Here is a 487,587-nt window from a genome sequence, read left to right on the forward strand (position 1 = left end):
GTCTGTCTAGTGGGTCTTGCCCACATGTTCAGGGTCTAACTGATCACCATATTTGGGATCAGGAAGGAATTTCCCCAGGGTCAGATTGGCAGAGAGCCGGGGGGTGGGGTGGGGGTGAGTCACCTTCCTCTGCAGCAAGGGGCACGGGTCACTTACAGGTTTAAACTAGTGGTAAATGGTGAATTCTCTGTAACTTGAAGTCTTTAAACCAGGATTTGAGGACTTCTGTAACTAGAGGAGTGGGTGGGTGAGGTTCTGTGGCCTGCAATGTGCCAGATGTCAGACTAGATGAACGCTATGGTCCCATCTGACCTCAAAGTCTATGAGTCCAAATTCTAATGCATGAGAGAGTCTGGTGTGCCTGTCATATCCACATCCATGCTTCATTCATTTTAAAATCCCCATTCATGGGAGCTCAGTGTTTTGAGTTTTGTTATAACAAGGGTGATTTCAAGCAGGACAATGTGCAGCATCCGCTGGAGGAACTCCAAACAGTATACAGACCTTAATGAATTATGCCTCACAAAACACCCAGTGAAGCAGTGAAGATTTATCTCCATTTTTTTTTAAGTTGGGAAAACGGATGAGTGACTTGCTTAAGGTTGAAAGATGTGGCCGATCTGGGAAGAGAAATAAGGCTGCATAGCTCAGAGCCTTATCATTTAGTCACAACACTATGAAGTACAGATCAGTGACAGAGACTAGCACCATCTTTTAAATGAAAGCTGTGAGTGGGTCTCCAATTCACAAAAGAGAGCAAGCCCTGGAGAAATGGTATTTCTTCTAGATTAATGCAGATGAGCTAGGATGTGGGATCTTTTACAACTGTTGTGTCTCTTTAGTAGCTAGGACAGTAAATTTTCAGAGTATCCTCAAAAGCTCAAGTTTTCCATCCAAATGAAGAAGGAATGCTAATACAAAGGTTTGTGCTCTTGATTCCTGGTGCAAAAGATGTATATAAAGCTTTTCTAGCCCAGAATTCAAGGCACAGGACTCTTCTTGTCACTCTGCTGAAGCCCCAAAGTTTGGACTTCGCGATGCATGATCAGAAGAAAGGGCAGGTTGGATGTAGAAATGGCTGCACAGAAAAGCCCCAACATCACTAGTTAGTTAAACAAACAGGCTGACTGGTATTTAACTATTTTTTTTTAAAATTATGGTATTATGAATCTTGTGGCAAAATGCACTGTGCTTTGGAATTAGGGCTGCCATTTGATCAGTGTGTGATGTGATGAGTTGTCACTGTGAAGATAAGACGAGGGGATATACACTTCACTAGTTCTACTGCTGACTGATGAATACCTCTGCTAATATTTGCTCTGCATGTGTCTGATCAGAGCCACACATGGCACAGTTACGTTAGCTGCTCTTGGGGGACTCTGTAGCTAGTTGACATTTGCCCAAACTTAAATTAGCCTCAAAATAAATGAAACTTTTTGGAAATTCGTAGAGAAAAATGTACTCAAACTTGTATTCTGCTTTGGAAATCTTGCAAGATAACCCAGATGACCACCTCTCTTTTTCCTTTCTTCAATTCCGTTCTGCTGAAATGAAACATTGGTGGGGGGAAATGAAATTAGCTGACAAAAGTCTTCATTAGACACAGGTAAACATGAAAGCTTTGGTTAAAACATTGATTTGTGAAATACATTATCATTATCATCATCATTATCAGGTTAATGATACCCACATCAGATGTCGTCAGAGAGGTTCAGGGATTTCCTTCTCCATTAAGAGAATGAAATGATAAAATGCCTTTACAATGTCTTTTGCTTTCAACAAATGGATTTCTGCAGAAGTATGCTGTGAAATGTCCCAGATGGTGCTTTTTAATTGCATTGGTGCACGTGCTTTATAGTTATGGCACAGCTTTCCTAACTGACTTGGTTCTGAATATTTTTGTTGTTTGTTAACTTTTAAAAGCCAGCATCTGTTTTGTACAGCAACACGCTTACCACTTTGGTGGAGCGGTAGGGGACACAATCCGAATGACTCTGTATGTATGGGATGACTGCAGAGATCCATCTGGAAATTGTAAATAAAAGGATGTCTTTTGAGAGACACCAAAAGCCTGGGAACACACAAACATGGTCCTGGTTTACAGATCACGTGCACTATGGCTTCCAATCTTACACCCCAAAAACATCCCCCACCTGTTATCCAAAAAATCTTTATTACTTTATCACTGGAACTGTACTATTAGAGTTATGGTGTAATGCTTCACAGGAGTCTGTTATATCTATGGATTCTGTTTAGAGAACATGAGCAACTACTGCACGTGGTTAAGTGCCTAAGGACGGTACGTAGAGTGCAAGCAAGGGTTGGAGATGTGACTCTGTTGATACATTGTAGTTCATGTGGATAAAAAAACCAAATATTTACCGGCAAGACAATAGCTAGTGCTCAGTAGCAAATAGAAACCTTGGGAAAGGGACAGAGAGCTAAGACTGAGTGACTGAAAAAGAGCCAAAAGAATGGAATAGAGGTGAGATGCTGCCCTCCTTGCATAGTGTGTACAGCTCCATCAAATCTTACCTTCACTCAAGAGTAAATCATGAATACGGCAAGATCATACAAGCAGGAGAAGTCAGGTTGTCTTAGGTGAACAGTAAGTTAATGAATAGCATATTAAAAATATGTGAGTGGTAACCTCTGAGACAAATAGGGATTTCAGTTTTGAATCAAAAGCAACCGATACATCAAAACCCCTATAATTTGCCTCCTTTTCACAGTCTATGCTGCCTTTCAATGCCTACTCATACATCGGGAAAATGTGGGAAGTGTTCTGCTGGCTATGTGCTAAGGCAATGTTTCCCAAACTTTTTTGGCCACGGAACACTTTTTAGCCTATTACGGAACACTTATAATATTATTTTGTAGTCGTTGGGTTTTCAAATAAAAAATTGCGTTATTTATGCTCAAATATATTTTATTTTATAAAACAAAGCAAAAATAGAAATTTAAAATAACTTGAACTGACAATTTCTAACTGGAAAGCACATATAAAGTAGTACAAAAATCAAGTGCAAGAGTCAAAATTAAATTCTAGATTCTTTCATGAAACACCTATTCACAATGTGTGGAACACCAGTGTTCTGCGGAACACAGTTTGGGAAACACTGTGCTAAGGCATACGCATTCTAAAACTACTTAGTAGCCAGAGGTTGAATGACTGCTCTGAGATTATTTCCATCACCATCAAGGGCTAATGAAACACCTAATTTCAATGTAAAACCAAACCAACCAAGCCCCTCCACTTTATCTATATTCAATGCAAGACAATTCTGGCTCTTTGACATTAAATGTCAGCTATGCATCTGTGCATATGAGAAATATGAAGACTGACATCAGAAGGAATCTGAAATTGAGGCATAAGTGTGAATGTCACACATGGAAAGGTAAAACAGGTAAAACCTTGTGAGCCAACAACAGCCCAAAGAGGCAAGAGATAAAATGAAAATGATAAAGGATGACATCAGAAGGAATCTGAAATTGAGGCATAAGTGTGAATGTCACACATGTAAAGGTAAAAAAGGTAAAACCCTGTGAGTCAACAACAGCCCTAAGAGGCAAGAGATAAAATGAAAATGATAAAGGATGCTGTACCTTGAGTTTAAACCCTTACTCCTAGGCCAGGTATGTGATAACTTTTTCCTATGAGTACTGAAAAATGAATATTCTGAGAGAGAAGAATATTTATACCAAGATATGAATCCTATAGAAAATGAGAAACCTTATAGAAAATGAGACTGATGGTTTAAGAAGAGGCAGATGCATCACCTAAAATGAGAACTAATGAAAGGCCATTGAAGTTGGCCACTGAAAGATCAGGAGACTGGGGTAAGATTGGGAAATGTTGGGAAAGAAGCGGAAATAGAGTGAGGATAGAGCTCGGGACTGTTGCGGTGGGGAAAAGGTGTTGGCTGAGGGAAAATGAGGAGGATGAAGGGGCACTGTGAGAGACAGAGGAAATCATAGGGGTAGAGAGAGCAGGAGACAAGCTGAAGGGGTGGAGGTGGGACTGTGGGAGAATATGAGAGTTTAGGAAACTGAGGGAAGATATGCAGGCCAGGCAAAAACAAAGAGTTGATAGGGGACAGAAGAACTGGGAAAGCAGTGAGGGAGACAGTGAAAGGAGTCAGAAGACATGGAATGATATGGAGAAGACAGCAGAGTGATAGGGGAGGGAGACGGAATGACAGTTTCCCTACCCCAAAGTGTTAGGAGAGGAAAGTGGAGACCCCACTTAGCAGCCAGCTGGGAGGTCTGTGCTTTTGGGTGTGCATCTGAGTTTGAATTTTCAACTTGAAATGGTCACATACCAATCAGGGATAAGAGCTTTCCCTAAAGGCTCAAAAATCAGAAGGCAGGACAAAAAACAGTGATTATTACCATCTTTTTAAAAATCTCTTACTTTTTAAGTCGATCAATGATTGGTTTGGGTCCAATGTGATTGTTGAACAATTAAGGTTAACATCACCATAAACTGTACTACACTGTAAAACAGAAATAACTGCTGCTGTGAAGCATTCTTAATGGCCTAACCCAACAAGAGGTCAGCTAGAAAATGTAGACTTTTAATCATCAATCTTTAGGGACACAAGGAATATGGTGTGTCCCCTTCTGGATTCCTACATTCTGGCCAAAGCCCTTCAGTTCAGTGGAGCCTGAATGAACAAGACAAGAAGATTAATTGCAAGGTATGACTTCCAGACACATTATTATTTCATCTTTGCACATTTCAGTTGGCTTTCATTATCAACCCCACAAGAATTTCTTCATCGTCATCTGTTTGCTATTTACAGATCTAACTTGGCTATCATCTCAATACCCAGAAATCCAGCTCTCCCTGTACTCCTGCTCTTTGTGCCAAGAATCTTTATGGAACATGGCAAAAGAACGGAAACCATTAGATGGGGGCAAAGGGTGCACTTTGAATATTTTGTTTTATTTCACTGCACGTTTAAATGTAATAGCAATGCCTGCTGAGTATTGCTTGGTGTATCATCCGTGGTGTTGTTGACTGTATTTATATTTTGTTCCAGTGATAGTATCCATTGCAGCAGTGATTTTAGAGTTAGTGCCATAAGACAGGCAGTATTGCACCTCCAGCTGGATGACTGCTGATGAACTGTACAGGTCTAAAGTGTCATAAAGTGAAGGATAAGTACATTCTGCCCTTTAAGCAAAGATAGACTTGACTAACAATCTTTCTCTGGGCAGATTTTAAAGGACAAACTGCACATTGTTTGCTGCCTCAAGCAATGCAGTGCTAACTAAACTAGGCACTAGTCTTCCTTCTCCTCCCGCTTTTACATCAAGCCCTTAAGAAATGATTATTTGTACTTACTATGGGCGGTGTTTTTTTGTCAATGTGTAGAAGCCACCCATTGCACAAGCAGAAGGAAAAACAGGAAAAGCATGAGAAGGAAATGCAGGGCAATAGATTTAATCAAAATAGGTCAAATTCCCAGAGGCAGTGAGGACAACGATTTCACGTCTTTGTGCATCATGTTCAAATGCCAATGTTCCTGAGTACACAATAGTGCAATATAGATCTACAAGGTTAATTTTGTCCATAACCTGTTATATAGCCCATATGTTTCCGGTCTGATTTTTTTTAATGAGCTCACCCTAGAAAGAACAAACAACGTTGATCTCTGTATAGTAGATTTTTGTCTTTAATCAGTGAAACTAGTTATTACAGAGATATGATACTGTTTGGTTATTCCTGCTAATATCTCACTGTGACAATTAGAATGTTTTCAAGTATACAGGGTCTCCTAGAATTACTTCATGTTACCTGATTTGTATAATTTCTAGATACCTAGTTCTTTTTTTAAAATGGTTAAAAATTGAGAAATTGCTGTTATACATTTTCTCTCAGTTCATCCCTTCTAATGAAAATTTTCATTGGAAAAGGAGAACAGTGGTCACACTCTCCATGAACTTAAATTTTAGTGAAAGTAAAGAAAAAAGTATAGTCCTTCTCTTAAAAACGTTGATTTTGGAAGACTAGCAGTGAGAGAAGATTTCTAATACTATTTCTGGTATTACTGCTACTGAGCAGCCTTCAGGGCTGTGCTCAGCATCCTAAACTCCTGTTGCTTCCAATAAGCACTCAGCACCTCATAGGTTGCGCTCAGCACCTGAGCATTGGGCTCAAAACAGAACTAGTTACAATTCATATTGAATGCAGAACATTTCATTGGGTGGGTGGGTGGATGGGGGGCATATATAGACAAGTGTTGGATACAATGGAGGATGGGGGAGCTACCGCCTTTTTGACCCCTTGGTTTCACCACATGTAACATCAATAAGAGATTTTTATAGATACACCACATTCAGAAAAGTAAAGGTCCTCCGTACCAGTATTCTGCTGATATCAAAATTTGCATAGCATGGCCAGGTATGTTTTCCCTAATTTCCTTTCCTTCCACGTATGGAACGAGCTATACTCTATACAAACTCACACCATTTTGAAATGCAGCCTGCCATAGTGGCCATATAAAATGCTCTCTGTGCTTCTCTTAGGACGAGGTGAACCTGTGGAGAAATGGTGATACATGGATTTGTGTTGAAGTTTGTATGTGAGTCACAAAGCTCAGTGAGCCTAAAACAGTGAGGAAAAAATAGCTTGATTGATGGCTTTCTCCAAGAATAATGCAAAAGGAGAATTGTGTGAGCTTGCTGTTGAAAAGAGTCTGTCAGGAATAGATTAAGCTGAATAGGTTAAGTACAGGTCAGTTCCAATTCAATCTGCACTGCTCTAAACTTTTCAGAAGGCACCTCTGCTATGCCAAAAAGACAATTGGACAAGAATATCCTGTGTATATAATTTAAAATCAGTCATAGTCTTCCTCTAGCCCATGGATAAACTCTATTGGCTAAAGAAAACCTCTTCTGAAAGGCTATTGTATGCAATTAGGCTGAAGCAGCCTCAGCAACTGACAACTCCTTGTCAATTGTGTCTGACTCACTAATTCTTGTCTCAGACCTCTACTAGCAGCAACACTGTTAAATGTGTCTTGGCATTTCTATTAAAAATACCAAGGCCAATTGCTTAGCTGGTATAAATCAGGATAACTCTATTGACTGCAAGAGAGCTATGCCAAATTTCACTCGCTGAGGATCAGTCCTACAAAGTACAGAGCTTGGTATCTCAGCTCATAAAGACCTTTTCTGTCTGAAAATGTGAAAAGTCTTTTTGGCTGGTTTGTTTAATTTTGAATGGCTTTTGCTAGAAGAAGCACGTAGCATTTAATCTTTCACTTTTGAGCAATTTTCTAAATATAAATGGCAGGTTTTTTAATTCATTTTTGAAATTCAGTAGTTCATTTCTGGGTGACGTTTTGGCAGACCCTGTAGCATACAGGAGGTTTGTGTTTATGCTCAAGGTCCTCAGGCTGCTTTTGTAGTAAGTTGTTACATTTTGTACAGTACTGTACAGGGCATGGGAACATATACCAGAGAGGAGAGATAGGAGTGAGCATGATCAAATTTCTTAGAAAAAATAATACATATTGATGCAGGGTACACAACTGAAACATTGGGGAACATTTTGACAATGCATAAGAGAAAGAATGAGAATGCACCATGCTGAAAGAATGAGAAAGCACATTGGCCAGTTCAGCACAGAGTAATAAGCAGTTACAACTCCACTGAAATAGACAGAATTACAAAGAGCTGAATTTAGCTCATTTAATTGTTTTAGAAACTGTCACAGTCTGTACTGACCAGTTCATCAGAGACATCAGAATCACTGTTAGCCCGATCCACTTTGAGAGACACTTGGGATTTCAGTTGTTCACTCTGGATTCATTTTCAAGCAGTCTTTAAATTATATTTGTACTGCACCCACCACAAAGGGGCTCTGATCCTGATTGGGAAATTTGGGCACTACTGTAATACAAATAATTAATAATAATAATAATAATAATTAATAATGACTCTCGCTTGTGATGAAGGGTTTTGTGATATGTTACATTTAGGCCCTACTTCAACACAGCATTTAAGCAAGTACTGAACTTTAAAGCATGTGATCAGTTAGACTGAATTGAATGAGACAACTCTCATATTTAAAGTTAAGCACACACTTAAAGTCTTTGTGGTATAGGGGCCTTAAATAGTCCCAGTCTGAAAGTTGCGTTATATATCTGAGCATACATCACGCAAACAAAGTAGACTTTTGGTGCATAGAGTTAGATATTTATAACCAACCTGTACTTCCTCGAGTACTTACAGAACTCTACTTTGTAAATGCAGTGTATTTTCAGGTATGTAAGGTTGTGAAGTACCAACAGATATTTGTATTTCTGCGGGAAGGGCCCACTGACACAAAGTTGGTGGAAATATGAGTGCAAAGAAACCTAAAAACCCACCTGTCCATGTTGTGTTGCCTCTCTGTTCCACTTGCTTTGGCTGCAGTCTAGACTAAAATCCCAACATTCCCTATTCGACTCAAACCCGCCGTGTGCGTGTATGTGACTTTGCAAACAGAAAAGGAGGACTTGTGGCACCTTAGAGACTATAAATTGGTTAGTCTCTAAGGTGCCACAAGTCCTCCTTTTCTTTTTGCGAATACAGACTAACACGGCTGTTACTCTGAAACCTGTCATTATGTGACTTTGTACGTGTTAGCATTCATTATATATATATTAGAGCTGATCAGGAAATGGGAATTTTTTCCACAGAAAAGTATGGAAGAAAAACCATTTGGGGTTGAAATTTTCCTCAGAAAATGTCAACTTCTCAGCAAAAATCTGAAACTGAACGTTTGCCAACAAGGGAAATAGCTTGAATTTGGAGTGCTTCATTGGGGTTGGACAGGTGCCTTGTGCTCCCGTTCTTCTCTGTAGGCCAGGCTCCCGAGTCTGACTATATTTCCCATGATGCTGCATGGGCTCTCCTCTGGGTGAGGGGAAAGGGTGCATCATGCGAGCTGTACTGAAGCTTAGGGAGTCTGGCCCAGAGAAAAGAATGGGGGCATGAGGGAACCGAACTACAGCTTCCATGCGGCAACACACCAGCATATCCAACTAAAAATATTTCCATTTTTAGGTATTTGCTTTTTTGATGAAAAATTTAAATTTTCCCAGAAAAGCAGACAACAGCTCAGCTGGGGAAAATACGTGTATACATGGGAGCCATTCTATGTGAATCCATATTAAGCTCCACAGCTGTTGTAAATCAGCACAGTTTCACAGTTCCATTGAGTTCAAGTGGAGCTAGATGGCTTATCCCAGCTATAGTTCCTGGGACCTATTATAAACACCCACCCACATGCATGCATACAGACAGACAGACAGACACACACAAACACATACATATTTACTGTACAACACAGATTCCGATTGCTAAGATGTCGTCCTTGTATGAGAACACTCTTGTTCTCAACCAATTTTGCATGGTAGTTTAGAAAAGGCAAACTTGGTTTCTTTTTTTTTATGCCAACAGAAACAAAACTGTAGTAATTATCTGCCTTACCAGAGTAAGGAATAAAAAACCCACCTAAGCCCGATTGGGTCTTGTTTCTTAATTTTAACCACAGACTTCTAAAATCTCGAAGTATTTCTTCTTCAAATGCTTTAAAGGGAAAAGAAAAAGAGAGAATAAAAGAGAGGGGGAAACCACTCATACAGAGAGTGCAGCCTGAGGCTGTAATCCTGCTTTCAAGAGGAGACATTAAAAAGAAACCTCAGAAAAGCCTTCAACTACCAGGTGAGAGAGGGTATAAAAGTTATTTGTGCTGGTTTTGATGTGGAGCCATGACATGGATCTTGGAATCAGTTTTATCAGTTTTAATTTACTGGAAATTATATAGGCAAATCATACACCCTACTCCTCTCATGCTGGGCCTTGTGAATACAACTGAGAACACAGTAAATGCTGTCTCTGAGTTATTTAAGTCAATCAGCTATTGACAGTGAGACAGCCTGATAAAAAACCTGTGGGTTTCACTGTTTGCTGCTCTCACTGAGCGCCCATAAACATATGTATCTTTGGAAAACTATCATGTGTTTTCAACTTCCTGAAGAATTCTTGTAAAATATAACTGAACCACATTACCCTTTGTCCTGTGCTTTTATTCCACTAATGGACAAATTGGGAGGAGGCTGAGAACAAATGTGCTATTAATTACCCAGATGGCTTTTTAATAGAACCTTGGATTATTGCACAGCCACTAAACATTGTCCAGAAATTTCTTAATAACGCCGGTGAGCGAGGCATTCCTTCTGAGAGAATAAAGATACCATTGACCAGGAGGCTAAGTTATGTCAGGTTAGTTTAAGAGATAGCAGACAAAGAGTGTGTATTGTATAGAAGGAATGACAAGCCATATCCTAGCTGTCCAGCTCCTCCAGCAATGTCAGATTTTCTAATTCACTGCAGATTCTCATAAAACTGGGTGGTCAGCTCTAGGGAAAACCAACAGTGGACCTATTGATACTGGGTGGGAGAGACATAATTTTGAATTAACCTGGATTGATTTAATACAGCAGAGAGTCTTGGTATCAGGATAAAATAAGGATTAATACATTAAATGTTAGGTCAGAATGTTAAGTCCCATTGTTGAAAGACCTACAGGCACTAAGTCAAAGCTTAATGCAAGCACGTATTTTAATAAATCAGGTTTCTGGTCCTTTTACAATTCCACAACAGAGATCCACTACAAAAATGATTCTGGTAGAAATTAAGGTAATAGTTTACAAAAAGAGAGGACACATTGTTTTAGTAACCTTTTATTGTGTTTATCGGCAAAGAGTAATTTTCAACTTACTATTTTTGTTCATTTCATATATTTCAGTTTTTATTTCAGCTGACACTGTAATGGCTGGGAGAATAACCAGCTAAATATTGTTCTAGTTTTCTTGGAATGGTGTTGCCAGAGACAAACCTGGCTCTTTGTGTTTTCCAAGTAAACAGCAATTAACTTTTGCCATGCATGTCAGCAGATTATTAGTGATAGATCACAAGCAAGGCACAAAACTCCCATTTTCAATATCTGTTGCATTATTTCAGGTAATAGGATTTCAGCTCTGGAAGACTTTTTATAGTGTCGTTTCTTGGCAGTAACAGATTTTTTAAAAATCCATTTCTTATCTGTAAACAGTCTGAAAATTACCTTGATAATTGCAATGAAAAACAGGAGACTGCTAGCAAGCCAGCTTTGACATTGCCAAGTAAACTACAGTAAACACATTAGTTGAAGTAAAAATAAATTTTAAAATGGAATAAGGTAATTTAAATTTAAAGGGGAATAACACTGAAGCAGTAGAAGATTTGACTTTGTGTGTTTTCTCACAGATTTGAAAGCTGATATCTTAAACACTGTAAAATTGAGTAGTGTGTCTGGTTTTTTTTTTTAAAAAATTAAAATGAGTAGTAGTTTGATTGGCTAGTATTTTTACTGAGAGATAATATGGGCTAGTGATCTGTAATGGGGTTCGCATACAAGAATTTCTTAAGGAATTAGTGGCTCAGTCATTAATTTACTGTGAGGCTTTGGGCAAGTTACTTACTCTCTTTGAGCCAAATATATCCCTACTGTAACCCTATTGATTTCAGTGGATTGACACGAGGCAAATTTGGACTTCACTATATGTCCCCAATGTACAGTGAGATTAATAATAGAGATGGGTTTATGTCTACACACCGTTTTGAAGTTGTAAAATAGTATATAAATGATACATTGTGAGTTTGTCTTTCCTTTGAATTTTTAATGCCTTTCTTCACATAGTAAAATTACAACATATTTTCCTATTCAAGATGGCAGAACATGTCTCATTTGGCCTGTCAGAAGGATAGTGGGGTGGATAGTTATAATGTTAATCTGTCCAGTACACTACCACCAGTAGAAAATTTTATCTTTGGATGGGACAGATTGCTTGTGTTCTGAGTGGTGGAATTTTCTCTCCATTAACCCTACAGTCCCCTACATATTTCCCTCACTGTGTTAGCAGTTGTCAAAGATGACTAAAGGTAAGTGGTCTCCCCATCATCAAGAAAGATGGCTCCTATCCGCATAACATAGATCTGAAAGTCAGGGCTGAAAAGAGAAGAAATTTCTAACCCAGCGAGCAGCAATGGCTAAGATTTGATATACGAATATCCTGAGCACAAGTCTTAACTAATTATTATTGGTATCAATAGAGATGAACACTAGCTGAGTTTAGTTGGCTCTGGTCATAGCTAGAGTTATAATGAAAAGGGCTGTGTTGTATTTTCACATGTTCCTTCTTTTCTCTGTGTGTGTGTGTGAGAGAGAGAGAGAGAGAACAGTGTATCATTAACATCCTAGGGAGGATCTAAGTTTTTCTTTTTGCCTTATTCAATTATTAGACTTTTGGCACCAATAGCTATTCTTTAGAATGAACCAGTTGTTTCTCCCTTTGTGCAGGTGATCATATTTAACAGTGTGCACTGGGGTATCGCTTACTTGTAAGAAATGGATTTATTCTTTATTTAACACTTACGTAACAACCCCATTCAGCATCTCATAAACAAGTCAGGATAAAAACTCCAGGAAGGAAGTTCAGCTTGCCTTGAATAACTATGCTCTTGTTATCAGGCAAGAGCAGATATCACTTCATTTGTGAATAAGAATTTGTGATACATCCCCAGATGCATGCTGCCTTGTGCAAGCAACATCCATGTGCACACAGAACACTTTAGGTTTACTATTTGCTTACATAATTGTGAAATACAGTATGATTCCACCCTCCCCTATGTATATAGAAGGTGTGAAACAGATGGATACATTTCCGTTCCTAGCAAAGGATCTATAGTGCAATTGGTTTAAAAAACATGTGTACATTAAAACCAAGATAATTTCACTGAAAATGTTTTATTCTTCTGGAACACATCAAATGCAAATGAGGACTTTGGGCATTCATTCTAGAAATTATGATAGATTAAAAAAAGAATAACTCAGTTTCAGTGGTAACATTTTTCACACACCTCGGGCCAAAAACATCCTTGGTGTGTTACATCAGGAAGGTATTTGACCCATTGTGTTCGTATTGAGAAGCTTCTCCAGAGTAACAGCACTTTCACATCTATTGTGTTCATTCTGAAACCTACTTTAATGTCAAAATATAGTGCGCTGTGTACTCATATTATATGATAATAGTATTTTATACTTTTACTGTCTTTTGGCTGAATATTTCAAAAGGATAAGCCTGCTAACAGCCCCGGGAAGTAGGTAAGTATTAGTATGCCCATCTAAAGTAATGAAATAGTACCACATGTTAGCATGTTGTTCAGAAGAGCTATTTTAGTATGTCCATGGCACATTTCATCCAAGAATCTCAAAGGTTGCAAACTTTAATGCAAATTGAGCATTAATTAAACAGAGTTTCCTCAGGAATGTGCTAACTTGGGCATAATCTGACTTTCTTTTGGTTCAGTAACTAAACTCTAGTGAGCAGGACCGGACCCATATTTTGAAACCTTCATACAGATTGGGCGCCCATCTACACTAGAACTATCACAATGTTGGGGACCCTGGACAGGACCCTGGACAGAGCAAGGCTATAGCATGGTTTGTAGACATGGTTAAAACATGGTTGGATCCCGTCTGGATTTTAAAATGATGGAATAGCACTTTAACCAGATTAGGGGACAATCATGTTGGACCCTGGTCCATCAACATGGATGTTATTAGGGCCGTTGCAGTGTGCCAATTCCAACAAAGTGAGATAATTAAGACTACACAAGTCATCTGCTTTGCCTGTTTATTGCAGGGGTGATCTCACATACCATCTGTGCTGCACTCCCTAGGAACAACTGGCCAAGTTAAGAATGCATTGAAAAGCCTCCACTCTAAATTTTCTGGCTTTTACGGGTTTAACTCAGACCTTCCATGATATTTGGACATAAATATTTGTGCTTAATTGAAAAACAGCTCTGTGTGTTTCCTCCAAATAGAAATGAGTTTCAGTCAGTTCTCAGTGCACTTCTGATGCCCTATTTAGAGAAACAGACTCTTTTCAGTTCCTGATCTCTCTCAAAGGCTATGACAGAAAGTGAGTTGAATGATGAATGTTCACTTTTAAAGTATTCAGTATATAGAGTTTCTTTCAGGCTCCTGCCTTGACTCTTTCCCTGTGAACCCAAAGCAAACTTTACGAAATCAACCAGAAAATTACTCTGTGTACAGAAATGATGAGAATTGGTAAATATGAAACAGTTACTGAAAATATATATTTTGTAATCAAGTCTTAGGGCTCAGCCTTAAAGTCAGACAATCAGCTCTCATAAACCAGTGCAAGCACATGCCCGCAAACACAAGCACAATCAAAGCATCGAGGGAAATACCTGTACAGTGTCAGTTATAGATATAGTGTTACAAAGACAACATTGCTACTAATGTACAAAACAAAATATGATACATGAGTTCAAGACAGAAGTTTCCTTAGCTCTAAATAAGCTGGCACTGGAACAAGCTAAGCTTGCTGTCTGCCAGGAAATACCTGGCCAGGACACTCTAACATCCTTTCTTGTTTTCTTTTGGACATATTTTTGTAATTGCTTGTCCTCAGGTACAAAGATGCTTGCAGGAAGTCATTAATCTTTCATGAGACTATTCTACCATTTCTTAATTCAGAACAATAAAAGCCTGGAGAGGCGTGCATACTCATGTCACTGTCTGCTTCAAGGGAAAGGAAGTTTTAATGGCAGACAAATTTGATCAAATGATAGCAAGAGATAATGAAATGGCTGTATTAAAGAGAGTAGTGTAACAGAGCAAAACAAAGAAAAAACCCTTAGACCTAATTCTTTTTCTTTGGTACAAGACCAGATGGGATCTGCAGACATTATGAATTATTACAGCTGAAAGAGGTGTGATTGGTCCAAGATTCCTCCTCCCCCCGCACCCCTGCCTTACCATCTACACACCCTTCCCCCTCCAATCCTTTCATGCAGATATTGAAGATGAAAAAGGGTCTTGTTTGCTGTCTGAAGCAGGTGTGGTTGAGCTAAACGGAGAGATGATGTCCAGCTGGAAGTACCCATCAGCCAGCTGTCCAGTGCAGGCTGCTTAGATAAATACCACCTGTTACTAAACAGGAGGGGAAAAAAACAATAGTCACATCGCAGAAACCTGCTGATTCTCTGGCTATTGTGCTTATGCTTTTGTAACTGGGTTAGTCCCCAAACCCAACATGAGCTTCAAATAAATGATCACATGCAATGCACTTAATTTGATTGTGGACAATGACAAGAGGCTTTCAGAGAACTGGGGGGAAATAATTCAACCTATGCTGGTAGCACACGTGCAGAATAACAAACATCACGCTGGAGATGAGGAGGATGACCAAAAGGGCACACAGAGGGCACAAACGGCTTTACAGGTGCTGTCTAAATCAAAGACCAAGCTAAAGAGAGGATGTCTAAACAAGATTATAATAATGAGAGCTCTGAGATTCTTTGTTTTCCTTTTGCACTAAACTGAAGCAGACTTTGCCAGTTTATGCATCAGTAATGTTAACACAAAGTTGCTGTTCCTATAAATAACAGGTTGGTCATCTATATCATTCTGTACAAAATGTCCTGTGCTTTTAGTCAGAGTATTTTACAGATGTGGTAATCTCTTGAACATTATTTGATCTGAGAGTAATCATTAAACAGTAAATTATGACACATCTGTACAGCTCATGGCCTTGTACAAGAAAAGGATTCGTTTGACTAAGCTAGCATGTTTCTTAACAGAGAGCCATTTATTCTCCACTCAGATAGCCCAAAGGCTAAAGATGTATTTTTTTTCTCAGATGCAGTGAAGCATGACATGTGAGTGATCACAAATCATGACATCATACAAACATAGCGTGAACATGACTAGGGAGAAATAACCATTCTTTGAGTTACTTTGGCCCCTTTGTTAATAATATTGTAGATAAAAAGATCCAATGATTCTATGAATAAGGATTCATGCATTGAACTGGGACTGAAGATCCAGATTCTGTTCCAAGGTTTGACACAGATTGCTGTTTGACCTTGGGCAAATCATTTAATCTTTTTTGCCTCAGTTTCCTGTCTTTAAAATAGACATAGTACCCCCCAGAGATGTTTTCAAGGTAAATTCATTATTGTAAATGTGGCTCTCATATTGTGCTGATCAGTATCAGAAAAAGACTTGTACCTAAGATAAACACAGAAATGCATGACAAGTTAGACTAGGAAAAACCAGACTTCTTTTAAGTGGATCATGGTTTAGCTTAACTGAGTTTCTAGAAACTCTTTGAAATATTTTTTTTTTTTAGAACTTATTGAAAATATTCTGTCAAATGGTTTTTTAAATAAAAAATGGCTTTTTTGACATTTCTGTGAAAAGTGTCCAATTTTGTTTTTAAAAAACCCATGTTTTTATCAATTTATTTTGGTTTTCAGGGTCTGGTTTTTAATGTCCTCCCCTCAAAAATATTTCAACAAAAGCAAAATAATTTTCTTTTTTGTAAATAATAATTATAATCATAATAATATGGGGCCATTATTTTGCAACCAACTCTAGTTTTTAATAACTGTAGAACCTCCCCTGTCACCCTTAGGAATAGCGCACATCCCCAGAGAGGTATCGCACAGTGAGTGCTTAGATAAGGAATGAGGCTCTCTGCACCAGTACACAGTGTTCCCTGCAAGCAGAGGAAACATTTGTTCTTGTAGCTTGTTGTGCCTGCCCTTTAAGCAGGGAGGGAGGCAGGCAGGAGACAAAGCAAACACAAGAATGACACAACAGAACAGTTTTGGTGGGAGCCCAGGGAGGCAGAGCTCAGAATGAGGCCTGGCTGGAAAACAAGAGTTCTGTTTCTTAAAAATTTCAGCGGTTTTGACGTGTTTCCATGCCAATACAGAATGAATCGAGTCCTTTTGAAAGGACACACACACACGGACACACACACACAGAAAAAATCTCCAATAGCCTGGGGATTTGGGCACTCACCTGAGAGTTGGGCAGCCCAGATTTAAGTCTGTGCATTGTCTCAGTCAGGTGAGTGCCCTCGCTAAGGACATCATTTTCTGTGAAAAGATTTGGTTTCAATAAATCATTTTCCAACAAAAAAAATATTTAGTTGAGATGGTCACGACAAGCTCCACTCAGAAGGAGCCTCTGACGCTTATGCTGCTTAACCTTCAGCCAGTGCTTTCTCCCCTGGTGTGAGAGAGGGACAAAGGCAAAGCCTGTGAAGGGTTCCACAGCACAAACTGTCTTCTGTGCCTGGAACCTGACCCACTGTTTCAGGACAGGGAGACTTTGCCTGGCCTGCTGTGAGTGAAGGATTCACTGTTCAGACAATGAGCATTGTTTTACCTCCAGTACAGAGTTGAAGCCCTGGCTCTAATCTTGCCAGTTTGGCCCTGTTCACTAGAGATGTAAATAGCCCTCACCTGTTCTGTGGATGCTTCATGAGTTTTTGCAGGGGCTATTCCAGAACCAGGGCCAACGAGAAGGTGGATCAAAAGGGGCAGTTAGCCCTAAGCCCCCTGTTTGAGTGGGTCCCCAAACCGAGTGGCATTGTGACCCAACACTCAACACTCAACATTGTGACCCAACACTCAACAAAATTTGGCCCCATGGCCCCTCTGTCATGACAGAGGGGCCATAGGGCCAAACCTGAGTGGTGCTGCAACCACGTGTAACAGATTGCAATGCAGGTAGACAGACCCAGCCTCACTGGACAGGAACCACCATTGCAGAGTGAATGAAGGGCAGGCTCACTTTCCAACTCCCTCCCCCGCAGGCCTCCCTCAGTGGTAATTATCCAGAAGGGTGAGGGGCCCAGAGCAAAATCTGAAGACCTGAAAAAGAGCTCTGTGCAAAAGCTTGTCTCTCTCACCAACAGAAATTAGTTCAATAAAAGATATTACCCTCACCTGCCTTGTCTCTTTGTGGGAGGGGGCATTCTTCCCTTGTATTCCCACCCCTTTTTAATTAAAGTTCACATTTTGCACAACTGATAAAGCTACAGGAAAAGCTCTAATGGCACTCTAGCCCACTCCATCATATTTTGAGCCCTGGACCTGATCCTGTGGCAAAACTACCATTCATTGATTTCATTGGGAGTTTTGTCTGAGAGATATGCAGGATTTGATTATAGTCTAATACTTGAATAAGTACAGTTATCAACTAAATGTGGCAATGATTTTTTGCTGTTTTGTCTGTTATGTGCATAAGTGGTATTCTTTGTGGGCAAATACTGGTTTTAATCTTCATGTTAATTTTGCTAAATTGTTTTTTACAAATTCCTAGAAGTATGAACTGTAATTTTCCAGTAGTCTAGAGTAGTGGTGGGCAACCTGTGGCCCACAGGCCGCATGTGGCCCATCAGGGTAATCCACTGGCAGGGAGCCAGACAGTTTGTTTACATTTGCACTGCCGCCCGCAGCTCCCATTGGCCAGGAACCGCGAACCGCGGCCACTGGGAGTTGCGGGTGGCTGTGCAAATGTAAATAAACTGTCTAATGGCCCGCCAGCAGATTACCGTGACAGGCTGTGTGCAGTTGCCCACAACTGGTCTAGAGCCTTCTTGCATGACAGTTTATCTGTACAATTTGATCATGTATTACAGTTAACATTTGTCCCATTCCTGTAACCCCACATAGTTAACGCATGTTTGTAAAATAATCAGCAGCAGCAGCACATAAATGTGTAAAACAGAAGATCCTGGAATCCTAGTCTTTTCCTGGGTGTGGAGAGATTGATGGAGTGACAGGGACATGATAAGGGAGTTGTTTGTTTTGCAGTTAGGATGTCTTTTAGTAATGATCTTTGTAATGTCCTTTAATTGCTATCTTTGTGTCTAATGTTCTGAGAGAGACTGATCAGCCAAAATATATACATTAAAAATGTTTGATTTGATTATGAAATACAGTAACAAAAAATACAGAGATCCTTAGCAATAATAATCAAATAAGACTTAAGGAATACAGAAAATATGACATAAGGAGAATTTTTTCTATACAGAATGTTTTTCAAAATTTTCCATGAGTCATCAGTAGTTTAAACACGTCTGCCTGGAACAAACAGCATAGAACTCCGAACACATGTTTGGCTCCCTTGGAAATCATTGGCACAATCCAGCTGCTATCTATGCCTCAGATAGGCCTGGCTGTGGCCAGGGTCAGATTGTTTACGGTGAACAGAAACAAAAACAAATAAAAGCAAACAAAGATTTAAAAGACATCTGGCTGTAAACTATTTAACAGAAAATAAAACAATTGAGTCCAAGTTATGTTTCTTGTTATATCTGCCTATGGATTGACACACATCTTGTAAAGTGAGTTAATCCCTTTGCATGTTCAAACACAGTGGCTGATTTTACAAGATACCATATGCAGCGTTATGCACTCACAGTCTGTATATGACATCAGAGTTAAGCCAGAACAGCTCAAGCCAGAGATGACTTAAAGCACAAGTGAAAAGCAGTTGAATGGGTTCATCCTTTCCCAGGGCTCCTCCTGCCAATTCATAGTAGTTGCTAATTACTGAAGGGGGGGCAGATTAATTGAATGAACTAAACTTGGGAAAATGTGTCTGACTGCCAATTTGACCTCTACAGTATCTTTTGAACTTAATTCACTATTGCACCACACACAAAGACTTATTTGAAATGTTCAGCTGGTCCACTGATTATACAGGTAGATTATCTTAAGGATACCAAGGTTTTGGTTCTCATTTCCTACCCAGTTGTGAGATAACTATATCTGAATTGTTATTTGTGATTCTGTGTGTACAGGCTGAGTGCTACATGATGCTGAGAGTGGTATTCAGTTAATTTTTCACTCTTTAAAACACTGATGCTCATTTTATGGAACAAAAGGATCCATCTTGAATTCACATTGAAAAAGACCAAAATAGTAGTAATGTCTGATTGTATCAAAAATTGTCTAAAAAATTTAGTCAGTTATGTGAGGCTTACTACAAATGTTTACCTAGAAATAATAATAATACCTAGCTCTTATATAGGACTTTTCATGAGTAGATTTCAAAGTGCTTTATAAAGATTAGTTTCATTATGTCCATTTTACATTTGGGGAAAATGGATTACAGAGCAGGGAAGTGACTTGCTCAAGGTCACCCAGAAGGCCAGGAGCAGAGTCAGGAATAAAACTCAGGTCTCCTGAGTCCCAGTCCAGTGCACTATCCACTAGGCCATACTGCTCTGAAGAGAAACCAGAGCCTGTAGCATTGTATAATAACATTGTCAAACTGTAAGAATCATCTTATACTTGGTGAAAAATATTACTATTTCATAGGTGATCAGTGGACAAAACTTCGTCTGCACAGGTCTGATCTGTTCTAAACTCTGATATTTAGTTCTCTACATTCACTGAACTCCTGTGTCACCATAAAGTCACACTACCATGAGTTAAGAATGTCCTGCCTTTTTCAGTTCAGTGGCATTTGCAGATGCTCTATACCTAGCAGGTTTGAACTTTCTTGAAGTGACATGTTCAGAAGAACTGAGACAAGCTAAGAGCCGTGGCACAAGTTTTGATTATTAGCTAGAAATGGTATGAAAATGTTTATTTGTCTGTTGTACTTTTTATTGATTCTGAGATGCCCCCCCAAAAAAGCTTCACGTCTCCTTTTGATAACAAGTCTACAGGCTGAAATATTCTTCACCAGCAACAAGGACTGTTCGTGATCTCCCTAGGCATTGCTGATATTTATTTTACACTTTTGTAAAGTGGTTAGCTGTTACTGTGATAAGATCTATAAAAATTAGTAAAACAAACACAGTGATCTGTTTCAGAAGCAATCTGGATTTGCTTTGTTTATTCAGAGGAAGATGCCAATGCTATCACATTAACATTGTTTCTTACAGAGATTTCACACAAATTCAAATGGAAAAATCACCAAAACAGAAACCAAAGAATTGGAATGGATAACACTGCAAATATTTTTATGCAAATATTTTAATTCAAATAAAATAACTATGGATAACACTGCAAACCAAAGCATTCTAATCCCACAAAATTGACCTGGGCTTTTTGAATTTTATTTCATTAAAGCAAAGTTGCACCTCCTGAATTTGAGCAATAGCTAATAATACACATGCACAAAGCCACACTATGTGGTAGCATCACCATCCAGAAAGATTTCTTATACATAATCTGGAAATTCCATAGTGTTATGGCTTTGATGTGCAGGAATGCATGATTCCTACATATAAGTAATTGCTAATTGTTTTTGGCTTTGTCTTAAGTCTCTGCTTTTTGCTCATCCTTACATGCTAGAGCTGTGTTATTAAGCAATATACCTCAGCTGCTCCCATATTTGGTACTTGACATACTTTGTGGGATGAAATGATACAAATGTTCCTTACAAATGTAGCCTCTTTTTTGGATAGAGAATCCTTCATGCACTGTGTTCTTGAGAATATTTTGATTTGAAATTATTTGCTGTATAGTTTGGTATAAAAATATTTGGCCTCAGGTTTGTGAACTGTTCATTTTGACGATGCACCATTCTCTATTGATGTTGTGTGTGCGGTTTCTGCATCCTGATTGGATGACTGACATATTTAAACCGGGGAATAGTGAATAGTTAATAATGCACTTTTGATAGGAAATAATAATTGATGCTAGAATTCATGAATATTCCCATGAATGGCAGTTGTCTGACTATTTTGTGTATTTTTATTTAATTTATCTGGATTTATTTTTAAAAGGTGTGTGGGGGGGGGATTATCCACAACTCTGTGCAACTATGACACAAGTTACAGCCAGAAACAAAATTAAATTGAAGCTTACTCTTCACGTCGCCCCGGCAGCAGAATTCTGCTCCTCCCGTTACATAGGTTATACCCCTTCCCCAGCAATAGACTGTACAAATAACTGCATCTTGAAATGTCAATGTCCCAGACCTGTATTTCTGACTGTGGGGGAGTGGTAGCTTGTTCAGAGCAGAGGGCCCGTCGTGGAGAATGCTTTTTTGCCAGCACCCTCTCTTTGTTACAGAGAGGGATCCAGCCTGGTGGTAGTATGGCCCCAGGAGCGTGGCGGCCTCTCACGCAAGAAGTTTCTAAACCATTCCAGTATAACTCCACAAATCATAGTGAACTCCACTTCTCTCCTCTGTGTGTGAAAATATAACTGAATCAGTTACTGAAATCTAGTTCACCTGTTCTAATGGCTTGGTAATACAAATAAATAATATAATATTCACATTAACATTTGAAATGTTTATTTAAAATAAGTTGACGAAATCTGGGGTAACATTATGGGACTGGGGCTCCCAAGTGACTTACATGCTTTTTAAAATGTATGTAGACCTGAGCCAGAGTGAAACCTCTAGATAAAAATCCTGGGCCTCTCCACTGAGATCTGTGAGGTTCTGGAGGAGAGATAATTCATTTGATAAGCTTTTCTATGGCTTCCAGCACTGTAGTATCTGAGCATCTCGCAAACATTACTGAAACATTCCTCACAACATTCCTGGGAGAGAAGGTAATTTTAGATGAGGAACTGAGAGGCAACAAGAGACTAAGGGCTGGACTCCCAACTGGTATAAATCTGCATAGATGCACTGAAGTCAATGGAGATGTACCAATTTACATTAACTGAGGCCTGGTCCATAGTGAGTGGACTGTGTCAAAACCAAGAAGAGAAGGCAAATCTCCAGAGTCCCGCTGTAGTCAGAGTGCTAGAAAGAGAAGCGCATCCTCAAGTCGGAATCCAAACCCAGCTTTGGATCTAGATTTTGTAAGTCAGACCCATGCCTGAGTCTCGGTGTTCTAATGGCTTTCACTCAAGAGCTGAATTGCACGGATGGGCATAAAAAGTTCTTGCTTTAGTGGTATTACCGTAGCAACTGGAAGCCTTCATCAAAGAGAAAACAAACAGCAAATTGTCTCCTTTTCTTTCATGGCCCCCATGCTAAAGAGGGTTGCATGATCTTTAGCAGAGATGTTGCTGGAGTACATCATGGTGTGGAAAGGTGAAATGTGTCTAGCACAAGCCAGGGTAATCCATTCCAGACATATGTGTAATGCAGGGGGAAACAGGTGCAAACAATTGAGCCAGCTGTCAGTAAGCTACAGTGATCGCTTTTGATATCTTAATCGTTAGTTGATCCATGTGCAACATTGGCAACATCACTGTCATAGCTGACTGCCTTCCGCACATCTGTAAACCTTTTCTGGGTGCTTCTTGATGTGAGTATGAGGGTCCATGAAGCCCTGACATCACGAGAAACTAAATTGGGCATGATTGCTGCCATTTCCGTTTTCCTGCTACACAACCCAGAGTTGACAAATGTCAATAACTGCTAATAGCTCACTACTGTTTGTCATATGCCACACAAGGCAGGTGTGAAGAGAGATCTGTGTGTTCCCATAAGCATTACTCAGTAACCAGTTAGTTTGAGAGACCACCTCTCATTGCCTTTGTAGATAAAGAAATTGCTGTCACATCATTCCATGTAATCCTGGTGGCTGCTCAGTAGTATACATTTTCCCACTGTATTTAACTGAATCCAATATACAATGAAACAGAATACCTTGGAAACCACGTTAGCACAAAATAACAGAGCAATAACTGTTTAGCTTGATATATGGTAATATTCGTGGACAATTTAGCTTCTTCCTCTTCTCCCCACAGAAAACATCAACATAACTATCTGTAGATACTACCGCCAGTAAAAAGTGGCATAACTAATTATTCTAAAATTGGTGACTTATGTTGCTATGGCACATATCTTTCTGTGTCAAGTTATAATGGGTTATGTTCTATTGTGTGCTATAGGATAATAAGATGTACTGTAATTGAAGTGTATATCACATGTGGCAGGAATTGTATGTTTTGCCTTATTTTTGCAACTGCAAAATGGATTTTGTATCAGAAGAGTAGGTTTGTGCTTACAATAGACTTGCAACTGCAAACTATACATGCTTCAAGGAAGGTTTGTCCTTCTGAAAAAATGTAGCCCTTGGTGAAGATATTTATTTTACTAATTTGTTTCAGAATGGGTCAAATGTTCAACTTGGTTTTCATCTCTGTTCATTTTATTGCCTGTTTAAGTTTCTGACTAAATATGGCCGTAAATTACATTTCCATCAATAAGTGCATCAGTGAGAATTATGTGATTACAGATGAATATTGTATATGGCACTGTATTAGCAGTTGTATTTGCATCCATTCACATCCAAGTCATCTGAGGATTTCCTCCAGTACACCTCAGATTTACTTTAATTTACATTGTTGTCATTTATCATCTTTCTTAAGAATCTGGACAAAACAAAGTTATCTTCTGTACTGTCAGTGCTAGCTTGTGACTTTAAGCTACAGCGGTGTTTGAGGTGGGGGATGGAAGCAGGACCTGAGAGTCCAGAGCAATTCTACTGACTCACCAAGCGTTCTGTGAGTCTGGGTTTGAAGGAGGGCACAGTGCAATGTTTTTGCAGTCTCAAGCAGCCTGGCTACCTTCTCTCATTTTTCAGCACTGCAAGAAGTACTAGATAAGATAAAGAAAAACAAGCCTGGCTGATAACTTCCCCATTTCTATTCCAGCCAGACCATGGTTCCACTATTCTCAGGCTCCTGGTTGCCTAGCTTTCCTGGGACTAAGTGATCTGCAAGGGGAACACAAAGACATCTCTGCAGGGACAGATTCTGCAATCATCGTATGTCAGCTGTCAGGGAATCCTTTCAAAAGGTTGTATTTCAGAAACAGACTACGGATTTCTACTTCCCAGATGGAGGAAAGCAACGAGGCCCTCATATAACAAAGTTTATAGGGACTTTGTTCTGTGGGTCAGCTCAGACCCAAAAGAAAAATATTCCTTTTGCAGGAACAGGCCACTAACCACAGACTACTCAAAGAAGAAGCAGGTGGCCAGATCGAATTATATGTCTCTGCCTTGGTTTTCCCATGCCAGCAAAACCAGTTAGGAGATATGGCAAGATAGTCAGAGCTGCCTCTTTATCAAAATTGGTAAAACCCTAAGAGGATTCATTTTGGGGTGCCATTGTTTTATTCAATTAGATAACCTCATGTAGCCTCAGAGACAAGCAGCAAAGATGGCAAGCTTCTTCGCTTGTATGAAGCTTCTTCGCTTGTATCAGCTGTATGCTGATTAGATAGGAAGTCTGATTTTGGTAATGCTTAAGATCAATGAGCATAGAGTGAGAGAAAAATTTTAATATCTATGAACTCCTCTTGTCAAAGGGCACTCAAACCAATATTCATTGTAATCCTATCTATGATGAATAAGATCAAGGTTTGTATATCCTTCTTGGTGTTAAGGAGTACTGAGGCAGGGAATAGAAAAGGCCTGAAATGCTCTCTGCCTCACAGAACTGACTTATTTCTTTGTCTTCTTTATGCTGTATTACTTATTTTCTTCTCTGGTAGGTAGGTAGGCTGGATCCAAGACTATGTTTATTTCTCTTTCTTCTTTTTCTTTTCTTTCCTTCTCTGCTTGTATTCTATTTTAGATTTACGTGCTCTGTGTTAGGGCTATGTTTGATTTAACATTCAAAATGGAGGATTATCCATTTTGTGACATAAGCCCTTCCCACAACATCAAGCTCAAGTGCTCTCTTTATTCTCCAGTTTATAAAATCTGATTATGGGTTATCCAGTTACCTTTGATTTCAAGACTAGATAATTCTCTTTATTTGTTTTTTTCCTTAACTGGAAATGTGCTGGGGATCTTTTTATATACACGGATGTGTGTGGAAATTTTTGTAATATTTTTATGAAAAACACGTGACTCAATTTCCCTACTCACTTTGTGTTGTTGCCCACTGGCTGTGAAGGAGTTAATTTCTCCTCTGCAACAGGTTTATAAGGGTGTCATATAGGCATGTCTGGGTTGGTATCAATGAACTATCAAGAACTGTCTACATATAAATGAAATTGCCTTAGAGATCAAATGGAGGACCAGAAACTGGTTATTAACTTAACATAGTTAAGGGAGGCAAGGGAAGCAGAACCTGAACATAATGGTACTGCAACTGGAAACAAAGGATAAGGTGTGAGGAGACTATGATACATGCTGCCCAAAGCAAAGAGACAGAGAGAGATGAAATCCAGGAGGCTTTGAAAAGAGGGGCAGGTGATACTGCTAATATGGAGGTTCAATTGAGTTTTGCTTTTCCATGTTAACATAAGGGCTCTTACATATTTGCCTCCCAGTTGATGAATAAATGTTAGCTTTTTTAAAACTGACTGCAGCTGCCTCACTGCAAATACCTCTTGGTTGCATTAACCGGGGTAAAGTCTCTGCCGGGGTAAAGTCCCTGCCAGGGGGCCTAAGCTCATTTGGAGCTGCTGGAGAGCCACAGTGAGAAATTGGGGTGCTGAAGTCAAAAGGCCCAATCTCAGAGTAGTGGAGCTGTGAGGCTTGTCGTTGCAAAAAGTGGAGGCCTTAAGGGCCTAGCATACTGAAGAGGGCACTCCCAGAAAGACTGTATAAAGCTTTGAGGCATAGCACACCCTGTAAAATCATTACAGCATGTAACTAGTTAAAAGTACCAGGATGTGCTCATAATTAAGCTCATTATAACCACAAGGTTATCAATGTAACCTTAGTCATCTATTCCACTCATTCCTTTTGCCTGTCCCACAGTCTGATGCTCTTACTTGCTTCATTGTATACTTAGATTGTAAACTCTTTAGGGAACATATCTATCATCTTTGTGTGGTAAGTGCCTTTCACACATTTGAATGGTCAGAAACAGTAAGTTTTAACCATTTGAAGCGAAACGATGCCCATTGTGCACAAACAGATTTATACACCAGCCAAATTCACTTCTCTTTTAAGTAGGTAGAACTCCATTGATGTCAATGGAGTTCTGCCTGTTAAAGCTAGCAATTAATTTGGCCCACCATGTCCAGGTGTGAACAGAGATGGATTAAATTTTACCACACTTATACAAATGTACCTAGGCAAGTTTTATTTTCTCTCTTCCTTTTTCAGGTACAGGAAGGCATCAAAGAGCCCCATCACAGGCAAGAAGCTGAAGAATGATAAAGACCTCTCTTACTTTTATTAATATTCTAATCTCTCTTTCTGCATTGAAATTCCTACCTACATTTTAACACTGAGTTGATGGACTTCATTTACTGATGTTACTTCCATGGCTTTAGGAAAATTTACACTGGATTTTATTCTACTTAACTGACTCTGTGATCCTGGAGAGTTTTGTTTACCTGTCTTGTTGGTCTCAATACTAGTAGGAAGACAGGTAACTTCTGGTTTTGTTTGACATGGGTTGTTGTCCATACAGCTTTATCTGTTCCCTCTCCTTATGCAAGGTATACATGTTTTTTTATACATTCCTTTTATTTTTCCCTGTTGGAAAAATTAAAATATTCTATTAGTCCTTCATGGCATCTGGTTCAAATTCAGTGAAGAGGGAAGGAAAGATAAGCCTGATTTATAGGGAATACCAATGGCTTTCTTTTGGCTGTGAAACTTAGCTCTGCCCATGTGATGCCATTTAAAGCGCAAAATGACTAACCATGTGTGAAAAGTAATGTATCTTTATTCCCTTCATACCTGTTCTTAAAATCCAAGGCAATCTATTTTATTTACAAATCTCTTTGTATTTAATTTGTGTTTGTTTTATATTTTTAATTTCAAAATATATTGTTTTATAGAGCAATGATTATTTTGTATAGTCATTTAAATGGTTCTACTTTCTAGTAATAAACACATAGCATGTATTCTGGCACCCCAAAATATCCCTCTGTGATATCATAATTAGATAGTAGAGACCTACAGTGAAAAGGGGATTTGGGAAAAGAGCTCCAAAAAGACTGGAAAGAATAAAGAGGGCTCTTAAAATATCTCCAGGTTACCACAGTTGGCTGGCCCCCATGCTGTACATATTGACATTATGAGGTCTGAAACCTCTGGTCCTGACAGCTGACATTATTCATGCTGGTCCTAATACCTTTATAGCCCAAGTCCTTTTGGCTTCAGCTGGCAACTTTGTGGTTCCCCATGGCCCTTTTCCCAAGTCCACTGTGGAGAGCCCTTCTCTAGCATCTTCTACCAGTCTTTTTCAGTCTCCCAATTAGTCCCTGGTCTTCACATACTAAGAACAATCTACCTCTTTTATAGACCCTGAAGCCCCCTAATTCCTTGATCATGTTATCTCTAGACTCTCAGTCCCTCCTGGAAAACTATGCTTCCCAGAATGCCTGCTCTTAAACGGCCCAAGAGCTACAACTGACATAAGGCCCCCAAGGGAGAGTGCCTTGTTCAGTATTGCCAACCCAAGCTGTCAAAATTCATGTAAGGTGCCAGAAAATCATGAGTGGCTTAAAAATCATGAGGTTTTTAAAAAAAAATATAATACCCTTGTGGGCTATTTTTATTTTCTTTCTGGTTTCGGAGCCTTTAGGGTGCGCTTGGGTCATGCTTTTAAGATTTTCTCCATAACTTATGAGGGCTCGAAACTTTTTATTTGAAAGAAAGTGGAAAGCCTCATGTAATCTTTTGGTTCCAGCAGCTGGACCTTTGAGGAAAAAAAGCACCAAATATTGCAAATCTTGCAAAAAACCTGTGAGAGTTGGCAACACCCCCCCCCCCCGACGGTGACATTTTATTCTCACATGAATCACAGTATTTGAAACCCACACATTTCTCTGCCATAACTGGCTCCCACCACTGATCCTAAAACAAAAACTACAACTTCAGTTGAAATTTGAGCCCAGCTACAGCCAAGGTGAGGGGAATGATTCCAAGGTCACTGGTACTGGTGGGATGGTTATGCAGGGAGGGTCAGATATCTGTGCTATGAGAATATGAAGATATCAAGACATAACATTTGCCTGAGACTGAACTATAGAGAGATCAGTCTAATTTAGATTATTGATCCTTGTATAACTATACAGAAGGATTGGTTTTCTGTGTTCCATGCTTTCACAGTACTGTGCAGCAATATGACGCATAAGCTCCGAATTGACTTTTAACTTTCAAAAAGCAGATGACTGAAGTGGTTAGTGAGTCCCACTATGCCTGAATAGGGGAGCAAATCACCTAAATAGCCTGAAGAGGGGAAGAGGAATTTTCAGGCTGTCCTTTGAAATCACTGAATGTTGGAGGGAGAGTGACTAGTTGGTTCCATCCTTTCCCCTGAAGATGGTATCCAACACTGGATCAGAACCTCACCTGTGCTGAATGTACCCTCTAAGCCACCTTTTTGCTCCCCTGATCCTGATCTGACTTAAAGCAGACTATTTGGGAGAATCTTCAACTATTCCTTTAAGGCTTCTTTCCAGCTGCTTTGCATTGTCACAGCAATCCAAGAATCTGGCTGCAGGTCACTTTCCCCCTAGGATCTATCACCAGAAGTAAGAGGTTGAGGAATAAGGGATGGTGGGAAGAATTAAGGACCCTATTGAGATCTTCTGTATCACTCTGTATTGTTTGTTGAAAAACCTCACATCATTGGGCACAGAAACACTATTCTATTGGAACACTGCTCATCACTTCCCTGGCTTGACTCTCATGGAAAAATCACTTCCTATCATGAGTATACTTAGGCCTTGCTCCTTGTTTCCAGCTAAGCTACACTCTCTGTGGGACCTTAGGTAGGAAGTCAGAAATGATACAAATTATGGCTCTCTGAAATGGTCCCCAAACAAGCAGCCATTGTGGCAGATGGGGATTACCAAAATGAAACACACTCTGGCAACATGTCTTTTTTGACATGCTCCCAGTACACCAGTAGCTGCTTATGCTGATTCAGTGCTACCCAGTGATTCCCTTATACCAGGTGAAACTCCAGCTGGTCACTTTGGCCAGCACTAAAACTGGACCAGTACTGCATCAAGATTCAGGTTCTGGACTAACTTTTCCCTTTGATCGCCTTCCGCTTCACTTTGAATTCCATGTTGAAGCAAAATAAATGAATTTGTAAGCATTTTTGAATTTTTTTCCAGCTCTAACTTTTCTACCATACAGTAACATTTATTTTTTATTGAGATCTTTGCTGTATTCTTTGAGTCAAGAAAACATGTCTTTGAAGGCAAACTGTGTCCTTGTGAAATCATAGCAACAAGAGAAAAATCACACAACTGCTCCCCAGAGCACGATCAACATGGAAACTAAAAAAGTTTTTCAAAGAAAGCTGGTGCCTCTTTGACAGTTATGGGCTGCAATGTTATGTCAGCTACTATCTTGTACATAAATCATAAGACATTTGACTCTTTGCACCATTGCTTTGCAGCTGCTTTTATACCCTGTCACTGGTCCTAGCACTTGAAATGCAGGATGGAGGTAAAAATTCCCACAGTTCATTGAATAGTATAATCGTCAACCGGCTTTTTTCACCTTCATAGTTTTATTATTTCATAACCATTCATATATTTTTGCAAGCTTAATCAATCTTATTTCCCAGGACTTGAGACTGGCAGGGTTGACACTGTTGTCCATGCCAAGGACATGGGAATCCTTTGTTGTGTGGGGTTTTACAGATTACCATGGTAAATCTCAAATTTTTTCATACTGTGACCCAAAGTTGTAACAGAAAAAATATTTTGGACCCCCACCCATCTAGCCATAAAGAAAGGGAGAGTGGTTGTACTCTTTCCCACCCCCAAAATAGAGTGGATTAGCATATACCTAGATGTGTCTTGTCTCTGGGCTCACAGATTAAGTGGATATACTTAAAGTATTTTGATTCAAGTGCACTTTTACTGTATTTGAGCCCAAGAGGCAATAGAAGGATTACTCCACCCCCAGATTTGTCCTGTCTGAAAATGGGTCTTTGGTAAATAGCTCATCTCTTCTCTCCAGATATTCTAACACTGGTTCTGAACTCTCAGTCAGCTTCTTTGTGTGATGTAGGTGACTTATCAGCAATAAGATCATGGATGGTGAAGAATTTATTGATCAGAGATCTTGTATTGATCAGTATGAGGCTGGAGTACTAGTGTTCATCTGATCTGGGTTTGTTTGAAGTAGCTAGCTGTCTGCCCTAGATTGGTTGTAGTTGTCTAGTGATCTTTTTTCCAGGCATTTCCTCTGTCTGTTTCTTTTTTTTATGATTTGTATAGGAGAGGAAGGCAGGTGGGTGGTCAGTCTAATTGGTAGTGGGGGAATCATGTGGTTTACCAGATAACTAGACAGTGACATGAGTGCCCATCTGTCCAGGGGAGTAAGTAAAAACAAGTTGTTGGTGAAGATCTGGGATGCATTGGATGCCCAAAATATGGAAAGTGTGCTTGAAACCCATGCATGTTGTGCTGTTGTTCTGCTGTGGCAAAGCTCCACTCCTTGATATGCCATTGCATCCCAGCAGAGTAGCATCTTTCCAGACTAAATGCAAAGCTTTTTCTTTTCATTTTTAGTTGTTCGTTTTTATTGAGCTCTTATAGTGTATTATTAGCGCTTTTCTCCTGTTTTAAGATGTATATTAGAATCATAGGTTTAGAAGGGACTGCCAGTGTCATCTAGTCTAACCACCTACCAAGATGCAGGATTTGTTGTGTCTAAACCATCCAAGACAGATGGTGATCCAGCCTCCTTTTGAACACCTCCAGTGAAGAAGCTTCCATGACCTCCAGAGGCAGTCAGTTCCATTGTCCTACTGTTCTTACAGTTAGGAAGTTTTTCCTGGGATTTAATCCTAATCTGCTGTGTTGTAGTTTGAACCCATTGCCTCTTGTCCTGCCCTTTGTGGCAAAAGAGAACAACTTTTCTCCATGTTTTTTATGGCAGCCTTTCAAGTATATGAAGACTGCTATCATATCCCCATCTCCTCTTTTCCAAACTAAACAAAGCCAGTTCCTTCAGCCTTTGCTCATATGGCTTGCATTCCATCCCTTTGATCATCTTTGTCACTTGCCTCTGGATCCTTTCCAGTGTCTCTACATCCTTTCAAAACATTGGTGACCAGAACTGAACACAATACTCCAGCTGAGGCCTAACCAGTGCAGAATAGAGCAATACTATCACTTCCCGTGACTTGCATGCTATCCCTCTGTTAATGCAACCTAAAATTGCATTTGCTTTTTTTGAAACAGCATTGCATTGCTGACTCATGTTGAGGTTGTGATCCAACACAGCTTCCAGATCCTTCTTAGCAGTGCTGATGCCAAGCCAGTTTTCCCCCATTCTGTATTTGTGCATTTGTTTTTTCTTCCCTAAGTGCAATATCTTACATTTGTCTTTGTTGAATTTCATTTTGTTTTCTATAACCGTGTTCCCCAATAGAACAAGAAGTAATGGTCTCAAGTTGCAGTGTGGGAGGTCTAGGTTGGATATCAGAAAACACTATTTCACTAGGAGGGTGGTGAAGCACTGGAATGGGTTACCTAGGGAGGTGGTGGAATCTCCATCCTTAGAGGTTTTTAAGGCCCAGCTTGACAAAGCCCTGGCTGGGATGATTTAGTGGGTGTTGGTCCTGCTTTGAGTAGGGGGTTGGACTAGATGACCTCCTGAGGTCCCTTCCAACCCTGATATTCTATGATTCTATGATCAAGATCCCTCAGAATTTTAGCTCTATCCTCCAAAGTTTTGGCAACTCCCCCTATCTTTTTGTCATTTGCCATCTTGATCAACATGCTCTCTATACCTACATCCAGGTCATTAATAAAGATATTAAACAGCGGACCCAGAACAGATCCCTGTGGAACCCCACTTGAGACCTCCCTCCAATCCAACATCATTCCATTCATAGTTACTCTTTGTTTGTGGTTGTTTAACCAATTATGTATCCAATTAATGGTAGTTCTGTCAAGCCCACATTTCTCCAGCTTACTTATCAGAATGTCATGTGAACTGTGTCAGAAGTCTTGCTGAAGTCCAAGTATATTATGTCCACTGCATTCCCCTATCCACCAAATCAGTTACCCTGTCAAAGAAGAAAATCAAGCTGGTTTGGCATGATTTGTTCTTGGTAAATCCATGCTGGCTGCTAGTGATTACCCCTTAATCATCCAGGTACTCCAAACTGAATGTTTTATACATTGCTCTAGTAGGGTCCCAAGCGTCGAAGTCAGGTTGATTGGTCTATAGATCCCCGGATCCTCCTTTTCCCCCCTTTTAAAGATAGTCACTATGTTAGCCCTCCTCCGGTCTGCTGGGATCTCTCCTGTCATCCATGAATCTGTAAAGATTATTGCCAGTAGCGCTGAGATTTCTTCAGCTAATTCCTTCAGTACCCTCAGGTAAATCGCATCCAGCCCCTTGGTCAGAAGATTTCTGCTGTGGTCTTTACTTATCCAGATCTCATCCCTTCTCCTTTTGTCTACGGTAACTTCACTAGTTGTCCGGTCACATGTTATTTTTTGTAAGACTGAAGCAAAGTAGGCATTGAGCAGCTCTGTCTTCCTATCATCTTCTATTACCAGCTCACCTTCTCCACTGAGCAGTGGACCACACCATTCTTGATCTTTCTTTTTTTGTCTGGCATATTTGAAGAACCCCTTCTTGTTGTCTCTAACATTTCTTGCCAGCTGTAGCTTATTCTTTTCCTTGGTCTTCCTGATTTGGTCCCTATACGCTCATGCAAGCGGACTTGTTGGACAAATTACATTTTTAGTTAATTTATCTCTAAGCATCTTGTGGCCTTTGGACATGTGCTATATATTCAAATTTTTATTACAGCCATTAATACTTTCACCAATAGGTTTAGAGCTGTTTTGTTCCCCAATCCTTGATACACATCCAAGCTTTGCAGATTTTCTCTGATGGTATCTCTACTGGCCTAACAAAGCACACCCTCCCATTCCTACCCTCACTACTCAATTTCAAAACCATCCCAAACATGAGAAGGGACAGGTCTTTGATACATAGCATCTACTTGCCACAGTTATCCATCTTGTGATAAAGTAAACACAAGATGATGTCCTGCTTTCTCTGGGTAGAATTATTCACAGTAGATATTATGTTTTCTGCCATGAAAGGAAAACTGTTTAAAGCAAAAGGAGAAGTCCAATTGGAAAGATTTTTATATAGTTGTGTTTAAAGTTTTTGATCTAGCATTGTGATGTCAGCTTGGGTTAAACCTTTGAGATCAAAAATGGATATAGTAGGGATAGTCCATCATGGGGAATGTGGTTTCCAGAGACCTGTAAGGTTAATCTAAATTATCTTGGAGATTAGCCCTGAGACAGTGAACGGTTCCACAAACATCACTGCTGCTGTCCTGAGCAGTGATATGATATGTCTAGCTTTAGCTAGCATTTTCAGGGAGACTAATCAGAAAACTCTAGTAAGGTGAAGACATCACTTTATAGGTGAAGCTGTCACTCTCCTGTGGTGAATTATGGGGCTGGACTGGCAATGGAATAGTAGCATGTAAATTGCAGGTCAAGCTCCTCTAAGACTATCATTTCAAGCAACATGTTCTGAAATTTGAAAGCGCTTTAAGATAGAATCTACCATTTTAACCTGAAGTATCTAAAGAAACTTGTTTTATTTTAGGAGACAAGGAGGCTTTTTTCCCCTTACATTTCTATCTATCTTTATTTCTGTCAATCTTTAACTGACTTGGTTTATTCATTATATTTGTTATTCAACTACTCTCGCTTTTTTCATGAAAGGATGCTCGTGAAGCATTACAGCATTCACTGTACAATACTAAATAAACAGATTCTAAAATACCTATCATTTTGACTTGAAAAAGTTCAGTGGGCTACAGGTCACGTCGGGCTACTATTTTGTCACAGAGGTCTGGGTGGTTTGACAAAGTCTGTGAAATCTTGGAAATGGCTGTAAAAACCCATTTGATTAGCCCCCAAATTGAGTGACATTGCGACATGGTGCACAGGGTGGCCATGCCCCTCAGGTTTGGCCCATCCACCCCTCTGTCTCCATCTATGGAGGGGCAGACGGGCCAAACCTGAGTGGAGTCGTGACTCTATGCACTAGGTCACAACACCTGGAACAGGACAGGAACCACCACTGTGGGGTGAGTGCAGGTTGGGCTTACTTGCCAAAATCTGCCCACCCCTGGACCTCATCTTTCAGAACCCGCACTATACTCTTGTGTATGTTGATGTAGCAAACACTACCTTATTTGGTGACCTTTCTGTGACCTATCATTTTTCTCCTGTACTTCGGCCATGACATTTACTAAAATTTCTGTGCCAAAATCATAGCCTTAATCATATGCAATACAAGGCCTAATTCTGGAATACTTTTTTAGAACTGTTCTCATAAGCTGTGTACACTAGTTGTGCATGCAAAATCCACATTTGTACAGGCAAGGAAACCTGAACATTGACTAATCATTGTGAACACAAATGCCATTTGCTCATACTGTTACTCACTTTGTGACCCCAAATGCAGTTTTGCACATACCACTGCTACATATACAGGTTTTGTTAGCACAATATAGGTCACCGGTTTTGAATATTTACCACTAAATGATGGTATGAATATTAAGTGAGGAAAACATGCAAATACCTAGGCCCTTGTTTTGCAAGTGTCTGCTTCAGCCTGGAGCCCCATTGATTCCAACAGTGCTCCAGAAACATAGAATCATAGAAATATAGGGCTGGAAGGGATCTCGAGAGGTCATCAAGTCCAGCCCCCTGCACTGAGGCAGGACCAAGTAAACTTAGACCATCCCTGACAGGTGTTTGTCCAGCCTGTTCTTGAAAACTTCCAATGATAGGGATTCTACAACCTCCCTTGGAATTCCAGAGCTTAACTATCCTTATAGTTGGAAAGTTTTTCCTAATAGCTAACCTAAATCTCCCTTGCTGCAGATTATGCCCATTACTTCTTGTCTTCCCTTGTCTCACATACAAAACTCCTGTTAATACATCCCAGCATTTTATTAGCCTTTTTTGCAACTGAATCATATTGTTGACTCATATTCAGTTTGTGATCCGCTTTAAGCCCCCGATCTTTTCAGCAGTACTACTGCCTAACCAGTTATCCCATCATGTAGTTGTGCATTTGTGTTTTCCTTCCTAAGCATAGTACTCAGACCAGTCCTCCAAATTGTTGAGGTAAATTTGAACTCTAATCTTGTCTTCCAAAGTGCTTGCTATTCCTCCCAGCTTGGTATTATCAGTAAATTTTATAAGCATACTCTCTATTCCATTATCCAAGTCATTAATGAAAATATTGAATAGTACCAGACCCAGGACTGACCCCTGTGGGATCCCACTAGATACATTCTCCCAGTTTGAGAGCAAACCATTGATACATACTCTTTGAGTATGATCTTTTAACCAGTTGTGCATCTGCTGTACAGTAATTTCATCTCACCGCATTTCCCTAGTTTGCTTATGACAAAGTCATATGGGACTGCGTCAAAAGCCTTACTGAAATCAAGATATATCACTTCTGTTGATTCCCCCTGACCCTCTCACCAGACCAATAACCTTGTCAAAGAAAGTTGGTTTGGCATAATTTGTTCTTGACAAATCCATACTTGCTGTTTCTTATAATCCTGTTACTTTCTAGGTGTTTACAAATTGGTTGTTTAATAATTTGTTTCCATATCTTTCCAGGCATTGAAGTTAAACTCATTGGTCTATAATTCCCTTGTTTCCCTTATTAAACATACATATTATGTTTCCTCTTCTCCTGTCCTCTGGGAACTCACATGACCTCCATGAGTTCACAAAGATAATTCCTAATGATTCTGTGATTGCTTCAGCTAGTTCCTTAAGTACCCTAGGATGAATTTCATCAAGTCCTGTGAACTTTAATACATCCAATGTATCTAAATATTCTTGAACCTGTTCTTTCCCTGTTTTGGCTTACACTCCTTCCCCCTTGTTAATATTAACTGGGCTGAGTGTCTGGTCACCAATAATCTTTTTAGTGAAGACTGATGCAAAATTGGTATTAAACATCCCAGATTTCTTAGTGTCAACAGTTATTAGCTCTCCTTCCCTGCTAAGTAGATGGCCTACACTTTCCTGCGTCTTTCTCTTGCTCCTAAAGTATTCAAAGAACCTCTTCCTATTGCTTTTTATGTCTCTTTCTAGGTGTAACATATTTTGTGCCTTAGCGTTTCTGATTTTGTCCCTTCATGCATATGCTGTTCTTTTGTACTCCTCCTTAGCAATTTGTCCATGTGTCCACTTTTTGTAGGATTCATGTTTGATTTCAGGTAATTAAGGAGCTCCAGAGGGAGCCATATTGGCCTCCTACTATTCTTTCTGTCTTTTCTTCACATTGGGATAGTTTGCATTTGTGCCTGTAATAGTGTCTCCTTAAGAAAATTCCAGCTCTTCTGAACTCTTTTTTCCCTTAGATTTTCTTCCAATGGGACCTTATCTACGTGTTCTCTGAGTTTGTTAAAGATTGCATTTTTGAAGTCCATTGTCCTTATTCTGCTGCTCTCTCTCCTTCCTTTCCTTAGAATAATGAAATCTATCATTTCATGATCACTTTCATCCAAATTGTGTTCCACCATCAAATTCACTACCAATTCCTCCCTGTTGTCAGAATCAAGTCTAAAAAGGCTGTCCCCCTGGTTACTTCCTCTTTTTTATGAAACAAAAAGTTGTCTCTGGTACATTCCAAGAACTTTTTGGAAATGTGTTTTGCTGCATTATTTTTCCAACAGATGTCTGGGTAATTAAAGTCCCCCATTACTACCACGTCTTGTGTTTTGGATGTGTCTTTTATTTGTTCTAGAAATGCCTCATCCATCTCCTCTTTCTGATTTGGAGTTGACTGCTATCATGACAACACCCCTAATATTTGACCCTTTTATCTTTACCCAGAGACTTTCAACGGATCTGCCTCTCATCTCATTCTGGCTCTCAGAACAAGTGTATATATTCTTGATGCATCATGCAACACCTCCTCCCTTTTTATCCTGAACTAGCTCAACCCTTCTATACCAATATTCCAGTACATGAAACGTGTAAGGGCTCCCTTGCACAGATCCCATTGCAGAATCAGAACCCTAGATAGGATAGTCGTCTCATGAGCAGTAAGAAGACAAGGTTCATAACAAATACAGACATATTAAAGTACTTTTTGGTCAAATTACAGAATCAGCACAAGAAAATGCAGTGAACTCACTATATCTACAGGTTTTCATAGAATCATAGAATATCAGGGTTGGAAGGGACGTCAGGAGGTCACCTAGTCCAACCCCCTGCTCAAAGCAGGACTAAGCCCCAAATCGCTCCCTCAAGGATTGAACTCATAACCCTGGGTTTAGCAAACCACTGCTCAAACCACTGAGCTATCCCTCCCCCCTGAGAGTAGCAGCCGTGTTAGTCTGTATTCGCAAAAAGAAAAGGAGTACTTGTGGCACCTCAGAGACTAACAAATTTATTTGAGCATAAGCTTTAGTGAGCTACAGCTCACTTCATCGGATGCATTCAGTGGAAAATACAGTGGGGAGATTTATATACACAGAGAACATGAAACAATGGGTGTTACCATACACACTGTAACGAGAGTGAGCTTAAGGTGAGCTATTACCAGCAGGAGAGCAGGGGTGGGGGGGTAACCTTTTGTAGTGATAATCAAGGTGGGCCATTTCCAGCAGCTGACAAGAACGTCTGAGGAACAGTGGGAGGTGAATAAACATGGGGAAATAATTTTACTTTGTGTAATGACCCATCCACTTCCAGTCTTTATTCAAGCCTAAGTTAATGGTATCCAGTTTGCAAATTAATTCCAATTCAGCAGTCTCTAGTTGGAGTCTGTTTTTGAAGTTTTTTGTTGATGAATTGCAACTTTTAGGTTTGTAATGGAGTGACCAAAGAGACTGAAGTGTTCTCCAACTGGTTTTTGAATGTTATGATTCCTGATGTCTGATTTGTGTCCATTTATTCTTTTACGTAGAGACTGTCCGGTTTGACCAATGTACATGGCAGAGGGGCATTGCTGGCACATGATGGCATATATCACATTGGTAGATATGCAGGAGAACGAGCCCCTGATGGCGTGGCTAATGTGATTAGGCCCTATGATGGTGTCCCCTGAATAGATATGTTGACACAGTTGGCAACGAGCTTTGTTGCAAGGATAGGTTCCTGGGTTAGTGGTTCTGTTGTGTGGTATGTGGTTGCTGGTGAGTATTTGTTTCAGGTTGGGGGGCTGTCTGTAAGCAAGGACTGGCCTGTCTCCCAAGATTGGTTCTGAACTTGATGATGATGGGTCGTCCTTCAGGATAGGTTGTGGATCCTTTATGATGCGTTGGAAAGGTTTTAGTTGGAGGCTAAAGGTGATGGCTAGTGGCGTTCTGTTATTTTCTTTGTTGGGCATGTCCTGCGGTAGGTGACTTCTGGGTACTCTTCTGGCTCTGTCGATCTCTACACCAACATTCCACACAAAGATGGACTACAAGTTGTCAGGAACAGTGGCTGAACTTTGTGAATTTGTCCTTACCCATAACTATTGCACATTTGGGGACAATGTATACCTTCAAATCAGCAGCACTGCTATGGGTACCCGCATGGCCCCACAGTATGCCAACATTTTTATGGCTGACTTAGAACAATGCTTCCTCAGCTCTCGTCCCCTAATGCCCCTACTCTCTTTGCGCTACATTGATGACATCTTCATCATCTGGACCCATGGAAAAGAAGCTCTTGAGGAATTCCACCATGATTTCAACAATTTCCATCCCACCATCAACCTCAGCCTGGACCAGTCCACACAAGAGATCCACTTCCTGGACACTACTGTGCTAATAAGCGATGGTCACATAAACACTACCCTATACCAGAAACCTACTGACCGCTATTCCTACCTATATGCCTCCAGCTTTCATCCAGACCACACCACACGATCCATTGTCTACAGCCAAGCTCCAAGATACAACCACATTTGCTCCAACCCCTCAGACAGAGACAAACACCTACAAGATCTCTAGCAAGCATTCTTACAACTACAGTACCCACATGCTGAAGTGAAGAAACAGATTGACAGAGACAGAAGTAAATATTGAATCTATTTCCCTAAGTTAAGTATCCTCACACCTTCTTGTCAACTGTCTAAATGGGCCATCTTGATTATCACTACAAAAGTTTTTTTCTCCTACTGATAATAGCTCGTCTTAACTAATTAGCCTCTCATAGTTTGTATGGCAACTTCCAACTTATCTATATGTATATATATATCTTCTTACTATATGTTCCATTCTATGCACCTATGAAGTGGACTGTAGCCCATGAAAGCTTATGCTCTAATAAATTTGTTAGTCTCTAAGGTGCCACAAGTACTCCTGTTCTTTTTACTAAAAAAACTGTTTGAGAGATTTCTAGTCCAGTACTCCAGACTCAAAAGATTTCGGTATTTTGGATACATTTCAGATAAACATCCAAACAGTTGAAAGTAGAGAAGCCCAAACTAAAAGCTTGAATCTGAAGGCTCCTACTGTTCAGAGATATTTGGATGCCTATCTGAATTTCACAGCTAGCCACCTCTTTGTATTGGAGTGAATTAAAAGAAATGTCCAAATAACCTTGACCTTTGAGGAGTCTGGATCTGGATCCAGATTTGACCTTTGTGTCTCAGGTCCTTCTCTAGTTAGATGGTTATCCAAACTGAACGTGAACCCCAAACCTTGTTAAAACCAAAGACCCAAACTGATACTTTTGGCCTAGCTATAATCTCATGTGAAAGCCTGATCATGACAGATTTCACAGCTAAAATCGTTCAGATAACAGTTTGGATACTTTATTTTTACTGGTGAATTCAGTGTCTGTGGCAGCTGTGTGCAGGTAGACCAGGATTTTCAAAAGTGACCAGCACTTTTGGGTGCCCAATTTGAGATCCCTTAAAGAGGCCTGGTTTTCTGAAAGTGTTGAGCATGAAAATCAGGTTTTTTTGGGGTGCCTCAATTTGAGCACTGGTCACTTTTGAAATTTTCTTCTGTAAAGGTATAAATATTACCAGATATCAGAAAAAACAGCTACATCGGATATTGTTATATAAGAAATATAGAAAATGATTCTCATTTATGGGGCGTATTCATTTCCACATAATGTGAATGTTCATAAACAATATCTATGTAGTCTTAAAATTTTAAAAAATCATTCCCTCACTTGGCTAGGAGTTGGTTGGCACTAGCTAATTTTAACAGCGTTTGAAAATAATAAATATGGTGTTAAAAATATAGCATGCCTGCAGACTAAAGGCTACCATACTCCCAGGTTTAGATTAATTGAATATGGGAATTGGCTGTGATGAACACTCATTCAAAATGAAAATACAGGTGGATGCAGCAAATAGCACCATCAAGGTCACTTGAGGAAGTATTATACAAAATCTTACTATTAAAAGCTGACATGGTTCACTCAAACTTCTCAAACATGAAGAAAGCTAGTAACACACACTTGTAGCAATGCTTGACCTTTAGGCTGGTGTACCGCATGTATATAAACTGCTGAGTTAGAAAACTGTCAGATAAAATATAGAGATGAGATAATAGCTGAGAGATAATGTTAAATGGGCTCCTAGTACGCTAAAACTATCAGGTTTCTCTGAAATGGCATGTGACCTCACTGAAGTATCAATTTCTTTTGTGTGCACAGTGTTTGTTTTACAGAGATAGGTGTAGGTGCACTGCCATCTGCTGGCAGGTTCTTTGTGGAGTCAACTTCTGTTTCTATCTGCCATGGTCCCAACGACAGACATTTCTTGTGATTTAGGAATTATGCCTTCTGAGAAAACTAGAACTGCCATGAATTATAACAGAAGTTTCAATACTTGGTCATTTCTTGGATGTAGAAACTTCCAGTCCTTTCTTCGTCACTAAGCTGATACAAATATTAAAGGTCTCACTTCTGGATAGAAATACTGCAATAAAATGCAGTTTCTAGAAGAACTCCAAAAAAGAAGGCAGGAAATAGACAGTCTCAATGTACAAAAACTTGTAGTTTGTGTCAATTTCTTGCCTCAATTTTGGGACCATTTCGGAGTATTGCAGCATTCACTACTACAGAATCAATATCAGCTCGCAGATTGAAAATCAAACTTACTAAAGCTCCTATCGTGTCAGCAGCTTGGAATGGCCAGAGCCCTGCACCCTTACCAAGGTCCTTCCAAAACTGGGGCCTTGGCATATTGGTAAACAGTGAATGTGAACAAATTACTTCCTTGCCGTTGCACAGCGGGCACCCCCCCCCCCCCGCCCGAGCGCAGCAAGTTTCAGTGCTGTAATGTGCCAGTATAAACAGTGCACCTCTCTCCCAGCGCTGTCCTGCAACTACACAAGCCACTTTAAAGCACCGCCGGGACAGTGCTTTAACATTGCCAGGGAAGACGTGCCCTGAGGGAGCTACATTTCCTGAGTGGGGTCTGACAACAAGGTGAAGAAGTGGTTTTACATGCTTCTGTCCTTGGTGATTTCTATGCACAGTGCTGATGATTCAGCCTTAACTCTAATGCTGGTAGAATTATTGTTTTTGTTTTATTTATGTTTTAATATTTTATTTCATACTGTTAAAACATGCTCGTGCAATGCCCTAGGCACATGCACAACGTTTATAAAAATACACTGTAATAAATAAAATTGATTAGCCCAAATAAAGAACAAAGGCTAAAAAGAACAAAGGCTGAAATGATCTCTCCCAAAACTAAATCCTCCTAACACCCTCCCCAGCCACAAAAGAAAAACAAATGAGAAAGGAGAACCCTCTCAGCATGAACTGATGATCAATCAGTTTGGGTTCTGGCAAACAAGAATGTAGGAGCTGATTGGGATGTGTATTCCCTAGTGCTATATAGCCAATGAAAAGGTAGCCCTGGAGCGGAATAGTCACCATACATCAATCACAGCCCAGTGCCTGATATTGCTCACATTAATATCAATGGTAAAACTCCCATTGTGTTAAATGTGGAAAGGATGTAGGCCTATGATGCTGGTGAAATGGTATGAGCCTTGAAGGTGGGAAGAGACTGCATTAGGGGACTGAATATTTTGCAGGTCTCATCACATGTAAACAGATAACAGTGAAACAGGGAGAAAATACCAAGTTATAGCCTGGCAATGTTTAACCAGAATTAAAGCTCTCTGAAAATAAAACTACATTTTGGATATGACTTTTAAAGTGGCCTTAACGGAGTCTCCTCGCTTTTTCTGCCAACAACTTTTCAGGTGTAACTAGTTGTGGGACAAGTTGAGGACAGACAGATGTCTGCCTATCTAATCTGTGTGTAAGCCCAGGTAGTTTGAGATCTGCACGCACTTATTGCAGCCACAGAGACTTGCACCTGCAATACTGTGACTGAATTTACTTGTGGGCACAAACTACAAGTGCAAAAAAACAGTCTGAATTTTAAAACTCAGCCTGTTTGGGACTGAAAACAAAAATTGTTGTCTTTGGTTTGTTTATAATTAGTTCAGCAGTCCAGCTGGCCTACAACCTAACAAAGTATCAAGACAAAATCCAATATAGGTTATGCTCTGCTAATGAGCACTGAGAGATTAGTTAAACGAGTTTCATCTAATCTATATTCTTAATGCAAAGGACTTAAACTACATTATTTGTATTTGGTAAAAAGAAAAGGAGGACTTGTGGCACCTTAGAGACTAACCAATTTATTTGAGCATAAGCTTTCGTGAGCTACAGCTCACTTCATCAGATGCATACTGTGGAAAGTGTAGAAGATCTTTTTATATACACACAAAGCATGAAAAAATACCTCCTCCCACCCCACTCTCCTGCTGGTAATAGCTTATCTAAAGTGATCACTCTCCTTACAATGTGTATGATAATCAAGTTGGGCCATTTCCAGCACAAATCCAGGTTTTTTCACACACACACACACACACACCCCACACACACAAACCCACTCTCCTGCTGGTAATAGCTTATCTAAAGTGATCACTCTCCTTACAATGTGTATGATAATCAAGTTGGGCCATTTCCAGCACAAATCCAGGTTTTTTCACACACACACACACACACACCCCACACACACAAACCCACTCTCCTGCTGGTAATAGCTTATCTAAAGTGATCACTCTCCTTACAATGTGTATGATAATCAAGGTGGGCCATTTCCAGCACAAATCCAGGGTTTAACAAGAACGTCTGAGGGGCGGGGAGAGGGGTAGGAAAAAACAAGGGGAAATAGGTTACCTTGCATAATGACTTAGCCACTCCCAGTCTCTATTCAAGCCTAAGTTAATTGTATCCAATTTGCAAATGAATTCCAATTCAACAGTTTCTCGCTGGAGTCTGGATTTGAAGTTTCTTTGTTGTAATATAGCAACTTTCATGTCTGTAATCGCGTGACCAGAGAGATTGAAGTGTTCTCCGACTGGTTTATGAATGTTATAATTCTTGACATCTGATTTGTGTCCATTTATTCTTTTACGTAGAGACTGTCCAGTTTGACCAATGTACATGGCAGAGGGGCATTGCTGGCACATGATGGCATATATCACATTGGTGGATGTGCAGGTGAACAAGCGTCTGATAGTGTGGCTGATATTAGGCCCTGTGATGGTGTCCCCTGAATAGATATGTGGGCACAGTTGGCAACGGGCTTTGTTGCAAGGATAAGTTCCTGGGTTAGTGGTTCTGTTGTGTGGTATGTGGTTAAACCCTGGATTTGTGCTGGAAATGGCCCACCTTGATTATCATACACATTGTAAGGAGAGTGGTCACTTTAGATAAGCTATTACCAGCAGGAGAGGGGGGTGGGAGCAGGTATTTTTTCATGCTTTGTGTGTATATAAAAAGATCTTCTACACTTTCCACAGTATGCATCCGATGAAGTGAGCTGTAGCTCACGAAAGCTTACGCTCAAATAAATTGGTTGGTCTCTAAGGTGCCACAAGTCCTCCTGTTCTTTTTGCGGAAAGATAATGTAGTCTTACCGGTTCTATGTAATCTCTTGAGGCTGGCAGAGGGAACAGCACAGCCAGCGTTGTCCCAGTCCCACCCACTCCATACTGAGTTCCCACCATCTTCTCCCACCCCAGCCGATCTTGACCCAGGAATGGTGCTGGAGGAGAAGGTAGTGCTGTGGAAATAGAGACAAGCCCTTACTTTCCCTCTTTTAGCGCAGAGCAGTGGAGAGCTATGCACAGATCTCATTGGCTTATTGGGCCACATTCATTAAAGCTCCACTCTAGTAGGAGTGCTGACTGGGACTACTCAGTGCATAAGGTGAGGCATGTGCATCAGAGCTTGCAGGATAGGAACCTAAAAAAGGAATTTGAAACAACGGATTATATTAAATAACATCAAGGCTCTGATTTAGTCCCCAAGACAGTCAGTCTCTCTTTAACTCACCCTGTTTGCCTAGGTATTTCAGGGCTCTCAAGCCTGACACTCAGGGAGCCTGATCCTGCACTCCTTGCTCAAGCAGTGCTCCCATTGACTCCCTCTGGAATGCTGCCTGAGCAAGAAGTACGGGACATGGCACCAGGTGTACTGCACTACCCAATCAGAAGCGCTAAGGAACGATTACTGAAATTCTGAATGGTCTCTTGCTAATGGTTTTTAAGTGATCATGAATTTCAGTCCCCATCTCTCACTACTGATGCTCCTTCCACCCCTATTCCCACCACACACATTCCCTGTTTAGTTGATTTACCATTTTCTTCTCTTTGGAGAGGGATTCTCTTTGATAAAATAGATCTCATGTTCTGGTCCTTTGAATTTTTCGAAAGGCACAAGCCCTGAGACACTGTATTATAATGATATGTCAGTTTGTCCTCATTTGGTATGGAATAGTGTTAAGAATTTGATAACCCATTCAGAAATGAGCCCACAATGGCATGAGGTGATGTGTTTATGTGAAAGAATATTTGTACTAGATACCTGATTTTTATGACCAGTCCCAATAGATTATTATCAAACTAAAGTAAACCTCTTAAATGCTCAATTTGTGTGTGTGTAGATGAAGTTGTGCAGAAAGACCTCAGGAGAGAATGAAGTTTACGAGATTGTAAGCGAGCTGTGTTTATATAACTGTTTGGAAATTAAACAAAGAATTGTTCACGGCTCATTCTGTACCCACTGTCATCCCTAACAAGCAGCTTAGAACGTTGTTTAGGATTCCATAGTTCATAAGGCTGTAACTACACAACTTGAGACCTATCAACTAATCTGAATACTAATTTCATTTAAAAACAGATGTCACAATTTGTACATGATAAACATTCTGATCATGAAATATACTAAAACAGTAATGGGCTAAAGCAGTGGTTCTCAAGCTTTCCAGACTATTGTACCCCTTTCAGGAGTCTGATTTGTCTTGTGTACCCCCAAGTTTCACCTCACTTGAAAACTACTTGCTTACAAAATCAGACATAAAAATATAAAGGTGTCATAGCACACTAATTACAGAAAAATTGCTTAGTTTCTCTTTTTTACCATATAATTACAAAATAAACCAAATTGGAATATAAATATTGTACTTACATTTCAGTGTATAGTATACAGAGCAGTAGAAATAAGTCATTATGTATATGAAATTTTAGTTTGTACTGTCTTCACTAATACTTTTATGTAGCCTGTTGTAAAACTAGGCAAATATCTAGATGAGTTGATGTAACCCCTGGAAGACCTCTGTGTCCCCTCAGAGATATGGGTAGCCCGGCTGAGAATCACCGGTCTAGAGCAGTCTTAATTTCTGTGAAACAAGTGTGGATTAGTCCCATCCTGCTCTGTCAAAATGAGGCAGATTCACAAGGGCAAATTTCATACTTTATAGACCCTTGTGTTTCGCATAGCTTAGGAGTTGAGGCAGATGTCTTCCTGTTTCCTCCCTCAGCATTTCTTTTAGATCTGACTTTGCAACTTGGACTATGCACTAAGTAACACTGAACACGAATCAGCATGTGCATTGTTTTGTTCAGATGCAGCCATATGATAATTCTGACAATTGATAAGCAGTCTAATTAACACAATTAGGTTTTGATTTTTTGAGAATCCCAAAATGTGTGTACTATATTCACCCTTTCTTTTCTTCTCTAGTATTGATTGGATGGATCACATGTGACTAGCATGAAAAAAATATTACATTTATAGCCTATGTGTCTGAAGAGCAATATTAAGACCCTTCCCTCTACTACTTATGCTTTATTCATCAACCTTTTAAATCCTGTTAAGTTTGACCCAAGGAGACCACTTCCTGTGATTGCTTCATGCCTATAAATGGACTGACTTGCTTTATGCAACACTAAATATTGTGGACCAAATTCTCAATTTGTGTCTGCAAATTCTGCAAAATTCACAGCCATCATTGAATTGTGGGCATTAAATGTGGGCATAATTCAATTACAGACTCACATCTGTTTATTTGTGCCCCTAATTACATGATTGCTGGTGCAAATTGTTTCTGGAAAAGGATGGCTTAGATTCAGCCTTTAGAAAATTTGGCCCGGTTTACACAAAATGCCCCCTGCCCTCCTGATTTTATTTTTTTTTCAAAATTCTGTTTCAAGATAGGTAGCGAAGGGAACTATTTGAAGAAAACTTTTAAAATTTTTTATATGTAGGATTTAAGGTTAAGGTGCTTGAGAAATTCTGCTAGTTTTGTGTCTGATCCTGAACGCCTTACTCAGACAAAACACTATAAGCTGTAGTTAGATGTCTAAATACTGTCAGGCTGTTCCTTAAATTGTGAGCTCTTATCAGGGCAGGGACCATATCAAGCTTTGTGCTTGTACAGCACCTAGCACAATGGGACTGCAGTCCTGACTGGTGCTGCATCTGAGCACTATTCTAAGACAAGTTATTAACAATATGTTCCACTTGTAATTAATGAAATGGAGACCAGGAAGAGGCTCCTTTTAAAAATTTGGTGGTGTGTTCATGTAGTTATATATTGTGCACATATTTGTTTACCTATATATTGTTATCCCAGTGGTAAAAAAGCATTATTAAATCACTCCAATTTCATTGCTCTGAAATGTGGTAAAACTTTTGGTTTCAGCACGACAAAAGTTTTTAACCATTCAGACTGGATCCTGTGCAAATCAACTGATCTAAGATTTCTTTAGAGAGGCTGAAGTTTGATGTCATTCTGTCCTCCTCAAAAAGGGCCCAGTCTTGCATTCCTAACTCAGACAAAACTCCCACCAACTCAGACAATGAGATTAGATATGGAATACTACTTGTCACTCATAGATACCAACATATAGATAAATAAATATATATATATATATATATATATATATATACACATATACCTATTCCAGGTTAATTGACTCTTGTAAAGTGTGTGTGTGTATGCATGCATGCGTGCACACTTACAATAGTTTACCAAACCTGGGTCTGGATCCAAAATTTCCAGCTGATCCTTCTTTCTATAATGGGCCAACCCAAAGCATCAGACACCATGTCTTTAAAGCCTGGATCCAGATCCAAATTTTGTGGCACAAGCCTATCCCCTACTTCTTTTCAGGGAACCTATTCATCAGTGATGCTGACATTTTCCTGGACCTTATTTCAGCTGCCACAGTTTTTTGGTTTTTTGGGGTTTTTTTTTTTTGTCTTTTATAAGTCTAATTGCAATTCATGTGAGTCCCAAGGAACGAAAAGTCTTCTCTGCTTTAAAATTAGCAGCTGTGACTGCCAAAGTGACATGCAGAAACATTCTGAGGGGCAGCAAAGAAGCTTAGTGTGGGTTTCCAAGGACACACAACAAAGGTTGCTGACTTTTAACAAATGTGGTTTTCCAAAATATGTCTTCCTCTTATTCCCATGGGGCTGCAACGAACAGAAGTAACGCAAGCAGTCCTTAGACTTAACCACTTGATTTCCATTTTGGTGAACTTTCCTCTCTCTTTCTTACTGCACTGCATGGGTTTTGCCTGCATGTTTTGAGTATCGGCTCCGCCACTAATAAAATTTTACAAGTGATTCTGAAAATAAACAATACTTATGCTTATTCCTTTTTGTAACTCATGAAATAAATATTCCATCAAAGAGTCTTTTAAGTTTCACAGTGGCAGTTCTCAAATGACTTGTGCGGTATCATGTTCAAAACCAGTGCACAGTCCAATTTTGCAGTAGATTCACTCAATCACAGTTACTAATCAGATTAGTACTGCTTTTATGTCTGACAAATTTTAAAAGTTGGGGATCATTAAAGAACTTGCATAAAGTAAGAGAGCCTGTGGTGCTGGATTGTGCTTTTCTAGATAGCCATTTCTGTCTTTGAAACAGGTTAATCAAATACTTTAAAAATGTACATACATTAAGTTATTCTTTTAGATCCCAAATCAGCAAAGCAATTACAGCCCTCTGTGTTCAGCAAAGCATGTGAGTATATACTTAAACATGTGCTTAAAGTAAAGCAAGGGCGTTGTTGAATCCAGGCCTTCAGCACAAATCCTGCTGATACCTACGTTGCAAAGGCATGCTGGCAGGATGCTGGAAAATTCATTGTGTACTGCAGGAACTCCATGGGGGATGCATGGTGAGTTGCCCTTTGTTACTATTATAAATACAAGTATTATATAGGTTACTATGAGCTGGAGACTTCAACATTCATGAGTATGCCCCCTTAAGTTCATGGTGCTTTGACTGGTACATTAGTTAACCCTCTCTCTTAGCATTTGGTTGAGTGTTGAAGTCTGCTGCATGGCCAAAGGGCAGAGCCTATACTTCACGCTCTTCCCCTCCCCCTTGTGCAAGATGTAGCCGTTGGCATCTGAATCCTAACGTTTCGTATTATTTCTTCTCAAATGAGTCAGCTGGTCCAAAATATTAATAAAAAAAATTTCAGGATTAGAATCAGCTTCCATGTTCTCACTTACATTGACCTCAGGAGGGATGAATGTGTATATCCCAGGGTGGCCCTAAAACTGTATGGGACAAATTTTGACCTGTTTCTCCTAAGTATCTTACTCCACAGAAGTCAATGGAGTTACTCCAAATTTACACTGCTGTAAATAAGAGCGTCAGTTTATATAGTAAGTTTTCCCCGACCTGGAAAACCGAAAAGTCTGCTGCTTGCCAAGAGCTAGGATTCATGATGTGACGGAGGGACTGCCGAGACTCATCAAGCCCTCAGATCGCTACCCCTTCCTGCTTCTCCACATGGGCACCAATGATACTGCCAAGAATGACCTTGAGCGGATCACTGCAAACTACATGGCTCTGGGAAGAAGGATAAAGGAGTTTGAGGCACAAGTGGTGTTCTCGTCCATCCTCCCCGTGGAAGGAAAAAGCCTGGGTAGAGACCGTCGAATCGTGGAAGTCAACGAATGGCTACGCAGGTGATGTCAGAGACAAGGCTTTAGATTCTTTGACCAGGGGATGGTGTTCCAAGAAGGAGGAGTGCTAGGCAGAGACAGGTTCCACCTAACAAAGAGAGGGAAGAGCATCTTCACAAGCAGGCTGGCTAACCTAGGGAGGAGGGCTTTAAACTAGGTTCACCGGGGAAGGAGACCAAAGCCCTGAGGTAAGTGGGGAAGTGGGATACCGGGAGGAAGCACGAGCCGGAGAGCACAAGAGGGGAGGGCCCCTGCCTCATACTGAGAAAGCGGAACGATGAGCGAGTTATCTTAAGTGCCTATACACAAATGCAAGAAGCCCGGGAAACAAGCAGGGAGAACTGGAAGTCCTGGCACAGGCAAGGAATTATGATGTGATTGGAATAACAGAGACTTGGTGGGATAACTCATATGAGTGGAGTACTGTCATGGGTGGATATAAACTGTTCAAGAAGGACAGGCAGGGCAGAAAAGGTGGAGGAGTTGCATTGTATGTAAGAGAGAAGTATGACTGCTCAGAGCTCCGGTATGAAACTGCAGAAAAACCTGAGAGTCTCTGGATTAAGTTTAGAAGTGTGAGCAACAAGGGTGATGTCGTGGTGGGAGTCTGCGATAGACCACCAGACCAGGGGGATGAGGTGGACGAGGCTTTCTTCCGGCAACTAACGGAAGTTACTAGATCGCAGGCCCTGATTCTCATGGGAGACTTCAATCATCCTGATATCTGCTGGGAGAGCAATACAGCGGTGCACAGACAATCCAAGACTTTTTTGGAAAGTGTAGGGGACAATTTCCTGGTGCAAGTGCTGGAGGAACCAACTAGGGGCAGAGCTCTTCTTGACCTGCTGCTCACAAACCGGGAAGAATTAGTAGGGGAAGCAAAAGTGGATGGGAACCTGGGAGGCAGTGACCATGAGATGGTCGAGTTCAGGATCCTGACCCAAGGAAGAAAGGAGAGCAGCAGAATACGGACCCTGGACTTCAGAAAAGCTGACTTTGACTCCCTCCGGGAACTGATGGGCAGGATCCCCTGGGAGAATAAGATGAGGGGGAAAGGAGTCCAGGAGAGCTGGCTGTATTTTAAAGAATCCTTATTGAGGTTACAGGGACAAACCATCCCAATGTGTAGAAAGAATAGTAAATATGGCAGGCGACCAGCTTGGCTTAACAGTGAAATCCTTGCTGATCTTAAACACAAAAAAGAAGCTTACAAGAAGTGGAAGATTGGACAAATGACCAGGGAGGAGTATAAAAAAATTGCTCAGGCATGCAGGAGTGAAATCAGGAAGGCCAAATCACACTTGGAGTTGCAGCTAGCAAGAGATGTTAAGAGTAACAAGAAGGGTTACTCTTACTCTTACTAGGCAGCAGTTTTACAGAAAAGAACCTAGAGGTTACAGTGGACCAGAAACTGGATATAAGTCAACAGTGTGCCCTTGTTGCCAAGAAAGCTAACGGCATTTTGGGCTGTATAAGTAGGGGCATTGCCAGCAGATAGAGGGATTGTTCCCCCTCTATTCGACATTAGTGAGGCTGCATCTGGAGTAGTGTGTCCAGTTTTAGGCCCCACACTACAAGAAGGATATGGAAAAATTGGAAAGTGTCCAGCGGAGGGCAACAAAAATTATTAGGGGACTGGAACACATGACTTATGAAAAGGAGTACTTGTGGCACCTTAGAGACTAACCAATTTATCTGAGCATTTATTTGAGAGGCTGAGGGAACTGGGATTGTTTACTATGCAAAAGAGAAGAATGAGGGGGGATCTGATTCCTGCTTTCAACTACCTGAAAGGGGGTTCCAAAGAGGATGGATTTAGACTGTTCTCAGTGGTAGCAGATGACAGAACAAGGCATTATGGTCTCAAACTGCAGTGGGGGAGGTTTAGGTTGGATATTAGGAAAAACTTTTTCACTAGGAGGGTGGTGAAGTACTGGAATGGGTTACCTAGGGAGGTTGTGGAATCTCCTTCTTTTGTGGTTTTTAAGGTCAGGCTTGACAAAGCCCTGGCTGGGATGATTTAGTTGGGGATTGGTCCTGCTTTGAGCAGGAGGTTGGACTAGATGACCCCCTGAGGTCCCTTCCAACTCTGATATTCTATGATTCTATGATTCTATATATTATACTACATAGAAGACTGGTTATGCTGTAAAGAGCTTATCAAATCTTCAGCCTTACACACACAACATTACATTTGATTAGCGGTCAAGCTGTGGCATAAACTGAAAAAAAGTCATTTCAGCTCTTTAAGTAAATCTGTGAAACTATATAAGATGCCTTATTTTGATGCAAGGAACATATCTCCATATAAGTCAGCTGTTCTCATAATTTAAACAAGAAAAAATTACACTGTACCAGTGTCCTACGTTATGTGGTCACTATAGGGAAAACCTTTCCCCCCAGAATTGTTAGTGACTAGAGGACCATGGACATAGCACAATCGATTGTGTGTGACAGAGGAGGGAGGCAGGTTCAAGATGAGAGGGTAAAAGATTTGGTTTGACATTGCAGAGCCACTAGTTAGTCTCTCCTGGAATTGTGGGAACAGGGGGAGGGGACAAGGTAGCAGCTGCAGGGGCCACTGCAGTGGGACTCCTGAAGCTACCTTAGGCTATATCTACACAGCAATAACACACCTGTGGCTGGCCCACGTCAGCTGATTTGGGCTCTCAAGGTCCTAGAGCCCAAGGTCCAGCCTGAGCCCAGCTGGCTACACTGCAGTTTTATAGCTCTGCAGCCTGAGCCATATCGCCCCAAGTCAGCTGATGTGGGTCGGCTGCAGATGTTGTATTGCAGTGTAGACATACCTTTTGTGGCTCTGGTTGGCTCAGTGTGTGTGTGGGAAAAGGTCTGTAGTCCTGGAGTGAGGGCACAGAGAAAATTCTAGCCCCAGAAACAAGTTATGCCTGATCTGTTCTTGAAATCAGTAATTTCAAATAGACTGTCAGTGAAAGATGCCGTTGCTAATTCACCATGGACTCTAATTTCCGCACCTGGTCCCACTGGCTTCTGACCCCAAAACATACGTATAAGTAAACCTTTATGCAGTGATTAAAATAACCTATACACGACATTTAAGCAGGTCTGAGGGAAGAGAAGTCCTTAACAGCTTTAAAAAGCCATTTTTTTAAAAAAAATGCAACAAATATGTCAAGTGATTTCAATAGCAACTAATGTACCAGAATGTGAAAAAAAACCTAAAACAAAACAAAGAAAACACACCCTGCATTATACATATTCTCTGCAAAAAACAGCCTTATGAGAAAGCTAATGTGGCACTGTTAGCAAGCCAAGAGTCAGGAAAAGATCAAGTTAAGTTTGCACCATAATTTGAATTCTGACCCCTTTTGTGTATTGTAATGTATTGCATAATCTTTGACTATATGAGCATGTGCCATGTCTTAAACATTAGAGTATAATAGCATACAAGTTTTCTAAAACTTTAACCCACATACGTAGCATCCCTGTAGAACTATGTCCTGGTCTGTGTATACCAGGCAAACAGACTGGGAAAGCCTAACTTTTTGGAAGAGAAAAGATGGAAATAAAGAAGAAACTTTTTTTTAAAAAGGCTTCATTTTCCGAGGCGGCACCTAAATGAATGGATATGTTTGGAAATGTAGGCCTCTGTCCTTTTTTTTAAAGACTGGATATATAAGGAGGTCTGTCCTACAATGTGTAAAGAACAATATCTGATTATTTTGATTTTATGAATAATAGTTGCTGATGTTTCTGTCGCTCACAATCTATGTATTATTTTTAGCAATTATGGGAAATTGATTTGACTATTTGCTACTGTTACAATTATGTTAAATAACCAAGATGTATAAATATACCCTAATCAAAAGATCATTCATAAAGTTAGTGAGCTTAAAAATGGGAATATGAAGGCTGCTACTGAAAGAAGATTGCTTCTGTGAAAACACTGTTGAAAAAATCATATATACAGTATGTATAAATCCGGAAACACCAGCCAATGAAATTAGTGCCTAGCAAGGTTTTGGCATTTATAAATAATGGTAATGATTCATTTAATATGTAGCCCAGATTAGTCAAATGTTTTCTTTTACAGCAGATTAAGTCCTCCTCAATGCTACTCATTAAAAGATTAAACCAGTTACAGGAATACCCGAAAACAAACATGAAGGATTAATAAACCGTTTTTAAAGGACAACTCATTAAGTATGAAATTCACCCCTACTTTGGATACTCAGATCAAGTTCCCCTGGACCATTAAGCCCCTTTGTAAGGCTATGCACATGGCTGTCTGCGTCAGATATATAGTGAGTGTAGCATAATACTAGCCCCAAAGAAGCCAGTATGTAAGCAGGTTTGTGATGGGGTGAATAGACCCCAGTGGATGAGGGAGGGGCCAGAGAGGCCTGGGTGGCAGGGCTAGTCCCACCCAGCAGCTCCGTCAATCACACATGATAGGAGGATGCCTTTAAAAAAGAGAAAGTTGTAGTCAGTGGTGAGGGGCAGATGATGGTGACTCCTGAAACCATGCAGAGAATTCTTAGGCAGGAAATCTTCACCCCAACCCTGAGTAGAGTCCGAGGGTAAGACAGACAGTTTGAGCCTGTCTCAGAGCCCCAGCCAGAGTGACTTCCCCAAACCCATTGCGCTGGGGCCAGACTGTGTGCAGCACTACAGACTCACCACCCACCCCCATTGCTGGGACTGCAAGGAGGGAGTATCCCTGAATAGATGGGGGGTTTGTGACTTTCATTTTGATCACCCAGCTAGAGAGAGACTTAAAGAGGCCCACAAAGGGCAGACCCCACCCCTGCAAATAGTAGGGAAGTGGGGACTGGGTTGTGATCACTCAGTGTAGCTAACTGAGCATGGTCAGGCTCCCCCACCCACTGAGAGAGGAACCTCCAAGGACTTTGTTACAGGGTGGTTGAGGGGTCAGGCTGGGGAATGGGGTAATGATTGTATGGATTCAGTAGCCTAGAAGGTTTATGTTGGGGCAAGGAGTGGCAGACTCTACAGTTTCCGTTTATGGAAGGGCAGCCCTGGAGATCTGCCCATGAGTTGGGTGTAAGACTTAGTTCCTCTAGCCCCCATGGAGATTTCTGCATTGAACCCGGTTTGCTTCAGGCTTTGCAGGAAAGATAAATTTAGCCTCTAAATAAATAACAGAGCTGGAAGTATGTGTTTCTTGCTCCATAAGTAAACAGGGGCTTTGAATGCAGAGGAGATAGTAAGCTTAAACCCTACAGGAGCAGAGGGCTGCCTCTCATCACTCAGCAATGACCCCTCAAACACATTAACCTTTTAAGTGCTAGTTTACTGCTACTGACTATGCCTCATATGTCTAAACTCTTGGAATGCTACCAGTGCCAATATGTGTGTGTTTGCCTCCTATTCTCCCCTCTCTTTTTGACTCCCCTCTTCTTTCTTTTGTCAAGGGAAAGAAGTAGTAGACACTCACCACCTGTAAGACCCATTGTGAAGAGGCCTTACCTCTATGTGCATTGGGCTTGTCATAGATTCATAGATATTTAGGTCAGAAGGGACCATTATGATCATCTAGTCTGACCTCCTGCACAATGCAGGCCACAGAATTTCACCCACCACTCCTAAAAAAGACCTCACACCTATATCTGTGCTATTGAAGTCCTCAAATTGTAGTTTGAAGACCTCAAGGAGCAGAGAATCCTCCAGCAAGTGACCCATGCCCCATGCTACAGAGGAAGGCGAAAAACCTCCAGGGCCTTCCAATCTGCCCTGGAGGAAAATTCCTTCCCGACCCCAAATATGGCGATCAGCTAAACCCTGAGCATATGGGCAAGATTCATCAGCCAGATACTACAGAAAATTCTTTCCTGGGTAACTCGGATCTCACCCCATCTAACAGCCCATCGGGCCTATTTATGAATATTTAATTACCAAAACCATGTTATCCCATCATACCATCTCCTCCATAAACTTTGTTTGTTTATTTCTAAACCTCGGGTGTAAAGTTAGTTAAAAACAGAGAGGTTAGAATGGCCAAATCCTCGGCTCGACTACAGCTGGAATTAGCCAAATTTCAGGCTGAGGAAAAACAAAGGGAACATGAAAGACAGATAGAACTCATGCGGCTGGAGAAGGAGGTACAGGAGGCTGCCCACAAGAGGGAAATGGAGGCAAGGAAGCATGTGGAGGAGATGGAGAGGATAAAGGCCCAGCAGAATATACCAACAAACCCTAGCAATCCTTCTCCAGGTACCACTTCCCATCCCAGAAAGTTCCCCACCTACAAGGCAGGTGATGATACTGAGGCCTTCTTAGAAAACTTCGAAAGGGCCTGCCTTGGGTACAACATCTCTACTGACCAATACATGGTAGAGCTGAGGCCGCAGCTCAGTGGACCCTTAGCTGAGGTGGCAGCTGAAATGCCTAAAGAACATATGAACAAGTATGAACTGTTTAAATCCAAGGCGAGAGTCAGAATGGGGATAACACCCGAGCAGTCTCGTCGGAGGTTCCGAGCCCTAAGGTGGAAACCAGACATGTCATTTACCCGACATGCCTACCACATTGTGAAACATTGGGATGCCTGGATATCAGGAGCAAGTGTTGAATCTCCAGAAAATTTGCCCTTCCTAATGCAAATGGAACAATTCTTAGAGGGTGTTCCTGAGGAAATAGAAAGATACATCCTAGATGGGAAACCCAAAACTGTAATCGAGGCAGGAGAGATTGGAGCCAGATGGGTGGAGGTGGCAGAGAAGAAGAAAACTGGTCGCAGTTGGAGCGGAGACCAGAAGGGACCACCCCAGACCACACCCTATTACCGGGGGCCGCCCAAAGCCCCACCTACCTCTCAAAGAACCCTCCAGACCCCTAATCGTCCCACCACCCCGTTCTCCAGCAACCCACCTCGCCCCGGTGACCCGTCAGCTGGACGATGTTTTAAATGTAACGAGCTGGGGCATGTAAAGGCCAACTGCCCCAAGAACCCCAACAGATTACAGTTCATTGCACCGGAATCACACCAGAGGTCCACAGGCCCAGATACCTCCCAGATACCCTTGGAGCGGAGGGAAACTGTGAGTGTGGGCGGGAAGAAGGTCACCGCGTGGAGGGACACCGGAGCACAAGTGTCAGCTATCCATGCTTCCTTAGTGGACCCCAATTTAATCAACCCAGAGATCCAAGTGACGATTCAACCCTTCAAGTCCAACTCTTTCAATTTGCCTACAGCCAAGTTGCCTGTCCAGTACAAGGGCTGGTCAGGAATGTGGACTTTTGCAGTCTATGATGATTATCCCATCCCCATGCTGTTGGGGGAAGACTTGGCCAATCACGTGAAGCAGGCCAAGAGGGTGGGAACGGTCACCCGCAGCCAGGCTAAACAAGCCGTGGGGCCTAGCTCTGTTCCGGAAACTTCTATCAGGGCCCGGTCAGAGGTGATGGACCCGGACCCCAGGCCAATGTCTGCAACAGCAGTAGTGGATCCAGTCCCAGAGACCCAGACGGAACCAGTCCCAGAACCGGAACCAGCCAAACAACCAACACCAGACCCCGTGCCAGCACTGAATCCAGTACTTGCAACCTCAACACCAGAGGGCCCCACCGAACCTGAACTGGAAGCAGCCGATAACCCTACACAAGAGGCTCAGCCGGAGCCTGAATCCCAACATAGTGCACCAGCGGAGAGCGGTTCACAGTCAACAGAAACAGCTCCATCCCCTATATCGCTTCCAGAGGGACCAACCCTATGTCCCCAATCCAATGAGGAACTGATGTCTCCAGCATCAAGGGAACAGTTCCAGACCGAACAGGAAGCAGATGAAAGCCTCCAGAGAGCGTGGACGGCGGCACGGAGCAACCCACCGCCTCTCAGCTCTTCTAATCGATCCAGGTTTGTTGTAGAAAGAGGACTTTTATACAAGGAAACTCTTTCTGGGGGACACCAGGAAGACTGGCATCCTCAGAGACAGTTGGTAGTTCCAACTAAATACCGGGCCAAGCTCTTGAGCTTAGCCCATGATCACCCTAGTGGCCATTCTGGGGTGAACAGGACCAAAGACCGTTTGGGGGGGTCATTCCACTGGGAGGGAATGGGCAAGGATGTTTCTACCTATGTCCAGTCTTGTGAGGTGTGCCAAAGAGTGGGAAAACCCCAAGACCAGGTCAAAGCTCCTCTCCAGCCACTCCCCATCATTGAAGTTCCATTTCAGCGAGTAGCTGTGGATATTCTGGGTCCTTTTCCGAAAAAGACACCCAGAGGAAAGCAGTACATACTGACTTTCATGGATTTTGCCACCCGATGGCCGGAAGCAGTAGCTCTAAGCAACACCAGGGCTAAAAGTGTGTGCCAGGCACTAGCAGACATTTTTGCCAGGGTAGGTTGGCCCTCCGACATCCTCACAGATGCAGGGACTAATTTCCTGGCAGGAACTATGAAAAACCTTTGGGAAGCTCATGGGGTAAATCACTTGGTTGCCACTCCTTACCATCATCAAACAAATGGCATGGTGGAGAAGTTTAATGGAACTTTAGGGGCCATGATACGTAAATTCGTAAATGAGCACTCCAATGATTGGGACCTAGTATTGCAGCAGTTGCTCTTTGCCTACAGAGCTGTACCACATCCCAGTTTAGGGTTTTCCCCATTTGAACTTGTATATGGCCGTGAGGTTAAGGGGCCATTGCAGTTGGTGAAGCAGCAATGGGAGGGATTTACACCTTCTCCAGGAACTAACATTCTGGACTTTGTAACCAACCTGCAAAACACCCTCCGAACCTCTTTAGCCCTTGCTAGAGAAAACTTACAGGATGCTCAAAAAGAGCAAAAAGCCTGGTATGATAAACATGCCAGAAAGCGTTCCTTCAAAGTAGGAGACCAGGTCATGGTCTTAAAGGCGCTCCAGGCCCATAAAATGGAAGCATCGTGGGAAGGGCCATTCGTGGTCCAGGAGCGCCTGGGAGCTGTTAATTATCTCATAGCATTCCCCACCTCCAACCGAAAGCCTAAGGTGTATCATATTAATTCTCTAAAGCCCTTTTATTCCAGAGAATTAAAGGTTTGTCAGTTTACAGCCCAGGGAGGAGACGACGCTGAGTGGCCTGAAGGTGTCTATTACGAAGGGAAATGTGCTGGTGGTGTGGAAGAGGTGAACCTCTCCATGACCCTTGGGCGTATGCAGCGACAGCAGATCCAGGAGCTGTGCACTAGCTACGCGCCAACGTTCTCAGCCACCCCAGGACTGACTGAACGGGCATACCACTCCATTGACACAGGTAATGCTCACCCAATTAGGGTCCACCCTTACCGGGTGTCTCCTCAAGCTAAAACTGCTATAGAACGGGAGATCCAGGATATGTTACAGATGGGTGTAATCCGCCCCTCTGAAAGTGCATGGGCATCTCCAGTGGTTCTAGTTCCCAAACCAGATGGGGAAATACGTTTTTGCGTGGACTACCGTAAGCTAAATGCTGTAACTCGCCCAGACAACTATCCAATGCCACGCACTGATGAACTATTAGAGAAACTGGGACGGGCCCAGTTCATCTCTACCTTGGACTTAACCAAGGGGTACTGGCAGGTACCGCTAGATGAATCTGCCAAGGAAAGGTCAGCCTTCATCACACATCTCGGGCTGTATGAATTTAATGTACTCCCTTTCGGGCTGCGAAATGCACCCGCCACTTTCCAAAGACTTGTAGATGGTCTCCTAGCGGGATTAGGAGAATATGCAGTCGCCTACCTTGACGATGTGGCCATATTTTCGGATTCCTGGGCAGACCACCTGGAACATCTACAAAAAGTCCTTGAGCGCATAAGGGAGGCAGGACTAACTGTTAAGGCTAAGAAGTGTCAAATAGGCCTAAACAGAGTGACTTACCTTGGACACCAGGTGGGTCAAGGAACTATCAGCCCCCTACAGGCCAAAGTGGATGCTATCCAAAAGTGGCCTGTCCCAAAGTCAAAGAAACAGGTTCAATCCTTCTTAGGCTTGGCCGGTTATTACAGACGATTTGTACCGCACTACAGCCAAATCGCTGCCCCACTGACAGACCTAACCAAAAAGAAACAGCCAAATGCTGTTCAGTGAACCGGAAAGTGTCAGAAGGCCTTTAACAAGCTTAAAGCGACACTCATGTCTGACCCTGTACTAAGGGCCCCAGACTTTGACAAACCGTTCCTAGTAACCACAGATGCATCCGAGCGTGGTGTGGGAGCAGTTTTAATGCAGAAAGGACCTGATCAAGAATTCCACCCTGTAGTGTTTCTCAGCAAAAAACTGTCTGAGAGGGAAAGCAACTGGTCAGTCACTGAAAAAGAATGTTATGCCATTGTCTACGCTCTGGAAAAGCTACGCCCATATGTTTGGGGACGGCGTTTCCACCTGCAAACCGACCATGCTGCACTAAAGTGGCTTCACACCGTCAAAGAAACTAACAAAAAACTTCTTCGGTGTTTAGCTCTCCAAGATTTTGATTTCGACATCCAACACATCTCAGGAGCTTCTAATAAAGTGGCTGATGCACTCTCCCCTGAAAGTTTCCCAGAATCAACTGGTTAAAATCGTCCTTGAGATGTGGAAAATATTGTTAGTCTTTATGTACTTGGTAGTATATTTAGAGATGCATGTGTCTTATTAACTCTGTTTTCCTAGAGCTCCAGGAAGAAATCCCAGCCAGTGTTTCACCCTAGCTGAGATTTGGGGGGCGTGTCATAAATATAAAGGGAAAGGTAAACCCCTTTGAAATCCCTCCTGGCCAGGGGAAAGCTCCTCTCACCTGTAAAGGGTTAAGAAGCTAAAGGTAACCTCGCTGGCACCTGACCAAAATGACCAATGAGGAGACAAGATACTTTCAAAAGCTGGGAGGAGGGAGAGAAACAAAGGGTCTGTGTCTGTCTGTAGTCGTCTTGGCCAGGGACAGAACAGAATGGAGTCTTAGAACTTTTAGTAAGTAATCTAGCTAGGTATGTGTTAGATTATGATTTCTTTAAATGGCTGAGAAAAGAATTGTGCTGAATAGAATAACTATTTCTGTCTGTGTATCTTTTTTGTAACTTAAGGTTTTGCCTAGAGGGGTTCTCTATGTTTTGAATCTAATTACCCTGTAAGATATCTACCATCCTGATTTTACAGGGGGGATTTCTTTATTTCTATTTACTTCTATTTTTTATTAAAAGTCTTCTTGTAAAACACTGAATGCTTTTTCATTGTTCTCAGATCCAAGGGTTTGGGTCTGTGGTCACCTATGCAAATTGGTGAGGCTTTTTATCCAACATTTCCCAGGAAAGGGGGGGTGCAAGTGTTGGGAGGATTGTTCATTGTTCTTAAGATCCAAGGGTCTGGGTCTGTAGTCACCTAGGCAAATTGGTGAGGCTTTTTACCAAACCTTGTCCAGGAAGTGGGGTGCAAGGTTTTGGGAAGTATTTTGGGGGGAAGGACGCGTCCAAACAGCTCTTCCCCAGTAACCAGTATTAGTTTGGTGGTGGTAGCGGCCAGTCCAAGGATAACGGATGTAATATTTTGTACCTTGGGGAAGTTTTGACCTAAGCTGGTAAAGATAAGCTTAGGAGGTTTTTCATGCAGGTCCCCACATCTGTACCCTAGAGTTCAGAGTGGGGGAGGAACCGTGACAGGGCTCCTCAACCTCCTGGTCATGCTTCCCACCTAATTCACCAATCAGTCCTGTCCCTGACATTCCCATTGTGGCCTTCCCTCCTGATGGCCCCCTCAACTCCCTTCCTTCAGGTACTTATCCTCCAACTGCCCTCTTCTGTTGCTAGTGCTTTCTCTACTGAGCCTCCAATCAGTGGTCTCCCTGCTTCTCCCATGCTGTTGCCCTAGAACTTTATTGACATGAGATATTACTCTGTATTCTCAAGGTACATGCAACATAATTTGAAAGACAAACAGTGTAGTATTTGAAGTATAGATTTTAATTTACATATTTGCCAGAGGCTTTTAAGAAATGACAAGCTGCAATATATCTTAAGCCATTTCTGTTGTTTCTCTCATTTTCCTTAACGTCATGGATATTTTTCTTCTTTACCTTTTAAAAACAAAAATAATTCTGTTAATGTCAGAAAATGTTTCTCCCTGATTTTGTGTGTTGTACAATGTGATGCCACTGAACTGATTTCTTCTCTCCTCAGACACACAACAAAACCTGTCCTCTTTTGGAGCTTGATCTGTGACCTTCACAATCAGTGACCAGAACTCTGCAAGTCTTACTCACATGAGATATCCTGTCTCATACAATTCTTCCTACTGAAGTCGAAGAGACTATTTAGGTGAGTAACGCTTTGCAGGATCAGGCCCTAGGCCTTTGGCATCTTCTATATCTAAGTGGCAGTTACTAATGCTTGGAGCAGAGCTGCCTGTGTTCAGAATTGTCCACTACTGTGAAGTGATTTGTTTAGGGAAAAGATGCCCGTTTTAGGATCTACAACAATTTGGTTTGCTGCTTTATCTGCTCTCTCCAGTAGTCAATATGTTGGCTCGCTAGGGTTCACTCAAGCTCTTTGAGCACTTCCCCTCATGGTTCAAATTGCATGTCAGTATTTGATAGTCCTGCATGGCCTGTTGGCAGGTTTTCAGTTTCAGTTATTTAGGGCCTGATCCTTCTTTCATTGTAGTCAGTCACAAAACTTCTATTAACTTCACTCGGAGAGGAATCTACAAGTTAAGTCACTTTCTTTGGCCTGCTTTAGATATTTAAAGGATGAGATTGTGGCAAGAAGACATTCAAATAATATTGAGTTATTTTTAAAATGATGACTTTATTGCCTCAGAGATTCTTTGTACAGACTGGCTTGATAATTCAGATTACCACGTGAAGGATACAGCTGCAGATTCAGAATTTAAGATCAATTTTTCACAGCTAGGCCACCAGGATCTGTGAGCCCTACAGTAGCAGCATACTTGTCCTCTTATGAGTGGAGGAGAGAAGTATCTCCCCTGTTGCTGTTACTGACCCCCTCTTGCCAATAAATGGTTGTTGGGCTCAGGAAGGAGTTCTATCAGGCTCTCAATCTGAAGGTTATTAGTTTTAACTGTACAGCTTCTAAAGAGAGAAAACAGAAGCTATAGGCTTCCTAATGAATACTTGTGCTAAACGAGTGATGACCAATTGCATTATTTGTTTCTTATCAGAGTTCACAGTGCATATGAACAAATAAGTCATTTCCAGTAAGCCTTTGGCTACAATAAAATGTTTTAAATACTGAGTCATTGTTGGCAGACTTCCTTATTTACAGCAGTAAAATTCTTTGTGGTGTGTAGGTCACTGCAAACCACTAAGTGACTCTCCCACCCAATGATAATTAAGAGTTGTTAAAGAGAAAGAAATGAACTTTAGAGGAAACATCCACTGGCAGGCAAATATTTATTTATTTTATAATTTAGGGATATTTAAACACAAATATGGTGGGGAAGGGGGATAGAATTGATGTCAGAAGCGACTGATAATTGTCTGTGGAGCCTTTTGCCTTTAGGTCAGCACTTGTAATCTAGCCTAGGTAATGGGCTGTGTCCAGAAGTGGTTACTAGCTGATGGTCTGTGAGTGGCCGATGTATAATAAACTGGCATTCTAACATGGTCAGTGTTAAATGGCACCTTTTGGACAGTATGAGCCTGAGCCCCCCCAGTGAAGCCATTCTGGTGGGCAACCCAGCTCAGTGTGCAACTTCTTTCTCCACACATATGCCACATACAGAGAATTGGAGGTGGGAGTTTGCGGAAATAAGTCACATGCACAGAACTATATTTAGCTGTAGAGGGATTATGGGAAAGATTGGATAGAGGGGGGAATCTGTGATGTGCTCCAATCAGGGTCACAATAAATGAGGAGATGACCTCTTTCTCCATGGGGCTGAAATATTACCACTGAGTTCCAAGGCATCATGAAGCAGCTCATACTACTGCACCACATGACACTGGAGCATGAGCAGTACATATCACACTAGCATTTCATCCCCTGACCTGGGAGTCCCCTGCCTACAGCATTGTCTGAACCAGTTCCAATGAGCATAGAGATTGAACGGCCCTCTCACCGCTAGAAGTGGTCCTTTCGGAAAAGGGCTGAGGAACATGTGTGGGATGGGGTGAGGAAATGTACTGCCACTATCTGTGCTGTAGCTTTTCTGTGGATAAAGAGAGGAATTCAGTTTCCATAACTGTCAGCCTAGCATCTTTCACAAGCATAAAATTCACTGAATGGGAGAGGAATGTGAAGCTGAATCCCAAATTGGGCTGGCGAACTTACATTTTCCATCTTTTTTTTACAGTCCTTCCTATAACAGCCACACAGATGGATAATAATCTCCAAAATAGAGAGAAAATTCCTCACAAACTGAGTTTGTGGAATTATTACCATGCAAAGGAAATATCATTTCATGTCCTAAAAGACTGGAAAAGCTTTTTAGTAATTCCTGTCAGAATGTGCTTCTAATGGAAACAGTTTTGCAACTGGAAACATTGCCTAGGTAATGACAATCAACTGCATAGTGAAAGTTAGAATTTACTGATTAATAGTTTATGTATGAAGTAGTTTAGTTGGCAGGCAATGGCCTGAAAGTGACATGGAAGGATTAACAGCGGTGCCCCCAGTTTTAGTTGTTCATGCAGCAAACAACACCCATCCCACCACACCCACCACAGCAACAATGGTCTGTTTTCGGAACATCCACAGTGCACATTTGTTTATTTTTTGACATTTTTATTAAAAGTCAAAGTCTGCAGGGTTTAGTGCACCAAGAATAGCACTGTTGGGGAAATGCTTTATCCTACACCTAAACTCCCAGCATACACATCTCAGACCATTTTAGGCAGAGTGGGACAAATGTATTCCTGGTTTAACTGAATCTGTTAGTTAAGAAAAAGTTAACATTACCTTGTAAGTGACACAATATAGCAACACAAAAGAATGACAACATTTAAAGCCTAGTCTTTACTCAGGTGAGTAGCACTTAAATTAGGTGAGTTTGCCCATTGGTGAGTAGTGTGAGGATAAGATATTCAGTACCAGAGCTACATTTGTTTAAGTTGAAACTTTTCACAGAACAGTGTAGCTGAGAAAAAAAACAACTTTTTGCAGACATTTCCTCAGAATTGTTATATCATTTTTAAATGTTCAAAACACTATACAAACATTAACTAATTAATCCTCACAACACCTATTTCAGGAAGGTGAGTCTGTGTTATTTTTCCCAGAAGAGGAAAAATTGAGACGGGGAAGTGGCTTACCAGAGGGACCAGTGCCAGGATCAGATCTCAGTAACCTGCCCTCTTCATTATTTACCACTTCCCCAATTTTTGCATCACATGCAAACTTTATCAGTGATGATTTTATGTTTTCCACCAGGTCATTGATAAAAATATGAAATAGCATAGGGACAAGAATGGATCCCTGCAGGACTCCAAAGGTAATAAATCCACTCAGTGATGAGTCCCTGCTTACAATTACATTTGGAGACCTATCAGTGAGACAGTTTTTAATCCATTTAATATGTGCCATGTTAATTTTTTATTATTTTAGTTTTTTTAATCAAAATGTTGGTAGCAACTCAAACACCTTACAGAACGCTAAGTATATTGTGTCAACGCTTTATCAACCAAACTTGTATTCTCATCAAAACATATCAGGTTGGTTTGACAGGATCTATTTTCCATAAATGCATATTGATTGGCAGTAATTATATTACCCTCCTTCAATTCTTTATTAATTGAGTCCAGCTGCTCCATTATCTTTCCAGGGATCAGTGTCAGGCTGATAGACCTAGAATTACCCAGGCCATCCCATTTACCCTTTTTTAAAATTGGCACAACATTAGCTTTCTTCCAGTCTTCCCCAGGACTCCAAGACTTATTGATAGTCAACATTAATGGTCCAGCGAGCTACTCAACCAGCCCTTTAAAAACTCTTGATTGCAAGTTATCTGGACCTCCTGGTTTAAAAATGTCTGTTAGTAGCTTCTGTTTATCATCACCATATGATAAAACTATATCATCTGTTTCTTCCCCAAATACAGAACAGAAATATTTACTGAACACTTCTGCCTTTTCACATTATTATTGTTAATTCTACCATTTCCATCTAGTAATGGACTAATACCATTGTTGGGATTCTTTTTATTCCTAATATATTTAAAAATCTCCTTCTTGTTGTCCTTAAATGCTGCTGGCCATAGCTTTCTCCTTGTGCCCCTTTGTTTCCCTTATCAATAATTTCCTAACCTCTGATTTATATTCATTACTATGAACTTCCCCTTTCTTCCATTATACATTTATTTTATTTTTATAGCTGCCTTCACTTCACCTCTAAATCAGGTGAGTTTTTTTAACCAGCCCATCCTTCTTCTTCAATTGTGGGATTGTAGCTTTCTGGGCATCTTGTAAGATTTTCTTAAATGATTCCCAACTCTCATTCACATTCATCTGATTAAATTCTTCCTCCCAGCTGATTTGGTTCATAATTGTTTTCATCATTATGAAATTGGCCCTATTAAAGCACCACGTATACATATATTGTTGCTCTAGACTTCATTCTTCTTTCCCCTTTTTAAATGTGATCACTTGTACCTAAGCTACCATTAATTTTTAGTTCTGTGACTAGTTCCTCTTTATCTATTAGAAAAAGATCTAATAAAGAATTCCGTGGGGTTGGTTGCAACACTTATTGAGTTAGGAAATTGTCATCTGTAACGTTTAGAAATTCCAAGGATGATTTAGTAGTGGCAGCATGAAAACTCTAGCATAAGTCACCCAAATTGAAGTCTCCCATAATTATGAAGGGTTTTTTACTACACATTACAGGTGAGTGTGTAAGGAGGTGGTCTTTCTATTCTCTAGTGTGATTTGATGGTCTGTACCACCACACCAGGTATCACCCTATCTCATGTTTTATACTGTGCTTTTTGTTGTTAAAAAATATCCAGACTACCACCAAATAAAAGTTCTCTAAGGAGAACCATTAATTTGAAACCCACAAATTTTTGTTTTTTCATTTTTACAAATAACCCCTAATATTACCATAACAGAAAGATATTTTTAAATATGTTTATTTTTAATTTGTTTGCTTTCTTCTTTTAATGGTATTTTGTGTGTGTTAGTTTCAATATATTGTCAATGGTCATTTGCATTTCATGTCTTGGGCATTAGCAGGAGGACATCACTGTATTGCTCTGCCTGCTGCAAAAATGCATGCTTTTTCTCTCAGACTCTGCAAAAGTGTGGTTACCAGTTGTCAAGGTTTCTTCCCCACTCTGAACTCTAGGGTATGAAAACCTCCTAAGCTTACTTTTACCAGCTTAGGTTAAAACTTCCCCAAGGTACAAAATTATTTTACCCTTGGATTTCCGCTGCCACCACCAAACTTTATCTGGGTTTACTGGGAAACGTAGTTTGGACATGTCTTTCCCCCCAAAATCCTCCCAACCCTTGCACCCCACTTCCTGAGGACGGTTTGGTAAAAATCCTCACCAATTTGCATAGGTGACCACAGACCCAAACCCTTGGATCTTAGAACAATGAAAAAGCATTCAGTTTTCTTACAAGAAGACTTTTAATAAATGTAAAGGAATCACCTCTGTAAAATCAGGATGGTAGATACCTTACAGGGTAATTAGATTCAAAACATAGAGAATCCCTCTAGGCAAAACCTTAAGTTACAAAAAAGACACACAGACAGGAACAGTCATTCTATTCAGCACAGCTCTTCTCTCAGCCATTTAAAGAAATCAAAATCTAACACATAGCTAGCTAGATTACTTACTGAGTTCTAAGACTCCATTCCTGTTCTGTCCCTGGCCAAAGCAGCATACAGACAGACACAGACCCTTTGTTTTTCTCCCTCCTCCCAGCTTTTGAAAGTATCTTGTCTCCTCATTGGTCATTTTGGTCAGGTGCCACTGAGGTTTCCTTTAGCTTCTTAACCCTTTACATGTAAGAGGATTTTTCCTCTGGCCAGGAGGGATTTTAAAGGGGTTTACCCTTCCCTTTATATTTATGACACCAGTAATAACAGCAGCAGAGCTGATTACTGAAAAGGCATCAGGTAGACCTTTTCACAAAAGAGAAAAAGGAGGGGAGAGAAAGGAACAGGTGGGGACTTGCCTAAGCATGTTTGGTGTTACTACTTTCAGTCCACCTGCTCTTCAATCCCTGGAAAAAGACCCTTATAAAAAGCAGGGGAGCAGAAATAATGTTTCATATTTTAAAGGATTTTTAACATTGTGTAAATTTAAAGGGTGCTAATTAAAGGGTCCTCCCACTCAAAAACTTGATTTTTTTAAAAAATCATGAATTTCAAAAAATTAAAGTTGACAGTGTTTCTGGAAGTGAAACATAGAAATGTAGGACTGGAAGGGACCTCGATAGGTCGTCTAGTCCTGTCCCCTGCACTAAGGCCGGACTAAGTATTATCTAGAACATCCCTGACAAGTGCTTCTCTAACTTCTTCTTAAAAACCTCCAGTGATGGAGATTCCACAGCCTCTCTAGGCAATTTGTTCCAATGCTTAACTGCCCTTACAGTTAGAAGGTTTTTCCTAACGTCGAACCTAAGTCTCCCTTCCTGCAATTTAAGCCTATCACTTCTTGTCCTGTTCTTAGTGGATAAGGAGAACACTTTATCACCCTTCACTTTTTAACAACATTTTATGTACTTAAAGACTATTATCATGTCCCCCCTTAATCTTCTTGTCTCCAAACTAAATAAACCCAATTTTTTCAATCTTGTAGGTCATGTTTTTTAGACCTTTAATGATTTGTGTTGTTCTTCTCTGGACTTTCTCCAACTTGTCCATATCATTCCCAAAGTGTGGTACCGAGAATTGGACACAATACTCCAGTTGAGGCCTTATCAGCACGGAGAAGAGTGGAAGAATTATTTCTCATTTCTTGCTTACAACACTCCTATTAATACAGCCCAGAATGATGTTCACTTGTTTTTGAAACAGGATGCCATTCTTGACTCATATTAATTTGTAATCCACTATAATCTCCGGATCCTTTTCTGTAGTATTCCTTCCTAGGCAGTCATTTCCCCTTTTATATTTGTGCAACTGATTATTCCTTCCTAACTGTAGTACTTTTCATTTTTCCTTACTGAATTTCATCCTATTTAATTCAGACCATTTCTCCAGTTTGTCAAAATCATTCTGAAATCTAATCCTTTCGTCCGAAGCGCTTGCAACCCCTCCCAGCTTGGTATCATCCTCAAACTTTATAAGTGCACTCTCTGTGCCATTATTGTCCAAAACATTTATGAAGATATTGAATAGAACGGGACTCAGGACAGATCCCTGTTGGATCCCTTTCAATATAGTGTTGCACTCCAGATGATTCTGTGAAAATATGCTAAAGAGCATGAATGTAAAGTAACTGGAATATGCTTCATGCAAAAGGTCTCTTGTAAGGTATCATTACAAAGTTTATAACCTACTGTGTGTGTTCATCCTATTTGTATGAATTATATCATTCTTGTATCTGAAACTAGGAATATAAAATATAACTCTGAGGTCCTATTGTAGTTATGCAAAGTGTGGGCCATTAATGGTGGTTTAGAATCTTGATGGCTCCCATCAACTAGGACAACTGACTGTAGATGGCTCTGTTTACTTGCAAGCCTTCCTGTAAGTCAGGCTGGGAAGAATGAAGGCTTGGGGTCTCACAGGACATGTGACCATGTCACCTGGTACTGGAATCCTTCTTTAACCTGGTGCTTTTCCATTTAGAAGGAGGGGTGGGGACCCAGAGAGACAAAAGATTCCCACCTTGTGCCAAAGCTATATAAGGGGGTGGAACAGAACAAAGAAGGCTGCAGTCATGAGAAATCCCCTAGCTACCACCTGAGCTGGAAAAAGGACTATACTGGGGAAAGGATTGGGCCCAGACTAGAAAGGACTCTAGTCTATGAAAGAAGCTTATTGAACATCTCTGAGGGTGAGGTTTCATCTATAATCAGTTTTTTACTGTATTAGGCTTAGACTTGTGTATTTTTGTTTTATTTTGCTTGGTAATTTACTTTGTTCTATCTGTTATTAGTAGGAACCGCTTACATCCTACTTTTTATATTTAATAAAATCACTTTTACTTATTAATTAACCCAGAGTAAGTAACTTAATTCCTGGGGGAGCAAACAGCTGCGCATCTCTCTCTGTCGGTGTTATATCGATCTGGGCGGACAATTTATGAGTTTACTCTGTATACACTTTATACAGAGTAAAATGGATTTATTTGGGGTTTGGATCCCATTGGGAGCTGGGTGTCTGAGTGCTAGAGACAGGAGCACTTCTTAAGTTGTTTTCAGTTAAGTCTGCAGCTTCTGGGGGACGTGGTTCAGACCTGGGTCTGCGTTGCAGCAGATTAGCGTGTCTGGCTTAACAAGGCAGGGCACTGAAGTCCCAAGCTGCCAGGGAAAATGGGCTCAGAGGTAGTCTCAGCACATCAGGTGGCAGTCCCAGGGGGACTCTGTGACCCAACCCATCACAATGCCTGTCAAGGTTCCTCCCCCACTCTGAACTCTAGGGTACAGATGTGGGGACCTGCATGAAAAACCTCCTAAGCTTATCTTTACCAGCTTAGGTCAAAACTTCTCCAAGGTACAAAATATTACACCTTGGACAGGCCGCTACCACCACCAAACTAATACTGGTTACTGGGGAAGAGCTGTTTGGACGCGTCCTTCCCCCCAAAATACTTCCCAAAACCTTGCACCCCACTTCCTGGACAAGGTTTGGTAAAAAGCCTCACCAATTTGTCTAGGTGACTACAGACCCAGACCCTTGGATCTTAAGAACAATGAACAATCCTCCCAACACTTGCACCCCCCCTTTCCTGGGAAATGTTGGACAAAAAGCCTCACCAATTTGCATAGGTGACCACAAACCCAAACCCTTGGATCTGAGAACAATGAAAAAGCATTCAGTGTTTTACAAGAAGACTTTTAATAAAAAAATAGAAGTAAATAGAAATAAAGAAATCCCCCCTGTAAAATCAGGATGGTATATATCTTACAGGGTAATTAGATTCAAAAACATAGAGAACCCCTCTAGGCAAAACCTTAAGTTACAAAAAAGATACACAGACAGAAATAGTTATTCTATTCAGCACAATTCTTTTCTCAGCCATTTAAAGAAATCATAATCTAACACATACCTAGCTAGATTACTTACTAAAAGTTCTAAGACTCCATTCCTGTTCTGTCCCTGGCCAAGACGACTACAGACAGACCACAGACCCTTTGTTTCCCTCCCTCCTCCCAGCTTTTGAAAGTATCTTGTCTCCTCATTGGTCATTTTGGTCAGGTGCCAGCGAGGTTACCTTTAGCTTCTTAACCCTTTACAGGTGAGAGGAGCTTTCCCCTGGCCAGGAGGGATTTCAAAGGGGTTTACCCTTCCCTTTATATTTATGACAATGCCCTTCTAGCTTTATTGTGAACCATTGATGATTATTCTATAAGTAAGGTTTTCCAATTAGTTGTGCACCCACTGTACAGTAGGTTCATCTAGGCTATATTTATCTAGTTTGTTTACAAGAAGGTCATGTGAGACAATATCAGAAGCCTTACTAAAGTCCACAAGACTGTCAAAGAAGGATAGTAGGTTAGCTTGACATGATTTGTTCATGAAAAAATCCATGTTGTCTGTTACTTATTGCTTTATTTTCTTCTAGGTGCTTACATTACTCTCATTAGACCCTGTCAGTTCAACAGAAAGAACAATAGAAAACCTGAAAACAACTTTGTTAGCTTAGATATTTTAAAATGATACGCACGTACTGTGATACCAGATCATAAATGGCACAGTTCAGTAGCCTATGCAAGTTCTGTTAAATGTGTCATTTAAGAAGTTGTTTTTAGGGTTTTTTCCCATGTGGGTTCAAACTACAGCATAGCAAATTTAAATTAAATCTCAGGAGAAACTTCCTAACTGAAAGAAGAGTAGGAGAATGGAACAGACTGCCTTAGGAGGTCATGGAAGCTCCTTTACTGGAGGTTTTCTTGGATGGTTTAGACACAACAAATCCTGCATCTTGGCAGGGGGTTAGACTAGATGACTCTTGTGGTCCCTTCTAATCCTATGGTTCTCTGATTCTATGACAACATCCCTGCCACTCCAGCAGAGGGCTCAGTGTGGGATGTGGATGCATACTGACACACCTTCCTCTGATGGAGTGATAGGACAACCCTTTGCTTGTGGTGGGTGGTCTGGAGCCTCCTTCTTCCTTAACTGGAGCCTCCTCTGGAGACTGAGTGGCAGGTGAGGATAGGTAGTGGCAGCAGCAGGTGGGACAAGGGATCCCTCTCCTTCTCTGGCAGATGAGGGTGGCAGAGCTGGATGGGCCAGGATTGAACTCATCAATATCTCCTGTCAAAACTTTTTTTTTTAGAAAATAACTTTTTGATCAATATTTTAATTTTCACCAAAAAAAAGTTTGCTTGAAATTTTTCAATTTTAAATGAAAAGTTTTGAAACATTGAACGATTTCATTTAGATGGGGGGGAGGAAGCACTTTCACTCACTCTTTTAAACCCTCCTCCACCACTTCTCTCCCCCAACCGCAGTGGAAAAAAAGCAAAATTGGTAAGAGAGAGCTGTTTGTTTCTCCCACTGAAACAAAACAACATTTTGAAATATTTAAAAATTTTCATAAAAAAAGAAATGTGTCAGAAAATTTCAAATAAAACATTCTGCTAAATTTTATTTTCACTTTTTTGCAAAATATATGTACCTATATTTTTTTTACCAGCTTTAGTCATAGGCTCCCTTCCTTGTTCTTTGATGGTGCAAAAAGCTTACTGGTACTAATGAACTGAAGGTTGTTAGAAGTATAACAGATTCAGAGTTGCCGTGTCATAATTTAGGAACATTAGATGTTGATCTAGTTATTGGGATGTTTAGTTTAATAGGTGGCTGTCAGGAAAAACAAGCAGGATGGAAAAGAATGGCTTGAGATAAACCAGCTCTTGGCAAACACTTGAAAGTTGGTAAGGGACAAACTGGCTTTGGGGACTGTGACTTGATTTCCTGACGAGTCTACAATACTGGTTTTGATCAGAAGGGTCAAAGCATGGGAACAAAATAACTATAGCAGGATTTAAAAGGGACCCTCTCTCAAGAGAGTGGTGGTAATTGTTTGGGGGAACCAGACTGAGATACAGGGACCCCACTGGGGTGTCTAAAGAAGCTAGGTCTGGCTAAATCACCATGAGGGGATAGTAAGATTTTAGTTAAGATGACCATGCTTTAGACTGTTTGCTGTTTTTAAATCTTTTTTTCTCTAAAAGCTTTATTTCTACTGCAAAAATAAACAATACTTCTATTCTAAGAGGGCTGTCTGATCCTCCTATATCACTAGTGACAGACTCTTGAAGGGAAGAACTACAGGAGTCTGAACCCAATTGCACTTGCAGGATAAGAATGATTGATACACACAGTACAGTAGCCCAGGGCCCAATATAAGAGTGGGTGAATTAGGGCATATGCCATGTTATAGTATGACATGTCACATTATATTATGTCATGATCCTATAATAATTGAAACCTTTTGACTATTATATTTTAGTATAGTATACTATATATTTAAACATAAAAGTCAAAAGGACAAAGTATGCTTACTTTTTTTTCTAAACGATGAGTAAGGCTACGTTTTAGTCATGGGTATTTTTAATAAAAGTCATGGACAGGTCACAGGCAGTAAACAAAAATTCACATCCGGTGACCTGTCCATGATTTGTACTATATATCCCTGACTAAATCTTGGGCACTATAGAAATGCAAAAAAGAAAAAGTGCCAAACACACTGACGAGGCTCAATAAATAATGATGAAACCTCTTTGCACCTCCTCTCTAGAAATCTCAGGGGACAAAGTTTCAAAAGTGGCCTCTGATTTTAGACCCCTAACTTTAGACCCCTGGGAGCTGATTTTCAGAAATGCTGAGTCCTCCAGTTAAGACAATCAGAGCCCCAGGAGCTCAGCACCTCTGAAAAATCAGGTACTGAGCTTCTAAAGCACCCAAAATTAAAGAGAATGAAAATTCTGCCACATGTTAGTGATGGTGACAAAGCAGAGTAGAGCTATATCAGCCAGTGTTCTATTGCCTACTTCTATGGACAAACGAAATTGGTATGGATTATTTTATGCAATGCTAAAATTTATAACCCTGTAACTCTGACTTTGGGAGTAACTTCAAGGCTCAGTACCCTGCCCAGAAGAGATCTATAGTACATAAGTCTTCTGCATCTCATCATGGCCATTATCTGATACTATTTTCCAAGTTGAAAAGTATCCTTTCTTGTTTCCCTTTTATCACTCCTCACTGCTTTTGCAACCCAAACAGCATGACTAACTCCTGTAAAAGGTTAGCAGTGTTTGCCTGAAATATTCCACCCTGATAGCAGATATTGATCCTGCTGGGAAAAGATGAAATGAGTTATGCTGATTGATTGAGGCATATGACTCGTGACTGCATCTGAATATCAGGTGAGAATGAGTGGCTGTCCAGAAAAGAGGCTCTAGAGTGGCCTGAGAGCAGTCCTGATGAAGAAACCGGAACAAGCCCAGAAGAAGGTTGGAGCTGAACATCATCTTATTGTAATTCCTTTGTTAATAAAGCTAAACCACGAGAAGTGGGTGAGTTTGGACTTTATATGTGCTTGTGGAACAAGATGGGAACACAGCCACGCATATTGTCCCATTCATATCCCTCTCTGCCTTTCATCTACATACCTTCTTCTACAGACATGCCCCTCTACACCTAGTAATCCTGCCCTGACCTAGCCCACTTTGTTTCCACCCTCTCCTCCATCAAGACCTTCATGAGTGCCCAGTTATTTGAAGGGGCAATGGGACTTGAAGTCACTCAGCACTTGGTTCTCAAAGGTTGCTCAACTCCCTGCAGAACAAAACGCTATAACATATTTTTCCAGGAAGCCTGTAAACCCTAACCCTCCTCTGAGTGTTAGCAAGACAGACAAATTATGATAATTTAAAACTTCTGAAGAAACAAGACACATGCTAAATTTCACCATAAAATCATTTAGGGTTTTGGGGTTTTTTTTGGTTGCATCCCAGTTTGATGCCTTATGTATTTGTTGTTTTCCTACTCACTTGTTAGGTGTCCAGCATGCTGTTGGTACTATGTAAATAAGTAAACGCGATAACAGCTAATAATACTAAAAGTAAAGGTCTTGTATTTAGATTTTCCAAAATTATAAAGTTAGAATTTCTAGGGTAGGAAATGTGGCTTTTACCCCTTCTCTCTCTCAGCTTATTCTGCTTTACTCATCTAAAGCTTTGTCTTCTGTAGGGGAAAAGGTATATTTTTACCACGTATTAGCTAAGATATGGTAACTAACAAATCCTAGTGAAGACAAGGCAGTTTATAATTTTAAGTTGAATTAGCAGATGAAGATGAAACCTGGGTTTCCCCTCCCCCTTGTGTTTACCTCAACCTTGTGAAAACTACAAACTGGCTTGTCTTCACTAGGATTTTACCATGTGTTAGTTACCATGTGAGCTAATACGTAGTAAGAGCAAACTTTCTTTCTAGTGAAGACCCATCATTAGTGTCCATCTGCAGTCCTATTCAAATGTTGACTGCACTGTCCACCTGCTTTATGCTGCTGTGACAGTCCTGTCAACTGAGTAGAAATCTGTAACATCTAACTAATTTGCCAGGAATAACAGAATCAAATTAATAGATAAAATGAATGAATAAATGGCTATATGCATTTGCCAGGGTTCAGTCAAACTGCATTACTCTGTGAAAAGGCCAGCTTTTCCAAATGGGTTATAAAAGACCACATGAAAGGTGAAGGGGTTGGGGGGAGTGTAGGAAAGGCTTGTGGTTACTACCAGCTTGTGCAAGCCCCCAAACTGTGTGACCAATACTAGAGATCTTGCTTTTGCTGCCATTTCTGGGATTGTAAGACTTTGTGCTGAAAAAGAGAGCTGCTGCTTTAAAGTCTAAATATAAAAAGGCTAGTGTCTGGATGTAGGGCTTGTAGAAAGAAATATATATGATACCAGTAGCAAGCAAGAAAGGGAATGAAGCACTCCAAAGGGTTAAAGTTAACTTTAGTCTTTCAGTGATCACCCTCTGGTACTATGCAGTCATAAATTTTCTCTGTTTATAGAGTGTTTTTGATGGCAGGCAATTCTTTGTTGAAAGTTAAGTGCTCTTTTATATGAATAAATAAAGAAGGCTTTGGTTTGAACGAATACATTATTTTGACAAATGTTTATTGGAAACCCAATTATGGCTTCGTAAATCAGTGCTATCTGTGGTACATCAGGTGAGCTCACCAGTGCCACCAGATGTCACACTGGATACCAGTAGGGTAATTAAAACAATTTCATGGCACTCTGTCCCTCTTCCCTGAGTCTGACGGTAGTCAAAACAGGAAGAAATTGTTTATCTTTGATTTAACTTATTAAAATACTTGTTGCAAGATGTCATGGCCATACTTAACGGAAAAAAAACATTTGTTTTCAATTTGCAGTTAGATTAAAATGACAAGGTCAGGCACAATGCACAAGTCGACTGACAAATGAATTTTAAGAGCAGCCCAGCAGAGAAGGGAGGGAGGAAGGGATAGAATAGATAGATAGAAAATACATTGTTTGAACTTTATCCCTAGGAGAAGTTTTTGGGATTTTTTGGAAGTGGCCATTTCTTCTTTAAAATGTGTGTATCATTCATATACATATTTCTTCATTTTTGGGTGCCATCAGCTATGTTCATTCTGATTTAGCATTAGCAATACTCTCAAAAGTCAAAAGTTCCTTTATGACAATGGAACTCTCAAATCAAGAGAGGCAGCGCATCTGAAAGGTTGGGAACACACTTACTGCATAGACTTTAATACCTTGTCTTCTTCTTTCCTGATTACAGTTTAAAAAAGGCAGAAATTTCTCTGATGAAGAGTATTCTGGCAATCCACACTTGTCACCAGTAGGGAACACAAGATTGAAGTAAGCTTTATAGTAAATATGTACATCTTCCCAACAGTTAATACTAATGCTAGGATATAGACTAAATTTGTGCCCACTAGAACTTTATGGGGTTAAAACAGTAAATGAGACCTGATCTAATTAGTAGTGTGTAAGGTGATTATAAGTGACCCCTTTCCCACCTACTTCACTGAAATGTAAGAGGTGGATATTCAGGAGCACAGGAAGAAAGAAGATGGAAAAGGTGATTGAGAGTGGCAAGGAGCAAGACAATGCACAAAAGCTGGAAGGAAGATGAGGAGTACAATGCCTTATTGGGAATTAGAATGATCAGCCTAACTGAAAAAGCAAAGAGCAAGGAAAGAACAGAGTTTACTGTCTGCTGTGTCTTTTCTCCTAGAACACTAACAGTAAACTCAGCCTGTGATCTAAAGGTCAAGCTGTAAGTTTTCTGCTTGATACAGATACGCCATCACTGGTAATAAAGATTCTGTGGACTAAATTCAGTCCTCAGTTACATCTGTGCCTCCATCACTCAATTCAGTGTCAGGTTTAGATGAAGGCAGAACTTGGCCTTGATGATGTGCACACTAGGATGGAATCTAGCACCCTCTCTCATAACTATGTTGCCTCTGCAAAGCAAACAAAGTAGTGCATAAAAGTAGGGGAAATTTATCTTTGCAGACATGGCTTTCAATACACTGAAGAAATAAGGGGGCCATTTGTACATAGTTATTTTTTATGACCGTAACTTCACTTTGAGTATCACTGATTGTCCTTCTAAGTGCCAGCTTCAACAAAAAAATCCCACTCTATAGTTGCCAGTAGGTGGAAATGTTTTCTGACTGCCAGGCCTGTCAACTTGCTGCACTCGACTTGCTGCACTCTCTCTTTCCTGCATATCACCAGTAATGAAGATTCTGCAATCCAAAGTATGCCCTCAGTGACATTTCTGGAAATCCATGGCCTTTGGGGATTTACAGTACACAGATGTGACTGACTGGCCTTGTAAGTGCAACTTAGAAAATCATGTGGTTGATGAGACAACACAAGGAAAAGAATCCAGCTCTGTCTCTCTTAGGTATGTTGGCTCTGTGGTGCTAACAAGAGTAATATAGAGTAAAAACATATTGTGATCACTGCAGTAAGCCAACGTGACACAATACACACAGGAAATAGCTCTGCTGCACTTTAAGGGATTTAGATCCACCAAAATGTCATATCATAGAATCATAGAATATCAGGGTTGGAAGGGACCTCAGGAGGTCATCGATTCCAACCCCCTGCTCAAAGCAGGACCAATCCCCAATTTTTGCCCCCGATCTCTAAATGGCCCCCTCAAGGATTGAACTCACAACCCTGGGTTTAGCAGGCCAATGCTCAAACCCTTGAGCTATCCCCCCCCAAAAAATGTCAGGCCTTCCCCCAAAGTTTAAGGGACACTTACTGGTCAAACAGACATTTTCCTGGTATAGCCTATTTACTGCCTGATTCTCTTTTTTCAACCTCAGTTTTCTCCCTGCTCCATTTTCCCTGCTCCCATGATGAGAATAATTGGATCTGTGAGTCCTCATGGAGGAAGGAAAGAAGGGAATGGGGGTGAGGAACTGAGTAGGGCTGAATGAGTGATTCTTTATAACTGAGTTAAAAGCCAGCACCTCTCAGCTGTTTCTCCCTGTTTCATTTAATAAAAAGCTTTGGCTATTCATTTACTTTCCTTGTGCAATATATATATTAAGCATTTCAAATAACTATATTGAAAGGTTGTCTGGTTTCACAGTAGTATCTGCAAGCACCTCTTTAGAAAAAATCATTATTTTGTGATTTCACATCACTTCTTGGAGAGATCCCTACAGCAACAGTACATTAGAAGAACTATTCTTCCTTTCTCCAGTGGCAAAGGCAAACCTGCATCATAAAAGGCCATGCAGCTGGATGATGATGATGATGATGGGCGATCACTCGTTACCGAGTATGATCATCTTCCGTGGGAGTTATGGGTCCTCAGGTGGCTAATAAGGTCAATCCTTGAACCACAAGTTCTATTACGATGAGGGCAGATTATTTCAGGCTCAGCAGGAGGCTGTTGACCATGACTGGAGACCAGTCTCTCCTTCCTCCTGCACCTCTTGTCCTCTTCGGCTTGTCGGCGAGCAAGTCCAAAATGCAGGGGACCATCATGTAGGACTTCACTCCATTTTAAGCGATCCTGTGCAAGTGTCTCTCAAATATCAATGTCAATATTACATTTTTTTAGGTTGTCCTTCAGCAAGTCCTTACAACGTTTCCGTTGTCCACCCATGTTACGGTACCCTTCTTTCAGCGGAGAGAACAGGACCTGTTTTGGGAGGCGATGGTCTGGCATCCAGCAAGACTAACCCCCTCCCCATGTTGGGTGAGCAGAGTGGATCCTTAAAGGGACTGTTCAGTCGTGGGTGCAGCTGCCAAGATGCTCGAACGGCCTCAATCCTCAGGCAAGACACCTATCACACACCCACCGCCTGCGTGTCGGTCTGTGACTAGGAACTTCCGGATTTCACTGTCCTGTTCCCATCGCCACTTGCCAATCACCACCAGACTTTTGACTTGTGCAAATGTTATTTTCCCAAAAACTGGAAGATGCCTGTGTGGGACTTCTTTTAAAGTGGGGAGACTGGTGCACAACAGTCACCACACTACCCTTGACAGATAGAGGACTTGAAACCAATGGCATGGACACCATGATGATTGGAAATCCTCAGTTTGCTGCAGTCTTCATCCACCTTCACAGCCGTTGTAACATTACATAACAGCTGTATACCAGGACTCTAGCCTTCCCTATGCTGAGACTAAGGTTATGTCTACACTACTGCGGGATCGATGCTGTTGCAATCAATGCACCGGGGGTCGATTTAGCGGATCTAGTGAACACCCACTAAATCGATGGCAGAGTGCTCTCTGGTCGACTCCAGTACTCCACCGGGAATGAGAGGAGTAAGGTAAGTCAATGGGAGAGTGTCTCCCGTCAACCCAGTGCGGAGCAGTCACCGCAGTAAATCAACCTAAGCTATGTCGACTCCAGCTACATTAGTGATGTAGCTGGAGTCACGTAACTTAGTGTAGACATAGCCTAACACTTAAAGCATTAGACCTAAAAACCATTGGGAGAGAAAAGTTTCAAGGGAGATATCTCTTCCTCTGTGTGAGATTCCTGCCTTTAGCTTTTAGTCATTTAGACTGCAGTGCTGGTATAATCCAGGTCTGCAAGCTACTGGCATCTGAAAATCCACACAGGGTGTGTGGGAGGATGAGAGCACAGCAATGAAACAGGAGGGTGTGTTACCAGAGCATCTGTAAAATATACTGATTGAGCACATCTCCGCAAAAGCATTTTCTGGCCAGGGTCCTATTGCACTGTGGCCCAATTAAAGTTACTGTTTCCTGGTAGAACTCCCAGGGGAGGGCTCTGGGTTTGTAGCTACCCTTCCTAGAGAATACATGTACCTCTCTCACCAGGAGGGTAAATCCAGTCCTCTGTGATCCCTGTGTTCAGGTACAGTTAACAGATCATGGTCCTTGGTTATTTCAGATGAAGCCCAGGCCTTTAACACTGCCAAGCAAGGAGATGTGAGCCTTGTTTTGAAAAGAAGTACATTTCAGAAACAAAGACAATATCAACAGTAACTTGATTTGGTTTTCTTTTCCTACATTCTGTGTGGACAAAATAAAACTGGGTTTGGGTGGGAAAGTAGGATTGGTTGTTTGTTTTGCCTTTACAAGGGCTATTTTTGTATTTTATTTATTTTGCAAGTGATAGAAAAACACCAATATTCTTTGCAGAAGTGTTTAGTTTATTTTATAAAGTCTTTGCTTTGTAGGGTAGTACAGCAGAACCAATAATTATTCAGAGCTGGTAACTACTACCATTCCCATTAGCAATTATTTTACTTGAAATGCTCACTGCAAGTAGGAAAAGTAAAGACAGAGTAAGTGACAGTCCAGGTAATATTTGCTTCGATTTGCACATATTTAAAAATTCACATAATTCTATCCTCTTCATTGCATTATGAAATTTCTTATTCTACTGGTTTCTTCTTTTTCTCTTTCTCTTGCTAGTCCATCAACTTTATCTGAAGCACTTTCTTGTTTGAAATAAATAGTGGGGTGGAAAAACATATAATAAACAATAAGACAAATAATACCTAACACCAGAGTGAGAAAAACTGTGATGCTCACAAATGTAAAATATAATTGCTCAGTAACTGAAGTCTTCCAGAACACACACATTATGCCTGAAGTTACAAGCACATGAGTGGCATAATAACTAGAAATATGTATTTTTGTTTGTTCCCCCTTGACATTAAAAAATGTAAAAATAAGAATGATCCCAACAACAGTCCTGTATAAAAATTCCATCCTCTTAGATTTGCAAAACATAGTGTGTTGCTTCAAAGTCCAGCTGAAGCCCAAGGTCCAAAGAAATATTAGCAGAAATATACTACTTATGATATTTAATAGGGTGGCCAGTGCAATACTCAGTATCCAAGAAGTCAGTGTGAACAGTTTATACAAGAGGTACAGTAACTTAGGAGGCACCCCAGCAAATTGATTTTTATCAGGCAGAGATTTTCGTAATGATATCTGATAGTCAAGTGTTGACCAGGAAATGCTGCAGAAAGATGTGATGATGGAAGCATCTAAATAAAACACAAGGATAGATGTTAGTTCCATGGAAAAACTTAATATATTTTTACTTAAACATTCTTTATATCTGAGAGGAAGAATGGTCCTGTTGTTGGGGCACTTGTGAGTCCCAGGTTCAATTCCTTGCTCCTCCACTAATTTCTGTGTGACCTTGGGCAAGTTACTTAGCCTTTTATGTTCCTCAGTTCCCCATCTGTAAAATGGGGATAATAGCACTGCCCTACATCATAGAGGTGTTGTTAGGAGGAATATATTAAAGACTGTGAGGAGCTCAGTAATGGGAGCCATAGAAGTACCTTAGATATCTACCTATTCAATAAGTGAAAACAAAATAGACTACTCTGAAATGATTCAGTTGGTTACATCCATTAGCTTTCACTTATCAAACACAATACAATGTTATTCTTAAGTATTATTATTACATATTACAGTGTAACTTTTCCCAGAGTTTAGTAAAATAGATAACCTAATAGAGGAAGTTTTAAACTAAATGTTAAATAAAATTGTACTGGGATATGACAGGGAATACTTTAAAGTTTTACCTGATACTAGTGATTGCCTTCTTAGTGGAGATTTAACTATATTCAACTTTCAAATGAGAGAGACTTACACTGACTGAAGGCAGCCTTGTCATGCTCCATCAGGATGTAAATCTGAAGAATGAGCTGGGGTGTCGTCTTCAGGAAAGTCTTAAATACCCTGAGCATACTAATATCAGCCAATGCATCAATGGCACGTTTATGAATGATACTGGCAGGGCCCCCAGTAAGTTCATCTCCAGAGCAGTTTTGTTTAAAAGCAGCCTGGTAGCCATGTTTCAGTGCAAACCAATATCTACAAAGAGAAATATATATATAAAAACTTGGTTAGACAGAGTTTTTTTTAAAGCACTGTTCTACAAAATAGTGAAAACTAGTTAAGATTTTAGCCATTTTGTTCTCAGTTCAAAGTATCATTATTTGTTTTTAATTCTCTTTGAATGGGAAACTTTACTTCTTACTAATGCAAAATGCACATTGAGGTTAATGTTAGTAATGGGTGCAATCAAAGTAAATTGAATGGAATGAGATTGGCCTGAGTAAAGACCATAGGATTGAGTTAATTAAGTTTAATTTCTTTAAACAGGATATATTTCTGAATCTCCCCTTTGCCGCCTCCTTGTCCCCTTCACTTTAGGATGACACTTTCATTTTTCATGCACCCAGATCCCTAGATGTACACATGCAAACTGGAGATTGTGCATACATGAAACTATGTGTGTATGCATGTATCCCCTAACATGCACATCAGCTGATTTGCACATCTACATCAAATTTGCGCATTCTTTTGTGGGTTCATTTTTTTAAATGTAGCCCTAATTCTTTAAGCTGTTTCTTTTCTAAGGAACCCAAGAGACTTTCAATACAGAAAATAACTGTCAGGACACACATATTTCATACAATGATATGATCTGGATGGTGTCATATGATAAATCAGATTCTTTGTCAGATATTGAGGGCGTATAAATGACCTCTCAAAACACTTCTATTTTGTCCTTAAGGCTATATAATCATTTCCTTTGAAAGAAAACTAAATGGAATGATACATTATACTGGAGCTAGTGAATCATGACAGATTTACTTCCTGCCTTGTGAAGTACCTTTTCTGTTCAAGATATCTGTATTGCCATGTGGGAGACCTATGTTTAATTCCCAGTACCAAGTCATTTGTTTTTCAGTCCTAGAGGAGTTGGCAGGGCTGTGGAAATAGAGTGCTTAGCTTTAGCCCCTTGAGGGGAGGGAATATTAAACTCTAGTCAAAAGAGACACCATTTGGACATTTAAGGAAGCAACTGTGATCATCTGCACACAGAAATCTATTCAGTCCTCCTTGGGGAAAAAAATGATAGCTGCAAGCAGATGTAGGACCAGATCCACAGCTGGTGTAAATCAGTGTAGATCCTTTGATGTCAGGAGTTACACCTGTGCTACCTAAGGATCTGGCCCATTGCCTCCAAAGTGGAAGTTTAAAGTAGGGTGAGGAAAGCCCTGCAGATAGTAGGTATGGTGAGCCAAGTCTAAAAGAACAGGCTCTAAGGGATAATTACATCATTTATTTCCTGTGGAATTGTTTAGCAATAAACAAAGAGTCTTTCAGAACCAGTTAGCAATGAACATACAAGAAAGAAAATCTCCTAATAAGTATCCATGAAGGCCTCACCCCGTCATCTTTCAAGGCAAAGTAACAATCTCTTTCTTCCACTGAGTGCTTGCCCAGTCTCTGCTTTTAAGTGATTCATAAACATCTGGTGTGCAAATTGTCTGCTGAAGAGAGACCATTCAGTTATCATTGATTCCACTTTCAAATCCCTGGAACTTCCACTAGCCTTGTCCAGAGAACCGATTCTAACTCCACCATTGGCAAAACAGTGGAAAAACAGCCATTCCACTAGGGAATTATCCTTTATTTTGCCTACTTTTTTTGGTGGTGTGTCCCGTGGCTAGGGTTTTCCTGAGAAGACTGGTTCCAGCTCTGAAATATATACTAACAGTGAACACATCTTAGAAGTTCAGATTAGGCTCAAAGTAGCATCCAAAAGTTTGGACACTTCTCTGACATGTTCAAACCTCTTTGCTTTTCAAATCAGACTGTAAAACACACCCAAAAAACCCCCCCTCTTGACTCGATTTGTGCCTGAAATACCACTAAAAAAAAAAATAGGCTGTTTTCAGAGATGCTGAAATGCCATGATCTTTCTAAAGCTCAAAAATATTCATATTTTGAGGTAAGTTTCTTAATTTAGCCAAACCATGTTTTATACTGCTGCCCGTCACCATAGTACTGAGAGCTTTCCATGTAAAATTGATAGTCATTCTGAAAGAATTCTAATGCAGGGACAGTTTAAGCACAGCTCAGACTCCTTGCAGAGCCATTCTAGGGGGCTTCCAGGCACAAGGCCCAAAATTCCAAGTGTGACCTCTCTCCCTACATTTGGCCAACTACCCTATGGTGCTAGCTGGGGGTTCCACACCGGGGACATGGGTGGGGAAAATAGTGATTGTTTACAGAAATGGTGAATGCATCTGAGGACTGAGTTAAAATGGGGAAGCTACAACCACACCTGGCTGCTTCAGCAGAGAGACCAGTAGTGAATAGGCATGGAAACTGAACTACCCTTTTCATCAGTGTAGGTGGGTGATCCCTCTAGGTCAGGGGTGAGGCACATTGGTGGGGACAGCCTGCAGTGCTGGAGCTCATGATATTTCTGTTCAGTAGACAGATTTCAGTCACCTGAATTTTAACTATGACACCTTTCACCAGCATTAAGAGCCAAATCCTGCTCTGTGGCCATGGAGGATACAGGTCCTATGACAATGCTTTGCTTTAACAGAGGAAAAGGAGAGAGGCGGGATTTGAACATCTATGCCACCTACCTGCTGCAGTGATCTGCTTTGTGTGGGATCCCTGTGTCCCAGCAATGCACTACCCATTGTCCCCAAAGAAGGCAGAGTGTACACCAGCCTCGGGCCTAAGCATTGCAGTCCTGAAGCAGCAGTCACAGCTACAGAGCAGCTACGTTACTACTTCATGGCCTAGAGCAGTGGTCTCCAAACTGGGGTGCACACACCCCAGGGGGTGTGCGAGATGATCCCAGGGGGTGCGCGGCAGCAGGATCGCTGCCAGACGGCACTCTGCCATTTTTGTTCTTCGGCAGAAGCTCTGCATGTCCAGGGCTGGTGTTCCCCTCTGGCGGCCCACCTGTGGCAGGTCTTCCGGTCTTCTTCTGTCAGCAGCACGCCTGCAGCAGGTCTTCCAGGGTGCATGAGCCAAAAAGTTTGGAGACCACTGGCCTAGAGATGCCCTTCTCCTTGCAGAGATTCTTACAATGCAACCTTGACATACAAGCTGTGCACTACTTCCATGATTTGGTTCTGACTCCATTACTTAAAAGAAAGAAACTTACAGGTGGAATTGTTTTCTTGTATTACATTTGTTGCATATCTATTTTACTGTGTTCTGAGTAATCTTCCATAAATAAAATCCTGCACTGCTTGGCAAAACATCTGTAACTTTTTCAAGTTATAAAACAATTAAGAATGCAAACATCTGGTTCTTGCCTCTGAAATGTAAACATCTGTATAGTTTGCAATGTTTTCAAGAAAAACTGTTAAAGTAAATCAACCTGTTACACACACTCAACCATCAGAGCCTGAGTTTGTCCAAACACCAAGTAAGTGCAAATCTGATGCACTGAATATGAGCTCCAGAGCTCAGACCTGAGGGAGCAGATGTGGTAAGAGGTGAACACCACATATGTTGTTAAAGGGATTCCTCTAGAATAAGATGTGTACTGCATATTATAGAATCATAGGACTAGAAGGCATCTTGAGAGGTCATCTAGTCCAGTCCCCTGCCTCATGGCAGGACTAAGTATTATCTAGACCATTCCTGACAGGTGTTTGTTTAATCTGCTCTTTAAAATTTCCAATGATGGAGATTCCACAACCTCCCTAGGGGTTATCATGTCCCCAACTGTTATCATGTCCCCTCTCGGTCTTCTCTTTTCCAGACTAAACAAAGCCAGTTTTTTTCAATCTTCCTTCATAGGTCACGTTTTCTGGAACTTTAATCATTTTTGTCGCTCTTCTCTGGATTCTCTCCAGTTTGTCCACATCCTTCTTTAAATGTGGCACCCAGAACTGGACACAATACTCCAGTTGAGGCTTAAACAGTGCAGAGTTGAGTGAAAGAATTATTTCTCATGTCTTGCTTACAACACTCCTGCTAATACAGCCCAGAATGATGTTCGCTTTTTTTGCAACAGCGTTACACTGTTGACTCATATTTAGCTTGTGGTCCACTATGACCCCCAGATCCCTTTCTGCAGTACTCCTTCCTAGACACTCATTTCCCATTTTGTATGTGTGCAACTGATTGTTCCTTCCTAAATGGAGTACTTTGCATTTGTTCTTCTTGAATTTCATCCTATTTACTTCAGACCATTTCTCCACTTTGTCCAGATCATTTTGAATTTTAATCCTATCTTCCAAAGCACTTGCATCCCCTCCCAGGTTGGTATCGTCCGCAAACTTTATAAGTGTACTCTCTATGCCAAGGATCTCAAACACGTGGCCCGCTGGGTTATTTTCTGCAGCCCGCCAGCTCCCCGCAGCCTCCTCCCCACCTCCCCAGCGTTTACGTAGAGCGGCTCCAGCCCTGCGTGCATCAGGGGCAGGGCAGGCTCCCTCCCTGCCTGCCCTGCCCCCGCACCACTCCGGGAAGTGGCTGGGACCTGGGGGAGAAGGAGGGGGGCCACAGGGGTCTGTGTGTTGCCCTGGCTGCTCTTCCAGGTACCTCCCCCGAAGCGCCCATTGGCTGGGAACGGGGAACCTTGGGAGCTTTGGGGGAGGTACCTAGAGGAGCAGCCATGAAAACACACAGACCCCTTTGCCCCCCACCCCAGGTTCCAGCTGCTTACCGGAACGGCGCAGGGGCAGGGCGGGCAGGGAGCCTGCCCTGTCCCCAGTGTGCGCCGGGCCGGACCCACCCCCTGAACCCCTCCTGCACCCCGACCCCCTGCCCTGAGCCCCCTGCTGCACTCCGCACCCTTGCCCCGAGCCCCTGCCGCACCCCGCACCCCTCCTGCACTCCCTGGGGGCAGGGAGGAGGCGGAGTTGGGGTGGGGGTTTCAGGGAAGGGGTTGGAATGGGGGCAGGGGTAGGAAAAGGTGGGGCAGGATGGGGCCTCATGGAAGAGGTGGAATGGGGGCGGGGCCGGGGCAGTGGGGGGGGGGTGTCAGTGGTGCGGCCCTCGGACCAATGTACTAGTCCTCATGTGGCCCTCGTGGTCATTTGAGTTTGAGATCCGTGCTTTATGCCATTATCTAAATCATTGATGAAGATATTGAACAGAACCAGATCCAGAACTGGTCCCTGCAGGACCCCATTTGTTAAGTCCTTCCAGCATGACTGTGAACCACTGATAACTACTCTCTGGGAATGGTTTTCCAACCAGTTTTGCACCCACCTTATAGTATCTCCATCTAGGTTGCATTTCCCTAGTTTGTTTATGAGAAGGTCATGCGAGACAGTATCAAAAGCTTTACTAAATTATCAATTATCTATTTTTTCAGGATAGATTTGTTAGACTGTTCATAAATTATAAATATTTTAGCATCCATTCTGGCCACTCAGACAGCTCATTTGAATATAAAACTTATATAATTTTTGAAACAACCCACCATTTCATTTAGCATCTGCAGATGAGCTGAGTGCCATAAATAAACCAACATGCAAAATCAGGTCTATGAAAAAATTTGCTCATTACAAAATAGCAACCACAGCTGTTAGGGATCCCGGCAGTTTATATATTTTAAAAGAACACATTTCATCAACTATGTTACAAATGATACCTCACTTTACTAAAAGTGAAAGTTGTTTTTTTTTTAAATTAACTCTTTATTATGTACTCCCTCATTTTGGACAATGAAAATAGATTGTCAGTTTCACATTTTTTAAAGTTAGTTCCAATGAATTTTGCTTTCAGTTTCTTATGTATTAGCTCACGGTTGCAATATTGGGAGGCAATACTGTAGGAGAGTGTTTAAAAGCAATATGATTTATTTTTTTAATATTTGAAAGTTGGCCTTTACCTTGTAAAAATTCCACCATGCAAGAAATGAAGTAGAAAAATCCAGTTCAGCTTCCGAGGATAAGGGCTTTCACAGTCTTCTTTAAACCATTCATAACTAAAAATCTGTACTATTACTGATGACAGACTCCTAAAAACCAGTGTCAAAATACCCAAAGAATATTGTCCCTCACAGAAATAGTTACTAGTGACCCAGATATCTGCTGCAATATCAGCTACATAAATTACAATTCCAAGAACTGACATAGTAAAATTCCACTTAGTTAATTTCATTATGAGTTAGTTTTCCATTATTGTCATTGCGTTATCACTTAATATAAGAAGGAGAAGAAGTCAGAGCATATCTAAATACACTCTTACACCTAGTGATACAACCTTCTCATAATGTTTTCTATAAAGGAAAGCTGTAGTGTATATTTTCAGTATGGAAAATTGAATCAAAATAAAGAGACTTCAATTTTTATGCTCTTTGCTAGAATACTAAACTAATTCCATTGCTACATGTCCATTCCAGAAAGCGTACGTGTAAACATCTTTTTAATTATGCTGGTAGATGTCATTCTTCCTAGTTTCTGGCTCCTGAAAAGAAGAATAAATGAAGGATCACCAATAACAAGAGCAATAATTCAGAAAAGCATAAAGCCCCCCAGCAATTCACATAATAATTTAAAAGGAAAAGCAAAGTGTATGCGGGATGCTCATGGACAATCACTGGGAAAGATAAATGTCTGACCAGTTGAAATTACTCTCCTGACAGCAGTGATTCTGAACCTTGCCCGGTATGAGTGGAACTTTCTTGTTATAAGTGGACATTTCTAAGTGTAGAGTTAAGAGATGCTAAGAAAGAAGCCCGATACCATGAGCTTTTTAAACCTCAGTTAATGTGGGTAAAGATTGTGACTCCTTCCCAACACTACTCATTAAGACAGAATATTCATGAAAGCCCGCCTTTCTGGACTCTCAAAAGATATAAGAGAGGCAAGTCGGGTAAGGTAATATCTTTTACTGGACCAACTTCTGTTGGTGACAGCACACACTTTTGATCTTACACAGAGCTCTTCTTCAGACCCTTCTTACCTCACCCACCTTGTCTCTCTAATCTCCTGGGACTTACATGGCTACAACACTTTTTTAAAAAATGTCTTCCACAGTCAATAGCTAATCCATGAGAATCTGGGCTTGTTCAAGATACTACCTTCTTCCTCTGCCTCTGAGTGCCCACAAAGAGTGGAGAACAATCATACCTTGAATACACATCATTATACAGCTACACACATTGTGTGATTGGAAGACTTTTCACTGTTTAATGGTTTTATCTTTCACGTTTGTCCATATTCAGTGACTACAAAAGAGTACCCCTTAGGCTACTGAACAGGATCAAGGCTGTTTGCATGAATGATCATTCCTATGAAGGAATCACTAGCCAGACCCTGCTTTACTGTAGAATATGTATCCTTATTATCGGGGGAAGCAGATTACAGTCCCTACATTAAGGTTGCCTAACAATTTCCATAATAATGATTTTTGTGACTTTTTCTTTGACAATCTCACACACCTCTATTGTTTTCAGCAGACCTTTGATATTCAGCAGAGGGAATGTCCTTGAGGGATCAGTCTTGGGACCAATCTTCTTTAACATTTTCATTCATGACCTTGGCAAAAACGTGGGAATGTGCTAACAAAATCTGCAGATGACACAAAGTTGGGAGGTATTGCCAATCCAGAGGAGGACCAGAATATCATACAAGATCTGGAGGACCTTGAAAACTGGAGAAATAGAAATGGGATGAAATTTAATAGTACTAAGTGCAAGGTCATGCACTTAGGGACTAACTAGAATTTTTGCTACAAGCTGGAGACTTCTTAGTTGAAAGCAACAGAAGAGGAGAAAACTTTGGATGTATTGGTTGATCACAGGATGACTATGAGCTACCAGTGAAATGTGGCTGTGCATCAGGCGAAGGATTTCCAGTAAAGATAGGGAAATGTTATTGCCATTATGCCAGGCACTGGTGAGACCTCATCTGGAATACTGTGTGCAAGTCTAGTCTCCCATGTTTAAGGAGATCAATTCAAACTGGAACAGGTGCAGAGAAAGGCTACTAGTATGATCAGAGGAATGGAAAACCTACCTTATGAGAGAAGACTCAAAGAGCTTGGCTTGTTTAGCCTAACCAAACAAAGGCTGAAAGGAGATATGATTGCTCTCTATAAATACATCAGAGGATAAATAGCAGGGAGGGTGAGGCATTATTTAAGCACCAATGTTTACACAAGAACAAAGTAATATAAACTAGTCATCAACAAGTTTAGGCTTCAAATTAGACAAAGGCTTCTAACCATCAGAGGAGTGAAATTCTGGAACAACCTTCCGAGGGGAGCAGTGGGGGCAAAAAATCTAACCGGTTTCAAGACTGAGCTTGATAAGTTTATGGAGGTGATGGGATGATGAAATTGCCTACAATGGTATGTGGCCCAACCCTCCAGGATTGTCCTGGAGTATCCAGGAATTAAAGATTAAGCTTTAATTAAAGATTATGTCAGATAATGAAACCTCCAGGAATATGCCCAACCAAAATTGGCAACCCTACCCATTTGCAATTGCTAGTAGCAAAAATCCCCAGTGGTCGGAGATGGGGCACTAGATAGACGGGGCTCTGAGTTACTATAGAGAATTCTTTCCCAGGTGTCTTGCTGGGGGGTCATGCTGACATGCTCAAGGTTCAACTGATTGCCATATTTCGGATCAGGAAGGAATTTTCCCCCAAGTCAGATTGGCAGAGACCCTGGGATTTTTTTGCCTTCCTCTGCAGCATGGAGCACAGATCACTTGCTGGTTTAAACTAGAGCAAATGGTGAATTCTCTGTAACTTGAAGTCTTTAAACCATGATTTGAGGACTTCAATAACTCAGTCAGAGGTTATGGGTCTATTACAAGAGGATGGGGTGGGGGTGGCGGGGCGGGTTTTGTGACTTGAGATGTGCAGGATATCAGACTAGATGATCACAATGGCCCCTTCTGGCCTTAAAGTCTATGAGTCTATGAGCTGTGGAACTGCATTTTCTTTGTCTCATAAAATTCCATTCAGTTTTTCTTGAATTATAAACTGTTAAAAGTCACCAGTTCCCTTCTATTCTCTTACGTGCATGAGTCAGGAAATTTTTGGCAGCATACCAAAACAACCAAACATATGAAAATTCCAAAATGTCAGGCTCACACCACAACCAAAGCAGTATCAGACAGACACTTTATGGGGAACACCTGGGGGCAGCCAGCAGAGCTGGGGCAGGAAAGATTGGGAGGAAGAGAGTTGGGCTGGGCTTGCTTTGGATTTTTGTGATTTTTGGACACCTGCCCACTAAGAAGTGAACTGAGACCATTAGCTAATATGACATAGACCACAAGAAAGATTGTGACAATTCTTAATTGATATTGACCAGACCAAATTTTGAATAGTGACCTAGCTATTACGAGTCTCCTGTTCTGTCTACTTCCTATCTCAAGTCTTGGCCTGTGGCCAGTAGAGTGAGGTACTCTCAGAACTCAGATACCTGGAGTCCCTTCAACTGACAAAAAAAAAAAACCCTGTCACTAACTTCAGGAACAGCCAGCATGGATTCACCAAGGGAAGGTCATGCCTGACTAATCTAATCGCCTTTTATGATGAGATTACTGGTTCTGTGGATGAAGGGAAAGCAGTGGATGTATTGTTTCTTGACTTTAGCAAAGCTTTTGACACGGTCTCCCACAGTATTCTTATCAGCAAGTTAAGGAAGTATGGGCTGGATGAATGCACTATAAGGTGGGTAGAAAGCTGGCTAGATTGTCGGGCTCAATGGGTAGTGATCAATGGCTCCATGTCTAGTTGGCAGCCGGTATCAAGTGGAGTACCCCAAGGGTCGGTTCTGGGGCCGGTTTTGTTCAATATCTTCATAAATGATCTGGAGGATGGTGTGGATTGCACTCTCAGCAAATTTGCGGATGATACTAAACTGGGAGGAGTGGTAGATACGCTGGAGGGGAGGGATAGGATACAGAAGGACCTAGACAAATTGGAGGATTGGGCCAAAAGAAATCTGATGAGGTTCAATAAGGATAAGTGCAGGGTCCTGCACTTAGGACGGAAGAACCCAATGCACAGCTACAGACTAGGGACCGAATGGCTAGGCAGCAGTTCTGCGGAAAAGGACCTAGGGGTGACAGTGGACGAGAAGCTGGATATGAGTCAGCAGTGTGCCCTTGTTGCCAAGAAGGCCAATGGCATTTTGGGATGTATAAGTAGGGGCATAGCGAGCAGATCGAGGGACGTGATCGTTCCCCTCTATTCGACATTGGTGAGGCCTCATCTGGAGTACTGTGTCCAGTTTTGGGCCCCACACTTCAAGAGGGATGTGGATAAATTGGAGAGAGTCCAGCGAAGGGCAACAAAAATGATTAGGGGACTGGAACACATGAGTTATGAGGAGAGGCTGAGGGAGCTGGGATTGTTTAGCCTGCAGAAGAGAAGAATGAGGGGGGATTTGATAGCTGCTTTCAACTATCTGAAAGGGGGTTCCGAAGAGGATGGCTCTAGACTGTTCTCAATGGTAGCAGATGACAGAACGAGGAGTAATGGTCTCAAGTTGCAGTGGGGGAGGTTTAGATTGGATATTAGGAAAAACTTTTTCACTAAGAGGGTGGTGAAACACTGGAATGCGTTACCTAGGGAGGTGGTAGAATCTCCTTCCTTAGAGGTTTTTAAGGTCAGGCTTGACAAAGCCCTGGCTGGGATGATTTAACTGAGAATTGGTCCTGCTTCGAGCAGGGGGTTGGACTAGATGACCTTCTGGGGTCCCTTCCAACCCTGATATTCTATGATTCTATGATTCTTCCAAATATCAAGTGCAATTGACATGATCTGGGGAGGTTAGGGGAGTAAACTTTGGTACACAGTAGTGCATGAGCTAAACTGAACTTTGCACTCACTAATATTTCATAACCTAATAATAATTCTTTCACGTATGTAATATTTAAATTGGCAACCTGATAGATATGTTTCTTCAGAAAAAAAATAAAGCTCTGAATATACTTGATATGTAAGGATCACTTCACTTACCCTTAATATTTAACTGCCATTGCAATGGGACACAGTACCTATTGCACAGTTTTTAGGATGGAGGATGAAGAATAATATCACTATTTGAAAATATAAGAACGTAGCTATTGGCCACTACAGGAGGCAGAATAAGATATGATGAATAAACAGTCTGATCCAATATGATAAGTCTTATGCTTCTATATGGACAGGGAGAATATAATTGTTGATGTTGATATCTTTCAGGATAGCAGGATTAACATGGATAATGTGCAATATGCTATGGGATACCTGGGGACAAGCTTTTAGATGACTTCAGTCATGATCTGTGATTTTTGTGCCTGAAATATGTGTGTGTAAATTGCACTTCAAACTACTCATATGGGCCCAATCTCTGTACCCTTATTTCAGTATCTGAGCAACTCACAAACATTAATGAATTCATCCTCTCCACACTCTTTAATAGGGAAGTATTATAATCACTATTTTGTCAAGGTAACACAGGAATTCTGTCACGGATCCACAAACTGAATCCATATCTCCCAAACTCCACTACTGCCTTAATCACAAGACTATGCACAAATGCCTTTTTGCAGATACATCTGAAATCTCAACTGGAAATCTGACCCTTAATGTACACAAGGGTTTATGTGTAATCTATGACAGTCCTTCCAATAGTTAAAGCATCTCCTAATACCATGTGAGGTACAAGTTCAATGCCGACTTGGAGAAGGGTGTTGTCTCCTATGCCCCACAGCACCTGGAATCTCCTAGTCCCTAATCCAAGAACTCTAGGCTCAAAACTTGCTTACCATACAAGATCTGTTAAGATATCATCCATCAGAAATACAATTTTAATATCCGGTGCTAAAATATGTGCCTGTTCTGAAACCCAACATACCTTTTCACAGTCATTCTGAGATACAGCAGAAGCTGTACATTTCCTGGACACTACTGTGCTAATAAGCGATGGTCACATAAACACCACCCTATACCGGAAACCTACTGACCGCAATACTTACCTACATACCTCCAGCTTCCATCCAGGACACACCACACGATCCATTGTCTACAGCCAAGCTCCAAGATACAACCGCATTTGCTCCAATCCCTCAGACAGAGACAAACACCTACAAGATCTCTATCAAGCATTCTTAAAACTACAATACCCACCTGCTGAAGTGAAAAAACAGATTGACAGAGCCAGAAGAGTACCCAGAAGTCGCCTACTACAGGACAGGCCTAACAAAGAAAATAACAGAACGCCACTAGCTTCCACCTTCAGCCCCCAGCTAAAACCTCTCCAACGCATCAACAAAGATTTACAACCTATCCTGAAAAATGATCCCTCACTCTCACAGATCTTGGGAGACAGACCAGTCCTTGCTTACAGACAGCCCCCCAACCTGATGCAAATACTGTCCAGCAACCACACACCACAAAACAAAAACACTAACCCAGGAACCTATCCTTGCAACAAAGCCCGATGCCAACTCTATCCTCATATTTATTAAAGTGACACCATCATAGCACCTAATCACATTAGCCACACCATCAGGGGCTCGTTCACCTGCACATCTACCAATGTGATATATGCCATCATGTGCCAGCAAAGCCCCTCTGCCATGTACATTGGCCAAACAGGACAGTCTCCATGCAAAAGAATAAATGGACACAAATCTGACATCAGGAATCATAACATTCAAAACCCAGTAGGAGAACACTTCAACCTCTCTGGCCTCTCAATAAAAGATTTAAGGGTGGCAATTTTGCAACAGAAAAGCTTCAAAAACAGACTCCAACTAGAAACTGCTAAGCTTGAATTAATATGCAAACTAGATACCATTAACTTGGGTTTGAATAGAGACTGGGAGTGGCTGGGTCATTACACATGTTGAATCTATTTCCTTAAGTTAAGTATCCTCATACCTTCTTGTCAACTGTCTAAATGGGCCATCTTGATTATCACTACAAAAGTTTTTTTTCTCCTGCTGATAATAGCTCATCTTAACTACTTAGCATCTCACAGTTTGTGTGGTAACTACCAACTTATCTGTATGTGTATATATATATTACTGTATGTGTATATATATATATTACTATATGTTCCATTCTATGCATCCGATGAAGTGAGCTATAGCTCACGAAAGCTTATGCTCAGATAAATTTGTTAGTCTCTAAGGTGCCACAAGTACTGTTCTTTTTGCGGATACAGACTAACACAGCTGCTACTCTGAAAACTAAAAGGTAGACATTTACTGCTTGCAGTATATTTAAAACACTATCATAAAATGCAAACTTACCTTAATACCTGCAACAGACAAGTCAACGTTTTCACTGTAAAATCCCTGGTCTGCACCAAGCAGCTTTGAAGGTCTGAACATTTCTCATACTGTCACTGTGTGTCTTGAAAGTTTGCCATCGGCAAAAGTGAAAGGCTATGTGGCATAATGCAAACTGAAACTTAAATCTCCGGTTGACCATGTGACATAGTTAATAAACTGTGAGATATCTGGAACTGCCAATCCTTATGAATGTATACATTATTCTAATAGAATTCTAAAAAAGCCTTTATCTATGGATTTTGAATATAGTCCTAAAATAAAGGTTATTTAACTAAATCTCATTTCACGTCCTTCACTCCATGAAAGTATATCAACTTGTTGAAATAACACTGGTTTCTTAAGACTTATTGATCAAAATCAATATACATATATATGCAGATTTAGCAAAGCTTGTGAATATATTTGACTTATTAATAAATAAAGAATTGTTCGGCAGTTGTCTTTCCAATAAGATACATATAAAATGTATACAAAAGGTAGGGGTTTTGCTTTTTCATGCAATGAGATGAACAGATGAATGTGTTTTGATGCTTGAAAAAGGTAAGTGTACAAAAAAATTCTCCCTGGCAAAAATGCAATAATGGGGAAGCATAAAGATTCAATAGACTAAAAAGGGAAAGTCTGCTGATGGCCAGAAAATGCATATATCTTTTTTTAAGTGTTTTAAAAATAGCTGCAATTGCAAAGGTATAAAAATAACAAACAAAAACTCAAACAAAAAAAATCCTATATCACTAATACTTCTAACTAGCAGCTTCTAAATTATATTGGAATGATTTATTTTGTGAAATTGTTTGCATTACCCTATTCAGCAAAGTTTGTATAATAAACACAGAATTATATTTTCATGCTTAGGCAATAGAGATGTTATTATTTAGCCTCAATGAAAGTGTTTACTCTCAGCAGTTACACATATCATGGGCAAAAGATAAAAACTGAGGGCCACATTTTTAAAGGTGTTTAAGGTGTCTATCTGAACCAAAAAAAAATTTTTTTAAACTTAGCCATAAGTTAATATCATATGGTTGTATAATATGAAGCAACCTCATTTCAAAACTCATTTTGTTTAGTTCTTTTGTTGTTTATAATGTTCACACTCCCTGTTCAGACTATTTTTTCCCAAATAAATAATCTTTGGTTAGTATGCTTTTACTAAAAATGCAAACCTTCTGTCTGAATTGGAGAAGCTGAAGCAAATCACTGTCCACTCTAGAAGATCTAGTAGAATTGCAAAAACATATTAACTTCAGTCAGTGCATACTAGTAAGAGGGGTATCAAAGTTTTGTGCCTAGTGGTCAGGTTCTGGAAATGAATACCAAAGGCTTTCTTGCGGCAGAAAGAACCTGTAAATTAATTCCTCAAAGGATATTACTGCTGCCATCTACAGACCAAATAGCTTCATAGCTCCTACATGTGATTAGAAAATACATTATTTATTTAGAAGAAATTTACACTGATACTAAAAAAGAAAGAGAAACACTTGATGGTTGATTTGATAAGCAGTCAGAATCTTACCATTCAAAGCAATTAAGGAGGAAAAAAATCACCGGTACAGTTTGTGGGAGATATTTAGCAAATCTGAAGATGTTTTCCCCTTATACGTTCAGGATTATGCAAAAAAAAAAATGGATTTACATTAGAGAGAATCAGCTACCAAAATATACAAGTTGCCTAGGTATCTTCAGGTCCCATCATTTTTATATACACATCACAGATATGCTTAACCCAAGAGCCAAATTTTACCTGGTGGATGAAAATAGGTTTAATGGAGCCCCAAACAGATGCACATGTACACTGCAAAACAGCATTTTAAGGCACCTGACTTCTGGCTGAGTCCAATTCCATTCACTGACCCATGCTCAACTATAGACAGTAGGAGTAATCTAGAAGAGGGAGGGAAGGTTGTGTGTAAAGGCCACTGCTGAGTCAGAGCATATGTATATAAAATGCAGCCTTAGCCCCTCTGACTCAAAGCAACATCCTGTAATTGCCCCTCTGAGGCTGAAGATCCTGGAAAGTGAGAAATTAATGTGACGAGTGTGATATAAATAATGGTTCAGATAGATTAAAGAGACTGGCTTGGCAAAATTTTGGAGGCACCAGAATAGAGACAGCCAATAATTGTCTGTTGTCCATCTGCTGTATGGAATTTCTGGTATACACCTATAAACAGCTCCAGCCAGAATTTGGTCCCAGAGAGAGATTTTTAATCACTGCAGAAAGGATCATCAACAGATGTAGTTCTTTCCAGACCAACATCATAACACTGTCAGACCCAGACTTTGGTACCCTCCCAAAAATTCTGCTTGTAAAGATAGCACATAATCCTAATTGTGTCCCTCCCACTGTTTAGAATAGTTACCTTCACTGGATCTGTGAAGGTAGGTGTGGTGATCTGTGGGTTTCCTTTATATAGTTGTCTGGCAGGTTCCATTGTTGAAGCTGATCATGGTATCCAGAGAGATTTCCACCACAACTTCAACAACCACTACCCATCCATTAAACTCTCTCTGGAACACTCCCACACTAGCATCAACTTCCTGGATACCACCATCAACTTCAACAATGGAACCTAAAGAATACCATATACAAGAAACCCACAGATCACCACATTTACCTTCAGAGATCCAGCAGCCATCCCAAATGCACCAAGAAATCTATAGCCAGGCACTCAAATACCATAGAATATGTTCCAAGGAGAAAGTCCAGTATAAACACACTAAAACCACCTTCTCCAAAAAAGGACACTTTACCAGAGAAGTAGATCATATCATGGAATGGACCACCCAAATAACCTGAGAGAACCTGCTTCAGTATGGAAATAAAAAACCTCTCTGACCCCACACCCCTAGTTAGGTTTCAAAGTAGCAGCCGTGTTAGTCTGTATTCGCAAAAAGAAAAGGAGGACTTGTGGCACCTTAGAGACTAACAAATTTATCTGAGCATAAGCTTTCGTGAGCTACAGCTCACTTCATCGGATGCATTCAGTGGAAAATACGGTGGGGAGATTTATATACATAGAGAACATGAAACAATGGGTGTTACCATACACACTGTAACAAGAGTGATCTCTTAAGGTGAGCTATTACCAGCAGGAGAGCGGGGGGGGAGGGGGGACCTTTTGTAGTGATAATCAAGGTGGGCCATTTCCAGCAGTTGACAAGAACGTCTGAGGAACAGTGGGGGGCGGAGGAGGGGAATAAACATGGGGAAATAGTTTACTTTGTGTAATGACCCATCCACTCCCAGTCTCTATTCAAGCCTAAGTTAATTGTATCCAGTTTGCAAATTAATTCCAATTCAGCAGTCTCTCGTTGGAGTCTGTTTTTGAAGTTTTTTGCTGAAGAATTGCGACTTTTAGGTCTGTAATCGAGTGACCAAAGAGATTGAAGTGTTCTCCAACTGGTTTTTGAATGTTATAATTCTTGACATCTGATTTGTGTCCATTTATTCTTTTACGTAGAGACTGTCCAGTTTGACCAATGTACATGGCAGAGGGGCATTGCTGGCACATGATGGCATGTATCACATTGGCAGATGTGCAGGTGAACGAGCCTCTGATAGTGTGGCTGATGTGATTAGGCCCTATGATGGTGTCCCCTGAATAGATATGTGGACACAGTTGGCAACGGGCTTTGTTGCAAGGATAGGTTCCTGGGTTAGTGGTTCTGTTGTGGGGTGTGTGGTTGCTGGTGAGTATTTACTAAACCCATATGGGGTATCATTAAACAATTACAACCCATACTTCAGGGGGACTACATCCTGAAATAAATCTTCCTGAAAGATCTTTCCCTCCTCTTCTGGCCTTCAAACAACCCCCCAGCGTCTCCAAACTCATTATCAGAAGCAAGCTTCCCACAGACCAGGACATACCAACTCAAAGCGGCACCAGACGCTGTCAGAATAGATGCAAAACCTGTAGACATATCTCCACTGCTAGGATGATCAACAACTCCAACAACACACCTTTCAAGATCCATGGATCCTACACATGCCTATCACGACATATGGTGTACCTCATCCAGTGCACTAAATGCTCCAGTCACAACTATGTGGCTGAAACCAGACAATCACTGTTCTCTCAAATGAACTTATACAGGAAAATGATAAAAGTCAAAAACACCATATCCCCTGTGGGTGAACACTTTTCACAAAACAATCCGTCTGTATCTGACCACTTAGTCCTCATTCTCAAGGGAAATCTGCACAACAACTTTAAAAGATGAGCCTGGGAGCTTAAATTAATAACTTTGCTGGACACTGAGGCCATGTCTACACTAGCACTTATGACGGCAAAACTTTTGTCACTCAGGGACGTGAAAAAAGCACCTCCCTGAGTGTCATAAGTTTTTCTGGCATAAGCACCGGTGTGCACAGTGCTGCTGGCAGGAGACACTCTCCAGACAATATAGCTACCACCATGCTTTGAGCTGGTTTTATTATGTTGATAGGCGAGCTCTCTCCCGTCTGCATAACGCAGCTACATGAGCACTCTTACACTCATGTAAGCTTAAGCTTGTAAGTGTAGACATGGCCTAAAAGCATGGACTGAATAGAGACAATGGACTTATGACTTATTACAACAATCTATAACCCACTAGCAACACCCAGCCCCAGATGCTTTTTTCCCCCTCCCTTCCTTTCTCCCTCTATGACTGGAAGGTTTCAGAGTAACAGCCGTGTTAGTCTGTATTCGCAAAAAGAAAAGGAGTACTTGTGGCACCTTAGAGACTAACCAATTTATTTGAGCATGAGCTTTCGTGAGCTACAGCTCACTTCATCGGATGCATACCGTGGAAACTGCAGCAGACTTTATATATACACAGAGAATATGAAACAATACCTCCTCCCACCCCACTGTCCTGCTGGTAATAGCTTATCTAAAGTGATCATCAGGTTGGGCCATTTCCAGCACAAATCCAGGTTTTCTCACCCTCCACCCCCCCACACAAATTCACTCTCCTGCTGGTGATAGCCCATCCAAAGTGACAACTCTTTACACAATGTGCATGATAATCAAGGTGGGCCATTTCCAGCACAAATCCAGGTTTTCTCACATCCCCCCCACCCCCATACACACACAAACTCACTCTCCTGCTGGTAATAGCTCATCCAAACTGACCACTCTCCAAGTTTAAATCCAAGTTAAACCAGAACATCGGGGGTGGGGGGGTAGGAAAAAACAAGAGGAAATAGGCTACCTTGCATAATGACTTAGCCACTCCCAGTCTCTATTTAAGCCTAAATTAATAGTATCCAATTTGCAAATGAATTCCAATTCAGCAGTTTCTCGCTGACCGCTATTCCTACCTGCATGCCTCCAGCTTTCATCCTGACCACACCACACGATCCATCGTCTACAGCCAAGCTCTGCGATACAACCGCACTTGCTCCAACCCCTCAGACAGAGACAAACACCTACAAGATCTCTGTCAAGCTTTCTTACAACTACAATACCCACCTGCAGAAGTAAAGAAACAGATTGATAGAGCCAGAAGAGTTCCCAGAAGTTACCTACTACAGGACAGGCCTAACAAAGAAAATAACAGAACGCCACTAGCCGTCACCTTCAGCCCCCAACTAAAACCCCTCCAACGCATTATTAAGGATCTACAACCTATCCTAAAGGATGACCCAACACTCTCACAAATCTTGGGAGACAGGCCAGTCCTTGCCTACAGACAGCCCTGCAACCTGAAGCAAATACTCACCAACAACCACATACCACACAACAGAACCACTAACCCAGGAACTTATCCTTGCAACAAAGCCCGTTGCCAATTGTGCCCACATATCTATTCAGGGGACACCATCACAGGGCCTAATAACATCAGCCACACTATCAGAGGCTCGTTCACCTGCACATCCACCAATGTGATATATGCCATCATGTGCCATCAATGCCCCTCTGCCATGTACATTGGTCAAACTGGACAGTCTCTACATAAAAGAATAAATGGACACAAATCAGATGTCAAGAATTATAACATTCATAAACCAGTAGGAGAACACTTCAATCTCTCTGGTCACGCAATCACAGACATGAAGGTCGCTATCTTAAAACAAAGAAACTTCAAATCCAGACTCCAGCGAGAAACTGCTGAATTGGAATTCATTTGCAAATTGGATACTATTAATTTAGGCTTAAATAGAGACTGGGAGTGGCTAAGTCATTATGCAAGGTAGCCTATTTTCTCTTGTTTTTTCCTACCCCCCCCCCCAATGTTCTGGTTTAACTTGGATTTAAACTTGGAGAGTGGTCAGTTTGGATGAGCTATTACCAGCAGGAGAGTGAGTTTGTGTGTGTATGGGGGTGGGGGGATGTGAGAAAACCTGGATTTGTGCTGGAAATGGCCCACCTTGATTATCATGCACATTGTAGGGAGAATGGTCACTTTGGATGAGCTATTACCAGCAGGATAGTGAGTTTGTGTGTGTGGTTTTTGGGAGGGGGGTGAGGGGGTGAGAGAACCTGGATTTGTGCAGGAAATGGACCAACTTGATTATCATGCACATTGTGTAAAGAGTTGTCACTTTGGATGGGCTATCACCAGCAGGAGAGTGAATTTGTGTGGGGGGGTGGAGGGTGAGAAAACCTGGATTTGTGCTGGAAATGGCCCAACCTGATGATCACTTTAGATAAGCTATTACCAGCAGGACAGTGGGGTGGGAGGAGGTATTGTTTCATATTCTCTGTGTATATATAAAGTCTGCTGCAGTTTCCACGGTATGCATCCGATGAAGTGAGCTGTAGCTCACGAAAGCTCATGCTCAAATAAATTGGTTAGTCTCTAAGGTGCCACAAGTACTCCTTTTCTTTTTATGACTGGAAGATTGTTAATACGCCACTTTACCTTGAATGGTTCTTTAAAATACATGTTAACTACTTATCCTAAACAATCTGTTCCAATTTGTATTTAGCTGTGACACTCTGAGGCTTGCAGCGTTTCTCAACCTGGGGTCCCCTGGGGGGTCGCAAGCAGGTTTCAGGGGATCTGCCAAGAAGGGCTGGCATTAGACTTGCTGGGGCCCAAGACAGAAAGCTGAAACCCCACTGCCTGGGGCTAAAGCCCAGGGCTGAAGCTGAAGCCTGAGCAACTTAGCTTCACAGGGCCCCCTGTGGTGTGGAGCCCCAGGCAATTGCCCTGCTTGCTATCCCTTAACACTGGCCCTGGCTTTTATATGCAGAAAAACGTTTGTTGTGGCACATGTGGCCATGGAGTTTTTATAGCATGTTGTGGGGGCCTCAGAAAGAAAAAGGTTGAGAACTTCTGCTCTACACTACAGTTAGGTCGATGTAAGCCTTACGCAGACCTAATTACATCAGTGTACACACTACAGCCTTGCTCCCCCCAGTGTAAGTGCCCTACTACATTGACATAACTCCACCTCCATGAAAGGCATAGGGCTTGTCAGCATAGTTAGGGCAATACAGTGTCCATGTAGACACTGCATTACTTATATTGGCTGCTGGCTGTCATTCTTGTCAATTTCTAGGGGGGCAGCAGGGGTGGCAGGGTAGCCAGGCTCTAGCTGTCACCGCGGGGCGGGGGGGCGGGGTTCCAGCTAGAGCCTGGCTGCCCCCTCAGGATTCCTGCTCCCAAGCAGGCTGTGGCTGACCCACTTCCTGCTAGGAGCCATTCTGCCCCCAGATCCCCCAACCCAGCTGCTGCCCAGGCTCACAGCTTCGAACCGAGCTGCACCCACCTGGCTCCCTGCTCCCAGCTGGGTCCTGCCCAGTGGCTCCCAGCTCCCTGCTGGGAGCCCTGGTGCTGCCTGGAGGCTCCCCACTCCCTGCAAGAAGCCCACACGTTGCACCAAGGCTCCCAGCTCACTGCCAAGAGCCTAGAACCACCTGGCTGCAGCAGGTTGCTGAGAGCCCAGGATGGTGCCGGGCTCCTGGTGGCAGGGAGCGGGAGCCGAGAGCCCGCAGGAATCAACTTCTTTTGAGCTTACAAAGAGCTCTTCTTCAGGTCTGGTAAACATACTCAGAGCATCACAAGGTAAAACAGATTGTTTATTGTAAGTAATTAACACAAGTACAACAACACGCAAGCCAGGGAGTGGAGCATTCCTCAGAGTATTGAGAGGAGCTGCAAAGGTGACATAAAGGAACCTTGGGCAGCCTCCGCGAAGATGCGTAAAGATCTCTTGGACTACAACACAGAATTGGGTCATAACCCACTCATATTGCACGTGTGATATTAATGTATACGTTAAACAGTGTAATAAGAAAAATACTGATTATTTGAAATGTTGGTAAGAATATGTTGCTTTGAAACTTTTTTCCTCCACTTGTCCACAAATCATCCCCTACCCAACCTGCATACCTTCTAACTGCACTGGTTCTGCTCTGTGGCTCTTTTGGTTATGGAGGAAAGGGCAAGTAAGGCCCTTATAATTTAGTAATTTGTAAGTATCTGTTTATTTCCCAATCTTCAAGTGATCATTTTTCCTCACACCTAAGCCTCAGAACTTGGCTAATTAACAATACTCTGAAGAAAATCACCACTGGACTGGGACCAGGCAATACAAATTTCTGCCCAAAGGCAGAATATGTGGGGAAGTTTGAGGATGGAAAACGGTGGGGTATGGGGAGAAGATAGTGGAAATCAGTTTACGAATGTCATCCATCATAGCTAACACCTGTTAAAGGATGGCACAAGTCTCATGGGGACTTTGACCACTCTTGGCCCCCTTGGACAGACTCAGGGGAAGCCAAAGGCAGCATTGTCTGTGTGTGGTGGTTCCTGTGAGGCTCAGCTGGAGCACAGAGAAGCATTCCATGGGAGTTTCAGTCCCGGTAGCTGCCATGCGCAGGTGGCCTTTGGGTGCCAGGGGCAAAGCCACCCTTCCTGTGCTGTGGTTTGCTCAGATTTCCACGCTGTGGCAACTGATGCATTGGCAGTCGATTTAGCTACCATCTATCGCTCTCCTGTTGACTCCTGTACTCCACCTCATCGAGGGTACATCTTCACTACCCAGGGGATCTGTGGGCTGCGATCCATCCAGCAGGGGTTGGTTTATCCCATCTAGTGAAGACACGATAAATCGATCCCCGAGCGCTCTCCCGTCGACTCCTGTACTCCAGCACGGAAAGAGGCGCAGGCAGAGTCAACAGGGGAGCAGCAGCAGTCGACTCACCGCAGTGAAGACACCATGGTAAGTCAATCTAAGTATGTCGGCTTCAGCTATGTTATTCATGTAGCTGAAGTTGCCTGACTTAGATCAATCCCTTCTCCCTCCCCCCCCCCAGAGTAGAACAGCGCTGAAAAAAGTAAGGGGGGGGTCAAGGGGAGAGCGTCTTCTGTCGACCTAGCGTAGTGTGGACCCCGCGGTAAGAAGATCGAAGCTACGTCGATTCGAGTTATGCTATTCACGTAACTCAAATTGCGTAGCGTAGATGGACTAGGCCTAAGAAGGGCGCCGAGGTGAGCTCTGGGTTCCCGGGGCAGCCGTGGGAAGGAGGCGATTGGGCCATGGCCAAGCAACCCCTGGCCAAGCAGCCCCGCCCAACTTCCTCCAAGCAAAGGCCACCGCCCAGCCCCTGCGGGAACTACAGCTACGGTCGCGCGCTCTGCGCTGGGCGGAGCAAGGGGCAGCTACGTTCCGCTTTCTTCTGTCGGGCGCGCGCCGGCGCCGCCGCCGTGAGGGGGACATGGCGTCGCTGCTGCCGCGCATTGAGCGGCTCTCCTCGCGGGTGGTGCGCGTGCTGGGCTGTAACCCGGGCCCCATGACCTTGCAGGGGACCAACACCTACCTGGTGGGGACCGGGCCCAGGTAACAGCCCCGCCCTTCAGCCGAGCGCGGGCTAGCGCCACGGCGCCGGCAGCTTCAGCCCGCTCTGACTCTGCCCCGCGGCCGCCGCGCCGCGCCGCTGGAACCCCGCAGACGCCGCCTGGCTGAGGCTGGAGCTCGGTCGCCGGAGTGTGGGAGTGGGGCCATGCTCTCTGCGCTGGTGTGCCTTTTAGGGGGACTTTCGGGGGTCACGGGAAGCCTAGGGCGTCGGGTTGGGAGACTAGGGGCAGCGAAGGGTTCCCCCGGCTCTGGCACGCAATTTTGTCCGTTTGTATGCTGGGATTCTGGGTCCGTCAGGATTTCACCTTCCCTGTCTTCCTTCCAGAGAGGTTCTACATCTTTCACGTAGTTCCCTTGGCATATTTGTCCCGAGTTCAGTGTTAAGGTCCATGGTCCAGCATAGTCAGTGATTTACCTCAGGGCCTGATGACAACAGGTCTTGGCTTTTTCCCTGGGGTTGCCACGTTTTTTCTGGGCACCCTGTGTAAACTTTGACTTACCGACACTGATGTTGAGTGGTTGTGTCAGGGTCCAAAGTTTCAACACTCTTTATTTTGATTCAAAGATTCCTTTGTGCTGTCTGTAGGGGCTCTGGCAATTAAATGTTGCAACAGAATAATCCATCAGCATTCAAAAAGCAAACATATGTAAACTCAGCTCGGCCAAAAAAACCTGCTTCTCCCATCTTTCTGGAAACCTATCCTCAATTCTCCCCAAAAATGCTACCAAATATATGTAGGGTGACCAGACAGCAAGTGTAAAAAAGCAGGACAGGGGTAGGGGTGTAATAAGTGCCTGTATAAGAAAAAGCCCCCAAAACCAGGGCTGTCCCTATAAAATCAGGACATCTGGTCACCCTAAATAAAATCGGGACATTTGGTCACCTTCTGCAGCATGCCCAAACCTCACTGAATTTAGGCTGTTCTGGACCAAAGCAGTGCCAGGGCCCTGATAAAGAACATACTGCCTGGAGTCCTCTATCTTACAATGCGGGGAATGCAATTTGAGTATTTCTGCTGATAACACTGCAGCCGTATATAGCATGAAGAGGTGTTCTTCCTGTAGTATTTAGGGTTTCATCACCCAGGGAGTCTCTTAATTCTCTAATGACTTTTGTAATTGAACATTTCTGCCATATTTTCTCTCTTTAAATGTAGAAGGATCCTTATTGACACGGGAGAGCCAGCTATACCTGAATATATTGGCTGTTTAAAACAGGCACTGGCTGAGTTCAACATCTCAATCCAGGAAATTTTAGTGACACACTGGCACCATGATCATACTGGAGGCATATCTGATATTTGTAGAAACATCCACAATGGTAGGCAGAAGATTATAGTTTAATTTGACAGTTACTGAAGGGGCACTACTGGTTAGCTATGGGGACAGGGACCCTCTAACTAGAGTGTTTTGGAGGATTGTTAGTTTGACTGTGCACTTGAGATCTTCATGTGAGCTGTAGAGTGTATTTAAACACTTGATGCTGATACAGCTCATAGTATGAATACAGTAAATAGTATGAATGTTTGGTTTAGATGCGCTCCAAAATGTTTTTTCATGTCAATATATACATATTTGGAAGGGGAAAAGCCTCATGCTGTTAATAGTCTTTTGTCTGTAAATGATGAGAGAGAAATTAATTTACCATTGATAATTCACCCAACAACAAGAGATTCCTCCCTGACTTAACACTGAGAATAATCAATTGACCATTATTTTCACTTGAACAACAAGTAAATAACTGCGTGAGATGGCTGGTAACCACTCAAATGGAAATTTTTGGTGAACGCCCAGACCCCAGATTGTGTAAGGTAGGGACACTTTGCATGTTTGTCCTTATCCAAAATAAACAAGATATCATATTGATAAACATTCAATGATGCTTTTTTGGTTAAATCTGTAAGCGGAGAAAGCTGTTTCTCTTCATACTTTATGAACAGTACAAAAAATGCAGCCCTTCTGTGTTTTGTGGGATATTGCCACAGGCTGAAACCTCACCAGATTTTTTAAACTAGCCAGAGTTACTTCCAAGGAGTCCCCAAGTGCTGCTGGAAATGGTGTTTGTGTCTTAATGAACAAGATGCAACTTCTCCAAATGAAACTAGTGAAATTTCATTTGGAGAAGTCATTTTTTGTTTATCCTCTTTAAAAAACATTACTGATGCAGAACACCAATTTTAGAGGTTTTCGTAGGTGTCTGAGTGGTCTTGTTGATGTGGATATGATTAAATGTTCCTTCATATACATGAGTTGTTATTGCAATAAACTTTTTTTATTCTTTAACTTTGCATTGAAATAGACTCATGCATAATGGTGCATCTACTGACATTTTGTAATTTTATGGGCCATCCATGCTAGCGACCTGAGATTAATCAGTGCTTAACTATGAATAGGGTACTACCAAATTCAGGGCCATGAAAAAAGCGTCATGGACCGTGAAATCTGGTCTTTTGTGTGCCTTTACCCTATACTGTACAGATTTCACAGGGAAGACCAGCTTTTCTCAAATTTTGGGTCCTGACCCAAAAAGGAGTTATTTGGGGGGGAGAGGGGGGCATGGTATTGACACCCTTACTTCTGCGCTGCCTTCAGAGCTGGGTGCCCAGAGAGTTGTGGCTGTTGGCCAGGTGCCCAGCTCTGAAAGCAGCAACCTGCCAGCAGCAGCGCAGAAGTAAGGGTGGCAATACCATACCATGCCACCCTTACTTCTGTGCTGCTGCCTTCAGACCTGGGTAGATGCAGAGTGGTGGCTGCTGACTGAGGGCCCAGCTCTGCAGGTAGCAGCACAGAAGTAAGGGTGACCGTACCATCCCATCTTTACTTCTGTGCTGCTGTTACTGGCAGCAGCTCTGCCTTCAGAACTGGGCTCCTGGCCAGCAGCTGCTGCTCTCCAGCAGCCCAGCTCTGAAGGCAACGCCGCCGCCAGCAGCAGCTCAGAAGTAAGGGTAGCAGTATGGCAACCCCCCTTCCCCCCCACACACAATAAGCTTGCATCCCCCCTCCCCCAGACTCCTTTTTGGGACAGGACCTCTACAGTTACAACACGGTGAAATTTAAATAGCTGAAATAATGAAATTTATTATTTTTTTAATTCTGACCGTGAAATTGACCAAAATGGGCCATGAATTTGGTAGAGTCCTAACTATGAATGATCTAAAATGTAGTCTGTTTTTTTTAAATAGGTTCCGAATATTGCATAAGTAAGCTTCCACGCACTCCACATCGTGAGGAAATAATAGAAGGAGAAAAGCTAAAGTATTCATACCTAAAAGATGGAGATGTGTTAAAAACGGAGGGAGCCACTCTCAGGTAAATGTTAGTTCTGTGCTAGTAGGCTAAGTCAGCTTTTAAAACTAAGTATGTTTTCCTCTCATACCTCATAATCCTGAAGTTACTATTTATAACTGCATCATAATTTAGCTCTTATTTTTAAGACAGCCAAAACAGTTGAGGAGATTCATGAATATGCCACGGTGGAAATTATTTTTTTGATATAATTGACTGGAGGGCTGCCTATATGTCAGATCCTGCACCACTTACTCATGCAGGTAGTCTTTCTGCAGCTGAATAGTATTGTTGAAGTCAAGAGGACCTACTTATATGAGAGGGGATTACCTAATATTCGCTGGATCCAGCCCCTGATTTCAGCACTATCTAGCCTCCCTAGAAAAATTATTAAGGGTTCCCTAGATAAAACTGTTCCTTTGGGCAACCATCTATATTCTATAGTGTTTTATACAGCTGCCCATCATCATAGTTTCTGAGTGGCTTCCATGTAAAATAGATAATAACAAATTCAATAATGTACTTCATGGATTCTTTGGTTCTTGTCTCATTTCAAGGTAAAAAATAAAAACTCTGCTTGCAGTAAAGTTTTCGTTTTTTAGATTTGTATTAATTTACTTTTTGTTTTTAGGTTGAGTTTTCAGGATAACTTATTTTTTAATTAGTGGGTGTGGTGTTCTTTTTGTTTTTGTTTTTTTTGTAGAAAGGTGATTCTCGAAGTTGTGGGTGTCATTCTTATGGTGAAAAGGTTTCTTCAAAGAGGATGCATGGGCTGTTAATCTTTTGAAACAATCTACACAGGGGGATTAAAACACTTGTAATTAAACCATATTTCTTGAAACGCCCTGTGTACAATTGTTCACTGTAGTTGGGAAGCAACAAAATTGCTGAACAACTAATTGAACAGTTTCAAACTGAAATGTATTTTGTGTTCTCAGTGGTTGTGATGAACCCTGTACAAAGGTATTCGCATCAGATTGCTTGTCCTGGTAATTCCTTCTAATATTAAAATTCCTTAGGCCCTTCTCTGTCCAGAATTCTCCCATCAAAATAACACTGCGCTACTGCTCCAGCCAGTTTTAAGGAGACAGCCTCCTTCCTTTCCTTACTCAGAGGGAGTGCCTTTCAAGTCAGTGGTGAATTAAACTACTTCAGTGTTGTAGAACACAGCAGTAGGCTGGCTGCAAGATCGACTGCAAGTAGTAAAAGATATATCTGTTTGAAAGCATTTCATATATTAAAAATAAGTTTTGGAGAGAAAAAAGATCAGCTACGCTAGGGGTAAAAAAAGGGCTTGCCGTTTAAATAATTACGTTTCTGAAGACATACCATTACTCCTAAGTTGGCCTACATAATGCTTGGACAAGATCAGCTCGTGGATGAAGAACAACAGGTTGAAGATGAACCAGAGCAAGATAGAGTTTATAGTGGTGGGCAGAGGAAAGCATTTTGAACTGTTGGCAGCTATGGTGCTGTCTCCTTTAGTTGAAGGCATCCACCCGCAATTGGTCAGTCCAGTCTATAGTTTAGTAATGCTATTGGATTCCTCACTGATGCTAAGCTCTTATATAGCAGCATCCCCAGGTAAGGCTTTAAACCATCCCTAGTTTGCTGGAAGACTCTGTCCCATCCTGATAAACGATGACCTGGCCTCACTTATTCATGCCTTCATCATCTCTCAGCTGAGCTACAGCAATGTAGTATACCTGGGCATAAAGCCTTCAACCCTTAAGAAAATCCAACTGGTTCAAGAATACTGCAGCATGTCTCCTTAGCAACATAAGCAATAGTGAACACATCAGACCTGGCCTCCACTCCCTGCGCAGGCTCCCCATAGAATATTGAATCGAGTTAATGGTCTTGGTCCTTATCTTCAAAGCGCTCAATGACCTAGACTTAGGAAATCTAAAAGATTGCCCAAAAGTCCAGGATGAAGACTATGATAGACAAATTTGCTCCTCTGGCCCAGTGGAACTTTCTACAATGGGGTAAAGCTCACCTATGCGGGAGACAGAGCTTTCTAAGGGGATGGCCTGACACTATGAATGAGCTCCCCGGGGAACTGAGGGAAATTCACAAACCTCACCCCACCTTCAGCTCCAAGTGGAAAGCACATTTCTTTGACCTTGCTTTCCCCAACATAAATGTGTATGTGTGGTTTTTTTTTTAAAAAAAAACTTAAACAAAACCACAGCACATATTTCTTCTCCTGTGGAAAGAATAAGAAAACGAACCCCACATGACAGATATTAGTAGAGTGACCAGACAGCAAGTGTGCAAAATCGGGATGGGGGTAGGGGGTAATAGGAGCCTATATAAGAAAAAGACCTGAAAATCAGGACTGTCCCTATAAAATCGGGGCATCTGGTCACCCTGAATATTAGCCATGTCGTGTAATGCACTAAAAGAAGGTGCTCAGATACTACAGTGATGAGTATGGTATAAGGACCTATGTTATAGAATAGAATATTAGAGCTAATTATGTTTGCCAGTTTGCATATATGTTTATGAAGCTTAAGAAAATGGACCAGGTTAGCCCAAATCACATCATCTCTAAGCTGACATTTCATATTAACCCTCTTTCCCTAATAAGGATTCTTTTACAGAGGTTTTTTCTGGAGTACCATATTAAGTCATGGCTTTATCAACATTTGCTTCTGTCACATGTAAATGGTGTATATGTGATTGTTGCATAAAAATTTATTCATTCTTTCATTTAATAGAGTCTTATATACACCTGGGCACACTGATGATCATATGGCTTTACATCTAGTGGAAGAAAATGCTATATTTTCTGGTGACTGTATTCTAGGAGAAGGGACAGCTGTATTTGAAGACTTGTATGACTACATGAAATCATTGGAAATTCTGTTGCAAATGCAAGCTGACTTAATATACCCTGGTTGGTAGTTTACGTTTTCTTAATTAGATCTACTAATTTATGTCAAATATTTTAAAATAGCTCCTCTAAGAATGTAAGAACTCTTACTACAGTCAAATAATACAGTATTTATATAATACTTAATTTATCTTATCCAGTGTTTAGCTATTATAATTAGCTAAAGGGTGTTCAGCTTATTCTATTTAAGACACTGTGTGTGTGCTTGCCATGATGCTATCCATTTCTCTCATGAGCATTTTTGTATTTGAGTGAAACTTGTGGTTGTGAGAAGTGCAGAATTGATAGCTCAGAAAACCAGAATTTTCTGTTACAGAATACATGCGGCAGAGGCAGCATCAGTGCAAGCTGCTTCACACCATCCTGCCACTGCATCTAAACCTGACTAAAAAGACCACCTATACAGCGGGGCGGGGGTAAAGGGTCAGTTCAGTATGTATAGCACTTGAGTCCTTGGGTTCTCTAGTCAGATTACGGCTAAGAAAGCCAATTGTGGTCATGATTTGAGGTAGACAGCTGCCCATTACAAACTGGATTGAGACCATAAATTCATTTCATAGAGGCCACCAAGTTATCAATCAGATTATTATTTTAGTTAACGAACTATGCTGAATTTGATCCAGTGACCAAGAGGTCAAACTCCATATTCCATTAATTATCCTCTAATTTATTCAATCTCCTTGACTTTTCTTTTTTAATCTTGGAAAACATTTAATTTTCATATAAAATTATGCCTCTTTTTGGCAAGACTGAATTTAAAACTTACTATGTGACAGTAAGATTTAAGTTCCTTATTCTCTTTCAAGATTGCATATCCTGGCTCCTGCCTACGTTTTCCATCTTCTCTTTTCATTCCCTTCCCCACACCCTGCATTTTTCATGATTAAATAACTTCAAACTCTTGTTTCTGCCTTCTTCATGAGAACGGCCATGCTGGGTCAGATCAATGGACATCTAGCCCAGTATCCTGTCTTCCGACGGTGGCCAATACCAGGTGCTTCAGAGGGAATGAATAGAAGAGGTAATCAAATGATTCATCCCCGGTTACCCATTCCCATCTTCTGGCAAACAGAAGCTAGGGACACCATTCCTGCCTATTCTGGCTAATAGCATTGAACTTACCTAGTTCTCTTTTGAACCCAGTTAGTATCTTGGCCTTCATAACGTGAACCTTCTATGAGTAGTTTCCTTGATTTAGTCTACCATACCTCCACTCTTTCTTCATTTGGGGGGAGGGATAGCTCAGTGGTTTGAGCATTGGTCTGCTAAACCCAGGGTTGTGAGTTCAATCCTTGAGGTGGTCATTTAGGGATCTGGGGCAAAAATTGGGGATTGGTCCTACTTTGAGCAGGGGGTTGGACTAGATGACTTCCTGAGGTCCCTTCCAACCCTGATATTCTATGTTCTTTGTTAAAATGTACTATTTCCAAAAGATATAATTTTTCATCTGTAGATCTTAAAGCACATTACCCTAGAGGTAAGATCATTATTCCCATTTTACAGATGGGGGAAGTAAACTGACCTGCCCAAGCTAACCAGTGGTAAAGCTGAAAATTAGATTCCAGGTGCTCTGAATCACAGTCCAATACCTTATCCACTAGGCCACACTGCCTTCCGTGTAAGGTCTACAAACCATGTTCCTCTTCTTTGTTTAGCTTTCCTCATGCCAAAAGTATGTGTTAAATTCCACCTTTTCGTCACAATTCTCTTTCTCTTATCCCCCTCTCTGTTTTATTATCCATCTAGATTACAAATTCTTTAAGGCAGGAAGCTTGTGTTTCTGCTTATCTAAAGCACCTAACACGCTGCTGGCAATAGACAAATACATACACTAATTAAGATTCTAATAAAGCAATAGGATATTGTGCATTTTCAGGGGCTGATGGCCATAGGTATCCTGGTACAGCATTTTGAATTGGAACTAATTTTATTTCCTTAACCATGTTTAATAAAATATTTGTGCACTTCCATAAACAATAGTTATTCCTGAATCAGAGAGCAGTTTTCTATTACCACTATTGACTGTATTAAAATTGGTAAATTTATTATAGTAACTTTTTTGATTTGTGTTCAGTTTTATTCATGCTGAGAATCCTTTCTGTTTGACAGCCTTATTCTCCACCTTTCCTTTTCCTCTGTCACGCAACTCTCTCCCCCATACACACTCTCTCTCTCTCCTGAGGCTTCTCTTATTCCATCTGAACTCTGAATTAAATCTAGGAGGAGGCCATGATTCATTGCAACAACATGACCATTTGCCTGGTGTGAATGTCTTTATATGGATGAGGTTTTTTTTTTTGTTTTTTCCATATAACTTTTTATATTTAACATTAGTTTTTTGAATTGAATATACAATAGAACCTATCCACTGTTAGTGTTTTATAAATCTCCCTGGGAACTGATACTTTGGCCACCAGAGGGCTCTCTCACTTCTCTATTCATACAGCTTTTCTGCTAGGAAGTGTGAGTACTTTAAAAATTGAATGTCCATTATCAACAGACAAATCTTTCTTAATTTTAAGGTGCTAAACAGTATTAAAGTTAATATGTTCCAAGGAATATTTGAACTTAGACTCCCTAAAATGAAGAATTTAAAACGATGAAAATTAACCATTACCAAAATGTTATATACTAATACACTCACAGTTCTTGCAGTCTCTTAAATAAATGTACAATTGTATAGTATCACATTTTGTATTTAAAAAACCAACTTTAATTCTGTCCATATAGTCCTGGACAGCCTCAACTAATATTCAGAAATTCGGATAGTCTCCCACTTAACAACATAGATTTTTCCAATATTGACTGCCATCAAGATCTCAATTTTAGCCCTCCAAATACAGAACAAAGACTCTATCATTCCAACTTCTCATTGTAGCCATGACCACAAATTTCACATTTAAGCACCTATACCATATGAGAACACCATCCACTCTTCTGCTGTAAGGTAGAAAGCCCACTTGGAGCTTCACAGTTTTATAAAGAAAATTAATAAAGTGTAATTTTTTTCTAAGGTTTCGGAGTATCACATGAGGAGAGCAGAATTTCTCCTGTTAAGTAATAAAAGTTGACAAATGTTTTAGTTCCTTAACAGTATTAAATGGGGGAGGAAGAATGGCCTTGTGGTTAATCCTCTGATTTAGGATTTGTGGTCAATTCCTACTTCTGTCACAAACTTGCTGTGTGACTTGAGAATGTCACTTCTCTCTCTGCCTAAATTTCTCCTCTGTAATATATGAGTAATAATACTACTTCCAAGGAGTGTTACGAAAATAGATTCCTTCATTGTTGTGATGCACCCTAGTGCTATGATGATGGGATACATATGGGTATCTAGGGTGATACAAACCAGTGTTTGCATAAGGTCTAAACTATTAAAACATTAAAATACTTCCATTAAAATACACATATGGAATAGATCTAGAAATGTATTTGTAATTTTTTTGCAAGTCACTTAATAGATTTATTGATGGGGGTGTTTGTGTTCAAATGGAAAAGAGCTCAAACCAACTATAAATCTGAGTGCTCGCAAAAGTTGGGACAGGTTTATATCCAGATTAGGGTCCAAATTTTTCAATTTTGACCCAGTGTCATAGACAGAAAAGTGTACATGTACGTGGTTGCTGGAGATGACCTGGTGTGCAGGATGTGTGAACCTTCCTGAACTTTGCAAAATTTTGGTTCCATTTTCATATCCAAACATTAGATCTCTAGCTCACTGGAGGTGGAGTGTGTTAAATCTTTTTTCAAATTGAAATGATAGGTTTGTTGATAACTATATCTTGTGATTCAGAACTAAGGTTTGTTTTGGAATGTTTAATGTGACTTTTCACCACTGTAGGCTTTGAGAATGAACAATTACTGTATTACAGTCTCTATTCACTGTACCTTAACTGATCATTTCCTTTTTTTTAAAGTACACTTTTTACTAACTTTTTTAACATTAACATCATTAGTATGTTATATTTGTTTGTTTTGTCAAGCAAAATGAACTTCAACATAAGGATACTTTTTGTCTTGGAATTTTACTTCTAAAAGTAATATACTGAAAGCACACACATATTTCAACTAAAAGTTTTATGTGCATAAAATAGGCTTCACTGCATAGTATTAAATGCATAGGTCTGTATGTGCTGAAATCAATATATAAAGTTTAATGTACATAAACTTTTTGTGCTGAAAAGACTTAATCAATTTCTGCCAAACTTACAAGTTCCACCTAGTTGCCTGTCGGGCTTAAACTCTCCCCATACTCCCTACAAGACTTATTATCTTAGCATGGACTCCTTTTATGGTAGTCTTTATCATGTATGCGTCAAGCACTGAAGAGGGCCAGTTCTTTTGTTCCAAACTGCCACTTCTGAGACAAAATGAGTCTGGGACCCATGGACCACACATGCACACCAAGTATAAATGCTACCATTGTGATATGACAGCATTTTGCACCCACTTTGCACAGTGTCAATTACTACAGAGTGCCAGACAGTGAAGAATTAGGCTCCTAGTCTTTGGATTGTCAGGCACTTTGCACTACATCAGCCCCAGTACCTCCTAGGACACTGATTTCAGAAGGACTTGGGGAAGAGAGTGAAAAGTAAGTCAATTTTAAATTATAAGGAACTGAAAAGTCATGGCGCTTAGTCATAATTTCCAAAAATGTTTCTTCGTTTTTGAAGTCCTAGAACTAAAACTTGGTTTGAGCAATTTACTTAACTGTCTCAAAAATACAACTATAGCTGGAGAATAATTCCAAAAATGTAGAGCCCAAAAGAACTTCAAAAGAAACTGTTTAATTCTGAGCACCCCAATAATTTTAATCTTATAAAAGAACCCGAGTTGCAGCCTTAACTATGTTAGCAACTATTATGTATGTGTGTATCTCAGTTCTGTACAATATACAGTACGTGATTTATCTGCCTCTTGCCACAAAAAACTCTAAGAATTTCCCTACATATTGGCAATTGATTTCTCCAGAAAGAAGGCATCGTTCAAATTATGTTTGCATATATTCATGTGTGTATTGTACAAACCAAAACAATTAAACTTTTAGTATTTTATATCATCAGGGCAATACCACAGATTCCTCAAAGTTCACTGCTTCATAGATAAAAATGATGATCCCTTTTTCTACTTTGGTTTCAAAGCACTTCTATAATTCCACTATTTGCAATTTGTCTTAATGTGTCCAAAATACATTTTATGCCAAATTTAATCAAATTTTAAATGGACAGTATATTACCTTTCTTGACAGTTCTTTATTCTTGCTCTATCAAATTCCAGTTTTTTTTATTGATGTCTTTTTATCATGCCTCTGAAAAATATTCATTGTGTTTTAAAAAAAAAAAAAAAAAAAAAAAAAACAGGCCAGAGCAGCATCCACTTTTTTCCTATTGTGTTGTCCTTTCCCCCTCAAATCTTTCCAGGTCTGTTGTTCTCTCTGCTCTTTCTTCTTTCCCATGTTCTAGCCTTTTAACCTGTGTACATACACTACAGCCTGTAAAGTGAAACTTGGCAATGATTCTATTGATAACCCTGTGGTCTACAGTGTGTCTAAAACACACTGTAATGGAGAATCAAAGATATACTGGCAGTCGGGTGGCCAGGTGCCTGGTTTTCGACCGGACTTTGGGGACCTGACAGTGTCCGTTCAGATCTACTGACCGGACATCCAAAGTCCGGTTATTGTGAGCGGGGGAGGCGCTGTGTCATCACTCACTCCAACCCCTACTCAGCAAGGGCTGCCTCCTACCTTCATTGGGCAGCTGCAGCTCCCAGCCCTGGTTCCACAGGCAAGTCCCTCCTGACTTGGGTGGAGATGGGAGGGGAAAAGCAGTGAGTGACGGGAGGGAGGGGGAAGAGGAGTGGATGGGGGCAGGACCTCAGAAGAAGAGGTGGGGTGTGGCTTTAGGGAGAATAGGCTGGGCAGGGGTGAGGAAGAGACCGGGTAGGGGAGGTTCCCGCATTCCAGCTGGAGTGTCTGTTTTTTTAAATATTTCCACATTGGCAACCCTAACTGGCAGGGTGGGAAGTACAGGGATGCTGCTGCTTCCATAGGATTTGTAGGCTTATCAGAGCTTTTTACCAAAGTGAGAGGATATTTGTGAGCAAATTATTAAATAAGTTGTTTAAAATATTCTGTTTCTTATATGAAAAAACTCTTGTAATTGTGTTTGAATTTAGGACATGGCCCAGTAGTGCAAGATGCACGTGCTAAAATTCAAGGATACATTTCTCACCGAAATGCACGTGAACAACAAATCCTAAATGTTTTGCAGGAGAATGCTGGAAAATCATTTACATCAATGGAACTTGTAAAGATTGTATACAAGGTAATTATAGTTAAAATGTTATTAAATTGAACTGAAGAACACAACCTTAATTTTCAATTAAATAAATTCAACATGTTATGTGTTTGTATGTGGCCTTTTAGGCAGCTTCATAGTTAAGCAGAGCCACATTTGGCACTTTTTCTGGTCTAGTCATGTGCAGTAAAGGACTAATGTAGCAAAGTGCACACATGACTATAAGCATGTAAGTAGTCTCGCAACTTAAGTGCTTTACTGAATCTGGGCTTAAATTATTTTTATTAACTTCTACCTTTCATAATTATTTTTAAGCCTAGTAATCACACGTTCCTCATGAGTATCAAGAAAGTTTGTAGTTATAAAATAGATCAGAATGAACAATGTCAGACAATAACTAAACATATTTATGTCCAGGATTGGCGTCTCCTGCAAGGTATTTGAGAACTTGTAGTTGCATGCTCCCACAGGCTTCAGGAAGGTGCAGGCTAAAAACTGCTAGAAACCCTGTGTTCTGACTGCTTGCCATGGGGCAACAAGAGCTGGATCCTGTGACTTAAAGATAAAACAGTCTGTACACTCAAAAGCCTATTTATTGATCATCAGACAGAGCCCTAAAGATGCTAGTCTCTCTGCTTACCCTTCCTCTCTTTATGGTAATTCTCAGAGTGTAGGGCATGCAGTATAGAGAATTCTTTCATGGTGTTGCTTACAGGAAAAAACTTACTCACTGAGCTGGGCTGAAGGGAAAGCGCAAGATGCAGGGAGGGCAAAAGATAGCGGCCAACCATCCTAATCGGACATGGGCTGTAAACATCCTGGACAGATTTACAAAGGGTTTTGGAAATGCATCTCAGGTGTTTCAAGTTCCAGTCTGTGTCCTGGAGACTGGGAACTACTGCAGCCTAGGAGGGATTTTTCTGTAATGCTGACCTCTCATACAGATCAGGCAGAGACTGCTACCTATTGTCTGTCTGAGCAGCTACTCTAGGCTGATGATTTTTGTGCAGAGTGGAAACTAGCTCAGAGCCAGGGAAGGGAGCCAGTAGCTCCCTCCCCCTACACATTGAGGTAAGTGGTAAGGGGGGATTAATCAGAGGAGCAGGGGAACTGGACGGTGGGGGATAATGATATCAAGGGGTAGAAAATTTGGGAGAGGTGGGTCCCCCATGTAATTTCAGAGAGGTATGGGGACAGGCCTGGGTAACGTACTCTGAATTTTAAATCCCCCCCCCCGCCCCCCTTTGAAGACAGGTATAGGCTGTTGTGAGAGGAACAGTTATATGAGGAGAGGTGGTTTCAAGAAGAGGCTCCATTACTTCAGGTAAGCATCCAGAAGCTGTGATGCTTATCAGAATCACAAACATTCTGAGGTTCTCCAATCACTAATTTATAATAATTTTTACAATGACACTTCTAAGTTTTTAATATGGAGATAACTGTTTTGCATCTCTGATATTTATTTTAAAAATAACTGACAATTTGCCAAGACAACAACAAGACAATTTGCCATTTAGATCCCACAAGATCTCTAACTTCCAGATCCATAGCATATTTGGGAAAATTCCCCTCAAATTTTAAGAAATGCTGGCAACTGTGGAAAAAACCTTGAGGCGTGGAAAGGGAATTTGATGTACAACTGTCTGCTGTCATATTGCCTCTATATAAATCCATGGTACACCCACATCTTGAATACTGCATGCAGATGTGGTCGCCCCATCTCAAAAAAGATATATTGGAATTGGAAAAGATTCAGGAAAGGGCAACAAAAATGAGTAGGGGTATGAAACAGCTTCCATATGAGGAGAGATTAATAGGAGTGGGACTTTGAGCTTGGAAAAGAGACGACTAAGGGAGGATATGATAGAGATCTATAAAATCATGACTGGTGTGGAGAAAGTAAATAAGGAAGTGTTATTTACTCCTCATACCACAAGAACTAGGCATCACCAAATGAAATTAATAGGCAGCAGGTTTAAAACAAACAGAAGGAAGTATTTTTTCATACAATGCACAGTCAACGTGTGGAACTACTTGCCAGAGGATGTTGTGAAGGCCAAGACTATAACAGGATTCAAAAAAGAGCTAGATAAGTTCATGGAGGATAGGTCCATCGATGGCTATTAGCCAGGATGGGCAGGGATGGTTTACCTAGCCTCTGTTTGCCAGAAGCTGGGAATGGGAGAGAGGGGATGGATCACTTGATGATGACCTGTTCTGTTCATTCTCTTTGGAGCACCTGGCATTGGCCACTGTCAGAAGACCGGGTACTGGGCTAGATAGACCTTTGATCCAATGTGGCCGTTCTTATGTTGAGCTTCGTATTTGGCCAAATACTAATGTTCGAAATGGTTTATTTGTAATACATTGTCAAATTTGGGCATAAAGTTGGCCGGGAAAGAACATGGGGAAATTGCATGACGGGCTTTATCATTCTGAAACTCTTTTGTCATGAAATTTGAGTTTATATAGCTTGCATTAGCAAAATTAACTTTTTTCAATGCTGTGACTTTTTCAATAGCTTTGCAAATATTGTCGCAAACTAGGAGTAATAACCTTCGAAAAGTAAGTTTTCTAGCGCAGAGAGAGGGAGGGAACCACATTTATGAAGCTGTCAGTAAAATCTAAAGAAAATTTTCTAGCCACACTAACATCCCAGTAGAGGCCCAATTCACAACAGCACTTAAGCACATGCTATCCTTAATTAGTACATAATGAAAAAAATGAGGGGGGAAAATATATTATTTAAACTGGAGATTTAAGTTGTATGACTTATTTCAATTCTTTGCCACTGCTGGTGGGAAGTTGAACATAAAAGGAAAAGGAAAATCAAAAAAGAAAAATTATTAGCAGATATGGCATGACTATATATTCATTGTATTTCTATTTAGGAAACTCCTGAAAATTTACTTAAAGCAGCAGAAAATAACCTCACCCTTCACTTAAGGAAATTAGAAAAAGAAGGAAAAGTGTGTAAGTTTTTTTCTTTTTATAAATTATTTCTTAAGAATATTTTGTTAAATTATTTCCTGGAAATCACACATGGATAGTTTTTCATACAATTTTTGTAGTATTAGTAGTCACTCAGACAATTTAAAGTAGAATTAAATTAAAAACTAAGATGATTTAACATTAAGGATATCTAAAGTTCTGGAAAAGATCATATAATATCTTTGAGAAGGTGCCTGTGACGACAAATACTATCATAATGCATACATTCAAGAGATCAGAATTAAAGAACATACACATTACAATAGTATTTGTCATCACATGCAGTTTCTCAGATACATTTTCTAATCTTTTTCTAATCTTTTTCTAAAAGTTTAGATCAGCTGTGATTACATAACTAATGACTTTTTTTAGGCATATGTTACTGGGGGCAGAGTTAAAAATTGTGTAACCTTATCTTTTACATTTCCTGACTTTATAGTAATTAACTGCAACCTTAATATTGTATTAATTTAGGGTTTTTTGCATATTACTTTCAAGTTGTTTTAAAATGGTCAAGAAAATGTCCCAGTTCTGTAATAAGACCCAGTAAGAAAAGGCCAAGTAGTCGTTATCAATGTCTTTAGAAAACTAGGCACTTGAACAGGCGTTAGCCAAAGGCTAACAAGCATATGTACCAGTATATAAAAATATAAATGTGTCCAAGTGAATAAGCTATCAGGGTTTGCTGAGTTTTAAGTAAAGGCATTTAGCCCAATTTTCTTCACATTTGGATTTTTTAAAGTGATAGATAAAATTTGAAGAAATAGTTTTGGTATCATTTTAAGTTAAAACATCTGAAGATAGAATTTTTAAAAAGGAAGCACTTAAGTCTAAATCATGTCTTCAAGCACAATCGTTGCTTTGGTGCCATAACTGTAGGGGCTGAGGAGGTAGTACTATGAACCATATTTTGTGCATAAGAGAGATGCAAGCAGAATGCAGTAGGGCAGGGGTTCTCAAACTGGGGATCGGGACCCGTCAGGGGGTTGCAAGCTGTCAGCCTCCACCCCAAACCCCACTTTGCCTCCAGCATTTATAATGGTGTTAAATATAAAAAAAAGTTTTTTTTTAATTTATAAGGGGTGGTCGCACTCAGAGGCATGCAGCGAGAAAGGGGTCACCAGTACAAAAGCTTGAGAACCACTGCAGTAGGGCAACATTATGATCCCTTGAGCTCACTACACCTTTTAAATGGTGTAGCATGTGTTCTCCTATCCACTGCTGGACACTAGCAAGCACACTGAAGATAGGTCCTGGACACTTTACAAACTTGGCTGAGTAAGACTCCTTGGGCCTTATGTGCTGTTGACCTACTAACAAGTCCCTCCCTTCCCCACCCCCAAAGCCTCAGCTGAGGTAGCACAATTAACAGGATATTTTCTGGGGCTTGTGCAAATACCCAAAGACTAGATGAGTAGAGGGTTCCTTTTCCTCTCCTAGGAGGAGCCGCAACTTGCCCATTAATAAGCTGTGCACATATGCACAATAAATCATTTTAAATGTACATCTGTCAATTTAATATGTTCTGTTGTGCATGCTCAGTGTATCTTTCAAACAATCAAAAGTTGTTAAAGACAATTTTTTTCCAAGTAAGAATTTTTTCACACTTCTTAGAACCATAAAAATTCACCTTTTGATAAGCGACCAGGGACACTGAGCTTCAGTCAAAAAAGTCTATGCTTCAGAAAGAAATGAGCATCTAAAATTGTTTGGCAGCCTTAACAATTATGGGTTGTACCAAATGCTGGCTAGAATAATTCTTGTGACTCTTTCTTCAGTATGTTACTTTTGATGCATATAGAATTAATTTACATTTTCCACCTTCTTTGGAAGAATGAAAAAGATGTTTTCAAATCCCTTATCCATATTGAGTATTCTTGTGGGAGGTTGAAGGGGGGAGTAAAGTTGAAAATGTAAGAACTGTGGTTTTTTGCTTGCTGATTTGTACACTTTGATGCAAGTATTAACTTTGTAAGTTCTAAATAGACCTTAGATTTGTGATACACATGACAGCACTATACCTTTGTCAATATTTCAGTTCAGTTTAAGGATTTATATTAAGAAAAATACATATTATTGGTCCTGAATGAGTGCTATACAAGTCCTTGCATACTCATACCACTGATCATTGACCTTTGACTTTGTTTTGGTACAAAGCCATTTTTTAATACAGTTTGGGGTACCGTATTTCAAATTTTGGTCGTTCTTAGGAAATAGTAGCTGCAGTCAAATGAAAGTTTCTTCTAACTTTCACAAAATATTTGTCCAAAGAAACCTCTTTTTAATGTGCAGCACTGAATATGTCTAGCATATTTTGTTCCATTGTTATGAAAACTAGAACAGTAATTTGGCACATGTTCTGTTGCCCAAAGATTCTTAATATTCAGAAATTCCAGTATGTTTTCCTTTAAGTTTTATAATTATATTCATTAAAATTTGTTCTTAATATGGTTTATATCCCTAGAAGTCTGGTTTTGTTATAGTTAGCCAATTTGTGAATGTTTAACAACCTCCAGTAAATCAAACACTTAACCTTAACCTTCAGTATTCAGGTGGACGGCATTGTGGCTTTAAAATAAAATCTCCTAGTATGCATGCACAAATGGATTTTAAGATATATGGTGTGACAACTTCATGTGTCTGAGGTTAGAATTAAGCTTCCTGAGTTACTTCATTTTGCTAATATTTTCCTTTTCCATAGCAAAAAACAGTGTATATTTAGACCCAACAATGATAGCTTTGAGTGACTAACTTGGTTAGTTTTACTTTACTTTTTTTTTTTCCTTAACAGTAAATGAAAAGTCTCCCAACTCCAGATGGAAAAGCAGTTTGTAAGTGTTGCAAGAAACAGAAACAAGATTGTGTATTCTCAAATAAATACCTAAACACAACCTTTTTATATAAATACATGGACTTGTGTATGCAGAACATTGCATGGAGTATTAGAGGAATCCAAAAGCACTCTGCTGTTATGTAAAATCAGAACAACATTTTTTTTTGGGGAAAAAATAAATTACATAATTCTGCTGTCTTAAATACATTTCATGTAATCTAGTGTTACAAAGTACTCAGATAACTAATGATTGTCATATTCCGTCTGATGGGGATTGAAAAAACTTGTATATTCAGTTAGTCAAATGAAGTTACTGTGAACAGCTGTATGTTATCTCTTTTTTTTGTAAAGTTGACTTTCTGTTGCCAGTGACACAAAACAGCTAGTAAAGGTACTACTGTAATATAAAGTAATTATTGATGACAACTGTAGTGCAAAAACTGATTGTGAAGGCAGAGTGCCTTTCATGATGACCTATTTTCACTTGTTCATACTAGTGCAAAAATGACTTAGTTTGGGATTTGAGAGTGCTCAACCCTTCTGAAAATCCAGCCACTTTTATTAAGGTACTGTATCTAAGTATTGATTTTTGGAGCCTGATTTTAGATACCCAAAGTTGAAATTTTTGGCCCCTATGTGGGCTGTTGCTATTTAATATAGAAAGATTCAGTGTAAGAGCTAAGTGAGCAAAAAAAGTACTTCCAGCTTTTTGTAGTCTCTGAGGAAAAACCTTTCCTAGCAGATTCAGTATAAGAGGCTACTATTAATTTTAAACTATTCATGCCAGTTAAGACAAACATTACTTTTGCTATGATTTTATTTTATTAAATGCAAACAGAAAACTTTGTGCAAATGAAAGAGTCAGATTATACAATCACATGACTTTTAAAAATACTATACAGATAATTATTAGAGATGTATTGAACACTAAGCACTTGAAGTCCCAGGTGTTTGCCAATTTTAAATATTGATTTATAAATTCTGCCCTGAGTTACCTACCAACGTCATATAAATTACAAAAGGTGAAACAAGGCAAAATTTGACTGTAAGACTCTATATACTGTCTGTGATTAAAAAATACAGTAGAAAGTTTTAATCGAAGATAATGTTGGACCTGAATTTCAGTTTTCTGTGTGGCTTAAACTTTTAAACTAACTGAACCTGTAAATATTTGCACTACTGTGTGTATTCAAAAAGTACATAATGACCGTGTGGTTTAAATGTACCTTTTAATCCTGGCACAAATCTTGTTTTGAAATCGCTTAATATGGAATACAGATACATTTATCTTTCATGCCTATGTTCTTGGGAAAGCCTTTACAGACTTTTTAAATGGTTCAACCCTATATTTTCATATGTGGCATGCACACATTTGGTCAGGTAGGTTTTTTTATTTAGGCTTTAGAAGTTGTATTGTTCCAATGTTAGTTGACAGCAAATACACATGGATTATAGACAGGGTGGATTTGATTTACATCACTAGTCAGGAAGACTCGATTTCACTACATAAAAATGCATTCTTGTTGGGTGTTATAACCTTAATACATATTCTTCACAACTCAGAGATGTACGTTCCATTTTTAGAAGGTTCACACTATACATTTTTAAGTGATTTACTTTGAAAACTTTTTAGATTAGTTTTACAACTAATCAGAAAATGAATGATTGTATGGTTATTTCATTTACCAAAGATAATTGAAGCAGATATTTATGAAGTCATTGGGAGGTGAACTATCTCCAGTTCAACAGGTTAATCATTAATATTTGGAGGATTTTTTTTGCCATGCTGTATTAGGAGGAGAACATTACCAGACAGACATTTTAAATTGTTTTATTTAACTAAAACAACAACATTATGTATTCTGGATTTTTTTCCTTCAACAGCAAACATATAATATTTTAACAAAACAAGCATATGAATTTTTGAATTTAGTTAAACATTCAAGTTTTCTAAAATCAGGTTTTGATTAAAATTGTTTTTGACTAAAATAGTTACATGAAATATTTTTAAAAAAAATTAAATAGACTGTCAGCCAGGTCAACATGAGAAACTTAAAATATGGACTTATGCAGCTAACTCAGTCGTCTTCACCTTTATTTTCCTGTTTGTTCATAATCTGGAAAAGAAAAACAAGCTTTCCTGCTTCTTCAGGTCCCAAACAATTTCTCAATTTGAAATGAATTAGTCCAAAGGAAGAAAATATTCTTTCTTACACTGGCAGAAGAGGCTACTGCTGTTAAAAGTGAGATTATCACTTCAATAGTCTCTGAATCCAAGTGCTTAAGTGACTTCCACCAGTTCACTGGTGTGACTTTCTTTAAAACATCATCAACAAACATATATTTCTTGGTTCTTATTCCCAAACTGGATCTCTTTTACGGTCTGCTGCCATTGTAGGTTTTCCCTTCTAGTGAGAGAATGGTATAGTAGATCTCAAATCAATGAAGGCTACACTCAGAAAGACCTCAAGACTTCTGGAATATGCTGCTCAAAGTTTCACTTTTGTTTCTACTGCCTGTCCCTCCCTTCTCACATTTATCTCCAGACGACTTCCTTTTCCAGATCTGTTCCACCCCCAATAATCTTCTATTCATTGAACTTTTTGAAACTGCACTTTTAGAGAGAGGTAAGGGATTGACTCTGTACACAAATTTGCCGGGGGTACAATAGGGTTGAGGTCTGTGACTTCTCACCTCTCTATATTTTATTTATTTAAAAACATTTTTGCTGTTAACAAGCATGTTATCTCTGGAGACACAAATCCACAGTTTGAGAACTGCAAAACTAAGCATCTCTGATGGTATCTTCTACTGAGCACTGAGTACCATTGGGTAGATAGAAAGATGAACCTAAATCTATACAGAAGCCCCTGGAACCTCATAAGATTGGGTCCCTAATCCATGAACTATTGGAACTCATTTACAAAACTTTTCTTAAACATTACATACATATATTCTCATACTATAGAATTAGAATTTATAATCCCTATTCCATGATGAGATATCTTTGAGCTATAATGTATCTTCCTTTAGATAGGGTTTTTTTCCTCAAAAAGCATTTTATCAAAAAATCCAATTTAAATAAAAAATCTGATTTTTTTTAATCATTGATTTTTATCCATCCTGATTATACAGAAAACAGCAGAAGGTCATTTTGTTGCTCCGCTCTTCTGAACATAATATACTAGGTAAAGTCTCACCAGAGCCAGTATGGAGAAAAAATGCTACTTCCTTGCTCTGCGGAATGATCCTTTTTGTGTGGGCAAACTGCATTGGATTTTTTTACAGCCAAATTGTACTTGCCTGTTCAAGTCTAACTTTCGATCCATTATCATTCTTAGGTCTTCAGCATTACTGCTTTCCAAGTTTCCAGTCCCTGTATGTTTGTGCATTGAATTGAGTTAGCTAGTATTTTTCCAATTGAATTATTTTTCTGTCCATGTTTCTAATTTGTCTCGGTTCTTTTGAATTCTTTCTTTTTCCTTTCTGGTGTTTGGAATTCCTCAATGTACTATGTGTGAATTTCTACTTACTGTTTGTGGTCCTGTTATTCTGTAGTTATTTCATGAATTTGTGCCCATTTGTTCCATTGCTAGGAATAGAAATTCAATATATGGATTTCGAGGATCACTTTTTTCCTTTTTATTTTTTTGAAAACTTCATTTGTTTTTTTCCTAATCTTTTGAAACTTCCCAGTTATCTGAATTTCATTTCAGAAAATAATGGTCAATCGTATATAGAGTAAGTTCATTAACTAATTCTGTTAATACTGTAGGGTCCATATTTTCCAGAGTAGCTAATTTGTATATGGTCAAATGTTCCAAGTATTCCTTATCTCTTTATCAATAACAGGGTTTTCTTTCCTATTTAATCAGTTTTATATATTTTCTTTATTGATCATTATTTTTAGAAGTAATATTAGCCATTTGCATCAATTTCATCTCCACTTATTAAATGATCAACTTTCTCACTATTATTTTCCCTAGACAGCTTAGATTTGTAAATTTTCACCCTTATCTGGCTAGCATTAACTCATCCTGCCTCCCTGCCCCCCTCCCCCTGCCTTATCTTGCTGGAAATATGAAGCTACAATCTACTGTGATTCTTTCATTAGGTATTAAAGGATTGATACTCATGGCCTGAAGCCATGAGTTTTGGTCATAGTGGTCTCTCTAATTGGTGTCTCTCCCACATCCCTAGTCTTACTACGAAATAGCTGGTTCAATTTCAGGAGTTCCATATAGGTATTGCAGAAGTTTAAAAAATGTTTTACCAGTAAAGCTGCATCTCCAAGATGTGGATCTGGAATTATCCCCTCTTCCTTTTCTCACTTACCACCACCTCTTTTTTCCCCAACATTACGAACAATATGTAATTGTTTGTTGCACACCAACTATTTAATCATTCTTAACTTAAACTCCATGTTCCCAATGTAATGAGAGTTATCAGTAACTGATTTGCTTAGTCTTTAAGGATTTCTAACATTCCTGTTTATTTGAATGTTGTGGTAGGTTCAAATGGGGAGTCAGAAAGAGGGGAAACCTTCTGACACCAAAACACCGTTTGGGACTTTTACTTATCATTCTTGTGGTTGCAGTGAATGATTACTTTGTAGAACCTTCTGTCACACTGTCTGGCGTGGCTCACAACTGTGAGTGCCTATCTCAGGACAGACTGCCAGAAAACAGGGCAGATTTCCCAAGATGGTGGTGTGTTCTATAATTAGATTTCACTATGCTGGTAACAAATGTAAACTCCTGGATCACTATACCAGTCATAGCCTGGAAAGTCTTAGGGGACAGTCTGTGACTTCATGGTATTTTGCCACCCAGACAAACTGAACTTTGTGGTAAAAGATTATTAAAACAAAAAATCACACCACATCCCAAGAGACTAGCCACTTACCCTAGATCAATTGGCACTCCAGATCTTACACCAAAGACAACTCTGGCAGCCAATTCCGTAGGAAACTAACTATAAGTTTATTAGCTAAGAATAGGAAATGAGTTATTGAGAGGTTAAAGCAGGTAAAATATATTAACAGAGGAGTCACGGTTTGCAATTTCATAAGATGTTAATGATGTAATAAACTGCCAGTTTCCCAGAAGTCTTTCAGAGTACCCAGATAGTCTCTGGGGAACTCTGGTTTGTATCTGAAACACTTCCCTGGAACAGTCCAGTCAGAGATTTCTTTGAATCCATATTTATAGTTTCTTCATATAGAAAGCAAGCTGACAGAGTCTCTACCCACATGGGCTTTTCCTTTGATGACGGTGAGTGAGGAATGCACCTAGTCTTTTGACCTCTGACCATGATATATAATGGCCACTTGCTTTGAAATTAGCATTCCATGTTTAAGACCTTACCTAGTGTTTCACAAGATTTCTTTGATGGGTTGTTTAGTTACAGGAGTATACATAAGGTAAATGTTTGCTATTACATTATTACAGGAACAGATAAGTGAAAACATGCAAATAACATCCCATTCATGAAGTTTAAATACACAATACACTCTTACACAACTGAACATTACTTTGATCTGCACTAATACACAAGTGAATTGATTCTACATCCTAGCATGACCTAGTCTGCCACCATCACATCTACATGTACCTACAATGAAGAAATAACATTAAATTCAAGATAAAATTGAATGCAGTGATTGTGAAAGTTGCCAGATTGATAGTCTCAGAAACTGAAACTTCTAGTATCCACAGAATCAAATCCAGTATGTAGAAGTGCAAGATACCCCGCCAATATTGTTCTGAAATATGAGGAAAATGTAGTCTCTCTTGACACTACTCTGCTGAGAGTATAAAAAGAGTTGGCAATTATGGTGGAGATTTCTTCAGAGAAACCTTCCCACTGGGAACTCTGAGATCACCAAAGATTACACGCAACACATTTGGACAGCTGCCAGACTGTGATGTCTTATTCGCTACTCTTCTGAGACAGAAAATTACTGGTGAGCAAAATTTGTCAACTGAACTTTTTTCTCCATGTATTTTAATGTCTCATTTTAAAAAATCTGACTGGTTTTTGCCTTCAGAAATTACAAAGTAGTATTACCATCCTCCCCTTGAGATCATCATTATCTAATATAGTAATAACACATGTAGAGCAGCAGCTCAGTGAAGAAAGGGTATGGAAAATGTTCTGGTCAGGCAGTAACATGTACTGGGGAATGGAGTAGCAAGTAGGATAAATGCTTTTTCTAAGACAGGTTTAAGCCAAGAAGCTGACAGTTGAAAGACTGTACCATGGTGCTGAGCCCTGTGTTCAGCACAATCGGAGAAAGCATTACTTCCTGCAGCTTAAGCTCCAGTGAGGCTTCCTATCCAAGTAAGGACCTGGCCTGTCCCTGCTCAGCTTGAGAGAGAAAATTAACACCCAAACTGTATGCCTAAATGCATTTCAGTTGTTACACCATTCCCATTCACCTCATCCATTTCTGCAATCCCATCCATAGAATATTTTCCTGCCTGCAAATTTGTAATTATCACCGATTGCTACATTCTTTATAAATTAGAGTTATAAGGGGGGGGGGGCAACTTGCCTAAAAATGTTTGACTTTTAATGTGTAAAGAAAATCTGGTATGATGAAATATAAGGGCCAAGTAGACTAGATATTAAAAATAACCCCTTGCAGAAATACTGCAGTTTGGGAAGAAAGGAGAGTGGGAGGGAAGAAGAAGGAATCCTTGCAGATTTCTGGTGCCACAAATCATTGCCAGATATCATATCACCTGATATCCCCATTTAATACATTTCTACTGTGACGTTTGAGCATGTCAAAGAACTTCCAAAACAATTAATTACTGTTCCCAACACATGTATGGGACAGGAAAGTATCCCTATTTTACTGATGGGGAAAACTAGGGCAGAAGTCTGTTGAAAACCAAACCCTGAACTCCTGACTACCAGTCCTGTGTTTTAAACACAGAATCATTCTTCCTGTCTTATTTATTGCATGATTTCTAAATTATTTTGAACTCTCTGTGGATATTCCCTTGTCTTATTGTCTTAAGAGCAAGTAATATCTTATCTGACATTGAAGGATGCAGCTACAACTGAGCATCTCCCAAAAGAGCATCACAGTAAGCTGGTGCTCCAATTTTTTACCCTGCTTCTGGGTAGTCTTAATTTCTTTCTCCCCTCCTGTTATGGCTGTTCTTGCTTTCCTCTTTCCTGCTTTATCTTCTTATTTTTTCTGTTGCAGTTGGGAGAGAGCTGTCAAAGAAGTGAATTTTACATTTCATTCAGAACAGAGAGATTTTTTACCCTGCTTCTGGGTAGTCTTAATTTCTTTCTCCCCTCCTGTTATGGCTGTTCTTGCTTTCCTCTTTCCTGCTTTATCTTCTTATTTTTTCTGTTGCAGTTGGGAGAGAGCTGTCAAAGAAGTGAATTTTACATTTCATTCAGAACAGAGAGATTTTTAGTTGTCTTCTGGTAATTAACTCCAAAGCACTAGCCCAGTTGCTAGAGCCCTGCTAATCCATGGATAACTAACTACATCTGCGGACCATGTTTGCGGATCACAGATCGGATGCAGACACACATTTTATATCTGTGCAGGGTTCTACCGGTTGCCAAGAAAGCTTTATTGCCTGCTGAGATGGACAATTTTTTAGTTCTTGGGGAACACAGCTGCCAAGAGAGGTTATCATTTTCAAAACTGAGGTGGTGGTGTGGGCCAATTTAATGAAAAACCTTGAAGATTAATACTAATATTTAAAATTTGTTCCACTATTCTATGAAGAGCTATGTAGTGAGCGGAGCACTAAGTTGATATGCTCTTGGTAACTTCTGTTGCTAAAGTGGGGAGCTCTGGCATTCTGGAGTAAAGCATTTTTTAAATGTTGAAACGTTTGTACCTAGTGAGTTGCAATAGCCCAGGCTAGAGTTAGTCTGATTTTTTGAGAATTATATTTTAAAAGCGTGTGTCTTGCAGTACAAGTTTCCTACAAATGCAAGGAATTGGCACATGACCAGATACATCTGTAGGTTACTACTTATAACTGAGAGATGAATAAATATTATTGACACTGGTTTCTTTTAGCTGGATTATGATTTCCTCTAAGAGGTTTTCTTTATATAGTAAAATGACACATTTTTGTGAGTATTACCAAATCATCTTGATAACTGTCATATCCAAAAAGACTCTTCCTATAACTAGAATATTTATCTTAAAGGAGCATTAAGCTATCTCTCCATGTGCTTGTCTTAAGGAATAAGTTTAAAAGTATAATTTCAGTTACAGTTTCAAGTGTAGCAGGAATTAATATAATTCTAGAAGCATTGTCTTACAGTATTATCTTAAGGGAGTCTTCTTTCATTACTTCAGTCCTGTCAGTCACTCATTTATTACTTTAACATTTAGGAATGTCAAGTCAGATAAATTTATGATTAAATTCCGTGTGAGTGGTAACTTCCAGTTTGTAGTATTGATTGCTAGCTTCCACGTTTACTAGTTAGAAGCTGTCTTGTGAAGTTAGCTCATGAAAATATAAAGCTACACTGCTTTACACAAAATCTCTTTATCATATGCCCTGCACACCTTCCTACGCTTGCTAAATTCTAGCAAACTAAGCCCTGCCCCAAGTTTACAGCTCAAGCCCCTTCCTTTTCTTCACCATCCACTGACAGCTAATTCCATCCTAGCCATGTCCCTCTACAATCACACATGGCTCCAACTGTTCCTAAATTGTACCTCCCTTTTCCCTTCCCTATGGTTTGGGGGGGGTGGGGGGGCGGAACTGTAGCAGAAGAGAACTATCCAGAGCCTCCAGCCACTAGGAGCAACTGAAAAGCAGACAAAGGTGGGGCTTTTGGACATTCAGTGAACTTTTTACTTTTGCCTGGACTTTCTCTGCCCTTTACTGATCAGCTGTTTTTTCCAACCTTCTGTCTCCTTCAGTCTTTTAATCTCAGCTTTTCTCCATGCCTGCCCTTCTTACTTTCTTCTCCTATACTCCTGTCCCCCTCAATATCCCTTCTATCTTTGCTTTTCTTTGCATTTAGCTGATCCCCTCTTAGTGCCCTCCTCCAGTGCTGTGATTCCCTGAATTGAACTCCTTTCCTTGTAGTCCATTTTAAGTATGGTTTTGCTCCTTTTAATTGTTTACTACTTAAACGTTATTCTTATTACTCTTATACTCTTCCACTTCATCATTTACCTTTGTTATCATTGTGCAGATGCATATCACTGTGCTATTTAATTTATATTTTAATACTTATTGAAAATATTTATAAGTAAATAGTTGCTAGTAATCTTAGCAATGACATCTGTGTTTCTCATATACCACTTGCTATGTTTTTACTGTGATTTTTAATTTGGAATTTTTAATTCTAACTTTTTATTTTTATGGCACAAGTTTATTGTGGTGGATCGGTTGGATTCTGAAGTCTATGTGACTTCCAGTTTGACTGATTTCCTGGCCTAGTGTCAAAACTTTGTTTTCATTTGATCCACCAGTGGTGATTGCCTTTTGCAACTGTTATTTTGCCTCTCAATCCAGCCCTTAGTGCTTTTTCTCATGTCACTTTTTGTGTGTAGAACTTGATTCTCAAGTATTCAATAAGAGCAGTACACTGTCTCATAGTAAATCCTTCTCAAAGGCAAAAATCTACTGTAATTTTTGCTGAACATAAGAACAGCTACAGTGGGTCAGAACAATGGTCCATCTAGCCCCGTGTCCTGTCTTCTGACAGTGGCCAATGCCAGGTGCATCAGAGGGAATGAACAGAACAGACAATCATTGAGTAATCTATCCCCTGTTGTCCACTCCCAGCATTTGGCAGTCAGAGGTTTAGGGACACCCAGAACATTGGGTTGCATCCCTGATCATCTTGGCTAATAACCATTGATGGACCTATTCTGAGGAACTTATCTAATTCTCTTTTTAACCCAATTATAGTTTTGGCCTTCACAACGTTATGAATACACGTCTACTACTCCAACATAGCTTGACAACCACAAGAATTCAAAAATCATGAGTTATACATCCTCAAGTCATGACATCTTTTCAAAAATAAATATTGGGTTCTTTTTATGTGCTTCTTTCTTCCTGAGCCTTTAGGGTATAGTAGGCTTAATTCCACAAAAGCAGGAGCCTAAACACCTGAAAGAATCTTGGCCTAGACTTATACTTTTCCTGTTACCTCTCCCCCACATTTCATATACCTGAGGCCATATCTACACTACTAACTTAGGTTAACTCAAGTTACATCAGCATAGAGTCACCACAGTTAGTATGTCACTTGTGTGCATGCCTACTTGATTCCTTTTCTGCTGTGAGTGTACTTACCAGAAGTGCTTGTATCCATTCACAGTGTGGTGCACCATGGATAGGTATCCCACTGTGCAACTCCTCACCGTCCACTGCACTGTATTTTGGGAAGTTTTGGCAACACATGCTGCAGCCCAAATGGGTCATACTGGAGTGACTGTGATCATGGGATCAACTTTCCATAATGCAATGTTCACCATCCCCTAATTTTATACATATTGCATATGTAAAATTATAATTTTGCCCCTTTTTTCCTAACTCCCACAAACCCCCGTGGCCCTCCTCATTTTCAGCCATCTCTGACAGAAGCATGGAGCCTGCACAGCTCTGCGTTATTGTCATGAACATGTGCACCCTGGGCTTGCAAATCTTGCAGTATTTGCAGAACTGCAAGAAAAGAAGGGAGTTGATTCCATGCAGAACAAATTGCTGTGGGACATAGCAACACCAATTCAAACTTGTTGGTGGCATCCTAGAGCAGCTACAGGTGGTGGAGTGCCAGTTCTGGCCCCGAGAAACAAGCTCCAACTGATGGGATCGCATCATAATGCAGGTTTGGGATTATGAGCAGTGGGTGCTGCAGAACTTTTGGATGTGTGCCCCGAACTTACCCAAATGAGGGCTGAACTGACCATAGAGATTGCACTGTGGAAACTTGCAACACCAGATTGCTACCAGTCAGTCAGAGGTGTCTCAACCAGGTTTGCCAACTTTCTACTCTCATAAAACTGAACACCCTTACCCTGCCCCTCATCTGAGCCCCCCCTCCATTCCCCCTCTCTCTGTTGCTTGCTCTCCACACCCTCAATTGCTCATTTTCACCAGGCTAGGGCAGAGGGTTGGGGTGCGGGCTCTGGCTGTGGGTGCAGGCTCTGGTGTGGTGCCCGGGATGAGAGATTTGGGGCACAGGAGGAGGCTCCAGGCTGGGGCTGAGGAGTTCAGAGAGTGGAAGGGGGCTCTGGCTGAGGGTGCGGTCTCTAGTCTGGGGATGAGGGATTTGGGGTGCAGGAGGATGCTCTGGGCTGGAATTGAAGGGTTCAGTGAGCAGAAGGGGGTTGGGGCTGGGTCAGAGGGTTGGGGCGCAGGGGGGGTGAGGGCTCTGGCTGGGGGGTGCAGGCTCTCATGTGGGTCTGGGGATGAGGGATTTGGGGTGCAGGAGGGTGCTCCAGGCTAGAATCAAAGGATTCAGTGAGTGGGAGGGGGATCAGGGCTGGGTCAGGGGGTTGGGACACGGGGGGGGGGTGAGGGCTCTGGCTGGGGGTGTAGGCTCTCATGTGGGGATGAGGGATTCAGGGTGCAGGAGGGGGGTCTAGGCTGGGGATGAGGGGTTCAGAGTGCAGGAGGGGGCTCAGTGCAGGAGGGTGGGGTGTGAGGGCTCTGGCTGGGGGTGCAGACTCTGGTGTGGAGCCGAGGATGAGGGATTTGGAATGTAGAAGGGTGGTCCGGGGTGGGACCGAGGGGTTCAGAGGGTAGGAGGGGGATCAGGGCTGGGGTTGGGGCATGGGAGAGGGTCAGGGGTGCAGCGCTTACCTCAAGCAGCTCCCAGAAGCAGCAGCATGTCCCCTCTCCAACTCCTACACGGAGGCATGACCAGGTGGCTCTACACGCTGCCCCATCTGTAGGCACCGCCCCCACAGCTCCCATTGGCAGCGGTTCCCGGCCAATGGGAGCTGTGGAAATGGCGTTTGGGGCAGGGGAAGTGTGCAGAGCTCCCTGGCTGCCCCTATATGTAGAAGTTGGAGAAAGGACATGCCACTGTTTCTGGGAGCCACGCGGAGCCACGGTCGGTAGGGAGCCTGCCTTAGCCCCACTGCGCCACCGACCAGACTTTTAATGGCCTGATCAGCAGTGCTGACCAGAGCTGCCAGAGTCCCTTTTCGACCAGGCGTTCCAGTTGAAAACCGGACATCTGGCAACCCTATTCTCAACTAAATACAAAGTGGGATAGATTTCTTTATTATAAGTATTTAACACACATTGTAAAAGACCATTCCCTGTTCTGTGGCCTGTTAGCACCTCTCCAGTCATAGGACAACAAAGCAACCGTAGTGGGTTACAGACTGTTGTCTCTTACAACTTTCTTAAGTTATCATAGCAATTTTTATGAGTTGATGATTGTGATAGCCCCAAACACGTGAGGACACATTCTTATAGGCTGCAAGAAAGATGTTTTCAACTCACATAGCTCTGTGATATTGTGTGTCTACACATGCGCAGAGCGCAGAGCTATCAGTACCGCAGAAACAACCAGAAATAGGATGTGGTAGTTATTAGACATGCTTTTTTTTTCTTTTTTTTTTTTGGTTTTGCATAGACAGTTTTTGTTGTGGGCAATCTATCTGGCAGGTCATTCCCTGTTTTTATTCACTTAATAGCTGAGTCAATCAGGTTTCATGGGGTTGGAAATGTTATAAATAGATCATCTTAACACAGCCATATCACGTTAGTGGCTCTTCTTCCCTGCAGGAGCAACCATGTGTCTTGAAAGAGGATGAAAGAGCTGCCAGAGTCATCCCAGAGAATATCATCCTGGATAACCATCCGGATCTGGGCCTGCTATGAGCAGGCAAAGGTCCTGCCTACAGCCATCATGAGAGCCCACTCTAGAAGAGCCCAGGCTTCATCAGCAGCATTCCTCATGCAGACACCAATCCAGGACATCTGCAGGACTGTGACATAGTTGTCAATTCATGCCTCACTATGCCATACCCAACAGGCCCATAACGATCCCAGTTTCAGTAGAGCAGTGTTGCAATCAGCACATCTGTGAAATTTGAGCCCACGTCTGGGGATACTGCTTCTGAGTCACCTAGCATGGAATCGACGTGAGCAAGCACTCTAAGATAAAACAGTTACTAACCTTTTGTAACTGTTGTTCTTCAAGATGTGTTGTTCATGTCCATTCCAGGACCCACCCTCCTACTCCTCTGTCGGAGTCACCAGCAAGAAAGAACTGAGAGGGTATGAGGCCGAGGGTGCCCCTTATACCAGCACATAGTGCAGGGCTCCAAGGGGTGCGCTGGCCGGCCCTATGGATACCTCTAAGGGAAAAAAAATCTCTGGCAACTGTGCTCGTGGTGCACGCATACATGGAATGGATGCGAGCAACAGATCTTGAAGAACAAGAGTTATGAAAGGTTAGTAGCCATTTTCTTTGCTGTGCAGTTCAGTGGGGCCACGACTTCAACACCAATATGTGCACTGGTTAGTCAGTTTTTAAAGTAAGTAGGAAAGAGCACATGGGGTCTTAAAAAGAAAAGGGTGGTAATCCATCTTACATAACTTATTTGTAACAGTAAGGATCCCTTCCATGTATGTATTTATGAACTACATTACATTCTTTGTGTGCCACAATGATTAATACATTAAAAACTTGCTTAAATGTCAACAGGTACAAGCCATCTCATCAGTAGTTTCCATTAGTGTTCTGTCAGGCAGAGCAAGGCTAATGAAACTGAAGAAATGTTATGTTTCAGTGCCCATGCTTTCATGCCCAACATGGGTAAAGCACATTTTCATAAAGGTAGATAAGCACAGACTTAAGAAACAGCAAATACAATGCTAAATTGGGGAATGAGTGATGGTAACAATGTAACTGAAATTGAGAAATACAGTATAATTTACAATGCATGGTTTGCTTCATTGGCAAGTATAACTGCATTCTTAATTCTTTTTTCAATGAACACGGAGTGGAATTATGCAAAGTGATATATTTTTGCTTCCTTTCAACGCACCAACTCATCGGGTTATTGTGGTAAGATGTTTTCCATGGTTATACTTTGGGATTCTATGCACTAAATGTAGTACTACATAACAGGTTTCAAATACAGCTGTATAGCAGTGTTATAATTTTTATTATGGGTTTTCGATACAGTTTAATACATACAAATGAAAATGGAACTTCAGTGTAAGTCTTGAAATTCTGAGGATTGAAGTTTAAAAAATAAAATGCTAGTGTGAAGTGTTATGTTGGTGATGTAAAATTAAAGAATATAGTCTGTAGTGTTTTAATCAAGGAATTCACAATATGATTTTATCTTGTGTGTTAGTGAAATAATAAATGAGAATATCTGCACGCAATGTTTTGAAAAATCATAATAAAATTGTTGAAATTATATTACCAATAACATATGCATATGTATTTACACTTAGAGATAACATTAATGGAAACAAAAGAATTGTTAATAATTAATCCCTTGTGAGATGAGGCAACATAAGAAAGAGCCTCCCTGAGGAACTGGAGGTGATTTTTTAGATACTTATTTTCATAGTTTACATGTAGTGTTAGTGTGAAACTATTTTCAGTAAATGTAACATAACTGAGGATAATATCTTCCTGATATTAAAAAAGAAAAATGGAAACAGCACATACCTGTACTCACTGTGCTTAATAATGGACATTGAGTGAACTTGTGTGATTTGAGCATGGTTAACTGCTTCACTGAATGTGGGCACAAAACACTAGCATCTAGCATGAGTGAGAAGATATTATTAGCAACCCAGGCCATAGCAAATCAATATATAACATAAGTCTCTGATATGATCATATGAAACTAAGTGTGTATATATATGAGCATTAAAACACTGCAACCGTTCAGTAAATAGGGGGTGCAGGCTCTGAGGTGGGGCCAGGGATGAGAGGTTTGGGGTGCAGCAGGGGGCTCTGGGTTTGGGGGGGACTCAGGGCTGGGTTGGTGCTTGGGGTTGGGGCACAAGCTTACCTTGAGTGGCTTCTGGTCAGCAGCAAGCAGGGCTAAGGCAGGCTCCCTGCCTGTCCTGGCTCCACGCTGCATCCCAGAAGCAGCCAGCAGGTCCGGCTCCTCGGCAGGGGGTCAGGAGGTTCCATGTGCTGCTCTCGCCCGCAGGCACCGCCCCCCTAGCTCCCACTGGCCATGGTTCCTGGCCAATGGGAGTGCGGAGCCAGTGCTCGGGGGTGGGGGCAGCGCACGGAACTCCGTGGCCACCCCCCTCTGCCTAGGAGCTGGCCGCTTCCAGGGCGCAGTGCAGAGCCAGGACAGGCAGGGAGTAGCCTGCCTTAGCCCCACAGCACCGCCGACTGGACTTTTAACGGCCCGGTCAGCAGTGCTGATCGGAGCCACCAGAGTCTCTTTTCGACTGGGCATTCCAGTCAAAAACCAGATGCCTGCCAAGCTCCGGGGCTGGGGGCGCTAGCCTGGGGCCGGGGCCGGTGGCTGTGGTGGAGGTTGGGAGGGGCCTCAGGTGGAAGGGGTGGGGCGGGGGGCTAGCTTCCCCCAGTCGGTGGTTCATGTGCTGCCCATTATTTTAATGTACATTTCAGTAAAGAATGAAGTGTTAACACTCTAAATATGTTCAGATGCTTGTTTTTGAAAAAAAACATTGAAAGGTAGAGTAAGCTCTTCTTGATTATTGCAACAAGGTATATAAACAAGTTTTTAAACTTTTAAAATACCTCTCTTTATTTGTGTCCACATTGACAATAAGAAAAGGAGGACTTGTGGCACTTTAGAGACTAACCAATTTATTTGAGCATAAGCTTTCGTGAGCTACGGCTCACTTCATCGGATGCATACTGTGGAAAGTACAGAAGATCTTTTTATACACACAAATGGGTGTTTACCACTATATGGTTTGTGTGTATAAAAAGATCTTCTACACTTGCCACAGCATGCATCCGATGAAGTGAGCTGTAGCTCACGAAAGCTTATGCTCAGATAAATTGGTTAGTCTCTAAGGTGCCACAAGTCCTCCTTTTCTTTTTGCGAATACGGACTAACACGGCTGCTACTCTGAAACAACACGTTGACAATGGAGATTTCAAAACAGTAGCAAATTGTAAAGAGCAAAAACTGTCCATCATGGTTTGCGACCTCTCACCTTTGTCATCTTCTGGGCCAGGGCCAGCTAGCTTGTGACAGACGCTTGGTGCCCTGTCAGAATTTGCTACCCGGGGACTCATGAGAAAGAGCGAGGTAGCAAACAGTGACACCGCACCTGATGCCTCAATAAATGCTGCAGGTAGCAAAACCTGCCCCCTACTTAGCCCTTTTTAACGCTAGCCTGGCCCTGACGCGGGGCATTGTGATTGGTCAGTTTGAACGTCAGCTCAGCGGCCCATGCAACAACAGGGAGCCAACGGCCGCCCTTACCCTTCCCGAGCGCCCCGCTCGCCAGACAAGGAGGAGTCAGGCCAGGCGTCGCCGCCGCCCGCCAGCAGGTGGCGCTGCGGCTTCCCAGCGGCCGGCCAAGGGGTCCCTCTCTGGCCGCAGGCGGAGCTAGGACGAGCCACTTCCCTCCCGTGCGGAGCGCTAGAGGAGCTGGGCGGGGCGCCCCCTCCTCCGCCCCTTCCTGGCCGCGGAGGCTCCCAGCTCCTTGCCCGCCACCATGGCGATCCGCAAGAAGAGCAGCAAGAACCCGCCCGTGCTGAGCCACGAGTTCATCGTGCAGAACCACGCGGACATCGTCTCCTGCGTGGCCATGGTCTTCCTGCTGGGGCTCATGTTCGAGGTGAGCCGCCCTGGGAGCCCGCGGCTGCCCGCACGCCCCGGGCAGGCTGAGCGGGCTGCGCACGGCCCGGGGCGGGGGAGGTGCCCGCCCCGAGTGCCCTGACCTGCGGAGAGGGGCCTTGCGTGCCCCGGAGCTGGGGGGTGCGTGGCCCGGAGCTGGGGGGTGCAGGGAGCGCTACTCTCAGGGTGGATGTGTGTGTAGCTGATACGCTGAGCTGGCCCAGCCGGGCGGGGTTTGGGCTGCTCGGGCTCCTCCTCCCTCTGTGCCCCGGGGGACGGAGGGGGTCGTGATACCGAGCTCACCTCACCACCACCACACCCCCCCCCATACCTGGGGGCTCCTGGCGCCGTGTGTATCCCCTGCTCGGCGCTCTGCCTGCCCCGCTCGCCGGCGGGGCTCACCCGAGCGGGCTGCTGCGGGAGCTGCCGCTGCCGGCCGACACGTTGCAGGAGGGGCGTGTTGGGGAGGGAGCTGTTGGAGCTGGGCCGTGCTCCGTTCCCTGGGACAGCGCCCGCAAGTCTCTTTCTCTCCCCCCCCCCGCCCCCCGCCCCTCTTGTGCGGGCCCCGGGTTAGGTTCTAGGGGCGGTGTAACGATTGCTGCTGCTGCTGCTTCCCCTTTGTGCAGCAGCAACCGCAGCGCCCTGCGGTTCCGGCAGCCCTCGGCGAGGTTACGTGGCAGTCGGAGCGGGGCGGGGGACGGAGCGCCTGGCTCGTAGTTTTGAGGGAGGCGGAGCGGCGGCTGGGGCCCAGCGAGGCTGCCGTGTGTAAGCAGCGGGGATGTGGGGGGCGTAAGGCCTTGCCGGGGAGCGCGTTTCCTGCCCTCTGTGCGGTGGCTGGAGCCGGGCACCAAGGGAAGCCCCAGGGGGTGGGGCGGCGGCGGCTGTGCCCCCAGCGAGCTCCCGGGAAAGGGGAGCGAGCAGTGACGTGTCCCGGCTGCCCCTTCCCCTGGGTGACCGCGGTTGCCGCCCTGTCCTGAGCAGCTGCTCACTCGCTGCGTGATTCACAGCCCCCGCCGCAAACACGTGTGGGAGGAAACAGCAGCACTAGGCGGGGAGCCGCACAAACAGGAGTCAGAGTAGCAGCCCTGTTAGTCTGTATTCGCAAAAAGAAAAGGAGGACTTGTGGCACCTTAGAGACACTCAGAGGTGCGCTTTGCATCTCCAGGCAGCAGCCGAAGGTGGAGACAGCTGCTGGTGGGCAGGTGCATTCCATTTTCCTGCCTTTGCAGTTCAGTGGCTTAGGTGTCTTGCTTGGGTAGTAATTATTGGGAAGATGGATGACCTTGCCATGCAAAATCAGTTTGGGTTAGTGAAGATTTAGCATCCCACTCCTGAGTATCCACTAAGCTTTAAAGGTGCATCTGTCTGCTTTCAGGCTCATAACTGAGTTCTTATGACAACTGGCCAGAAAAGTGGCAATATGCTGCTGCCTGGGACAACAAAAAACTAGATATTTTTTAGCTGCTTCTGAGACAATGGTTAAAAGTCAGAGTACACTTACTGACTAACCCATCTGATCAAATTGAAAATTAAAACTAGTCTAGTTTTCTATATTTTCTGTTAAGTCACTGAAGTGAAAAAGAAATGGCAAATTTGTCTATTGGATCTCCTATTTTACAAAATGTCTCTCTTCCTCTCTTCAGTTGCTTATTGAGATAATGCACAAAAACTGGTAATATACATACTCCCTTCAGAATAGCACTCACTTAGCACCAAGATAAGAGTCTCAATTTGATGAGCTAGTAGTCCGTCAGTGTTACCATGATTCTTAAGAGCATAATCAGTCCCTTATTCATTTGGTGAGCAGCCTGAAGATTTATAAGCATTTTTTTATATGACTAGTTTTTGATATCCGTTTTTTCCAACTTTAAGTAATAGTATCCGAAGGCAGCAGATTATCAACATAGGTTGGAGAGTAGGAGTTTAAAAGAAATACATAACTCTCCTATGCTATGCTAAGACTTGCCTCTGAAAGCCAGATATGTCTATCTTCCCAGATAGTTTTGGTTGTGAAGACCGTCTATACACTGTTTTTGTGGGGAGAGGAAGAAGGATGGATTTGAATTTTTTCCTTTTTATGTACACCTGTATGATTCACTGTTTTCAAAAACAAAGTGCTAATATCTTATTGTTTGTTGTAGTAACTGATCTTGCTGATGCTGAAAAGATTTTTGTGTACTGGAGTGTAAGTTTTTAATTTATGTTCAGTCTTTCCCACTACATGCTATTCTGTACCTACGAAGACCTTCTTTAGTAGTTGCTTTTACTATGAAACTTTTAAGGCTCTGCCGATCTTTATTCTTTGTGTTAGTTCGGTATCAACAGAAGTGGTGCACCGTGGATTGTACTTCATGTCAATATGTATTCCGCGACATGAAAGCTGTAAAAACATTGTAGAGCCCTAGAAGCAAAGGACAAAATAAAAAATGGCTAGGTGGCCACTGGAAATTATTTTTTGTACAGGAAATGGGATTTTATGGTCTTTAGATATTTTGACCTTTTGTAAATACTTTTCCAAACATTAGAAGTAGATGTTGCATAGATGATGTAAGCTGGATAGGGGTGATAATGGGTGATGGACAGTACGGCACTCGAGAAGTAGTTGGATTCCTTAAACTCTTCAGTTCCAGATATTCTGAACTTGATTTTTTTTGTTTTTGTTTTTTTAAAAACCTGTTTGGGGGTATTAAGTGGATTTCATGGAAGCTTTTTCAGTCTTTACTATTTTACACTAGGTTTCCTGTTTGAAATAGGAGTAGAAAAGAGAATGTGGTGCTGCTCTTTATTTAAAAAAAAAAAAAAAAAATTCCTAAAGAAAGGTAGCAATTTTATTCTGCATTTGTTCTGACTTTCTGTTATCTTTTTTTTCATATAGTCCAGAATAATCATTGGCATCACTACTCTAGCTGCATGCTGTTCACCTTATTTTAATTTTTTGTGTGCTCTAGTGTTCAAAGATTTCTAAGGGTATGACTTCACTAGCAACTTCAACTAGCCGTGGCAGCGCTTTAACGAAGCTGTGTAGTCGCAGCACCAGTGCTGCGGGAGAGCTCTCCCAGCACTTCAAAAAAAACCACCTCACCCACCGGAGGAGAGCACTGTCTACACTGCCACTTTACAGCGCTGAAACTTGCAGTGCTCGGGGGTGTTTTTTCACACCCCTGAGTGAGAAAGTTGCAGTGCTGTAAAATGGCAGTGTAGACATGGCCTAATTCTTTTGAGCCTGGTATGCAATTAATTTTTTTTCTTAAAGGCTCTGTCAGCATCTGCTCTATATTTTGTCTGCCAGCCCACCCCTACCCTCCTGTTTGTGATTTTTTTTAAATTTTATTTTATTTTTTTATTTTTAGCTGGAATGTTAAAATTGAGTTTGAAACAAGGCTATAACCAGAGATTGACTAAAATTATAAGGTCAAAGGTAGTGGTCTAAAAATAGGTGACTTGGCATTACAATACTTCGGTATATTAGAGGGAAGCATAGTGGAAAGGGAATTGCAGCTTGTGTTATTAGTTTAATGTGGTGGAAAGAGGGATTAACTGGAAAATAGGCAGTTTGGAGGAGACTTCTTGGAGAGGATTGTTAAAGTATTCTGGCAATGCTCAGTCCCTGCATTGTGGGAGTTTGCTTTCCTAGATAGGCAGTTCTGCCTGTTGAAAGTCAGATCAGATGACTTTGAGATGAGGTTCCTTTTCTTTATCGTTGCCAAGCACCCTGCCTCCACTGCTTTTCTAGTTCAAGCCATAGATTCATAGATATCTAGGCCAGAAGGGACCATTATGATCATCTAGTCTGACCTCCTGCACAACGCAGGCCACAGAATTTCACCCACCACTCCTAAAAAAGACCTCACACCGCCATGCTGGATATGTGTTTTTTGATTAGTAAACTTTCGTTTATTTTCATTTAGATCTTATAACACTCACTTTGTCTTGTTCTTTCAGATTACAGCAAAAGCCGCTGTCATTTTTGTTACACTTCAGTACAACGTTACCATTCCTGCTACAGGTAGGTGTCTTTTGAGAATTTAAGCGCTAGTACCATGGAGTAGACAGAATGTTCATAAATTGCTGGTATGTTGTACTCTCCCAAATTGAGTGTTCGTTGTAAGATTGACCCAGTACAAGTCTGGATGCAGAACAAAGTAATTCTTACTGATCCACTCTTAATCTTAAACTATGTCACTTGAGATTAGTCTTGTGATATCATTTTTACGACTGTTCTGTTGTGTTCATCATATTAAAAATATTGCCTGATGCAGAGATGCACATGAATCCTCTTAATATCTTTTTTATTAGGATTCTGGACCTGTATGTAGTGCTCTGTGCTAGTTGGAGGACAAATAATTTAAAGTAGTCAAGAAGGAACTGTAAGAATGGAGTTCTGGAGTTTACCTACATTAGCGACAGGTTTCAGAGTAACAGCCGTGTTAGTCTGTATTCGCAAAAAGAAAAGGAGGACTTGTGGCACCTTAGAGACTAACCAATTTATTTGAGCATGAGCTTTCGCGAGCTACAGCTCACTTCATCGGATGCATACCGTGGAAACTGCAGCAGACTTTATATACACACAGAGATCATGAAACAATACCTCCTCCCACCCCACTGTCCTGCTGCTAATAGCTTATCTAAAGTGATCACCAACTTGGGCCATTTCCAGCACAAATCCAGGTTTTCTCACCCTCCACCCCCCCACACACAAACTCACTCTCCTGCTGGTAATAGCTCATCCAAAGTGACCAGAGTGGTCAGGATAGTGAGTTTGTGAGTGTGTTTTTTGGAGGGGGGTGAGGGGGTGAGAGAACCTGGATTTGTGCAGGAAATGGCCCACCTTGATTATCATGCACATTGTGTAGAGAGTTGTCACTTTGGATGGGCTATTACCAGCAGGAGAGTGAGTTTGTGGGGGGGGGGGGGGGTGGAGGGTGAGAAAACCTGGATTTGTGCTGGAAATGGCCCAACTTGATGATCACTTTAGATAAGCTATTACCAGCAGGACAGTGGGGTGGGAGGAGGTATTGTTTCATGATCTCTGTGTGTATATAAAGTCTGCTGCAGTTTCCACGGTATGCATCCGATGAAGTGAGCTGTAGCTCACGAAAGCTCATGCTCAGATAAATTGGTTAGTCTCTAAGGTGCCACAAGTACTCCTTTTCTTTTTACATACATTAGATATGTTTTCCATTGTACATCTCTACAGACACATTAAGTTAATGGGAGGGAGTTGATTATTATAAACTAAGTCTCTAGTGAGTTGTGCAATCATGAATCATTAATTTGGTTTCAATTTGTATCCAGCACAAAATAGGAGTATCTTCTTAATTGATTTGTTGTCTTAACAATACTGCTTTGAGAAATAGACAAACATACTGTTAATTGGACTAAACAGGATCTTCATAATGAGTTTTAAAACTTTGTTTCTGTCCTTCAGAAGAACAATCTACAGAAACAATCTCCCTTTATCATTATGGTATCAAGGACTTGGCTACAGTTTTCTTCTACATGCTGGTAGCAATAATCATACATGCCATTATTCAGGAGTATGTGCTTGATGTAAGTACCAAGTATGCATTTCTTCCATTAAGATAAATCTGGTATAAATTATTATTGTAAAATTTAATTAGAATGCATGGCTAGATTGACTTCAATTTTAGATATTTTATGAAAACTACTACATAAGAAACATCTAACCATCCTTCTCTTAAAATGGCTCAATATGTTTATCAATAACATAAATAACTTCTGTTTTAGAAAATTAACAGGAGAATGCACTTTTCCAAAACAAAACACAGCAAGTTCAATGAATCTGGACAGCTTAGTGCATTCTACCTCTTCTCATGTGTCTGGGGCACGAATATTCTTGTCTCTGTGAGTATGTCTTTCATTTATATTGTCAGATATCATACCCTTGCTCATCTAACTTTTGTGCTATGAAAATTACTTAGTGTAGTTTTCAGCCATGTATTTTAATATTAGATCAGAGAAGTCTTTTGCCTACTGTATTTAGATCTCTGTCACAGTTCAATGCCAGTTAGTGCTTGTGATGGTAGATTTCCTTTCTCCACCCTAATTTTGGGGGTTCTGCCTTTCAAACAATAAATCAATTTTTGAGTATGGGAATGAGTCAGGACTCCTTATCTTTGTTCCAACCCTTCATTGCTGTATGACTGTAAACAAGTGACTATGTTTCTGGTTACTTACCTCTAAAATTTATTTTAAATACTGGTCAAACTCTAAGTGTTAAGGCATTATTACTTTTTGTGAAGAGTTTTGAGATTCTCTTAAAAAGCAAAAAAATCTACTAAATTCCAGTTTCCAGAAACAGAAGTCTCTTCTTGTCTCCAGTAATACTCAGGGCTTGCTGACATGACTAAATTGACTGGTATAATTATATCCTTATACTGGAACTAACTCTATGTATGAACACTCTTATTCTGGAATAAGAGTGCATTTTCTGGTTTTGCTTATACTGCTTCCATAGCACGTGTGCTGTAAATGAGAAATGTGACAGACTTTCATCACTGGCTTCTGTATTTATTGTCTTTGTCCTGTGATTAAAAGGTAGCCAACAGTTTTATGTATTTTCAGGAGAACTATGTATCGGATCCAACGTCTCTATGGAAGGACTATCCACACATTCTGATTCCGTAAGGTTTATTCCTTCTTCAATGTTAGAAGTGTGATAATCCTTATGGCCCAGAGTAGGTATTTTGTTTAGACTAACTAAAGGGTGCAATAATGGAGGTGGTTAAAATCTCTGCTTAGAACTTGATGCCCCACAACTCTAAAATAACTACCAGAAATAGTACTTCTTAAGGGCAATACTGCAGAGAATGAAGTTGCATTTAGCCAGTTCTTGTAATACCTTTTTTGGATCATTGTTATTTTCCAGGTTTCAGAGTAGCAGCTGTGTTAGTCTGTATCCACAAAAAGAACAGGAGTACTTGAGTCTATAAGGTGCCACAAGTACTCCTGTTCTTTTTGTTATTTTCCAAAAACCTTATTTCTGTGAATAATGTTGAGAAGATGCTGCATTCCTTTTATTGTAAAATCCATGGTTAACCAAGTATGCAGGAAACTGTGAAATGTTTGAGTTTGGACTGCAGTTACAGAAGTGATGTATTTTATTTTACCATGCAGGTTTCAAATGAAGTTTTTCTACATCTCACAGTTGGCATACTGGTTTCATGCTTTTCCAGAATTGTACTTCCAGAAAACCAAAAAAGTAAGAGGAAAACATTTTTTATCTTAATGGTGAAAATACTGCTGTGCTTTCACAACTGTGCCAGAAATTAGGGTTTCAGTATAATTTTATATGCTTCTGTATCCACCAATAGTTCACTTATTTTTGTAGACTACGAACATACTTTCGATTCTGTTTATCAAAGAGCTGATTAGATAGCTGCATATTTATTGAAGAATGTGTTAAAGCATTTTTCTTAGTAGTACTTTGAAATACCTATAATTGTTTCAGTATCTCCATTGTGAACGGAGCTGTTGCCTTTCTCAGAAGGAGCTATCATTGTAATACTACTTCCATGCAAGCCCTATTTCGTGCAAATAAGATTGACATTCTATTATACACTTTAAAGAACTGCAAATCAGAAATTCATTTATAAGGAAAATTCTCAATTTTAACCTGTGTTTTAAATAATACTTTTAAATTAGTTTGTTATAAAAATGTTGCATCATAACTTTCAACTCTCAAAGGGTGAAACGGTCAGTCGAATATGACAAAATCTAAGTGGTGGCTTCTGGTTTAATTGTTGTTAAAGACAACTGAATCTTGCCATTTATGGTCCAATCTTGCATCGTTGAAGTCAGGGGTTTTTGCCATTGCCTTTACAGGGGCAGAATCCAGCCCTGGTTCTTTGTAATTACAAGTGATTACACACATTTAAGAACATAAAGTTTAGTAGAATAGATTTACCAGTGGTCCAGCTGATCCAGTATCCTGTCTCTGAGAATGGTGAGTTACCAAATGCTTCAGAAGAAACTGTAAGTGGGGTCTGCATAATATCTGTCAGATTGGTTTATACATTGAAGAATGAGTTTATAATCCTTCAGTTTTTCCTTGCTGAAGTAAGTATGGATGTTCTCATTTTCCTTCTGTCTAATTTTATTTTTTAAATCCTTCTAATTTCTGGACCTCAATTATATTTGTGTAGTCAAGTATTTTCTCTAAATATTAATACGTTCTATGTAAACAAAATTGACTCTGGTCTTCTGATTTAGTAAAGATAAATGTCAGAGTTCTTTCCTTTTGCTTTTTCAAACTTCTTTTTTTTAATTCGTAGTCTGAGTAAGTTTTCACTAAAATGAAAAAAATTTCATATCTGATGCTTATTGCAGGGTTAGTAGTAATTATTGTCTTATTTACCAACTCCAGAGAATCTTAAATAAATATCTTTGGGGAGTTAGTGTAAAGATTACCCACCTGGCCAGCTCAAGGAAGTTTAAGAAACAGCACATATATTTATTTAGCAAAGGGAGACTGTCCTGAGTTAGACTGTAAAAATCAAGTATCCGTTATAGCTGATCTTGGGGTGGTAATAGGTGTGAGTTCTGTAACATCATTTGAGCACCCCAAAAGCGTGTGTTTTTCCAAAACATTAACTAGTTTCAGAAGTCACTTTCATGGAGAGAAGTATACAAGACATAGTGTTGTCAAAGTTTTTTAACCTGCCCAATCAAATGTACTCCCTTCTTTGAAATTTTAAATCTACCATTGATTTCAATAGGTGCATTATTGAGTCCTGTTAATATTATAATAGTCACCTCCTTTTGAAAATGGGCAGAGGCCAAGTGTTCTTATTTTATTAGTTATATCTAATAAAGTGAAATAACCAAAAGCCTTTGCTTGTCTGTGTTCAGGACTTGGTAGAGCTGGTTGGATTGTGTTATTGGGTGCCTCTGTTCTTTTTTTTTAATGAGGTTTGGAAGTTGATACCTGCCAGATCCCATCTAGCTCAGTGTGTGAAAGAGTGCCAGGATAGATCACAAGGGCTTTGGTCTGCAGTGCCTCCAATATGCTGATTATTCACGCTTCTCCATCTTTTCAACAGATGTGAACACTGCAACTTCCTTCCTTTCTCTGTCTCTGGCAAAGAACTAATTTTTTGTGCTCTTGAGAAAAGAGAAGTGAGAGGTTGATTATTGGTAAGGGGAGTTAGAGGTTATGACTGTTTCATCTACTCTGTGTGTCCATCTCTTACCAGAACAAAAGTTTTTAAAGCAGGAAACTTGCGTCCTCAACTCAAAGTACTAAAAAAAAATTTTCCTGGTCACAGCCGCTGCAGCTAACAAGTAATACCAGAGTATTCCAGGGTCCAAAAGTACACAAGAGATTATGAACTTTCTTGGTAAATTTAGGAGAGCAGTCCCTAAGGTGTATTTATATGCCAACTTGCTAATATGTCTAAACCCTTAAGTTTTCACTTGGCACATAAATAGACCTCAGTAAGTACTTTCCTAAATTTACATTAATACACTTTTCAAAATTATGCTACAGTAATTTGTAAATTTAGAGCACTGCATGTATACTTACCAGTACAATTAGGGCTTGTCTACATAAACATTTAGTTTGCAGCAAGCTGGGGTCTGGATCTGCCCCACACTATTCTGCTGCAGACTGTCTGCGTGCACCCTACTGATGTGTGTTAACAGTTTGTTAATGCACTTTGAGCTAGTTCTCTTTTAAATGGGACTAAATCAGAGTTGCGTCCACGTGGACAGAGAGTCCATGGCAGACGAGCGTGAGGTAGATTGACAACCCAGCTTGTTAGAAACTAAATGTTCAAGTAGACAATTTCTTAAATGAAGCTGGTTAAAGGCCTGACTCTGCTATCCTTAGTCATATTGGATATTTAAATTAGTAGTTCTACTGAACACAGATATGGGCTGCGATAGTCTTTTTCTAGATTTTGTGGTTCCTCCAGCAACAAGAAACCCTCAACTTAAAAAGCAAGGAATTTCAGTCACAATGGTGATTGAGTCTATCATGATGAGCTCACAAACTTGTATGCCTTGATTTCTTTCAGAGTACATTAGACTTTGTGCTTGAGTTTTTGCAGTGTGTTTGACGTAGATGATAGCCAAGTTATCGTGATCACTTTTTTCAGTTTCCTGGACTGACTAGCAACCCAGCAGATACTTCTGAGATCAAATGCTTGAAGTTGGAACTTAAATAACAAAATTTGATTTTTTTTTTTTAAAATTAAGCTTTTTAGGGATAGAGGTGATCTTTGAGAGCTAAATAACAAGCTCAAGGATGTGGTTAATGCAGTCCACAATATCATTGAGTGTCTTGGCCTGTATGCCACTTGAACATCGTATATTTACTGCTGTGGTATCTAAATTCAGATCATCTAGATTTGATTTGAGCTCTACTGTCTTGATCCCCACCATTTCTAAAGCTCTGTCCATTCCCTGCACAATTTCATTAGCTGTCCCAGACTCCGTTTCCTGTGTCAGTAAAGGATACAAATCTGATGCATACAGATAGTAGCTCAGCTACAGACTGTTAATGAATCCATCAGAAAACAAAGTAATCTAGCTTTCTACATGAACTTCTAAGATGATTCCTTAAGAGAATTTGCAGTTGCCTCAAGTCTTTCCTGTAGTGGGCATTAATAAATCTTGACTAAGATTAAGGCTGTTACTATCTTGTAAATTGCAGAATATTTCATTCTAGTGAATAACAACTATTTAATTTTAGTGACTAAGCAGTTTTAAGGTGGTAAACTTGCATTTCTTCAGATTACATTTTAATTTTGTGTAAAGGAGCTTCCTTGTTGTCAAAGTGACTTATCTTCTGGTTCCATGCATTTCACATGGGCAACAAAGTATGTGGGGGATCAGTTCTGATGTTCTTATAATCCATTTACAAGAGGATTGTCCTTATCAGCATCTCATTCTTTCGACAGGATAAACACTTAATCTTTCTGACAAACCCGTGGATGTCTAATTTTCCATAAACTTCGGAAAGTATTTACATCAAGGTTTCTTGGGGCATGGCTGCGCTTGCATATGTAGAGCGCTTTGAGTTAAACCCGCCTTCAGAGAGCGCAGTAGGGAAAACGCTGCAGTCTGTCCACACTAGCAGCTGCAGGCGCACTGGCATGGCCACATTTGTGGAACTTGCAGCGGCATTGGGAGCGGTGCATTATGGGCGGGTATCCCACAGAGCACCTCTTCCCATTCTGGCTCAGTGGCTTATGGGAAGGGGGCGGGAGGTGCAGGGTATTCTGGGACCTGTCCCAATGCCCTGTGATGCATTGGTTCGCATCCCAGCAATCCCTGTGCTTCCGTGCACATTTGGCACCGTCTTTCAAAACTTTTTGTACTGCGCATTCTGTCTTCCCTTTTGGTCTGTGGGAATGGAGCCCGAACTGCTGAGGAGTACACTGACGAGTCTCACCAGCACGTCACGTTTGGCAGTCGAGTTATTCCTTATGATCCAGAGTGACAGTGAGCACTCCAGTGATGATATCGATTTGAGTAATGCATATGACACGAGTTTGCTTGTGGCATTCACGGACATGCTTACCACAGTGGAACGCTGCTTTTGGGCTTAGGAAACAAGCACAGAGTGGTGGGATCATATCATCATGCAAGTCTGGGATGACGAGCAATGGCTGCAGAACTTTCGGATGAGAAAAGCCCCTTTCATGGGACTGTGTGAGGAGCTTCCCTCCACCCTGCAGCACAAGGACACAAGATTGAAAGCTGCTCTGACGGTGGAGAAGCGGGTGGCTGTTTGCAATCTGGAAGCTGGCAACTCCAGGCAGCTACCGATCAGTCGCTAATCAGTTTGAAGTGGGAAAGTCGACCATTGAAATTGTGTTGATACAAGTGTGCAGGGCCATTAATCGCATCCTGCTCAGAAGAACCGTGACTTTGGGTAACATGCATGACATTGTGGATGGCTTTGCACAAATGGATTTCCATAACTGCGGAGGGGTGATAGATGGCGTGCATATTCCAATTCTGGCACCAGCCCACCTAGCCTCAGAGTACGTTAATCAGAAGGGGTATTTCTCTGTGGTTCTCCAGATGCTTGTGGATCAGTGTGGGTGTTTCATTGACATTAACACAGGCTGGCCCAGAAAGGTGCGTGACACACACATCTTTTGGAACACTGGTCTGTTCAGGAAGCTGCAAGCAGAGACTTTTTTTTCCTCAGACCAGAAGATCACCATAGGGGAAGTCAAAATGCCCATTGTGATCTTTGGAGACCCCGCTTACCCGTTAATGCCGTAGCTCATGAAACTCTACACAGGGAACCTTGACAGCAGTAAGGAGCAGTTCGACAACAGGCTGAGTCAGTGCAGAATGACTGTGGAGTGTGCTTTTGGCCATTTAAAGGGCCACTTGTGCTCTCTGTATGGGAAGCTGGACCTGGCTAATGACAGCATCCACGCATTATATCCACGTGCTGTACCCTCCATAACATTTGTGAAGGGAAGGGTGAATGATTCACTCAGGCATGGAACTTGGAGGTTCAACACCTGGAGGCTGAATTTGAACAGCCAGAGAGCAGGGCTATTAGAGGGGCCCAGCGCAGGGCTGCAGATTAGGGTTGCCTTGAGGGAGCAATTTGAGGCTGAAAGCCACCAGTAATGTCTGGTGCCCCGCACAGGAGTGAAGTGCAGTTGTTCCAATGTTAGTAGGAATCTGTGTTTGCTACGCTGACTTGCAGTGCCTGTTTCTTTCCTGGGCTAAGGTATCTTTTACTTCATGCAATAATAATGTTTTCAAAGCCAAAAAATTCATTTATTGAAAAGAAACACAACTGCTTGGGAAACAGAAAGGGCAAGGGGGTGGGGTGGGGAACGGTACAATCACAATTTGCGTATGTCCTGTTATTATACTCAACCTTCCTGTCTGGAATGCTGTGCAATGAGTGCTGCACTTAAGGATGACTATACTGCATGATGATGGGGGTTGAGTGCACCTCGCCATTGCTCCATACTGGGGATTGTCTGGCGCATGGAGGCATGGTCACCTGGAAAGATTCGCTGAGAGCACTCCACACCTGGCTGAGCAAATAGGAAGCGGATTTTCAAAATTCCCGGAGAATTTAAAGGGCGGGTCTGAGGGTTGGTCACCTGAGGGCAGGGCAGTAGAGTTCAAAGTATTGACCAGAGTGGCTAGAACAGGCATTGTGGGACACTTCTGGAGGCATATCAGAGCTCACTAACAGACCAGGGCGTCCACACTGGCACCTCAATACTCCAGCGGGAGAACACAAAACGTTATTCCATTCACCAAGGTGGAGTACCAGGAGTGCTTTAGCCATGGAGTCAGAGCGCTCTATGTGCCTTCCCAGTGTGGACAGGGCTCCTTTAATGCGCTCTAACTCGCAAGTGTAGCCAAGCCCTTACGTTCTTCAGGAAACTCTTACGTGCCATGTCCTTTATGGTTACATGGCACAAGGTGTTCAGTGTTTGCTGATTCAGGCTGCTAACATTTGTTTTTTAAACCCAGAAATTCATCAAGTTAGTTTGTGCTTCCAACAAAGTTTGACTTGTAAAGAATAATTAACAAATCTCTGTGTACTGTTTAGCAGTTTTTTTGTTGCACAATATTTTAAATTTCTAAACCTAGGATTGTCTTGCAAATTAAAATGCCTGGCCCTGGCAATAGCAGCAGAGTTTGCTGTTGCAAAAGGCAGCCACTTTGAGCCAGAGGACCTGAGAGAGCAACTAGGACATTTGTTGTCTATTATGGATCCTTGCTGTGCTTAATTGGGGTGGAATAATAGGAAGGTGTGGTTCACCTGTTGACTGTTTAGGCTTTGCCTGCAATGACAGCCTCATCTTGGCAGCCTAGGAAATATGTATGTGCCAGAATTGTATTTCTCAGTAGAGTGTGAAGCCACAGGAGGTGTACTCTTGTGACCTGTGTCATGCATGATGTCTCAGCCTCTATCTGCTAGAATGAAAGAAACTACTATATCAGGAGCTCTTCCTTCCTTCACTTCAACCCCGTGCCACTCAGTTTTCGGGCCTGACTTGTGAAAGGTCCTTGCTCTCAAATCTGAATCCTTGTCATCCATTCTGCTTGCAAAAGTGTACTTTCTCTGCTTACTACAAGGTGTGGTTGAGCTCATGTGATCATTGCCAGGAAATCCCTTATCAATTTTATCCTAAGATTTTTTCAAGATAGGTTTGAAAAAGAGTTCTCTGCTCCACTCAGTAGCAGAATTTTCCATTGGGGTCCCATCACCTTGTAACTAGGTTTCGTAAGGTAGAGGCTGCCTTAAACTCCAGTGGTACTGGAACAGTTTTTATAGTGGGGGTGCTGAGAGCCTTTGAACCAAACTGTAAGTGGGATCCACTTCAATCCATGGGGTGCTGCAGCACCCCTAGTTCCAGCACCTATGTTAGACTCTCTAATAAATCTTGTTTCTGTTTTTTTTCCCCTTGGAGCCTAAATTCTGCTTCTAAATGTTGTTTGTTCAGACTCCTTTGAACTTGTGCTTGCCTTTCCAAGCTATCTTCTGTCCAAACTTTGCAACTAGGCTCAGTCTGCTGGCATTTCCTGGATTTCTCCTCTGCTTACCTTTCTTGAACATAACCCTTCAATAAGTCCAGGTCTCTCTTCTTGCTGTTCAGTGATCCTCATAGGCTGGGAGATAAATATCGGAGCCTGCATCTCCTCCCTTGCAGGCGTTTCTGGTCCAAAGAAACTTTGAGGAAAGATCCCTCAGTTGATGCCTGTAGTCCAGCTAGTGGCATCTCTAGAAGGTATGGCTTGAGCCCAAAGTGATTATCCAGCAGATCTTTGAGGAGACTGCAGAGATAAAGGAAGAAGGAGGCACGCCTCGGGGCCCTATTTCACCCCAGGGTGTTCGCTACTTCCCACCACCTACCACAGTTGTAATGAGGTTAAGTGGTGTCTGTATAAAATAAGTAAGAATTACTGATTATTGCTCAAGGAAGGCTTTTCATGATTTTCGACTATAACAGCATAAACAAAACAAGAAAAGGAAAACCAAAGACCAGCACAGAATAAGAATTAATACAAAAGGCAGATTATATTAAAGACAAGCGCTAGTACAAGTAATATTGTGGACCATTTGTGAGTTCCTGAACAGGACTCTACATATGCTGGTCCTGGCAGGTTATAATAAAAGCCCCGAAGACAAGCATAGGTAAAGCTATTATTCACCAGCTCTATATTCCTGGTGTAAAATGCAACATAAAGCTGACGAACAACAGCGCCACATGCATTTGCTAGGACTATGTAAAAGACAAGCAATAACACATGCAAAGCTATTATGCATCAGCCATCTACTATTGATTTTGTACTACAGTATCAATACGATTATGATCAGTTCAGCTTGAGCGACCAGACTTCTTTACTCCATAGACTTACCCTGCATTCGTCCGAAAAATACATTACCCTTCAGTCGGCCATTTTCCACACTGGCCAGGTACAGACAGTCGAGAAGCACACGTCCCTTCAGTTCAGGGGGTGTGGGTCAGGTACGACCAACACACACACACACTCTCTCTCCCCCCTCTTCCCCCCGTGCCTTCGTCTTTTTATCTGGTCTGACAGCCGTGTTTTAGAATAGCCCAACCAATCAGGGTGGGCCACATTGTTTATGTGGTTGCCCTAATTGTATAATTTATGCATATTTAATTTTTAGGCCTATTTATTTTTTGTAGCCAATTAGATTTTGAATGTGGGTAATTTTGGATCGATAAGTACATATGAGTCAGCATAAATCGCTATCTGGTCGCCTCGTTTCCTGACCACAAGTCACAAGCGTAAGCTTTATTTTTGCAAGGCTTGCATTTTGCAAATATGGAAGTTTGAGGCCTAACATTTGCAATACTTCTATTTCGTTCAATTTTGACAAGACAGCTGTTCAATTTATTTACAGAGACAGTTTTCACAAGTTACCAGAACAGTGACCATTCTACTGCATTTACTGGATAGAGCTGTACTGGGCCACCACCTGATACTGGGCCCATGCCTTCTTGAGTGGTCTTACGGGAGGGATCTCCATTCACCCTAGTGGGCTCAGGGCTGGTCTTTCCCCTCACCCATCACTTTAATCTAGCCCATTTTGGCTTATCCAAAGTTACTCTTACTGGAATTTCAAGTGAGGTTTTTTTGTGGCGACACCCACTCCGGGCATCCCAGTGGGCCATCAAGCTCAGACAAAATGACTTAAGTAGGGGAGTGTGTGCTAGCTGTATTTTTTTCCAGTTCTGGAAACTGTTGTCACCCAGGAGGAGGAGAAGGAACTGAGCTGTTACCTTGTGTCTGTATTGGCTATTCTCCATTAGATGGATATTCCACCATATTGGTGGTGATACATCAAAAAACAAATCACCTCTTATCTTGTTAATTTGCTTTTTTAAAAGAATATCTGCTGTATTGTGCCATTGGTGTTACTTCACCATGAGCCATCCTGTACCCTGTGTGATATGTTTCTTTCTGATGCAGCTTTTAATGAGTGAGTTGGCTGTTGTCTCCTTACATATGAAGAAAACAAAACTTAGCTTTAATTCTTATTTTCAGAAGTTATAGATCCTCACCCCTTGCAGAGCCTGAAGTGTATGTCTTCTCTATGCATGTAACTTTCCACCTTTCACTTCAGACAGCAGCTGTCATTTAAAGGAGGAGGAGTATGGTGACACCTAATAAGGAGGCATGGCATGTGGTATTTCCCTGCTGGACAGTGAACAGATCTAGAATTCTAGCTTGCAAAAATTTTGCTTGCCATGTATTAAGAGTATGAGTCTTAAAAATGCCTGTTACAATAATAAAGGTAATTTTCTTATTCTTTTCCATCAGACCATTTTGGGAAGGTCATGCTATAACCATACCTCAGTGGGTCACAACCGAGGATGCCAAATTTAGGACTAACTGCTGAGAAATAGGGCAGATACACCCCAAGACTGGTGGCTAATCCCCCATAGGATATACCAAACCAGCAACCACAGTAAACTTTTTTTTTACCACACTGGCTAACAAGAAGTCATAAAAGCAGTTTCCTTGGGCATTCTGGTTATGTCACCACCAAAAACACTGGATTCAGAGATGAGTGGTTCTTTATAATTAGTCTCATCAAATAATAGGTTCTGCTGATCCCAAAGGACCAGCCACACACCTGGGTCCATATATAATTTAGATATTACCCAAAAATCGCACTGTTGCCAATCCTTTAGTATCTAAAATCTAAAGGCTTATTCATAGAAAGAAAGAAAGGTGAGAGTTAAAATTGGTTAAAATAATCAAATACATACAATAATTGCAAAGTTCTTGGTTCAGGCTTGTAGTGGTGGAATAAACTGCTGACTTAAGACTCCAGAGTACATGCACAGCTGGATGGGTCATTCAGCCCTTTGTTCAGAGCTTCAGTTTGTGGCAAAGTTCCTCCAGAGGCAGGAAGCAAGATTGAAGACAAAATGGAGGTGTTTCCAGGGCCTTTTATAGTTTTTGCCAGGTGGAGGGCATCACATTGTTCTTACTATGGAAAATTACAGCAACAAGATGGAGTTTGGAGTCACATGGGCAAGTCACATGTTCATGTGCAATTCCCTACAGTCATTGTAGGAAGCCATTAGCTACGCTCCAGATAGCACGTTTACATGTCAGTCCACTTAGTATAGATGGGCATCTCCCAGGGTCCATTTTCAACCAAGTGTTTCTATATGAGCCACTTAATTTGAATAGTCTCTCCAAGATGTGCTGGCTAGCTACCTTGTGGGTGGTACCCCAGGAGCCAACATATGAAATCCAGGAATAGAGCCAATACTTAAAACTTCAAATACAGAAATGATACATGCATACAGATAGCATAATCATAACCAGCAAATCATCATCTTTTCATAGACACCTCACTTGACAAGCTGTGTACAAGATTTGCTGCAAATATATAACAGTGGTTGCAACAATGATCTATATGGTTATATTTTAATTTGATAACATCACAAATGCTCTAGCTAGATTTTTGTATCTCACTAGGTGTTATGGCATACACACAGATTTGCACATGCTAACTTGATTTGAAATGAGAATACAAGTCTGTTTAATGTAGCTCTTGCTGGATGGATTTTTCACAATTTCCACTGCTATATAATATGTACAAGTGAAAACTGAAATACTTGACTCAATCTGTAGAGGAAGCTCATCCACAAATGTAGAGTTTCTCTGAAATGTCGGTGTCCTGTACATTGTGTGTAGCTCTTTAAGGACATGACTTGTATTATACTCCAGTGATACATAATGGTGTGTCGTGTATGGTCATAGGGGTGATTCTTTAATATTTGCCAATGGTTTATAATGATTCTTAAATTGCTCTATCTGCTTTCACTCTCTCTGGCCCTAATCTTAATCTTGTCTCTTCCTCCTGCCTATTCAATCTCTTCCTCTCTACTATTTAACTTCCATGTGGCATCATCAAAATGGAACCAGTTAAAAGCCTAACTTGAAGTGCCAGCACATATACTGGTATCATTTCTAATAAAAAACTCACTCTGCTGCCAGCATACAGATCAGCCTAGGAGGATGGAATCCTGGAATGGAAGCATCTTGAGGATCTCGCATTCTAAAACAGATGCATTCTTAGCATTGCATTTGTATGAAATTTCTTGAATTCATTAATTGATAGTGGACATGTAAATGAAATATAATAGAGGCATAATTTTTCAAATTTGCCTTAAGAAAAATACTTGAGCTGCTTTGACAAGCATCTCTGATTTTTATCTGACAATTGATCCCCCCACCCCACCCCCCCACCCCCGTCTTTATTCTGGTGGATGCTTAAGATAACAAATAGATTAGTTAGTGGTAAACTCCTGAATGAGACCAGTATGGAATTGAGAGAATCAAACAAATCTAGTCATGGCAGACACTATAATATTATGAAAGGAAGGATTAAGGTGTCTGAGCAGCCTAAATGAAATTTATAAAATCAGTGAACATGAAAACATTGTGTCCCAATTAGTTTAGACTAATTCATTCTTCTGTCTAATAGGAAGATATCCCTCGCCAGCTTGTCTACATTGGACTTTATCTTTTTCATATTGCTGGAGCTTATTTTTTGAAGTAAGTCAGTTTTAAGCTAAATTTCACTGGATTTATCTGCTACCATAACTATTTCATAAAATGTTTGAATACTTGGTTTGCTCTTGTTTTGATAGCCTGACCCGTCTTGGACTTGTTCTTCTGGTGTTGCATTACTTTGTTGAATTTCTCTTCCACATCTCCCGCCTCTTTTACTTCAGTGATGAAAAGTATCAAAAAGGGTAAGTATTTATCATAACTTTAACAAAGGAAACTACTTTGTGGCTCACAAGCTTTTTGCAGCTGATCAATAAGAAGTTTGTATTTTGGCTGCACAATAGCCACAATAAAAAATGAGTTCAATTAGAATTTGCTTGCCCTTCAGAAGTGTGACTTCTGTATTTCTAATAGAGAGTACTACTCCTTAATTGTATGCTATAAAACAAATAATTTCGTATTACCCTATTGCCTACTCAAGCAATTGTTAATATAACACTATTCTGTTTCTTATTATATACTTTATATTGAAATGGGATATTTAATGTAGCAAACACAGTTAAACTTGACATAATTCCATATGAAATTCTTCAAATTCATAGTTGCTAAAAAGTATCACTTTCATTGTTTCCCTTAATATGAAGGGGCACAGTCATTGATTTTAAACATGCTTTGCACTCTGTAGAAAATGGAGGTTAAATGCCAAGAGTTGAGGTTTAGCTCACCATCAAAATTAGTAGCTCCCAATTAGCAACTTTATAGCTTTGTAATCCTTTTAGATAACATTTTGAAGTTGGATAATATCTAGTGTGTTCACTTACGCTGATCCTTAAAATTATGCATAAATGACAATGCTGTTTATAATCCAACTTAATGTGTATTAAATATGGTGATAGTCTTTAGCACCACTTCTTTTCTGTAATTAAAAAAAAAAAACCAAGAATTATTGCAGAAATGTACTTATTCAAAGAATTATTAGAATTTTTATTTTAGTAAATGTGAAAACAGTTGAGAATTGAAAGGAGATTAACAGTAACATCTCATGTTGAGTATCAATTCTAATTTTTAAAGAAATCTTGATAGTTTTCTCTTACTAAACAGAGTCCCACATAATGGAAATAGACAGTCAGACTAATGGCTTTCTGATGTAATCCAAGTAGTGAATATGCATATTTACTGACTTCTGGCACTTTCTTTGTAGGTTTTCATTGTGGGCTGGTCTTTTTGTTTTCGGAAGACTTCTGACTTTGATTCTCTCTGTTCTCACTGTTGGCTTTGGCCTGGCAAGAGCAGAGAATCAGGACCTGAATTTAACTACTGGAAATTTTAACATTCTGGGTATCAGGTATGGTAAATTGAAACCCTTTTTTAAAATATTACTCCTGAGGGAATTCTGCGCCAAAATATTTTTTAAATCTGCATTTTTTGTCAAAATAACACTATAATCACACACTTTTAAATTATTTTGGTAATTTATTTCAAAATACTTGTCAGCAAATAATTGAAAATGGTGTCATTTTGTTGTTGTTGTTGTTGTTTTGACAAAATATGCGGAACTTCGCAGAATTTTTAATTTTTTGGTGCAGAATTCCCTGAAGAGTACCAGGGTTGTGTGTGTGGCAGAATCTGGGTGCAGGCAGTTCTGTGGGAGATCTAGGTGCAGGGGGTGTCTGGATGCATGGGGGTTCTGGGTGCAGGAGGAATGGAACTCTGCAGGGAAGTCCAGGTGAAGGTGGTGAGGTCTCAGCGGCTGGGGGCTGACTGCTGGGGGAATGGGTTTGGCTATAGGGGTCAGGGTGCAGATTGTTGGGTCTCTTTGGGGTGGGGGTCCAGGCCTGGGGCTCAGGGAGGTTCTGGGTGCAAGGAGCTTCTGATGCAGGGGGAGCCTCAGTGGGGGGTTCCAGGTGGGGGGGTGGGGGTGAGGCTCAGTGCATGGGGAGCAGCACACAGTGACCCCTCCCCCCATGAGTGAGGTATGATGGGGCCAGGAAGTGGGGGAGGGGTCACTGTGTACCGGGAGCTGCTTGCTCTGACCGCCGGACACCCCCCACCAAGCCTCACCTCCTTCCCCCCCACACCTGGAACCCCCACCCCACCGAGCTTCAGCTACTTCACGTGTACACACTCATTCACACAAATGTAGAGCTTCCTGCAGCCAGGCGAGATTTCTGGGGGTGATTTGACCCAGACCCGGCTGCTCCATGCAGGGGACGGGGAACTCCATCTCTGTCGTCCTCTTCCCAACCCCCCCCCCAGCTGCGGTGACTTTTCCCCCAGCTTTCCCGGAACAGCAGGGAGGGGTGAATGAGCACTGGTGCAGTTTCTCTTTTCTTCCCCACAGAAACCATTTTTCTATGGAAAGCAAAGAGAATCTGCAGGGGGGATGTGTGTCTGCATGTGTGCAGTGGCGCAGAATTTCCCCAGGAGTAAAATAAACTTAATACACGTTATGTATATTCTGGAATGTTTTGTATTCATATTAGACTGAGGACATTTATTTATTTACTTAAAGCCCATATCCTTAAGTCCAGAGCTTTGGTAACACAGTGGTAAGGCATTTGCCCACCTCCACAACAAAATTATTAACTGAAGAATTCTTGTACTACTGTAGATTATAGTGTTGGTTGTCTTGCAAGAGAAGTGCAATTTTAGGCTTAAAGGGACCCTCTGATAGATACAGAAGTTTTAAGTCTCTCAGCTGTCTTAAAATCTGTAGATTGTCCTCTAGATGCATCCTACTGAGAAAAAATTTGTAAGCTCCAATAAACCAAGCTATAACACATGGAGTTACCTACAGATCACCCTCTCAGGCAGAAGAAAGCAGCAGTCACCATTTCCCTTCCCTCACCCGGGAACGTGAGCTGTGGGTTCTTCAGGGAAGTCTTGAAGTTCTGAAGGCACCAATAAAAGGGACAGGGCACTTGTTCAGGGGCCTAGAGAGTCTTCACTGCTTGTTGCGAGGTATTTTTCATCTGCAGTAACATGGCACAATTAGGAGCCATCCTGTTGTCATATCCTGTAGGCTACTATGCACCATCTACCTTTCAGGATTTTAATTTGTGGAGGAAGGAATGTATGAAAATACTGCTAGGATCAGGATCATCTTATGGAATTGCTTCACAGTTTCATAGGGAATAAAATGCCAATCCACACCTTTTCCCACAACCGTAGCACGCTGGTAATCTGAGGAGCTTTTCTGACAAACCTGGAAAAGGAGAGAGCATGCCACGAAGCTGCTACTGCTTCCATATTTACACATTTGGCCAGTCTCCACCCTCTGTAGGTCTCCCACTCTAATTTTGCTCTTTTGCTAAATCCTGTTTCCATATCTGTGCTAACGTCTGTCTCTTAATGGTAATAAAAAATAAGGAAGTAAAGTCGGAACCAGACTGACTTGTGCCTCATAAAAACACATGAGAAAAATCAGTATTTGCCTATTGAGAAGAGTTTCTGATTTGTTGCCTTTTGAGAAGAATCATTGCTTTCATGTGTCTGAGGAAATTATACATACTTTGGAGAGCAAACAGGCAGCTTCTCTTGACAAGTACAAACCTTGAGGGTTAACTGTTTGCAAAACTTGACAAACTTGTTGACATCCCTTCCTTTGATACTTGTTTACATGACTACCTCTGCTCTGTCTTAAATCTGTTTATAGAATCATTGTACTGTCCTCAATCTGTGGAACTCAAGCCTTTATGATGTGGAAGTTCATTAATTTCCAGCTTAGAAGGTGGAGAGAACATTCTTCTTCTCAGCCTCAGTCACTGAAGAAGAAATTTGTAACAACTAAAGGCAGACCATCCAAAAAAGAGCGAGGTTTGTATTGCAAGGTTTTTCTTTCTGAGGATAGAGTTAAACCAATATGAAAAATTTATTTGGCATAATTGGGTAAAGTGCTGTTGTATGTTTGCTGTGTGAAATGAGATGTTTCTGGTTTTGATACTTAAACTCATACTGATGGAAACTAATATTGGTGGTTGAGATCAAGGAGGAATAACTTTGAAAATGTTCTCACTGGCTATTTATAACCCAGATAATATAAAATAATATACCAGATAAAATTACCTGAGTATTTCAAAGGTGACTCTCAAATACCCACCCAACTTGTTAAAAATTAAGGTAATGTGTTCCAGTTTGCTACGTTAAAGGGATATCTAAAAGTCTGTGGCTATTTTAAGACTTTGAAGGTCACCTCTGAATTGCACTCTTTTACCTGTCTCACTCTTAGGCCTGAATTACATGAGAGTAATCCTTTTTGAATTTCTTTTAAAAGTGACTCTGGGTTTTGTGTACATGGCCCTTCAGTTTGTACCAGAGGGGTGTAAATGTTAATCCACACTAGCTTGTCGTGCGCTAACTGTCCTGCGTGGACCCTGTTGGTGTGCACTACAAGTTCACTGGTGCCTGTTAGTGTAGTCCTGAAGTAATACCATGTAACAGGCACTATGTAAAGGGGACTTCTGGTGCATCCTAGCAGGGTCCATGCAGGACAGTTAGCATATGACACACTAGGGTGGATTAACATTTACACCCCTCTGGTTCTCGAGCAATAGGTAGGCAATTTGCCTAAGGGAACAGTTGGCCCTAGTTGGAATCAGAATCATAGAATATCAGGGTTGGAAGGGACCTCAGGAGGTCATCTAGTCCAACCCCCTGCTCGAAGCAGGACCAATCCCCAATTAAATCATCCCAGCCAGGGCTTTATCAAGCCTGACTTTAAAAACTTCTAAGGAAGGAGATTCTACCACCTCCCTAGGTAACGCATTCCAGTGTTTCACCACCCTCCTAGTGAAAAAGTTTTTCCTAATATCCAACTTAGACCTCCCGCACTGCAATTTGAGACCGTTACTCCTTGTTCTGTCCTCTTCTACCACTGAGAATAGTCCTAGAACCATCCTCTCTGGAACCACCTCTCAGATAGTTGAAAGCAGCCTTCAGATCCCCCCTCATTCTTCTCTTCTGCAGACTAAACAATCCCAGTTCCCTCAGCCTCTCCTCATAAGTCATGTGTTCCAGACCCCTAATCATTTTTGTTGCCCTTCGCTGGACTCTCTCCAATTTATCCACATCCTTCTTGTAGTGTGGGGCCCAAAACTGGACACAGTACTCCAGATGAGGCCTCACCAATGTCGAATAGAGGGGGACGATCACGTCCCTCGATCTGCTCGCTATGCCCCTACTTATACATCCCAAAATGCCATTGGCCTTCTTGGCAACAAGGGCACACTGCTGACTCATATCCAGCTTCTCGTCCACTGTCACTCCTAGGTCCTTTTCCGCAGACCTGCTGCCTAGCCATTCGGTCCCTAGTCTGTAGCTGTGCATTGGGTTCTTCTGTCCTAAGTGCAGGACCCTGCACTTATCCTTATTGAACCTCATCAGATTTCTTTTGGCCCAATCCTCCAATTTGTCTAGGTCCCTCTGTATCCTATCCCTGCCCTCCAGCGTATCTACCACTCCTCCCAGTTTAGTATCATCCGCAAATTTGCTGAGAGTGCAAACCACGCCATCCTCCAGATCATTTATGAAGATATTGAACAAAACCGGCCCCAGAACCGACCCTTGGGGTACTCCACTTGATACCGGCTGCCAACTGGACATGGAGCCATTGATCACTACCCTTTGAGCCCGACAATCTAGCCAACTTTCTACCCACCTTATAGTGCATTCATCCAGCCCATACTTCTTTAACTTGCTGACAAGAATACTGTGGGAGACCGTGTCAAAAGCTTTGCTAAAGTCAAGAAACAATACATCCACTGCTTTCCCTTCATCCACAGAACCAGTAATCTCATCATAGAAGGCAATTAGATTAGTCAGGCATGACCTTCCCTTGGTGAATCCATGTTGACTGTTCCTGATCACTTTCCTCTCATGTAAGTGCTTGATTCTTTGAGGACCCGCTCCATGATTTTTCCGGGGACTGAGGTGAGGCTGACTGGCCTGTAGTTCCCAGGATCCTCCGTCTTCCCTTTTTTAAAGATTGGCACTACATTAGCCTTTTTCCAGTCATCTGGGACTTCCCCCGTTCGCCACGAGTTTTCAAAGATAATGGCCAATGGCTCTGCAATCACAACTGCCAATTCCTTTAGCACTCTCGGATGCAACTCGTCCGGCCCCATGGACTTGTGCACGTCCAGCTTTTCTAAATAGTCCCTAACCACCTCTTTCTCCACAGAGGGCTGGCCATCTATTCCCCGTGTTGTGATGCCCAGCGCAGCAGTCTGGGAGCTGACCTTGTTCGTGAAGACAGAGGCAAAAAAAGCATTGAGTACATTAGCTTTTTCCACATCCTCTGTCACTAGGTTGCGTCCCTCATTCAGTAAGGGGCCCACACTTTCCTTGGCTTTCTTCTTGTTGCCAGCATACCTGAAGAAACCCTTCTTGTTACTCTTGACATCTCTCGTTAGCTGCAGCTCCAGATGCGATTTGGCCCTCCTGATTTCATTCCTACATGCCCGAGCAATATTTTTATACTCTTCCCTGGTCATATGTCCAACCTTCCACTTCTTGTAAGCTTTTTTATGTTTAAGATCCGCTAGGATTTCACCGTTAAGCCAAGCTGGTCACCTGCCATATTTACTATTCTTTCGACACATCGGGATGGTTTGTCCCTGTAACCTCAACAGGGATTCCTTGAAATACAGCCAGCTCTCCTGGACTCCTTTCCCCTTCATGTTAGTCCCCCAGGGGATCCTACCCATCCGCTCCCTGAGGGAGTCGAAGTCTGCTTTCCTGAAGTCCAGGGTCCGTATCCTGCTGCTTACCTTTCTTCCCTGTGTCAGGATCCTGAACTCAACCAACTCGTGGTCACTGCCTCCCAGATTCCCATCCACTTTTGCTTCCCCCACCAATTCTTCCCGGTTTGTGAGCAGCAGGTCAAGAAGAGCTCTGCCCCTAGTTGGTTCCTCCAGCACTTGCACCAGGAAATTGTCCCCTATGCTTTCCAAAAACTTCCTGGATTGTCTATGCACCGCTGTATTGCTCTCCCAGCAGATATCAGGAAAATTAAAGTCACCCATGAGAACCAGGGCGTGCGATCTAGTAGCTTCTGCGAGCTGCCAGAAGAAAGCCTCATCCACCTCATCCCCCTGGTCTGGTGGTATGTAGCAGACTCCCACCACTACATCACTCTTGTTGCTCACACTTCTAAACTTAATCCAGTGACACTCAGGTTTTTCTGCAGTTTCGTACCGGAGCTCTGAGCAGTCATACTGCTCCCTTACATACAGTGCTACTCCCCCACCTTTTCTGCCCTGCCTGTCCTTCCTGAACAGTTTATAACCATCCATGACAGTACTCCAGTCATGTGAGTTATCCCACCAAGTCAAGTTCTAGTGTGATGTGAGACTTTATGCTCTCTAATTATATCTTTTTGTTTAAGTAAATAACAGGTTCTTCCAGCTGGGTTTGCAGGTTAAAGTAAATGGGATTTGTGCTTCCATGCTGCTTAGGACCCTAACTTTAGGCTCCTAATTTTGTAAATTTTAGTCTGTATGATTTTGTTTTTGTTTGCTTTTTTTTTAATCACAATTCTGCTGTATTGAAAGTTTAAATAATTCTCACTGGTAATATTAATGCAGTAATTTTTTTCCGTAGTTTTATAAAATTTGAGTAAGATACTCTTCCAGTACTGGTATTTTACAAAAATCAAACTAACAAAAAACCTCAGTTTATTTAAATTGTGATCTAATTAGTTTTGCAAAGATTCAACCTGTCTTAATGACTTTTTAAAATCAAGTGATTTAAATCATAATACAATTCAATAACTTAAATCACTGTAGTACCCTACTATGTGTAATGTAGGTGAGTTACAACACAAACTTCAAGGTGGCTATTAGTTGGTAAATACATATATCATGAGAACAACATAAAGAGACACTTAACTTGAATTGTGGGTATTTCACAAAATAAAGTGATTTTAGATGTTATAGTTACGCTGGAGGCCCACAGTCCATTTTGGAGGGTTTACAGCTACTTTTCCCATTTAATTTTTGTCTGTCTTATTGCTATGTGTAAAAACCATGGGAGAACAACAACAAATTAAAGGGAAAAGTGTATTAAAACCCTCCCAAATGTGACTTTCCTTCCTTTTGATATTTTCCACAACCTTATCTCCATTATGAAGATTTAAAGCTGCTCAGGCATAGCAGGGGTATGTATTAAGCACAGGTGCTTGAGTGCCCCAAACCCCACACCTGCCAACATCATCTGCGTGTGTCAGAAACAGCTGTAGAATGAAAATATACATGTAGTGAGATTGAGGCTTTGGTGTGGGGTTGGGACTAGATGGGTTTATTGGTGTATGTCACCCTTCCACTGGGAAAAGGGCAGAAAGTGGTGTGGCAGGTCCTGGTGCTACAGAGATTTGGTCCCAGCTCTTTTCACCCTGTGCGAGAGAGTATATGACTCCAGGTCCCTTTTTTTTCCCTCCTTCTTCTTCTTTTCGGTTTTACTTATTTCAGCTAAAGCCAGGAGCAAGCCAATAGGGGACCAGTAGGGCGGAGTGCTATAGCTAGTTACCTGTGATTCAGGCAAAATTGAGTGTTTAATCTGAAATTGGAGTGATATAGGGCTTGTTGAATGCAAGCTCTGTAGGAGCTTGAGCTGGTTGCGGATGACTGCTGTACCGGTCAACTTTATGGATGTGATTATTGGGACTGTACACTTGTCTGCTCCTGGGTGTTTTAGTGGTCATGTTGGTGGTTGCCTTGAGGCAAAGACCACATGAATATTCCCAGTTCTGTGATGTTGCTGCTGCTCCTTCTGTTGAGGATTCTAGGATGCAACAATGAAACATCACTTAGATGGCAAGTGTTGTCTTTTTAGGATTCACCGTGCCAGAGTTAGTGTAGGAAAGTACCAGACAGTAGTGGTGGTGTGGAAAGCAGTTTGAAAAGGAAAAGGAATTTGAAGTCTCTATGGCATTTTGCCTGCATCTGCAGACAGATGTTGTCTAATGTGGTTTACATTGCAGAATGTACCTAACTTAATTGCAAGGATACAGCGGGTTTAAGAAATCCATAGCCTAAGGAAACCCTATCATTGGACAGTCAAGGGTTAAAAAGGCTTAATTTCCAAAGCCTGTTGTTAGACACATATTAGAGAGATGGCTTGGGAGCTGGATGAATCTTGGGTTTGTTTTTAGGAGCTACATTTTCTACTTTTAAGGTTGCATAAGTGCTTTTGTTCTGAAAGGTCATTTTTGGATGACTAGAACTTCCTCAAACTCTGTAGCCTTCCAGGATGGAATTTTCTCAAACTAAATTTTTCAGAATGTCTGTCTGAGCAAATATTTCAGGCATTTTCAAGAACAAAGAGAATGGGGAACAACTACTCTTGCCATGATTTAACAAAGAAAATAAAATTCAACATTGCAATCTCTTGAACAGTTTAAGTATTCCAGTAGGGGAGATTATGACAGCTTGAATTTCGGCAGGGGCATAGTTTTCAGGTCACAGATCTGCCTTTGTGTACTGGTAAACACAATCTTTTGGCTAATTTATAAGGGGTTTAAAAATGTACTTAGATGTATGCATATGGCTTTTGCTTTACAATAAACTAACAATCCAGCAACTTTCCATTGGCACGTCACATGGAAGAAAAGTTTACAGAGAAAGATGCAGGAGAAAAGATCACTAATACAAACATATATTTACAAACTGCACATATTATACTGTATACATTATTAGGTGTATTTGATGGTGTGGTAGAAGTGTTTTGTTAACATAAATTTGGAATGGATACATTACTTAAGAAAGGTGAATCCATGAGTGACTTTTGTAAGTCATACCAGGTGAATGCCAGTAAAGCTTTTTGCTGTACTACACTATGTATTCTCCACACATTGCGGAAAAGCAAAAGGTTTGAGTTTCTAAAAGATTGTATTGGGATTATCTCTTTAGAACCCTTCATCTGTAAAGTTGGATATCTTGGTTACTAGGAGTTCAGAACTCAAAATCAGTCTATATTTTAAAATCTTTTCTGCAAACTATGTAAAACAGACTTTTTTTACACAACACTTTTAAGCTATTGCAATTATTGCATCATGAAAGTCTCTTAAGACAGCATTTAGCAGAGTAATACTTACGTTAGAATAAAATATGCAAAAGCTGTATGTTGACTTAGAAACGACTGAAAGATAATAAAATATAAAATGTTATTTGGCTTGGAAAATCAATTTTTTTTTCTTGTTCGTAGAAAATGGAGTAAATGGAACAGTAACCTCAAATGGAGCAGACTCGCCTCGTAGCAGGAAGGAAAAATCATCATAAAACTGAATTTTATTAAGTTAACTGACTAATGTCCCCAAAGAATCTGCTTTTTACTATGAAAAGCCCTTCAGCACTAGAGATCTTACTGATACAAAAATACAATTCATGCTTTTTGATTATTGCTATTGTTTTGTGAGACTTGTTTTTTTTAAAAAACATTTTGACTTTAAAGAAAGAGTGGGAAGGTTATTTGTTTTCAACTGTTTAGGGGGCCACAACACTTTTTAAATAACCTTGAACACTTTTTTAAACACTTAGTGTGATTAATATTAATCAGAATTCCACTTACTGAGGATCAGTGATACAGTGTATTATTCCTTCCAGTTTTTATAATCTTGGTAATATCTTGTTACAGCAACGTCATATTTTTCAAGTTCTTCAAGAAGTGTTGCAAAATTGAAGTAAAAAATTTAATATCTGTTTTTAGATATTCTCAAATGTTCAGTATGTTACTTTGAATCAGATTTGCAGCTCAGCACTGGTTTTGTAAGACCATGAAAATTAATGTGCGTTATTTTGTAGGTAATAGCTGCGTTCGTTTTAAGAAATGGCCGTGTCATTAAAACAAAATCTAACTGATTGGAAACATTGCAGTGTCTTATTGTCTAAGTTGGCTGGAAATCTCTTGTATAAAATACTTGTAAGGAACAAAATCTTTCTGATGTAGCTTTAGCTCTTTAAAAATGGAAAACAGAGAATGTGTGTACAGAGAAGAGTGATTTGCATAGTGCTACTTTAAGTTAATAAAATAACTCACAACTGAGCTTATACCTGTGCCTATCGCAGAGTACTAGGGTGACATAGCCCGGCTTTGAAAACTCATTTTGTATCTGATTTTTAGAGTGCATCTTTTTTTTTTTCATGGGTCAGATTTTTAATTTAGAATATCTTTTAATGCTTTGTGGGGAGGGAATTTGTTTAAACAAATGAATCAAGTTCTGGCAAACGTTCCTAGCTTTTCTTTCTTTTTTTTTTTCTTCTTCTTTTTTGTTGTTTCCATCTCTTATTGGGGAAAACAGTTCAGTGTATTGCATATATATTTTTTGATGGAAAAAATATTTTTAAAAGCTACAAAGTTTTTTTTTAAAATTGAACTATTGGTGACCTTTGCTCCCATTAGGACCATTGTAACTTAATTTCCATTTTTGCCTGTTTTTCATAGTTTTAAGTGCAAAGGTTTGTCCAAATTACATTTTCAGTTGAATGTGCAATTAATATTTGCGTTCTTATCTTTGTAGTCTGTAATATGTATAAACCCAACTCATTTCGTTCCAGAAAAACCTACTTAATAGTTTACCTTGAATGAAATTGCTAGTTAGATAGCCTTTGTTAGACCACTTATTGATAAATAGGAGCCCTTATGAGAAATATATTAAGCTCTGCGAAACAAAATACCTACAATTATAAATTGAATATATTAAACTGAGACTCAATGAAATAACAATAAAAACTGTATTCACTGTCTTTTTTTCCCCCTTTAGTTGCTTATAAATTTTTTGTTTTGTATACTGATACAAAATTTGGGCTGCACTTAATTATCCACTCTTAAATAATGTATAGCTATTTTGACATAAATTTTGTATAGCATGACTCTTAATTCTTGATGCAGTTGCTTCAACAGCTCCCCCTGCTTAGAATTGCAGGCAAGCATGGACCTGGTTACAGTAGTAGCCCTGTTATGGGGTTGTATACCCTGAAATTTGTCTTATTATGGAAATAGCTACATCATGTTTTGGTTTTTAACTTTTAGATTCCATTGCATCTGATCATAAAACTGTAAGATCAGAGTTCAAAAAGTGATAAATATACATGTAAAATCTCCATTCCAAGGACCAGCATGCTTTGTGTCTGATGTTTAACTCAAGGACATTCTTTGAGTTTGCTGCCTTGTTCAAAGATTGTACTTCAGCTCCAAAGGGCAAGAATGTTTAAAAGCACTAATCGTGTGTGATTCCAAATCTGTCATCTGAGAGTTTGCCCTCTTTTGGCCATCTTGGTGCTATCTGGGGAGTCTGGTGAAGAGAGCTCTCAACCTCCTGGTAGCCTTTTTTTCCCCCCATGGATCTTGAGACGAGAAGGGATGATCATGACCATCTACTGTGATGAACTGCATATCACAGGCCATAGAATTTCACCCAGAGGAATTTCGAGTGGAATCGTCTGTCAGCAGAAGTGAAACATAGGTACTGATTACTGATGCATGAACACCTTTTATTTAACTAGCTACCATTCTGAACATAATTATTTAGAGCTTTGTCTAAAGTGATTTATTGGAGCCTGGGGTTTATAATATCAACTGGTTTCCAGAGAAATTATTCCTTAAACTCTGAGGATCTTACAGAAAGATTGAGATTTACACCTTAAAGCGTAAACTTTGCCTTCACCTCCAAAATCCTCTGAAGAGTTATGTACTTTTGTCTGCTAGTAGAGGTTACTAACATTGCTCACACTTGACGGATGTTCTTGGAAGGCTTTTAATTTTTCAGAAGGGCCGCATTTCCAAATTCACCCCATATGCGTAGTCATTTTCTTATCTGGTATGGGCAGATCCCAATTGTTCCAAGTATCCTTGGATTATTATTTTATTTTTTTTAACCAATGTGCTGAAAGCTAGCAGTAGTTGTCTGACTTGTAACTAGGAAAGACCAAGTAGCATCTTGAAGAATGTATTTCTGATTTACTATAGAAGTAATTGCCTTTGTTTTCTCTCCATTGTCTTTTCAAAAGTATTCTGATCAAGATGACAAGACTATATGATCCTGATGAGTCTATTTCCAGTCCGCTGCCACCCATTCTTAATTCATGTATTAAGACCCTTTTTGCTTTGCTCAGGGAACTCTCAGTGGCTTAAATTTCTGACTTCCAAATCATGATCTCAGTATTTGTCCCTTCAGTTGTAATCTGGAATTTACAAAACCTGAGCAAAGTTAGTGCAGACTTAGCAACATGTCTTACAAATACGGTTGGCATTTGTAATTTGTTTTTCCTTGTTCTGCTCTATTTCCTAACCTAAATTGGGTGCAAGAAGTTACCTACTTTTAACCTGCTTAGTTTCTGTGGCTCTGAGCTGGAAGACCAGAGTTGCTGATCCCGGAGCAGAGAAAACTCTGAGGTCCTCTGTGATTTATGTGATTGGGCTACAGCTGTGAGTCTGAGCAAGTGGCTAACAGGCTGGAGTGTGTCTGTGAAGAATGAGAGTGGGGAAATATCTGGATGTCTGTCCGTGTCCTTTCATAGGTACGGAATCACAGACGTTAGAAATGGGCAAGACCTATGCCATCATCTAGTCTGTTCCTGTCCCTGTCCCTAATACAAGTTTATTCCTAGGCTGCAGGAGACCTTTACGCTTTGTCCATGTTAATTGTAAGTTCCCATATATCCCATAAGGAGAAAATTGTACCCATTTCCAGCCTAAATTCTTGTTCTATCTAATATGGATTTGGATACCACTTAAATACATTCTTGCAAATTTTATTCCCTTGTCAGTATGCTGCCTGAAAACCAGCTCTTCTCTGTAGCTGGACTTAAGATGTTCTCTTTATACAGAAAATGGGAATGTAAGACAGATACTGAACGGTCATGAACTGCCATAGGCACCTAAAGTCCACAGGGTAATTGTCCTAATGGAGTTCATCTTCAAATAATCCATCCAGGTTGTTACCTACACACTGTAGGGGCACCCACCTTTATCCTGTTCCTATGGCTCTGGAGCCACAGGTTGGCCACCCCTGCCTTTAACCAATCATTTTATTAAAATATTACAAAATAATTCTTTGACCAATCCTAACACATTGTGAAATAATTTTCTACCCAGTCATGCCCTACCACCTTAGTTGATTTAATCTTGCAAAACCATTTATGTGACAGACATAAATAAAGAACCAGACAGAAACCCTACAGGTAAACCATAGAGAAGCAGGGACATAAAGGCAAAACAATAAAGACGTAGAGATTTCACAACCACAATTAAGTGATTCCTTGCCAGATAGAATGCTATCAAACAAAGTTTTCTTTAAACATCACAAGATCTGTTTCTTTATCTGGTGGTGGGTACTATTAGTACAGGATCGGCTTCTTAACAGCCTGATATTTCATTGTTTTAATTACGTTTAAATGGAACGTGAGGCTGAGACTTTCTGCTTCTCGGCTCATGGCTGCTGCTCACCTAACCTGGCTGCAGAAAAAGGCCTCAGACTTCATAAAGTGTGTGGTGCAATGTTTTGTAACAAAGATATTTCACACTCCAGAAGAGCTAAAGGCTCATTCCACAAGTTTCCTAAACACCTTCTTTGCTTATTTGTGTGTGTGTATTTTAAAAGCAACTTTAGGTAGGATTCTCTATGATCATATAACAAATGTTCAGTAGTTTGATGGCACACCAGAAATCTGCTTAAGAACGCCGGACTGCTTTATTAAATTTTCAAAGGACTTGGTTCTTCCTGTAGACTTCCTACTATTTGTTTGTCCCAAAGAGTAACTGGTCCCCTCTGAATTGTACATGACTCAAAATTTTAAAACCACTACACCTGTTTGGGGATCCCATTACCAAATGTCGTATACATCAACCCTTCTCACTTTGTATGTTCTTCAAACAGTCCCAGATTAATGAAGCAGAGGAAAGTAATTGGAGAATTGCAGTTACTAGTAAGCAACTTAATTACTTCAAAGGAAAGCTATTTCTCTTATTAATGTGAAGTTTTTATTTCAGCTTATAAAACTGCACTATCCAGAACTCTAGACGCATGATGATCAATTAACACAAATAATTAGACTTCCCTCATAGGTCATGTTTTCTAGACCTTGAATAATTTTTATTGCTCTTCTTTGGACTTTCTCAAATTTATCCACGTCTTTCCTGAAATGTGGCACCCGGAACTGGACACAATACTCCAGTTGAGGCCTAATCAGCGCAGAAGAAATTACTTCTTACTCCTGTTAATATATCCCAGGATGAGGATTGCTTTTTTTGAAACAGTGCTACACTGTTGATTCATATTTGAATCCCTTTCTGATCCCTTTCTGCAGTACTCCTTTCTAGGCAGTCATTTCCCATTTTGTATGCGTACAACTGATTGCTCCTTCCTAAGTGGAGTACTTTGCATTTGTCCTTATTGAATTTCATCCTATAATGTACAAAGGCATTGCAGATACATGATCTGTAAACTAAAAGCCCAAATCACTGCTTCCTATAAAATTAAGTAGGAAAGCTGCTGCCAAGGGGACACCACATGCCGGGTTCCCATTCCCTCACCCCCTTCTCTTCCCCATCCCAGAATGCCAGAATTCTAGAAAGCAACTCTATAATTTTGCAGCCAGTATCATTTTTTGACCAGATTGTTTGTCTAAGTCAGGAATTGGCAACCTTCGGCACGCGGCCTATCGGAGTAATCTGCTGGCGGGCAATGAGACATTTTGCTGACATTGACCATCCGTAGGCATGGACCCCCCCACAGCTCCCAGTGGCCGCGGTTCGCTGTTCCTGGCCAATGGGAGCTATGGGAAGCCACGGGCCGCAGGGACATACTGGCCGCCGCTTCCTGCAGCTCTCGTTGGCCGGGACTGGCAAACCACGGCCATCAGGAGCTGTGGGGGGATGTGCCTGTGGATGGTCAATGTAAACAAAATGTCTCATGGCCCGCCAGCAGATTACCCTGATAGGCTGCGTGCCGAAGGTTGCCAACCCCAGTCTAAGTGCTGTAGGACTTGTGGTTTTTCATACCCCTAACTCATTATATCCTTTGTTATATTCAAGTGTCACTCAAAATTGATGATCCATATACCAATCATGATTATATTTATTATTTTATAAGAGACCCTAGCCAATATCAGGATCCCTTTGAAGGGTGCTATACAAATGCAGCAAGAGACCATTTTTGTCCTCAAGAGCAGACAGACAAAGAGTGTGGGAAGGAAAGTACAGTTATCTCCATTTTACAGATGGAGAACTGACACACAGAGAAATTAAATCACTTATCCAAGATTACAGAGAAAATATGTGGCCACAACAGGAACTGAACCCAAATCTCCTGAGTCCCAGTCCAGTGTCCTAACAACAAGACAATTCTCTAATCCCTTCATATGTAAATAGGAAGCATTTCTATATCTACATTGTAAATTGCATATGGAGTTAAAAGAAGCAATATTGATTCCAAATTATTAACAAATATGTTCTAAAATGGATGGACATGAAGGCCCTCTGAAATCACAAGATTTCTTCAGGTAATTGAGTCTTGGGAATGGAATGCTGAGTTTCAGATGAGGTTGCACGTGGTTACAAAAAATATACTTAATTTAGAAAGTAATATGTCCAGGAAGGAGCTGCTGAATTTAAATTTAGACTCTTAGATACAGTCTATTCATTTATATGGTCCAGACAGGCTTCCCAGAGGAATAAAAACTTTTTAGTTTTTCCCACTCTGGCACAGGATTGCTTTTCCGTGTTTGCAGTTTCTGGCAGTGTTTGTATCCCAGTCTATAATTTGGTGTGGCTTGAGATTTCCAAGGTCTCAGTAACTATAGGGTTTTTGGTAGCAAGCGAGTCACTAAAGAGCTGGATCTTTTGATCTTGGTTTAGACCGCAGAGGTTTATGGTGGTGCCTAGAAATAAAAATTTTAGCTAACACCTGAACGTGTTTCTCAGAATAGACTTTTGATTTCTTCCACCCAAAAGGAAAGTGCAATTGGGCCATTCTATAGCAGATGGACTATATTTCCAACTGCAGCTGGAGCACGGTAAATGGATTCTATAAACACATGATGGGATCCTTCATATTGTCTGATCTAAAATTAGATTGCCCCGGTGTGTATCACAAGAAAACTGATTAATGTTAAAACAAATTCTTATGCAAAAATCTTTAAGCTTGAGTTATATTTATCAATAAATCATGGGTGAAATCCCTTAAGTAAATATTGTAGTTTTCTTAAGAAAATCCTATTGCCCTGAAAAAAAATCAATATCAACTCTGCTCGTATCAGTTTTCTACTCAGTGTATGTTTTATATCTTGTAGAAAGAGGACATTCTGATCAAAGTTTAGGTAAGGTACGGTCATCTTAAAACTACTTTGGGTGGGTGGAATATGATCCTTTGCCATCCTGCCTCCCGGTGCATAAGTTACGTTAATTCTTGGGGCCCTTAAGATACCATTGCAGAAGATAAGAGTAGCTATGTGCCTTTGATAAATCTGAATACCGGAAGTCGGTAGTAATATCTGTGGAGTAAGATACTACTCTGTGTGAGTAACAGTGATAAAATCAGATCCTAAATAATGCTCTCATTCAAATAAGGTACCATCAATTTACAATAAGAACATAAGAGTTAGCTTTTTCATACCCTGCCATGTTTGCTGCATGATGGAAATGTATTGTACGTTGCCGATAGTGATTAAATTGCAATCTGCCTTAAAAATGGTATTGCTTCCTCTTATTCTTGGTTTGCCACTTCCTTTAGAATAGTGTATGAAGGATTATTAACCCAAATCTTCTTTTGTTATCACAGGTGGTCCACCACTTTAATTGCATACAGTAAGAGGTTGTCACTCATTTGCCATTCAAATTAAGTGGAAGACTTGTTCTTTTGCTTTCTTAGCATGGGCTTGCAGGCTGTATTAAAGGATTGAATAGCATTAATAATGCATTTGGAATATGCCTAGGCATAATAAGGTGCTACATAAATTGCAATCATGTTACATTTGCAAAGGTCATTCAAGCACGTTCTCTTCTTTTTATTTGTTCAGGACCTTGGGACAGATGAAGTAGGCAGATTCTGAAGGGACCACTGAAAGCTTTGCATAGGACTCTGTGCATGCTGAAAAAAGATATTATGGGGTGTTTAATGAGTTTTATGGAGCAGTCCAACCAGTCTGGAAGCATTCAATAACACTGAATTTTTATTTTTATTTTAGTACTGAATCTGGGTTAATTCAGTACTGGCAGGAAGTTGACACAACAGTATTCAGCCAGTTTTTGTATAGGAAAAATTTCCATAAACTCGCTTCTAGGATTGCTTGTATATCGTCTTTGGTAGACTTAATCTGTGCTTACCTTATATATAGTCTTAACAGCTATTGTAGTAGAATTTCTGGTCCAGCAAAGAAATCTAGCAAGCTTTTCAGATTGAGACATACTTGTGTGACCTTCTGTTGTATCTGTGCATGAAAGGCCAACTGGTGGTATCCAATATGGACATCACATTTAATACATTATTATACTCACCATTTTAATTGCCCTTATATTTGCTTACTCTATAAATGTGCAGAAACTGAATTGTTTAAGATTAGTTAAGTAGCTGATTTGATGCTGTAGCAATAACAGATGTTACAAATTTTCTGTTTTACAATTTACTGGGAAGAAACAAAGAAGCATGTATGGGTCAAGAGCCAAAGGCTGCAAACACTTGACATAGCCTTGTACGAGCAGAAGGATGGAGGATTTTCTTTATGCCTATGTAACAAGCATGTCTATGCCTCTGAAAATTAAAATACTTTGATACATTCAGATGCAACTTTAGGTGAGGAATTGTTTCTTTTTTTATTTTAAAGGCTTTATCTCAAAATATTTGAAATAGCAGTTTTTGGCAGTGGAGTTATATTTTTAACCACAAGAGGGAGTTAAAAGTTTATCTTCAGTGAGAGTGGAACTGTTCGACTAAAAGTTTGTAAGATTTTTATTTCCAAGGTCAGAAGTTCTTCTCACCACTTTGTCTTCCTTTACCTCCTGCTCATAGCTACTAATAGGAAAAAGACTCAGTAAAAGCACAAAACATGTTAACACAATTGATCAGGAGGCAGTCAATCAATTGTAATAAGCCACTGCAATAATCTTGACTAATTGTACAGCAACTGTCCCTTAGTTATCTGAGTGAGTTTATAACATTAATGAATTAATCCACAAAGCACGTGTGTGGTATATATTACCATTTCTGAAACAGGTTACTTCTTGTCAGGTGTTAGAGAATGTTTGCAGCAGAGCTGAAAATGGAACTGAAATTTCCTGAATCCTAAGTGCTATGCTTTAGCCATAAGACCATACCTTCCTTTTGGATGTGCATATAAAACAGGAATGTTGGGTTTTAATCACTTATGCAGCACCATGGGAGTGCAAATCTAAAGAAAGTCCCTGCTTTTCTTTGTTGCACCATTCTGGCTCTCAAATGCATGCTTAGTATGTGTTTTTTACCCTAGAATTTCCTGGTTGATTGTATTAAGGCATCTTAACGTGTTTCAGAATTGCTGCTGACATCAGCCCTCTCATTAGAAGGTCCCACATACACTTCTGTCAAGGTTCCTTCCCCACTCTGAACTCTAGGTATGGGGACCTGCATGAAAAACCCCCTAAGCTTATTTTTACCAGCTTAGGTTAAAACTTCCCCAAGGTACAAACTATTTTACCCTTTGTCCCTGGACCTTATTGCTGCCACCACCAAGCATCTAACAAATATAACCGGGAAAGAGCCCAATTGGAAACGTCTTTTCCCCCAAGCCCTACACCCCCTTTCCTGGGGAAGGCTTGATAAAAATCCTCACCAATTTGCATAGGTGAACACAGACCCAAACCCTTGAATCTTAAGAACAATGAAAAAGCAATCAGGTTCTTAAAAGAAGAATTTTAATTAAAGAAAAAGTAAAAGAATCACCTCTTTAAAATCAGGTTGGTAAATACCTTTCAGGGTAATCAGATTCAAAACATAGAGAATCCCTCTAGGCTAAACCTTAAGTTACAAAAAGACACAAAAACATAAATATACATTCCATTCAGGACAACTTATCAGCCATTTAAACAAAACAGAATCTAACGCATCTCTAACTAGATTGCTTATTAACTCTTTACAGGAGTTCTGACCTGCATTCCTGCTCTGGTCTTGGCAAAAGCATTACACAGACAGAGAGAGGACCCTTTGTTTCCTGCCCCCCCTCCAGCTTTGAAAGTATCTTGTCTCCTCATTGGTCATTTTCGTCAGGTGCCAGCAAGGTTATCTTAGTTTTCTTAACCCTTTACAGGTGAAAGGGTTTTTCTTCTGGCCAGGAGGGATTTAAAGGTGTTTACCCTTCCTTTTATATTTATGACAACTTCTATTGAGCAGTAATCTTTTTATTGGGTAAAGGTCCATGTTGGATGACTGATCACTTGCCTGACAGAGCTGCTTGTTAAGCCACCATTCAACAGTTGGGCAGCAGCTTGTTTGCTCACAAAGTTGCCAGCAGGCCATGTGACCACACTTTTAAGGATGTGGCTCTTTGAAAACCTTTTAGTGCCATTTGATGTTCCTTCTAGTTCCACCTGAGCAAACTAACAAACCCTTCAGTTAGGGCACAGTGTTCTGTCACAGCGTGCATTCCCACAGAGCTTTTGAGCTGTAGAAGCCAATTTGCAGAGAGAACATGCTAGAAGTCATTCCCGTAGACAAGATAAAATAAGCACAAAAAATTATCTTTGGTTTTTCAGTCTCTCCTCAGTCCTGGGCACCTATGGATTCAACCCTTTTCTGTAGCTGATATAGATCCCTGTTTTCCTGCTTGTTTGCCACCCTGTCTGTACACAGTACTTTATGTAACCCAACTTGTCATTGTTCAATGCTAGATGACTTACAAAGTCCCTGGTCAGTCAAACAGTGCTGGGTCGGCTGAGTCCCATCACATCTTTATAATAGCCTGAATGGCTTGGAATAGGAGGTCAGTTTTCTGAATTTTATGGATCACTGGGTTGACTTAAAAATGTGATCAATGTCTGGTCAGTTCCAGCTCCTTAATCTGGGATGAGTGCCCCAATATTCTTGGACTCTCACAAAATGACACTTAAGTTTATTTATATGGTGGTGTTGGTACATTACAAAATGGGTGAGTCTGTAACCTTTACCCAGATTTTGAGCTGGACTACTTGCATCCAAAGAGAGAAAGTACACAGTGTTGAGCCTCAGTTGGGTCACTTTTGCATCTCGTGCTCCTGTTGATTGTAAATTGTAGAAGTGCTCTGTACTGCTGGTTATTCAATTAAATGAGCAGTATATTCTGCAATTGATGAGGTATTCTGTTTTCAGACCTAAATAAGGAGTCACACGTTTGATTTTTAGAGAGTAAGATAACCATGGTCTCTCTCTAATGATATCTGCCAAACTGGCTTCTGGATTGTGCCTAATCCCTTATTGAAATGTCTCACAAATTTATGTAATTCTGCTCTCTGTTATATCTGTGAAACCTCAGCGATTTCAGTGAAATTGTACAGATATAAATAAACAAGGGCAGAATTTGGGCCATCGGCTCTTATTTCAGTCTCTAAAGCATTTTTTCCTATTCGGTTACGAGGACCACGATGCTACTAACTTATTCTGTTACTTTTAAACCCACTTTTAGAGCACTAGTCTCCTCTCTATTTAGTTTGCTGTTTGACAGCTTTTGAGGATAAGACAGTTGCTTTCCTCCAACAAGGTAAACAAGAGTTATTAATTTCAGTTAAGTTACACTTGCCAGTCTCTGCAACCTTGGTCTCACTGGACAACAAAACAAGCGGAAATAAACACAGCTTTGATGAGAATGTTCTCTGTGGCAGCCCAGGCTGGGGAGCTGGGCTCCAGAGTAGATAACTTGAATTCTCTAATGAACTGGCCTTTTTCAATACAAGTTTCGCATCTTAGTATTTTAGAGCTGGCTACTGCAAAAGTTTTTATTACAGGGTTTGACCTAAGCTACAATAAGAGTCTGAGTCTGGAAATATCACATTGCCTTTTCCCTTGAGCAAAGCTCTGTGTGCGTGTATGACAGCCAACTTGGCCAAAATGGTGCCTAGTGATGGGTGTATCCCAACTGTCAGTCTCCCTCTTTTTTTTTTTTAATGAAAGTAGAATTGTGGTGTGTTTTTTTTTTTAAACCAGAAAGGGGTTGTGTAGAATCATAGAATATCAGGGTTGGAAGGGACCCCAGAAGGTCATCTAGTCCAACCCCCTGCTCAAAGCAGGACCAATTCCCAGTTAAATCATCCCAGCCAGGGCTTTGTCAAGCCTGACCTTAAAAACCTCTAAGGAAGGAGATTCTACCACCTCCCTAGGTAACGCATTCCAGTGTTTCACCACCCTCTTAGTGAAAAAGTTTTTCCTAATATCCAATCTAAACCTCCCCCACTGCAACTTGAGACCATTACTCCTCGTTCTGTCATCTGCTACCATTGAGAACAGTCTAGAGCCATCCTCTTCGGAACCCCCTTTCAGGTAGTTGAAAGCAGCTATCAAATCCTCCCTCATTCTTCTCTTCTGCAGGCTAAACAATCCCAGCTCCCTCAGCCTCTCCTCATAACTCATGTGTTCCAGTCCCCTAATCATTTTTGTTGCCCTTCGCTGGACTCTCTCCAATTTATCCACATCCTTCTTGAAGTGTGGGGCCCAAAACTGGACACACTACTCCAGATGAGGCCTCACCAATGTCGAATAGAGGGGAATGATCACGTCCCTCGATCTGCTCGCTATGCCCCTACTTATACATCCCAAAATGCCATTGGCCTTCTTGGCAACAAGGGCACACTGCTGACTCATATCCAGCTTCTCGTCCACTGTCACCCCTAGGTCCTTTTCCGCAGAACTGCTGCCTAGCCATTCGGTCCCTAGTCTGTAGCTGTGCATTGGGTTCTTCCGTCCTAAGTGCAGGACCCTGCACTTATCCTTATTGAACCTCATCAGATTCCTTTTGGCCCAATCTTCCAATTGGTCTAGGTCCTTCTGTATCCTATCCCTCCCCTCCAGCGTATCTACCACTCCTCCCAGTTTAGTTCTGTTCTGTCTTGTTCTACCTAGAAGAGCTTGGCATTAATAAAACTTCTTTGTTATAAAGGCTAATTGTTGTAGTCTCAATATAATAACAGCTGTGATGTTGGCTAATTGTAATAACTGAATTCCTTAATTCTAATGGCAGTTTAGTTTTAGGAGATGCCGTTTTTTTTGTTGTTGTTTTTTTTTAAATCTGTATATAGGAATCCAAAGTTCAACCACAGCTTAGCTACTTCCTGGGACTTGCTAGGGACACACAAAACCTTTCCTGTAGTATCTCTGGATCAAAAATTCTGGACTTCTTTGTGTCTTTGAAACTGTTGTGAACACTGTGTGTTGCTGCATTCATTCTTGCAATGAGGGCAGTGCAGAGGAGTCAGAGAGGGAAGGGAGAATATTTCCAGCATTCATAATTATCTATTATGCACAGAATGACATTGATGTGCTTGGTGCACTGCTTTACAGACTTCTAAAAGGACAAAGTTCTTGCCCTGAGGCGTTTACATTCTATATTAGCTAGCTCAGTGGTTCCCAAACTTGTTCCGCTGCTTGTGCAGGGAAAGCCCCTGATGGGATGGGCCAGTTTGTTTACCTGCCGTGTCCGCAGGTTCGGCCAATCGCAGCTCCCAGTGGCCACGGTTCGCTGCTCCAGGCCAATGGGAGCTGTGGGAAGTGGTGGCCAGTATGTCCCTTGGCCCGCTGCACTTTCAGCAGCTCCCATTGGCCTGGAGCAGCGAACCGCGGCCACTGGGAGCCGCGATCGGCCGAACCTGCGGACGTGGCAAGTAAACAAACTGGCCTGGCCTGCCAAGGGCTTTCCCTGCACAAGCAACGGAACAAGTTTGGGAACCACTGAGCTAGACAATACAATGAATGATGGCCAGCCAGAATGATTGGAAAGGACTGGCATCAGCCATGAATGGAAAAGAATGTGGCTCTTGGGAGAGAGCTCGTATTCATGAAAAGCAAATCGTATTTATTGTGTTGCTTGTTTCATAGAGTTCTGACCATTTTTTAAATGTTTGTGTTTTGGGAACTGTTTTAAATACCAGACACTAGATCAGGAATAGATTGGTTAGTAGAGAGCTAGCAAAAGAAGAGGAAGGAATTTGAGAGCGAGTGAGGCTACTTCAGATGCAATGGAACAGCGAGGAAGGTAGAGCAGCAGACTATTCCAGGTCTTTGGGCGGAGTGACACAATTAACAGAATTGTTAGGGGAAGAAGGCAAAGAAAATATTAAGGAGAGAGTAACAGCAAAGTGGCACAGTGCCGCTAAGGCCTGTAGCCTTATCTATAGTTATGGGTTATTTTAACCAATTAGTCATCCCAAGAGGGGGTTTACACCTATTTTAATATGTGAAAGTTCAGCCCCCAAAATCATCCATTTTCTCTGTTTCCTCCATATGGGGGTCAAATACTGGAGGTTAAGAGTCCACATTTACTTGACAGGCCAGGTGCCAAACTGAGCCACCTGTCAGGATAGCAAGGCTGCCACAGAGGAGGAATAATGCTGCCAGCTGCATTTTGCCGTGAGCCAGTTCCAACTTCGGTCTCCTCTGAGGACCCTGGATGGTTGGATACCTGCAGAAATAAGTCTCTTCTCCCCCGCCTCCCCCCCTCCCCAGTACAGCTTTAGTTGATTTAGCATGGTAAAACTTTATTTACCTTTTGTTTGTTACCGGTGATTTAAATTTTATATACAAATAAATTAAGCTCGTTAATAACATGATATGGTTTTAACCACCTGTGGCAGCAATCATGCTTTAATTCATTATATGAAAAGAGCGTGACTTGATTACCAATTTACCAATGATTTTATTTTATTTTATTTTTTGCTTTATTAAAACCACTACATACCAATGCACTTTGTGTATATGGTTGTGCAAGGATTGCAGGCATGTAGCCATTTTAATTTTCTTAATTTGGGAGATACTGGATTTCTCAAATTCCATTTCCCTTTTGGTCATCACCTCAAAAGGTGATCAGCCAATTGAAGCAGTAAAAGTTATTCTAAAAGCCATTTAAAATTGTGGGAATTAAAATATCCCAAATTGCCATAAGCATTTACCAGCTTTTAATTTGGTCATTTGAATGATTCTTTACACTATCCCCAAAACCTGTGGGTGATAAAGAAAGCGGAGCTTTTGTTAAATTATATTATAAACAGTTTTGAAATACATAACCAGTGAAGTGGGATGTTTTTGATGAGAGCCTCCAGTGAAAAAAATCTGTTCTACCAGAGCCTTAGTAGCTGGCAGTTGTTAACCTTTTGGGGAAAAGCTTTTTACTCACTTTGTAAAACAGATCCACCACCAGCCACCTTTTGTGTAAGAGATAGTGGTCCTACAAAATCAATTTGGAGGGTTTAATCAGTTCCCTGATGTTTTTCAAAGTGAACATTAACATGGAGAGTTTTAACCTCCAATTTGGTTTTATACTACTTTTATTTTTCCTTGTGCAGGGCTTTCAAATCAGAGGCTAAGTCCTTCTGATTTCACTTAATCAAAGAAATTGAACGGGAGTGACAAGCTGGCTCAAACGTGTTATAGCCTGTTTACATCAAGCCCCTTAGATCCCATTTTGGAGGATAAATTAGCTTTATTGTTTGGACATACAAAGCGTCCATTTACCGTGTGAACATAAAGGTGTTTGCTAGGGCAAGAGGTTAAAACACTAATATAACATACTTGAGGGTGAGTTATTTGAGCAGGTTAATGTTCAAAAGTACCAGAGTAACAAAAGTTTTGTAAGGGCACGTCATACCCAAACAGAATCCCACCTCCCCCAGTCTGGCCAAAAAAAATACAGTTAATATATTAACACAAATGTCCATTCCAGTGTGTTGTGCAGAATATACTGTGCAGAACGTGGACTTTCTGCAACTGCTGAATCAACTTATAATCAACAAACCCAAGCTCCCTAGCATATCAACCACAGGTTGATCCAAGGTAAATCTTTCAAAATCAGGTGAGGGTGATTCCTTAATTCCTGTCACCCCCTTGTAATCCTGGTACCATAAAATTGTTTTAATAATATTATTTTTTCACACTTTGTGTGCAAAAGTTTTGTTGCAACAATAAACCGCTCAAATTAAAAAAAAATGCAATAACATGGCCACATGATATAAAACACATAACCAAGGGACAAATGATTTCAACATTGTTAGATATAAACACATGATACAAAATACTTTAGAAAACAAAGGTCAGATACATAAACAATCCACCAAACAACAAATTAGACATTGCTGTTTAGGGCAGGTCGAGGAAATCTAAGGGTTACAACTATTAACTGTTCAAGTATTTAGCTGACACCAGCATTGATCAGTAAAGCAGATAAGTACTGGAAATTTATCCATTAAAAAAAGAACTACTTAGGTTAAAAAAGCTTCTTTTTACTAGATTACACTTTAACTTGCCTATTAAAAAATAGTTTAGTTAGGAGCCAAAGGTATCTTCCTGAATATTCATATCCTATTTAAAAAAAACTAAACAGTTTAACAAAAATATTAATGCATGTTTTATTTACCTAGATAAAATAAAAGGTAATTATAAAAATGCATTAGGAATAACTTTAGACACTTTTACTAAAATGGTAAATTTTCAAGCCATAATAATAACCGTGACTGTTATGCTGTGGGTGGCAGAGGCTGCTACATTTTTTATTTTTATTCCTTTTTTTTTTTATAAAGGCTTTAATACTTCCTGAAAAAAAAATCCTGTATAAAGCATACGTTGCTGGTTTCTTTGATCACAGCCATGGATCTGTCCAGAATGGTAACTGACTTGGGATAATGATACACAATCATCAATTAGTTAAACTAAAAATACATTTATTAGCAATCAAGAATTTAAACCACGTTCTGTGGCTGGCATTCCAGCCAATGCAAACGTGCAACAACAGAACTAGATATATTTATATTAATACTACATATACTTAATATTTTAACTTTACCTAAGGGTTCTACCTTTGCTTCTTTTCTTACTTTCTTCCCCTTGATGTACCTTGAAGATTAGAGGACTAGTGAGTAGGGTTTCCTTTACCTTACTTCCTCTCACTAAGTTACCTTTTACATTTACATCAGGCAAAGCCCTGGGAGCCAATGCTGAATATTATAAATTACGAATATACTTAAAGGTAGATGCCCCTACACAAAAAACACGTTGGCTTTGTTCTAACGACATTTAACATAAAGGTCTTAATACTGGTTCATGTGCAGCTAATCTTAATCCTACATTAAATTTAGGTTAGAAAAAAAATTGCTTTGTCTGTTCTTTTTTCCCCACAGACACAGTCTAGAGAAGCAAGTTGCTTCCCCTTTTTCATACAGCACCACATTGGCTGCTGGCCAAAGAGCCTTAACTTGACTGGTTTCTGTCAGCTCTGACGTAAAAAAAGAAAAGGAAGTTACTCAGGTAGAGACACTACAGTTTAAAGACACAGAGAATAATTAATGCCTTAATACCCTTGACTTTAAATTATTTCCCATTTAATCATTAAAGTAAACAGATTTTTAGTGGAATCACTTTACAAGATAATTTATTTCACACACACATTTACATAAATCCTCCTATCTCCAGGAGAGGTAGGTAAGATGATCCATAAGTGATAGTTTTCTGGCAGATTCCAGAAAATCTCCCATGGGTTACAAAATATTTGGTTACAAGGCCTCGAGACATGTGAGTAACTAAGGTTCCGTTATCTTCTGATGAATAGAGGTTAATTCATCTGGTCCTTTGATAGTTATTCATTTGATCATAACTTTGTATCACTATTTAATTTAGTCCCCATAACTCTTAACACACTGTTTCAGTGGAAGGTATCCCTTCCGCAATTTTCCTGCTAATTGGTTTCAACACCAAAAATTTCCTACAGGGAATGTCTGTTGGTCTCTCCCTCTTTGACCTTTTAACAGGTCAGTACCAAAGGGAGCACCTTAAGGTGCCTTTCCCCCCTTTGATCACTGACAGTTGGTTATCCCTGACAAGGAGGGCCAGTGACCAATGGACTCCATACAATACCGTTGATCCTCCATTGGTGTCGCAGTCCAGGTAGAGGCGGCTGGGAGCCCCAAGCCCTTTAAATCACCACCGCAGCTACTAGCTGCAAAGGCAGCTGGGAGCCCTGGAGCTCAGGGGTGATTTAAAGGACCCAGGGCTCTGGCCGCTGCTACAGCAGAGGAGCCCCGGACCCTTTAAATTGCCGCCAGAGCCCCCAGGTGCTGCCACTACCCTAGGGCTCCAGAAGTGGGGCTTGGGCAGCAATTTAAAGGGCCTGGGGGTCCGAGCTGCAGTGGAGTCCCAGGCCCTTTAAATCGCTGCCAGAGCCCTGGGGCTCCTGGCCGCCTCCTCTACCCAGGGGCTCCGGCAGCGGCGCTCTGGCGGCAATTTAAAGGGCCCGGGGCTCCGGGCCCTTTAAATCGCCGGCCTGGGGAACCCAGTCCAGTATGGCGCACTGGCTCTTTCCGGTATACTGTACCAGCCCATACCAGCTTACTTTCACCTCTGAATATTGCCCATTAACATTTGTGCATTTAAAACAAAAATAATTTTCTTCTAAATTATAAGCTCCAGAAGTTTGCGATAAAAAGAGGAAGTTGATCAGAAGAGCAAGGAATACAAAAGAGGAACAAACTAAAAAGAGAAGTACTGTGCTCTTAAAGAACCAGACTGCTATAAGCACTGTGATTATTTAGATCAGAATCTCAAAATGATTTTAACTCTGAATTTCCCATCCAAGTTTATTTTCACATCAATCTCTTACAAATGGGGTGTTTTCTCTGTATGTTCCCTTTGGGGTCCCTGTTCAGGCAACAAATCTGTAGCCAGGATTTATTTTAACCAATTACCCACCCCCAGGTGAGGGTTTATTCCTACTTTAATCTGTGAGAGTTCAGCCCCCTTGTTCAACTACAGTAGAGAGGTTATCAATACAACCTGTGGTGTACAACAAAGACTACATCGTACTCTTTCTATAATAATTACTTTCATTAGCCCACCAAACAATATACACACTACCGTCTAGTAAAGGACAGAGACCAATACAGAATGCAGCATATTTGCATTACTCCCACCATGCCATGTGGAAAAACCCAAGCATTAGTCCTCATTCTCTCCATCCTTATCTTCAGCAATGGCTGTCATCCTGGCCTCTCCCTGCAACACAGCACGCAGGCCGGAATACAGCTTTTATAATGTGTTAGGCTGAGGCCTACTCGTGCTCATACATATTTATGACGGTTTTCACTTCTTTTCCTTATTTTAACTTTCACACCCCACTTCTTTTGGGGTGCCCTGTTTTTCATAGGCTTTCTCATTAACATTTACATCACCATATCACCATGGTGTAGGGTTGCCAACTTTCTAATTTCTAAAAACCAGATCCCTGCCCTGCCTCTTCCTCCCAAGGCCCACCCCTGCTCCACCTCTTCCCTTGAGGCCTCTTTCCACCCCCACGCCTCGGTCCTCTCCCTTTCACATGTGGAGGGACTGCAACACAGAAGATGTGACTGGCCTAATATAGATATGAGAAGGGAACCCAGATCTATGCTTTCACCAGGAGTAACATCTCTAGGGGGCTCCACTCTTGGTGTGCATGCACTCCAGAGGCCCTTGATCAGAGAAATTCATTAGCAGCATCCGTTCAGCCTGCACACACACTGTTGGTATCCTCATACCCTGCACTGGGGCCACAGGCACCGACTCTCCAAAGTGCTGGGGGGTGCTCGACCCCTAGCTCTGCCCCAGGCCCTGCCCCCACTCCACCCCTTCCCCCAAGGCCCCACCCCATCTCTTCCTGCCCCTGCTCCACCCCCACCCCTTCCCACCCAGTTCCACCCCTCCTGAAAGTGCGCCACATCCTCACTCCTCCCCCATCCCTCCCAGACTCCTGCTTGCTGCAAAACAGCTGATCATGGTGGGCGGGAGGCACGGAGCGGGAGGGAGAAGCCCTGAACTGCAGGGCCTGCCAGTGGGTGGGAGGCACTGGGGAGGGATGCGGGAAGCTAGTAGACTGCCGGTGGGTGCTCAGCACCCACCATTTTCTCCCCATGGGTACTACAGCCCCAGAGCACCCATGGAGTCGGCGCCTACGACTGACGCTGTATCAGGCTGTGAGGACGAACCGCCCCCTCAGTTCCTTCTCGACTGCCTCAGCCTGAGATGGAGCTTGCATGTCTGCTTCTTGCCTACCTCAGCAATTACCGCACTTCCCTTTAATCAGTTAGCTAGCTAGTTAGCTTGTTAGTCTAGTATTTGGTTGATTTGTTTCTTTTTAAACTTTTTTGTTTACAGAGATTTGTTCTATTCTCTCCAGGGAAATCCTCCCTGTGAAGGGAATGCCCAGTTCACCAGGATTGAAACACTGCCTCTCATGTAAAGAGGCTGTCTCAGTCAGTGACAGACACTCCACATGTGTTCACTGCCTGGGCAAGTCACAAGTGCCACAGAAGTGCAATTTCTGTCTAGCCCTGAAATCTAGGCTTGGAAGAAGCAAGAAGTCTAACTTCAACTCCTTATGATGGAGTGTTCCCTTTGTCCCACTTTGGAAACAGGTCAGAACCCCTTTGGACATCAGTCTCCAGGAGTTTCTAGAGCCCCTTCCAACTTGGCCCAACATTCTCCTAGGAATGAGAAATCCTCAGAGTTTTCCTCCAAATCTTCTCAGAAGAGGAGATCTAGTTCCCTTCCCAGTGATTCTCCCAGAGAAAGACCTTGATCTCCAGCCACATCTACAACCTCAGAGAGGTCTTCCTTGAGGCATGGGTAATGTAGAGGTGAAAGGCTCCTCTGAGGTAAGAAAACACCATGGTTCTAAGGGTAACCAGGGCTCTGGGAAAACCCTGGTACTGTTGGCTGGGGATGGCACCAAGCATGGAAAATCAGAACTGTTGAGCATGACTCCACTCTCAGTGGCCTTACCAAGTGTTGCATTAGCATGTAAGCCTTCAACGTCATCTGTACCTAAGTGCCGTAAGCCTCCAGTACTGTTGGACAAGGGCAAACACCTGGTACCGTTACATCTGTCAATGCCACAGCACCATTTGGTACCACAGTATTTTAGAAACCAGAGAGAGTTGGCCATGACTGCTGAGCCAGTCTCCATTGCTGGAAGGTACTGAGAACTCTTGGTCTTCAGATCCTTTTATGTCCCCAGTACTGACACCTTCCTTTTCTGTGGGAGCTCCTCCATTAGAAGAAGAGGAGGACAATAACCTTCTCTCTGCTTCTTCCATTTCAGCGCAGGGTTCTCCAATACACCCTTACACTAACTCCCTCTCCTGAAGGGCAGGGAAGGTGCTCCAGGACTGCATCACTCCTGGTGGGAGCAACCTTGGATGCCACCCCCGTTGCCCCTAATGGCCATACTGAGATCTCTGGGCAGCCTGTCATAGGCAGTTCTCTAGGTCCCTAACCCTATCCCATCAGGACGATAGGGACACATAAGCTTCTCCAGAAACAAGAGGAAGCATTTCATATAATCATAGGGTTAGAAGAGACTGCAAGGGTCATCTAGTCTAACCCCCTGCCAAGATGCATTTTGTTGCTGGATCGCCAAGATAGATGGCGATCCAGCCTCCTTTTGAAAACCTCCAGTGAAGGAGCTTCCATGACCTACCTAGGCAGTCTGTTCTTACAGTTAGGAAGTTTTTCCTGAAATTTAATCTGAACAGGAGACCAGGGTGGACGAAGAAGCTGTGGCTCAAACCAGAATATGATCCCTTTCACCAGTTGAGGCCCTGATGCCTTCTCCTCCATCAATGGCCGATGATTTTTGGCAGCCTCATTAAATGGGTGGCAGACTCTCCCTTGAGGAGTCAGAGAACCCCAACACAAGCTTTTGGACATTCTGCACTCTGCCACACCATCTAGAGTTGCCCTCCCTATTAACGAGGCTCTACTGGAACTCGCTAGGAGCATCTTTCAAACCCCAGCCCTACTGACACCTACTTGTAAGAGGGCCAACAAAAATATTATGTACCCACCAAGGATTCTGAATTCCTCTTCTCTGACTCACCTCCAAATTCTCTGGTCATTGATGCAGCGAATGAGTGGGACAAACACCATTATAAATCCACCCCATATGACAGAGACCAAAAGTGCCTGGGCCTCCTGGGAAGGAAGGCCTATTCATTGGCTATGCTACAATTCTGCATTGTGAATTACCAAGCACTGACAGCCAAGTACAACTTCAACAACTGCATAAAATTTGGATTGTTTATTGAACACCTTCCTCCATACCAAAGGCAACAATTCCGGGCCACTATTGCTGAGGGACAGTTGCTGGCAATTGGTTTTCAGTCCTCGACCTACAGGGTACATACTTCCATACAGTGATACACCCGTCTCACAAGAGATCCCTCCAATTTGTGGTGGTCCAGGATCATTCAGTATTGGGTGCTTTCCTTTGCCTCTCTTCAGCTCCAGAACTGTTTCTCAAAACAGAACTGTTTCTCCTATCAGTAGCAGCTGCTTATCTGCATCATCAGGCTATCATGGTATTTCCATACCACAATGATTGGCTACTTGGAGGTCAATCCTATCAAGAGGTATTGTCCACCACAAGGACAGCACTTTCTTTGTTTTTGGGCCTGGGCCTTCAGCTGAATAAAGAAAAATCCACACTAACGCCTGTCCAGAACATACAATTCATAGGATCATCCCTGGATACTCTGACATCCAGAGCATCTCTTCCCATGGCCGGGTTCTGAATATTACTGAGTCTTGTCAAAACGATTCAGGACAGCCCCCAGACCTCAGCCAGAAAATGCCTTCAGCTTTGGGGTCCCAAGGCTGCTTGTACATTTTGACAGAGCAGGTGAGGATACACCTCTGCTGTTCCCAGGGGTGGCTTAGAATGGCTTACTTGCCAAACAGACACAGTCTAGACAAGCGAGTGTCAATTCCCCAGTGAGTGAAGCCTTCTCTAGACAGATGGAAGATTCACTGCAATGTAGGGGCGAGGGTCCCCTTTCTCCAACCAACATTGACAGTAACTGTAACCACAGATGCATCTGTTAGGTTAGGGGATGCATCTTGGCTCTCTGACAGCACAGGGCAGATGGTCGCCCAAAGAGACCAGCCTCCATATCAACCTTCTGGAGCTCAGAGCAGTCAGAAATGCCTGTCTTCATTTCCTTCCTCTCATCAGATACAGATCCATCAAAGTCATGACAGACAATGTGGCTTGCATGTTTTATTTCAGTTGGTAAGGAGGGATGAGATCCCCTTCCCTATGTGCTGAGACAATAAAGTTGGTGCATAAAGCATCACATAAGGATCTCAGCAGTGCATCTGTCCAGAATACAGAATGTCACAGCCAACATGCTCAGCAAGTGCTTCTCTGAAGAACATGAGTGGGAGTTGGGTCCCCAGGTTCTAGTCAGAATCTTTCAGACTTGGGGGTTTCCAAAAGTAGACCTTTTTGCCACAACTACAAACAAAAAATACTGTCTATTTTGCTCAAGGAGGAAAGGTTAGATTGTAGTTCCCTGGGGGACAGCTTCCTCCTGTCTTGGATGGACAAACTGTTCTATGCCTTCCCTCTGACGCCTCTCATCCTCAAGGCAATAAAGAAGATCAAGCAGAAGAAGGCAAGAGTCATTCTGACAACCCCGATATGGTCAAGGCAAATGTGGTTTCTTTACCTGATTCATCATGCTCTCTATCCTCCGATAGATCGCCCAACAGTTCCTCAGCTCCTCTCCCAGGATGCTAGGTGTCTGATGCATCCCAATGTGGGCATTCTTCAGCCCAAGGTGTGGTTCCAAGATGGTTTGTGGGGCTAGAGTCATCCTGCTCTGTGGAGGTACAACACATACTATTAAACAGTAGTTCTATCCTCCAGAAGTACATACTTTCAAAAGTGGACAAGATTTGGCTGCTGGTGTGAACTCCACAATGCTGCTCCTGAATCTGCCCCACCTCCACTTGTCCTGGAGTACTTGCTACAGTTTAAGAAATTGGGACTGTCCCTTAATTCCATCAAAGTTCATCTGGCAGTCATAACAGCTTTTCACACTACTATCAAGGAGTTCTCTGTTTGCTCACTCCACAACTGTGAGATTCACAAAAGGCTAAGGGGAATCTCTTCCCACAGATAAAGGTTCCTACTGCTATCTGGGACTTGATCTTGGTTCTCAAGAGCCTCACAAAACTGTATTTTGAACCAATTGCCCCTGCTCATTAAAACAGCCTTTCTAGTAGTTATTACCTCAGCCTATAGAGTTGGAGAGATTGGGGCCTTAGTGGCAGGACCCCTCCTCCCCTGCCCCTTTCACAATGTTCCACAAGGATAAGGTGTCCTTAAAACCACATCCCAGGTTTCTTCCTAAAGTAACTTCCAAATTTCACCTATATCAGAGAATATATCTACCAGTTTTCTTTCCAAACCTGCATGCTTCCAACCTGGAGACTGTTCTCCATACTCTAGATGTCAGGAGGGCGTTATCCCATTATATGGATAGAACTAAGCCATTTCATAAATCTAGTAGACTGTTTGTTTTGATTGCAGACAGGTCAAAGGGTTCTGCCATTTTTACCTAGAGATTCTCTAAATGGATTTCCGAGTATATTATAGCTTGCTACCAGGCTATCAACATGCCACCCCTTATCAGCATTTTGGTGCTCTCGACTAGATCAGTCTACATCTATGGCTCTCCTTAAAAATGTTCCCATTTCAGAAATCTGCAGAGCTGCTGCATGGTCTTTGGCACATACCTTCTCTAGACACTATGCCTTGGTTGATGCCTGCAGCTGTGATGCTGCAGTTGGCAACGCAGTTCTCTCTTCTGTGACGGACTGTTTAAAAATAGATATATAATATGGATCAGAGAATACATTGTTCAAAAGGACACTATAAACATCTCAGAGCTGTGGTCTCATTTTAAGACATTTTTCTTTTAAATTTCTTGGACTGAAAATATGTTTTATATTAAATGTGAGTTATTGCACAGGTTATAGTATACATACAGTGGTTTGTTTATTCTTTGTAGTGGGCATGCTTCTATATTTAAGTAAGTATATATGCAAATAAAATATAATCCAAGAAGTTCTCACTGCTCACCTCCCCCACAAACAGACAAAAAACCCTCTGGATTCTTCAGGAAGCCAAATTCTCCACAGGTTATAATAGGGCATACGTCTATTGACTTCATCTGACTGTGCCAAATGCACTGCTGATATAAACAGGTAGGACTATTGCAATCAGTGGAGTTACACTGACCTATACAAGAGGTTAATGTGACCCCAAAATGTTTAAATAGGCCTGCTGTCACTATGTGGCAAACTGTAGATCTGCCACTGCTGGCAGTGGCCTTTAAACAGGTTCTCACCTGACCCAAATTATTAAATGGTACTTTTTAAAAAATCCATCATGCAGGCACAATGTTACTTTACAGCTCATCTTTCTTTACCAGTCTTCACTGAAATAAGCAATACTGCATTTTAAAATACAAACATATCCCACCTTTTTCTCTTCCTTCCATGGATCAAACACACCGTGTGAGGAATTAGACAACCTCACTCTATTACTTGATGTTCCACTTCCGAAACTAGAAAAAAATACAACTGTACCTCATAGTCTATATACTGTTCTATTGTTAATAGTATCTACATTGCTTACTTTGCTCAGTTGTTTGGACATATTAGGCTCCATTGCTTTTTATGCTAATATTGTCATTCAATGTACTTCGGGCTCTCTGTCAGACATAGTGTACTGCAGGAGCTCTATGAATCCTAGACAAAAACTTCGTTAACATGGAGTTAAGGATGAGAGCACTTACCAGTAATTTAGGGTAAAATACATTAGAGGGGTATGGTAAGTATCCCAAAACCAAACATCATAAATCTAAGAAATTCAGAGTTGTTAAATCTAAATGTTACAGCAGGAAATGCAGCGTTAAGGCACTCAAACTCTGTAGTTACAGCATCCAGCATACGAAGCAGATGAAGGCATTTAGTGTTTATGGTCCCAGATTGGAGTAGATTACGCTAATTTTTAATAACATTATTTTCCTCATGTCACTGCACAGCCAACTCATTTAGAATTGCCCTCAACATTACTGGGTCCACAGTTCAAATCTTTAAAAGGCCACATTTAGATGCCCTTTTTCACAAAGGCTACTGCCTCCCATTATTCCTAGTGGGAGAGAAACCAAGGTGTCCTCCAATGCTGGCAGGAGGTGAAAAGAAACACAGTGACCATCTTTGCAAAGGACAGACTGTGGCCTCAGTCCGATTGAGAACAAAGGGAGATGGCAGCCATTTTGAAAGAGGGCAGTTCTTCATGGCCTGCTCTATAGAAGAATATTATTTGTCAACCTCAGCTGAAGAAGAAAATTTCATTTTTGACGAATAATGAGAGGGAAATGTTTGTAAGGTGGTGGCTCCTCAGATGTAGCCTATGCACAAAATGTCTGTGGATTTTAACTTTGGGAAGTTTGACAAGTCTTCATTGTTCTGTTCAGATCACTGGGGCAAAAAAAGACCTGATGCTGGATACTATTCCTTAAAGGGGTCATTTTAAAAAATAATTTTAACTTGGACACTGATAAACCGATTAACTTTTAAATGTTCAGAAAATAAATGTGGTGCTCAAAGAGTAAGTCCTTTAACTTGGGAGAAAATACATTGGGTTTTTCATACACAAAAAAGTAGTTGAATCCCTGCTTTAAGGGCAAAACTCAGCTCAACCTTAATTATGCTACTGGTGCCTCTGTAAACGCCATTTACAATAGATTGCAAAGTCTTTCAGTTTACATAAAGTGAAATGTTTCACACTTATTTCTCTCCTCTTTCTGCCATTCTGTCTTGTATTATGAGTGAGTTACAGTAATTGTTAATGGAAAAAATCATCCTGTTTAAAAAAACCCCACAGAATAAAACCTCAAAGTCTGTCTTATTTTTAAATCAGTAAAGCTTCTGTAATTTCTTGGCTGCCTAGCAGCTTCAGGGAGAAGTCAAAGTACTAGCAGAGTAAATGCAGTGTGGGAGGAGTTCAGCTGAAGAATAAATTAACTGTATTTCATTTCCCCTTAATAAAGAATTTCAGTTTTTCCACAGCTAACTATATAATCAGTTTGCTCCCCTGCTGGCTTGCTAACTTGCTGTTGGCTTTGCTTCAATAATATAAGCCTGTAATGAGGGCAATGGGAGGGTCTAATCACACTGAGGAGAAATAAGCAACTGTGATATAACAGGTAGTTTTAGCTGTGCAGAATTTTGCTGTATCTCTTATTATTAAAGAGCCCAAATATGTTTCCCCTATGTCTGCTCCACTTTGCAGAATAAAAAGCAGTGTACTCCCTGAGCTTCATTAAGCATTTTTCACTGATTGGGTGACACTAAATATTTAAGTCCTTCTCTGTTTTCTGCAGCCTTGAGTTACCAGCATTTCCCCCCCACCCCCAGCCCTGAAGTTTTATCATTAAACAATATAAGAAACTCCAGTAACAAGAATGCATTTCAAGTTTGGTTGCCTGCATGAGGAATATAACATAATTTTGTTTCTTTCTGCTATAAAATAGTTAGTCAGAGTATACTTTAATTGTGAAATTATCATACCAGAAGTCTTGGAACGATTACAGAGACAATATATGCTATAATAACAGCTGAGTTTGTTTTTCCTGCCTTTACCGTGCCAAGAAATTATACCCTATATTATGGGTTTGTTCACTAACTCGCTTGTAATTCCACATTTTTTTCAACACTTTGGCTATACCAGACACAAGTTAAACGTACAAGATAAACAAAGATTATCTTTTGTCACACTATCACCAGACAAAAGGCTCTTCTGAGCAAGCAGTCCCTACCCCTTCACTTCTCTTTCTGCTCCTCATTCTAAATGCTCTACTTTTAGTTGCAGATAATATGCTAGGCAGCAGTGTGCAAAAAGAAAACGGTTCTTGTCAAATGAAATGTAGCAAACTTGTGGTGTTTTCAAAATTGAATGGGGGGAAAATCCACTTTTACCTAATGCTTTGGAAATCTTTGCTGCCGGGGGGGAGGAGGGGGATGGACAATAATTTTGTGGGGGGCTGGGAGGAGGTTAAAGTTCAAATTTAGTTTTCTGCGTCAATAGGTTTCATTCTGAATTGCAGCCAGATGATCAGCAGCATTCAATGTAACACCAGGCAGATGAGGGAGGCTGGGCCAGTGTCAAGGTAGATTTGGAAGAAAAGTAAATAGCATTAACCAACACAGTGACTTATCTAATTGCTCTAAAGCTTTTCTGCTAGTTATTAAATATATATATATTTATATTCTAAATAAATATATGTAGTTACGTTTTTTAAAAAAGGCTGTAAAACTCGTACCTTCCTGTAGCTCCCCTTGTGCTTTCTGAATCATATGCTTAGCTTGGTGACAAAAAACATCATCATTTTGACTTCAAATCAGAAGTGCAAAGTCAACATAGCTGACTGAGTTCTGCATCATCAAGGAGCTTTCAGTGGCATTCTGATTTCGGAATATTCTGGTGGTGATGCATAAAGCAGAAATGGCACAACCTGATTTAAAGCTATAGAGGTGCACTTGCAGCATCAGCAGTTAGGAAACCATCTTGTTTTGATTTGTAAACTGGGTGAAATTCGCTATGGCTGCCAAATAGATCTGCAAAGGTATTGTTTTCCTGGGTTAATTTTCTGACCACAAATAAGCCCAACACCGTGTTTATTAACAAACGTGGACTTATCATGGCTGAATCTTTATCAATATTTGGAGCTCTTTAAATATGACAGTGCAACACGAGGCACAGGTCCCTTGCAGATTTAAACTAGTGTAAATGGTGGATTCTCTTTCATTTTAAATCTTTAAATTGTGATTTGAGAACATTAGTAACTCAACCAGAGGTTATGGATCTATTACAGGAGTGAGTGGATGAGGTTCTGTGGCCTGCTATGTGCAGGAGGTTAACCTAGATGATCATGATGGTCCCTTCTGACCTTAAAGTCTGAGTTTTTAAAACCACAAATGTTTCAAATGCCTTTTTTTTTCTTTTGTAGCCTTGACAACAGCTGTGGAATGATGGAGGATAGCCGGTAAGGGCATGGAAAGCAAGGTGTGAATGGTCCAGTGCTGCAATCTAGCACTGTTCCAGAAGCAGAGCACTACTCTGGATCTTCCTGCATGTCTGTCTGCTACTGCTCACAATGTTGGAGCTCTGCTCATTCTTTGCCACATTTCTGGTTCATAGCTGTGATAGTTCCAGCCTAGGAAATGCACTACTGATTGGAAGCAGCCCTGCTGGCTAGAACCTGGTACAGTAGCTTGGAAATATTGGGTGGCTGGGTGAGACGTTTTGGTATAGGGAGAGGCTGGGATCCATGACTGAGCAGAATCCTAAGGCACACTGTAAGCCTTTGTGAGGCTGAATGGGGAATATAGAATCAAGGGGGTTGAGGGGTGAGAGGATGCCTTAGCAGCCAGATGGAGAGGTTGGTAGGGGGCTAACAGCTGGTCCTGTATACTCTAGGGAGCCTTTGATCCCATAACTCCTCCAGTATATGTTTAAAATTGTTTTTTTGTGTATATATAGTTTAACTTTTAAGGCAAAAACATGTTTGAAATAGTATTTAATCACTTGACAGCCCTATTAAAAAAATTAATCAGAATTAAAAAAATTAATTGCGATTAATCATGCTGTTAATAAAAGAATACAATTTATTTAAATATTTTTGGATGTTTTCTACATTTTCAGATATATTGAATTACAACAAAGAATACAAAGTGTACAGTGCTCACTTTGTACAGTACTTTATACTGTATTGTACTTTACAAAGTGTATTGTACTTTATACACTTTATTATACAGAATACAGTGCTCACTTTATATTTTTTATTACAAATATTTGCACTGTAAAAAAACAAAAGAAATAGTATTTTAATTCACCTAATACAAGTACTGTAGTGTAATCTCTGTATCACTAAAATTCAACTTACAATTGTAGAATTATGTACAAAAAAACCTGCACTCAAAAACAAAACAATGTAAAACTTTAGAGCCTACAAGTCCAATCAGTCCTACTTCTTGTTCAACCAATCGCTCAGACAAACAAGTTTGTTTACATTTGGAGAAAATAATTCTGCCTGCTTCTTGTTTACAATGTCACCTGAAAGTGAGAACAGGCATGGCACTGTTGTAGCCGGTGTTGCAAGATATTTGTGTCAGATGCACTAAAGATTCATATGTCCCTTGATACTTCACCCACCATTCCAGAGGGCATGCATCCAGGCTGATCATGGGTTCAGCTTGATAATGATCCAAAGCAGTGCAGACTGACGCATGTTCATTTAATCATCTGAGTCAGATACCACCAGCAGAAGGTTGATTTTTTTTTTTTGGGTGGTTTCGGTTATGTAGTTTCCGCATCAGCATGTTGCTCTTTTAAGACTTCTGAAAGCATGCTCCACACCTTTTTCCTCTCAGATTTTGGAAGGCATTTCAGATTCTTAAATCTTGGGTCAAGTGCTGTAGCTATCTTTAGAAATCTCACATTGCTACCTTTGAATTTTGTCAAATTTTCAGTGAAAGTGTTCTTAAAATGAACAACATGCTGGATCATCATCCGAGACTGCTATAACATGAAATATATGGCAGAATGCGGGTAAAACAGAGCAGCAGACATACAAGTCTCCCCCAAGGAGTTCAGTCACAAATTTAATTAACACATTATTTTTTTAACAAGAGTCATCAGCATGGAAGCGTGTCCGCTGGAATGGTGGTTGAAGCACAAAAGGACATATGAATCTTTAGCGTATCTGGCACGTAAATATCTTGCGACACCAACTACAACAGTGCTATGTGAATGCCTGCTTTCACTTTCAGGTGACATTGTAATTAAGAAGTGGGCAGCATTATCTCCCGTAAATGTAAACAAACTTGTTTGTCTTAGCAATTGGCTGAACAAGAAGTAGGACTGAGTGGACTTGTAGGCTCTAAAGTTTTACGTTGTTTTGTTTTTGAGTGCAGTAATGTAACAAAAAAGCCTACATTTATAAGTTGCACTTTCATGATAAATAGATTTCACTACAGTACTTGTATGAGGTGAATTGAAAATACTATTTCTTTTATCATTTTTACAGTACAAATAGTTGTAATAAAAATAATATTAAGTGAGCACTGTACACTTCGTATTTTGTGTTGTAACTGAAATAAATATATTTTGAAAATGTAGAAAAAATCCAGGAACATTTAATACATTTCAACTGGTATTCTATTGTTTTACAGTGTGATTAATCACTATTCATTTTTTAAATCGCGATTAATTTTTTTGAGTTAATCACGCAAGTTAACTGCGATTAATCAACAGCCCTAGTGTTTAACCAATTGTTAAGGTATATTCTACATAGTCAGCTATGTCAAAATGCTTTCTGAGACTTCTATCTGCACTTCACTGGTTGAAAGTAACAATAGTAAAAGTATTAACACTTTGAAAATATTAAGTGCTGTACAAAAATTAATCACAATGGGTTTGTACTAATAATATTAATAGCCCCTTATTTCAGGTGGTAAAGCAGAGAGAGATCACATTCCCAACACCACATGCCAAAGGTGCAGTTGGGATTAGAATTCAGGAATTCCTGGCTCCCAATCCCATACGTACTGAAGACCCTCGCTGTAAAAAATCCTCCTCCTTCAAGGATTCTCAAGTTGGACACACTAAAAATCACTAGTTAGTTTTTACATTTTAAACACAGTCCTTGCAGTAAAACATTCAACCAGATGTGTAACTTCTACAGATCATCTACTGTTCTTTTGTAGCCTTAAAATAATATTTAATACAAAATTAGCTAATTTTCTTGTTGCTGCCTGTTTGCTATTTAAGTGAAGCATTTAAGAAACTTTAACTGGTGAATAATTCATGTATTTTCTTGTCATAGAGCAATTCAAATCTCAGCTAAGTTTTAAAAAAAGTAAACATTAATTTAAAAACCCTCTCTACACCATATTTTGATCTTGCCTATCTACTTCAACTCACAATAGCTATTTCTCTTTCTTTCTTTCTTTAAAATTTTATAAATTGCTATCTATTGTTTTATTGTTGAAAAACTGAAGTTATGATGTTTACATTTGTTTCTATGTATACATTGATTCATATTAACTTAGCTTTTTCTTAGTAAATGGGAGTATATTAACTGTCTCTCAAAAATCAATTTTATTTTTTGTTGATTTTGCTCTCTTAAACTACATGTTTGCAGAGTATAAGTATTTCCTTTCAAAAATATTTCAATATGTGTATTCTTTGAGACATGGATTCTTGTTCAAATCTCTAGAGAAGTCAAAATATATGTCACCAAATCCCACCCACAATGAAAAACAAAGATCTGGGTTTTGTCTCATGTTATAGTGCAGTATTTCACTGCTGTTCTTGGAGAACTGTCTTCATTTCTTGTAATGGAATTGTAAGCAAACCCATGCTACATGGTGTTTTTCACAATCAATTATTTTGTTCATTTTGAAATATATCTGTTTTCCATGTAAAGTCCCTATGTACCTTCTCCAACTAACCCCAGGAAAATAAGTTGTTTATTTTAAAATATTTTGAAGTCTGAGTGGTCTAAGATATGAAGAGACAGATTATTTTGCAAGGCAATACTATACTACAGGCCTGCATATCCTTCTCTTTGTCAGAAATGGGATTATGGCAGAAGTATAGAGGATTTCTTATCCATATAATTTGATGGCAGGAAATATTAAAATAAACTATAACCTCAATTTGCAGTTTGTCTTAGGGAGGAAATTGGGATATGACTGGGTAAAATACATATTGAAGGCTAATATCTAAAAAAAACTTGGATTTGCAGAAATAGAACTATTACATAAGCCTCTCTGCCATTTTCTTTCAGTAACACTGAATATAGTTACTTTACCATTTATTTTATTAAATGTAAATGTTAAATTTCCAAGCAAAGCTATATAAGTATGAGTTTTCTTTACCCTTTACAAAAACTGATGAGTTTTAGTCTCTTATTGTTGAATAAATTTGTGTGTCTTAATCCACACAATCAAATTAACTGAGGAATTAAGATCCAGAGGAAATAGTCATTACATTATGGAAGATTCACTTCTACAAAAGGAATTAGTAGTTTATAAACCTAAAAACATTAGGGACCTAATTTTTAGAGGTGCTGCACCTCTGCAAATCACTTTGTAAGTGAATTAATTTTTTTTGAAAAGTACGAGATTAACGTCCACTGAGAAATTACTACGGGGTTGTAACACTGCAAGCATCCTCTTATGGCCCCATCACTGTCAAGATGAGATGTTTCTTTTCTTGTATTGGGAATACTGGTCCATTGGTGGACTAGGCCAATCAACTTGCCTCACGTAAGGCACTGAACAGCCATCAGAAGATGGAGGTTTTTGGTTACCACCAAATCGGGCTTGTTTCAAATAACAATTCAGAGAATAAACATGACCATTTGAACAAAAATAATTAAACGTTCAGGGAATTCTTCTATTCTTCTTGTCCTATTCAACTAATTGCCTTAAACTTGAATGAATACACTTCATGTCTAAATGAGGAACTAATAGTATTCAGCCAAACATGTTCGAAGCAATACACCTGCATCCCTATTGCAGTGGTTCCCAAACTATCAGTTGTGTCCTCCAAGTCGGGTTGCATCATTAGTGTATGGGGCCACAATCCCACTTGAATATACAAACCCAAGTCCGAACATGCCCAGACCTGCTCTACAAAATGGTGTCCTCCACTTAGTGTGACCTCACACGCGCTGTATGTGACAGGTCACACTTCCTGCAGGATGCTATTTTGTAAAGCAAGTATTTCTGCTGGGGACTTGCAGAGGTGCTGCACCTGGTGCAACCTCCAGCAGCGAGTCTAGTGATGTAGATATAGGGTCACATGAATCAATAACTCTCAAACTAGGGTCAAGCAGGCAAAAAGGTTGGGAACTGCTATGCTACTGCTTGAGCAACAAACCTCAAAGCTCAAATTATGATGCTCCTACTATTCTAGTCATAGTCACTTAAGGACTGCTCACTTAAGCAGACACTGCCAATAATGTGGCAGTTTTTGTGTACAAGACTCAGACCTGGTCTTGGGGCACTGCAAACTGTGTTGTTGCAAGTGGCACCCTCTAATGCTGGTCATGCACGAGAAACAGAAGAAGGGTAGCCTCAGGCATTGACCTCTGTATCTGACTTATGAGAGTTGTTGCTGTCACAGGCAGTGCCACCTCCTGCCGTCTAAGAAGCTAACTCCTCTCTTTCCTAACAGGCCTTGTCTACACTTGCATTGGCATGGAGGGTACCTGTAGCTACACAGAATCATAGAATATCAGGGTTGGAAGGGACCTCAGGAGGTCAACTAGTCCAACGCCCTGCTCAAAGCAGGACCAATCACCAATTTTTGCCCCAGATCCCTAAACAGCCCCTTTCAAGGATTGAACTCACAACCCTAGGTTTAGCAGGCCAATGCTCAAACCACTGAGCTATCCCTCCCCCTGCATAATGCAGTGAAAAGCAGGCTATGTCCACACTGTGGTGTTAGCTACCCCTGACAGTGAAAGGCTCTGGAAGGGAGGAGGCAGCACGGAAAGATTCTGGCAGAGGCTTTCCCCACTGTCTCCTCTTCCTGCAGTGGGCAAAGGCTAGGGTTGCCAGGCCTCCAGTTTTCGACCGAAACCCCCGGTCGAAAAGGGGACCCTAGCGGTGCTGGTTAGCACTGCTGACTGGGCCACTAAAAGTCCAGTTGGCAGTGCAGTGGGGATAAGGTAGGCTCCCTGCCTGCCCTGGATTTGTGTAGCTCCCAAAAGCGGCTGTCATGTCCGGCCCCTAGGTGCAGGAGCGATCAGGAAAGCTCCGCATACTGTACCCGCCCTCTGTGCTGGCTCTGCAGCTCCCATTGGCTGGGGACTGCGACCAATGGGAGCTGTGGGGGTGGCGCTTGTGGGCACAGCAGCATGCAGAGTTGCATGGCTGTGCTTCGACCTCGCTGCTCCGGGAGCAGCACAGAGCCAGGGCAGGCAGGGAACCTACCTTAGCTCCACTGCACCACCGACCAGGAGCCACCTGAGGTAAACACTGCCAGGCTGGAACCTGTACCCTGAACCCCCTGTCCCAGGTTGGAACCTCTTCCCGCACCGTAACTCCCTCCCTGAGCCCCCTCGTGCACCCCAAGCCCCTCATCCCCGGCCCCACCCCAGAGCCCACACCGACCAGCCAGAGCCTGCACACCTTCCCGCACCACAACCCCCTGCCCCAGGCCTGAGCTCGCTCCTGTACTCCAAATCCCTTGGCCCCAGCCCAGACCCACCTCCTGTACCCCAAACCCCTCATCCCCAGCCACACGCCCCTAGCTGGAGCCCTCACCCCCTCCCACACCCAACCCTCTGCCCCAGTCCAGTGAAAATGAGTAAGGGTGGGGGACAGCGAGCGACCGGGGAGTATGGGGCTGGAGTGAGTGGGGATGGGGCCTCAGGGAAGGGGTGGGGCAGGAGCGTTTGGTTTTGTGGCATTAGAAAGTTGGCAACCCTAGCAAAGGCTCTGGCAGTCGGGAGGCAGCAGCACACTACAATGCTAAAAAATAGCCTGTCAATATAGGAGCGATGGCTTGGGTGAGTAGAAATGAGGGATATATACCCCAAGGTTCTGGCTTGTCTTTACTTGCCAAAGCAGTGACTCACTGTCTACATGGCTATTTATACCTGTGTTAGGAGGTGTGCAGTATCTGTACTCTGCATGTCACTGTAAGGGTAGACGTAGCCTCAGTTCTACAGGATTGTAGAGAGAAATCTGCTGTTCTGCAGGAGACTAGAAGCAGTAGCTTCTTGACCAGTCCTAGGAATTTTAGTATCATCATTATCATTCTTAGTTTTGAAGGAGAGGAATTGATGTGGTACAGAGAATTAGCAGTGGGTACAGACAGAAGAGTAAGTGATAAGTAAAGGAGGAGAGAGAGAACAAGATATAATAAAAGAAAGGTAGGGGAAAGAGAAGTATTCAACATTATAGAAATACATTGGGAAGAGAAACACCAGAACACAATGAAAGGAAAGGAGAGAACAAAAGCAAGAGACAAAATTAATTCCTGCCATAAATACAGTGAAGTACAAACCTGCTTCTGTTTATTAAACACATCCTTTCCCCAGGCTTTGAGAGGATTTAACTTGTAAAATCTTGGGCATTCAGATCACTAGTCTGAGCTATCTAGTACCTTTCAAAGTTGTAGCTTGTGCATAAGCATGATGTTCTCCTTTTATGTGGCGTTGCTAACCTACCTAAAAGAGCACTTAAGTACAGAGATTTATAAAAGTGTGCAATTAAGTGTTACAAAAAATATACTTCACTAATTCCCCTTATGTGAACAATCGCGTGTGTGTGTGTGTACATACATATCTAGCACCCATATGGAAAGTACTGTGTGTGTGTGTGTATTGTATATAGTACTCTATATTCCCAGATAAAAACTATTAAGTCTGACCTGTAGTTAAACCATGCAGTGTGGTCCCAGATTACACTAAACTGATTTTTAAAGACACATTAAATTCTCCCATCTCCCATGCTTCAATGGTGTTGCTAAAGGGCAGACTTTTGGGTTCTTGAACTGTGCATTTCCATACCTTAACATGTCTTTTAAGTTTACCTCAACTCTGAATTTCCTGGTTTTATAACGAGTGGTTAAGGAGCAACTACAACATCCCTGTAATGTTTTCACCCAACTGATATGTACTGATACATACTCTGTCTTCTTTCCATCCCTACTTTTTGTCTGGGAATTTCCTTTTTTTTTTTTTCATTTTAAAAATTCATAAATCATCACTAATTAAGGAAACCCGAAGAAAATATTACCTTGTGATATTTCTAATGACTTGAAGATAAGTACCAATCTAAAACTGAAAAGAGAATGTTATCTGTTTGGGCCAGACTCATCAGTGTCCTGTGGCTGTTTTATGCCATTCAGTAGCACTGCAAAGCAGCCAGAATGTAGTGGCCAGCCAAACTGGGTTTACAACCTTATTTATATCACTAGAGCAGTGTAATGCAGCTGGAGTGTACTCCCTGGCTCCCCCCCCCCCGTCTCATTTTCCACATTCCACCTCCCTTCAGCACCCCTGCATTCCCCTCCATGCACACCCACACCAATTAACTCCCCCTTCTTACCCCCAACATTCCTTGTACACATTCCCTTAAATTTCTCTGTCATCCTGTCATTCCCCCTCATTCTGTCTCCTTTTGTACATCGTCTTTCTGCCCGCTTATGCATTTCTTCAAACTTCTCCCCTCTCTATCAATTCCTTTTTCTCTATTCCTACCCAATTAGTCTCTATTTTTATTTACGTTATTTTTACTTTTTCGTTATCCATATTGTTCATTGTTATGAATGTAATATTCAGGATTACTAAAGAAATACACAGATGAAAATGGGGATAATCACGTGTGGTAGTAAGACAAGGTTTGTACAAAGAAGGTATATGGTGGGTTTTTTTTATATTGCTGAGGTGTGTTTTTGTTGATTATAGTTATAGTGTTTTGATTATTTGCAATATTATGATGACATTACAAAGCAAAGTGTTGGCATTGCTTTTGCTCACCACTAAAATTGTATCAGGTTTTTTAGTTTATAGCAAGAATGAAAATTTGTTTTATATAGCATTTTTACTTCATGTGCTTTACATGAATATCATGTACTCCATGCCATTCATGCTTTTGACTAGAGATTGTGCTTGAGCTACAAAATTAGGATCTAGATTTTGAACCCACAAATTTGGAGGCGTTTGGATCAGAAGATTTGGTTAAGGTACATCTCCTCTCTAAACAGTATAAAACAGCATGCAGTTAACTATGGAATACTATAAACACAAAACATGTTTCCAAATCAAGCAGTGCATAAGTTTCATACAAATATTTTATAGATTAGTTGATTTGATTAATCTGATACTTGAAATAATGCAAAGATAGATCTGTTTGATTCCCATTACCCCATTTCTGCAAACATTTGCTATATCACATTTTTGGCAATCATGTGAACATCATTAACTGACTATCTTAATTGTGATTTGGCGAAAAACTCCATTGTTTGGGAAAGAGGGCAGAACAAAAATGGGTGTAGATGTGTGTGTGTGTGTGTGTGTGTATATATATATAAAAATTTCACTTCTGTAAAAATTACATAATTTTGTTGCACATATGAAGACATTTAATATAAAAAGGTCTCTGATATGCAGGGCTGGTTTTTGATACAAGATTCTGTCTTCCTGCATGTGAACCAGTCAGACCAGAACTACAAAGAAGTGCTTTTATTTTTTGTGAGCAGCAGTTTCAAGACATGTTGCAGCCACCAAGAGTTGAGGCGGGGTGAGGTTCCTTCCTGCCAAGTCCGTAGGATGAGTAATACTTAAGTTTACAAAATACTACGTAGTTTAATTTTTTTAAAGGCAACCATTATTGTAATGTAGAGGAACCTATATCAGTCCCTACAGTATTTTCTAAAACTTGATTTAAACATCTGATTATTTGGGTGGCGAAAATGAAATCCAGTGGAACTTCTGAGTATTTTTATTATTTTATTTGTGTTACAGCAACACCTGGGGGACTCGTCCAACATTGGGACCTCATTATGCTAGGTGCCATATAAAGACATAGTAAGAGATGGTCCCTGCCTTGAAGGATTTGTGACAGTGCTGTCATTTTCTTTGCAATAAACCCTCCTAATTGCTCCAGTGATGTAGCAGTTCTGCCTTTGATTACTCAGCTGCATACTTACCAGTGGGTATCTGAGTTTTACACCGTCTATGAAGTTCTTAAAACGGGCCAGATTTGGGAAATAAGTGCACAAGAAACAAACTTATGAAAAGTTAAAAATAAAATAAAATAAAAATCCTTCATTCCCTGTGCACCCCATTTTCATTTAATTTCCAGAATTCTTTAACTCCTTTACTATGTGAGGATTTCCATGAAAATATGAAAAATGTCCTGATTAAAAAGTGTGATTAAAAAGTTATCTTCCCTACAACTTGTGTAGTTTTACCCTTTTATCTTTCAGCTTTGATAATTGTGTCTTCCTGCTTTGACTTAAACATGTTTCATTGTAATGAATGAAAGTAATTGTGGATGGCCTGTATATATGTAGATCTTTAGAAGCTGTGCATCACTTTATAACTGATATATATCATTGATATTTATAAAAGCAACGTATTCTGAATTGTCACTAATCTGAAATGGAAAATATTTTAAAATACCATAAAATACTCCTACTTTTTGAAGATGTACTGTGTTAATTAGGAATTCTTATGAGTATTTTTCACTCCATTGTTTGGGTTTTTCAGTTTACTTGATTTTCCTGTTTCAATTATGTAGATTAGGAAGGCTTACTTGATTCAAGGATATTTACTATTCCCTGTTTCTGCTGTCTTTTGCATTCTGGTTATTGTTTGTTCCTTCTACTTCTTGACAAAATAATTTTGACAAGAAAGCTTTTAGAAATACACTCTGTCAATACTGGAAAGTAGTTCCTGATATTAATATTTTTATATTTGGACTGTCCTCCATTACCCTCTGTTATTCACTAGCATTTACCATGGATATTAAATGTAGTAGTGTTGTTCACATAACATACCACATTACTGTTTACACTCTGTTGGTAAATTTACATAAATCTACCCAATGGATGAACAGGAACAATACCATGTGACTTATGTAACTCACCAACAAATATTCACAACAACTGTTCACCAGCAAACTGCAGACTAATATCTGATCACTCAAGAAAGTCACAATTTCAAATAATGGATAATTGAGAATTTGGGGATCTGTTACATACATTTAAAAGGTAAAATCCTTTGTCTGTTGAATACATTACTAATTGTAGATTTTTTGCTCAGTTCTGTAAGTAGGTTATACACTGATAAATACACTTTGTTATAAAGTAGTTTTCATTATAGAAAACCAAATTAAATTTTAAATGCTTTATATCAGGAAATAGACAATATACAGAGAAATAAATTACTGATGGCCATAAATATTAGTACATAAAAATAGATACTAAATTACAATTAACAGTCTTATTGAAAAGCAATTGTGATAGTGTCCCAAGAAAATCTGGCGCCAGCCCACCGATCCAGACCACATCGTCTTACAGCACCGTACAAGTACTCAGCATCAGTGCATCTGTAGCTGCATCCAGAACTGCAATCTTCCTTGCTGTAGATTTCAGTGCTACAGTCAGCACCAATCCTATCCACTGATGCGGCATCATCAAGCCCTAACACACTGAGGGCCACGGCACCACCCATGGATCCAAGTTATACTTTGTCCTTGGCATCATCAGCTGGTGAGGAAGATCCAACAGCATTTTTACCCACCCAGATTTTCTCCGCAATCTTCAACATCATAGAGAGTCAAGACACTGCACAAGAGTTGGGCCTTTAACCTGTAACTGGGTACGTGACACATTTGCTCAGAGATCCTTTGTCTTTATTGAATTGACAAATACGTACATCGTTATAATTCATTCCCTGCCCACCAGGCTCTTATGCACCAATGCCCATATAACCCTGCTGGGGACCCTTGCCTGCTTAGAGCAGCTTTAGCCAGAAGGGAGAGCAGTGTAAGGTTATTTCACCCACAGTGCTGGCTCTACAGACCTCCCAACAACCCCTCTTGGTTCTACTCCAACCACAGGTAGAGATGGAAGAAATGGCACCAGAAGGCAACCCTTTGGCACTGGTGACCCTGTCTTCCTTGTCCCTGATGAGACTGTAGTGCTGCCAACAGCCCCACAATTGACCAATACAAAGGTTTCCAAGACCTATTAAAAAGGTCAGTGAGGCCTTTCAAACCCGTTGAGGAGGTATAGGAGCAGACACATAAGTTAGTAGACATACTCTGGACTTCTTCAGTGGGAAGAACAGCCCTCCCTGTCAGTGAGGCTGCTATTGACCCTGCCAAAATCCTGTGGCAGATACCTTTTTTTGGCATATCATACCTCTTGTAAGGCAAATAGGAAATAATGAATGCCTCCTGAAGGTGTGGAATTCTTTTACACGCACCCTGTCCCATCCCCCATTGTAGTTACAGTGACAAATGAAAAGGCAAAACAATTCAGGTCCACACCAAAGGAGAAAGAGCCAAAGAGACTAGAATAATTTGGTTAAAAAGCCTACTCCCTGGTGAGCCTGCAGTTCCGTGTGGCCAATTTCCAGGCCTTATTGGCAAGGTATGACTTCTGCATACATGAGATTGTTCTGCTTGCTTTTGCAGATAATCTGCCAAATGAGACTAGCGAGGAATATATATGGCCAATCAATGAGAGCCAGTCAGTGGCCAGGAGAAGCCTGCAAGCAGCAGCTGATGTGGCCGACACAACTACGAGATATATGGCAATGGTAGCTGTTTTGCAATGGGTTCCTTGGCTTCAAGGATTGGGATTCCCCAGAGAAGTCCAAATGATGGTGGAGGATCTGAGGGGGGCAGTCAGGGGGCGGGAAGTGGGAGGGGGCAGATAAGGAGTGAGAGCCAGACTGTTTGGGGAGGCACAGCCTTCCCTACCCAGCCCTCCATACAGTTTCGGAACCCCAAAATAGCCCTCAGGCCAAAAAGTTTGCCCACCCTGGCATAAGGGGTGCATATTGGTTTACAGCGATCCTCTGATGTATTAATAATAATGTGCCATAAGGTGCATGTGAGGTTTCTACAAACAGCTACTGAAGCACTGGCCAATCTAATCATTGCAAGATGTAAATGTGGATGATATTTGAGGAATTATGTATCTATACTGAAAACTATATTCTTAGGGTATGAAAGTTAAGGCAGGTCATTTGAAGGTGATAAACAGATTCTGTTCAGGCAGGGGTCAGAGACACTCCTCTCTCTCTGGCTGACCATTGTGCAGTGTGTATCCTACAATGTACATCTATTTGCATACAAAGCCACCAATTAATCAAGATTGCAAAGCCGACAAGAGATCACAAAATCTACAATAAGGAACACCGAGCAGGGGGTGTCCTATTTATGACTAAGATCAAAGAATTAGCCTGGTAATCAGGAGAATGTAGAGAAAGACTCAATATCCTTCACCTAGGGAACAAGCTGTTTGTGTGTTTATCTTATGAATAGAGGGTCGCAGCTGGTCTGGTTGTTAATCACTGCAAGAAAGGCTTTGGGTGAGCTAATCTTCATTAGACCAGGAAAGTGTCTGGTTAGTTAAGTAAGTCTAGGCTTTAGAAAGCATGTTATGATTTTATTTTATAGGTAACCATTTGTGTTTCCAATACTTTTGTATACTTGCTATTACATGATTCTCTGCTCTTTGGTAAATACCCTTATACTTATTTTACTATAAACAAATCTATGTGCTGTGAATTAAGTGGCATGGTGATCCTGAAACTGATCCGCTGAGGTGTACTGTTCCTTTGGGAATAGTATATCTGTAAATAGCGTGTGTCCCCTTTGGAACATGGGCTAGGCACTAAAGGGAATGCTGAGAGCGTTCGGTGTTTGGAGTGTGCCTATTGCTAACCTGCAGGACAGTGTCTGTGTAAGCTGAGAAGGGAGTGTTTGCATTGCCCCTGGCTGGTAGAGTCAGGGAGCTGACCCTGGTCAGGCATGGACAAGGCTCCCTAATGTTAAGGGCTGGTGGTAGCAAGGGGCCTCACAACAACCCTGGGTACCCTCAGGAAGCTTCATATACTCCATCCTGATTTTGGTGGTGCCTATAACCCCTTTCCCATCCCTTTTCAGGGACCCTTCTTACATTGATAAACCTGACTCTGGAGTCAGGAGACTAGTTTGCACCTCTTAACCTTCAGGATGCATACTTCCATATTGCCATTATTCCGCTCACAGGAGGTACCTAAGGTTTACAGTGGGCCAGGACCACTATCAGTATTGAGTACTGTCCTTTGAACTCTCCCATGACACTGAGGATATTCGCCAAGGTGCTATCAGTTGTGGCAATTTATCTGAGAAGACTATCTGAGAACTTACCTGAACATCAACATAGACCCTTATCTGGACAATTGGCTTGTATGGGGGAAATCTCCTTAACAGGCCTGTAGAACCATCTACAACATGCTCAACCTCTTTCAAAGGTTTTGCCCGAAAGTCAACAAACATAAATTAACATTTAAATTAAGTGGTGCAATCCTAGACTCCTCTGCATCCTGGGCCTATGTACCTCAAGACAGATTCAAGAACCTGTCCATCCTTATTATCCAATTTCAGGGAAGCCCCTGTATCAATGTCAGGTCATGCCTCACCCTTCTGGGTCAAATGGCCTCTTGCACCTTTGTGATGCTGTATAATAAGACTATAATAATGCTTGCAGAGTTGGTTGAAACTGGTTTACACACCTTCCAAACATCACTTGGATGTGCCTCTCATTATGCCACCCTTGGTCCTATCTTCACTGAAACGGTGGAGAAACCTGATGAATGACTGCAAATCTGTCCCCTTCCAGGTGCCCCAGCATCCAAGACCATTGTGATGTTAGGATGAGGTGCCCAAATTGATAATTAAAGATACAAAGTCTATGGTCCCCAAGGAAGAAGAAGAGAATGCACATCACTCTCCTAGAACTCAGAACTGTACAGAAAGCCTGTGTGTCCTTTCTCCACCTAATATAAGGACAGCTGGGACAAATCAAAATCAACCAACATCAACCATCAAGATGGAGTCAGATTTTTTTCCTCTCTCTCAAGAAGCCATCAGGCTCTGGGATGGTGCATCAAATAGCAGATATCCAGGGCAGCTGTACTCTTCTTACACTTTTGCAACAACCTCAGCAGACACTTCCTCCCTGATCATGAGATCAAAGACAAAATTCTACAGGACGTTTTCATGGACTGAGACAATCCCAAGATCAACCTCTTCACCATTCAGTATAACAACAAATGTCCAAGATTCTGCTTGAGGCGTGGAATGAGTCCAGGATCCATAGCGGATACATTCCTGATACTATGGTCAGAAGATCTGATGTATGCTTATTCCCCAACCCTTCTAATTCCTAGAGTGCTTCACAAACTCAAACAGGACTCATTCAAGCTAATCCTAATAGCTCCAGCGTAGCTCCAACAATTCTGGTTCACAGACTTACTGAACCCGTTAATATTTCAGCCCAAAACCTTACCTCTGCTCCCAAGCCTGCTGTCTGAGAACCAGGGACAGATTCTACACCCAAACCTGGAGTCCCTACATCTCACAGCATGTCAGCTGGATGGATGTTGTCAGCAAAACAGGTCTGCTCTTCTCTAGTTAGAAAAGTTCTAATAAGCAGTGGAAAAGAATCAACATGACAAAATGGATGAGCTTTTCCCACTGGTGCCACCAAAAAATTAGTGGAACCACATCATTCCTCCATCCCGCAAATACTCGACTACTTACTGAAACTAAAACATAGGGACCTGTCTCTTAGTTAAGATGAACCTAGCTGCCATCTCAGGTCATCATCCACCAGTGAAGGACTTTTTCTCATCTGTTGGTAGTTTAAGTTCCTGGAGGGCCTAATTCCGGTTTTCCCACCAATCAAGGAACCTGTACCTGCACGGGACTTAAACATGGTACTCTTAGCCCTCATGGAGCTACCCTTTGAACTTATGGCTTCTTCCTCCCTGCTATGCCTTACTCATTTTCAGTTGCTATAACTTCTGCCAGAAGCATAGGGGAGATACAAGCACTACTGGCTGGCCCTCTGTACCCAGACAAGGTATCCAGGAGAACACACCCTAAATTTCTCCCCAGACTAGTGATGGAATTCAACCTGAATCAATAAATATACCTACCACTATTTTTCCTGAAACCTTATGCATCCAAATCTGTTGCACATTTTAGATGTCAGGAGAGTCCTTGGCTACTACTTAAAAAAACAAAACAAAACCCAATTACCAAGACTGTTTGTCTCTCTCCATAACAGAGTGGCCGAAAAGCTCTGCATTTTCATCCCAGAAACTATCAGACAAGATTTCTGACTATATTAGGACATGCTATGAGGTGGCCAAGGTAGAACCACTCTCCATGATCACAGCTCATTCCCCTAGAATACAATCTGCATCAGCAACATTGCTGTGAAATCTACCAATATCAGACATTTGTAAGCAGCCATTTGGGCATCAATACACATGTTCATGAGACTGCATCCTGACTGAGGCCTCCAGCTGGTGCTACATTTGGTAAAGCAGTTCTTTATTCATTGTTTAATGAATGAAGCTGCCACCTCCTTAATACAATCACTGCTTAGGAGTAACCATCAGTGGAAATGTGTATGCAGACGATCACTCAAAGGATGTACTACTGTGTAAAATAAAATATTCTTGAGGAATGGGAAATTACCTTCCATATACAAGTAAATGGATTTCTTTGAGATATGTTGTCCGTATGCACATTCCACACTCCATCTTTCAATCCCCTCTATCTTGGGAGTTCCTCTTTTGGAGGTTCTGCTGTAAGAAGGAGCCAAATGGAGGCTGGCGTGCTTTGCCTTTATGTGCCCTCACTGTGGAGCACAAGGGCTGAAGGGCACACAGTATGGGATACTGCTGGCCAAAACGACTCTGACCTCAGGCTTATGAGGTGCATACACACTATCAGTGCAATGTGCATATGGACAACACATCTCAAAGAACTCCATTCATTTGTGCATGGTAAGTAGCTTCCCATTCCTCAAGAATATTTTATTTTACACAATAGTCTAAATTGTTTCCTGGATATCAGTTGTACATATAAATATATCTGAACTGTCATCTGTTTTATGACCTTAAATTTCATTCCTCTCCATCTTGGTTTTTCTAGCCAATTGCCTGACTTTAGACTATAGAAAGAGAATATCGGGCCTTTTGGTGACATGAGTACAATCTTTTTCATGGTTAAAAGCATAGGCGCTGACTCCATGGCGCTCCGCGGCTGGAGTGCCCCTGGAAAAAAAAGTGGATGCTCAGCATCCACCAGCCACAGGTGATCGGTGGCTGAGGAGGAGTTTGGGGAGAGCATTGAGTGGCGGGCGGGCGCCTTGGGGGGAGAGTGGAAAGAGGAGGTGTGGGGGCAGGGCTTGGGAGATGTGAGGGCAGGAAGAGGTGGAGCAAAGGCAGGAAGAGGCAGAGCAAGGGTAGGACCTTGGGGGACGGGCAGAGTGAGGTGGGATCTTGGGAAAAGGGAGGAGTGGGGGCGGGGCCTCTGGGCAAAGCAAGGGTGGAGCACCTCCAGGGAAAAATAAAAGTCAGTGTCTGTGGTTAAAAGTAAAACTAATGCTTGGTTCTCTAGTACCATAGCCCTGATCCTGAGTCAATAACAAGGTAACAAAAAAAAAAGTGTAAAAACCTAAAGTAGTATCAATTACTTAAATGAATAAACACCCATGCTCCAAACATGCTCATTGGGGTTTCATGCCAGTTGAACTTTACAATTTTTAAAAAATAGTTTGGTATACTGGGTTATTACAGACTGGCCAAACAGGAGACAGCAGGTTCTTTGGCACAATTGTTACAGGCCATTCCCCATTCCAATACAGTGACATTAACAATGGATTTAATTTTATCTTTATTAAAATATGAGGAAGCAAATGTAATCTGCAATATAAAGTTAGAATGATACATTTCCCTCTCTAGATCCACTGGTGTATACAAAGAATCTCCACTCATCCAATCTTCAACAAATCTGAGCTGACAGGCAATGCGATAGAGATTTCTACATAGGAATGAAAGCCCTCCTCCCACCTTGGCACACTTCAAGGGCAATACATAGCCACCTTTCATGAGAAAAGCCTCTCAATATCCTTTCTAGGCAGCATCATTCATTTGCTTGTATGTTGTATCACCATTCTCTTCCTTTCATCTCTTTTTGTCATTGGATTTTAAACCTTTCACGGAGGGGACTGTCTCTTTTCTACATTTTTACTGTGCCCAACAGAATGGTGCCCCAGTCAGGATTAGGGCCTTTGGATGCTACCATAATGTATTTGTCATTACTGATACTACTATTATTGTTGCCCCCTTTTGACCTGAGCAGCTAGTCAAATTTTGAGGTGCTCGGAATGTTCCAGTTGGGAGTAGAAATTGATGACGGAGTCTGGTATTTTCTTTGATGCAATCTTGCTTATTTACAAGGAATGTACAAAGTTCTGCTTCTCTGAACGCAAGAGGATCCAAGAACAAAAGGAGCAGTTTCCTTGCTTACAGTCCCAAGCCTCTTTAACCAAAAGCTCTCTAGCTTTTCACAGGGTCAGATTGAGACTACTTGCCTCTCCCTTTTGCTCTGTTCTCAGTTTGTTTGTGTGTTCTCTCTCTCTCTCACACACACACACCCCACACCCCCACCCTTGTCACAATACCCACCGGAACTCCCCACTCAGGTAGTGCTACTTTTGGGGCAGACTCTGTTAGACCTTGTTTTAAGTGGTTTAATGTTATTATTAGATCTAAAAGTTTATTTCAATACTGTTGTTTGTGAAGTGTTGGTGATTTGCTTGTGGAACAAGCTTCACTCTTTTCTCCTGAAGAGATTCCAGAGAGTAGGTCTGCGTAACTGCTTTTCTGCCAGCAGGGTGTTCTTATGTGGGGTTCCACATCATCAGCCCTTGTGTTGTGTCTTTGGGAGGATCAGTTAAGAGGAACTGGTCAAATTGTTGTCATGTGCTAATGACCCTCACTGCTGCCCATTTCATCTGATCAACAGGGCTCAACTGAACGTCTTTCTTAATACATGGAAGCAGTCTGAACATGGATGACTGAGTTGACTCAGGCTGAATTCAGTGAAAACTGAGCTTTTGGTAGGTTGGCGGAAGAAACTGGAAGAGATGCCAAAGACTGTATCATCTCTTTTTGAATTGTTCTTTCATTAATAGGTTTCATAACTGAGAGTTGTCAGACTCCCAGCTGCTGTTAGATGACAATATAACAGTAGTGACCAGGATAGTTTTCTTCCACATGTGTTATGAGGCTCTCACAGGAGTAGACCTTGCTACCATCATCCATGACTTTGGCTGATCTTGAAGTGACAATGGCAATATGCTCTATATGCCTTTCATCATCTTGGAAAATTAATTAGTACGGAAAGCAACAACCTGATTAAGCCATGTGCACGTGACATCAGTGCTCTGAAATCTGCATGTGTTGCTTGTAGTTTTTTGCATGGAGTTCAAGTTGTTGGTTTTGACATATGAAGCCTTAAGTTGCTTGAGCTATCTACCTAAAATCTCTTTCTTCACCATGCCTTACTGCCATAGCTGATCTGTCGAGGGTTCAAAGAGGGATTGGACATATATGTGGATAACAAGAAGATCCAGCATTGTAACAGTTATGGTAAACAGAAATTTGGAAGAGAGAAAAATGCTTCAGAGTTTAAACCAATCTCCAAATCTTACGAAGTAGGCCGAGACCTTCATGAGGGGAAAATTACCCCACATCTGCCTTCTGTGGAGTTCTTGCACGTTCTTCAGAGGCACTGTTGCAGACAGAATACTGGACTAGATGAACCACAGATATGATACAATATGGCAATTCCTATGTTCTTGTCTTCTGAGTCTGTAGAACATTGACATACTACTTATTGAGTGAACTATAATTATTATACTGGAATTATATATTACTTCTATCATGCACCAATGTTAGGAGAAAATTCAAAAAATATTCTACAATAGATATGTAATCAGAGAATCAGTCTGGTACTAGTTGCTGAAACATGGCATGCACGTTATGAGAAGAGCAGCAATTAATGAAAAATTCCAGATCTTAATAATGGCAGAACTTTGTGTGGTGCCCTTTATAATTAAGTGGTAATATCATTGTCCCTTTGTTTTACAAGGCAATAATGCAATTCCCAAGTGGATGAACTGTGAAACCAAAGGCTAATATGTTTATCAAAATGGGAAAAATAGAGGGCAATGAAGACATTTAATATTGTATTACGTCTGCAAAGAGACATACATACCAATGTTGTTATATTATGAAGGAGTTGGTCATGACTCCATAGTTAAAGGTGGGTCTGAACTTCCATTCAGAGTCTTATTCTCTACCCCTTAGGCTTCTGACAGGAGTAATTACTGCTTGCAAATTGGGATGCTTGAAGTAGGGTATGAGAATTTTTTTTCTGAGATTTTGGGAAGTACAGGGTTAAAGATGTTCTTAAATTACTTGTTTTAGATTTTTCCCAGTGTCTCAGGATTTTCAGTTCACATATTCTCAAGAGTGGTAGGTTTTCAGAACTCCTAATATCAGCGCCCAGATGGCTCTTTACAAACTTAGTACTGGATGTTTATTATACATGGAGCAGCATTTTCCAAGATAAAGCTATTTACTAATCTTTGTCCTTAGGGACTGGGTCGATAGGATCTGATCCAAAGCTCCTTAAAATCAATGGAAATCTTTCCTTTGACTTTAACAAGCTTTGGATCAGACCCAGACAGAATGGAAATGGATAAGGTGCTAGACAAACTACTTTCATCCTGTGAAGTGTCCTGCCAGTTTGCTACTATTCTCCGATTCTGGAAGAGTGCAGAAGTCCTCCAGGACCAACAAATGAGAGTATACAGGAAATGTGAGCAGAAAAGAACTTGGAGAGTGGAAGAGGAGCCCACAGCGAGAGATGGACATAGGATCATTCCCCAGCTTCTCATGTCATCCTACTGCTCCCTGGCCCACCGCTAAGGAATAAAGACTTCCTGTTCTCCTACAGAGAATTAAGAGGTTCTTCAGCTCCAACAGCCACCTGATGAGCCATAATAAGTTAGGTCTGACTGCCTCAACAAACTAGCTTTCAAATGGCTAAGGAGCCCAATAAGGTTCATGAGGCTGGAAAGAGAAGGAAGAAGTCTTGGGGAATGAAGAATCTGTGCCCTACTTCCCACTGTATGGGCCTGGGATCATAAACATTTCTAAATGTTTTTAAAAGTAAGGAAGTTTCCACACACAACCCTGATTATACTGGAGTTTATGGTTGAGAGTATATATCAGTAATTTAAGATTTTTTTTAGAAAAATTAATTATAAAAAAGCACATCGGGGAGGAAGTTTAAATATAAAACACAAACAATTTGAAGTGAATGGATCTGAAATACCTTATTACACCTGCTGTGATGCCACCCTCCTATATTTCCTTCTTTGTTCCTTTCATAACTCGGGCCTATTTCTGAAAATGCTAGGGGTTTGTAGAGTCAAGCTTCTATGCTGTACAATGTTGTTTGTGGATCAATAACTTTTTCTAAAGAAACTAAGTTGCCAAATGATGTCTGTGAATATAAGTGTGGAAAAATGACCAAATCACTGCTATTTGTCCATCTTAGCATCATCTTTTTTCCATTATGATGTTAAGAAGCCTGTAGTATGAGGAAACAGATCTTAAATCTGGTGCATGTACTGTAGTTGTACATCTTGAACAGACTTATAAATATGATTCCAGTTGTAAGTGTATGCTTTGACACCACACTAACCTTTGCTTTTTATGTAAAGTGCTAAAACTTCATTAGCCAGTAAATTTGTGTATATAGATACAGATTTACTGATAAGTGGTGGCACAAGAAATCTATATGAAGAATATACAATAATGGCTTTTAGTGTGAAATCTGTTTAATTACAATTTATAAAGTACATCTTGAACTGTACCTAGTGTATAGCTCTGCAGACTAGACTTTGCACAACCTTTGACTTAGGAGTAAAACATTCACGTGTTTGATCTCTGAGATGAAGCTGTTTGTTATTGCTGGATAAAGTTGTCTACGAATTATTTTTTGAGGGTACCACAACAGGAGCAAAACTAAGGTGGGGTTTTGGGCTTGTTAACTGTGCATCCTGCGCTTTCAAATATTAAAATTGCACTTAAAAGAAATTCAAACTATGGCTTTATTTTTTGATGCTTTTTATTATATGTTTGGAAGGTTTTCCATCCTTTAAATTACTGTTATGCTCTTAACTTTCACTCCAGCTTAATTTTTTATCTGAAAATAAATATTATAAATACATATTTATTTAATACAACATTCATAGAAAGTTAAAAAATATTTTGTGTTTGGAGTGTGAGCGTGTTGATGCTGGTGGTAAATTTCAGAAAGTGATACACAAGTCATTTTATTGTATCCATATTGGGAGTTAGTTATATTGACATATCATTAGGACTTTTGCTCCTAAATCACTTAGGCATTTCTGAAAATCCCACTCTAAAGGTTTATCTACACGGAAGATTTTTCCAGTTATACTGGTATAATTGTATATAATAATTATATCAGTAAAGTTAAATTACTCCCCCAGGTGGACACTGTTGTTCCAGAATTAGAGTGGCTTTTTTGACTTAGGCTGTCTTACTCAGCAAGCTTACAGCGACACAGCTGTACCAACACAGCTGCACTGCTGTAAGATCACTCATGTAGCTGCTCTATGCTGATGGGAGAGAGCTCTCCTATCGACATAATAAAACCATCTCAACCAGTGGTGGTAACTATGCTGGCGAGAGAAGTGCTGTGCACACTATCACTTATGCCAGTGAAACGTACGTCGCTCAGGGGTGTAGTGTTTTTTTTTTCCATAGCTCTGAGCAACATAAGTTTTGCCAACATAAGTAGTAGTGTAGACATGGCCTTTGCTTAAACTGCTTCCAAAGTGGCATAAGCTAAACTAGAAAAAGACATTCCTATACCAGAATAAGAGTATCCACATGGGGAGTTATACCAATAAAACAATAATGCTTTAAATTCACACCACTGAATGAGACTGTGGAAAAAATAGTATGCAATAAAATAATTAAAAATTATATCAATTTATATGCATGAGGGCCATGGTATTTCCTAAGTTTGAGCCCTCAACTTTGCAACCTTAATGTTTTTAATGCAGTTTTTAAAATATAATTTCCTAGCTTTCTAAAACAGTAAACTGAATAAAAATGCCATCATGTGGAATCATGATGATTCCCACATGGCTTATGAACAGGATTAGAACTGCCTGCTCCACAGCACAGACCTCTGCCACTGGAGCTAATATAGTAACTAGTAGCAGTAGTAGACTGCCATCCTTTAAGTGGGTGAGCCACTAGAGGGAGATAAGAAACATTTTGCCAGTGGGCTTCACAGCTAATTGAAAATGAGGGCCAGGGATAACGAGACACTGGAATCCCTGGCTCTCTTCCAGGTTCTGAGGTGGAGTGTATCTTAGTGGTTACAGACTCTTCTCCTCTGTCTGCCTCCAAACCTAACTTTTTTGGCCCTGGCCCTGGCCAACCTGTTCTCATCCTAGTCACCTCCCTCAAACTTTAACCTTCCCCGTTTCCTTTTCACTCTGACTTTTGTTCCAGTCTTTCTCTTCCTCACTTCCCTGCCAGGCAGGCTTCTCTGGCTACCAACAAGGGGAAACATGGAAAGCATAGGAGTGTTTCCCTGCTATCAGTTTTCTGTGAGTGGCCTGATTGATGGGAGGAGCAATTGTAAGAAGTATCCTGTTCCCTTCTTGCAGCCCTGGGATGGAGTGGGCTCAGTTGCTCTGTGAGGACGGCAAACAGCAGTCTGGTCAAATACCGGAGCCAAGAAAGGGTGGAACGTACTCTGTGCTGGTGTAAGCTGTGGAGAATTTAGCTGCCAAACTCTAACAAGTCTTTAATGAACAGGTGCAAACAGAAAGAGGCTCCTAACTTGTTCAAACATTGGTAAATTTTTGCAAGGATGACAAAAGGTGACACTAGTGTCTCTGTCCCCCCCAGCTGCAGAATATGGAGGCACTAGAGCTTCTCAATGAAAGTGCTGTAAGATTTTTTAAAACATGGACAAAACAACCTAGCTTTCCTTAATCTTGTTCTGAGAAATGGCTGAACCATTTTTGCTGAAACTTAAAAATTCAGTCTTCAGCAAACACACAGCACAGGGAGTTTCAACTAAGACAGTTAATATTTAGCAATGTCATAAGGGACTGAAAATGGAGTATTATACAGGAAAGTGTTGGGCAATCTTAATAATAGGCTTTTGGTACCTGTATTACCTACAATAATATCCTTTGGGGTCTAGCAGAAAATTATAGCACCATGGCACTGGAGTAGAATAACCACCTTTGAAATGCAAAAAGCCGCAATCCCCCCACCACACACAAAGGCAAGCCCACTGCAACCCCAACCACAAGGCAACTCCGCCACTTTCCTCCTCCCAACAGCCACTTATAATATGAGAATAACACATATAGATAAGTTTCAGAGTAGCAGCCACGTTAGTCTGTATTTGCAAAAAGAAAAGGAGTACTTGTGGCACCTTAGAGACTAACCAATTTATTTGAGCATAAGCTTTCGTGAGCTATAGCTCACTTCATCGGATGCTCAAATAAATTGGTTAGTCTCTAAGGTGCCACAAGTACTCCTTTTCTTTTTACATATAGATAAGATTGATAACATCATTTTCTTACTTAAACTCTGGAAGTAGGAACACTGCAGCATTTTTAGCTGGACATATAAACTTTTAACATTAGATATCACAGTGTATTGTGATGATCATGCAAAATTTTAGACCTATGTAAAAAAAAACAACAGCAAATTATTTTTCTGGCAACTGGCAAATCCGTAAAAAAAAAACAGCCAGGCCCGTCAAATACCAGCCAAGTGATAACCATACATTGGAGTATTATACAGGAAAGTATTGGGCAAACTTAATGATAACCAAACTTATGCATTTGGTACCTATCACCCACAGTAATACCCTTTTCAGAGTAGCCGTGTTAGTCTGTATCCGCAAAAAGAAAAAGGGTACTTTTGGCATCTTAGAGACTAACCAATTTATTTGAGCATAAGCTTTCGTGAGCTACAGCTCACTTCGTTGGATGTATGATGCATTCATCCGATGAAGTGAGCTGTAACTCACGAAAGCTTATGCTCAAATAAATTGGTTAGTCTCTAAGGTGCCACAAGTCCTCCTTTTTTAGTAATACTCTCGGGACACGGGGGGGGGGGTCTAGCAGAAAAATATAGTGCCACGGTATTTATCTAAGAATATGAGGAAAATTAGAGTGGGTACAAATGGAATAGTTTGATGTTTCTAATCTGCATAAAGTTGTTTTTTTAAAAAAAGGTGGACAATCTAGCACTGAACTGGCTGTGCGCTCCCCACTACAGTACTTGCCACATTTTCACAAAGCTACGACATTTGCTTTTCCAGATCCAGCAAAGGGTGCCTGTGTTTTCAGAAACTCGCCTTTCCACGTTGTGAATCTCATGGAGCTCGTTTAGGACACTATTTCCAACCCCCCCGCCCGGCGCACTTTGTTTTTGTGTGGTGGGGAGGTAGGAGCGAGGGCTGCTCCCTCCTTGTGGTGAACACGGCGGCCGTACAAACCGGCGCAGAGCCGCTCTCTCAAGTCTCAGCGACTGGGGAAGACGACTCCCTGGAGGACGGCTGGCAAAGGGCCACAGTCGCAGCTCCAAGCCCGGCGGCTGAGGGGTTTCTTCTTGGGCTGCGTAGGTTTCAATGGGCCGTTTCCCCCCCCTCACCTAAGCGCACTGGCCAACCCCCGGGTCGCGCTCTCCCTCCCAGAGCAGGGCCAGAGGCAGCCCGGGGTGTTTCATGGAAAGCATCAGCGCGGGGAGGAAGTTTCCTCCTCGCTGGCGGCCAGGGAGCCTCGGCGAGTAGCGCCGGAGGAAGGAGGGAGGGACTGCGCCTCGCGGCGGCGCTCCCCGCCCCTCCTCCTCTCCGGGTAGCGGGGGGAGTTGTGGGAGGGTCTGTCTCCATTGAAATAAACAAGCAGCCAGTTATTAAAACGGGAACATGGCGGCCGCAGCCACCGCTTTATCTTGCAAAGCGAAGGTCAGCGCCTGCGGCAGCCCCGGCAGCCGAAGACATGACTGACCCCGGTAAACACTCCCGCATGCCGCCCCCTCGGCCGGGCTGGGGCTGCCCGCGGGGGGCTGCCCGCTGCTGCCTCCCAGCCGGGTTGTGTAAGCTCGGGGACCCGCCGTGGCTCGGGCAATGGTGGCGGGGCAGCCACAGAAAGGCAGCTGATGGCAGGGGGAGGGGGCGGCTGCTCCCCCTCCGCAGCGAAGGGAGAGGAGTTGGGGGGCTGCGGGTGTCGCAGCGGGGTGAGCTCCGCTTCCAGCCAGCGGGGTGCAGTGAGGATTGGTCACGCAGGGGAGCGGTTTGCACTCTCAGTGGAAATGGGGGCGATTACTCCCCCTTTGCTGAGGATGCGGGGTGCAGTGGGGGCCTTGTGGGGAGGGGGCTTGTCCCCTTTCCTGGCTGAGCCGGAGCGGGCGGCGGCGGCGGCGGCTGTTTCCGGGGCGGCAGAGCGGCACTAGGACGGGACTGTTCGCCCCGCGGGACGGTGGGGTGCCTTGGGGAATGCGGCGGACGGGGGACAAGGGACCGTTCCCCTCCGCCCGCTGGGGTCGGTGTGTATGTGAGCGGCAGGGAAACGGGGCCGGGGCGGCTGCGCTCCCCCCTCGCCCCCCAGTCCCAGCGCTCCGCGCCCGGCCACGGGCAACTTCACTTCTCTTTAACTTTCTGCGCGGGGGCGTGGGCGCGTGAAGCCGGGCAGCCCCTCCCCGCGGCCGGGCCCCTGCCCTGCGGCCGCCTACGCCCCGGGACTCCCGGCCGCCGCAGTGCTGTGTGCGGCGCCGCCCGCGGGGAGGGGCTCGCGGGGCCGGGGCTCCGCTGGTGTCGCTGGCGGGGCGGGGCGCTCGCCGGGGGTGGGGATGGAGGGGAGGAGGCGGTGACGGCGTCAGCGGCCGAGCGGTGGGGGGAGGGTGACACTAGAGCCGCCTCTTCCCACCGTTTCCCCGGGACCCCGGATGCGCGCGCGGGGGGCCGGTGTCAGGTTACAAACAACTACCCCTCTGGATTTGCTGCGTTGCTGGTACTGAGCATGCGCCTACCAAGGAAGCATGCGCAGCAACAGCTGCTGAAGCCGCTGTCTCGACCCTGCCCCTACTGCGAGGGGCGGAGTCTATGCAGGGGGCCCAATGGAATGCAAGGGCCGGTCAGACAGCTGGAGGCAGGGGCGGGGCTGAGGGGCGAGAGCAAGGATGTGGGGTAGGGGCTGGGGTTCAGGCGGCGGCAGAGGGGAAATCCCTGCGGTGGGGAGGGGGCAGAGGGGTGACAGTTACCACATGTGCAGTGGCTGCAAAAGAAAGAGTGTTGGGGAGGGGAGGCATTTTCCCCTGAGAGGAGGGGACGTCTTAGCTCCCGCTGCCCAGGGTTGTGCTCCTAAAGGCACATTGTGTCCAGTGCCCCCACAGGGCAGCACTTCCCTATATGGTATGCTGTATTGAGCTGCTAAAAGAGACTTGATTCAGTGAAATATTTTACATTGACCTGTCTCCACCCATTTACAAATCATAATTGTCACAGATGTTTTTAGTGTTTAAAGGAATCGTTTATCAGTTTATATGGCTGAATAAAGCCTCATATCAGTTCACAGACTTGTTTTATCTGCTGTTCTGGATTGCTTGAATGCCACTGGCTTTTCCTTGCAAGCCACTGTGAATAGAGTTTCACTCCTTGAAGTTTTTTACTTTTTAAAATGTTATTTTTATTTCTCTTTGTCTTTCCTCATTTATGTTCTTTAACATTGTGTTATTTAATTGATGTTTTTAATAACTAATCATTTAAAGTATTAATAGTTGCTATTAGCTTCAGCAATCGGGTCAGTGTTTCTATTATAGCACTTCCTGTCTGTACTGTGACATTCCTTCTTAGTTCTAAATTTTTTGGGTTTTTTTAATACACAAGTTTATTCTTTGGGTCATGTGACATCAGTGCTGACTGATTTCCTGTGTTGATGTCAAAACTTCTTCAGTTTCCTTTAATCTAACCATGGGGATTGCCTTTATCAACGTTGTTTAGCTTATCTGTCCAACACTCTTGTCCTCTTTCATGAATCACCATTTTTGTGTAGAACTTGGTTCCCAGATAGTCGCTGCAGGCCAGATTTTAACAGATGGGAAGCAGCTAGATGCTTTTGAAAATCCCACTCGTTACCTAAATATTGGGCTGTTGATTAATCGCAGTTAAATCACGTGATTAACTCAAAAAATTAATCATGATTAATAGCAGTTTTAATCACACTGTTAACCAATACAATACCAATTGAAATTTATTAAAAATTTTGGATGTTTTTGTACATTTTCATATATATTGATTTCAATTACAGAATACAAAGTGTATATTATTTTTGATTACTAATATTTGCACTGTAAAATGATAAACAAATAGTATTTTTTAATTCACCTCATTACAGGTAATGTAGTGCAGTCCATTTGTCCTGAAAGTGCAACTTGCAAATATAGATTTTTGTTATTGTTACATAGGGGCACTCTTAAAACAAACAAACAAACAAACCCCAGTGTAAATCTCCAGAGACTACAAATCCACTCAGTCCTACTTCTTGTTCAGTCAATCACCAATACGAACAAGTTTGTTTACATTTACAGGAGATAATGCTGCCCTTTTCTTATTTACAATGTCACCAGAAAGTAAGAACAGGCATTTGCATGGCACTTGTATAGCTGGCATTGCAAGGTATTTACTTGCCAGATATTCTAAACATTCGGATGCCCCTTCGTGCTTCGGCCAGCATTCCAAAGGACATGCTTCCATGCTGATGACGCTTGTTTAAAAAAAAAAAAAAGAATGTGTTAATTAAATATGTGACAGAACTCCTTGGGAGAGAATTGTATGTCCCCTGATCTGTTTTACCCGCATTCTTCCGAATATTTCATGTTATAGCAGCCTCAGATGATGACCCAGCACAAGTTGTTCATTTTAAGAACGCTTGCACTGCAGATTTGACAAAACGCAAAGAAGTACCAATGTGAGATTTCTAAAGATAGCTACAGCATTCGATGCAAGGTTTAAGAATCTGAAGTGCCTTCCAAAATCTGAGGGGGACAAGGTGTGCAGCATGCTTTCAGAAGTCTTAAAAGAGCAACGCTCCGATGCGAAAACTACAGAACCCAAACCACCAAAAGGGAAAATCAACCTTGTGCTGGTGGCATCTGACGCAGATAATGAAGATGAACATGTGTTGGTCTTCACTGCTTTGGGTTGTTATCAAGCAGAACCAGTCATCAGCATGGACACGTGTCCCCTGGAATGGTGGTTGAAGCATGAAGGGACATACAAATCTTTAGTACATCTGGCACGTAAATATCTCGCGACATCGGCTACAACAGTGCCATGAGAACGCCTGTTCTCACTTTCAGGTTACATTGTAAACAGAAGCAGGCAGCATTAGCTCCTGCAAATATAAACAAACTCGTTTGTCCAAGTGCTTGGCTGAAGATGAAGTAGGACTGAGTGGACTTGCAGCCTCTAAAATTTTACATTTTTATTTTTGAATGCAGTTTTTGTACATAATTCTACATTCGTAAGTTCAACTTTCATGATAAAGAGATTGCACTATAGTACTAGTGTTAGGTGAATTGAAAAATACTATTTTGTGATTTTACAGTGCAAACACGTGTAAGCAAAAACAAATATAAAGTGAGCACTGTACACTTTGTATTCTGTTGTAATTGAAATCAATATATTTGAAAATGTAGAAAACATCCAAAAATATTGAAATAAATGGTATTCTAGTATTGTTTAACAGTGCAATTAATTGCAATTAATTTTTTTAATTGCTTGACAGCCCTACTAAATATCTTTTAAAAATCTGGCATTTGTTGCTTTTTGGAGAAACTAAAGTGCCTTGTCTCCACTATGTTTTTAGAGGGGGATAGCTAATGCATGGTAGTTAACGGATGGCAAAACCACACATTTTCTTAATACTAAGTACACAGACGGTAGTGCTGACTCAGATGTTCAATTATCCATTATTATTCATAGCTTGAAAACTCAGCCACACAATCAGTACCAAACACTGCTCCTTTGCCATCGGATGTATTAGTGTCTGAATGTCTGGAAAATCAGTTAAAGCATTTTAAACTAAAGGAATTTAGAGGCTTCCCCCACCTCAAATTCGTTTATTACCTTTTGGCCTGACAAAATTTCAATAAATGGTTTAAGGTTCAATTTTTGGATGATCTTGCTCCTTCTTTTTGTCCTGTACTGGTCAGGACATCTTTCATGAGCAGGAGATTGAAGACCCGGCAGCGTCATGCTAGATCCTGCTGTGCACACAGAGTATTGGCCTAGCTGTACGTTGATCCTCACTATGAGTAATGCATACAAAGTCCCATTAGAATTAACCAATTGAGCCATGTATTTGGTGCTATAACTGTATAGATTCTTCTTTGATCTCGGCTTCTGCTGCTTGCTAACCACACATGTTATGAACCTTATCTTGTACTACTCATGTGCTCCCAGAAAAATTTAACTTTTATAAACACAGCATTTGTTGTGTTTACATCTTTTTTGCATTATGATGGTAGTATTAATCAGTCCATTATTGTGATACCCACAAAGGTGTACCAGAATATGATAAGCTGTGACAGAAGTGTTTTCAGGTCACTTGGAACATTGTGATGTTGTGTCTCAGCACACTTGCATTGTGCAGGGCTGATCACCTGACCCAGAAACATCCATAAATAGGGAGTGGTGGTTACTAGACATGCTCTGTATTTGTGAAGCTGTATAGGATGTTTTCATTGTAGGAAAGCTGCTTGGCAGGTCACTCCCTGTTTACTCACTTTATAGCTGAGGTAATCAGATCTCAAGAGGGGGAAATGTTATAAATATATCTGCTGATGTCAACCCTGTGACATCAGTGACTGATCAATGCAAGAGAATGCACATGCACACTGTGAGGGATGGTTTTGCTGACAACATGGGGAAATATTTTGAAAAGGAGGAGGATGCCCACATTCTTATGAACATCTGAAGAAGCTGGACATGTATATTATGGCCACATTATAGAATCATAGAGTGATAGAAATGTAGGGCTGGAAAAGGCCTTGAGAAATCATCAAATCCAGCCCCTTGTGCTGTGGCAGTAGGAAGTAAACCTAGAGCATCCCTGACTGGTAGTTTTCCAACCTGTTAAAAACCTCCAATGATGGAGATGCCACAATCTCCCTTGGAAGCCTATTCCAGTTTTTAACTACCCTTATCATTAGTTTTTTCCTAATATCTAACCTAAATCTCCCTTGCTGCAGATTAAGCTCATTATTTTTTGGCTGATCTTCAGTGGACGTGGAGGACAATTGTTCGCAGTCTTCTTTATAAAAGCCCTTAACATTTTTGAAAACTGTCTTTTCTCAAGACTAAACATGCCCAGTTTTTAACCTTTCCTCATAGATCAGGTTTTTTAAAATCTTTTATCATTTTTGTTGCTCTTCTTTGGACTCTGTCCAATTTGTCCACAAGTGTCTAAAGTGTGGTGTCCAGAATTAGACAAGTACTCCAGATGAGGCCTCACCAGTGCAGAGTAGAGCTGGACAATTACTTCCTGTGTCTTACCTATAACACTCCTGTTAATACGCCTGAGAATATGAGCCTTTTTGACAGCTGCATCATATTGTTGAACTTTCATTCAGTCCGTGATCCACTGTACCACTAAGATGCATTTCAGCAGTACTCCCACCTAGCCAGTTATTCCCCATTTTATAGTTGTGTGTTTGATTTTTCCTTCCTAAGTGTAGTACTTTGCACTTGTCTTTATCGAATTTCATCTTGTTGATTTCAGACTAATTCTCCAGTTTGTCAAGGTCATTTGAATTCCAATCCTGTCCTCCAAAGTGGTTGCAGCCTCTCCCAGCTTGGGGTCATTTTCAAATTTTATAAGCATACTCTCCACTCCATTATCCAAGTCATTAATGAAAATATTGAATAGTACCAGATGCAGGACTAAGCTATGTGGGATCTGCTAGCTATGCCCTTGCAGTTTGACAGTGAACCATTGATCATGACTCTTTGAGTATGGTCTTTCAACCAGTTACGCACCCACTTTATATCAATTTCATTTAGACCACATTTCCCTAGTTTGCTTATGGGATGGTTGTGTGGGACTGTCAAAAGCCTAACTAAAATCAAGATATATCATATCTACTGCTTCCCCTTATCCACTAGGTTATTAACCCTGTCAAGGAAATTTGGTCAGTTTGGCATGATTTGTTTCTGACATATCCATGCTGGTTATTCATTATAATTCTGTTATTCTCTAGGGACCTACAAATTGATTGTTTAATAATTTGTTTTCAGTATCTTTCCGGTTATTGATGTTTTAGGCCAACTGGTCTGTAATTTCCTGTCTTCTTTGTTCTTTTTTTTTTTTAATTGAAACGTAGGTAATTAAACCTTTGTGAATCTAGCTTTAAGTCCCAATTTTAGGCTCCCCTGCAATTCCCCAGACTCTCACCAAACTCTTTAGGTGTCTAAACTCAGCACCTACATACTCAGGGTAAAACTTTCTGCCTCTGATCATGCACCCTGCTTCCCTAGGATGCCAATATCATACTTAAGCCGCAGAGTGATTGACGAATAAGAGAAGATGAGGGTGGGGCTATGCTTATCTTGCTTGCTGGGCCCGATCTGGGTAGGTGTTCTCAGAGTCTCTGTACTGGTTTGGGTCCCATTCAGAATCTGACTGGAGGCAGACACAGTGCCATCATCTTCCTTATCACTTCTAGATTGATAGAGAACTTGCCTGGGATGTGGAAGACTCCGGTTCAATTCCAGGATTTGAACAGGGGTTTCCCACATTCCAGGTGTGTGCTGTAACCATTCGTCTAGAAGTACGAGGAGGGCTCCTCCTCCTCCGGCTGTTTTGTGTGGAGTTAGGCATCTGCCTAGCTCATTCTCTCAAGAAACCACTCAGGAACTTAAGTCACCTAACTCCAGGAGAGAGGTTCTCATTCGTGAATCACCAGGCAGAGCTAGGTATCTATTTGCAGCGGGGTCTTAGGCTCTGAAGAGGGTGAAGGGGTAGAGTTTAGCACTCTCCTCTGGCCAGCATCTCCAGTTGGCTGTTTTAGGCAGCTTCCTGCCTAGTGAGCAGGCTTTTGGGGTTCCACTCTGAGGTGCCTCTTTCTCTTCATTCATTGTATAGGGGGCTTAAGCACCTTACTCGGGATTTGTGAATTGCAATGGTGTTCATATGATTTTCGTGGTGCCTAAAAACTAGGTGTTGTGATACTGAGTGTTCAATTCTTAATTCCATTTGTGAATCTAGCACTTAGGCCTTTTCCTTAATGCTAAAAAAGGTGATTTTGTTTAACAAGGGGTAACTAAGGTCTGGATGGGGGGTATTCTGAGGGAAAACCTCAGTAAGGAGAAAGCACTCAATTTTAGCAGTGAGAAAAAGGCCTGAGAAAATGTCTTTGGAAGACAATCGGAGAGCAATATACTCATATGTTTGTGCCAAAGCAGCAAAGTGCAAATTTTGTTTTGAAAACTTGATCAATATGTGTAACAGTGATGGTAGGGGAGAGTCTGTATAAGGAAGAATGGTAAATTTTCTGCCTTGTAACTTTTGTTAAAAAGGTATTCATAAGTATTTTGAATACTTTTTTACAATGCTTTACACTAGTTTTAGTGTTTTTGTATACATTAGAAACTGCATGGCCTACAGTAATGAAAAATTTAATCTATAATGGAAAAAGATTAATAAAGAAAAAGCTATACTTTTCTTTAGGGTTTTACATTCAGTAGCCCTGCAATTTAACTCTGTAAAATCCCTTGCAAATGACAAAAATACCTTTATTTATGTCCAAATTTAAAATAGAAATTTTAAAATGGTAGTATATTGTGGCTGAGTTGCCCTGAAACATCACAGTTTGCTACCCCCGGAACAGAGAATGAGGAAAGGCAGAGGCAGCAAATTGTGGCAGGGCAACAAAAAGAAGACCTAATTTAGTAATTGCTACTGGTAACAAATTGTGATGGTAGCCGTTGGTAGCATTACACCCTGTGTTGTGTTCCACTGTCCCTGGCTCTGGCCCCTGTGTGGGGGGGGAGGGGGAGGAGTTACCTCCCCCACGTTCATTCAGCCACCTGAGCCCCAATGTATGCAGAAGGATCTGGTAGGGGGTTCGTATCTAGTTCCTCCCCCCCTGCATGGAGGACCCAGGTGTATGTGTTTTAAACTGTACTCCATCCATTCCCTAGGGGACCCTGTGAGCTAATGTAGAGCCCCCTTGTACCTCTGCTTTCCACAGATTCCTGTGTGAGGCGTAATTGGAGCCTGGTCTCTGTGCCCAACTACTCATGGGCCTGAATATTTCTCCCTAGCATAGAAACCACATACTCCTCTTTACAGAGAAGGGTAGGTGTATTTATAAGTTCAGCTCTCTCTTACTATAGGCAAGAAGCCTGCTTAAGGTTATTGGAGTCTTAGAAATTGTTTGTTTAAAAATCAACAAGATTGCTAGCAACCACCAAGTATTAATAACATCAGACACTCAGCACATGTTAATATATTTACCTTTATCCAAAGTATGTATACAAATAAACACCCCTCTATGTACATGCATTCCGCTATTAAAAAGTTCTGTTTGCTGAAGGTGAATACTTTATTCACCCATCCAAAAAAAAAAAGGTATCGTTGTCTTTTGTCTTTTTTTTGTCTTTTCTTTCTGGTAAGGGGCAGGCAAGTAGATTTTTATTCTGGGCTAGCAAAATGTCATGACATTCTGAAGTTTGGCTCTAGCTACACAAATATGTCGAGAGCTATAGCAATACAGTATTGCCCAAGTAGAGAAACAGTCAGAGATTTTCCTCATCTGAGGGTAGTCTGCCCAAATGAAGGAACTGTTTTTACCTGAAAGCAGTTTTGTTTTTGTTTTTTTGTTACTACTGTCTCTGGAGACTGTCATCATTTGTTTTATCTTTGGATTTTTATCTGCTGAACTCCTTATATAAAATCAACTCTAGCAGCTGATTTCCTGGTTGTCTCCCACTTGATGGCAGAGGTGGGAAACATAATGAGAGGCAATCCCAACAGTTTTGAAGGATTGCTGGCCTGCTATATTGGCCAGCTTTTTCTGAAGTGTCCATGTTTGATATCATTGATGTCAGAGCTGGCACTAGGCATAAGCAGACTAAGCAATTGCTTAGGGCCCTAAGCAGCTCCAGGGGACCCCTATTGGTTTTTTTTTTTAAGTATGTGTTGTGCGGGGGTAAGGGGAAATATTACTGCTTAGGGGCCTCTGTGGGCTAGCACCAGCTCTGGATAATGTCAGATTGAGCTAGGGTTGCCAATTCTGATTGGACATATTCCTGGAGGTTTCATCACATGACATAATATTTAATTGAATATTTATCTTTAATTCCTGGAGATTCCAGGACAATCATGGAGGGTTGGCAACCCTAGATCGAGCCTATTCTCCTCAAGGATGTTCTGTTGTCTACTTATGTTCACACAGCTGCATAGATATTCATGACCAATGTGAATGGCAAGCAGTCGGTCACTTGACCAAAATTAGATTGTGTTATTGCCCTACTTCAACAGCTTTTGGCTGATGGACTACAGTGAAGGTATCACACATGGGGAGTGCATATGTATATAATACAATGTTCTGACACCCTTCCCCACTCCCATTCCTGGGGAGTGGATCATAGGGGTTAATTCCACTTATACCTACGTTAGTGGGTGAGCAGAGAGAAGAGGAAGCTTGGCCAAAGATACTGTGGCAAATTACTGTTTATGAAGAGTGCCATGGTATCTTTAATGTCCATGCAACCAATCTTGGTGATGTAAGGTCTCATCCACAAGCCTTTATAAAAGGAGTCAGACCACAGAAATGTTTAGAACAGAACTTTTTTTTTTAAACAAAATAAGTATCTTCTTTCCAATCTCATAAATGCTTAAATAAGTGAGTTATTTATTAATGTGGGGTGAAACATGGCCTAATCATCTTGTGGATTATACTATTTATTATTGTGGTTGCTTGTTCAAGTAAAAACCTTGAGGAACCCTTAACTTCCTATTTTCTGAAGCTTTAGGTTAGACTTTGCCTTTATTTTACAAAGAAAGGAATCTGTATAGTCCTAATGTTGCATGACTGCCTTTGCACTCCATGAAGGCCCTTTTGTAAACAGGCAGTTTGTAAATCCCTTTGGGTTCGTTAGTATACTGTGCTGCCGTCTTCGGTGCCTGAAACTCAGGTATTTGAGGAAGGAGTGGTTGGTATTTTTTTTATAAGCATGATGCTGATGGATAAGATAATGTAGTTGGAGGCTGAAGCTGTTAAACACAGAGCCATGATATATAAGGAGAAAATGGTCAAAGATCATTTGCACACAAAAAAGTGTGGTCAATAGGATTTGTCCAGATCTAATGTAGCATATTAATTACCCTAATGCTATAGACTCAAAAGGGAGTTATTAAAGAATGGTGTTTATGTTTTTATCACTATTTGTGATGCAGAGTGTGCTTTATAAAACAGGCTGTGAAGTTCTATGGAGAAAGGTAGATTTAAACTGTGTAAAGTCTTGATATTCACAACTTTTCCCCTAACTTTAAAATGAAAGGGAAGAGGCTCTGCTCCATCTGCAGCGAGCACAAGTTACTCTGCAGGAATAACAGTCATTTAGAAAGACAGCTGCTACTACAATGCCCACTGTCTTCTGCTCTTTTCCTTTGTTGATGATGTCACTGGTATATTGACAGAAGCTGTGGTACTGCGCTAAACTGGAGCTCATGCAAGAATCCTAGACGAGAATCCCTGAGACTACAGGGTTGCTCAAATGTGAGGTGTGAGGAAACTCTGTTCATTACTTTTTTTTTTTTTTTTTAAATCAGTGTTTGCTAAATTGAAATAAAAAACAAATTCTCTTTGTTCTCTGAGGAAAAGATTGTGCATTGAATAATGAAAAGGGTGGTTGGATCAAATTCATGTTTGTCATGTTCTTTTTATACTTAATGCTTTTACTGTCATTGGCTTCTCAAACAATAAAATAAAAATACAATCCAGTCTCAATGCAGTATTTGCAAAATTCTGTGCATTTCTCTCTTCACTACGCTATTTTCAATACTCCTGATCAGACATGCCAAACCCACGAAAAAAATGCAGATATTGGGCTTGTTTTTGGCTTAACTGGCTTGTGAGTTGCTTGTTGGATAGTTTCTTATTTGGCTTGTTGCTTGTTGCTTCTTTTTTTTGATCGGCTCCTGGCAAGCGGGTTCTTAGGGATTGGCTTGTTTTGGCCTTGTTTTGAAATGGGATTAGCTTGATTTTTGGCTTATTGTGAAAGTCGGGGTGCTTATTTACCATGTGAAAGTTGGCAGCTGTGCTCCTGATGGCAGATAGTAAGACCCTTAATGCATGGCTAGAGGGTGGAGAGAGGGAGAAAACTCTTGAGCATATGGAGACGTCCAGAAGAAGATGTGCATCGTCAGCTGTGATTCCACTGTGTGCTTGCAGACACGATCTGAGTTTTCTCTTCTTGGGAATTTCAGTCTTACAGAAGAATTCTTTGACTTTTAGATGTCAAGATAATGAAGTTTAGGGTAGCAAATAGCTTGCAGATTTAACAGTGGATAATACAATTATCAGAACACTTGCTATGCATTAAAACAGTATTTTTAGCAGATGTAAATAATATCTTAGCAAAGTGGTAAAATGGAGTACAGTTTGGATAAAAGATAATTCATATTTGTTTCATCAGTAGCTGTATTTTATTAGCTGTCTACTTGTTTCACTACAGTTAATGGTTTGTCAGCACTATTTCCATTACACAAACACCACCCTATATTTAATGATTCAGTAGCTTAGCTGTTTACAAGTCACATGAGGCAGAAATATGACATGTAAAATGATATTCTATATAGTTTGATAAATTTGGGGTGCAGGATTAAAAATAATGCAGGTTTTTAGCTGTTGTGTCCATTTTCAGGCAGTCTTGGGCAGTTTTTGCAAGGTCAAAAATAATTAATTGGAGAAACTTAATCCTTTATGGACCAAGGGCTGGATCCCTGCAAATACTTACTTATTATGCAACGTTACTCCCACGAGTATTCTCACTGAAGTAATTTTGTTGGTGGTTATATTATTATTATTTATTATGAGATAGTAGAGAGTTTGAAAAATAGCTATTGAATATGCACTGATTCTAGCTTGTCTAATTTTTGTTCACAGCTATGACTTTTTTTTTCAGTTTATTTTTTAATATACTGTAGGCCATTAGAATTAGGACTTACTCTAATAAATAAGAGATTTTTTTAAGTCATTTTGGCACAAATTCCTTTAAAAAAACAATAATGAATTTATCAAAGCTTAAAATAAATTAATTGTTTAAAGCCACATAATATACTAACATTACATGAGTATTTTCCTTTAGAAATAAAATGATACAACTGCATGACAGTCTTGAATTTCCTTAAATGACTTCTGTAACAAAATCTTTTATTAGTATAATCATTTTATTTGTGCATTGTTCTCATTTTGGCAATTATGAGTGACAGAAAATGTTACTATTTCTTAAGTGCACTCAGACATCTGAAAAGCCTTTTTATTTGTATTTTTCGGTTAAAATATAACCTCTGCAATGCCTAATTATATTTTTTGTATATTATTAAACTTGTTCTCTGGAATAGATAATTGATATAAATATATAATATATAAATAATATAATAGATAATGTGCTAAAATAATACTCCAAAATATTAAATCTATATTTATATATATAAATATAAGGGAAAGAGTTTAAAGATCATAAATCAAGGAGGAAAATCAGTATTAAAGATGCTGACTTATTCATAAGTCCTACATAGTACAGATGATATGATCCTCTATTAGGGAACTTTAGAACATAGTGTGAATTTACATATCTTATGAGCAGCAATTTATTTATTTAGCATTTGCATATTCATTGAGCCAAGCAATAGCAGTAAGACTTGGAATGCAGGCCCGATGGTATGGAAATCACGGGACTGCACATTCTTACAATATCTAGATGCATGTGGCTGGACAAAGAACAGTGTGAACCCTGAAGAAAAAAAAATTTATAATGTGCACCAAACTGAAAATGTAAAGGTGCTAGCACACAGAGCCTTTTCACCTTTAAGTTGCTGGATAGAATACATTCCTATGTGTTGGGGACTGAGATTTGTTATTTTGATTATTCTTTATTGAGTGTAAAACGTTGTTGCTCTTGGTGGGATTTCAAGTGGGAATATCACGGTTGGCACTCTTAGTGACTGGTTCAATGCGGAAGTCCAGGATTGAAGAATGTTTATGGAGACTGGAATAATTTCTTGCCTGTTAGGAGTTAAGGCATATGTTATGGTAGCTCGCACATTTGAACATGCTGTATTTCTGCTGTGTGTGAATATGGGACTTAGTATTTTAGTGCGGTCAATATGGCACCTCTAATGTGCACTCTATATTAATTTTAAACACTCCCACAAAAAGCAGTTTAGTGTGTCAGTTACCTATAGCCTACTAATGATATTGGAGGTACTTGCTTTTAAATCAAACGTTCTCAGAAGAGAATCTTGGTCTGCGGATAAGTTTAATAACGTATTTTTCCACTAACTTTTTGTCATGGATGTTCTCACCAGCTAACTGATTCATCATTATGATAACAGCATGATGAGGTAAAAGTGGGCCTGTGAAGAGAAAAACTCTTTTAAAAAATGTTTCAAGAGGATGTGTTCTTAGTTCTCACAGAAGTGAGAGACTGACAATACTGCCTAGTTTATGGGGAGACACACGCAAGCTTGTCTACGCAAGTCTCCCAATATACTTCATTTTTGCCCTGTAGCACCTCTATTATTTCTGTCTTTGGGCCTCTCAACAGAAATTTCAAGACATGCTGACTAAGTGCTTGTGTTATACAGACATGTCCACAAATATATGCATGTAGACCATCAAAATCATTTTACTTGTTACACTTGATGCACAAAATGGAACTTGTGTCTTTAGAGATGAAAGGCTAGCTTATCTGTTGTTTTCATATCAGAGTCTCCAGCACAAATTCTCTGATAAGGAAAAGGTTATGAGAATGCTATAGGTCAATAGACTTTTTTTTAATTTATTCAAGACTTTCTGAAAGTGTTTTCCAGTATGAAATTTAACTCAAATCTTTTTTCTTGTAACTATAAAAGACAGGACTATAATATGTAAATTTTTTACAGCCAAAAAGTTAAGATTTTTTTTTTTGAGGGCTGACCTATTGATTCTTTAATTACTGTAAAGATACTGTAGCTCTAATTACACAGTTTTGTTTTAATTTTTTTGTTTTACATACGTGTACTGGCATTTGCAATGCAAACATGTTAACATAAGTTTTGCTGTTTTTTTTAAATCTACATAATTGAGGTTGTTTTGATGTAAAGAGGTAGAGAATTTGTAATCGAGGCTGACTATATTCATTGACCTTGCTACAGTTCTGCTGTTTGGTATTCCTTTGATTGCTCATCTTTGCATATACCTGGAAGGTACAGTCAGGGTGTGTTGCTGTTAGTGCTCATGTTGCAAGAGTCTGAAGGTTAAATGTATATGACCAAAGATAGAAATATTTAATTCACTTTGCTTGCCCACTCAAGATGGGGATCTCTTCTGAGAGGGATAGTCATTCACTGTCTTGTTCTCAGTTAAGTAGTAGTACATAGAAGTTTGATGTTAATTGCTTAACTGGTGGGTCACCTACTACAGATGTAGGAAAATGCACCTTCAGTACTGCCATATGTACTTGGTGTGTGATGATGTTCCATTGCAATTGCATTGTGCATGGAAGGGATATTGCCGTTTGAGTGGAAGAGTTGTTCAAAATAATAAAAATGTGTAATATTGGCTACACCTGGGATATATCAGCTATATTTTGTTTTCCTGTTTAGCTTTAAAAAGGTTTCCCTGGGATAACTAGATGACTGGGCAGAGGGACTCAGTAGGACATGGTATCTTTCACCTCTAGTTCAAATACAGCCCTGACTGGTGACTGAAAGTTTACCACTATTCTTGGACTGTGAGGCCTTCAAGGCAGATGTTGTCTATTCATGTGTTTTGTACAGTAGCTAGCCTGTCTTCTTGTTCTGTGTCTGTTCAGCATCTAGCACTGTTGGAGCCTGGTCCATGACAGGGGCTCTATGCTGCTACAATATACACGTAATAATAGCACAAAGGGGCCCTGATCCTGATTGTTGCCTTTGAGAACTACTGTAATACAAACATTAAATTCAAACTTGAGAGCTGATGAGTCACCTGTTTGATATGAATTGGGTGGTTTCTATCTGGTTTTCTCGAGATAAGTTTCTGCATCCCAAGAACCATCACTACGATTGACGCTGGCATCTTTGTTTGCAATTCAATATCTAAGTCAAGAAATGGCTGTGCAGAGATGCTAAACTTCTCTCTCCGTCTGAGCAATTGTTTCTTCCCTACAACCCATTTTGCAGTTGAGACACATTTGGAGGGTAAGTTGGTGCAAATACGTTCATACAGTACCTATTCTCTGGCCAACAAGAGAATTTCAGTCTCCATGCCTGTCTGACACTTTTTTCATTAAAATTAACTAATTCCATATTTTTTTCAATTATCTTGAATGCACCAATTACATTTCTATTCTGAAGCACAATTTCTGACCAATTTCTGCAGAATTTAAGTTGTGACGATAACCTTCCCCTTGTGAGCCTTCCAATAGAGTGCTGTCGTAGTCTTCAGACAGACAGCTCCTGTGCCTCTGTTATTTCTCATAGCTTTGCGAAATGGGACAGATTGAATTTAATAAATACTGGTCAGTTCCACGGTTGCTATTCGGAACCATGTGGGCTGCAGTGATGTTGTCAAGAATCAGGTTAATTTCACTTTGCTGTGAACAGCAGAAGAAGATAGCTATGGATCTATTCAAAAAAGAGAAGAAGACCCAAAAATGACTTCGGAGGAGGAGAGTAGTGGAGAACATTCCCTTGTATTCTCCCACCCCACACCTTATAGCAGCTAGGACGCTGGGAAGAGAGTTTAGAGTAGCAGACCTCATCTCCTACAAAAGTCGGGAGACTGATTGGTGGTAGTGTTCAGGGGAAGGTGGAGAAGACAGCCTCTTCTGCCTACACCATCCTTCTGGCTACAGAGAGAACCTTCGGATGAAACACTTCTATGAAAAATGGAGTTTCTTAACTAGGTTCTAGGGACAGCATCCAGCACTCTCTTCTGCTTTCTCAGTGGTTGAGGACTGGAGCTGTAGAAGTGTCTAGGGTGACCAGATGTCCCAATTTTATAGGGACAGTCCCTATTTTTGGGTCTTTTTCTTATATGGCTCCTATTACCCCCACCTCTTGTCCCGATTTTTCACACTTGCTGTCTGATCACCCTAGTAGTGTCTGCAAAAAGAAAAGGAGTACTTGTGGCACCTTAGAGACTAACCAATTTATTTGAGCTTTTGTGAGCTACAGCTCGCTTCATCGGATGCATTCAATGCTCAGATTAATTGGTTAGTCTCTAAGTATCACATATTTGTGTTCTGTAGTACCAACATGCGTTTTAAATGCTGTAGTGGAAATGTATGTATCCAAAACGCCTACCAAATTACTTGCAGTGCATGTAAATGTATTGTCCAGATTGTCCTCTATTCCTTGGTGGTAGCGTCTAAGAATAGCCAATTACTGAGTGATGTGCCACTTGTGAGTGTAAGAAGTTTTAACAGAATTTATTTTTAAAAGGTATATAAGCGAATAGGGCCATGATCAAGAATGTAATTCTTCCTACGCTCTAAATACCATTTTCCTCAAAGCACTTTTTTTGTTGTTGTTGATTGCTTTGGGGTGGGGGGGAAGAGGACTTACATAAATCTTAGAATATAGGTGAGCAGCTTTAATTCATACCTCCATTTTTCTTGTCAGTCAGAATGAGAAGTAAGGATAGTATTGGTGTAAGTGCTTCTTTGGTAGTTTGTTTGGTGGGTACAAATGTCATCTGGCCCTCAGACAGAATCTGTTTATAAAGGTTACGTGGATGGTAGAGTGAAGTTAATAAAAAACGGTTACCTTTTGTAACTGTTCTTTGAGATATGTTGCTCATGTCCATTCCATTGTAGGTGTGTGTGTGCTCACCATATGCACCGATGCCGGAAGGAGGTTCGGGTGCAGGAGTCAACCGTGATCCTGCGAGAGTAGGTCCGGGTGGCTGGGAAGTAGCCATGGGCTGCAATGGCAGGCCATGAGCGTGCTGAACCAATGCTGACGAGGCCATGCTGGGGCAATCATAATGACCCGTGCCATGTCCATCTTGATTTTTCGAGAGGACTTTGATGATGAGCAGAATTAGTGGGAAGGCGTATATCAGGAGTCCTGACCAAGACTGGAGAAAGGTATCGGATAGGGAGCCTCTGCTGAAGCGTTGGAGGGAACAAAACTGATTAAGCTTTAGTAGTGAATTTATTTTATATAGTTGTTAAACACAGTAGAGATTGGAAAGCTTTCCAAAGCAAGGAGACGTTCCAACACAGTCACTGGTGGTAAGAAGGAACTGAGGGAGGGGGAAGGAACTGAGGAAGGAACATACGTGCACCACTCTAGAGGTTCATTAGTAATCTCCCTGGACTCCAGGAAGATTACTGATGAACCCAGGATGCTGAGTAGCACATACTGCCTTCTCAGCTGCCCCAGAACCTGTGTGGGCCATAGCAAAAGCTCAGGTTCTTCTTCTGGAAGAGAGAAGAAGAGAAGAGCTTTTGAATTTTCGCGGGGCGGCTTGGGGTCTGTGGAGGGGAGGTGCGGTTACGGGGGCTTCAGCCAGCCTGGGGCTTCTCTGAGCAGGTTGTGGTGGAGGGCCCAGGGCTCTGGCTGGCCCAGGGCTCCTCTGTCTGCAGGGGGTGGGGGAAAGGGCGGGAGAGGCAGGGGGTCCCATGGCTTAGGCCGCGGAGGGGAGAGGGGGTCTCAGGGCTTGGGCTGCAGGGGGCACGGCAGGGGGCCTCGGGGCTCCAGCCATGGGAGGGGCAAGGGGGTCTTGGGGCTCTGGCTGCAGGGGGTGTGAGAGTGGAAGGGGCAGAGCCAGGGTTTAGCCTTCCCAAAGTGGGGTTCCGTCCGCCGCCCATGGACATGAGCAAGCACTCCAGAAGAATATTGCACCTCCTCTTCTCTGAAAGAGTGGGCACTGCTTTGGTACAAAAATGGTTGTCTTCTGTTCTCCTGGAATCTAAAGGTTACTCCAAATGCATATTTTTTCATTTGTTGACTAACTCTAATGCTTCTGTCACTCAGGCCAGAAATGTTTGCTTTAAAGTGGAATTTGAAGAGTGGAGAATAACTGAATTTAATGAATGTGCATATAATTTTCATGAAGTTTGTTTTTAATATGGACTCAAAGGCTTTTTTATAATAGTTCCTAGTTTTAGAGATTTAGACACTAATTTTGTTTAAAAAGCAAATCAGACCAACAAATAAAGGCAGCAGTAGCTGTCATGGAGATTTTCTACACTGATTTGGTAAACTCTGCTTCAGGTTCTGATTTTTAAGAAAGGATTCAAGTTCTGATATATGTGAGGAGCAGCTAGCTGAGAATCTTGGTTATCCTGGACTTATTTTCACAGAAATTTAAGTACACAGAGTTCAAATTAATTTTAACCTATTGGTTGCTATCACCATGGGTTTGCATGCAGTCAGCAGTAATTCCTGTAAAGGGAATGGTGTGTATATGGAGTAATTCATGCAGTTGCTTATGCTCAAATAAATCTGTTAGTCTCTAAGGTGCCACAAGTACTCCTTTTTCTTTTTGCGAATACAGACTAACACGGCTGCTACTCTGAAACCATAATTATACAGTGATCTCTGAACCAGATATCACACTGCAAAGTTTATAGTGCTGACTTTCTCAGTTAATGATCAGTACATTATGTTAAACATACTGCAATATTAATGTAATTTCAGTTTCTCTATTCAAAAGGCTAACATTTCTCTTTTACTTCTGTTTATAGCACACTTGAGATGTATCTGAGTACTGAAGCTCACACACACACGACCTACAGAACTGATTTGACTGCCTCACTGAGTCTTGGTGAGTTATCTATAAACTATATACATTTAAACACTGTTGCTACAGTTATAGCTCTTTCAGTAGAGAATTTGATGATCAAATAAGGAGTTTTGATCTGAATATTTAGGGCACAGACATAAAAACCTGTCTTAGATAACATACAAACTAATTAATACAATGCGAGTAAGAAAAGAAATGTTCAAAGGCTCACTGTGAAAATATTTTTGGCTGGACTACTCATGTAAAGACTACTCACAAGAGTGTAGGATCCAGGGTGACGTCCTGTGTTGGGAAAGAAAGTAAACAAATATATGCTGAAGCTACTCAAGAAGTAGTATATTTTAAGATTAAACCAAATAAATGCTTTTATCATCTAGCTAATGGACGTTTTACTTTCCAGATGTGGCCTTTTTTATAGTAAAGGTTGTGTTGTAATAATAGAACTCTTTCCTTCTACCAGCACTAATAAACTACGTACATTGTGGCTGAAACCAATATAATGATAACCAAATAACTAATTGCTCAGGAATGATATACCTGTCTGAATCCATTCACGAGAAGGGATAATACTTCTGAGAGTGAGTAAAAAGAGACCTCTTGTAGCTTGTTTTAAACTGATGATGATAATTTTGTAGTTTAACAAAACTTAGCAGCAGAAGATAAATAAATAGGCTTGTTTAACGTAATAGTGGTACTCCATAACAATTTAAAAGATTCTATATAAAATCTAGAGATAATTTTTCTTTTTGTGTGAGACCCCTTTCAGGATTCTCAAGAAAATATGTTCCCTTTAATGTGTTGTAGAATGACTTACTAAAGACTAATTATAAATGTGCATTTTTGAGACTTGCACATATTAAGTATGCAGGTAGGTAGTTATGCTAAGTAACAGGGTTCTTAATGTGTTTAGCAGTTTGCAAAACGTTGAAAAATTACGGGCTAAAATATGTATATCTGTGTCGGGTATCTTTTCATCTTTTACAATTATATTAAGCAAATTTTGTAGAGCAAAAGAATTTTCCTTAAAAAAATAAAAACAAAAAACCCCACTTTTTCTTTATTGTCAATAAATGAAAAGACTAAAATATACAAAGACTAAATGGCATTGTCTGCTACCTCTTTTTTGCTTTTTTTTTACTATTTATTGTGTCTTATTAAAAATCATTCTTAATTCAGACTCATTCTGTGAAATAATCTGATATTCAGTTTAATTGTATAAACATACATGATCCTGTCTTTCTTAATTTAAACTATTGTACCACAAATTGCACACAAAATGCAGAACTTAAACTGTGATATTCTAGGAAGCTCCTTATTAATTTGATGTGCATAATTATAATATGCAGATCACAGTCTCGCTATAGATGGGAAAGAGAAGATTCTGTAATACATCTGTTTTCCTAAACATTGAGTAGTGCTTTCCCTCATTTCAAAAATCAAAACAATTAGTAAGTGAAAACCTTAAAGTATGTGTGGTATTTTGCAATTAATAAAAAGCTCTATGGTAGCATAATTTATATACCTGGTATTGCAACCATTTATGAGCACCTTACTTCCAGAGGGATATACAAATTCTGGAGAAGATGTATAATAAATTGGAATAAAATAAAGTCTACTAATTGATCAAAGAAGTTTGATGTGCTTTAATTAGAAGTTTGCAGAGGCTTATATGAGGATCTGCACATATGTACAGAGATTTGGGTGAAAAAAAATATTTCAAACTAGGCAGTAGAAGAACACATGACCCTTCTTTGACTTTAAAAATAAGTGAGAAGTTTTGTTTTTCTCCAAATATGATCAGAATTCTCTGTTTTTGGCAGTAGAAAAATCTGGTTTACTAGTATTCAAGGAAAAATAAACAATTATTTGTACACCAGTGGTATATCAAGGTTGAATTAGATGTTTAGCTATAGTTATTTTCACGCAAACAGGGTTAATAGGATTGCCTAATCTGGGGTTAGGAAAGAAATTTTCTGCAGGGCATATTGTCAGTGACCACGAGGTCTTTCACCTTTATTTGAAACTCTGAGCAGTGATCTTCTGTTAAGATTAGACGGGTGCATCCCATAGATCAATTTCCAGCCATTGGGAGTGGGCATTGACCTTTCTGTTTTTTTGTGATGTGGAAATGATTGTGATACCATAAGTTTAACACTTTGGTATCCTTGTAAAATCAAAGAAGATTAATTATTGAAGCATTAAAGTTATTTTTTAAAAAACTGTGAATAGCAAAAATATAAATTAAGTTAATGGGTTAGGGTTGTTTAAAAATAAATTATAGGTTTAAATAATATACAAGTCTGTCTCTGGTTCTGAGTATACAGTCTTCACACATGTAAAACTCACTTTAAATTCAGTGGATGTGTTGCATGGGAGCAGATGCTGTGCAACTGAGCTGCTTATTGTGTTGGAGGAACATGAAATATTGTATGTGATAAAATAAACACCTGTGTTTGAGATCCTCTTTTCTTAAGTAACTACATTAAGATAGTTAGTTACTTTTAACTTTTTAGTTTAAAATGAATTAAATGAAAAATATTTTGGAAATAAGGGGATAACTGGAAACTAACTTAACCAATATTTAATAAGTGAATAAAATTATGACTGAATAATGGACCTTGAATAAAGTTTTTTTTATTATATTGCTTATTTTGCTCACAACCTTTTTATATTGAAGAAAGCACAGTATATACACATTTGCAGAAGAAAGAGCCATCATCAGAGGAATACACACACACACACACACACACACACACACACACACACACACGTTCCTGCTCTACCTTGGTGGGTCTTGCGCTTATTGGAGGATTTGCTCGCCTTGGAGCTTCACGGCAGCCCTCAGCTTGGCCGTTTATCTGAACCCACAGTTCAGGTCGACGACTCCTGTGTCTGACCGGGAGGATTTGGGAGGAACCCAGGCCTGCCCTCTACTCTGGGTTCCAGCCCAGGGCCCTGTGGAATGCAGCTGTCTAGAGTGCCTCCTGGAACAGCTGTGCGACAGCTACAACTCCCTGGGCTACTTCCCCATGGCATCCTCCCAACACCTTCTTTATCCTCACCATAGGACCTTCCTTCTGGAGTCTGATAATGCTGGTACACCTCAGTCTTCCAACAGTCCGCGTTCTCACTCTCAGCTCCTAGTGCCTCTTGCTCCCAGCTCCTCACACGCACACCACAAACTGAAGTGAGCTCCTTTTTAAAACCCAGGTGCCCTGATTAGCCTGCCTTAAATGATTCTAGCAGCTTATTGATTGGCTGCAGGTATTCTAATCAGCCTGTCTTAATTGTCTCCAGAAGGTTCCTGATTGTTCTGGAACCTTCCCTGTTACCTTACTCAGGGAAAAGGGACCTACTTAGCCTGGGGCTAATATATCTGCCTTCTATTACTCTCCTTCAGCCATCTGGCCCGACCGTGTCACTATATATATATATATAATAAATGTAGATTGATTGCACTGTGTCATCAGTGTTAGAGCCTGGGAATGCTACAGGGGTCAAGAACAGGACAGCTGAGCACTTGTATCATCAAGGAAGATGACATGCATTTACTCAGGCAAATATTCCTCACTGCCTGCCCTTAACCTCCAAATTGAGGCTGGTGAAAGATCTACCCAACTCAGATCTTGACAGTAAATAGTATTAATTAAATATAGGGCTTGACAATGACACGGATAACTTGGATCAAGGCCAGTAGATTTTGCCTTGGTTTTCTGAAAATTGAATTCTACTAATCTGTTTATCTGGCAGCTTTACAGTACAGAAAATTAAAGATCCACAGACACATGTCTGTAGGTTAATGTGGTTGAATTTCTATTTTTGTAATGATGCCACAATGCCCGAGCATTAAAGTAGCTGATACTCAAACAGAAAACTAACTTTACTGGCTAAAGTACCAAGCGAATGTCAAGTTTATTAAGCTAATATCTGGCAAAGTGCCATTGCAACCTCATTATTTTTTATATGAAAAGATTTATTGTGAAAAGTTATACAACTTCTTTTTAATAAAGCCAACGTTTATTTCTGTATCCAGTTTCAAAATGAACTATCATCACTAAAGTCTTATCCGCTTTGGGCTTGTCCACACTTGCAGAGCTGCAGTGGTTAGTGAAGATGCTACCTGTGCCGATGGTAGAGCTTCTTGCATCATTGTAGGTACTGTACCTCCCTGAGAGGCAGTAGCTACAGCGACAGGAGAAGCTCCTTGTGTCAACATAGTGCTGTCTACACCAAGAGTTCAGTTGGTATAATTGCATCACTCAGCGGTGTGGATTTTCCATATCCCTGAGTGATGTAATTGGACTAATATAAATTCGTAGTGTAGACCAGGGCTTTAAAAAGAAGTTAATTATACCTTAATCATTTAAACATTTTTCTAGGTTCCCATGTACTTGACCAAAATAATTCCTCTGGGATTTTAAGGAAGCTGATCATACGAGTGTATTTTCTAAAGCTTGAGTAGTATGTCTGTAGCCATTTATGACTGGCATGTTGCTCAAATACCAGATTTTAGTTTACACTTTTAGAAGTTCCCCTTTTCAAATGTTTAGCTCATCTTCTTCCCATCCTTTCCCTCCCCTGAAACTCTTCATCAAAATAGCATAGAGTTCCACGAATCATATCTGCAGGAAGGGAGGGAAATACTTCTACTATGTAAATTAAATTCCTTTAATCTTTCATTTAAAAAAAATAAAGATACTTAGCTCTAAAAGGACTTTAAAAATAATATAATGGTTCCATTGAAAACCTGCAAACTGGCTCTGACTTTTTTGTAAAATTCCTGAGTTATTTCTCTCCTTTCAAATAATTTAAATGATTGGCTAAAGCAGTGTTACACAATTGTACAAGAGGTGATTGAGTGGTAGCTTTCCTTTCTATCTACAGCTGTGTTGAAATTTGTTTTAAATATGGTTCTGGCTAGTAGATAATATGAAGTAACTTTCTCTGCTGTTGTGGACTGGACAAACTGTGTTAAAACTGTTTTACAAAATCATGCCGTTGCCTTCCCACCATAAACAAAGGTGAGAAATACTGATATTCATACACACGAAGTGTAGATAGTACATGTATATTATAAATCTGCTTTAAAAAGCCTGCAGTATCCTGGGTGGGGGGAGAAGCATTCATTCTGAAGTCACTTTCTGGACAGCACTAAACTAGTTTTATTACTATGGGCCGTATTCTGCCCCTCTGTCATTGTTTGGTACTTTTATTGCAGTAAGGTACTACATCTGGCCTTTTATTTTGTGCTTAGAAGCTACAGTGATGACCAGTCTAGAAGTATGTAAAATAGTTTTGGAGGGTCATTAGCCAGCAAATCAGTTCATCCTTGACCACCAATGGTGAGGATAACCATACGAGCACCTTGCCAACAAGAACAGGCTAAAATGTGGTTCTCTTCCTAATGGTATTTTAGTGCTCCAGTAGACACAGCTTAATTTTGAACCAGGAGAGGAGTGATGATCCAATGGCTAAAGCATTGGGCTTGGATTTATAAGATCTGAGTTCAGTTACTTGATCTGCCACAGGTTTTCTCACGTGTAAAAGGGGGATGACTCCCTTTCTCCCATCTTTCTTTATCTATTGAAATGGTAAGTGCTGTGGGGCAGGGACTGTATTAGGGAAGTGCCTGGTAACAACTCTGTAGTTAGGGTTGAATTCTGAGTGGGCTTGAAATGCATAAATACTGTTTTTCTCTAGAAAAAAGTGACCAATGGGTGTGAAATTTCACACAGTGTTAAAACATTCAAAACATAAGACTAACCAATAGTCCATCAGACCAATGGTCCATCTAGCCCAGTATCCTGTGTCTGACAGTGGTTGCAAAAAGAAAAGGAGTACTTGTGGCACCTTAGAGACTAACCAATTTATTAGAGCATAAGCTTTCGTGAGCTACAGCTCACTTCCTCAGATGCATATCATGGAAACTGCAGCAGGCTTTATATATACACAGAGAATATGAAACAATACCTACTCCCACCCCACTGTCCTGCTGGTAATAGCTTATCTAAAGTGATCATCAGGTGGGCCATTTCCAGCACAAATCCAGGTTTTCTCACCCTCCACCCCCCCACACAAATTCACTCTCCTGCTGGTGATAGCCCATCCAAAGTGACAACTCTTTACACAATGTGCATGACAATCAAGTTGGGCTATTTCCTGCACAAATCCAGGTTTTCTCACATCCTCCCCACCCCCATACACACACAAACTCACTCTCCTGCTGGTAATAGCTCATCCAAACTGACCACTCTTCAAGTTTAAATCCAAGTTAAACCAGAACATCTGTGGGGGGGGGGGGTAGGAAAAAACAAGAGGAAACAGGCTACCTTGCATAATGACTTAGCCACTCCCAGTCTCTATTTAAGCCTAAATTAATAGTATCCAATTTGCAAATGAATTCCAATTCAGCAGTTTCTCGCTGGAGTCTGGATTTGAAGTTTTTTTGTTTTAAGATAGCGACCTTCATGTCTGTGATTGCGTGACCAGAGAGATTGAAGTGTTCTCTGACTGGTTTATGAATGTTATAATTCTTTATATGTTTCAAATGGAATGAACAGAATAGGGTAATTATTGATTGATCCATCCCTTTTTGTTCAATCCTAGCATATGGCAGTCAGAGATTTAGGGACACCCAGAGCATGGGGTTGTGCCCTTGACTATTTTGGTTAATGGCCATTGGTGGACGTATTCTCCATGAACTTATCTAATTCTTTTTTGAACCCAGTTACGCTTTTGGCCTTCACAACAACCCCTGAAAACAAGTTCCACAAGTTGAATGTGTGTTGTGTGAAGAAGTACTTCCTTATATTTTGTTTAAAACCTCCTGTGTGTTTAATTTCATTGGAGGACCCCTGGTTCTTCTGTTATGTGAAGGAGTAACAATTCCCAATTCACTTTCTTCACACCATTCATGATTTTATTGACTTCCATCATATTCTCTCCTGCCCCACCTCCCGGTTGTCTATTTTCTAAGATAAACAGTCTCAGTCTTTTTAATTTCTTCTCGTATGGAAGCTGTTCCATACCCCCAGCCATGTTTGTTGCCCTTCTCTGAACTTTTCCCAATTCTAATATATCTTTTTTGAGATGGTCAACCAGAACGACGTTCAAGATGTGGGGGTACCGTGGATTTATAGTGGCATTATGATATTTCCTGTCTCCTCTGTCTTCTTCCTAATGCTTCTAACATTCTGTCGTTCTGTTAGCTTTCCTGACTGCTCCTGCACGTTGAGCAGATGTTTTCAGAGAACTAGCCACAATGATTCCAAGATCTTTTTTGAGTGGTAACGGCTAATTTAGACCCCATCATTTTGTACGTATAGTTGAGACTATGTTTTTCAATATGCATTATTTTGCATTTATCAACAACAGTTTTCCTCTGTCATTTTGTTGCTCCATCACCCAGTTTTGTGAGATCCCTGTGCTACTCTTCGCAGTCAACTTTGGACTTAATGATCTGGAGTAATTTAGTATCATCTGCAAACTTTGCTACTTCGTTGTTTACTTCTCTACCCAGATCATTTATGAATATGTTGAACAGTCCCAGTACAGATCCTAGAGGGATCATTCTATTTACCTCTCTCCACTGTGAAAATTGACCATTTATTCCCACCCTTTGTTTCCTGTCTTTTTAACCAGTTACTGATCTATGAGAGGACCTTCCCTCTTATCCCATGACTGCTTACTTTGCTTAAGAGCCTTTATTGCGGGACCTTGCCACTGGATAACCCTTGTCCACGTTTATTGACCCCTTCAAAGAATTCTAATAGATTGGTCAGGCATGATTTCCCTTTGTAAAAGCAGTGTTGCTGCTTCCCAGAAAATTGGGTTCATCTACATGTCTGATAATTTTGTTCTTTACTATTGTTTCAACCAATTTGCCTCATACTGAAAATAGGATTACTGGCCTGTAATCCCCAGGATTGCCTCTGGAGCCCATTTAAAAAAATTGGTGTTACATTACCTATTCTCCAGTCATCTGGTACAGAGGCTGATTTAAGCGCTAGATCATGTACCACAATTAGTAGTTCTGCAATTTCATATTTAAGTTCTTTCCGAATTCTTGGGTGAATACCATCTGCTCCCGGTGATTTTATTACTCTTATTCATCAGTGTGTTCCAAAACTTCCTCTGACATTTCCATCAGCAACAGTTCATCAGATTTGTCACCTTAAAAGAATGCTTTAGCTTTGGGAATCTCCCTCACATCCTCTGCAGTGAAGATTGATGCAGAGAATTCATTTAGTCTCTCCACAGCAACATTGTTTTCCTTAAGTGCTCCTTTAGCATCTTGACCATCCAATAGCCACACTGATTGTTTGGCAGGTTTCCTGCTTTTGAGATACTAAAACCAAATTTTGTTGTTTTTGGTTTTTGTCTTTTGCTAGTTGCTCTTCAGATTCTCTTTTGGCCTGCCTAATCACACTTTTACATTCCGCTTGCCAGAATTTATGCTTTCTATTTTCCTCAGTAGGATCTGACTTCTGGTTTTTAAACTATGCCTTTTTTCCTCTAACAGCCTCTTTTATTCTTGTTGTTTAGCTATGGTGGCATTTTTTGGCCCTCTTACTGTTTTTTTGTTTTTGTTTTTGTTTTTTATTTGGGGTATACATTTAGTTTGCGCATATATTATGGTGTTTTAAAATAGTTTCCATGCAGCTTGCAGGCATTTCACTCTTGTTCCTATTCCTTTTAGTTTCTATTTAACTAGCTTCCTCATTTTTGTGTAGTTCCATTTTTTTAAGTTAAATATTACTGTAGTGGGTTTCTTTGGTATTTCCCCTCCTACAATGATGTTACATTTAATTACATTATGATTGTCATTACTGAGCGGTTTGGCTATATTCACCTCTTGGACCAGATCCTGTGCACTACTTAGGACTAAAGCAAGAATTTCTTCTCCCCTTATAGGTTCCAGGAGCTGCTCCAAGAAGCAGTCATTAATGGTTACCTAGAAATTTTATCTCTGCATCCCATCCTGAGGTGACATGTTCTCAGTCAATCTGGAGATAGTTAAAATCCCCCATTATTATTGGGTTTTCTATTTTTGTAGCCTTTCTAATCTACCTGAGCATTTCACAGTCTCTGTCACCATCCTGGTCAGGTGGTCAGTAGTATATTCCTGTAGCTATACTCTTAACTGTTCAAGCATGGAATTCGTATCCATATCAGTGGCAGTTTGATTAATCAAAGATTTTTACTATATTTTACTCTGTGCTTTCTTTCACATATAATGCCACTCCCCCACAGCATGACCTACTCTTTCAGTCCTGTATATTGTGTACTCTGGTATTACCATGTCCCATTGATTATCATCGTTCCACAAAGTTTCTGTGACAAAATATGTATCTACACAAAAATTAGTAGAGAGGTGGTGGGTGGGTCTGAACAGATTGCTCCATGGTTGTGAACTCTTCATATCAGCCACTTAAATTGTCCATAACTAGTAATAGAAATTGAATACATTTGACTACAAGTGTTTTAATATAAAAGAATTTCCCATTGTTATTAATGCATTGTGGATGTTTTTACATAGTGGCTTCTCCATTTGACACTCTTCGATCAAGTCAGTGTAAACAGTGATTGCTTCAAACATCTCGAAGACCTAAAAGAATTGTGTAAGTAAGATCAGAGTAACATGTAGTTAGATGTGTCACTAGCACAGAAAACCTGGGGAAAAGCAACAATGTGAGCTTTCGACTATGTACATAGCAAAGTGAGGAATACAGTTACGCTTTTTTTAAAAAAAAGCTGAAAAGTTCTTTTAAAATGTAATGAAAAATTAATACACTTCTACTGATGTTGACATGATCTTTATACTACTTTTACTATTTTAATTTTGTGAAAAAATAGGTTTATAAATCGAGTGATAATTTGGACATATGAACCATATTATGTTCTGTTACGCTGTGCAAACACAGAATAATTCCACTGAAGTTATGCTGCTGTAATTGAAAGAGGATCATCACCTACTCTTTTAGAGTTTGCTTAGGAAAAGGAAAAAAACTCCACCTTTTTACCAGGATTGGATTTCAAAAGGGGAATAAAGGAACCTTCCACCACCCCCCCCACCCTCCCCCCAAAAAAGTGTAAACTTGCTATCAGCAGTGTAGAAGAGATGTTCTGTAGCACTCCTAATTGAAAATACTCTCTGATTTGCATTAGTTGAATTTACAGAAGAGATTTTTGCTGTATTTTTATTGATTTTGCTTGTTGCTGACAAGGAAGCGGTTAATAAGGAAAATTGTTGTTTTTAGGGCTGTCAAGCAATTAAAAAAATTAATGGTGATTAATCACGTTGCTAAACAATAATAGAATACCATTTATTTCCATATTTTTGGATGTTTTCTACATTTTCAAATATATTGATTTCAATTGCAACACAGAATACAAAGTGTACAGTGCTCAGTTTATATTCATTTTTATTACAAATATTTGCACTGTAAAAAAAATAGTATTTTTCAATTCCCCATTGCAAGTACTGTCATACAATCTCTTTATCATGAAAGTTGAATTTATAAGTGCAGAATTATGTGAAAAAAAACCTGCACTCACAAACAAAACAATGTAAAACTTTAGAGCCGATAAGTCCACTCAGACTTACTTCTTGTTCAGCCAGTCAAGTTTGTTTACATATGCAGGAGATAATGTTGCCTACTTCTTGTTTATAATGTCACCTGAAAGTGAGAACAGGTGTTCGCTTGGCACTGTTGTAGCCAGCCTTGTATATGCCAGATGCGCCAAAAATTCATATGTTCCTTCACGCTTCAGCCATCATTCCAGAGGACAGGCATCCATGCTGGTGACGGGTTCTGCTTGATAACAGTTCAAAGCAGTGCGGACTGCCACATGTTCATTTTCATCATCTGAGTCAGATGACACCAGCTGAAGGTTGATTTTTTTTTTCTTCTTTGGTAGTTCGGGTACTGTAGTTTCCGCATCAGAGTGTTGCTCTTTTAAGACTTCTGTGGACACCTTGTCTCTCTCAGATTTTGGAAGGCACTTCAGATTCTTAAATCTTGGGTCAAGTGCCGTAGCTATCTTTAGAAATCTCACACTGGTACCTTCTTTGTGTTTTGTCAAATCTGCAGTGAAAGTGTTCTTAAAACAAACAACACATGCTGGGTTATCATCCGCCACTGCTTGTATGGAAGCATTTTCCCTGGAATGGTGGCTGAAGCATGAAGGGGCATACAAATGTTTAGCATATCTGGCACCTAAATATCTTGCAGTGCCGGCTACAAAAGTGTGAACGTCTGTTCTCGCTTTCAGGTGATATTGTAAATAATAATTTCAGGCAGCATTATGTCCCATAAATGTAAACAAACTTGTTTCTCTTAGTGATTGGCTGAATAAAAAAGTAGGACTGAGTGGACTTTTAGGCTCTAAAGTTTTACATTTTTTTTGTTACATAAATGCACTCAAAAGCAAAACAATCTACATTCGTAAGTTGCACTTTCATGACAGAGATTGCACTACAGTATTTGTATGAGGTGAATTGAAAAATACTATTTCTTTTGTTTATCCTTTTTAGAGGTCAAATATTAGTAATAAAAAATAATAATATAAAGTGAGCACTATATACTTTGTATTCTGTGTTGTAATTGAAATCAATATATTTGAAAATGTAGAAAAACATCCAAAAACATTTTATAAATTTCACTTGGTATTCTACTGCTGAACAGTGCGATTAAAACTGCGATGAATCGTGATAATTTTTTTGAGTTAACTGTGATTTAATCGATAGCCCTAGTTGTTTTGTAATAGTGACAATATCTTGCGGGGAAGTAGAAGCTGAGTGAAATAGCGCAGCATAGGGTTTTGTGTGAGCATATAATATACATAGGGTCAGTTAAGAATCTTTTTTGAATTTTTATAATTGAAAATTTCTGTTTTTTTTTCCAAACAAACAAACCCCAAACAAACCAAATAAAACCACATATAATTTTTCCACAAAACTAAGTTTTGTTTATCTGAGATGAGCTGACATACATAAGCAACTGACTATTTTTTCATGTTGCTTCATTCATAGTATCTGCTAATTTTGTATCTTATATATAACACCTAGTGATGGGCTCCAGTAGCTCTTTACTGATGCCACAAGCTCAAGCTACTCCTGTGCTGAATACTCAACGACCAGTTGAGTACCTTTTTGCAAACTTGTTGGTAGCCAACTATGAAAATTTGTTCTGTTGGCCTTTTTAGTGTCTAGGAGTGCACCATCATCAACAAACAACTCCAGTAAGGTGGCAGCCAACCAGATAGAGAAATAGTTAAGAATTTGAGAGTTTAACTCTAAAATGACATTTGAATTTGTGGTAGAAATCACATTTAATCCCATAAAATTGTCCTATATGTATAATTACATCCAAAGGAGTTAGGGAAGGGATGTAGCCCTAGGGAGAAAGGATGGCCTTGTGCTTTAGGCACTGACTAGGAAGTCAAGAGATCAGTTATCAGCTCCCAGTTTTGCTGTAGACTCCCTGTGTGACCTTGGGCAAGTCATTTCAACCATCTATGCCTCAGTTGTCCATCTATAAAATGAGGCTTATATTTTTTACATGGCTGGGTGTAAGGATACATTCATTTCTGTTTGTGGACTGCTCAGATTTTATGGTGTTTGGGTTTATATAGGTGCACAGAACAATTACTCATTTTTACTTTCCATTTCAGAAAACACTAGTCAAATAAGAGGCCATATTTTCAATTAGGTGTGCAGGACATGAAGTAGTGGAATTTTCAAAAGTCTTGGAGGGAGTTTACCAGCTAAGCCTGTGATCAATGGGCTCCTGCCAAATTATTAAATGAGAATCATTCTAAATTGTTTTGAGTCAACTGTAATTTTGCTTGCTTACACTGTTAGATAAAACATCAAGTAGGTAGATTTAGACTTCCATCTCCTGTTAAATGTGAAATTGTCTTTCTGGAAGTACTCTCTGAAATTCTACTTTAGCACTTTAGTATTGGGTTAAACTCTCTGAATCCTCTGTAGAATTATTTTATTTGTTTTAGGGCCCTGTAGGTCAGGAAACAAAATGCACTTGGAAGTTCTCGAGTGGGGGGAAAAATACAATGCAGTCTTTCTCAGCTCAAGAAAAATGGGATATCTGTAAGTTACTATAGGTAATATATATGTACGGGCTTGGCAGAATTGGATTTTTTTTTTTAAATAAAGGATGGATAATGATGTTTGTTTTTTAAGCTTTTTTCAATATTTATCAATTTAAATTTTCAGTTGTGCAAAATTATGGGTGAATTGTTTTTCAGTTTTTGTTGACTTAAATACCCACAGTTGTGGGAATTTATGCAGGAGGGGAAGAGGTCAGACAATTATTTAATGACAGTAGATGTTGAGATTCAAAAAGTTAATCCTTTATAGCTGTTAACACAAATGGTCAATGTCACACGTTACAATATACCAAGTAAATATCTTTAAATCAAACTCTAAAAATTTCTCAAGTCACATTTTTCTCAAGTAGCATTTGCCTGTATGTAAATTATCAGTTATCATCAATGGAAATATTTTTTCATTGGTTGCTGTGTGTATGCTGAAATTTATATTTATTGATATTTACCAATAAAAATTTAATCCTTCCCAGCCTGCATATATAGTCTCTTAGTAAAGTCCCATGTAGGAAATGTTATTTTAAAATGAGACTGTTACTTGATTAGTGAGTAAGGATTTTCATAAACGGGGCTTGTTTTTGAAGAGATACTTTCAGCTTTAAAAAAAACACACCAAGGGTTTTTATTTTTAATTTTACTATTTGTTACAAGTAACACCTTAATTTCTAAATTCTACTAATTTTGTTGTTGTTTTTGTTTACTTTGTGTATTAGCTTTCACTTTGCGTATGGTCAGTTTCACTACTTCCTTTGTACATGTATAGTAAGCGAGGCCTGGTCTACGCTGGGGGAGAAAATTGATCTAAGTTACGCAATACGTGAATAACGTAGCTGAAGTCAACATACTTAGATCTATCTGCTGCGGTGTCTTCACTGCGGTAGGTCGACTGCTGATGCTCCCCCGTTGACTCTGCCTATGCTTCTCGCTCCGGTGGAGTACTGGAGCCGACAGGAGAGCGCTCAGCGGTCGATTTATCACGTATAGTGAAGATGCGATAAATCGACAACCCCCCTCCACCGTCCCCGGAATCGATCGCTTCGGACATAAGTGTAGACATGCCCTTAGCTTACTCTTATTCGTGTGTATCCTTCAGGCTTCAACAAAGGAAACTTTTTTTTTTGTTTAAAAGAAAATGATTATTAAACCACATAAATTGACTGGAGGATCAGACAGGTGGTAGTGTACTTGCAATTAATTTTAACTCATTTTTTAGAAAAATAGATTTTAAGTTAATGGTATACCTTAAATTCCTAAATTATTGTATGATATGAAGATTATGGAACATACATAAGTTCTGCATTTTGACTAAAGAAGGAAACCCCAAGCATTCTGCATATTTATATACGTAGTGTTTAACCTGTATAAACATTTTAAAGTTAATCTGAAAATGTAAAATGCTGAAAATGCTCAGTATCCCACATGAACAAAGTAAGAGGAGCACTCAGCCATTATTATCTTGAGCTTGCAACTTTAAATCTAACTTTTCCCCCCTAACGAACTCTACCTTTTATTCTGTTTATGTTGGACAGTCAGTGCATAATACTCAGTGGGGAGTTTTTTTGGTGGGAGAGACAGTTCCATTGCAGATTGCCTTTAAAAGATACATAACATACTTAGTCCATGTTTTAGCAGGCTACGTATATCTTTGTTACAAATAAAATTGCATTTTTGAACATCTATGGTTTCTGATGTCATAAAGTATAAATTAATACAATGAAAATCTTATGGAATAAATCATTTTAACTGCTCTTAGCATCTCTTTAGGATTATTGAGTGGAGACAAGCTGTGTGCTGTGCATTGCAGATATTAAGAAACATCAGAAGTTTTTTTTAACATAAGTTTTGAAATGAGTTGTGGGCTGAGCTCCAGCGCTGCTAGGAGCATAGCTCATCCTGCAGTAGTTTCATTATCATTTTATCACATATCAGATGCATTTATTTCAGTTAAGATTTCAGTTTTTAATAACTTTGGTTACCGTTTTTAATTTACCATATAATTATTGTAACTTACTGCTGTTTCAAAAATAATTTACAAAAATGTAAAAGTATAAACTACTACACAAAAATAAGGCCCAAATACTTCAGTTTTTTAATTAAATATATATTTGATGGGTTGGGCTTGGTTTGTTTTTTGTAACTGGTGACAGCTATCAAAGTTAGAGGCCTGACCTCAGAGGTTTTTTTTGTTCTGTTTTGTTTTTTTGTGAGGGGAAAGTAGGTGAAATAGAGTACAATCACCAATTTCTTGGAGAGTTTAAAAATCTTACTTTTACTTTTCCATGCTTTCTTAGAGAGGGGGAAAGCATTTTAATAACATTATTGAACAAAGATTTTAAAAACAAAATGTACAGCATTCTTTACAATATTCTCATCAAATGCTAATTTTAAAATTTATTTCAATTCATTCACAAGAAATCCTCTGTCTGCTTTGGGGAAATGTAGATGCTGTAGTAAGGTTAGTCAGTTGTAGCAGAAGTAAGCAGGCTCATGAGCTTGTGTTTGAAGTATTTCTGGGGCTGAACAATTGGGCTGCTTTTAACATCAAACTAGATATCTTGCAATTGCTGGGGCTACCATTATTTACTGAAAATAATGGTGCCAGAGTAGGAATAGTGTAGCAGATTTTTTTTTTAAAAAAAATTTAACATTCTGGCCAGTAAATACCACAGCAGGGTGTACCCCATCCCACTCTACATGCCTTTACCTCTCTGCAGGAGCCCTGCCAAATATACGCCCTGAAAGTGCAGCGATTAAGGCTATTTTGGATCAAGAGTAGAAATGAGTTCCAGAGATGAAAGGCCTTTGTGCAGAATACCTAACCTGCCACCACCTTATTTCCCCTCTCAGAAAGGAAAGCTCAGGTGCTGCCCTCAATTCCGGTAGGGTGGCCTGGGGAGAAAGGTGATCTCTCAGGTCGTCAGGTTCTGGGATTTTTAGATCCAAGCCAAAACCCTGAATGCCACCTAAACCCTAACTATATAAGTAGGGCCCTACCAAATTCACGGTCCATTTTGGTCAATTGCATGGTTGTAGGATTTTTAAAATAGTAAAGTTCACCGTTTCAGATATTTAAATCTGAAAATTTCACAGTGTTGAAACCGTGGGGGTACCCGCCCTAAAGGGGATTGTCAAGGATTGCAAGGCTAGTGTAGGGAGGTTGCAGTATTGCCATCCTTACTTCTGTGCTGCTGTTGGCAGTGGTGCTGCCTTCAGAACTGGACAGCGGGAGCTGCTGGCTGGGAACCCAGCTCTGAAGGCAGTGTTGCCACCAGCAGCAGCACAGAAGTGAGGGGTGGCATGGTATGGGGGGGGTTGTCACTTTTGGCGGGAGGGAGGGGTGGCCTTATGGTGGGTGACTGCCCAGGGCTCTGTAGTCATCCCCCTCCAGCCAGCCCTTTAACCTGTGGGTGCTGAGCCTGGAGCTGGGAAGGGGCAGGGCTGAGGGCACCCCACCAAAGGGCCCCTACCATGCACTGGGCTCTATGCTCCCACCTCCAGGAACCTCCCCTGGATGCAGCAAGCTGCTGCTGGTGATGGCGCAGAAGTAAGGGTGGCAATGCGATACCATGCCACCCTCACTTCTGCGCCACTGCAGGCTGATGGCGGTGCCTTCGGGGCTGAGCTCCTGGCCAGCAGCCGCACGCTGCTCAGAAGCAAATGTGGCAATCCTATGGCAAGTGTGGCCCCCCCATCTACAATAGCCAGATTTCACAGGGGGAGACCAGATTTTAGCATCTGTAACGTTTTTTTTTCCACAGACGTGAATTTGGGAGGGCTCACTATATAAGTACCTACTACAAAGGGGTGTTATGAGGCTTACTTCATTACAATTGTAAAACACCTTGGAAATCCTCGGATCAAAGCTACTCCAGGAGTGTGAAGAAGAATGATTTCATTATTCTTGGTAGATGAATTTTGTCTTGATAATTGATCCGTCCTTCATGCCAACGTATCCATATCCCTGATGTGTCCCTTTTAGGTGAGAGGTGGGTCATTCTCAGTGTTGGCCGAGACCTGGAGTTGTTCTGAATAAAGACTTGATAGTTGTGCCAAATTATGTGACTATAAAACCGCCAGGCTTTCTTTGTCTTGGCTCAATGCGAGGTTTCAGGTCAGAAAAAATGAGCACTTAAATACTCTAATCTACCCAGGCTGTTCACATACACACGCACTTTGGTTTTGCTAGCTGCTATTTCTAAAGCCATAGATGTTTAGTAACTTAGTCAGTACTATGGCTATAGTTTCTTGGCTTGTATTTATACAGACACATTTAAATGAATGAGTAGACAAATAGCTAACTTATAGAATATCAAGTTTCCTCTTCAGAAACAATTTAGCAATTACAAGCTCTGATATAGTGTGCATAGGAACAATAAGGTATATACTGAAGTACAAATGGAAAGTTCTACAGTACAGTTCAGTATGGTTTTTATAGGCAGTGGTTAGACATAACAAGAGGAATGGGTCAGTCTAACACTGATTGGATAGTAGTGTGGACATATTTTAGTAGAAGTTGTCTTATAGGCCTACCTCCTCCTCTTCATGCTCTCATAATGTCCCTGTGACAACTACAGCAACTGCTTACATGGGGAAATAGTAATAGGAAAGTGTTCATGATATATTTTTAATTTTCTTTTTAATGCAATTTTGCAAATAAGGAGAGTCAGCATCATGTGACCAATAGCTTTCCCCAGAACACCAGCGGATGATCCATGGATCACAGTTTGGGAACCCTTAGTTATAGTCATTTTCAGTGTCTTTTTTTCCAGGATCTTATAGTTGTTAGTAGCCTGTAGAAACCATCATCATTCGTTTTGGCCTATGATTCCTCCAAAATATTTAGATATATTTTTATTTGGTGGCATTTCTTGTGGTGCTTATCTCTGAAGTACATGAATGTCTGACAAATATTAATTAACCTCACTACAACCCTATGAAGTAGGGAAATATCCTTGCTTTTAAACAACTTGCACAAGGTTACATAGGAAAGTCTGTTGCAGAGATGGGACCAGAACTCAGATTGTCTGACTCCTAGACCTGTCCTTTAACCAGAAGGCAATGGCTAGTAGCAAGTGGAGTAGAGATAAATATCTAATATGTAATACTTCTTCTTCAAGTGCTGTCCCTGTGGGTGCTCCAATCTAGGTGACGGTGTGTCCTGGCACTGTTGATTGGAGATCTTCAGTAGCAGTGCCTGGTCGGGACCCACGCACTCAGTTGGTATCTCCCGTCTCATTGGAATCTTCCTGAGTGCGTGCATCCCACATGCTCCTCAGTTCCTTCTCAACCGTCCTCCGCTGAAGACGGGACTCGGGGCAGTGCTGCTTCTCTTCCCTGGTTTCTGTAGAAAACAGTAACAAAGAACATAGAAATAGTTATTAGTTACATCCCAGTTGTTTCCCTTCCTTTAGAATAGTTACATAGTTTAGTTACTTAGTTTTAAAAATAAAACCAGAAACAAAAAAACTTTTCGCCTCAGGCTCGTCTCCCGCTGAGACACTTTTCCCTGGCCATTTCTAGTTCAATATGCCAGGGGCTTCAGGATTCAAGTGTGCTTCCTGTCAGGACTCCATGCCAGGACTGATGGGCACTCACGATGTGTGAAGTGCCTTGGCGAAACACACGTCCCTGCAAAATGCCTTCACTGTGCAAGACTCAAGACCAGGGCTCGTCACGACAGGGACCTGCGGCTTAAAATGTTACTAATGGAAAAATCTCTGCAGCTGCCTTCGAAGACGGGGAAAGTTAAACCCTCTCCCTCATGCTCCCCGGCCAGATCAGAGTCAATTGAAAGCATGGCTTCACCCTCTCTATAGCAGAGGCAAGAAGCCCGACAGTCTCTGAGGAGAGACTTTAACAAGAGTAAAGAGATCCTTACCCTCTGTATTGACAGCGCAGAAGGCAGGCGCCTCAGGCTGACACAGCGCCTCACCACGGCTCCCGCAGAGGCAGGAACCCGACTTCCTGTACTGGGAAGGCTTCCGCGGCACCAAGTGCTTCAGTGCTAAAAATAGCCGTGGTGCTGACTGCGCGCTCTGCTCCAGTGCCGACAAGAACGTCGGCACCGACCCCCTGCGGGCTAAAAATAGTCACGGTGCGGACTGCACGCTCTGCTCCTGTGCCAGGAAGAACGTTGGCACCGAGCCTGCCCCGGCACCAGCAGTGGACCCCCGCAGGGCTCCTCCACATGCCCCAGGGCACCAGTGAGGCTTTCAGTTGACAATGCGCTAGAGCACAGTCCAGGCTCAGCGCAGCCCAGGGTGCAGGAGCAACAGGTTCTCACTCAAGGTGACCTCTCAGTGCCACCTGAGCCGAACTCCCCGCTCCTGGACACACAGGGCTCATTTTTTGAACAGCTGCTCTCCCCACCTGAACTGGCTGCCTTTTACTGATAGCGAACCTGATGTACAGCAGCAGGCGGAGTTCTCCCCACCTGCCTCTCCTCCTCCACCGGAACCTTTTCCGCCTCAGGTCATGGCTCACAACCACCAGTCTCAGTTTCCCTACTTCACCCCTCTGTGGATGACACCTGGGTTCTCCTACCCTATACCTTGGCCTCAGTGGTACCCTTGGCCACATCCTCCTACCACTCTCACCCTCAGACCTCTTCTACCGAACCATTACCTCCTTCTGTGCCTCGATCTCCAGCTCCATCCACTTCAAGAGTGCCTGAACCCCCTCCTGAGAACATGAGCTACAGACCATATCCTGACTCACCAATCCCTGACTCTCCATCAGCTCCAGATGGAGTTCTCTTCCCTCCACCTCCATAGAACGTGGATGACTAAACAATTTCAAGAACTTTTCAAGAGGATGGCACTCAGTCAAGACATCAACCGCCCGAAGGCGTTAGAACTCATTCCACTCGAGCTGTGTCGACATCCGTTGCCTTCCTACATAATGTACCTATTTCTAACATCTGTAAAGCGGCTGCGTGGTCATCTGAACACGTTTGCCAAGCACTATGCTATCACGCAAGATACCACGGCAGACACCACAGTCCCATACGGTAGGCCATATGGTACTCTCTACAATACTCACAGCCGCATCTCCAAAGTCCCACCGACCATCGTGGGAACTGCTACACATTCACCTAGAGTAGAGCACCCACAGGGACAGCACTCGAAGAAGAAGAAGAAAGGGAAGTTACTCACCTTGCAGCAACTGAAGTTCTTTGAGATGTGTGTCCCTGTGGGTGCTCCACTCCCCGCCCTCCTCCCCTCTACTTTGGAGTATTAGTATAATCGCTCCACGGTAGAGAAGGAATTGAGGAGGGTGCGGGATGCACGCACTCAGGAAGATTCCAACGAGACGGGAGATATCAACTGAGTGCGTGCGTCCCAATCAGGCACTGCTACCGAAGATCTCTGATCAATGGCGCCAGGACGCACCGTCACCTAGAGTGGAGCACCCACAGGGACACACATCTCGAAGAACTTTAGTTACTGCAAGGTGAGTAACTTCCCCATATATACAGTTTATTTTATTTAATTTGAATCAGTTGAGCTTCATTTCTAGAGACATATTGTAATTAAAGGGTAGAATCTGGTTGTCAATTAATTGCTTCTGTAAGTGGGCTCAAATCCATTGAACTTACTACTTTCAGTGCAGTTGTGTTTGTGCCAGGCAGGTATTTAGAAACATTACAAATGAACAGGACAAATTACTCTGTGGCAACACCTAAAATAAATGCTTCATAAGGTATTCAAGAAAAATACACTTGGATTTTCTTCCTCTGCCCAGCCTGCTTCCATTATCTTTGCTTTCTGGTCAGGTCCTGCTAAAATAATCTAGTAAATGCCTAAGCTCTAGAAAGTAAGGCTGTCACATTGATGTTTAACTGACTTTGAAACAGTGCAGCTGTAAAGGGGAAATGAATTCTGTTCCCTGTCAAAGCCCGTAAAAGAGTGCTTATTTTAGCAGCTACTGAAGATGGAAGTGTTTTATTCCATGACTACATTGGTTGTCAAACTGGAAATATTTTCCTGTATTAATATTTGGAACTTTCCAAAATCATAATTTTCTGTTGATTTTTTTCAAAGCTGTATTCAGTTTCTGATCTCTGATCCAATCTTCTGCTCTTTTGGGCTCTATGGAAATCTTGGAAATGTATTTTTTTTTCTATTAACTACATGTGTATTTAGCTAATACCTTTCAAGCTACAGCGTGGGGCTGGAGGTCAACATTGCCAACCTGCCAGGAGATGGAGGACTAAGTCTAACATGCATTAGGCAACCACCCTCATCTTTATTGTGACTATCAGACAAAGACTTCTGTACCCAATATGCAGTTCTCTACCTTGATGTAAAAAGACTGGCCAACCTGTGGACAATAACTCATGCTGACGTATATTGTATTCTGTCTAATTAATTTTAATGGGCATTTATCACAGAACCATCATAAAAATGTAGCCTTTCAACACGAGTGGTAGCTTGCTGAAATATCTCTGCCACTTCAGCAGTGTTCGTCCGAGTACCAGCACTGATGTATTTTTTCAGACATATCTGGGACTGAAACTTGGCAAAGTATAATGGGGTAAGATTAGAGACAAAGGTCATGCCAAATTAGCTCCAGTCACAGTACAAGCATTGTCTAATACAGAGTTTCTCAACCTGTGGGTTGGGATCCAAAATTGGGTCGCCAGAATGTTTCAGAGGGTCGCATGGCAGCTCCTCTGGCTCCTGTCTTTTGGGGCTGGCTGGGCTCGCTTCCCTGCTCTAGGTACTGCAACCTCTGAGGTCTCAGCACCATGCAGGTTTGGCCCAGTTGTCATGATGACGGGAGTCCGGGTAGCCTAATTTGAGTGAGTGGCACTGCAGCGCCATGAGCCAGGTTACAACTCTGCTTGCACACGATTGGTCCAAAGCAGAGAGCCAAGCCCAGCCAGCCCTGCAGTACAGGAGCTGCTACTGTGGGGTGACTGCTGGGCAAGTCCCAGCTCCCTCGGAGAGTAGGATCCAACCAAAACCACCACAGGGCAGGGCTGTAACCAGGGCAGGGTGAGCAGGGCAGCCACCCAGGGTGCAAAGCCACTGGGGCAGCTCGTTGGGGTTGGTGATGCGCGGCAGGGCTTGGGGAGGGAGCGCCGCCTCTACCCTCTGACTTACCTCAGCTGGCCACCCAGGTGTCTGGGTTGGGGGGCACAACCAAAAAACGGGGGTGGGGGGTGGGGGGGTGTGTGACAGTGCATGCCCCACCTCCCCATCGCCTCCAGTAGGGGGTGCAAATATGCTTACTTGCCCTAGGTGCTAAAATGTCTAGTTACCGTTCTGCCCCAGACTATTATTAGGTTGTGACAGGCCATAAACATTTACAAATGGATCATGAGCCCAAAAAGGTTGAGAACCACTGGAGAGCTGCGGGTCTGGACAGCTGAGTTCTATTCCCAGTTCTGCCTAAAATTTTCTGTTGGGCAATACTAATTCTTCTGTAGTGCTGTAGGTGGTATAATGAACTTTACAGATAATTAAAAAGCAAGAATACCAGATCCCTGCTTCAAGGAGCTTACATTTTAAGGTTGCAGTCCTGCAAGAACTGCGTAGGTGCAGAAGTTTGCCCTCAAATTTCTCCTTGCAGAATCAGGGCCCAAGTTAAATATAGTGGTACAAAGGATGACAAACAAAGGTTGTTCAGGAGGTGAATAGGGGAAAGAAGAGGTTGCAAGAGTGAGTGAGATGTTTTTATATGCATCCTGTTTAGTTATTCATGGTTTTTGTTTATCTTAATATGTTAATATAGTTCTAGTTTGAGGGAACAAAGTTGTTAATCAAGAAGGCAGAGGTGATGGAGCATAGGGGTGGTTAAGTCTTTGTGTCACTTTTCCAGTGAAGTGGGGATGATAATGCTTGCAGGAGCATTGTGAAGTTTAAGGAATTAATATTTGTGCTGTGCTTTTAGATCTGTTGATGGGTGCTGTATAACTGCACAGCATTAATTCAACACTACATATTTTAAATTTTCATTCAGAGGGTCCCTAGTCAGGAATAATTTACCATTGGCGCCTTAGTATTTTATGTCCCTGTGTTTTGTATATTGCACAGACGAGCATCAAGATAGTCTGAACATTCAGATAATAAAGGGAACTAAAATTCTACTTAAGCGAAGTAATTACTTTGTCAGGTTGTATTTTTGTTTGTTAGTATATGTCATATTCATTATTTCTTGGAAATGCTCTTTGACTTCCAAGGCTAAGGCAGTAGGGAAATAAACATGTGGGTACATCCAAGGGTTTCGGTCTGAGGCCTATGCCTCTCCCCCATTTTTATCACAAAGGTTATGCGATGCTGCGTTTGATCTGTTTCAGCCTCAAATAATTGATATGACCAAGCAACTTGTCGGTATTTGGTATTATGGAGAAAACATTTGAGATGAGGGAGATATTTCACTGAGCTACTGGTCATGTGGGAAGCTTCATTCTTATAATTTTTCTGATTTAAAAAAAAAAAGCTCACTGAAAGGAATGGGATGGATATATACCCTTCATTGGGAGTTATTGTAGACATAAGCCCATCAGAAGAAGATCAGATAATAGTTTAACTTCAATTCAGATGAGAGAAAACAGAGGTGTATCAAGCCTCTCATTTAAAAGTTACTTTATATTTACATGATATCAAATAAGAAAGCCCTGTGAACACTAAATATAGTATGATAGACAAGTACCATTTACTTGAGCCCTTAGTGGCCCGTTTTATACTCCAAAAGGGATTTCTTGGTAGCTGTGATACTGCAGACTGATGTACTCTGGGCTTCACAGCAGTGCAAAGAGGGGCTGACTAGCATTGCTTCAGGGAAACCTAAAAATGAAATGCTTCATTGTTTTCAGTGCTGAATGCCCTCTTAGCCTGGGACTGTGCATCACATTTAGAAGTCAAGTTTAACCTAGTTTTGTCTTTTAATTCTGAAAAAAATCCAGGATTCAGATGGTCGAAGACTTTGCTTCAATGTATTTTGAAAAATGAAACTTACAGCTTAATTTTTATTATTTTTTTTAATAACTAGTTCTTCTTCTAATAAACCCACTGTGCTGGTGTAAAACTTTTTTTTTTATAAGACTTCCTGAGGGAACTCACAATAAAGCTATCAAATCTGGTATGAAATCATCAAAAGTCCTCCATATCCTTCAGATCTCTGCTAGCACCCTTCTTTCCTTGATTCTTCTGCTCCCTCCACTACCACATAATCAGCATAAATTAGGCCCGGAATCACAATAATTTTGCTGTTTTGACTCCCCAGAGCTGAGATCGGAGGGTTGTTTTGTAAAGAAACAAAAACGGACAGAAATCAACTTATCCTGTACTAAACACTCTTCTTTCACTCTCTTCAACATTAAAAATAAAACAGTAAAGTGTTCCTGCTACATGAATAAACCCAAGCACAAATTAGCTTCCTGACTACAGCAAAGGAAAATATAGTTGTATTTTTTAAGGAACACATATTTTAAAGTAATGAGTTTTTGTTGCAGTATGATTATATATTTAACGGGAAACCAGGTTGCAGTCTTTATGACTAACGCTTATTACTACTGCTCCTTTAGTTTCCAGGAGTTCATTACTATAATGTTGTGTAAAATCTTGGAGTATGTAGCAGATCTCACTCTGTTTTCTTTTTTGTTGATTGGTGCTCAATGCTCAGTAATTATTGAGCTGAAATTCATTAAATGCAAAAGCTTACATTAATGTAAAGTTAAAACTTTTATAACTTCACGTATACTTGCATTTTTTCTTCAAACTTCCCTGGTTCTTTGTCTCTAGAATGCCAAATCTGAGGTTTCTAAACTTTCTAGCTTTTGCTGCAAGATACACAGGTACAAATTCTGGTTGGGATACATGTTTTACAGTAGGAAAAAATAATTTCACATTTTCATAACTTAAAATTGGCATAATTGATTTTAGTCAAATGCCCCAAAATAATTCATCTTTGGGCTGAGACTAAGCATGGAATTTTTTAGGAGAATTTTTTCCCCAACTGGAAAATTCCTCCTAAAGACAGGAATAGAATGGAAGGCACTTCTTAACCTTAACTGTATTGTTTATTGGGAGATGCACTTCTAAATATAAAGAAAAACATAAGAAGACCTATCATATCACGGTTGTTCAGAACGCCAACTAACTTGTTTTGAAAGGTTTATGTACAGAAATAATAATGTGGAACTTGATTCTGCAAAGAGCTCTACAATTGGGTGCAGAAGTCCCTCCGCATAGATTTGCTTGCAGGGCTGGAGTCTTGGTGTTGGGCATTATTTTTTTTACACAAATCACCAACTTTACTAGTTTAGGAACAATGCACATTTTTTCCTGATAACTGGATGCAGTTTGAGATTTCTTTTAAAATGCTAGAGCTGTTGCTGTCAACATGCCCATTGCCATCACATACTAACATGGTTTGATAGCTGACAAAACAAACATGCAAAGACTGACATCTGGGCCAGACACCTTTAATTATTATATGCTTTGATAAGCTTAACTTTTTTCCATAAACATGTGCATTATATTGACATCTTTCATGTTACTGGAAATAAAGGCCTGTCCACTTTTCTTTATACCCTGCTATATTTAGTAGATAAAAGCTAACCCACAAAATTCACTTGGAATTTAAATTACTAGGCAGAAACTAAAATCTTGCCTAAAAGGTGACTGCAGGGAAGTTCAGTAAAATCCCATGCACTTGAGAAGTGTTGAATGTACCCAGTAGTGAGGATAAAGGGGCATTTTGAGCACACAAACAGCTTATTTTCCTTCATGCCGAAGGGCAAGGCTGTCATTTAGCCCTATTATGGGTCCTCAGCTGCTTCTCCATATAATGCCTCACTAAGGAGCAAATAGAATTGTGCACTCTGTACTTTGCAGATAAGGGAAACATGTATTTTCTGTTAAAATTTGTCATTTTAAACTTTGCAGTCTTTTAGTGATTCTGGAATGATTTTTTTTATTTTATTTTGTAGCTCGGCAGTAGAAGAAATATGCTACGCGCCTGACAGTGCAAACAAAAAAAAAGATATGAGCCCTGGTTTGCTCTTCTGCCTCAGACCTTTTGTCTTTCTGGTGGCCTACAGCATGTGGAACCAGCCCCCAGGGAATACCCAAGCAGAATGGGGTTCTCTTTAGCTGGCATAGTGCTGCTGAAACGGTTCTATACCAGCTCAGCTCCCACCTTTGGTGTAGTGGGCATATCAGGAGCTGCAAAGGTGCCTTAAAGTCAGCTTTGCCTCCCCCTTTCACCGCTCCATTTCAGTGCCTAAACAGGGACAGTGGAACTAGGAGCCATGATCTCTGCCCTAACAAGTTTACCATCTCATTATAGTTACGACTCAGTGATGGAGGCAAGGGTATGTACGTATGTGTAACAAAATGGTTGGCAGGAAAACCAGGAGATGAAGTAGTAAGATTATGTGGATACTCAGCGAAAGCTTGTGCACAACTTGATGGAGCAAAAATTGGTGGGTATTTTTTTAAGTAATAAATATCATTGTTGACTCATTTATGTATTTCCTTTTACTTAACACCCATCCTCCCACACACACATACACGCATTTTTGCTCCAGCATGCTGTGTAGAAGACTGTGCTGCATATCCCCATCCTGCTGTAACCCCATCCTTCCTTCCCTTGTCCTCTCCCTTCAGAGTTCTCCTTTAAAGACCTTAAATCACTCTTTGAAAAGTTTGTAGTTAATTTTTTCAGAAATACTTTTTCCTCTTCTCATCTGTACATACTAGTTTGTAATGAACTTTGAAACTTACTTTATTTAATGTTTAAAGTGCCAAATGCAATGCTGTTATTTTCCAGCTGCTCCTTGCTCTCACTCAGACAATTTTATAAACATTCTGTAGGTCTTGTTTCTGTAAACATTCCAGAATTGGTAACAATGTATGTGTAAGTTTTAAAAAGTCCAAATGCACTTGAACACATATGCATGGAAAACCTTCCCAACCCCTTATCTACCAAGTACAGAGTTCTGGATTAATTTTAACCTAACAGAGTCATGTAGCTAAATTTAAGAATATTTGATACGAAAAAGCAAATTAAAAAAGAAACTTGAACTGAGAAAATCTATAAAAGTTTACTGCTTAAGATGCATGTTTGTTCTACTCAAATGACAACTGAATTTGGCAAAAAAAATTGTTAGTTTATTGATTGAAAGAAAAATCTTAGAGGAAGGTTACAAAATATGCTGCATTATTTATTCAGTGAAATACATGGGTTAGTATGTGTACAATTTAAAGTATTAAAATACAACACATTTTTCATGATTTGGTTTAAATCAATAAGAGCTAGGAAATTCAAAAATTGAGATATTACTCTTGTTTTTCATGCACATATGTATTTTAAGGGTTGAAGATCAAATCTTGAACTCATGGAAATCACAAGTAAACTCCCATTGACTTCAATGGGATCTGGATTTAGCTCTGAATTTCCTATTTTTATTTTATTTTAGACCAAATGCTGAGTATTATTTCAACATAACTGTGGGCCTAAGGTAAGTGTTTATACAACACTTGGAAATTTTCAGCATTTGATAGTAGTAGGAGCTCAGAATAAAAACAACCTAAAGGCCTGATCCTGTCCCTATTTAGGTAAATGAAAATTTTGCTATAGGCTTCAATGGGATCAAGAACAGTAGACCTTTAATGCTGTACTTTATATTCAACAGAGTTCCACCATTACACAGATGTTTAGCTATCTCTCAAAACACAATAGTGAATGCTACTAAAATAGGTATTGTTCTGGCCGAGGAAAAGGTTAAGAGTAGAAAAAAGGAATCATTTACTAACATAACTGCTTTCCTATTCAACATAAATTCATTTCCCCTCTGCCAATATATTTTGTTACCATGTCCATTTTCTGTCTACCTACGTTATGTCACTTGCACACTTGATTTTAAATGCTCTTGTGAAGGTATTGCTCTATTACTTTCAATTCAATAAGTACTAAGTTACACCTCATCAGCCCTCCTGGTCACGCCTCACAACAGTCACAGCCCCGTTAGCAGAACAACTGATCTTTAAAGCAAAATGTTCATTCTCATACGCAACATTAGTGATGTCAGGAGTTGACTGCAAGCCTATCAATGAATGATGGTACAATCACTGAATTACTCCATGAGACAGCGATGGAGGATTTGATGGCTTTCAGATACTAATCTCATCCTTTTACATAGCTGTTGGCCATTTATGTTAGCCTGTCCCATTAAATATATTAGATATGAGAAATTTGCCACTAAAACAGCTGGTACAAAATAAATGTGTCTCTGGACAGGAAGAGGAACTGGTTTCAGAAGCCATGGGAAACTAATCAAACTGGCCTAAACTAGTTTTTTCTCCTTTCAAAAGCAAGTAAAATTACGAATGTTTACAGGTCATGGAGTAGGTACTTTTTTCTGCATTCATGTCTTATCAAATATGTATTGTACTTTTGTTTTTAAACCAACTAAAAGCAGGATTGGAATGATGTAAAGATCAGTTAGGATTTTATCAGAGTTGTGTGTTTTGAGACTATTGCAAGTAACAAGAGAATTTCGGAAATAAGGCATGGGACATGGTTTTTATTCTAGTGTCAGTCTTGGGGCCTAGTCTACATTTAAAATGTAAGTTAACATAGCTATGGTGCTCAGGGTTGTGAAAAACCCACCCCTCAGAGCACCATGACTATGTCAACCTAACCTCCACTGTAGACACTGCTAGGTTGACTGACGAATACTTACATTGACTTAGCTACCATCACTTAGAGAGGCAATGTTCCTACCACAATGGAAAAGCTCCTTCTGTCACTGTAGGCCGTCTCTATGTTAAGAGGTTATACTGCTATAATGAGGGTCTGTAGTTATGCTGCAATAGTCCCCATAGCATAGACGTGGCCTTAATATTCAGCACTGATATCAGTAACTGTACTCATTGATCATGTAGTGTAATCATAGAATCATAGAATATCAAGGTTGGAAGGGACCTCAGGAGATCATCTAGTCCAACCCCCTGCTCAAAGCAGGACCAGTCCCCAATGTTTGCCCCAGATCCCTAAATGGCCCCCTTGAGGACTGAACTCACAACCCTGGGTTTAGCAGGCCAATGCTCAAACCACTGAGCTATCCCTCCCCCATCAAAAGCATAATACAATTTTGGGTAACCAAACACCCTGTCTAGTGATGATACTTCTCCTGCTCTGAATTCATTTTTATCATTATGAAATAAATTTACTATGTCCTCATATGCTTTGGTGAATATCAATGCAGACTGATGGATTAATTACTTTGCTTCCTTAAGCTGCACAGTCTAAGATTTAGCTCCTATAAGGTTCATCTAAAGAATCAATGAAAATATTAATGCTGCAAGTACTTGCAACAAAATTCTGGTTACAGATTTTATCAGTTTCAATTTTGGTTGTAAATTTTGTTGGTTCTTTCACTTTCCTTGTATTTATAGATTCTGAGGAGCAAATTTTGAATGAAAACTGTACAAATTGATTACTTATTTTCAGCTAAAATTATGTTTTAATTGGAATTTCTTTTCTTTGTGCATCATTCTACAGCTCTACAAATGCTAAAAAAGACTCCATGAAAATGATTAAGTTTTCACACAAAACCATTTACTCTAAAAGTCAATTAATTTGACAAAATATTAAAATTTTATACCAAAATATTGAAATCTGGGATATGTCAGCTTTCTTAACAAAACATTTTGTTTGATACTTCCAATTTAATTTTTTTTTGTATGTCTGATACACTTGGTTTAGAATTCAAGGAAAATTCTCAAGTTCTTTATTATTATGGACTAGATTTTACTAAAGCAAAAAACCCTGGCTTTCACACTCGTGTCCCTTTTAAGTTGCAAAAATGGATTTTAAAGAGTTTCCACTCTGGTGTATGGTGTGGAAATACTGGTACTTACTAATAAACTGCTTTTCAGTGGTTAGAGTAGTTAGCACTGTAAAGTCAGATTCTAAACATACAGTATGCTAGAACAGGTTTTAGTACCTTCCTTTCCCCTGCATTTGCTTTGTTTTGATACATACACAAGGTAGTAGGCTTATGTAGATTTCTTTGATTATTTGAATGACTAAGAAGCACCAGAATATTAAGCTAAAAGCAGCGTGGGCTTACAGAGAATACTGGCCATACAAACGTGTGAATTCTCTATCATGCACTCACTTTTTTTTTCATGATATACTTAAGAGAAATCCTGGCTTCTGATCAATTGAAAACAGCCATGTGGTGAATCTTTAAGTTTGATCAATATTGGTCAGAGGTCAGTAATACTGAGCTCTAGGATGACATTAACCAATCTTAATGTATATGCAGATTGATGCAGGCTGCTGTCTCTTGTAGGCAGTGCTCCAAAGAACTACATGGGGGTTGGGAGACTCTCTCTTCTCTTTAACATGTGAGTTGGATTAAAGGTTCACCCTCAGTCAGTCAAACAATGATTATTACTGCAACATTGGGCTGTAATAGTCGCTCTGTCTCTTTATAGTACCATCACATCAGGTGTTGGACTAGTCAATTTTCTGTGAGTAGATGGAGTGTACAAGTCGCTTCCACTTTCCTGGCCTGTCCCACTCACTTTTCTGTATTCCCAAGATGAGAAACTTTATAAAGCGCAATTCTGTGCACTGGGTTGCAGATTCCTCCTGCATTGCCTCTCTGCAACTTGCCTCACCCATCCAGTGGGTTTGTTTTTTTAATTGTATTTTGGGACTAATAAGGCAATGGGCAGAATGTATAATTATTCTTAATTATAATTATGCATGTGATTTTTTTTTTCAAAATACCAGCTATGGTAATTTGAGCTAATTTAATTGGTATCAAGGTATGTACTTTTTAAAATTGATGAAACAGATTAATTTAGTGTAACAAAATATTTTTCTTATTTTAAAAAACATGAGCCTTCTTGGCAACCAGTCAAGACTCTTCATCCATATTGAGAGCTGGATGTAGCAAATCTCTCTTAACAGAATGATGAGAAATTCTGAATGCCAGCTTGGTTATTTCTTAATATAGATTTCAGAACCATTTCTTAATCTAGTTTTCCATAGCATAATCTGAGATTTGTGGGTCCTGAATCAGTGTGTGACAAGACAATCTCTTCTAGATGGGATCTTTATATTAAACTCCTGCCTCCCGATACTGTGTACACCCATTTCAAATTAAGCACTGTAGTTAAGCATTTCAAGTTAGCACCTAACGAGAGAACTTGCTAGTGCCCTCTAACTCCTTAAACTCTGTTTCATGAAGTCAGCTCTAAGGAGGACTTTATGCATGTTTTAGAATGTGGATTTGAGAAGGTAATACAAAACCAAGCTATGGTTAGTTCATCATTTTAATAAGAGCATAAACTGTGATTGTCAACATCGTCCTCAACATTGGGGAGACTACTACTAGTAGTAAAGACTTAGGTGGACCCATTCACAATGCACCTTATCGCATACATTTTTAGTATGAAAAATTATGGAAATACTTGTCTGTCATGACTTCAATCCCTTGTTTGTTTTGGCTTGCTGATTTGTACAGTCTTTTAAAATAAAATTACCCTTTTATTCTCTTATAATAATGACTCCTTAGTAAAGTGATAGAAGCAAGTTAGAGTAAAAAGAGGTTTCTAGAGAACACAGTTTCATGCTTTAATATTACTACTTTCTGCTGCCAACGCTAATTAAGAATAGAGGAGGTTGTGGTTTATTACATGTACTCTTAATGGGGTACTCACTCCCTGCAGGTGGCACCTCCTTCTGGATGTTCTGGGGATTAGCTGTCTTCGAGGTCCAAGACCTCCCCTAGTGTCTCTCACCCCTGTTGTTCTTTCTCACTCCAGGAGCTGCAGCTTTCTTCCCTTGTGGGGAATAGAGTCTCAACTTGACCCACTATCCAGGCAATGCCACTGTGTCAGTGGCTGGTAGGGGAACCTGGGCCCTCCCACTACTCCAAGTTCTAGCCCAGGGACCCTACAACATGCAGCCAAGATCTGTTCAGTCTTCAACCTTGTTGCTCTGTTCCTGAGCTGCTCTCTACTCACCTCCTAAAGGCTTCCTTCTGTATCCCCCTCTCTTCTGCATACACCCTTCCCTCCGAGTCAGAGTCCTACTCTTTCCATGGATTCCTTCTTTCCCTCTCTAATGCACCAAGGGTGGCTGCAGAAATCCTCACTGTAACCGTTTCTGTTGCCAGTATCCTGGCTTTATACTAGCTCAGTCCACGCCCGCTCAGATGAACTTCATCCTGGATCAGGGGTTGCTTCTTCAGCCTAATCCCCTCATGTGTGGCCTATCACACTAACTGGACTTTTCTCAGCTTCCTTAACCATTTCAGGGCTGTTGTGCAGTGAACACCCCATCACTGTGCTGTACTTGACACACAACTTACATTTTCAAAGAGCTTTAGAAACACTCTTATTGCAAAACGGAGAGTTACAATAGGCAAGTGCCATCCCAGTTTTACAGATGGGAAACAGGTGAGAGAGAGGTCAGTGTTTGAACCAGGATTAGAATTCAGGAATTGCTAGATTCTAGCTCAGTTTTCAGTCCCCCTATACTATTCAGCCTCTGCAGGCTTTTTGATCTTGCACGTATTTAGCAACTCCTGCCATTTCCCTGTGTAAATTCCAGACACCACCAATCATTTCATATAACTCTTTGGAAAAATGCTTCTTTCGCTGTCTTGGTCTATGTTGTTATTTGGGAACCTTTTGAAAGTTCTGAAACATTAATATGAATTTTGCACATGTGCTTATTTTGAGGCCCCATTTCCTAAGTCTTAACATATATGACCTGGCAAACTTAAATGTTTCCATGTGGCACTGAAAATTTTGGATTCAAAATAGCTTATAGATCACAATGACCATCATAAATACTACAGAACTTCAGTTCTACAAATAGACCTGAACAGAGTAAACGTTACTTTGCACATGATCTACTATTGGTTCCTGAATGTAACTATGTATTATTGTTATCCTATTAAAAGTATAACCAAGTAAAAGTGTGCATTTTTGTATGTTCCTTTTCGAGTGATGGTATTCATTTCTGATTTCTATTTTGGTACGTATCTTGAAACAACTTCTCTGGTTTGTCATATTTATAAAATTGGTCAACTCTAAAGTAGAAATGGTGCCCCCAATCTGATCCCACATGTCAGGAAGTAAGAAATACCCTCTGCTCTTACATTTATCAGTTAGCTCTTAATAATTCTGAACAAATGCCCTGATTTCTTGAGTTTCTGAATCATGTTTGAAACTTCAGTGGTTGGGGGAGGAGGGCAGGGCACACTGACTTTTACTTGCTTTGGGCATGGGATACCCTGAAAAAGAATGATGTTTATGCTCTGCTGTTAACAAAACTTGAAATATTACATCAGAGGACAAAAATGTATCTTTTGAGCGGCTAACTATGTTTAGGCAATGTGTGAGCTGCTGGAGTAGATACACTGGTAATGTCAGAGTACACTGAACAGGATTTCACACAGATTGTAACTTTGTACCTTGAAAATGTTTACTAACCCTGTAGAGATTATAATTGCAAATACTTTAACCAAAGAGATTGAAAAAATTATTACAGGAAGAAAATATTTGTTGTATCTGTTAGTTAAAACAAAAATATTTTCTTTTCATAGTGTATGGTTTGATTTCAGATCTGGACACAAGATTTTAAACTGGTATTAATATTTTGCTCTGTACTTGGTACAATAGTTCATCAAGCGGCCACACAGGTTAATAGGTAACAGCAGCCCTTTATTTGTAGTACAACTTTATATGTGCTGAACAAGTTTGGGAGTGCCATAAAATGTTTGAGCAGAAATAGAGTTACATTAAGAAAGGAAATACGTTATTTATATTATAATGTAAATGCTGGCTTTTCTCTATGCAAATGCAACTTGGAACATACAAGATTGACAGTAACTCTGTGTGTGTGTATGTCTGTCTGGGTAAAGCATGTCTTGGCTTATCATCAGGGTAACAGAATGAAAAATTAACTCTTTTAGGAAGTGGTAGGACTAGAAGCTCAACTCTGTGGTGAGAAGTTATTGTGAGGGCATAGCAGCATCATATAAAGGTAGTACTTGTATTAACATCACTTATGCCCCTGTGAAGTTGGGTAGGTTTGTAGGAATGGGGTTTTTTGGTCCTGACAGAAGCCTCGGTGCATATCAGCAAGCTTACCACAGTTGGTTGAGGCACAGGCTCTATCCTTACTAGTGCCAGCAACCATCCCTCACGTAGAAGAGGGTATATCAGGCCTAGGGTATGTCTACACAGCCCACAGCAATGAGCCTCCGCAGCATGGTTTAATAGATTTAGGCTAGCAGGGGCAAGCCGCAACTTCAAAGCGCTGTCTGCACAGCTATTTTAGAGGGCTAGTATGAGCTCCGTTAACCCAAGTGCAGATCTGGTCGCCCCATCTCAAAAACGATATGTTGGAATTGGAAAAGGTTCAGAAAAGGGCAACAAAAATGATTAGGGGTATGGAATGGCTGCCGTATGAGGAGAGAGTAATAAGACAACTAAGGGGGAATATGAATGAGGTCTATAAAATCATGACTGGCATGGAGAAAGTAAATAAGGAAGTGTTATTTACTTCTCCTCATAACACGAGAACTAGGGGTCACCAAATGAAATTAATAGGTAGGAAATTAATAGGTTTAAAACAAACAAAAGGAAGTATTTCTTCATACAACGCACAGTGGAACTCTTTGCCAGAGGATATGGTGAAAGCCAAGACTATAACAGGGTTCAAAAAAGAACTAGATATATTCATGGAGGATAGGTCCATCAATGGCTATTAGCCAGGATGGGCAGGGATGGTGTCCCTAGCCTCTGTTTGCCAGAAGCTGGGAATGGGCAATAGGGGATGAATCACTTGATGATTACCTGTTCTGTTCATTCCTGCTGGGACACCTGGCATTTGCCACTGTCAGAAGGCAGGATACTGGGCTGGATGGACCTTGAGTCTGACCCAGTATGGCTGTTACTATGTTAAGTCTGTCGATGGGGGATGGATGGTCGCTGCTGTGAGCTGTGTAGACATATTTATAATGCTCCAGCATCTGTAAAACAATGCACTTCTTGCTGACAGGGGATTTGCTGATTCCTGGCTGTTTCTGAGTGTTTCACCTCGAGGAGAGCAGTTAGGTTTGGGTCTGTGTGGTGGTCAGGATTTTAGTTGACAATGTATTTGGGGTTACATGTCCTAATTGGATTTACTGTCATCTGACAACCAGCCAGTTGGATTGGCCAGTGACCAGGCCTCTGGCTGTGCTGCCCAGCTTTGCTGGGTGGAATGTAAAAGTAGCCTTGCCAGGACCAACAGGCCTCTTTCCTGCTGCCTGCTCCTTAGGTTTAAAGGGATCCAGTTTTGTTTCCTCCCTTTCCATGTATTGAGCAATATTGTACTTTTCTGTAATTTATTGAATTCCTGCTGTTATGATGGGCACGTTGTAAGAAAGTACTGTTATTTGTCTCTCAGCAGTAAGGGTGCTTGGGCTGTAAAGGCCATCTGCTATTGTGGTTAGGAAAAAATGTGTTGGGATTTCTACCCTAACTCTGTTCTCCATATGTTTCTCCTAGGAAATGGCTTTTTGCTAACTTTGGGCCTCAAGAGATACTGCATATTAAGATATTCATGGAGCACCTTGGGTATTCATTTTTTAAGCACAGGTGATTAGTTCTTTTCAATAAAGTGTGGTTCAGAGGAGTCGCTATCTCTTTGGCATCATTGGCTCCTGTGACCTTTTAAGCCCCCTCAGAGTGTGGGCTCTAAATCTACTAGTTTCTGCAGAGAAGCACATGCCACATGCACATGGGTTTTGTGCCTGCATGAAGGACCAATGTGCCAGATTAAAGTGAAAAACTGTAGGTTGTCCTGTAGCATGATGGAGGCCAAGACAGCTTCAAAATTCCTGCAATGATACAGGTTGCCCGTGCACTTGGGTTTGGGTCAAATTAGTAAGAACTTCCTGTTTGGTTTGGCTTTTTAATAAGATCTGCAGCCAGACTGATCTCATAAAATGTGTCTCATTATTTTCTGATTTGAATTCAGTGGATAAGGATTATTTGAATGAGGAGAAACAAAAACAAACTATTGACTTGATTTAATTATATTAAGTCCTGGTACAGGACTACAATGAAGCACTTCCAAAATGTAAACTTAAATATTGTATACTAAACAAACTATAAAATTGCTTAGAGTGGAGTGCAAAATAGCTTTTACTTGGCTTAGAAAGCTAATTAGTGGGAGCCTTAGCTCTTGAAAAGTCCTAAAAGTTTACATTAGTTTTTAAGAGCTGAAAAAAGTTACATTAATGATTAATATGAGCAAGCGAAATCATTCAGATTTTGAAAGCTATCAGGAACATAGTTCCAAGGTCACTAATTTGCCAAAATACTGTGGACATGTTTGAAAAAGCTATGTTAAATAATTATTTATGTAAGTTTGATAGTGACACCATAGAAACCTCATAGGAATTATGTATTGCCACAGTACAGTTGAGATTTTACACACACAAGTATGGAAATTAAAATTTGATTCAGATACCAGTTTTAAAAATCTGCTTTCTTGCACCTACATAATATTTTTGTTACTTTATAATATAACTTTATTTTAATGTGTATGTGCAATTTAGAAGAGTTCTCTTGTTCAGTTCTCTTGTTCAGTTAATAATTTTGAATATTCTGACTTTGCGTATGTAAAGCCTTCACCATTACTTTATATTAATGTAGTTGTACATTTAATTTCCTGGTATCACACACTGTAATAAATGAAATAATTGTATTTACTGAATCATGGAATCACTAAAGTAATGCGAGTTTGTTTAACAAATAACTAGTATACCTAGATGGACTCTTCACATCTCTATTTCAGGACAGGACTTAAGCACATGTTTAAGTCCTGTTGACTTTAAGCATGTGCTTTAAATGCTTTTCTGAATAAGAATGTTTTCTGAATTGGGACTGTAAATTGTTATGGAACTCCGGTTTAGTGAGCTAGTGCAGAATGCTGTTTTCACTTATAACATCATTTATCTTTGAATCAATCTTCATGAACTTAGCAAAGCCTGCTTTCCTAACTGATGGCTGAGGGCATGGCATGTTTGATCTTAGAAAAATTAAACAGTGTACAATTATCAGATTGCACACAGTAATTGAAAAATATCTTAATACTGTAAAATATCTTCCCATGTACCCACTATGATAACTTACCTATGCTACAGTCACATACCCTAACATCAAATCCCTTTAAGGTGTCTCACGTTGGGAACCCAATCGTGGACTAGCTTTTCCTGTCAAAGAGCTGAGTGATTCCTTTTCATACATGATTTTTATCATGATCAGTGTTACAAACTATTGAGTATTACACACAAACTATGTTAAAAGAATATTATTTAGGTTGCAAAATGAAGCACTCGAAAATGGGGAAATGTCAGACCTACAGTAGTCTATGCAACCTTAATTCTCCAAGCTTGTGCATCTTGTGCATAGGGATCCTGTGGAAATAATGGTATGATATCCTGTAGTTAAAGACTATGTATCATATTGCATATGCACAAGAGAGTTGATTAAAACTGCAAAGACAAGTGTATAATGGGCATATCCCAACTTTTGAGTGTTTGAATTTGCAACCTAATCATGCTATTTTAGTATTTTTGGAGTATAATTTCCTAGGTTGTTATTTAAATGAAAAAATGTATTTTATTTCATTGAATGATGAATGATAATGACATAAATTAAATAAAAAAACATTATGTGCAACTGTAACAACCCCCCTTACCCACAATCATGAATCAGCAATAGGGTTTGAACCTTGAGCCTTCAGCATTGCAGCACAAACTGTTATCACTTGAGCAACAAGACTAACAATATTATCTGGCAACAAAAGACTGCTAATTTCCCTGAGGGGGGGCAGAGGGAAATAGGTTGCAGTTCCGGGGGTGATCAGGAGGAAGCCTTGCTCTCTCTCTACCTGCCCCAGCCCCAGCGTTGTGGGGAGCTCCTCCTCCTGTATAAGCCCCAGATGGGGGATTGACCGCTGGTGCCATAGAATCCTAGAATGTCAGGGTTGGAAGGGACCTCAGGAGGTCATCTAGTCCAATCCCCTGCTCAAAGCAGGACCAATCCCCAAATAAATCATCCCAGCCAGGGCTTTGTCAAGCCTGACCTTAAAAATATCTAAGGAAGGAGATTCTACCACCTCCCTAGGTAACGCATTCCAGTGTTTCACCACCCTCCTAGTGAAAAAGTTTTTCCTAATATCCAACCTAAACCTCCCCCACTGCAACTTGAGACCATTACTCCTCGTTCTGTCATCAGCTACCACTGAGAACAGTCTAGATCCATCCTCTTTGGAACCCCCTTTCAGGTAGTTGAAAGCAGCTATCAAATCCCCCCTCATTCTTCTCTTCCGCAGACTAAACAATCCCAGTTCCCTCAGCCTCTCCTCCTAAGTCTTGTGTTCCAGTCCCCTAATAATTTTTGTTGCCCTCCGCTGGACTCTTTCCACTTTTTCCACATCCTTCTTGTAGTGTGGGGTCCAAAACTGAACACACTACTCCAGATGAGGCCTCACCAATGTCGAATAGAGGGGAACGATCACGTCCCTCCATCTGCTGGCAGTGCCCCTACGTATACATCCCAAAATGCCATTGGCCTTCTTGGTAACAAGGGCACACTGTTGACTCATATCCAGCTTCTCGTCCACTGTAACCCCGAGGTCCTTTTCTGCAGAACTGCTGCCTAGCCATTCGGTCTCTAGTCTGTAGCGGTGCATGGGATTCTTCCATCCTAAGTGCAGGACTCTGCACTTGTCCTTGTTGAACCTCATCAGATTTCTTTTGGCCCAATCCTCCAATTTGTCTAGGTCCCTCTGTATCCTATCCCTACCCTCCAGCGTATCTACCGCTCCTCCCAGTTTAGTGTCATCTGCACACTTGCTGAGGGTGCAGTCCACGCCATCCTCCAGATCATTTATGAAGATATTGAACAAAACCGTCCCGAAGACCGACCCTTGGGGCACTCCACTTGATACTGGCTGCCGACTAGACATGGAGCCATTGGTTGCTACACGTTGAGCCCGACAACCTAGCCAACTTTCTATCCACCTTATAGTCCATTCATCCAACCCATACTACTTTAACTTGCTGGCAAGAATACTGTGGGAGACCGTGTCAAAAGCTTTGCTAAAGTCAAGGAACAACACGTCTACCACTTTCCCCTCATCCACAGAGCCAGTTATCTCATCATAGAAGGCAATTAGATTAGTCAGGCATGACTTGCCTTTGGTGAATCCATGCTGACTGTTCCTGATCACTTTCCTCTGCTCTAAGTGCTTCAGAATTGATTCCTTGAGGACCTGCTCCATGATTTTTCCAGGGACTGAGGTGAGACTGACTGGCCTGTAGTTCCCAGGATCCTCCTTCTTCCCTTTTTTAAAGATGGGCACTACATTAGCCTTTTTCCAGTCGTCTGGGACTTCCCATGTGCTGAGTCTGGGAGGAGTAGTGGTTTTGGGGAGCCCAGCCTGTGTCTGTCTCTACCACCCTGCCACATGCACACCTGGGAGTCCTGAAAGTGGGGGCAGAGAGAGGATCTGTGGAATAGAGTCCTTTCTCCCACCCCCTGCTACAGCTCAGTTACTCTGGCAGCTCCCTGATGTTTCTCTGGAGCAGCTTGTGGGGGTGCAAACCATGCCTCCGAATGTTCAGTGGTGGTTTTGGCATGTTGCCAGTATTTTCCTGAGGAATGCAAGTGAGAAAAGGGAAATGGCCATTTTTAATAGTTTATATCTCAGCCAAAATCTGAATAGAATTTCATGGGACTAAGAAAAAGCACTTCTGTAGCCCACGGGGGATTCCCTGCGCGGAATACCAAAGGCATACCAAATGCCAAAGGTCTACTGCAAATAATGGAGGCATGAAAGCTTCTCAAAGATGAAGTTGCAAGAATATAATGGAAAGTGTTAGGCAACCTAAATACAGGGGTTGCTACCAGCTTCTGCTATGATATACTTGAACTGCTAATATGAAAAATTCCATTGAACTCAATAGGACTTTTTGTTCTGTTCAATGTTGTTGCTAAAGTCGCATGGTGTTCTTTCAGTTGTAGGAAGGCTACTGTGAACTGGTAACTTTTCTATTTGTCCAGTATTTACATCTTAATGGTGTCATTGACATTGGGCCAACCTCACAACTGTCATAACAACTGCTCTGAAGTTATTAAGAATTGCACTCACTTAAACCAGAGCTGGGAATTTTGTTCCATTGTATTCAGGGATTAGACTTCAGGAGATTACATACCACAGGGCCTGTAATTCCTAGGCACACTATATTTGCATCTAATCTGTGTCTAATTGGGTTGTACCTGTATTATGTACCCAGTAGTAACTGGTCTGGTGCAAAAAAACATTATGGAATATAATGGAAGATGATACTGTTTTTCAAATGCATAAAACACTGCTACCTGTCTACATTTTATTCCTGCAATTTTTGTTGTTGTTGATTAACAGTGAGCTCGCTACTGGAAGGTGCCTTTAACTTCCCTTGTAGGTGAATATTTAGTCTATAAACTGTTCAGGGCAAGAATTGTCGCTTTGTCTTTGTACAGCACAGCACCCAGCACAGTGGGGTCCTAATTCTGAGTGGAGCCTTTGAGAGCCATGTAATCTAAATATTTACTGCCGATAATGAAAGATCACTCTGCACCTTGCAGGATCATGCCCTGCCCTGAACAGTTATAACAAAAATAGACCTCTTGGCTAAAACTGAAGAATGCAAATAAAATCTGGTTGATAATTCTACTATGAAAATTATTTTTGTTTTCAGTGTGTCTTGACTAAATCACAGTATATATCTGGGACTCTTAGCTTCAGCTAGCGGAATGCCTTTATTGACTAATTGTACCTCAGTTGTTGGAGCCTCTTTTTATAGACTTTAGAATGAGTGACTTAATGCAATACAGTCTGCTTGGGAGATGAGTGCAGATGAAGATTGCAGACCTCTGTGTCATTTCCCCCAAAATGTTAAATTGTTCTGTGTTTCTCAGAATAGCGCAGATAGTATGTCCTTGAAATAGGTTTTTTTTATGTTTTGTTTTTTCTTTCAGTTTGTGTGCAGACAGGTTAGATACTGCATAGGAAAAAATGTCTTTAGTCTGAAGTACTTAGGTGAAAGATTTTCTGAAAGCAATATATGGCTGAAGGTGATTGTTACTTATTATGGGATCATTTGTTTGGGTTCCAGTATCCCCTTCCACTGTGCAGTGAGGAGCAAAAATGCAGAAATGAGGTGGATGGAGCTACGTGGAGGGAGAACGTAGCTGTGCTGGAGCCTGTAGCATCTTCTACTGTGCAGCTACGTCTGTTCCCTTTGCTAGACTATTACCAGATCCCAATGTCAAAAAGAGAGCCACTTTATGCAGTATATTTCCTCCATCCAGTAGGGGCGACATAATGTACAATGGGGAGGATAAATTATTCCTGATTGGATCAGCATCATCTATCTTATGTGCTCTATGATCTCCAGAGGGTTGCAGCATTTCAGCCAGCCCAGTTACCTTATCAGAGGTGAGCTTTGCTTGGAAGGAGTGTGGAGGGGAGCTTTGCTCCAAGATGCTGCTGACTGTGGATCTGTGATAGGGGTTTGAGTCAGGGTTTTTCATGAATCCTCCAATTTACAGCTTGCAGCCACTGCAAGAATGATGCAGCTCCTCAACAGCTATGTGATTTTTTTCATTCTTGTTTCCTTTCTTTGCGTTTTTACATGGGAGAGGAGAACATGAGCTTCACTCACATATATTAATGCAGTGCCCTTCATGCAAATTGTTCTGGCTGTGTGCCCTGTGAAAAAGGGAACGTAGGAACAAGTGTAAAGTAAAAAAAAATAATTCAGGGTTTGGTTTAAGCAGTATTACTAATTTAGCAGATCTATCTTGAAATGACAAAGGATTTTGCAAATGAGATGCATAACCAAAGAATTTGCATACAGAGATCTGGCTCATATCTGTAGTGTCGATGGAAGATTGACTGTGGCTATGAGGAATGTAAGGAGCTAAAGCCATGATATTACCAAGAGTTATAAGGCTCTGAAGTGTCTAGGTATGGAAAAGAATTTTAGTGCATTATTTGTTTCTTGGAAATCAACAGTTCTGCAGAACGCATAGGGAAAAAAAAAGATAACCTAGAAAAGTCATAACCTTAACCCAAAAACATCGGTTGATATTGCCGTAGCAGCACAATATTAGCAAAATAATTTTCAAGTCTGTATGCTTAATAAAGAACCAGTGCTAGAGGAACATGGCAAGGAAAGCTTGCTCTTAGATACTATCCTAGTTGCAAAATCCTGTAAAACTGTGCATTACGTGATATGTGAACCAAATGAAAGCAGAAGTGAGCAGAGAATTACAATAATCTGGCTAAACTGAACAGGGTTCATTTTATTTTGAGTGAAGTTCAGTGTAAGTTGCATATATGTAAGGCTTTGTGCTCTTAATAGATCTGCTGTCTCATCTGAAACTTATGGATAATAGCTTAGAAGCTGACTAACTTGCCATACCAGTCTTACAGTGTTTTTTGTTTTGCTCAAAGTAGATGAAAGGTTAATTTAAGTATGGTTACAGTAGTACTGCATTCCTGATGATGTTGGTAGCTTAATGACAATCTTTGTTGTAGAAATCAGGAAATGTGGGTTGAGCCTCTGGGATCTGTATGGCTGATGCGTGAAAATGTTACGTCCTGAATGACAAGATACTGCTGGAACAGCTTGGTATGTAACACAGCTGATTATATGTCTATGCTTTTGATTTTCTTTCTTTCTTTCTTTTGTTAAAACAAGATAGACATTTAAAGTTTTCTGCACTTAAAAGTTTCTTTCTGTAGTAACATTTCTCCACACTTTGGTTAGGGTGTTCCACGACGCACTCATGTACCAACACTGACGGATTGCAGATTTATTCCAAATGTATTCGACACACTGACTCTCGATGGTAAAACAGGCTGACATTTAACTGGAATGAATTTGATCATACTGATTAAAAACTGCTCTTGTGGTGTATACATTTATATATTGGTTTGAAATTCTCAGTTTGTATAAAAAGAAATGGTTCATAAATGTTAACATAGAATATTTGTCATAAAGTGAACTTAATGTATGCAAAGCCTCAAATATTGTTTATTGTGGAAGCAAGAGGAGGCTATGAAACTTTTTTTCTTGCTTCATTTTTCTAAATTTTTTCAGTGAAATACTGAGGTGTAGGTAGGGTGGAGTTGGCACTGGGAGCTGGAGGATTTATATATTGAGGTTTATTTAATTGAAATACTGAGAGCCCTTGCATTTATTAGAAATGTAACTTTGATTACATTTTAATTTTGTTCAGTGAAAGGCAAGATTATCTACTGAAGTTGTGCTGGTGTCTATTCTCTATTTATCAAATTATTTCATAAATCTAAAGTTCATTGACAGTCCTGCAGGGCACTTGCTGGTGTCATTGGATCTTCAGATTTTCATTCTCTCCTTTATTTTAAAATTCTTTATACTGGCCCTGCCTCTAACCAGTTTGCATTCTTTCTGTTCTGTTGGACTGTAGTTAAACGCTGGGTGTAAAACTGGCCTCTGCTCTGAGATCTTTGCAGTATTTAGGCACAGTGGAGATGAGATAGGAACAGAAAGTTAACTTTAACTTGGAATTCCCATTTTTTTTTCAGCTTCTCTATATGAATTAAGTTATTTTAATTTGGTTATTTTCTGCATTTCAAATCATGCTTACTCACTTCTGCTGAAATGTAAAATATGTTAAGCATTCTGGACCACTTGAGAAACATGTTTCACTGAATTTTCATTTGTAAAGCATTACAGATCAGTCCCTTACCCACCTCCACAAAGGATCATTTAGTATTCAATTCTTCTATGCTAGGGAGAAAATAAAGGTTTTTAATAAGATTACTAGGACTATTTGCTTGGTAGGAGCTGTACCTTAACCCAATTCTCCAAAATCTACTTCTTTGTGCATGTTGTGCTATAGAAGCTGATTTGTATGTGTATGTGCTAAATTGTGTCCTGTGGTAAGAGGAGTCTATATAGAGATGTCAAAAATGCTAGATGGTGTCTAAGGCTTTTGAGTGTCTGAATATCCCTGCCATTGAAGTGTACATGGAATCTACTCATTGGGTCACTTGGTATACCTTTGTTCTTGCCCCCACAGGAAAACTCCCCTGCTTAGGTGGATAAACTGCTCATTAGTGAAGCCTTATATTTTTGGTTTTCATGAAGGTTTACGTTCAGGACGTTTAAAGTGAGAGAGAATCTGCTGAGAGAGTAGTGGCAGCTCATTGTACTGTTTATCCTCCATGTCCTTCCTGCAGATAAAGTGACTGACACGGAATGGAAACATTCTCTTGCAAAGCATTGATAACAGACCAGAGCTGCGTTTTTGTTGTCCGCTTTTAGAATACATGACAAAAATTAGTTCGGTCTGAAGGTTTACAGAGCGTTATTGTTGTGTGACTTGAGGAAGATGGTCTTCTCCAAATGTATATGAAAGAATCCAGTAAGTAAGGAGTGAGTTGTTAATTCACAAAGAATGTGGAGCCTCTTAACTCTCAGAACTCTTTTCTCTGAGTAACTTGGGATGATTCTGTAGATGTGAGATGTCTTGGACTCTTAGCACTGTCATCTATGTTGCCATTACACAAAGGAACACTTCTTGATTTGGGTCCACAAAGCCTCATTTCAGTCCCTCTTGAAGACCCACTTCTTCCACAGCATATGTAAGAAACTAGCTTACTAAGTCCTCTACTCACCTACTTTATTTACCTTATAAATGAAGTACTCATTTATGTAGAGGGAGGATTTTAGAAGTTGGAAGGGAGAGCTAAGGGCACTGGAATTGAAGCTGGAAAGTGGCCATCCACTCTGGGTAGTGAAATTATATTAGAACTTCTCTTGCAAATTGTGCTTAAATATAATTTTTTTTCGGAAGTTATCATCCTGTCTCTGGTTAGTGTCTGCTGTACCCAAGCAAATTTGAAGGAAGATGATTACATATAGTCCTACATGGGCCAATAATTTTCACTTGTTTCTCTCCTTTTTTTTTTTTCTTCAGATATGTAGTCTGCTGACCTAATTCATCTAAAGTTTATAGAGTATTATGTTACAATGAAATTTTTAGAGGGTTTGGACTCATGTATATGTTATTGGTAGACAAAGCAAGTAACTTCAAAAATGTGTCTTTATTGACTGTTTTCAATGGGCTTTTACTGTGTTTAGTTCTAGGTTGAAATACATGGAGATGTTCCTTTTTTTCGGTTGGTTTAACCAGCTATGGATGGGGAAAAATCAGAGTAATGTCAATTGTGATAATGAATGCTTCTCTGACATTGGGATCTCATGGGTTTTTTTTAATAGTTTTTTACCATGGTTTTTTGGTTTATAATATTCATTTTTAGCAAAATGAAAAACTTAATTAGGATTTTTATGTTAAAAATATTGGGATCAGTACTTTAGATTGGTTCTAACGTGGTAGAGAGATGGGGAGAAAGTGTATTTGGAGTCCAGATACCAACATGTGAGCGCCTACATTGTAGTTTTACTTGGTAGAAGTAGCTCTCTCAGGCTTGGTACTCCTTATTGTTCCTTGTTAGTGTGATTAAAAATAGCAGGGGTCTGTGCTATGGTTAACTTTTTGCGGCCTGTAATGGTAGTTGTAGCACTTGCTTAACATCTTTAGAAAAGTGTAAATCTAAGGCCTATATTTTTTTTAATAGGATGGTTTTAGAAAAGCCTCAAGGTCCTAAAGCTTTTTGAGTTTCAGCGTCAGCAGGATTGAACAAATCCAGCAATGTGATAGCTTCAGATAAATCAGTATAATGCTGCTGACCATCTCCAGAAAACTCCAGAGACTGTACACTAGGTGGTGTAGAAAAGAATCTGGTAAAGTATTTTTCTGCCTTCAAGTTTAATCAGTTGCTTCTTCCAATCTGCTCTAAAATAGTCCATACACTGTATAGTCAAACGTATCCCATTTTGGGGTATATCTTCAATGACAGAAACACTAACAAAAAGATAACTGACAACATTCAGTTCAGCTAACACCTTCTCCCTAGGCTTGGCTGTTCCTAGGCGGTCTGTGATTCCATCTACTCAGCTCACATCCTAGATCCTCTTACACCCACTATCCAGGTGGGGTAATGAACCAAAGCATTGGTTCGGGTTTGTCTTGAATAACAAAAGTGGCCGAGTTCAGATGCTGGATACCCTGATCTAATCTTGGACCTTTTTCCTGGAATAGATGCAGAGTAACGTTTTTACCTTGATTTTTTTTCTGGTTGCATTTAGGTTTGAACTCAACCAGCTAAATTGAATTACAAGGTGTTTCCTTGCAGCCACACTAAGAAAGAAGTCCAAGTTTAGGTCAGGCTTAGCGAGCATGAGTTAACTAAGCCTGACATAGGCTGAACCAATTTTCTTAGAGTATGTCTACACTTAAAATGCTACAGTGGCTCAGACACTACCTACGCTAATGGGAGAGAGTCTCCCGTCAGCATAGGTAATCCACCTCCCTGAGAGGCAGTAGTTAGGTCGATGGAAGAATTCTTCTGACAACCTAGTGCTGTCTATATGGGGACTTAGGTCAGCTTAACTACGCCACTCAGGGGTGTCCATTTTTCACACCCCTGACGGCTGTAGTTAAACCAACCTAATTTTCTAATGCAGACCAGGCCTTAGTAAAGACAAACCCTTAGTCTGCATAACCCACTTAACAAAATTCCAGCAGGATCAGCGCCTGTGAACATGTCGGACATTTGCCAGCCTGCTACACTAAAATCTGTTGACTAAATCTACTTAGTGTTAGCCCTTGTCTAGTTTAGGAACTAAAGGTGTGAAGTTTATATTGATTTACCTAGCTGAATCTAATTATCACCTTCTGAAAACTCTAGTTAATACAAAGCAATTGTATTTTAGAGCATGCTCAGGTGATTGAGTTAAAGCTTTGGAGTATATATACACTAGAAACGCTCCTTTGCCGCTGTAGCACTGTAGTGTAGACACTTACTACAGCGACACTTTACTTCCATTGTTGTAGTAAATCCACCTCTCAGAGAGTTGGGAACTAGGTTGACAGAAGATTTCTTCCATCTACCTTGTGGTGTCTGCACTGGGGGTTAGGTTGGTTTAAAAATACTGCACGGGGTGTGAAATTTTTCGCAGCCCTGAGTGATGTAGTTAAGCTGACCTAACTCTGCAGCGTAAACCAGCCCTTGGAGGAAGCATGGACTTTAATTTGACAAGTTTAGCATTGTTCTAAAGCAGGGGTTCTCAACCTTTTTCTTACTGAAGGCCCCCTCCAACATGCTATAAAAACTCCACGGCCCCCATGTTCCACCACACCTATTTTTCTGCATATAAAATCTAGGGCCAGCATTAAGGGGTAGCAAGCAGGGCAATTGCCAGGAGCCCCATGTCACCGGGGCACCACAAAGCTAAGTTGCTCAGGCTTTGGCTTCAGCCCTGGGTGTTGGGGCTTGGGACCCTGGGCTGCAGTCTTGTGCGGTGGGGCTTTGGCTTTCTATCCTAGGCCCTAGCGTGTCTAATGCCAACCATGCTTGGTGGACCCCGGGGCCCCAGACCCCTGGTTGAGAACCACTCTTCTAAAGTACAAATGCTTTTTCTTCACTAGCGTTTTAAGATGTCAATTAGATCAATCTCACATCACATCTCTAAAGCCAGGTTCACACTACAAACTTACATCAGTATAACTGTGTCGCTCACAGGTATAAAAAACCCACACCCCTGAGCAATGCAGTTATACTGACCTATCTCCCAGTGTGGACAGTGCTGTGTCAACAGGAGGAGCTTCTCCTATCCACATAGAATCCATCTCTTGTGGAGGTAGATTAGCTACTCCAAAGGGAGAAGCTCTTCCTTCGGCATAGTAGTATCTTCACTAAGGTGCAGCTGTGCCACTGCAGGACTGTATGTGAAGCGCTAAATCTTAGGCTAGACAAAGTCTTACAGAATTTTTGACTTTCTCTTTTAAAACATGATTTTTCAATTCCTGATCACCTTTTGAGAGTTGGGGTTAATATAGATCTGGTGAAAAGGTGTTAGTTACTCTGTGCCTTAAGACTGTACTTTTCTAAAAAGATATTTGAATTAGCTTCTCTTGAAATTCTGAGGTCCCATTTTTTACAATTATAGTGGCATTTGGTAGATAGGTTTCCCTTAAGCAGTCTCTATCAGACTACGGTGCTCTTGGGAGAAAGTCTACAATTTGTTCTTATGTGTGTTTTTTACTTGAGGTTTTTTGAGACATCAAAGGTACTTAACACAGTGAGTCAAAGGGGAAGACCAAAGGTAAGTTTGAAACTGCCAGGAGTTAAAATATAAGATCATGCTAGCAGATATTTTGGCAGGGTTGCTGTAGTTCTGTTCCTGATGTCAATTTAGAGATAAATCTTGAAATCAAAACCATTTTCCAGGACTCTTCAGATTTCTTTTTTTCATTGCTATACAGAAGTGTGTAATTTCTTTTTGATGCTGTCTGATTCTAAACATTATTGGCACTATACACCTTGTCCTATGAGTAGTGTATATTAATGGCTTGGTGCAGTCCAAAGTTGTTGAAAGGCACATAACTGGTGTGACTGCACCAATTGGTATTATTGGTGTATCATTGCTTTATACATTTCTTAATAAAGAGGTAAAATTGAAAAAGAATGGAAGAAATTTTGGGCTCCAGAGATGCTCCTAACCTAATTATGTGCTTTGAAAAGGAAATTTTGGCTTGTGTACATCAAGAGTAGCCAGGCTATATATTAACTGGGGTGAGACAAATGCTTTCTCTGGCTTTAGAACATCTTGGCTACTGCTCCATAGCCACTATTTCAGGCTACAGTAACTTGCACTACAATCGATCATTCTCTGTGTGGTGTAGAATGGATGCTGAATTTACATATTCCCTATCACCAGCTGTGATAATGCTGAACAATTTCCTATGGAGTTGGGCACATTACCACTTGGATCTCTCCTTGGGGCATTGCAACTCCACCCTGCCCCTATTGCAGCCAGAGGCTAAAAGCCACAAATGAGCCCTTAGTAAGAAAACAGTAGTAAATGCACTCATGGTCTTGAACAGGTGCTGGATTTCCAAATTCCTCATATTTTGAGGGATTGTCCTAAATTTCAGATCAATGTCCTTTGTCCACAACTGATGTTCTCAGGAGACCAAAATGTTCCTTATTTGTTACTCTGTGCATCTCCCCTTAAAATGGTAACAAAATAGATGGATTACATTTTATCTTTGCATACGATTAAAATACACTTTATAGAATGTCAGCAGCACAGTCATCTCGGTTGATTGATAAAATTGACCTAGTTCTGATCCCCTGCACCTATATTACAGACTGCACTATTAGCTGGGGCCAGGGGTGCCAAAATACAAGTTTGCCTGGGGTGCTATTTTCCCTCAGGCCGGCCCTGCAAATGAGAAGCCTGTATATAAAGCTGCTGGAGCTTGTTCTGCGGCAGGGAAGTAAAGTGGTCCCCATCACAATCTCTGCCCCTCTCTTCTCCTCATTTGAAGGAGTGTGTGTGTGTGTGTGTGGAGGGGGGTGTGTTTCCCATCCCGATCCCACATCTTCCCCTTCTCTTTCCAGTAGAATGGAGGTGGGGGACAGTGAATTGCGTTTTCCTCAACACAGGGTGCTGATTGTCTATGTTTTTAGGCTCCTGCCTTGAACTGAGCCAGGGAGCATCAAGAACACAGACTTCTTGGCAAATGCTTGTGGACTCTGTGGGTCACAGCCGCCAATATGCAAACCCCTGGTCTAGGGTACTAATATGTTGCAAATAAAATTATAAACACTACTTAGGCCTTGTCTGTAATAGAAGAGTGACCAATTTTTAATTAAGTGCAAACGCCTAATGTAGTTGCACCTAAACTGGTTTAACTCTTGTTTATATTAATTTAGTTTTAAGTTATTGATTTATATTAAATACCACTCACTTATGAGAGAAGTCTACAATAATTTAAAAAAGTAATGCTAGTTAGAGATTTTATCTCAAGTTCATTTTGATTCTTGGTCTTAGTGATCACATCTTAAGTACTGGCAGCAGAGGAAGAAAGTTGAAGTGTAGCTTAATGGGGAAGAGCTGTATTAGAAATTCTGTATCTTTTGAGAAGCTTTACCTATGCTGCAAAAATTGGAAACAAACAGGGCATATGAACTGTAATGAATTCAACAAGGATGAGAGTCTAAACTTCTTTCAAACTGGTAGATCACATCCTCTCGTAATGGACTGACTGCATGTAGCAAGTGTAGAATGTTGCTCGCTAATGCCTGCAGCCCACAGATACAGTATTACAGAGGTTCTGCTGCTACTACTAAATTGCTCCCTAACTGCGCACTAAAGGATTGTGGTGTTGGTTTTGGTTTTAGTTTGGCTTGGATTTGGGCTGTAGGACCCATCTTGGCTTTTTTGTGTGATTTTTATCCGTGACTGTCTCTCTTTCCATACCAATGAGCAAAATCCCTAGGGGAGGGGAGAGTATTTTTGATCATGAAGAATCTGGGAACTGATAATGTAATCACTTTAGAAGAAGAAATTGAATACTGATTGGTGTAGTTCATGCATGATTTTCTTCTTCATCATCTGGTGGAGCAGTATTCAGAAAGTTCAGGGTCCAGCCAAAATCACATTATCAAGAGCAGATTATGTGATCCGGCATTTGTTCACAACCCATAATAATGGTGTGTGTTTTCATGTGCAAAAAGGCAGATTGGAAGCTTCAGCATATGAAACCCAGTGTCCCGTCCCGTCCCATCCGCCCCTGCGATAAGCATCTGGTGCTTCTTATCAGAGTTGAATGAGTTTATTTTTAGTTCTCTGACACCTTCTGATGAGGCTGTGTTTTTTATTAAGGTTGTAATCTCTTCAGGACATTTGTATTCAAACTCATGCAAGTAGTCCATACGTGAATAGGTTAGCAACCATTACTGGGGTTGCCTTTTAAATATAATTCTCTATCTATTTAATTTTTAATTGAAATGATTTACATCAAATGTATATTTTTCCTAAACTTTGAATGTGATATTTTTTCCATTTGCTGTACTTAGGTAGTATGTGTTGCCTTTTTTCTCCTTATTCCAATCAGTTTTTTTCATGTAGAAATTTACTTCTGGAATTTGATATTTATCATGTTTATTGTGGCAGTGTCCAGGGGCCAATTGAGAATGGGGCTGCACTGTACAAACATACAGTAAGAGACAATCCTTGCCCTGAAGAGAGAATGCACAGGCAACCTTAAATCTGGCATTTCCTAATTTTTGAGTGCTTGATTTTGCAACTTTATTAATGTTCTGTTAACATAGTCTTTGTGTGTAATATGCAAGCTGAACAATGTGATGGCAGCTAATATTGAGTGAATAATGCGATTGTAGCTAATGTTATATTGGATCTGCATTTTTTTGTGTGCTTTGCTTATTTAAATCCTTTCATTTTTTCAGTGGTGGTGTTAGTGGAGGAGTTCCTCCTCTGCACAGTTCTGGGTACATGCTAGTGGGGATGGGAGTGGCCATGGCTGAGTTCCATTTTGCCCCTCTCCCCATTCCAACTGTTTTCTGGAGCTGCTCTGACAGTTAGTCTCTGGCAGTGTCCTCTTTTTGGGAACCTGAAATATGGTAACCCTAGGTTTAACTCTTCAGGGGCACATAATACTGAAAGCCAACAGATGCACAGAAAATTTTTCACAAGATTCTAAAACATCATTGCTCTTTACTTAGCAAAGAAATACACAATCTATACAAAATAATAAACACACGTATACATATTTCCTGCTTCAGATCTCTCACCTTTCTGGAGAGTTCTTTGGGCTTGGCCACAGTCATCTGGGAGGTCTAGGATCCTTCTCTGGCAACTCATGGTTTCTCTTCAGAATCATGGAACCTTTTGGAGCTAGCCTTTTCCACCCTGGGCTAGTCCCAGAGTTAAACTGCCCCCCTACTATGAAAACACACCCATATCATCCTCTCTCCTGACCAAAAAGAAAAGGAGTACTTGTGGCACCTTAGAGACTAACCAATTTATTTGAGCATGAGCTTTCGTGAGCTACAGCTCACTTCATCTTGTGTCTTGTTCTGTGAGTCCTTCTCCCACCACCTGGTTTCTTTGTTCTTCTATTTGTGATTTTCCACTTTACCAGCCCCCTGCAAAAAAAAACTTGGTAGTAATGGTTTCCCACTCAGGCAACTTCCTTAGCATATCCATTGTTTGGTTAGAGTAGTCATTAAAGTTAACCTCCATTATCCCTGGTCTTGCTGCAGCCCCTCTCAGCAATTGGTGGATTTTACGTCCATATAGAAGCATTCCATGATACAGAAGTTTCATAACAGTTTCATGACCTCAACCAAAATCCATAGCTTGTGCATAGACAGATTGCCCAAATTATCACAGAGAGTTACTCACTATCATTACCTATGCTAAATTCACTATTCATTTGTAGCTACATGGAAATACTGGATAAACAAACAAGTATAAAGACAAACTAATATATAATTTAGGCTCAAAATTTGCCTTGTGTTAATGTTACTAACATGGGAGATTGTTCTCTGGATCTGGGTGAGCTAATGCAGTTTTCCGTGTGTGTGTGTGTCTAAAAAATATAGATACAGTGGGCACACTTAAACTTCCATGTTTTGAAAAATTCTACTGAGCTTCTATATACTTAAAATGGGAAATACCATGAAAACTAGTAATATCTCTCAAACTGGAACAGACTTTTTAAGCATGAACGCTTTATCATTTACGCTAACTCCACTTTATGTATCGTGTGATATGGTATATGAAGGTTTTATTATCCTGAGTTGGAAATAGCCATATTACTCATGCATTGTGAAAGCCACAGGTGAATTATAAAGTCATCTTAAATGAATGCTAATACAATGTATTCTGTATATGCCTCTTATGTAAGAGAAGAAAACCAACTATTTGATAAATATTTTAAAATGTCTTGGGATTGTTTTTTTTTTTCTTCTTCTTAGCCTCTGCCTATAACGCCAGGCTTTCTAGTAACAGGAGTTCTGCTGTTTAAACCGTTAAACAATTTTTTAAAAAAAATTAAACCTCCAAAAATTACCTAGTATAACTCTTCTGTACATGCCATGACTTTAAATCCAATATCTCAGAACTTTCCACAGCTTAGAGGAATTACTGATAATTTCCAGCATTTGAAAAGGATACAACTCTTTCCAATGGTATAAGGTATTAGGGTATGAGTTGCTAGATGGTTAACCTGTCCATAGTCCAAAACAAAATACTGCCTGTCCTGGGCCTCAGACAGGCATAATTTTGGAAGGACATTTGAGAGAAAAGAAAGAAACTGTTTTCTGGTGTGTGTGTGTGTGTGTGCATATGTGTGTGTACACAGTTCTTAAAAATGACAGAAGCTGCTCAGAGGTTGCAGTAGTAGAGTGTCCTGGGGAAGATGGATAAATGGGCACAGCGGATGTGACCAAATAAAAGGTAATACATAAAGTATGATAAATTCAATTTATCACATTGATATAGCCATTACATGCGGGGATCTTATAACTACATATAATGACAATATTTAAATTCTACCACTCTATTGTCAGGCTGCTATATTTTTAAAAAGAACCACAATTTTTGTTTAACAAATAAAATTTTGTCAGAAGAATATCAGTAAACAGTTAACTAACAAGCACTATTTCCAGAACTGTGCAAATTTCTGCAGATACCGTTGTTGGGAGACAAATATAATCATGCAGACAATGGATTGTGCTTCAATTGATATATGTAGCCCTGCCCTTTTCCCTTCTACCCCACGTAAAAATATTCTTTTCAGGAATTACATTTTGTAACCTTTTACGAAGTGCTACAAAATATAAATAAAAGTATATTAAAAGGTATTACTCAAATCTATCCGAGTCCGTATATATAAACTATGTAAGCCCCCTTTCAGTAAATTAATGCTAATATCCTATTCCAAAAGTGCATCTGTAAGCATTAAATACTTGCTCTTTTCCTTGATTTTTGCTTCCTTATGATATTGTCATCAGGCCTTATCTTAACAGCTATTAGTCTAAAGATGATTTACACAGAACTGGATTTGTTTTTCTAACTTTTAGAGTAGAAATACATAAAGGACTGAGCAGTGTTTTGTTGACATTAATGTGAACATTACTTAAATGAAAAAATACCACTTAGAAAGCATGGGCTCAAATCTCCAGTTCCCTCTTGTTGATCTTGCTGCTAATTGCACTGTGTACAGCAACATGTTTTCTGGTTGTGAATTCATTACTATTCTCCTTGCTCTTTGATCTTTACCCATTTAGATCAGAGTGGCTTGGGCACCTGTTTGTATAATGAGTCAAAACAAAACAGCTACTTTGCAAAGTGACATGGTATTTCTATCAGTATGTAAGTCTTTTAAAAGACCAGTTTTAGAAACGCTACACTTCTGCATCTCAATTAGAATATGCCCTTTTTGATCCACAACAAGTGCTGCAAACTTTAAAATAAAATGAGGGTGAACATCAATAGTTAGTTTTAAATATTTTGAGGTTGCTTATTTTTTTTTCTTTTCCTATCCTAAGGAAGCTCACATGGTTGGGCGTTTAAACAATAGCCCTCTGACAAGAACTATTACAGTCTTGTATGGTGTCACGGAAGAAAAAAAAAATACAAGTGAGATCTGCCTAATGATGTAAAATGGAAAGAATCAGCCCCCTCTTCAAGTCCCCACCCACACTCATATCACTTCGCAATCCAGTGCCTTCTGATGAGAAAACCAGTGACTCTTCATGGCTGCCTAGTTTTCTTGTGGTGTTATAACAAGAAAGAGCTGCTTCGCCTGATTCATTTGGCGCCCTTCTATTTAATATTTGAACTTTTGAACGTGAATAACAGTCTGTTCACTCATTTTTATTCCTTGCCTGGGGAACCGATCTGCAAGAGCTGCCCCTTCTCTCCCTCAGTCTTTGGGTAGTTCGGGAAGAACAGAGGATCCCCTGCATCTAGAACCCTGTCTCCCATCAGGATCCTGCTTAATGAATATGGTTGATATTTGTTTCAGAGTAGCAGCTGTGTTAGTCTGTGTTCACAAAAAGAAAAGGAGTACTTGTGGCACATTAGAGACTAACATTTATTTGAGCATATGCTTTCATACTCCTTTTCTTGTTGATATTCATGCCATTCAGGACATTTTATTTTGTGCATCCCTATTCCATAACCTTGACGTTGATGTTGCTGGTCTACTTTAGGGCAGAGGCTTTCATGAAAATGGTTACTGTGTGCTGTAGGGAGTGGGTTGAGTGAAAGCTATTATACAGAATCCTGTTGGACAAAATTCACTGGTACTTGAGTAGGATTCATTCTTTTTTTTTAGTTACTGTGATAGTCTTGTATTTGCATACAGATTTCCTTTGTTTTTTCCATGAACTAGCTCTGACTAATCCTTTGGCCTGCATTTCATTACAAATGTGACTGCAGAATGATGGTCTTGGTGGCAGATAAGAGAACTTTTTCTTTTCTTCTTTGCATGTACAAAAAATGTTAGGACAATAATTTTTGCTTGATAATAGAGAATGTGTCTCATTTTGATTTAGGATGGTGATATGCTAGGAGTACAATTGGCATTCTTATGAATTCATGTCAACGTGGTATAACTGTTCTCACTCCCACTTATCCTCTCACTCCGCCCCTCCCCCCACATTACTCTTCCTATTTTTAGAGGCTACACAAAGCTGTTTTGCTTCAAATGAGAGACAAAGATTAGAACAGTTTTAACATTCTACAGCAGTTTTCTAAAGAGCAGCAGATAAGCCAACTATGTACATTCTCCTCCTAAAATGGAGTTAAATAGCTTCTAATTTTTATTCAGTGGCTTTTTAAAACTCTAGCTAGTTACCTTGCAAATACCAACAAATTATGATCTAAATTTGCACTCTGGCAAAACTATTTGAGAGGATTACAGTTTCTCTTCCCCCTACACAAAAGTTGGCCTCATGTAATGTTTCCTCTGTTCTTGTGCAAATAAAACTGGATCAGAGAGTCTCTCTGTTCTGTGATTTATGGTGTACTTAGGAGAGGAGTATTAAAACGGATTATTTATGTGGTGGTGGTAAAAATCACACCTACACTCAGGAGCCCAACTGAACCCTGCAGATTTTATTAACTCTTTTTTTTTTTTTAAATTTCTTTTAGGCTTAGCTATAGACAAATAGTGGAGTGGTTGGTGATGGTTTTGATTTTTACATTAATGTAAAATACACGTGTGTGGAAGCAAACATTGTTTGTGAATATCATATTTTCATCTTAAGCAAATTATGGTAAACATTTGGCAGCAATTGTTTGCTTTTTTTATAGTAAAAATTACGAGTTATAGTCCTTCTTAATGCAGGAACTTTCTGATTTAGTTTACAAACTGTTTGGTTTTACATATTTGTAGAAAAAACTCCCATTATATTGTTCATCGTTAATTACAGTATGAGTTCTTATCCAGAGCATGCTGTCATTTTCTGTAATTTAAAGAAAGGAAGGATAGAACAAGCTTTCTCCCACAAGTAAAATTGTTTTTTAAAGGCTGATGGATTTTAAGTGTGGAAGATATTGAAATCAAAGCAACCGTAGACTTGAGAGATGGGAGAGACGTATTAGGTCATCAGGTCCATCATGCTGCCAGAACATGTTACTTTTTTGTACAATATATTTGGTCCCATTGCTTTGCTCAGGGAATTTTTTAAAATTAAACAGAACATCAGGGTATTCCACCTGATTAGTGTAAAAGTGTCAGTCTTGCAGTGTTCTCTGTTATTTCTTCCTACTCTCCTTCTAAATCTGGAACTGTTACACTGCATTGATCTTTAGTCTGGTATGGACTCTAGGGAAGGTCGTCTTTAAAAGACATAATGAAGTGTAATGCCTTATAAGAAAAATGGGACCATTCGAGAAAAATCTTCTTTTGTAAATAGTGCCTTTACCATTTGGAGTGCAGGAAACCAAAAACTAGTAGAGTGATGTCTGAATTTCCTTATGAATATTAGTAAAAAGCATTTGGTCTGGATTCATTTTAAAGATAATGAGAAGAATTTGTTTTTTATTTTAAGAAATAATTAGTATGGTTCATCCCGATCAATTTTAAAGTTTGAGAGTATATAAATAGAGAATGTAAAAAATAGCAAATCTCTATTTTATAGAAAAATACAAGTGACCAGATTATTCTGTTAGCTATATTTTCTGTGATTTCCTGTAAAGATCAATTTGATATTTTTCCTTAGAGCAATATACTATGTATTTAATTCAATAAAAATAAATGTTTTAAAATGAAATAAAATGAGTGAATTTGTTAAAGATGATAGATTGTTAGACCAGGAGAAAAGATTTTTTGAAGGGACAGAGTGTAAAATTTTGTAATATTTTCTTTAAAAAATTCCAAAATAATGGCATTTTGACTTTATGCCCCTACTGAAGTAACATGCTTCAGAATTTTAACAGAGTACCAGATAACATTTGTTGGAATTATTTTTTAAATGGAAAATGAATATCAAATCATTCCAGAGACTGATCTCGGTCATTTTCTCATCCTTCATGAAATTTGAATCTAACCAAGCCATATAATTATTTTGCCAGTAAATTGATCCCTCCTGTGTCATAACTAACAGAGTTTTGGCTGAGCAGCAGGGCAATGCATCTTATTTAGTTCAGCAAACTTCATCCAACTATACAACCCAGTTCTCCCCAACAGCACAGCCAGTCAACCAGCTCAGACTGCTCTTCCTGAGAGCTGCCTGAAAGGTTTCTCTTCTTCCAACCCCCCCCCCACTGACACTGCTACCGTCCCATGGAATACTCCACCGTTTCCCTCCCTTGACAGTCCTGCACACTCTGGATTATGACTGGGGCAGTGAAACTTGTCCTTCATAGAAATCATTGCTACACACAATGTGGCTAGCAGCACTCAGTTCGATTAAAATGTATATCCATTATGCTTATCCATCATTTATACTTGATCTCAATTTAGCATCTTCATATGTTAATAATCTGAAGAAATATGAATAGGATCTTGGATTTCTAATGTGATTTGGTGGTCATTGGTGGAGTGTGTGTGTGTTTGTGTGTGTTGAACAGTCAATTCAGTTTGTAACTCTTTTATAGAAGATTATCATTGCAGTAACACTGATTGGAAGACACCACAGGTTTATTTTTTGTTAAGTTGATAATGGTAACAGGTTGTAAAAAACTGCAGCATGATCTATCTACACAAGGCTGAATGGATCTGATTTTTTACAAAGCAGGTTTGACACCCAGCCAGTTTTGGTCTCTGTAGACCTAATAAGTGAAAGAGATTTTTCCGCTGCCTGTCACAGGAAACAAAAACGCAGCTTACTGAATTTGCTTTTCCCTGCCAGTTTAGAATTTTTTTTTGTCATTTTCTCACCCTGTAAAAGTGGTAATTAGTAGAACACATTAAGACAATTTCATGTGCCTTTTTTTCATTCTTGCATATTATTTGAAAGCTTTAAAAACATCTGCATTTCTCTTTGAGTATGATTGTGATGAGAACTTTAGAAACCTGGACTGTAATTTGGCATACAGATACTATATTATATTACATATGTGCTTTAGAGAGCAGTTTAGAAAACTTTGAACTTATAGGAATTTTTGCACCAAAAGAAGTGCCTCTCAAAATTAAGACACATTGATTTGCAAGCTCTTCTAGACCTTTCCTTTTGTTCATGTTAGTATTTTGGACAAACAGAAATTATTGTTTTCTATTTTTTTCCTCATATAAAGTAAACTTATTGGTTGAGCTTCCAAGGGTTTACACACAACTGGATGACATTTGTTTATCTCTAATGCTGAAGGGAAAAATAATTTGTTAGTCTCTAAAGTGCCACAAGTACTCCTCGGTTTTTTTTGCTGATATAGACTAACAGGGCTACCTCTCTGAAACCAGAGAGCCCCGTGTATCTGATTAGCAGACCCTGCAGTTTAAACCAGCTCTCTGATTGTCTATAGATCAAACGACTGGTTAACAGCAACCATTAACACCTTCCACCATAACACCCCTCATCTCCACTCCTATCCTAGAGTTTAGAGAGTTGACACCTCGGTTTATTCCCAGACAAAAAGAAAAGACTAATAATAATGGGGTGGGGGGAGAAGAGGGAATTGGGGTATCCTGGCATGGGGGAAGGGAAGAATGGGGGGCACAAAACTTGATAGGCGGAGAATGGCGGACCCTGGCAAGAGAAGATGGGGCCTCACAGAGACCCTGGCACAATGAGTATTGTATGCAGTGGTATGGGGGAGGGGGAAGTTACATGGGGGAAGCAAAGAGCCCCTGGCATGCGTGGGAGGAATGGGAAACAATGGGATGGAGAGTGGAACACTGGATGGGGTGAGGGACAGGACACACAGAGCTCTGGATATGTGGTGGAGAGGAAAATAGAGGGCACACAGAGCGATTTTCATGTTGGGGAAGGAGGGAGTGGGTGCGGGTACACAGAGACCTTAGCATAGAGGGAAATGGAGAACAATGGAGTGGAGGGAGGGGGGCATGAGCCTCTGATGTGGTGATGGGGAAAATGGGAGTACATAGTGTCCCAGAATGTAGACGGAATGGGGGGGGCATCCAAAGCCCCTGGTAGAGAGAGGAGGTGGAGGGGAGGTTGCAGAGGTTGGGGGATGGGAGGATGACACACATGGAGCTTAGGAGGGAGAATGGAGGGATATAGGGAACCTCTGATATGAGCTTAGCCTAAAGAAGCCAGGGCTGGGTGAACCTTTTGTGGGCCTGGCGCCAAACATATTTGTGGGTCCCCATGGAGGCAGTGGAGCATGGTGCGGCGAGGTCAGTCCCCAGAGCAAGGCCAGCCAGAGGCAATGAGGCATGGCATAGCAGGGGCGGCCCCACTCTGCCCAGCCCAGTGCGAGGGCACTATTTACAAACCGGCAGTTGCCAGATGCGCAGTGGCCCACCTGGCCCTGTGCTGTCAGCGTGCCCCTTCCCCTCGGGGGGGCGGGCCCATGCTCTGCCACACAAACACCCCCCCCAACCAACACTTCCCGACTCTCTATGGCCAGAGCCCCCCCGGACCTACTATGCCCAGCACCCTCCCCCCACAACCTCTCCACAAATGCAGAGCATCCTGCACAATACCACCCCTGCCCAGCACCCCCCTACCAACAACCCCACCACAACTGCACAGCACCCCCGTAGAACCCTCACTCCCTAGTGCCCCAACACACACATCTTCCCTACCCCCTCACAGCCCAGCACCCCCCCCAGACCCCCAAGAGACCCACTCCCTCACGCCCTGCCTCTCGGCCGCTCTCACCAGCCCTGCTGGGAGGTGACTGTCTGCCAGGCTGAGCTGGTAGCTCAGCCAGGGTTGGTCCTGGGGCAGCAAATCACTCTGGCCCCTTGGGAGTGGCGCGATCAGTCAAGCCAGGGCCTGCCCTGGCTGGGCTCCTGAGGACCCATTTGCCTGGAGAGGCCCAGCCAAACCCCCTCTCCCCGCACTATCGTCACCCCACACCAGCTGACACCTGAGACTGGCCAGGCTTCTGCACCAGTCCCAGGTGGCTCAGCTCCAGGGAGACAGGTGGGGTCCCACAGGTGGTGGGAAGCAGAGACTGCCCGGAGCCAGAGATGCCCTAGAGGCTGGCTGAGGGCAGAGAGAAGCAGGGCGGTGGGGACGGGGATGGAGAGGAGCCCTCAGCCAGCCAGCGGGCAGGCTGAAAGGAGCAAGCGGTAGGCAGGGAGCCAGTGGGGTCTCGGGGCGCAGCGCAAGTGGAGCGGGCCAGGGCCCCTTCTGAGCATGGGCCTGGCTCCATGGCGCCACTGGCACCATTATTAACCTAGCACTGAAAGAAGCAACAAAGTGTGCAACCCTCTAGTTTAACTCCCTTAATGTATTGAAATTGGAATTTCTTCACCCTCTTTGCTGCATTGGAGGTTTTATTTTACTTGGTGAGAGCTGTGGATTGGCATTGCAATGAGCTGTGAATATGAAGTCCACTGCGAGGAGCACTTAATTAAAATCTCATTGAGCTCTCTACTGAGGGATGTAGGTTGCTCCCTTTTCCTGGGGGAACAAAATTTTCCACGTCCCTTCTTTTGGGATGGGTATTGGGGGTAACAGCCTAGAAACATTGTGCAGTCATAAAACTGCAGCTGTTCTAATAGTTAAAAGCATTGCATAGCAATGTTCCTTTCTCTAGTAGGGTTTTCTTGTGGTGAAACAAATATTAAACCTATATGTGTATATAGCTGACACATAACTTGGTTTTATGGTAAGTTGAGAGAAATAATAAACCCTTTTTTGAAATGGAGTTAATTAATCCTCTGAATTTCTAATAATACTTTGTTTTCATTGCATCTTTCATTTGAGCATCTCAAAGTACTTCACTGACATGGAGCCAGCGGAAGAGTTGGTAATAAAAAAATAGGCCAAATAAGTAAGACCCAATAGAGCAAACACTTAAGTATGTAGAGTTATTTGTGTGTATATTTTTGCAGGTTGAGGCCCATAATTGCAAATCCCCAGTGCAGACCCTTTTTATACATTGTGTAAAGTATGAAATGGTATTGAAAAACTGAGATTTTGGTACAGCAATCTTACAAGCTGGGCACACATTATGCTAATATTGATGGCACAGCATATCCTTAAAAGAAGCCTGAGGATGGCATGCATTTTACTTTGTGCATTTGGGAATAATAGCATGGGTTTTTTTTTTTTGTTTTTTTTAAGTGACACTCCTATTCCTAATCCTAACCCTGTCTGATATGTCCTCAGTGTGGGAACTATAGTTTAATAAGGGAATTGATGATCTAATAAGTCTCTTCCATTTTAAGCTTCTAAAAATTATCTATTTGAAAAACAAAACATAAATATAATAGTCTGAAAATAATGGTGAGTTACTTAACATCCTTCCCCCTCACCAAAACAAAACAGTGGCATGTCAAAGGAAAAAGTGGGCATAAAGAAAATTGCATATACAATTGCTATACTATGCCTTTCATTTAACAAAAGGAATAAATTAGAATGCATCAGAAATACAATGGTAACTGGCACTGGCTTGACTCTAAAATGCTGCTAAATGACTGTGTGGCAATGCAGATTTAAGAGGGGAGATGTGCCAAAAGAGTCAGCTTTACTGAGCCACATGCCATAAAAGTCACAGCTCTACTCACATTTAGCATAAACATTTCCTATTCTGCTTTCTGTCCAGAATATTTCTAAATCTACACAACATCCATATTGCTAGGTTTTGCATTTCTGTGATTTAATAAAAGATTAGTAAAATCACACAAAGCCAGACAACTTTCTGTTCTCTACAAAGCTGAGACTCAAGTGAATTATTCCTATTAAGGAATTTAAGCTAATGAAACTGGTTTCAGTTAATAGAATATGAGCAACATATTGCCAATGCCCCTTTTGCTTATTCTGTAACCACTTGGGGGAGTCTGTCAAAGGCTTGCAGATCTTTTGATCTATGCTTTTTGAAGAATACAATGTCCCTTGAGATGGAGTAGAGACACGACTCAAATATAGTAAACACAAAGAGGATTCTGTATTGAGGCTGCTGAACACACACACAAACTAATTCTCCCTGGCTCTCATTTACAGACTAAGGAACAGAACCGGTCCTACACAGTGTCACCACACAGGGCCTGCCTAAATGTTGGCTTGGATTAAGCTGTTATGGAATGAAACTATAAAGGCCAAGGCGCAGAGCCTTGTGTGGTGTAAACTCTTACAGCTCCATTGAAGTCAATAGAGTTTACTATGGCAGTTTACTCCATCTGAGGATTTTCCCCAAATTCCTGCAGATCCTTAGTAAAAAAGTGAAGCTGCAGTCAGTCCTGAAAATATGTAAAGTCAAATTCCATACTGAGATCCTCACCATGGTTCTTAGGACAAAATTTGGCCCTTAGTATGTATTTATAGTGAAGCTATTAATGTGTGGTTTTTTCTGTATAGTAGTAATGCACTATCGAGCTCAGACACGAAATGGTAAATTTAATACGATGTTGCATCCGTGGAGGATACGGACACACTGTCATTCCAAGGGGAAATTGTGGGCACGGTTTTCAATATGGAAATTTATTCTTTCAGTTTCTTTTTCTTTTTTTCTTTTTTAATTATGGCTTAAATCAATAAAATCAAGTAAATACAAATATAGGACTGCCACTCCTTTTTAATTTACCTTTTTGTGCTAGCATGAAGTACTATGCTTTAAAGGAAAGCTGAACACAGAGCAGCAACCTTAACTCAGAATTTGCTTAGTTGAATACTTGCTATTCAGGCTTAATTTTCTGTGCTCTGTATACTGTTTTGATATTATTTGAACTAATTGGAGTAAATTCTTAAACTAGATTTTTATTTCATCCTTAATAAATGCATGAAATGGTCTGTTTTTAGAACAGGATAACATATAACAATATTTCCTTAGGATAATCAAATTTCTCTTTGAATTTAGAAAGTATCCCAAGGAAATATGCAAAAGAAATATATCCTGTAGATATAGGTCAGATCTACTCTACACACTTACATCAATATAACTGCGTCACTCAGGGATGTGGAGAAATCCATACCTAACCCTCAGTGTAGACACCATTATGGGGGAGGGCTTCTCCCATCGACATAGCTAGTCTCTTGTGGATTTACTGCCCGAATATATTTGGTATTGCAGGAAATGATATATTTTGTGACATTTTAAGGAGCCGCTTTCTTAAATAAATTTAATAATATTAGTTTTTTCACATAGAAAGAGACCCTCCTCAAATGGTATCAAAAAGTTGACTCCAACAGATATACAATACTTGCCTTAAAATGTAACAATAAGGTAACAGTACCACAGTACATTATAATTATAAGAGAGAATATGGTTGCTGAAAGTTCCTAAGGAATCAAAGGAGTAGTTTACACTGTAGTCAGATAACACTGAGAGCAGTTTTAAAACTGAAATAAAAATTAAAAAATGCTCTTCTGTAATGCATTATTGACTTTGGATGAGTTTCTTAAATTTCTGCCAGTTGTCTTAAACCCTATAAAAATGTATCTTTTTTTTTTGTCCTTGTTTTTTTTTTAATGATTGTTTGACTTCACTGTACGATAAGCAGACCTCATTTTTTAAATATATAATTAGCAGTCTTCAGATATACCTACAAACTCAGCATAATCACATGGTGCCTAGTGTGGCACCATTCTCTTTAGGATCATGTCATTTCAAGCATTTGTGTTCCTTTTTTCATGGATTTGAGTATGAAACTTGGCTCTTTGCTACAACTTGACCTGCAGTATCTTGACCTATGAGTAATTATTTTAATTTAAAAATAAAAATCTAGGTTGGTTGATGATAAAAAAAAAATAAGCATCATTTTGTAGGCTTGCTGGTGAAACATTGGTGAAACAGAGTTGAATTTGGTGCAGTATCCTGATCATCACTTTAACTGCAAATGTTACTAATGATCAGAAAATTATTCAAGACTTTCCATCGATGTTGGAAGTGTCTATGCTACAGTGGAATGGTTGCAGAGCCATAGCTGTGCCACTGTAGTTGCTGTAATGTAGACACAGCCTTGGTGTCTTGCACATAAAGCTGTGACATTTTGTCCCTGTGCTCCACTGTTCTGTTCTTGTAAGCCAGCATTGTGTTGAAGTTTACAAGAAATCTGAGTTGGAGAATTTCAGTGTTTTGCTAGCTTACAGGAATCTGGAACTAGCAAATTTACTAGTTTGTAAATTGGATTTTTGGGGAAAGGCAATCTCTTGTCTATAGTGGAAGTTTTTTCCTCCTCTGTATATTGCTGAACTGTCCCTCACAAGGATGGTTTATGTTCCTTATTTGTACATATGAAGACCACATTTTTTGAATTTTGAGTTAACCAGGTTAACCCAAATACCATGACTTTTCTAAAAATATCCTCCCAGGTATATTTTAACTCCCATAGAAACTTTATTTCCCTCTCTATTAATGGCATTAATAGAGAGAGGGAATAAAAACGGCATTAAAAATGTTTCTCTGTGTTTTTTGTGTTTTTTTGCAAAGAGCTAGAGATCAAACTATTGATGAGCTCTGGGGCAAATGGTCTCACTGTTGAGTTTTACCCAAGGTAGAGTCCTGCACCCACTAAATCTTTGGGGGACCCAAATTGAGAACAGAACTTAAGAAAATGTACATTTTGTACACTGCACATTTACCAATCCAGAAAATGGCTGGAGGGTTCCTATTCCTGCCATTTCATATGCTTTAAACTCGACCCTTGTAAGCGCTTTAAAAGCTGAACAGTTACTCAGATTGCTTTGAATTTGGTGTGCCTTATAGAGGCACAGGGTAGCATTAGTGACTAACATTTGGGGTAATTTGACCAAGGGATTCCTGAGTTACAGCCCTCCCCCACCCCACCCCCAAAAATGGTTTCCTTTTGCTGTCTTGTATTGCTAAACTGAGATGCACTAATGATTGGAGGAATCAGAGATGTCTTGATGACTGTGATGTCACCCTTCAATTAACATAACTAAGGATAAGTTAATCAGACCCCCCCACACTGCATGGTAGGAGGTTGTTGCAATTAGGGTATGTCTACACTAGAAGTACTGCAGCGGAAGCTGTAGTGTAGATACTTACTGTAGCAATGGAAAGGGTTCTTCCGTCACTGCAGTAAATCCACCTCTTTGAGAAGTAGCAGGTAAGTCTGCAGATGAAGTCTTCTGTTAACTTCGCGGCATCTAAACTGGGAGTGGATGTGTCATTACACAAAGTAAAACTATTTCCCCATGTTTATTCCCCCCCCCCCCCACCGCTCCTCGGACATTCCTGTTAACTGCTAGAAATGGCCCACCTTGATTATCACTACAAAAGGTTTTCTCCCCCCAGCTCTCCTGCTGGTAATAGCTCATCTTAAGTGATCACTCTCCTTACAGTGTGTATAACACCCATTTTTTCATGTTCTCTGTGTACATAAATCTCCTCACTGTATTTTCCACTGAATGCATCCGATTAAGTGAGCTGTAGCTCACGAAAGCTTATGCTCAGATAAATTGGTTCGTCTCTAAGGTGCCACAAGTCCTCCTTTTCTTTTCGCGAATACAGACTAACACGGCTGCTACTCTGAAACCTGGCATCTAAACTGAGGCTTAAGTCAGCGTAATTACATTGCACAGGGCATGAAATTTTTCACAGCCCTGACCGATACATTTAAAATGACCTATCTTCGTAGAGTAGACCAGCCCTTAGTCTACCATTAGGGTGGCAGTTGTATTTTGTGGAAAATCAATGCTTCTTGGGTGATGAGGAGTGTGGGAGTAGGAGAAGAGGAGTTTAGGGCTGCAGTGAGGGAAGGGGACAGATTGAAGGCTCAGGTGAGGGAGGCATGGCAGCACTAGCTCTGCCAATGCACGCCAACCCCCTGTAACCCTTAGCTCTGGCAGTGTACCCCATCCTTCATGCACTTGGCAGCTCTGGCAGTGTACCCCAACCTTCATGCACTTGACAGCTCTGGCAGTGTACCCCAACCTTCATGCACTTGACAGCTCTGGCAGTGCAATGCAACCTTCCTGCGCTCCACAGGTCTGCAGAGCACCCCAACCCCCTGTACACCTAATTCTGCCCCTCCACCCCAATGGCCATGGACCCCCAATTTTGCCATGTACCCCCAACCCTCCTGCATTCCCCATCATCTGTACCCTAGCTCTGCTAGTGTACTCCAACACTTCATGTAAGCTATTAATAAGTTGGAAGAATATTAATTGGGAAATTGGAGGGTTCATGGCTGACTGGAAAATATATACTATATGGCATAGCATCATCACAAGCTCTGAATGCTTCTCGGAGATGGGGTATATCTATTGGACAGGGGTGAGAGGATCTTCCTCTCGAACCTAAAAGTATTTTGGAACAGAAACCCTGTCTGTAATTTCTTTTGCCAATCCTGCCACAAACTTTACCCTTGAACAACTGTGAAACACAACCAGGACACTATTCTACTGTAACATACTCGGCCTTTGCTCCGGGTGCAGGATGTGAGTCCGGTTATAGGAGGGGGCAAGTAACAGCAATAGAAACGTTTGTATACCCGGGTTGGAAATCTTCCGGGAGATATGCTTGCAGTGAAGAGGCCTGGGTACAGGAGTGGGGAGGAGGCTGGTTGGGGGAGTGAACACACTGAATGGGTCGGGGGCATGGCTGGAGAGGTGTGCTGAAACAGGGCTAGTGGGGTGCAGCTGGTGTGCCTGCACAGCCACATGTTTGTAAAAAGAGGTGAAGAGCTTGTACGCTTCAGCTACTGTGGGGTAGGCAATGGGAAATGCATTTGCTTTGTAGCCAGCCAACTTACATTGCAGAATAGTGAGACAGAGAAAACTATGAAGCATTAATAATAGCTAAATGAGATATTAAATACACAGAGTAAGAATACACATTCCACTGCAGTCAGCTCTTAGATTATCTAATGTACGTGGCTCTATGAAAGGTTGCAATAGTGCTTTAGGCTACAGTACAGTATTTCTCAGTGCTGCTTTCTAAGAAAACCAGAGCTATATTTGTTTGAGTACTACCCTGGTGTGTGTTTTTTCTTTAAATTCCCAGGTTTGGGTTTTCAAACATGTACCTGAATTTCTTGGGTGGAAGTTAAAAAGGAAACTATTTTCTTTACCAAAAGCATGACAATTGTGTTGCAGTTAGACTGATGCAGTAGTACATATTACAGAACAGTCACACAAGTCTCAGGCTTTGCTCAAGAAAAGCAAGGGATTGGAACAGTAGGGATGCTGTAGGCCTGGAGGGCAATGCATTGGCAGAGCTGTATGGGGAAGGTTATGGGCTAATGTGGAGAGAGGAGAGTGCCAAGAAATAGAGTTTCTGTACCTTCTGTGTGTGTATATATATATATATAAAAGGTTTTTATCAATGTTCCCACTCTTTTATTTCAGTAGCAGTTTTAATGCAGTATGGAAAATGGTTTCTGTTGTGTGTTCTAAAGTCGGGGGGAAATAATGGAAATGGAAGCTAATCTTAGGCTAATATTTTGAAAACTGTTAACCATACTGGAATTATTCATAACTCTCATTTCTACAATAGAAAAGTAAAATTCCTTTGGGTTAATTCAACATCTGTTGGATGAATTGGTTCAGTTTCATGAGTCTGTTATTAATACTGAACAGTAGATTGTGTTTTTATGAACCCAGTGAAATCTGCAGTTCATTGCCCATGTTTTCTTTTTTCTTTAAATGAGATGCTTTTGGAGTTGTACATGCTTTTCCACTAGTATAATGGTGTTGTGGTTAATATTTCTACTACACCAAGATTTTCCTTAATTTTAATGTTTCTGTCTTTTGTTCTATTTATGTAACATTTATAAATAATATTTTTATGAAGTCACTGAGCTTCAAGTCCTAACTATTTGTTGATGTTTCACTAATTCCTTATAGAAAAACTTAAGAAAAAAATTATATTTAGTGGGAAGTCTACTAAGTATATCCCATTTTCCATATTTCTACTTCTCCTCTGTTGCACTTCCATTGCTAGGGAAGTTTGCATGCCAACAGAACCTTTGTAGCTTAAGAGTTCATATGCTCCTGCTGCTGTTTCCTGATTTGCAGTAATCATCCTCTGTTTGTGACATCACAATTGGTTGCTGTGAAAAGAGTATTGTAATGTCACAAATAGGATTATGATTTCAGATGCCAGAAGCAGAGAAATTCATAAGCAATCATGAGACAATCGCTAAAAGAGAAAAAAAAAGTCACAGAAAATATATGTATTTAAATTGTTTCTAGAGTGCTTTTATGATGCATCAGGAGCTCTTTAATATAATCTCTGTAGTAAGAGGCCCTGAAACATAAACCCTTGTATCAGAGGCCTGGTCTGAGGCCTAAAGCCTGAACCAAAGTACTTCCAGGCATTGCTAAGCAAAGCTGGGCTGTGAGCCAGAGGCAGGCCCTAATTGCAGAACTTGGCAAGAAAAAGGCTCCTAGAGAGCACGCACTAATGATATAAGTAGTAATAAGAGGAACATGTGCCAAGATGGCACCTGGACATCCCGATATGAGAACACTTCACAGAGATAACAAGGAACAGCCAGGTGCATCCCAAAGACAGGATCAAAAGGACAGCATGATGGATAGATCTGTTTGTTTGAACGAACATGATCAAAGGGGGAGACAGCATCCTAATGAGTCAAGGGAATGTACCTCAATACGTCAGTGGGGATGAGTAATCTGTCCTGCAATTGTATAATAGGTCCCGGAGCGCATATCTTTGTTCAGCCTAGGGGACAGTGGAGTGTCCCGCCACTGACTGGCTGTGTCTATTGCCAGGGGGCACATATTCGTAGTATGTCCTGTAGAGTCTATAGGAAACTATTACTGTGCTTCGTTTGACAATATACCTGGCCGGGTGCCTTCATACCTTACTAGAGTCTGTGGTCTTTTGGTGCACAAAACTTCATTAATATAGAATTAACGGTTGCTCAAGAACATTTCCTATCAACTTAATCACCAAATGTCGAGTAAATGCACCATTAACATTTAGACAAAACTCAATTCCGTATGCCTTACTACCAACACAAAATACATGTTCAAAATCCTCAATCAAAACCTTAAATTGCTACATATAACTAGTCATAATACACATATCCAGTTCCTCATAATCACATTCAAATAAACAACCGGAACTGATTTTAGGAGGATTACGGTATGTACTCTATAGTGATAAGCGTGTTTATATGTGCATGGAAATACGAGACTGGAGTTAAACTTGTGCATTTGAGTGCGACTGTGAGGAATTGGATGTGTGCATTGTGGCTGGCTACATAGATGTGCAAGGGAGCTGAAATGTCTAAGGCCTCATCTACACTAAGGAGGTAGTACTGTTGCAGGTATGCCATTATAGTTAAAGCAGTACACACTCATCCTTCGAGTTACCTTGATATAAAGATGCTGTATACTGGTATAGTTGATCCTGTACAGAAAGGGAAATAATTATAAGGCATCTTTTCACACATGTAACTGCATCCACACTAGGCTTGTATTGGTACTAATTTTTAAAAAAAATCACATCCCCAATTGACATAGTGACTCACAAGGCCCAAGTATCATGGTGTGTGGGCAGTAAGGGATCTCAACTGAGGTGGAGGTAAATATTAATGTTGCCTTAACAGGTGATTACCTTGTTTTTTTAGTGATTATGTTGATAGGAAATACATTTGAGCAACACTCTATTACTTCTGTGGTAATCGGCTTGTTTTTACCCCCTGAAGTAGGGGGTAGTGTATATGGGATATTGAGGAGGTAGGAAGGACAGCTGGGATGAAGTGGGGAATGGAAATGGAGAAAGACAAGGGGTAGCGGAGGTCTGTAGGCATCTGGGGGCATAGAAGTAATATTGGAAGTGGGTCTGTTCTTTGCTATTGATGTCCCCAAAAACCCTTTTCGTGAGCTTTGCCCTCACAGATTGCTGAGGTTTACAGATGACATGCATGAAATGAAGAGAGAGAGAAGTCCTGTGGCTGAAGTTTTATGCCAAGTCTGACTGTGACTTAAAGAATTTTTGAAGATTTATGCTGCAGCTGTGCTGGAGTTGAAGAGGGAGTTGCCTCCATCATGGCATAGCATCTGCATAAATCTTCAACAGCAGGATTGTTCCTGTGTGATGGATAGCCTGACTAATCTGGGTTGCGTCCACTCAAATCTATTTTTTCTTACTATTAGAAATGTTCTTTGTGATTGTGTCCACAAAAGTAACATGATCTGGACTTAGTCATCTGCTTTGTGCTGACGTAGCAGGCTCCCAAGGGGTACAAAAGGTGAGTCTTTTCTGCTTGAGTCTTGGTCTCTTTCTCTTAATGAGGTTCAAAAGATGCTAGGAGAGTTTTTGACTACAACCTGTGAGTTGGACCCTTGTCCCTCCTGGCTTGTTAAGGATGGTTGATAAAAGATGGGCTCACTTTTGGTGGAGATTGTCAATGATTCTCAGTAGGGAGGTAAGGTGTTAAGGCGGCATTCTCCAGGAGGCACTAGCAAGGCTTTGTAAAGCCACTATCGGTCTGTTCTGGGAAAGACAATTAAAGAGGTTGTAACAAATAAACTCTCCCGGAATATGGAGTCTGCAGATTTTGCATCTCTCTCCTGCTTCAGTTGTGGTTAGCAGAGGTGCCTGAGAGCAGGGGCTGGTATGAGAGCATTCTTCGTAAGGGAACCTTGACTCTTGAATTTCCTTTTCCTTTCCCAACCTGGGATTCACAGTCTGTGTTTGTTGACTTTAAGGACATTGCAAGGCCAATGCATTTTCATGGATATTTGGGGAGGAAGGGATCGGATTGCTAGTTCAGAGGGAGGTTGTGGTCTTGTAGGGCAAAATGACTGAAGGGGATTGAAACAATGACATGTCTTTGCATTAAAGATTTTTTGTGACCTTGATTATGTGTATCTCAAGTTCATAAGAAGGGTATGTCTACACTGGTTTAAAAACCCATGGCTGGTCTGTGCCACCTGACTCGGGTTTGCAGGGCTATTTAATGGTGGTGTAGGCGTTCAGGCTTGGGCTGCAGCCTGGGCTCTAGGACCCTGCAAGGTGGGAGGGTCCCAGAGCTCAGGCGGCAGCCCAAGCCTGAATGTTTACACTGCAATTAAATTGCCCCACAGCCTGAGCCTGAGTCAGCTGGAATGGGCTAGCCAGGGTGTCTAATTGCAGTTTAGACGTACCCTTAGAGCTCCAGATTTCAGAAAACAAATCTGAAGGAGTGTATAATAGTCTTTGTTTTATAGTGAAGGATATCATCAAGCTTTATCATGAGGAAGTACTAGATGTGTAATAAAGGACAAGTTTTCTCCACCACAATCCATTTACTGCTAATTGAATGATGTGATAAGTCAGTGTATGCATTCTTTGTCAGTCTGTTAGGAAAATAACTACGTTGTCAGGAAAGGCAGAGCACTGATTTTGTGTGATTGTATTCATTGAAGAAATTAGGTTTTGTGAGATTCCAGTTAATATAATGAAGGGAAGTTTAAAAAAAAAAAAAAAGCATAAGGAAATTTACATCTGCTTCTGTTACATTTTGTGTAGGAGTATTTTCAAAATTGTCTGATACTAAAATGGTTTTGATTCAAGTTACCTTGTGTGTGGTGCACTTGCTTGTGTGTGTTCAGCCTAAAGAATAAGGATTGCCTATAAAAGTGAATGTGCATCAACTTTGCAAATTGCTATAATTAAGAATTAGTGATATATTGTTTAAAGTAGCAAAACTGCTATTACGGATAGTTTGTGATTAATAGAGTATACTGAATGGATAAGGACACAACTATCAGTGCATGGAATTTGGAATGTGATATTGCTTGCCACTCTGGAATGTAATTGAAGTATGTGCCCAATAGTCTGTGGTTGACGATGCCACCACAGATTCTGTATGCCCTGTTGGACATAAATGTTTTTGAAACTAGATGACACATGCAAAACCTATGTGCTTCTTGACACCTAAGAAATATGTTTGAGCCCTAGAAATACAGAGATTTAACCATGAATTTCAAGTGGACACACTTTATCTAGACTCTTTAAAGAAGTGTTACTAAGATAAAATAATTTGAAGAATATATATTCTCCAAAATGTAACACAAATGTAACACAAAATGTAACAATATGTGGTATCAGAAATGTTAATGTTTAGCTAACTAAATAGTAGTGGAACACTGTTCAAAACAGGAAATACATATAGTTATATAAATTGCAAAGTTTCAGTCATCATAAATGCGGTTTCAGTGTAGAGCCCAATGTATAACCTGCATACTTCCTGTTCTAGTCCGAGTGCAAATAGCCTTGTAATTAAAAGTCTGTGGTTCGTTCTCCCTAGCTGGGTTAAGTATATTGTTTTACATGTTCAGTCACTTTATAAACAGAGAGTATATGATTTGCTTAAGAGCATTTTTATAAACGAATATTCATGGTCACAACCAGGTCCACAGATCCAAGCAGCAGTCTTTAGGCTCCACTTCAGCTTGGCAGCAGCAGCAAACAGACCTGTGAGCTTGACTGGCTTGGTTCCAAACTCCTCCTAGAGGAGCTTGCCATTTGGCTTCCTGCCTCTGTAAACTGCATGGGGCAGCAAAACCTGCTACAGAATTTGTGGACAATTTCTCTCTCTTTGGGGACCTCACTTTTTACATTCCATTAGAAATTGGCTCTATTCAAAATCTCTTATCAGCCTTGATTGTCCTGCTGTTTTGGACAGCCCCATCCCACTTTCCTAGTGCAGAGGCACTTAATGTTGTAGAAAAGGACAGCAAGAAGAGGATAAGAAAATGCCTCTTCTGTTCTTGTCCACTTTCATATTGTATCAAAGACATCCTGTGCTGCTTTGTGCCCTTGAAGAGAGCTCTGCATCTTTAGCCAAGGGTATGTCTACACTACGAAATTAGGTCGAATTTATAGAAGTCAGTTTTTTAGAAATCGGTTTTATATATTCGAGTGTGTGTTCCCACAGAAAATGCTCTAAGTGCATTAAGAGCATTAACTCGGCGGAGTGCTTCCACAGTACCGAGGCAAGCGTCGACTTCCGGAGTGTTGCACTGTGGGTAGCTATCCCACAGTTCCCACAGTCTCCGCTGTCCATTGGAATCCTGGGTTGAGATCCCAGTGCCTGATGGGGCTAAAACATTGTTGCGGGTGGTTCTGGGTACATGTCGTCAGGCTCCCATTCCCTCCCTCCCTCCCTCCGTGAAAGAAAGGGCAGACAATCGTTTTGTGCCTTTTTTCCTGGGTTACCCGTGCAGACGCCATACCACGGCAAGCATGGAGCCCACTCAGCTCACCGTCACCGTATGTCTCCTGGGTGCTGGCAGACGTGGTACTGCATTGCTACACAGCAGCAGCAACCCATTGCCTTATGGCTGCAGACGGTACAGTAGGATTGGTTGCCGTCATCGTCATATCCGAGGTGCTCCTGGTCGCCTCTGTGAGGTTGATCAGGAGTGCCTGGGCAGACATGGGCGCAGGGACTAAATTTGGAGTGACTTGATCAGGTCATTCTCTTTAGTCCTGCAGTCAGTCCTATTGAACCATCTTATGGTGAGCAGGCAGGCGATTCGGATTGCTAGCAGTCCTCTTGTACCATCTTCTGCCGAGCAGCCATGAGATGTGGATGGCATGCAGTCCTTCTGCACCATCTGCTGCCAGCCAAAGATGTAAAAGATAGATGGAGTGTATCAAAACAAGAAATAGACCAGATTTGTTTTGTACTCATTTGCAACCCCCCCCCCGCCCCTGTCTAGGTCACACTATAGTCACTCACAGAGAAGGTGCAGCGAGGTAAATCTAGCCATGTATCAATCAGAGGCCAGACCAACCTGTTTGTTCCAATAAGAACAATAACTTAGGTGCACCATTTCTGATTGGAACCCTCTGTGAAGTCCTGCCTGAAATACTCCTTGATGTAAAGCCACCCCCTTTGTTGATTTTAACTCCCTGTAAGCAAACCCTGTAAGCCATGTCATCAGTCGCCCCTCCCTGCGTCAGAGCAATGGCAGACAATCGTGCATCTGAGTTGAGAGTGCTGTCCAGAGCAGTCACAAAGGAGCACTCTGGGATAGCTCCCGGAGGCCAATACTGTCGAATTGTGTCCACAGTACCCCAAATTCGACCCGGCAAGGCCGATTTAAGCGCTAATCCACTTGTCGGGGTGGAGTAAGGAAATCGATTTTAAGAGCCCTTTAAGTCAAAATAAAGGGCTTCATCGTGTGAACGGGTGCAGGTTTACATCAATTTAACGCTGCTAAATTCGACCTAAAGTCCTAGTGTAGACCAGGGCCAAGTGAGGCCTGCCTTTACCTCTCCTCTCTGTCCCTACTGATATGCAGATACTTAAACAACAGCTATACAAGAATGCTGCTATGCACCCTGCCTCTGCTATTTGTTTGGAGGAGCCAGGGTGATGCTATCAAAAGGAATAAAGCTACTGGGAAGCTCTCCTCTGCCGAAGTAGCAGCACTCACCTGGCAGATGCAGCAACCTGGCAGATGCAGCAATGAGCCCTCTCCCCAAAGAAAAATTCTTTTGAAAGGTGCCTTCTCCCTATAAGGGGTAGTATAGCACTGTGCAAGAGCCAAAAAAGCCACAGGCATTAAGTTGGTATTTCCTGCACCTGTCCTATCCCTGATATCCTGGGAAGAAAACTTTTCTTCTCCTTTCCTCTCCAGCAGCTAGATACATAGTGGAGACCCCAATGAGATATGTCCTCAGGCCGATCCCACATGACCAATCCTTTTTTATGCTTTAACCCTTAACATTCTTGGGGAAAAAGAAAAGCATCCGATGAAGTGAGCTGTAGCTCACGAAAACTTATGCTCAAATAAATTGATTTTAGTCTCTAAGGTGCCACAAGTACTCCTTTTCTTTTTGTGAATACAACTAACACGGCTGTTACTCTGAAACCTGTCATTCTTGGGGAAGAGATCTGTATCAGGATTACTCCACTCCATGCCACCCAGGGATTCCCCCACACTACAAGAATTCTCAGCTGTCAGGTTAAGCCATCTTTAAGGCCTTTTTGCACCACTGGAGTAGCACAAAGAAGCCACAGCAATAGCCCATATTCTATCCTATTCTTCTAAGAAGTAACATAAATGCCAGCATCCTCATGATAACAAACCAGTGTGTGTCATATGATGGAGGAGAGAAAACGTCATGAAGAGAACAGATTTCTGTCTCAAACTTCCAAGGAGTTGACAGCTATAATTAGGGAGAAAAGATTATGAAAACTGCTTTAATTCTGTCCTGTGAATACATTGTTTGTCATACTAAGTGTTTTACATTCCAAGTGATGATTGTAAATGTTGAACTACAGCAGTGGCTTATCTGGTTAATTTGACCCATTTTTACAAATGGAGCCAAACTCTTTTCCTCCCACTCTGTCCTAGTGATTTAATGTTTTAAACGAAGTTAGAGATGCTGCTCTGAGAGAGATGGTACATAGTTTGTGCTGCTATTTAATTATATATGTTATAACAAAATTAAAATATCATCTCCAAGCATTCCAACTTATCTTAGTTTCTTATCGTAGCTACTCATGTATTTCCTTGTTTAGTATGGCTATTGCCATATTTCTCTATTATCTCCAGAGCCGGGTTCCTTACTTAAGCGCATGTATAAGTCAGAGAAATAATTGACATTGTGAAATTTGTTTCCCAATATGCTCTGCATTGAAAGTGTATCTTGTAAATCACTGGCCTAAAGGATAGGGTAGCCAGCTCTAAAATAGGATTGTGGCTAGTTACATATGTTGAAATTAGGTAGTTCTTATTAATGAAATATATATATTTGCATTCACCTTATCCTAAATGCTGTATCACATTTCTTATAACTACTTATAGAAAAATACCTTCGGTGTTTGTAAGATACCAAGCTACACCAAAATTACCCTATAATAGGTATGTGAAGTGATTTAAAATAAAACAGAAGTTGTATATGCAAATATCCCAGACCCCTCAAATGGCAATTTTTCAATAATTTTTAAAAGGGATTTTTTTCTATTTCTATCTTACCGTTTATCTGAGTATCTGAAAGCCATTAAGATATGTCAACTAAGTAAGCCTCAAAAACAATCCTATGACGGTAGATGCATGTATGTATATTTATAGATGAACTATTATTTATAGATGAATTATTATGAATAATTTATTCATAAATTATGAATTTTATAGATAAAATAGTATCACCCTGTATGTGTGTAATATGGCATAAATTGTTTTCAACATAGAATGGTGGCTTTACACGTGCGTGGTGAATACATAAATAAGCCAGGCAAGTCATCCAAAACAACTGCCCCTACAACAGTTGTCTCCATACCCAAATGTCTGTTATATTTGTCATATATTCTACAGTAAAGTTATATTTAGAAATATTTGTGTCATATTGTTTGTTTATAAAATGTTGGCTGTTAAAACGCTGCTAAGAAGTTTGGAATGATAGAAGTAGTTCCTGGTGGAAATGGATTGACAGGCAAAGCATAGTTGAGAAGGGCAACAGCAAAAAATAAATAGTGTTAATCATATTGTTCCTTAGATTCACCTGGATATAGAAATAAAGAAATTTCTTCTGTCATTGCTGTGAGGTGTATGTATCCATAATTTAAAATTTGGATCACCTCACCCATCATTCAAATTCAGCCACCACTGGAGAGAAATATATCTGCTATTTAAAAGTGAACAGCAACATTATATAGGAAGCCTTGCACCTCATTTAAACTATTAGGGGATTTATAGATTCAGATCAGAAGGGACCATTATAATTGTCTAGTCCGACTTCCTGTATAACAGAATTTTACCCATAATTCTTGCATCAAGTCTGTAACTTTTGGTTGAGCCTAGAGTATATCTTTTAGAAAAACATCCTGTCTTTAAATCAAGACTTCAATGGATAGTAAATCCACTGTAACTCTCAGTAATTTATTCCAGTGGTTAATGACCCTCACTTAAAAATTTGTGCCTTATTTCCAGCTTGAATCTGTCTAGTTTCATCTTCCAGCTCTTGGATCTTGTTATAACTTGTCTACTAGATTAAAAAAAGTCACATGTACTATAAGAAATCTTCTCCCCATGTAGGTACTTACAGACTGTGATCAAAACACATCTTTAATCTCTTTAAAATAGATTACGCTTCTTAAGATCTCTGCAAGACAGGTTTTCCAGAACTTATGAAAATTGCCACAGGATTTTTCATGACAGAAAGTGATGATAAACTCTGTTTTATGATTCCTCTGATAGAGGTCTATAATAGTAGACATCATATAAAGTAGGTCATTATGCTCAATCACTTTTGTAAATCATTTTGAGATCTATAAAATAGCATTACGCTCGTGTGTGTGTGTGTTCGTTCCTGTCTAATAAGACACACTGTTTTGAACAGCTGTGTTTCCTCCTTGGGTCCAGGGAAATGAAATAGTGGTACGACTTTCAGATATTAGACACCCTAGTTCTTTCCTTTGAAGAATTTTCTCTTGCCCAGTCTCTCATCCATCGGTTGTTGTTTGATCCAGAATGCTGTCTCTCCACCCCCTAGCAATAGTTCTGAAGACTTTTTTTTCCAGAAAAACCGAGCAAATCATGCTAATACACTACTGAGACTTGTGAGTCTTGTTCATTGTAGAAAAGAAAAACAAATAGTTATTTAAAATAATTCAAATGTATACAAATATTATATCTGAATTAGCAGCTTTTCCTCAGTGTGAACAAGAAATGCCTTCCTAAGTTTTTAAGGTAGGCTCATAGTAATTTTCTGCAACAGTTTACACCTTCTTGGTTTCCATGTTACTTAAGTCTTGGGGAGAGAGAGAGAATTACGATGTCTGTTCATAACATGCTACATCATCTAGCACTGATCTTTTTCCAGTGTGGACACTGTTCTCTTCACATCCATATTGTCTCCTTCAGTGACTTTTCTCCAGTCCCAGTGGCCTCAAGAGTGCTCATAAGACTGGTAAAGACTGGCTCATAATATGGTAAGGGCCTAACTCATATAATGGGCAATTTCAGCAGTTCTAAAGGAAGCACCCTGGTTATAACCTGTCTGAAAAACAACCACAGCAGATTCTTGGAGGATCAGCTGGCAGACCATCTTGCACATTTTATAACTGCAAGGAACTAGAATTTATTGGAAAGGAAGATGATTGTCCACTTCTCAAGATCACACATTGTTCCTTGGTCTTCATGTGATTTATTAAAATGGTGGTGTTCAGACCAGACAACACCAGATATTTTTCACATGAATCTTCAGGGAAGAACGTGGAGCTTGTGTCTGACAGAATCCTGGTATACAGACAACATTTATGATCTCTGTGGGTATTCAATGAGAGGACAGGCAAGTTTAGCAGGCGGACTATTCTATATATTCCATGAGTCTGTATTTAACATAATCCAACAGAAATGAGTTTTCCTGTTCTGTGCTTTTTCATGTTTAAAAAAACAAGTGAAAGGGCAGAAAACTGGCATTAGAGATTCATAAACAGACACAACAATAGATGTAGTCTTAGTTCCCTAGTTGTAATAACCAATGTGAGCCTCTTCTCCTGTCTCTCTATTTCCCTATGTCCTTTGGAAGACTAACTGAAACTATAATAGTGAATATATTATTTCTTCCTATTATAAAATAAAGATTAAGTATATTTGTCCTTTATTTTCTAATAGATGAGAGAAATCTGGCACTGCTTTTCGTTCACTATACAAGTACTGAATAGGGGGAGTCAGAAGGAAATAACAACAAAACCATCTCAAGCTTATAAATGAATGATTTTAGGCAGGTATGCCCAAAACCACCTCTCCCTTCCTGTGCAGCCGTACCTACTGTCACAGGAGCAACACTTTTTTGTGGCAAATAAACACTGTAAGGACCTGGAATTTGAACAGAAGAACCGAGGTATTGTTATAAAGAATCTCTGCAACTATGCTGATATGACGTCCTGTGTTGGCTCCTAAGGTGTCTTGCAGAGATTTTTTTTTTCTAATTGAAATGGAGCAGAAATACTATTTCTCCTATGCCAGAGTTCTTAGAATCATAGAATCATAGAATATCAGGGTTGGAAGGGACCCCAGAAGGTCATCTAGTCCAACCCCCTGCTCAAAGCAGGACCAATTCCCAGTTAAATCATCCCAGCCAGGGATTTGTCAAGCCTGACCTTAAAAACCTCTAAGGAAGGAGATTCTACCACCTCCCTAGGTAACGCATTCCAGTGTTTCACCACCCTCTTAGTGAAAAAGTTTTTCCTAATATCCAATCTAAACCTCCCCCACTGCAACTTGAGACCATTACTCCTCGTTCTGTCATCTGCTACCATTGAGAACAGTCTAGAGCCATCCTCTTTGGAACCCCCTTTCAGGTAGTTGAAAGCAGCTATCAAATCCCCCCTCATTCTTCTCTTCTGCAGGCTAAACAATCCCAGTTCCCTCAGCCTCTCCTCATAACTCATGTGTTCCAGTCCCCTAATCATTTTTGTTGCCCTTCGCTGGACTCTCTCCAATTTATCCACATCCTTCTTGAAGTGTGGGGCCCAAAACTGGACACAGTACTCCAGATGAGGCCTCACCAATGTCGAATAGAGGGGAACGATCACGTCCCTCGATCTGCTCGCTATGCCCCTACTTATACATCCCAAAATGCCATTGGCCTTCTTGGCAACAAGGGCACACTGCTGACTCATATCCAGCTTCTCGTCCACTGTCACCCCTAGGTCCTTTTCTGCAGAACTGCTGCCTAGCCATTCGGTCCCTAGTCTGTAGCTGTGCATTGGGTTCTTCCGTCCTAAGTGCAGGACCCTGCACTTATCCTTATTGAACCTCATCAGATTCCTTTTGGCCCAATCTTCCAATTGGTCTAGGTCCTTCTGTATCCTATCCCTCCCCTCCAGCGTATCTACCACTCCTCCCAGTTTAGTATCATCCGCAAATTTGCTGAGAGTGCAATCCACACCATCCTCCAGATCATTTATGAAGATATTGAATAAAACCGGCCCCAGGACCGACCCTTGGGGCACTCCACTTGATACCGGCTGCCAACTAGACATGGAGCCATTGATCACTACCCGTTGAGCCCGACAATTTAGCCAGCTTTCTACCCACCTTATAGTGCATTCATCCAGCCCATACTTCCTTAACTTGCTGACAAGAATACTATGGGAGACCGTGTCAAAAGCTTTGCTAAAGTCAAGAAACAATACATCCACTGCTTTCCCTTCATCCACAGAACCAGTAATCTCATCATAAAAGGCGATTAGATTAGTCAGGCATGACCTTCCCTTGGTGAATCCATGCTGGCTGTTCCTGATCACTTTCCTCTCATGCAAGTGCTTCAGGATTGATTCTTTGAGGACCTGCTCCATGATTTTTCCAGGGACTGAGGTGAGGCTGACTGGCCTGTAGTTCCCAGGATCTTCCTTCTTCCCTTTTTTAAAGATTGGCACTACATTAGCCTTTTTCCAGTCATCCGGGACTTCCCCGGTTCGCCACGAGTTTTCAAAGATAATGGCCAGTGGCTCTGCAATCACAGCCGCCAATTCCTTCAGCACTCTCGGATGCAACTCGTCCGGCCCCATGGACTTGTGCACGTCCAGCTTTTCTAAATAGTCCCTAACCGCCTCTATCTCCACAGAGGGCTGGCCATCTCTTCCGCATTTTGTGATGCCCAGCGCAGCAGTCTGGGAGCTGACCTTGTTAGTGAAAACAGAGGCAAAAAAAGCATTGAGTACATTAGCTTTTTCCACATCCTCTGTCACTAGGTTGCCTCCCTCATTCAGTAAGGGGCCCACACATTCCTTGGCTTTCTTCTTGTTGCCAACATACCTGAAGAAACCCTTCTTGTTACTCTTGACATCTCTGGCTAGCTGCAGCTCCAGGTGCGATTTGGCCCTCCTGATAACATTCCTACATGCCCGAGCAATATTTTTATACTCTTCCCTGGTCATATGTCCAACCTTCCACTTCTTGTAAGCTTCTTTTTTATGTTTAAGATCCGCTAGGATTTCACCATTAAGCCAAGTTGGTCGCCTGCCATATTTACTATTCTTTCGACTCATCGGGATGGTTTGTCCCTGTAACCTCAACAGGGATTCCTTGAAATACAGCCAGCTCTCCTGGACTCCTTTCCCCTTCAAGTTAGTCCCCCAGGGGATCCTGGCCATCCGTTCCCTGAGGGAGTCGAAGTCTGCTTTCCTGAAGTCCAGGGTCCGTATCCTGCTGCTTACCTTTGTTCCCTGCGTCAGGATCCTGAACTCAACCAACTCATGGTCACTGCCTCCCAGATTCCCATCCACTTTTGCTTCCCCCACTAATTCTACTCGGTAGAATTAGTTCTTGTTGAACTCCCCCTTGTGCATGCTCACCAGGCAGCTGTATTTGGACCCAACGCTGAATCTATGTGCTTCTAAGGTCCACAGGGTCTGGGCAGGCTCCAGCCATGGGGGTCTGAGGCACGTTTCCCGACCACAGAGTATGTGGTGCCTCTTTTAGGGAATGGGGCGTCACAGTCCCACTGCTCTAGGTTTGAGACCAGAAAGGAACTTACTTACTTACAGTCACTCAAGCGCACCCTCCCAAGAACTCTATCTACCCTCTTGTTCACTCCAGTTTATAGTTTAACCCACAGGTAGTCCATTATTTTTTGTCACTCTAAATCTCTTGCTCAGGGTGTCGTCAAGGTTCAAACTCCAGAGAAACATTTTTCACACTGCAATAATGATAATAATAAGTAAATAAAAATATTTCACGGTCCATTCAAAAGCATCTGGCGGTCCAGATTTGGCCCGCAGCTCACCTATTGACTACCCCTTAACCCACTGGGAACACGACAGGTGAAGCAAGTAACATGCAGACTTTGCAGAGAAACTTCTGAATCTAAACCAATCACACTTTATTCTTCAATAATCTCATGCAGAACCCTTCCCTCCAGTGTCCTCACCACTCGTGATCATTCTTTGGGTTTTGGTCAGTCCTTTTGGGGTCCCAGGTTCCCTCTCCTGGACCGCAATCCTCTGGCTCCGTGTTCTCTTCCTGGTCATGGAATCTTCCTCTGCCTACTACAATGAGTTCCTTACAGCTTGTTCAAGTCTGGAGGTCAGAAAGTCCCTTTCAGTCCAAGAGCATGTCCCTTTGTGTTCTGTGAACCTCCAGAATCTGTGTTCTTTACAAGCCAGTTCTAACACCTTGTTTCTTTGATCCTTTTCTGCTGAGCATTTTCTATTGCTTCAGTCCCTCCTCCTGCAGTCAACCTGGGAAGAACTGGTTTCCCCTAGGCTGCAGCCATCACATTGTTCTAAGGTGCTTCCATTTGAATTAACATTATTCACGTTAATGACTCTCAATTGTTCTTAGTCTGAGACCTACAAGACACCAGCCTTGGTAGCAAATGCCTGATTCAGTGTACATTGAGGCATTCAATGATATAGTGATTTTTATAAAATCAACCAGAATTCATAAGTTTTACATAGACCGATTTCTCAAATTGACACATCCTGGAAGTATTCTCGCCTATTAAAATTAATTTCCTCCAGAGAGGCTGGATAAAAGTCCATCTCAGCACTTTGAAATGTCAGTCTCCTTTATTTAGAGCTTTTGGAGGCAAAATTAAGTATCCCCCAGTATGTTTCCATCAAGTCATTTTGCAGTTTTTCCAAAGAGGCAACTAATAAGTTAAAACGCATCAGAATTACACTGGCCCCCCTCCTTAAAAGTTTAATATTGTCCTTCAGTTTGGCATCCGTTACTGTAAACTTGTTTAAAATAATAATCCTCGTAGCAGTCACCTCATCTAGGAGGATGGGAGAGTTTATTTCCTTTTCCTCCAAGATTACTTTTTTTAATCTTTTATAACTACAGGGTTATTCTGGGCCCTGTACCAAATTTAATTCCCAAGATCTGTTCTCCTTTTCATTTAAATCTGGTCATCTGCCATTGGTCTGTGTTCTTTTCCCTTTGTTTCCATGGGAGCGACTGTGGGATGCTTCAGACATTGTCAAATTCTGTCTGGATAAAATTAAGACTTGAAGAAACAATTATACTAATATTATTATGGGGTTCCAGTATATGGAAGAAAGCTTCCAGATCCTCCCTAGGTGTATGAATAATCTCATGTACTATGGAGGCATATTTGGTCAAAGGTTTGTATTGCCTCAAAATTATTAAAGGTCTTTGGACAAGAATGATGGCATCCTGGGGATGGGTCAAGAAAATGCATCTACTGTGTAGTTTACAGAATGGATGCTTGGAAGTCTTCCCACTTCTCCAGCTATAGAATATTGGTTTGGATGTATGAACTTTTGCATATACTGCCTTTGAATTTAAGTTTTCTGATGCAGACATTCCTGAAATGGGAAAACAATTTGTAACAGAGTATTGATTCCACAAAGATAGATATTTTATCTTGTACAGGCACAGAGTGAAATTTGATTCAGGAATTACTAGGTGAAATTCGATGGCCTGTGCTTTTAGGGCAGCCAGACAAGATGATCATAATGGTTCCTTAAAATAGAGTAATATTTCTGCGAAGTGTTCGTGCTGATAAATGTGTGTTCTGTTCACAATTATTTGAGTGTTGCATGTGTACATATTTTAGCCTATGAATTGTTTTCAAATTTCTTATTGCTATTAGTCTATCTGACTGTTGACTGGTTGCTTGGTAATCTTAGTCGCATCATATAGTTTTTTGTTCCCTGATTGGATTTGTAAAACTTTGATAAATATGAGTGCTTGAGCAAGGAACTTCAAACCTTTACATGAACAGAGATTTATATAATTGTTCATAAGGCATTTGCATTTAGTGTACATTCTTGCAAGCAAAATCTGCTTATATAAATGTTGGAAAAAAACAAATTAGAGAGGTCACAAATACCATTAAAGTGAGCTCACTGGTTGTATTCAAATGCATTTTTCATAAAAGCGTATCTCTGTTCTCACCCTTCTCTGGTATTGGAGGATGTGTGATTTGTATGTTTTCGTCTAGAATTCTCTGGTGGGTGCTGCTACCTGGGTTTTTTTTTTTTTTTTTTTTTTAGATGCAGTTTGCCATTATTAGCAGAAAACCAATTAAAAACAGATACACTAATTCAGATCTTATCTTTTTCTGAAGTTAGCTTCCTTTCTCCACTTATTTGTCTTGTTTTTTGCTTTGTGTTGGAGCAGCTATGTGTTTAACCACTACTTACTAATATAGTAAGGATTGGGTGAGTAAAGGGTGGTTTGGAGGGGATCAAGGGAGCACCAAGTATTCTGATGTTTCTATTAGTTGGTCTGCCCATCAAAAGGAACTTGGTAGTAAACCCAGCTGTCTACTTTAGCATCTAATTAACAGAACCCTAATTTACCTCAATGGCAAATTTCCTTTATTTTTTATTAAAAACAAAGCTCAACCATCCAGTATTGTTTCTGCTTAAGAGATCTTTTACATCATTTAAAACTTTTATATAAATCTGCTATGTCCTGTAATGGTATAATTTACTGTGACACCTCTCACATCATTAATCCCCATTGCAGGATACTGAACGCTTCAGTGTTTTCATTGTGAACACTAGTTTAAATAATTGGAGTGAGCAAGAATCTTGTGTTTCTCTTTGCACAAAGGGAACAGTTGGGTCTACCCACTTTTAAAACTACAGGCATGGTGAGTGAGTTTGTGTGTGTATGGGGGTGGGGGGGATGTGAGAACCTGGATTTATGCAGGAAATAGCCCAGCTTGATTGTCATGCACATTGTGTAAAGAGTTGTCACTTTGGATGGGCTATCACCAGCAGGAGAGTGAATTTGTGGGGGGGGGTGGAGGGTGAGAAAACCTGGATTTGTGCTGGAAATCACTTTAGATAAGCTATTACCAGCAGGACAGTGGGGTGGGAATAGGTATTGTTTCATATTCTCTGTGTATATATAAAGCCTGCTGCAGTTTCCACGATATGCATCTGAGGAAGTGAGCTGTAGCTCACGAAAGCTTATGCTCTAATAAATTGGTTAGTCTCTAAGGTGCCACAAGTCCTCCTTTTCTTCCCACTGCATTCTGCATGAGGCTCAGAATTGCAAACAGCCTGAGCTGCTGCAGTAATTTAAGAGAATAAAATGAAGTTGCTACATTCCACAGGAGTTAACTGGCCATAACAATGCAAGTTGAGTCCATTTACTGAATATGGAAATAATAGTTATTATTAAGCTAACCAACAAGAAGTGTATTCTTAATAAAAATGTATGTTCTTCCCCCCGCCCTCCCCTGGGGAAATCATATGACTGTAATACAAAAATTGCTTTGAGGGTGGGTCAGAGATTACATATAGCAAAGAGTTCTGTGACTAGTGAAAAATTCTGTAAACTTTTGACCCTGCAGTCCCAAATGGAGCTGTGTGGAACACCTACATGTGGCAGGACTTACACATGTAGTCAGTCTCTATCTTTTTACAGCAATTATGATCGTATTACACCAGGCACACTGGGGAAGTCAGTTTTGTAACTGTAATACAGTGTTTTTTTGAAGGTTTTGAATTTGCAGTTGGGTGTTTCATCGTTGTAAAACCATCAAGTAGTTTAGCAAAAATAATTCAACTTTTGTTGTTGTCGTTGGACTTAATGATTTCCTGACTAGTTTGCCAAGCTAGCTTTTGAATAAAAAATTGTTTTGAACTGAAAGTCTCTTTGACTGCCAAAGATTGCTAAGCTTTAAATGTCCTGTGAAACTTTTAGACTGTACTGTTCTGCTAGTGATTGGAGGGAGGGAGTGAAAAACAAGCAAATTTAGCAAGGGATCTGAGAAAATAACACTCAGCATTAACCTATTAACATTTATTTTGGTTTAAGAAATTAAACAAATAACTTGGCTGAACAATCTTAAGTGTGTAAAACCTAAACAAAAAGCAAGTCATGATTATTATTTTGCCAGAAAGTATCTATAGCATTTAGACCAGCACATTCGGTATCTTCTGATTTTTACCTGTGAAATATTTGGCAAATTAGACTTTTGGCTTCTGTAAGACTGAAGAGTTTTGTAAACATGGGGATAATTGTCCCCTCTCTCTGAAGTTTAAATGATCAGTTAACAAAATCAGAAGCCCAATAAATGTCAAATTATATTTTTGCCATGTGCTACAGTTATATTGTCATCCTCTCCTTTTTCATGTAACTGGCTTTCAGGGAACTGATTGAAGAAGAGGGGTGTATGCACGTAGGTGTGTGTAGACTTCTTGTTTCATGCATGGCTGCATTCATCACAATTTGACATATTGGAATCAAGTAGGAATAGCACATGGCAAGTTTGTCTTTATTGGTGACCCAGCCAGTATCTTTCTCCCTCCCTTCCCTCTTCTGGATTTGCCAACTGGCTTGTAAATTTACTCCTGTGCCAGGTATTAGGAGGCTGAGCATAGGCAATCCAGGCTTTTAGACTTCTCCATTGAGGGAGGTTACTTTATTATATCTGTGGTTCATATTTCCTTGAGTTTTACAGAGTGACTTACCAGGAGTAGAAATTGGAAACATATGATAATAAGATCAACATGATAAATTGTTTCTGGGGGAAGGGAGAAGTTTCAAACACTAATAGAAAAGTTTTTTAAACGTTCATGCTGAAGCTTGTGCTGTGCTTTGACTGAGCGGGGTTTAATTCCAGTAAACATCTTTCCTCCTGAGACAAAATCAGTGCATTTTAGCCATGTCTGTACCTGCAGCAGAGAGCTGATGATGAAAGCTTTCAGGCACTTAAATTGTTTTGTGACTACCATAGATTTTGAAATTTTCTCTATCATTAAAATAGATTGAAATGAAAACTTTAATTCCCAAAAACTAAAGGATATAAACAGATTCTGTTAGGTAGGTAGAGGCTTGAAGAGGATTGTGTCAGCCCAAAATTGTACATATTATTAACACTGCGTTGTTTGCAAATCCCTTATTTCTCAAACATGCAACAACAAAACAAAAAACCTTAAACAAAACCTAACTTCCAGCACTGATGAATATTCTTTAAATAGTCTAAAGAAATAAGCATGATATTAGGAGTCAAGTTGTAGTCTCAGCTCAGTCACTGGCTTGTTGTATGATTGTATGGTTTTGGGTTAATCACTTAATTGTCTCAACATCTCTATCTGTAAAATAGGAATGATGATTACTTGCCTACCTGCCTCACAAGGAGGTAGTTGGGATTACTTTGATAGTGCTGGTGCAATGCTTTGAAGATGTAAAAAACTATATGTATTAAATACTACTATTTTTTTAGGGCGTACAATGGATGGGAAAATTTAGTCAGGGAACAGTTCTCAAGGGATATGAGTTACTTTGTTTATCTTGTCTATCTCTCAAATCTTTTAAATTGTGAAAATATATTTTAAAATAATTTTAGAAAGTATTCCCAAGGTTTCATTGATTCAAATGAAAACCTCACTGAAGAATGTGAAGTTAACATTTTTTATGTTCAGCACACAATTATCCTGGATGTGATAGAATTATTAATATTTTTGTTGCTGTAATTTCAAAAGTAAAATCCACCAGTTTAATAAATCTGTTTATATGTTTCTGGAATATTTAAAATATGTTAACATATGAACAAAGTTGAGGGCATAATTAAAATCAGGCCTGGTCTACAGTACGCGGTTATTTCGGAATTAGCTGAGTTACTTCAAAATAAAACTGATTCCGTCCACAAGACCAAACCAGTTTTTTCTATTTAAAGGGCTCTTTAATCCGATTTCTGTACTCCACCTCGGCAAGTGGAGTAGCGCTAAAATCGAGATTGCAGTTCCGGGTTACAGATATTGTGGACGCAATTCGACGTTATTGGCCTCCGGGAGCTATCCCAGAGTGCTCCCTTGTGACCACTCTGGACAACACTCTCTCAACTCCTATGCACTAGCCAGGTAGGCAGTAAAAGCCCCAGGAACTTTTGAATTTCCTGTTTGGTCACCACCATCACAGGCGACCATGCAGTGTCCACCATCACAGGCGACCATGCAGTGTCCACCATCACAGGCGACCAAGCAGTCCCGGATTCACAGACGAGCTCCAGCATGGTCTGAACGGGAGGTACTGGATCTCATCACATGCTGGGGAGACGAATCTGTTATGGCAGAACTACGTTCCAAGAAAAGAAATGCAAATACGTACGCTAAAGTCTCCAAAGCCATGACGGAAAGAGGCTACTCCAGGGACACAGAGCAGTGTCGTACAAAAATCAAGGCGCTCAGGCAAGCGTACCAAAAAGCCAGGGAGGCGAACGGGCACTCTGGGTCACAGCCCCCTACATGCTGCTTCTACTGTGAGCTGCATGCAATTATGGGGGGTGACGCCACCACTACTCCACCACTGTCTGTGGACAACTGCAAGGGGAGAGTAGCACGGAGCGAGGAGGATGCGTTTTTGGAGAACGAGGAAGAGGAGGACAGTGCACAGGCGGCAAGTGGGGAATCCGTTTTCCCCCCTAACCAGGAACTGTTCTTAACGCTGGAGCCAATAGTCTCCCCCATTCCCAAGGCTTGCTCCCGGACCATGACCCTGGAGAAGGCACTTCTGGTGAGTGAGAGCTTGATTGGAGCCACGCGGTGGGGGTGGGGTAGGTGATCATTCCAGAGAGCCCACTGGCCCTCCTTTTATATGGCAAACCCACCAGGCATTGCTTGCTATGGGAAGAGGGGCCCGGCAGTTTGAAAGCATTAAAATGAATGAGGAAGAAGCAGAATCCCGCTTGCCTCTCAGGCTGCCTGCAAGCTGAATTCTGTTGCCCGGTCGCATGTGATGGCTTACTCACACCAAAGTTGCAGGCACTTCAGTATAAGAGGCAAAATGCAACCTTATATAGAAAGAACATGTGCTGTGTACGATGAATTGCCTGTTTCACTGAGAAAGAGTGTCCCCTTTGTTCTCTAAGATGTATCTTTTAAAATACTAATCTCCCTTTTTCTTCTCCCGCAGCAGGTGCAAATGTTTCAACGTGGCCTCTATCTACTCTGTCCCAGAGGCTGGTCCATTTTTTCCTGCCTTCTAATCTGAACTCGGGATGACATATTTGCTGAGCTCATGCAGTCCTCCTGCACTGCTAGGGCTCAGCTGAATGTGTGGAGGCAAACAATTGCGGAGTTCCGTAAACGTTACATGAACATGAATACAAAGAGAGGAGGGATGTGCGTGATGAGAGCAAGCAGGATGCTATGGTCAAGCTCATGGGGGAGCAAACTGACGTGCTCCGCTGTATGGTGGATCTAATGCAGGAAAGGCAGCAAGACCACAGACTGCTGCTGCAGCCACTGTATAACCACCCTCCCTCCTCCCCAAGTTATTTGAACATGGGCGGGGGGAGGCTATGGGGACCCACACAGTCAACCCCAGGGGATTGCACAAGCAGCAGAAAGCTGGCATATCCTAAATTTTGATTTGGTTTCTGGACTTGTCCTTCCCTCCTCCTCCACCCCCCTAACCCAATATCCCCCTCCCCCATCTAGCTTCTGATTTCTTTCAATGTTTTGTGCAACAAATAATAAAGAATGGTTTTTAAACAATTGTGACTTTATTTCCTTTCATATATATAGGGGTTGGGTAACTTTAAGAGAAACAAACACAACGTCACACCGTAACCTGGCCAGTCATGAAACTGGCTTTCAAAGCTTCTCTGATGGGCAGCGTGCCCTGCTGCGCTCTTCTAATTGCCCTGTTGTCTGGCTGTGCGAAACTGGCTGCCAGGCGTGTTGCCTCAACATCCCACCCCACCATAAATGTCTCCCCTTTACTCTCACAGATATTGTGGAGCACACAATAAGCAGCAATTATAATTGGAATATTGGTTGTGCTGAGATCTAACCAAGTCAGTAAACTGCACCAGCGCGCTTTCACACGTCCAAAAGCACATTCTACCACCATTCTGCACTTGCTCAGCCTGTAGTTGAACTGCTCCTTACTACTGTCCAGGGTGCCTGTGTACGGCTTCATGAGCCATGGCATTAAGGGGTAGGCTGGGTCCCCGAGGATAACTATAGGCATTTCAACATCCCCAAGAGTAATTTTCTGGTCTGGGAAGCAAGTCCCTTCTTGCAGCTGTTCAATCAGAGCGGAGTTCCTGAAGATGCAAACGTCATGCCATCCCAAGTTGATGTCAGTGAAACGTCCCTTGTGATCCACCAGTGCTTGCAGCACCATGGAAAAGTACCCCTTGCAGTTTATGTACTGGCCACCCTGGTGTTACGGGGCCAAGATAGGGATATGCGTTCCTTCTATCGCCCCACCACAGTTAGGGAATCCCGTTGCAGCAAAGCCATCCACAATAGTCTGCACATTTCCCAAAGTCTCTACCCTTGATTGTAGCTGTCAGGCATTGCAAGCTTCCACAGGGTTATGGCCACTCACTTCTCAACTGCGAGGGCTGCTCTCATTTTGGTGTCTTTGCCCTTCAGGGCAGGGGACAGCAAGTCACAAAGTTCCATGAAAGTAGCCCTATGCATATGAAAGTTTCTCAGCCACTGGGAATCATCCCATACCTGCAACGCTGTGCGGTCCCACCAGTCTGTGCTTGTTTCCAGTGCCCAGAATCGGCATTCCACAGCATGAACCTGGCCCAACACCACAATGATCTCCTAATTGCCACATGCTGTGCTTCTAGGAACGCCTGTGTCCATGTCCTCATCACTATCGTAATCGCGCTGTCGTCGCTTCCTCACCCGGTTTTGCAGGTACTGCGCGTACCGCTGGATAATGCGCAAGGTATTTACAAAGGTCAAAACTGCAGCAGAGATCTGAGCGGGCTCCATGGCTATGGCGCCTGCATGGGTAATCCTGGAAAAAGGGCACGAAACATAGGAGAGCAGAGTGGCAGCGGAAGAGGTGGTGTTCGGTTCACGATAGCTGAAAAAAGGTGGGAAATGGTTGTCTTCTGTAGCTTTCACGAAGGCGGGAGCCCAGGACAGACAACTTGGAGAAGCTTGGTAGCATGGCAAGAGCGGGAGAGCAGAGTTGGCGGCGGAAGCTGTGTCCTCTAGAAAAAAATGTGACTTGCACTTTTTACAATACTAATCTTTTCTTTTCTTTAGTTTCTCTTCTTTTCTTGATTAAAGATCAATCTATCCGTCCTACTCCCAGACTAATAGAGCAATCTATTTTATATATTCTAACTATCTGCAAAAAGGCTAAAGTGGCTCTTCTAGAATTATGCAATTCTAGTGTAAAGGTTTCCTGTTTGACTTGCATAAAAAGTTCTTGTCTGCACTCTTACGAGTAGGTAAAACTTCGGTGTACAATGTTAGTAAGCTTAGTTTCCTTGTAGTGCATCTCAATATATCTAATTTAGTTTTTCTATTGTATGCATTTTGAAAATGTGACTGCGACATTTCTTGTGCTGCAATTAGAAGAAAAGCAGTCTACGTATTTGTCTTCTACTTCCAATTTTTGCAAGAAGAGAGATTACCTATTTCTACTTTTAACAAAATAGCCTTACATATCTAGGAATCACATATCATGGGAATTACAGAAATGTGTGTAAGAATTACAGAAATGTTTGTACCTTTTCATATTACTTTTTATTGAGCCAACATTTGCATGTTATAACTACCTACCTACCTAATTTAATTAAGATTTTTTATAATTAGTGTTTTAAAGGACACCTTCAAGGTTTTTATACTGAACATTGAGTATGCCTCAGATCAGCTATAGTTTTATATGAAGTGTCCTAGATTCTGAATATTCAGATGGCTTTAAAAAAGAAAACAAAAATTCTAATTGCTCCATTGCCACATAATTAATAAATACCAGCTGCTATTTTGTGCAACCCACAAAAGCAGTAGTATTTACTCTGTAGCTGAGGTTAACAGTAATAATTTGCTCTCATACATTGCTGACCATCTGAGGATTTCAAAACATTTTACAAGTGATGAATTCAGGCCTAAGTAAATGAATGCTGTCCCTAGAACTTTAAATGCCACCAGATATAGGTGGTAGAGATACAGCTATTTTCACATAAGACACTAAAATGAAGTTGAAATATTTGTTAAAAGAATGTAACTCTGTTAATTTTAGCTCGGTTCCCTTGTAATCTAGGTACTTGGACCCCATCCCTGTAGTATTGATGTGTGTATTAGAGAGACATTTTATTTTTAAACTTCAAAGAGGCTATTGCAAACAATGGAGATATGTGTATGTGTGTGTGTGTGTGTATACACACACCAAGTAACTTTATATATATATATATATATATATATAATACACACACCAAGTAACTTCTTTAAAATCTAAAATAAGAGCAGAAATTTGACATTTATTTTCTGTATCAGTTCAGAATCAGATTGCTGCTAGTCTTTACCCCGGGGGAGGGAGGGGGAGCTTAGATCACTGTTTTGACCTCATGACACAGCAAGAGCAACTATTAGTGTGCAGATTAGTGAAAGCTGATTGGCTAAAGCAGCAGCAGTTCCCATGTTTGGAGACGTGACCACTTAAAACTAATAAGATAATAGTTTACATAGTATCTCCAGCACAGGTGTTGAAAGTAGTAGCAAAAAAAATTGGTAAGGAGCTTAAATACGGTAATGGTATGTGAAGAATACTGGTGAAATGCATTCCATGTTTAGTAATAACAACAAGCTTCGCACAATGAACTGCAAGTCCCACCGTGCATAAGCTTGTGTTCATTTTTGTCCTTGATGCCGCTATCACTGGTTACACTTCTCAGTCATATGGGAATCAAAGATTGAGCCCTACTCAGAAGCATTACTTCTTCTGTTCATTACATTAAAATATTTTTGCAGATGAACATAAATAATAATACTTTAACAGCTTCCTGTGAACCCTATGAAGGGAATTTTGATTTCATTTTACTATCTGGAGAACTGAGTTTGCCCAAAAGAATGTATCACTTGCTCAATGTTCAGAATTATTTTATATTTTGAATGCTTAAAAGTTCACTTCTGAAATAATTATCAAAACTAGTAAAAAAATTGCTTAGTAGCAGATGGCTTGTTTGTACAACACCATATGCCTTCACTATCTATCTTGCAACATTTACCTAAAAGTGAGTATTTAAAAGTATTTTTAAAAGAATATTTCTTCTTTATATATGTTAAATGAAGCCTTGGTGGTTTCTTTAATTTATCACAAAAACCTTGTGAATTTTGTCTTTTTTCTAATGCATAATAATGCTAGGTTTTATAATGCAGTTTATTTTGACCATATAGACAATCTTCGTAATGTGACATTAGTCTTCAAGTTGCACTGTGCGCAAGGAGTCATAAAATTTAACCTGCAAGAGTAGATATCTTTTACAATTCATATAAAAGGTACCTTTACCACTCTTCTTTTGTCAAACCTGCTCTGAATCTTAGTGGATGATAGCTGATCCCACAGAGAGCTGGAGAGAGACAGTTCTGTAGATACTTATTCAACAGATCCTGACAGTTCTGTCTATTACTTTAGTGGCAGTTCACTGCGCAAGGTTAATCTGAGACATCTGCCCCAAGGATCTACATCTATGCTACCTGATCTGGCACATTCCTACAGTTAGTAACCTTTCCTCCTCTGTTGCCCAGTAAATACATTTTAGATGTAGCATGTATAAAACATCATATGTCTGTTTAAGCTTTTTGGTGGGGATAGTGAAAGCGCAAAACGGAATTCCTTGGGTGAAAGATGGATATGTTTACACAGTAAAGAAAAATCCATGGCTGGCCTGTGCCAGCTGACTCAGGCTCAGGCTGTGGGGCTGTTTCATTGTTGTGTAGACTTCTATGTCTTTGGTGTATAGACATAACCTGTGACCAAAATAAATAATATTTTGGTGTTTGTTGCTACATGGCACATTCAGCGTGCACACTATATGGTTTTAGTGTATTGAAGACATGCTTACAGGACTGGTCTTTGGGGGGAGACATTCTTTAAGAATGTTTTAGATTTCACCTAGCTAATAAGCATATAATAGGGAAATTGTGCTTTGTCATGGGAATTTTTATTCAGGTTTTAATAAATAGCTTAATGTGATCAGGAACAAATGCAAATTGCAAAATGATAAACATTTTAAGAATAAAGAGTGAACATAATAGATTTTTAAAAATATTGAAAGATAGGGAGATTAATAAGGCTTGAATTTAAATAGTTATTATTTCAGTAACCCAAAATATGTGTTTTCATAGTGTAGTGAATCAGACTTAGCAAAAGGTTAGCATGATTGCTAATGTCTGTGGGCCATTACCTCCTATCTAATATTTGAAATGTCTGTAGTGGAATTTAAAAGGACATTTTGTCTTTTTGAGTGTAATCTAGGTTGTTCGTTGCAGGCCCAGCTCCTTATTAACACTTTGCGCCTGTAACCACTTAGATTAGGAAACCTGGGACTATTCTTAACTATATAGACAAAGTAATTCTTGCACAAATTATAAACACACCTAATGATTTTAGATGATTTTTACTATCCACTGCTTTCTTACTGGAACTTAATAATGCTCAGTGTAAACTAACATCAGGCAAAATCCAGGTTTTCACCTTTACCCATATTCATTTGAAAAGAGAAGGGTATGAGAAGATGTGGCAGAGTAAAACCACTGTGGAGAGAGGGAGTAGTGCTACATCCAAGTAGGATATTTTCCAGGAGAAGTCAGGAGGAAACAAATAATTTCTGGACTCTTAAAACACAGAAAGACAGTTGGTTTGAAAGCTTTTATTTCGACAGTTCACGAGTGGTTTAAAAGGAATCTGTACTGAAACTATCCCTTTAGGTGTGGTCTGCTGCCCTCTTAAATTGGATTTAGAGATCATCTTTCTTGCTCTCACTGTTTATTTGATGCCATCAACTGGCACACTCCCCTAGAGTTTCAGGCACCTTGCTGACCTGATTTTTGCTTCTACCTATCCACCCACTGCTTTGGTGAGTAGCAACTGGATATTCCTCTACCACTAGACTTGTTAGCTGTGACAAGTTACTAGCACATGGGCATTCTAGGAAATATCAGTAAAAAAGTGCACAATATAATATAAAATATAGTAAAATACAATATGTACACTGTGTGTATATAACACATTAGAGGTATTGTGGTGCTTTGATGCAATAGTCATAGGAATCATGTAAGTACCAGAGACAGATGGATAGATGTTTGGCTTATTTCCTCTTCTCTCCCCTATCCATCTTCGTCACCTTCTTCCTAAATGCACTATTATGAAGGAGATCCCCTACTCAACATTCCCTTTGCTGCTTTAGATCTTTCTCATTTTCTGTCCACCTTCAAGCATCCACTCAGAAATAATAGTTCCAGTACAATAGCTTTTAATTCAACAAGTTTTGTCAGTGAGAAGAATATTTTGAGCTGGAAGTGTACCAACTCCATCTCCTTCCTTGACTCAAAACTCACATCTTTCTATTTTCAAAATCAAGGAATTGGCCCCATTATTTACTTCACAAATGTGTGACTTTGGCTGTTATCATTACCACTTCAGTATTGTCTCCATCGGAGACAATCTTACCCATTATTTCTATCAAAATGTTTTCATACTTTTAGCTCCTTTAGTCCTGACTAAAGTAAGGCCCTCTTTTTATGATCTCCTTAAATACCAACTCGCCAAATAGCAAAATGTGAAAGCTCATCTCACCTGTCAAATAAGGACATATACTAGTTTATTAAAAGCACGCTCCTCTTTATTTTGCGTAGATGTTTGCAGAGTTTTGAGCATTTAGAGAGTCACTAAGCACATATTGTATTAAAATCACATAGTAAAAAACCACATCAAAAAATAAAAGTAACTTCCTCAAAGGGCCTCCTCAAAAAATCTCTTCTCCTACAACCACCCCTTAATCCTGGTGAACCTCAACTTTCTTGGAGTAGTAAGATCAATGAATACCTACAGTGCCCAACATGATTGCCTAAAGAATCCGCTAGCTCCCATACAAACTTACTGTAATATTCATTCATACCCTTGGTTATCTCAAATTAGTCTCCAGTCACTTCTGCTTAACTGTTGCTTGAGAGAACAAGTGAAGTTCTTGCCTGGAATGTCACCAAATCTAGGCTCTGCTGAGCAAAGATGGGAAGTAAATTCCAAAGCCTCATTGTCTGCCAACTCTCCTTCTTTTTCAAACTCGGCCCATTGTAAGCCTGAGCATCCCAGATCCACTAATTGCCATGGTATAATACTGTAAGTAAGACAATATTTTAAATGTCCAGGACCCTAAACTATTTGCTCTTTGTCTTTATTGGTCAAAACTATCATCTTAAACTTCACCCAGAAATCACTCAGTAGCCCATACAAATGATGGGACAAAGGTGTAATGTGTTCTCTGCATGAAACACTACTTAACAATAAGGGCCACTGAGTGTGCTGTAGTGACTGTACATGGGGTTACAACTTAAGACAATTCAGCCCCTGAAGCTAGTGCAGTGTCCCTGCTTTTGATGTGGAGCTAAATATTGTAAGCACCCAGCACGAGTGCTCAGAAAGCTGTGTTGGTTGTCTGCAGATGAAATAGGGCGCTAATAGTGACTTTTGAAAGTCTCTTAAATGGTTTATGTCCAGTTTACCTGAGAGATCGTCTCTCTCTCGTCCTGTGTTGTACTGCTGAAATTGTGGTCAGCACTGCTGCTCGGTCTGGAGCTTTCTTGATTTGATGCTGCTGCTGTCAGCAAGACATTCTCTGTGAGAGCCCTTTAACTTGAGATGTGTTGCAGTTCTCAGCTCTCCCCCCCCCCCCCCCCAATCCTACCTCCGAGGTATTTGGGCAGAGGAAGGAATGAGGTTTAGGTGGGGTTTAATTTTTTGGCCAGGAGTAATTATATTTTGGGGGATGGACTGGACTGTGATTGAGAGGGCACTTGCATTCAAAGTAAGTGATTTTAAAATGATATTTATTATTAAATTGTGAATTTTAAGCTTTGAAAGGGGAAGATACAAGAGCTTCACTATCTTTTTTTTTTAAAAAATAAATATAAATAAATAAATACATTCTGCACTAGCTACAGTCTATTAATATTTTTTTACGGTATAGCCCTATGTAGTGTGTGTTGCAATACTCCAACTTGAAGGTAACAAAGGCATAATAATCACACATCTAAAAGAAAAAAGTGCAATCTCCTTGCTGTGCACAAATAAATAAGTAGCGGTCTGAATCATCAATACTTGATGATTCAGTCTCGCCATCTCACTGGCCTTGTATCATCATCATTCTCTAATTTGATACACTAAATCACTGAGTTCAGAAATATATGAAAAGCATAATTTTTATATTGTTTATATTTGTTATTATATTAGACTAAGGTAATGATGGGAAAGCGTTAAAGGAAGGTGTAAGAAGTGAAAGTATGGTAAATCCCATTTCTTTTGCACTGAGGGAAGCCATGATGCCTATCAATTCTACCTGCATGATACATTGTAACTAGGGCTCTCCATTAATAACAGTTAACTCACGCGATTAACTAAAAAAAAAAAAAAAGAATCACAATAAATTGCACTGTTAAACAATAGAATACCATTTGAAATTTATTAAATATTTTTGGATGCTTTTCTACATTTTTGAATATATTGATTTCAATTACAACACATTACAAAATGTACAATGCTCACTTTATATTATTATTTTTATTACAAATATTTGCACTATAAAAATTATAAAGTGTACACCTCATACAAGTACCATACTGCAATATCTTTATCATGAAAGTGCAACTTGCAAATGTAGATTTTTTTTTGTTAAATAACTGCACTCAAAAAAACAAAACAATGTAAAACTTTAGTGCCTACGAGTCCTACTTCTTGTTCAGCCAATCGCTCAGACAAACAAACAAGTTTGTTTACATTTACGGGATGTAATGCTGCCTGCTTCTTTACAATGTCACCTGAAAGTGAGAACAAGCATTTACATGGCACTTTTTTGTAGCCGGCATTGCAAGGAATTTACATGCCAGATAAGCTAAACATTCATATGCCACTTGATGCTTCTGCCACTATTCCAGAGGACATGCTTCCATGCTGATGATGTTCGTTTAAAAAAATGCATTAAATTTGTGGCTGCGGTCCTTGGGGGAGAATAGTATGTTTCCTGCTCTGTTTTGCCTGCATTCTGCCATATATATATTTCATGTGACAGCAGTATCGGATGATGATCCAGTACATGTTGTTCATTTTAAGAATACTTTCACTTCAGATTTGACAAAACGCAAAGAAGGTACCAATGTGAGATTTCTAAAGATAGCAACAGCACTTTATCCAAGATTTAAGAATCTGAAGTGCCTTCCAAAATCTGAGACGGACGAGGTGTGGAGCATGCTTTCATAAGTCTTAAAAGAGCAACGCTCCAATGTGGAAACTACGAACCCGAACCACCAAAAAAGAAAATCAACCTTCTGCTGGTGGCATCTGACTTAGATGAAAATGAACATGCATCGCTCTGCACTGCTTTGGTTTGTTACTGAGCAGAACCTGTCATCGGCATGGATGCATGTCCTCTGGAAGGGTGGTTGAATTATGAAGGGACATACGAATCTTTAGAGCATCTGGCACGTAAATATCTTGCAATGCCGGCTACAACTGTGCCATTAAAACACCTGTTGTTGTCTCTTTCAGGTAACATTGTAAACAAGAAGCAGGCAGAATTATCTCCTGCAAATGTAAACGAACTTGTTTGTCTGAGCGACTGGCTGAAGAAGAAGTAGGACTGAGTGGACTTGCAAGCTCTAAAATGTTACATTGTTTTATTTTTTAATGCAATTTTTTTTGTACATAATTATACATTTGTAAGTTCAACTTTCATGATAAAGAGATTGCACTACATTATTTGTATTATGTGAACTAAAAATGCTATTTCTTTTGTTTTTACCGTGCAGATATTTGTAATCAAAAATAATAATATAAAGCGAGCAGTGTACACTTTGTATTCTGTGTAGTAATTGAAATCAATATACAGTAACTCCTCACTTAACGTTGTAGTTATGTTCCTGAAAAAGGTGACTTTAAGTGAAACGATGTTAAGTGAATCCAATTTCCTCATAAGAAACATATATTAACAGCATGATTAATCACGATTTATTTTTTTAATTGCTTGACAGCCTAATTGTAACCTGTACACTTTTTCTATTTGCAAATATATCATCAGGCTGTGGATGCTTACCTTTTTTTGCATGAACAATAGAATACTACACTAATTTATATGTATAAAATCTTTCAGGATATGATCAGTAGTTACTGTACGTTTTGAATATTTAATGTTAAGCTGTATGTGGCTTTCCAGCCTTTGGCTGTGGTCACACAAAAAATATTCAGCCATTCAATTTGGGAGAAATACAGAAAAAATGTACTTTGGCTGTATTTCTATTTTGGAGTTCAGTGGGTTGAACTTTTCCTTTTTGAATCAGAATTGATTCACTGTCATAACATAACATTAAGGGGTTGCCAGTCTAATCATAGATTTAAAGCTGAGACCCTCAATACTTTGGGTTCTTAAAGATCGCATGGCATTTTTACTAAGAGTAAGAGGCATCTGCCAAAGTGCCTCATTTTCAATATGCATAATTACCTGCCTACCTAAATTTTGCTGTCACTTTATTTGGATGAAGTATTCTTCACTGCCCAGCTTTTTAAACTGCCATTCAGCATTGCTGTCACCAGTAGAAAGGCTGCATTTCTGTGGAATAGGAAGTGATCCCCGTTTTGTGTGTAGTTTGTAATTTTACAAAGGACCATTTATGTTAGCAAGAAGTGGGATGTCATTGTTTTAAACATTCAGTAATATCCTTCAGTCAGTGAATGCTATTATGTTTAGCACGTGGTTTGATTGGGATTGTTCCTGCCTCATTGCATTGCCTGTGAGAAAGAAGCATTTGGAACAAGAGCAGCTGACTCAAACTGAATGTAGGCAAGACTGAAGACTCCAGTTTGCTAGGAAATAACATTCTTCCCCACCCCCACCCCTACCCCCACCTAAGAGATGAGGATCTAGCCACAGTGGCCCATGCATTCATTACCTCCAGGATACAGTGAATCCTGTACTAAAGGTGTATCCTGGACTAAAGGTGGAGACAGCACAGTGACTCCAACTTGTACCAAATACAGCAGTCTGCATCTATTTCAGCCAAAACCAGAAAATATTCAAAGTCATTTTTCTGTGTCCTCATATCGCCATAGATTTTAAGCCCAAAAGGGATGCAATGATCATCTGACTTCCTGAATAACACAGGCCATTGAATATCACCAAGTGATTTCTGCATCAAATCCATAGCTTTTGGTTGAGCAACATCCAGTTTTGATGTAAAGACTTCAGGTGATGGAGAATCCATCACATTCTTAGGTAAATTATTCCAATAGTTAATTAGACTAGAATAAGACTAGAAATAAGGTGAAAATGTTAATAGTGAGTGTAATTATTCCAATAGCTAATCACACTCATTATTAAAATTTGCACCTTATTTCTAGTCTGATTTTTGTCTAGCTTCAGCTTGTAGCTATTAGAGCTTGCTTGATTAAAGAACGGTCTGCTTTTTCCCATTATATACGTGTGTAAACCATGATGAAGTCACCTCTTTACTTTCTCCTTGTTAAGCTCAGTAGATTGAATTTCTTAAATCTGTCACTTTAAGGCAGATTTTCCAGGCCTGAAATAATTCTTGTAAGCTCTTCTCTGACCTTTTCCTATTTCTCAACATTCTTTTTTTAAAGATAGACACCAGAAATTGTCACAGTATTCTGGTGATGGTCTCACTAATGCCATACACAGAGGTAATACTTGCTTATAAATCCTTCTCAGACTCCCAGTATATTTTCAGTGTTGATGCAAAGCCCTGGTCTTAATGTTTAAGGCCCTCCTTGGGTTGGGGCCCAACTAGAGAGCCCACCTCTCCTCCATTCATGACCCTTTAAGACCTCTGGCAAGTACCCAGAGCAAATCACTTGAGAACCAGAAATTAGATGTTCTCAGTTGACAGCTGCCTCCAATAGCGGAATTTACAAGAAGGGATACAGCTGAACCAGAATCTTATTTTCAGGTTAATAATACACTACAAGACTCACCTTTTTTCAAAAGCCTTCCTGACATAACCATGAATAACACATTACTACAACAATAACAGTGACGGTTTGGGTGGCGGGGGCTGGGGGCGGGGGGGAGTTAAAAATAAAATCCAAACCCAAAAGCAGAGTAAACAAGAATTACCAAAGTTTGGAGGAACAAAGAGCAGAGACCAGTATGGACATGTCTAGATGCATATCTCAATTGCTGTGTACGGCACCCAGATACTATAGTGATGAATTTTCTAGAAATACCTATTGTTCAGATACTGTGAAAACTTGCAAGTGTAACAGAATGAGCAGGAGACTGAGTGTAGTTACTTCTTGAGCCCTTTCTTTGTTTGGTTTTGGTAATGAAGTACAAACATCTCCCTGTTCAAATAACATTAACAGTAAGTAACAACAAGGAGATTCGGAGTTGATGCTGTGTTCCTATCTTTACTTCACCCTCTTATTGACAGGTGTTATAGGGAACTTAGTACATTGTATCAAGTCTTGCTGACCCAGTGAGATATTAATGTTGTCAGCACATAAGAGCTTTCCCATTTTGATCCTGGATTTCTATATAATCGTTGTATTCTCCAAGTAGCAATATCTAGATAATTTACTACCATATCTGAAAGTAGTACACATTGAAATACTATTCCATATTCTGAGATTTTGCATATTAAAAATAAGAATGTATTGCCTAGTATTCCTCATATGTTGTGTCTGCTAAATATTTGTTCTTCCAATAGCGAAGTAAGAAAATACTGTTATTAGGGGCACAAGAGAAAGCTATCACAATGGATAGTTAGGAAAGATAGGAAATATGGTAAGAGAGAAGAAAACATTTCACAAATACATTAGAACCAAGAGGGAAACCAAGGACAGGATAGGCCAATTACTGAATGAGGAGGGAAAGACAGTAACAGAAAACTCAACAATGGCTGAAGTATAAAGTGCCTTTTTTGTTTGTTTTCAACAAGAAGGTTAGCAGTGATCAGACAACTAATTGGTAAACATCAGTGTGAATGGGATAAGATCTGAAGCTAAAATAGGGCAAAAATAAGTTAAGAATTACTTAGACAAATTAGATGTCTTCAAGTCAGCAGGGCCTGACAAAATACATTCTAGAATAGTTAAGGAACTGAAGATATCTCTGAGCTATTAATTCATGGAGGATGGGAGAGATCCCAGAGGAGTGGAAAAGGGCAAATATAGTACCTATCTGTAAAAAGGGAAATAAAGATAATCCAAGGAATTGTAGACCAGTCCCCTTAACTTCTGTACCCATAAAGATAATGCAAATAATCAAGCAATCAATTTGTAAGCACCGAGAAGATATTAAGGTGATAAGTAACAGTCAACATGCATTAGTCAAGAACAAATCATGTCAAGCCAACCTAATACCCTTCTTTGAAGGGGAACAAGCCATGGGGAAAGGGGGGGAGTAGGGGGGATCTTGATTTTAGTATGGCTTTTGATACTGTCTCACATGACCTTCTCATAAGCAAACTAGGTAAATATAGTCTAAACCAGTGATACTCAGACTGGATCATGGGAGCTGCAAGTGGCACTTTAATGTGTCTCTTTGCAGCACATGATATTAAAACACTGTGTAATTTAATTATTAACCAATCAAGATGCTTTTACTGTTTTATTAACCAATTGTAGAATACTTGGTCTGTCATTTTCTTGAGAAAATAATAATATATAATATGAAACAATGCATTAACACTACTGTGGCTCTTTTGGGTAATGTTGGTTGCTAATTTGGCTCCTGAACCACTGAGGTCTGAATATCACTGGCCTAGATGAACCTACTATAATAAGGTGGTTAGATAATAGTTGGAAAACAGTACTCAAGGGAGTAATTATCAATGGTTCAAAGTCAATCTGGAAGGACATATAAAGTGTAGTCTTTCAGGGATCTCTCCTGGTTCTGGTTCTATTCAATATCTTCATAAATGGTTGAGAAAATGACATAAAGAGTACACTAATAAAATGTGTGAGCAGTACCAAGTTGGGAGGACCTGCAAGCATTTAGAGGAGAGGATTAGAATTAAAAATGATCTTGAGAAACTGGAGAACTGGTCTGAAATAAATAGGATGAAATTCAATAAGGACAAATGCAAAGTACTCCGTTTAGGAAGGACACATACAAAGTAAGAAATGACTGCCTAGGAGGGAGTACTGCGAAAAGGGATCTGGGGGTCAAAGCGGATCACAAGCTAAATATGAGTGAACAGTGTAACGCTATTACAAAAAAGGCAAACATCATTCAGGCATATATTAGCAGGAAAGATGTAAACAAGACATGAGAAGTAATGCTTCAGCTCTACTCCACACCGATTAGGCCTCAACTGGGGTATTGTGTCCAGTTCTGGCCAACACATTTCAGGAAAGATATGGACAAATTAGAGAAACTCCAGAGAAGAGCAACAAAAATGATTAAAGATCTAGAAAACATGACCCATGAGGGAAGATCGAAAAAATTGGGTTTGTTTAGTCTGGAGAAGAGAAGACTGAGGAGGGACATAAAAGGTTGTTACAAGGAGGAGGGAGAAAAATTGTTCTCTTTAACCTCTGAGGATAGGACAAGAAGCAATGGGATTAAACTGCAGCAAGGACAGTTTAGGTTGGACATTAGGAAATACTTCCTAACGTCAGGATGGTTAAGCCATGGAATAAATTGTCTAGGGAGGTTGTGGAATCTCTATCATTGGAGATTTTTAAGAGCAGGTTAGACAAACACCCATCAGGGTGGATAGGTACATGATGCCCAAACTTTTCCTGTCGTACCCTTCCCCCTTACCAGTAATTAAATCTGTCTTCATCCCCCTTCCACTACTGCCAAGACTTCCTCAGCTGGGCTGAAGGTGGAGCTGGAGGTGGACCTGTGGCTGGGGGGTGAAGGGGAGCTGCGGCTGGGGCTGGAGATGGAGCTGGGCAGAGGGTGGAGCGGGGCTGCATGGTGCTCCCTCCCAATCTCCCATGGGAGCTGGCCTGGGCCCCGCTATGTTTCCCCCTCCCCTCCCCCCCCAACATTCTTGCATGCCCCTTAGGGGAGACGTGCCCCATAGTTTGGGGACCACTGGTCTAGATAATACTTAGTCCTGCATCAGTGTAGGGGACTAGACTAAATGACCTGTCAAGGTCCCTACCAGTCCTACATTTCTATGGTATCAAGCTCTTCAGAGCCAAATTCTAGTAAGTTTTGATATTTTGCATGCTTTTTATACTAGTAGAGCTCTACTTTTCAAACCTTGGTCTCACAAATAGTCCTTATGCAGGTGAGTAAACCTGTAACAAAGTCATCTTGAGCATCTCCTCATTGTCAGAGGTCACTCTGCAGCTCTGTGCCTATGCTTCTTCCCTCTCTTGGTTCCTCAATAAATTCAAAACACAACCTAAAGTTAGCTAAAACACCCCTCTTTCTGAGGGTCCAATTTATTCAGCCTCCTGGCTCTGACTTCTCTACTCCCCTAGTGTCAGGATCTTCCCTACAAATCCTTTCTCACTTCCTACAGTTTCCCAAGCTTCCTACTTCCTGCTGCTCTTTACGTGGGAATCAGCTATCCTCTATCAGGCCCCTTCCAGACTGCTAATGTGTCAGGTGGGCAGGAGTGGTTCCTTCATAAACAGGGTTGACTGGCCCCAGGCCTCCAGCTCTTGCTACACAGCTCTTTCAAGTCAAAGATATTCCCCTTTGGAATAAAACCTATAGGGTAAATTCCCTAAAAAGATTTTAAAAAATTTTGTTGGCAGTGTCAATATGGTTCAGTGTCACTATAACTGGCAATAACTGTACCCATGCTGGCCCTCTCAGGAGAAAGGCTAGAATTGAATGACCATGCAGACAGAGTTGCTGTCTTACCTTCCAAGCCACGGTTGAGGCATATTGATGAAATAGTATGAGAAAGCTGGCCCGGGTGCAATCAGCAGGTAGTGGATTGTTGGGGGTGGGCCAGAAGGCCGGCCCCACCTCATGAGGTGTCCTATGCCCACCAGCAGTGGCACCCCTCCTTGTTAGGAAAGCTTCAGTAGTCAAGTCCAAGTTACTCTCTAGGTTCTGGGGTTGCAGTTGGTGATAAGGTACTAATCATAAATTGTAATGGTAGGGTAGAACAGCTTCCTTTGTGCTCATTACATCCCTTTCTGTGTTCACCCAGTTTCAGTCTCCAACTCCCTGTGTATTGTTCCAAAAATTATTTTTCATTTCATTCAAGTTGTCCAAAACTAGAAAGAATGGTAAGTAAGCAAATAAAGCAAAGTTAGAAACCCTCTATTTAAAATAAGAAAAATATAGCTGTAACTGACCCACTTAAGAGGTGCACGTAATTAAATTGAATACTGTATTTGTATTGCTGTGACTGTTTTCCTCTTTCTTGCTGTTTTGACATCCTCACTCATTTTATCATGTCAGAAATTATAATTTCTAAGCTCTTTGGTGCGGGAACTGTTTTTTGGTGTCTACTGTAAAGCGCCTAACTCTTTTCAGATGCTATAAAATGAGATGTGCTTCATTAAGAAACATTAGGCAACCCTTTAATAGTAACTGAGATGCCAGTCTTCAAATGTGAACCTATATGGTCTCAAAACTGTGTAGGTTTTGGGGACATCTAGTCATCCCCAAGCAGTAGTAAGATTCCTATTAAACTCTACTTAAAAGGTCTTAAGGATTTCCAATGACACTGATTTCAATACTTGCTTTGGACGTGTTTATTTGCATGCTTGATCAAACCAAAGATGGCAAAGAGTCCTGTGGCACCTTATAGACTAACAGACATATTGGAGCATGAGCTTTCATGGACTCTTTGCCGCTTTTACAGATCCAGGTTAACACGGCTACCCCTCTGAAGCTTGAAACCAAAGATGGTTTTTCCGGTGTTTAATTACAGAGATCTCCTTGTTTCAATTCAAAGCAGGGTATTTTTTTGATCTTGGACATCTTATTTTTTAACTAATTTTAACTAATTTCCCGTTTTTCCTCTTCGTTTAGCATCCTGCTGTGTACTGCAATCATATATTCCCCCCTCACCCATTTCCTTAGTCCTTTAACTGTCATTCCCTGAGCTGTCTTTTTAAAGGCTGTATGGTTTCAATTCTTTTAATCCTTTATAGGCTTCTTACCACTATGGTGGTGCTTATCTGGACTTTTCTTTTTTTTAATTTACATGTAAATCCTTTCTTTATATTGTACATCTTAGTATTGCCTTTATTACCGCATTGCATTGTTTTTCTGAAATTTTCATCTGCTATTGCCTGTAAGACTGTCTGCAGTACAGTATTATGTCTAGTCAGTGTGCTCCCATTTTATACTTGTTCCTTCCATTTTTACTTCTAAAGTGAACTATTTTGCATTTGTCCTTGTGGAAGCTCATTTTGTTTCTAGTGTCCATCTTTCTAATCTTTCTCTGGCTTCTTGAATATTAGATTTGCCTTCTGCAAATTCACTATTCCTCCCATGTTTGTATCATTGGCAAATTTAATCAGTGTGCTTTGCCACCTTTTTCTCCAGATAAGGAATAAATATGGAAGAATAATGTTGCGTCATTAATTTGCATAGATAAAAAGAAATACAGAGTAAAGATTGCTAAGTAGTGCCTCAGTCATCTCAGAAGAGTTGGTGATTTTACGTACCATGTATACTGCAATACGTAGATACAATGGGACTTTTAAGGAGGAAATGACAAAATTAACCTAGGCATTTGACATTTGTCCGCTTAATTGCGGATCTTACAATTACTGTATATTCTCCTCTCAGTGGGCCAGAGTGCCCCTCCCACATAAAAATGTTCCTCATGTAGATTCTCTAAATCATCCTTTTGGAGGGGAAGGGTGTAAGTGGGATTTGCTATCCTTGATAGCAGGACTATTCCCTTGATGCGGAGACCCCCAGGAAGGAGAGATACAAGCAGAAAAGGCTGTCCAACAGCTGCAGGACTGGATGGGGACAATGTATGCCCTACCAGTCCCACGCAGTCTCCATCCCGTCTGCTTGTGTGGAACCCTATTTACGGGACCTGAGACCTCTTTGCCTGGAATAGCCTTCCAGTAGGAGTTGTGGGGGGGGAAACAATTATTAGTTTGAAGAGAGAGTTGGACAAATTTATAAGTGCAATTGTATGATGGGGTTGCTTGTGATGATAAAGGGGCAGAGCTCAGCAGCCCTGCGGCTCACTTCCAGTTTGTCTTTTATGTCTGTAAAAGCTATTTCAGCTGGCCACCTGCAGGGGGCAGGAAGCCCATCCCACCCACTGCCCCTCCATGTATTCTGTGCTTCGTTTTGTTTTATTTCCTTCCTCTGAAGCATCAGGGATGGCCACAGCTAGAGATGGGACATTGGACGGGAAGGGCCAAGGCTCAGAAGTGGTACAGAGCATTCTCTCTCCCAGGTGCTTGGCTGTCTGGTTCTTGCTCACATGCTCAGTGTCTAGTTGATTGCCATATGTGGGGTCCTGAAGGGATTTCCCCCCAGGTCAGATTGGCAGTGACCTTGGGGTTTTTTTTACTTTCCTCTGTAGCGTGTGCCAGGATTATCTCACTTAATTCTTTCCCTGCCTCTGAGGGGGCCTCGAGCACAGGTGTACCTGAATCCCTCCTATTCTCTGTGGCACATAACAATTTAGTCTTCTATGGGCTGTAATACTTTGGTCTAATTTCGATGGTTGGGTTTAATGTGTGGGGTGATGTTGGTGTCCTGTGATATACAGAAGGTCAGACTAAATGATCTGGTGGTCCCTTCTGGCCTTAAGCTCTGATTCTGACACATGTGCCTATCTAAGGAGGATAATTTGGAATAATATGACATATAGACAGAGAAAGTGGGGGAAATACTCCTTGGTGTTCCCCCCAAAAATTTAGAAAGAGTAGATGTAGGTCATAAAATAGTCCAACTGGGTGCTGCAAAACTCCAGTAGTATTTTACGTAGTGTCTTTTCAGACCAAACTATACATTTACACCTGCACTGAAATGCAGCCACCTCTGGGGTGGAAGGTGGCCACCAACCAATACACTGTGTTGTACTGCACACTAGCTTTGGAGTGGACCAGAGCAAGGTTGTAGGGATCTCATCTCTTTATAACAAGTGCCATGTCTGAAGTGATTATTTAATTTCCATGTAGAAAAGATAGATTCTTGCTTTTAAAGTTTCATGGGAGCATTTTTCTCAATTTGTCTAGTAATATTTAGCTTTGAATTGGCTGTGTGTGTGTGTGTGTGTGTGTACACATATACACACCTTTGCATTGTTCTGACCACCATACCTTTAATAAGCGGGAAAACTCTTGATGGGTGTGGTGCTGAACTCCTTGGATTTGAACCGATGATTTCAGGAAGTCTGGGAATTCGGAAACTGATGCTGACATAACTACACCTGTCCCCTAGAACATATATATATATATATATATATATATATATATAAAGCTTAAATTGCTTATTCTGGGTACTATGTAAAATTAAGATAAAGTTGGAGGCTATTTCCTTGAAAGGAAGGGATGGGTCTAAAAATTGAAAGCATCAGGGATGAACTCCAATTCGTTAGTTGATTGTAGTTTTGTGTAGTTTATAATACAGTAAGTTAATCCATAAAATGTTGCTAAGAGAAAAATATTCATTGCAGTTAAATTTAAATTAAGGATGAAAATTATATAGGGAAAAAGAGGAGAGTAAATCTGGCGTGCTAAATATCCTGCTTAGTTATTCAGTTTCATTTCATGTGAGGTGTTTGTGATCAGAGTGTGTTCCCTAGTGAAGAGAGAGAATTGTGCATCAGAATATTTTCATTAATTATTTTTAGTACAGAAAGTATACATTGTATATATTTCTCTTTAATACGATAGAATGTTGTTTAATTTGTGACAAAAAAGGCACATTATTTCAAGTGAGGTTTTATTTTATTTTTGTTTGGGGTTTTTTGAGACATACCCTTAAAAGCAGGAGAATGGAGGAGGGGGCTTATTCAGTCTATTATCATAAAGCTCTCCTAATGTAGCTTCTGAGTCATGTGACTGCAGAAAAGGCTATTATCTCAATGAAAAGGAAACTGCCTTTTAGAGCAGCAATAGAAAGAACAGAAGCAGGAGGAATTTTCGAGTGCTCCACCATGCTGGATTGTCAAAGGGGGATCTATTTGATCAGAAGCTAGAAAAGGATTAGCGTGGCTAGTTTGTCAGCTGTCATTAGAAGCAGATGACAGAGGAGATAAGCTGCTGTGTGTGCACGTCCTCTCTCAGCATGTGCTTTGGTTTACATCAAGACATAATGTTGGTTTGGGTTAATGGAGGGCTGTTATTCTAAGGCAATAAATTTACTGCTAATTGTCTTGGGCTCTTTTTTTGTTCTTTTTTAAATAAAAAAAGCAAGTGTGATGGATGGGGATTTTATTTACATTCCTATCTAAAGGCACGGAAAAACTGATGAGATCTGCCTTGAACTGCAGCGGCTGTGGAAGATTACAAGGTGTGTTTCTGAAGTGCTCTGACTTCATATTTGGTAATATTCTCGAGGTGTGTGGAGGGGAGGGGGTGTTTTTTGGTTTTAAGCATGACAGTTGTGAATTAATTTTCCTGTGTAGCAAATAGGGATTTGCTAAACTGATTTCTCAGTGATTTGTTATTTGTTGCCTCCTTTAATTACTACAGGTGACTTGCAGTTGTCTTGTGACAGTTGTATGAGGTTATGTGGCTAAATATAATAATGTACAGTATAGAGAAAATATTTCTTGTAAGGCTTTTGCTAATGCCCAGAAAAATATACAAACCCACCTATATATCCCATTCTCAAGGAGAAGGTGGAGCCCAAGAACAATATATTATTTTTCTATTGCAGTAATTACTATTCATTGTTTAAAACTACCTGATAATTCCTGTGCACAGATCACTGGAAAAAAAGGAGGGTGCAGATTAGATTGAGAATCTGTAATAATAATAATAGTCCTTTTTTTTTTCTCACCAAGGCCTAAAACAGGTGAAACACACTGGAACATTAATGAATTTCATGTTGCTGCTGTTATATAACTTTCTCGGTTCTCTAACCTTCCTTATTTTCTTTGTAGTTATCTGATCCTGGTTGCAGAATGACATTCAGTTAATCTTCACTGTGTATTTGTCTCGTGTTGTACATGCTGATGCCATTAACTATCTCGGCTGTGTAGTGTTTTACCTTTCTCTTAACCTTGCAGGGTGCAACACTCAAAATTTTCTCTGAAAAGGGATAGCTAGTACAGAACTCTTAGATGGTGAAGACAGTGGCCCTTTCTGAAAGCTCTTGGAGCCAGAGATTGTCTGGTTTTGTGTCTTGTACAGCACTGGGCATATTGTTGAAGTTTAACGATAAAGAATAGTAATAATCCTACCCTGCCTCCTCCCCCGCCCCCCCCAAAATGGTAAAATAAAATTAATGATCAACACTCACAGGGAAACTAAGCTGAACTTCTGCAATATATTTTTCCTTTTAAGGGCAGGATGACAAAGGTAGTCGTAACAGAGCATTACTGCAGTACCAGTTGGCAGTGTTCTAAAAGTGTGTTATTGAAAAGGTTGTAATGCTTATAATCTTTTTTAATAATTAATTACATACATACATACAAGAATTGATTTTGTTTATTTTATTTAGGAATTTTTAAAAACTCATGCCACTTTGAGACAGAAAGGGAAGGAACATGGTTTTATTATTTATTTATTTGTTATTTAACTAGTATAGCATGTGTTTGAAGATATTTTATTACATGCTGACAGGACACAGAAATGGAACCAAATGACCATTATTTATTTGCTTGTTCTCTTCTGTTTAAGCCTGAATATTTTAATTGCAGCGTACCTATGTTCTGCCAAGTAGACCTGTGGCATGACTGATCTGAGGCCTGGTGAGCCTGTCATGTTCACAGAAGCAAATGTAAAAGCTGCAAGAACAATGAAACTTCCTGTATACTTGTTGTGTTGTTTGTTTCCTTATTTCATTATAGGAGCTCTAATAAGATATAGTATAGGTTCTGCCGAGCATACTGATGATTTTAGCACCTACTTTCTATAAACAAGTATATTTGATTGATTCCATGTTGGAATTGGCCAGGTCTAATTTTAATTGTGTGATGCCCTTTTGATAATATTAAACAAACAGAAATACCAGTAATTAGAATAAAAGAAGCTTCCTGAATAAGCAATATAATTCTGGTGCTGGCAAAGTTCATTTGCTTTATTTGCTTAATAGGACTTTGTAGGGTTGTCAACACTGTAACTCAAAAACCCAGAAATCCAGAGGCCGCTTAGGCATGAGGAAGGGGTGGCTGGGCCAAATTTAAGTGGCATTGCAACACTGTACACCAGGTTGCAGGTGACAACCTGACAACCAACGGCAGTACCCTGGTTGAAATATAGGATAAAAGGTGTCCTGTGCTGATTTAGTATGGGAATAATTCTATTTTATTTAAATAAGGGATGTTGCTTATAATATGCGGCTTTTGGCAACCCTATAATAAGTCCTCCTATTTCTTACAGAAATAACTACCGTATGTGGAGTATTTGAGACTTCAAATATTCTTTCTTGGCCAGAGGAATTTCATTTAGTCCATTGTCCACTATAGATGTTATGCTTCAAAAATCAAACTAGAAGAGCAGTTAAAGAGATTTAACTTACAAAGTTCACTTGATCTTTCTTTCCTCCACTCTTTATTCTGTCATCTCTTCTAGATAAGCCTCTAACGTATATTTGAGGAAGAAAAAACTACCCAAAAGTCTCTTAGGCAGGCAGTCCTCGACTTTAAAATGTTCGAGTTACAATGAACGGCACTTACGTTGTTTTTAAATTGACATCCTGTTTCAACTTCACAACAAAGTCGGTTTCAACTTTACGATACTCGATCTAACATTGTTCCTATGGGAAATTTGAGTTATAATGTTTTCTACTTAAGACGCGATTTTCAGGAGCCAATGGTGTCATAAGTCTGAGGACTGCCTGTAATTTGAAAAACAAAAATTTTACAGTGTCTAAACAAGCTAAATGACTAGTTTGAAAATCCTGCTAGAACCCAGAGTTTCAAGCCACACTAATTAATAGCAAATGCTATAATCATGCCTGATCATGTCAGGTTGAGGAGGTTATTTTCAGCATCTATCATATGAGGAAAAGAAGGGAGAGGTGTGACAGCAACATTGGTAGTTGGAGCCAGCTTCATTAATAAATTAAAGGTATTTGGTAAAGCTGTTATAAAAAGCCACAAATTATGAAAGTTGAGCCAGACTTAAGGATCTGGTGCAAGCTGTGCTGGTTGAGGTGACTGAAGACACATGAAAAAGAAAAATGCATAAAGTGATGGTCACTGTACCTGCCAGGAAATCCCTCCAGAGTCATCTTACTGCATAGGCTCTTCTTTAGTTTGTCCTTATTCATGGACACTTCATTGTGCTAGGGCTAGAGGGAAAGCTTCCTTGGCTTGCACTTTTCTGTTATTGGGAGGTAAAGTTTTACCCTCTGAAAGCTATAGGTAAAAATTTCCTGGGGTACATCACATTTCCAGTAATGGGCTATGTCTTCACTTTCTGTTACGAGATTGTGCTTGACCTAGTGGATAACCAGATAACAGTTTGGGTAATGTACAGAAGAATCAAAGGGGGAACATGCATGTGGAAATGTCAGAGGAAAATTGATCTTTTAAAAAAAACAAAATCAAACCTAGTTTATGTTAAGAGATTTAAATCTCTTGTGTGTGCTTTACTGCACCCTTGTACTCACCATTCCAGTTTCATTTCCTCTTTTTGTACACCCTCATACAAGAGACCACGTATGTGACAACAGAGACTGAGCTCTTCAGTGGATTTGTCATTTCAATTAACAATTGGTCCACGAATTGTTCTGATCAAGCAGCTGTCTAAAGCAAGACTAGTAAAAGCTTCTGTGAGAACTATATTGTAATATAAATACCTGGGTGTTTTTTTGTTTTGCTCTATGTGTGTGTGTGTCCTTCTGAAATTACTCAAAGACTTTAATCACAACTGGTCACAAATATTATGCATTTAATACTCTCTAAGGCAGTGTAATCCAGACTTTTAGTCAAGCACTTCCTTTTAAAAAGAACATGCAATGCTTTCCCCCCCACTATTGCTAATTTAACTCTTCTTTGAACATTAAAAGTACAGCACAGATTCACTGACCATTTTTGGTAGATGTGACTATTGCTTTTCATGTTTAAAAAAAGAGGTGGGTGTTTGGTTTTTTTGGGTTAATGGGACGGGTATAGTAAAGCCTATGGAACATTGTATATGCTCATGCTCGGTATCCCTATAAATAGGAGACTTATATCATGTTTTTATTTATTTCACTACCAAACCCACTGTCATCCTAAAATCTCTTCCTTGGTTGAGCATTGTTGTGTGTAGAGCCCTGCAAATCCACAGATAGCCGCTTTATATCTGCAGATATCCGCAGCTGTGGATGCAGATACTTGTGGACCATTTTTATGGATCTGATGCAGATACAAATTTTGTATCTAAAGCCCTGCAAATCTTTGGATATCCAATTTATATCCATGGACCATTTTTTGCAGATTGCAGATCGGATTCGGATACAAATTTTGTATCCATGCAGGGCCCTGCTCGTGGGGGTACAAAATTTTGTCCACATTTGAATGGCTTGTGGTTTTGAATGCTTGTTTACTGATCTGCAATCAACATTTAGTAGCATTCATTTTAATAATTACCAAGGCAGCGTACTGCTCGCCAGGTCATACATGCTGTAATGGATGAGAGTGGTTCTTACAGATTATTTCAAATGTGTGCCTAAGTTAAGATTGTTTTCTAATTTTAATTTTGCATTGATTGAAACTTGAAAAAATGAAGGGCATTAAAACAATGTCTGTTTTACACAATGTTTGGGATCTCTGTTTCTTTAACAGTGTAATTCTGAATAAGTCATTGTTATTTTCTCTGCAGATTTTGTTTCTTTTCCCATCTATATGGATGGCACTGATTGTGGGTGACTCACTTTGGCTTTGATTCCGGACAGCACTTAAGCACATGCTGAAGTGCTTCCTTATTCAGGAAGAGCACTTAAGCGCATGCCTAACTGAGCATGAGTTTAAGTCTCACTGAAGTCTCTTTGAAAGCTTTTGGGGCTTAAACATGTATTTAAAGTTAGGTGCTTAAATGCCCTTCCTAAATAGAATAGATTTAAGCACATGTGTAAGTGCTTTTCTGTGTTGGGGCCTAAGTGAGTCACCCACATCAGAGCCATTCATATAGATAGAAGAAGAGACTTTAATCGAAGCAAATATTTAGTTGACTTCAGTGGTAAACCCATTGATTTCTGTGGGGTTTAAGCATGTCCTTAAAGTTAAACATGTGTTAAGGTATCCCTGAATAAGGATGCTTTCATAAATTGGGCCTTTAATACTAGGAGGATGTGTACAGTTAAATCCTGTGCGTGTTGATGAGAGAATGGACAACTCAGTACATACTTTGGAAGGGGGTGTCTGTGTGTGTGTGTGTGAGACAGAGAGAGAGAGAATATTTTGTCCGATGGGTTATTAACTCTCAATGATAAAAATGGTAAAATATGTTGTATTATTTAGATCACATGGTATCTGCAGTTCCTGAACATTAGAACTTTTGCTATATACTCTGCAATCAGAATTTGAAATGAGGGGGTCTGAAGCCTGTTAATGGGACTGCACTAGGATCCAGCTAGACATTGCGTTAGCACTATTAAATCACGTTGATACACTTTTTTATAAATGTAATCAAAGGAAATGCTAACCACACATGCTGTTTTAAAATGTAATAACTAATATTGCTACTAGGGAATGTGATTTTTTTCTTTTTTTGGTGGCCAGGCTGGAATTTATTAAAAGCGGTATGCAAAAAGGGAGAAATTAATCTCTCATGCAGAGGGCTTGTGCAAGGCACTCTGCACTTCTTAAACCTGGCATAGGAGCTGACTGGGGAGTCCATGACCGGAACGACTATGCAGGATTGTCTGTGCGTCCATTATGAGCTTCAGAAAGCATCTCTTTACTGGCACTTACGTACAAGGGTATAGGCATGTTCGGGCTATGGCAGGGGTGGGCAAACTTTTTGGCCCGAGGGCCACATCGGGGAATAGAAATAGTATGGCGGGCCATAAATGCTCACAGAATTGGGGTTGGGGTGTGGCGGGGGTGAGGGCTCTGGTTGGAGGTGTGGACTCTAGGGTGGGGCTGGGGATGAGAGGTTTGGTGTGTAGGAGAGTGCTCTGAGCTGGGACCGAGGGGTTCGAAGGGTGGGAGGGGGATCAGGGCTGGGGCAGGGGTGCAGGAGAAGGGGTGCAGATTCTGGCTGGGGGTGAGGGCTCGGGGGTAGGGCTGGGGATGAGAGGTTTGGGATGCAGGAGGATGCTCTGGGTGGTGATCGAGGGGTTTGGAGAACGGGACGGGGATCAGTGCTGGGGCAGGTGGTTGGGGCATGGGGAGAGGCTCAGGGGTGCAGGCTCCGAGCAGTGCTTATCTTAAACAGCTACCGGAAGCAGTGGCATGTCCCTTCTCCAGCTACTATGCGGAGGCGTGGCCAGGCAGCTCTGCATGCTGCCCAATCCTCAGGCACCGCCCCTGCAGCTCCCATTGGAGTGCAGGAAGGGACCATTGGAGCGCGTAGGAGCCAGAGTGGGGCCATGCTGCAGCTTCTGGGAGCCGTGTGGTGCGGCCCTCGACCCAGCGCCCTGGCTGGAGCGCCAGAGCAGGGCCAAGCCGTATGGTGCAGCCCTCGACCCAACATTCTGGCCGGAGCAGGGCTGAGCCAGCGGGATCTTGCCAGCTGGCTTAAAACGGCTCGTAGGCCAGATACAGCTGTGGGCCATAGTTTGCCCACCCCTGGGCTATGGGATCCAAAGGTAGAACCATGACATCCCATGCAACTGGCTCAGCAGGGCTGTGGCTACTATTCCCGCCCATAAGGCTGCCCTACTTACTGTCCCAAGGGTAACAAGGGGGTTTTATCCTCCTTAACCCTTCAGTATTCTACCTTGGGCTTTCTGTGAGTAGAAAGGATTTCATCTGAAGTGAATAACTCCAGATGAGTATGTACAAATAAGTTAGTTAAGTTGAGTTGACACTAACCTGGGAGGAGAGGTAGATATGCTGGAGAGTAGGGATAGGATACAGAGGGACCTAGACAAATTGGAGGATTGGGCCAAAAGAAATCTGATGAGGCTCAACAAGGACAAGTGCAGGGTCCTGCACTTAGGACGGAAGAATCCCATGCACCGCTACAGACTAGGGACTGAATGGCTAGGCAGCAGTTCTGCAGAAAAGGACCTAGGGGTAATAGTGGACGAGAAGCTGGATATGAGTCAACAGTGTGCCCTTGTTGCCAAGAAGGCCAATGGCATTTTGGGATGTATATGTAGGGGCATTGCCAGCAGATGGAGGGACGTGATCGTTCCCCTCTAATCGACACTGGTGAGGCCTCATCTGGAGTAGTGTGTCCAGTTTTGGGCCCCACACTTCAAGAAGGATGTGGAAAAATTGGAAAGAGTCCAGCAGAGGGCAACAAAAATGATTAGGGGACTGGAACGCATGACTTATGAGGAGAGGCTGAGGGAACTGGGATTGTTTAGTCTGCGGAAGAGAAGAATGAGGGGGGATTTGATAGCTGCTTTCAACTACCTGAAAGGGGGTTCCAAAGAGGATGGATCTAGACTGTTCTCAGTGGTTGTTGATGACAGAACAAGGAGTAATGGTCTCAAGTTGCAGGGGGAGAGGTTTAGGTTGGATGTTAGGAAAAACTTTTTCACTAGGAGGGTGGTGAAACACTGGAATGCGTTACCTAGGGAGGTGGTGGAATCCCCTTCCTTAGAAGTTTTTAAGGTCAGGCTTGACAAAGCCCTGGCTGGGATGATTTATTTGGGGATTGGTCCTGCTTTGAGCAGGGGATTGGACTAGATGACCTCCTGAGGTCCCTTCCAACCCTGATATTCTATGATTCTATGAGTTAATTGGCACTGAGTTAAATTGAGTTAAAAAAACATGTAGTGTAGGCATACCCATAGTGTTGGGAGGTGCGTCACAGGTGAAATTCCCCTGTTTCTCTCATGCAGTGACCAATCATACATTTCTGTCTAAGAAGCAGAGAATGTCATTTTAAAATTCACATTTTGAAATCATTAACCTACTAATGCTATAGGTAACCTTCAAAATTACGGTAAGTGAAGGAGTTAAAATGGAAAAACTACTTCTTGGTTCTGCCATTTTACTTGATAGCATATAACATATGGTCATGTCCACAGTTTCTGCTGTATAATCCATCCAGTTTCTCCCCCTGTTGTTGTTTTTTTTTTCCCCCCAAACATCAACTGAGGAGAAATTTTTTTAAAAAAAAACAGGCAAATGTGGTAGTAAATCTATAAAAGCTGGCAATGGGTTCTCAGTGGCAATTAAGTATTTTAAATACACTTAACACACTTTTAAAATTGACTTGCATTTCAAGCTGAAGGCTGTCTGTTTAAACACACACTTTTTTCAATAATACGGTATTAATTTTGTCTCATCTATCTGCTTTTGTTGTTCATAAAAACCTATTTCAAGTTTAAGTAGCTCTTAAATATTGTGCTGCTAAATTATTCTAATCATTAAAAATGTTAGCATTTGTGACACTTTAGAGAAGAAAACACCTAATTTCCTAAGACATCTGTTCAAGGATTTTTTTTTCTTTCTAATGAAAATATTTGCAGGCTTAATACGGTTTCTGTAGCTATGGCTTGATAGTCACCATGTGTGCTGCAATCTAGAAGGGTTTGTTTGTACATTTGTGTTTTAAATAGGGTTACAACTGTCACTAACTGGGTGAATAAGAGTGCTTTGTACACATACAAATCTGTTTTTTTGCTCCTGGCATCTCAGCAGTTATTCCTGTGGAACTGAGATTCAGTTTTTGTCATTTGAATAATGAGAATCTGAAATGGTTCCCAGTATAATGTCAGATAGTAGAATTCTGATCTTGAAGTTTTGACCCAGAATCATGAGCAATATTAGGGTATGGACTCCCTAATCTTATTTTAATAGTCTTTAACATCTTCTTATTGAGAATGTAATGTTTTGATCAAAAAAGGGTTTTGTATCTTTAAGACAACAAAAATCGTGTATGTTATGCAAAGAATGTAACTTTCTTTCTGTGATATGTTACTCTTTGTTGTCTTCTTAAAGCCTCGTCTTGCTATTCCTGGGCATATTAGAGCTGGCTGACGTAGTCTCACGTGTAAGCAGCTCAGTGACTGGCTATATTAAGAGATTTAGCCTATGGGAATACAGAAAGTAGAAGCCATTTTATATTGTTGATCTCAGATTATACAATTTTTTGTTATTATTATTATTTATTATTATTTTTTGCTTGCTTGGAATCATTGATTAAAGCTGCCAGCACTGTGATAGTTGGGTTTGTTAGAGCTGAAGTTTTGAATAACTGAAAGAAAGTTTTTTACCTTTCAAGATTCAGGTGAAAGCTAAAGAATGTGCTCTTAAATATCTGTCTGTAACACAGAACATGAATGTTAGCCATTTATTTGATTGTTACAGTGTGTGTTAAAGAGCTGCTGCTACCCATTTGCAGCCTAATGTGTTTATTACACAGTCTTCCCAGTGGCAACTTGAAGTGTCTCTCAACTAAAAAATTCATGAGCATTTATTGGCTTTCAGTCTGAAAATGGAATATGTCTTCTTGTTACTGTCTACTACACCACTTTAAAGCCATTATGCAAAAGTAAATGTAAGAGAAAAGCATATTGAGGAAGAAGGAACCTTTAGCTTAAACATTTGTTTATAGTCTGCTATAGCTCTTGGACTGAACAAAAATATGAGGCAGGTGCTGGAGCCAACTTTCCCAGAGTTTCCCAGAGAGAGGGATGAATGTTCTAACACATACATAAACTCCATTGCGTTAGCTAATAACTAATATTCCTCTCTTTATTCCTTGTTTGCACAGTGCATATATAAAGTCACATTTGGTAATAGTTACCATAAACCTTTTTTAAATGTTACTGCTTTCTTTTAAAAGAAGTTGTATTGTCTAAGTAAAAACATTGAAGTTACTTTCAGATAGAAGTGGCTAAATATAGAATTAACAGGGACACCTATAATTCAATATAAATGCTTAAAAATTAGGTTCACAAGTTTTGCTACTTAACTATTATGTGTACTTGCAAGAGTATCCCTGTATGAATTGTGATAATTTTGAAGCGTGAAGGTTTTGAGTAGTTACAGCTGTAGCAAAAATAGTAAAGTTTTCTGGAATACAATAGACCATTTTGTTGAATAAATCAGTTTGTATTCCTGGTATGTAGTATAACACAGCCAACTTTTATATTAGACATCTTGCTTGTTTTGGCAGAATTGTTTGGTTTCGGGTGTGTCCTAACTCCATACATTTTCTGTGGTAATAGATGGCTGTAATGAGTTGGTTGTAGAGTATGTGGTTTGCAAATAGGGGTGTGTGGATGAGGGTGGAGTGCTTAGTAAATCCAAACCTTTATTTTCTATTACATTTTTTAGTAGTGTGGCAGTGGAGGTTTTAGATTCAGTAAGCTGTTTGCAATAAAAATCACCTTGGTTTAATTTTGACAGATGATATTTAGATACTTCTGATTTTTTGTTTATTTGTTTCCTTTGATTTCTACGCCAGCTCACTGGTTCCCAAATCCCTGTCTGTGCCTTTCTTGTTGCTGTGTTTTCGTAAGAGCAGCGCAATAGAGCGCTCACGTGCAGAGGAACTCTTTGAGCTGTTCTAGGGTTGGAAGCTGTGTGTGTTTTTTACACACACACACACACACTATATTTTCGCAGTCAGCAGCCTCAGACTGCTTTTTATAACTCTGAATGTGTTCTTCATTAAAGAATATATACCAGGAGCCAGAAGTGCTCTATGCTCAAAAAATTGAATAATTGTGGTGAGTAAATGATTGTGTGCAAGGCATGACTGTGTGGCTAGAGCATTGGAGCAAAGAATCAGGGACCTGGGTCCGACCCTACTTCTAATAGTGACTTCCTGTGAGATCTGGGAAAGTTAGTAGCTGGTACACTCGTGATTTCCTGTTTTCAGGAGGTAGAAATGTGCAGTATCATACCTCCCTATAGTCTCAGTTTTCATAGGACTTCCCTGCTTTGACCCCCAAACTTGCTGTTCCAGCTGAAGGGCAGCTTGCCCCAAGCCTCATGTTTGAGAGGGCCCCCAAACCTGAGTAATGTTACTGCATGGTGCATAGGGTCACAGCACCACTCATGTTTGACCTCTCTGCCCCTCTCTAGTTGGAGACAGAAGAGTGGACGGGCCAAACTTGAGTAGCATTGCATCCTATATTAGCTACTTGAAATGTTGGGAGGTATACAGTATATGCAAAAATTTAAAATATTTCTGTTTCCATATTTTTATACAGATTTAGATAAATTAGCTGATGAAGCACAGTGCTTACATTCTTTTTTAAAAAAAAGTTTGGGGAGCAAGAAGCAAGTTTCATATGGCTTCCCACTTTATTCTGGTTTGTGCAAAAGAGCTCATAATGTACTTGAATAGAGTTGAAGCAAGAATGTAGCCTTCTGGTGGTGTGAACTCTAAAGCAGAAAAGTATAAGAAAACTGATGTAGCTGTTACAGTTTACTAATGTAATTATTCTTTGTAGTGTGGGACTCAGAACAGTTTAAATTAGACTGCTGGAAAATTGTAACCAGAGCTTGCATTTAAATTGTAAGCTTCTTTGATCAAGAACTGGGTAGACTGCAGAATACACCAATAATGGTAATAAATAAGTACTGTATTTAGCAATTAAATCTGTATTTAATGTCAGGGTCTTGGTGGGATGCAGTTCTGTTACCTGCTTACCTGTCATGGTGCTCTGCCTTTTGTTTGCTTCTCTTCATAGTGAAGCAGTAGTTCTTGAGGTGTTATCCCCATCTATTCTATAACTGCATTTTAGGCTTATAATAAATCTGACAATTTAACAGGCCTTGTTTGGAAGAGGACCTGCACTGATAAGAGATAAAATGCACGTTATCTTCTTTTACATTGACTCTGGATGATTAACTGGATTCAGTGGTGCTGAGGTTCAGTACTGGAAGCTCTAAGCTATTTGCTGTTAGTTGATGGCAGATGATGAAAATGTAAGGGAGGCACTAAAGACTTGTGTAATTGATTTGTGTTGGGTTTTTTGCTTCCTGCCTGTCTTTTCCATGAAACCCCTTCCCCCCTCTTCCCTGTGTTTTATTTTTAGTTTGTTGTTGTTTTTTGACTTGAAAGATGAATGTGTTTAAAACACCACTTTATGCTCTTTGCACTATCGGGTTAAAACTTTTTGTGTGTGTGTGCATTCTAACTTACAGTGGTTGCTGGTAGAGGATGTGAAGGAGGATGTGCTGTCACAATGAAAGCAGAAACTATTGTTTTGTTGTTGATAACAAGAAAGAATGAATTTAAACCTCTTGCCAGCTCTGTCCTTTCACAACCTCCCAACATCTGGTAGAAACTAGATTGCTCTCAATGACTATAATTACTAGCACATACTGCCCAAGAGTTTACTCATGTTATTTTCTGTTTTTGTGATTTGCATTTAACAATCAGAGAAATGAGACTGAAATTAACAAGATTTTTTAATGCTCACACCCATGGTGCTGAAACAGAGTGGATGGGGAAATGTACGCTCTGTATTTTAAACATTGTTTTCTTTTATAGGATAAATATAAATTCCCATATATTGAGTTGAGATAAAATCCATTAGAAACACTGAAGGTAAAATTCTTGATTACCCTTTTAGTGGGATATTGAATCCCAGATTTGGAATACAGTAAAGCGCTCCGAACTGCTCAAAGTTAAAAAGAGGGTGCCTTGGTCTTGTGCTGTAGTTTATTATGACAAGGCACTTTAATGAATGTTTTGCAAAACAGGGTGCCTTTTCTAATTTACTAGCATTGTTATGAAGCTTTTATTTCATTAATAAAAATGCCATCCTTTCTACCTCAGTAACTGCCAGCATTTCTGTTTTTAATCCCAACACTCTCTTAAATTTCCCTCCACTAGTTTCCCAATTCAGTTTGCCCTTCTCCTGTTCCCAGCTAAAGAGAATAAACTTGAACCTCTTCACCTTGACCTTCATAACTTGCTTGTGAAGTTCATTTTGCTAAGAACTATACTGGAGTTATAATTAAAATGAAATATAATTCAAAGATCAGTGTAAATCAGAATGTGGTAATGATTTTCTTGGAGTAAGGCTTGTCTGGAGATGGTTAGTTCAAACTGCATAATTTAGAGAGAACTTTATTTTTCTTAACAAATTCCACTTCTGAATGTCTTCTTGCATTATAATCCATATGTTCTAGTCCTCTATTTTAGAGGAGCTCTATAGGAGGAGCCATTAAATTAATTGTTTCTTAAACAACAAACTGAATTGTTCAATTATTTTGAAGTAACTTTTACTTACAGCTGTCCCTCTAGAAATTCCTGAGAGCTGGGGGAGAGGAGAGGGATGAAGTGAGAAGTGCTTAATTGGTGCTGCTTCTGCTGTCATGATAATATGCTGTAACTGACTCTATGGAAGTTTTGTCTGAATAAAAACTGTAAGATTTGGTCTTATAGGTAGTTCTGCTCTCAGTGACTTTGGTTTGAGTTCCCATGTATCCAGGACAGATTTAGGGCTTGCAAGTTTGAATTCTGAGTTTTCTGATCTGGTATTTACTGGTACAGGCAATGGTGTTTTGAGAGATACTAGGAAGAACATTTTAAAAACATATGGTTAAAATTTCTAGGACCCCCCCACCCCCCGGTTAGTGTCTAAGGAATTTATACTGAAAAGCTGATTTTAGTTGTAGTGTTTTTCAGTTGGGGACCATAGCTTTCTATGTCTTCTGTGAAATTCCCAGCACAACTTTGGTTGCTATAAAAATTAATAATAATAAATAACCAGGAAGGAGGAGGTGGTATATAGGATAATGAATATGGGCAAGAGATTTAATGTTTGGGGGCTGAAGGGGGGAGGAATGCTTGTAGATTGTGGATTTCCAGAGAAGGCTTTTTAAAAACTTTATGATGATTTAAAAAAAAAAATTCTCCACTTACACAAATAATTCATTCAACGAGCAAGCTGATAATACTGCGATGAAACAAATTTAGTGGTTTGTAAACCTATCCTGAGTAGGTGAAAGTAAAATACAAACTTTTTTCAAAACTATTATTATATTTAACTTGGGGGAGGAGGCAGAAGGTAGCTAGTTTCCTGGTAAATGATACCACATTTTCCTTGTATCGGATTACAGGGAGATACAATTGTAATTTATATGGTTCCCTCCAAAGAACTGACTGCAAAGACTCCAATGGAATTCCTCTAGAATTACGCCGTTGTCATTCTGAGAGCAGAATCTGACTTGGCAGGGTGTGCTGTCTCAAACTGAACTTTAGTCCCCCAGAAATAGTTTGTTTTCTTAGAAGTAAGCTCAATACCCTATATGAGGTGATCTCCCTTGTACATATTCTAATTTGCTTTTTTATGTTTTCTGAGATCCCACCTGTATCCTTCCCGTTTATTACTTTTCAGGATACCCACTGAAAGTCTGAAAATCATTCTGTGATTTTATGTATTTGTGTAAAGGAATTTCTCTGAAGATAGCATTTACCTGATTCCTACTCTTGGAATTTGTACTTATAGCATTAAATAGGCAGGGACTCCCCTAAGCTTTCAAAAGTTTTTGGACACTTTGAGGCATCAGTTGAGTTTCATGCACAGACCAAATAATATCTGAAATGTTCTGCTTCCATGTTTTTCTGACCCTGATCAGTGAATAAGGTTTCTATTGGAATGGAGCCATCATCAGACACGTTTTGAACTGACACTGCGTCAAATCATCTTTAGTTAGTGCCACAGTTCTCTTAGGGGTGTATTAGGTACGTTTCTCTTTCCTTGGCTCACTTCTAGCAACTGATTTCAGAGTAACAGCCGTGTTAGTCTGTATTCGCAAAAAGAAAAGGAGTACTTGTGGCACCTTAGAGACTAACCAATTTATTTGAGCATGAGCTTTCGTGAGCTACAGCTCACTGCATCCGATGAAGTGAGCTGTAGCTCACGAAAGCTCACGCTCAAATAAATTGGTTAGTGTGAGCTGTAGCTCACGAAAGCTCATGCTCAAATAAATTGGTTAGTCTCTAAGGTGCCACAAGTACTCCTTTTCTTCTAGCAACTGAGACTCCTTTGCAGGCTTCTCTTACAGGGCTTAAATATGCTGCTAGTACAGCAGTACTTTGTGAATGTGCTTGCAATAAAGATCTATTATATTAGCCACCCCAGTATTGCAGTACACTTCAGTAGAGAGATGATCCAGGAATTATTCTGGTGAAATTCTATGGTCTTTGTTATAGAAGAGGTCAGACTAGATGATCACAGTGGTCCCTTCTGGCTTTGGAATCTATTAATTTGTCTTGGGAGACAGTGTGCACATTTGTACATATCTTCAGCTAGACTCATTGTGACTGACACTCTGAGTTATGCTATAATTTCATGAAAGGTCAACCAGCTTTCCAGATCAACCAGCTTCTTCAAGGGCTTGTCTTGAGTATATATACACCAGATATCGGCATCTTTTTTTTGCCCTCAGCATCTGTTGGCCCATGCCTGTGCTCTCAGTGCCCTTGGATCCACCTCCCGAAGGCATAAAAGGGCAGAGCAGCACCAACTACTTCTCAGTTCCTTCTTACCTCCAATAGCTGAAAGAGAACTGTATACAGTGTCCTTTGACTCTTACATATTTGTATAACTAGTTCTAAAAATTGTGTAAATAGCTTTTAGGATAGTTATATTAAAGTATATACAGTTATGTTAGTGTTGGTTATTAGGTTTCCTACTGAGTAAGATTTTTGCCCTTTTTTCTGTTACCCTGTACCGGGTGCTCATGGCTGAACAAACAAGTGAGGCAGCTATGCCCCTTAAAAATAGCCACTCAAAAAGTTTGTTGTTTAGGTAAGGGGCACATCATGAGCAAATGGTCTATTTGCTGTTTGTTTTCAAAATGAATTCAGAAAGTGAGACACCCACTTGAAATATTTTCTTTTGGATAAACCTTTGAGACCTGCCCCAGATCCAGGTAAACAGGAGCCACTGTCCAGCAATCTTCTTCCAAGAGTACACTGGTGAGCACTGGCTCTGCTTCCAGTTCCTGGGCTTCTCCCTCTTCAGTATACTCTGCAGAAGTTCCACCTCCCAAGTCCTTGTTTGAGAGGGGTAAGACATCAGTACTTTTTCAAAAATCATAAGTGCAGGTCACCATCTGAGGGACCTCTAAGAAAAAGAGGCAGAGATCACCTTACTCAACCTTGTCAAGGGATAGCAGAAGGCCTGATTATGGTCCCTCTGCCAAATTGATCTGTACCAGCTAAAGAACGGTCCCTCACAGTTGTCTGCACTATTGGTGCAATGCTGCTTTCTGGGCTCTTGGCATTGACAATAGAGCTATCCATATCAGTATTGGCTCCATCAACACAAATGTCATCTGCACAGTCTGTTCCGGCACCAAGAGTCTCTAGTTTAAGGTCAGTGGTACCAACTCTATTGGCAGCAAGAAATTTGATGGTGTCCACCCTTTCATCACCAGTGAGAATTCCAATGTCAGTACTGAGTGCATATACACCTGTAAGAAATGTCCCTACCTGAACTATGTTTTCTACAACTCTCCCACCTCTTGTTGGGTGGAGAGAGCTTCAGGAAGTCTCCACGGTTTTCCAAGTTACATTAAACCGCTTCAGGCATTGCTTGTTCATTTGAATTAGAGAATTTATGGAAATTTCCCTTGAGCATTTTGGTCTCCAAAACTGTAAACTAGCCTCTTTAGAAATGAGAAAATAACCTATCTGTATTTTGACTTCTCTGAAGATCTTGATTGGCTGGATTCCCTCATGCCAAACACTTTTGAAAACCACATTTTTGGTCATTCTGTTACGTATATAAAAATATACCAGTTCTGACATAAATTATGCTTGAAGTTTGATTCTCACTTGTCAAGGAACAGAATAATTGAACAGTCCATCAGGCATTGAGGCACTGGCAAGTTTGTCTGTGCATAGGACACAACTGATGGTTCAGGGCTGTAATGGCCACTTGCTCCTTGTAAGCACCTCCTGCTGGCCAGGTTCTTGCCTGCACTCTCTACTTTGCAGTAGGTCTTCAGCAACTCAGACCTCCAGCTGAGTCACACATGGTCTGTATGTGAAACAAACAAAACCGACCCCTTCTATGGTAACCCAATCCAACAAACGGTTAGCCCTCTCCAAGGCCCTCAGTCCCGTCTCTGGGCTGATTAATGTAACCACTTCAGCTATTGCCCCCTTCTCAGGCTCCAAACGAAACTTGTTGCCTCCTCAACCTTTGGCCACTCTGCCTGTGGCTGGTGGGGGGACCTGGGCCTGTCCACTATTCCGGGTCTCAACCCAGGGACCCATGACTAACAGCCATATGCTGCTTCCTTCACTAACGGCTATTATTGCATTCCCTGGGCTGCTTCCTACTCTGTCCCATCAGCTTCTTGAGTCCTGGGCCTGTTCCCTGTTTAAGCAGGGTCTCTCCCAGGCCTTCTTACCTAGAGAGTCTGTTAACAGTTTTTGCCATGGGCGGTGCATATCATAGGCTGTGGGAAGCTACGCTGCCCCAAACCGCCCGGCGTGGCCCCACCCACACTCTGCTCGGAAGGCCCACTCCGGCTTGCCCTTCCTCTTTGGCCCCAGCCCAGGCATGCTGGCTATTTCTATGGAAGCATGCTTGGGCTAGGGTGGCCGAAGCCGGGACTTGGGGTGGCGGGGCTGCTTGGGGGGAGGGGAGAGCTGCCGGCATTGCCTGCCCTGTATTCAGGGGAGGAGGGCTGGGGGTGCTTGGGGGCATGCACCGCCCGCCTGACGCTTGGGGAGGGGGCTGGCAGCCACGGGAAGGGGCAGCTCTGTGCTTCAGCTGTGGAGGGGAGGGATGGGGCCAGCTGGGGGCTAGCCTCCCTGAGCTGGCAGGTCACCCACTGCCCATGGTCTTTGCCGTGTTTTCTCACGGTTCTTTCTCCCAGGCCTCTGTGCCTGGAGAGCTTCACAGTCCTATCCCTGTTTAGGTTTCTCCCCAATCTCTTTACCTATGGACTCTCCCAGCCTTCCACTCCTGGTCCCAGCCAGTGACTGCTCTGTCCAGCTGCTGCAGTTTCTTCAAACACCCAGGAACACCATTCTTCCTTCTCTGGCTCCAGCCAGCAACTGAGCTGTCCAGGTCCTGCAACTCCTTTCATATGAGCTTGCTGGGCTCTGATTGGCTGCCTCCCCTGCAGCTTAGAGAACCCAGCTCTACTGCCCTTTCTCTGGGGGCATGGTGTGATAGGGACTGCAGGACCTTCCGGAGGGCCCCAACGGACCCGGTACACCCTATCACAAGGGCCAAAAATTTTAAGTGCTAGCAAAGGGGACCCCGACCTGTCTTGTGCTAGAACCCGATCAAATGATGTCTCCAGTGATGTGGAATTACAAGTAGTCAGTTAGCCGTTTCTAACTGACAGTAGCAATATTTGACAGGAACATGATTAAAAGTTCTGCTGTTGCAAACCAGATATTTTAATTTTGTGTAAGGACAGATAATTTTAGATCTGGATCGTGACAGTCCTATAGCTGTTTAAGAAAAATAAACACAGGTGACCATCTTTATTTCTTCCTATATGTGGAAAGTTGGCCAGATTTTTTGCACCATTTTTATTGTATTTGTTAAGGGAGGGCTCCACTATTAAAAAAGAGGACTAGTTTGTTTTTAAAAAGTGTGCTGCATATCCTGCTAATAGTTCTACACAATACATGTGGGCAAAAGCTTATTCGGGTGGTTGGCAAAACCTGAATATTACTTAATGCCAGATTTAGTATAGCATCTCTAAAGGCCCCAAAGCTTTTGTTTCCTGGATGAAAATGTGACTGTATAAATATCTCAGAAATCTACAAATCACTGTATCAACCAATTCAAAATTCCCCCCATAGATAATGTACCAGTTTTTAAGCATCATGATAGAATAACAAGCACTACTAAGTTATAGGTTTCAGAGTAGCAGCCATGTTAGTCTGTATTCGCAAAAAGGAAAGGAGTACTTGTGGCACCTTAGAGACTAACAAATTTATTTGAGCATAAGCTTTTGTGAGCTACAGCTCACTTCATTGGATGCATAGTGAGCTGTAGCTCACGAAAGCTTATGCTCAGATAAATTTGTTAGTCTCTAAGGTGCCACAAGTACTCCTTTCCTTTTTCCTAAGTTATAGACACTAAAGAAACCCCCAGTCACATTTTCATCCAGGTTTTCTAGCAGGAAATTGAGCTTAGCAATATGAGATTGCAAAGAGAAGCTGCCTTTTCTTTTCTCACAAAGTAGACAGCCACAAGAACTCTAGTCTTAAGACAGTGCAAAGCTGCTTTAGAGGAGGCTTAGTCTTTTGCTACTTCAGCCCCAAGGACTGGGGTGAAAGTCACCCTCATGCAGAGAGCCCTCATGAAGTTTATACACGACTTAAACCTCTCTACTGCCCTTTTCTGGGGTGGGTTGAGGCAGGGCCACAAGGCTTCCAGCAGGGGGCTTCTGGACCTAGTCCACCCCATCACAGGGGGTCTGTCCAAGGGGCTGGTACCCTGGTGCCCCCTGCACACCCCCTGAAACTGGTTGGTGGCTCCCCAGGAGGCCACAGATGTCTAGTTGAGAAACTACTTTTCTGGAGGATGCTGGTGGTGTGCAGATGCGGATGTAGATTCATATAAAAGGTGGAGTTCAGATAGCAGGTCAGATACAATTTAATTACTGTGCATGTGGATTGAATGTGGATCTACATTTTTGTATCCACTCAGGGCTCTGCTGATTCTTCACTGGGGCTTCTAGGTGTTACTGTGACACAAATATTACCAGTGTGTGTGTTGCTCTAGTGCCTTATGGTTTTACAGGTTATTTGCCGTCTGAAGTACATTTAATTTTGGATGTAGAATTATCAAATCTATGTTAATTGGTTATAGCAGTTGTTGTTGTCATACTCATTCCATGATACCAGGTGCAGACTTGTGTAAGCTTGATATTTTAACTTTTTAACTAAAGCTACGTGTCCCCTTTTTAGGTCAGTTCTGTTTCATTTCTGACATATTTTTCTTGTTCTGACACTATATTTTTTCTGCAAAAAGGAGGACTTGTGGCACCTTAGAGACTAATCAATTTATTTGAGCATAAGCTTTCGTGAGCAACAGCTCACTTCATTGGATGCATATAGTGGAAAATACAGTGGGGAGATTTTATATACACAGAGAACATGAAACAATGGGTGTTTGGAATTAATTTGCAAACTGGATACAATTAACTGAGGCTTGAATAAAGACTGGGAGTGGATGTGTCATTACACAAAGTAAAATTATTTCCCCATGTTTATTCCTCCCCCCCCCCCACTACTGTTCCTCACACGTTCTTGTCAACTGCTGGAAATGGCCCACCTTGATTATCACTACAAAAGGTTCCCCCCTCCCCGCCCCCCACTCTCCTGCTGGTAATAGCTCACCTTACCTGATCACTCTTGTTACTGTGTGTATGGTAACACCCATTGTTTCATGTTCTTTGTGTATATAAAATCTCCCCACTGTATTTTCCACTACATGCATCTGATGAAGTGAGCTGTAGCTCACGAAAGCTTATGCTCAAATAAATTGGTTAGTCTTTAAGGTGCCACAAGTACTCCCTTTCGTTTTGCAGATACAGATTAACACGGCTGCTATTCTGAAACCTATATTTTTTTCCCTCTTTCCTTGTTCAACCTTGCAAAATTGCCATTGAAATTCATCGGTCCAGGCACAAGATTCTCTTGTGTTTTACTTGCCCATCGAAAAATTTATTGTAGGGAAGTTGCTGTGTAGATTTTGAAAGACTATAAATACAATATTTTTATTTTCATAGCATCTTTCAGCGAAACTATATCACAAAACACTTTACAGAGTTAAATGGATTTGCAAAGTGAAAATGAAGTCGCATATGGAGAGAGAAAAAAGTATAGACAAGAAGAAAAGATGTCCATCCATTCTAACCCTTTCCCCCTTCTTTTTTGTAGTTGCTGATATGTGTTCAAGATGAGTGGGATAGGAGAAAATTCCTCTGACCCATCCAGGGCAGAGTCAAGAAAGCGCAAGGAATGCCCTGATCAGCTTGGACCCAGGTAGATAACTTGTGTTTTGAAGAAGTGGTTCATTAGTATTTTGAAGAAGTAAATGGCTACATAAAGGCTAAATATTCTTCTCTTTCTAGAATTGTCTGTGTGGCTCCTACTCTAGGTGTGCATGCACCCCGTGCACAAGATTGAAATCTCTGAATGCCAGTTTCTGTCAGGGCACACCTGCACCCTGTGTGCCCCTCTAAGCTTCCCTTGTTTGTGCATAAAGGGCAAAATGGCCATAGTTGTCTCTCAGTTCCCTCTCCCGTTCATAGCAGCGAGACAGAACCAAAGGATCATTTGGTAATAAATATCTAACAGTTGTTGATGTTTGTTTACAGATAACATCAATGTCTAAAGAAAACCATTACTTTGGGAAAGCATGTCTACCATTAATGCATACAGACTTCTTTCACCACAACGTTTCCAACATTTATCATCATTCAATCTCTATGGGTTTGGTTTTTTTTAAAAAATCTGACTGGTATAAGAAACCATTGAAACAGTATTTTAAAGAAATATTCTTTGACCATGCGACAGATTGAGGTTGCTGTTCCTCTTTTTCAGATCAAATCCTATTCCTCTGGTGTAATTTGTCTATCCAGGTCCTTTTCCCAGTGTATCATATATGGATTTTTTTGTTAAGAAAGTTATCTGTAAAGATTAATACAAATTAGTTATATTTTTTCCCCTAATTGACCAGTCGCCATCATTTCTACTAACGTGAGCTTTTCGTATAAAACAACTTACTGCCTAACTTGAAAGTACTGGTACAAAGGGAGAGTGGGTCATTTCAAGTTAGTTTTGATCTCTAAATAGGTTCGAAAAGTTTCTTTACTGAGTAGCTGGCCAAAAATATTCATTCCATGGTTCTCCTAATCTTTAAAACTGTGTGGTTCATAATTTGGGTTAAGATCTGGATTATTTGCAATGGGTATCATTGATGAGGGAGAAAAGTTTATCTTATATCTAGTTCTATCCCTAACCCATGGAGTAGCCTTTGCTAAAGGATATGTATAAATTTCTGGAGAGCATGATTTTTAAAAATTAATCCATGGTAGTCTAGCAATAGTTACACCACCACAATTTTCTTGTTCAATAAAGACCCAGTGTTTGGCTTAGTTAGAGAGCCCCAGTCCACTGCTAGAATCATAGAAGACTGGGGTTGGAAGAGACCTCAGGAGGTCATCTAGTCCAACTCCCTTCTCAAAGCAGGACCAACACCAACTAAATCATCCCAGCCAGGGCTTTGTCAAGACAGGCCTTAAAAACCTCTGAGGATGGAGATTCCACCGCCTCCCTAGGTAACCCATTCCAGTGCTTTACCACCCTCCTAGTGAAATAGTGTTTCCTAACATCCAGCCTAGACCTCCCCCACTGCAACTTGAGACCATTGCTCCTTGTTCTGTCATCTTTTGCCACTGAGAACAGCCGAGCTCCATCCTCTTTGGATCCCCCTGCCCTTCAGGTAGTTGAAGGCTGCTATCAAATCCTCTGTCACTCTTCTCTTCTGCAAACTAAACAAGCCAGTTCCCTCAGCCTGTCCTCGAAAGTCATGTGCCCCAGCCCCCTGACCATTGCTTTGTGCTGGCTGACTTATTAGTACCATAGAATATTTGGAACAGCTAGTCCATCCTGTTTTAATTGGTCTGTACAAAATATCTGCATGCAGTTGGTCTTTTCTGGTTTCATATAAATTTTAACATCATCCTCTATTCGTAGGATGTTCTCTGGGGGGATTACATAAAGATTTTGAAACCAAGAAAGATATCCTTGCTGAAATGTTCATTTTGACTAAGACTATTCTTCCTAACCAAGAAAGTATATACTTCCCCCTCAGCCCTCCAGATTTTTTTCATTTGCTGAAGTCGTGGTTTGACATTTAAATCATAGAGCTCTTTTACACTGTTTGAGATTTGAATTCTTAGGGTTCTTGTACCCAAATGTTTTCTAGAGGAATGACTTCTGAGAATCTGGCAAATTGATAGCTAGCATTTCAGATTTGGTGTAATGTACTTTAAATCCAAATGCTTTCCCAAAGTCATGGATTTTCTTAGACACTAATTTTAGGGAAACTTTTGTGTTAAATAAAAATAATATATCGGCATATATAAAGCTATTTTCTGATGTGTTCCTTCAAGTTTTATTCCTGTGATAAATTCATTATTCTTTATCCGCTGTGCAAAAGGCTACATGGCCAATGCAAAAAGTAAAGAAGACAATGGACATCTTTTCCTACTCCTTCTGTGTAATTTAAACAGGGCAGATTTAATGCTGTTAAATTGCACCACTGCTTTTGAATTGATATAAAGAATGTGTATCCATTTAAGGAACTAAGGTGCCAATGTTCATCTGGGACAGGACTTGAAACAAAAAGCTCTACTCTAGTCTATCAGAAGCTTTCTGTGGATCAAGTGATGATAAAAAGAAATGGATCTTTTTGATCTGGCATATGGATGATTCCAAATATTGTCTGACATTTATCTATCCTTAACGAATACAGTTTGATATGGGTTTATATTAAGACTGTCGATTAATAGCAGTTAACTCATGTGATTGACTAAAAAAAAAAAAGAATCGCGATTAAAAAATGAATCGTGATTAATCGCACTGTTAAAAAAATAAAATACCAATTGAAATTTATTAAATATTTTGGATGTTTTTCTACATTTTCAAATATATTGATTTCCATTACAACACAGAATACAAAGTGTACAGTGCTCACTTTATATTATTATTTTTGATGACAAATATTTGCGCTGTAAAAATGATAAAAGAAATAGTATTTTTCAATTCACCTCATACGAGTACTGTAGTGCAGTCTCTTAGTCGTGAAAGTGTAACTCACAAATGTAGAATTTTTTTTGTTATATAACTACACTCAAAAATAAAACAATGTAAATCTTTAGAGCCTACAAGTCCACTCAGTCCTACTTGTTGTTCAGCCGATTGCTAAGACAAACAAGTTTGTTTACATTTATGGGAGATATTGCTGTCTGCTTCTTATTTACAATGTCACCTGAAAGTGAGAACAGCCGTTTGCATGGCACTTTTGTAGCTGGCATTGCAAAGTATTTATGTGCCAGATATGCTAAACATTCGTAGGCCCCTTCATGTTTCAGCCACCATTCCAAAGGACATGCTTCCATGCTGATGATGCTCTTTAAAAATATAATGTGTTAATTAAATTTGTGATTGAACTCCTTGGGGGAGAATTGTATGTCTCCGGCTCTGTGTTTTACCCGCATTCTGCCATATATTTCATGTTATAATTATGTTGGATGATGACACAGCACATGTTCGTTTTAAGAATACTTTCACTGCAGATTTGGCAAAATGCAAAGAAGGTTCCAATGTGAGATTTCTAAAGATAGCTACAGCACTCAACCCAAGGTTTAAAATCTGAGCGGGAGAGGGTATGGAGCATGCTTTCAGAAGTCTTAAAAGAGCAACACTCCAATGTGAAAACTGCAGAACCTGAACTACCAAAAAAGAAAATCAACCTTCTGCTGGTGGCATCTGACTCAGATGATGAAAATGAATGTGCGTCGGTCCACTCTGCTTTGGATCATTATCGAGCAGAACCCGTGATCAGCATGGACACATGTCTTCTGGAATGGTGGTTGAAGCATAAAGGGGACATATGAATATTTAGCGCATCTGGCATGTAAATATCTTGTGACACCGGCTACAACAGTGTCATGTTCTCACTTTCAGGTAACATTGCTGCCCGCTTCTTGTTTACATTATCTCCTGCAAATTGTAAAACTTGTTTGTCTGAGTGATTGGCTGAAGTAGGACTGAGTGGACTTGTAGGCTCTAAAGTTTTACATTGTTTTGTTTTTGAATGCAGTTACTTTTTGTATATAATTCTACATTTGTAAATTCAACTTTAATTATAAAAAGATTGCACTACAGTGCTTGTATTAGGTGAATTGAAAAATACTATTTCTTTTCTAGTATTTACAGTGCAAATAATTCATAATTAAAAATAAATATAAAGTGAGCACTGTACACTTTGTATTCTGTGTTGTAATTGAAATTAATATACAGTAACTCCTCACTTAAAGTCATATAAAATATAGAATAACAGAGTTGGAAGGGACCTGTGGAGGCCATCTCGTCCAACCACCTGCCCAGAGCAGGACCAATCCCAACTAAATCATCCCAGCCAGGGCTTTGTCAAGCCTGACCTTAAAAACTTCTAAGGAAGGGGATTCCACCACCTCCCTAGGTAACGCATTCCAGTGTTTCACCACCCTCCTAGTGAAAAAGTTTTTCCTAATGTCCCAGTTAACGTTGTTTTGTTATTATGTTGCTGATCAATTAGGGAACATGCTCGTTTAAAGTTGTGGAATGCTCCCTTATAACGTTGTTTGGCAGCCACCTGCTTTGTCCACTGGTTGCAGGAAGAGCAGCCCATTGCAGCCAGCTGGTGGGGGCTTGGAACCAGCGTGGACCGGCAGGTTCCCCCATCAGCTCCCCACTCCCCTAAGTTCCCTGTGTGGCAGCCGCCCAGAAGGCTATCAATTGCTGGCAGTTCAGCTGTCCCTCCCCCCACTGCCATGTGCTGGTCCTGCCCTCTGCCTTGGAGCTGCTCCCGGGAGCCTCCTGCTTGCTTTCAGGAGGGGGGGAGAAAGAAGGAGGCTAATGTCAGGGTGTCCCCCTTCCCCCTTGCTCTGCCCACCACTTATCCCTTCTCCATATAGAGCAGGGTGGGGACATGACAGGGCTCAGGGAGGAGAGAGCTTGCTAGCCACAGCTGCTGTCTCAACTTCCTAATATACTTAAAAGGGCAGTGTACTTAGAGTGGGGTCAGCAAACTTAAAGGGGCAATGCACATCTCTCTCTCCCCCACACACAGGGTGTGTGTCTTGTCTGCCATGCTGTCTCCCCTCCCTCCATTCATGCTGCCTTGTAGAGTGTGAGGCTACATTAACAACAATGTATTAACTCTTGAGGGCTCAGCTGAATGCTAGTTCATCATTTAGCAGTAAGGTATCCCACCCTCTTCCACCCTCTAACTTCACCACCTCAACCGAGCTTCACAGTCATCGTTGCTGTGTACAGTATTGTGTGTGTGTGTGTATATATATTGTCTGGTGAAAAAAATTTCCCTGGAACCTAACCCCCCATTTACATTTATTCTTATGGGGAAATTGGATTTGTTTAACATCATTTTGCTTAAAGTTGCATTTTTCAGGAACATAACTACAATGTTAAGCAAGGAATTACTGTATTTGAAAATGTAGAAAAGATCCAAAAATATTTAAATAAATGTATTCTATTGTTTAACAGTGCGATTAATTTTTTTCATTGCTTGACAGCCCTAGTTTATATAAACTGAGAGTATGGACTGCAGTTGGCTCACTAGCACTTTTGTTAAGTTGTTTATGTCATGAGTCTATAAGAGCTGCATAAAGTAAGGTCTTTTTCAATTTTAGGGAAAACAGCTTCTTTTCATAGGTTTGTGGAAGTTTCTTCCCTAACGGAATGGCATTGAAGGTACCCCACAAGGATACCTTATTAAATACCTTGTAAACTTCACCTGCAAAGCCATCAGATCCTGGAATTTTACCACTTTTTATTCTTCCTATTGCCTCTAAGATTTCCTATTGTGTTTGTCAAGGTTCCTCCCCCACTCTGAACTCTAGGGTACAGATGTGGGGACCTGCATGAAAAACCTCCTAAGCTTATCTTTACCAGCTTAGGTCAAAACTTCCCCAAGGTACAAAATATTACATCCGTTATCCTTGGACTGGCCGCTACCACCACCAAACTAATACTGGTTACTGGGGAAGAGCTGTTTGGACGCGTCCTTCCCCCCAAAATACTTCCCAAAACCTTGCACCCCACTTCCTGGACAAGGTTTGGTAAAAAGCCTCACCAATTTGCCTAGGTGACTACAGACCCAGACCCTTGGATCTTAAGAACAATGAACAATCCTCCCAACACTTGCACCCCCCCTTTCCTGGGAAATGTTGGATAAAAAGCCTCACCAATTTGCATAGGTGACCACAGACCCAAACCCTTGGATCTGAGAACAATGAAAAAGCATTCAGTGTCTTACAAGAAGACTTTTAATAAAAAATAGAAGTAAATGGAAATAAAGAAATCCCCCCTGTAAAATCAGGATGGTAGATATCTTACAGGGTAATTAGATTCAAAAACATAGAGAACCCCTCTAGGCAAAACCTTAAGTTACAAAAAAGATACACAGACAGAAATAGTTATTCTATTCAGCACAATTCTTTTCTCAGCCATTTAAAGAAATCATAATCTAACACATACCTAGCTAGATTACTTACTAAAAGTTCTAAGACTCCATTCCTGTTCTGTCCCCGGCCAAGACGACTACAGACAGACACAGACCCTTTGTTTCTCTCCCTCCTCCCAGCTTTTGAAAGTATCTTGTCTCCTCATTGGTCATTTTGGTCAGGTGCCAGCGAGGTTACCTTTAGCTTCTTAACCCTTTACAGCTGAGAGGAGCTTTCCCCTGGCCAGGAGGGATTTCAAAGGGGTTTACCCTTCCCTTTATATTTATGACAGTGTTATTTATTTATCCATAGCACATTTTCTATAAATTTAACCAGTTGGGGTTAATTTTCCTATAAATCTCCCCTTTTTTGTTTTTCTTAAAAAAACTTTTCCTTAAATGTATTCCTTCCCAAAAAACAACAACCCCCAAGCAAACAAACAAACTCCCCTTTTTCCTACTTGGTGTGCTGTGTCACAATCACTTCAATGGTGGACTCAGACTTCAGGCTTCCAACCTGCCCGTCTTGTGACAGTCTCACCGACCCTTTTAGATTGTTACAACCATGATTAATTTTGAGCCAGTGAGAGCTGTGTGCCTGACCAGAGCCCTGTCCACTGATCCTTCTCAAGAACCAGAAAATCCATGGACATTCTGCTGATATTATGTATGCCGGACCAATCTATGAAAGACAGTTTTGACCTAGAAGAACAGGCATCAATCTCTTAAGATGGGACCTTCTACTTCCAAGTTTCAATCTCTCTGTGTCCCTATCAGCCAGGATCCAACTCCCAAGACTGGTATAATAAGAAGTCGAACCTGGCAACATTGACAAGTCAAAACCCATGGCTGCCAAAGACCACCTCAGCACCTGTGGCTACTCCAAAGCACTAAAGACTGGTATTGCACTGAGACAAGATAGATCACAGCAGTGGACCAAACATTGTTCCCGGCAACTATCTTCTTCCACAAAGAAAGGGAAAGCCTAAGAAGATCTGTTTGCCTTCACTCTGTTCCTGAGAACTGAGCAAAGCCCTTTCATGCTACAGAAACAAGCAACATTGGTTCAGTGTTTGGCTCACCACCAAAAGGGCCTAGGGCTGCTTTGATACCTACTCAATCTGGTACTGACTCCACAACTCTTAAAATGTCAACTCAGCACCCAGTAGCACTTCTGGACTGTCCACACATATCTCAGAACTGGGGACAAATTCTATAACCAGACCCAAAATCTCACAGCACCTAGGAGTCTACATGTTGGCTGCTAAGTGCTAATGGCAGAGAATGTTCACTACAGATATGAGAAATTCTATTGCAAAGTACGAAGCCCTCCACAAGTAGAATATATTGTGGAAAATATCGGTTAGGAAGTCCCCGTCTCTCTTAGGCATTTCAACATCATCCTCATTGGTCCTATGAGGCGTCCCTATGAATCTTTTTCTGAATGTTCTCTTCACCTTCTTATTCTCAGAACTGCCTTTTTTTACTGGCTGTTACATCAGCCAACTGGGTCAGTGAACGCCAAGCCCTCATGGCTGGATCCTGCTCCTTCTACCCTGTTTCACTGAGACAAGGTCATGTTGAGACCTCATCCTAAAGTTATTCCAAGAGTTGTTTCAGATTTCTTTTAAACCAGGTAATTAATCTTCTAGTGTTCTTTTCAAAATCCCAGTCTTTCCTAGCGAAATGCAGATGTTTATTTATAGGACAAAGTCTTTTAGACTTTCCCTCAGTCTTGTTTGTTGTTTGAAATAGTGCTGCTAAAGGGCAAGTCATCTTCTCTCAGAGAATTTCTAAATGGATTACCCAGCTCACTTCAATCTGCTACCACATGTCTGGCATACCCCTGCCACCAGACATTAGGGCACATTCAACTAAAGCTCAAGCTATCTTTTATGCATGTTTCAGAAATATTTCCATATTTGAGATCTGCAAGGTGGCTACTTTGAGTAGTCCCCTCTCACTTAAGCTCTGCACCTATGACTTGGCTGCAAGATCAGGTACCAGCTTTGGGAAGGCAGCATTGAAATCATTTAGTTAGTGGCAGCTAGGACTCCTCAGTCCCACCTTTCCGATGGGGGTACTGCCAGTCACCTACAGTGGGATCCACATGGACAAATATATGAAAAGAAGAGAACAGTTACTTACCTTGCAGTAACTGTGTTCTTCAAGATGTGTGATGGGGACCCCGTGACCTACCCTTTATGTCTCCTATTTCAGAGACTCATTTGCTGAGATTCTGAATTGGTGAGGGAACTGAGGGACTGTTGTGGCCGCTGTGCCCTTTATACCCGTTGGCTGAGGGGCCTGGGGGCATGCAGGGCATAGGGTCAGCCAGGGCTGATGAAAGGAAAGGCGGGGACAATTTTATTGGGGCCCTGCGCTCAGAGAATCGGCCAAAATATCTGTGTAAGTAAAGTGAAATGGGGACAGGGGGCCCAAATTTACCTCCATGGGTTTGAGTGTAGCCCCCACAGACGCTGCTGTTCAAAGATGCCAATCTCATGCATGCACATCTAGCGTGGGAGCCACACGGACAAAAGAATCACAGTTACTGCAAGGTAAGTAATCAATCTTTATATTTTTTTCTTATAGGTAATAAATAAGTCCACACACTTTTCACACTCATTAGGCAATGGCCAACTAAATTCTTATTCCAGCAGGGAGTCACTACACAACTATTCCATTCAGACAAATCTAAGCTGTTGACCCTTGTAATATATCTAATATATTTTTTGAGACCCTGCTCATGCAAAGGAGGTACAGGTCATGTTGCTATCTGGATAAAGACGGGGTAGCTTGAGTAAATAGCTTTCTCTGGCACTCACTATGAAGAGGAATTCTTCAGTCATTTCAAACTACAGTGTAGGATTTGCCCTTTTGTCTTTTATTGAAATTTTAGAGACTTTTGACATAAAATAATAAAAAATTACCTCAATTACCGTATATACACGTTCATAAGCCGAATTTTGTTTTTAGTAAAAAAGGGAAGCATCAGAGAAAGGGATTCGGCTTATGAATGGGTATAAAGAGTGGGAGAGGTGGGACACAGCGCCGCCTCCACCCTCACAACAGAGAGGGCAAGGAGAGGCAGCAGAGAAGAAGGGAAGAGGCAGGGCCAGAGTCTCTCCTCTTCTGGCCACGCTGCTCTCTTCCAAACCTCCGAAGCAGCTATAGCAGCTCTGGGACTGGCAGGCTGCAGCCGCACCTCCCAGCTTCCCGGAGCAGCTCCGGCCAGGCCAGAGACATCCTCCCCTGGCCCACCCCTGGTAAGGTGGGACGGGATGGGATGGGGAGAGTGTGGGGATCCTGGCCTATGGGAGGGATTACGTGGGGAGCGGTCATGTGGGGAGGTCCCGGGTTGGGGTGGGGTCATGTGCGGGGGTGGTCACAGGGGTTACTCCCCTAACCCCCAGCTTCTTCCGCCCCCTCCCCCCCGCCACCCAAATTTCCCCACTGGTTGCTGTCCCCGCTCATCAGGGTAAGTTGCTGGTGGGCCAGGACATTTTGTTTACTTACGTTTACCTCCATGCCTGCAATGCTCGAGGTAAACAAATGGTCTTGGCCCGCTAGTGGCTTATCCTGATAGGCTGGGAGCCAAAGTTTGGCGACCCCTGAATTATAAGGTCAGCTTATGAATGGGTCATAAAAATTTGCCATTTTTACTTATCCATCTTGCGGGGGGGTACGGGAGGGATTGGCTTATAAACGAACCGGCTTATGATCGAGTATATATGGTACTTTATTAAAACTGAAAGAATTTTAAAACCCAACTTAGTATTCAGCATTTATGCGAGTGGTTAATCATTGCCTTTCACATGGGTCGGACAATGGAAATAGGTTAGTTGGTTTAACTTTTGTTTCTGGGCAGTTTCACTTTCTCATGTACTAACAAAATGTTGTTTTCCTTGAGTTCTTAACATGGCAGGGAGGTGCATTTGTGTTTTTGTTTAAATTTTTTTTGCATATTTTTTTTTTAAATTTTGAACCCCATCTCCAAAAGCTGACTGCTTGGGAACAAACAAGTGAACTTTTTGTTCACTTTTGAGCTAATTTGTTTGTTCTAACGTGGACATTTCTACTCAAGAAAGAGTAGGTCGATGAGGTTTTTTTTGTTTTATTTCTTTGATGTTAAATCTTCTTCAAGATCCTAATCTCAACTTTGAACTGTCAGTCATCAGAAGGTGAACAAACAGTTGTTAAAAATAACACATTTTAAACTCGTCTTTCAGCCCTAAAAGAAGCACTGAGAAACGTAATCGTGAGCAGGAGAATAAATACATAGAAGAACTTGCAGAGCTGATTTTTGCAAATATTAATGATATTGACAACTTTAACTTTAAACCTGACAAATGTGCAATCTTGAAAGAAACTGTGAAGCAAATTCGTCAGATAAAAGAACAAGGTAAGAAGACTAGTTAATTGGCTTTGAATATTTTAATTTCTTTGTTTATTTTGGGGTTTTTGGCAAGCCTGGTATTCACTTCAAATTCTCTTCAATTTATCTGTGGTTATTTAAATCACTAGTGAAGTAGGTAGTGATATAATTTAGGTGAAAGGTGTTAAATATCATTTTTGGTGGTGTCTAAAATAGGCTTGATATAAAATTTAGCCGCTGTCTGCAGGGTGGTGAGAGTGAGTCAGCCTGATGTGTGTATTCATCTTCTAATGGAACTAAATTCCGTGGTATTTGTTTGTCGTAGAGTTTAAAGTTGTAATACAGGTGAAAGAGTTGTAATACACAAAAGATGAGCTAGTTCAGCATAAGGAATAATCCAAAAGTGTGGAATATGAAAGTTTCTTAATTCCAGTTCTTGCTCTCCTTTGCACGGATGAATAGATGTTGTGGACTAAACTATCCCTGTCCCCTAAACTCTAACATCATATCCTGAACTACAATAGATTTAAAAGTACCCTAATCTCTAGTCAGAATTCCATTGTAAATGTTAGACAAGAGAACATGACAGTTTGCTTCTGGGGTTTGTCTAGGAGATCAGCTGTTTCTTTTCTTTTGTAATTTTTTCCTATTAAAGAAAAAACTTTAAGAAACAATGGCTTTAAATTTTTTTTGTGATGCCAGTCAATCTATGTTGGACAGGCTGGAACAGTTCCTTGAATGGATGGAGCCAATTTGTACTCCTGAAGTATGTGCATGTTGCTTTATTTTAGGGCTAAAAGGAGATTCTCTCTTTATAATCTGTTTTTGGAGACATTCTTTTAAATTCCATACCCTTTTATCTATATCTTTCACATTATCAATATTACAGGATTCACCGCTTTAACTTTCTTAGGGAAGGTAATGCTCCCTATTCCATATCAAGTGTGTGTGTGCAAATAAAGAACTACACAGCTGTACATTCTAGGATGCTTAATTGAGGGAGACTCTGCAATAGAATCACCCTTGTAATAGATAGCTAGGATGATATGTAGTTTGATGCAACAGGAGATTGGATTAATGGAGACATGAAAATATGATGATGTCTGTTCTAGAAACCAGATGTCTTAATTGAGAAGTAAGATATTCCAGGATATGTGTTGCATTCGGTTTTCACCACAACTTGGGTGTGATCACATCTGTACTGCATAGTAGCAATTTTCTGGCGGCAGGAAACATTTTGTCCCAGTCGGTTTTAAGATATTTTTGTTGGTGCCACCAGAAAAGTTTTAAGAGCAAAGAAACAGCCTATTAGTGTTGCTAACTGTTGTGATTCTATTATGAGCCTTGTGATATTGGATGATTTTCTTATAACCCTGACTCCTGAACCCTTCTGAATATGTAAAAATCTCAGCTTTCATTTAAAAAAAAAAATCCTCGTGGTTGTGGAGAAAATCTTGAAAATGTCACGAGTATACCCTAATGGCTCAGAAACCAGAGGATAAATACAAATTAGCCCCAAATTTAAATCTCCTGGATTTAAGCCAATCTTGTGATTTTGAGTGGTGTGATTTAAGATATTTTTAATATGAGGGATTGGTTTTACTGCAGATGGGATTCTCCTGAATTGGTGGGAGGCCAGATTGTAAAGACATTGAGAAAGCAAGTTTCCCACTGTCACATGCCAAATTTAATTTTTTGTTTCTCTCCATTCCTCACATCACAGAAGTAGCCACTTACAGTGTCACCAGAGTCTTTCACTTGCTGTTTGGTTTAAAAAGTTGAATCAGAAATACTGGAAAACTTTTTGTGCAATTCATTTTTTCTCCCGCATATCGCAAATCAGGCAGTGCTTTGGGGAGAGGTGTCTGGATTGTGCATAGTGCAGGTGAAAGGTAATGGCCTTCAGAAAAATCAAGGGAGCCTAAAGAGAAAAAAATTAAAAATATATATTATAGAAATTAAACAAAGAATGCTAAAGGAAGAACAATGGGGAGAAATTAAGCAAAGCAAAAAGAGCTAGTAATATTTTCTGTTACTGACAAAAAGCAGTGTGAATCAACTATACTTCTGTCCACTCCCTTTCTACGTAAAGCACCTGAATGGCAGATTGTGTGTCCGTTGACAATGAAGTCGTTATATTTGCTTTGTCAGTAGCTATTTTTCTTATGAAATAATAATCAAATGAATGTTATTTTTAATATGGTTTGATAAACAATGCAGCTTTGCCACCAGTTGTCTTGAATATTACCGTACCAATGGGTCAGCCATAATACAGTAATCCTAAATGCTATCTTTTAATGACAAAGAAAGCATTTTATTTCGTGTTTGAGTAACAATTTATCGCAATGACTTCTCAGAGCTGATTGCCACCTACATTTGATAGGGTGGTTCTGTGTGGGAGCCTGATTTGCTCTCAGTTTATTTCTGTGGCTAATAGTTGTGGCTGGGATAGTGCCCCCCAATTTTTTTTTCTTGTGGAGCTACCATCCCCTACGACAGATGGATGTGCCCCGTTTTCCACTTTTTGCTCCCTCTAATGCTTTTCTGACTCTCTCTCTCTTGCTCTCTTATTTTTTTAACGGTTTAAAATTTTATTTTTGGTTCTTATTTGCTCTTGCTTGGTGTCTCACTCTCCCTGTTCCCACTCAGCAGAAGATAACATGCTTCTTGAAGTGAGGGGAGTCCAGTGGTAGCTCCATAAAGCTACTTGAATATGCTCTTACAGCTTGTCTTGATGCTATGGGAGAAGAGGTGAGACGTTTTGGCCTGCGGGCTGCTAGGGGAGCCTGCATCCTCTTCCATGAACATCCTTAGATAGATTAACAGATCAATGGATTTATGTATATAAGGTAATTTTGCGTCTAATTTCCTGATTTGCATATGCAGATATGCACTACTTAGTCAACATGAGATAACAGTAGAACAAAGCATCTACAGAAGCCCACTATGTACTTACTTTTCCAAGCTCAAAGGCTTGATGTATAAATAATTGAGCAAACATTTCTGAGGCAGGCTAGAATATTATGAATAATAATTACTGCAACAAGTGGTAATAGTTTGCAGCCCTGGGGGAATGAAAGATATGCATTAAAACAGTTATCCTAGATGAGCTTGATTTGTTCCATGTGAGTCTTCACCTGAGAACAATTAGGCTGTGTCTGTTGTCCATTTGAGCCTTTACCTAAAACTTATAGTTGTTGTAGAGCAGACTTTAATCCTTTCTCAGGGGTATTGCAAAACACTGAAATCTTCAAATGAAATTAACAATGTCTCAGGACCTAGTAATAGTGATTAAAGGACTTGCTGAGCATTCCTTTAAGTCAGATGATACTACAGCATTTATTTGAAGATTTCTGGATGGAAGCAAATTTATCTTGGTGGTACCTCAGTGGAAATGGCTTAATTTTTACTTATCATTTTAAGAAAGGCTGGAATGCAGCAATTGATTTACAAGGGACATTCTGTTACCAAACACAAATTACACAAATTAAACATAAAAGTCAGTCTCACAATACAGTACAAATATATCTCTGCCTAATATCACAGAAAGCAGGAACCTAATCAAGGCAAACATACTTAAGAGCTAATTATGATTTTAATTTTGCTTTAAATGCCTCATGTTTTTGGCAAGTACTTCATCATCTCAGACTGGGAATTTTGAGCTTTGGTTGCATTCATTATATAAATATAATAAGTTTTAAATATCTCCAAGTCTTACTAATTGATTCTGTACTTCTAAGGCCTGGTCTACATAGAGTTCTTGTACTGATTAGCTAGTTTGGTTACTGGTGTGATTTTACAGTGATATATTTAAAATGGTACACTTCCTAGTGTGGAAGCAATTATACTGGTATATAAAGGTGTTTATACCAGTATAGCTTATTCCTCTTGAACTATACCAGAATGAGCTCCTTTGTACAAGTATAACTGCACTCACATTAGGGAGCTGTATTGTTTCACTGCATCTGCTTCAAAACTGGTATAGTTAAAATGGTGCAAAACCTGTAGATAGACAAGCCCTAAGACTGAGATTAAAAAGATGCTGTTTCCTTATAGTCAAGCGTTTTTTATATTGTTACACTGCTGAACCCCCATAAACATGAACTTAAGTAGAGACCCTAAAGAGACAGCTGACAAATGTAAAAATGACACATTTATATTCAACAGATCTGTTCCTGGTGTGTATTCAGAGTTGGATTTAATTACTTTAATTAAGTTTTCACTACTTTTTATTCTGCAGACCCAATAAAGCTGAGAGACAGAATTGGATTCTGTTCCTCCTTGTGCATCATAAACAGAATTGCTTATTAAGTTCAAATTACAAGGCAGTCATTTACACCATGCAACTACATTGAAAAGCAATGGGTCGTACAGCTGTCTCTGAGGGCAAAATGTGATCAGTGGAATCTCTCTCACAGGTGATAAAGCACAAGAAAGAAAAAATGTAGCTTGATTTTCAGTTCCCAGGTTGAGTTTGCAGGGTGGGCAGTCAGAAAAAAAGATACTATTTATCTTTTATCCTGGTACATTTTATATGTAGATTATTGAGAGACATTAAATATGGACTGGCAAACAACATTTTTGTAGTCACGTCTTAGAAAAGAATGATATTTGAAACCCTTTTAAAATGCAGTATTGTACAGATTTGTTTTATTATAGCTTTCGTGACTACAAGTGAACATGTCTGTGTAACTAACTTCATTGGATCAGTCAAAAGATTTTGTAGGCTGTAGTTATTGCATGTAATTCTAGCCTAGAAACTAGTGTTCATAACGGTGGAGTATTTTTAGTACCTTGGAGGAAAAAGCGGAGCTTCTGCAAGAAAACTTACTTTCCCTGTGAGGTCTCTGATTGATTGTATTATTCTACAATGATTGGACAGAAGATTGGGGATATCCAGGTAGGGTGAGAAATTGCATGCTGTGATTTCAGCAGGAAGATCAAGTAAAATATTTATTCAAATGAATCCCAAATGCAAATGTGTGTATGGTATTTCCTTGGTTGTATATTTCTTATAAATATAGGAGAACAAAATTCCCAGCTTATTGTACATGTATGATGTGAAAGGGTTATTGTAGATCAGCATATTGTGTTTAAATGTTAACATTATTTTGGTATGTTGATAGAAATGTCAAAACACATTGTCTGTCATTTCGAGCCTAAATTAGGTGAATCTAAGGGCTAGCTGCGGTGGCAGCGCTTTAACGTGGCTTGTGTGGTCACAGCACAGCTCTGGGAGACAGCTCTCCCAGTGCTCCAAAAAAACCAGTCTCCCCTACCAGTGCTGGGAGCGCGGCTGCCAGTGCTGGTGCACAGTCTACAATGGCACTTCCTCGCGCTGAAACTTGCTGCGCTAAGGGGTGTGTTTTTTTACACCCCTGAGCGAGAAAGTTGCAGCGCTGTAAATTGCCAGTGTAGACAAGCCCTAACAAAGTATTTGCTCACACAGGTACCAGAATAGGGCTCACAGCAGTAATTGCACAAGTAAATTAGGTGCACATTTGCATATATTTTATTTGAAAATCAAGCCTTTGCTGAGGGAAGGGACTTTTGAGGACAGATACCACTGCATATGCAGAGCAACCATGACTATTTCTTTACTGGATTGTACTTAAGGAAGATATTGAGTAAAGTAGTACTTAAGGGATACGTCTACACAGCAAGCAGCAGCCTGCAGCAGCAAGTCTCAGAGTTTGGGTCAACCAACTTGGGCTTGCACTATGGGGCTAAAAATAGCTGTGTAGACATTGTGGCTCCAGCTAGAGCTCAAGCCCTGAAGCCTAGGGTTGGATGCGAGCTTCAGAGTCTGAGATCCATCCTGAGTCATAAAATCTGCACAGCTTTTTTTAGCAGCGTAGTGTGAACCCTGCCAGTCTGAGTCTTTGGACTCAGGCTCTGAGACTCACTGCCACTCAGTGTGCAGACATACCCTCAGTGACTTAACAGTGTAAGTCCAATTTTCAAAAATGACTTAGGCACTTGAGACGTAGGAGCCTAAGTTACTTAGGTGCTTTTGAAAATGTCACCTATTGTCTAAAGACAACGTATCCTGGTAAAGGCTCCAAGGGCGAAGAGGAAGTGAACTATCAATGAAGAAGGCCTCTCCTCTCTGTCACTGGTTGTATAATACAGGCCAAGGCCCAAACGGAATCTTCTGATACCCAAGCCTTAACAAGCATGCAGTAAGATCTTCACTAAGAAAACCACAGACCCTTGCTCTGAGAATCTACCCACTCCCACTGGTACAGTAAAGTAGTTTTATGCTTAATCTTAAACCTTTCCCTCCCACTGCTGCAGGATCATGAGACCCCACCATTGATTGTAACCCTAACTGGATGATTAATCTGTGAAGATATAGCATCAGAAATGCTGCTTACCTCAACTGTAACTGGCATACCCCTCTCCCAGTCCATGATGAGCAGATTTCCAAGAGGTGTATGCCATTAGGAAGAAACAAGCAGTTTATATTGTAATGTTGTTGAGGGTCTGTGTTTCACCCTTAGTAGACGACACAAAATTCCTGCACTCACAAGGGATATCTTTCCTGGCCTGGTCCAGAGTCCCAGATCTTCAGGCACCTATCTAGGCCTGCTGTGGTAAAAGCTCAGACTATATGAACATGACAGCAAGGAATATATTTTGATGCAGTTTAGTCTTGTTTTACACAAATTGTCAGTTCAACGTTCATATCTGTCATCAAATAGCTGCCTCCAAGATGAGAATGATGATACCAGGAAGCATATTGCTGCTGGAGCTCACAACAGTGGGACATCCATTTATCCTATCTCATGTCCTGTTGTCCATACCTTGTTTTCTGAATTCTGTCCCATGCAAAACCAACCGGAAACTCCTGGATATTGCACGGCTGCCTGCATGTGGATCCAATGAATAATGGCTGGGAACCAGAAGCCAAACCATTAGTTGAGACTGACAGCAAGGGTTTTGCAGCCCAAGAGAGAAGATAAGGAGAGAACAAAGAGAGGTGAAAGTGGGTACGGAATCCAGCCATGAATGTATCATCATTGGTTCCGAGTGAAAGGATGCATTGGAGGGAGCCAAGAGTGTTGTACCAATAAAATAAAAACCAGCAGGATCTTATTAAAGGGAAAAAGGCAAAATACCACATTTATTGTGAATACAGAAAGAATCATAGTAAGCAGTTAGTTATAGCTATAACATGCCATTCAATCTCATATTTAGTCACACATTCATTCATACAAACACACACACACACAGGTTCTGCAAGGTTGTTATCATAGTTACCAGCCTTAGAGTTGCTCATGCCAAGCCACTGGCCAGGTGGCCTGGACATGAGGAGGGAGCAGGGCCTTGTCAGATGCTCATCTGATGCTCCTGGAAGTTGGTTTGCAGAATCAGACCCCCAAAGTTCTCACTTTTTAGAGTCTATTTTTATAGGAATTTCTTCCTATGCCAGCCTATGGGAATTGCTTCATCATGCTGTTGCTGAATCAATCAGCAGATAGCACATTCCTGACGGCTCCAAGATGTTTTCTTGTTCTTTGGTTCTCCCATTCTTGAGGCTGTTGGGTGGATTCCAGTCTGCCCTCCGGGTGGGGTCCTCTGGTTATTTCCACTTGACGCCTTCTTCAGCCGATGGACACTGGATTCTTAGGCTGGCACCTCCCTGATCGTTCAGTTATTATCCACACCAAGCATCCATCCAGATACATCCTCTATCTCTATTTTAATCACAATTGTTAATACAACAAAAGGGTGGGGAGTCTCTGGGTGCTGTTTCTGTTGTTAGAGTATTGCTTTGAGTCTCTCTCTCTTGTGAATTGCTTTGAGAACAGACTCTGTCTTAGAATGTACTAACACAATTAGCAGCTTGCAAGTTTCATACATAGAGGGAGAGAAACAATACCAAAAACCAAGAGACCTCTTAATTAGTAATACCCTGGAATTTAAACTCTGGGGAATCAAACTCATTTGTGATTTTAATACAGAACTTCTTTAATATGATCCAACAAGAGGAGGGTCAGGTGGGAAAGAGGCTGAGCTGGTTAGGCCAATCCTGTCAGTGGGAGAGAGGCTATTTCAGACCTTCAATAACCTTGTGAAGCAAGCAGAATGCTAGTTCAATATCTGAACCTCATGGTCAGGAAGTCCAATCATACACCTGTGCCTCTCTGCAAGGAATAGGATGTGAAGGGTCTCAGGTTCTGACCCATATACCCAAATATGCTTCTGGGGACAGGCATGAATGGGTGTTATGTGAAGGGAGCAAAGTCACTGGTATAATCAGGCATTGTCATTGGGCTATTGAGTTAGATAGGACACCATGAAGGAAGCTCAGTTTACCTGACACTCTCCATGAGGGACTTTTGAAACAAGTTACATGATAATTTAATGTTATTAAATGTTTTTTTTCCCCTAATCTCCCTCAACACATTTTCCATTCTTTAGCTCATTCTTTTCAGTGGATTTGAAGCAGTAACACCTAGGAAAAGTAATTTTGTAGTCTGTATTCTAGCCTAGTTGATACAGGCTGTCAGCACTGTGGTATGTGTTTTCCCATAGTGGAGGTTTTCTACGGTGGGACTTGCCTGTCCTGTTTTGATTTTCATATGCAGCAGGATGTTTGCAACCACATGCCTATACAGTGGAGGTCTGTAGTGCCTAGTGTCTGTAAGCACACACTGTATGGCTTTGGTCTGGGTGTCTAAGAGCTCCACAGGATTATTGCTGATCTGGTGCAGTCAATTTAATGGCAGATGCCCGCATAGCCATCACCAGTCTGTGACCAGGCCGTATCCCTTCCTGTCCTCAAGTCCGATCTTCAGGTGTGCAGGGACATTATCTCTGAGGCAGGCAATATGACCAAAAAGGGCCAGTCAGCAATGGCCAATGTTGACTTCAATCCTCTCGAGGTCAGTTCTCAATGATACATCCCGATTACTGATAAAATCAAACCATCTTATACCAGTAGCCACCTCTGGCAACTCATATAAAATGTCTCCAGCCTCCTGATGTCATGTTTAAGCAATGTCCATATTTCACATCCTTATAAGAAAATTGAAGGTACACAGATTTGATAAATCTGTACTTTTGTGTACAGTTTCACCTTCTTGCTCCAGATCCTATGCAGGTCTTTCATGGCTAAATTGGCTCTAAATGCACCTTTACATGTCAGCTTTGCCTCCCGACTTACAGCTGTCGCCAGCCTCTGCTGCTTTATTACTAGTGCAAAGTCCATGGAAGAACATTCGTGCTCAGCATGTTAAAAATGCAGTAATGAGCTGCATGGATATCAAGATGGTGATTATCAATCTAGCTGTTAATATCCACATTAGAACTGTCAGCTTTCATTTTCAAAAAAGCCTCACAAGTCAGACCCTGAATTGTATGTGCCATCCTGTGAACAAAAAACAAAGAGAAGAAGTTGGGAAAAATAAGGTTGTAAGAGCCATTGGACCTGCACACAAAACACAAAAACAAACTCCACCCTTTTTATTAATTAAAAGACTGAATAAATACTTCTGTATCCCTAATGAATATTTTTTTGTGACTTTCACTCCGAACCAAGTGGATATTCCTATACCTTCTTCAGTACACAATCAGAATATGTTTCTTTTCTCCAGAATTGGAAGAACAACACACTCATAAAGCCATACTGAATCAGGACTTTAGCTACTTCTTCTTTTAAACTGCCAGGCTTTGTATTTAGGCTCCTATTCAGCAACGTACTTAAGCTGGGGCCTAACATTAAGCATTTAAGAGGTGCCAATGAAGTCAGTGGAACTGCTCATGTGCCTAAAGTTACACATGTACATAAATACCTTGCCAAATCAGGGCCTTAATATGCTGACAAAAATTATGCAAATGGTTCTATGGATGAATTTGATCTATAAATTAAAGTAAATCACATCTGAGGTTTCAACACATGTAAAATTGACAGTTTTATCCATATTAATTTCTGGAGGGGGAAAATTGATTTAAAAAAAGACTTGTGTGGCTGCTGTTCCATATATGCTCCTTACTTTCATGCTGATAGGGTTTTGTTTAATCCTGAGTTATAAGTGCCAAAGGAATTTGTTCTGTGAAGTAAAGCAGTTTATGTGTGAGTAAAATTTACAAAAGAACTGTTAGTCTTGCTGTCTTCTCTACCTACGGTGGAGCATTGAAAAGGGGTTCAGTCTTCTTCTGTGTATCATAAACCTTTTTGGTGAAATATCTAGTTAGGTTGACTTTGCTACTTCCTAGCCTTCAGAGAATTACTGATTCACTAAATAATTTAAGCTGCATTTGGATAATACAAAAATGTCAGTTTCTGTTCTGGCTCTGATGAAATGAAAGTTTTGTAGTCATTAGGCAGCATGCTCAGTAAGTATTAAGTTTCATAGGTGTCTGCTAATGTTGCTGGAGTTGCGTAACCTAGTGGCTTAGGCCTTGTCTACACATAAAAGTTGTGCCCCTTTAACCATGTCAGTATAGTTCAAGTGGTACAACTCACCCCCAGCATGGAGGCATTTATTGGTATAAAGGTGCTTATACCAGTATAGCTTATTCCTGTATGAGAAGAGGTGTAAAAGCCTAGGACTGGTCTACACTTGAAAGTTTTGCTGGCATAGTTACGTAAAAAAAAATCACACCTTAACTGATATAGCTTCACCCGCCAAAGGTCCTAGTGCAAATGAAGTTATAATGTGGTGGGGGGACAGGCCTTTTGCTGGCATAGCTTAAGTTGCTCAGGGAATGAATATATGCCGTACCGGCAAACTCTCTAGTGTACACAAGACCCTAATATTTCAGGATGAATGTATCCTTCTTTCTGATCTGCCTGGGACCATTAACTTGTCACCTAATCTGATGAGATATCTGAGGTTGTTCAATTTTGGTGTTTGACAAAGAAACTAAGAACAAGATCATCTGAAGAGCAGAGATCATCTAAAGAGGTTCACACTGTGTTGTAGAGTTACCTTTTCAATATTGTCGGTCACTTGTGCAGCATGTAAATTACTACAGTATAGATTAAGAGTAGCCAAAACCAGAATGCTTCAGGAGCTTCCTGTTAAGCCTAAGAATTAAAAAGCTGAGCAATGCTATACCTGAAACAATATACTTGAAGTGGAAAATCTATCTTTTCAGTTATTTCAGCTTTATCACTATCAGATAACGACTGTGGTTTTAACAAATGAGTATACAGCTTTAGATCAGAAGTGGCCTTGCATTAAACTTGAAGAGAAGCTGAATTAACCCATATTCTTGGAAGATGGTCTTTTTCAAGTAAAGAATAGCGATTACTGGCAGGGCATAACAGGAAAACTAACTCATTTGTGACTGCATCCTGCTTTGCTTTGCTTTTTATCTTTCAGGGCTAGTAGGGCATGAATGTAAAATATTTTAAAGATATAAATCTATCATTATTTTTTTATTTTTCTAGTATTGTCTGTCTCTTATGCTGTTTGGATGTAGAGGAAAGCATGGTCAAAGAAGTTTGAAGTCCAAATCATGCTGTTCCAGTGCTGCCATACTTTTTGGGATGTTAAATGGGTTTGAGTTCATTATCATATTTAATAAGATCTTTTGGATCTATGTAAGGCACCTATCACCTTGTTATGTAACTTCTATGAATAGTGCCATGTAAATGTTTTGTTTTAACATCTAATCCTCAGAGAACATCCATTGTTCTTTACTGTCTCCCAGTGTTGAAAAGCAAATACACACAAGTGCCTTGTGTAGGTGAGATGGAGGTTTCTCTTCCTCCTATTTCACTCTTCTTGTTAGCATGGAGTATGTAATATTGCAGATTATGTATTCCTTACACCAACCGATCTTAAACCGAATTTTGCGCCCCTTGATAATCTCTCCGTTATTCCCTGATAACCAGAAACTTCTTCGCTTAAACTCTGTACCTAAATGGGCTATCTTGATTATCACTACAGAAGTTTTTTTTCCCTGCTGATAATAGCTCATCTTAATTAATTAGCCTCTTACCGTTTGTATGGCAACTTCCACCTTCTCTGTATGCGTGCGTGTGTGTGTGTGTGTGTATATATATATATATATATATATACACACATACAATCTTCTTACTATATGTTCCATTCTATGCATCCGATGAAGTGGGCTGTAGCCGACGAAAGCTTATGCTCTAATAAATTTGTTAGTCTCTAAGGTGCCACAAGTACTCCTGTTCTTTATTTTAAAATATCATCTTAATAAAATTTTCACTTGCAGCCAGATTTGGCTACTGGGAAATACAGAGTGAGTTGATGAGAGCTAGCTTTCTTCCGACAGAAAGCATGTTGTCTTCCTTGTGTTTTCAATCAGGGCACCAAGAATTCTGAAACTTTACAGTTTCTATTTGGTAATGTGTTGTGCCAAAACTAAAGCACAAACATAATGTGCAGCTAGACCTGGAAAAATATTTAATTAGTGTTTTAAATTTTGTAAACCAAATGTACAGTAGAAAGAATAGAAACTTACTTTTTGCATTAGTAGCCTCTGTTACACTTGAAAAGCATGCAGAATAAAAGGCATTATCTTGATGGTGCCAGGATTACCAGGACAAATAGGTTAATACATTCCACATCCAACTTTTGTGTAGTGTCTTAAGCAGGTTTATAAATGAGTCGTGGCATTAATGTATAAGAATACAGGCTGCCTTGGTGGGGCTGAGTTTATGGAATAGCAAATTAATTTCATGGTAGTGATGATGACTCAGTCAAAAAAAATCATCTACTATAAGAAACCTGGCTATCGTGTAACTTTTCTCAGCGTTACAATCTGAGTTGTGGCTGTTCATTTCCCTAAAACAGGCCATATTTTCTTTACAAAAAATGGGCACAAAATAGATATTTATTAGGGAGGTGCACTTTGCCACATCGCTTTAGTTGCAACAAAAAAGAAATGGATATCTGATTTGTTTCAACTTCACTAGAAGATTGATTGCTTATGAATATTGACTTAAAGTTTATGAATAAGTTGTTACAAGCTATACAAAAACTCTCAGAACACTACAGTCATATGAAAGTTTGTAGAGTAAGAGGGTGAAAATGTTAATGAATACAGTGTGTATCAAAAATAACCACGTTCTAGAAAGTGAGCTGCTTTTGAGTACAGTAATTTCAGTTTCTACTTCTGGATGTGCATCATGCTACTACGTCAAATCTTTTAACTATTTCTTCCTTGTTCGAAGGCTTTTTCATGAAACCATAGTGGTATAATGTATGGCAGGAAATTATTGTTTCAGTTGTTTTTAAAAGTGTGTCTGCTGTAAAATGCATGCATTCTGAGAAAAGTGGAAAGTGATATAAAAACTGTTGCTGAAGCTATGACTGTTCGGGATGCTACACTAGCTATGTTGAGGTCTTGTCTACGTGGGGACACGAAGAAAATTTAAGGCAAATCAACTAAAGGTGTGGATGTTGTCATTCAGGAGTTAAACAGCCTCAGTTCCCTATAATTTAGGATTTACCTACACAAAAGGCAAGTCTACACTACTGTGCTACATTGATGCAGCTGGGCTGCTGTAGCGCGTCTGGTGAAGGCGCAGTATGATGATGGGAGAGCACTGTCCTGTCAGCATAATTACTCCACCTCAATGAGAGGCGGAAACTATGTTGGTGGTAGAGCATTTCCTGCTGACACAGCATGGTGTGGACACTGCTTTAAATCGTTGTAACTTATGTCACTTGCGGGGGGGGTGTGTGTGTGGCTTTTTCACACCTTACATCGTACCTTACATCAACTTAAGTGCTAGTGTAGACAAGCCCAAAGACTCTGGCTATGTCTACCCTAAAACCACTACAGTGACCCAGCAGTAGCACTTCAAGTGTAGTGCTTCATTGTAGATACTCGCTACAGCAACAAGAGGGTTCTGTCTACACCAAGGATTAAATCAGCTTAACTATGCCCCTCAGGGGTGTAGATTTTTTCACACCTCTGAGCAATGTTGCTGGATCGATCTAACTTTTTAGTGTAGGTCTGGCCAGAGTTCATAGCAGGCGGGGGTGTGAATCTACCCTACCTTAGCCTGCCATGCACTGTTTGTGTGGACCCTGCTGATGTGCATTAACAAGTCATTAGTGTGCTTTGGTTCAGTGCTCTCTGAAACAGGACTAGATCAAAGTGCGCTAATGAACTCTTAATGCACCTCAGCAGGGCCCAGTGGACAGTTAGTACATGGCAGGTTAGTGCAGGGTAGATTCATACCCCAGCTTGCTGGGAAAGAAATGTTCCCCTAGACAAGCCAGAATCCTCCTTGGAGGAGGAATAAGTTACAGCATTCACTTCAGTCTTTAGCTGATTTGCCTTAACTTTCCTGAGCATCCCCATGTAGACAAACCCTGAGAGCCCAAAACACCTGAGGGTTCACAGTGCACTATAGACATTTGAGTGATCAAAAGATAATGTCTTATGAATTTGATAGCTTGTCTCTACACAAACTGGAAGCAAAAAACAATCTGATTTAATTCACACATTTTGTGATTTTGATACAAGTCTGTGTGGATGCTTTTTTTTTTTTAAAAAAATTTAATTTTTCCAAATACAACAAATATACCAGATTCATCATAATACATAAAATAAACACAGAGGGTTAGGATAGAGGGAGGGGAGAGGAAGCAACATGTCTATCTTCATGATCTACAATAATCATAGACCTCTTAAAAAGTCAGCCCAAATTGCTTTGAATTTTTTGGGTATTCCCTTTCTGCAGAATGCCAGTCATTTGCTAGCCGCAAGATCAGCCATATCACTGAGCAAAGCATCAATATTTGGTGGGGATCAAGTTTTCCATGTTTGCAGGATTAATTTTTTAGCAACCAGGGCAGCACGCTGAAACCATGCCACATTGTTACCAGTAACCTCCAGGTATCAGGAGCACATCCAAGAATGAAACTTAAGGGGGAGGGCTCCAACTAATATCAAATTGGTCCTTTGACCCACCTCATACCAGAAATTCTTGATAACAGGGGGACTTCCAAAATTTATGAGCCAATGTAGCACCAAGGGAGTCACATTTCCAAGAGCGGTGATCTGTATTTAGGAGAACCATTACCATTAGTCTATGTGGGAACCAGTATGTATGAAAAAGTGTCTTTTGGTGAATAAAGCATAGTCACAGATCTATAATTGCTTTTTTAACATTAGATACAATTGTATTTCATTGGGTCAAAGATAGCTGTATATCCAAATCTCTATTCCAAGCAACTCTCAAATTATCAATCTTTGGCAATGTTTTTTAGGCCAGTCACTTGTAAAAGGATACTGCTGGCTAAGTAAATCCTTCAAATTAATAAAATATTCCTTCAAAATAATAAAAGTTCTGGAAGTACTGGAGCTCCCAGGGCAAATACATTCATAAGTAAATAATTTAACTGGAGATATTTCCATGCTCTGGAGCAGGACAAACCAAATTGCTACAGAAGATTTACAAATGGTTTAAATTTATAATTGTCAATTAGCTGCAATAATCATAAATCCTCTCTCCACCCATTCCCTCCACATCAAGGTTTTGCCACTGATTTTAAGGTTAGGATTATCCCCCTAGGACCATTTCTGTGTGAAAGAATGGACGGAAGCAGAACTTTCTGTCCAGGGTTGCCCAAGCTTGTGTCTCAACCATTGTTGTGGGAGCTCTGGAGCCATCAAATCTATAATTTGATCCTACAATGGCTGAAAGGGGGAGAGGCTATACCAATTTCCATTCAATCTGAATCCAAGGTAGGGTCTGTACAGTCCTATCTAACAGCCACAAAGATGCCTGGCTTAACAAAAAGGGGATGTGATAATTTTCCAAGTTGCGGGAAACAAAATTCTCCCACAAATAGGGGGAGCTGTAATTTGTTCAGAGCCAGTCTAAGTTCCTTACCTGTGCCTTAAAGGAATGTTCTGAAAATATTATTGAATTTTTTAAAATAAGTTTGAGGACTAGAAATAGGGAGGCCTTTCAGGACATACAAAATTCTGGAAGGACATTTATTTTCAGCATATTAATTTTACCCCACAAACTGAGGGGTAACAAACTATCTCCCCAAATTGTTAGCCATTTGGGGGATAATTGGTTCTGTGTTTATCTTTGGGATGTTCTGAATATTATTGGGAATCAGTATTCTAAATATTTAATGTGAAAGGATTGCCATTGAAAATCCCAATTTGAGAAGAGGCCTTTGTGGGCATGTTTGTCAATGCCTAAGATTTCTGATTTATCACAATTAATTGTATATCCCTGAGTATAGGCAGTGAGTTATATGGGCCCGTGGTGCCCGTGTTCCACCAATATTTAGGAACGTGGGCCCAGCTCCATAATGTTTGGGCTTATATTTTACATACGTTTTGATGTGAACAATATCTCTGTTGTCCACTGACTATCAACTTGAAGGGCATGCTTAAACTTTTTTTCATAGGTGCGGGAACTAGGGGTGTGGGGCTGCTGCAGCACCCCCACATTTTATGTGGGGTCCCAGCTGACTCCCAGGACTCTGCTGCTGGCCCTGCACCTGGGCTCCCGGCTTACGCCCGGGGCTCAGCCCCCTTACCTCTATCCAGGTCTCCCCTCCTGGAGACATGGCCCTGCTCCTGGCCCCAGCTGGAGGGGTGGTGGACAGGGTTAAGGATATATATAGGCTTACAAAATAGGTGTGGGGGGCGGGACTTGGATCCATTCTGGGCACCACCAAAAATTATACAAACCTGGCACCCATGATCCTGTGAGGTGTCCAAACTTGTTAATAGTGGTTAGAAGGTTAGGAATTGTAACCTCAGGCTTAGATACAAATTAAAGAGCATCATAGGCTTAGAACATTAATTTTGTACTTTTTGGCTCACGCTGATACCATGTACATGTTGATTTGCTTGGATGGTAATGGCTACAGATTCTAGAGGTAAAGCAAACTGAAGAGGAGAAAGGGGGCAGGACTGTCATGTACCTCTCTGTAATGGAAATGGGGCAGAAATAATACAATTGGTAACTACCCTGGAAGTCGGGTTAGAATATAAATGCTTAAGCCAAGCAGTGAATTGGTTACTGAGTCTGAATTTTGCCAACACATGAAAAAGATAGTCCCAGGTTATGTGGTCAAAGGCCTTTTCAGCATCTAAAGCAGCAGTTCTCAAACTGTGGGTTGGGACCCCAAATTGGTCTTGTGTTAGACAGGGCTGGTGTTAGACTGGCTGGGACCCAGGGCCAAAGCTGAAGTCTGAGCCCCACCACCCTGGGCAGTGAAGCTCAGGTTACAAGTCCCCTGCACAGGGATGAAGCCCTTGGGCTTTGGTTTGGGGCCCCCCTACCCAGGGTGGTGGGGCTCAGGCTTTGCTTCAGGTGGGTTCAGGGTTCAGTCTCCCGTCTTGGGGCCATGTAGTAATTTTTGTTGTCAGAAGGGGATCACGTTGCAAAGAAATTTGAGAATCTCTGATCTAAAGAAATGACAGTTAAGGGTTCTTTAGAATCTCTGGAAGCTGCAGTAATATCAATCAGTTGACGCAAATTATCTGAGCTGTGTCTATTACAAAGGAAGCCTACCTGATTTATGTGTATAATGAGTGAGAGAACATTGAGTAGTCACACAGCAAGAGCTTTTGCTAAAATCTTAGCAAATTGGGTAATTTTAATCTCCGCACATCTTGTAAGCCTAAATCAGCCATGTATGAGAACCTGACGAGTATTAGTGTATTTATCTAAGGCGGAGAAGATTTATCAGAGACTGGGCCTAGAGTGTCCTTAAAGTCTCCAGCTATAATAATAGGATGCTGGCCCATGTCATTTATACTCATAAAAATTTATTAAAAAATTTGGAATGATCCTAGGTTGGCCTATAGAGACTGGCAAAAATGATTACAGAACCCCCAGTTTCAGCCTTGAGGTCAGTAAATCTGCCTTCATTGTCAGACCTTGTGCTCAGAATAGTAACATTCAACTTTTTATGTATTAAAATAGCAATGTCCCGTGCTTTAGAATTAAAGCAACTAGAAACCAAGAGGCCTATCCAATCTCTATTCAGTTTACAAGCTTCAGGTTCTGTCTCCTGAAGCATGGTTATGTCAACATTTTCTTTAAGCACTGAGTATATTTTTTTCTTTTAATAGGGTTATTAAGACATTTTGTATTCCAGGAGACAGAGTTAATTATCAGAGCCATCATTGTTAAAATATTCTGGATAAAATATAAAGTCACTTTGACAATAAATGAGAAATGGCATATTTTCTGGAGCAGCATATGATTCTTGCATATCTGATCAGCAAAAGTTATATAATTCGGGGTAGTGTGTCACTTCTTGGTATATATTATACAGCAATGGAAAGGAAATATTCAGGGCTATCTTTTGGTACAACAGTGTCCTGAACAAGTCTCATGCATATGGTGTTCAGCAATCTAGCACAGGAAAAGCACAATCCCTCCTGTCGGCATAGGTAGTATCTACACTGAAGTGCTACGGTAGTGCAGCTGAGCCACTGTAGCATAAAGTGTAAACAAGCGCTTAGTATTGGTACATCACTAATAAAAAAAATTTGCAGTATACCAAATCAATGTAGCACATTTTAAACTTGAGTAGAAGCTGGCATTTCCATATTATATGGAAAACTGGCTAACTGATAGATCTCAAAAAGCAGTTTTAAATGGGGATTCATCATCAAATGAGGGTGCGTAATCTCACGAGCTCCCCCATCCAAGTGAGTGTGCCTGCATTCTCTCTCTGTCTGCATGTGACATAAAAACCCCTTCCTGGGAAAGAGTCTGTTGGGGTACCAGTACCCCTTGGTTGGCTTTTCTCTCAGACCTTTCTAGGCTTTCTCAAATTGTCTCTGCTCCCTGGAGACTTGTAGCCTTTGTGGGCCTTTCTGGCCCCAGCTCTTCAGCTGGGCCACTAAAGGAGTTCATTTCCCCTTCCTGGGTGCATCAAAATCTAGACCACTTTCCCAATGGCTAGTGGTGGGGAGGAGAGGACCCGGGCCAGCCCTCTGTTCCAGGTCCCAGCCCAAGGACCCGATAGATAGCAGACATCTGCCAAGTCCGTTTAAATAAACTGTGTCACTGTTATGATTCCCTGGACCACTTCCCATTGGCCCCAGCACATTCTTCACCCTTACCTCTGCGCCTTGTCCGAGTTGAGTCCCAGTAGGCAGCCCGGAACTCCTTCGTGTTACCTGCAGTCTCTGCGAGCACTGCTCTGTCTGAGGTTCTGTAGCTCCCTCAGCCAGCTAGGCACACCATCCACTGTTCTCCAGCTCTAGCAAGGAACTGATCTCTACTCTGCACTGCAGCTTCTTTTATAGGGGCCTGCTGGGCCTGGACTGACTGCTCCCTGCTGCCCCTCTGGGCAACTTGGGGAATTCTCTCCACTGCCTCTTCTGGGGTGGGGTGTGGCAGGTCTGCGAGGCCTCCATCTGGGGGCCTCAGGGCATAGTACATCCCATCAGAGTGTGTTTCTACTGAGGTCCTGCAGGCATTGGTTCTTGACCCAATATTATTCAATATCTTTATTAGTAATCTGAAAGAAATCATTGCTGCTAAATTTTTCAGAAGACACAAAAACTGAGGGAATGATAAATGGTTACTAGGACAGGCCAGTTAACCAGAACAAATGTAGTGAGTTGTGCTTGTTTAAACAATATGCATTAATACAGCCAAATAAAATGTCTCACATCTAGGAACAAGGAATGTAGGTCACACTTACAGGATGGGAGCCTGTATCCTGAAAAGCAGTGATTCTGAAAAAGTCTTAAGGGTCATAGTGTCTACAATTCAAAAAGGATGTTGAAAAATTGGAAAATATTCAGAAAACTCAAATAACTATTCAGCATTTCCTAAACACATGAAAGTTAAGTTACAAATACTTGGTAACTAATACTCTGCATTCCAGTTATAATCCTGGATTTTCATTTAAATTACAGTACAGAACACCAAACAGCAAAAACAAAAGTAGAATGTCATTTTAAATTTCTCAGACTTTCACACATGAAAGTCATACAGTTTTGCTAATCATTGTCTTCGACCTGTTTGGTTACTTTGGGAAGAGCTTGGTTTTGATTGTCCTAACATTTTATTGACTGTTTCGTAAATGTTTTATTTGCCCTCAAAGTCTTTTGTCTTTTTTTTTTTTAAATGGGTAAGTAAAATAAATCCTGAGCTGTAATGTAACGCCATTGTGCCACATACATCTTCCTGTCATTTATAATAAGGCTCCTTTACATCACTCTGGCAATGTAGGGGCCTTAAAACTTTCACAGGTTTTATGCTCCTGGGGAAATTGACTGAGATGGGAACAGTTAACTAACAATAGCAACATTAACAACATTAACATTAACAGTCAGGCTGCTACATTTCTACCTCGGAGAATGAGATCAATTAACCATCAACAGCAACTTTAACAATGTTACTAACTACACAGGCAGGCTGCTAGTACCTCAGAGAATTAATCAGTTAACTCACGTAGGACTGTTATATTTGTACCTCTAACCTGCCTCATGCATAATAAAAAGCCCTACCCTTCCATGCCAATGAGCTGTAGTAGCAAGGGAGAAGTACAGAGTCTGTCTCTCTCTCTCTCTCTCTCTCTCTCGCCACGCAGGTATGCCTAGACTCTCTCCCTTGTCTCTGAGGCTGCTCCAGGCATGCTGGAACAGACGCGCTGCCGGGGAAGAGGTGTGTGTCCCGCAGTAGATGGGGTTTTTTTACATTTTTCTGCTCGGGGGGCACAGAAAAATGTGGGCCATATGAATTCTGCACTTCTGCAGGGGCGCAGAATCCCCCCAGGCATAAGCATTTCCTGTCATTAGCTATCAGAAGTGGTATTTCTGACATGATGAAATTTCTTTCTGTTTTATGATCTCTCCTTCTCCTGTTGAGGGCTCCCCTCCCACCCCGTTCTCTACTGTTTTTCTCCTTCCCACAACCTTCTTTCTCTTGCCCTCCCATATTCTTTCTACACTCCTTTCTCAGTTATTAGTTTCCCTTGCCTAAGTGCAGCCTTAACTGTGGCACTGGGACCGGCTCCACCATAATTATGCCAGTTTTCCTTCCTTCATTGTTCTCTCACTAGTTCCCTCAATCCTTGTCTCTATTTTCTATTCCAGTGTGCCTTCCTGCACTCCTTAAGCAAATCAGTTGAATGTGTTATCACATACAGATGACTTAACAAATACTGCAATGATCAATATTAAGAATTATGATGTTAAAATGAAGGTTTTAAGCTGTTTGTCACTAGTGTCTAGCTTCTAGAGATGTTGAACCTTAATTAAACTTTACAGTGCACTTAGTCTGGGCCATTATATTTGGTGTTAAAAAATATAGTCAATGAGCAGTATAAAACCTAAAGGTACTACATAAACATCCGTGAGGAGGACTGCTTGCTCGTTGTATAGCAGTGCTACAGTGAAGACCGTGCTTCTCTGAGACCTTCCTTTCATTGACTGACAAAGGGTGCTATGTATAGAGTTGTTAGTCTGGCTTCCTCAGGTGTGTTGCTGGTGGTACTACCACAGTTCTACTGCTTTCCTTTTGTTGTCTTAAGTTTCTATGGTGTTTATAAAAGAAATAGTTATTTTTTTCTGTGAAGCTCAGACAAGAGGGTATACCCTTTATCTCAACTCAGAGCTTTTTATTAGCTGTTTGAGCACCAGGACTTAGTCACCAGTCATTAAAAGTCTTTTTTCATAGCTTACTATTTGTGAGTGTGCTGTTCATTTTCAAGGCAGGTCAAGCTTTCCTGTCAGAGGAAAAATGATAAAGGACCCAAAGGAAATAGATAAAGCAGAGCTATTTGAATTCAGATATTTTTCTATTTGTGCTGTGCCTGAAGGAGTCAGGCATTCAAGTGGAGACTGAAGCTAAAGAGGACTACTTCATCACTTTGAACTAGAAAACTGGAACCCATAGCACCTAAGTGGCAAATATGGTTCAGTCTATTGCAGAGCATTTATACCCATCAGCTCCAGTAGTAGGCCTTTTAAAGTCTGACAGGACAGGTGAATCTATTTGGGACATCTATGAAGATTTACTTTGTCTAGGTGTCATTCTTAGCAACCAGATAAGCAAAAGTTTACTGCTGTGAGTGGAAAGAGGATAGTTTTCGATTTCAAGTAATCTATTGGCAAATACCATGTAAATAGCCAGTATGGTCTCCGTAACAGTCATTTGGTACTTTAAACATTCCTTGAGGACATTAACTATGGTTAGAATACATAAAAATGTTCTTAAGCAGAACATCATATAGCCTGTGTATTAAAATTTGTCCTTACATGAATAATATACAAAAGGATAAGAGATGCCCTTAGAAGAAGCAGATTATTAGCTGTCGTGTTTCTTTTGAACATCTTTGAAATAATAAAACACTTCAGTCTCTGAATTTCCTGAGACAGAAAAATGGATTTTGGATTTGGCCATATACTGTTTACAGGGTCCTGACAAGCAAAGTTTAAGTTTGCCCTGTTCCAAATACTGGGCTGCCCTGGACAGGAAGGTTCACCTGTCCTCAGTTTTTTGCATGATTTAAATATGCTTACTACCTCTATCTAGAAAAGGAATTATTGACTGTTGGAGGCATTAGGAGCTGCTATATCCCCTCAGTATGGGCACATACATTTAAAGTTTTTTCTGTTTTCTATCAGCTGTCTTCAATTATCTACCTTCCAGTTTTGCCTGCAGTTTGTTGTGGGAGATGGGGAGAGCTCTGAGTTACTATAGAGAATTCCTTCTAGGTGTCTGGCTGGTGGATCTTGCCCATATGCTTAGGGTCTAACTGATCACCATATTTGTGGTCAGGAAGGAATTTTACCCAGGTCAGATTGGCAGAGACTCTGGGGGGAGGGTTGCCTTCCTCTGCAGCACAGGACACAGGTCACTTGCAGATTTAAAATAGTGTAAATTGTGGATTTTCTGTAACTTGAAGTCTTTAAATCATGATCTGAGGACTTCAGTAACTAGGCCAGAGGGTACAGGGTCTATTACAGGAGTGGTTGGGTGAGGTTCTGTGGCCTGCAATATGCAGGGGGTCAGACTGGATGATCATGATAGTCACTTCTGACCTTAAAATCTATGAGTCTGAGTCTTGGCTTGACCTTCTCTTATGCATCTCAGGGAGCATCATTGAGCTTCCTGATGCACCATGTTAGGACTGTTGAAAATCTTCCATTGGTAATGCAAATACAGCAGGAAACTTCCATGCTACTGTTAATGACCTTGTATATCACAGATTTGTCATCCGTGCTCTAAAATAAAGGAGCTATTCTTAAATCATGTTGATGAGGTGTTTGAAAAAGGATATAATCTGTTTTCTCCTAACATTCACTGTCATCTGGAAGAGCAAAATGGAGAAAATAAGTTTAAATAGATTATTGACATTCCTGCAGAGTATGTTCTCTTGGCCCAAGTTTGGGAAACCTATATGTTTAATTAAATTGACAATTAATCTATGAAGTCTAGTCCAAAAGATCATTTGCCTTCACATCTTTCTTTACAAAAACTCTTATGGGTTGTTATATTTCAAAGACCTAATTGGAGAGTCATTAACTTCCTGAAGACTACACATTGTTCGTGGGGCAGTGAAGGAGCCCTGTTTTGAAATAAATGATCAGATCCTGCTATATTTCAAGTCTTTAAAAACATCTCCGCCAAAATCGTGGTAGAATTAGGGACTCTCACCACTGAGACATCGAGTAATGCTATTTTTAAAGATGAGTTATCAAAACAACTGAGATTATTCATTAAATAAACAAATAGTTAACACAAATTTGCAAGTGCCAAAAAGTATATTTATATTTTTCTGTCCTAATTCCACACATATCAAAGAAAATAATTACATTGTTAGGTTGAGGGATGCTAAATATTTGTATCTAATGTACCAGAGCAGAGGTCATTTAGTTTGGCACTTCTTATTAAAATGTTTTGATACCAATCCAAATAAATATAATGGATTTCTAAGCCACCCAAGATAGATGTATAGCATTCTATTATTATATATAGGTTTTATAGATAAGCAGTTTTTATGGTGAGTTTTTTGAAGTGTCATCTCAGCATTTCTTTAATACCAGAAAAGGTAAAATGTCTTCCGAATCTCAATGGTTAAATCTGCTTCTTCTAACCTGATGTACAGAATAGGTCAGTAGAAACTGAGTGTTGTGACCGGGGTCCCAGTGTGGGCCAGCTGTAGTCACTCAATTAGGGTGAACTGCAAAGAATAGGGCAGACAATCCCCAAAAAGCTGGTGGATATTCCAATACTTAGATTTACCAAGCCAGCATAAACCAGCTTCTTTATTACCTCACTGGTTACTCAGAAGTCCAAACAACACAGTTCCCTTAAAGTGATCCAGCCTCAGACCTCCATCCAGGTACCTAAGTCAAATATGATGATTTCTGAAAATCTTATTTCATCATATAAAAGAAAAGGTTCTACCAATCCCAAAGGATCAGATACGTTACCTCCCAGGTTATTGAATATTCCAGGTCTTAGCCAAATACACGCTACAGTCAATTCTTATTAACTAAACTAAAATTTATTAAAAACAAAAGAGAGAGTATTGTTAAAAGATCAGTATACATACAGACATGAGTTCAATTAATTTAGGTGCAGATTCATAGCTGAGATGGTGAGCTTTGTAGTTGCAAAGAGTTCTTTTAGGAATAGTTCATAAATTATAGTCCAGTGTCCAAATATTATATTCCGGGCATACTAGCATAACTGGGACCTCAGTATGGCAGCTCAAGCTTCCCTTGATGAAGCCTAAGCAGATCTGAGCTGACAGAATCAGGACCCAAGGATCTTTTATGCAATTTCATGTCCTCTTTGACAAGTTGGGAGTTCATCCAGGAACAAGAGGTAATTAGGATGACTTTGAAGGAGGTCCATTACCGGTACTTAGTTACAGAATTAACATAAGGCAGTTTGCTTGTTCCTCCACCATTCACAGAGTATTTGCTATACATTTCAAAGAGAGATGAGTACAGAGAGATCCTGTGATTACAGTTCATTTAAATGCTAGGATATTCTTTTCATCTCTGAATTATCAGAATACAGCATAGACAGGGACTGTTGATTACATCGTTGACCCTACTCATATATATGTAAATACACAAAAACACAAGCATTATCTCTCCACATGTCTTTTGAGGGTTATTTATTTTGCAGGATGTTTAACCCTTTCTAGCCATGCTTCACAAGTGTAATCAAAGTTACTCTGTGCAAGGCATAGATGCCCAATTTTTCCTATCAGCCTCAATTAGCTTTCCTTTTTCTTTTTCACCCACAAAATGGCAGATGCAAATAGTTGCATGCATCTGTAATTTTGTACTCCTTAGACTTCTAAATACCTGATGTGGGAGCACAGTCAGGCACTTAGACATCTAAAATGCCCAAATTGCAGACACAGGTAGCTGAGGATACAAAATTGCACTCACGTTTGTTTGCCTAGTGCAAAATGGGAGTCCAGCTTTTAAAAATGCGTCCCACAGCCAAGTTGGGCAAGAGGAACATTCATGTTATATGCTGTTGAGAATCAGCTGAAGCAAATTTGGGGCCTGGTCCAGAGATGTGCTTGGCACCTGCAACTTCAGATGACCAGCAGGAGTCACAATTTCTCAGCCTTTCCCTGGATCTAAGTCTTTTGGTAGGAAGGACACCCATGCTGTCCGTCTTCAGTGATTTTCTTTCTTTCTTTCTTTCTTTCTTTCTTTCTTCTTCTTCTCTTACTTCTCCAGACAATCAGGTGCTAACTGCAGAACTGGTTGGAGAGCTTGGAGAGCTCCCAGGGAAAACAGATGTTAGTGTCCCTTGTGGAGTAGAAGAGAGAGAATGTGGTTTTTAATTTATTCTTTTGGTTTGTGAAACTGCAAATAAGTACTCTGTGCACCCTCATATAACATCAAAATTCATACTTAACAGTATACATGGAACTGCTCAGTCTACGCAAGAAAAACCAAATTAAACACCATATACCAACTCCATAATGACAAAATTACACCCTGCCATCCCTGAACACCTAACCTTCTCAATGCTTAGGAAAAAAAGCTAGGCTTTGCCGGATGTCCAGAAAGTACACAAATGCAGACTGTGCCAGACCCAGGAGAAGTGAATTCCAGATCCAAGGGGCCTTCATGAGGAATGAAGCTAGCCTCATAACAAGGTAGCCTAGAGCATTTCTGCTGTTCACTGCTGAGGCATAGATTGAGAAAAGGTTTCTGGGGTAACCATTTTAATCTTGGTTTTAATTCTGTGGTGGTTTCACTTAAATATCAGGATGCCAAACAGGCTCTCTGTGGTTTTACTGATAGACATATTAGAGGTGACCTGAACAGGAATAGGACTTTGTTACATTTGTTGCTTTAAAAAACAAAAACAAACAAACAAAAACAACTGTGGGTTTTGATCTTTGAGGTTTTGGGGTTCTGAGAGAATGCATCTCCTCTTTTGTTTCCTATTTTGAGGCAGAAAGTGGGTTGAAATTTTGGAGAAAACATCAATTCCTAGTTCATAGCCCCGCCAACTTTTGATAGAAACTAGATGTCCCATCACATCTCCCCCTCTTTCAATAGCATTCACCACTGTGTCCAACACAAGTGGATAAACCTAAAGATTAGGTCAATATTTCTGCAAATGATCAATAGTGAAATAGTAATAATGTTGACATTTAGATTGTTACCATAGGACCAAGAGTTAATGTCCCTTACAGCAATTGTTTAAGGCTGTCTATTTGTCTGTTTAGGATAATATCATGTTATTTCACATTTGGAGGCTAGCTGTTGTTTTTGCGAAAGACTAACTCTTTTTTTTTTTTTTATAATTAAAAGCTTAGATTCAGCAAACAAATGTTATAACCGGTCTGGAGCCAGTTCCACAGTCACAGAATTATGGAAAACACAGGTGTGATGACCAAAGTTTGTGAGCACAGTTTGTAAGGAGGTGATTATATAAATGGGGAAAGAAAAGAGCCTTCATGGTGGAACAGATTCAAGCTGGGCCATTTGCTGGCCCAGGTTTGGACTTCATTTTTGCCGAAGTTTATTTCATGACTTTACCCTCCACTTCCATTTATACTTCCAATTGAGCCTAGGTGGTGGGGGATTGTACCACAGAGGATAGTGCCAGATGGTAGTTATATGGAGTTAGAAAAAGCTAATACTGGAGGTGAGTAGACCAAAAGAGAGATCCATGGTGAGGTAGGAGAAGATGCATTCATATTCATTATTTTATGTATTAATTGAACTGTTTGTTTTATGATGCCCAAAAATGCCCCCTAGGCTTTTAGAGTGCAAATTATACTTTCAGGGAATGTCAGAATACTTGAAACACTAGATACTATACTTTCATTTTCTAAGATCAGAAGTTCCCCAAAATTGTAAAAGTTGTATTAAAGTTTAGCTATGCTTTGCGGCTTTGTGGGAAGGGAAGGCTTATATGATGGTGCTAGTATTTTACAGAAGCTGCTTCCCACATTTGGGGGGAGGGGGAGGGGAGTAATCAGGCCAAATGTGTGTTGGAAATTCTGAAAAGAATATCGTATTCAGAGTGTTAAACATAGTGTTATCACTGGTTTCAGAGTAGCAACCGTGTTAGTCTGTATTCGCAAAAAGAAAAGGAGTACTTGTGGCACCTTAGAGACTAACCAATTTATTTGAGCATAAGCTTTCATGAGCTGAGCTGTAGCTCATGAAAGTTTATGCTCAAATTGGTTAGTCTCTAAGGTGCCACAAGTACTCCTTTTCTTTTAGTGTTATCACTGTTCTTGGATGAGTAAGTGAGCTTACAGCTTTCATTCTTCTGTCAGCTTAGTCCTGTGTCGTAAATTTAAGTGATTTTTATATCACCAGTGTGGTAAAAGTGAAACAAAGTCTGTTACGTTCTCACAGGAACTGGATTCTGATATCAGTTTGAGCTGGAATTGGGTGATCAGGCTGTTCCCTTGATGCTGAAAGGAAACCATGATTTGCTAACAAGAGGTTATGTGTGAGGATGAGAGTGAGGCAGCTTTAAGCTTTGCTCTTAGACTACTCACAGTGAGTAAAAGTGCTGAGAAAAAGTGCATCTATTTTTTTTTTTAATGTGTGCTGTAGGAGATTTCAGCAACCTGATGATCTGTAGTACATTAATGTTGAAAAGATAAACACATTTGGAGAGCACAGGAAAGGCCTTGTGTTTTGATGTTAGCAGAATGCTTCTTAATGAATAAGAATGTGCTGCTGGCTTCACAGAGCCATATGGCAGCTTTGCTAATTTTAGTTCAGTGCAGATGCATAATTCTTCCCTGTTTTACCTCCTAAAACCTTTCTGAGATATTACATAGCTTTTTCTATAGTACTTGATCTATAGTTTAAGTGGAAAATGAGTACACTAATCTAATGGGTTCTTTACTCTGTGCAGAGATATGCTGTAAAGTGTGACAGCAACCTTGATTTATAATCATTTCCCTAAATAATAGGTAGGAATGTTCCTGGAGGAGGGGCAAAAACTTTCTGCTGAGTCTTACAGTTTGTTATTGAGATTGTTGTCAAAAAAATTGTAACTGTCTTTTGAAAAATTGATAGATTTTGGAGGGAACAACTTTGCTCACGTTGAAGTACTAGGAACTGGTTAACAAATATGTTTAGGTATATCAAGTACCATTTTAGTTAAAGGTTCTAATTCTTTGAATAATACAACTACAAGGAAAACTGCTATCCCCATGGTTAACCAGGCATTGGAATAATTTTAAAATTCTTCATTGCTTTGCTTCACCGCACCTTGTATTGTATTTGCTAGTCTGCGATTGGAACACACTGAATTAATAAAAACATTTTTTCTTTCTTACTCTAAAGTTTGTAAATATGAAGCTGCTCTTTTTATAGTCCTATTTGTACTAATAACATACTGTCTCTTGCCATAGTACACACAATTAGTATTTAGTAATTATTATAAACCTATATCATTATGAAATCTGAAATTTCAAGTCAAGTAGAAGTCTAGTAAATTTTTTAAAATCAGTTAAATCTAGTGCCTGAAACTACTTTTATCTCTGTCCTCTGCCAATTTAAATCCTTTTGTATTCACACTTCCCTGTGTTTTACTTCTTTAGTCTCTTCCCTGTTGCTTTATGAAAGACGAGCTGACAACATGTGAACCAGACTACCCACAAATGGCTGTCTAATACATAAACAAACATGAAAAAATGGAGAAAAATTGGGTGTTTTAAAAGCATTTGTGCTGTAGAATTTAATTTTAGTTGTAGATTCTGAAATGCTGTATAACATTTAAGTCGCCTTCCAAGTAATCAGTGCTAGTGATGCTGATGCTGCTACAGTTGGTTAAATTATAAGGATGTCTCCTGAATCATGGCTGTTTTCCTGTAGAGAAACGAATGTTCTGGTATGACTGACAAGAAAAGGCTCTGCTTGCATTTTTGGTCTGTTTTTTCAAAAAATAAGGATACATGACTTTGGATGGACATGATATTCCAATAGCAATGTATGTATGTTCCAGCTGAGAAATTCTCTTTTAAAGAAGTGTTGCATAAAAGAACTGCTTTCTTTGGCTGCAGGATTTTTGGTTTGTTTGTTTGTTTGTTTGTTTGTTTTTTTGCTTGAGGCTCGCTTTGTGGTGTGCTGCTGTTCGTATCAGGAAATAGTCTGAAATTTCATTTTCAAATGTACGCATGATGGTGCCTGTGATGTAGAGCAACATAATCAGGATGTTCTGCAAATCTATTTTCTCTTCCCCCTCTTATTTTCAAAACACTTGTATTGTTTGTGTCTAATGCTTCTTTACTCACTTCTCCTTTTTTTGCTCCTTTTGTTCCAGTAGAAAACACACATAATAATGACTGCTATGAGAAAAAATGAACATATAAAATATATTGATGCAAATCCCTTCTTTTGGGGGGGAGGGTAGTTTGACTCATTTTAACATAGTCCCTGAAGAGACTCAGGTTTTGTTCTTTGTTTTGAAAATGAAAGTCTCATTAAATTTGTATTGGATTTCTGGATTGCAAAGCATAGGAAGGGTAAAGGAGGAATTGTTCCTCAAAGCAGTTTCATTGAGGGAGAGGGAGTAAAGCATACAAAAAAAGAGCCCACGGATTGCGCATCCAATTGTGGTACTGCAACTGGAGGGATGTATTGTTTAAAAAAAAAAAAAAAAAAAAGGGAGAGAGAGCCAAATCCTTTCATGTTTTATTTATCTTTCAGGAATCTAAAGGGACCAACGAAAAGTACTGTATAGAAAAAAACATTTTGCTGGTGGAGGTAGGGGATGGAAGTAGGGAAATTAAAAAAATAAGTTATCTATGTTTAAAAAGTATGTCAAGAGACTTTAAATGATTGCTCTTGACTTCTCTCCATTTGATTTCAGAATTCCTATCAAATTAATGTGCTTTAATAAAGGTTTGATTGTATCTGAATCTGGGTTAAGCTTCAAATAAAACTTGAAACACTCCCCGTGCTGAGCATACTGAAAAAATGTTTGTTTGTTTTTACTTGTGGTACAAAAAATAAAGAAAAATAAATATCATTGGTGACCACTGGAAAAAAGCCTAGTGTCAAATATGAATCAGTGTGTTTTGGTATGCAGTATTAATACTTAAACAGCTGTAAACCTGTCCGCAATTTAAAATGGAAACTACACAGGTACCTAAAATGCTACATAATAGCATGTGTATGTGTTTACTTAGCATAAAAGTATGTCTCAAAGGAGGGTTGGTTTTTTTTGTTTTTTTTGTTTTTTTTGTTTTTTAGTCTCTGGGCTAAACTTTTCATTGAGCAGGGTTGATAATTATTTCCTGTGTAGTTTCCGAATTACATAAATTCTTTTCTAGTTTAATTTAGTAAATATGGGCTCAATCTTGTTAGCCCAGTTTATATGAATAGGTCCAGATTCTGGTTTGCACTCTGACACCATTGCAGCACTTAAGATGGGTTCTGAACCTAAACAGCCAGCAGAGAATTCCCTTTATTGAGGAAACTCTCCACTGGTGTGAATAGGGTTGCCAACTTTCTGATTGCCAAAAACCGAACACCCTTGCCCCATCCTCTGCCCCTTCTCCAAAGCCCGGCCCCCACTCACTCCATCCTCCCTTCCTCCGTTGCTCACCCTCCCCCACCCTCATTCACATGCTCATTTTCACCAAGCTGGGGCAGGGGGTTGGAGTGAGGGCTCCGGCTGAGGGGCTGGGGATGAGGGGTTTGGGGTGCAGGAGTGGGCTCAGGGCTGGGGTGGGCGTTGGGGTGTGGGTGCGGTGAGGGCTCTGCTAGGGGTGCAGGCTCTGGGGTGGGGTTCGGGATAAGGGGTTTGAGGTGCAGGAGGGGGCTCAGGGTGGGGGCCAAGGGATTCAGAGTGGGGGAGGGGGGGCAGGCTCTGGGAGGGAGTTTGGGTGTGGGAGGGGGCTCAGGGCTGGGGTTGGGGTGCAGGAAAGAATGTGGGGTGTAAGGTCTGGGAGGGCGTTTGGATGTGGGAGGGGCCTCAGGGCAGGGGATTGGGGTACGGGATTGCGTGCAGACCTAGGGGTTGCAGGGATATGCCGGCCGCTTCCAGGAGCCATGCGGAGCCAGGGCAGGCAGGGAGCCCCGCTGGAGCCACCAGGGTCCCTTTTCAACGAGGCATTTCAGTCGAAAACTGGTTGCTGGCAACCCTAGCCATGAAGCTAGCTCCAGCTGCCCATTCCCTACCTTTGCATAGGCCAGTGCTCCTCTCCTTACCTAATGTGCAGTTCATTCAGCAAATCTTCTGTGGATACAAGCTTCCTTATGACCTTTTTCCAGTGTTTTAAATTAAAGCAGCCATGAGGCTGTTCTAACAGACGGCATAGCAGCATGTGCAAAATAAGGGAGCCATAACTGGCTCCCTGACGCGTCTTGCCCTCTCCCCTGTGCCAAACAGAACTTGACTAAAGTAAAGAATCTAGTTTGTCTTCTTCAGTCACATAAGTAGTCCCACTGATTACAAGACCATTCACAAGAGAGGGGCTTTGCAGTATTGGCCCTATATTGCAGTTTTGCCTATGGGGCATTCAAAAACCATTAGGTGGGACTCCCAAATATATATACATGGAAAAGCTTTGAGTCCCACATAATCACATGACTCCAGGAGCTGGGGCTTTAAGTAAAACATCAACTATTGTGAGACTTATGATAAAAAAAATGAGTTGGTAATGCTATAATTAGCAGGGCTGCTTGTGTTTTCTATCCTTTCTTACAACAAAATTCTGCTCTCAATTGACGCTGTGTGCTTTATCAGTAAATAGATTATTCATTTCAAGTATTTATCTCAGCCTCTCTGTTAAAAACACAATCAGCTGGCACCCTTCAGTGATTGCTGATCTCTAGGTCCACTTGCTTTCTCTGTGTTTGCTGATGGATCCCCCAAAATAGGCTATCGTTCAATCAAAAGTCGATAATTTTACTGCTAAACCTGAAGATCATCACTGGCTAAGATCCTAAACGGGCAGATTGTTTGTTAGTTTGTTTCATGAGCATAAGACACTGCTGACCCTTAGCTGAAATAACTTATATGCACAAAGCTGCTTAGATGTGTTAGCCAGTAGGGAGCTGTCTAGTATGTGAGATTTTACACATCTTTCAGTTAAATCACGGTTTCAACTATAAAATTGAGCAGTTGGGCACCCCTTTTGAATATGTAATGCTCTTTGGAATGCCTGAATCCTTAAACTACAGAGTGTATTTCATATACATATAGTGCGCAGTGCAGTTGTTTTTATTCAGTGACTGATACAGAATGCATAATCTTAATGTGTATCCATGTATAATTTTCAAAATTAATTACTGTAGTATAGACATTAAAAACATCCTTCATTTTCTTTTGACTCAAAATCTCATTTGGGAGCATAAGGGATAGAAGGTGTTTATATAAATGAGATACAACATACTGATCAAGCCAGGAGCATCACTGAGCGATGTGAATTCTGTGGTTGTAATAGTTTGAAGAATCTTTAGCAACTGATCAGTAGTATGTGAGAAATAAACAGTGAAAATTACTAACCTGTCCTTGTAAATCCAGTAAAGAAACCACTAGGAAGCACCAATTCATTGAACAGATCTGCACCAGATATTTTCTATGATCTGCAACATTCATCTAGCCATAATTGTTCACAAAAGAAATTAACATCATAATGTTTTAATTAGCTTAGTGCCTCTCTCCTGCCTATTCCCAAGCTGTTGCACATTTGATGTGATTTTTTTAGGGTTCCTATGTCAAGAAATTTTGGAGCTAGAGCCATTTTTATATGTTGTCTAAAAGCTGGAATCCCATCTTTCAGATGGCATAGAGAATTAATCTTGAGCTCTAGGGGGTCAAGAGAATGTTGCTGGCTACTGTGGAATTAAAGTGGACTGCAAGATGGTATTCTGAAAAATTTTACTGTGTGATTAAAGGTCTTCTGCAATACAAAAACCAGGGACTGCTTATGATATCAGCTGCAACCTGGGACTCAGCCTCCCAGACTGCTAGGAACTGGACCCAGCTTTCAGGATCAGTAAATTTTTCTGTTAAAATATTTCCAGCATTAACATAATATGGTACAAACTCTGTTGTCCTGTAACATATGGAGAACAGCTAGATTTTTTTTCCCCCACACTTACTTTTTTTCAGCAAAGGGACAGATACCTCCCCACCATTCTTCCTTGCCCTTCCCAAAAAGGCCTTATGCCATCTTCAGTCCAAGCATGGGAATCTCTCATTAGTCTGTGTGAGTTGCCACTGCAGAATGAGGACATTATATTGTCCTAATTATAATACTTATTTAAAAGACAACTTAAATTATTGTTATTAACAATCATACACACAATTACATTTCAGAAGTTATTTGCAATGCTATCATATTGTGCATGAACATACTGTAAAAAACAGTATGGGATTTTCAAAAGCACTCAGTATTGGCCCAGCACGTCTTCCGCAGAAGGCAGTTGGAGCTTGGATGCATTTGAAAATCCCATGCTTATAATTTACGGTAGATAATCTTTGTAGTCACAAGAACAAATTTTACAGCAAGTGTGCTGTAATTCCTAAATAAAATTTTTACATTTGGAAGAGTCAGTCTAAATTGCAATTTTAAAAGAATCTTTATCATTACAAAAACTGTGTAAATGTGGTTTTTTTTTTTTCAATTTTAGTAAAAGGTGTAGGGACTTGCACATGTGTCTCTCGCCAAAGCCTCTACCCTTCCATTGTTGTGCCACATGGCCACTGTCCAATTCTCTGTTATCCTCTACTCCCAGGCTGTATTTCAGTAAGAGGTGAAGTGATTCCTGTAGACCTATAGCTTTTAGACATGTATGGATCCAGCAGAATGAAAAGTACTAAATACGTTTAAGACGAAGCAGTACATATTCATGGACCCTTATGTGACTGTGTGTATAGACCCCACATAGATGAGGAAGGTGCCAGAGAGGCCCTGATGGTCGGGCTAGCCCCACCCCTCCAGCCCTGTCAATCATGCATGATAGGAGGAGGCCTTTAAAAGGGAGGAAACTGCTGCAGCAGTGAGGAAGGAGCAGGATTGTTCCAAGTAAAGGACTGCAGGAGTGACTCCTGAAGCCGTGGAGGGAACCCCTAGCCTAGAGACCTTCATCCCGACCCTGAGGAGAGTGCAGTGGACTCCTACAGTAAGACAAACCAGCTGAGCCTCACTCAGAGACCCACCCAAAGTGATATCCTTGAAACCCACTATATTGGTGCTGGGTTGCTGGGAGCACTGCAGACGTGCCACACCCTATCTCCTTTTTCTGGGGCCACAGGGAGGGAGTATCCCCAAATGCGTTGGGGTTTGTGACTTTCATTTTGATCCCCCATCTGGAGAGACTTAAGAATTCCCATAAAAGCCAGAGCCCCCCTTGCAAATAGTAAGGAAGTGGAGCCTGTGTTATAACCACACAGTATAGATAACTGGGTATGTTCAGTCAGGTTCACCCACCCTCTGAGGGGGAAGCCACCGAGGATTCTGTTACACCTTATCTCTAATAGATGTGCACTGAACATGGAGGAATCCAGGATTTGGGGGACCAGTCTCTCTGTTTTGAGGGGACAGAGGAACTGTACATTCACTTTGCCCTCCTACTCTCAGCCAAAGGAATAATCCAGAGGAAACTGCATGAGAGGAGCATCCAGTCACTGACAGAAAATACTGCGGGCCTGCTATATTTGGTATCATCTTATTTCTGTGCCCAATACTTGAATTTTTTTTCTAAAAAAATGTGCTTTGCAAATGCTTATTGGCTCATCTGTGTATGGTATCTTTAGTCATTCTCACCATAATGGGACTTTTGATGGTTTGTTGATGAAGAAAGTACAAACTTTTGTTGAAGTACAACAAGTTCAACCTGTTTCTGTTTTATCCCTAATTGTAAAAGTTACCTTTTTTCTCACATTTTTAGCAAAATTAGCTTCCTTTTCATGGAGAACATGTGTTTTTAAACATTTTTATTCAGATTTTCTGATATGTAGCAATAGACTAAATATTACACCATTTCCTTTGAATAGTGAATCCAAGCATTTTTAGGAGTCTGTTGTCACTCTGGGTTACCTTTTAGATCTTGTGTTTTATTGGGCGGTCACTAAAAATGTATTTTGAATTGAAGACTATTAACATAATGCAGTGATCAGATGTTGCATTAATTTTAGGTAGCATTTTTTTCTGCTAATGTTCCCGTTTAAACTCCAAGACAAAAATTTAAAAAAATACAGAATAATTAATATGGATTGGCATGATTCAGAGTGCAGATTTGCTAAATTAATTTGATTTATAAGATATTTTGAGGCAAAATTCTGGTTTGGCTGTTTAATCAGTACTACAGCATGGAGCACGAACAAGGTTGCAAATTGTTCAGATCCGTACAATTGAAACATTAGCACAGGTGGTGGTATGCTCCCAGAAAGTTATTTTTGTTTGCTTCTGTTGTTTATCATTTAATTTTCATGCAGCGCTCTTGAAATTATATCTATTTTATGTGCATATTGGTAAATATGCATAAGTGACAGTGGGGAAAAACACTATAGTGTGAATAATACAATGTGAATTTAAAATGATAAACGATAATAATTGTGTGGTGTGGAAATGGGAGTGCAAAAACTCTTTCACTTATGCATGAACTCCGGATCCGTCTAATGTTGTTAGCTTCTGGTGTTTTTTTTTAAATGTAGTGCTCACGAAAAGATAGTGCAAGGATAACGAGACAGGTGCTTTGCCAGGTCTTCCAGTCAGCTGTCCACCTCTTTATAAGCAGAGAGTGCCTGTCATGCCAGACAGTGTGTATGTGCTCTGTAATTTAGTCAATTAACTGCTAGGGACCAGGATGAAACCACTATTTCATTGCTATCCTAAAGAAGGATTTGAGCCTACAGTTCTAGAGTTGAAAAGTTAACCCGCTAGCCTTGCTTCCCCATATCACGATGGAGGCTTCTTTAATCTCAGTCGTAGTGGTTTGCTTGGTATCTGTCACAAACTATTGTGGACTTGAAAAATGATAATACCTTTTTAAGAGCTCTGTTCTGTCATTTAATGCATAGTTCTCTTTAATGCAGAAAAAGCAGCAGCGGCCAATGAAGATGAAGTACAAAAAGCGGATGTATCATCTACAGGTCAGAGTGTCATCGACAAGGATGCACTTGGACCAATGATGCTTGAGGTAAGTGCCCAACGTTTTCTTTACATTGGAGTTAATTCCGCTACATATAATATCAAGATGAATGTCATGGAGTGAAAAAATCAAATTGGAACTCACTCTTAAAGGCATGATCAAATGTTATCACTTCGATAAAACAGCCATCTTTGCTACTTAAGATGCCATTCCATATCACAAATACAGAGCATGCTGCTGATCCTATTGAATTTAATTCAGTGACAAAACATTGATTTCCAGGGGAGCAGGTTTAGAACAGTAGCATCATATTATATATTTAACCACTGTAGTCATGGATATTTCTTGAGTTCCATTTTATGAAATGTCCTAATTTTGTGTGCCATTCTGAAATATGGAGATTTGGTAAACTCATGCGTATGCTCTCATTGACTTACAAAACGTATACATGTGGGCTGGGTGGGGGAGTATTTCTCTAAAATTATGCATCATTGCTACACATTATCTTAATTACTTTTGCCATTTCTGCATAGGTAACATGCTTGTTTCACCTCCTGATTACAAAAACACACATCTATGGGAATTCTTCAGGATAAATCTTTTGATTAGCTTCGCAAAGAATTCTGCATGACTTTAACTGTGTGACTTCCATTGATATCAGAAGAGGCTGAATAGTTGAAACCTTAACTCTTAAAACACCCTTGATATCATTGTTATCTATAGCGCATACATGCCATCTAGGACGCTAGCGTATTTAACTACTGTCATTTACTCTCTGTCACTGATGTTTTATATGTTTAAGTTCTGTTACAAACACTTAATACCCATTCTGACAGTGATCTTTATCTGTAAGGAGGAATAAATGTTGGTTTAGACAAAACTAAACAAAAAGCCCTGAGTCTAGCTAGAGGAACCAAGTTTGACAGATATATGAATTACCCCATTATTCCCAAAATGTAGCATCAGCCAAACTATAAACCCTAATAAATATACCAATGATAAATATTTGAATTACTGTCCATGACTCATTAGATAAAAAAAACACAGAAATCTGACACTGTTTCCTGAGCTGTATATGGAATTACGGAACTGAAAAATTCTCAACTATCAGGCAGAGCACTAGATAGGTTAGACAGATTAGACAGACTGAAGAAGTTGTCCCCTGAATAACTAGTGCATTACACTCATAAGATGAAAACTTTAATTAATATTTATTACACTTGCTCACTGAACTGAATGTTGCTGTTTTTGCTAACAAGCAAAGTTAAACCTCAGAGCTCATACATGGCAGTGTAGTAATTCCAGTCTTCATGTAAATGTTAATTGATCATAAAGATCTGATTTAATCACACACACGAAATTTAAGGCTAAAAAATTATCCCTATCTCACCCTATTGTGCTTAGCTATTGCAGCACGCAGGGTATTTAAAATCACAGGTTATATCCTCGTGTTACTTTGTTAGGATTTAATTTATTTTTCTCCTCTACCGTGAAACCGTTCTGCATTGACAGTAAAAAATTAAGAAATGATATTAATAAACTCAAGCCTTTGCACAACAGATACTTAAAAGGTCGCAAAGTTATTGTGCATTCTCTGTGAAAAGACCACAAATGTATTCTGTGTATCTTTATCTTTGTAAGGAAATGCAATTAAGTGTTTTCATCTCTTTAAAAGTCTCATAGGCTTGATGAGTCCACTTTTTTCTCTTTATGAAGTAAGGAAAATAATGGCAAAGCCAACTGACTGCATACTAGTTATCTGATTTAGAAATGTAATTCTCTTTTCTATTAAACAATTTAATTGGAGGGGTGTCTTCATACTTGCAAGTGTTTCCTGTTGAAGAAAGTAAATAGAATTCATCATCATTTGCTAGTTCTGATGGGATTTTCACAAATTTCCTGTTTAAGGCAGGGGAGTGTGTGCGCAAAAGAGAGTAAGACAATAGTCCGCAGCAACCCAAAGAACAAAACTTTGTTTTCTTTTCCAATATGTCCTCTAAAAGAATTTCTGTTCTCTTATTCTCTCTGCCAACCTCGTTGCCCCTGTCAGAGCAAGAGCCCTGAAGGGAGGGGTGCAAGATTACGTTATTGTTCCAACAGTCTGTCATGGTGCAGTATATCTGGGGAAGAGATAAGAAATCAGCATTACAAAGTAGAAACCTCTATAAGTTTTAAATAATTTGTTGCCATAAGCTGGTTTGACAGTCTAGCAGTTACCCTAAAAGTAAACTGATTTTGCCTTTTGCTTCTGAACATTAGGAGATGAGAATGCTATAGATAAGCCATAATCACTACATAGACTCATGCTACTACTTACCGATCCCTCTAGTCAGCTCAAGAAATAGCAGTGAAGAAGTTGCCTGGAGTGCTCCCCCACCAAGGAGGTTGCTATAATAGGAGGCTTTAGGTTGTGGACCATATAAGTTGAGGGGTGAGATGCTAAAGACCCTATTAGACATCTACCTGCAATTTGTGTCTTTGAAAGTCTCCCCATCGTGCATAGATACAAAAAGACATTGATCTGCACCAGAGATGTCAATAGGAGATTTGCCATTAGAATTGGGGCCTAAATAAATTAAAACTTTTTAAAAGGTATAGTTTACAAATAAATAACTATGCAACTGTTATGAAAATATATAGAAAAGAGGCAAGCCTTCACAAATAGGCAAGGGTTAAAATAATTAGAAACAGAAAAGGCAGTGTACACAATGCAAAAACAAACAAAGCATAAGGATTAAAAATTCTGACAATTGACAGAACAAACAAGCACCTAAAATTTCTACATTCAAAAGCAGTGAGATGATAAATGTGTGTATATATGTATATATCTTACTTTTATTATATATAATTTAAAAAGGGAATAAACAAGACATTTGCCAGTCATTATCTTGAATGCTCTGCTTGTATGTTTTGCCTTCTTTTGCCCATCTTCTGGGGGGTTTTTTCTGTGTTTTTATATTGTATGCTCTTTGGGGCCTGAATTGTGTCTTTGTATACAGTATATCTGTGCAACATCAAGCATATTGTGGGCACTACTGTAATATAAATAATAAAACAAGCGATTTCCTTTTGATATGCAATAGGGTCCATGGCCAGATTTTTTACATATATTTTTAAAATATGGACCTGCTAACCGCTCAGTGCTGTGTTGTATTTGTAATACACATCGACAACCTAGGTATGATACGACAGCATATTAAAGATATTACAGGTTGTGTATTATAGAAGATTTAGCCATTCTATCACGTGCCAATGTACAGTGCTGTGACAACTCCTCCTTGTGCTGTATTTAGGCTTATCAGTAGTGTGGATCCACTAACTTTTATTTCTAAAAAATCATGGGTAACCCTGTTGTCCTGTCAGTGGTTTGTTCCTCTGATTATAGGTACAAAATTACCTTCTTGCATTTCCAAATCAAAATGGAAGTTAAACATTTTTTTTCAGAGCAGCCTTCTGAAGAGTCAGTATATCAGGCAAAGTGGCAGAAGGTTCATGTGGGCTGAGCTGGCAATTGAATGCTTGAATCCAATGGATTTCATGGTTTGAATTTAAATCTTTGTCCCCGGTCTGTGTATATGTCATAAAATTAAACAGAGAGGAAGGCTCTGAGTTATTCCTAGGCATTTATGCACAATCATGCTTGCATCATAAGAACAGTCATTGCTAGGCAACAAACTAATGCTTTTATCTTTGCATGAGAACTTCTTACTGAGACTGAACTTTTGTTTTCTCCTGGTTAGGGGAGAAACAAAAATATAATATTCAGCATACATTTTAAAAGGAAGTCAGCAAATAGTTTTTAAAAAGTCCAGTAACTTGGCTGTCACAGTAGACTTTCAAAAATACATTTTTTTTCTTTCTGCCTTTATGTACTGGTTTCACAACACTGTTGATATGAAATCTACATCTTTCAACCCTTTTCAGTTTGTTAGTATTATATCTTGAGTAAAATTTGATCTACTACATGGAACTTCATATGCTTCTCATCATTCAGTACAAGCTAGCTGGGGGAGAAGGGAGGGGGAGAAGAGACATCTGTCCTCTAAAAGAGGTTATTGTTTCCTTATATCTTTTGTTAATCAGATTATGGCTTTTCTCTTCATGTTTTTCTTCTAGGCCCTCGATGGGTTCTTCTTTGTAGTGAACCTGGAAGGTAACATTGTGTTTGTTTCTGAGAATGTGACACAATACCTAAGGTACAACCAAGAAGAGCTGATGAACACAAGTGTATACAGCATCCTGCATGTAGGGGACCACAATGAATTTGTCAGAAACCTGCTGCCAAAATCTTTAGGTATATTCATTTCCCACAAAAATTTGCCATTGCTCATTTATATTTATCTTTGGTTTCTTAAGTCAATGTTTTCATTGCTTCACTTAATAGCATTCAGTTACTTAAGCTAAAGTCCATGTCAGATGTACTGTGTTTATTGTGTTTATGCCTAAAGGCTATGTAACAAATGATTATTTCTCAAAATCAGCCTCCTTTTGTCTCTTCTTTTGGGTTTCAGTTTTTCTTCAAACCTGCTCATAGTAACTGGCAGATGTATGACTGACATTGCTGCAAGGTCTTTATAGTGAATCCTTACAAACACAGATAACATTATCTGTGTGAGTTTTCCCCCACTTCCCACATGTAAACTGGTTATTCTAAGAAATGATTCATAACTACAAGGAAGAGAGGACATTTTACAATATAAGGACAGAAACTGCCTTGTCGTTAGATGTTTTATTTCATTCTTATTTTTATTTTCCCAAATGTTTATCCCGTTTCTTTTTAAGAACTGTTTGTATTGCTATGTTCATTTATACTTTATTTCTGCTTATTTCTTATATCTTACCTTTTTTGGTACTACCTTTCTTGCATGTACATTTGTTCACAATAGTTTGAACAGTATTATGTCATTTTTGTTCATTGAAACATTGTTATATGTCAGTGAGATCCTCATAACTTCTTTTAAAAAATAAATATTAAAGAATAGAAAATTATGAAGCATTTTTGAATGGCTAAGAAATGTAAGTCACTGAATTGTTCTTATCAGCCTCTCCTGTACATTTTCCATTTATTTATTACTTTTTACAAATAGCTGAGCAGGACTGTGCATGGTATTCTAAATATGGCCTCCTTAGTACCTTATGCACTGTTAGAATAATTTGCTCTGACTTTTGTTCAGTACCTATATTTATGCATCCAAGGATTTTGTTTCCTTTTTTACTTCTCTTAAGCACTCTGGAAAAGGTTTTAGTTTTATCCACTATTGGACCCAGGTCATCCTCCTACGGTGTTCTACATCGTAGCTGAGGGTACTTATTTTAATTTGTCTCTAGCCTCCTTGCCTCACGTTTATGTACACTGCATGTTAACTCTTTATCTGCCAATGTTCCTACTCTGTGCAATACATTTTGAATGATCTTGCCCTTCTCTTTTGTATTAACCAACGCACTCCCAGATTTGTATTGGCAAACACATTACTTTACTGCACACACTTTCTTCCAGGCTGTTGGAAGATAGAGTTAACATAATCTGTCCAGTACTGATGGCAGTGTTAGACAGTTGATCAGGGTGCTCCATCTCTTTTTTGGGTGCAGGTATTTAGAACTTTGTACTGCCTTTCTGTTTGTTCTCTTTTTAAGCTGCTTAACTAAGGAAAGACAAGGTGGCTGAACAAACTAGGGACTGTGATCCATTTAAGTGACGAGGATGAAATTACTTTGCACCAGCTGGATAGGACTCTAATATCAAAATTGTATTGTTTATTAAATGAGTGTTTCCCCCAGTTTATAAAGCACCATAATTAATTCTCTTTTTACATGTGAACTTTGGATGCTGGTAGGAATGACTACTTCTGAGACTAATCTTATTATATGAACTTTGCTTTGCTTAGTGAATGGGGGACCTTGGTCTGGTGAAGCCCCTAGGCGCAACAGCCATACATTTAATTGTCGGATGCTGGTAAAACCTTTAACTGATGCTGAAGAAGGCCCTGATAACCAGGAAGCACATCAGAAGTATGAAACTATGCAGTGCTTTGCTGTTTCTCAACCAAAGTCCATCAAGGAAGATGGTGAAGGTAAATGGTGCATACTTTTATTTTGCTTATTTTAATGGTGTCTTGACCTTCTCCTTCCAGGCTTACCCCAAAAATTATAGATCAGTAACTACGGTGAAATCAAGATAAAGTGGTTTCTCCAAAGCAGGGAACAGAAGATATACAAGCTTTCCCTTTTCCTTTAAACTGTGTAACTTTCCTCTTAATTTGCATTACATAGGCTGGCCTGCACACAATTTGTTCAGACATACCAATATAAATTTGGAGTAACCTCACGTATTTCATGCACTGGACTTACATCAGTGTAATTGTAAGAGGAATTTGGCCCATTGACAGCAAAATTTTGTTAGGCAATTTTTGAGTTATCAGAATGTGAAGACTGTTGTGGTTCAGCATTTCCTTCATTATTTACTCCATCAGTAAAAAAATTTTCAGATGCATATTGAGTACTCAGAGTGGCTAATTGTGAAATTTTCTCCTCAAGAAGCACAAGTACTCTAGACATGTTTGAAGGAATGTGGTTTGGAAATTGCAAAGTTATATAAATGTTCAAGAATTGTGTTCTCTATACGTGCAATATGTTGTTTTCTGTTAAATATTTTCTAACCTGTGCAGCTACAGCTAAAAACATACACATGCAAATAAATGTAACAGTTTATTGCATGTGCTATCAGTTATGAACATAGGCTCTTCTCAAGACTAAGAAAATGTAAGAGAGGAATCTACCTGAATGTAATGTTATGGCTGATATAGGGTAATATCCACAAAGGAATCCTCACAGAGATTTTCTTGCAGAAAACCCTCCCAGTCTGTGACTTTCAGTGTAGGCGAGGACAACATAGACCATAGCAGTGCTATCCATCTCTTGCTTTCATGAGTACTAAACGTATTAGGTTTAACCCAAAAATGTAACGAAAGACTTATTTCTTTTAAAAAAAAAAATCTTTCCCTGCATTGGTTTCCCTGCTTAAGAAAATACTGACGTAATATTGTTTCATTTAAGATTTGCAGTCTTGCTTGATTTGTGTGGCAAGAAGAATTCCAATGAAGGAAAGGCCAGTTCCTCCCTCATCAGAGAGTTTTTCTACTCGCCAGGATCTGCAAGGTATTGTGAAAACAGAGTTTTGGGAAGTTGGGGATTTTTGGTTTGTGTTTTTTAAGAGAATCACTAACAACTGTTTTATTTAACCCAGGCAAGATAACTTCACTAGACACTAGCACCATGCGAGCAGCCATGAAACCTGGCTGGGAGGATTTGGTGAGAAGATGCATTCAAAGATTCCATGCACAGCATGAGGGAGAGATATCTTTTGCCAAGAGGCATCATCAGGAAGGTTAGGTTTATATTTCAGTGTTTTCTGTATTTAAACTGTGTTGCTTTGGGGATTGGTCATGCTCTCTTTACATTACATCCACGTGGGACGATTAAGGGATGTTGAGAGCCTCCCTCTAAACCAATATCTCCAATGAACAGTAAAGAAAACTTATCTCTGGGGAGATCTTGCACCACTTTTCTGTCTCAACCTTACCATTCTTGTTAGTACTCTGACACATTAAAGGGGTGCTTTGTGATATGCTTGTAACTCATCAGCCATCTGTGCTTAAATGTTCAAATCATTGCAGCTGTCTTAGAGAGGGTTACCGAAAACTTTCATTACACAATATTTCACCATACTATCAACGTACACGTTACAGTGCACTGAGATCATTCAAGGCCCTAATTCTACTTCTCTACAAAAAATGGATATTCACTGTCAAAATTCACTACAAGAAAACTTCGCTGTGATCTGTTGAAGCTGCAGCACTGATGGCTAGTGTAAGCTGTAGCGTGTTGTACTACATTGAAGGCAGACCACCAGCTGGTAGGTATTCTAGAACACTGCCCTAGCAGTCAAGAACATAGATAACAAGGGAGGTAGGGTGCAGGATAGTGGAAGGTAATGGAAGGTCTCCCATGGTGTGTGTTAGGGTGAGGTGATTTAATTTTTTTATTCAGACATCATCTATACTAGCTCTAACCGTGAGCTAAATACTGATTACTTATGCTGACTAGCTGATTGTGGAGCAAAGTACTCCCACATGTAAGGTCATCAGAATCTGGCTTCAAATTTGTTGAACAAGATTTAAACATAGCCTATACTTATATAGCAGTCTGCATGGCCACATAGACAACAGGCATGTTGTTTCACAAAGCTGTGACCTGATGAAATCTATAGAGTCACAGCTTTGCCGAAGTTTGGGGACGGAACAAAAGAGGGCATATCTGGAGAACGCTCAGACCAGATACAACTTTGGGTCATTGTCAGAAAACAGGAACTGTGGATATAGAATCAAAAATGAAAGTCTTTCAAACTGATTCTCAGTGACAAATGCAAAGTGTGGCTGGTTTGGTTGAAATGCGCTCTCTTTTTATTGGCTGAAGCGAGAAACAAGGCATTTCCGGAAGAAGACTACGGAAACATTCTTGTTTGCTTAAAGCATTAGTTCAAAAAATGATTTAAGTAGCGATTTCACATCTATCCTGCTGGCATGAAGTGTTGGAATTTCCTGATGTGGTGTGTGCCTGTGCTGCTAAGGCTGAGAGCACTGAACTTTGTGGTGTCCAAAGGTTAAATTTAAACAATGACATACCTTGCAGTGAAATTCTGCTTTGCATTGTTTCATAGTTGTTGGTTTTTGTTTTTCTTTACATTTTTACTCTGCCAAAGCTCTTCTGGTTGTCTAACTTGTGTTTCCTGTTTTCTCACTGCCAAAATAATCCTTTCAAACCTTGCAGCACACTATGTAAGAACAGTGTGGGGGCAGGGAAGGAAACCAATCATACCAGTATTACAAGTGTGAAGAAACTCTTCTAGCACGGTATAAGGGAGTAATAAAGCCACACTTGGAAAACTGTGCTTGGTGCTAATCATTTTTTTATGACAGGGAAAATTAAAAAGCACGCAAAAAGAAAACAGCAATTCAGGGATTGGAAGATACTATTAATAATAATAAAAATGCACAGAAAACGTGTTTGTGTGAGAGAGAGAGAGAGAGAGGGGAAATTAAAGAGACGCTGTCAGGATTTAGTTCCAAAATCTAGTCTAGTTGCTGTTTAGCTAATATGTTTGATGGTACCTGATACAGAAACTTTTTTTTTTTTTTTTTTTTTTTTAATTCCTGGGGAAATAATCAGTTAGGGGAAGGCATTTAAACATTCCCGATAACATTTGCTACTGAAGCATAACAGCTTTGAGATTGTGCATGAAAATCAGAAATTGAGAGTGGTTGATCTAGTTACACTATATGAGGGCAAAAATGTAAGTGAACTGCATCAATGCTGAGATTTTGCTTTTTTAAAAAATATTTCAATTTTAATTAGAGATGGGTCACAAGTAGAGACTGGGAGCCACAAAGCTGAATTTGGTGACATTCGGATCTAGATCCAAACGTAAGAGCCCTGGCATACCTCTATGTAATAGATCAAACCAAAATCCTGAATCCAAACAACCCCAACATTGGGAAAGTGTGTCTTAGACGCCTCTCTAATTTTAATAAGCATTTTAATAACTTGTATAAGAAGTTTCATCATGTGTTTTGGGGGTTTTTTAATATTTGCTTTTTTATCATAGAATCATAGAATATCAGGGTTGGAAGGGACCTCAGGAGGTCATCTAGTCCAACCCCCTGCTCAAAGCAGGACCAATCCCTAACTAAATCATCCCAGCCAGGGTTTTGTCAAACCTGACCTTAAAAACTTCTAAGGAAGGAGATTCCACCACCTCCCTAGGTAACGCATTCCAGTGTTTCACCACCCTCCTAGTGAAAAAGTTTTTCCTAATATCCAACCTAAACCTCCCCCACTGCAACTTGAGACCATTACTCCTTGTTCTGTCATCTGCTACCACTGAGAACAGTCTAGATCCATCCTCTTTGGAACCCCCTTTCAGGTAGTTGAAAGCACCTATCAAATCCCCCCTCATTCTTCTCTTCCACAGACTAAACAATCCAAGTTCCCTCAGCCTCTCCTCATAAGTCATGTGTTCCAGTCCCCTAATAATTTTTGTTGCCCTCCGCTGGACTCTTTCCAATTTTTCCACATTCAGATAAGTGTCCCTTTTAGAGATGCTTTTGCATTTTTTTAAGGGAACAGAGAGGATAGCTGTTACAGACTATTGGAACAAGGAACAAAAAAAAAGGTGGACTTATGATAACTAAAGGGCTAGACAGCAATGACATTTACATAAGATGTCTTCATGGGGAATAGGTGATATGCATGGGGGGAAAATTCTAAGAGCAGCAAAAGGAATTAGATAAATATTTAAAGAAAAGATATTGCATATCTGCTAACTCAAAGGAGGAATTGGCTTCTGGGCCTCTCCTCCACTGAAATGCATTGTGTTCCCAAGTTCTAATTTTATTGCTTTTGTGGATTCTCTCTCTCAGGTATATTGCAGATTTGTTATTTCAACTGCCCTCTTGATGTGATCGCTCTACAGCACATGCTCGTTTCTTTACTGTATATACTTTACATCATGCACCTCAGTGTTTAAAATCTTCAAAACATCGTGTTTTCTTTAACAGCCCTTACTTCTTGTGTAAAGTGAATCACACAACTCCTGTTGCACCATCAGAAGGCACCCAAGCAGCCATTACTGATGGATTTAGGTTTTATGTGTGTAATCTACTTATATTATGGTTCCTCATTAATTATGGTGTTTGCTTATTTACAGTGCTGAGGCAGGGACTAGCATTCAGTTCTGTCTATCGATTTTCCTTGTCTGATGGCACTATAGTTGCTGCCCAAACGAAGAGCAAGCTCATCCGTTCTCAGACTACTAGTGAACCTCAGCTTGTAATATCCTTGCATATGCTTCACAGGTAATATTTGTTATTTTTAATAAGCCTTTTTCCTTACTTCCCCACCCTGGGCATAGACATAGTGAGGGTACAGAATTGTATTGTATTGTACAGATTGTTTAGACTGATTGACATTTCAGCTGGTCTACCACTGGTACCATTAAAGCAAAATAAAAGTTGTTTAGATCAGCTCTTACAGCAGTAACAGACTGTCCTCAATAGCTAGGCAAATAGCATGCTGGATTTTCGCCTCTAGGACTCTTGTTAAATATCACAAAATCTATCTTGAGCTCATGCTTTTAATTTTAGTATTTTAGTTCCCTGTGCATTTTGCGTGATAGAAACCAGAAATTTGGCTTGCCTTGCTTTGCCATGACACGACTACCTGTTAAAAACATCAGAGGTAAATTCCTATAGTTCTGGGTGTGTCATGGTCCTGGGCATAGCTGTGTGTGAAAGACTGCCATGTGACTATTAGAGCATGCTTTGGGTGCACAAAATATGTCACTTTGCAAGACTGGCAATCAAATCACCTGATCATGTTAGTGCTTCGAGTAATGATTTCACAACCGTATGCTCTGATGCAAAATACATTAATATATGGCACCCTAATTCGAGAGCATTGCCTCCAAAAAGTGAGAGACAAGTCAACAGTATTGAATTCAAGAGTAAATAATCACTGACCCTATCACTTCAAAAATAAATTATGAATTAGGTCATTAAAGGTACTTGTATATTGTGTCATATTCCATGTACAACCTTTACTCAGGGTTTTTCATTACTATGCTGTTTCACTGCATATCTACGTTTCTACGTGTTTAGGGAGAAGAATACACCTATAAATCTAATTCAAACTGAAACAATTTTACGGCAATTATGGATTTTGGAATTGCACTCACCTCACTGAAAGCTGCTATTTAACAACTTGAAACGTGTTTTGTTTGGATTAGTATTTCATGAGTGTCTGCCAAAGTTGTAAATTAAGGAAGAATTGTCAGGTCAAAAATTATACATTTTGGTAGAGCAAGATGGATTTTAAATATACTTTCAACTTTTACTATTTATGTTGTTTACTTCCACTTAGCTAATAAAAATAGCTAAGGGTTGGTTTGTAGTCAGCTTCTCTTCCTGGTTCTCATGCGCCAGCACTGCAAGGTTTGAATGTTTGGCTGAAGTTCTTCACTGAGCAAATGCTGCAAAGGAATGTTTAAATCCAAACAAAAATGCTTATATGTTAAACTAAAAAGTTCATGAACACACTTCCATTAATATTTGTTCTTGAAAACCCAGGTGGTTTTTGTTGTTGTTGTTGTTGTTGTTGTTTTTTGCTGGTGTTTTTTCCCCCTCCGAATCTAGATTTTTGATCTAAACTACCTGACAGTGTCCCTTTAAAGCTCTGAGAACTTGAAAAAATGTCTGATTTAACAAGCTTAATTTTTACAACAGAAGCACAAAAACCTTGCATTCTCACAGAATATAATTAAAGTCTACATTTTACTTAGATGTTCTTTAAAGAGCTTTTTCCAAGTTTTCTTCCTCTCTGTCTGCTGCTTTTTTCTACCCTCTTCCGTGATATGAGTTTCACCTTGCACATGAAAGATCTGTCCAGAACCAGAATGGTGGCACACTCTTCTCATTCTGAACTTTTTCCGGTAGTTTTCTTGGCTCCCATGCTTGGAGCAGCTTAGACATTTCTGGCAGCTCAGTGATGTGACTTTTTAAACTTGCTTTTCATTGGGAGCCTAGCGGGCAAACACCACAGAAGCTCCAAGCCTATAGCAGGGCTTCTTCACAGAAGTTCAAAATTCTGGTGAACATCTGGCCACAGCTATCCTATAAAGCTGTATTTATAGGACATTTTTTTAAGGAGGTAAAATTAAGAAGTTGAAACCTCCCTCAGTTATGGAAGGTAACTCATTCTGTATGGAGGGAAGAGATTGTAATTGTAACCTATCTACTGTTTGTAATTTAAGAGAAGTGTAATTTTTTTTCTTTTAAACCACACATGTATTAATAAGCTACTGAAAAACGTACTGTAGGCGTTCATTGAAAACTGTGCATGTGTAGCCATGCTGGTAATTGCAGATGGCTTTTGTCAGAAGCAATATCTTGATTTTTAATTGCAGGTCTGCTCTCATATTTTTAAAAGAGACTTTAAATTGTAATCGCAACTTGTAAGATCTCTTTTGTTTTAGCTAATAGACTGTTGTTTTTTCCCTTTATGGTACAGAGAGCAAAATGTCTGTGGAATGAATCAGGATTTGACTGGACAAGCAATGGGGAAGACATTGAACCCAATTAGCTCCAGCAGCCCTGCCCATCAGGCCATGTGCAGTGGGAACCCAGGTCAGGATATGACCATCAGTAGCAATATAAATTTTGCCATAAATGGCCCAAAGGAACAAATGGGCATGCCAGCAGGCAGGTTTAGTGGTTCAGGGGGAATGAACCATGTGTCAAGCATACAAGCATCCACTCCTCAGGGTAGTAACTATGCACTAAAAATGAATAGTCCCTCACAAAGCAGCCCTGGTATGAACCCAGGGCAGCCAAACTCTATGCTTTCCCCAAGGCATCGTGTGAGTCCTGGAGTAGCAGGAAGTCCTCGAATTCCACCCAGTCAGTTTTCTCCTGCAGGAAGCTTGCATTCACCTGTGGGAGTTTGCAGCAGCACAGGAAATAGCCATAGTTACACCAACAGTTCCCTAAATGCACTTCAAGCCCTCAGTGAGGGTCATGGAGTTTCTCTAGGGTCATCGTTGGCTTCACCTGACCTAAAAATGGGTAATTTACAAAATTCCCCTGTTACTATGAATCCTCCCCAGCTGAGCAAAATGGGAAGCCTGGACTCTAAAGACTGTTTTGGACTTTATGGGGAGCAATCAGAAGGTACAACTGGACAAACAGAGAGCAGCTGCCATTCAGGAGAACAGAAAGACAGTAATGATAACAATGTGCCCCAGGTTATCAGTGGTGAGCGGCCTGATGGACAGAACAGACTGCATGATGGCAAAAGCCAGACAAAGCTCTTACAGCTGCTGACCACCAAATCTGATCAGATGGAGCCTTCACCCTTGTCAAATTCTATGGGAGATGCTAACAAGGACTCCACTGGAGGCTTATCTGGTTCTGGTTCAGCACATGGAACCTCGCTCAAGGAGAAGCATAAAATTTTGCACAGACTCTTGCAGGACAGCAGTTCTCCTGTAGACTTGGCCAAGCTTACAGCAGAGGCCACAGGCAAAGAGCTGAACCAGGAGTCCAATAGCACAGCTCCTGGTTCAGAGGTGACTGTTAAACAGGAACCAGTGAGTCCCAAGAAGAAAGAAAATGCACTACTTCGTTACTTGCTAGATAAAGATGATACTAAAGATATTGGTTTACCGGACGTAACCCCAAAACTGGAGCGGTTGGACAGTAAAACAGACCCTTCCAGTAGCACAAAGTTAATAGCTATGAAGACAGAAAAGGAGGAGATAAACTTTGAGCCTAATGAACAGGTAAGAAGTGTCTCGGATAAATTTGATAATTCATTCTTACAAGGGTGATGTTTCTGTGTAAATCAGATGTTCTAATCTAGCATTTCTTTCCTCTCCACCCTTTCCATAGCTCCATTGAGAGTGTGACTCTTGACAGTGTTGGTAGATTAGTAGGTAAAGCATTTTTTCCTCAAGTTCCAGTCTTGGCTCCAAATGGTGGTATTTACCAAAATGGGTTAGTAGGTTGTGATCATCATTCTTCTAGGGAGAACAGACCGGTGGTGTGAATGCGGCTGGAGAACAGGAGTGACCATTCAGAAGTCAACATTTGCAAACACTGACCACATACTGATAGCTAAGGTGGTCTAATACCTAAAGCGCTCTGCAGAAATAATGACACTGCGCTAAAAAGGTATCTCATCTATACTTAGAATAGGGGGAAGCCGTGGTACCTTGGGTTAATTCTTAGCACATGCTTATTTATACTTCTCACATCTGGAATGAATGCTTTCCCAAAGATGTGTTTGCAGGACTGATTCAGACTTTGCCTTGCTGTTGCTTATACTTAATGGGACCTGTAGATGAGACACAAAACAAAAGGACTTTCCTTGTTCAACCCCATTAGTTTTTAAACTCATAAAGCTCTAAAATTCAACCACCAAGTTCCTTTCTTAGTTTCTCAGGGCACTGAGAAGTGTCTTCCTGGGTATGCACAGCACGAGCACAGAAATGGGCCGGATTCTGCTCATGGTTTCTGAGTGCTACTCAGTCCGAATAAAAATGCCTGGGAGTAAATTAGATGGGTCTGTACAAAACAGAAGGATACACTTGATTGGCTTCTGTTCGTAGTTCACTTCCCAGAAATATCCTGTATGGTAGCAGCAGTGGCGGTCAGAATCATTCTGTTTTCGCTGTTCTGTGGAAATAATGACACTGCACAAAAAGTAAACCCCTTTAATATGTTTTATTTATTTATTTTTTAAATGGGTTATTGCCATAACAGCTCTGTCACAGGGCATTTCCTGGGGAATTAATGACTAGCTGGGGTTAATGATCCATAGCGTCAACCTGTGCCATCAACTCTCCCAGCTGGTCATTAATCCCTTGGCAATGCTTTGTGCCTCAATCCTTACTCTGTAAATCATGATCAGTTAAGAAATTATGTAGACCTTCATGACTCTCAAGCCCATGTCTTTTTCCTTTTTTTATTGTGCATTTTTAATTTGATTCTTAGGTGTGGGTTTGCTTGATGGTTTGCTTGTTTTTGTGGGGAATTCTATTCTACCATTTCCCCTCCCCGCCTTCCCCTCCGCCCCGATTTTGGGGGATAGACCACATGTCCTAAGCCCTAAACCACTGCACACCATCTGCTGTGTCAGCAGATTCTAACCAATAGGCAGTTCTAGAGAGAAGGTAATAATCATGGAACACAGCAGCCAAACATGCTATTACAGCAGGGCACCATCCCACTGTTCGGAGCACATACAACTAAGCATTTTCTAAGCCGCCTTTATTTCTTTTGGTTGGATAACTCTTGACAGCTGCTACCATCCCTGAGGGGCAACTATAATTTTTCAATCCTTTGTACCCTTCAGGAGGGAAACTGAGCCAAATTATACTGATTTCCTTAGTGATTAATCCTCGGGCCTGGATGTTAATACAGTTCTCTATACAGCTAATATTCTGTAATGCCTTAAATATAGCTAGAGTGGGAGCAATTGGATTCTAAATGAGAACTTAATACTTCATTGGGTTAGAAAAATCATGGATGTACAGAATGTTAAAACCAAACTGACAACAATAAACCATTTCAAATGTACTGAATCAAATTCTGTTCTTAGTTATCTCAGTGGAAATCTGGTGTTATTCACCGAGGTCACTGGAATTATGTCAGATTTACACTGGGATGTAAGGAAGAACTCAGTTTGGCCTTCCAAGTTTCAACTAGCATGAGAATATACAACCTGGTAGTCTCTAGAAGAATTATTTCAGTGTTTATGCTTGGTGCTCTTAAAAGAGGCAGTCGGTTACTTTCATGGTTCCCAGTTGCTGTCCTTTCCACTAATTAAAATTTCAGTTTCATATTCAATGGTGAATGCATATATTTTGTGGAGAGGGAATTGCGTAGAGACTTGTGCTATGTATCCGTCCACTAAATTTAAATATGTAAGTATACTAACTTTTAGTGAAGAAGTTTGTTTCAGTATTGCCAATCCCAAGCGTTCAAAAATATGCCAAGGCCCAAAAACTCATGAGACTTTTAAAAATAATACATTTTGGATTTTTTTTTTAATTTTTTTTTTTTTGCCTTTTGGTTTTTCAGTCCACAGTATTCATGTTTTCAAGCTCTTCTCCACAGCCGTAGGAGCTAGACACTTCTTTTTTTAAAAAAATAATAGTGAAAGCGGAGATTCTCAGTCACATGACTACCAGAGCTGAGGCTCTAAGAAAAACACCAAATGTTGCAAGACTCACGAAAAAATCATGAGCTAGCAATACTGAAGTTTAGCTGAGTGGCAAATAAGGAGATGTCAAAAATATCCTAAATGGCAGTAGCTGTTTTGTAAGAATGCTGAATCTCCGAAGATAATTCTTTTTAAAAGATCATTTCAAAACCTTATTTAAGACTCTGTGAAACCTTGACTAGAATAACCAAGAGAAATCCAGCATTGAGCAGGAAAGGAAGTGGTGATGAGTTTAGAATAATGTAAGCATTTATCTAACTGCAAGCCAGTACCCTATATAAATAACCACTTTACCCAATTTATAAAATCACTGAAAATATTTTAGCATCAAAAACTTTTCAGCTTTGGAAAACAGTGTCTCACAGGAAACACTCACTACCTAAATTTAGATCAAAGCTGGAACTATTTAATACAAGACTAGGACACAGACTCTTGTTCTAAATTCTTCCATCCTCCTGTGTTGTTTCCTCCCCCTCTTCTTCCTCCTTTATATGAAAACTAGCTTTGTGCTTGTGTTACCTACTGTGCAGGTTTATTTGACTTTCCCCCCAAAGGGATGGTGTATTTTTAAATTATTCATTTCAGTGTGCTGTGTCACAGGAAGTTTTAAAGCAACCCCATAATGGAGTGGTTTCTGGGTAAGGGGGAGTCTTTATGTTCTGAAGCAAAAAGAGCCGTTACTTTTCTCCTTTTATTTTTGGTGTAACACTTTCTGAACAGGAAATGCTTTGAAGTGTACCACCGTACTAAAAATAGCATTCTTCTAGGTAGTGTGTTTAAACATATACTTCTACTGAGCCCAGCAACTGACAAGAAACCTTTCTCAAATAGTGGAGAATATTTCAAGTGTCTTTTTTACCATTTTTCCCCCTCAGTGTGATGATGATTATCTTAGCCATACGCTATTAAGTGGCCTGCAATTCCAGTTTAAGCAATTATGGGAGGTGAGTGAGAAAAGAAGACTTGTTTTCTAAAACAAAAGGTTTTCATAAGGCATCATTTATTGTTACTGAGTAGCATTAGGTGTTCAGACAGTTCTGTTGTTTCTGTTACTAGATAAAACACAGACTGCTCCAAATCTGGAGCAATGTAGACAGAAAATATCCTGGCAGTTCTAGGAACTGTAGAGTATATCCATAAAGCTGATCTAAGGTTTAAAACTATACAAATGTCAAAATATGAACAGTTTTCCATGAAAATGAAAACAGAATGTAACTAGAAATGTTGTACTTTAGATATATGAGCAATATTTCAATAATCCATGATAAAAAAAAGAAACCGTTTGATTAGATATATTATTAGGATTGAAATAATTTATTAAAGATTTTGGTTATATCATAAATATTACTACATTTTTCAACATCTAGGTGTTTTTCATATTTACCTTTTTGAGTCCCTCAAATAATCTGAGGACAATGTTTAAAATGCTACAAAGGAGTTAAGATAGTTGCTAATTACATCTATATGTGTGTGACTAAAACTGCTCATTACAAATCTTTGATGAGCCCCTAAAAAACAAGGTTATCAGATAATTCCTATTTGCTATTGTAATTAAATATGCAAATATGCACAGATCTTCAAATATTGTTTTAAGACTTAGTGTCCTTCAGTAACAGTTGACTTTTTCAATATGCACAAGGTACTTTGCATTTATAAAATACCTTTCATGATACACCCTCAAAGTGCTTTGAAAAGAAAAAATGAGGCACGCAGGAGTGAAGTGGCTTATCCAATGTCCCAAAGTAAACCGCTGGCATACATTGTAGGAAATAGAACCCAGCTCACCTGATTTGTAGTCCCCTCTTTTAACCAGTGGGCCACATTGTCTCTCCCTCACTGCACATACTAATCAGCCAAAATAACTTGTCTCTCTTTTTAGATAGATATTGTACTTGTGTAGTCTCCATCACTCGTATCAGGAAACTTCATAAACATTGACAAATTGATCATCACAAGGCACAGGAAATGAGCCCAAAGCTTACGAGTCCCAGTCCTCTTCCTTAACCAAAACCATCTTTTCACCTCCTGGCTGCAACTATTGAAAAACTTTTTGCTTCAGTTTCAAACTTTTAAATCTTTAAAGGGGAGCCTCTCCTCTCTGAAACCTATTACTTACAGCTTTGAAAACCTATTTCCAGCCTTACTTACGGTCATCCTTCTGGTAGGATGTGAATTATAAGAGATTAGGTTAAAAAGATTAACATGCCACCATGAGAAAGACAGAAGACAACAAACCTGACATAGGATTTAAGGGTTAGGGACAGGTGGTGCCAAGGCTACACTGTTGTGATCCTGTCACAATGCGGAGACCCAGGCACAGCATCCGTATGGAAGAATGTGTTACTGTTTTTCCTGTGAGCTGAGAAAACCCTCAATGAAACATGAATATCTTCAATGGCAGCGTGCATGCTTCCCTTCCCGCTTGGCCCTGCAGTTGTCATTATAGGCCTATGACCTAGTCTGTTCCTATAGAAAGGATTGTGTTGCCACAAATTTTACATTGTTATGTCATGGCAGTCCCAAAGGATCAAAAGATGGAGGAGATAGAATGTGAGGGACCCAAATATTTAATTTATCAAGCAGTGACTTTTGCGAGTAGGAAATGAGGTTAAAGATAAAAGAAAAAGATACAGTAAATACTGTACATGTAAAGCTTTTAGTCTTAACCCTTAGAATTCTGACAAGCCCAGAGGTGTTTTACATCTTCTGGAGCTTGTCTACATGGGACAGACAGAAAACTTAAGACAAATTAATTCATGAACATTAACTTCATAGCATTAGTTAAAGTGCATTAAACCTCTGCGTGGATGCTGTCATTCAGAAGTAAAGTGGCCATAGTTTTCTGTAGTTTGAGGAGGTTTAAGATCATCTGAACGAGAGCATCAGATGAGGTATTTCCGGTAGAGATAAGGAAATGTCGTCATACAAGGCACTGGTGAGACCTCATCTGGAATACTGAGTGCAATTCTGGTTTCCCATATTTAAGAAAGATGAATTCAAACTGGAACAGGTGCAGAGAAGGGCTACTAGAATGATCCGAGGAATGGAAAACCTACCTTATGAGAGGAGACTCAGAGAGCTTGGCTTGTTTAGCCTAATCAAAAGATGCCTGAGGGAAGATATGATTGCTGTCTATAAATATATCAGAGGGCTAAGCATCAGGGAGGGAGAGGAGTTAGCACCAGTGTGGACACTAGAATAAATGGATATAAACTGGCCATCAGCAGGTGTTGGCTTGAAATTAGTTGAAGATTTCTAACTATCAGAGAAGTGAAGTTCTGGAATAGCCTTCCAAGGGGAGCAGTGGGGACAAAAAACTTAACTGACTTCAAGACTGAGCTTGATAAGTTTATGGAGGGGTTGATCTGATGAGACTGCATACAATGGTATGCTAGCAGCAAATATCTCCAGTGGCCAGTGATGGGACATTAGGTGGGGAGGGCTCTGAGTTACTATAGAGAATTCTTTCCCAGGTTTCTGGCTGGGGGGTCTTGCCCACATGCTCAGGGTCTAACTGATCACCATATTTGAGGTCAGAAAGGAATTTTCCCCGGGTCAGATTGGCAGAGACCCTGTGTTGTTGTTGTTGTTGTTGTTGTTTTTTACCTTCCTCTGCTGCATGGGGCATGGGTCACTTGCAGTTGTAAATTGTGGATTCTCTGTAACTTGAATCTTTAAATCATGATTTGAGGACTTCAGTAGCTCAGGCAGAGGTTAGAGGTCTATTACAGGAGGGGGTAGATGAGGTTCTGTGGCCTGCAATGTGCAGGAGGTCAGTCAGATGATCATGATGGTCCCTTCTGGCCTTAAAGTCTATGAGTCTGAGGTTAAAATGTGCTCTAACTTATGCCTATAACGTCACAGCTTTAGTTAATTCATCTTAACTTTCCTGAGTGTCCCCATATGGACAAGCCCCGGGGACTCACCAGGTTCCTGGCTTGCAGGGAAAGATGCTGGGGAATGCTGTGTAGGAAAGGAAGGGACTTGAGTTAGGACTCCTGGGCAGGGTCAATCCCACCCCTAGTCCAGTTTACCTTCCTACTCTGCTCTGCTTACCTGCTGCTAGACCCTTGCTTCCCTGTGACCTGGTGGGGATTTCCTGGTAGAGCTCAGAAGCATCTCTGTTCTAAAGTATAAGGCAGCAAAAGAAGTCTGGCTGTTGAGGATCAGGCAGACTCCTGCATGGGCTGGCGGCAGGATCGAAGCGTTGTATTCCAGAGTTTAGAGAGTGTAGAAATGCAGAAGGGAAGTGGTGCTGCTGGCAGAAAGAAGGGTGAGAGAGAGAACAGAGAGAGCCAAGTTTGCTTAGCTCCCCAGCCTTCATTTTATGAGTGTATGCATCCTTAGGTGTAAGTTTGTTACAGTAATAAATGGGAACACCCCTAAATCATCCCCCGCCACGTATTCTCCCTCCTTCCCAACCTCACTCCCCAATCATTTGCTTTCTCTGTGTCTTTTAACTTATAACCTGTTTGGGACAGAGACTTTTTATTTTTGTATGTTGTACAGCAATGAGCATGTTGTCTATACTAAACAAATAATTAATAAATAGCCATCTTTATGGTTTTAAGGAACTGTATGTTTTAAAGTTCCTCCCAGCATGAAAACCCCAATTTTTAAAAAAGGCCCCCACTGACTGCTTTCACATGATGGTGGGGGAAATATGATATTGGCCTCATGAATGATGAGAAGAAATGCAACCTGGCCTTGTTGCCCTCAGCAGACAAGAGGGGAACCACAAAAACTTTGACTATGAAACATTTAGGGCCTGATCTAAATTCCATTAAGATACATGGAAGGACGTAGCGGGGGGTAAATTTGATACCGTAGTGCTTATAGACCAATATATTTTGAAACTGTTTAAATGCTTAAGATAAAATAGCATCTATTTTTACAAAAGAAACGTTAGTATTAGTGGAGTGGATGAAAACAAAGTTAATTTCAGCTTTGGAACACTGTTCATCCACATAGTACTGTCTGGAAAGGTGCTTAGTAAAATACTTGTGACCATTTTTAAGCATGACTCTGTTAGTACTTTGTGAGGTTTAGTGTCATTGCTTTGTTATAAAGATATGTTTTGTGTACACAGTTTGACACACTCGTGATCATCAGAGCTGTATCAGGAACAGCACTTTTGAAATTGTTGTTACATAGGGAGTTTAAGGTATGCCTTGTACCCTACCTAAAGTTCAAATTAGGCCACGAAGGAAATAAATTGAGTACAGAATTAAAATCAGTGGAGAAATCCTATGAAAGTCAGACAATTAGAGATTTGTGCACCAGTTTCTTCACATGTGGTGCCGTTTGAGGGTGGATATCAAAGAGTTTTTGTATGCATGTGTGGGGAGAATTTGGCCCTAACAGTAGTGTCTTGTTTTTCTCTTTGAAACTGGCCTGGTAATTCTGAAACCTGTTCTCAGTTAAAAGTGAAAATAAAGCAGCAACACTGATTACACTACAACAAAAAGGGGTAGTTAGCTAGTTGCATTGTTCTAAGACATCTGTTATCGTTGGCCTTTCCTTACCAGGTTTTTAGTTGCCACTTCCTCAGGGGAAATGAAAATATCTTCTAGGGAAGAGTGACATTTTGTGACTAAATTGGATCCAATGTTTTCATCCCTAGCTTTTGTTATGCCTGTTGTATAACCCAGAATTATCGTAGCCAGAGTATTAAAAGAACAAAAATACAACTTGCACATGCAAAACTTTCCCCCCTAGTTTACACAAATTTTATTTAATGAAGGCCATATATCTTAATTCCCAAAAATAATACTGTATCATCCTTCTGATATTTATGATGCCCATCATTGCTCCCTCCATGACTCTTTCAACCTTCTCCTCCCTGCCCCTAAATTCATATTAAAAAGCAGCCTCTAAAATCAACTTCCTTGCCTGCCCTATTTGTATCTTTTCATCAACTTCTTCCATAACAAGTTCAAGGCTCTTCAGAGCTCTGCCGTCCTTCCTAATACTCCATCTCTTATCACATTGCTCCTCACCCACTCAGCCAGGCCAACAGTGCCAGCCTTGACCACGCTCCTGTCTATGTCTCCCAAATTTAACTCCCCCTTCCTTCACACCACACCTTTTGTGTGGATCCTGCCCCCTAAACTGATCTATAAGCCTATGGGTGGGAACTGGAGGAGAAGAGTTTAGTACTTTTTGGTTCACCTACAAGAAATCTAGCAATAAGTGATGTATAGGCTCATAATTTAGAGGAGGAATAGTAAGGGGGGAAATATTGCATTAAGAATTGTATGTAAAAGGGGTGTGTGTGTGTCTGTTTTTGTATTTCCCACCCTTCATATGGCTGCTGTGACTGCATCTGTATTCTGTTTGTACAATGCCTAAGAAAGGTCCTGATCCTGATAGAAGCCTCATATATATGCTGTGTTACAAAATATATCCAGAGATTTTAAAGTCTTCCATGGTGAAAATACTAGAATAGGAGGTCATAATTTTTAACAATTTTCAAAGTTTCAGTGTGTGAAGAATTTTAACTACATATGTTTAAGGATGGAGGAGAAGGATTTAAGCAATGCTAAAATCTATGAAATGGACACCTCCAAGAAAAATGCACTGTTCAACCTTTGTGTTTGTCTGTTGGATTTTAATTTTCTGCAGGTTTTTTGAGTAAACTGAACTTTGTTGTAGGTGTTTAATCTAATTAGAGGTCTGTTCTCTGCTTGCTTGCAGATAGGTAATTCCCACGGATGTTTTTGAGAGTTGTGTGCATAACTAGAACAAGATAGACTCCTAAATCTAGTAACTAATTAGCAGCTGTTTAATATACAGCACTTCATTTTATTGCCAATTTATTTTCAATTTAATTTCTACAAAGCTGTAATGTTTAGCTTATGCACAGTATTCAGTTTTTAAGCTTAACATGGAAAATATGAATATTGAGGGTTTGTTAGTCAAATATAAAGTAATTTTTCTATAGTGTGTCTTAGTCATAAAAAGAGTAGCAGTATGATTGTGATGAGTTTATTATTTGTTATATCTACACAAATCAGCATCCTTGCCACCACTGTGAACACTCTGTCTCCCACCCCCCCCAGTTATAACTGCCTTGGTGCTGGGGGAACAGTACACAGTTCACTTGTGCATGAGGCAGCCATAATGTGGCTGCTTGTGCCCCCTGACCCTCAGCTGAGAGAGAAGTTCCCTTGGCAGGGCCATCCCTAGAGGGGTTCAGGGCCTGGGGTGGAAGTCATGAATCCATCAGTTCTGGGACCGAATGCGCCAGTCAATCACACCAGCCCTCAGGACCTCGCAAAACATGGGGTCTGGAGTGGTCACCCCAATTAGCTGTACCCAAGGGACAGCTCTGAATCTTGGCACAGTTAAGTAACCTAAATAGGGATGGTTGGGCTAACTGACTGTATGTGGTAAGCACTGGAGAGAGTGCACCCTACCCCTTTTCTACAGGTATAGTGAGTCCCCTCTTCCCCCCTCGCTTCACCGGGCTCCCTGGAGATGATACTGAATGCCTCTCAGGCACTACATGTATTCACCCTCCTCTCAGTGCTCCACAGGCTCTAAGAGCCATGATTGGATCCTGTCTACTGTTCATATGAAGAACAACCTGTGCTATATTTTCATTGCAGCCGGGCAGTGAGTTGGATAACTTGGAGGAGATTCTGGATGATCTACAGAATAGTCAGTTACCACAGCTTTTCCCAGATACCCGGCCCGGGGCTGCAGCTGGATCAGTCGACAAGCAAGCCATCATCAATGACCTCATGCAGCTTACAGGTGAAAACAGCCCTGGCACGTCTGTTGGAACCCAGAAACCAGCAATGAGGATTTCACAGAGCAGTGAGTTTGTGTTATAACTGGTCATGCAAGTTTATGAAATTGTCAGATGAAAATGTAGGTTTTGCAATGATGCCCCAGGGGCTGGCAGGCTGTGAAGTAGACAGTTGAGCTATTTCAGATCTGCTGTGACCCAACAGCACCATCTGCTGTCCTGATCAATTGGAACCAAAATATTGTACTGTGCTGAAAGTCAGTGCCCTTTTGAAGGGTTAAAGGGACACTCAATTTAAAATAAAATTCACACGTCTGTTTGAAAATATTTTACCTGCTATTGTTATTAATCATAATAATATATTATTGTTTTTTCCAGCCTGTTAACTTTGCACATTTGACAGCATTTTCTGTATAGTTGTTTTTACTGTTTCTCACAATAAAAAGGGTGTGGGGGAGTGCTTTTATTAGAATAAATAGAAAAATGTGCTTCCAAAATTACAAAATTGCCAGCAGGACTTATGGCCAAGTGTAATACCTACACTGAATTTGAACCAATTGTTTTTAATTGACTCAATTTCAAGTTGACAGTGTCCCCTATAAGTGAAATTACATGTTGTAAGTGAAATATTTATCTGTTTGTGAAAAATAAATACTTCAAGTAAGGTCGGAGTGTTATTGAAAACGAAAGTTGAGGTAAACCTGGTTTTTGGTTTGGTTTGATTTTTTTTTTTAAATCCAGCTTAAAATATTTACCCTTATAAATTGGGCATGCTCTAAATACTGCCTAAATATAGTTTTTAGACATATTATTAAAATACCCATTTATTTAATAAACTGGAACTATTCTGTGGATTTTTGTAAACTTTCTAAACACATATCTATTCAAGACCGATGGCATCTCCCGTTGGGTAAATTCACATTTTTAACCCTTCTAAACTTTTTTTTAGAAGCTAGATATATACTTAACACTACTGACCATTAAATTTAAATGTGATATATTATGTGACAAAAGCCAAAGAAGTCAATTTTCAAATTTATTTCTTAGTTTACATTATTATGTGTTCTTTATTTTGTTTTTCATGAGCTAAGACTAACGTTTTGTTTGTACTTGTGAATGCTTTGCCTTGGGTCAGTTTGTGACATGGTGTGGATGTGGTTTAAACAGTGTATATGTTAAATATACTCATTTTGGTAAGTGGAGGAAGACTATCCTAGGCAATATATAATTCAAAGAGAAGTCTTTGTGCTTCCTGAGTCTCAGTAGAGTCCTGTGTGAGACCTGGTCTGACAGTTCCCTCCCATGTGGTCCAGACACCTGGTGGCTTTCCTGAGTTAACTGTCTGCCTTGGCTGACATTACTTCCTCTTACCTGACCTCTTTTTAAAGGGAGGTGCAGTGGCTCATTTCCAAAAGGTTCTCCCAGCCAAGATCTAAATTTTCAGAAGTTAAGGTATCTCAGGATGAGGACCCAGAATCAAAGACCACTAATCTTTTGTCCCTTCAAAGTCTGCTTTTGACATCACACTACCTTCAGCTCTTATTTGGGCCAAATCATGTGTTTGACATGACTTGCGCAAACTTTATGCAGTACCAAAGTTGTTTCATTCACAGGAACATTAGATACTATTATTATTTGATTCTACTTAGTAATGTAAATAAAATGGTATTTTAAGCTGTGTTTCTGTGTATTAAATTGCAGAAAGGAACATTGGAAACAGTCACACCTGCACCTTTTAAGTCTGTTGCCAGAGCTCCTAATAGCACAACAGCAAAGCAGTTGTGAGCCAGGAAGTCATACTGGGTTTTGGCAAGTAGTTTTGTAAACCAGGCAGCTCTGTTTTCCTTACCCAGTAATATCACAAAATATGTTTTCTCCCCAGCCTGCTCTTGCATCAGTGTCCCATAGAATCATCTGCCTAGTTTTGCAGTTTAAGTATTATAGGGAAAATTACATGTGCGCTGAAATAGTGAGTGGATTCCCCTTTTTAATGTCCAGCCATAAACACCTACAAAAGTAATACAGAATCAGTGTTAAATCATATTCAATTCCAAAACAGCTTTTATTTTAATAAAAACATTTAGTTATTTTTCAGACTCTGGAAATTGCCTGTAATGTTTTATTGAGGCTTTTTGTTACAATACTTAAGAATATATTGATACTTACTTTTAAAAAATTGACTGTAGTCACTAGAATTTGCCTGATCCAGCAACTTTTTTCAGGAAGAAAATTCCATTAAAACTTTTCCCTGTGGCTGACTAACAATAGGACATATAGTTTGAGTCTGATCGCATTCCCTTAGCCACCTTGTCCTTCTGACCTGCCCCTGTTTCCTTTCTGTGATCATTGGCTACTTATAAAGTTGCATTCATAACAACTCTCTCCACGTTTGCATTATTTGAAGCCTTTGCTGGCTCAGAGTGCAAGTGTCCTAGGGTTGCTACTGAAATCAGGTTTTGGCTCAGTTCTGAGTTGGACTTTGTGGTACCCACCCATTTTAAATCAGTAAGGTCGGTTGGTCTCTCTGGTAACCAGACTTGGTTTGTTTGTTTGTACTGATGTTAAATATGGTGTTTCAAGACCTAATGCTCAGGAGTGAGGTATTGTGTGCAAAGTTTTGACTCACCTTAGGTTTATACAAAAGAGTTTACTGCAAAGAATTTAAAACATCAGAAGAAAATAATTCACACAGGTGCTTCCTGTCATGACACAATAAAGAGGAAAGACAAGTTAGACACCTTTTGTAGTAAGATGTTTCTGATTTTGTAAACTAGCTTAATAATACTTCATCTGAATTCTAAGATTTATAAGTGTCTGTACTATAGTCTGGAGTAAATAAGTTCTCTAGCTTTCTTGTATTGTGGTTCCATCAAAATAAAGAAGTTGTTTTGTGTATGACTTCTTGCCATCCAGAGTCAGAAACTGTCCCTGGGGCAGTTGCCGAAAATGTTTATATGGAAAAATAATTTTAGGAAAATATTTAATATATTTTAGCAGTATATGCATGATGCAGGTAACAAGAAAGGAAGAGCCAGTACCACGTGAGCAGCAAGAGAGTCTACAGAGCACAGCTGGGAACCATTTGATTAGATACTAGGAAGTAGTTGCTATCCTTTAAAAAATCTCTCAAAGAATAACTGTCCCTCAGTTGCTTTCTTTTGAAGAAAGAAAAGGAGTACTTGTGGCACCTTAGAGACTAACCAATTTATTTGAGCATGAGTTTTCGTGAGCTTTTAGATAAGCTATTACCAGCAGGACAGTGGGGTGGGAGGAGGTATTGTTTCATATTCTCTGTGTGTATATAAAGTCTGCTGCAGTTTCCACGGTATGCATCCGATGAAGTGAGCTGTAGCTCACGAAAGCTCATGCTCAAATAAATTGGTTAGTCTCTAAGGTGCCACAAGTACTCCTTTTCTTTTTGCGAATACAGACTAACACGGCTGTTACTCTGAAACTTTTCTTTTGAAGAGTTGACATTCACCTTTCTAATAAAACCTATATGCATTTTTCTCTGTTGAGGCTGATTTTTAAAGCAAAAATTCTTTTAAAATCAGTCTCGGCAGAGGAATAGATTCCCAAAAAAGGTGGGGTAATGGGCAAGTATGTTTCTTTAAGAAATAGGATGTGTTGGAATGTCTTGAAATTCAGATGTACTTGTTAAAGTAGATAAAAGTGAACTTAAGGAAAACTATTTTCCTGGTAGTTTTGTTGTCACTGGTGGTATAGTACTAAGACTTCAGCCTGAAATAATTGTTACTGAACCTTGAAAGTACAGGTGTTAACTGATGGCAAAAAATGTAAAGAATCTATGTAAGGAGGGATAGTAACGGTATCAGGAAATGACCCACATACAGTCAGAGGCCTTCTTCAGGGATTTTAGTGCCTTCTTCAGGGATACAGTTTACATGGGGAAAGTTGTGAAGCCTATCCAACTCTGAATTTCATAACAGTTTTGCTTCAGGCTGACACCTGTACTTCTGTTTTCAGCCACAGCCCGTTTAGGGATATGATTGTTTGGCAGTGAAGCACACATCACCTGGTAGTACACGTATGCTGTAGTTGTACTTCAGGAAATTATTTTAACTTTACACCATTTACTACTTAAAATACAAATCAGTACCTGCATCAGTAATCGCAATTTTTGTAATGCTGTCTGGATGGGGCATATCCAATACAGCTACAGAGTGATATGCGCATGTAACGCTGTATATCTCAACCCATCTGTTTGAAGAGTGTATTTTTATAAGTTAAGTTTCTAGTCATGTAACTTTGTTTTTTTCGCTTTTCCTCTCTCTCTTGTCTAGCTTTTAATAACCCACGGGCAGGGCAGCTGGGCAGGTTATTACCAAACCAGAATTTACCACTCGACATCACATTGCAAAATCCATCAGGTTCAGGACCTTTCCCATCAATAAGAAACAGTAGTCCATATTCAGTGATACCTCAGCCAGGAATGATGGGCAGTCAAGGGATGATAGGAAATCAAGGAACTCTAGGGAACAATAGCACAGGTAAGAATTCAAATACCGTTTCCTGTTTTGGTTAACTTATTTAATTAATTGCATATATTTATGCGTAACATAATCAAGGTAGGGATCATTACAGATGCATCCTGTATGTATCTAAAGCACAACCTGAATGGAAAATATCAAATGACTGCAAAATGGTTCACATAGTGGACAGTTAACGATAAAACAGCAAACCATCGTGGCACATCAGCTTTGCCCTGGACTACTTCAGAATGTTTGTTGATTAAGTGGTGCACAAGAATACGTGCTTTTCACTTACAATGTGAAAGGTATGGGTGGAGATACTTAGACTTATTGGATTAGTAGTGGAATAGGGACTCTTTCACATCAGCTTTCCAGGTTCAGATGTCACCAAAATTGGTAGAAATCAAACAAAGAAGAAGTCATTTGGCTTTTCAGTGGTCTGTGTGAAATGAATTGGTGATCTCTGTCCATTTGTTAATAGTTTGGTGTATCTGCTGCAAAAGGGCACCCTTTTTCGTCAAGAATTAAATGACCACAGAGAATGAGCTGTCCTCTCCATCATAGAAATATCACCTCCAGAACAGAATTTCAGGCATGTTGGTGACATTGCTGCCCATACTATGTATGTTCCATGATTAAAAACAGAACTTCTGTCTCTGGTGCTGTCCATTTGCCTACTTTCATGGCCATTAAAATTCACTTTAAGTAAAAGAAACAGGGTTTATGACTTTTAATTTTTGAATCAGGTAACCCGGTTTTGTTTGAAGCATTAGAAATCTGTAATGAATTTACCTTTTTAAAACTTTATTTTTGATTGTGCCATGTCTATAATGATCTTATTTCTGTAAGTTGTCTCTAAACCTTACAAAGGTTACCAGAGGGGAAAACGTTACTGGAAAAGTTGGATGAAGTGTCTCTGTTTAGTTACTTACATCAGTTACCATACGTTTTACGATTATGAAGTATGAAATTCCAGTTAAGAAGTCTGAATAGTCAGATGCTGTAAAGCAGGGGTTTCAACATTTTTCTTTCTGAGTCCCCCTTCCCCTCCCTCCCACATGCTATAAAAACGCCATGGCCCACCTGTGCCACAACAACTGTTTTTCTGCATATAAAAGGCAGGGCCAGCATTGGGAGGTAGCAAGCAGGGCAATTGCCCAGGGTCCCACACCACAGGGAGCCCTGCAAAGTTAAGTTACTTAGGTTTTGACTTCAGATCTGGATGGCTGGGCTTGGAACCCCAAGGCTTCAGCCCCATGCGGAGGGGCTTCGGCTTTCTGCCCTGGGCCACAGCAAGTCTAATGCCAGCCCTGCTTGGTGGACCCCCTGAAACCATCTCAGGCCATGCAGTGGGCCCTAGACCCCTGGTTGAGAACCAATGGTATAAAGCATGTTAAATGTTGACAGCAAAAGGTCAGTTATGTATTCATTTTGTATCAATATCAGGAAATGCAAATTGTACTACTGTGCCAGCAATTAAAATACCTGATTCTTGTAGAGCAGTGTAGGGATTGTCTTGCAGACTCTCAGGGGAATTACTTTTCTCCATACTATGCATGCATGTTGGAGCATGCCATCCGTATTCTTGCCATTTGTGCTAGTTTGCCATGTGTTTCAGCTGATAGAATTGTGTAGATGTAAAAAAACCATAAGTCATATGGAAGCAAATTTCATACTTCAGGTAGAAAGCTGATTGCCTACAAGGATCGGGGGGGGGGGGACTTTTCCCCATCAACATATTGCATTGCACAATTGGCTTGGTGAATTATTATTTTTACCACCCTCTGAAGGCACTGGCCACTGATTATTCAGAGTACCAGATTAGCGAGACCAGCCATCTGAGCTGAGCCAACATTTCCTATATTAATACAGTATTGAAATGATTACCAATGCTGTATTTCTACAAGTTTTAGTTTTTTGATTACCACAGTAGTACAGTACTCTAAGCCTATAAATTTAAAGTGTAAATAAATTATATCAGTGGTTTACAGTAGGTGTAGGAGGACTTCCCCTAATATAGCTGTAATGAACTGCACCGAGTATCAGAAAGTTCCTGTGAGTAATTTCCTTTCACCATCTATTGATTCAAGTTTGTCCGGGTAAGTCTTGTAGTTAGGAAGGCTCGTGGTTATGAATGACAAGAATTTTCAAAAGATCAGTGTTAAATAAGAATTAATATTTACATTTTTGTTGTTTATAAATGTATATTAATAACTTGTTGTTCCCCAGATCTTCACATTCTCACATAGGACTTGAAAAGCAAATCGCTGACATGTATGCCAGCAAACATGATCCATTTCCTGAGAAAGGAAGTCAGGGTTATCCACACACCCTCCGCACCTGTTGTGGAGTACATATGGGAACACTTACGCTTAACAGCTTTTCAGAAATGATAAAAGGGTCACCTTCATGTAAAACCTGCAGTAGTCCCCAGTTCCTCAACTGAACAGCAAAATGCACAAGCCTGCAGAGTTACATGTCTGAACAGGCAGTTGAAATATAATTTGCTTTGAATAAAACCTGACAAACTAGTACATTTTTCTCTGGAAAATTAAGCTAATCAACCAACAGGAATATTTGGAGATGTTTTCTGGGTCTCACTGTATTTGGATTTCATACAGGAATGGTTGGTGGTAATACCCCTCGGCCTGCAATGCCATCTGGAGACTGGGGTGCCCAGGGTTCTGCTGTGAGGGTAACCTGTGCTGCTACAACCAGTGCCATGAACAGGCCAATCCAAGGAGGTATGATACGTAACCCAACAGCCAGCATTCCTATGAGACCCAGCAGCCAGCCAGGCCCAAGACAGATGCTTCAGTCTCAGGTCATGAATATGGGTAAGCCCCAGTGCCTTACTGTAGTATATTATTTTGCAATTACTGCTTTGTATGATTAGGTAGAAGGTAACATCTAGCTTCAAATATAGACTTGATTTAAATTGTGTTGAGCAAGTTAGAGGCTCCCTACAGCATACAGGGGAAATATCCTGCTCAACGAGGAGAGAGCCTGTATAAGGTGTGTATTTTAATGTTTGTCACTATGTCAACAGTTTTTCTGTCTTTCTTTAGCCGCACAGAGATATGTGACCAAAGGAATAGGATAGGAAAATTTTCTAGTTTATGAAGAAATAAGGTTCTAAAAGAAAATATATATTTTAACACTTCCTTTGTGCTAGGTCAGTACTAAAGCAAGCACCTTTGGATACAGATTGCATGTAGAATGCTTATACCCTTTGCACTAGTCTTTGTTCATATTTGCATTTGTTATGTCATTTCAAATGTAGCACCATACTCATCAGTTTGTATTTGCAGAGTTCTTTTGATGTATGCTAAACATAAAAAAGTGAAAGATTTATTGACCAGTAATTTCATGATGCTTTGAAATTGTTAAAGTGCAACGAGAAGAAAGCAAAGTCTTAAATTGGAATGATGGTTAAACTGAGACAAAAGATCTATTGTCTACATGCCTCTTTACAAATGAAGATGCTGACAATTTTTTGTTCACTCAAAGCAAATATAACTTATTTGAAAGCACCAACAGTAAGGTAAAAAGAAAAGGAGGACTTGTGGCACCTTAGAGACTAACCAATTTATCTGAGCATGAGCTTTCGTGAGTTACAGCTCACTTCATATAAATTGGTTAGTCTCTAAGGTGCCACAAGTCCTCCTTTTCTTTTTGCGAATACAGACTAACACGGCTGTTACTCTGAAACAGTAAGGTAGTGGCCCTTCACTATTACAGATGTTTGATTGCTTTTTCTTGTTTAGGGCCATCTGAACTGGAGATGAATATGGGGGGACCTCAATACAGCCAACAGCAAGCTCCTCCGAATCAGACCGCACCGTGGCCGGACAGCATCTTGCCTATAGATCAGACATCTTTTGGTAATCAGAACAGGTCAGTCTTACTGGCAAATCAAAAAGTCATATTCTACAGGAAAACTTGGAGATCCACATTTTGTGAGCTTCATGGGAACAAACACACTTTTAATGTATGTAGTGCATGCTTTCAGGGAACAAAATAGTCGATTTATGCTTTTTTGACATTTATATGCCTACAATATGCATTCATGACTCAGCATTACCTCCAGTTACTCCTTCTGCTGGTTAGGCCATGTGTACACTGAAAGAATGTATGCCTCCATATTACATCAACTCCCACCAGTGGTGCAGAAGCACAGGTGATGGAAATAGTGCAAGAATTAATATAGGCAAGACTCTCTGCATTTTTTACCATCAAGTCATGAAAACTTGTAGGTGAACAGGTGGAAAAGATGCCTGAGTCCTATTTACATTAGTGGCTTACCATGAGTAGCGACTATAATGTTGCTGTCTGTTGCTCTATATGTGGGTACTACTGTTTCTAGTGTAGATCACCTTTCAACTTTTGGGGAGGTTTTTTTTTATGTGTATGTTTTGTTTTAATCGGGCTAGAATCCTGTCAAGAGCAGGAGAGGAAAAATGAAGCAAGACTGAAAGTCTCTCTCTCCCTGGGTTAAATAACCTCAGTCTGTTTTCCGCAGTACCAAATGCATGATTACAGTCTGATCAGTACATATTAAACTCATATCTTTTTACTTATTTGTTACTATACATTTCATATAGTGCCATAACAGTGCATGGGGCTTTACAGAGATTTTAAAAAATCACATTCTCTGGCACGAAAAGGTTTACAGTGTAAATTAAATAAACATAGAACGTGCAGATGAAAGAGGAACAGATTTTTAAATTGAGAGTGAAATAGGGCAGGATAGGGGAGGAGCACAGGGAAGGAAATCAGCATGGAAATAAGTCGAAAGAAGTGAATTTTGAGGAATGATTTGAAAGCCCGGGGAAAAGAACGTAGCCTGTGACTATTTCAGAGTGTGATGTGTACACCCTAAACGTTTTGTTTTCTTGCTGAAAGTTGGCCATGAAAGATTATTTATAACTTTAACTTGGCCTTAGTTCCAGTCTTTCCTGATGCTTTTCCCACTTTATCATGTTTTTCCAATAGATCTCCCAATGCTATTCTCCATATGCTGTAGGCACCTTTGACATACCTTAAAAGTAGGGCTGTCAAGCAATTAAAAAAATTAATCGCACAATTAAACAATAAAAGAATACCATTTATTTAAATATTTTGGATGTTTTCTACATTTTCAAATATATTGATTCCAATTACAAAACAGAATACAAAGTGTACAGTGCTCACTTTATATTTATTTTCTATTACAAGTATTTGTACTCTAAAAAACCAAAAGAAATAGTATTTTTCAATTCACATAATACAAGTACTGTAGTGCAAACTCTTTACCATGAAAGTTGAACTTACAAATGTAGAATTATATACAAAAAAAACCTTCATTCAAAAATAGAACAATGTAAAATTTTAGAGCCTGCAAGTCCACTCAGTTCTACTTCTTGTTCAGCCAATCGCTCAGACAAACAAGTTTATTTACATTTGCAGGAGATAATGCTGCCTGCTTCTTGTTTGTCACCTGAAAGTGAGAACAGGCATTCTCATGGCACTGTTGAAGCCGGCGTCACAAGATACTTACATGCCAGATGTGCTAAAGATTCATATGTCCCTTTATGCTTCAGCCACCATTCTAGGGGACATGCGTCCGTGCTGATGACGGGTTTTGCTCGATAACAATCCAAAGCAGTGTGGACTGATGTGTTCATTTTCATTATCTGGGTCAGATGCCACCAGCAGAAGGTTGATTTTCTTTTTTGGTGGTTCGGGTTCTGTAGTTTCTACACTGGAGTGTTGCTCTTTTAAAACTTCTGAAAGCATGCTCCACACCTTGTTCCTCTCAGATTTTGGAAGGCACTTCAGGTTCTTAAACTTTGGGTCGAGTTCTGTAGCTATCTTTAGAAATCTCACATTGGTACCTTCTTTGCATTTTGTGAAATCTGCAGTGAAAGTGTTCTTAAAATAAACAGCATGTGCTGGGTCATCTTCCAAGACTGCTATAACATGAAATATATGGCAGAATGTGGGTAAAACAGAGCAGGGGACATACAATTCTCCCCCAAGGAGTGCAGTCACAAATTTAATTAATGCATTATTTTTTTTAACAAGCACCATCAGCATGGAAGCATGCCCTCAGGAATGGTGGCCAAAGCATGAAGGGGCATCCGAATGTTTAGCGTATCTGGCAGGTAAATACCTTGCAATGCCGGCTACAAAAGTGCCATGCCAAATGCCTGTTCTCATTTTCTGGTGACATTGTAAATAAGAAGATGGCAGCATTATCTCCTGTAAATGTAAATAAACTTGTTTTTCTTCACGATTGGCTGAACAAGAAGTAGGACTGAGTGGACTTGTAGGCTCTGAAGTTTTACATGGTTACATAACTGCACTCAAAAACAAAACAAAAAATATCTACACTTGTAAGTTGTACTTTCACAACGAAGAGATCGCACTATAGCACTTATTTGAGGTGAATTGAAAAATACTATATATTTTGTTTATCATTTTTATAGTGCAAATATTTGGAATAAAAATAATATACACTTTGATTTCCATTACAATGCAGAATACAATATATATGGAAAATATAGAAAAATATCCAAAATATTTAATAAATTTCAATTGGTATTCTGTTGTTTAACAGTGTGATTAAAACTGTGATTAATTGCGATTAATTTTTTTGAGTGAATCGTGTGAGTTAACTGTGATTAATCGACAGCCCTACTTAAAAGTACTTCCAGCAGAAATATCGCTCCAAAATAACTAAATCACAGCAATGTCATTGGATATGGCCAACAAACCAGGGAAATAAGCTAAAATAATTCTATATCCATAAAGTCCTGCCCTCGCATTGCTCCCATTTGTAAACATCTGAGGGAGGAAAAAGGCTGCACTTTACAGCATGTCCTGAAGGCAATAGATTTGAACTATTTAGGACCAAGAGAAGAGAGTGAATTCTGAGAACATGGGATCCCCAGAAAATGCCCTTCCAGCAGCCTTTTCCTGTTCTTACCTGTGGGGTTTCAGCTTGAGCTTGAATGTGCTGATCTAAAATGTGGCTGTATGGCACAAGGTGAGAGGCAGCCTCTCTGTTAGCGATTTAGGTCTTATATGCTCAGAACCAATGCCTTAAACTCCACTGGGAAACCCATAAGTGATCTGTGTAGATAATGACACACAGATTGGATACACTTGTGGCAAGATACACAGTTAAATAAGGTGTCTGCATTTTGTACCAACTTCTATTTCTGGATACTTGTAATTTGTAGTGTCAGGTAAAGCATGCTGCAGTGGCCTGATATTGCTATGGTTAGGATCAGCAGGTAAATATATTCCTGTTAGAAGGGGATTTGTGTTTTTTTTAATGTATTATACATAGTGGGAAGCATTCAGAATTTTCCTGTTTCTGGTACAGTAATTGATAGAGCATGTTTTCTTAATACTTTAATGATAATGCATTGTGCTACGAGATAGGGAGCCCACAAACAAGGGAAATGTTCACGTATTTATCAAATGACTTTCAACTTGTGCTGGCCAGAACTTCCACTTTGGAATCAGGACTGGAGAATGTCATTGTCATTACTTATTTAGCGACATAGATATATATGTCTTCGTACAGAACCCAATACAGACAGAGCATGGTATCTTGGTTCCATTGATGTCAATGGTAAACTCCCATTGACTTCAATGGAGACAGGTTTTCATCCAGGCTCCTTGCCCCTAGCAGATTACAAACTGAGGGCCCAATTGATGTGGAACACCCTCACTAATGTGCCTAATCATTTCATAGTTTACTTCTTTGGCAGATTGTTGCTCAGCTACAAAGATTAGCCCTTCATCTTATTGAAAAATAATGATCTTCAGTTTCAATAGTTTACTATTGAATTTCATTCAAATAAAAGAATTATGTATATTGTAAGCTTCAGTTGTGAGATAATGGGATATAGTTAGCATTTAAGTCCAGATCCAACTTCCCTTCATCTTTTATGTAAACTATAGTTTTTGCTCCATTTTCTCCAGTGGATCTAAAAGTCAAACAATTATTTTATATGTTGTAATTAGGAAATTGTTTTTTATTGCATCATTATTTGGCAATCCCCTTTCATCGAGTTGGGGCTTGTTTGCATCATCTCTTGATGGATTAGATTTCACAGTCTTTATATTATTGTATGTTATCTGGGACAAATGGTGATCTGCAATCTACATAATAAGGAAGCCAACTAGTTGTTTGTCAAGCAAGCACTGAGTTGTCTTTTTTTTTTTTTTTTTTAAATAATTTGATTAGTTATTATCAGGAATCATATATCATACAGTTTGTTACAAAATTAATTATTGAGAAAAGAATACATTTGTATAGATAAGAGTTGAGCTTAGCATCAGTGTGTACAAAATAGATGAATTATCAGTAAGTAATTCTAATTGTTTGACATTCAAAGTTTTGATTTATTATTTTTGTTTTCTCATTGTATATATTCATATCCATTCACAATTTCTTTTTTAATTTTGGCCACTCCCATTGATACATTTTCCAGGAGTGCTTTATTTTAACAAGGTCACCTGTTGAGTTTGATATCAACTTGGATAAAGGTTGTAGGATTTTTCTATTGTTTTTCTCCTGAAATTATTTCTAATTCTATGGGAGCACGAATGTTAGTAATTTTCTTTATATATGATTAATAAGTTTATATTTGTGCAGTGCTTGAAAGTTGTAAAATGCTGTTTAGTGTATATATGTGTGCTGTTTAGTATATTTTATTACTTTGCTGAGTGAATGGGTATCCAATTGGTCATATTCCCTGGAATATGTTTTTTTTCTCCGATGTGTAGTCTGGCAGTATTTCTCTTAGCCTTCACTGTGGCGTGAAAATTAGATTCCTACTGGCAAATAATAATTTCGTTATGGAAGCTAACATAATGCTAACAGTGTTTCTATATCTTCTCAAAGCTGGGTGCATGGTGAGGTATGTGCCAAGAGTATCACTGTATAGTGTAGATCTGTTCCCCGCGCCCCCCCGGCCCCCCAAGTCTGACAAAAAGCTTGCCATTGACTCTCAGTAATTGCCTTTGACAGGACATTCCCTTGCAATATGTAAGGTAGTGCCTCGGGTGACCTTGCAGTTCCAGCAGGCTGCATCCTCTGTAGTGTGTTTGCATATGTCTGTAAGCTGTAAAAGGTCCTGTAAAATTTCTGTGTGAATTACCCAGAAGAGAGATGGTATTTAGATGGAGCTGAAATGTTGTTTCAAATCCAGTTTTATTTCTAAATAAGTACGATCTTCCAGTTTGGGGATAAAACTTCCTCCTGCCTTTGCAGCTCTAAGGGTGCTTGCCTGCCAAGTGCAGTTCCACTGGATGGAGAACAAGATTTTGGAGAGTCAGCACATGACAGAATGCCCGTCTCCTTGGTATCCCCATTCTAAGGCCCAATTTGATCAAGCATTAAGCATGTGCTTAAGTTGTCACTGAAGTCAGTGACACTCAAATACATGTTTAAAGTTAAGAACATGCTTAACTGCTTTGCTGAATCAGGACATATACATCCCTGCAAAGTAAAGTTTTTTAGCCTGGGCAAGAGTGGTTGTTGATGGATCCACTGCTGCATGGTTTTGTTACCTCACAGGGAAGGGGGCTGTTGCCCCAGTGGTGCTGTTGCCCCTCTGTGACATGGAGTAGAGCGGTGGCTCTCAAATATTTTTACTGGTGACCCCTTTCACATAAGCAAGACTCTGAGTGTGACCCCCCCCCAATAAATTAAGAATACTTTTTAATGTATTTAACACCATTATAAATGTTGGAGGCAAAGCGGGGTTTGGGGTGGAGATTGATGGCTTGCGACCCCCGCATATAATAACCTTGTGACCCCCCGAGGGGTCCTGACCCCCAGTTTGAGAACCCATGGAGTAGAGGAAGTCTTCCTTTGTTCTCTTTGTTGGCACAAAACTTGAGCTATTTGAGCTTGGTATGGTGAGTTGGGGTGAATTTTACCCTTTGACTGTATGGTCTGATTGGCAAGGGCGATGAATAAGAGTGAGTGTGGTTCCACTCTTAAGGAAGCTTTCTATAATGACTTTGTCCTTATATCTGCTCATGGTAGTATCTTTAATCTAGTGTATGTAATTTGGAGTTACTAGTAAAAAAAAAATTAATTCCTTTTCTGTTTGTTTAGCTAAGTGATTTGCGTCTATCTTCATTAAATAGATTCTACATTGACTTCCATATTCATTTGTTGATCCCATTCTGTGAAGTTAGTTCCGAGAAATATCTCTGGCAGTATTTGTGTTTCCTTCTGATACATGCATGCAACACCCAGTGACTTAAGGGAGAGTTGTATAAGTGTTTCTTTGGGTATTAAGCAGTGAGAAGAAGTTACCTAAGAAAATTTGCAGCTATGGAAATCATTGTCACCTGTAGTATAAGACTCATTAGCTCAATTTGTGAGAAATAATCATTTATCCACATGAAGTGGGTACTCTTCGTCCAACACCTGTTTACCAAAGTTATATTCATGTCTTCACAGGCAACCGTTTGGCAGCTCACCAGATGACTTGTTGTGCCAGCATCCTTCATCAGAGTCACCAAGTGATGAGGGAACTCTCCTGGATCAGCTTTATTTGGCACTAAGGAATTTTGATGGTCTAGAAGAAATTGATAGGGCTCTCGGAATACCAGAATTGGTTAGCCAGGTATACTTGATACTATCAAATTCTAAATTACTAGTTAAAAAGTTGAAATCCCTTTAAAGTGAGAGAGGTAAAGATTTATGTGTTATACACACACACTGTCGGTTTGGAAAACAACAAAATTTAATGTTCTAATAAGTAAAAAGAATTTGAGTGTAGCTTTAAAAATTGCCAATATATTTAATTGTAAAACAGATTTCATGCAAGTTAGTTCCCCCTTTATTTAAGTGCCAAGACCTGAGTTAAGGGCTCTATATTCCACCTGCAACAGATGATTTCGTCATAACCACCTAAAACAATATTGGTTTAATGTTAGAATTGTGCCTACATGCCTTGCTGTAGTGGGCCCTTAATCTGTTCTTTTTCCCACATTTGTTTTTAGTAACTTTGTTAGTTCTTCTCAAATACAAAAATGTTACACAATGCTAATTAAAATAATACAAATAGAAATATAGTAAAGGCTTAGGAAAAAATAGGACTTGGTACTTGGCTCAGCCTTGTATCCAATTTTTTAATTCAAATTACATTGTCAAAACAGTCAGTCTTGCCTGTATAAATGTTTAACATTCTGAGATGGGTTAGTGCTTGTGGCTCATCTGTGTAACCGACTATGGCCATTTCTATTCCCATTTGTCAGAACTGTACCTCTGAAATAACCCTGTATTTCAGATATGACCTTTGTCTTCTCTGCATCTGTTCCTTTATCTGTGGACTCTGAAATGGTAAAATAGGGTCAATAAAATCCTGAACGGGACATGAGAAAGATACACCTGTGGATATCTGATAGAATACTGAGTACAGTGCTTCATTAGGGACAAGATTTTGGTGAACATTTCATTCAGTGAAACTTTGATTCTGTATTCATGAGGAGTTCATGTAGTAGTGAGTAGCCTCAAGAGCACTACCAAAGAATCAGTGTGAAAAAGAACAATTTATTTGAAGAGAAATTATATGAATTTCTTACTAATGAGTGTCTCCGTGGAAATGGTTTTAAGACTTCTACAGATTTAAAGGAAACTATGACATTTAAGGTTTCAGAGTAGCAGCAGTGTTAGTCTGTATCTGCAAAAAGAAAAGGAGGACTTGTGGCACCTTAGAGACTAACAAATTTATTTGAGCATAAGCTTTTGTGAGCTTCCGATGAAGTGAGCTGTAGCTCATGAAAGCTTATACTCAAATAAATTTGTTAGTCTCTAAGGTGCCACAAGTACTCCTTTTTATTAAATTTAAGATGTTAACAAGAACAGCCGCCTTTGAAAGTCCTAGCTTTTATTGATAAAATCTTAATCTTCACTAGGATTTTTAACCTCGAGTTAATTGATTTCCAGGGTAAACTACTGAGCAGTCTAAGGTAAACTTCAAATGACTGTAACCTGGAACAAATGTTTGGGGAATGTTCAGAATAGCCTTTAGAAATGCGTCAGCAGCCTTGCGTTAATTGGCAGTCGGTTAACTTGAGGTAAAAAGCTGTTGTGTAGACATACCCAAAGGAAGTTAGGTGCTCATCCCTCATTAAAATGAGAACTGAGCTTTTAATTGCCTTTGGCTCCTTTGAAAATCTGAGACATTTATATTGCAAATGGCAACTCCACTTAATAACACTGAAGATTTTTTTAAATCTAATTTGTCTTTCACTATTTGTGTATTTGTTACTCTTTGAATTTCTTCCAGTTTCAGTGATAAAAATAGGCTAGTCCTCACTGTTTAGACTCTCTAGTCATTTTCACTTTCAGTTCTCCTGCACTAGGACAGTGCTGAGATGTTTGCACTGAAAAGACTGCAGAGAATTTCTCCTTCCATTGCCATGGTTTTTTGCTTGTTTGTTTTTTTTAAGTCATGGAGACAATTCTGTTGATCTTAAGTTTTGTTTAAACAATCAGTTAAAAAAAATTACCGGTCTTTTTGGGCAAATTTGTCTGTACAGTGTCCCTTTAATAATGGAAGATTTTTGTGGGAAGACTGGGTTTTTAGTCTGGAATAATACCATTCAGAAGTATATTTTACTATGTGTTTATATACATTTGGTTTGTATGTTTCTGCAGAGCCAAGCTGTAGATCCAGAGCCATTCTCAAGTCAGGAATCCAACATCATAATAGAACAAAAGGCACCAGTTTTCACTCAACAATATGCATCTCAGGCTCAAATGGCCCAGGGTAGTTATACACCCATGCAGGACCCAAACTTTCACCCAATAGGACAGCGGCCTGGTTACGCAACACTGCGTATGCAACCTAGGCCTGGTCTCAGACCTACTGGTATAGTGCAGAACCAACCAAATCAGCTGAGACTTCAGCTTCAACATAGACTCCAAGCACAGCAGGTATTCTATGTTTATATGTTATCTACCACTGGTTAAGTCAGATTATAGTAATTTAATATAGAGTAAATACATTGGATTTAGCTAGCTCTGAATAGTCTAATTCTTAAGTGTGTTCCCTATTATATTTATTCCTGTTGAATTCCACTGTTGAAATAGAAATATTGGCCATAATGAATTTTACAGCGATAATACATAGTGTCTTTATTCTCCTTGTTGACCTCTTCTGCACTTTTACCAGCTTGTCATTATCTTTTCTATAATGCAGAAAATGTGCCCAGTACTCAAATCCTGGTCTCACTAGCCCTTTATGCAATGCTATAATGATGTCTTTTGATGTATGGACTTTTTTTCTGTTCAGTTGTATTCAGACCCCTAATCATATACTTGTTTTTTGAATTGCTGCCAGATTCCTAAATGCTTTCTTTTGTCATTGTTTCAAGTTTGTGACCATTTTAATTCACCATTCCTTGTGCCATATATTGTGTGCTGGTATAAATTTAAAAATCATAGAATTGTAGCGCTGGAAGGGACATCGAGAGGTCATCTAGTCTAGCCCCCTGCACTCAGGCAAGACCAAGTAAACCTAGACTATCCCTGAAATGTGTGTGTCTAACTGGTCCTCAACCTCCCTTGCAAGCCTGTTCCAGTGCTTAACTAACTTTATAGTTAGAAAGATTTCCTACCTTCAGAGGACATGGAGAACAGCTGATCACAGTCCTTTTTATAATAGCCCGTAACTTATTTGAAGACTCTTATCAGGTCCCCCTCAGTCTTCTTTTCTCTTTATAAACATGCCCTTTTTTTTTTTTTTCACCTTTCCTCAGAAGTCAGGTTTTCTAAACTTTTTTTTCATTTTTTGTTCCTCTCCTCTGGCACTCCCTTAAATTTGTCTACAATTTTCTTAAAGTGTGGCACCCAGAACTAGACACAATTCTCCCGATGAGGCCCCAGCAGTGCCTAGTACAACAGGACAGTAGACTCTCATGTCTTACACAGAACATAAAAATGTCATGCACATTACATTAAGAACATTTCCAGCGTAAACATCATGATAAATTCTAGCTTAGAGAAAATGCTAATAGTTTAATTATAAGCACATAAGAGATAGGAGTTATAAAGGCATTGCATTTGGAATTTCTCAGACTGCTATACCATATAGATCATATGGCATATTGTCTCCTTGAAGCATGAGGGGTTTTTTTTAACATTAATGGGAATTGGGCAGCTAAAATAATGAATACTGAACTGAGACTGTCCACCAGAACCTGCAGAATTTGTGTTCGTATTCCTTTTGCATGCGGGTTCCCTTGTTTAGCATTCTTCTTCTACCTTCATTTTCGTTTTGTTGGTTTAGAATCGCCAGCCACTGATAAATCAAATCAGCAGCGTCTCCAATATGAACCTGTCTCTGAGACCTGGAGTACCCGCACAGGTGAGGGAGCTAGTACTGTAGGTACTTCTGTTTTGTTCACTGCATTTTCCACTTGTCCCAAGTTTAGTTTATACTGAATCATAGACTCTTCCATTTAAATACATCAATAATACATAGTATATACAAGAAATGATAAGGCAGAGACTGTAAACAAAACAATACAACCCTAAGTTAGAGTATTTATTTCCATATTTAAAAAACAAAAACAGCTTGTGGAAGTTGCACTCCTAAGGTCCTTTTTCACCACTAACCTGTGTGGTAATTTGGTTCCTGGGAGTGAGGAAGGAATGGTGACAAATCTACATTTTAACCTGAGTTCCTCACCTCATAGGGAAAAGGCAATTTGAGTGGAACAATTCGTTCCAATGATTTGTAATCTTAAACTTCTAGTACTAAAATTATGTGTGTTAATCTCTGTTTCAGTTTTGAAATTCTTCACCGCATGTCAGAAGTAATGCTAGGAATTTTACCTTTTGTCTGATTTTACAGCTAGGCACATGGTGCGGGAAGGAACTTGAATTTTACGAGTCATTCCGATAGAGATGCCTTTATAGTTAACATTATGTATTAATTCGCAGTTATCATTTTTTCCTACAGGCACCTATCAATGCACAGATGCTGGCCCAGAGGCAGAGGGAGATACTGAGCCAGCACCTGAGGCAACGACAGATACATCAGCAACAGCAGGTGCAACAGCGGACTCTGATGATGCGAGGACAGAGTTTGACTATGTCGCCAAGCATGGTGGCCTCTGGTGGCATACCAGCAACCATGAGCAACCCACGGATTCCGCAGGCAAACGCACAGCAATTTCCATTTCCTCCAAACTATGGTACTAGACGTACATCCCCAACACCTTTCACCAATTCTTTCTCCCCAGCATCCCCCAGTCCTGGATCTTAGCTCCTCTTTCATAGCTCCTTGCATGGCTCCCAGATGAATCTAGTTAATGAGGGAATGATGGGAAATATGAGAGGACACTTTGGGCCTGTCATGAGTCCCAAAAGACAGAACAATACCTGCCGGTTTCTCAGCTCAGGTACCACCTTCTCTCTGAGTACAGATCTTCTCTGCTGAATGGCAGAAGTGTGTGTATATACACTCAAATATAAATATTGTTATGTTTATACAAAGGGGCTTGAAAGGTTTTGGATTCTGATCAAAACAAATAAATCCAATATATACGCCAGCAGTGGAGATGAATAAAAATATGCTAATCGTTGTCAGTATTGGTGGACAGAGTGAAGTTGTGTAAAAAATCATTTAGAAGCAAAACTGTTCATAATCCCTTTGTATCATCATTATATTGATTTGGTTTTATGTGTTGATCTTGAGAGATTAGTTAACATTAGGTATGTAACTTCTAATATTTTTGTGCATATATTAATGTCAAATTAATAGCTTTACTGTTGACTTTTAGTTAATTGAATTTACCTTAGTATCAGAAAAGACTTCCCCCTCCCTATCTCCAAACTTATATGCATATAGCAGCCAATGTCATTATGCCCTTGTGTTTAACTAAGCAGTCTTCAGGTTTGTTCTGGGGGCAGACAGGTCAGAATCAGCTTGACCTTTCCTCTTCCCATGTAACAGTTATAGGTATTATGTGCATGTTCCGCTGATGTAACTAACAAAAATTCGTTCTACCTCATGCTGAATTTTTTTATTTCCTGTCTCTTGTTCGATGTGTTATTCTTGACATCCGTTTCTACTGAATAGTATATCATACCTTTCATCCATTGATTTCAAATTGCTTTACAAAGGTAACTAAGCATTATTATCCCCATTTTATGATGGGGAAACTGAGGTATAGAAAAGTTATGACTTGCCCATGGTCATGCACAGTGTCGGTGGAAAAGCTGGGAGTAGATCCCACGTCTACTGACTCCCAGTCCAGAGTCCTCTTCACTGGACCATACTTCCTCTCTGAGCATTAAACTATCTATTTGTGCATACAGTATAATCTGACAAGACAGTTTCTGCTCGTTTTTTGGGGAAAGAAATACCCTGTGGGAGGCTTCTTTTGACTTACTATGGATAGGACCGGGCGTGTGCCTTTTTAAAATATGGATTTCCACACTTACAGGTCGCCGGAAGTGAATTTTTATTACAGTCCAGGCAAAGATTCAGATAATAACATGTTTCCATTTTGATTGAAAATTATAAAGATTTGTGGTGAGGGAGAAAATTGGGACCGAACTGTTTTAATGGGTGTCTTTGTATTTGGTGGAGATTCATTTTTTCTGTACATCACAAAATGTTTTAGTTTATTTTTAAACTCTTTTTGTTGTAAATATTATAAGAATAGAGATGTTTAGTGAACTTACTTGCAATGTCGAATATTGCAGTACATGTTTCATTCAGCCTTCTGAGCAGTTTTACACTGTGAAGGCCAGCAGGCAATTCTGTTACATTCTGTTAATTTGTAATTGTTCGGTAATGTTGATTTGAAATGCACGGGTACCTTTGACACGTTTTGTAATATATATTGGCTTGTCTAAACATAAGTTTTCATTGATTTTGTTTTGCCAGTGGAAACCCCAATGTGGATATTCTTATTTCTCATTTTCAGAGTGGCTTATTTTGGTCTAGTTTAAACCTGTTCCTGATTGACTTAAAGTAAAGCAAAAAAAGCTTGGCTTAAAAGAAAATAAGAGTATGTCTACACTGCAATAAAAAAACCCTCGGCACCAAATCTTGGAGCTCAGATCAGCTAACTTGGTCTCACAGGCCTTGGGCTGCAGGGCCAAAAATAGCAATATAGACATTCAGGCTCGGGCTGGAGCCTGGGCTCTGAGACCCACTCTCTTCACAGGCTCTCAGATTCCAGGCTCCAGCCCAAGCCCAAATGTCCACACTGGAGTTTTATTGCCTCGCAGCCCAAGCCCCATGAACCTGAGTCAACTGATCCAGCCCAGCCGGGACTGTGCCATGGTCTTTTATTTGCAATGCAGACATACCCTATGTGTCCATGCAGACTTTTGTGCCAGTTTAGCCTTCTAGATCGGTAAAATCACACCTTATGTTAAACCAGTGAATCTTTGCACATAAACAAGCTCTGACCTGTGCAAAATGAACTAATCGTTCAAAATGACATTACCTGTTTTGTATGCACGAAAGGACACAGACACAAATGTTATGAAAACGTACAGAAGCTTATTGAAAATTTGATTCTGAATGTTAAAAGAGGAGACAAGGTGGGTGAGGTAATATCTTTTATTGGACTATCTTCCATTGGCGAGAGAGACACGCTTTCGAAAGATACTACCTCGTCTACTACCTTGTCTCTCTCTAATATCCTGGGGCCAAAAGGGCTACAAGAACACTGTATATATGTTAAAAGATGGTGTCTTAATGAAGGTGATTTTAGGTGTGGTGCAGATAGGAGCTAGTGCACAACATTTTTGCAGTGGAAAGCTTTTTATAGAGGCTCTGAAGAAGAATGGCTTTTATTTATTTTAATGGACCTGATTGCCACAAAAGGATGATTTTCCATTTTGCCACCATAACCTTCCGTAGGGAATACCGTTAGCCAAAGTGCAGCTGTGAAATGATTTTTTAAAAGGTTACATATGTAGTGTTTAGTTGGTCATGTCCTGATGTTAACTCAAGTCCTGTGTTAGAGTCCACCCGTGTGGATTCCAGTGGATATCCAAAGGCATGTCCATGTAGATCCCTCAGCAAAATCGGGACTTTGGTTTGCACTAGTTTCCAATGTTCAGTGACTAAAAATCCTGTTTCATTCTTTAGGAATAAGTCAACAACCTGATCCAGGCTTCACAGGGGCTACCACTCCCCAGAGTCCACTGATGTCCCCAAGAATGGCTCATACCCAGAGTCCTATGATACAGCAGTCTCAGGCTACTCCTGCCTACCAGTCCTCTACAGAGATGAATGGGTGGGCACAAGGGAATATGGGTGGAAACAGGTAAAATCTCCAAAAATACAAATGCCATAATTTCATTATTAAATTCTGCCTTGTATTTATGTCAATTAGTGTTCACAAGAGGAAGTATTTACATTTTGTCTTTACCCTGCTTACTAGACATCTTACACTCATTCTACTAGAATAGACCCCTTATATAATTTTTAAATTTTGTTTTATTCTGTGTATTAATAATCTACTGCTAATAAAGATGCCTTAGTTATACTGCTTTAGTGCCTGTGTACTATGCAGAGAAAGGACTGATGTGTAAATAGTATAATGCGTATAAGAAGTGGGGAAAAGCTTTAATGTGACTTTCACTTTGATGAGAAGTTCTGCTCATACACGCACAGGATTTTGCTTAAGGCTTGGGAGGGGATCTTCCACGGTTCTTAGTTCTTCGGTTATTCCAAGGTCTTGTTCATGAATGTGAAAGACGTCTGCCCTAGACTTTATGCTCTGCAGGCCAAGTTTTCAAAACCTTATGCTTGAAGTCTGTCAGCAAAAATTTCTGCACAGTTGCATGTACACTTGAGTCTACTTGCTGTAATCATGCATCCAAATCTGGTATTCATGTGTGCAAATGGCCTCCTACAATAGGCATGCAAAATTATCATGAAAACTTACCAGTCCAGATGCTAAATATACTTGATTCCCCTCTGCTATGATGATTATAATGTGGGGGGACTGGTATTTTACATCCCCCTCCAAAAATTCCTCATCCTAAGCTGCTTTAGACATACATAGCAAGGAGCAAGCAAGACATATAAGTTGCTATTATGCATGCACAACAGATTGGTACAGCCAGACACATTAATTCTGCATGTGGACAAAGGCATGCATTTTTGTGCACAGACATCAGACCTTCAAGTTTGAAAATATAGCCCGCTGATGCCTGCAAAGCAGCTGTCTTTGGAAGTTAGTGTATATTGCATGTATAAATTTTAGTCTGAGAAAAATTCTGCGAGAGTGATTTCTTAGTGGTGTCAGCATTCTGAGTCTGACACATTGCTTTTTTTATTCCTTGTTATAGCATGTTTTCACAACAGTCCCCTCCACATTTTGGGCAGCAAGCAAACACCAGCATGTACAATAACAACATGAACATCAGTGTATCCATGGCAACCAACACAAGTGGCATGAACAACATGAACCAGATGCCAGGGCAGATCAGCATGACCTCAGCGACCTCTGTGCCTACATCAGGGTTGTCCTCCATGGGTCCTGAGCAGGTGAGAATTTAAGGACCTGAGACCACAGCTAGAGGATTTACTTGACTTGTAGTTTTTCTGGGAAGTTGAGATTGACTGTAACAGCTAGCTTATTTTGAAAATGGTATATTAAAAAGAAAAGCACCAGTTTTAGCTCTGCATTCAAAGGACTGGATGACTAATGCACCTTTCACATCTAGATTTCTGATTCAAATCCAGCTCCACAATAGTTAGCATCTGCTTGGTTGCTCCATAGCTTCTGTGGAATGAATTTGGTGATCTAGTTCAGTTCCCAGTAGATGGGTTTCCACAGCACAGTTGACACTTATTGGTTCCCTTGTTAATCATCTCAGCAATGGAGCCATGGACAGAATGGGCATAAAGCTATTATCTGCAGGTGAGGGTGAAGCACATTGCCACAGTAGTAGTTTTGGAGAAAATTAAGCTGTCATTATCCATGCTGTATCTACTCTATGGATAAATAGGACTTCAGCCTCAAAGACTGTTAATCTGGCATCTGTCATGAGCACAAAATTCACACTGTTTATGATGTAATGTAGCTAAGGCAGGTATCTAATTCGGTAATCAAAAAGTCTGTTCTTACACCCTGAAAAGCTTCACATGTGTACTTTTCTTTGGGGCTGTTATGCAGAACACATTTTTCCCCTTTAAGATATACATAACCAGTAAAATAACATCTTACTTTCAGTTTTGTCCATGCAAATCTCCATGATGAAATTCACACATTAAGTGAAATTTTAGTCCCCAACTACCATATTTAGACAACACACAAGTTTCAAATAATGTTCAATGAAGTAAAACTAATTAAAGCAATGAAAGATGGGAGTAGAGATTTGAAGGGGACAATAGTGAGAGAAAGGTGGAAGGTCGTCTCTTCTTTTTTCATCTAAGTGAATGTCACTTCTCCAGGCCAGAGCTTTATACTATTAGATGAGTCCTAAGGGTTTCCATCTATTCTTTATTAACATCAGTGACACACCAACCATCTGGTTGTTGATAGTACTCAAAATAAACATTTAAACCTTCTCATTATCTGAGGAACAAGAATTTCAAGGGTTATTTCAAAATCCCAGTCTCACAAATTACAACATTTTTTAAAGTCTGCCTTCCACACCACTGAGGCAGAGCAAGTGTTTGTTTGCAATTTCGTGCAATACTAAAGGAGGTAGGAAGAAGGGTGCAAGGGGAGGAAGTGTTTATTTGGCCAGAGCTTTCTTTACAGATTTGATTTTCCACTCTACTCCCTCTACCTGTTTTTGCCAAACCATCCTATTGTTGTTTAAGGCATGGGGTAGTGATTCCTGTTTGGAATTTTGAGTTATGTACAGATTTATTTACTGGGATGTTTGAGAACCAGCTTAAAATTTCTGCAGCAGTGCAGGAGAGACTTTGCAATATGTTAAATGAACCATTAACTAGCTGTCTACTCAAGTTTTGCTCTGCTCAGTGTTAACTTTCTTAGTCCACACAGCTGCATTACTGCCAAAGTCAAAACTGGCCTGCTGTTTGCTACGAATTTGTTTTCAAAATATTGTTTCAAGGTATCTGGGATATCCTGCATATAGAATCAAACAAAGGAGTCAGGAAATGATTAGAGACATCATATTGCGAATGTTCCCCCTGGTTCAGCTCAGTTGCCAGGAAGGCATGGTAACTTGCTTCAGAGCAAAAGGATTGCAGATTTGTCCACTTTTTGCTTTTATTTGGTAACACAGTTAGACCTGTCTTTTTATGGCATCATCTGTAAAATACTGTCTAATGCTCTGGAAGAACCTTCAGCTAAATGTAAAAATTATTAATTTCTATGTCACCTTGTTTCTCTGATTAAATGGCAATTGCCGTCAGAAAAGTTACTGTGTGAAAATTATATTTTGGTTTGTTTTCTTTCAGTAATTTCCAAATAAAATGTGCTTCATTTACAAAGCTAAAAATTATTTTTCTAACTGCCAACGCTGCAAACTAGAGTTGCTGGCATCACCAGTGGCAATAATAATAATTCTGCAGTTGGAACATGACTGATGAATGTGTTGATATTGTGCAAGGCAGACTAGAGCCAGCTTGCTTTTCCATAGTTGTACTGCCTCTGCAGTGACAATATAAATCTTACCCATACATAAATCATATTGCTTTCTTTGTTACAAATATTTGTTTTGGATTCATTTGGATGTGATTTGATTTTTTGCAGTTTAAATTGGTTTCCAGTTCCTTCCCTGCACTTCGGAACAAAATAGAAAAGAATTCACACATTCAGCCTTTGCATGTTGTAACAAATCTTCTACTGCACAGTTGTCAATGAAAGGAAATACTCTTCATGTACAAATGCAGTTGTTTAACCCAAACACAGAAGAATGAGTTGCAACCCTCTCCAGGCCCTTTCTTTGCAGAGCACAGTTCAGTATTTTCTGAATTTTAATTTCTCAATAAAGGGTTGAAAAATCCATTCCCCTGCTTGTCGTTGAGATGGGAAAACCTTCCCTGACAAGTGTAGGGGCTTCAACCATCAATTTCTGCAGATTTTAAACTTTCATGCTAAGAATAATTAAGCTTCTAACCCTTCTAGTGGAAAAGACAACTTTCTGAATGTGAACTGCCTGTAAACCATGCAGGATTGTCTTCCTGGTTCTTTACAGCAAATGCTCCACTGTCCATGTTGCTGTTCATCACATTGTTTCTACTTGGCAAACCAATGAATAGCAACAGAGACCGCGCTGAAGGGGGAGCTAAGGGATTAGTGGATGCCGAGCTCTCTTCTCCCCTTGCTGCAACCAAGACTATGGTGAAGGGTAGTGTAGTGAAAGAACCTCATCCTCCCAGCAGCCAGGAGGCTCTGGAGGAGGAAAGACAGAAAACTTATTTTCCCTAATCACTGTTAATGGGATGCAGCACCCACTGTGCTTCCTTCCAAAAGCTGTGTTGTGGTGTGTAAGTGCAACAGCAACAACCGCTTCTGTCAGTGAGATTTGGAAGATACCAGGTAGCTTATAGCTTCAAGCCCTTCCCAGCAGGCAGCTCCTCTTAGAATGACACCAACTTAATAAATAGAGCAGGTTAAGAAAACACATACAAGATGACAATACCAGGAAAGAATTTTTTTTTTTTGTCAGTCAAGTAAGATAAGATGACTCAGATACACTCTCTCTCTCAGAGTAAGAAAAGTGTCATTTTTACTGACCCTAGCTTCTCTTCAGAGGCAGGAGATGGTGTACATTTGGAACATGGCTTATTAGTTTCTAATGTTCTCTTTTTACATTCCCTTCAAATTCCCTGACATAGTTTTGAATTAATCTGCTTCAATATCTCATTATAACTAGGTTAATGATCCTGCTATGAGGGGAGGCAATCTTTTTCCAAACCAGCTACCTGGAATGGATATGATCAAGCAGGAGGGAGATGCATCTCGGGTAAGAAATAACACACGCACACACACACACAGAGTCAACTAAACCATGAATATCTGAAGGACTAATATGTGTGCAGATGTCTTATTGTTTAAAGGAGCAGAAGATAGCTCGGGTACTAGTAGTTTTTCTTTTTTGATGACCAGTGACTTAATCGTTCTTGCTCTGGACAGTATATTTTTTTTAAAAGGCTTTTACAATAAATTTATTTTTAATGTATCTGGTGGTGACATCTATAGTAAGGATCCTAGTTTAAATCCCAAATGGTGTGTTACATCTGTATTCTGTAGTTTTCCATTAACATATATTGAGGTAACAAATCGACAATTAAGTTAATCAAACTTTCATTCATAGTTGATTTGCTTTTTACGGAGCAATGATACAAGTGTTTGCAGAAGATGAAAGAGGTAGGCCACACCGCTGGTTTGTATGTCTACTGCTGCTTATTTAGCCCATTTCAAGTGTAATGTTGTTTTAGTGTTACTCCTCTTTTCATTGTGTTGTACTTAGGGCAACAGTTTCAAGTATTATTTAAGTTGTTACCTTATAGACAGTACTTGCTTCAAGGAGAGTGATGGTATTGAGCTGACTAAGCACAAATTTCCAGCTGATGAAGTACTTAGCACATACTTGGGACAAAACTGATTTGTATTCCAGGCAGTAGTAATATTGAAGAGAAGCTACTGTAGTCCTCTTGGACTGTAGCCAAGTAAATGAGGTGGATTTTGTAAGTGTCCCCTCACTGGAAGGTTCTTCTTAGAAAATAACCTTCCTCGGCTTCAAAGAAAGCTTGTTACAACAAACATGATATTCCGGGACCTGGTGTGATTGGAGACAAAGTGTATTTTCTCTGTGTGATCCAAATATCAAATCAGTGGAAACCCACACAAATATGAAAAAATGGTCAGTAGCAGTAGAAATGTCCTTGCCCAGGAGGAGACTTTAAATCAGAAATGATTAAATACCCTCAAACTTTCAATATGCAGTCAGAATACCATATATTAAGCAGGGATTGTTCTTCTGTAGTATGATCCCAAAGCACCATCTAGTGGCTGCTGTGTTAATTACCGAATCTTACCTCTAGTGTTCCTTTTATCTTTCATCAAAGCCGCCACATTTCCTATACCTTCACTCTTAGAAGAATTGACTTGTTAGACTTTATGCAGATCTATCTCACTGAAATAACATGCATTAAATATTATTCATTCCTTTAGATTCATAGATTCATAGATATTTAGGCCAGAAGGGACCATTATGATCATCTAGTCTGACCTCCTGCACAACGCAGGCCACAGAATTTCACCCACCCACTCCTGCGAAAAACCTCTCATCTATGTCTGAGCTATTGAAGTCCTCAAATCGTGGTTTAAAGACTTCAAAGAGCAGAGAATCCTCCAGCAAGTGACCCGTGCCCCATGCTACAGAGGAAGGAGAAAAAATGCTTACTCTTGCCATAGAGTTGCCTGCACAGAGTCTCCAGTCTTGTAACCCATGCACCACATCACACAAAGTTCATAGCTGTTAAAAACAGCCTTAAAGGTGGTCATGGGCATCCCTGTATGCTCAGACAAAAAGGCAGAGATTATAACCGAGATCCACAGCTCCTTATGCCTTAGTTTTTCCTGCCCACATATTGACTGAGTCAGACAGAGCTGCAGCACCAGCCCAGTCTATGGAGCTCAGGTAGGGGTGAGCGCCACGCAGTCTGTGGAGCTAAGGTATGGATGTCTGAGGAGTGTAGGCTTCCTGGCCTAAGGAGGGGGAGTACTGCCACCTCAGGGTGGGGTAGCAGGGGGGACGCAGGCCCGCCCAACTCCACCATGTCCCAGCCCAGGGCACTAACAGTGGCAGAGTGGTCCACCACTGAGTCAGCGGGGATCTTCCTGCAACACGCTGAGGCCAGGTGTCAACCAGACTGGTGCCTGGTTTCCCTGGGCTGTTTCCTACTCTCCCCCTCGGGTGTATCTGCATCCAGTGGTCGTCCTGAGTCTCCCTGAGATACACTGCCAAAGGTAGCGGCGGCAGCTCCTCAGCGTTAGGAGTGGCAGGGCTCTTGGAAGCTCAGGCTGGTCTCTGGGGCAGCAACGGTTCTCCTTGGCGTCCCACTCCAGCAGCGGGGAAGAAGTGTCTGTCTCCTTCAGCAGCTCCCCCCCCAACTGAGCTGCTGGGCTGGCTTTTTATACTTCCCCTTCCTGTTCCGTCCCTCATGTGTGTGGAGCTCCACCCACCAGGTGGCTTGCGGTGTTCCCTCCTCGTTTGAGGGAAGCCACACCTCCTCGCTATAGCATCATATTGGCAAGTGGACCTGTAGCCACTGTGGGAAGGTTTGCCGCTCCTGCATAGGGCTTTCTTCCTATACTATTGCTAAGCACCACTGACGGACCAACTTTGTCACATCTCTTTTCATCTCTCAAGCTGTTGGACAGCTATATATATCCATAATTTTTCTACTTTTTGTATATATATTTTTCCTACTCACATGGCTTAATCTTTATTATGTCATAATGAAACAAATTCATTCTCTGCAAAAGTCCTTTGGCGTTACTAGAATAAATTTGTCCCAATGTGGGCTGGGTACTTTTTGCAATGTTTTTTAAATCCTCACTTAGCAAAGTGGCTACACCAAAAGTGTAGTGATTCCTTATGAATTTTTACTTTTGTTTGGTATTTTGCATCCATAATGTGCTAACACTGTTGCCGTGTACGCTGTCACTGTACTAAGAATAACCGCCAAAGCGTAGTTAACTCCTAATACCCAGGGCTCAAGTGGGGGGAGTGTGTGTGATGTTTTCACTCAATAGATTATACGTATGTTCACAGTGTGATCACCTGTGCTCTGTTGGATTCCACTGGGCTCCTCAGGCTTGACTCCCCCTCAGAGAAGTTCAGCTGTACCCACAGGCAGGGCTGGATTGATGAACAGACACAAACCTAGGGCCCTGGCTTTAAAGTACCCAGACTTTGGTGGTGGTCTGATCTAACAGTCCCAGCTGGGCTGATGTCCACAAGTTGAGGACCACCCACGAGGCAGTAGTCAGCAAGCAGGGATCAGGGTATCACTAGAGCTGGGACTGATAAGTAAGAGTCAGGGTCAAAGTTAGGTTTGGGTCAGAGATCAGAGATAGTTACCAGGCAGGAGGCAAGAGTCAGGCTGGAGTTGGAGGCTAAAGACCAGAAAGCAATGTACAGTCTGGAAGTCTTCTCAGACAACTTCCTGAGCCACCGTCCAGGGTTAAATAGTGTGCTTAACCAATCAGAGGACTGCAGCATGCTGTCACTCTGGACCCTTTGGGCTTGTGCTTCTTCTAGCCCCATGGATCCTTACACTGGCTCTCTGAGGCATGTGATCTTTTCAGAATCTAAGCTTTCATTTGAAAATGCTATTTCCAGCCCTCATGGTTGCAAAGAAGAGTTTGAAAAAGTGACTCAAGCGTAAATGATGCAATGACGCCTGCCTGTGTCCATAGACAGCCTCCCCAAGAGGGAGTAGCAGCAACTACTTGAGCCAAAGAGAAAGCTGTGTAGCCCCAAAACCATAACCAAACAGACCAGACTTCAGTTTCAGGGGGCCCAGGGCTCATCAGCCACTGGGCTCTGCAGATTAACTTCCCCTTGATGGTTCATACATCCCCCCAGGGCTCCCCTTTTCCATTCTTGCCTATCATCTCAGTGGGTCAGATTGTGAAGAAAAAGAGAGAGGGTACTTTTCCAGGTGCCACCAACCCAAGGTATCAAAATGAAATGATACTCTCACTAGATTTTGCAGATCTTCATTCTATGATCAGCCCTCTCCATTCCTATATGCTGTGAGCAGCAGTGAAATATTTAACAATAGTGACGTTTAAATTATTGTAGCTGGCTATTTGTGTTAATACCCAATGGAGGTAAATAGTGCTGTTGTTTCAGGCTCTCTGCAAGTTTGGGCAAACATCACAGCACCGCTTTGCATGTATTTAATGTTTTCAGTGTTTTCTTCAAAACATAAGGGAGAGCTGGGATGCCCCATTCCACCCTCCGCCCCCCCCCTTGCCACCCCCCGCACACGCAAAAAAAGGTAGCAGGTCACTGATGGGCACAATCAGTCCCAGTTTGAGCTTACTATGACAGGCTACTGAATCCGAAGAAGACCTGAACTCTGTGCCTTGCTAGTTGAAACCTTTCCCTTCTCTCACTCCTTTTCTATTAATTTTATAACACTTTAAAAAAGTGAAACGTCAAGAAAATTGTGAATAAAGGGTTTGGTTACAGCCCCAGATTTCAGGGTTGAGATAAACTCTCTCATTAAACAACCTTGTTATCCACAGTCTCCAAATATTGGGTGACCCTAATGATTATGAGGCCTGCATTGTTTGGACAGATCCGAATGATCTAAGTACTTGTAGTTCTTGTGCAGGCAAACTCCCATTGACTTCACTGGCAGCTCTGCCTGCACATGCCTGAAAGATGAAAGTCCATACAGTATCAACCCCCACACACACACACACAATGCCTTGCTTTGTCAACTGAAATCAAATCTGTAGGGACCGATTTTCAAAGCTGGCCACCTAATTTTCTCTCTGTGTGTCCGTGCACGCATAAACAGAAATTTAACCACAGTCCAGCAGAACTTTAAGCCTGTGAAAACTCCCATTGGTTCCAGTAGTGTTTAACGTACCATGCCTGCCTAGGGGCTAAAGTGGGGCCGTAAAGCCCACAAGGCAGATCATTAAAAACATAAACACCCATTCAACAGGTTTGAAAAATGGGTTCCTTCAGTGACGTTTGAACTGCTTGTACGTCGTATATTTTGACTGAGTTCTGTACAGGTGGTTGGTATTTTTAAATGCATTCGACGTGTACAATGCCTAGTATTCTTGCTCGTGTTCTCACTTGGAGAGAATTCATTGATGGCTGTTTCCTCTTCCGATTTTTTTCAGAAATACTGCTGACCTTGACGGTTGCTGGTTGCTCCTTTCTTCAGCTGCCTGGGCTCACCAGCCCAAAACACGTACCAGTCTGAAGCCCTGCATCGATCTGTTTTGACCCAACTGACCTGCCAGCCAGTTCCACTGGAGCAAGCTCAGCTAAACGCTGCAGCCAGGATTCAGCTCTGCCTTCCAGAGTGGAGTCAAAACAGTTGTTGCTGGAAGAGCAGCCTCTTCTCTGACAGTCTGAAGCTAGCGTACAGACAGTTGCTCAGTCTGTTCACTGCATTCACCTTAGTGCAACTTAGATCTCTCCTGCGAAGTAAATGTTGACAGGCAATTTTCATAAACCATGTCAGATTGAATGTATTTAAATGTATGTATTTAAGGAAAAACAACCATGCTCTTGTTCTGTTCCTGTTTAGTTCTGGACCTTGGTTTCTTGCTTTTTGTTTTCCATAGTTACTCAGTCTGGTGCAAAGGATTCAATTCCATCTGAAAATCAGTGTTTTGAACTAAGGCCTGCATTTTGGGGTGGGGAGTGGGTTGGATGCTAGTGAGGGGTGTGGGCAATGTATGGGAAATAAACAGTTAATCAATTGGTTTGATTTAGGAAAGATAGAAAAGATGGACCTTTGTAGAAAACTATACAGAGCAATTCTGAACAGGTTTAAAGTTGTAAAACAGGCTAAAAACATCTTTTGAGAGGGCTGATCATTAGGGGCTTTTTTGGTGGTGGTTTAAAAAAAAATTGTAGTGCAAATCATGAATCCAAAAATATAAATGCATTACCTTTTTATGGAATTAAATTCCTGCCTGTCTGCCTCTCCTGGTCCTCTTTTCCTCCTCCTCCTCTTTTTCTAATAGGATAAAAGAACAGGTAAGCCCTTCATTTCCCAGGTTTGTTACCTGTAGTTTAGGTTGTACGTAACCAGTTGTTGAACAATGAATTCCAATGAGAATGCATTTATTGGTGATGGTAGTGGCAGAACTGAGGCATAATATCAAAAAGAACTAAAGGCACCTGCTTTAAAATATGCTAATTTCCATTCCCCATCCCCTTAGCTGGGAAAATAATTATTTGTTTAAAATTTATGGCAGATATCACTACAGATTTAACCATCATGCATTTTTAATTCTTTTAAAGCAGTGTGGACTATGAGGAAGTTTCGTAAGGTACATAAAATCCACTTTATATGTAAACAAGCAATAATTTAAGTTGAGAACTTAAGTGTTTTAATTGTATAATTTTTTGTGAGGTATACATGTTGTGGAGTTGATTCCAAATGAGGTACTTCAGTATTAAATTAGATATCTTCATAGCCGTGTGTGTCTCCTGAAAAAGTGTTTTGTAAAGGATCACAATGCCTTGATTAGACCTAATTTGTAGGCTTGAGACTTTTCAACTTGTGATTCTGCTCATAAAGTCATTTATCTAACCTATATTATATGCAGCCACTGTAGGAACCAATTCTTGATTTTTTGTATGTTTATATTCTTTCTTAATGAATCTTAGAGAAACTCTTACTAAACAAGCCACTGTTAAGGTGGCTTTTTTTCTTGCCCACTGTGGTTGGAATAATCTTTTACTAAACTGGCATCAGTTTCTGAGGACTTGAAATACCAAGAAATTGACAACGTTTTTGACCTCCTATTTCTCTCCTCTCACCCCCAATCCACACACTTTCTTATCTGAACTCAAATTTTTTGATGTCCTTTAAAATGCAATGCATTTTATAATATCTCATCAGCCATGCCTTTTGGGAGTGGAAGGTTTCTTTCTCTGTAATTTGATTGATTATTAATGGTGGGGTTAAAATGTACAAAGTATCTGTTGATCTCTATACAAAGCCGATGAAAGTATGTTAAAGATGATTTGAAAGGGTTGTTTCCCATGGAAGGATTTTCCTGAAAATCAAGGAAATCTGCAAATCCATTTGTTTCCCACTCAGAGGGACTCATAACACACAGGGAAACAGCACTTTTCTGCAGTGACCATTTTGTATGTCAAACTCTAAAAGGAAATATTTAGTCAACTGAGCCATCGTGTTTAGCTCTGGTGGAAAACTTTAAAATAGTTGTCATTCTGAGCTCCATATTCTCATTGATATGATGACATTTTTATTAAACATACATTATATACCTGATTTAGATTTATTTATGTAAGAATTGTATAAATTAGAGGGACTTTAACTTTACACAACACAAAATGTAAATGGGTTTTAAACTAATTTTGTTTGTATTGTATTCCTTTTCAATGCTTGACCCTAGCTTCTTTGAATAGATTAATCTTTTTCACTGTGGACAAAATGACTAGTTTAAATTTGTCCCTATTCATGACAGATCTGCAAATCTTTATATTTGATTTGTGACTATGATACTTCATCGCCCATTGCCATTTTAAAAGGAAGGAGATTATACCTGCTACTTTGGCTCAGAATTAGGTTCTGGTGTTTTGAGTTTTTGACTAGCTAATTAAAAAGAAAAGTGAGTGAAGGAATCTTCAGATCATATTGATCACTGTAGAAACAAAAATAAATAGCCAAATCAATTCTTCATTGTCAGTATTTCTCATTCTGTACACAGTAAATTTGTTGGAGAAAGTGCTTCGATTTTGTTAAACAGAACAAATAATCAGTGTTCTACTTATATTACTAAATGTGAAAGGCACATAATGTGAAAAGTATACATACATAAACTTGGTCATATGACCCATTTAAGTGTTCATGTAATGTGGTAAGTTTAAAAAGTGAAGTGAGCTGTTTTGCTACAATGAATTAATTTGTACTCAAAGTTTAAAATTTCATCCCATACCAGTTTCCCTTTTGGCCTGTATTAATTGAAAGCAATGTTTTTGCAGTTTATATAATGCATTTTTTAATATATGTTTTAAAATGGAGTTCATATGGGCTTAACACATGAAATGGGTGGCACAGCTCCACTTGCAAAACCCAAAGATACACAATCAGTTTTGAAATGCAACTTAAGCCATTAATTGTTGGTGTGAATTTCAAGTTTTCTAGTATTTGTATGGTAGTATACTGCCGAAGAGCAAAAGCATTCTCTGCACAAAAGAAAATTACTGTAGTGGCTTTGATTTTAATTAGAATTTTCTCCCTGGTGTTTCTTTGTAGACTAAAACAAAATCTTTTCAGTTTCTTACTACAGGTAAAGCTATGTGCAAGAACCTCAAAATGCTAAAATCTAGCATAATGCCTTAGATCGGTTTTTAAGTCTTGTATATTCCTACCTAGCTGTCTGATGTATTATATTTGTATAGTGAATTGTGTACAATTTTGGAATAAGTGTATCATCACTTACGTTTATGTTGCTGAATAGAGATGGACACATTTCTTCAAACATTTACTGTCATTTAATTTTTTTCCCCTTTTTGTCAGTTGTGGGTTTTATTTGTACAGTTCCCCATCAAGTTGCATCTGAGATGTGTGTATATGAAAAGATTATACAAGGGTAAAATTAAGCAATATATAAACTATGGTTCTTCAGGAGAAAGCTTACAGTGTTTCAGGTTGTGATTTATTTTCAAAGCGGAGTTGACTCTGAACATCACCTTGTTCACCTGCATTGATGTTTGTATTTCTAGTGTGAGCAGTTTATGCAAAGGTAGATATATTCAGAGAAATTTTAAATACATTTATGCAAGTTAATATTGCTTTGCTGATGCTATTTGCTTATTTGATGTTAAATAATGCTATTGTAAATAAAGAATTCTGTTGTTATTGCATCATTTAATAAATTTTAATGCCTTCGGGTTTTACATGGCTTTAGAGATTTCAATGTGTTTCTGTTGTGTCTTTATTTACTCAAATCTGTGTGTTGAATTTGAAATGACAGAAGAGGATGGATCTATCTGTAATTTTTAAAAGGACAATGGTCGCTTTTTTCAGTTTAATAATCTTATTTTTAAATTTTCAAAGTAGTGGTCAACGGTACTGGATGGCGCATACCTGACTGACAGTGAGATTCAAATCCTTTCCTAGAACAATGTTTTGAATCCTGCCGAGGTTGGGCTTGACTGAAAATCGTTGCTTTTAAGTGGCCTATTTGAGATGAGCTCCTTATTGACATTTCTTCATATCACTGTTGGCAGTAACTGGGCACCCTTTTTGGCATTTTCAACGGAGGTCAAGGATGAATGGCATGTAATTTTAACCAATAGAAGGGGCCTTCCAGGAAGGGGTAAGGCATACTGGCAGGGTGCTGTACCACCATTCCCCATGCTTTACCAAATACGTAAACTAAGATATTCTGTGGATATAGATTATTGGAGGTCTCTGTTGTGTAGGATAAAAAACACAAAAGTCAGAGTTCTGGAGTCTCAAGACGTTCTATCAACTCTTTCTGGGAAAGAAGTGAGGAAAAAGTGGTTATTTTTATTAAACTAAAACATGACTGTAAAAGCTCAAAGAGTACTTCATATATGAACAAGCAATGACATCCTTTCACTATTCATGTTGAAGTCCTTGTTTTGAACAAGACACCACCTTGCAATACTCCGGTCTTAGCTGAAACTGTTCCTGCTATGATCCTCTAAAAGAAAACAATTATGTTGGCTGTGTCATTTTGTAGCAGTTTTAGAAGGAGCTATGCCAAATATCTACACCTCAAGGAATCACACGATGTGGAGTGTTGTTTCTGAAGAGGATTTAGGAAGGATAAATACACATCAACTTCATGTGTATCAATAGAAGTATTGACCTCCCCCCGTTTGAACATGATTTGGGAGATAAACAGGATTCATTATTCAGTTAGAGTTCATTCATTCTAGAAAGAACCCATTTTTTCTGACCATGGTATTCGCTTTGAAAGCTGAGAAGTCTCAGCAACTGCCTGCCACCAATTTAAAATGTACAAAAGTTGATAAAGGAGCGAAGGATTTTTTGCCTTTGCAAACAAAGCATTAAATAAGAATTCATGAGACTAATAGGCATATTCTTATGTACATATATGCATGGGAATGACTGAAACCTAATGCAGCGAGGAAAATATACCTTCTCAGCTTTGATTCTTATCAGTGTAAACTGCAAATCAAGTCTCACAGATCAGACTTTCCATCCTATTCAGACCAGATTCTGCCACTCTTATTCATACTGATTAACACCTGGCTCTACAAATAGTCTGACTTTCTAAAGATGTATTCAGATGGCATTGAAAATGATGCTACAAATGACCACCTAAATCCTGCCTCTTGTCTCAGAACCAAACTAGTGTTTTAGAAGAATGGTTGGTTTTATTACTTCCAGGCAAAATTATAAAAAAGATACTAAAGAAACACCTGCATGACTCCAAACAGACTCAGTGATTTCTAATCTGCCCTAACAGGTTATGATTAAAGCTGTAGCAGGTTATTTACCACAGATCCCAGTTATCATAGAAAAGTCCCCAGAGGCTGTAATAAGCTGGACTCCTAAAGCAATTCCACATACAATACATTACCGCTGAGAATATTTGCTTCTAGTTCGTTAAGGGTAGCTGCTGCTTGTCTAAGCTACACCCTTTGCCCAAATGGACGAATGGTCTTGTGGCAAAGCACCATGAGGTAGAGAGGTCTGGATTCTATTCTGAACTCAGTCACAACTGTCGTGTGTGCTGTCATCACAAACCCTCTGTGTCTCAGTTTCCCCACCTATAAAATGGGAATAAGATATATTTCCCTGCCTTATGAGAGAGAAACTGTAAGACTTAATTCACTGATGTTTGTAAAGTGCTCTGAGGCCATGTCTACGCTACAGAGCCACCACTACAGCACTGCAGCTATGCCACCATAGCGCTGTACTGTAGACGCTTCCTACATCAATGGAAGGTGTTTTTCCATAAATGCAATTAATTTAGCTAGATGGGTGGAAGAATCCTTCCACCAACCGAGCCGTGGTCTGTACTGGCGGTTCGGGCAATCTACTGCGGTGCTTGGTGCAAAATTTTTCACAGCCTTGAGTGATGTAGCGAGGATGATCTAATTTCTATGTGTAGACCAGGCCTGAGATTCCTAGATGGCAGGTGGTACAGAAGTGCAAAATAGCATTATTTCAGACATGCTTCCTGCTGGACAGAGAGGGGAGCAGCCCAAAAAGAAGGGAGTCTAGAAGGTAGGAGTGGATAGTTGGGTATCTGTTGTGGGTGGGTGATGATCATTCTTATGAAGTCAGCTCCACCCAAAGGGAAGAGCCAAAGTAATGGCTGTGTCACTGAGCTGGGTGTGTGTTTTGTGAACAACATTCTGAATAAAATGGTCTACATTAGCTACAACCTGTGTCTGGACTCTCCTTCATCTGCACACTAGAGACAAAAACTGGTTTTTGGTAAAGGACATATTTCAGTAGCCATTTCATTAATAGTGCTGATCACATTTTCAATAAAAGAAAAGGAGTACTTGTGGCACCTTAGAGAGTACAAGTTTTTTTCATGCAGTTGATAGATTTCCACTCCATACGGCTACATTTTCAATAAAAAGATCATAATTTTTTAAAAAGATTTAAAGTCAACATTTTTCTTCCTAAAAAGGCCAAATTTTTCCTAAAAAATTTTTGTTTGAAAAATTTTGACCAGCTCTAGCCCCTCTGAAATCAATGAGGTGATTCAAACAAAGAGAAACTACTCATGTAAGTAAAATTTGTATGATTGGGTCCCATGAGAGAAACTCTCAAAAGTTAAAAAGAAAAAGCTTTCTAATTGCTTATATGCAAATATTTGAAGACCAATTTAGCTGTTATAAAAATACTAATCTGAGGTCATGTTTGAACTTGCACATAAAAAAAACAGGCTTAATTTAAAAACAACCCAAATAACTGGGCAAATATTTTAAAATCAAATTATTTAGGTAGATTATTTAGATGAATTCAAGTAATGTTTGTAGTGCTATAAATCTAAGTCTATGGGGGCTCTGATGAGCAGATGCTGTAAGATAAGATTAGTTCCTGCCCAAAACAGCACATAGTCTAGGTTCCCAGGCTAAGTATGTGCCTACTTTACTCACAAAGTAGCCTAACTGAACACAGTGGAGACACACACAAATAACGTCTACTCACATGCTTAAGTATCGTCAGGAGCAGCGTCTAAGGGCCCTATTCTGTTTCCATTTAATTCAGTGGGGAAATTCCCAATGACTTCACTGGAAAGAGACTGAGCATCTCCTGGAAGGTGATGATGGCTCTCAATTCCTGCTTATATCAGCATTTGCCAGGAAGCCAGGAGGCATTGAATGAATAATACCAGAAGGAATGTTACTGTGCATAGGGCACCTTTTAAAGCAATGGCCTAAATACACACTTACATAATAGGCCATTCTAGTCTCTTCAGAGATGAGTTGTTGGTTTTTTAAACTGTCTGAAAATGTTTACTGTAGACACAAACCTCTGCCAGTGTAAAGACCTCAGTACTCTGAATACCTGTTGGCCTTCTGTGAATGCCTTCACGTGGCTCCAAGGAAATCATTAGTCAGTTCTGCTCTCCTGGCTTCTATAGGAAGTAATGATTTTTTTATGTTGTGAAGAATAATGAAAATTCTGCCCCAAACTGTTATACTGAAGGAACATGATATTGCAGCAAGCCTTTTTGAGGAAAAGCACTGTATTGCCAGGCCCTCTGAACTGTGGGTGTTACTACTTCTTCCTGGAAAATTAAGGAAGCTGAATTAACTAAAGGTGTGAATTTGAAGTTAAAACTTTAATTTCAAGTCCTTTTGCCCATGGGCCATTTCTTATTCTGTGTTTGTACAGCACCTAACACAATGGGGTCCTGATCCATGGCTGAGCTCCAAAGTGCTACAATAGAACAAATAAATAATATAATTATAAAGTACATTAAAACTCTGGATGGACAGTCTAATTCACATGAATGATGATCAGACGAACTAAGGACACTTAACTTCTGAATGATAGTGTCCACACAAGGGTTTAATGCACTTTAACTAAGGCACTTTCCATTCATGCCTGTAGTAAATGCAGCTTAACTGTCCTAAGGCCTGGTCTACACTTAAAAAGTTAGGCCAATGTAAGTATGGCACTCAGGGGTGTGAAAAGTTCACAACTGAGTGCCGTAGTTAAGCCAAACTAACCTCCGGTGCAGATGTGGCTAGTCAACAGAAGAATTCTTCTATTTATCAACACAGCCGCAGTGCCGTAGCTGTGCCCCTGTACCAGTGCCTGTAATGTTGACATGGTCTTAGTGTTCCCTTGTAGACAAGCCCTCTGTGTTGCAATACCTGAGCACTGGGAACCAATGATGAAGGTTAAGATTTTGTCTGTTATTTTTAGTAAAAGTCATGGACAGATCATGGGCAATAAACAATTCACAGAGCCAGTGACCTGTCAGTGACTTTACTAAAAATAACCGGGGGTGGGTGGGGGGGAGGCAGGGCTAGGTCAGGGGGAGGAATTTAATCCCATGTGGGGGGTGGGGGGAACTGACAGACCAAGCCCTCCACCATGGTGGGGGCACAGCCCCAACACCAGGGAGGCTGTGGGGCTGGGGCTGCAGGGTCCTGGTTCCAGCCAGCCCCAGTTGCAGGGCAGGGGCACATAGTCCTGCCTCCGCCTCCTGAAGCTATAGAAGTCATGGAGGTCCGGTAAAGTCACGGAATCTGTGACTGCCGTGACCTCCATGACTAAATCGTAGCCTTACCAGTGATAATTTGGTAGCATTAACTCTGACTCGGGCCTCACTTTGGTCACGGGGTGTATATCAGTTGACACCCCTGGAAATGAATAGTTGTCTGCTCCAAAATGGGCACTGACAGGACTTGGTATGTGCAGTGCCTACATGTAATGGGTATGGGTTCTTAGTATGGGTTCTTCCTCTTCTGGCTAAGAGCAACTTGGGTTGTTGGAATCTGGATGGACACAGTCACTGATCAGTTACTGAGCAAATCAAGGATATGGTAACTGATCACTTTGATTTGTGAATAAGAGAAACTGTGGACGTGGCTCTTGCTGGGGGCTGGGATAATGTCCCTCCAAGGCCAGTCTAGACATACCGGCTTGGGTAGCACCTTGTTTTCTTGCGCAATAACAATGCTTTGTTTCTGGCATAGCACTGGGCAGGACTCCTGCTAAATGACGCATTAACTTTCCCACCCTTTGTCTATTCTGAAAGGAAACCACATCATATGAATACCACAGTAGTTGAAATGATTTCAGCAACCCCAGCTCCCTGCGGGGAAGAGGGGGGCTTGGGCCAGCCCTGTGTAGTGTCCCATTTTCCCTTTGGGAAATATGGTCACCCAAAAAAGGGGGTTGTACCTGCTTGAACAATCCCAGTTTCTAAAGCAATGTAGATAGTTTTTGTTCCCCACTATGTGTAGACAAGTCCTAACATGGGGTGAAACTGAATCCTAACTAGGCTGTCCAGATCTTTCTGATGGTCAAGATCAGTGGT

At 40.3% G+C, this 487,587-nt stretch overlaps 4 protein-coding genes across 11 annotated transcripts; 3 read left to right on the forward strand and 1 right to left on the reverse strand.

Annotated features, from left to right (window-relative positions):
* Positions 1–80,997: 80,997 nt before the first annotated feature.
* On the reverse strand, positions 80,998–88,587 carry XKR9 (XK related 9; the record flags this gene model as incomplete). The annotated part of the gene is made up of 3 exons (XM_084621394.1): positions 80,998–81,677; positions 82,295–82,518; positions 88,316–88,587. 3 exons carry the CDS (start codon positions 88,585–88,587, stop codon positions 81,037–81,039), a joined length of 1,137 nt encoding a protein of 378 aa, XP_084477520.1. The 3' UTR covers positions 80,998–81,036.
* A 16,714-nt stretch (positions 88,588–105,301) lies between these two features.
* On the forward strand, positions 105,302–138,150 carry LACTB2 (lactamase beta 2). Its single transcript, XM_084621603.1, has 8 exons — positions 105,302–105,515; positions 106,691–106,854; positions 108,716–108,842; positions 111,542–111,720; positions 117,898–118,046; positions 120,911–120,992; positions 123,802–123,841; positions 136,599–138,150. Exons 1-8 carry the CDS (start codon positions 105,394–105,396, stop codon positions 136,615–136,617), a joined length of 882 nt encoding a protein of 293 aa, XP_084477729.1. The 5' UTR covers positions 105,302–105,393; the 3' UTR covers positions 136,618–138,150.
* A 2,261-nt stretch (positions 138,151–140,411) lies between these two features.
* TRAM1 (translocation associated membrane protein 1) lies at positions 140,412–170,035 on the forward strand. Of its 4 annotated transcripts, none has more exons than XM_084618299.1 (11): positions 140,412–140,618; positions 144,560–144,623; positions 146,049–146,167; positions 146,366–146,482; positions 147,203–147,261; positions 147,755–147,839; positions 159,615–159,685; positions 159,781–159,885; positions 160,842–160,985; positions 163,296–163,456; positions 169,841–170,035. In XM_084618299.1, the coding sequence occupies exons 1-11, from the start codon at positions 140,496–140,498 to the stop codon at positions 169,912–169,914; spliced, it is 1,122 nt and encodes a 373-aa protein (XP_084474425.1). In that variant the 5' UTR covers positions 140,412–140,495; the 3' UTR covers positions 169,915–170,035. The 4 variants fall into 4 exon arrangements, with proteins under 4 accessions (XP_084474425.1, XP_084474424.1, XP_084474426.1 ...); XM_084618298.1 differs by having other exon boundaries at positions 140,414–140,618; positions 146,046–146,167; XM_084618300.1 differs by lacking the exon at positions 140,412–140,618 and adding an exon at positions 141,233–141,382 and having other exon boundaries at positions 146,046–146,167.
* A 54,265-nt stretch (positions 170,036–224,300) lies between these two features.
* NCOA2 (nuclear receptor coactivator 2) lies at positions 224,301–481,924 on the forward strand. Of its 5 annotated transcripts, none has more exons than XM_084620245.1 (24): positions 224,301–224,416; positions 243,351–243,430; positions 286,166–286,259; positions 374,018–374,122; positions 384,605–384,777; positions 421,211–421,314; positions 425,383–425,560; positions 427,152–427,337; positions 428,320–428,421; positions 428,510–428,650; positions 432,029–432,176; positions 434,386–435,655; positions 445,710–445,920; positions 450,157–450,363; positions 452,967–453,182; positions 454,113–454,242; positions 460,820–460,985; positions 463,025–463,303; positions 464,658–464,735; positions 465,333–465,567; positions 468,486–468,663; positions 469,694–469,892; positions 473,204–473,293; positions 478,207–481,924. In XM_084620245.1, exons 4-24 carry the CDS (start codon positions 374,037–374,039, stop codon positions 478,216–478,218), a joined length of 4,389 nt encoding a protein of 1,462 aa, XP_084476371.1. In that variant the 5' UTR covers positions 224,301–224,416; positions 243,351–243,430; positions 286,166–286,259; positions 374,018–374,036; the 3' UTR covers positions 478,219–481,924. The 5 variants fall into 5 exon arrangements, with proteins under 5 accessions (XP_084476371.1, XP_084476372.1, XP_084476373.1 ...); XM_084620247.1 differs by lacking the exon at positions 224,301–224,416 and adding an exon at positions 239,711–239,853; XM_084620246.1 differs by lacking the exon at positions 286,166–286,259.
* The last annotated feature ends 5,663 nt before the right edge of the window (positions 481,925–487,587 follow it).

This window comes from Lepidochelys olivacea (genome assembly GCF_965140295.1).
Source record: "Lepidochelys olivacea isolate rLepOli2 genome assembly, chromosome: 2".
Lineage (NCBI taxonomy): Eukaryota > Metazoa > Chordata > Testudines > Cheloniidae > Lepidochelys > Lepidochelys olivacea.

What these genes read in the sequence shown, in the direction of transcription:
- TRAM1 (XM_084618298.1), top strand. Translation starts at nt 140,496, where the DNA reads ATGGCGATCCGCAAGAAGAGCAGCAAGAACCCGCCCGTGCTGAGCCAC. An exon ending in TATCCACACATTCTGATTCC is followed by an intron (nt 147,262 to 147,754) that starts GTAAGGTTTATT and finishes TTTACCATGCAG; the next exon opens with GTTTCAAATGAAGTTTTTCT. An exon ending in ACTTCCAGAAAACCAAAAAA is followed by an intron (nt 147,840 to 159,614) that starts GTAAGAGGAAAA and finishes TCTGTCTAATAG; the next exon opens with GAAGATATCCCTCGCCAGCT.
- NCOA2 (XM_084620245.1), top strand. Translation starts at nt 374,037, where the DNA reads ATGAGTGGGATAGGAGAAAATTCCTCTGACCCATCCAGGGCAGAGTCA. An exon ending in TCTTTTGGTAATCAGAACAG is followed by an intron (nt 454,243 to 460,819) that starts GTCAGTCTTACT and finishes ATGTCTTCACAG; the next exon opens with GCAACCGTTTGGCAGCTCAC. An exon ending in ATAGACTCCAAGCACAGCAG is followed by an intron (nt 463,304 to 464,657) that starts GTATTCTATGTT and finishes TTGTTGGTTTAG; the next exon opens with AATCGCCAGCCACTGATAAA.
- LACTB2 (XM_084621603.1), top strand. Translation starts at nt 105,394, where the DNA reads ATGGCGTCGCTGCTGCCGCGCATTGAGCGGCTCTCCTCGCGGGTGGTG. An exon ending in TTGTAGAAACATCCACAATG is followed by an intron (nt 106,855 to 108,715) that starts GTAGGCAGAAGA and finishes TTTTTTAAATAG; the next exon opens with GTTCCGAATATTGCATAAGT. An exon ending in TTGTAAAGATTGTATACAAG is followed by an intron (nt 118,047 to 120,910) that starts GTAATTATAGTT and finishes ATTTCTATTTAG; the next exon opens with GAAACTCCTGAAAATTTACT.